The 576,716-nt window shown below is 43.7% G+C and overlaps 8 protein-coding genes across 25 annotated transcripts; 3 read left to right on the top strand and 5 right to left on the bottom strand.

The window, feature by feature from the left end:
* Positions 1-35,769: 35,769 nt before the first annotated feature.
* Positions 35,770-61,391, top strand: TMEM40 (transmembrane protein 40). Its single transcript, XM_069968810.1, has 12 exons — positions 35,770-36,145; positions 47,182-47,238; positions 48,064-48,203; positions 49,285-49,435; positions 49,518-49,622; positions 51,017-51,109; positions 52,875-52,937; positions 53,388-53,450; positions 55,026-55,097; positions 59,869-59,943; positions 60,354-60,413; positions 60,758-61,391. The coding sequence occupies exons 2-12, from the start codon at positions 47,184-47,186 to the stop codon at positions 60,775-60,777; spliced, it is 897 nt and encodes a 298-aa protein (XP_069824911.1). The 5' UTR covers positions 35,770-36,145; positions 47,182-47,183; the 3' UTR covers positions 60,778-61,391.
* Positions 61,392-63,659: 2,268 nt separating this feature from the next.
* TKT (transketolase) lies at positions 63,660-93,245 on the bottom strand. The gene is made up of 14 exons (XM_069967040.1): positions 93,036-93,245; positions 81,351-81,468; positions 80,507-80,620; positions 80,027-80,124; positions 78,136-78,327; positions 76,858-76,976; positions 75,556-75,749; positions 72,665-72,829; positions 71,421-71,577; positions 67,625-67,755; positions 66,701-66,784; positions 65,644-65,737; positions 64,810-64,932; positions 63,660-63,925 (listed from the first exon to the last, which is right to left on the bottom strand). Exons 1-14 carry the CDS (start codon positions 93,140-93,142, stop codon positions 63,756-63,758), a joined length of 1,866 nt encoding a protein of 621 aa, XP_069823141.1. The 5' UTR covers positions 93,143-93,245; the 3' UTR covers positions 63,660-63,755.
* Positions 93,246-115,516: 22,271 nt separating this feature from the next.
* Positions 115,517-170,155, bottom strand: DCP1A (decapping mRNA 1A). Of its 2 annotated transcripts, XM_069968808.1 has the most exons (10): positions 169,957-170,155; positions 167,945-167,985; positions 163,855-163,982; positions 144,646-144,712; positions 135,527-135,641; positions 131,586-131,693; positions 119,871-120,551; positions 119,084-119,149; positions 117,052-117,267; positions 115,517-116,579 (listed from the first exon to the last, which is right to left on the bottom strand). In XM_069968808.1, the coding sequence occupies exons 1-10, from the start codon at positions 170,089-170,091 to the stop codon at positions 116,499-116,501; spliced, it is 1,638 nt and encodes a 545-aa protein (XP_069824909.1). In that variant the 5' UTR covers positions 170,092-170,155; the 3' UTR covers positions 115,517-116,498. The 2 variants fall into 2 exon arrangements, with proteins under 2 accessions (XP_069824909.1, XP_069824910.1); XM_069968809.1 differs by lacking the exon at positions 131,586-131,693.
* Positions 170,156-223,382: 53,227 nt separating this feature from the next.
* Positions 223,383-479,755, top strand: CACNA1D (calcium voltage-gated channel subunit alpha1 D). Of its 16 annotated transcripts, XM_069967031.1 has the most exons (49): positions 223,387-223,644; positions 261,883-261,980; positions 262,196-262,517; positions 266,541-266,646; positions 351,999-352,138; positions 352,601-352,752; positions 357,128-357,280; positions 359,299-359,495; positions 362,777-362,880; positions 375,630-375,799; positions 390,744-390,828; positions 392,489-392,515; positions 393,290-393,450; positions 394,761-394,986; positions 395,074-395,281; positions 398,147-398,267; positions 399,569-399,683; positions 401,854-401,923; positions 402,435-402,483; positions 402,682-402,814; positions 403,844-403,973; positions 408,196-408,255; positions 413,672-413,778; positions 415,599-415,686; positions 416,223-416,330; positions 417,371-417,423; positions 418,307-418,453; positions 419,917-420,118; positions 420,533-420,691; positions 421,430-421,540; positions 426,449-426,532; positions 426,920-427,003; positions 438,834-438,962; positions 439,992-440,057; positions 440,701-440,792; positions 440,886-441,045; positions 445,098-445,225; positions 445,662-445,758; positions 446,344-446,446; positions 447,828-447,929; positions 452,940-453,070; positions 465,275-465,394; positions 467,033-467,400; positions 470,560-470,586; positions 474,047-474,193; positions 474,285-474,448; positions 474,530-474,651; positions 476,919-477,239; positions 477,556-479,755. In XM_069967031.1, exons 3-49 carry the CDS (start codon positions 262,342-262,344, stop codon positions 477,850-477,852), a joined length of 6,300 nt encoding a protein of 2,099 aa, XP_069823132.1. In that variant the 5' UTR covers positions 223,387-223,644; positions 261,883-261,980; positions 262,196-262,341; the 3' UTR covers positions 477,853-479,755. The 16 variants fall into 16 exon arrangements, with proteins under 16 accessions (XP_069823137.1, XP_069823122.1, XP_069823139.1 ...); XM_069967036.1 differs by lacking the exons at positions 261,883-261,980; positions 362,777-362,880; positions 408,196-408,255 and adding exons at positions 363,159-363,262; positions 408,327-408,386 and having other exon boundaries at positions 223,383-223,809; XM_069967021.1 differs by lacking the exons at positions 261,883-261,980; positions 362,777-362,880 and adding an exon at positions 363,159-363,262 and having other exon boundaries at positions 223,384-223,809.
* On the bottom strand, positions 478,731-495,093 carry CHDH (choline dehydrogenase). Its single transcript, XM_069967039.1, has 8 exons — positions 494,985-495,093; positions 489,927-490,695; positions 489,693-489,844; positions 488,429-488,558; positions 487,528-487,662; positions 486,682-486,824; positions 483,067-483,169; positions 478,731-481,364 (listed from the first exon to the last, which is right to left on the bottom strand). The coding sequence occupies exons 2-8, from the start codon at positions 490,678-490,680 to the stop codon at positions 480,946-480,948; spliced, it is 1,836 nt and encodes a 611-aa protein (XP_069823140.1). The 5' UTR covers positions 490,681-490,695; positions 494,985-495,093; the 3' UTR covers positions 478,731-480,945.
* Positions 495,094-499,001: 3,908 nt separating this feature from the next.
* ACTR8 (actin related protein 8) lies at positions 499,002-521,065 on the bottom strand. 2 transcript variants are annotated; one of them, XM_069967018.1, is made up of 13 exons: positions 520,807-521,065; positions 519,165-519,335; positions 518,774-518,884; positions 511,047-511,151; positions 510,043-510,216; positions 508,918-509,011; positions 507,772-507,904; positions 505,784-505,937; positions 504,826-504,921; positions 501,946-502,086; positions 501,094-501,349; positions 500,805-500,980; positions 499,002-499,374 (listed from the first exon to the last, which is right to left on the bottom strand). In XM_069967018.1, exons 1-13 carry the CDS (start codon positions 520,942-520,944, stop codon positions 499,231-499,233), a joined length of 1,893 nt encoding a protein of 630 aa, XP_069823119.1. In that variant the 5' UTR covers positions 520,945-521,065; the 3' UTR covers positions 499,002-499,230. The 2 variants fall into 2 exon arrangements, with proteins under 2 accessions (XP_069823119.1, XP_069823120.1); XM_069967019.1 differs by having other exon boundaries at positions 500,817-500,980; positions 520,807-521,061.
* An 11-nt stretch (positions 521,066-521,076) lies between these two features.
* SELENOK (selenoprotein K) lies at positions 521,077-529,207 on the top strand. Its single transcript, XM_069967020.1, has 5 exons — positions 521,077-521,184; positions 521,695-521,785; positions 525,141-525,224; positions 527,930-528,019; positions 528,462-529,207. Exons 1-5 carry the CDS (start codon positions 521,166-521,168, stop codon positions 528,463-528,465), a joined length of 288 nt encoding a protein of 95 aa, XP_069823121.1. The 5' UTR covers positions 521,077-521,165; the 3' UTR covers positions 528,466-529,207.
* A 24,687-nt stretch (positions 529,208-553,894) lies between these two features.
* On the bottom strand, positions 553,895-573,046 carry LOC138789330 (parapinopsin-like). Its single transcript, XM_069967935.1, has 4 exons — positions 572,707-573,046; positions 567,259-567,587; positions 556,130-556,372; positions 553,895-554,345 (listed from the first exon to the last, which is right to left on the bottom strand). The coding sequence occupies exons 1-4, from the start codon at positions 573,044-573,046 to the stop codon at positions 554,214-554,216; spliced, it is 1,044 nt and encodes a 347-aa protein (XP_069824036.1). The 3' UTR covers positions 553,895-554,213.
* Positions 573,047-576,716: the final 3,670 nt, after the last annotated feature.

Here is a 576,716-nt window from a genome sequence, read left to right as displayed (position 1 = left end):
TTCATATAAAAAATTTTTTGTGACCCGCCTATTGCATATATGCGCATATTGTGTGTTGCTTGCATAAAGCGCTCCCAAATCCGGCATTGCGCTCCATCTTACTTTTACACTTACCATTATCATTCTTATTATTATCATGTTTTTATTGTGTGTAATTTTTACTATCATGAGTTATACTATATATCTATTCTTATGTTATCTATCTTTATTTTAGTTGGATGCACCTCACATATTGCTTGGTACTCGTTTGAGTTTATTTATATATTTTTAGTTTTGCTTCCATTGCGCATGCGCTGTGCACATATTCTGTGCACTTAGACTAGGTTAGATCCCAGACCTTTCGTATCTTAGGTTAGATATCAGGTGATCTTTTACGTCATGTGATACATCACGTGACCGGAACAAGATGGCGCCGGGTCCATGCGGGGTCCGCCGATCTGCGTCTTCCACACATGTCTGTGAGTACTGTTTAAGCCATACACCTGTTTACTATGTATTGATTTATAATACTGCCTATATATAGTAGCATTGGGGACAATAGCACTCATCCCTGAGGAAGTCCATGTGACTGAACGCGTGGGATGTTCTCTCCTACCCACTGAGAGATGGCCATAAGTGGTTGTATTGCACTTACCCCCTCTTCTTTGCACTTTGCTTGCACTTGCACTTTCTGATTACTTGCATTGTCATGATGTATTTATTTTTGTGATTCAGTGAGCTTTAGCACAGGGGATTTGAGATATTACCGCGTCTGGTCATTGTATATATTCATTTGTTTCAATATAGTTATTTATTCACACATTTATTTATATATTTATCTATATATTTATTTATTTATTCATTCCTTGATGAAGAGTATGGCCATCATCTAATACATTTTTCAGTGGGCTAGGTACCACCTGGCCGTATCGGGGCCGGTGGTTTGGTGGTATTTTTTAATTGTTTTTATGGTTTTTGTTTGTTCCCGGCATTTATGTATAATAAAATTTCTATCAATTTACATCATTTGTGAGGTGCAGTCCAATTTTTTCAGTCTTTTTTTCTTGTGGCATATATGTATTCTTGGCTGTTGGGACTTGCACTCATCCTTTGATTAGTTCCCTGGTGCCAGTCCGTTTACTACATATTCAGTGATCCGACTCTTGACTTTGCTCCTGTTTTGCTCTTTAGCTTATCAAATACTGTCTGCTTCCTGGTGATGAACCTTAGAGCTATTCCTGACCAGTGACCGCAACCCAACATTGGTACATTGGTAGGTCTAATGCTAAGTTTACACGGAGCGATAATTGGCCCGATCGCATGAGTAACGATTTCGAAGTAAAGAGTTTTTTTATAACGATCAACGTTTAGACGGTATGATATATCGTACGGAAAAATCGTTTTGCGATTGTTTTGCGATCGCGCGCCCGCAGCCTGGCCTGCCCGTAGCCCGCCCCCCCGCTCGCAGCCCAATCCCCTGCTCATCCGCAGCCTCGCCCCACGGTCAACCGCAGCCCCCTGCGCCGCCCCGTTCGCCACTCCCGCCGCTCCGATCGCCACCCCCGCCGCTCCGATCGCCACCCCCGCCGCTCCGATCGCCACCCCCGCCGCTCCGATCGCCCCCCCCCCCCGCGCTGCCGCTCCAATCGCCACCCCCCCGCTGCCGATCCAATCGCCACCCCCACTGCCGCTCCGATCGCCCCCCCCCCCCGCCGCCACCGCTCCAATCGCCCCCCCCAGCTGCTGCTCCGATCGCCAGGGATGTCGAAGACCTGCTACGCGGAGCAGGTAACATACGCTCGTGGGCGGGGGGCGATCGGAGCGGCGGGGGTGGGGTGGCGATCGGAGCGTCAGCGGGGGGGGCGATCGGAGCGGTGGCGGCGGCGGGGCGAGCGTAGCGGCGGCGGGGGTGGCGATCGGAGCGGCAGCTGGGGAGAGGGGCGATCGAAGCAGTGGCGGGGGGGGCGATCGGAGCGGCGGTGGGGGTGGCGATCGGAGCGGCAGCGGGGGGGGGGGGCGATCGGGGCGGCGGGGGTGGCGATCGGAGCGGCGGGGGTGGCGATCGGGGCGGCGGTTGACCGTGGGGCCAGGCTGCGGATGAGCAGGGGACTGGGCTGCGAGCGGGGGGGCAGGCCGGGCTGCGGGCGCGCGAACGCAAAACGATCGCAAGACTATTTATCGTTACTTCGAAATCGTTAATCATGCGATCGGGCCAATTATCGCTCCGTGTAAACTTAGCATTAGACCTACCAATGTACCAATGTTGGGTTGCGGTCACTGGTCAGGAATAGCTCTAAGGTTCATCACCAGGAAGCAGACAGTATTTGATAAGCTAAAGAGCAAAACAGGAGCAAAGTCAAGAGTCGGATCACTGGACAGTGGATTGGGATCAGTAGTCAATAGAAAACCAAATGCAGTACTATCATTGCCAGTCATGACAAATCTCAATCACCAGGCACCACGCAGCAGATGAGGACCTCTTCAGACAGGCATCTCTGCTTAATGTCATCTGTAGGCTACAACTCTAATAGCAACTTGAAGCAGACAGGAAGAAAAGTGCCAGGGACAAGAACCAAAGAGTTAGAGCTAATTTTGGAATGCAAAAGAGGTAAGATTGCCTGGCAACCTGATACGACCGATGGCTAAAGCTGTGACTGCTAGCAAAGACCCAGCACGGGAACAGGGAATGGTGAGTAACAGAAAAGTGTGCTTTTGGTGATTGCTGTGCCTAGTACTGCAATGCAGTTCTATGCACCTTCATAGGGCTTATCTACTGTAGACTAAAGGTGTGGTGTCCCACCATGGGTGTTGCTCGTAGTTACACCCTTCGCAAAAGCCTATATTTTTTGTGTGTCAGTGGTGAGGAAGTAGTGTTAAAGTTTCGCCATAAGATGTCGCTATTGTAAGTGTATATGTTTAGTTAATGCACAGCTGTAGAACTGTAAGGGTTATTGTTTATTGGTATCTGTAGACCAATTTGTGTGTTCTCTTCTTCTGTCCTATCACTTTTCTCTTTGCTCCTTCTGTATGCTCTCTTTACCCATTCACAGCACACCTTATAGGGGCTGTAGATAGGAAGTCACCTGGGTAGAGGAAGTGTAAAGGTCTTTGATCGCTAGACTCTATACAGCCAGATGCAGTTAGCCTTTTTTCCTCAAGTAACTCCGCTCAACACTATGCAGTGTTAAACCATTCCTTAGAGAAGACAAGTCAGAGATCATCTCAACCCATGCCGTGGACAAGGAGAGTCACAGTGCAGGACAGTATCCACAAAGCAGAAGGCTAGGAACTGATTGTCATGGCCGTGGCGGCGTCCCGTGCTCCGGGCCGCCGCCGCGACCTCCCTCTGTCCCACGCAGCTGCCAGGGTCCCTGTGCAGGGACCCGGCGCTGCGGTCTGTTCGGCCCCGGGGGGCGCCTCACCTCGTCCCGCTCCGGCCTCCGTCTGTGCCGGCCGGCGCGCGCGTCCCCGCCTCCTAGGGCGCGCACGCGCCGGCTGTCTCAGATTTAAAGGGCCAGTCCGTCCCTAATTGGTAGTTGCACCCAATCACTCCCTATAAATCCCAGCATGCCCTGTCCCTCGTGTTGGAGCCTCTATATGCTTCCCATAGCGTTGGCCCAGCTCCCTGTTGTTCCTGACCTTAGTCCTTGTCCCTTGTTCCTGTCTTCAGTCCCTAGTCCTTGCCCGCTGCCTTCCCATTGTTCCTGAGTCCTGTCCGCCACCTGCTAGCACGTATACTATTCTCCTGCCTACTGCTCCTGCCACGCCTCGCCTGCCGTCACTAGCAACCAAGCCAGGGGTAGCGACCTGGGGGTCGCCTGCCGCAGCAAGTACATCCCGCCTTGCGGCGGGCTCTGGTGAAAACCAGCGGCCCCTTAGACTCCGCTCCCTGGTGAGGTTAGTGCCATCGCTGGTGACGGTCCGGTGGATCCACTACTCCAGGTGTTACAGTAGGCTCCAACCATGGATCCCGGCGAGGTGCCTGATATCCGCGAAGTAGCCCGAGTGGTCGCCCTACAGGCTCAACAGATCCAGCAACAGTCACAGCTGATCCAACAACTGACTGCAGCCGTACAGCAGCATACCACAGCTCAGCAGTCATCACCTCCTGCAGCCTTTTCAAAACTACGACTGGCTCTCCCAAGTAAATATGGAGGTGACCCCAAGTTGTGCAGAGGATTCTTGACCCAATGCACTATGAATATCGAACTTCTAAGCAGTCAGTTTGCCACCGAGCGCTCTAAAGTGGCTTTCATTATCAGCCTATTGGAGGGTAGAGCTCTGGCCTGGGCCACACCACTATGGGACCGTAATGATCCGGTTGCTGCCAATCTCCGAATCTTCCTGGACGAGTTCCGCTCTGTCTTTGAGGAACCTGCCCGTGCGTCTTCGGCTGAGACTGCTCTCCTCAATTTATCCCAAGGAACTTCCTCCGTTGGTGATTACGCCATCCAGTTCCGCACCCTGGCTGCGGAACTAGACTGGAATGAGGCCGCTCTGATTGCCACCTTTAAAAAGGGCCTGTCCAGTCAAGTGAAGGATGTGCTCGCTGCCCGAGACCTGCCTACCTCTTTGAACGAACTCATCCTACTGGCTACCAGAGTATACACAAGGTTTTCCGAGAGAGAGGAGGAGGTCCGGCAAGAACGGCGTCTGAGTCTGCCCCGTCGCCATCCTCGGCTGGCACCGGTGTTCCAGAATCCCGTTGCTCCTATGTCCCAGTCGTCTCCAGAGGTTCCTATGCAGGTGGAACGTGCTCGCCTGACAACTGATGAGAGGACCCGTCGACTGGACCTGAATCTCTGCCTCTATTGCGGTGGCGCTGATCACTATCGGCAGAGATGTCCCCAACGTCCTCAGCGTCCGGGAAACGCTCGCACCTAGGTCCGGTGGGAGAGGCCTCCCTAGGTGTGAATGCCACCTCTCCAAGGTTGACTATGCCAGTCTCCATCCAGACACCCTCTGGGCAAGTTCTTCAGACCACTGCCCTCATCGACTCTGGCGCTGCTGGCAGTTTCATTTCTGCTTCCTTGGTCCAAAGATGGCGGCTACCCGTGATCCAGCTAGCCCAACCCCGGTCTATCTCTTCGGTCACTGGCGAGATTCTTAACGAAGCTGTACACTGCCAGACTGTACCCCTAATCCTCCAGGTGGGCGCTTTACATCAGGAGAGGATCTCCTTCTACGTCTTGCGCCATTCCTCTTCTAACATCCTGCTGGGTCTTCCTTGGCTGCAATTACATACCCCTAAGCTTGACTGGAGAACTGGGGAGGTTCTCAGTTGGGGCCAGGACTGTCCAAATAGGTGTCTGAGGTCTCCTCAACCCAAATGCTCTATGAGGTCACCTGCTTACGCCAAGCCTCTGTCTGGACTACCGGAGGATTACCAAGACTTCGTTGATGTATTCTCGGCAAAGGAGGCGGACTCCCTACCACCTCATCGGCCCTATGATTGCCCTATAGACCTTCTTCCAGGAACTTCTCCTCCACGGGGTCGAGTATACCCCCTCTCTGTGCCAGAGACTGAAGCCATGTCCTCCTACATCCGGGAGAACTTACAGAAGGGCTTCATTCGTAAATCCACGTCTCCCGCTGGCGCTGGATTTTTCTTTGTGCAGAAGAAGGACAGTTCCCTCCGCCCATGCATAGACTACCGGGGCTTAAATAAGGTGACTGTCAAGAACCGCTATCCTCTTCCGCTAATCCCCGAACTATTCGACCGCCTTCGTGGAGCTAGGATCTTCTCCAAGCTGGATCTCAGGGGAGCGTATAACTTGATCCGTATTCGTGAAGGAGACGAATGGAAGACCGCTTTCAACACCAGGGATGGGCACTACGAATATCTGGACATCTCCTCTATGTCTGCGTCATTGTCTATCTTGACGACATTTTGGTCTTCTCCCCTGACCAGCAGACTCATGTGGCACAAGTGCGTCAGGTCCTGCGAAGACTACGGGCCAATCATCTGTACGCCAAGCTAGAGAAGTGCGTTTTCCATCAGCGCAGTCTTCCGTTTTTCGGCTATATCGTCTCCGACCAGGGTCTACAAATGGATCCGGCCAAGCTCTCAGCTGTCCTCCAGTGGCCACGCCCTGTGGGACTTAGAGCTATCCAACGTTTCCTTGGATTCGCCAACTATTATCGGCAATTCATCCCTCACTTCTCGACCCTGGTCGCACCCATAGTGGCTCTCACCAAGAAGAGGGCGGATCCCAGACGTTGGCCTCCTGAGGCCGAACAAGCCTTCAATAGCCTAAAGTCTGCCTTTGCCTCTGCTCCTGCTCTAGTCCGTCCGGATGTCACCAGGCCGTTTTCGCTTGAAGTCGATGCATCTTCTGTGGGCGCAGGAGCCGTTCTCTCGCAAAGGGACAGATCAGGCAAGACCAGAACCTGCGGGTTCTTTTCTAAGACTTTCTCCCCTGCCGAGAGGAACTATACGATTGGAGACCGTGAGCTCCTGGCTATTAAGTTGGCACTGGAGAAGTGGCGTCATCTCCTAGAGGGGGCTAAACATCCCGTTAACATCTACACGGACCACAAGAACCTCCTCTACCTTCAATCGGCTCAACGCCTCAATCCCCGGCAGGCCAGGTGGTCCCTCTTCTTCTCTCGGTTCAACTTTACCATTCATTTCCGTCCAGCCGAGAAGAATATAAAGGCCGATGCCTTATCCCGAGCATCCGATGTCATGGGGCAAGAGGAATCTCCTCGTCATATAATACGTCCCGATCGCCTAGTACCAGTTGCCACTTCTGCTCTGCAGAGACTGCCTCCCGGTAAGACTTATGTGCGCCCCGCACTCCGAAAACGTATCTTGAAGTGGGGGCATTCCTCTTTGGTGGCCGGGCATCCAGGAGCTCAAAAGACCGGGCAATTGATCTCCTGTCACTACTGGTGGCCCAATCTCCTCCAGGATGTCAAGGACTTGGTGGCTTCCTGCGCAGTCTGTGCCAGGAATAAGTCTCCCCGTCAAAGACCTGCCGGCCTACTTTTGCCCTTGCCAGTCCCGGACCATCCCTGGCACCACATTGGGATGGATTTCATCACGGACCTACCTCCATCTGCGGGCAATACAGTCATTTGGGTGGTGACTGACCGCTTCTCTAAAATGGCTCACTTCGTGGCCCTTCCTGGACTACTCTCTGCTCCTCGTCTGGCTCAGTTGTTCTTCCGACACATCTTCCGCCTGCATGGACTTCCTCTTCACATTGTGTCCGACCGAGGCTCTCAATTTGTCTCCAAGTTTTGGCGTGCCCTCTGCTCGCAGCTCCAAGTGAAGCTGGACTTCTCATCGGCCTACCATCCCCAGACCAACGGGCAAGTGGAGAGAGTCAATCAGATCCTGGGTAACTACCTACGTCATTTTGTGTCCAGCCGTCAAGACAACTGGTCCGATCTACTTCCATGGGTGGAATTCTCCTATAACCATCTGGACTCGAGTTCCACAGGCAAGTCTACTTTCTATGTGGTCTACGGGCATCATCCTCGTCCTCCTCTGCCTATCTCTCCATCCTCTGGGGTCCCAGCCGTGGAGGAGTTGTTATCTGACCTGCAGTCGATCTGGGAACAAACTCGACAGTCCTTACCCAAAGCCTCTGAACGCATGAAGGACCAGGCTGATAAGAAGAGGAGACCTGCCACGAATTTTCTTCCAGGTGACAAAGTCTGGCTCTCGGCCAAATATGTTCGACTCAAGATTCCCAGCTACAAGTTGGGTCCTCGATTCCTTGGTCCTTTCTCGGTGCTAAAACGCATCAACCCTGTCACCTACAAACTCCGCCTGCCCCCTACTATGCGGATTCCGAACGCCTTCCATGTCTCCCTCTTGAAGCCAGTGGTCCTCAACCGGTTCTCCGATAAGTCTCCGTTCTCTGTTCCACAAGCCGTCTCTGACGACGTCTACGTTGTTAAAGACATTTTGGCCATGAAAACGGTCAGAGGGAGATGATTCTTCCTGGTGGACTGGAGAGGATTTGGTCCTGAGGAGAGGTCCTGGGAACCCGAGGCTAACATCCTGGACAAAGATCTCATCAAGGGGTTCCTGCAGGCTAGAAAGAGGGGGAGGCCAAAGGGGGGGGGGTACTGTCATGGCCGCGGCGGCGTCCCGTGCTCCGGGCCGCCGCCGCGACCTCCCTCTGTCCCACGCAGCTGCCGGGGTCCCTGTGCAGGGACCCGGCGCTGCGGTCTGTTCGGCCCCGGGGGGCACCTCACCTCGTCCCGCTCCGGCCTCCGTCTGTGCCGGCCGGCGCGCGCGTCCCCGCCTCCTAGGTCGCGCGCGCGCTGGCTGTCTCAGATTTAAAGGGCCAGTCCGTCCCTAATTGGTAGTTGCACCCAATCACTCCCTATAAATCCCAGCATGCCCTGTCCCTCGTGTTGGAGCCTCTATATGCTTCCCATAGCGTTGGCCCAGCTCCCTGTTGTTCCTGACCTTAGTCCTTGTCCCTTGTTCCTGTCTTCAGTCCCTAGTCCTTGCCCGCTGCCTTCCCATTGTTCCTGAGTCCTGTTCGCCACCTGCTAGCACGTATACTATTCTCCTGCCTACTGCTCCTGCCACGCCTCGCCTGCCATCACTAGCAACCAAGCCAGGGGTAGCGACCTGGGGGTCGCCTGCCGCAGCAAGTCCATCCCGCCTTGCGGCGGGCTCTGGTGAAAACCAGCGGCCCCTTAGACTCCGCTCCCTGGTGAGGTTAGTGCCATCGCTGGTGACGGTCCGGTGGATCCACTACTCCAGGTGTTACACTGATCCGGATAGAGCAAAGTTGCTAGAAGCCTATAAACTCTATCTTGCAGAGTGGGTGTCAGCAGGGAACCCTCAGCATTCCGCTCATCCCAGGAAACAAGGTCTGGGGCTTGTGTCACCCTCTAGGACAGTTCCCCCGACACTGGTAGGGCAATAGGTGGTACGAAGACCCAAAGGTTAAAACACGGGCACAAGTATTCTCTCTTTCTTCTCAAGTATTCTTCTACCTCATCCTCCAACATCCCAGCAGAGCACAGTACTAATTGGGTTGGGACTCTCACAACATCCTCCTCTCTACTCCTCTGACTCTATACTCTCAGCACGCAACTCAGTCCACACAACTGTACTACTCCCTATCCGCTCACTACAGATCTGGATCCTAACTTATCAAGTGTCTTATTAAGCGTGAAGTATTGTTTCAAGGCAAAGCTGTATGACCTGCTACATAGAAGTCTTTTCTAAGTAAAGCAGACCTTATCTATATCATAAAAATCAAAGTCTGTCTGTCTGTCTGTCCTTCTGTCTGTCTGTCTCATATAGACTTCCAAACGCCTGAACCGTTTGACCCCAAATTTGGCACACAGATACATTGGGTGCCCGGGAAGGTTTTAGCGAAGGTCCCGTCCCCGCCAGATGTACAGGAGGGGAGGGGGAGGGGGAAGAGCGGCGCCCCATAGAGATGAATGGGAAAATCTCCTCACTGCAAACACAGGTGATATAATTAGCTGCAGCAGACACGGTAGTTGGAGCCTTAGCAACCAATAGGATTACTGCTTTCATTTTCACACGGAGCAATGGTTGCTAGGGAAGCTGCCTCACAACATCCACAGTAATAACTGGTAGACCCCCTACTCCATCTATACAGTACATGTATACAGGACCCCCTACTCCATCTATACAGTACATGTATACAGGGCCCCCTACTCCATTTATACAGTACATGTATATACAGGACCCCCTACTCCATCTATGCAGGACATGTATATACAGGACCCCCTACTCCATCTATACAGTATATGTATACAGGACCCCCTACTCCATCTATACAGTACATGTATATACAGGGCACTACAGGTATACCAAACTGTGACTGGGTAACACTGCCACACCAGACCTGACCAATACCGCCATACTGTGCTGGATAACACTGTCATACCAGACCTGACCAATACCGCCATACTGTGCTGGATAACACTGTCATACCAGACCTGACCAATACTGCCATACTGTGCTGGATAACACTGTCATACCAGACCTGACCAATACCGCCATACTGTGCTGGATAACACTGTCATACCAGACCTGACCAATACCGCCATACTGTGACTGGATAACACTGCCATACCAGACCTGACCAATACCGCCATACTGTGACTGGATAACACCATCATATCAGACCTGACCAATACCGCCATACTGTGACTGGATAACACCACTATACCAGACCTGACCAATACCACCATACCGTGACTGGATAACACCGCCACACCAGACCTGACCAATACTACCATATTGTGACTGGGTAACACTGTCATAACACACCTGACCAATACCACCATACTATGACTGGAAAAAACTGTTACACCAGACCTGACCAATACCGCCATTTTGTAGCTGGATAACACTGTCATACCACACCTGACCAATACCGCCATACTGTGACTGGATAACACTGCCATACCATACCTGATCAATACCGCCATACTGTGACTGGATAACACCACTATACCAGACTTGACCAATACCGCCACACCAGACCTGACCAATACCGCCATACTGTGACTGGATAACCCCGCCATACCAGACATGACCAATACCGACACACTGTGACTGAATAACACTGCCATACCAGACCTGACCAATACCGCCATACTGTGACTGGATAACACCGCTATACCAGACCTGAGCAATACCGCCATACCCCCCTTGAAAAGACACCAGATTTTCTGGCAAGTTTGAACGGGAGGGTACTGCCCCTCTGCAAGGTGCTACCCTACACACCAGACCATGGGTGCCTAATGGTAAATACGACCCTGCAGGTATACAGGTCACTACAGGTATACAGGACCCCAAAACTATACACTACAGGTGCACGGGACCTCCACCAACTATATACTACAGGTATACAGGACCCCAAACTTTACACTACAGGTATACAGGACCCCAAAACTATACACTACAGGTATACAGGACCTCCACTAACTATATACTTCAGGTATACAGGACCTCCACCAACTATATACTACAGGCATACAGGACCCCAAACTATACACTACAGGTATACAGGACCCCAAAACTATACACTACAGGTATACAGGAACTCCACCAACTATATACTACAGGTATACAGGACCCCAAACTATACACTACAGGTATACAGGACCTCAAAACTATACACTACAGGTATACAAGACCTCCACCAATTATACACTACAGGTATCCAGGACCCTCAAACTATAAACTACAGGTATACAAGACCTCCACCAACTATACAGTACAGGTATACAGGACCTTCACCAACTGTACACTGCAGGTATACAGGACCTCCCTCAACTATACACTACAGATATACAGCCCCCCCAACTACACACTACAGGTATACAGGACCCCCCAACTATACACTATAGGTATACAGCCCCCCCCCCCCAACTATGCACTACAGAAATGCGAGACCCCTAAAAACTATACATTGTGGGTATACAGAACCCCTCCAAATATACACTTCAGGTATACACTAATTCCACTGATTAACTCAGATGAAACAATAGCTTGAGCTTGGACTCCTGGGCACCTTAGAACAAATCTAATTAACACACTGACACTTTATACCCGGGCAGCGCCGGGTACATTTTCTAGTTTATGATAAAGAGACTCTGTGATTTCTTGCCCCGCACCAACACAGTACACAAACACTCCTTGGGGCATATCCCCTTTCTGTGGGTGGCAGTGCCAATAGTCCAGGTGGGTCATTGCTCCACTCCGGACCACCGTCACTACAACTCAAGGGACCCCGCAACAGCCCGACAGGTCACTGACCACAGGGGAGCAAGGTATAGCTGGCCCTCTAAAATAAAAGCAGGTGTGCCACCATACCTGTGTGCCCAACGTCATGACACAACATCTTCTGGCCCGGCTATATCTCGGCCAACCACCACAGGAGTGCGGTCACGTCTAATCATCTGGCAAGTGCCCAGCTGTACCTACTCCATAACACTGCAGGAGGTCACCACAAAGGCCCTATTAAACGGGCTGATGGTGAGGAGCAAGCGAGCACCGACCTCTCAGATCAGCACTCACTTGCTCCTCGTTCCCCACTCATTGTTGGCGCTGTTACAAGCGCCGACAGCAAGTGGATAAGAGTAGGGGACTGCAAAGAGGTGCAGGAGGAGCCCATAGGAGACCGCGGCGGGTGGTCTGCTGCCACCGCTCCTGTTACTCAGACCGACGGCCAGCAGACCGTCGTTATTCAAAATTTTTTAACATGTTTAAAGACGAGGATCAGCCGACATTGTGCGTGTCGACTGATCATTGCCTTTAAGCAGTAGCTATTACACCAAGTGATTATGGGCCATAACGGCCAATAATTGTCCAAATACAGCCCATAATCACTTGGTGTAAAATAGCCTTAAGGCTGCGTTTGCACACACAGATAATTGACCAATTTATCTCACAGATTTTGGAAGCCCAAACCAGGACAGACTATAAACAGAGTCATAAACCAAATACTGGGATCTCTCCTCTTTTCAAATCTCTTCCTGGGTTTGGCTTCAAAAATCTGTCAGAAAATCAGTCAATTATCTGTGGGTGTAAATGTAGCCTAAAAAGACCAGGCACAGTCACAATCACTGTACTGTGGTATGACTAAAGGGGACTTTGATCAGATATTGATGGCCTATCCTAGGGACAGCCTATCAATATTACAGTCCCAGCAATCTAGCTTTAATGTAAATTTAACAAATGGAGGAGCTAATTTTAAATACAGGTTATCAAACACTTTTCTTTATAGGTATATGTCTATTTGAACCTGTCACCATTCATTTCTATTGAATTCCACCTTAATGAATGACATAACGACGACTCATGAGACTTTGTCAGTGCTATTGTTTAGTGTAGGGCATACACCCTCCATGACAGCTAATATACACCGAAGAGAGGAGCAGCGCAGTCCTGTATGGCTGAGGAGCATGAGCAATAAGGACTGACTGTAGTTGCTGAAATTATTATGAGAGTATTCAAGCATCTAAAAATATAGGGATATAGAAGAAATTAGCTGCTGTGTCCTCTATGCACCGCTAAACCGCCTCAGGTCAGGCTCACATTTATCCACGCCTGGTTTATAGTTTGTGGTACAGAATATATAAATGTTATTGGGTGTGATATAACAAGATATAATATACTGTGCTCTTCACTCCAGGAGTCACTTAGCTGTTAATAAGCTTGCTCAATGTCACTCACTATCATATAGTCAAAAGATAAAGGTGAAGAGGTTTATAGGCTTTTTTTTTATAGCTATAGTATATCCACATTTCATTAGGTCCTCAAAGTCATGTACAGCGGATTACTGCACAACAACCTTTATGTACAGTCATAGGTTATAAGCAGTAAAGCAAGCTAGGCCGGTTGGTCCTATATGTTTAGACTTGGCCTGTGAAGCTGTTACTGAGACACTAACATTAGTATCTAAGTATGTTGTATTAGTATGTACATGTCTTCCTTTGTCCTTCAAAGCCTTTAGGGGTAATGATTTATTCTTTTTTTTACAAACATCTACAATGTGGTTATTCATCTTCCATTCTATCAATTCTCTCTTAATTACCCTTGAGCTTCACCAGAATCAGGTTTGGAGACAACACCCGTCTTACATCTTCCTCTCCTCCAGGGAAGCAAGTGCCCAACCTAATGTAACTATGTAATGCTGCGTTAACATGGAGCGATAATTCGCCCAATTGATCGTTTAACGATATTTGAAACAACGATTTGATTTTTATAACGATCAGCGTTTAGACGAATAAATTGTTAGAAAAATTGTTAGAAAATTTTTAAGAAAAATCGTTATTGCGATCGTTTTTAAGATGGCTTAAGGCCATCTTTCACATAGGGTGAATCTTTGAAAGACTGTTTACGCAAAGCGATCTGCAAATTTTTTGCCAACAATAATTTGGGAACATGTTGATAGATCAAAAGGAACGATTTCTCGCTCATCGCTTGATCGTTTGCTGTGCTTATGTGGAATGATTATCGCTCAAATGTGATCGTTATTGCGAAAATTCGAAAGATAATCGTTCTGTGTAAACGCAGCATAAGTGAAAACCATAAGTGACAGCTGTAATGGATCACTTGTGTACAGGACTCTACTCTGTTCAGAGAATATAGATATTTTGTGTCTCATTGATAATTATAATGATTACACACCCCAAATTAGAACCACCTCAGTATTTTATCCACATATATACACAACCTGTGCGCTGGCACACTTGATTGCAAGTAAAAGGTGCTCTTACACACTGTGCTAGTGGCCTTAACACGCTTGCCATATATTGGCATACTGCACCTGGATCAGTAGTAAATACAGGATCATTCCAAGAGCAGATTGATATACGGTTCCTTTTTTTGTACACAAGAGCGGGTCCTCTGGTTTCTCCTTTGCTGCTGTTAGGGTGGTATTACATGGGCCGATGGGGGCCTGATAATACCTGTAAACGAGCGCTAATCTGCTAGTTTGGCGCTTGTTTACTGGGCCTATTACACGGCCCGATAATCATTTAACAAGGGCTGCAGGGACATCATTACCAATGTCCTTGCAGCCCTTGTTTAAACTGTATACATTACCTGTCCAGGTGGCAGAGCTTCTCTTCCTCTGTGCTTCTCCCCGGGTCCCGCATGCAGAAGCAGCTTCAGAGCAGCCTGTCTCAGCTGACAGGCTGCTCAGCCAATAACTGGCCGCGGCGGTTCCGGCCTGTGATTGGCTGAGTGGCCTGCCAGCTGAGACAGGCTGCTCTGAAGCTGCAGCGTGCGGAACCCGGGGAGAAGCACAGAGGAAGAGGAGCCCTGCAGCCTGGATAGGTATGTATTCCTCTTTGCATATCGTCAGCGTCGGCCGCACACTGCTATTACACGTAGCGGTGCGCGGTCGGCGCCTGATGATTATAGATCAGAACCTATATCAATGATCAGTCTTTATTACACGGAACGATAATCGGCCGGATAGGGATGATTTGGCCGATGACTGTTACATGTAATAGTACCCTTAGGGCCCTATTACACCAACAGATTATCTGACAGATTTTTTTGAGCCAAAGCCAGGAATGGACTATAAACAGAGAACAGGTAATAAAGGAAATACTGAGATTTCTCCTCTTGTCAAATCCACTCCTGGCTTTGGCTTAAAAAAATCTGTCGGACAATCTGTTGGTGTAATAGGGCCCTAGTGTTAGTTAGTTAGTTAGGAAAAGGGATGCGGGGGGGGGGGGCTTTTCCTGACTTTGTTCTGGGGTCCCCTGAATTCTAACCATACCCCTTCAGTGTCATTTTTCTTCATAAAGAACGTGTCCTTGGGTTGTATCTGGTATGGCATTTCTGGCATGATCTGCAATACCAAACACTGTTTTTGAGAGAAAGCAACTGTAATGTTCTAAACCCCTTGGTGTCCTCAATTACTATGAATTATGTAAAGGACCCATAAACTGGTCTCATGGAAAGCCCCTATCACCATGGAAAGCCCCTTTTCATCAGAGTGAAACCCAAAACCACACAATTCCCTATTTCACTACATTTCTGAGATTATTGTTAATAATGTTAATTACACAACTTGTCATACTAGCAGCGGTGTTACATGATACTCCTGGGAACCAATGTAAAATCCCCTCCTACAATGTGCCATGAAGTTATAGGGGAAGATTTATCAAAGGGTGTAAAATGTAGACTGGTGCAAACTGCCCACAGCAACCAATCACAGCTCAGCTTCCAGCTCTGGTGAAAGGAAAGAGGAGCTGTGATTGGTTGCTATGGGCAGTTTGCACCTGTCTAAATTTTACACCCTTTGATAAATCTCCCCCCCCCCCCCCCCATAGTGTTCTTATATGGCAGAGCCACCATTGCCTCCGCAACAAACTGATGCATGCCCCATGTCCATTTATAAGACCCTATAGGGTATGGATCTGAGTGGCTTTGACAAGGGCCAAATTGTGTTGCCTGTAATAGTTAGTAAAAGCATCTCCAGAATTGTAGGTCTTACAAGTTAATTCCGATATGCAGTGGTTAGTACCTACCAGAAGTGATAGATACCTGGTGAATCAATCATGGGTGCCAAAGGCTTAATGATGCAGATAGGGTAATGTAAAAGATTAGTATAATCTATGATAGAAAGGTCTTAGAACATAGATTGCAGATACAGGTGAAGGTGCACATACAGTGGCAGCTGAGTAATGTTTCTCCATTGCCCCTAACGGCTGATGACTCTCTGTGATCAGCTTATTGTTATGAGACCTGTCTAAAATGAATCAGAGATACTTAAAGGGGCTGCGTCACGTGGGACAATGAAGAAGATGTGATAAGCAGGAACTGGCAGATGTGGGGGGTATGGGGAAGTGAGTATGACTTGAAATTCAAATAAATGAGAAATGCTTCTGACCATGCTCAGCAACCTTTATAGATGTCATTGGACAGGATCAAGATTGTGAACAACAGCTTATGGCTCTGTTTACATCCATCTTTTTGGACGACGTCATTTTGACCGCAAGCGACATCCTTCTATCTTTTGATAATAATATTATTAATAATATTAATATTTGTGGCCCTAATTATCATAAGATTGCTGTCTTCAAAAATACATTGTGTGAACATAGCCATTATGTGTGCCTATCTTATCTATACACTTTCCTTGTACTGCTGTCTATGATGATAAGGAGGGCACTGATGGGAAATGATCTGTAGAAATTTTAAAATAGAGTTAGTAAAACTTAATTTAAACAAGAGGTCATATTCTGATGACACATTCCCTTTCAGGAGCTGTCTCACCTCACACAGTTCCTGTGGGGACAACACACCACAGTAAGAGCGGAGACAACCAGCCATATACGTACAGGGTGGTCCAAAAGTCTGAAAGATCTGCTGCAAGTATGTATTCAGTAGGAGCTGCCAGGATCTTAGATTGTAGAGGATCTCACTGCTAAATTTGCAGTGAGATTTCCACTGTGATCCGTCCTGTGTGAAGCTACCCTAAATGTAATAAATAAATGCTATTATTTTCTGCCACCTACTTTTGGACCACCCTGTATAAACAATTTGTATTCCTAGACAACCTATTAAAATATGCTTTTTGTTACAATAATAGTATCTAAAAGCTAAAACCCCATTTCCCATATGAGGCACTGTAACAATATGTGCTGTACCATGATCGGGGTGAATCTATCTCACTGGCTAAATAGTTGATATTTGGAAAATGCTTTTGCCTAGGCCCATGCAGTTATATAGGAGCAGAGGACCCATGGAAGCTGAGACATCTTTCCTGTAAATCCAGGGTAAAAATAATTTCCTAAATAATTTTTTTCCAATGTGATTTCAACAGCCTGAAAGGCAGCAGCATTTTCTACCTTATCATTGTGAATTATCACCAAAATAAATCCTGCTGTCCGTGTATAGGAAAGCCATTTCTCTGTATTGTGGACAGCACGCTGCCTTTATCTCAAGGAGGAAAAGTAAGGAAATGCTTCCATTACAATTCAGTGATGAAGAGGCACGAATCCCCATAAAGAACCGAATAGAAAATCTAATCACAAATTGACATATGACGCTGTCTGAAAAATCTCAGGCAAATAGAGGACACATAAAGAATCCAGTCTAACCATCTGCTGCCTGAATCAGGAAAGCAGGTGTCTGATACACCAGACAGAAGTCACATATCAAGTCTATCGGCAGATGGGGCTTCCCTGATAGGAACATATTTCAGACTCTTGGGTAACTCCTACTGACCGGCCAATGTTTTATTCCATTGTCTGCAGGTAAAGGGGAAGTGACCAAGCTTTGTAAAGAAGGGAGCCATACTAATATCACAGTGGAGGCAGACACAAAATATATGTGGTTGTAGCTTGTGTATTTTCATTTCACTCTCTTTTGCCTGCAGGAATTTCAGTGTCTGTCCCCCGGGTCTTCTGCATTATACTTAAAAGGAGACTCCAGCAAAACATATTTTCTTTTAGATCAACTGGTATCAGAAAGTTATATAGATTAGTAATTATATTCTGTTTAAAAGTCCCATACTTATTAGCTGCTGTATGTCCTGCAGGAAGTGGTGTATTCTTTCCAGTCTGACACAGTGCTCTCTGCTGCCACCTCTGTCCATGACAGGAACTGTCCAGAGCTGGAGGGTTTCTATGGGAATTTTCTACTGCTCTAGACAGTTCCTGACACAGACAGAGGTGGCAGCAGAGAGCACTGCGTCACACTGGAAAGAATACACCACTTCATGCAGGACATACAGCAGCTGATAAGTACTGTAAGACTTGAAACTTTTATACAGAAGCAAATTAAAAATCTACATAACATTCTGACACCAGTTGATTTGAGGCATGCACCTCTTGGGAAATCTGGCAGGGAAATAGAAACAGAGCTTGATTTAGGACCGAAATACAAATACAGTACCTTGGTTTAAGAGTAACTTGGTTTAAGAGCGTTTTGGTTTAAGAGCTCACAGTTTTTCAAAATTGTGACTCGGTTTAAGAGCCCCCTGTACTGGGTGGGAGCACGAGTGAAGGACGGCCATGGTCTGCATAGCGGGGTCTACAGCCCTGTACTCTGACCCAGGAAGTCTCCCTCACCTTCCAAATCATAGCAGATCCACGTCAGGCAGGGCCGTATTTACCACTAGGCACCCGTGGTCTGGTGCCTAGGGCAGCACCTTGCAGGGGGGCAGCACCAGGGAGACAGAAAAAACTTTTTTTTTTTTTGTTAAATTTTTTTTAGTTTCCCTCCTCCCGTTCAGACTTGCCAGTAAATCTGGTGTCTTTTCCAGGGGGGTGGGGGGTATGGTGGTATTGGTCAGGTCTGGTATTGCCAATAGGTGCGTGTAGATGGGGCGTCTTGAGGTTTAGTTCCTAGGGCAGCAGCAGCTGTTATTACAGCCCTGACGTCAGGCTGGGGCTTGCATCAGGGGACAGGACTGTGGAGGTAACCTCTCCATAGCTGTAACCCCTTTCTCCCTGGAGTGCTGCGTGTATGTGCCCACATCTGTCCTGCTCATTCCTTCATGCCCCCTGCAGTCTGTCAGCCCTTGTGTTTCCCATCCTCTCCATTACTGTACAGTTACTTATATCAAATATTCTGCTGAATGTTTGTTTCGTCTGTTTTACATGTTTTTCAGAATAATAAATCATTATGTTTGGGGTGTGGAACCAATTGTCTGCATTTCTATGATTTCTTATGGGAAAATTTGCTTTGGTTTAAGAGTGGATTTGGATTACAAGCACAGACCCGGAACGAATTATGCTCATAATCCAAGGCACCACTGTACTTCGACCTAACGTGTAGGGCCAGGTTACATCAGGAGAGACCACCTAGCCTTAGCTGTATGTAATTGGTCTTAAAGATACATTACCTCTATAAATTCCAGCTCAGGTCCCCTCATTTTATACACCTCCTTTATTATAGTATCACCTACAGTTGTAGAAACATGCCTCCATGATTGTTATTTTCACTTCTTGCAGGCATACAAGAGGCGGCAGTCGGCCATAAGCCCCCGATGTCAGTAATGCTGACACGCTCATCCTACAACACAAGTTGGAAGTTGTTAGGTGAATCCTCAGTTATGTAAAACTATAAATTATTTTTAAGCCTTGCAGAATGTGCCAGTCACACAGCGCTCTGGGAACACGAGTTCTCCCATCATGTGGGTAGCCAGGAGCGGGGAGTATAATTATCAGCAATTGTTAGGAATACTCCCTTGATGTGTAGGGATACAAACATGTCTTAACATGGCCACAGAGCCAACAGGAGCCGTACAGACCTATCCAGTGCAATAGGCTGGCCCTATTATACAGACGCCTGCCTGCAGCTATACCATCATTTACATTTAGTACATTATACCGGCCTGTGGAGGCACATCGGCAAAATGGGCGGGGGCCACCTTAATGACTGTATATTCTGATACTCTATATTCGGGCCCCAGTCACCCGGCTATTTAGTGCTAAAATCTATATCAATATCTGCATGCAGAAAAGAGACATGCTGCTTATTAACATTTACACATGGAAACTGTCAAATAGCAGAACACAGATTAACCCCATTGTATGGGACTAAATGGCAACAGAAATATGGGGGTAACATCATCTGTGGGCTGTCAATTTGCAGAGACCCAGAGACTGAAGCAGGAGCACGCCGGGGGTTCATGGGCAGGTAGGCATTGGTTCATTATTATTTCAACCCCATGGCAGTTAAATAGTTAACCAAGGCCATCACTATATTCTTGCAGCGAAAATCCATAGACTGTAATGGTACCGAGTATCACAGCGGATTTGCTAAAAATCCACTGCAAAAAGAGAGAGAAAAGGCCTCCACTTTTTTTTTTTTTTAAATAATGTCAATTATTACGGAATTTGAATAGAAGTCAATGGAATGAACATAGCCTTAATGTGGAGATAATCAGATGACACTATTATACATCAAATTAGATGCTGAGCATATGCCTTAAAGGGGTTGTAGCAAGATCAACTGTTAATTCCTATCCACAATATGGACGATAACTAGCTGTTTGGTGGGGATCCCTGCTGAACTGGACAGTGTTTGGCAACCCCATAGAGAATAAAAAAGAGAATATGTCCTCTTTTCTTTGGATTAGTTTGGTTCCCAGCATTTGGACCCCTACCAGTCTGCTTGTAAACCCCTATCCTCTGGATAGGGGATAACTTTATATATTTGAATAATCCCTTTAAGCTGGTTAAACACCTGAGACACATATTGATCGATGTTGCCACTAAGGGTCCCATTCACAGTGCAAATGAGCAGCGGTAACCGCATGTGGTAGCAGCTTGTGGTAACCTTGTGCTTCATCAGAAGTTACCATGAATAATGTATATGGCCATCCTAACTAGCCACAATCTGTCATACTGATAACCATTAAACTATCAACATTTAGTTGTAGGCTTCAGGATGCTTTAGGCCTGTAGCCTACAAGAGTTTGCCCCCTACCAGCAGGAGGAGGACCCAGCACTCAGCATGGGAGCCAATGGGGAAACAAAGAGGACCATGATACCATGTAAAAGTCCTTATTACTGTGTGGGGGCACAAAGAAGGCTATATCACTGTGTGGGGGCACAAAGAAGGCTATATTACTGTGTGGGGGCACAAAGAAGGCTATATTACTGTGTGGGGGGACAAAGAAGGCTATATTACTGTGTGGGGGCACAGAGGGAGCCATGTTACTGTGTGGGGGCACAAAGAAGGCTATATTACTGTGTGGGGGCACAGAGGGAGCCATGTTACTGTGTGGGGGCACAAAGAAGGCTATATTACTGTGTGGGGGCACAAAGAAGGCTATATTACTGTGTGGGGGCACAATTTATTTTATTATACTCTAGCAGTGCACAGGTCCAAAATGTAAAATCGCCATAAACAAGTGCGGTGGTGCCAGTGAAAAATTAGATCCCACATCTTATTGAATGTATAACAAATGGCCAATTGAAACACCAATTCTACAATCCCTTTTAGACCTTTTTGCTCTTGGCCTTATTACAGATGCTTGTTGTGCGGTTCTGTAATACAACATAATACACATCTATGCATGGTACCTCCATCTGCCTTCAGTATTATACAAAGTTTTTTTCCTCACAAATTCTTGCTGTATTAACATTATATTCTCCCCCAAAGGGATTGATTCTATGGAAAAATGCAGCTACCATACAGAGACACCATATGGTGGTGCTTGGAGTTCCTATGGATACATAACACTCCTCCTAGTATCTTCTATGATTTATTACTGCGTATTCAAACATTGGTCAGGTAGGAGGCCTCAAGAGCCTCAATAGATGCAGCTCAATGCAGGCTTATAGATCTAAGATGTCAGCTGTTGTGTGAAGTAATAAGAAAGTTACTGTGCATAAGAATACAGGGAGCTTCATGTATATGCTACTTTTATGAGATTATCAAGTTGCTTGCAGTTGTTATTGAAGCTGTCCACTGTGAGAAGTGCAGTTACTTACGTGCATAGGGTTCTAGGGTAATCAAAGTTCAGTTCAATAGAATCGCAAGGGGTTTTGGACACCGCGGCTGCATTTTGGTTGTCTTAAAGTGGTACTCTGGTGAAAATAAACCATTAAACTTGTTTAGGAAATCAACTGCTTTGAGAAAGTTATACAGCTGTGTAAATAATTTCTATTTAAAAATCTCAAATCTTCCAGTACTTATCAGCTGCTTTATGTTCTGCAGGAAGTGGTGTATTCTTTCCAGAAACAGTGCTCTCTGCTGCCACCTCTGTCCATGACAGGAACTGTCCAGAGAAGTAGAGGTTTTCTATGCGATCATCGGCTGATCGTTGTCTGTCAGCTAGTGTAAAAATCATCGACCATCTGCGCATTGTTTTGTGTAATAGAAGGTGTGTCTGAAGGTCCGCGGCTGATGAAAGTGTATAGAAAATAATAAAGTTATTACTTACCTCTCCAGCCTACCCCAGTGTTTTCCTGTCTGTTCCCCACTTACCACAGCCACTGCTGAAGGTTCTGAAGCCGTTTCTGAAGTGACAGGCAGCCCAGCCAATCCCTGACTGCGGTGCTGTCCTGTCTTGGCCAGTGATTGGCTGAGAGGCCTGTCACTGCACAGACAGGTTTATAAACTTTAGCGGCGGCTGTGGTGAATGGGGAACAGATGGGAAAACTGTGGGGTTGTCTGGAGAGGTAAGTAATAACTTTATTATCTTCTATGTACACAGCAAGGGCTGCACAATCATCTAGCTGTGTAATAGGCTCTGTAAGCGCTAATCTAACAGACCAATGCTTGCTTTCAGCGAGTGTTGGATCATGTAATATGGCCCTAATAGAGGGCTAGACTATCCCTGTAACCATCAGGGACAGTAAAATATTTGCTCTGTCTGCGGCAGTCATCTTTCATATAAGCATCTACGATAAAATATTTACGTTAATATAAATATATAAAAAAATCATAAACTGGTCTAAAAATCTTGTAACTGGACTAACTGCAATAAGCTGGTCTGACCGGCTGGCTGACAGTGTAGGACACATCACACACACCTTATAAATATGACACATACATGTGACAACCACACCCCATACTAAAAAGTGTCATCCACAAGAACATACAAAACATGCTGACCAGGTGGTTACCAGATTCATGGCTACTGTAACAACACTGTAAGGTGCAGATTGTTGGTAATAATAAGTAGCAAAAAGGGCTGACTATTATCAGTGGGAAATAAATGCATGTACAGTGCCTGGCAGGATATGCTGAGTAAAGTGGGGCCTTAATTACAGAATATTATATCTCTATACACATGCTCCCCCTAGTGGATGATTTATTTATATTTGTGCATAAAAAATAAAAAGATAAGCATGATCACGCTGTCTTAGAAAATATGGAGAAGCAGCCTCTGGTATAATGTGGTATATTGTATACCCTCTTTACACAATTTTAGCTTAAAGGGAACCAATCACCCAGAAAATCAATGTAAAGACAAGGATATGTGCTGATAGATCACCCAGCACACTTCCCAAATATGCCCCTGTAACCTCTGTGCCCCCCTCAATTAGACAGTAATCTTACTTTGTTCAGGTCACGCGCTGTATGTAAATTTTTGCTAAGTAGTCCTGGTGGGCGTATGTAGTCCTGGTGGGCGTATGTAGTCACGGTCCGGGGGCGTATCTAGTCACGGTCCGGGGGCGTATGTAGTCACGGTCCGGGGCTGTAATCACGCCCAGAGGGGCGTGATTCGGAGGCTTGCGGTCCAGTGACGTCATCCGGCGGCTTGCGTTCCGCGTCGCGGCCGCGCTGACGTGTTCGGGAACCCGCGCATGCGCAGTACGGCGGGAGACGACGCTGACGTACTGCGCATGCGCGGGTTCCCGAACACGTCAGCGCGGCCGCGACGCGGAACGCAAGCCGCCGGATGACGTCACTGGACCGCAAGCCTCCGAATCATGCCCCTCTGGGCGTGATTACAGCCCCAGACCGTGACTACATACGCCCCCGGACCGTGACTAGATACGCCCCCGGACCGTGACTACATACGCCCACCAGGACTACATACGCCCACCAGGACTAGTTAGCAAAAATTTACATACAGCGCGTGACCTGAACAAAGTAAGATTACTGTCTAATTGAGGGGGGCACAGAGGTTACAGGGGCATATTTGGGAAGTGTGCTGGGTGATCTATCAGCACATATCCTTGTCTTTACATTGATTTTCTGGGTGATTGGTTCCCTTTAAGAATAAATAAACTACCAGCCCCTAGGCTGCAAACACACACAGCATTTTTTTTTAACTGAATCTGCAGTTTTTGTGCCAAAACCAGAAATGGATTCAAATGGGATGGGAAATATAAAGGAGGACTTGTCTTTACTTATCTTTACTGTTGGATCCTTTTCTGGTTTGGGCACAAAAAACTGCAGTGGCAGGATTAAAAAAAAAAAAAAACAGCCTTAAGTATTCCTCAACTAACTGCGTCAAAAATGTGTCATGCAGTATTTAGTAAGTTTGTCCTTTATTAACACCAAATAGAACAAATTGCACATAAAAAAACAAACATAAAAAGCATAAAAGGGTAAAAAGGTAGAAAAACAATATACTAAATATTCCTTGTCTAAAAACAATTAAGATCAGATCCGCAGCAGATTTGATGGTGCAGATTTGATGCTGTGTTCAGTTATTTAAATGAAATCTGCTGCGGATCCGCAGCAGAAAATACGCTGCGGATCCGGTAAGTGTGAACGTACCCTAAAGGGGTTATCCAGCAAAAATCTTTTTTCTTTCAAATCAACTGTTATCAGAAAGTTATATAGATTTGTAATATACTTACATTGAAAAATCTCAAGTCTTCCAATAGTTATTAGCTATTTGAACTGTCCAGAGTAGGAGAGATTTTTTATGGGGACTTATAGAAAACTGAGACAAAGTTCCTGTCTCAGCCAGAGATGTCAGCAGAGAGCACTGTGTCAGAATGAAAATAAAACAACATTTCTTGCCTGACATACAGCAGCTGTTAAGTATGGGAAGACTTGATATTTTTTAATAGAAGTAAATTACAAATCTATATAACTTTCTGACACAAGTTCATTTGAAAGAAAAAGATTTTCGCTGGACAACCTCTTTAACTACAAAGAGACAAGTTTGCTAAATGTATTTGTAAAGATATTTAACTTGATGGGTCCTACAAGTAGAACTTGTTAGTTGAGATGGGAATATCCCTTTAATCCTTCTGGGCACATTTTGGAGCAATCATCTGCACCTTCCTCTGTAACAGTATTGTCTCTCATGTCTTCATATCTGTTTCTGCAATTGGCACTAAATAATATTGGAAAATCTTCTTAGATAGTTCTGCATTGTGCTATTCCTCTGCTATCCTTTCTGAAAAATTTTATTACATTGACAAGTACAGGTCTAATATTATGTTTTATGTAGAATAAAAAGTAAGAAAAGAAAAAAGGACATAGAAGTGGCCTGTAGCTTTCATTTGCAGGTACTTATGTATAGACACATTATACTTCTGTGCAAGATTCTTATATTGCTTCATAGGTGACACCTTGTGGTACTTTGGTGTCATTACATTGATAGAGGGAAGATGTCCTTAGAAAATGACCTAAAGGGGTTATCCCCTGTGTGATCTTACAATTCAAATTACAATTCAAAACTGAGCTGCAAACCGTAACTGGAAACAGGAGAGATGCTGTTTCTGGAAAAAAAAAAAAAAAAGCATTCCTGTTTTTCAAAGCCTTGACAACCTCTTTAACGTTCTGTACATTTACAGCTCAGCAAGTTAGAAGTATTCCCATCTGGATAATAAATGGCATATCTGCTGGTCCCAACACTCTCAAGATTAAGAGAGCCTGAAAACAGCTGAGCGGCCTCTTACACACAGTTTATATAATACCAATAAAGGTTAATGGCAGTTGTGTGAACAGCAAAGCACTGCAGACTATGCTGGTTCTGTAACTCGGCAATAGCGGAAAAACAGCAGCATGGCTTGTTGTGCTATACTGTTTACTCATCTCCTATTAATATCAATGGAATTTGAGCAAACTGCATAACTCCTGTCTTTGGCTTCAGGACAACCTATAACTGCTGCATGCAAACCTGTAGGGGTCAGGGAGCTCTCCATCTTAGGATAGGTGTAGGATAGGATACCTCTCCATCTTAGGATAGGTGTAGGATAGGATACCTCTCCATCTTAGGATAGGTGTAGGATAGGATAGCTCTCCATCTTAGGATAGGTGTAGGATAGGATAGCTCTCCATCTTAGGATAGGTGTAGGATAGCTCTCCGTCTTAGGATAGGTGTAGGATAGCTCTCCATCTTAGGATAGGTGTAGGATAGGATACCTCTCCATCTTAGGATAGGTATAGGATAGGATAGCTCTCCATCTTAGGATAGGTGTAGTAGGATACCTCTCCATCTTAGGATAGGTGTAGGATAGGATAGCTCTCCATCTTAGGATAGGTGTAGGATAGCTCTCCATCTTAGGATAGGTGTAGGAGGATACCTCTCCATCTTAGGATAGGTATAGGAAAGGATACATCTCCATCTAAGGATAGGTGTAGGATAGGATAACTCTCCATCTTAGGATAGGTGTAGGAGGATACCTCTCCATCTTAGGATAGGTGTAGGATAGGATAACTCTCCATCTTAGGATAGGTGTAGGAGGATAACTCTCCATCTTAGGATAGGTGTAGGAGGATACCTCTCCATCTTAGGATAGGTGTAGGATAGGATAGCTCTCACCCTTAGGATAGGTGTAGGATAGGATAGCTCTCACCCTTAGGATAGGTGTGGATCCCAAAGTACAGTGCAGTCTGGTCCTTGATGAAGCTCCAGTTACCATGGCCTGTATAGAATATAATCCGTCACACCCAGCTCCACAGATCTCACTAATACATTGTGGTATGAGATCTAATGTCCACTGAATTTTCTTCTCCACTGTCCCCACCATTGTATCCTTCTTACTTATTTGAGCTTGACATACTTCTTATAAACACTTCTACAAGCCTGTATAATATATGTACTGAGAGAGATAGTACTATACACTGTACATAGATTCCTTCTCTCTCTAGTGCTAGTTCTGTCTCATACATATCTCTTACATATACAGGCTACTGGAAATACACACGTGAAATATGTCTATATGCTGTATCATTAAGCAGGTGTCCTAAAGCTCATATTAATCAAGGCGGCAAGTGGGTAATTGTAGACAAATAGGTGTATACATAGTTGATAGAATAATATTGGAGATATTTGCCATACTCCACCAGCACCACTGCAACCACCTGAGCCCGATGTACATTTTGCACCAAACCTGCTTCTTCAGGGGATGATACAGCATAAGGTCACTTGTAAACGCACAAAAACACACAAAAAAACCACAAAAAATGCAGCAGCTCACCGCAATGGCAAGATACAGACCCACTATAGACATGAAAATAGTTAAAAGCAGCCTGGTGGCCTCATAACGGGGCAGTCCTACACTGTACTATGGCCTCTCCATGGCGTGCACGACCAAGTAGAGGCAGCCACTCCCCCATCTGGAACACAGAAAAAAAAAAATACAAATTTGGTCAGCTCTCCTAGAGCGCCATTCACACTAGGCAGGAGCACAGATCTTGCATGCCCAGAGAATAGGCATATTTCATGCCATGGAGAGGCCGTAGTACAGTGTAGGACTGCCCCGTGTATGAGGCCACCATAACGTGGTGGGGTAGTTTACGCCATTCTCAAATGGTAACCAAGAGCCTCATTATTTTTGTGGAAGTTTTTTTTGGCAGTTGGGGGGGGCTGCTTTTAACTATTTTCATGTCTGTAGTGGGTCTGTATCTTGCCACTGCGGTGAGCTGCTGCATTTTTTTGTGTGTTTTTGTGCATTTGCAACTTCAGCCATAGCAAAGTGCTCCTGCCTAGTGTGAATGGCATTCTAGGAGAGCTGACCAAATTTGTCTTTTTTTTTTTTTTAAGGTCACTTGTAGTTCTTAGAGGCTTGCTGTTGCAACCAATCCATAGTGTATTACAATTGGAGCAATAATTGGCAAGAAACTATGTAAAGTGCTGCGGAATCTGTGTGCGCTATACAAATAAAAGCATTATTATTATTAAGCATATAGACATATTTTCTTATATTTTCCTTACCTGGATTCTTCCAGTAGGTGGCGCCATTCAGGTGTATCAGTTACTGTGTATTGCATCTAGTTGTTTTTTTTAGCAGCATATATTGTTGTGTATAGATGTAATACATATACATAGGCATAAAGGTTGACAGGCCAGCCTCCTTTTGTTTTCCTTGTTTGTTTAGTTCCACCCTAAAATCTTTTTGTTTCACAAATTTTTGCAAAAGCAACAATTACAAGAATACAGCAGGTCCTGAAGATGCAAAAATAAGAGTTATTAATGGCTCTTACAGGGTGAGGAGGTGAAAAAACCCTACATCCTTTATGTTCACACAACGTTTTTTCAGCTCCGTTTAAAATAATGCCCATTATTTTGAGTCTAAAATAATGGACGTCATTTAGCAGCCTGGCCTCCCCTTAGTGCAATGACTGGTGTTTGCACATTATTTTAATTTGGGGTATCTAATTGCCCTTTGGGTGCGGCTTAATTGAAAAGTCCATTGAATTTAATAGAAAAAATGGAGAAAGAACGATGACAAAAGAAAAACTGTGTGAACAACTAATAAAAAACGCCCGCTGTTTGCAAAAGACGTCCGACGTTTGACGTCTGCGGTAAAAACATCCGTTATTCAATGCATTGTGTGCATTGGACGTCCGTCTTCCAATTGACTTCAATGAATTGCCATTGCAGTCAGTTAAATCACAGCAAAAACGGACGTTATTTTAAATATGAAAATCGCCCGCCTTTTCATTAATATTGATGTTGTGTGAACATAGCCTTAAAAAGGAATTGCTTATGTTAAAGGGTGCTTATAATCTCAACAAACTTCTGATAAGTCATACCCACATGTCAAAAGTTTCTATTGATGGGGGGGTCCAGGTTCTGAGAACTCAGGAACAGAAGTGCTTAGCAGCGCACGCTCTACCCCTCCATCTCCGCTCTCGCTGCTAATGTAGCAATTGAAGGAATTATAATGAAGCCTGTGGAATTTACGCAATTGCCAGAAGCTACATAGACTCCATTATAATTCCGTCCACTACTCCTGACAAAGCAGGCGAAACATGCATTGGGCTGTTTTTTCTTCGGTCTGGTGGTTGATAAGACATCGGTGGGGCTGTGGTAGCCTTTGGGACTGTGTTGATACATTGCATCCGTTATTCTGGACAAGATTGTTATTTCATTTGTGGGGATTATCTAATATGGTTCTTCTATTTGATGCATTGCTGTACATGAGCAGGCACTGTTTAATTATTAGGCTATGTTCACACTACGTATATGTCCGGTCGCACATTTTTCACGGGCCGACATATACGTGTAAAACTCCGGCTGGGATTTACGCAAGTTGCGGCCGGCTACGTACAGTCCGCGAACTTACGCCCGTAAGCTACGTACGCTTCCCGAGCGGCGTACATAGCGATCTGACAGCGGTCTTTTACTTGGATATCTTCGGCTAGCCCCGGACACCCCACAGAACCTTTTGGATCAGCAAATCAAAGTGTAAAAAAGAAGAAATCACCACTACGTACGGGACCGCATGTTACGCTACGGGCGTAAGTTACAGCATTTCCGTCCCGAAACAATGGTCTGGTTCATTTTTTACGGCGCCGCATACGATCCGGGCGTAAGTTCTTACGTAGTGTGAACTGTGCAGCCGTAGATCCTATACTTTCCATTGTACGCAAACTACATACGGAGCGCGCTACGGCCGGAAACTTACGTAGTGTGAACATAGCCTTATATTGTATATGATTCCCCCTATTAGTATCCATTGCAACACAGTGGCTGTGGTATAAACTTTGGCCACCAGATGGTGATAAAGAGGCCTCTACTGCACTTTATACATCTACAGTAGTTTTCTAAATTTTGGCCTCATTACTTTACATATATACCTCACCGGTTCATACCCATCTGGTCAATACATCTTTGTGGTTGTTTCATGGTATTTTGCAACATATTTTATATGTATAAATAAAGATTGAAACTTTGTAGTATACATCTATGAGTTGTGCAACGTTCTTTGGGGATTATGTGGCTATAACACATCAAAGGTTTGTAGAAATGACAGATTCGCATAAAGTATATATTTTTTAATGATTGTAGATTATGGGTTTTACTAAAGGGAATCTGTATCCCCAACACTGCGCCCAACCCCCTGATACTGGTTGGTAGTTTTCATACCATGGCTGGTCCCGGGCTTCCCTTCTCTCCTGGGGCTGGTATTTGGTTTAGTATTTTCTACTCTGGCACCACAGTGTCAAAGAGGAGGGGCCTAGAGCATCTGTTGCCTAGGCCTGCCGGAAATGAAGAGCCAGCCAAGGGGCATGCTGACAGAGAAGCAAGATGAGGAGAGAGGAGCTGCAGACCTAGGCTCCGCCTCTTAGACACTGTGCCACCAGAATAAAAGAAGATTTTTTTTTTACCAAATACCAGCCCCAGGAGGCAAGAAAAGCCCGGGACCAGACATGGATTAAGAAGAACTACCGAACGGTACCAGAGGCTTGGGGCAGTGTTTGGCAATAGAGATTCACTTAAAATTTTCCATATTACTTTTCCATATGTAGTGTCCCAGCACAGGTGTGCCACTAAGTCTTATTGCACCTGGGTAAGGTAACTCTCTCAGGTTCACACAGGAGGGGATGAAGAAGATTTTGTTGTGTGTTTTCCCCACTAGATGTCACTTTACTTATTATGTGTATACTGCACAGAGCACAGCTGAAGGAAGAAATGGGTTAAACTGTTGTCGTCACTTGTTTTGTTTTACCCACTTAAGGCTATGGTCACATGTAGTATGAGACCGGCCATTGCGTTACCTGGCGAGGTCACGGAACAGCCGGTCTTAGAAGAGATCATCCTGGCCGTACTGCAGATGATCTTTAGCGCATCCGTACGCACCAGCATCAGAAATCCCCACAGTAAACAATGGAGCGTTCGGCCGGAGCTCGCTCTATTGTTTAAACTGACAGGGTTTTCTGCGGTCGCTATTCAATGAATAGCGGCCGAAGAGAACTACGGCACCACTAGGGATCCCGGCTGGAGTGTATACTATGTGTATACACTCCATCCGGGATTCCCTCAGCCTGCAGCACTACATAGGTACCGCAGAAATCACGGCTGTTGTAACAACTGCCGTGATTTCTGCGGAACTTACGTAGTGTGAACATAGCCTAAAGGTTCAGGCTCAGTTTTCCTCCTATCCTGTCTCCTCCTGCAGGACATACATCAGCTGATAAGTAATGGCAGACTTGAGATTTTTGTAATAGAAGTAAATTACAAATCTCTAGCAATACCTAGCACCAGTTGATTTTAAAGAAAATTTTTTTGGTCAAACCCCCCTTTAAAATAGAGAGAAAAATAACACAGGCAAGAGTAATACTGCTGGTGAAAGTATAGCTAATGGTGAATGACATTGAGGCTCACCTTTATGCCCCTTGGGCTTTTTTCTATACTTTAATGTAAAATAATGGAGGTTAAGATATCCCAGAGTGCTGTTAGTGAGAGAGGGTTAACTATATACATACTTCATACATGTGCCATCTTTATTAGAATACTATGAAAACTTCTACTTTAATGCTTACTTCACACGCTTCAGACTGGGGATGGTCCGAGCCTGCCGAGGTTCGGGTTTGTACGAACCTGAACTCTCAGCAATGATTCCCGCTGTCTGCCCGCTCCATGGAGCAGGTGGATACAGCGGGAGGACTGCCTGGAAAACTGGGATACAGCCTATGGCTATGGCTGTATCCCAGTTTTCCAGGCGGTCCTCCCGCTGTATCCACCCTCTCCATGGAGCGGGCAGACAGCGTGAATCATTGCCAAGAGTTTAGGTTCGTACGAACCCGAACCTTGGCAGGTTCGGACTATCCCTACTTCAGACCTCTGGGATTACATTAGCTAGAATCTCTCTCCCATCCCTTCTCACTTTGGGGCATCCCCTGTAATGCATATGTTACTATAATCTGCCATTACGACAGCTGCGTAATTGATGACTCCATAGGTAGATATAACACAGAGCGTCGATGATTCTAGTAAATGCTATGTGTAAATACATTACATAAGTTAATGTGACAATGAGTAATTGCTTCCTTGTTGTTCATTTAGGTAATTTTAATCCTGTTCCCCAATTCCAGAATTTCCTGCTTGAAATATTTTCATACAATGGGCAATAGCAAATTCTTCATTTATAATGGACAGCGGATAGGTATACATACGGTAATGGGGGCCTCTTAGTGAAGATGAAACCCCGTAACAAACGAGGCATTTCTTGTTTTCACAAACACATGATGTTTTTGAATACTAAGTATTGAAATGATTTGTGCAAAATGTTTAAATAATAAATATATTTATTCTTTTATTTTTATTTTGCAAAACTCTATTTTATACTTGCATCGTGATTACTTTTTACTAGGGATGGTCCGAACCTGCCGAGGCTATGGCTATGGCTGTATCCCAGTTTTCCAGGCGGTCCTCCGGCTGTATCCACCCTCTCCACGCAGTGGGCAAACAGCAGTAATCATTGCCGAGAGTTCAGGTTCGTACGAACCCGAACCTCGGCAGGTTTGGACCATCCCTACTTCTTACCCCTTATTAATATTTAAGATCTGTATAAAAAGCACAGACATCTGTTAGGACATACCTAAGGTACGTCCCAACAAGCATTACTTCTGGACGTCGGCCCCCACCCTCTCTACACACTACATGCTGCTATTAGTATTGATCTCTCAGACAGAAGACGTAAAGGGGTATTTAGGAGTTCAGATTAAAAAAACTTAAAAGACTTTATAGACATTACACACAAAGCAGCAGTATAACACTAATCCTACATCTTAAACATCTTTTGTTCCCAATGTGCTCCCTCTCTTTACAGCTATACTAGCCATGGCCTCAAAAGCAGCCTATGTGACTAGCAGACTACAATTACCATTACACATTGCTGACATCTAGTCCTGGCTCTCCTCTTTCCCTCTCCTAACTTTTGTGCAGGTCATACTGTGCTTTCTTTGTGTGGTGCCTCACCACGGGTGTTACCAGTATGATACACCCTTCACAAAAGTCTGTACTTCAAGTAACTGTGGTGATAAAGTAGTCCCTAAGTTTTGCCACAAGATTTCACTATTGTATGTAACTGTACTTATGTTTTGCACAGCTGCAGGTAACCAAAGGGTTATTGTTTATTGTGATCTGTACACCAATGAAGACCTTCTCTTCTTCTCTAACTAACCCTGAGCTCCTTTCTTTTCTATACTTTCTTCTCCACCATTCACAGGGGATATTACACCACCTGTAGGAAGTTGTCACATGGGGGGAGGATGTATACACCCAGACTAGTCAGTCTTATTCGGATAGAGTAAAGTTGCTAGAAGCCTACACACTCTCGCAGAGTGGGTGTAACCAGGAAATCTTGGCCACTCTGCTCAACCCAGGTAACGAGCTCTGGGGCTTGTGTAACCCTCACAGGACGGGTCACCGGACACTGGTGGGCAAAAGGTGGTATAGCGACAAAGGTCGAAACACGGGCACAAGTAAACGTCTACTTTCAAGTCTTCAGTATTCTACTTCTACCCTGGGTTGGGACTCTCACGACACACTCCTCTCTGCTACTCTTAACCTGCAGTACAAACTCCTCTCCACTGTTCTGGACTTTCAGCACAGACTCCTCTGAACTACTCTCAGCTCTGCTACTCTAAAGGTCCTCAGTACAGCTCCTGTCTTGTCAAGTCTACAGTCCGCTATCAGCTATTAAACAAAGTATTTCTATAGTAAAGAAGATTTATTTATGCTAATGGGACTCAGTGGTTATTGCTCCAGCACCTACACAGTAGATACCACATCCTTGGGTCATCTCCCCTTTATGTGGGTGGCGGTACCGATAGTCCGGGTGGGTCATAACTCCACTCCGGACCACCGTGATAAGTACCCAAGGGACCCTCTCACAGCCCGGCAGGTCACCGACCACAGGGGAAAGGATATAATTCACCACTCTAAACTAACTGCAGGTGTGCCTCCATACCTGTGTGCCCATCTGGCACTGGCGTCACAACACTTTATCATCTGGCTGAGCTATATCTCGACCGACCACTGCAGCAGTGGCGTCACTCTTTACCACCTAACAAAAGATTGGTCGACCACCGTAAGGCGGAACCACATTTGTACCAGTACCTTGCTGCCCCTGAACCGCCAGCACCACATTGTAGAGGTACTCACATCGTTCCCGGGTTCTGGGGTTGGCCGGTTTGCCTCCATCCAGCCCAGGGGCATTCTGAAAGGTAGGAAAGGCAGGGAAAGAGGCGCCGCAGGCCTAGGGCACTGATGCTGTGGGCCACACCAGTTTGACTTCCTGGGTCACATTAATAAAAGTTGTTTTTCTTTTAAATACCGGCACCAGGAGACTGGCCAACCCCTGAACCAAGAGCGGCGTGATTACCTCTACAGTGTGGTGCCAGCGGTTCAGGGACAGCAAGGTGCCGGTACAGAGTTGCTTTAATTTTTAGTCTCTCACAGTAGTTCCTAATTTTTTCATATTTTGTTTCATAGACAAACAGCTCATCCTTCCTAGTACAGATCACCTCTCTCTAATGGAGTTGAATTTTGTACACTGGACCACTCCTATAACTGCAGATGTGCCAACTTTGCCATACCCTGTGGTGGGATGTGGGACCTGTATACTGATGGGCTACACATTTAGTGGCCCAAGTGAACTACCACTACTGCAATGACTTTTCAGGCAGTAAGGACTGGAAAGCCCATTAAATAACAATGATAGAGAATGTTCTTTTAAGATTGTGCTGTTCATCTTTCATTATTTCTAAAAATGTATAGGTTAAAGGGGTAGGCCAAAGGAAAAAAAAACACCAGTTTATTCAAAGTTTTTTTTTCCCCTCTGGAATACCGCTCTAAGGGGTGTTACCATTACCCATCTCACAATATATTCATACATTTCCATGAGGAATTACAGAAGGACTGGACATGCTGAGTTCTAACAAACAAGGTTGTAGACTTAATATTTCACGAGCAATAACAAGGTGATAGCTATTTTTGTTGCCCTATATCTTGATATATGAGGAATACATATGTTTACTTCAATGGTCAGGCCAGAAGAGTGGATGGGACCTTTGTAAGCTAAGCCTTAATTGTGATGGACAACAATGCTAGAAATACTGGTAGACTAATTTAAAATGAAGAATATATATATATATATATATATATATATATATATATATACACTCACAAAGGTGTTGTTCTTTCTCTCCCCACTGTAGTACTAAGTGTGCATTACATCAATGGCAATTGATCTGAATGACAAAGTCAATGTTGTATGGGTTTTCTACTGCATATTGTTTAGAAGATGGGACTCCCCTATTTATAGACCTTCATCGAAACCCTGTTCAAGAAACTGAATTACCTAACAATACCATAGACACGTATGTATGTACATGTATGACATATAGAAGGCCCTGGGGGGCATGTTCTATCTCTCTCCAGTTACATCCTATACCTTTGTATATGGGAGCGTCAATGAATATATTTGCTTTAGCTATAAAAGACAATTCTGATCCTTAAACCTGTTTAGACACGATGTGACATTATTATATTCCAGTCTGGTCACATTTTTGCAAAACTCTGATTCAGAGTCCAGAATAAGTTCTGTCACCTCCACCCAAACCTGCCCATCTCTAGTCTGTTTCTACACTTTCTACAAGTATTGCTCTGCTTTTCTGAATAGAGTCGCAATATTATTTGCTTTTTGTTCTTTTTTTTGTATTTTTATTTTTTTTTAGAAACTTTAAAGAGGAGGCCTATTCACCAGGAATAGTAAAGAGCAATGCTAGCTCCTTCTCAAAACTGATGCGGATGATGATTCAGTGTTGTGACTCCTTCAGCCGGGATTTCATACAGGTGCTATGTTGGTTTTACGGAACAATGTGCTATTTCATTAACTTCCTACAATAAAGTTCTAATAACTCGTGATCATGGCTGACGGAGGCAGAGCCAGTTCTAGCTCGGAGTCACTAATGTGTGACCTCACTGGCTGATGAGTAAGGGAAAAAGCTAAAGCCGGAAGATGCAGAACGACTGACACAGAGAAGACATATCACATCTCTTCTGGTCACTCTAAGGAGGTAAGTTCCCCAATATCTTCTATACATGATGGTACTGATGTGCGTTATGCCTATTACTATTACATGACTGAAGCCTGGTCTTATTGAATGGAACATGATGATACGAGTACAGATCATTTTATTGTTTGGTAGGAGCTTTAAGGAAGTATGTTACTTCTACACGTCCTCCTATAACTTCCTGAAATAAAAAAAAACCTATTCTGTTCACATTAAACTAAACATATGTCAGGACTGAGAAAATGTATAGCCTAGGTGTAAATGTACATGTAGAATGGTAATATGGAATAGTCACTGGATTTTAATGGTATGTGAACACAGCATATGTTATGAATAGCAGAAAAACTGAGCCATGATGCTGTAGTAGATGCTGGGAGCTGACTTCCAGCAGATGTGGTAGGTAAGGGAATGTAAAGCTGCCTGGGATGTATATGTATATCTATCCTAAGAATGGGAATAATATGAGAGCGGACTAGATGGAAAATTGTTTTTTGTCAGCCAACTGTGTGTTTTGTATGATAACAGAGGGTTAAAGGAGAAGTCCGGCCATTTTGAAAATGTGGCAGCCGGCGGGGACAGGGGGGATATGATAATAAGTACACACTTACCTCTTGTCGTACCTGCGGTGAGCTGCAAGACCGGCTGCAGGACCCCCGCTGGAAGTCATTTTCCCCCCCAAGTTGACCCCTGTCCCTGCTGATGGACTGACCGCTCATGAAATCAGTGACTGAAGCGGCGTCCTGCCTCAGTCACTGACTGGCTGAGCGGTCGGTCCATCAGCTAGGTCATGACATGTACATCTCAGAGGTCCCGGAGCCCGGCGGGGGTCTTAAAGCCTGTCTTGCCGCTCACTGTGGGCACGGGGAAAGTAAGTTCATACTTGTTATTCCTGCCGGCTGCCAGGTTTTCAAAATTGCCAGACTTCTCCATTAAAGGCGTTATCCAGTGCTACAAAAACATGGCCACTTTCTTTCAGAGACAACACGACTCTTGTCTCCTGTTCAGGTGCGGTTTGCAATTAAGCTCCATTCACTTCAATGGAACTGAGCAGCAAAACCCCGCCCAAACTAGAGACAAAAGTGGGGCTGCCTCTGCAAGAAAGTGGTCATGTTTTTGTAGCGCTGGATAACCCCTTTAAAGAAGCAGGATAGTGATCGAGTAATTAGTGGTCCAACTTCTTTATAAAAAGAGGTTATCTTCTTGAGACAGCCACTTTAAAAAGGAAATGTCCTGATATTGTAGTAAAATGACACAAGTGAACAGCTGCATGCAGGTAATATGTGTCAGACAACCGCATAAGTTTACTGACAAATTCATGCCACAGTTGGCTGCAGCATTTGTGCCGCATGCAGCTGACAGCCCTTATGGTTGTACCCTAACTGCGCATAACATGGCAGTAAACATGCAAGCCGAGCTACGGCAGCTGTATGGCAGCAGCTGTACATTGAGCGTGCGTGTTCACTTCTGATGTCTGACAGCAGTTACCTGAACACCATCTCTGCCCTAGATTCAGGGACAAAACTGAGGTCATTTAAAAAAACAAAAACAAAGATGGCAGCGGAGTGACCTTATAACTATGTATATGTGTATCAATGGTCAAACAGGCCTGGAACTATGCTGCGCCAATGTAAAAAGGCATTCTTCACTGTAAGAGCTGAGATGGCTGGCAGGCTATGGATCTTTGTCCGAAGAAGTTATAATTCATTTGTTAAAGGGAGCCCTGGGTGCCATTTTTAAAGGCTTTGCCCTTGGGAAAGTAAAAACTTACTGCATTATGATGGTGTAAAAATAATATATAGTAACTGACAAAAATAATTCAAATATACTCCAAGAAGTTGTTTTTGGAGTTGAGTAAAACTTTGTATGTGTGAATGCAATGATAAACCATACAATTGAATGGAGACTCTGGTTCCTTGTTGGGTCAATGACACAGCTGGGCATGGAGGATACAGGTTCCATATGCATCCCAACAGCCCTAACAACTTAGAACAGCCTAGATGGCAGACACTTTGTTAAAACAACCATTGTTCTACTTTAATCCCCTTTTAAAATCCGTCAACCGGGCAGAATGCCTTTGAGTGTATTGTATAGGTGTGTCTATAGTCAACGATCTCTGACCAAGAGATACACTACCCTAAAGTAGCGTACGAGAGCCCTTTATATGGGGAAGCACTTTGAAGACCCAGTCTTTATATATTTGCCTGAGACATAACTGCATTGTTGCCGGAAACATAATTGCATTGTTCTGTATTTGAATACCGGTGGCTGAAGAAGTCGGATGCAGTGCTAGGAGGTCCTGGAATACATGGAAACAGCCATAGGCCGAATGATCGTACTGGAGCATGCTTGAGTTGCGCTCATCTCTAATTATATCATATATCAGTCAGTACTCCAGATGAAGCGGCCTTATATTGCAATGCCTTAAAGGGGTAGTGCGGCGGTAAAGAATTATTCACAGACTAACACACATTACAAAGTTATACAACTTTGTAATGTATGTTATGTCTGTGAATGGCCCCCTTCCCGTGTCCCACCACCCCCACCCGTGTACCCGGAAGTGTGGTGCGCTATACTCACCTGTCACGTGCCGACACCCATCTCCGATCTTCAGCGAGTGACGACTTCTTCGGGCGGACGGCGAACAGCTCCAACTGTCCCGAATGCCGGCCGCCCTCTGCAGCGTCATCCGATGCTCAGCCGCGATTGGCTGAGCATAACTGTTGTGACGCGGCGGAGGGGGGACGGGCGGCAGCGACTCGGCCGTCCGTCCGAAGATGACGTTTGGCACAAGATGGCGGACAGCCCTCGACACGGATCAGGTAATGTATAATGCACCACACTTCCGGGTACACGGGTGGGGGTGGTGGGACACGGGGAACGGGGCGATACACAGACATAACATACATTACAAAGTTGTATAACTTTGTAATGTGTGTTAGTCTGTAAATAATTTCTGAGCGCCGCACTACCCCTTTAAACTAATGCCCCATTGTGTATCATATAGTGCCCAAATATCCCAATTAGGGATGGTCTGAATCTGCTGAACGCTCTGCATCAGATTCCCGCTGTCTGCCCGCTCCATGCAGCAGGTGGATACAGCGGGAAGACCGCCTGGAAAACTGGGATACAGCCTATGGCTATGGCTGTATCCCAGTTTTCCAGGCGGTCCTCCCGCTGTATCCACGCTCTCCATGGAGAGGGCAGACAGCGGGAATCATTTCCGAGGGTTCGGGTTTGTACGAACCCAAACCAGGTTCGGACCATCCCTAATCCCGATGATATACAACCACACTAGATAGTTTCCTGTTTACTACCATAGATGCATTATGTCCTGCTGTCTTTCCATAGTGTGGATTGATATCAAGGCCCATGGCTTCTACTTTAGTAGTGACAATGAAGCACCCTGGCTCAGACAGGTCACGCAGACCTTAGGCCACCCCTATTGAGATGATTTGCCATCTTCACTAGATTCACTTTGGCTTTATTAGATCAACTAATAAAGCAAATGGAATCTACGGAAGACAGTGTGTGCCGGAATCTACGGAAGACAGTGTGTGCCGGAATCTATGGAAGACAATGTGTGCTGGAATCTACTAAAGAGAGTGTGCGCCGGAATATACTGAAGACAGTGTGCGCCGGGCTCTTCTCATTTCGAAGTATCTGGAGACAGTGTCGGACTGGGCTACCTGGGGCTCACCACGGGCAATTATTCTGATGGCCCACCAATGAAAAACTGCTGAGAAGCTATATGCTGACCCGATTCTATGCTGGATTGATTTGTGTCCACAACTAACTTGTGAATTACAAGTTTTCACTCAAACTACAACTTACAGAATCTGAATGCCTGCCACTTATGAAGCTGTGAGGGTATAATGGAAGTTGTAGTTCCCAATTGGACAATCCTTTAAAGGGGAACTCCGGATAAGGAAAATTTGTTTTCTGTTAAAAGTACATTAAAAGTTATATAGATGTGTCTATACAATGTATTACCATATCTGTACAGTTCTGCCACACTGGTAGCTGATAGAAATCCAGGAAGTGAAGAAAATGGCCTCTGTTCCAATTCACATTGTCTCCTGCTTCCTCTGCTATCCCCCATTAGGGTATGTGCACACTGAGTAAATAGGACAGAACATCCGTCACTCAATCCGACGCTCGCACCCGCTTGCGGACAGCGGCGTGCGTGTGTCTCTGCCCGTGCCATAAACTCCATTCTATGCACGGGCGAATTCCTTCCTCCGAGCAAAGAATGATCAAGTTCATTCTTTGGGCGGAGGAAGGAATCCGCCCGTGCATAGAATGAAGTATATGGCACGGGCAGAGACGCCCTATTTACTCAGTGTGCACACACCCTTAGGAGACAAATCTTCCATGCCTCTGTCTCACATTGTGTGTGTTTGCTGAGATCAGGCTGACGATGCAGACAGGGGGCAGGGCGTGATGTCCCAGGAGGCTTGGCTGGATCCCCCAATCCCCTGAGTGATTCACCATCTCTGACCGGCCAGAAGCAGGTGTTGCACTGATTTCTCTGATTGTGCAGAAGTGTGCAGTGAAATTAGGGCTGTGTTCACACATGTTGGAGTGTCATTGCGGTACTGCAGCGTATTCACAAAATGATGCAGTAACTCAAGTAAATAATGCTAAATGGCAGAGAAGATCAGAACCTTATTGTGGGACTCAACTTCAAAGATAAATAATACCTGATCATAATATGTGCTTGGAAATTAAAAGGGAAAAAAAAATCTAAAAGTTCTTTACTTTATTCCAATATCAGCATTACAGGTAGATAATACAGCGTGCTGTGTGGTGTTACAGGTAGATAATACAGCGTGCTGTGTGGTGTTACAGGTAGAGAATACAGCGTGCTGTGTGGTGTTACAGGTAGAGAATACAGCGTGCTGTGTGGTGTTACAGATAGAGAATACAGTGTGCTGTGTGGTGTTACAGGTAGATAATACAGCGTGCTGTGTGGTGTTACAGGTAGCGAATACAGTGTGCTGTGTGGTGTTACAGGTAGATAATACAGCGTGCTGTGTGGTGTTACAGGAAGAGAATACAGTGTGCTGTGTGGTGTTACAGGTAGAGAATACAGCGCTGTGTGGTGTTACAGGTAGAGAATACAGCGTGCTGTGTGGTGTTACAGGTAGAGAATACAGCATGCTGTGTGGTGTTACAGGTAGAGAATACAGTGTGCTGTGTGGTGTTACAGGTAGATAATACAGCGTGCTGTGTGGTGTTACAGGTAGAGAATACAGCATGCTGTGTGGTGTTACAGGTAGAGAATACAGTGTGCTGTGTGGTGTTACAGGTAGATAATACAGCGTGCTGTGTGGTGTTACAGGTAGAGAATACAGTGTGCTGTGTGGTGTTACAGGTAGAGAATACAGAGTGCTGTGTGGTGTTACAGGTAGCGAATACAGCATGCTGTGTGGTGTTACAGGTAGATAATACAGCGTGCTGTGTGGTGTTACAGGTAGATAATACAGCGTGCTGTGTGGTGTTACAGGTAGAGAATACAGTGTGCTGTGTGGTGTTACAGGTAGAGAATACAGTGTGCTGTGTGGTGTTACAGGTAGAGAATACAGTGTGCTGTGTGGTGTCACAGATAGAGAACACAGTGTGCTGTGTGGTGTTACAGATAGAGAATACAGTGTGCTGTGTGGTGTTACAGGTAGAGAATACAGTGCTGTGTGGTGTTACAGATAGAGAATACAGGGTGCTGTGTGGTGTTACAGGTAGAGAATACAGCGTGCTGTGTGGTGTTACAAGTAGACAATACAGTGTGCTGTGTGGTGTTACAGATAGAGAACACAGTGTGCTGTGTGGTGTTACAGATAGAGAATACAGTGTGCTGTGTGGTGTTACAGGGAGAGAATACAGTGTGGTGTTACAGGTAGAGAATACAGGTAGAGGATACAGTGTGCTGTGTGGTGTTACAGGTAGAGAATACAGTGTGCTGTTTGGTGTTACAGGTAGAGGATACAGCGTGCTGTGTGGTGTTACAGGTAGAGAATACAGTGTGCTGTGTGGGTGGGTGGGACCACAATGAAATGATAAAGTACTGCAAGTAATTCAATAACACAATGAAACTGCAATGTGTGAACACAGCCTAGATGTTCTGCAACAGATTTGGGCGGGGAATAGGCAGGGTGGAGGACAGTGATGAACAGCTGAGGAAAAGCATTGCATTCTGGAACCAGTACTGCATTCTGGGAACTGATCAACCAGGAAATACAGAAACACAAAACAGAACAAAACCCCCCAAAGCAAATGGATTTTTTATTTTTTTATGCTTCTGCAGAAGTTTCATTTTTTTAACCTCTACCTGGAGTTCCCCTTTAATAAGTGATGTAATAAGTGTTGTATAGAGGCTTCTGGTCGCTGCAGTCTGTCACAATCATCAGTCCTGAAGATCCACTAATAAATCCCTTCACAGCACCAGCAATTATCAAAGGATTGTCTGTTCAGATGTACTACAACTCCCATTATATTCCTAGGACTGTGTGATGTCAGTAAATGTTGGGAGACAGGGTCGTAGCTAGGGGTCCAGCCTGGGAAGGGGGGGAGTCTCCGTGGGCCCCCAACCGATTATGTTACTCATAGGGAACCTCAGTGGATGACAATGCTTTCCAAATAATAAAGGGTATTTTCTACTACATTATTCATAGAGACTTTCTACATTTCATATATATAACCATGTAAAAATTAAAGGGGTTATCCAGCTTTGCAAAAACATAGCTGCCTTTTTCCAGAAACAGCGCCACTCTCCTAAAAAGCTTGGATGTGGTAGTGCAGATCAGTTACACTAATGCTAGGTTTACACGAAACGATAATTGGCCCGATCGTACGATTAACGATGTCGGAATAACGATTTTTTTTTCCATAACGATCAACGTTTACACGGTACGATATATCGTACGGAAAATTCGTTTTGCGATCGCTTAAAGTGCAACTATAATTTCAGTAGCCAAAAAATGAAATTCCTTAACTAAAAAGCCCTCGTGTTACCTTTTAAAAAGAGCCCTAAACTGCGTTGACAGCTTGTACGCTCGCTGAGATATCCCCAGTTGTTTGGCTCAGAGGAATAAATGAATTTTTCTTCTGGCAGAGAGAAAGTGGGCGTGGCCTATCCCTCATCTCCCTGGCTGCGTCCCTCCATCCACTGAGCAGCACCTTAGCAGATGTATCACACATAGCAGGATCAGATAGAGCCCCAGACTACAGTATCACAATGTAAGATTAGATACAAAGCACCAGCAGATGGTATCACACACAGTGGGATTAGATACAGTCATCTGCTCTCATAACACTGTAGGATAATGTCAGCCATGGAGGTGGGGGCATCTGCTGCAGACATCTGATAGTGAATGTTATATGTACTATGGAAGGACTACAGCTGTGTTGTGCTGGGACTTGTAGTCCTCCCCTCAGTGACTCACCTACTCTCCCTCATGCAGTACATTGGAGTGATGGTGGCACTGGATACACTTGTCCCTCCAACCATCTCCTCCCCTGCGCTGCTCCTCACACACAACACCCTCAGCTCTGCTCAGTCACCTCTGTGAGGGGAGGGGGGAGAAAGTGCTGCTAGGAGGTGAGGGGAGGGGGGAGGAGGTTTTGTTTATGTCTGTGTCAGGGCTGTTATCTGATCCTCCTGTCAGAGTCCGTACACTCAGGACGGATCTGCAGGGAGGGGGCGTGTCCAGCAGGAATGCAGAAATAAGTTAGAGCCAGACAGAGCTGTAAGGGCATAGTTAGCCTTATGTATTTAAAAAACTGTTCATTTTAGGTTATTAATGTGTATTGCAAAAAGTCTTATCATGACCTAAGCTAAAACTGAATGGTCAAAATATTTTATAGTTGCGCTTTAAGCCTATCTCACACATTGGTTAAATCAGCCAACGACTGTTCACACGGAACGATCTGCAAATTTTTTGCGAACGATCAACGACGATTTGAGGACATGTTCAAAGATCAAAATGAACGATTTCTCGCTCGTCGTTTGATCGTTCGCTGCGTTTACACGTACGATTATCGTTCGAATTCGATCGTTATCGTGCGAATTCGCACGATAATCGTCCAGTGTAAATACAGCATAAGGGTGCCTTCACACCTACCGACTCGCAGCGTAAATCTCACTGTGAGTCTGTCAGGTCCTGGCAGTTTGCTGTCACTACATACTCGCAGCAGTCTGATCGACCGCTGCGAGTATGTAATTTTGCCGGCCCCTTAACCCCTTCGGCTCCCGCTCTGCTGTGTCTGTATATACATTACCTGTCTCCTGCATGGTGTCCCAGCTTCCTGCTCTCCCGCCTGGCCAATCAGTGTGTTGCCCAGCCGAAGCCACTGATTGGCTGGGCGGGAGAGCAGGACAGCGGGACCCCGTACTGCGAGGACAGGTAACGTATATATAGACACAGCGGGGCGGGAGCCGAAGGGGTTAAGGGGCCGGCAGAATTACATACACGCAGTTCGTTCAGACCGCTGCGAGTATGTAGTGACAGTGAACTGCCAGGACCTGCCAGACTTGCAGCAAGATTTACGCTGCGAGTCAGTAGGTGTGAAGGCACCCTAAAAGAGAATGGATCCAAGTTGTAATACCACAAACAACATAGAGGAAGCTGTGGCGCTGTTTTTGTTTTCTAATTAGCCATTCATCCATCCATTCTTCTATCTCTTTATCTCATATCTATCTGTGTAATATCTATAGGGCAGCAAGAGGACTACACCAGAGCAGATGGTCAAAGACCAAGTTAGCAACACCTGAAGGGGATACCTGCAATACCAATAGAGTAAATGGGTAGTACAAATGCTGGGTAATAACAATAAATAGTCCCATGCAGTTCAAGGCAACTATACTAAATAACCTATATACAAGAAAGCCAGACTACGGCAACATAACTAAATGGAATAATTACAGTTTCTATTACTAATCCATAGAAACAATACATGACAATACATTAAATATGTAGGAGAAATCAACCCCAATAATCATGGTGTACAGCAGTGCTTCTCAATTCCAGTCCTCAGGCCTCACCAACAGCTCATGTTTTGAGGATTTCCTTAGAATTGCACAGGTGATATAATTATACTCGGTGCATCAGGTATTAGCACAGGTGTCCTTTGTATGGGAAACCTTCAAAACATGACCTGTTGGTGAGGCCTGAGGACTGGAATTGAGAAGCACTGGTGTACAGGGTATATGGGTGGGTTCACACTGAGGAATTCTCGTGGATTTTCAGGCAGATTCCGTGGCAAAATGCGGGCGGAATCCGCCCGTAAAGAATGAACATAGCGAATGCACATTGGCTTTTATGGGCTTTTGGCTTATTTGTTCACACAGCGGAATTTCCGCACTGAAAATTCTGTTGCGGATGCGCTTTCCGCCTGAAGAATTGACATGTCAATTCTTTCGGCGGATTCCGCTAGAGGAATCCTATTGCATCAATCGGGCTTTAATTCTGCTTGAATTCCACTCACAGGGTATGTGCACACTGAGGAAAAGGCAAGAATAAGGTGAGGAATTGAAGAGGAATTTCAGCTTGAAGTTCCTCCCGTAAAATATGTACAGAGCAAAGTCCCATTGTGTTCAATGGGTTTTCTGCTCTGTTGTTCACACTGCAGAGTTTCCGAGCAGAATTTTCTGCTGTAGATCTGCTAGAGGAATCCTATAGAAGTCAATGGGCGGGCTTAAATTCTGCCTGAAAACTTTCTGCTTCAATTCCTCGAGAATTGCTCAGTGTGCATATACCCCTAGGGTTAACTGGCCAAATCTTCAGTGGGCCCCCTGCCTGTGTTTGCCCAGGAGGGGCCGCCCCCTCTGCCTTCACCAAATTACGCTACTGCTGGGAGTTGTAGTGTTTACAGCTGTTGTAGTTGGAGGGCACTATGTGTACACTGGAGGCTTGAGAGTAACTTGGATTAAGAGCGTTTTGGTTTAAGAGCTGACAGTTTTTCAAAATTGTGACTTGGTTTAAGAGCATTGCTTTCGTTTAAGAGTTCCCTGTACTGGGTGGGAGGGCAAGTTGGGGAGCAGCATGGTCTGCATAGGGGGTCTAAAGTACTGTACCCAGGAAGTTTCCCTCACCTTCCAAATAATAGCAGATCCACTTCAGACTGGGGCTTGCCGGAGTACCTCTTAAATCTCTCTCTAGTTTATCTTCATGTGCAGCAGATTCATATATATATATATATATATATATATATAGAGAGAGAGAGAGAGAGAGAGATTTACTCCTGCACCCCACTCTATCTATACACACTGCACATTCATTTGCACAAATACACATACAGTAGATGTATATAGTATATACACTACACCCCCACACACTATATCTATATAAACACACAGCAGATTCATGCACAGATATACAGTATATAGCCTGCACCTAGTCACCTGTCAGACCTCTCTCTATCTTATGCACCATACCTGGCTGTATCCTTAGGCCTTGAGGCTGCATTCACACATTCAGGGTTTTTCCCGGTCCGTGATTGTAGTCTACTAGCTACCTTCGTGATCCGTGCAAAACAGTCAGTTTTTCATCTGTTTTCCATCCGTGTCTATTTTTTTCATGAATCTGTTTTAAAGCATTTTAAATTACATTGATTACATCACATCCGTGTTTTACACGGATGAACACGGATGTCACATCCGTGTACATCCGTGAAAAACACAGATCTCATTGATTTCTATGGGGAATCTGTTCCGTGCTTCCGTTCCAAGTTATGACTTGTCCTATTTTTAAACGGTACAGATCACGGACCCGTGAAATCACGGAACGTCTGAATAGCCCAATGGAAAGCAATGTAGCCTTACTTTATATTGTCACAGCTCTGCATGGATGTTGGCTCTGCAGGGGCCCACCAACAGTATGTCTGGAGACCTTCCTTGCCATGCACACTGCCAAATACATAGAGGGACGATCACTCTTGAATCCCCGGGATTCTAACCAGATGGAATATCTCATGTGGTGATATCTGAATATCTTGTATGATTTGCGTAGCTTTTACCTAATCGGTGATCTGCTTTTATTTTTTAGAAATGACAATGAGCTCAGAGACGCTCTCATTACCCAACCACACCAAGGAGGAGCAAGGTAAAATGTCACTCTAAGTATATGTTACTCTAAAATATAGGATCTTAATTTCTTCTAATAATGGGGGCAATGTACTGCCTGTCAAAGATTTGTATAACACCTTGCCACCTCTACCAGGCGCTGGCATAATGTAAAGTAGGGCTGCATTAAAGTTTGACTTTTTCTTATGGGAATAAATACGTATTTACTATTCATGTAACATTTTACACTATATTTGCTAAGTATTACCTCTCCACTCCATGAAAGCAATATAAGATGTTATTACATACCTGATCCTGCCCTGGTGTGTGAATTCACATGTCTATGCAAAGTACATATCCTTAGGTTAGTGGAGTATATTATTTATCCCTCTTTAAGGAGTAATTGTGTATATCAAATTTTCTTGAGATTGGAATGTGCCATTAAGAAAATAGGACAGATATTGACGTCATTGGCTACTGGTCTGGACAGTTCTTGTCACGGACAGAGGTGGCAGCAGAGAGCACTCTGGAAAGAATACACCACTTCCTGCAGGACATACAGCAGCTGATATGTACTGGAAGACTTGAGATTTTTTTAACAGAAGTAAATTACAACTCTCTGGCACTTTCTGGCACCAGTTGATTTGAAAGAAAAAAAATTGTGAACTACCCCTTTAAGCTAATTTCACATATCTTTGCACCCCATCCCTATAAATGTAGCACAAGTCTTATAAGATCTACAAAAGGTAGCAAAACGACACTTAGTGTAACTATGGCCCTAGGTGTTTATTTACCAGATTATAGGTAATTCCAGTGTTTCCACTAGAGTCGAGCAATAATCTTTGTATAATTTGCTTTACTTTAGATATTTTCCAGAAAGCATTCACCAGAGATCTTGAGAACCTAAAGACAAATGCAGACATTAGCCCGTCCTTCTGTTATCTCTATGTATCCATCTGCAAGATGTCATCCTTTTCCTTATACACTGAGAAGGAAGCTGAGACTGTGAGTTTCTATGACGTATATATGGGGCCAATAGTCAGCATTAGTGTTGAACGGACTTGCCGAACAGCTATAGACAGTATCCATGTTTTTCAGGACTCCCTAAGGGTGGCATCTCAGTGTTACCTCTGCCCCCCTATAACTATGCCCCAGAGTAGCACCAGATAAACCATATCTGAAACCATATAAATTAATGCATAATAAGATTTCAATAATTTTGAGAATTCCTAAATACCATTAACTTCATAATTACTCCTCCATTTATGAGACATTGCCAATATTAAGGGTAATTTATTAAAGAAAATGTAATTTTAAAAACATTTTATGACCGCTGTGCTGCCACCAATGGCTGTTTGAGAAACTGCAGGGCTGCTCAAGCTCTGGTCCCAGCACAGTTGGATATCATTAGCACTGCTGCATGCTGGGTTAAGGAAACTGAATTTCCCCTAATGTCTATTCTAATGCATTTTAGCATTAAATAGAGATTAGACATTAGGACCAGTCCACACTGAGTAATTTTAGTGGAATTCTGAGGCGAAGCTCAGTGTCCCGTAGTGTTTCTATGGGAGGTCACACGTGCCTCTGCTTCCTCCCCTCTCCGCTCAAAGAGCTGACATGTCAATTCTTTGAGCTGAGAGTGGAGGCACGCAAGCCCTCCCATAGAGTCTCTGTTTGACACTGAGGTAGGCGGGATTCCGCAATGGAGAGCTCCACTACGGAATTCCGCCGAAAATACTCAGTGTGAACTGGCCCTTACTGCTATATGTATATGTAAGTATATACACATGCATGTGTATGCATCTATACATGTATATTTCCTTTAATAAAATTATACTAGAAAGTTATATAACTTTAATAAAGCATTATCATTTTTATTTACCAGAATACCCCTTTAAGGCTTTTTATTACCCTGTAACCAACAATCAGCTCAATGCAGGCTGCTGTTTTCCGTATTCTGTATGCTCCTGGGAATAATTTGCAGGGAAGCCATGGGTCAATTGTATATCCCATATATACCATATTCTATATTTGCTGTAATCTTGTGCATAGTTTACCATCCATTAAAAAAAAATTTGTATTCCAGATAGTTCAGCTCAGTGACCCTCCTAAAAAGCAGGTGGCTCTCCTGGAGTCTATAGATGAGAAAGGCCCACAAGCAGTTGCAATATTTTACCTATTACTACATATGAACGATGAGAAAGCCTATGGGGAGCTTCCCAGCTGCAAGGAGAATGGTATTTATTTTTTGTGTTTTTTTATCTATCAGTTATTTTCAGTTTTCGCTATATACTATTATGGCTTCTCCTCCGTTTGTAGATGAGAAGATGGCACTTATATCCGAAATGAGAGACCACACACTACATTTATTACACAGTAAAGTCTCAGACACGTTGCATGCATCCAAACCTTTACTCTCTCACGGTAAGTTAGGCTTTTTCTTCTGTTTCTGGGTAGAACTGCAAACACCGCCATGTTTGTAAAATCATAAAATTTAACAATAAAATATAAATTGATAAAATAAAAAAAAGGAATATGCTCAATGATAATTAGGTCAACATTATATAAGGATTATTCGAGGGTCTTTGGTGTTTTATTAAAAATTTTATCTAAAAAAATGGAATAAATTAACCAGGCACAACCCTCTCCTCCAAGCAGGGGGTACCTGATTAAATGCTCGTCTCCCATGGCCGACTCCAGGTTTTTGTGGGCCCTTGGGCGACAGAGCCTTAGCGGGCCCCTCATCTATCCACCATGTACCCATCATCCACACACTATGCACAATCACTTGGAACACCACTAACATACACACACATTTTGACTGACTGACACAGACACTGACTGACTCTGACTGACACAAACAGCACGTACAGCTCAGTCTTGTCCCTCTTCTTTTCTGTCAGGCTGCTCTCCACCCTGTAAGGTTGAGGACCTTTGGGTCATGAAGTTCAGTGCTCACCCTGCACTAAATTGAGCGGAATGAAGATTAGAACACCGGGCCCCTCTCCCTCTCTGGGGCCCTAGAGGCGCTGTGGGCCCCGGGCACTTGCCGGGGTAAGCCCTGTGCTGACGCCGGCCCTCAAGTCTCCCATTGATCTCAATGGGGCTCATTACTCGAGTTAAGCACTCAAATAATGAGCACTCAAACACTTAAGTGCTCGCTCAACACTAGTTCCAATACCAGATGCAGCATAGTCAAGAATGGCACTGTTTCTGGAAAAAACAAGAGCATCACTCTTCTAATCCAGGACAAGTGTATCTGTCCTTTGTAAAAACTTTTGATGTCATAAAGACATGTTAAAAGTTTTGATCAGTCCGGGTCCAAATTTTTTAGACCTGTACAGATTGGGAGTCCAGGCTCCATAGACTTACATTATGAGCCTGATTTTTATAACAAAGAGCAGGAGTGGACTTCTTCGGCTCATTCTCCTGATTGGTACGGCTCTGAACACTCAGACCCAGACTGATCAAAACTTTTCACATGTCCCTATGACATGTCAAAAGTTTTTACAAACGACAGGTACACTTTAATGCTATTATTGAGGACACTCCCTTTAACTGCACAAGTATTTATACTGTCAGAAATTGGCACTATCAGACAACCAGGGGCAGGATCAGATGGAGTCTTTACATTTTTACATACATGTAGTATGGAGAGGTAATACTTCTGTTGTCAGGTTTACAGAGAATGTTTATTGACTTATATTTCACAGTTTATTAGCTTATGGTTCATATAATTTATTATTTCTTGATCAAATTGGTCTTCTAAGATGAATTAGCTGTAAAGTAAAACTAATAACAATTGTCTTCCATTCTAGGCTCTCCTAGGCCAGCAGCCTCCGTAGCTACTGTTAGGCCGCTTATAGCCACAAAGCAAGAGCAAGAAGAGGATGACTCATTTCATACAAATGGTACTTCTACTGTACATCTTTCAATCTCTAGCTTGCTTGGTTTGCAGCAGTTTAAAGGGGTACGCCAGAGACATTTTTTTTCTTTCATATCAACTTGTGTTAGAAAGTTATACATATTTTGTAAATTACTTTTATTTAAAAATCTCAAGTCTTCCGGTACTTATCATCTGCTGGATTTCCTGCAGGAACTGGTGTATTCCAGTCTGACACTGTGCTCTCTGCTGCCACCTCTGTCCATGTCTGGAACTGTCCAGAGCAGAAGATGTTTTCTATGGGGATTTGCTGCTGCTCTGGACAGTTCCTGTCACCCACAGCGGTGTCAGCAAAGAGCACTGTGTCAGACTGAAAAGTATGCACCATTTTCTGCAGGACATGCAGCAGCTGATAAGAACTGGAAGACTGGTAATTTCTAAATAAAAAATGAATTACAAATCTGTATAACTTTTAAACACGTTGATTAAAAAATATGTTTCAGCCAAAGTACCCATTTAATGCTTTACAGCAGTTTAGGGATTGGCACAGAAGTTTTAAGAGTACCTATTTTTTAAAATGTTTGGTTTTTATAAATCATGCTTATCTGAGTCTGCAGCTCTTTGTAATGTAGTTATCATGAATATATGGCCTAAGAGCTGAAATCTCAAAGAGGGGATGGGCTGTGTTTGCTTACACAAATATATTCATACAGCATATGTAGCTGCTGTTGGGCCCTTTTGTAGAGAGGGCCTGCCCCTGGTTAGACTTTTTAATTTTAAGATTTCAGGATTATTTTATAATACTGATAGTAAAAAGGAAAAAAGTATCATAAAACCTTGATGTAAACAATAAATAATTTTTGATGACACATTCCCTTTTAGAGCATTGAGGGGGCAGAGCAAGGGTAGGAAACCTTGCCTCTCCAGCTGTTGCAAAACTACAACTCCCATCATGCCTGGACATCCAAAGCTTTAGCTTTAGCTGTCCAGCCATGATGGGAGCTGAAGTTTTGCAACAGATGGAGAGCCAAGGTTCCCTACTCCTGGGGTAGAGGGATAAACATCAGGACCTTTCTGTTCTAGATGACAAAACCAGCCATCTGTATTGTATGTATACAGGTCATTGTATAAGTCACATGCTGTTATATAGACAGCATTGTGTGGACATGCATTCAAACACCTTAGCAAACCCCTAATAATAATGGTTTACAATTAAAGATGAGCAAAGTGAATCCAGCAAAAATGTGCTTTATTTATAAATTGGATGAGAATATACTTTAAAAAAGTAAAAAAAAAAAATTATTCACCAGTCTGCACTCCCCCAGTATCCTCTCCCATGTCTTCAGCCACCTCCATCCTGCTTAGGCAATCACTGATTGAGAAGGGACCGCACCACGGCCAGTGATTGGCTCTGGAGACACAAAAGTGACATGCCGCTCCGCCAGTCTCTGGCCACGGCACTGTCCCTTCTCAGTCAGGGATTGGATTGGAGCGGAGAGTGTCAGTCCACTGAGCCAATCACTGACTGACTAAGAAGGTACAGCGCCATGTCCAGTGATTCGCTGAGTGGACTGGAGGCGGCTTGATTTGACACATGATTTTCAAACTGAATTTTTAATAGATTTGCTCATCTCTAGTTACAATGATTCTCCATCCAAATTTACAATTAGAAAAACCAATTGGACACATGGCAGGTTTGCTCACTATAACACTCAGTTGTTTATGTGCAAAGCAAAGTGGATATTCAGTGGTGTCCTGTATGTAAACTAGTACTGTTTGCTTAATACTTACAGAACAGGACCATATGGAAGAGAAAAATATCAATGAAGAGGAAGAACTTTCTGCTTCTGAGAGAGGTAACTAACCACAGCCAAAGAGGGTGAAGAGGGTTTAGAGCAGGGGCAGAGAAACCTGGCTCTCCATCTGTTGCAAAACCACAACTCCCATCAGGCCTGGACAGCCAAAGCTTTAGCTTTGGCTGTCCAGGCCTGATGGGAGTTGTAGTTTTGGAACAGCTGGAGAGCCAAGGTTCCCTACCCCTGGTTTAGAGGGTAGATTATTTTCATTAATGAGAAGAAAAAAAACGTTAAAACTCCCTGTGAGCTGCCCCATTCATTGTCTGAGGAGCTGTTGGAAATCGCCAAGTACAGTGCTGGGCCATCTCCAGCAGATCCATAGACAGTGAATTGATGCATGTATGTGGGACTTGCCAGTCCAGTCCAGGCAAGTGTGTTACAGCCATCTGTCCTTGCCAGGCTACAGTTCTAATGATCTGAACTAAAGCTTTATTCCTTTTGTTTCGGAAGGTACACTTCAAAAAGGAAAACTCCATGGACCTCAAAGAAGAAGATGGGGAATAAAGAAAGATGGTATGACCTCAGCGTACTTACTGTAATCTGCTATTACCAGCAGTCTAAAAAGAGACCATTGCTCAGATTCTTCCCTCCTGCTGCCACCGGGGGGAGCTCACTGCATACAGTCTGTACAGCTTCCCATTAGTTTCATGGAAGATGTATGTATAAACAATACTTTCAAATTGTATCTTTTAAACATAAAAATTAGTTAAAATGTTCAAATAAACATACATTAAAGGGGATCTACAGCTCAATATCATGCTCAAAGCCATAGACATGGGCAGATAAAGGCATGATACCTGTCTCTGTGCTAATGTCTGTTTGCAAAGTTATTAAATCATGGTTTACTTCTAAGTTCAGGACTCATAGACTGCCTCCTGTACCCCTTCCTGTATGATAAGTATACAAGGCTCAGTGCTGGAAGCTAAAAAGTGAGGGTTGGGGGAGGAGATGTGCATGCTGCAGCTAAATCCGACCTCTATAACACTTGACCTTAGGAAGAAAACATGATTTTATATTCAAACATTTTATTGAGTTTTCACATACTTTTCTTCTGTACCAATGTTAAATTATCAGTAGCAGTATAAATTCACAAATATACATAGCTAATATTACAAGGCCAATAACAATAACTAAACCTTACTCCATGATTTTATAACTTTGCTAACAGCCAACAGCAAAGAGACCAGGTATGATTATTTGTTTTCTCTCCCAACTATATGCCCAAATTTGCACTTCTGAACATGATATAAAGAGCCAATACATTCACTGACACTCACATAAACACAGTGTCAGGAATGTGCCTTTGTGCTCCTCTGTTAAGGGTATGCAGCGCAGAAGGCACTGAACCTAGTGTGAACAGGACTCTGTTTTATCCGTTCAGCCACACCCGCCTTGCCTCTCAGCCTCTGGCAAGGAAAGGGTTACTGTGTTCTTTGCGAGCCGATTCCTGCAGCTGAGCAGTCTTGTGTTCACTTGAGTGGCAGGTGCCTCTACCAGTTAGTGTGTTTGCTATCTGAGCGCCGGTCCAATGGGACCAGGCTTCTTCATCTCATAAATAGTATGTGTGGTCAGCAGCAAGTCGCTGGCTATTAGTGTATACTCAGCTAAGCGTTCTGTCTGTTTCTGGCGTATCTGCTCGGACCTTTTCCTGTTTATTCTCCTGTGTAGTCTGCTGCCTGCCCAGACCTATTTTGCCTGTCCCCAACTATTTAACTGTTTACCGATTGTGTACTGTTGACCTTGGCTTATTGTGTTTGTTCGTCTGTCTCCATTTTGTGTTCCACCTTAGCAGTAAAGGGACTGTCACCGTTGTTGCCCGCAGTCGCCTAGGGTTGTCTTGAGGCAAGTAGGTTGGGACAGAGGGCGGGTCCAGCTTAGGGCTCAATGTCTGTGTCCTGTTTCCTGCCTTGTTGTGCCCGTCCCTGACACACAGATAGATAGCTGTGTAATTTTCATTACATGTATGTCTGGATATGTGTCCAATCTTTAGTCAATACATAGACCATAGCCTTGTTTTGTATAGACTAGTCTTCATGGTACTGTAAAAGATATTCTAATACAATATATCTGAATTTGTCTTTTATGTAGATGAATTTTTTCACTTCATCATTGTGTGTTTTGCACTGGGTGCCGTCCTGGTCTGTGAATACTACTACGCTGGTAAGTACAACATGGCTATGAAAATAGGAAAAATCATATACTAAAGCGACTCTGTACCCACAATCTGACCCCCCAAACCACTTGTACCTTCGGATAGCTGCTTTTAATCCAAGATCTGTCCTGCGGTCCGTTTGGCAGGTGATGCAGTTATTGTCATAAAAATTTACTTTTAAAATTGCAGCCCCGTGCCCTACGGGCGTATCTGTCCCCTTACTTTGCATCACCCCTCCGTCCCTCCTCCCCGCCCTCCTCATCATTAGGAATGCTCCAGGCAGATTGCCTCCTATTCACCACCTGTGTTACCACAGCACATGGGCTGGATCATTAAGACACCTGTGCAATGTTCAAACAGAAGTAAATGGTCCAGTGGCATACCTAATGATGAAGAGGGTGGGGAGGAGGGAGGAAGGGGTGGTGCAAAGTTAGGGCACAGATACGTCCGTAGGGCACGGGGCTGCAATTTTAAAAGTACATTTTTATGACAATAACTGCATCACCTGCCGAACGGACCCCAGGACAGATCTTGGATTAAAAGCAGCTATCTAAAGATACAAGTGGTTTGGGGGGGGGGGGCAGATTGTGGGTACAGAGTCGCTTTAAATTTAATAATATTCTTGTAATTGATCCAATTACAAGCAAAAAAAGCCATTTAAAGCAGCCTGTATTCAGTGAATGGACTAATCTGGGGATTGCCCAGTGCTATACTGATGATGTATTTTTGCAATATGAAGTCATGGAATCCATTCCTTTACTAATAATTTTAGAAACGAAAGGGGTCATTCCATCATTATTAGTTATCCATAAAGGTGGGATAACTCCTTTAATATATGCAACTGTAAGTAGAAGCCAGCTCACCGGGATACTGCCGCGCACGGTCCACACTCCAACAGGTGCTTGTTTGTTGCTCCAATACGATACAAAGGACCAGCGTGTTGCAGGTGAAATGAACGATTTTTATTCGGACCCATAAGACCACAGATACATCAGTTAGTATTCACACACAGATGTCAACGCGTTTCTGATGCTATCGCATCCTTAATCATGACAGTTGTATCCCTCTATGGAGCTGGTTTTTAAACCCTATGCTCCACCCCTTGCTGATGTCAGCACTTGATTAACTGCACATGTTATATGGGTAAAGTGAATTAAAAACCAACACAAACAGTTTAAAAACAATACTACTGGGATATAACAGTATTCATATGCCATTATTTACACTATAGACATATGGTTGAGCTGCAAGTCACAGACATTATACAATGCTTTTGATAAAGAAGTAGTATGAGGCCATCCATTCATAAATCTAGTAATGTAGTAGCAACTCACATCTGAGATTTAACCCCTTCGGGGAGCAAGTTCCAAGCTGGAAAATCCAAAAGGCTTCCCTCTGTTGTAACTTACTCCTCCTATCACCTCCTCTCTGTAGTGGTATGACCTTTTCTATAGCATGGAACCGCATGGAATCCGTTTTGCCTCCATGTTTCTCCACGAAATGTCTGGATGCCCCTGATAGGTTCCTAGTGGTGCTATGGTTTACGTCATACAAATGCTCCAATATACGTGTGCGGAGACGCCTAGTTGTGCATCCTATATACATGAGACTGCAATCTGTGCAGTGTATAGCGTAAACCACAAAATCACTATCACAGTTCAAAAAATGTTTAATAGCAAACCTTTGCTTATTTTCACTGTCACTGTAATATTTGGTTTGTGTGGCATGGCGGCATACACTGCATCTTCCACACCTGTAGAACCCTTTACATGAGAGCCATGTTTGTGGGGGAATGTTTGTCCTTGGCACTGAAGGGGACAAAACATCACCCAGTGTTCTTGCACGTCTAGAGACTATGTTACACCCATCTTTTAGAATTTCATCTAGCACCGGATCTCCCTGTAAGATATGTAAATTTCTCTGAATGATGCTTTTTACACTCCTGAATTGCGGGCTGTATCTTGTTACTAATGTTGGTATGTTTCTTGTCATATTTTGTTTGTGTTCGTTTTTCCTTCCCAATATCATATCATGTCTGTCCTTTTTGTCCATTCTCACCCTGGCCCTGCGTAGCATCCATTCAGGATAGCCCCGTTGACGAAGCCTATCCCGACTGATGCTGCATTCCCAGACAAAAAATTGCCATACAGGAATTAAAAATGATGGACCAATTGGTCATTAAAAAGTCAGACAAGGGTGGTGTGATTGTTGTTATGGATGCATAGGGCTTCCTATGAGTTCTGGTAATTACAGTCTCATCCGGAATTGCTTCCAGAATGAGATCAAGAAATACAATTTGTTTGTCATGGTATACATGAGTGAATTGAAGGGACCAAGGATTGGAGTTGGCATACTCCAGAAATTGTGGTATGGCAGGTACAGGACCACTCCAGACCAGCAGCAAGTCATCTATGTACCTGCCATACCACATTATGAACTCTGCAAACGGATTATCATGAGTGTATATGTACCTTTCTTCCCAGTAAGCCATGGCTAGGTTTGCCATGGAGGGTGAATGTCTGGCCCCCATGGAAACTCCAGCCAGCTGCAAATAGTACACATCATAACACTGGAAATAATTATGTGTCATCAGATACCATGCCACCGATTTAATGAATATTTGTAAATTTTCATCATAGGGACTATGTCTCTTAAGGTGGTGGTCTAGTGCCTCCATTGCAAGGTCATGTGGGATGCTGGTGTACAATGACACCACATCCATGCCCAGCCAATGGAGGTCACTATCCCACTTAAAATCTACAAAGGCCTGCAATACAGCCCCCGTGTCCTTAAGATAGCCAGGGGTGCGCTGGACCAGCGGCTGCAAGACATCATCCAACCAGGATGACAGCCGCTCACCCAGCGATCCCCTACCCGACACAATGGGTCTCAGAGGTGGTGGGTTGAGACCTTTATGGGTTTTGGGAAGGCCATACAACGCAGGGGTAATCGGGTCCTTCGGCATAAAAATTCAACTTCCCTGTCATTTAGTACCCCCAGTCAGCATCTGCTGTTTGTACATCACTGCATCCATAACAACAATCACACCACCCTTGTCTGACTTTTTAATGACCAATTGGTCCATCATTTTTAATTCCTGTATGGCAATTTTTTGTCTGGGAATGCAGCATCAGTCGGGATAGGCTTCGTCAACGGGGCTATCCTGAATGGATGCTACGCAGGGCCAGGGTGAGAATGGACAAAAAAGACAGACATGATATGATATTGGGAAGGAAAAACTAACACAAACAAAATATGACAAGAAACATACCAACATTAGTAACAAGATACAGTCCGCAATTCAGGAGTGTAAAAAGCATCATTCAGAGAAATTTACATATCTTACAGGGAGATCCGGTGCTAGATGAAATTCTAAAAGATGGGTGTAACATAGTCTCTAGACGTGCAAGAACACTGGGTGATGTTTTGTCCCCTTCAGTGCCAAGGACAAACATTCCCCCACAAACATGGCTCTCATGTAAAGGGTTCTACAGGTGTGGGAGATGCAGTGTATGCCGCCATGCCACACAAACCAAATATTACAGTGACAGTGAAAATAAGCAAAGGTTTGCTATTAAACATTTTTTGAACTGTGATAGTGATTTTGTGGTTTACGCTATACACTGCACAGATTGCAGTCTCATGTATATAGGATGCACAACTAGGCGTCTCCGCACACGTATATTGGAGCATTTGTATGACGTAAACCATAGCACCACTAGGAACCTATCAGGGGCATCCAGACATTTCGTGGAGAAACATGGAGGCAAAACGGATTCCATGCGGTTCCATGCTATAGAAAAGGTCATACCACTACAGAGAGGAGGTGATAGGAGGAGTAAGTTACAACAGAGGGAAGCCTTTTGGATTTTCCAGCTTGGAACTTGCTCCCCGAAGGGGTTAAATCTCAGACGTGAGTTGCTACTACATTACTAGATTTATGAATGGATGGCCTCATACTACTTCTTTATCAAAAGCATTGTATAATGTCTGTGACTTGCAGCTCAACCATATGTCTATAGTGTAAATAATGGCATATGAATACTGTTATATCCCAGTAGTATTGTTTTTAAACTGTTTGTGTTGGTTTTTAATTCACTTTACCCATATAACATGTGCAGTTAATCAAGTGCTGACATCAGCAAGGGGTGGAGCATAGGGTTTAAAAACCAGCTCCATAGAGGGATACAACTGTCATGATTAAGGATGCGATAGCATCAGAAACGCGTTGACATCTGTGTGTGAATACTAACTGATGTATCTGTGGTCTTATGGGTCCGAATAAAAATCGTTCATTTCACCTGCAACACGCTGGTCCTTTGTATCGTATTGGAATAACTCCTTTAATACCATTAGTGACTGTGCCCCATCCGGCTAGAAGAAAAGTATTGATATACTATTTATATGTCCATCCATACTCTTTCCATGCGGCTTTGGCCAACTCCATACTCCCTTGTTTGCCTAAAATTTGTATTATAGAGAGAAAACATTGCCAACACCCAATAGCAGAGGGGATGAGTCCATCCAGGGCTTGGTCCTCTTTCTCTAAAAGCCCTTATACTCACTACAGGAGCCACCTCTAGGGCACGCTCTTGTATCATGCATGAATGGAAATAATGACAACTTGCTCATATCCAGTTAGGGGCTTGTATCGTGCACCTCAACTGTGCAAAATATTCTACATATTGTAACAAGGATTTCCAAGCCCCCCAAGGTGCAGAGTACTAATCCGTGTGACAAGTGTCAATATATATATATATCTTGGTTTATATATTTCAGACTGGACAGTTTCTGCTGGCATTGGTCTAATTGCATTTGCGATGCTGGAAACCATTGGGATCTATTTTGGATTGGGTAAGGACAAATATCTATAAGTATTTGTATGAGCGATGATACATAGGCACTGCTAATCTCTTCCTGCAAAAGCTTTGGTAGGAGGCTCAACCATGGATTCACTGGCATATCCATTATGGATTATGACTAACACCCTTCCTCTCTTTTTCCTGCTAGAAGTTAATGAGTAAACTGACAACTGGGTGTTAACAGTTGGGGGCGTGCCCCTGCACAATCTGTCCAATCAGTACTTACAAATCTAAACTGTGTAGGGACACTCCCATTTGGTGACACCCAGTTGTCAATTTATTTATAGATTTGAATAAAAAGATTTTCAATCATTTACAGTACAGGATACATTATCCCAATGGAATGTTAGAAAATCATTTCTATCCACCCACAATGGGTATAATTATTGTTTTCTTGTTCAGTTTACAGGATTCGGACCGTTATGGAACAGTTTCTTCCTTTGGTGGGAAGATTTACATTAGGTAAATACAATACACACATTTACTCCAATATCATTGTTTTGTTCCCTGTTATCTCCAATTTTCGATTGAATAGTGGCTGACTGTTATATTCATCATTTAACTTATGATGCGGTATCCAAAAAAATATCTGCCTCCATTGTCTCACATATCTCCAGCTCTGAGAACCAAAAACATTCATATATACTTATTTAACAATTGTGTAATAGCGATCCTTACTCCCAGTATACTTTACCCAATAGTCAATATTCATATTAAAAGCAGCACAGAGCATTTTAGGAATTAATTAGAGTTGGGCAGTTGAATGTCTTACTGGATTAATGTGTAATTTCTGGTATATTCCCCAGGTTTTAAGAAAAAGGAATAGGCAATAATGGATCGTTGGACTGTAATACTCACCATGCGACCTCAGGATTAAAACTACAGATGTGAAGAACCTGGCTACAAATCAAAGGAGACTGAATGTGTATGGACAGATACATCACAAGACATTGCTTTTCCCATATAGATCTGTATTGGATGATGGCTGAACGGACTGGCTGCAGACTGTCCCTTCCCTGGTGAAAAACAGATTAATCATAAAACATGGAAAATTGTCCGTACTGTGTGTATGTCTGGGCCAGTTTCACATGATTATACTACCATCACCTCTCAGGTTTTATACCATGACTGCAACCACCAGATCCCCTGCAGATCTGACAATCATACTGAGATCACCATAGAGTTCAGTGCAACGGAGGGGACATAATGTGGACACTTCAATACTGATATTTTATGGCCATGAAATAAGATATTACTATGGATTGTGACCTCTAATACATGATAGCTGTCTTGTTTATCATATGTATACATTATACCATTCATTTTTATTTTTTAGCTTACCATGTATGACAGGGTTTAGAATATTCCGCATTACTTTTCCATGTTTCTAGTCCCAGGAAATATTTACATGTGGAGAAGAAATAAATTGTATATATGCAAGTCTTGCTGCTTAAGGGTATTTAAATGGATTGTATGCTATGGACAATCCCTGGCGATAAGCTTACTATAGGGCAGTCGGAGATCCTCCGCAATCTGCTGGGTGGGGATATAAAGCATTGCAAGGTACCAATGGGCTGGCCTTAAGGTAGATGGCGCCCTGTGCAAAACTTTTTTCGGCGGCCCCCACCCCAGGGCCTCTGCTGAGACCCCCTTAAGGTGACATAAAGCTCCTAAAGCCTCCCACTCCTCCAGAAGACATCCAACACCCATCACCAGACCCTTCCAGCCATACACACAACTACTACTACCCCGTCCAGCCATACATGCAACTGCTACTAGCCCATCCAGCCATACACACAACTACCTCCCCCACCCATACACAACTACTACCTCCCCCAGCCATACACACTACTACCTCCCCCACCCATACACACAACTACTACCTCCCCCACCCATGCACACAACTACTACCTCCCCCACCCATACACAACTACTACCTCCCCCAGCCATACACACAACTACTACCTCCCCCAGCCATACACACAACTACTACCTCCCCCAGCCATACACACAACTACTACCTCCCCCAGCCATACACACAACTACTACCTCCCCCACCCATACACACAACTACTACCTCCCCCAGCCATACACACAGCTACTACCTCCCCCAGCCATACACACAACTACTACCTCCCCCAGCCATACACACAACTACTACCTCCCCCAGGCATACACACAACTACTACCTCCCCCAGCCATGCACACAACTACTACCTCCCCCACCCATACACAACTACTACCTCCCCCAGCCATACACACAACTACTACCTCCCCAGCCATACACACAACTACTACCTCCCCCACCCATACACACAACTACTACCTCCCCCACCCATACACACAACTACTACCTCCCCCACCCATACACACAACTACTACCTCCCCCAGCCATACACACAGCTACTACCTCCCCCAGCCATACACACAACTACTAGTTCAGACCACGACCGATCAGGAGAACGAGCCATAAGGGGCCGCATAATGCAAGTCCAAGGGGCACATCACTTCGTACTGACACAGACCAGGGAGAGGAGCACATGGCAGCACGGCCATCGCCACGCACATTCCTCTGATCGGTCAGAGTCTGAACACTCAGACCCTGACTGATAAAAAAAACTTTTGACATCTCTCTCTGACAAGTGAAAAGTTTATTTTCGTGACAGGTTCACTTTAAAGTGAACTTTTCTTTTTGAAAAAATCATAAATAAAGACTTTTTTTTTAAAAGTGAACTTGTCACCTGGATACTGAATACCAAAGTGCAGACAATGTTAAACACTTCGAGGGTTAAAGGATAAACATACGTATTTCCTTTAATTCAGTTGTGACTGCAAATTAAAGGCAATATGTGTACCCTTTCCCCCGGAATTATTAACATTCTCAGTATTTAATGACAAGGTAAAATCCGTGATGCTGTGCCACATGATGAATAAATATGGTGTCTGATGTAAACTATAAATTTGAAAAGAGGTCCAGTGAGATTCCCATCACTTTTGACAGCAAGAATTGCAAGGCAGTATCTTGCCATCAAAAGTGACAGAATCCTTAATGGACCCCACAAAACAAAAGGATTCTTGTCACTCCCATAGATACCATCAGCATCTAGTATGTGAGGAGATGGCTCTAGTAGTTAGTTGTTGCTGCAGTGCTCATCACTCTCCAGGTTCAATCTTGGTATACATTTCTGCCATTGTATTCTATATCTGCATCACAGGACTCTAATACAAGTGGAGGTAGTGCCAGCCAGTCATCCAGCAATGCTGCCCTTCTGGGAGTAGATTGCCTCTTCTTAAGAGACACAGGGGGGGAATTTATCAAGATCAGTGTACTTGTACGCCGATCTTAACTTAGGCCCCACCCCCTTTTCCCCAGCCGAATTAACTAAGAGGTGCACGCATGAACCTGCGCATGGCATACCAAATCTACACTTGCTGATTTGGATCATAATTTACACCTGCGAGCAAGTGTAAATAATGATGAGGCACAAGAAGAGGCCACGCCTTCTCCCGGCCTTGCCACGTCCCCCCCTGCCCACCCATTGATTGGACGAGCAGAGGATACGGCAGGCGTATGCCAGGGAGAAGAGGGAGAATCTGCACCTTCTCCCAGGCGTGCGCCCCTCCCAGACCCTTCATAAATGTCCCTCACTGTGGTGTTCTGGTACCATAATACCCCAGTTCTGTTATATCGTAAGAAAGAGGGAGGCATTACACTTTTCCAAAGCTTTATTATAATAACTTTGCATTTGTTCAGTTGATTATATCATATATGATGAAGCAGGTATGTTCTATCTTTGGATGGTTTTAGGAAACCACTTCCTTCACGGCCTTGACGATGGCATCTTTATCAATGCCAAACAGACTGAGCAGCTCGGCTGGTTTACCACTACGAGGGACTCCACTTACTGCTAGGGACTTCACTGTAATGCCAGGTTCCCCGACAACAGCTGCAGCCACTGCTTCTCCGATGCCACCTAAACAACCAGAAATATAAGTCAAGTCAAGTTGTAGAATTGACTGCATATATACCTAATGGTTAGGGACATCTTTGTATATTTAACTGCATGTGTAACATGAAAAAAATATTTCTGTATTTGTCTTAAATTAAATATGTTTAACTATATAGTATATGCAGCTTGTATCTATTACAATACATTGCTAGCTGCTCGATTCCATTCAGTGTTAATCACATGAGCTGGGCTCCCCATTTGCTTAGTCTCCAGCCTCTCCTGTCTTCTGTTCCATCCTCATATGAGCTTAAATCTGATTTGGTTTTGATTTATTTAATCAGAACAGAGCTTAGAATCACATCCTGAGGAGAACATGAATTCCTGGAGACATACAGTAGCTGACAAGGAGTCTGGATTACAGTATGGATGCCTAAGCGGCAGTAAATATCCTGCAATGTATTGCAATATGTGCTAAGTGTCCATTACCTTTTAGGGGCTGTCTAGAACAAGAGATTTTTTTTTCTGGAGACCAGAGATAGGAAGCCCCCTCTGCTACTGGAACCAATGAAGCTTTTCCTACCCCTGGCTCACCCTGATCTAAACACAACACTGACTATGATACTGCAATATGCTGATATTAGATACTTATAATACACTGCTTTTCACACTGTGCTCAATCTCCATCTTGGTTTTTGTATTGGACATATGTATACGGATATTGGGCACTACTGATATATATATATAGGAGGGTTATAGATCTAATGAAAGGTTGAATAATTGTTCCCCTTAGATCCTAAAACTACGAACAATTATATCTTATATGATAAAAATATATACTTGTACTATACATAAATATGCCTGGCAAGAGAACATTGTGAGGCTAGGGACAAACTATACAAAAGACTCACCTTCAGGGTAATGATCCTCCACAGTTATGATCCTTCCCTTAGTTGCTCTGGCACTGTCAAGAATGGTTTGTCTATCCAGAGGTTTAATGGTGAAGAGGTCAATGATTCGGATACGGATTGTGTCTATAAGAATTAGGCAGAAATTTAGCATTGAGACAGCAGGGGTTAGTCAATTTGGAAACTCGCACCCTAAATGCTGCAATGATGGCTGCTATTACGTGAACGATTAATCCGACACAATTTCTAAGCTAGAGAAGAATCGATGCGATCAATGTCTGATGTAAGTTCCTATCATATGTAACCACAGATTCTTATTGTAGCTAGTCCTTCAACTTTGTAATGAAAATGAATATGTTCTGCAAGCAGAAGGCCCAAGTCTACAATCACTTGTCAGTATCCAATATAGTCATATTCTATGCTGCAGAACACCTGGTAACACGTGGCAGTACTTCCAGCCTACACTGCTGGAGAAGATGCCCACTGGTCCCTAGTGCTACAGAAGAAGGGACTAGCAGACAGACAGCAAGGCATATTCATCCACACCAAATACTGTGCTATGTGCTCTACCACTGTATATGGGGCACACAACAATACAATACTATACCGTTGTACTGGTGTAGACCTGTGATGCTGTTCTTTGCACAGAGAGATGATGGGAGCATCGCAGGAAGCAGGAAAAATGCTAACATGACTTCAATTCCTCTGTTCATAGTTAGCAGGGAACCTGCTATGTGATAACTTACTTATTTGCTAGATCATTCTACAATATAATATTTTCCAAGCAAGATATCTAAGTCATGAGTTAGATACTAAGTATATGAATATTACTGTTACCTTTCATAAGCTGTTCTGCTGCAGCAAGTGCTTCATGCAAAGTGACCCCGGCCCCGATGACTGTCGCCTGATCATCTTTGCTTTGTTTAACAACCTAGAACACAACAAAGAGGTACAAATTTACATCATCATCATCATACCTTAACCTCTTCGGCTTTACCACATACCTCTCCGGATTCCTATGTTACCTATTAACCCATTAACCACGAACCAATTCTGCTTCAGTTACACCAAAATTAACCTAGCTCTATAACATCCAGTGACTGTCTTGTTTTTCTGCCAGCTGTACATAGAATTTCCCCATTTAACTATCCAGCTCATCACTTTACTGTATATATTAAATACCTGTTCTCAGTCTATTGGATTCCTAACTTCTGTTTGATTTTCATTGACTTAAATTTTCCCCCTCTTGAACTGGCCCCACTTACTAATCTAACCTGCTGCTCACCCCCCCTAATGCACACGGGGCGCCCAGGAGGAAGGTATGTCTTTTACCTTCCTCCTCTGCGCCATTCCCATGCAGATAGCAGTTGAATCCACACCCCAAAGCACCGTTAGGAGCACTGCCCCGCCCCCATTGGGCCAAGCTGGCCCACTCCTAATAATAATCAATGGGGTGGACGGGCCGAATTGGCGCTATGGGGGGGTGGGGCAGTGCTCCTAACGGTGCTCCGGGGCGTGGATTCAACTATTAACTGGAATGGTGTTGAGGAGAGACATACCTTCCTCCTCTGCGCCCCGTGCACATTAGGGGGCTATCAGCAGGTTGGATTTGTCTAACCTGCTGATTGTTTCCCTTTAGGTGTACCTCCAATGTTGCTGATGTTCTCATCTCCCACCAAGATTCTTCTACAAAGCTTATATGCAGGAAAGGCTTTGGACATCATCTTGTTACTTTGATCTCTAAAGCCTGATCTGACACCGGGGTTTTTTACTGTCAGATCGAAACTTCTGTTGAGAGGTGAGAATGCCAACCGCAATGTAGTTACACTTTACCCTTACACCAGCTGTGCCTAGATACTCCATACAAAGATGTCTCCATGATCCACATACTGACCTTGGCCTGTCCGACTTTGAAGTCCTCATTGTTGTTGTAGATGACTTCATTCTCTGGGCGACTTGTCCTGATGAAGCAAATTCCCTGCAAAACAAGACACAAAATACTGTGTCAGAGTATGTGTTTTATTAGCCATAATTTTATAGAGTACCCATCAAAAAACACTACAGACTGGCAAATTTCACACAGTGATAGCTATGAATATTTTATTGCATGTAGATATTGCCAGGTAGGTGATATGATTCCGATCAGTAGGGTTTCTACTCTTGGTACCTCACTACTTTTGACAATGGGGGTCCCATGTCCCCTGGTTCAGTGGAGTGGCTGTTGAGCATGCAAACTGCTCCTCTTATCAAATTCTATGGAACTGCTGGAAAAAGCTGAGTGCTGTAATTGGTGGAGGGTTTTTTGCACAGTCTAATTTCAAATTTCCTGCCAATGGATTTATCATGAGGCACATGTCTTTTGACATATCCAGCGCAGTAGATTTTTCGCCTGTTTATGCCCTATTCCTGGCGAAAAATTTGCTAAATTTTGTGTAGGGGGTAACATGCCTCCCACACACACACACACAATGCCATGCCCCCTCCCCACCCATATGGTGCAAAAGGCGCAAACTTGAAAAGAAGCGCACAGTTCTTGTTCATTCGGGGTCCTTGCACACACATAACCTTTTTTTCAAGTTTGCGCTAGGTGCAGACTTTGATAAATGGGCCCCATAGTGTACCAAGATTCCCTCTTCAGTGGGTGCTTAGTGAATGGGAAGTAACATAGCAGCAAGCCTGCCTACTGTTTAGGAAAAACTGGAAATAAGATGGAGCCTACAGAGGAGAAAACTGGTGGAAACATACCATATACAAGCAATATATTTGCCAGAAATAGTGGTACTCCTCATGTAGGAACACTTTAACATTACTGACTTACTTTTCTATTTGCCGCAAGTTCGACCGCTTTTTCAGTAGATACTGCATCACTTGGGTAGAACACAGTTGAATTGGGAATAGCACGGAACATGCTCAAGTCTTCCAGTCCCATCTGAGAGGCTCCATCCTCACCTAGAGATTGCAAAGTAATATTAGACAATCGTATGTAGACATCTTAATGAATAGAAAAAACAAACAAACCCTGGTCCATGTAATCTGTCCATATATTATTTCCTTATTATTTGTGATCTATATGTTTATCCCAGGCAGGTTTACGTTCACTTATTGTGGATTTACCAACCAGATCTGCTAGTTTCAAGTTCTAAGCATTGAGCTATAATATCGAGTCCCACCAATGAGAGACAGTCGAGTGCCCATGCTGTGGCTGCTGCATATGGATAACACCATGCCCCCAAGCACAGTCAAATGGCTGCATGATTTTGCCAATGAATCTGCGTTCTACAATCAAATCGCTACTGGCCACCATATCTTCCGTACATGGCCTTGTCCTCGTGCAGTAGCCACAATGTAAAAACCTGGCCTTCCAACATCTAATAAATACAAGTCCTTCAGTGTCAGGTGGTCCACCTGTGTAGAGCTTATCTATCTTTGAGCTCTATTCAAATAAAGAAGAAACTCCAGGATTACACATTTTAAGGCTTATGAGCCATTGCTTAGGGTTAGGTCCCTATTCCACCGGACGATTATCGTTCGCATAATCGTTAACGACTAATGATCTCAAACGACCGCGACGATAACAGTTACTTATGATCGTATTTGCGATCGTTTCTTCCTCGCTATTTCTTTGCTATTGCGTTTGTATCTACTGCGAACGACCAAACGACGTCTTATTCAATGCGAACGATTTGCAAACGTTTTGTGAACGAGCAACGATAAAAATAGGTCCAGGTCTTATAAAGCGATCAACGATTTCTCGTTCGGTCGTTAATCGTTAACTGCATTTCAACCGAACGATTATCGTTTAGATTCGAACGATTTAACGATAATCTGAACAATAATCGTCCGGTGGAATAGGACCCCTAATGACCTATCTGTTTTAGCAAACACAAGCAATGCCTATGAAATAATAAATTTGGATGACCTGTTAACGTGCTGTTCCACTGTTATTCCTACTAGAAATTTAGGATTTAAAGGGAAATTCCAGTGATATTTTTTTTCTTTCAACTGGTGTCAGAAAGCTATATACATTTGTAATTTACTTTTATTTGAAAATCTCCAGTTTTCCAGTACTTATCAGCTACTGTATGGCCTGCAGGAAGTGGTGTGTTCTTTCCAGTCTGACACAGTGCTCTCTGCTGCCACCTCTGTCAATGTCAGAGATGACAGAGCAGTAGCAAATCCAATAGAAAGCCTCTCCTGCTTTGGACAGTTCCTGTCATGGGCAAAGGTGGCAGCAGAGAGCACTGTGGCAGACTGGAAAGAATACATCTCTTCCCGCAGCACATACAGCAGCTGATAGTACTGGACGACTTGAGATTGTACTTTTACTTGGAATTTAATTACAAATCTATATAAATTTCTGACACCAGCTGATTTAAAAGAAAACAAAAAACACTGGAGTACCCCTTAATAACCAACTGGGTGTTACTAATTGGAGGCGTGTCCCTACACTGTCTGACACTATCCAATCAGAGCTGACAGTGCCGGACTGTAATGACACACCAAAAATTAGTAGCACCCATTGGTTATTGAGTCATACATTTCTAGTAAAAATAACAGAGGGACAGCACATCACAGAGCTTTAGATAAAGATATTCCAGAATTAAGCAGACAGGTCGATGGTAACAGGTTCCCTTTAAATATTCTAATAATTCTAATAATTGTTCTAATTTTTCTGTCTGTTCACAGAAAATTCTGTGAACAAATAGAGCTGCCATGTAACAGCATAGAGGAGACACAAAGTATGTGAGACCATACCATAGATTCCAAAAGACAATAAAGAAAAGCTGAAGGTAACAATATGTACTGTCGTAATGGCAGGCAAAACTGCAGATTTATGTTCTATGTTCTGTTGTGTTAGAATGTAAAAAAAAGTCAAGATATATAGTACAAATCCCTGTGCAACATTATATATATATATATATATATATATATATATATATATATATATATACAGCTTAGTATTACATATATCAGCGCAGTATGTGGCATTAGTCATGTCACACGTGCACCTTTCTTGTGATAAGACTATGGATCTATGGGATTAGCAGCTTATATATGGCATGCAGGTCTACCTGGAGACACCAGTCTTCTTAAATTTGGACGTCTGAAGAAAAGAAAGACAAGAGAACTAAAAGAAGAAAAAGAAAGAGGCTGAGAAGGTAAAGTAGGTATCTGTATATTTTTGGAGCATAGTGAATGGGGTTTTCCACAATTAATTTTTATGGTGTACTAATGTAATGTGGCATATTTAGTTTACTGGGATCTGACCAGTGATGGAAAAACTGTACCTGGCTGTTTCTACTTATCCCATAGACTTCAATAGGGGGTTGATCTTCTGTCTGTTGGGAATTTCATAAACTGAAAACTACTATCACTAAATAACCCCCCCTTCCCCTCTCTGGTGCTGGTTCATACTACTATGTCATCTCCATGCAAACACAGGAGGACCTGGCACTTTTCATCCCACCTTCTCTCAAATGAATAAGATGTCACAATTGTACAGGAATCTATAGAAATCATTAATTCCTATGTTTTGGCCATAAACAATTCAGTGGAATTGGAAACGTAGCTCCCTGCTAAGAAAAATTACTGAGGACGCAGGCAGAGGTTTTCTGACCTATATCTTACTGACCTGTAAGTATATTATAGGATATTCCTTTAAGCAGGGGCATTGCAGGCATTATGCAAGATGTGGCTAAATATTTCTACACAAGGCTTTCCTCATATGTGAGGAGAAGTGGGAAGCTCTGAATTTCTCATATGCTGCACAATGATTTTCAACATTCCCTGGCAGGGAGACAGATAAAGTTACAGAGAGAAATAGAGAAAGGGAGGGTGATGAAGACTAGAATTAAAGAAAAAGAGTGAAGGAGGAAGTGTGGGTAGAGGCAAACATAAGTAAAGGGAAGGAAGAGAAGGAAACAGAAGAAATGTCAGAAAGGAAGGTACAGATAACACAGTAGGTAAAGGGAGAGAAAAATGCAAAAAAAAGTAGCATGAAGATATGGCGATGTCACTTGTCATGTCCATGGAGCTGTAGTATTGTGGCACCAACTGCAGTCTAATTCTCAAAATCCCAGCAACCCCTTGTAGCTCTAGGTGGCGCATTTAATATTTACTTTTGACAACCTCTATAGACCTTTAGTATCATGACCTGAGCACTACCTATACAGAAGAAGCAGAGCACCAATGCCTAAAAAAGTATGAGACTAAGGCAGGGTTCACACCAAGATTTTTGTCACACAGATACTTAGGGAAACTGTCAAAATGACCTGTAGCATATTTCTGCTGGGATCGGCATGGGCCCCAGTCGTCTCACTGGCCAGTGACATTTGGGTAATTTTCTGAACCTATCAGAGTTTTTGTCTAGGACTAAAAAGGGCTACAAACCACCCAGAGACAACACTGAAGTACATGTGGAAAATGACCCAAATGCAGTCACTAGCTCCCAATTAGGACATTGAAATTAATGCAGCCCATGCCGATGCCAGCAGGAATAAGTCGACGTGTCATTTGGGCAGTTTCTTATCATATGGTGGTGTGAACAACCTCTTTTCAGGAGTTCATCATAATGAATCATAATTGCCTAATGTAATGGAAAGGGAAAAACTCACCGATAGAGACCCCACAATGTGACCCGCAGAGGTTGATGTTACTCTCTGAGACGGCGGCCATTCTGATTTGATCAAAGGTTCTGGTGAAGAATGTGGCAAAGGCACTGGTAAAGGCAACAGCACGACCTCTGGTTGTGCTGCCAACGGCAACACTCACCTACAAAGAATTTGGGAACATAACACAGGTAAGGATATATAATATAGCTGGCACTTTTATGTGTGGATAAAGGGCCAATAAAAGAATATTATATTAAAAACATTGTTTTGGTGGGAGAAGTCATGGGGCTATTGGGCTAAACCTATAGACCTTAGATTGTAGTCAGTTCTTACTAGTGTCACAAAAAAAAAAAAAAAAAGGAATTTGCACTACTTTATGGCATCCCTGCCTTAGACGCCCCCCCCCCCCCCCTCCCAGCGGCCATTAGGCAAGTGGAGGTAACTGCAGGCATACGCCACAGAGAAGGTACACACCTGTGCATTCTCCGTGGTGTACACCACTGGCGGAGGCTTCATGAATCTCCCCTTATAAGTCCAACAATCCAGAATTAGTGTGATCTTGCATTGCTGCAATTCAGAATGAAGTCTCATGCACATACCATACCAGTGTGCACAAACACTTGATCATAGCGTGGAACACTTGATCCATAAGGTGCCTCTGTGGGCATTCCTAGTAAGGGTATGTTCACATTACAGAATACGCGCTGAAATTTCAAGTGGAGGCTGCACGACAGACTCCGCTAGAGGTTCCGCTTGTCCCATTGACTCAATGATATTCTCAAGCTCAATCCGCTGTCCGCCCAAAAAATTGATATGTCAGTTCTTTGGGCGGAGCGTGAGCTTAAGAATATCACTGAGTCAATGGGACAGGCAAAATTCTAGCGAAGTCTGCCGCACGGCCTCCACTTGAAATTTTAGCCCATATTCTGTAGTGTGAACATACCCTAAGGAGGAATATCTATGCAGCATGTCATAACTTTATTTACTCCTACTCTATACTTTATTCCTACAGAAACTGAATAAAACTTCAATGTAAACTCTGCCATGCATGGAGGATCAATATGGGTCCACTGCTTTCTACAGGTGCTATAATCTGCATTCATGACACACATATGATGCCATTCTCCCAATTTGATGCTAAATTGGGACTTTATCCAGCATATACATCTATAGCTAGAGAATTGGTGAAGTCGATAGGCAACCACTGCCATGTTTTGTTATTTCTATGAAAAGCTAGGAAGACTTACCATGTTTTGTTCAGCGATGAAACATTCAATGTAGCGGTCTGGATACTCTTTTTTAAAGAGCTCAGAAAAGGTGGAGTTCTTTGTGTCACCATCCAAGGCAATGACTCTGTTGTTAGCTTGGCCAAGTTTAGCTAACGCCAGACCATATGCCTTACGAGTTGCAATCTAGAAGAGAGATGTATTATTAATATAACTTAATTTAAAGGGGGCAGATTTCATCCATTGATAGTTTCTGGGTAACTAAAGGAGTTATGCATGTTAGACAATTACTTTCTGTTGACAACATCACATGGGCTAGCTAGCCGCAAATCAACACTGAGAGATATGGGAAATGAAATTGATTCCCTCTTGTATATGTTGGACTATGTATACTGTATATGTGGGACATTCTGAATAATAGAACACTTCAAATATGATTGTCATTAGGACAGGAAGGAGCTCTGGAGGTAATGGGCTGTAGATAAAATAGTTGGAAATGTAATTGAAGTGTTGAAAAATATGCTGCAATACAACTGTTGATATTAGCCATTTCGCCAGCTATTGCTTCATGATATCTTCAAATTACACTTAAAGGGGACTTGTCATCAGTTCACTGTAAGTATGAAACAGGGACAGACTCTCTTACTACAAGAATGTATGTTTCACTCTAAAACCTTACCACAGCTTACTCACAGTCATAACCCCAAATGGGAATAGGGCTCTGAATCCTTAGGGTGGTCCCTGGCAGGTTCTCCTATTCCTACCAGCCTTAGTTGATAAATCTCTCTCTATACCTAAATAGGCAGAGACCTATCAGTCTAGAAATCACCCTGACACATTGTAGCCCTGCTCCTGGATGATGTTATAACTATGAATCTTCTGAAAGAGAGTCTGTCTCTTTTGCATGCTACCTATGGTTCAGGCAGCATGACACTGATGAAGGGTTCCCTTTAAGTCTAAAGGCGTCACATATTGCTTTTGAATGCAGTTTTTAAATACAAAAGCCAAAAAAAGATTTAAAAAGATATGTGCTCTCCATTTATGATCAGTTTTCTGGACATAAGAGATAGAGAAGTTGAGGACAGGTTATTTCTGAAGACCTCGAGATAAAATGTATACACTATATAAATAACCAAAATATATCTATCTATCTCTCTATCTAGTCCGCAAAAATCCGCAGCACTCCAACATGTGGCAAAGAAGATTTATTCCATCAAGGTACAAAAAATAGCCTTTGGCACTGTTTGTTTATCTCCGAGCCGCACATGCTCGGTTGCTATGTACACTCTTTCATCTACTCCGGTTGGCCAGTGGTTGCAAGGGGGATATGCCTCCTCCATGCATGCGCTATGAGTTTCTCACCACGCCGATCCGACCGTGCTGGACGCCATTACTAGTTCTGAATCTATCTCCCTTATTCATACGAGTGGTGAGTGGCTCCTCCCTCCCGATAATTATTCATGTTGCTTATTTAGGTGTTTTATATGTTCACAGCCACGTATTGCATGGCACTTTGGTGATCTTATACCGGTCACGTTTTTTTATACTGACACATGCTTTTTTGTTATTATTTATGTATTTTATTGATTATATGTCTCTGAAATCACTAATGGGTAATTTCCTATGCTAATGTGTTAGCACTATAGATATGCACAACGGATGTTCCCACAATGCTTGAGAATGACTCTGAGAAAGAGTTGAAACGTAGCTATTTTTTGTACCTGTTTTGATGGAATAAATCTTCTTTGCCACATGTTGGAGTGCTGCGGATTTTTGCGGACTGTATTGGGGATCCCCGGCCAAGGGACTTTCTCTGCTAGCACCCACCTTATTGCCTTTGGATGTGTGGCTTTTTTCTGTGCTATCTATCTATCTATCTATCTTGTAGTAAGTTCAACTGCACTCCAAGGTAAAAAGCAAAAAATAAATGTTTATTCCAGCATCCAAAAAGTGTTTAACAGCACAGCAGTCAAAGAGAGGCAACATTTCTGTGGCCTCACGCCCCCATTTTCAAGCTTTGAAAATGATGGCGTGAGGCCACAGAAACGTTGCCTCTCTTTGACTGCTGTGCTGTTAAACACTTTTTGGATACTGGAATAAACACTTATTTTTTGCACTTTACCTTGGAGTGCCGTTGAACTTACTACAATATACTAGGAAGTCCGTGGTTGGAACTACAACAGGAACTGCATTGCTCTTTTGTGCTGCTGAAATACTTGCATATCTATCTATCTATCTATCTATCTATCTATCTATATACAAGATAAGTCCGATAGGAGGCCGCAGCGGTTACACATGTCCTTGTATGTATGACAATATGCATGTTGCGCTGTTCCCTTAGTTTATATGGTTTCCATAACCACCATTTGAGCGAGAAGATCATTGGTCAGTGTAACGCATGCGCAGATAGTGCGTTCCATCTTAGCGTGCGTGTCATTTATTCTAAAATGGAGTTCCGGGTATAGCAATGTCCATAGACGTTACTTGTTAGTTAGCTGACACCCTTGGTGAGTACAGCGCAGCTGCTCCAAATTAGCTTGTTAGTATATAATTTAGTATAATTAAGTCTATACACATTTTAATACACTTTATGATTGCACATACCGAGATTGTACAAGTATACATGTCCACATTCTTTATTATTACACTATGAATTCACTTGTGTGTTTTTGCATTCTGAAGATTATCACGGATTACATCAATTGAATCGCTTATGTATTTGTATATATATACCCTCGAAAGAGATTTTGTATTCACTTGCTTGAAAAAGGATCCTTTTGATGAATCTGAAACGTTACTGTGTGTATCCATGAGCTAATAAATCACCGTTTCTACACTATTTTGGAGTGCTGCAGTCATATCCTTCTTGTGGAATATCTATCTATCTATCTATCTATCTATCTATCATTTACCTTATCTCCCAGCTTGAAATTAGGCGGAGAAAGCATCTTAATATTCTTGATGTTGACAGAAGGTGCATCTTCCACTGGAAGTGTTGGGACCAGCTTTTTATTGCTTTGGATCTTGCTCTCTATCTCCTTAATAGCTTGTTCAGCCAAGTCTTTTGGAAGTGGCTTCCCATGCCAGTTTTCTTTATCTTCAACACCTTCAAAACAGAGCAGGATTAGATAAGGTCCTGCCAGAGACCCCCCAGAGATCAGATGCTCCAGCTAGTGGAACAAGCAGTTAAAGGTTTATTTCCCTTGATGTATAACATGAACCACCACTAAAGTTAGTTGGCATCCATTGACTGACAGCAGTACATGGGGTTAACTTCTCCGCCCTATTACCCAGGACAGGTCCCAGGGCTTCTCCCCAGTCTAACCCCATTTTCTTCCTATTGTACAGTGTGAGTTTTGCACATACTATATGGTATGTAGCTGTTAGCACTGATGGCCTATGAAAAGGCTATACCGATGTCTGATTGGTGGTGTGCCAATACCCAGTACCATCAATGTTTTTAATCTGGGAAACCTCTCCTGATGCAGTGCTTCTTTCCTGTAGATTTAGCAGCTTCACAACTTTCCCACATAATAAAAACTGTTACTAATTATTAATTTTTCTTTCAGATTCTTAAAACGCCACAATTTAGGGGGATGGGCCTATTTATAGGCTATCATTAAGTCTTGGCTTTGGTACTTGGTAATATGGCTGCGGAAATTAACCCCATATGTTTGTGCTGCTGTTCACACTACAGTAAAGAATTATACCATTTATCCAAACTAGGGATGGTCCGAACAGAGTTCGGTTCGGGTTCGTACGAACCCGAACTCTCGGTAATGATTCCCGCTGTCTGTCCGCTCCGTGCAGCGGGCGGATCCAGCGGAAGGACCGCCTAGAAAACTGGGATACAGCCATAGCCATAGGCTGTATCCTAGTTTTACAGGCGGTCCTCCCGCTGTATCCGCCCGCTCCACGGAGCGGGCAGACAGCGGGAATCTGATGCCGAGCGTTGGGGTTCATACGAACCCGAACCTCGGAGGGTTCGGACCATCCCTAATCCAAACCTTTACAAAGAACTGTGATCGGATTGCCGAATATAAGAAATAAATTACAACTCATAAAAAGAAGTACATATGCACTCCATCTAATCTCTGCAGCAACAGCAAGAATTTCATAAGCTCATAATGCTTGTAAAATTCTATATTTGTTGTTTTAGTTCACAACATTTATTCATGCCAAGTTAGGTCTCCGCAGCTTGATGTGCACTATACCTGGGATTCCTTTGCCCTTTAATGTTTTGGCAATGATGGCAGTTGGCTGGTTTTTGACTGGAGTCAATGCCTTACACAGCTCTTCTACACTGTGCCCGTCCACAACGACGGTGTGCCACCTAAAATGCACAGATAATATGTATTAGTTATTAGTGATTAGCACAGTATTATACACAAACAAGCCCAAGAAGGGGGCACCTCTCACATCCACAAAGCAGAAGCGACAGATCAGAGCCAGAAATGACTGACAGTCAGCAGATTGCTTTGCTTTGTAAAGGGCTTGAATAGTTGGCTTCAATTTAAAAAAAAAAAATGATTTCCCTGAAATCTAAAATTATAATATGCCTGAACTTTAGGTACTTTGGATACAATATTAATACAGTGGACCACTGTGCAGGGACAAATTAGTGAAGAGGAAACAGCACTATACCAATGATGTGGTCCTTCATTCTGATGATTCATTCTGAGGAGGTCTCAGCTTCTCTGTATGAAAAGTGGTGGCTATCCTATTGATATGCCATCACTTACTGAGGGATTTCCCATTAAGACAGATCTTAGCTGAAGCTGTTCTGCATGACTTAGGGCAGAGGTTACATGGATGCCAGATAGCGCTAATGCTGCTTATCTCCAAACAAAACTGGATGGAAAGGTTAAAGGGGTTGGCAACTTCATCCTAACCCACTGTATATACTGACAGCAGCTCCCTGTGTACCTCATAGAGCTAAAATCAGACTCCCCTCCTCCAGGCTGTGCTGCCCTGCTCTGTGGTGATTCTGTCCATAAGATGGCCGACATAGAGGAGCATGTGACCATGCCCCACCCCACCATAGGCATATACAGCCTCAGTGTTGGTGCGGTATTGGATGGCCTCCATGTCGGCCATTTAATAGACAGACTCACCACAGAGCAGGGCAGCCCACCCTGGATTTTAGCTCTATAAGGTACACATGGAGCTGCTTTTAGTATATACAGTGAGTACACTAACTTATATTGTACACTGAACTATTATAAAAGTGGCCAACCCCTTTAAGATACCAACCGTTTGATCTTTTTTTTTTTTTTTTAGGGCACCACTAAGCAGGCACCACAGACATTAGACATAGAGACCTTAGGATCTACCCACAATAGGATTCACCTGTATAAAAATTTTGGTCAGTTTACAGAAATCCTAATTTGCAATAGCACTAGGCCCTGCACAACACTATGGAACAATGTTTATTACCAGTTTTACTGCATAGCAAGAAGCAATCTATTATATATAGTATAAATATTACATACCCAAAGGCCTCACAACGTTTCTGATAGACGTCCACTTTGTGCTGCAGGGGTGTAGGTTCACTCTGTCCCAGGCGGTTGACATCTATGATGGCAGTAAGATTGTCCAAATTGTATATGCTGGCAAAGTTCATTGCTTCCCAAACAGAACCTTCTGATGTCTCTCCATCCCCAAGGAGACAGTAGGTTTGATAACTGTGAATATAATGCACTTTATTGGTTTTAGATTTTTTAAGTACTATTTATAGTGTGCTGGCACTGCACTAGATGGCGCTAGAACACTGCAGGTATATGCAATGGAGCCTTCCCAAAAGCTACAAATCCCTGAGTCCACAGCCAACCTTAGTTACCTAAAGAAAGAGAGTGGATAACAAGAAAGTGCTTAGTCAGACCTAAAATTCATAAGTGGTGCCCACCAAGAGGACTGGAGTGGCGGTCGGGAGCTGAATAAAGCTTGAGGTGAGTCAGTGAGATAAGAAGGTATATGTCTTAGCTAAACTTCAGAAGAAAGACATAGATATTCTCCACATGGGCATGCTCAGTAGATTATTGCAGCTGCACCCACTGATTTCGGCAGGGTGTCCCCTCTGATGGTAGATGTCAAAGAAAAGAAGCATCAGGCAGTAAGACATCACCCAGCACAGGATTGGACTGGCTGAGACAATTACAGTAGGTTCAGCAAAATTTTAGAATTTCAATGAACTTTCAACATTGTTTTCTCATAGCAGTCTATGCCAATGATTCAAGGGTTATGTGGATAATCCTGCCTTACAACAAACCTCCACACTTTCCAAAGCCTGCACGTCTGACGCCAAGTTCAAGCGAGGTAAGAAAAAAGGCGGCAATGCTACTGAATAGCCCAAGCTGAGGACAATGTGCAGCTTAAACAGGCACTCCTCAGCAAACAGGCCTAGGATTGTATGCCAGGTCTTATCAGGTGCATGGAAAGAACTCCTTACAAACCATATTTATATTGATCAATGGGATATAAATGTATAAATTTACTGAATAAACGAGAGGAAAGAAGTGTGCAGCTGTGCACGTCCCTCCCCTGCTCACTGTGATGCACTAGACGGCCTCCATATACTACTTATAATGGAGACCATCTAAAGCAGCTGGACATAGATCACAGTAAGCTGAGCAGTGAAGCAAGTTTTTTTTTAAATGACAGAGACACTATAAGATTTTCTATAAGATTTGCAATGTTTCCAGCCATACGAGATAATTTTGTCCGATGCTCCAGAGAATATATTTTTGCTACTTAGTTTAATGTTAATAAGTATATCTACCAGTGTACAGAGTTCTGCTTACTTAGCATAAAGGGTCCCTCTCCTTGGTGATCGTAGTAGAGGTATCTGGAGCGTAGCAAGACATTTCTTTGGTCGTGTACATTGCATGAAGAGAACTTTATGTACGGATTATATATGGGCCCAACAAACTTAGCAGTAAGTTAACTTTAATGTCTGCTCATGTCATACAACTGTTAACTAGTCACAGAGTAGTAGACACGGATGCTTCTGGTGATGTTTGCTAAGCCCTCCTCCTTCCCTCCCAGACTGGCTTCACTAAGGTACTAAGAGCATGGAGCAGACATCTGTTTTGACTATCCTTCTTCCTCTAAAAGAACAGTAAGGGTACCATTACATGGAGCGATTATCAGCAGTGTAATAGCTCATGTAATAGTCATAAAACAACGATCAGCCGACATGTGCAATGTCAGCTGATCGCTGGTTTACAAGAGGAACCAAAATCCAGATGCCGATAGCGGTGGTGTGCCTGCCGTCGCTTAACGTAATAGGAGCGGCGACAGCAGATTGCCACTATCGCCTATGGGCTCCTGGACGATCTAACACAATCTAAACATGGAGAGATCATTCATTAACAGCATCCTTACCTGGCCTTGTCAAAGTATTTTGCTGTATAGGCCATTCCAGCCGCTGCACCCAGCCCCTGTCCCAGCGATCCTGTGGCCACATCTGTGAATTCTTGTCTCTACAGGATATAGCATTAGAAGATCAGCACTCTTTAAAACCACTGATAGATTACATAACAGAGCCAATGGGGGAGATTTATCAAAGGGTGTAAAATTTAGACTGGTGCAAACTACCCACAGCAACCAATCACAGCTCAGCTTTAGGCAGTGCTGAAAGGAAAGCTGAGCTGTGATTGGTTGCTGTGGGCAGTTTGCACCAGTCTAAATTTTACACCCTTTGATAAATCTCCCCCATAGAGTTTTTTGTTTGAAGCATCTCAGGTTAAAGGGAGGCATTAAAATTTTCAATGGGCACTCTTACTTTATTCTTTACTGATATTTCAGCAGAAATCCCATAGTTTTCAGGATTATGTGGACGTTAGAATAATAGAGAATACACACCGGTACGGGATGACCTTCAAGGACAGAGTCAAGTTTCCTTAAGTTCAACAATTCAGATTCAGGCACAAAACCAGCTTCTGCCCAGGCTGCATACAGGATTGGGGCTGCGTGACCCTGAATGAGGAGAAGAAATAGTCAGTAAATGCAGAGTTCCCACATGACTTAATCTTTTATTATTAAGAAGACAAAACATTAGCTGTAGCATCCTTTCAGAGCAGATCTTCCATGGATTAGGAGCCGCCATAAACCTGGAGTAATGTAATAATCACACTTCACTGGATTGCTATTACATTCCCACACTATCATGTAGCAAAACAACATAATCATTACACATAGCACAACATTGTCATAAAAACAGAGTGGTAAATCTACAACTGCCTTCAAAAGATCATAAGAAGGAGCAAGGGGACCTAGGGGAGCTGCAGGAGGGGCTGTCCGGATGATCCTTAAATCGTTCAGGCTGCCCATTCAAGAGAGTGGCGGTCTGCTGCCACTGCTCCTATTGCATGGAGCGACAAGCAGCAGACTGTCGCTGTCGTGATTGTGATTTTCAACATGTTAAAAGACCATGATCAGCCGACTTTGTGCACGTCGGCTGATCATGTTCTTTTAACATGAGCTACTACACCAAACGATTATTGGCCAAGTACAACCGATAATCGTTTGATGTAATAGGGCCTTAAGCCTCCATTTTAATCTATGTAAATTAGGACATAGTCATATGATTCGCTTTCCATAAAAGGTAAAACTCAGCAATGTGTGAATGGACCCTTATACAAAATGGCTTTTCACGATGTTCCGACCATGACTGTAATATTAACAGGGAATTCACATTATAACATACCTTGGACATCACAAAACGATCGTTGTTGGGGTTCTTGGGGTCCTGAGGCTTGTACTTCATTGTATGGAAAAACAATACTGACATAATTTCGGCTGCGCTGCAGCATGATGATGGATGTCTAGATGGGAAAAAACAGATCACAGTGTTAACATACCGCACTTAGTTTGCTTGCAAGGTAATAGTCACACCACCGAATGATAAATGATACTATATTTTTACTTTCAACCATTTTATTAGATATGCAAAAGATCCACCATGTTTTACTTATCTTTATCATTGGTAACTGGTAGTACCACCTATCGCTACAGTCAATGGATGATAATTTCCATAGACATCAATGCAACAGCGCCTCCAGCTCCAATCTCAAAGCATTTAAATCTGTCATCTTCCCCCAGAAACCAAAGAATCCTTACTACATACAACAAAAATATAAACTTTCAAAATCTGCTAGTTGTGTTTTGTAGCATCCTATTACATGGTTTAGAATTAATAGGTCAAAATATTCTGCTTATAATTGACATGCTGTAACCAACACAAGCGCTAGTGACCTATCATATAAGGTAGCAAGAAAAAGTAAGTAAACCCCTTGTATTTTCCTGGATTTCTGCACTGATTACAAATAAATTGGGGTTTGATTCTTACCTTAATCACAAATATAGGGAAACACTTACTAAACTAATAGCATATAAAAAGTTGTCCTGTTCATGTCTTTTTAAAGGAGAACTCTGGAGAAAACTTCTTTTTTTTTTAAATCAACTGGTTTCAAAAAGTTATTTAGATTTTTAATTTACTTCTGTTTAAAAATCTCGTCTTCCAGTACTTATCTGCTGCTTTATGTTCTACAGAAAGTGGTATATTCTTTCCAGTCTGACACAGTGCTTTCTGCTGCCATCTCTGTCCTGCTCTGGGCAGTTTTTGTCTTGAGGTAATTTTGATGGAAACTCTTTAGTGGAATTCTCAGCTCGTCTCCGTGGTCTCCATTCTATGCACGGTCGGATTCCGCCCTCCATCCAAAGAATGAACTTGATCATTCTTTGGACGGATTAAAGAATCCGCCTGTGCATAGAATGGAGTCTATGACACGGGCGGAGACGCGAGACGCAAGCTGAGAATTCCACAACGAAGTTTCCATCAAAATTACTCAGTGTGCACATACCCTTGAACAGAGACGTCAGCAGAGAGCACTGTGTCAGACTGAAGAGAAAACATCATTTACTGCAGGACATACAGCAGCTGATAAGTACTGGAAGACTGGAGATTTTTAAATAGAAGTAAATAATATAGTATATAACTTTCAAATCAACTGGATTTACAAAGAAAAAGATTTTTGCCAGAGTACCCCTTGAAGCACAATGAGTAAACATCCATGGATCAGGGGGAAAATGTAAATTAACCCTTGCCATTACCCTTGAGTTGTTTCTCAGCTCACAGAGATCAGATAAGGATGCCCCACTCTTAGGGTAGGTTCACACTACGGAACCCGAGCGGAGAATTTCCGACAGATTCCGTAGCTCATACCCGTTCACGGCTGCGCACCTTTCCGTCTCTGCCATAGTCACCATTCTATGCACGGGCGAATTCCGCATTCCACCGAAAGAATTGATAGAATTCTTTAGGGGGATAGCGGAATCGGGCCACCCATAGAATGGTGTCTATGGAGCGAGCGGAAAGGCGCGCGGCTGTAAACGGTTTCGAGCTACGGAATCTGTCGGAAATTCTCAGCTCGTGTTCTGTAGTGTGAACCTTCTCTTAGGGAGAGCAGCAATAATCCGGATTTTTCTCACATTCATTTAATACTAGTCAATGCACACACATTTTAATACTAGTCAATGCAGAGATTCAGGTAATTCCGATGGGTTCACTTATACTACATATATATAGTATAGTATATATAGTTTATTTAAGCGTGCACTAGTACTTTTGACATTACACATTACACAAAATCATAAAATCCAAACAACCAGAGTCACTGTGACGCAGCACATCTGGTACACAATGGGCATCTGGACAATAACAAAATTGCTCTAAGACCCTATGTGACATATACGGTGAGTGCTGACTGAGAATCCCCATGCGAGTTAGACAGAGAGGTCTATATGCATGCTGGTAATACTGATTACTCATCCTTACAGGGCAGAATACATGTTAGTCCATAATCTGCACACGTGGTTCAGTTTACATTTGTTAACCTCAAACAATAGAGGAATTCTACATGCGAGTTAAATACGCCCAACCCTGCAAACTGCACCTATACTTAGCCGAGGTCTAGATCTGTGTCCTCTTCATGGCCTGAAATAGGGAGAAGGTAGAGGTGATAGTAAGAACAACTCCCAGGGAGTACGGTCAGAAGAAAAGCAGGATCAGAAGTCCCTAAACCATAGACATAGCAATAATGTAATACTGTATACACACTGAACAGCCATGTGCATAGAGCCTGTATATAGGCATAGGAAGTCGCGGAGGCCCCTATTAGTCATAGGCAACTATATGGTATGGATATGAAATTCTATAATAATATACAGCTAGATCCCTGACTGTAACAGATCTGTTATCCCCCCCATACAGAAGTCAACACAGCCCAACAAAGTATGTGGTGTCTTGCAAACCAGAAGCGTCAACTGGAGATTTCATCAGGTAATCACACAGTTGTATAAATAGTACAACACAAGGGGCACACTCACGTCTCTCCCTAGTGCAATAACTGCCTATCTGTGCTGATTGCATGATGTGTGTTCCTCATACACAGTCCTTACACAACAGTCCTATGTGTCCTAACAGGACCGCAGCTCCTATATTGTCCATTATATAACATTGCACCACAAATTCCACTGGTATTAACAGTGCAGACACAGGGCGGCCGAGCTGTTCTGGATGAGACAAGTAATGACGGTTTAATGGCCTGACTGCCCACGAGGAATGGCAGATGCCAGCTCATCACTGCTTGAAGCAACACTGGCAAATTCTTCTGCCTTTGTTCTTAAAAGTACTCGTTGCATTCTACTCTCTATCTATGTAAGATCTATCTATCTATCTATCTCCTATCTATCTATACAACAGGAATGTGAGCGGCACAGCTTGGAGGATCCTGACTCGGATCAAAATATTTAAAGTGTCACTGTCGTTTAAATTTTTTTTGCGGAAATCAATAGTACAGGCGAATTTAAGAAATTTTATAATTGGGCTTATTAGCCGAAAAATGCATTTTTTTATCATGCTCTCCACCCTGTCTTCATGGTTCTCTTATGGAGAGGGGAAGGGTGGAGGGAGATGAGGCACCAAAACAGGACAACAAAGAGTTAATTTACAGCTACATCAGCCCATCTCCTCTTAAGTCAGCACTGAATACCGGCTTTCACACAGGTCGCGCAGTGTAATCCTTTGTTCTCTGCTCTCTGCTGGCAACTAATCTCCCACCTCCCCCTCCCCTCTCCATAGGTTACACAGGGCTCGACTGATGTAAAAGAGTCGAGATTTCCTGATAATGAGCAGTGAATTAGAGAGAGGAGAGGGGGGTGGGGGGTGGGTAAAGTCTTTTTGAATGCAGATAATGGCATGTTTGCCTAATAAACCCAATTACAAAGTTTCTTAAAATCGCCTGGACTATTGATTTCTGCAAAAAAAAAAAAAAAAAAAAAAAAAAAGAAACACAACAGTAACAATTTAGGTTAAAAAAATTCCAACAGCACTTCCAAATTCACTTCAAACGTCTAGCTTTATTCCCTCAATCCAACATAAGTGCAGCAAGCTTGAAAATGACTGTGTGAGACAGAAGAAATGTCGCTTGATTTTTGCTGTGCTGCACTTATGTTGGATTGATGGAATAAACCTACACGTTTGTAGTGAATTTGAAAGTGCTGTTGGAATTTTTCAATCTATCTACGACATCTATCTATGGTATCTATATCTCTATCTATCTACCTACCTATCTATCTACCTACCTACCTACCTATCTATCTACGGTATCTATCTATCTCTCTATCTATCTTCAAACACTACATTAGCAAAGAGTATTAACCAAGTGGCTTCTTCACTTTCTCAACTATTATTTCCTAGATTTTGGTTATTTCAGCTTCTTCTGTTTTTTATTCCTCTTTCAAAATAATAACCTCAAATTTCAAGTCAACTTCCTTCACCCATCACAGATAAGTGTGCTGAAACACTGGAGAATGGGGAAGACTTCTGGGGTTGCCCCATAGATACAATGAATGAGATATCACACCAATCAAGGAATTGGGTCACTTTTATAGGACGGCCGTCAGTCATTGGGGGTCCTGTTGTTGTAAACGATCACATAGGGGTTCTATAAGCACCACTGTTATTGATGATCCTGTGACTGTTACAATAGACATTGTGGCTATGTGATTGAGGGTCCTGTAGTTGTAAGTGCTATGGGGGGGGGGGGGGTCTCTGAGCTTCGTCGCTATTAGGGACCCTGGGGCCATGACTGTAATTGGGGGTCCTTTGGCTGCCACTGTTATTAGGGGGGTCCTATGGATGTAATTGTTATGGGAGTTCTCTGAGGGTCACTGTTATTTATGACCCATGGGCCATCATTGTTGTTGGAGGTACTGTGGCTGTCAGTGTTATTGGGGGTAGTGTGGCTGTCAGTGTTATTGGGGGTACTGTGGCTGTCAGTGTTATTGGGGGTACTGTGGCTGTCAGTGTTATTGGGGGCACTGTGGCTGTCAGTGTTATTGGGGGTACTGTGGCTGTCAGTGTTATTGGGGGCACTGTGGCTGTCAGTGTTATTGGGGGTACTGTGGCTGTCAGTGTTATTGGGGGTTCTGTGGCTGTCAGTGTTATTGGGGGCACTGTGGCTGTCAGTGTTATTGGGGGCACTGTGGCTGTCAGTGTTATTGGGGGTAGTGTGGCTGTCAGTGTTATTGGGGGTACTTTGGCTGTCAGTGTTATTGGGGGCACTGTGGCTGTCAGTGTTATTGGGGGTACTTTGGCTGTCAGTGTTATTGGGGGCACTGTGGCTGTCAGTGTTATTGGGGGTACTGTGGCTGTCAGTGTTATTGGGGGCACTGTGGCTGTCAGTGTTATTGGGGGTAGTGTGGCTGTCAGTGTTATTGGGGGCACTGTGGCTGTCAGTGTTATTGGGGGCACTGTGGCTGTCAGTGTTATTGGGGGTAGTGTGGCTGTCAGTGTTATTGGGGGCACTGTGGCTGTCAGTGTTATTGGGGGTACTGTGGCTGTCAGTGTTATTGGGGGCACTGTGGCTGTCAGTGTTATTGGGGGCACTGTGGCTGTCAGTGTTATTGGGGGCACTGTGGCTGTCAGTGTTATTGGGGGTACTGTGGCTGTCAGTGTTATTGGGGGCACTGTGGCTGTCAGTGTTATTGGGGGCACTGTGGCTATCAGTGTTATTGGGGGCACTGTGGCTGTCAGTGTTATTGGGGGCACTGTGGCTATCAGTGTTATTGGATATCCTGTGTTTCTCCTTGTTACTTAGCTCAGCGGAGTGTGCATGCGTTTTTATCTGGAGATGGAGAGCCACTGCAAGACTCCACGGATCAAATTGTATCTGTTTTTTAGTTTACACAAAAAAGGGACCGACCACATTTTTGTGTATGCTAAAAAACAAATGTGTTTTGATCCATTTTTTTATTATAATAGAAGTCAAAGGGAAAACGGATGCACACAAATGCATCTGTTTAGCATAAAATGGTTAAAAAATACGGACTGCAAAAACGCAGTCTGATCCCAGCCTATGAGACTCATTCACAGATCCGTAGTGCTGTCCATGGCCATAGACCTGCAGCTGCAGACAGCACTAGAGATGTGCATCCATAGCTGTCAGTAATTGTACAGACCCTTTCATAGATGGTGATCCATATTGCAATGGTCCATACTAGGATCAACCAGTATTATTGGGGCAAAAAAATGACAGCCCTGGCACCTAAGGGCGTGTGAACAGGGACCTAGAAACAGATGGGCCCATAATCTGTACAGGTACTGCAGAAGTGTGAATAAGGCCTCAACCTGTTATTATATGTACCTCACATTTGTTATAACAATTCTTTTATGATTGTGGGGGGGGGGGGGGGGTGTTCTGGGGGTCAATGTTTCTAAAACTTTGTTAAATACTAAAACCTTATAATGTACATAAACCATCTACAAATCACCTTGTATCCTGGGTTTTAGTGTAGCCATCTCCCTTATAAAACATGGCATTATACACTACTATAATGCATTGGATAGGGCTGATATTCCGGTATATAATCAGGAGCGATACGGCTGCCAGAACATTAGGGGCTGCTGGTTATAAATGGAGGAAGGAATTGGAGGGCTTCCATGTATCTGGGATGTCAGGGATGTGTCTGGTCAGGACAGCCTATTCTCAGAGGCCGGGAGATAGCGGGAGCCTCAGGATATCTGGCACACCAGCGTACCAAGGGCATCTTGTGTTTGTTGTTCATTGGTTGTGACTGCTTTTCTGTGTGAAAAAAAGCAGAAATGATTGTGCTGTGAGGCAGAAATCGCCCATCACTTCAGGCTGAGACACATTCCCCACTGTGGAATTCAATGAGTCTATTATACTGCTCCCATCTCACCTCCCTGCTGCAGCCAAAACTTATACAAGGATTTCTGGGGCGGCCACAGCAATCAATCAGATTAGAGCTTTCATTTTAGAGTTTTTCTTAAAAATAAAAGAAGTGATCTGTTTGGTTGGTATGGAAAACTGCTCCTCTGCACAAGGTTTTATGCATCTCTATGATGAATGTGATATTACATTAGAGGGTTATGGCGCACAATGATATCAATCATAATGCACACAGTCATGTAACAACAGTGGGACAATGCGTACAGGGATGTCACAGATCAGGGATTATGTCACAGAACAGGAATTGTGTGCACAGTGATGTCACAGGATAGGAATCATGTGCACAGTGATGTCACAGAACAGGGATCATGTGCACAGTGATGTCACAGAACAGGGACCATGTCCACAGTGATGTCACAGAACAGGGATCATGTGCACAGTGATGTCACAGGCACAGGGATCATGTGCACAGTGATGTCACTGAAAATGGATTATGTCACAGAACAGTGATTATTTGCACAGTGATGTCACAGAACAGCCATTATTTGCACAGTGATGTCAGAGAACAGGGATTATGTCACAGAACAGGGATCATGTGTACAGTGATGTCACAGAACAGGGATTGGGTGCACAGTGATGTCACAGAATAGGAATCATGTGCACAGTGATGTCACAGAACAGGGATTATGTGCGCAGTAATGTCACAGAACAGGGACTATGTACACAGTGATGTCAGAGAACAGCGATTATTTGCACAGTGATGTCACAGAATAGGGATCATGTGCACAGTGATGTCACAGAACAGGGATTATGTGCACAGTGATGTCACAGAACAGGGATTATGTGCACAGTGATGTCACAGAACAGGGATCATGTGCACAGTGATGTCACAGAACAGGGATCATGTGCACAGTGATGTCACAGGCACAGGGATCATGTGCACAGTGATGTCACTGAAAATGGATTATGTCACAGAACAGTGATTATTTGCACAGTGATGTCACAGAACAGCCATTATTTGCACAGTGATGTCAGAGAACAGGGATTATGTCACAGAACAGGGATCATGTGTACAGTGATGTCACAGAACAGGGATCATGTGTACAGTGATGTCACAGAACAGGGATTGGGTGCACAGTGATGTCACAGAATAGGAATCATGTGCACAGTGATGTCACAGAACAGGGATTATGTGCGCAGTAATGTCACAGAACAGGGACTATGTACACAGTGATGTCAGAGAACAGCGATTATTTGCACAGTGATGTCACAGAACAGCAATTATGTCACAGAATAGGGATCATGTGCACAGTGATGTCACAGAACAGGGATTATTGGCACAGTGATGTAATAGAAAGGGGATCATGTGCACAGTGATGTCACAGAACAGGGATAATGAGCACAGTGATGTCACAGAACAGGAATTATGTGCACAGTGATGTCATAGAACAGGGATCATGTGCACTGTGACATCAGGGATCATGTGCACAGTGATGTCACAGAACAGGGATCATGTGCACAGTGATGTCACAGAACAGGGATCATGTCCACAGTTATATCAAAGTACAGGGATAATGCGCACAGTGATGCAACAATAGTCGGATAATGTGCACAGTGTTTAAAAAGACCAGTGATAATATGGTATATGGGTAGGATATGCCATATAGTATTATGGTAAATGGAGGTCCAACCCCTGGGAGCCCTGCCAATCCTGAGAACAAAGGGAACTGTAGATGTTCATGCCCAAACCTACACAGCTAATTTATCATAGGCAAGGAGGGGCAACCTGAAGTACTGGGTTCTATGCAAGGTGAATGACTATGCAAAAAAAAAGGCTTACATGTCCCAGCAGCAGGCGGCTGGTAGAGTAAGCCAACATTGGCAGACTTCATGCAATCCTGGCAGTCACTTGATGTTCAGGTTATGCCATGGCAAAAAGACATGTTTGTACTGTTTCCACCAGAAGTCAACGACCAGATAAAGCCTAAACCTAAACTGCTTAAAGGGACTGTATGGTTCTTAAAAAAATTGCTGCCAATGTTATAACATAAAAAAAGAAAAATAAAGAAAACATTACACTACTCACCTCTTAAAGGGGTTATCCAGCACTACAAAAATATGGCCACTTTCCCCCTTCTGTTGTCTCCAGATTGGGTGGGGTTTGGAACTCAGTTCAATGGAAGTAAATGGAGCTTAACTGCAAACTGCACCTGAACTGGAGATAACAGTAGGGGGAAAAGTGGCCATGTTTTTGTAGCGCTGGATAACCCCTTTAAAGGGATATTCCCATCGCAACTAACATAGTAAAACTTAGTAGTACTCATCAAGTTAAATATTTTCATGCACTAAACTTGCCTTCTCCTGATATGCTGCTCTTCCCCTCCCATAGTTGGCAGCTCATTGTCTAGGTTACCAACCACCACTCTGCTCTACAAACAGTGGTATGGCTGCGATATATATAGATAGATAGATATATATATATATAGCTATTGTATGCATATTTATATATTTTATACAGTATACATGCACTATATCTCCATACTAGAGGGGCATAACTAGAAATGTCTGGGCCCCATAGCAAACCTTTGATAGCCCCTCCCCCTTCCCGACTGACCACTAAGCCATTAAGTGTAGTCATATCTGCATAATTGCAAGTGCTTGTCAGGAGTGCTTGCAGTTAGGGCCCTATTACACAGAACGATAATCGGTTGAATCCGCCTGATTCGACAGATTAGCGCTCAGTGTAATAGAGACAACGATCAGCCGATGAAACGATCATCGGCTGATTGTTGCTTTAGGCCCAAACCTAAAATCATCGGCCACCAACCGCGCTTCACTACATGTAACAGCAATGCGTAGCCGGCAGCTAACAATTCTGCAAACAGTAGACATTACCTATCCACGCTCCAGGGGTCCTCCTGTGGTCTCCTGGTCTTCCCAGGTTCGGCGCCCTGCAGCTTCAGAGCGGCCTGTCTGAGCTGACAGGCCATTTTGAAAATGCAAGCGTGTGGGACCCGGGAAGAAGCAGACTGCAGAAAGACCCCTGAATGTGGATAGGTAATGTCTACTGTTTAAACAAGGGCTGCAAGGACAACGTAACGATGTCAGTGCAGCCCTTGCAAGACGATTATCAGGCCATGTAATAGGCCCAGTAAATGAGCGCAGATCTACCAGTTTACAGTATTCATCGTGCCCCCTATCGGGCCGTGTAATAAGGCCCTTAAAGGGACATTTGCAGAACCAAAAAGGCCTGCTCAGCCACTGGGTGCTGCAAATGATGACGGCTCAGGGGGCCCAGTGTATCGCAGGAGCTGGCCACGGTTGGCCCCATAGCAGCCGCTATGGCTGCTACAGTGGTAATTACACTCCTGCTGGCAAGATCTCTCCATGTGCCCATCCAGCACTGATCTGTTCAGTCTTTCAGTTTAGATGCGCTGTACCGCCATGTGACTGCTGCAGCCAATCAGTGGCCTCAGCAATACTACAGACTGGCTACAGTGGTCATGTGCAGCCGATACATCACTGCTTGGGGGCTGTAAATAGAGACCACCAGGACCCACTTGTACAGCATCCGCTCCGATCAGTGGGAGACTGAAGAAGTGGGTACCATTTTTTTTCATAACATTTATGGCTTTTATTTTATCAACTGGGTAAAACTGTAAGTGTCTGTGTGTGCTTCTCTCTATGCTACACATATCCTGCATATAGTAACATTACTTTGGATTATTAATCTTCTTGTGAATGTATATGTGAAATGCCTCCCTATATATTCTGCACACAGTGGCGTGTAACGCTCCGCACTAGTGTCCCTCCTGTGTCAGGACATCCTTCCTCCCACGCCCCCGGGGCACTCCTTTCTCTGGGACAGGTAACAGGTTTTCCTTTCTTACACAAGAATTACTTTAAGTGATACTTGAAGGTTAGTAGATGTTGTATTACTTCCTGGTACCTGGCCATATTTCCTTGTGTCACTAGTCCCAATGTATACGGGATTCCTAACATATGACATCATTCTGTATAATTCAGTATAAGGAAGAGCACTGCATCTTCTCAGCTTTATGAGGAACTCCACTTACATTTAACTGTTACTGTTAGACATGTCAAAATTTTTGACCATTTTTTGATCAGCTGATCACTACCCTACTGATCACTAGATTGACTACACTTAATTCCCAGAATCACAGTTTTTTCTATGCAGCAAGTCTTGGAGTGAAGTGCTTAGATGAGCCCTTCTCCTTGCTGTATAACAATTAATTCTGAACACCAGGCACCAACCTGTCATAACTTCTGACACATCTCTAGATAAAAAGTGACAGACACTTTAAGGGACATTAGATTTTATGTGGCGGATTTTCAGTCCATCGTACATTATCTTTGAGAAGACCGCCACCTAGAAGACAACTTTTTAATGAAATTTTGGTTGGTCTTCTTAAAGACGTCTCTATGTATCCATTTATGTCTGTATGAATCTATGTAGTTAGCAGTGCGGCTCTCCGGCTGTTGTAGAACTATAACTCCCACTGTGTCAGACTCCTGGAAGTTGTAGTTTTGCTGAGACACAAGTTGGGGAACACTGATCTGATGTAGCCTACCGCTATTAATCCATCTATATCTATTCATCTGTCCATTGTATAAATCTCTCCAATGTCTAGCATCTATCTTAAATTATTATATATATATATCTCCATTCTCTCTCATCTATCTATCTCCTATCTATCTCCTATCTATCTATCTCCTATCTATCTATGGTATCTATCTATCTATCTCCTATCTATGGTATCTATCTCCTATCTATCTCCTATCTATGGTATCTATCTATCTATCTCCTATCTATCTATGGTATCTATCTATCTATCTCCTATCTATGGTATCTATCTCCTATCTATCTATCTATCTATCTATCTCCTATCTATCTATCTATCTATCTATCTATCTATCTATCTATCTCCTATCTATCTCCCATCCATCCATCCATCTCCTGTCTCTCTCCTTTGTTGGTAGTGCAGATGGGCACATGGCACTCGGGCGGTGGGTGTGACAGCTACTTCTGCCATACACCGTATACAGCCATGACATATAACCAGGAGAGTAGGGGATGGGTGACATCCCGGTCCCGGTGCGGAGGGCACTGTACTCACCCGGATCCCGCCGCGGTCGTGGCCTGGATACACAGGATGCGCAGCCGGTTGGCCGTGTCCTTCAGCGCCTGCATGGTCTGCTGGTCGGGCTTGTGGTAATCCGCCATGGTGAATCTGCGGCTGCCGGGGATTAGAGAGGAGTGTGCGGGCACTGACAGCTGGAGACACCCGGGGACCGCACACCGAGCGCCGATATAGGCTGACAGGAGGGGGCGGGCACCGGGGAGGGGACACCGGGGAGGACGGTGATAGGAGGCGCGGGGACAGGAGGAGGAGGAGGGCACCAGCTTCCTGATACAGTGTGTACAGTGCACGGCAGGCCCCATACCCTGTATACCTGTATAACATTATATATCAGGTAGCTCCACACGGGTGATACAGTGTATATACAGGGCACTGCAGGCCCCATACACTGTATACCTGTATAACATCATATATCAGGTAGCTCCACACGGGTGATACAGTGTATATACAGGGCACTGCAGGCCCCATACCCTGTATGCCTGTATAACATTATATATCAGATAGCTCCACACGGGTGATACAGTGTATATACAGGGCACTGCAGGCCCCATACACTGTATACCTATATAACATTATATATCAGGTAGCTCCACACGGGTGATACAGTGTATCTACAGTGCACTGCAGGCCCCATACACTGTATACCTATATAACATTATATATCAGGTAGCTCCACACGGGTGATACAGTGTATCTACAGTGCACTGCAGGCCCCATACACTGTATACCTATATAACATCATATATCAGGTAGCTCCACACAGGTGATACAGTGTATATACAGGGCACTGCAGGCCCCATACACTGTATACCTGTATAACATCATATATCAGATAGCTCCACACGGGTGATACAGTGTATCTACAGTGCACTGCAGGCCCCATACACTGTATACCTATATAACATTATATATCAGGTAGCTCCACACGGGTGATACAGTGTATATACAGGGCACTGCAGGCCCCATACACTGTATACCATCATATATCAGGTAGCTCCACACGGCTGATACAGTGTATATATAGTGCACTGCAGGCCCCATACCCTGTATGCCTGTATAACATCATATATCTGTGACTGGGAGCTCCACATGGCTGATACAGTGTATATACAGGGCATTGCAGGCCCCATACACTGTATACAGGGCCGGATTAAAGGGAGGGCACAAGGGGCATGTGCCCAGAGGCCTCCACCACTAGGGGGCCCCCACCAGCCCAAACCCGGAAGTGGTGTCTGGGAGCCAGTCCCACACGCAAAAAGCATGTGGAAACCGTACCTGGACACAGCACTGGCCACACTGCATGCTGTCCAGGGAGGGAGGGAGATGTAGGGTTAATCCTGTGTAAGCATCTCCCTCCCGGCAGGCTCAGACTCCCCCCTGATGGGTCTTTGAATGGATTCTTCCTGTCAAGCTTCGGGGTGCCTGTCTCCTGCCGAGGTCCTCACTCCCCCTTGCCCCTCCCCCTCACTGAGGAGAGGACTGCATGGGACCTTAGCAAGGAAACTTGATCTCTCCAGCAGGGATGTGACATCATGGAGCATGCTGGAGCATCTGTCACAGTGGCTGACAGGCTGAAGGAACAGAGAAGAGCCAGAAGAGAGAAGACCTGTCATCTGCCCAGATCAGGTGAGTATGAGGTTTTGTTTTGTATTGGCACAACAAAGCAGGGGTATATACTATAGAGGCATATATCAGAGCAGGGATATATACTATAGGGCATATATCAGAGCAGGGTTATATACTATAGGGGCATATATCAGAGCAGGGGGCATATATCAGAGCCGAGGGCATATACTATGGGGGCATATATCAGAGCAGGGGTATATACTATAGGGGCATATATCAGAGCAGAGGTATATATATATATATATATATATATATATATAGCCTGTGTGCAGCATATGACATGTAGCCTGTGTGCAGTGTATGATATATAGCCTGTGTGCAGCCTATGATATATAGCCTGTGTGCAGTGTATGGTATATAGTCTGTGTGCAGTGTATTGATACATAGCCTGTGTGCAGTGTATGGTATATAGCCTGTGTGCAGCCTATGATATTTTGCCTGTGTGCAGCCTATGATATATAGCCTGTGTGCAGCCTATGATATATTGCCTGTATGCAGTGTATGGTATATAGCCTGTGTGCAGCCTATAATATATAGCCTGTGTGCAGCCTATGATATATAGCCTGTGTGCAGTGTATGGTATATAGCCTGTGTGCAGTGTATGGTATATAGCCTGTGTGCAGTGTATGGTATATAGCCTGTGTGCAGTATATGACATGTAACCTGTGTTCAGTGTATGGTATATAGCCTGTGTGCAGTGTATGGTATATAGCCTGTGTGCAGTATATAACATGTAACCTGTGTGCAGTGTATGATATATAGCCTGTGTGCAGCATATGACATATAGCCTGTGTGCAGCATATGACATATAGCCTGTGTGCAGCATATGATATATAGCCTGTGTGCAGCATATGACATATAGCCTGTGTGCAGCATATGACATATAGCCTGTGTGCAGTGTATGATATATAGCCTGTGTGAAGCCTATTATATATAGCCTGTGTGCAGCCTATTATATATAGCCTGTGTGCAGCATAAGGTATATATAGCCTGTGTGCAGCATATGACATATAGCCTGTGTGCAGTGTATGATATACAGCCTGTGTACAGTGTATGGTGTATATATAGCCTGTGTGCAGCATATGACATGTAGCCTTTGTGCAGCTATATATGCCATGATCCTTAGGGTATATTCACATGTACCATATCTGCTATAGATTATACACAGCCTTTAAGTACTTTCTGGGTGCTCCTTACTGCTTCCGGTAGTTTATATGGTTGGGAACTGAAGATAGGACTTAGACTTGCAAGTCCTAGCTGTGGTGGCTGACACAGTGGGCAAGAGCGCACAGAAAGTTCTAAAGTGCTGTGTTCTCGCATTGAAGTAAGTGGGAACACACCACGATGCTCACCCCTCCCCCATCCTGTCTCTAGGACCTGGCATCTTCCTCTGCACTGCAGCCTCTAGGGACCATCATATGCAGAACAGAGGAGGATGCTGAGCCATACAGCCAGGAGTGAGGAGGGGTAGGTACTAAGTCCCCTACAGCAATCAGCCACCTATATAGATTGCTGTATGGTTTATTTGTGGGGGAAGAAAATGGGGGGGCCCCCAACAAAATTGTTGCCCAGGGCCTCCACGAACCTTAATCCGGCCCTGACTGTATACCATCATATATCAGGTAGCTCCACACGGGTGCTACAGTGTATATATAGTGCACTGCAAGCCCCATACACTGTATACCTGTATAACATCATATATCAGTGACGGGAAGCTCCACATGGGTGATACAGAGTATATAAAGTGCACTGCAGGCCCCATACACTGTATACCTGTATAACATCATATATCAGTGACGGGAAGCTCCACATGGGTGATACAGAGTATATACAGTGCACTGCAGGCCCCATACACTGTATACCATCATATATCAGGTAGCTCCACACGGGTGCTACAGTGTATATACAGTGCACTGCAGGCCCCATACACTGTATACCTGTATACCATCATATATGAGGTGCCAGCCATAGTCTCCCCCATAACATAGTGCACTATGACAGTGCCATGCAGTATCCCCATAACCATGCTTGCCAAAGTACTCCAGTACCCCACACAGTGTCGCAGCTATAGGTGAGGCTCTTCCCCCCTCCATCCTCATCACCTGCTCTCATTCTGGAGCTATCCCAAATCGGCTGTGAAAATGATATGCAATACTACAGGCTGCTCTTATCTCCTATTCAATTGTATCAGCAATCGTTAATACAATTGATTAGCTGATTAGAGGCAGAAGCCAGGAGCCCTGTACTCCCCCTCCTGCCACTCTGTGCCTCCTAATGTGTAATGAAGAGTTTGCCCTTATTACACAGGATCCAGTACTCACCAGAAGAGGGCAGGGCATAGACCAGAGCAGGAATCAGGAAAGATGAGCTTTAAACCCCCACCAACAACAACTACAACTTTAAGGGTATATTCACATGGGCGGCTCGCAGCGAGATTCTCGAGTAATTACATACTCGCTGCGGTCGTTTAGACCGCAGCAAGTATGTAGTGTATGGGAACTGCCAGGACCTGCCGGGCTCGCAGCGAGAATCTCGCTGCGAGCCCGTTCGTGTGAATATACCCTAAAGGGGTTATCCAGCACTACAAAAACATGGCCACTTTCCCCCTACTGTTGTCTCCAGTTTGGGTGGGGTTTTGAAACTCAGTTCCATTGAAGTAAATGGAGCTTAATTGCAAACTGCACCTGAACTGGAGACAACAGTAGGGGGAAAATTGGCCATGTTTTTGTAGCGCTGGATAACCCCTTTAATCATCTTCTGCTGGAAGCTCGTGATGGAAATTGTAGTTTTGCTGAATGTGTATCTCCAGATTGCAGAACAAGTAGTGTAACTACCGCTGTAGCAGCTGCTATGGGGACCATCGCATCAGGGGCCCATTATCCCACTCTTACAATACACTGGGCCCCCCGAGCCCATTTAGATAGGCCCTTGTGCAGAACTACATCCCCCGTCATACTGCTGCCAGTTCATGATGGGAGTTGCAGTTTTTCAGCAGGAGGTCCAAGATTGGGAAACAATAGTTAGAAAATGACACAATACACTACATTAACCCCTTAAGGACCGGGCCTGAAATGGCCTTAATGACAGAGACAAATTTTATGAATATGACCAGTGTCACTTTATTCATTAATAACTTCGGGATGCTTTAACCTATCCGGCTGATTCTGAGATTGTTTTCTCGTGACATATTGTACTTTACATTTCTGGTAAATTGGAGTCGATACTCATAACGAATCTTTATGAAAAACCCCCAAATAATGTGAAAAAATGTGAAAAACTGCATTTTTCCAACTTTGAAACTTTTTTGCGTATACAGAAAGTGGTTATACCACATAAATTATATATTAAATAGCATTAGCAACATGTCTAATTTATGTTGGCGGCATTTATTAAACGATCTTTCATTTTTTTTTAGACAATAGAAAGCTTAAAACATTAGCAGCAAATTTCCAAATTTTCAGTAAAATTTCAAAATCAGATATTTTTAGGGACCTGTTCAGGTTAAAGTGTATTTGAGGGGCCTGTATGTTAGAAAGCCCCACAAAGCACCCCATTTCAGAAACTGCACCCCCCACACTCTGCAAAAGCATATCCAGAAAGTGTTTTAACCCTTTAGGGGAGTCACAGAAATAAAAGCTAAGTGTGTAAGAAATTTGAAAATTTAAATTTTCTGTGCAGAGATTTTATTGTAATCCAATATTTTTCATAATTATAAACCTATTACCAGAGAAATGCACCCCAATATTGATTGCTCCGTTTCTGCAGTTTATAGAAATACCCCATATGTGGCACTATTGCGCTATTTGACGCAACCACAAGCCTCAGATATACAGGAACGCCTAGTGAATTTCAACGCCTCCATTATATTTGGTCATTTTTGACTGTACCACTTCAAGTTGGTAGAGGCTCTGGGGTGTCAAAACCTAAAAAACACCCCTAAAGGGACACCATTTAGAAAACTACACCCCTCAAGGAATGTAACAAGGGGTGTGGTGAGCATCTGGACCCCACAGGTGCTTCACAGATTTTCAGAACAATATGGTTTGAAAAAAGAAAAATTTATTTTTTACACTAAAACGTTGTTCTAGCCTTCAACTTTTCATTTTCTTAAAGGGATAAGAGGAAAAAAAATGTGGACATGTGGACATAAAGTGCCAAGCGGGCGCAGCACGAGCCTACAAAGGGAAGGAGTGCCAATTGGCTTTTGGAAGCTGAATTTCACTGGAAAGGATTTCAAGGGCCATGTCGCATTTACAGAGCCCTCGTGCTGCCAAGACACTGGAAACCCCCCCACAAGTGACCCCATTCTGGAAACTACACCCCTCAGGGAATGTAACAAGGGGTGTAGTGAGCATATGGACCCCACTGGTGACGGGCACAAATGTGGAACAATGTGACGTGAAAGGGAATATTTTCATTTTTTCACTTTCATGGCACAAATGTGCCCGTCATCAAGGGGTCAATATCCTCACTGCACCCCTTGTTAGATTCCTTGAGGGGTGTAGTTTCCAGAATGGGGTCACTTGTGGGGGGTTTCCAGTGTTTTGGCAGCACGAGGGCTCTGTAAATGCGACATGGCGTTCATCATCCATTCTAGCCAAATCCAACCTCCAAAATCCAAATGGCGCTCCTTACCTTTGGAGGCTTGCCCTGCGCCCACATGGCGCTTTATGTCCACATGTGGGGTATTTACGGACTCAGGGGGAATTGCTCTACACAATTTGTGTTTTTTTTTCCTCTTTTAAACCCTTGTGAAAATGATAAATTCAAGGCTAAACCAACATTATAGTGTAAAAAATGTAATATTTCATTTTCACGCCACATTGTTCCACATTTGTGCCCGTCACCAGTGGGGTCCATATGCTCACTACACCCCTTGTAACATTCCTTGAAGGGTGTAGTTTCCATAATGGGGTCACTTGTGGGGGGTTTCAACTGTCTTGGCAACACAGAGGCCTTTTGAATGCAACATGGCCCCTCGAAATCCATTCCATCCAAATCCAGCCATCAAAAACCAAATGGCGCTCCTTCCCTTTGGAGGCTTACGCTGCACCCGCACGGCGCTTTATGTCCACATGTGGGGTATTTCCATACTCAGGGGAAATTGCGCTACACATTTAGTGTTTTTTTTTATCTTTTAGCCCCTTGTGAAAATGAAAAAATCATGACAAGATTAATAAGAGTAAAAATTTTACAAAAATTACACTAAATGTTGGTCTAGCCTTGATTTTTTCCATTTCCACAAGGGGTTAAAAAAGAAAATGAACACAAAACGTGTAGGGTAGGTTCCCCTGAGTACGAAAATACCCCACATGTGGGCATAATGTGCCATATGGGCACAGGGCACGCCACCAAAGGGACAGAGCGCCATTTAGAGGCTGGAATGCAGGATGGAGGCCATGTCGCAATTACAAAGCTCCTGTTCTGCCAAGACAGTAGAAACCCCCGACAAGTGACCCCATTCTGGAAACTACACCCCATAAGGAATCTAACAAGGGGTGCAGTGAGGATATGGACCCCACTGGTGACAGGCACTTACGTAGAACATGTGCCGAGAAAATAAAAAATACCATTTTTTTCATTTTCATGTCCCAAATGTGGCCGTCACCAGGGGGCCATATCCCCGCTGCCCCCCTTGTTAGATTCCTTATCGGGTATAGTTTCCAGAATGAGGTCACTTGTGGGGGGTTTCTACTGTCCTGGCAGCACAGAGGCCTTGTAATTGCATCATGGCAAGTCTCTAATGGGAATGGCGGCCATACCTACTTAGCTGGGGAAAAGGGACAATTCTAATTTATTTGGGGGTATTAGGCCAATTATTGGTTTATAAGGTTGAAAATGACAGGTGTCCATCAAATTCAACCTGTGTTGATCCAGAGGAAGGCAAAAACCCCTCGTGAGGCAGACGACAGTAGCCTCATCACAGGGGAAAAATTCCTTCCCGACTCCATAATGGCGATCAGAATAATCCCTGGATCAACGTGACCCCTGAAATAGGAATAAGGGACAGAATTTAGATAATGTAGAACTCCAATGACGTGTGGTGCGCCTTGAAGCGATCCAGTATGCAGAGGCCGGGGGGATCAGGACAGGTGGCACACTGGTAAATGGCGTCCTTCCTGATCCCCCTGTTACGCCACACTCTGCACTTCTTCTGGGGTCTCCCTTTCTCCAGTGTGGGGGACGTCACCTGGAAAATGTTGTCCTGGTGCGATACGAGGTCCTTCATATCCAGAAGCGCTGGGTCCGCTCCATGGCTGCTAAATATTAGGGCGTTATTACTGCTTCTGATATTTTCGTATAGTGCCGCAAGCTACAGGGCAGCGAGGGACCAGAAGAGGGGGTGCTGGTATAAAAGTTATCCCCGTACAGGTGGTAACCTTTATCCAGCAGTGGGAAGATCAGTTCCCGGACGATCTTCCCACTTGTTCCGAGGATGGGGGGGGAGGGGGCATCTGGGGGCTGGATTCGGGTGTCCCTTCCTACATACACTCTAAGGGTACGTGCACACTGTGGAATCGCGACAGATAACCCTTCGTGCATTCCGCAGTTGGCACCCGCCGGCTGACTGATGCAGGTGCACGTCTCCACACGTGTCATAGACTCCATTCTATGCACGGGCGGATTCCGCTCTCCGTCCAACGTATTCATTCTTTGGATGGACGACGGAATCCGCCTGTGCATAGAATGGAGTCTATGACACGAATAGAGACATGCGCCCGCATCAGTCCGCCGGCGGGTGCCAGCTGCGGAATGCACAAAGGGTTATCCTTCGCCATTCCGCAGTGTGCACGTGCCCTAAATCTGTAAGTGTACCCTGAGGTACGCTCACAGAGTTTGTAGAATTTCACGCCATACCGTCATCTCTTATTGGGACGGTACTGGCGGAAAAGACGTGTCTGGGGGGCAGCGTACGCTACGCTACCCCCCAGACATGTCACTGGATGATGAGGATGAATGGAGGAAAGAAGGATCCCCCCCCATTCATCCTCACTGGCTGTTTCGGTGTCGGAGGCAATAATAACGTATCCCTCTGACGCCGAAAACACCCTGGGGGTCATCTTTATACGGGGACTAGTATATGGGGTATGTAGTGGTGTAGTGTCAAACTTTATTCAATGTAGTGTGGTGTAATGTAGTGTTTTTTACGTGTTTTTTTACAGTAAGTATAAAAAAAAAACCTACGCCAACAAAGGCGTTGCTGATAAATGCCGCACTTATCAGCAGACCGTGGCAGTAGAATATAGAAAAAAAACACCCTACGCCAAAAAGGAGGAGTTGCTGATTAGCAGCGCACTTTCGTGCGATGCTGATCAACACTCAGCGGCGATAGGGTGCGGAAAATAGAAAAAAAAAATTTGGAAAAAAAAACAAAAAAACTTTCTACATTCTGAACATCCCTGTAGCTGCTGATAAGTGTATTACACATAACAGCGGCTAGAGGGCAGCAGAGCGCAAAATCCGGAAAATCACGAGGCTGGAGCCGAAAATAGCCGAAAGAAGCCGATGGGGACCGCCGGAAAGACCCGAAGACGCGCCGGAAAGACTGAGGACGCCGCGAACCCGGAAGACGCCGATCAGGACCCCGGGACAGGTGAGTAATGTACAAATACCTGCTCTGGACCCCTCAGCTACCTAGCTGAGGGGTCCAGGGCAGGTATTTATTATTTTGCTGGACTCTGATCGCCATTCACGGCGATCGGGCCGGTGGCACAGTGACCACCATTACTTTTTACAGTAATGGCGGTCGGTGCCGTCCTCGGACAGCACCGACCGCCATTTTTTCCCGGGTCACCGATGACCCGGAAAGGTTCCGATCGCCGCTATTGGCTGATCTGTATTGATCAGCCAATAGCGGCGATCGTAAGCATGGGGGGTGTTAACCACCCCCCGTGCCGAGAAGCTATGATGGCCTGCTATGATTTATAGCAGGCCATCTTCCCCGATCGCTGTGTGCGAACACGCAGCGATCGGGGAAACATTGGGCGTAAATTTACGCCCTGATGCGCTAAGTACCAGGGCGCGAGGGCGTAAGTTTACGCCCGATGTCGTTAAGGGGTTAAAGTAGTTCTCAAATTAAAACTAAGGGCCCTATTCCACAGGACGATTATCGTTCGCATAATCGTTAACGATAAACGATCGCTATTGCGAAAGACCTGAAATCGTTCACCTATTTACATGGAACAATAATCGTTACTTATGATCGTTCTTGCATTCGTCTTGTCATCGCTATTGCGTTCATCACTACTGCGAACGACCGAACGACGTCTTATTCAATGCGAACGATTTGCGAACGAGCATCGATAAAAATAGGTCCAGTTCTTATTAAATGATCAACAATTTCTCATGCGGTCGTTAATCGTTAACTGCTATTTAAATGAACGATTATCGTTTAGATTCAAATCAATCATCCCGTAGAATAGGGCCCTAAGGATAGGGGACAAGTAAGAGATCACAAGGAGTCCGATGACTGTGGCATTCTGCAATATACCTTTTTCACATATTGCTCGCGTATACTGGCTGCACGTTGACCAAATATAATGTGAATGGGTCCTATCTCTGCCTTTTTTTTTTGTAATACAATCACAGTAACTTTGGCTTCATAACAGATTACACAATAACCTATGCTTCCCAGGAACAGATTTTTATAAAAGCAAGTCTAAGCATGATACCTCATTGTCTGAACACACAGCAGACACACCCAAAGCCAACCATAGTTCTTCTTTCCATACAACTAAGGTGTGAGACACACATATACCAATTAACCCCTTAAAGGGAATGTGTCCTTAGAAAATGAACTAATGTTCAAATCAAGGTTCTATGTTAAACATATTTTTAAAGAATTTTTGTTGGTATTTTTTCATTAGCTTTTCCCAAACTAATGTTTAAAATTATCCAAAATTTTTAGTTTTTATTCTGACAAGAGATGAGCAAAGCTGGCGAAGGTTTAGGTTCACATGAACCTGAATGATTAGGCTGTATCCACGTTTTCTAGGCAGTCCTTGGGTTGCATCCAGGCAGCGAGATTCAAGAGCAGATCATTCGAGTTCGTGGAATCTTGAAGTTTTGGTAAGATCACACATCTCTAATTCTGACCACTAAGATGACACTACAAAATGCTTCCATTCTAGTAAATAGGGTCAGCTCCAGACCATTGTGTCCATGTTTATAGGGCCTTCTGTAAAGCATATCTCTAAATGCTGTTAAAGTTGGGTAAAATTTGGTAAAAAAAATGGAAATAAGCATTTTATTTGTAGCAATTGACTAAAAAAAAATCTGTTATGAGATATCTTAGATTGATGTAGGGATAGTGCTCCCTACAGTTCCTTGTTCTGCTTTGCAGAGTGCAATGTTGGACACACAAGTTCCATCACTCAGCTTCTCACCCGGCACATTGACGCCCGTATAGATATTTGTACATCATATATTTTCTTTATGCTCTTACATAAACCTGTAAATGTAAAAAGAGATACTATAGCACTACACAGACATTCATACAACTATATCTATCTCCCAGAGAGAATGGATTTATGTGTAGTGCTATTTTTCCTCTTTCTTTTTATAAACAGGCTTATAGAAATATGTATATAGGAAGTATATGAAGCACAAATAATAAATAGAGGAGGGAGGGGGGACAAGAAATATAAGGGGACATTAGATTCCATAACAGAGGTCTGTGGAGCTGTGTGTGAGGGAATACATTCTACACAGGTGAGTGGAGGAAGATCTGACCAACTATAGAATAACCAGGAGCAAGACTACATACATTACTAGTAAATACAGCTCCTTGTTGGTCACATGGTTCTCATTGCTGCCACCCTCAGAAGGTGAAGAGACCAGAGCAGCAGACAAGGGAACAAGAGGGCAAAAGTGGGAAAACTACACTGTAGAAACACTGGCAAATTTTGCATTTTATTATGTAATATAAAATGTCCCCACAGTGTTTGTTATAGGGAAAATGTTTAGTTTGAGGCTTCCATAAACAATGACAGCTGATATCCAGGGGTTAGAGAAGCCACATCAGAGGTGATCATTTGATTGACGATACAGTTTCAGTGAATCAGTGAATTTCCCCATTGTCTTCTATGAACTGGAGAATCAAGGGAAATAAGTTGCCCAGCTTTACCCCCAAATCCACATTTATCTTCTACTGCTATTGGTATTGAACTCTGTAGTTATATAACAAGCACAAATATATATATATATATATATATATATATATATATATATATATATATAAAATTTATTTTCAGGCTTATTATAGTTACACACTGAATGGGTGGTTTTTGTTATAGATGAGGACACAGATCAGATGTAGACATTTCCAGGAAGCACAATATACTATGTGTAATACTTTGCTGGTGGACCCTGCAATATTGCAATCTCCATTGTGCCACACTTCCTCGCTTTAAAAGTTGCAGCAGAACTGTGCAGATGTTCCCACTTATAATAAATGTTCCTTTCATTATACACTGAAAAACGATGTCATGTATAAGTCAGTAGCAAATGTGGTTTCTTTCTTCCATAATGAAGAATAATCTGCAGAGTCATCCTAGATGGCACAACCCTGTTCATGTACATTGTGTTTGCAGGCATGACATGATCCTGCAGTTCTAGGCTACATACAGCGTGGGTCTAAGACAGAAACTCATAGTTTTTTATGTCTTGAGCAGAAAGCAGAAGTATGGAATGAATTGGTAGTCTCATCATGGGCAGCAACATATGAAGTTATGTTTGAGTTTTTTTTAAGAGTAGATACCTCATTAGTGAATATGGACATAATAGAAAGGAACCTGTTCCTGTAAGGCATGATTTACCTATAATTGGCACTGCGGAAGTGGCATCTATAGAGGGAATATTTACATATGCCTATAAATTGAATAGTAAGTTATGGGTAATTCTTATGGTAGGGTATGTGCATAATACGGAATACATGCCGAGACTTCAAGCGGATTCCAGACTCCACCTGTCCCATAGACTCAATGATTCGCCAGTGAATTCCACCGTCCGCCCAAAGAATTGATATGTCAATACTTTGGGTGGATTGCGCTTGAGAAATCCCATTGAATTAATGGGACAGGTGGAAATTCCTCACCTGTTCCGTAGTGTGCACATACCCCAAGGCCCGACAAATGAAAGCATTTCCCCCGTCTTATTTTCATTAATAGTACAATCTTCCTGAGCCAAAAAATCCACAGAAATTTCACACTGAAACAAAGTGAACAATATTCCCCAGATCATGCAGATTTGGCGTTTTTTTTCCCTGCAAACTGTGGCGTTTCCCTCCCATAGAGTTCAATAGAATTTCTATGGATGTCTCTGAAACACTAGTGCTTATGTGTATGGCATTTGTTCATGGTGTTTTTTGCTTCTTTTAGCCAGCAACTATGTCATGTGACTCCTGAGGTAAAGAAAGTTCAGCCATCTTGCCTCCCTATTCCCTAAAAGCTTAAACGGGTACTCCAGCGCTGATAAAAAATAAATAAAAAAAATAGTTTTTACATTTACCATCCCTCCTGAGTCAGTCTCCATTTGAATTTCCCGCTGTTTGCAGGTCCCCGAGGCTTCAGTTGGTGGCTTCATTTTTTCTTTACTTCCTGGTTCTGGCTTTCCATGATGCACTCCTGTGATGTCTTACTGACTCTGTAAAACTGTTAGATGGCTTACAGCTTGTTCAGCCAATCAGAGCTGAGGAACCTGTGTCATCTGACAAAAGGAGGCTGGCTTAATAGGGCTTAGACCCGCCTCCCTTTTGATGATGTCATTGTCACAAAATGGCTGCCACAGGACAGCCTGGGGTCAACACTCATTAGGTAAGAATGAGTTTACTTCACTTCCTGGTGGGGGTTGAGGGGGGGGAAAGATAGGGAAGGGGGGCAGATAGGTGATTGACACATATTACAAAATTAAAGCAAAACACCAAGATCATCTTTGGCAGTTTTTTTTTTTTTAGAGGCCAGAAAAACACCACACAAAAACTGTCTGTATGTGAAGCCAACCCTTAGAAGCGATTTTTTTCACATTGTTTTGCCACTCGGATGTCATGTGTATTTATCATAATATAACATGGTTTTCAAAAATAGCAAGATAAAATTGCTGTGGCAGGTTCCCAAACAGCTGCAAATTTCACATTTCATTAAACAGATAGACAGTACATTAGAAAATAGCTACATTTTCCATTATACAAACATTTTCTACAGTAAACAAACATGGAATAGTATGCAAGACTTCCAAACCAAACCTATTTCTAAAAACTGGTTGCTTTAAAAAAAAAAAAAAATATTAAAATTTCAGTACGGTTGACTAATATGCCTTATATAAGTAAGTGCTGGATCCTGACAGCCATTTGTATATGTTTTGGCCAAGCTATTACTATGGCTTACAGGACCTGCTATCATAGGAGTGACATAACAGAAGCCTGATAACACTGTGAACATTATGTAACTTTCTAGTCAGTGTTACTTTGTTAGATTTTTTTTTTTCTAATACATATAGAGAAAATAAAACACCAACACAGTACTTGGTTGATGCTCAATTTTTTTTTATTATTTCGAATTTTAGTATAAAAAAGGGGGGGTTGCAAACATAAAATTACATAAACTTACAACTGCATGTAAAACATATTCTATAACTTATTGGTAACAAATATAAGATGTCAATGTGAAAGGCCATGTGAATTTCTGATGTTTAATGAAAGATGAAGAAAAAGGTATTTGTTAAGATATAATAACTAAAAACCAAGAAACACGTAAACCCTGCATTAAAACAGCATAAGAGGGATGCAAATAGGTCACAATATTTACCCCACAGTCATTATAGATCTATAAGCAGAAGCTGTACTACATTCTAAATAGATGAAAAGACACAAAGCTGTGTTAGCAGTCAAGCAAATAAAATACATTGCCATTGCAGCAATAAGGAGTGAATGGGTTGCCCATATGGAAATCAAAAAGTAGGAGTTCCCCTCTCAAGACCCTCTATCAGCCAGATCGGAAAGGTGCTGCATAGCGTTATGGAAGACTAAGTGCAACCCATACATTACATTGATGTCAATAGATTCCAGTGGGCATCAGGTAATACTTTCTGCAGGGGGAAGTGCCAGTAGCTTTTTATCAGTAATACCAGGTCATCCCCAAGAGTTATAGCAGCCAGATTGGCGGAGATGCAGAACAAAGAACGCTATGTTATAATGAATCTGGTGTGAACAGAAAATAGCAGCATGCCAGGCCTAGAGTTAATTTATTTCACTTCTCTAAGGCTGTGTTCACATTAGCGTAATACAGATGTATTTTTATGTCCGCGTGTGACAGCTGTTATTTTGGCTCATCAAAACCAATAACAGGCCAGTACTTTCGACTGTATGTCTATATTAGGCTAGTGTGAACCCACCATCCGGAGCCTCCATCACAGATCCCCTCACTGTTAATAGGAAAATGACACAGACCTCAGCAGCACCCAATGGATTTCTTTATTAATCAATAGGGTCCCTTAGGGCCCTATTCCACCGGACGATTATCGTTCAGATTATCGTTAAATCGTTCGAATCTAAACGATAATCGTTCGGTTGAAATGCAGTTAACGATTAACGACCGAACGAGAAATCGTTGATCGCTTTATAAGACCTGGACCTATTTTTATCGTTGCTCGTTCGCAAAACGTTCGCAAATCGTTCGCATTGAATAAGACATCGTTCGGTCGTTCGCAATAGATACGAACGCAATAGCGAATAAATACGGAAGAAGAAACGATCGCAATTACGATCATAAGTAACGATTATCGTTCCATGGAAATGAGTGAACGTTTTCAGGTCTTTCGCAATAGCGGTCGTTTGAGATCGGTAATCGTTAACGATTATGCTAACGATAATCGTCCGGTGGAATAGGGCCCTTAGTGCCAGTGGCGTCCGTGATGCCACAGATGTGTTACAGTATAGTGGAAGCCACAACTCAAATGTAAGCAGAGCCTTGGTAGCATAGTGGCCCTGTCATACCACAACAATGTTGTATGTGATGGGTATATCATGCTGGACCTAAGATGTCAAAGAAAAATGTTTCAGAGGAATGGTTTCTAGTAGGGATGGTCCGAACCTGGTTCGGATGGGGTTTGTACAAACCCGAACCCTCCGCAATGATTACTGATGTCTGCCCGCTCCGTGCAGCGGGCGGAACGCCTGGAAAACTGGGATACAGCCATAGCCATAGGCTGTATCCCAGTTTTCCAGGCGGTCCTCCCGCTGTATCCGCCCGCTGCAAGAAGCGGGCAGACAGCGGGAATCCGATGCAGACTGTTCGGGTTCAGCCGAACCCGAACCTCAGCGTTTTTCAGAATTGCAGAATCTCCCAACCATTGACAAATATCGAGGAATTGTGCATAACCTGTATTCCTGGGGGAAATGAGGATTGCTGACAATACTGGGTAACAATGGATTGCTGGAATAATCCCATATCGGTTGTATTGTTGCCTGCTTAAAGCAAATGTACAATCAAGTACATTCGCTTTAAAGTGTAACTGTCATGTTTGTTTGTTTTTTTTTGCAGAAATCAGTAGTATAAGCGATTTTAAGAAACTCTGTAATAGGTTTCATCAGCCAAAAAAGCCTCCTTCTGTACTCAAGAAGCAATCTCCCTGCCTCCCCCCTGACTTCTTATCTGTGCATTATCAGGCAAACACGTCTTCATTACAGAGAAGCCAGTGAAGACGGGCTCTGCTCTCTCCATTGTAAGCCTATGAAGGGGGAGGGGCTGAGGGAGATGAGGGAGCAGGAAGAGGTGACATGAAGGTCAGCTGTTTGTAGACTCTCTGGGCACCTAAAACGCTAAATTCAGGTGTCAGAAAGATCAGTGCTTATCTATGAACTTACTGAGAGAAGATTGCAGGGTGTTGTGCTGTGCAGGACTGCTCCGTGCTCAGTCACTCCTAACAGCCCCTCCCCTCTCCATAGCCACATAATGGAGACAGAAATCCTGCTTCATTTGATGTGAGGGGGGAGGCTGGGAGATTGCTTTTTCACTACAGAAGGAAACTCTTTTAGTACATAAAACCTATTACAGAGTTTCTTAAAATCGCTTGTACTGTTGATATTTAATGTTTTCAGAAAAATGACCCTGAAATCACAGTTACGCTTTAAGTGCAGCATATTAATAGAACGGCGTCGGAACGGGGAAGCCGATGCCGCGGTTCTTTTTTTCTAAGCACTGAAGGAAACCCCCGCCCCTCTGTGGAGCCGCGTCACAGAGGGGCGGGGGTTTGCTCCCCCTGGGGACGAGCCAGCCCGGGCGGTACCCAGTGATAGAACGGCACCATGCGCGGGAACCGGGCCGCTCTGTTGATACTCTACACTTACCTGATGGTACATTCGCTTTAAACTTACAAAAACTTACATTTCACTTAAAATTTACAAAAGCAATACAGGAGGAAAAGAGCAGAGAAAATATGGCATTCATTTATTTCCTATAAACTAAAGATGAGCCAAAACTCAAGGCAAAACACAGACCTCGTGCTGATGGCAAATTTAATTTGACTTTAATTTAACAAATGTCTATGTCTACAGAGACTTCTGAACTTGAGTACATAGCACCAGGATGGTAAAACACCTTAAGGGTTTTTAAGGTAAAGTAAAAATAAGGTAAAATAAGGTAATATCTCCTCCTGTAAGCCCCTAAGATTTCATGGCAACTTCATAGACAATAGAAAAATAAAGCCTATTCGATAAAAGAATTAAGAAATACTGGAAAGATTTATTTAAACGGGTCTAACGATACCATAAAGGTCACATCAGTGGGGCATGGCTGCTGGGACCCTCAATTATGGCATAAATGACTGGGCTCTGGTACCAATCTAAGGTGGGAGTTACAGAACGCACTGCGAGACTACATGCATGTTTACATAAGTTGAAGTTTTGTTAACGTGTCCAAAGAACATAGTGATAATTTTTTTTAAAGGAAAAAACACTTTATTTAAAAATGTATAAGCTGAATTGGTTATACAATCTAGTGAGCCGTCAGAAGATGAAGAAACACACAATTAAACCTGCTGTAGTTAAATCTAATGCAAACCCAAGCATCTTAATATAATGGAGGAAAGGGGCTTGCCAGTTGAGCCCAAGTAGCCAAAACCATCTTCTAGTTTATGGATCACTTGATCTTTCCCTTCTCTAAGAGATTAGTAATACTGGGCACTTATAATTATTATTATCATCAGAGGCTCTTTTCAGACTTCATGGTCCATTTCATAGCAAAATATTGAATATGCCTCGGTTTACTATGATGAACTTTGGCAGTAACAAATTCAGTGCTGTGCTTCTGATATCACTGATCAGCAATGGGAGCCATGATGGCAGAAGTATGGCACACCACCGACCAGTGCTTGTAGTGGTCACATGCTAGGCGCTTGTAAACCAAGACTGGGAAGACCACCGGTGCTTCAACACTAGATCCATGGGGGATTGGCGACAGGAGAGTTGAGTTTTTTTTTTTTTATAAAATTTGCCATAAGAAAAATACATAAAGAGGTGTTCCGATCTCAGCTAACATAGTTATAGGGGTTATCCAGCACTAGAAAAACATGGCCACTTTCTTCCAGAGACAGCACCACTCTTGTCTCCAGTTCAGGTGTGTTTGTAATTAAGCTTTATTCACTTCAGTGGAACAGAGTTGCAAAACCTGCACCCAAACTGGAGACAGTCTCTGGAAGAAAGTGTCCATGTTTTTCAAATGCGGGATAACCCCTTTAAGTTACAATTATTTAACAAACTTGCCTTCTAGTCCAGATATGCTCGCTATTTCACTCCCAATGTTGACAGCTTCTTGTCTAGGTTACTTACCACCATTGTACTCTAAAAGCATTCAGACTAATTTAGTGTAGATGTATAGTGTAGATGTACTGTATAACATGAAAATATGAGATACATATATATATATATATATATATATATACATATATATATATATATATATATATATATATATATATATATATATGTGTATGTATAGGCCAGACCACTTCTTTTAGGGCAGGGTGGTCAGTAACCTAAACAATGAGCTGTCAACAATGGGAGGAAAAGAGCGGCATATCGGAAGAAGGTGGCAAGGCGGCTAAATGAATGGCATTGCAAAAATATTTAGCTTTGAGTCCTAAGAGTATAACTTTTATTTGAGATGGGAATACCCATTTATCAGTGGGCATTCACTTCACAAATCCATTACATTGAGTCTTGGAAGCCATCAGTTTTTTTTCTCTATAGGCTGGACTGCATAGCAATATAGAGAAGGTATACAGGACTGACACAGCCATCAGGTAAAGGGAACGGCCCATCTGCACAGTCCTCTGCACCCCTGCAGCCTTGATCGATGGATCTCTCCTTATATCCCAAACAAGAAGATATTTATCAATTAAAGGGGTTATCCAGTGCTACAAAAACATGGCCACTTTCTTTCAGAGACAACAAGACTCTTGTCTCCAGTTCAGGTGCAGTTTGCAATTGAGCTCCATTCACTTCAATACAAGACAAGAGTGGGGCTGACTCTGGAAGAAAGTGGCCATGTTTTTGTAGCGCTGGATAACCCCTTTAAGGCTGTAGGGGCAGGGGCTGTTACTTGTGGTTCAGGCAGCATGAAAGTAATGACAGGTTCCCTTTAATATAAGGCACAACAGGCTGTTTAGATTGAGCTAGGACATTTTTTAGTAGTTGCTGTCGTAGTTGAATGTTCCCTAAAGGCGTTGACCTACAGGATAATTCCAATAACCATAGGAAGAAGCCGCTAAATCTGCATGTTCAATACTGTAAAATACTGCAGCAATCTGAACAGCACCTCAGTGTTTTCTATAGCTTTAAGAAAATCATTATTGCTCTAAGCAATTGGTTCTTCTCAAAAATAAATGTTAGCCAACCCCGCACGATGCTCATTGTCAGGGCTGGAAAGCATACACAATGTAAATAGTAATGGAATTCATTGAGAAAATCAACCGAGTGCAAAGTCCACCAAGATATCCCTGATGCTTGCAGAATATGCTGTGTATTCTTTTTCAGCTGTTAAGCTGTCAAACACAGAAACCTTACAAAGTGTCTGCACAGGGTAAAACAGTTATAGTTTATAGGGCACCTATCACACTGTCCTCCAAACCAGATATCCCAAGCCTCATCGTGATTCCACATTGCAGAGGCCATGATTTCCTCAATCTCTAGACACAGCTAATCTTTTTCTATGAGGACACTACCCTTTCTCTAGGGAAGGCTGTGATTTTCTGTTGAGGAAAATGCATAGATAGGATACTGCTTTGGCCCCTTTATAACATCCACATAGGCCAACAAGGCAAAGGACAGGGGTTGTTCTGAGTTAAGAACCCTTTTGATATATTGGCATTTAAAAGAACCTGCAGGTCTCTGGTGCCTTACAGACTGGCTCCAGGACCTAACAGGTGGAGAGAAAAGCACTCGGACACTGTTCTCCTCTGTTTTATGCAATGGCGCATATAAAGAAGAATCTTTTTATAGTTTTTGTATGAAGTTGTGTTTTCCATAAAATGTTGCATAACACTGAAATCATATTGCATTGTTGAATTTTAGGAGGCGCTGTATTATGCAGTAACATCTTACGAAAAACATCTCCCAGAATGCAACTCGGCACAAGACAAAAAGCGAGTGACTGCTTCCAATTACAAAGTGATCAGCACGGCTTTTGAATATATTACAAATACACACTGTCACATGGAGTTTGGCTGTGGACATATCTTTCAGCACCATGGCAGAGCTAGTCTAAAGCCAAACTATTACTCGGTTTTTCACTACAATTTGTATCTTTTATTAACAACCAAAACAACATTTGCAAGAAAAACAAATATCACTTCTATACAGAGTGGATCCAAAACTCCTAAATTCTCTACAAAAAGCCATCATTGCCCTTTACTGTTTCATCCATATTGTTTAAAGTGAATGTATCATCAATACGTTCGCACATGAATAGAATGGCGCTGACACAGGGAAGCCTTTGCTGCGGTTCTTCTCTGAACCACGGCCTGGTTCCTGCACCAGTCCATTACCGAGCACCGGCAGGGGCTGAAGCACCGGAGGTGGGCGGTGCTCGATAATATGCGCAGTGCGTGGAAATCTGGCCGCAGTTCAAAAAAAGGACTGGGGCACTGGCGCCGTTCTATTCATGTGCAGAACTTAAAGTAAATGTACTGATGGTAGATTTGCTTCAAAATACTTTGGTGTATCAGCTCTCCCTTTTAAATAGTGCATTTTTGTTTAAATGGATTAAACTGAAAGGAGGAAGAAACCAGATAGAGAGCTGGAAGAGCCAATATCGTCTGATAGATCACAGAGCGTAGGACTGATGTGGAAACTAATAAGTCTTAAAACATATCGTAAACGTTTACAACAGAAAAGTGTGCCCTATTTGAAGGCACGTGCATGGCTACCAGCTGTAGACTTGAAGTAATATGACCTTTCTATCCTTTACTAGTTAATACAAATACTATGAATATCTGTATATAAAATGCTTTTGTTCACCTGATCTCTCTTATATCTGTAATTTAACCCTTTAAAATCTCCCTCATATGTGTACAGATAAAAAAATTAAAGCTAACATTTTGGTGGGGGGCAGTACGCCTTGATTCATCTGCCTGATCTTAAAGGGGTACTTCGGCCCGGGGGTATTTTTAAGCTATGGCCAAGGAGGAGGTGGTTATGAATGGCGGAGGTCAATTACCTCCCCGGTTCCAGTGCCGGGTCCCGGATCGCGCTGCCGGGTACACCCATCCCGCGGCCGCTTCCTGGTGTGAGCTGCCGCATGAGACATGACGTCTCAAGGCAGCTCAGCCATTCAGCGGCTGAGGCGGTACTCCGCCGGCCATAGCTTAAAAATAACCCCGGGCTGGGGTGCCCCTTTAATGTAGAATATTTCTGTGATAAAGTTAACATCCTTGTTCGGAGAAGGCTTGCTATTGATATACAACCTTATCTAAAGGAAGCACACCCTTAGCAACTAGTCTAACATTACTTAGGCCTTTGTCTCAAAGTCAGGTAGGCACAGACTTATGGCTTATGGGCAAGGAGACCAGAGCAGTTATAAACTTTAGAAATCACAGTTTTCTAAACATATTAAAGGGAATTTCCATGCATGAAGAAAAGGGTGGCATAAAAATAAATAAAATAAAAAAGCTGTACTCCTCTACCCCATACCTCTGGTCTCCGCACATCACTACCTCCTAGATCCTGATGAGGCATTGTCCCTGAAGGAATCCTGCCTCCAGGCAACCACTGGTTACAGAAAGTAGTGGTGATAAGCAGAGTCTGGACTCCTTGGTACAGAAGCTGTGGGGGATTGGGGTAGGAAAGTATAGCTTATTCTTATTCTGGAAAAAATATATATTTTTTTTGCCTAGACAACCGTTTTAAAGGAGAAGTCCAGCAAATTTTTTTATTGAAATATTGTATTTCTCTGCAAAAGCTATACAAATCACCAATATACACTTATAAAGTGCTTTTCCCCTGCACTTACTACCTCATCAAGGCTTCACTTCCTGTATAAATTGGTGATGTCATGACCTGACTCCCAGAGCTGTGTGGGCTGTGGCTGCTGGAGAGGATGGTGGCAGGGGGACACTGAGGGACACAGGGCACTGGAGGGACACTGAGCATACCTCTGCCATCATCCTCTCCAGCAGCCACAGCCCGCACAGCTCTGGGAGTCGGGTCGTGACATCACCATTTTATCTAGGAAGTGAAGCCTTGATGCAGTAGTAAGTGCAGGGAAAAAAGCACTTTATGTGCATTTCCCGTAATAAGTGTATAATGGTGATTTGTATAACTTTTGCAGAGCAATACAAAACTTTAATAAAAATTTTCACCGGACTTCTCCTTTAAGTGAGGGAAGCAGTTTCATTCTTGATCCTGCTTACCCCACCACTATACCTAAGAGACTATATGATGTCATAATAAGATATTAAGAAAAGAATTGTATTAAAGCAAAATTTGTAGTAATATTGCACTGAGAAAGCCATTGGATAAATCTAAATTGAACAATAATTTCCCAGAGACCATCTTGAACTTGATTGACTCCAAGCCTTACAATTCAGTACACAATCCGGCTAGTATCCTGGTTGCCACCGGGTCATGTTGCAGTGTTACTTTTTAGCTTGAAGTAGGGAGGCTGGCAGGAGAAATATAAAAGTGTTTCTTAATATGCTATTAGCATATCAAGTCTATATAGTGAAAACCTCTTAGAGAGCAGGTATACAAGATGATGCCACGGTCTGTGCAGTAACTGGCTACTGCACGTCTAGCTGACCGTAGCATACATGTATTTATTACCAGATCTGAGAACTAGTGAATAAATGACCAACGTGCACCGCATATGGCAGATTAATCTCAGCAAGGCTATGATCATTAAAAAAACATGATGCCTTTAATTTACAGAGACAAAAGGTTACTGTAACTTTAAGCCAATTATTAAAATGTTGAAAATTAAAATTGCTTGGATTGGGTAAGACAAGTATGTCTATAATATATAAAAGGAATAGAGAATAAGAAAGGATTACATGTGCAAGCCTTTGTAAAATTCTTTAGTACTAAATGTCCTTTTCCATACCGCTGGTATTATCCAGTAAAGCATTAAGATCCTTCCTATAGGTAACATGTAACAAAACATGTTATTCTCGTATTTTCATCAGTGTATACAACTATTCAAGACGTCACCATAAACCATGCAGCTGCCACTTGTAACCATAAAAAGTCAATATGACAAAACTTCCACCAGAGGCTTTGCATTGTTTTGGTTGTTCCATACATTCAGGCATAGAGGATTTTCTTCTTTATAGCTTGACATTGTCCATACCCTTGGCGACCACTTGTAAGTAGGCTTCATGAATCGTATTAAGGAAGCTGGAGTCATTCTAGAATAGATACAAGTGTGGAGATGTCTGTCAGACATACAGATTACGCACAAAACAATATGAATGATATTTCTCATTGTGACAAGCGCACATACGTGACCACCACTCTATTCCAACCGAGGACACTGAACCAAAGTTTGCGGATGGACAAGGGTCCCAGCAGTCAGACCACCAATCTAGCAATAAATAGGTGTTATGAAGAAATGGGTGTTATACAAGCATGCACTAGGTGTTCGAAGTTGCATGCAGCCCAAGGGAGTCCTGAATAGAAACAGATGTTTTCCTGTCAGCCCTATGGCGCCCTTCAACTATTTCAGCCACCAGGAGTCAAATGGCGAGTGTTCAGGTTTAAAGAACGTTGCCGAACCAAGACAGTTTGCCAAGTCTGCTCAACACCAATTATGACCAAAGACATCCCAAGTATTAAATAAAATTGGGGCACCACAAGAACTCTCATTTATAGTTATCTTACCTTTATAAGATGTACGAGGGTTTCCTTAAGCTGGGGGCGGCTGAGGGCTAACCCAGTAAAACAAGGTCTTGTCCGATCTACCATGCGGCTAACTAAAGGTGGAGTCACAGTTCGTTCATCTTGGCTACTGTGCTTTGGAGCTGGCTGCTGAAATACACTGGGTGACCAGAGGGCAGAGGTGACATCCGTAGTCGTAGGTGCTCCAAACTGGGAACCCTTAAATAACAAAGATCATTTAGCAATTTTCGCTTCAAAAATGACAAGAACATTCACAGTTCTACATGATATTATGCAGAGATTTTTTCATGTTATTGAGGTCAGGATCCGATGCCACAAACACATCACAGCTCTCTAGAAGTACTGAACAAGCAAATAAATCTACTGGAATCTTATAATTGGAAGGATTTCACCCCATCAAATCTAACAATGTCCCAACAAGAAAACTACAGTGGTAGATGTAGCAGTGTAGGTCTGGCTTGCGTATTTAGGCTATGCTCACACATAGTATTTTTGGTCAGTACCGACAGAGACAAACTATAATGGAAAGATTTGCACAGTTTGTGTGTTTTCAAGCCACTCCTGGTTTTGGGTGTAAAAAAGACAGACATAAATACTATTTGTGAACATATATTCAAAAAGTTTATAAAACACATTCAGACTATGTTTGACTTAGTGAAGTAAGTGGGGCCTTTCTGAAACAGTAGCACTTAAAGAGGTAGTCCGGGCTGGGTCATTTTTATTGTACGGCTGGGGAGGGGGCTGATATAGAAGCTGCCGGTCACTTACCTCCCCGGTTCCAGCGTCGGATCCCGGATTGCGCCGCCCCTTTACTTTGTCTGTATTCTACCTTTAAAGCCACTTTACAGCAAATAAAAAGCTAAATCACATTTTTATACCTGGTCCCTGCTGATCAGCACTTTTGTCTTAAACTGCAGGAAATGCCCACTCTGCCAGCCCGCTTCTGAGGTGGGTCACAGCTATGCCTGAGTAGGAAGTGCTGATCAGAAGAACTGAAACAGTGGAGGGGTCAGGCCTATAAGTATTACTTTTTTCTCCCATGCCAAACTGAGGAGGCTGTGCTTTGGAGTTCTACAGTAGGCAAGGGTATGCCACAGTGTATGTTGGTATGCTATTTGGCAGAAATATCTGAAATACAGGCAGAATGGTGTGCTGGCGTACACCACAAAGTAGGCTACTTTTTTTTTTAGATGCAAATGTATTCTAACCACAAGGGGTATATTTTTGCTGTCTTTGGACATAACATACCATGCTAATACTCTTAAAGGAGAAGTCCCACGTCACGATTTAAAAAAAAATAAAAATAAATAAAAATGGAAGGGGATGCAGGAACTTGATAGACAAAGTAAACTTACCTATCCTTGTGCTCCGTAGCACGACACCCGGGTCCAGCTGACAGCCAGCAGCCTTCTGCAGCTGTTTCCAGCAGTGCCATCACGTACCCTGCTGAGCGACTGTCCGCTCAGCCAAAAAGAGACAGGGACGGGACAACACAACACCCCAGTCACTGACTGGCTGAATGGGGCAATCGCTCAGCTGAGCTGCGACATTGCAGCTGGAAAGTCTGTGCACTTGACAGGCAGCCGCCGCCATTTGGACCCGGGAATGTCACGGGTAAGTATACATTGTTTATACTAATTTCCTGCACCCCCCTGCCGGCCTGCCCGTTTTTACTTTCATGGGACTTTCCATTTAAGATGGTACGACTATTTGCAGTGATTGCGAGATCCAAAACACGAACTACTAAATATATAAATGACTTCACAATCCTCAGGGTATGACAGAATACAGCAGATATTTCTGTGAAGCGAGTGATCTAAATAGAGAATCAGGCTTTGCTTATACTTCTATTTGTGCTCCACAGTAATACTTATGGAGGCGATCAGTCCCAGCAGGCCTAGCGTTAGATCTTTTTCTCACCGATGCCAATGTACAAACTCTGCCAGTAATATAAGGCATGTTGGTACAGCTGCCAATGCTCAAACTTTGCTATCAATATAAAGACATTACTTACTGCTACCACCTTAGATACACTCAAGGGCTGGGCAAACGCTTCGGCTTCTTTTTTTTCATGAGCATTCTGCAGAAAGACAAAAAAGTAAAAAAAAATCTGTATATAGAAAGATTAGGAAAGATTAATAGATTTGTGTGACACAGAGCTGAATCATGCAAGTTGTGCAGGAAATGTTGGCATAGGACAAATAGGTATTCCTCTGGGCAGCATTTGCCCCTTCAGCTTTTGGTTGGGGCATTCAGACTTGTGGGTGGCAACAGACATGAATGAGACCTCAATGAGCATGCTAGACTAGGACAGAAGCATCCTTATTCAAAGGATACAGCTTATTGATGCCCAGATATCCAAACGTCTGACACGTCCCTATGACTTAGGGATACCGACATACAATGTGGTTTTCCACAGAAGTAGTTATACATCTAAATTTGATATTGGCACAGTAAATATGCTGTTTCTATGTAGCTTCTCCATCCCTCATACATGGCACAGAATGGAAGAGATAGAAAATCTCTTTATTATTAAACATCATGCCTATGAAACATTGAATGGCTGGGACACCAATATATAAAACCAAATTACTGGGAGTTATGGAAACAGCTTAGGGGTGCAGAAAGTTTTAGCACGTCCATGTTTTTAATGGGGAGAGGTGACACATGTGCACCCTTACTTGTCCGCTGCAAAACGGGGGGTAAAAATGTCCATTTGGAATAGTTGCAGTCCCAGGGATTGATCTGTCATGTTGCATAGGCTATGCTGTCACAGCTGTAGCAGCGTTTTAATACTATACCTGTAGAGGTCCTGATGACATGGTTATCAGAGTACTGTCTTTGAAGCTCTCTGGGGTTGCCAGCTGGTTGGTCGCACAGGAGAATTTTGGTGCCATTGTGGTTTTGTTCATGGTCTGAGGTGGCAATGTGTTGACCTGAGGATTCAGCTTTAGCTTCTGCAGGAGATCCACACTTGGATGGGAGGTGCTGGAAAAGCTGCTGCTTCGGATAGGGGTTAGTGGTGGTGGAAGTAAAGGTTGAGTCTGGGGGGCGTTGCCAACGTCTGAAACCGACTGACTCATAAGAGGAGACATTTGTCGGGAGTGTAAGAGGCTGGAACTATGTGGGGCAGATGTGCTCAGGACTTCAGAGGATGGACCAATACTGGGACTTACATGACCAGGAAATGCATTAATTTTCTGAGAATTTAGCTGCGTGACTGGCTTTTGAGGAATTAATGTTGGTGCTAGACAGGCTGGGTGACTGAAATCACTGGCGCTGCAGTTAAAGCTCCTGGGTTCTGCCTTCACTATGACCGGCTGCATGGGTTTTGATTGAAGGAAGACATTATGTTCTCCCACATCAGGCAGGAAGGGATCCTTGATTTCTGGAGGAGGATACGTGGTCGTGTGCTGTTCTTTCGGTAGGGAAGTTCCGAAGAGTTCTTCCACTGTCAGGTGTTTTTGTACAGGCTGAAACGGCTGAAAATAAAATAACTATTAATAACCGAGATTGTCCATTATGTCCTACACAAGCCAAGCTCTGTCCACGGTCACATTCAATGGTCATTAACCTATTAACAAACTTTGCATAAATCAAAGGTATAAGTGAATATAAGTAACTTTAGGATATATCTTAAAGGGGTACTCCGGGCAAATTACATAATTTAACACTGCACTTACAAAGGAAAGTTATATAACATTGCCATTTACACTCATTAGGACAGCTGTAATGTTACCCGTTTTTCAAAGAATCAAAGTCCCACAGGAAGTTCTGTAGTTCAGGAAGAAGGAAACACATCACGTCTCAGTGCTGTTCCACAGGTGCCATATTGAGACGTGATGTATTTCCTCTCTGTCACAGGGAAACCCGCCCCTCAACACATTCTCTGCCCGCCCCACTCCTCCTCTGCCCGCCCAGTTTTCCAATACATACTATATTCTCTGCTGGCTCCCTCCTCTGCACGATCTCAGTCTCCTCTGGATTCTCCTCCAGAATGACTGAGAAGCAGAGGAGACCTGGGACACCAGATTCAGCTATAACACATAGTCCATATATCTATTATATATAACCTATCTATCTATCTATAGCTTGCATAAGCACAACCACCATCAAGTATCAGCATGGCATGATGGTGGGGGTTGTATGTGTGCAAGCTGGAGTTCCACAGCTTTCAGAACTACTAAAACCATCATTGTCACTTGGACAAGATGCTGGTAGTAATTTTGCAACCTGTGCAACTCTGGTTTGCTGAGCTACTGTACAACACCCACCATCATGCCATGCTGATACTTGATAATGGTGGTTCTGTTTATGCAAACTGGATTTCAACAGCTTGCATAAGCACAATCACCATCATTAAGTATCAGCATGGCATGATGGTGGGGGTTGTATGTGTGCAAGCTGGAGTTGCACAGCTTTCAGAACTACTACCACCATCATTGTCTCTTGGACAAGATGCTGGTAGTAATTTTTCAAGCTGTGCAACTCCAGGTTGCACAACCACAACCCTCAGCATCATGCCATATTAAAAGTAGACAATGGTGGCTGCAGTTTTTATTCACTGGACACACAAATAAGGGGGCGGGTTGTCAGCATTTACCATTACTGCTTGTGTAGCGGACTAAGCTGTGCAGTGGGAGGGGAATAGATGGAGGGAGGCGGGGAATAGAGGAGCTAGGGATGGGGCGGGGTTGTGGGCATGTTTGTGGGTGGGAGGAGGAGGTGGGAGGTATACAGAGGCAGGCCAGGGAAACAAGGCATTGTGGGAACTGTAGGAATATGCAGCACACAGGCACTGGTCCAAACAGGAAGCTGGAGATGTAATCAGCAGCAACAGAGAACAGTGCAGGAGGCAGCTAGAGCAGCCAGAGTGGGGAGAAATGTGACAGAGAGGAGGCCAGTAACCATCCCCCAGTGTGTGAGTAGTTTAGATTTTACAGGGGGTGCCTGGAGTACTCCTTTAAGGCCCCATTACACAAAAAGATTAATTTGCCAGATATCAGAAATCAGGCAGAAATCAGGCAGATGGAGCCAGTAAACTCCAGTGCTCCTTTGTTATTTTTCATTCTATTTGAATACACTTCTGGTCTTGGTCCAAAAACGGCATTTGCAGTTTTCCAAAAATAACTACTGTGTGCTTTTCCAGACTTAGGCTACATATATCGGACACTATATTAGACGTGTATTGACCATCTAACATATATGGAGGCCTCCTGACTCTTCTGTGACAAAGCAAGGGAGAGAAGAATCAGACATCTTGAATTTCAAGAAACCGTGCCTTATGTTCTGTCTCCATTTCTAAAACACGAGCATTTGTTGTGCCTTATGTATATGGCCATCTTAAGGGTTCTATCAACCCACTGCATGATACACGCAACACTGTTATAGCACGTTATAGTGCAATGTTTCCCAACCTTTGTAAGCCAAGTAACCCAATGTGATGAGATGCTTCAGCAGAGTTTTCCCAAGGGTGCAATAGATTATAAATGGTGTCTTAAAGTAGCCGTTCGGGATTTCTTTTTTATTCTTCCCTTCGGTGCAGGCTGGCGCATATACTTACCAGCAATAATCGTCGTCCCACGGCGTTCCTGAACTACGGTGCCACTCGGATCCTGCTGGCAGTAAGGTCACAGCTCTTCTGACCCTCTTTTTTCTCTAGGGCTACTGAAGGCCGGTAATTAGGGTCTTCAATACATGTCTATGGAGAGTGCTCTCATAGAGATGCACTGGAGGCCATGACTTTCGGTCTTCTGAGCTGCAGAGGTGAAGATGAAGAGTTCATGTGGGCACCCGTGGGATCTCAGTGGTACCATAGGACTGGAACAAAGCCGCGCCACGGGACACTGATCATCATTGGTAAGTATATGTGCCAGCCTGTTCGGAGGGGAATAATAATAATAAAAAAAAAAACCAGACTGCTACTTTAATAAGGGTGAGATCACATTGTGGCCATAGGGCTCTGTATAAAGTCTCTGTCAGCAGTTGATCCTCAGATCAGATCCCCCCATAACAATGTGACTGATCAGTAGGACCCAGTAAAAATGCTTAAGTAATGTCAAATAATAATGCCCAAAGCAGCCAGATATGTCCCATGGATCTAGATTAGCCCTCTACTGGAGCCAGATATGCCCCCTGGAGTCAAATATGTCTCCTGCAGCCATATTTGCCCCCTTTCTGCTATGTATGCCCCTTAATGCCAAAAATTCCCCTACACAGGCATTCTTTCTGAAGCTTATTAAGTCCCAAGCCATGTATGCCCCTTGAAGTCAGATGTGCCACCTGTAGCTGGATATGCCACTTTCTGCTAGGTATGCCCCCTGCAGTCAGATATGTTTCTTGATGCCATGTATGCCCTCTGCAACCGGATATACCCCTAGCAAGGTATGACCTCTGCAGCCGGATGTGACCCAAGCCGGCTGCAGGGGGCATACCTGGATGTGCTCCTAGCCATGTATGCCCCCTGCAGCCAGATGTACCCTTAGCCAGGTATGCCCCTTGCAGCCATACATGTCCTCTTGTAGCCAGACACCTTTCCCCTTGCAGGCAGATACATGCCCCCTTGCAGCCATAAACCTGCCCCCTTGTAGGCAAGTACATGTCCCTTTGCAGCCGTATACCTGCCCTTTTGTAAGCAGATACATGGTCTCTTGCAGCCAGGGTTGCCTGACAGGTGCTGAAGCAGGAAAGATGAGGCTGGGGGAGGGTGGGCTCAGTTTTTTTTATGCCTCCCACATACCCCCTTAGGCTATGTTCACACACTGTGAGAGACCGGCCGTTCCGTGACCCCGGCCGGGTCACGGATCGGCTGGTCTCTGCCCGGATCATCGCAGCCGGTACTTAAGTACCGACCGGATGATCTTTCCGACCGCACAGCTCTGATGCGGGCGCATCAGCGCGCACCCGCATCAGAGCTTCCCCCTGCACACTATGAAGCGAGTGGCCGGAGCCGCTCGCTTCATAGTGAACTGACAGGGTTTCCTACGGCCGCAATTCATTGATGTGAGTTATTTGCAGAGCCACATGGGATCCCGGCCGGAGCGTATACGATGTGTATACGCTCCGGCCGTGATCCCATGGAAACTAAGGCAATCAGCAACAACGGCCGTAGTTTTATGTAGTGTGAACATAGCCTTAACCTTCGCAGCATACATCCTGCGGTACGCATACTCAGGTTAGGAACCACTGTTATAGAGCAGGGGAAGCCGAGCAGACATATATATTTGTGTGGGAAAAATTCTAGGATAACTTGTCATTTAAGAAAATGTCTAGCAATAAAAGGAACATCGTTTCAACTCGTGGCGAGTGCCATTCATTTTTGCTTTCTTATCTCTAGATGCTTAAAATGGTATTCTTCTCAGGTGAACTACATTCTGAATCACCCCTCTGTTGGTTTCGCTCCATTTCTGCAGAAGACTCCGAAAACTGTGTTTAAGCTGTTCTCTCCATCTCTGCTTCAATCTCCCTCCTGAGTCGGCTCATGTAAACAGCATCCCTGGCGGGTTGTCTCTGTACTCTGTAATGCTGTGAAGGTTAATCACACTGTGGTCACCGGCAACTTGATCTTAGAGGGGCCAGCCAGCATTACAGAGTGCATAGACAGCTGCCCAGGGATGCCATTTACATGAGCTGTCTTAAAAGGCGGAGTTTAATAGTGGAGACAGAGTGAACAGCTCACACACAGTTTTCTGTGTCTTCAACAGAAAGCAGCTAGTTCAGAACTGGAGGAAGGAGACTGAAAATATAACAACAAGTATGGAATGAATTGTTAGTCTCCAGGAGGAAGGTTTTACCTGACTGGAATGCCCCTTTAACTGGTCATTTATCTATTTTAATCACTACTCATTATGGGCTAAGTGGTCCAAATCTGTGAATGTCTGCATGCTTTTAATCACTGTAGGTCAGCACCCTTGACTACTACCCCCAGAAGTTAATATAAATGAATGACAAGTTATCCTGGAACTTTTCCCACAAATCTATATATCAGTAATTTCCACTCCTGCTCTGTACTATGCTGCCTGCAGATAGGACTGAATTTTCAATGTCACTGATTCGCTTTAAGGCCGTGTGTAGGGTTTCTGTCACCTTGTTACACCAACCGATAAAACACACGCCAAAGCAGATCCTAAGAGTTTTAGATGTGAACCTGGGTCCACACAGTAGTGAGACGTCAGCAGACAAACATTAAAATCGCATCTTTATCAGCTATGGAGCATGAAAAAAAATAAAAAGGAATAAATGTGATATTAACATGTCAACACCAAACATCCAAGTGCTGTAGCCCCATCTTTCCACTAGATGGCACACTACTACAAGATTTGTTTAGCTCTTGGAAACCCAGAAACCAAATTAATATGTGCTGAATATATGGTGCATCATACACTGTTAATTCATCCACATGCCTACAAACTTCATATTCTTCTTATATAGATTTAAATTTCCTTTCTTTGCCAAAGGAACAGACAAGAAGTGGGGATGCACAAGTGCATTTGTGTAGCTAATCCATACAGATGGTCTCAGCTTCAGTTTCCAGTGAACTGTATAACAGGGAAGTAGTGGAAATATTCTGGGCATATGGTGAGACTACACGCAATTAGATAACAAGCTCCATCGCATGGAGTGATGACCGCTGTCTGCTCAGGCTGCTAACTTAATCACTCTATTTGTCAAATAATAATAATAATAATAATAAATGCATGGAACAATGTTCTAAAGTTGCTTATTCACAATGTGTAGGGAGACTCCAATGCAGCTAGTCTCTGACCACAGAGGAGCTGAGAATAAAATATAAGAAATATAATATAGAAATACTAACATTATACATATATATACGTACAGTATAAAGGCTTATTCAAAAAATTCTCCAAGTGCCTTGGATTACGAGCATAATTCGTTCCGGGACCGTACTTGTAATCCAAATCACTCTTAAAGCAAATTTTCCCATAAGAAATCATAGAAATGCAGACAATTCGTTCCACACCCCAAAAATAATAATTATTTATTATTCTGAACAACATGTAAAACAGATGAAACAAACATTCAGAAACAGCAGAATATGTGATATTATAAGTTACTGTACAGTAATGGAGAGGATGGAAAACACAAGGGCTGACAGAGACTGCAGGGAGCATGAAGGAATGAGCAGGGCAGATGTGGGCACATACATGCAGCACTCTCTGTCCGGGGAGAGAGGGATCACAGCTATGGAGAGGTTATCTCCACAGTCCTGTCCCCTGATGTAAGCCCCAGCCTGAAGTGGATCTGCTATGATTTGGAAGGTGAGGGAGACTTCCTGGGTCAGAGTACAGAGCTGTAGACCACCTTGTGCAGGCCATGCCCCTCCCCCACTCACGCTGCCACCCAGCACATGGAGCTTTTAAACCAAAGCAATGCTCTTAAACCAAGTCACAATTTTGAAAAAATGCGAGCTCTTAATCCAAAACGCTCTTAAACCAATTTACTCTTAAACCAAGGTTCCACTGTACTTTAAGCTAAAGCCAGTTACTTATTCACCAAGCCTACATATCTAGAAATGATAAGCGGAAAACATGGATAGAACCGCCCCAAACGCTCAATAAACTTCTTGTCTACAGCCGCAGACCATCACTTTCAAAGCCTCTGCATTGAGATTCTTTTATTGTACAAATCGCTTTCTCCTCTAACCATGTCGTTCTTGTATTGAAGCAGAAGCCGGCTCTCACCTTTACTAGGAATAACATGCTCTGATGAATTATTAAAGGAGAAACATCAAAAAGGCTCTGCAAGGGAAGAAAACTGAATACTACTAAATTCATCCTAACAAAAGTTTCCCAGTAGGGAAATGATACTTGTCCAGGAAGAACCGAAAGATTAACCCTATATGCATAACCAGCACCTTCTATTATAAATCACTGATCGTTCATTTGAAGTGACAGTGATAGTTGCCGTATTGGACACGGACAATATAGGGGTCAGGGTGTTCCACTTTCAGAAGCTCATTTTCTATTAAAGGAGTACTCCAGGCACCCCCTGTAAAATCTAAACTCCTCACACACTGGGGGATGGTTACTGGCTTCCTCTCTGTCACATTTCTCCCCACTCTGGCTGCTCTAGCTGCCTCCTGCACTGTTCTCTGTTGCTGCTGATTACATCTCCAGCTTCCTGTTTGGACCAGTGCCTGTGTGCTGCATATTCCTACAGTTCCCACAATGCCTTGTTTCCCTGGCCTGCCTCTGTATACCTCCCACCTCCTCCTCCCACAAACATGCCCACAACCCCGCCCCCATCCCTAGCTCCTCTATTCCCCGCCTCCCTCCATCTATTCCCCTCCCACTGCACAGCTTAGTCCGCTACACAAGCAGTAATGGTAAATACTGACAACCCAGCCCCCTTATTTGGGTGTCCAGTGAATAAAAACTGCAGCCACCATTGTCTACTTTTAATATGGCATGATGCTGAGGGTTGCGGTTGTGCAACCTGGAGTTGCACAGCTTGAAAAATTACTACCAGCATCTTGTCCAAGAGACAATGATGGTGGTAGTAGTTCTGAAAGCTGTGCAACTCCAGCTTACACACATACAACCCCCACCATCATGCCATGCTGATACTTGATGATGGTGATTGTGCTCATGCAAGCTGTAGATAGAGATAGATAGATAGATATTATATATAATAGATATATGGACTATGTGTTTTAGCTGAATCTGGTGTCCGAGGTCTCCTCTGCTTCTCAGTCATTCTGGAGGAGAATCCTGTAGCATCAGACACCAGTGATCTCCTAGCAGACATCTGGCATTGAAAGGGTGCCAAATGCCTCCTATTAGATCTGTGACATCTGATGCAGCAGGCAGCTGCCGATCTCCAGGATGACTGAGAAGCAGAGGAGACTGAGATCGTGCAGAGGAGGGAGCCCAACAGATAATATAGTATGTATTGTAAAACTGGGCGGGCAGAGGAGGAGTGGGGCGGGCAGAGGAGGAGTGGGGCGGGCAGAGGAGGAGTGGGGCGGGCAGAGGATGTGTTGAGGGGCGGGTTTCCCTGTGACAGAGAGGAAATACATTACGTCTCAATATGGCACCTGTGGTACAGCACTGAGACGTGATGTGTTTCCTTCTTCCTGAACTACAGAACTTCCTGTGGGACTTTGATTCTTTGAAAAACGGGTAACATTACAGCTGTCTTAATGAGTGTAAATGGCAATGTTATATAACTGTCCTTTGTAAGTGCAGTGTTAAATTATGTAATTTGCCCGGAGTACCCCTTTAAATGTTATACTTTATATATTATATATGTTTACCCACACAGCTGGTTGCAGATCATCATCCCCTAGAAGTAGCCAAACAAATTTCCTACTGACTGAAATTGATACAAAGTATCTAGTTGCACTTTTTATTTGTATGTTAGAAGTAGGGTTGAACAGACTTACCAAACTAGTCGGGTTTGTGAACGTTCTTCGAACCAGAACTCTCGGCATTTGACTCCCAGCGCCTGGAGAAGTTAGATGAAGCCATAGGGAGTCTTGAAAAACACGGATAGGATCCAAGTTCTCCAGATACTGGCAGTCAAATGCCGATAGTTTGGGTTTGGAGAACACTGACAAACCCGAATAGTTTGTTAAGTCTGCTCAACACTAGTTAGAAGTCTTGAGTAAGCCTGGGTTCACACTACGTTTTTGCAAAAAACAGCCTTGCTAAATTTAGATTTTTCTTATGCAGATGAGTCTTCTTATGCAGATGTTAATGCTGCATGTAAGATCTGTGTGTTCAGGAGTCTAGCCTTTACAAGTAAGGAGAGACAGCAAAGCACCCTTTGTACACAACCCATATGATCCCCCCCAAAGTAGGGCTGTGGAGTCGGTAAGCTGCAGCTCCGACCCAGACTCCTGAATTTAATCAGGACCGACTACGACTCCCGACTCCTGCTCCTTCATAAATGGCCAGTCATATACCAGGGGAGTTATTTATCACACTGGCTCAGCAGCTTCTCCCTAATGTCCTACATGATCCTGGGGCGACTTCTGAGGGAATAAAGGAATACTGTATATAAAGTAGATTCTCCTGTGTGTGCAGTGGATGCAGTCAGTCTCCAGCCTCCATGTCCTGAACCTCTCACAACTAGACTAGATGGAGCAGGTGGTCTTTTCCTGCTGACAATCTTCTATGTTTCTAACTAAATATTCACAATACTTAAAGAAACACTGCTAACAATGCCAGATCCCTGTGATATAGAGGTCAGCCATAGTGATATACAGGGGGTCACACATAGTGATATAGAGAGGGGTCACACACAGTGATATAGAGAGGGGTCACACACCGTGATATAGAGAGGGGTCACACACAGTGATATAGAGAGGGGTCACACACAGTGATATAGAGAGGGGTCACACAGTGATATAGAGAGGGGTCACACACAGTGATATAGAGAGGGGTCACACACAGTGATATAGAGAGGGGTCACACAGTGATATAGAAGGTCACTGTGGGGGCACGCAATAGCACACACACACACAGCCTGCTGCAGCAAGAGCATACACACACACACAGCTTGCTGCAGCCATAGCGCACACCACACACACACGGCTTGCTGTGGCTATAGCACACATACACACAGCCTGCTGCAGCCATAGCGCACACACACATCCTGCTGCAGCTATAGCATATACACACAGCCTGCTGCAGACATAGCACACACACAGCCTACTGCAGCCAAAGCACACACACACAGCCTGCTGCAGCCATAGCACGCACACGCGCGCACACACACACACACAGCCTGCTGCAGCCATAGCATACACACACACAGCTACAGCCATAGAACACTGAAGAGAAAACACCACACTGAGGACAGGGGTTAATGCTACACTACTTATGTCTTCTCCTCCTCCTCTATATTACACAGGATATCTTCATATTACACTGCTGCTCATATACAGTCATCCAGCATCCAGGAAAAGAACAGCACAGATCTCCCCCCCACACAATGGACTCTTCCAGCTCAGAAACAAACTGCCAAATAGTGACCGACAACTTTTCCATGACCCCCCTTATCTAAAAGGCCGGTGTCCTATTAGACTGTTGCTCAATTTATATTCATGAGCAAAACTTGTAAAAATCATATCAAAGTTCAATTCTACATTTTTTTAAAGATTTTTTTAAAGCTGGAGTCGGAGTCGGTACATTTTTTTCTGACTCCAACTCCGACTCCAGCCAAAACTAGCTCCAACTCCAGCCAAAACTAGCTCAGACTCAGACTCCACAGCCCTGCCCCAAAGTCCTCTTTTTGTGGTTTCCACCCTATCTACAGCCTGTGTGAGCTACTCTCCATACTTTCTTACACACTAAGGACAAGTGGTCATATACAGGACTTACAGACTCTGCAGACATAACATATTAGGGAAGGTTCAGTGAAGACTATTTAGACAGGTGCTAAGTGTGGCGTTCAGGAAAGCAATCGGTTAAGGCAAATGTGTCCACTGCTTTTGAGAGTTTATCTATTTATGTGTTTAAGTGGTCCCAAAAAAAATCTAGTCACACGGGGACACAGGCTGTCACTAAGACAGCTGCTTATCTGCAGAAACCCTTTCTGAGAATGAACCTTCCCTTATCTGTGGCATTTTATCATCCTCACTGAAATGTACAAAATGTAGTACACCGCGTTACTCTGAAAATAAGACAAGGTAATAAATTATTTTTTTTCTTTGAAAAAAAAAAAAAGACTAGGGCTTATTTTCGGGGTTGGTCTTATTTTCGGAGAAACACAGTATTTCCTTACACTGTAGCCCAAATGTATAATTTAGTTAGCTGCCATACTGTATGCCCCAGTGTTGTTAGGCTCCTATACTGTAAGCTCCCCTGTAGTTACCTCCCTTCCCCTCTAAAGTTCTTTCCCCATACTGTATCCCCCTATGCAGTAAGGCCCCTCCCCATACTGTATACCTCCCTCTATAGTTCTTTCCCCATACTGTATATATTCCCTCCTCCCTCTGCAGTATCTTCCTGCCCCTTCTGAAGTTCTTTCCCCATGCTGTATACATCTCCCCCTCGACATGTTGTCCCTATACTGTATACCTACCTCCCCCCTCTGCAGTTTTTCTACATGGTATACATACCCCCTCTGCAATAAGGTCCCCAATACTGTATACCTCCATCTCCCCTCTGTAGTCGGCCCACTTACCTTCCACCTCCCTCTATATTCAATGTCCCCTACTGTGCCACTTACCACTCCTGCCTCCCCTGCAGCTTGTGTTGAGGAGGTGGGGGCGGAGCATAACAAGTCTGGCAATGATTGGCTGCTGCTCAACCACCCAGTGTCAGGGATCTGGTCAGCTGACAAACTAGGGTTTATATTTGGAGTAGGATTTATATTTTAGGCCTACTCCAAAATGCCTGAAAAATGAAGCTAGGTCTTATTTTCGGGGTAGGTCTTATATCTTAGAAACATAGTATAATATAATACTGTGGCCTTGGTGTTCTAGCAAGAGCTCTTTCATATCCCTCTGCACAGACCAATACACTAGAGACGCATGTTAAGGTGCACACCTTATCTTGAGAAGCAGAAGACAAGACATGTTCTGGGGTGTCCAGACTTTCTGATTTCACAAGGGGAGCGTTTTTTGTGACAATGGAGCCAAACTCATTTCCTTGGACCTATGTAACAGAAGACAGGGAAGAACACAGTTAAGACTGGTTGTTACCTGGCTGCATCTATATCACAGCTTAAATCGCCCAAATCCTTAGCAGCTTACTGCACCAAGCTTAGATACTTATGGAGATCTGGAGCCGCTAGTTCAGGGAGCTGCCATCTATTTGGCTGACCCGCTCCTATACATGTCTGGTGAAGTATTACATTGTATTCAATGTAAAAAGAAAAGGATAAGCTGCTGCTTAACACCTGACAGAAGATCATCTCTCACAGAAACAAAGGATCAAATCCAACATCTGCCACTGGGGGAACAGTCATGACACCCCCCATACACATTACATAACTGGCCAGTCCCAAGGAAACTGATGGGTTTGGTGGACTTTTATCTAATGTGTATGGGCATCTTAGGTTTTCATTCAGTAATACTGAGAGAAAGGGACAACCCAGGTATTGTGGTTATAATATGCATGATAAAATGTCTGTATTATGTCCATCTCAATAATACAGAAAGTAAACTAATTGCCCATATTCTTACATGGCCCCCAATCTGCATAAAATTCCCCAACTAAACTTTGATTACACTTTTACCTAGTTTAAATGTACATAAAAAAAAAAAAAATTCACTATTTTCACTTGGATTTTCAGTATTAAGTGAAAGTGTACACAGCCACTATTATACCGCCACTATGTGCCCTTGGAAAGAGATTTCCATCTCTACTCAGCTGTCAGCCATGTCACCTAACACCTCAGCTTCAATAATGTGAGCTCCACACGCCACTGCGCTCCTGCATCATGAAATTACACCAAACACTGGAGAAATCTCATGATGGGGGGAAAAAGGAGAGAGAAAAACTAAAGCTAAATCTCTCTAAGGTTTATGCAGAATTAGAGAAAAAACATTGGTGCTTCCTTCCAGATACAGCACTAGGTTAGTCTTCAGGTTCAATGGAACTGAGCTGCAAACGCAACACGCAAACAGAGGACAGGTGTAGCACCCTTACTGGACAAAAGTAGCTATGTTTTACTAATCCCGCATAACCCAATCCAAACACATTGTGTAAAAAAAAATAATAATAATAATAACAGTTACACTCAGGGCTGTGGAGTCTGAGTCGGAGTCAGAAAAAATGTACCGACTCCAGTTTTAAAAAAAATCTTAGAACAAATTAAAATTAAGTTTTGATATGAATTTTATAAGTTTTGCTCATCAATATATATTATGAGCACCATTCTAATAGGATACTGTCCCTATTACATAAGGGTGGTTGGGGGAAAAGTTGTCGGTCACTATTTGGCAGTTTGTTTCTGAGCTGGAAGAGTCCATTGTGTGGGGGGAGATCTGTGCTGGTCTCTTCCTGGATGCTGGATGACTGTATGTGAGCAGCAGTGTAATATGAAGATATCCTGTGTAATATAGAGAAGGAGGAGGAGGAGAAGACATAAGTAGTGTAGCAGTAACCTCTCTCCTCAATGTGGTGTTTTTCTTCAGTGTTCTATGGCTGCAGCTGTGTATGTATGCTATGGCTGCAGAAGGCTGTGTGTGTGTATGCTATGGCTGCAGCAGGCTGTGTGTGTGTGTGTGTGTGTGTGTGTGTGTGCCCCCACACTCACAGTGGCTCCTCTATATTACTATGTGTGACTTCTCTATATCACTATGTGTGACCCCCTGTATATCACTATGGCTGACCTCTATATTACAGGTATCTGGCATTGTTAGCAGTGTTTGTGTGTGTATGGTGAATATTTAGTTAGAAACATAGAAGAAAAGACCACCTGCTCCATCTAGTCTAGTTGTGAGTTGTTCAGGACATGGAGGCTGGAGACTGGCTGCATCCACTGCACACACAGGAGAAGCTGCTTTATATCTTTCCTCATTCCCTCAGAAGTCGCCCCAGGATCATGTAGGACATTAGGGAGAAGCTGCTGTGCCAGTGTGATAAATAACTCCCCTGGTATATGACTGGCCATTTATGAAGGAGCAGGAGTCGGAGTCGGACCTGATAAAATTCAGGAGTCAGAGCTGCGGCTTACCGACTCCACAGCCCTGGTTACACTTTATTGCAGGTTTAGCTTCATAATATATTCTGCCAAAACATTTTCACGATTTATACTGTCTGTACTTTAACATTTTGTACTTTTAATTTTATTATGTACATTAAGTCCTTCTGTAAATGGTAAAATTCATGGTTTTCAGAGTGTGCCGAGAAAACAAAAAGAATATGACCGCATCCTTAGGGCTACAAGTAGCCGTGTTAAACAGGGGAACATCTATCTCTATCTCACAAACTAAAAGATCATCAAATAATCCAAAGTAACACAGTGTACATGAACATACTTAAAAGGAAAGGGGTCAGAGCTAGTTTTTCCCCATCCATAGCAGTCCCAGCGGTCGGACCACCGGCAATCAGCTTGAAGTGGGAATTCGCCTTTAAAAACCCCTTGATACTAATGTAAGGAATGGGAATAAAATGAAAGGTCAGTTGAAGATACCTTGGTTTTTTTAAGAGACTAAGAAGAGAACAGAGAGAAGAACCACTTTAGGACGGCAGCATTAAGAGACTTATCACTTGCTGTATATACTGTTATCCAGGACTCAAAATCAGAACCTGCTCTCATGCAGCCAGTATTCAGCAGGCACTTGTAGGATTAAACTGTACTTAGAAGTCTAGATTAAGTCACTCGGGCCCTTAATAAATCTCTTGCTGCCTTTGTGGACATGCCAGGCTGTCATCGGGGCCAATCTTGTGTGGGCGGCTCATCAGGATTATTCTATGATCCATCTGGAACACTGCAGCTAAATAAGCAGTTCCCATTACGGTCCTGAGGCTTAATTACTAGAAGTGAGAGTGCAGGGATGTGACAGATGAGCGAGGGATGCGGATATATGGGCAAAGCCATGAGGTCAGCACAGCAGTCACCACAGGTAAGAAATCTGCAATAACCAATATCATCCAAATATAACCAGTAAGAAGAGGGAGATTGTGATCCCGCTGTATAGAGCCATAGTAAGACCACATCTGGAATACTGTGTACAGTTCTGGAGACCTCACCTACAAAAACAGATTCATAAAATAGAATGGATCCAAAGATGGGCAACAAAATGGTGCAAGATCTAAACTTATCAGAAAAGAGTTGGCCTAATGCTATTAGTAAATACCCTGGAATGTAGGTGATAAAATGTATAATTGCTGAGGTCTGACTGCCAAGAGCGCCACAGATCAAGTAATCAGTAGTCCCAGTAGTGCACCTGTATGAACACTGCTCCATTTACTGCCTATGGAACTAAGGCTGGGTTCACACTACGTTTTTGCAGTCCAATTTTTGCAACAACAAACAAAAAAAAAAAAATGCATGTGTGTGCATCTGTTTTGATCCAATTTTCCATTAAATACCATTATAAGAAAAACGGATCAAACGGATCCGTTTTTTTTTAACGTACACAAAAACCTCATTTTTGCGTCTGTTAAAAAAAACGAATCTGTTGTGATCCTTTTTTTTAAATAATAGAAGTTAATGGAAAAACGGATCAAAACGAATGCACACACTCAACTGTTTTTTCCATCCGTTTTTCGGAAAAAAGTGTGAACCCAGCCTAAAAGTGATAACCCCAGCACCATCTCTGTCAGTCTCATAACAGTGAATACAGCAGCGGTCAAGCAGGTGCTCGAATCAAGGGGAACATTTCAGAACTGCCCTTATCTTCCCCAGTGGGGGTGCCAGCACCCATGCCGTGCAGCATTTGATTACCGGTGGCTGCAGCAGTTGGATGCAGTCCTAGGGAGTCCTGGAAAACATGGATACAGCCTATAAACAAACACACACAATAAGATATAATCACCTTTTCATACTCATTCTTGGCCTTGCTCAGCATCTCCAGGATGTCGATCGGTCCAGTAGTGCAGCCATTTGTACCAAGAGGGTTCTTCATCCTCGCCGATTCCTGTTGCACCACGCTGATCATGTAAAACAAGTCAGACCATTAATAAAAGACAGTTTTCTTAAAAAAAGCCAAATATTAAAGTATAAACTGTAAATGAAGATTATCTGCTTATATTTAAGCCATTAAACTTTCATTGGGGGTAAAGATTGAAAACCGGACAAGAAAAAATATAACTTTACTGAAAGAGTAGTAGATGCATTGAACAACCTTACAGATGTGGTAGGTAAATCTACAATAAGGGGACTCTACGGGACTATTATTGTTCGGACAATCGTTAAATAGTTCAGAACGAAGCGATAATCGTTCATTTTAGTTAACGATTAAACGAAGTACGAGAAATCGTTGATTGCTTAATGAGACCTGGACCTATTTTTATCGTTGCTCGTTAGCATGTAATAAGACTTCGTTTGGTCGTTCGCACTAGTGACGAACGCAATAGCAACAACAAGACAACCGCAAGAACGATCATAAGTAACTATCATCGTTCTGTGTAAATGGGTGAACAATTTCAGGTCGTTCGCAATAGCGCTCGTTTGAGATAGTTTATCGTTAATGATTATGCGAACGATAATCGTCCCGTGGAATAGGGCTCTAACTGAATGTAAACCTGTCTGGGATATCCTAAGGTAAGATGTAGCCTGGTGTAGACATTATTTAATTGCCTGGATTCCACCATGGGAGGTGCTCAGGTTAGGTGCACAAAAATATCATATTGGGAATTTGTGTGGCACCTCCTCTCAGCCCTGGCATCCAATCAGGTGATTGCTAGAGTTTTCAAGTCATAGATAACGGAAAAAGGCAAGAAACTGGCACCAAATAAACTAGTGCCAGAAAATTATACAGGTTGGAAATTAGCTTCTACTTAAAAATCTCCAGTCTTCCAGTACTTATCAGCTGCTGTATGTCTAGCAGGAAGTGGTGTGTTCTTTCCAGTCTGACACAGTGCTCTCTGCTGCCACCTCTGTCTGTGACAGGAACTGTCCAGAACAGTAGCAAATCCCCATAAAAAAAACCCTCCTGCTCTGGACAGTTCCTGTCACAGACAGAGGTGGCAGCAGAGAGCACTGTGTCAGACTGGAAATAATACACTACTTCCTGCATGACATACAGCAGCTGATAAGTACTGGAAGACTGGAGATTTTTTTAAATAGAAGTAAATTACAAATATGAAAGAAATTTGTTTTCGACGAAGTACCCCTTTAATTATGCCTAAACTTTACCAAATTTAAGTAAATATAGACATTACTAACCCCAACTGACCCCTCTCCCAACCGAGCTTCTGCTTTACTAGCTAAACCCTTCAAGGCCACAATGTAAAAACGTAGCAATGACAATACATTACTGAACTCATACTCATATCCGTCCTGTAATCCTCTTTAATAAAAGCCCTATTAATCAAAACAAGCTTTGTGTGTGCGGAGTGGCAGCCGAGCTGCTCTGTCATGTCTGAGGTCCTGTGCAGTACAGCTCACAGCAACGCCACAGGATGCCATCGCAACGATTCCCCAACCCGTCACTCATACAAGTCACCATTTCTGCAGGTCTCAAAACTGTCTACCAAGGTTGTAAATTCTTCTTAAGATGGACCACGCGATATTCCCCGATTACAGAATCTAATTCACGTTTTGTAGGAGTGGAGTGTAATAAATACAGAGCGGATAAACAACAAGTGAAAAGCTGCAAAAGAGAAAACTTTAATAACCAAATAAACTACGAAAAGCAAGTGGACTGGTTCTTATTGTAATTGGAAAAGAAGGGTGAGGAGGGGTAAGGGCCTGTATAATACCTCTGATAAAGTTACCGATTGTGCCATAGACCTGGTAAGGCCGGATTCACACACAGTGTAAATGCTATGCTATATAACTAGCATGGAAATCTGCAGGTGGCACATGCATTTAGGCAGAATACCTACATAGGATAAAACCCATGGTGGCCACCTCTGCAACAGGGCATAGTATGGATCTGAAAGTTTGCATCAGCTGCAGATTTCTTAAAGCATCATTCTTTTTTGCAGAATTTTAAATTGAAGCTCAGTTTCATTGAAGTCAATGGAGATGACCTGTAATATCACACACAGCCTGAGGACAGGGGTGATGCATTTTTTTCTAATAAAGCTGATGTGCTGCTCAGCAAGAACAAAGACTAAAAAAACTTAGAAGATTCAACATGATAAGGGGTTTATTTTCCTTCTTTCACCAAATATTTGATCTTTAAAAGGGGTAGTTCACATTTTTTTTTCTTTCAAATCAACTGATACCAGAAAGTGGCAGGGAATATGTAATTTGTAATTTACTTCTACTAAAAAAAATCTCAAGTCTTCCAGTACTTATCAGCTGCTTATGTTTTGCAGGAAGTTGTATTCTTTCCAGTCTGGACAGCAGAAGAGGTTTTCTATGGGGATTTGCTACTGCTCTAAACAGTTCCTGACATGGACAGAGGTGGCATCAGAGAGCACTGTCAGACTGGAAAGAATACCACCTCCTGCAGGACATACAGCAGCTGATAAGTACTGGAAGACTTGAGATTTTTAATAGAAGTAAATTATAAATCTATGGCACTCTCTGGCACCAGCTGATTTGAAAGAAAAAAAAATGGTGAACAACCCCATTAACTGCGTTTTATATGGTGATGCTGGAGCTGTGGAAATGTAGCTCTCTAAACACTGTGTTATGAATCTATCACTGCTATTTGTCGATATACTGTGGTAGAGGACAGCGGGTGCCATTTATTTCAAAGGCCTAAGCTGAGCCGTCTGGTGACTCCATTTGGGCTGTATACACTAACTTAATGGGACGTATGCAGCATGAACAGGTTACACCATTAGGCCACTGAAATGAATGACACTGTTTGGGATGCTAGCGGATACCAGTGACGACCAGATGACCAGTGTGAACCTAGCCTTATTTCGACTTATACCAGCTACCAAAAAATTGTTGCAGACCAAAATTAAACTCTACAAGGCAATGGTGAAATTGGAAAAAAAAACAAACATTTTTTTTCCATTTCGGGGGATTTCGTGTTTACATTGTTCAGCCTATGGTAAAACTGAAATGTTATCCATGGTCCTCAAGTCAGTACAATTACAACTACCCCCTGCCCCTAGTGGCGCCATGGTGTAAGGTTACGTCATGGGTCATCAAGAAGTTAAAGGGGTAGTGTGGCGCTAAACATTTATTCACAAAATAACACACATTACAAAGATATACAACTTTGTAATGTGTGTTATGTATGTGAATGGCCCCCTTCCCCGTGTTTCCCCCCACCCACGCTAGAATTGTGGTGCATTATACTTATCGCATTGTGTCGACCCCCGTCACCAGCTGCTAAGCCGCGATTGGCTGAGCACAGTTATGCTCAGCCAATCGCGGCTGAGCAGCTGATGACGCGGCATAGGGGGGCCGGGATGAGAGACGGATGGAGCAGTTCGGCCGGCCTCCCGAAGACAACATCATTGTCGCAAGATGGCGGACGGGGGTCGACACGAATGCGATAAGTATAAATGCACCAACACTTCCGGGTCTAGCATGGGTGGGGGGAAACACGGGGAAGGGGGCCATTCACATACATAACACACATTACAAAGTTGTATAACTTTGTAATGTGTGTTATTTTGTGAATAAATGTTTAGCGCCGCACTACCCCTTTAACCCCTTAAGGTCAAAGCCAATTTTCGTTTTTTGCACTTTTGCTTTTTCCACTTTATGTTTAAAAGTCCATAGCGCTTGCATTTTTTCACCTAGAGACGTATATGAGCGCTTATTTTTTGCGAAACCAATTGTACTTTGCAATGACAGGCATTATTTTTCCATAACATATGCAGCGAAACCAGAAAAAAAATCATTGGCGCTGTCAAATTGAAAAAAAAAAGTAATTTGTTTTGATTTCGGAGTTTTGCATTTACGCCGTTCGCCCTATGGTAAAACTGACTGGTTGTGCATGTTCCTCAATATGTAACATGTATAACTTTTATATTATCTGATGGCTTGTAAAAAATTCAAACCATTGTTACCAGATATATGTTCCTTAAAATCGCTCTATTCCCAGGCTTACAGCGCTTTTATCCTTTGATCTATGGGGCTCTGTGAGGTGTCATTTTTTGCGCCATGATGTGATCTTTCTATCGGTACCTTGGTTGCACATATGTGACTTTTTGATCACTTTTTATTAAATTTTTTCTGTATTTGATGCGACCAAAAATGTGCAATTTTGCACTTTGGAATTTTTTTACGCTTACGCCATTTACGGTGCGAGATCAGGAATTTGATAAACTAATAGTTCGGGCGATTACGCAAGCGGCGATAGCAAACATGTTTGTTTATTTGTTTATTTATATTTATAAAATGGGAAAAGGGGGGTGATTTGGACTTTTAATAGGGGAGGGGATTTTTTATTAATAAAAAAACATTTTTACTTTTTTTTTTTTTTACTGTAACTTGAAGTACCCCTGGGGGACTTGTATATAAACAGCAATTATCTCTCATAGAGATCAATGCTGTGTATATACACAGCAAAGATCGATGAGATCGGTCATAGATTGCTATGGCCTGCTGCAAGCCATAGCAATCTATTGCCGAGCCGGGATCAGCGTCATTCCGACGCTGAGGCCCGGCACGGGCAGAAGAACGGATCTCCTCCCCGCGATCGCATCGCGGGGGGGAGATCCGTCCCACTAGACACCAGGGACGTGAGGTCTAAAGCCTCTAAGTGCAGCTGTCAGGTTTGACAGCTGCACTTAGAGGCTTAATTAGCCGGCGCGGCAACGGGATCCGCGCCGGCTAAGGCTAGGTTCACACTGCGTTTCCAGCATCCGTTTAACTGATCCGTTTTTTGCAAAAAACGGATTGCAAAAAACGGATGCATTTGTGTGCATCAGTTTTTGATCCGTTCTTCCATTGACTTCCATTATAAAAAAAAAACGGATCAAAACGGATGCGTTTTTTTTTGACGCACAATAAAGTACTGTTGACACTACTTTTTTGACCATAAAAAAAAAACGGATCCGTTAAACGGATGCTGAAAACGCTCTGAACACCCCCCGCGGCACCATGACGTATCAGATACGTCATGGGTCGCTAAGGGGTTAAAGATAAGTCTGCAGGGCAGGTAATTTACTAGATTTTTGCAAAATATTTTATTAATTTTTTTGGCTGTTTTCTATATGAAATACAATGCTATAGAACCTGCCACTAGTTGTCTCACTTACTGAAAAACTGCAGTCAAGGCTCCATCACTAAGGCCATTTGGTCTTTAGTAACAGCAAAAAAAAAAAAAAAAAAAAAAAAAAAAAAAAAAAAAAAAGAGACCAAACACAGGAAGTGATGTCAGTTATGCCTCTGCTCTGCACAGACTGACCCAGTAAAGATGAATGCTAATTGGCCAGTGGCCGCACACGCCCCTGAGCACTGCTGCAGCTGAGTAAACTAACGAATCTAAGGGTCTGCCCACCCGCTCAGAGTGAGATGCATCACAGCTTAGACTGCTTTATATTGTCCTCCATGCTGCAACTGCTTCTTAAGGTGTGTATAAAGATATATGGGAGACATCATAGCAGCTGGTCTCTAACCCCTAGCTCAGAGAGAAATGAAAAGCTGCAGATGAAGCCTGCAGAAAAATACCATATACAAGCTATAAAATGGCCAGAACTTGTGCTTCCCTTCATGTACACACAGAACAGCTTATCCTGAAATGACAGATACACTTAAAGAAGCAGTTAAGTTTTTTGTTTTTTTTCGCCCCCCCCCCGGGTAGCCGCTGTCATGTATACTTACAGAAGATGATCGGTGTCCCGTTCCCGTCGGTCAGTTCCCGTCCCGCGGTGCCGTTCAAATCGGGCGCGCTCACGTCCGCCGGCGCTGTGACTCCTCTTCTCTCCCTTGTAATTTGAACGCCGGAAGTCACGCGCTTCCATAGCGAATGCATGGAAGCGAGTGACTTCCGGCGTATAATCACTGGTGAGAGAAGAGGACTCGCAGCAGCCGGCGGATTTGAACGGCACCGCGGGACGGGAACTGACCGACGGGAACGGGACACCGATCATCTTCTGTAAGTATACATGACAGCGGCTACCCGGGGGGCCGAAAAAAAAAAAAAAATTAACTGCTTCTTTAAAAGTAGAAGCCACATGAGAGCTGGCTGGTTAATAACAAAGTTGCATATATACTAAGAAATTCCAAAAAGTCATGCACATCTAATAAAAACTAGAGACCATTCACAAATAGGAGCCACTATCCTCCTTTTCCTGTAAGAAATATCCTATTAGTGGAAGCAATCCTGAATGAATTATACATTTAGGACATTCCGTTTTGCTGGCAAGCTCAGTATCCTGGGCAGCTGGCAGATTCTGTACAGATTTCATGGTTTCCAAATCTTTTAAATGTTAGGACCAGATTCCTCTGTAGGCACCAAACATCGATTTCTGCCAACATAATGTAACATAACCATAATACAATTGAAAAAATAAAACTTAAAAAGGTCTATCCTCATAATGGTAGCTCTGTGGTTGTCCAACTGCTGAGTGCTGTGCCTCAAACAATGAAGGTTCCTTCAAATCAGCACATCAGTGGGGATGCCAGGAATTGGACCCCAGTGGCCGGATACTGCTGGCCTATCCTCAGGATATGTAATTAAAGGGGTATTCAGACATATAGATTTTTTTTCTTAACATGTGGCTGGAGCTACTATAAAAATAAAGGCATACTTACCTACTTGCATCCTCTGCAACTATTACACCATCCAGTGCCCTGTTGGTCAATATGCTTGCTCCTTCTGAGACGGACTTGCCTCTGCATTGGTGACTGGCTCAACCAGTGACTGGCTGCAGCAGTACCTAACTAATTCAGTGCAGTGCCATTACTGCTGACGCAACTCCGCCTCAACAGTAGGAAGCATAATGATGCTCAGGGACCAGATGACCTAGAGGGAGGTGGACCCAGGTAAGCGAGTATGCTTATGTTAAAAAAAAAATAATTGAAAACAACAAATATATTCTCAATCTGCGCCCTGTTATGTTCACTTCTTGATACATGCATGATTTTCAATATATAGCTATTCTGTAAATGTGGCTCTGTGCAGAGGGAGGATATCGCCCCAGGAGCACCTTAAAAATGCCTTGAAAACATGCCATGTTTTCCAGGCGGTCCTCGGTTGTTAAAAAAGATATAGAAGAAAGCTACACAACCCTGTTCATTGACAAAATATGTATAGAATCCATGTAACCATGTAAAACATATTCTTCTACACTTTGTACCAAGATTAATTAAAATCCCTAAAGCTTTGTAAAAACAACTTTGCATAGCAGTCTGTGAATCGTCCCGGCTATCTGGTGGCCTTGCTATGAATCAGCTTCTGGAGACGGATCAGTTTATTGAAGGAACAGATTTGTATCTGCTGTGCCATGTGCGCCATATAAATTATATATCATTGGGTACAAATAATTCAGCAGGCAGATTATTTATTTCTTCCACTTCAGATAAGAAAGAGGCGGCAAAGTTAATTGGTAAGAGCTGTAAAAGTCGGAAATCTGTTGTGCACCATCCATCATGGAGAAGCAAGCAGACCCTCTGAAGCCGAAACATGTATTGCAGAGCAGAAACTACCCTTCCAGATTATCAAAGTACAGTGGAATTACCAGGATTAATAGAGTTCCTGAATGGGAGGAGCAAGAGCATCTGGTGATGTGTACAGTAATTACTCCAAACGAGGGGGGCTGCTTCAGTGCCCAACCTGTGGTAAAGTTTATACTGTAGATGATCTTCCTCCACCATCACAGATGCTGAACAGAATGCTGTCTTAGGCTGGGTTCACACTCAGTTTTTCTCATCCGTAATTTGCAAAAAAACTGATGAAAAACTGATAAAAAAACGGATGCAACTGTGTTCATCTGTTTTGATCTGTTTTTTCATTGACTTCCAAAAACGGACACAAAAATGAGGTCGACCACGTTTATGTGTACGCTAAAAGACATTTTTTTATAATGGAAGTCAATGGAAAAACGGATCAAAACAGATAAACACAGTTGCATCCGTTTTTTTTCATCAGTTTTTTTATCCGTTTAAAAAACAACGGATTGCAAAAACGTAGTGTGAACCCAGCCTTACTTACACTGTTCTGATCCACCATTTTGGGACACCAAGCACAGACAAGTAGTCCTCAGACTCAGAATCTGTGTCTTTTAATCAGTTTACTTAAGCCTTGTTCATACGTCTGCAAAATTTGTGCGTAATTGTGGATCCAAAATTATGGACAGATTCAGGGCCCATAGGTTTCCAGGTGCCTATTTACACATCCGCAATTTTTCGTGGATTTGTGAGTAGGCTATGATCTGTGCCACATGCTAGTGTGGACACTCAACCGCAGCATAGATAACTACCTGTAGTCGTGGGTGAATTGCGGACCACTACGGATGTGTGAATGAGGCCTTATTACAGTAGTGTAGGGTGACAGAGCTCCTCTTTAGACATTCACTCAATAGGTAAACTTTGTAAAATAATTAGCTTTTATTTAGCAGGTTTTTAGAAGTGCAGAAGTGATATATACACCTGCAATAAATAGTAGGTTGTGGATCTCAATTTGTGTCCGTGGAGCAGAAAATGTGCACTGATCCAAATAGGAGCCATAGGGTACAAAAAAAACGTCAAGCGTGACTGTTCTCTGGGGATACTCTCTGTGTGATCATGCATGGCTTAGACCTTTGTCTCCTATATACAGCTGAATCCTCTGGGCACCATCTACCTTATCAAATATAAAATAGACCTTCAAAATAGAACATATCAGTAACTGTTATTTTACATGCTAAACACACAGCTCACACATCTATATGTTATACATCTATATAATATATGTAAACTATATTTAAAAAATCTGATTATTTTTATCCTGGACAGGTCTAGAAGACTGTATCTGCAATATTTCAATGAAGAAACGAGACGGAAACCTGTAGATTGCCTCCGTTCAGCAGCTATTAACAAGTCACTTGCGCAAGACCACCATGTCTCAGGAGACTCAACAATCGTACTCACTGGGTCATCAGCTTTGCAATCCTCTGGCAGTCATTCATGTCATAAAACCAGATACTGTAAATGGACACTGAAAGAGATAGAGACACATAAAAACATAAGATAAGCATGGCTATCATCCCTAATGTATCTTCTCCAACCGCACAAGATAACAGCCAGCCAGCCAGCCAGCAGCTGCTCATTCCCCAACAACACGCCATACCTTACACTTATTAGGATGTGGAGCAGGATTTTTTTTCTTTTTGAATGTCCATTTAACCCTTAAAATCCTGTACTGTTTAACAGGAAGATGAATGAATCCCGACACTCGCAGCGAGCGCCAGGATTTATTCATCTTTACTACTACGCATGCTTCGTGCACTGTACCACAGACTTACCTTGGAGAGCCGGTTGTTTGCCTCTTACCATGTTTACTGTAAATGCAGTCTTATTGCCCAAACTAATGGTGCGTTTACACAGACAGATTTATCTGACAGATTTTGGAAGCCAAAGCCAGGAATGGATTTGAGAAGAAGAAATCTTAGTCTTTCCTTTTTTTTTTTTTTTTTTTTAAACTCTGTTTATTAGAGTAAGATACAGCATAATAATAAAATGCGTACAAGATAGATAGGGTACAAGTGTCCATATCAAACACACAGAGGCATACGTGAATGCATAATAAACAGTGTAAACATACGGTCCAACATGGACCAACTTATTCCGTGTCCTAAAAACAAAAATTAGGTGGTTAGGCTCTTACAGCATGGTCGGATGTCGTAGTCCGCGGGGAGTTACACCATAATCCCCATACTTTTGTAAATTTACGTGGGCATTTCCTGTGGGTGAAAACAATTCTTTCATAGTCTACAATTCTATTAACCATGGAGATCCAGGTAGAGAGACGGGGAGGCCGTCTGTCAATCCATCGCAATGCGACGGCTTTTCGAGCCAAAAACAGAGTTTCTCGCATGCATATGCGAATATGATGTGGCCACACTTCCTCGTCCATGATGCCAAGAAGACACATAGAGGGGTCACGTGGTACCGGTGCTTGCACAACCTCAGATAGGAAGTCCACAACCTCCTCCCAAAAATCTACCAAGCGTGGGCAGGCCCACATCATATGCCAAAAATCCGCTGGCTGGTGTTGGCATTTAGGGCAAGTGGGTTCAGGTATTCTACCCATCCGAAACAGCCTGACAGGAGTCAGGTAACATTGATGTATGATATATAACTGGGTTAGTTTATTGTTAGCAGCCGGGGAGACATGTAAGTGTGATTCCAACATCTCTTCACATTGGTCATCAGTAAGTGAGGGAATAAGCGTACGCCAGACGGTGGTAGAAGGGAGCGGGTGATGTGTTGCTTTTGCCCTAATCAGATGGTCATACAATGTGGAGATCAAGCCCCCCGGTCCCTGAGATTTTATGACTCCGATGAGAGGGTAGGAGGAGATTGGGGGGTGTGATGGAGGAAACTGCGTGGTAAGTGCGTGGCGAAGCTGGAGAAACCTGAAGAATTGGGTGTGTGGAATGTCTTATCTATTCCTAAGATTGTCGAATGTAACTAAGACATTGTCCTCGTATACATCAGCCAGTGTGCGAACTCCCAGGTTGTCCCAAAACTGAAGGTCTGGTAGAGAAATAAGATGTGTAAAATTAGAATTAGACCATAAGCAGGCCTCTGCTGGGATGTCTGTATAATGTAATACCACCATAGCGGCCGCCCAAACCTTGCGAATTGTTCTATGAATGGGGAGATAAGTGCCTCTTGGTAGGACGTCAGCTGTGAGTAAGGACCATAGGGAGGGAAGAGGGACAGGGTCTAGTAACATTACCTCCGGGGACGTAGGGGGCTCAGGCCCAACCCACTGAGCCAAGTATTTGAGTTGTCCGGCTAAGTAATACAAGAAAATATTTGGCAAGGCCATGCCAGCCAAGCATTTGGGGCGCTGAAGTTTTGCCAACTGTAATTTGGAGCGAGAGGAGCCCCATATAAAGGAGATAAGTGCAGAGTCCAGAGCGGTAAAGAAAGCTTTTGGTAAAGGGACAAAGACATGTTGGAGCACATATAAACATTTAGGCAAGGTTACCATTTTGATCAAATTTATTCTTCCAACCACAGAGAGGGGGAGAGATCCCCAGATCCGGAATTTCTCACGGAAGAGAACCAGCAATGGATCCACATTCAATGGAATCGATTGTGCGGAATCCCTACAGATGTGTATGCCCAAGTACTTGAACGCCTCCACCACCCTCAAACCTTCCATAGTGGTATTTATCAGGGGAGCTCTATCAGGGTGTAGATATATAATAGCAGATTTCGTCCAATTAATGTTCAGACCAGAGTGGAGACCGAAGTTGTTTATAAGAGCTATGGCTCTAGGAAGAGATTGGTCAGGGGATGACAGGGTAAGCAATAGGTCGTCTGCATATAGGCTAACCCGTTCCTCGCTCAAGGAGTGTGGGATGCCCTGTATACTCACGTCACGTCTGAGAATGGCCGCGAGGGGTTCGATGGAAAGGATGAAAAGGAGAGGGGATAGTGGACACCCCTGCCGCGTCCCCCTACCTAGTGAGAATGCAGGTGATAAAAGGCCATTTAGGGAAATGGCCGCCCTGGGATGGTGGTATAGAATAGATATCCAGGTTATAAATATGGGGCCGAATCGGAACCGGCAGAGCACCTCCAGCAAAAATGGCCATTCAACTGAATCAAAGGCCTTGGCCGCGTCCAGCGAGACCAAGGCCCAATCCTCCCGACGAGCAACGCCCACCTGAGTAATAATTTGGGCTCGCCGCAGATTATCGGAGGTGCTCCTGCCCGGGACGAATCCTGACTGATTTACATGAATCATATGGGGGATAATTTTGTTAAGCCGAAGGGCTAGAACTTTGGTGAGTAGTTTATAGTCTGTATTCACCAGGGATATGGGACGGTAGGAGCCGCATTCCAGGGGGTCCTTATCTGGCTTGAGAATTAGTACTATATGGGCATCATAGCATGATTCGGGGAGATATCCCTGCTCTAGAGAGGCGTGTAATACTGTTAGGAGAGATGGTAGAAGGAGGTCTGAGTACTGGGCATACATCTCAATCGGAATAGCATCCGGACCTGAGGCCTTACCCCTCGCCGTGGCTTTCAGAGCCTCCTGCAGCTCCTCCAATGTAATAGGAGCATCCAACTGTGTCCTGGTCTCCTCCGTAAGCTCAGGGAGAGGAATATCTGCCAGAAAGGCCGCTATCTCTTCTGTAGAGGAAGTAAGGTGAGAAGAGTACAGATTAGTATAGAAGGAGGCAAATCTATCCAATATGTCTGAGCTTGAGGTGAGAAGGTCTCCCTGTGGAGACAGTATTTTCAAGATTGCCGGGGAGGCGGTATTTTGATGTATCAGTTGGGCCAAGAGGTTGCTTGACTGGTTCCCCATCTCAAAGTATTTTTGTGATATGAAGAACAATCTCCTCTTGGTTTTTTCATGGAGATGTGCCAAATATTCTCTGCCGGCCTGTAACCAAGACACTCTATTGACTTCAGTGGGTCGGGCAACGAATTCAGCCTCTGACTGTCTACAAAGGGTCGCAAGATCCTCCTCTCGCCTGTGTGTCTCTCGTTTAATATATGTAATAGAGGACTGAACACATCCTCTTAAGTAAGCTTTGAGGGAGTCCCAGAAAGCTGCGTGATTATCTTCCACCCTATTATCTGCTAGGAACATTTGTAGCTGATCTGGGATACGGTCATGTTCCTGTATAAGTGTAAGCCAGAAGGGGTGGATCTTGCGAGGACCTCTACCAGCCAGCCGGGGCAAGATGTTAAAATCCGCCAGTATGGGGGAATGATCGGATATGCCTCTAGGCAAGTGTGAGATAGACACCAGAACCGAGTTGGTCATCGGATTCCCAAAGATGTAATCTATTCGGGACAGGGAATCCCTCCCGGGAGTGAAACATGTGAATTCGTTAGTATTGGGGTGACGGTTGCGCCATAAATCCAACCAGCCGAGTTCATCAGTAAATAAACGGAATAGAGAAGGAGAGGATGAGGAGGGGGGTGTGGAGGGAGGAGGGTAGAACTTATCACAGCTGACGTCCCAGAGCATGTTAAAGTCTCCCATACAGAGCAAGAGAGACTGTGGATACCTGGCAGCAAATTGAGCAGCATCATGTAAGAGCTGCATAGAGGCATGTGGAGGGACATATACTGCTAGGATAACTATCGATTGTGATTCCAGCCAGGCCTGCACAAATATACCTCTACCCTCCGGGTCTCTAACCACCTGACCCACCTCCCACCTAACAGAGCGATGAACCAACAGAGATACCCCTCTGGAGTATGACGTGTGTGTTGAATGGGCCGCCCATTGGATCCAGGGTTTAGCAAGGAAGCGGGTAGTGGATGGGACCAAATGTGTCTCTTGCATGCATATAATCTGAGGGTTATGGTTACGTATATATGCAAAGGTAAGTGAGCGTTTGCGTGGTGAGCCTAATCCACGAACATTCATAGAAACTATACGAAAAGTCATAACAGCGTATTCACACTGGTGCAACAGGCACTGTTAACTACTAACTTATACTAAAGGGAAGAAAAAGAGGGGGGAAGAGAAGGGAAAGAAGGGGGGGAAAAAAGACACGCGTTATATGCGAGATACGTGCTTACACGGGGGAGTCTGTGAAACGGGTGGTAAATACACAGACTACAACAGAAGGGCTACGCAACCGTGCCCACCCCCATCAGGGCATGAATAATAAAGGCAGATTAAGCCCATAATAAGGCACTCAGGTTTAGTTCCCGACATATGAACAGTAAGACTTTCCGGACAAAAGGTCCGGCAATAATATATTGTACCAGAATCAGGCATTAACAGTACAAACTGTCATCAGCATAGCTGACAGCATAAACATGCAATTGCAAAAAGACATATACTTAGACCGGTATCATAGTCCAATGAACACTCAGCGCCGCAGCCAGAAGGTCTTAGAAGGAGGATGGCGATCAACGGCCCGGAGGAGCATCCTGTCTCTGCAGCCAGTCATCAGCTTCCCCCGGAGTGGAGAAGAAATGCGTTTTTTCATTATGAACAACACGCAGGCGAGCTGGAAACGCCATAGAATACGGTAGGTTATATTCCCGCAACTTGCGCTTAACCGCAGAGAAGGAGGCTCTCGTCTTCTGGAGTGCAGCTGAAAAATCCGGAAATATGAGGACCGTTGAGTTCTGGAATTCAATTTTGCCGCGTGCCCGTGTGGCGCGCAAGATGGCGTCTCGATCCCTGCTACTCAGCAATCTGGCCAAGAAAGGCCGCGGTGGGGCGCCCGGAGCTGGCGGCTTAGCCGGTACTCTATGAGCCCTTTCGATGGCGTAGGCCGCAGACAGATTAGCCGCTGGAAGCTGATCTCGGAGCCATCTTTCCATGAAAGCACATGGATCGTTCCCTTCGGCTCGCTCCGGTAAGCCCAGGATGCGAAGATTATTGCGACGTAATCTGTTTTCTAGATCGTCGGCTCTCTGCGCCCAGTCAGATGCTGCTTTCTCCAGGGTAGTGATTTTGGCAGGAAGAGGGTTAACATCGTCCTCAATTTGGGATATGCGCGTCTCAGTCTCTTTGACCCGGTCTCTTAGGTTGTGAAAATCTTGCCTGAGAAGCCCGACGTCCACCTTGACCTCTTCAATCTTTGTGGTAGCTGTATGTATAGCAGCGAGGAGCTGGGTAGAGACCTGGGATAGGGTCGGCTCCGTCCCCGGCCCCGTCACTTGCTCCCTTGCATCAGGTGGGTCGGCATCCTTAGAGCCGCGAGGCCCGTCGGCGCCATTTTGAGGAGTCTGCTTGAAGTAGTCTTTCATCTTTTCAGCGGCTGTGGACTGCCGGGATCGGCTCATTCTCACCCGTTTGCGTGCCAGGGGTGATCAGCAGTCAGACGAGCTGTAAGTGGGGCAAAATCCGCAGAGGTATCAGCAGGATAATAGGTGGGAGTGGGAATCAGCAACGGAGCTCCTCTCAGATGCGACCGTCCATGTTGGTAGCTTGGCCACGCCCCCCCCTTAGTCTTTCCTTTATGACATGTTCTCTGTTTATGGTCTGTTCCTGGTTTTGGCTTAAAAAATCTGTCAGATAAATCTGTCTGTGTAAACGCACCATAAGAAAACAACATTTCATTTTTGTACTCTAAGAACTTTGAGAAACATTGTTTTTTATGGGGGGGTGAATTCAATGCAATAAACCTCACAGTTATTCAGCACTAGAGATGAGCACACTTGCCAAACGATCAGGTGCGCAGGAACCCAAACTATCGCCATTTGAATCCCGCTGCCTGGTAAAGTTGGATCCAGCCCGAGGACTGCCTGGAAAACATGGTGCATCCATAGACAAAGCCAAGCTTTTGGCAAATTTGGTCATCTCTATTTAGCACCTAATTTTGTGTGAGTGTATACACAGTGGTACCTCTGTTCTTGAACTTAAGTTAAGGAAGGCAGTTTGAGAAACGAGCAGCATTTTCCCATAGGAAATAATGTAAATGTGTTTAATTTGTTTCATCACCCACCAATAATAAATTACAAATACTCATTTTTTATGGTATGTTCACACAAGCAGAATCCCACCGGTCTCAGTGTACCATAGCCTGTCTATGGGAGAGTGTGCGCTTCCCCGTTGCCGCTGCTCTTCGCTCAAAGAAGTGACATGTCACTTCTTTGAGCAGAGAGCGGCGGCTTTGGAGGAGGAGCGCGCACTCTCCCATAGACGGGCTATAGAACACTGAGACAGGCGGGATTCCGCGGTGGAAAGCTCCACAGGGGAATTCTGCCTGTTTTACTTAGTGTGAACATACCCTTACACTGAAAAGTGCCCAGTACAATCACTACAGTACAGAACAGCACTATACTGTACAGTGCGTTATACAAAAGAAATGTTCAACAAAACCAACAATTATAGTCCAATTCTGGGGGTCTAACTGTTGGGTTTTCCTGCAATCCTGAAATAAGGGACACAAGTCTCCAGTTGCAATGGAGCAGCCTTCATTTATTCTCTATAAAGCTACAAAAACAGGGTACAGCACTCGGCTGTTTCCGTGGCTCCCATAGAGAATAAATGGTGTGGACGCGTATGATTAGTCGCTCCATTCTCACCAGAGACTTGGGTTACATATGGCAAAACCACTTAAACTGAAAATGCAGTTATATGATGCATAAGATATTGAGTAAGGGGGCATTCACAGCATGTCTGTACAATAGGGCAAAGATTTAAACAGTTTTGGAGATCCCAGCATCATTATGGAAGATGATTCCAGGAACTCCGAACTCTGTTCTGTAGCATATCATCCAAAATAAGGGACCGAGCACGGAACGTGTGAACACTACCTAAAGTGCTTTTACCAATGCAAACACTTATACCCTATACCCAGGGGATTACAATACAAAGCTATGGTTGGCGCTCCCAGAAAACAAATGGCACACTGGTCAAATATGTGCACTGCTGCCGATTCTTGAGGTCATAGATGGCCCCTCTGCAGTCAGACACTTATCCCCTTATCCACATTTCTATGATTGTAACACCATAAGCAGGAACAGGACCACTGCATTTTTATATATATATATATATATATATATATATATATATATATATATATATATATATATATATATATATATATATATATATATTATATATATTTTTTTTTAAATAATTTGTTACTGCAAGAGCTAATCCAATTCTAACACAACCTCTCAGGAAAAGTGGTCAGCTAAAATAATCCGTCCAGATATAACTGCTCAGTGCTGGTAAACCCAGAAAACAACAAAGGGTTGATGTCTTTTATCAAAATTGCCAACCCTGCCCATGGGTTTTAGGTGTATCACGGCACTGCCCCATTCTACTGAATAGGGTGGAGTTGCACAACTGCATGTGGTCCATAACTAAGTGTAGCTCTGCTTCTGGCATAATGTAGTTTCCCTTTCTTAATCTCAAACAAACTTTTTGGGGCTGGGCCCACATTCATGTATAATCAATACAAGGTGGGGGTACAAGGTTTTCTATGTTTACGCCACACAACACCTGTACAGAATCTAGATTCAAGACGTTGAAGATGTTGTAAAAAGTGAGGCTGAGCAGTCCTTGCAAGTGTTATCCCTCTGACAGGGGAATTACATCTCTAAACAAGCATCAGACATTGCAAACCTCAACAATTCACCTTACGTGTCAAGATGTTCCTTTGCGGTCACACAAAGCCCTTAGCCCTGGCTCAGATGCAATGTCCAGACCCAGAACCCAAATCCCACTTCTCCAGGCTCACAGCCATCCAAACAAAGCCTTGGCAAGCTTTCCAAACTTTATACATTACTGCAGGGGTTTCGACAAGGAAACTCTTTATCCAAATATATTAAGTTACTATAATAGGAGAGCAGGAGATGGCCAGGACAACCTCATGTCGCTGTTATGTGACCGCTTCCTAAATCACATTTTCCCCTATAAACACAGTAAAAAGTGTGGAGCTTTTATTTAACCCTTTACTGGCCATCTTTTTTCATTTTAGTTTTCCCCTCCTTGCCATCCAAGAGCCATAATTTTTATATTTTTCATTGGAGAAATGTGTATTTTTATTGGATGTGAAGGCCAACGGAAGGGCTGGGACGCAATGGACGCTATAAAAGGTGAACCGAGTGGGGTTTTTTTATATTTTTTTTACACCAACACCAGCAAAAATGGTTACACCGAAATACCCTTTTAAACCAAGTCCTTTTAATTCAGACAAAAGTAGGACAAGTCCTTGTATGGACCGCAATTGCAGAACAATTAGTACACAATTTTTTGTGGACGTTACGGATGTTACATCTGCAAAATTTGCACTACAGACAATTTTTTTTCTGAAGATTGGAGACAAAGACTGCGGACATGATATAAAGTCCTAAAAAAAATTACCAAATGTGTGAATAAGGCCTAAAGCCTCCACCATTCAGAGAAAACTTTCCACAAGATTTTGGAGTTTGGGGGTCACACACAGATTACGTGCACAGTCCATATATATATATATATATATATATATTTCAGTGGTGTGTTAAACATCAGACTGTCGGAATTCATTTATTTTGATGCCTGGAGCTTCAAAACACTTGAAATCTCAGCGCTTCTGTACTGACATGGCAGTACAGTAGTGCGAATATTTAACTATTTAGGAGCTCCCTGGTATCATAATGAATTAGCTCTGATAGTCCACTCTGTAACACATCGCCTGTACACATGGACTGTACACAGAATCTGTGAATGACTACTATGTCTGTGGGGATTTTTTGCCCATTCATCCAGAAGGGCATTTGTGAGGTCAGACACTGATGCTGGGGGAGGGGACCTGGTTCACAATCTCCACTCTTCTTCATCTCACAGGTTTGCAATGTGGTTGAAGTCAGGGCTCTGCGTGGGCCACACCAGCCTCCTCCTCCATGCCTTTATGGACCTTGTTTTGTGCACTGTTACACAGTTACAGAACAGAAAAGGGCTCAATGCAAATATTTGTAAAGGCAGAATGCACTGGTAGGGGCTAAATTATAATATATTTATATGTGTAAATGGAACTGAGTAAAATACCTGCATTCAAGGATTAGGTGGTGTATCCCTATAGCGTATATAGATATCTATCCATATTGTTGGTTGGGATAAACACTAGTCACTATTAACACAGGATGACTAGTAAACTAGGGGATGAAACCAAGGAAACTGCACAATTACTGTACAATACACTTTCATTACAGACGTCTTCATCTTCCATAAGATGCATTTCAGACGCCTGTTAAAGGTTTCCTTATGTGGATAATTACCGTACAAAGTGTCCATTCAGCTGGCGGTACGCAGCCAAGAGCTCCGCAGCCCGGACTGCTGAAAAGGGAGAAAGGAAGCTGAAGAAGGCAGCATGATGGCTTAATGGGCAGCGAGGTAACACATGCCAGGAGCTGACTAGCTAAGCCCAGAACTAGATCCCCAATTGTCATTTGTCTGCCAACATTGGAGGGCTCCTTCTGTGCTGCTGGCAAGGAGTCAGAGAAATTCCAGCAGAAGCATGGGATGTCATAGATTTTACAGCAACAATGCAAACACACAAGATGCTGCCATATGAGACACCCATGCACAACCTATACAATTTATTCTGGCACGTTATCCAGACACATCCACATGTTAAATGAGCAGCTATGTAAACAAATAGAGGGGAGCGGTGTCTGCCTGCAATTCTGTACTGTCAATGAACATATACAATGAATGTATAAATGATAGGATTACTCTTACAGGTAATTCGAGTCACAGAAAATTCATCTTCCAGGTATAGAAAACAAATGAAAACTTCAGGACCTCCTCTGCAACCGCAAAGAATTATCAAGAGCCCCATGCTTGCCTTAATGTACAATAACACCTTCAAAGGCTGCCGGTGCCTATATACCTTCAAAGGCTGCCGGTGCCTATATACCTTCAAAGGCTGCCGGGGCCTATATACCTTCAAAGGCTGCCGGTGCCTATATACCTTCAAAGGCTGCCGGTGCCTATACACCTTCAAAGGCTGCCGGTGCCTATACACCTTCAAAGGCTGCCGGTGCCTATACACCTTCAAAGGCTGCCGGTGCCTATACACCTTCAAAGGCTGCCGGTGCCTATACACCTTCAAAGGCTGCCGGTGCCTATACACCTTCAAAGGCTGCCGGTGCCTATACACCTTCAAAGGCTGCCGGTGCCTATACACCTTCAAAGGCTGCCGGTGCCTATACACCTTCAAAGGCTGCCGGTGCCTATACACCTTCAAAGGCTGACGGTGCCTATACACCTTCAAAGGCTGACGGGACTTATATACCTTCAAAGGCTGACGGGACTTATATAAGTCCCGTCAGCCTTTGAAGGTATATAAGTCCCGTCAGCCTTTGAAGGTATATAAGTCCCGTCAGCCTTTGAAGGTATATAAGTCCCGTCAGCCTTTGAAGGTATATAAGTCCCGTCAGCCTTTGAAGGTATATAAGTCCCGTCAGCCTTTGAAGGTATATAAGTCCCGTCAGCCTTTGAAGGTATATAAGTCCCGTCAGCCTTTGAAGGTATATAAGTCCCGTCAGCCTTTGAAGGTATATAAGTCCCGTCAGCCTTTGAAGGTATATAAGTCCCGTCAGCCTTTGAAGGTATATAAGTCCCGTCAGCCTTTGAAGGTATATAAGTCCCGTCAGCCTTTGAAGGTATATAAGTCCCGTCAGCCTTTGAAGGTATATAAGTCCCGTCAGCCTTTGAAGGTATATAAGTCCCGTCAGCCTTTGAAGGTATATAAGTCCCGTCAGCCTTTGAAGGTATATAAGTCCCGTCAGCCTTTGAAGGTATATAAGTCCCGTCAGCCTTTGAAGGTATATAAGTCCCGTCAGCCTTTGAAGGTATATAAGTCCCGTCAGCCTTTGAAGGTATATAAGTCCCGTCAGCCTTTGAAGGTATATAAGTCCCGTCAGCCTTTGAAGGTATATAAGTCCCGTCAGCCTTTGAAGGTATATAAGTCCCGTCAGCCTTTGAAGGTATATAAGTCCCGTCAGCCTTTGAAGGTATATAAGTCCCGTCAGCCTTTGAAGGTATATAAGTCCCGTCAGCCTTTGAAGGTATATAAGTCCCGTCAGCCTTTGAAGGTATATAAGTCCCGTCAGCCTTTGAAGGTATATAAGTCCCGTCAGCCTTTGAAGGTATATAAGTCCCGTCAGCCTTTGAAGGTATATAAGTCCCGTCAGCCTTTGAAGGTATATAAGTCCCGTCAGCCTTTGAAGGTATATAAGTCCCGTCAGCCTTTGAAGGTATATAAGTCCCGTCAGCCTTTGAAGGTATATAAGTCCCGTCAGCCTTTGAAGGTATATAAGTCCCGTCAGCCTTTGAAGGTATATAAGTCCCGTCAGCCTTTGAAGGTATATAAGTCCCGTCAGCCTTTGAAGGTATATAAGTCCCGTCAGCCTTTGAAGGTATATAAGTCCCGTCAGCCTTTGAAGGTATATAGGGCCTGATAGGCTTTGAAGCTATAAAGGCCCCAACAGCCTTTGAAGGTATATAGGCACCTGCAGCCTTTAAAGGCTGCCGGTGCCTATATACCTCCAAAGGCTGCCAGTGCCTATATACCTTTAAAGGCTGACAGGACTTGTATACCTTCAAAGGCTGACGGGACTTATATACCTTCAAAGGCTGACGGGACTTATATACCTTCAAAGGCTGACGGGACTTATATACCTTCAAAGGCTGACGGGACTTATATACCTTCAAAGGCTGACGGGACTTATATACCTTCAAAGGCTGCAGGTGCCTATATACCTTCAAAGGCTGGTTATTTTATTACTGAATCAGATGAAAAGATTATGCTCTATGAAAAAGCTACTACACTGCCAAGTCTGAAGGCAGGTTTAAAGTTGTTATCCGTGGCTTTGATTTTGGTGGCCTATGCTCAGAACATTGTGTGGCAGCCATGCGAGCTTATTGCTGCTAACATTCACTTCTATGGGCGCTGAGCTGCAATAAGGACTCATTCACACCACCATTTGTGCCTTCCAGGTACAGACATTCAAAAAACTTAAAATGACATGCTGACGTGTCCCTGCTCGGATCCCCACAGGCCCTATTCATTTGAGGGCACAAGCAGCTGTTCAGGTAATTTTCTTAGCATATCAAAGTTTAGTCTCTGACTTAAAAGAGCCACAGTCCATGCTTCTCAGTCTGAGCCAAAACTTGGGTACACTCAGAAACTGACCCAAACCCAGTCACTACCGGACTAAGTTTGGGCCATTGATATAAATAGGGCAGGGATATGTTGGCACGTCATGTATATATTTGTGCCTCACAAATTATAGTAATGCCTAACCCAGCGGACCCACCACACAATGATGTCTGCTTCCAGATCTCTCTGTTTATGCAGATGCCACGGCTCTAGCAAACAGATGATCATTGGGAAGCTGGGCGGTGAAGCTCCAATCATCACATATTGATAACCTATACTGTCATAAGTAACAAAAAAGGTCCTTTTATCATACCAGCATAAAGAGATACTACTATAAATCCACTGCTTTGGGGACACTGTATAGTGGGATACTGCTGAGTATGTAAGAGAGTGATAGAAAAAAGAGGTTCTGCAGTAGCTTTTCTGCATATTGTATGTTAATTTAAGAATGTGACCTATAACATAATATCTAATAGAAAAGCATGCACAATATCTACAAGGTCACATACACCGTACAACTCACAGGGGCTCAGAATGACAACAGACAATGCTGACTACCAATGACAAAACAAATTCTACGATATGTTTCCTTTTACCTCCTGAAGCCGAATAAAAGATTTCTATGTTCTGTTTCCTCTGTGCAGCTGCCAAAACCCATCTCTCCGACTGCGTGCTGACACGCGTTTAATAAAGAGAGGGGAGATTCACTGGGAGAACTATTCACAGGCGGACGGGAACATCCATTTCCCATTATCAAAACACGTCTGTATCCAAAGAAATTACCATTTTTGAGCACACATGACATTATCAGAAGATTGGAGCCACAGGAGGCAAGGCAGGATAGCTAAAAAAAAATGAAGAAATCAGACAGAACATCGCTGGTACAAAATAATTTCTATTAGTTGTAGAGATCGTACTTAAGCCTGGAGCCGAGAAGTGGCCTCAGCGGAGGAGGACGAGGGCCGAACAACCCTGCACCCCCAAATATACCATACTTAGGCCTGCCCAGTCACTGCCCACATATATCATCCACTCCATCTTCTTAGTATTAGAACACCTGCATGAACTTTCCGCTTACCACATGTATCAAATACTCCCACATACTATCCATTACCCCTCTCAGTCATCACAGTCCAACTCCCTTTCCAATTCATCATAGACCCGCCATGAACTGTCCACTGCGCTTCTTAAGGGCCGTATTAGACAGCCTGATTACTACAGTAAAAGAGCGACAATCTGTTGGATCGGCGCTCGCTTACAGAGGCTATTACAAGGCTAAATTATAGGGCAGCAAGGGCTGTACAGAGATTGTAAGCGATGTCCCTGCAGTCCTTGCTTTAAAAGTAAAGTTCATACATTACCTGTCCACGCTCCCGGTTTTCACTTCTCCACACAGCCAACGCAGTCTCTGAAGTGACAGGCTGCTCAGTCAATCACTGGCCATGACGCTCCTGTCCTGGCCAGTGATTGGTTGACCTTTTTAGAAGCTAAAATCTTCGGCCTCGCTGCAGCTGCGAAAGATGCCAATCAACGTGATCAGTGCTGGTTGGCAGTGCCTTTAAATGGCACAACTAATAGCCCTATTTCACTGAACGATTATCGTTCATAGACTTGCTCCAACGACAGCTCGTTAACGAGCACTTAACGATTTTTTTAAGAGAACGATAACACAATACGTGTGGGAACGTGAACGATATCTGTAGTGTAAAGATTTTTTTGCGGTCGTTACATCGTTACTTGGTTGTTTAAAACATGGGGAAATGTAGGTAGACATTTCAAGAACGACTGAAAGATTTTTTATTCAACGAAAAGATTAGCAAATTATTGTTGAAAGACCAAAATTTTTTTCCGACATGTTGAAAAAAAAAATAGTGAACGACTCAACGACGATTTCGCTGTTGTCTTCGCTCGTTTACAGCTATTCCACAGAACGAATATCGTTAACGAGCAGTCGTTTGAACGATTTTATGAACGATAATCGATCGAAAAAGTTCCGTGGAATAGGGCCTTAACTGAGCAGCCAGGCTGCACGAACAATCACTGTATTGATTGTGCGGACACTTAAAGAAGCAGTTCACAAAAAAAATTATTATTGGCGCTGGCATGTATACTCACCACAGCTGATCCGTGTCCCACGGCGCGGCTTCTTTCCAGTCCTGCGGCGGCATTCAAATCCGGTGCGTGCTCTCTTCAGCTTCTGCAGTGACTCCTTTTCTCTGCCTTGTAATTGAACACCGGAAGTCACGCGCTTCCATAGAGAATGCATGAAAGGGTGTGTGATCCGGCGTATAATCACAGGACAGAGAAGAGGAGTCACAGCAGAGCACCGCAGATGTAAGCGTGCCGCGGGACACCGATCAGCTGCGGTGAATATATGTTCCAGCGCCTACCAGGGGGGCCAATAATATTTTTTGGGGAACTGCTTCTTTAAATCTATTGCACATCCCTTGTTTACACAGGAAGGTGTGTGGCCAATAACGGTAGATTTTATAGCCCGCACAAAAAAAAAAAAATACAATCAGCTGAGGATTGGACTTTTTCCAGCAACTCAACTGATTTCTGTCATTCCTACACAGGATTATCAGCTGAATAGGTGTTTTTAGCATTGCTCCTGACCAATCAGCCCATATAAAAAGGGCTATTATTTAGGACAGCCACCCACATACTATCGACACCCAAGTCACTGCTCCCTATGAGCCATGCACTTCCACAATCAGTGCCATCACAAATGTCCAGAGACTTCCTTAGAGGCACTGGAATTACAACGACAATTTTTATGTACAGCATACAATGATAAAGAAGTATGAACCTGCATGCGTATAAAAAGAACACAAGTTCCTAAAATACTGCAATGTACCAATAAACATGACACAAACTGGGTGAGAGAACACATTAAAATATGTGGCGTTCCAGTTCTCCCTTCGGCAGTGATGAAATGCAGCGCTATATGATGCAGCAGAAATCAGCAAACAGACTCTGGTCTTATCGTCATTCACTTGTTAGATATTCAGCTCGTGGTTTGCAGCTCGCCTCGGGCTCAGCTGCCATAGAAACAGTGCTTAAACCCCTTTTTTCATGTGTCATGCAGAAACATCAAGAGACATTGTGTTTCACTACTGACACTGCCTGTCGCATCTCCATCGCGGGAGCATCACAGACCTCGTGTACACAGATTAGTTGGTAAATGGAAACTACCTAGTGGGCACCACAAATGATGCAAAACTGACAATCCCAGGGACTGATGTCCTGTTTACCTTTTTTTTATATTTTTATGCATTTTTTTGCTTTTCATGTTGCCCTATTTTTGGTAATTTATTGTCATAATTTAGCACTGGCACTTTTGTATGTTACATCAGTGTATTGTGCATACGCATTGGTGTATGCATGTTTCTGCATTTGCACTTTACTTGGCACAAATATACTTTATAATTCGTTGGTATTATATGCACTATTGATCCAATCTGTTTACTGTCTATACTTGCCGTCTTTATATTCACATATATAGGTGTACGGGTTTACATTGAACCTTATAAGGACCAATGAATATTTTCAGTTTTTAAACAGATTTTGGTTATGCACTAAGAAAGGATATATCTATTATTTTGAGCATTCATACTTGTTTCCTCCTTCAGTACTTCCAGTGTACACAGAAGTCTCTACCTGGCCATTCCCTGGCCACTGGTAGCAGAGCTATATCATAACAAAGAGACTAATTAAGCCCTTAGGCTACGTTCACATTCTGTAAAAATAGCAGCAGCCGCTGTTCGATATGTTGCAGGGGCCGATATTGCCATATTGGCTGCAGGAACATCATATTTTATTTGGATTGTCGGGAGATTTGGGTGTGCTTACAATCCAATTAGCCATAGTCCTCTGTGCAATGAATAGCCATGGGCCAAAAAATTGGCAGGCTCATTGTTCTCTACGGCCGCAGTGCTTGCTTACGGCTATCAATGCACTGAAATCTAAGTTCACTGAAGCTCCGGTAAACTATGGAAGTTGTTTTAAGTGAAAACTATGGCCATAGTTTACAGTATTTTTTACGTTGTGTAAACATAGCCTTAAAGTGAATGGCCATAGGACCCTTGCACACTGAATAGGTCCTGTTATGGTCTGTAGAAAAATGCACAACTTTGGGTTCTACAGACTTTTATTGGCCTCAGGGTCCTTGCCTGTAGCCAACCCATCAATGACACTTCAAGTGAAAACATTTCATAACTGGGAACAGAACAGGTAGGTAGTATTTTCAGTGAATGAACCTCTCTTGTTACAGTGCCTTAGTAATCTTTATGCAGGGAACATCTACTTTCAGAGGGTTCTATAGTTTAACTATAAACTAGTTAAACTATAAGGTTTAAAGCGATTCTGTACCCCCAAACCACTTGTACCTTCGGATAGCTGCTTTTAATCCAAGATCTGTCCTGGGGTCCGTTCTGCAGGTGATGCAGTTATTGTCCTATAAAATGTTTAAACTTGCAGCCCTGTGTCAAATTACCGTGGCCTAGAGTACCCATGCCCTAGGATTGCTACACCCCTCCATCTGTCCTCTTCACCATCAGGAATGCCCCAAGAACAATTTAGCCTATTCATCACCTGTATGAACACTGCAAATGAGCTGGAATGTTAAGGCACCTGTGCAGTGTTCAACCAGGTGATGAATAGAAAAAAATCCTACCTGGGTCATTCCTAATGGTGTGGAGGGCGGGGAGGAGGGACGGAGGGGGCGGTGCAAGCCTTGGGCACAGACACTCCAATTTGACACAGGGCTGCAAGTCTAAAAGTTGTTTTTTAGAATAATAACTGCATCACCTGCAAAACAGACCCCAGGACAGATCTTGCATTAAAAGCAGCTACCCAAAGGTACAAGCGGTTTGGGAGGGTCAGATTGTGGGTACAGAGTCGCTTTAATGCTCTGAAAAACACACTAATGCATAGTGCGGCAGGCAGGGTCCGACTCCCGGAATATACCCCTCCCCCCAAGTTCTCAAGTTCTTAAACCTATTAACGGGAGGACATAAATGTTATAAAATTAAAAAAAGGACAAAAAACCTTCTACTCAAAGGAAATATGTCATCTGCATTTTACTTCCCAACCTGCTGATACTGTTGGATAGCTGATAGGACAAGAAGTCACGTTATTTTTTTAAATATTTGTCTATGCTTTCCCGAGCTCCTGAAGTGCAGCATGCTGCAAGAGAGGAGACATTATAGCTGCAGCCATTCAGAAGCTCAGGAAAGCCTCTGACTCTTTGTACTAGAGAATAAAAGCATTTCTCTACATGCACAGAAAGATATATGAAAGATATCAGTGTCAGCAGTTTAGAACATGAATTGTACCTGACAGATTCCCTTTAAAGTGATACTGTCACTCCCCTTACTCTTGCTTCATTTCATCGGTGGACAGTGTTGCCTAGGCGGGGCTTCACAGCAGCTGGGCCCAATCTCCTGGCTGGAGAGAGTGCCCAACTGTCATGAAGCCCCGCCTAGGTGACACTGTCTACCAATGAAATGAAACAATTTTAGAGCAGAAAGAAGACTCAGACAAGTGTTATATAGGTATATATCGGATGTGCAGCATCTAAGCTCGTGGATGGTGAAGACAACCACACACAAGGGGAGGGGGCTGACAACATTACTTTAAAGGTCACACGTACAGACTCGCTGCGTAAAACTCGCACAGAACTTGCATCAAACTCGCATGAAAGTAGCTGCGTTTTTTGTGGTGTTGAACTTGCCTGTGAAAATCATGTGCAAATCAAAACTTGCATGTAAAAATCGCACCAAACACGCAGCAAGAATACACATACATTGACTTGATAGCAATCAGTATCGCTGTGGATTCATGTGCGAGAAACTCACAGCGATAAATACGCAGCGAGTCTGTACGTGTGAACAGACCCTAAAGCTTCAGCCTGATTGTCTGGCAATGACGTTATTACCTCTGCAGCTAATCACAGGCCTCAACAGTGATGCCTGCATGTACAGAACAAGCACCCTAAATGCCCTATTCCACCAACAGATCTGACAACATTATCTGCCAAAGATTTGAAGCCAAACCCAGGAGTGGATTTGAAAAGAGGAGAAATCCAGTCTTTCCTTTATGACCTGTTCTCTGATTATAGTCTGTTCCTGGGTTTGGCTTCGAATCTTTGGCAGATAATCTGTCGTCAGATCTGTTGGTGGAATAGGGCCTTTAGACCAGCGATTGGCTGAAGTGATCAGATGTATGGAGCACCAATACTGCAGAAAATCAAAGAAAGACCAGCTGATTTACGAGCAACAGGAATCTCACAGTTGCGGCTGTTTTTTTTACCTCATAGTATTTTCTGCTGTCAGCTCAATTTACTAAAATTCCAAGACAACTTCGTCCACTACGTGCCATCAATCAAAATTCTCAATGCTTTATTACCTGCTGTAACAGGTTACTGTAATTTATTTTTTTCCTTTGTTTTTTAGTTCCCACCCATTACCCTCTAAGTCTTCTTTCTGTAACAGCTTCGCAATTTTTTTCTTTTCCATAAGGATCTGCATGTACTTACGGCTTGAGTTCCGATACAGCAAAAAAGGTTCGTGAAGCTGAAATTCTAAGTCCTTATTGATGGGTTCCACCAAATTGTTCATATTAAGCCTATTCATTATTGTAAAACCATGGTGCGGCGATGCAGATCTATAAGAAAGGGGGAGAAACTATGAGACTTTACAATGTATATTCAAGGCTGACATCCAAACATGAGTCTTAGGCTGCATTTACATGTCCACAGTTTTGCGGACTTTACGGGCAGTGAAGGGGTGTAATGGATTGTTTACCCGTCAACATCATAATGGTGGGGGGACTTTGAAACTCTGCGTCTCTGTCACTAAAGTGCAGCGGAGATTCAAACATTTTCCAATGCTATTGATACATTATGCCTGGTGCGCAATATTTACAGACGTGTGAATGTAGCCTAACCATCCTCCTTGCAGAACATGTACTACTGTTTATGGCAGGGCTCCAGATGGCGACCAAAATGGTCGCCAATGCGACTGATGTTTTGCAAATGGCGCCCAGATTTATTAATCTGGGCGCCATTTGCGACTGGCCCCGGCGGCGGCGCGCTGTCTCTTTAAGATGCGCGGCTGCCGGGGGTGTCCCGTCCTATCCCCGGCAGCGCGGCGCATCAGTGAGCTGCCTGGGGCCCTGACTTCCGGCACAGGAAGCGCACGTCAGAGACGCTTCCTGTGTCAGAAGTCACAGCCCCGGCGTACAGGGAGCTCACTGATGCGCCGCGCTGCCGGGGATAGGACGGGACACCCCCGGCAGCCGCGCATCAGCCGGGACAGCGTCCGAAGAAGAAGAGGATCGCCGGGGGAGCGGGTTGTCAGGTGAGTTTGTGTGTTTGTTTTTTTTAAATACTGCTTAGCATAGAGGAAAGGGGGGGGCATCTATAATGGGGGAAGAGAAGGGGGGCCATCTATAATGGGGGGAAGAGAAGGGGGGCATCTATAATGGGGGGAGAAGAGGGGCCATCTTCAAGGGGGGGAGAGGGGGCTAGCTATAAGGGGAGGGGGTATCTATAAGGGGGGGAGAAGAGGGGGCATCTATAATGGGGAGGAGGAGGGGGCATCTATAATGGGGGGGGGGGAGGGGGCATCTATAATGGGGTAGAGGGGGTCATCTATAAGGGGGGGAGAAGAGGGGGTCATCTATAAGGGGGGGAGAAGAGGGGGCATCTATAAGGGGGGGAGAAGAGGGGGCATCTATAATGGGGGGGAGGAGGGGGCATCTATAATGGGGGTAGAGGGGGTCATCTATAAAAGGAGGGGGTCATCTATAATGGGGGGGGGGGGAGGGGACATCTATAATGGGGGTAGAGGGGGTCATCTATAAGGGGAGGGGGTATCTATAAGGGGGGGAGAAGAGGGGGCATCTATAAGGGGGGGAGAAGAGGGGGCATCTATAATGGGGGGGAGGAGGGGGCATCTATAATGGGGGTAGAGGGGGTCATCTATAAAAGGAGGGGGTCATCTATAAGGGGAGGGGGCCATCTATAAGTGTAGGGCAAACTGGCTGCAGACACTGGGAGATAGATATATGCACAATTATTATTATCAGGGCCCCTCAGGTGTCTGTATTGTAGGGGGTGACTTGCATTAGTCACTAGGTGAGAGATATATCTATCTATATACACATCTTGTGGGGGGTCACTATGGCTGCAGTCATAAGTCTAGCTCAGTATGTATAGACTGTTGCAAGCTTTTAAAGGGAACCTGTCACCCCCGGTGACGGGGTGACAGGCTCCCAACCCCCCGTTAGAACCCCCTATACTCACCTCATCGCGCCGGGTCCCGCTTCTGAAGATGGTCGGGTCACGGAGATCTCAGCCGCTGCAGCCCGGCGCGCACACTGAGAGATGAGTCCAACACTCATAGAGAATGACGGAGCGCTGGACTCTCCCGTCATTCTCTATGAGCGTTGGACTCATCTCTCAGCGCACGCCGGGCTGCAGCGGCTGAGATCTCCGGGACCCGACCATCTTCAGAAGCGGGATCCGGCGCAATGAGGTGAGTATAGGGGGTTCTAACGGGGGGTTGGGAGCCTGTCACCCCGTCACCGGGGGTGACAGGTTCCTTTTAAGATCAAGTTCAGAAGAGTAAGCCTCATTAAAAGGCTAGCCAAGTGAAGCTGAAGTACTGAGTCAGACTGGATATGGTTGTCAAGTTGCAAGTTTCCATGTTGAACATTTTCAAACTAAGAAAAGAGAGAATCTAAAGGAGGAGGAGGCTGCCGTGGCCTCTGCACACAGTAAGTCCCATGTAACATAACATTAATTTTACATGGTTTAAAATGTTGGCGACCAAATATTCTATTTGGCGCCTAAATTTTTCAGGTTAGGAGCCAATGGCTCCCAGGTAAATTTTTTAGTCTGGAGCCCTGTATGGTATAGTACTTTCAAATAAAACCACTAGCTTTGCAAGTTGTCTAATTGAGAATATTCTACCATTATGTCTCTAGTTACAGGGTGAGCATGCAGTCATGTATTATTCCTGACTTAAAGCAGCAATAGAAAGATCAATCAAAATACAGTCAGATTTATAAATCATTTTCCCCATGACAAAGAAGAAAAGACCAATTAAAGGGGTATTCCTAACTTTTATCACTATCACATGCCATCGACTGGCAGCGATGTGACCTTTGCTCCCCCCCCCCCAAGTGCTCCTTCTTGGCCATGCCATTGTACAGGCAGAGGATGGACAAACTGACATAAACCTCTGCTCACAGCTCTTCTTCTGGTTTCATCCTGCATGTTTTCAGCTGCTGAGCCCTCCAAACGCCATTCCACCAATAAAAAAAAATCATGACTTTTACCAAAAAAACTCATGACTTTCCAACAGTAAACAAAGGAGGGACTCTTTTTACTACTCTTTTTTTACCTATGGAGAAAAGCAAATTCATGCTACAAGTGTCCAAAGCTGTGGCACCAGAGGCCGAACGTCCCCCCCCCCCCCCTCTGCTGAAATACGCCCTTTTAGATGGACAGCCCTTTATTTACACCACTGATGACTTCATACACCCAGTGGTCAGTGTATCTTTAGGCCACTCCACTGTCAATCATTTAGGAGGAGGCAGGCGGCGGCTTGAAAATACAACAGCAACCGGAGCAGCAGGATGGGGCAAGGCCATGTGGGGTAGGCGCTGACAGCGTCACAAACACACCTCTGTGACACTGTCAGCCAGAATAAAGATGATTTTACCAAAGACGCCGGATCACAGAGCATCACCACAGGTATGTATGCAACGCTCCTGTGATTGGTGTCTAGAAACTGGCATATCAACTGGTGTTCATATTTGCATATCCTTGCAGTTTCTCTTTAAAGGGAACCAATCACCTCAAAAACGCATATATAGCTTTTTAAATGTGCTGTTAGAGCACACAGCACACCTTCCATACATGTTTCTATATAGTCCCTGCCTCCCCCGTGTAATCCATAAAGTAACTTTATAAAACTGGCGCCCGGTATGCAAATTACATCAGGTAGTCACAATCAGTCCGGGTCCCCTGGGCGCTCTTCGGCGGTAATCACGCTCCTCCGACGTCACTCGGGAGCGCGCCATGCACGACGTCTGCGCACCTATGTTCTTATGCCACCGCGCATGCGCAGTACAGCCGCTTCCATTCAGGCTTTACTGCGCCTGTGCAGAATAGCCTCAAACTCAGTGTGAGCCGGAGTTCGAGGCTATTCTGCACAGGCGCAGTACAGCCAGAATGGGAGCGGCTGTACTGCGCATGCGCGGTGGAGTAAGAACGTAGGCGCGCCGACGTCGTGCTCGGCGTGCTCCCGAGTGAAGTCGGAGCTACTGGGTGATTTGAATCACGCCTAGAGGGGTGTGATTACCGCCAAAGAACGCCCAGGGGACCCGGACTACTGTGACTACCTGATGTAATTTGCATACCAGGCGCCAGTTTTATAAAGTTACTTTATGGATTACACGGAGGAGGCAGGGAGTATATAGAAACATGTATAGAAAGTGTGCTGTGTGCTCTAACAGCACATTTAAAAAGCTATATACGCGTTTTTGAGGTGATTGGTTCCCTTTAATAGAAATGTGTAGCACAGGTAAAGTAATAACTACTTTTGTATAATGCATACCTTCTATAGACAAATAAGGTTCCTTCTATGTCTGTTTTCTCCTGCATTGAAAAAAATAATAAAAAACAGAGTTAGAGATGAAACAGCAGATCGGCGCTCTTTTAGAGGTATTATCGGGCCCCCATCGGCCCATGTAATACCACCCTTAGTCTCAGAAGTAGCGGGTCACTGGAGATGCTGCATCAGGACACGCGGGGAGAGGTGAGCATAACATGTTTTTTTCATATTTACCAACAGTGCAGCGCTATATATCTCACTTGATAACCCCTTTAAGGGTAGATTTACTGCATTTACTGTGTGACAAAACTAGTGACTTTTTCAATAATAATAAAAATAATAATTATAATAATACATCCATGCCCACCTTGCAACAGAAGTCCGACTTTACTTGATACATACAACCTTTTTGACCATCACATGACAAGCTTTATTGCTTTTTAATCATATGATTGACTAAAAGGGTGGCTGAACATACAGAAGCGTCAGGCATAAATACATTTTTAATACATTTAAAATTTTCAATATCTATAATGCTTCTTTTAGAAATGGTAAAATAATCTTCTAAGGGTAGTGATGGGCCTATTAGCAGGATGCAGATCAGTACTGGCCCATACAGACACTTCTGCAGGATGTTTTATTTCTAAAAATAACCACTTCCACCTGTACCTATATTCCACATTTTAGGTGGCAGAGACAGAGTACAAAACATTGAGGAGAGCCTGATTTCATCCTGATGGCCATGCTTTATGGGTACTACCAGGCTCCCTCCTAGTGGTGTCCAAGCACCTGAAATCCCCCCCAGATCAGCCTTGGTGACCCCTCCCTTAGGAGCACCACTGTGAAGCCGCAGCCTGTTACTCTGTGCTAGTCAGATTTCTTACATTATAAAGGCTCGGCTTGGTGAGTACAAATTGAGAGGTGTCCAGGACGATACTATCACATATTTATGGCATACCTTACTTTGTGATGTGAAAGGGGCCTAACATTCCTCTTTCTTCAACTGGAATTGTTTATCGGCATGCACCAGACTGAGAAAAAGCCACACCAGACACTACAACTCCCATCATACCCTCACAGCCAGGGCATGATGGGAGCTTTAGTTCGGCAACAGTTGTTGTGCTGCAGGAAGGTGGTAACTGCTACAGGTGCTCTCTGTCACCCAATATGTTGGATCTTTACTGGTCCAGGGTTATAGTTTTGCAGAATCGGTGGGATCTGAACATCGCCCATGACCCCCAACAATACAGACTGTCATCATGCTTAAAGTGGCACTCTCGTTTAATTTTTATTTTATTTTTTGCAGAAATCAATAGTCCAGAAACTTTGTAATTGGGTTTATTAGGCAAATATGTCATTGTCTGCATTCAAAAAGCCTTTCCCCATGTCCCCCCCCCCCTCCTCTCTCATTTACTGCTCATTATCAGGAAATCTCGACCTTTTTACATCAGCCGGGCCCTGTCTAACCTATGGAGAGGGGAGGGGGAGGAGGGAGATTTGTCGCCAGCAGAGGGCAAAGTATTATACAGCAGGAACTGTGTGAAAGCAAATATTCAGAGGTCAAAGAGGTCAGTGCTGACTTCAGAGGAGATAGCCAGGTGATGTAGCTGTAAATTAACTCTTTGTTGTCCTGTTTTGGTGCCTCATCTCCCTCCACCCCTCCTCTCTCCATACAGAACAATGACGACAGGGGGGAGAGCTTCAAACTGCTTTTTCATGATAAAAATGCATTTTTCGGCTAATAAACCCAATTACAAAGTTTTTTAAAATCGCCTGGACTATTAATTTCTGCAAAAAATAATAATAATAATTAAACGACAGGAACACTTTAATGCAAATTACTTGTAGGTTCCCACAGATAGAGGTGGGATGAAGTCTGCCATGTCAGTAGCAGCAGCACCACACCCCCTTATAGGTGCCCACCATGCAGGGGCATACACTGCCCACCACACAGCAGGGCTAGTTAGGTGTTAGCTGGGCAGCCCTGTGCTGGGTAAGGAGCCCGGGTCACTCACCCACTCGTTAGCCTTGGCACTGAAGCTATAGAGGGCGACCTGCCCGGTGACGTCTATGATGGCGCTGATGTACGGGTCATTGCGCCGCAGAGCGGCCAAACTCATCTCCTGCTCCACTCTACTCCGCGCCTCCATCTTGGCTCAGGAGTGCGGCCCGTGCACCACGTTAAACCGTCCCCGGCTGCGGAGGAGAGAACGCAACGTTCCGCCTAGAGATCGGTTCCGGCTGAAGTCAGGTCAGCACCTGCTGAGGAGAAGAGCCGGGGCGGCCATTGTGAAGAGCAGAAGAAGAGGGCAAAATGTCAGCCAGCGAGGTGTGAGAGGAAGCTGGGAAGACATACTGAACTATATAACAGCATCACTGCTGCTGTATATGTGGCCCTAACGTAGCATGGGGCCCCATGACTTCCTAGCTGCTGCTGCTTCTACTCTCTATGATACAAGGCCACCTTTGTTATTCCCTATAGAGGAAAGGTCTCGCACAAACGACAGAAATTGCAGTTTTGTATAATAAAGGTGTACGTTCTACTGTCTTAGGCCATGTTCACACAACGTAAGAGACTGACCGTTCCGTGCCCCCCGCTGGGTCACCGAACGACTGGTCTCAGAAAAGATCATCCCGGCCGGTACTGCAGCACTGGCCAGATGATCTTTAGCGCCGCAGAGTTCTCATGCGGGCGCATCCGTGCGCGCCTGCATCAGAACTTCCCACTGCACACAATGGAGTGAGCAACTGGAGCCGCTTGCTCCATAGTGTGCACTGACAGGGTTTTCTGCGGGCCTCTATTCACTGTCATTTTTCTATGGCGCCGCTAGGGATCGCGGCCGGAGTGTATACCATGTGTATACACTCCCCCTGGGATTCCCTCAGAAGGCAGCACTACGTGAGTTCTGTGGGAATCACGGTCATTGTAACAACGGCCGTGATTCCCACGGAACTTACGTTGTGTGAACATAGCTTTATAGTATATTATATTTTCATTGCTATCCATAGCAACCAACCATTGTTCTGGTAAAGTGAAAGCTGAGCTGTGATTGGCGGCTATGGACCACAATGAGAATCTTACTATAGGAGAGCGCCATAAATCTGCCCCCCAAAAGTTTCCTCATAAACAATAAGCCTGGGGCTGCATGGTGATTTCGGCTGTGACAGGTTACATGACTAAAACAATTGCTGTGTTACTCTACAGGAATTGCACTGCGTCGCTGCTTAGTAAATGAATGCTTTGCAACCCACAAGTGGACGCAACCTCAGGCTATGTTCACACACAGTATTTTTGCTCAGTATTTTGCTACCAAAACCAGGAGTGGATTGAAAATACAGAAAGGCTATGTTTACACACTGTTGAAATTGAGAGGATGGCCGCCATTTAACAGCAATGGCTGTTGTTTTAAAATAACGGCTATTGTTTGCCATTAACCCCTAGACGACCCTGGACGTAGGGTTACGTCATGGAAGTCTGTCCCCAGACGACCCATGACGTAACCTTACGTCATGGGTGGTATTCCCGCTATGAAGCGCGCTCCGGAGCGGAGCGCGCTTCATAGGAGGTGGGGGCCGGCTGCAGTGAGCAGCCGGGACCTCACCGGTAATGACACGCTGCAGCGATCGCGCTGCCGCGTGTCATTAACCCCTTAAACGCCGCGATTGCGGCGCGACCGCAGCGTTTAAGTGTAAGTGACAGGGGGAGTCCCCTGTCACTTACCGATCGGGACCCCCGCAGTGTGACTGCGGGGGTCCCGATCGTTGAAACGGACTGCTGGAGGTCTCTTACCTGCCTCCATGCGGTCCGATCGGCGATCTGCTACACTGAGCCTGCACAGGCAGGCTCAATGAGCAGAGCGCCGATAACACTGATCAATGCTATGCCTATGGCATAGCATTCATCAGTGTATAAATCAAAGTACTGCATGTAAAAGTCCCCCAAAGGGACTTCAAAAGTGTAAAAAAAAAAAGTTCAAAACACTAACACACAACCCCAAAACCCCTCCCCCAATAAAAGTCTAAATCACCCCCCTTTCCCATTATATAAATAAAACATATAAAAATAAATAAATAGATAAACATATAATATACCGTAGCGTGCGTAATTGTCCGATCTATTAAAATATAACAAGCGTCATTGCGAACGGTGAACGGCGTACACGAAAAGAGGGGAAAAAGTGCGCAGATTACCGATTTTATGTTACATTATATATTAAAAAAAATCAATAAAAAGTGATCAAAACGTCCGATCTTCACAAATATGGTATTAATAAAAACTAGAGATCATGGCGGAAAAAATGACACCCCATACAGCCCCATAGGTGAAAAAATAAAACCGTTATAAGCGTCACAATAGGCCCATTTTATTAATATTTAATTGCCAAAAAAAAGGATTTCATAAAAAAAAATATATATAACATTAGAGAATCTGTGTAACCTGCATATGGTTGTGTTCGGACTGACCTATAGAGTAATAGTGTCATGTCGCTGTTACCATATAGTGCATTACGTAGACACAGGAACCCCCCAAACGTTACCATATTGCATTCTTTCTTACGATTTCACCTATTTATATCTTCATAAATAATATATTTGGAATTCCATCATATATGTTATGGTAAAATGAATGACGCCATTACAAAGTACAACTATTCCTGTAAAAAACAAGCACTTACATGGCTTGTAGATAGAAAACTGAGAGTGCTGGAGCTCTTAGAAGGGGAGGAGGGAAAAACGAAAGCACTAAGATCAAAATTTGCGCGGTCCACTGGGTCATTTTGGGCCTGGTCCTCAAAGGGTTAAATGGCGTCCATCCACTCAATTTCAACATTGTGTCAACATAGCCTTTCTGTGTTTTTAACCCTTTAAGGACAGAGCAAATTTCGATTTTTGCTTTTTCGGTTTTTCCTCCTTGTGCATAAAAGGCCATAGCACTTGCATTTTTCCACCTAGAGACCCACATGAGCCCTTATTTTTTGCGCCACTAATTGTACTTTGCAGTGATAGGCTGAATTTTTGCATAAAGTACACTGCGAAACCAGAAAAAAATTCAAAGTGTGGTGAAATTGAAAAAAAAAACGCATTTTGTTTATTTGGGGGAAATGTGTTTTTACGCCATTCGCCCTGGGGTAAAACTGACTTGTTATGCATGTTCCTCAAGTCGTTACGATTAAAACGATATGTAACATGTATAACTTATATTGTATCGGATGGCCTGTAAAAAATTTAAACCATTGTCAACAAATATACAACACTTAAAACCGCTCCATTCCCAGGCTTATAGCGCTTTTATCCTTTGGTCTATGGGGCTGTGTCAGGTGTCATTTTTTGCGCCATGACATGTTCTTTCTTTCGGTACCTTGATTGCGCATATACGACTTTTTGATCGCTTTTTATTACAATTTTTCTGGATTTGATGCGACCAAAAATGCGCAATTTTGCACTATGGGATTTTTTTGCGCTGACGCCATTTACCGTGCGAGATCAGGAATGTGATTAATTAATAGTTCGGGCGATTACGCACGCGGCGATAGCAAACATGTTTATTTATTTATTTACTTTTATTTATAACCTGGGAAAAGGGGGGTGATTCAGACTTTTATTAGGGGAGGGGGATTTTTACTAATAATGACATTTTTTTTTTTACTTTTACACTTATACTAGAAGCCCCCCTAGGGGACTTCTAGTATAAGTGCTTTGATCTCTCATTGAGATCTCTGCAGCATAGATATGCTGCAGAGATCCATGAGATAGGCACTCGTTTGCTTTCGGCTGCTGCAGCCGGAAGTAAACGAGTGCCGAGACGGGGACGGCGCCATCTTGGAGCGGTCCCCGGCCGGCAGCACACACGGAGATCGCTCCTCCGGGATAACATCCCGGAGGAGCGATCTCCCCACTAGACACTAGGGATGAAGCTGCGTCCGGTAATCAGATGCAGCTGTCAAACATGACAGCTGCATCCGATTACTGTATTAGCGGGCACGGCGATCGGACCGTGCCCGCTAATACCTACGGTCCCGGGCTACACGCGGCACCCGGGACCGCCGCGGTTCAGAGCGGGGCCGCCGCGCGGCCCCGCTCTGAACTCCCTTACCGGCATCAGGGCGTAAATTTACGCCCGATGTCGTTAAGGGGTTAATCCACTCCTGGTTTTGGTAGCAAAATACTGAGCAAAAATACAGTGTGTGAACATAGCCTGACAAGGATTTTCTGTGATTGTCCTTTGTAGGTCACAGTGCAACCCCATTGATTTACCTCAGCAGTGATGCTGTGCAATTCCTGGCAATTCGTTTTTTTTGGGGGGTCACAGGATCCTATCAAAGTCATGATCGTTGTGTAACCCCAACCTAATAGAAGATGCAGTGTGACTCATTTTGCATTGCAAGATGCAACATAATGTGACCATGATTCTATAGGGAGAAAAAACGGACATCGATTCACATTAATAAACTTATGACTTACCATCTGCTTCTAGCACTATATAATACTAACATCAGGAGTTAGTTACATGGCTTCAAGGTTCCCGATTTGTGGGTCCCTAACCTAACGTGGTGCAGCCCCACGTGCCAACAACATCGCCAAAGGTGGGAGTACCCCAGTTGTTTAGCAACCCCAATTGTGCCAGACATAGCCCCCCTGGACTCTGGGCCCCACTACCCCACAGAAACCATGCCGCCGCATGAAACTGAACCACATGGTGAGCAATTCTATCTGCTTATGTGTAGCTTGGTGCTGTGCAGCAGTCATTTTTTTCTGCAGCACAGTGTCTGTGGGGTGGTGGGGCTTAAAGGGTTGTCTGGCAGTAGTGGGACTGCTAGACTTCTGGGTCGCTTCCTCCTTGGGCACTGTTGTTTTGGCGATGGTGGTCGTCATGTGACATTGTGCCATTTTAGGTTAGGGATCCACACGAATTTGGAACCTTAAAGCGGTGTGAGCTGATACACTTTGATTAAATTGTAACTGACTCCTGATGTTTGTATTAGTAATAGTGCTGAGAGGTGGACAGTCAGTGTAAGCCATGTGGATGTGCGGCCATGCCTGGGTTTTTTTCTCCATGGAATTACTGTACATAAAATATAAAGACTAAGATTGTCTGCAATGTGACGCTGTAGTGCTACTATTATAGTTACAATTTAGCTGTATGAAAAATAGAAATATTGCAGAGAAGCTGCAAACAGGTCCCAGTTTGATGTGACTTGCATTGAGGTCAGTGCAAACTGCAAACCAAAAATCCATAACATTTGTGTCGCATTATGTTGCAGCTACATTGAAAATGATTAGACATGATGTTGCAGTGCAATATTGTGATCTTCATGTCACACTGTAACGCCTGGAGTAGTGGATCCACTGGACCGTCACTAGCGATGGCACTAACCTCACCAGGGAGCGGAGTCTAAGGGGCCGCTGGTTTTCACCAGAGCCCGCCGCAAGGCGGGATGGACTTGCTGCGGCAGGCAACCCCCAGGTCGCTACCCCTGGCTTGGTTGCTAGTGACGGCAGGCGAGGCGTGGCAGGAGCAGTAGGCAGGAGATGGTGCTGGCAGAGGTCTGTAGGCGTAACCGCAGGTGACAGGCTGAACACAGGAGCAATAGTGTAACAGAGGAGCAGGAACCAGGAACGAGGACTAGGGACCAGGTAGCGGACAGGAATCAGGAACAAGGACTAGGGACCAGGTAGCGGACAGGAATCAGGAACAAGGACTAGGGACCAGGTAGCGGACAGGAATCAGGAACAAGGACTAGGGACCAGGTAGCGGACAGGAATCAGGAACAACAGGGAGCTGGGCCAAACGCTATGGGAAGCATGTAGAGGCTCCAACACCTGGAAGGGGGCAGGGTTGGAACTTATAGGGGAGTGATTGACATACAGGCCAATTAGGAGCGCACTGCCCCTTTAAATCTGAGACAGCCGGCGCACGCGCGCCCTAGGAGGCGGTGACGCGCGCGCCGGCCGGCACAGCGACGGACAGGAGCGCGGTGAGGTGAGGCGCCCCCCCGGGGCCGAAGCAACAGCGGCGCCGGGTCCCTGCCTATGGACACCGGCTGCTGCAGATGCGGGAGAGAGGGTGCGGCGGCGGTCCGGAGCACGGGACACCGCCGTGGCCCTAACACACACTAGCAAAGTTGCAGTGTAATCCTAGCCAAATTTGATGGATTTTTAGTCACAAGGCACTGCACGTGAAGGCCAAACCATGTATTTCACCATTCATTTGATGAGCATCACGTGTCAAAACAAATGCTGAAAAATTGCCTTCACGCTGCACAGAAGTTCACACTGTTGACTCTTTGGGGGGGATTTATGAAGACTGGCGTACAACTACGCCAGTCTTATATTAGGCCCCGCCCCCTTTTCCCAGGCAGGATTACCTAAGAGGCGCATGCCTCTTAGTGAATAAGGCCGCCCGGGCGCCCGAATCTTACAGCGTGTGTAGATTTTGATCATGATTTACGCCTACGAGCAGACGTAAATCATGATAAATGAGGCACGGGAGGAGGCCACGCCTCCTCCCCGTCTCGTCACGCCCCACCGAGCTCCCCCAGCCCGCCCATCGGGCGGGCGGTGTGTACAGCAGGCGTACGCCAGGGAAAAGGGGCGAATCTGCACCCTCTCCCTGGCGTACACCTCAAGCGGATACTTAATTAATGTCACCTTTTGTGTTCTATTGCTTCAGCCTGTTGGAGGCTTAGGGCTTAGCCTAGTTTTGCACTGACAATGGATCGGCTTCCTGCGATGTCATCATGGCCAGAGGATCTCGACCACTGGATCACCAATGAGGGACATGTATGTTAAGACCATTTAAATACAGCTGTCAGTTTTGACAGCAGCATCTAAATAGTTAAATAAAAATGCATCAAGACATAAAATTTACTAATATTGTGTTATCAATAATTGTACTGGCTTCAGCGTGTTCATGTATGCTCGATTTACCCCTGAAAGGAAGTTAAAAAAGAAAAAATGACATCATGCAGTTTTATTTCCAGCTGTCTGGCCCCTTCTTCCATATTGCGCCAACACATCATCTTCTGCTGTCTCAGGAGGCTTGAGGAGTCTTGTTTATGACCGTTAGGCCCACCCCCTGAGTGATATCATCACCTTTGACTAGCCCCTACAGCTTACATGACTGTCTCCCTGTCATATACACATTCATATAGTTTTTGGGACATTTAGGGAAGAATGCATTGTGTGTTTACTGCATGCCACCCTGTGCTGAACAATGCCACTGGTAGAGGAGTAGACAAGGAAGCAGTGTTGTAAGAGAGGAGTAGACAAGAAAGGAGTGTTTTAAGAGAGGAGTAGACAGGGTGGAAGGGCTTAGGGAAAGCAATGCATTTTGGGAATTATAGTACTAAGCAACTGCTAAACCAGAAAAACATGAAAGGACATGTTACGGACGAGGATATAAAACAAACAGATTTTTAGTGGGCCAGTGGAAATGGTACAGACAGTCAAGCAATAGAAATTACAAACCCAAGTGTGCAGCATTTGATTACCAGTGGCTGAAAAAGTTGGATGCAGTCCTATGGAGTCCTGGAACCAGGGCCGATTCTGCCATGAGGCAGAATGAGTATTCCACCCCAGGCAGCAGATTTTGTGGTCCCAGAAGGGGGGGAGCATAATCCTCCCCGCCGCTGTCATTTTAATTAAAGTTTACCTGTGATTATAACCTTTAAAATCTAAATCAACAGCAGATGTGATATAAACCAAGTTTGCAATTTATATTCATTATTTTGTTTTTCATGCTGTAAAACAAAGCTATACTTACCAGAAATCCAGGTAGAGTGTCCTGAAGGCAGCTTTTTAGTCTTGTGCTGGTTGAAAAAAGAGACTAAACACATGAAGTCCCAGCCAGTACAGAGAGTCAATGCTCCATGTGTCCTTCAATCACATGACTGCCTTCTCTGTGAGCGCTCAAGATGGCCGGGGATACACTGGTCTTCCTTTGTTTAGACTCTTTGAAAAAAGGAGTCAGAATACAGAAAGTACCGTGTTTAACGCGGTAACAAAAAAAAAAATTTATGTAAATTGCAAACCTGCTTTATATCACATCTACTGCTGATTTAGATTTTAAAAGTTATAACAACTGGTACACTTTAAGTTGAACCTTGTCTGGGCCCTTCCTGGAGAGATATCTGGCTAGTCCTGTGTTTTGAGACTCTTAAATGAGGTTCCACAGGCTCTTTTTTCATATACACTTTAAGTTTAACTTAACAAAAATGTAACACAACAAAAAAAATGGTCTGATAAAAAACAAGGTCTGCACCTCCACAATGTGATCAATATAATGTATTCAAATCATATCAAAGACACAAAGGGGGAGATTTATCAAAGGGTGTAAAATTTAGACTGGTGCAAACTGGCCACAGAAACCAAACCAAACCAATGATTGGCTGCTGTGGGCAGTTTGCACCAGTCTAAATTTTACACCCTTTGATAAATCTCCCCCATAGAGTTAAAAACCATTTAAAAACACAAATGTTCCTGCCACTGGCCGAAATAAGGCACAATGAAAGACTGGTCCACCCCACATAATAATATGGAGATTACAGAAGTCAAGATATGTAAAAATAGGGTTGATACTCTATTTGGAGCTAATGGTTTTATTATTTGGGACACAGGTGCATTGATTGATTTTTGTTAACACAGGGCGCAGGCGCATAAACGTAGTCCTTTTTTAAACAACGATGTGGATTGATAGCGCATGCGTGATATAGTATCTGATGCATCAGAGCCCAGGCGCATTCATTGCAGCCCACAATACCAAGCAGCTGTATCCTTTGACATGTGCCTACTGGCGGTCACATGGCATGGAAACTAAGATAACGTACATCCGGTCAAGTTGGACAGGATTGGACTGCTAGGTCGCCGGCGGCCTCACAGGTGGTTTTGGCGCAGTCTTTTTCCGGGTCTTATGTGAGATGTGGCCGACAGGAATGTGAAACCGATTTGTATATAGAATAGTGATTAGTGCATCCATGTTTTGAACGCCACTTTATTATTTTGATTGGATTAAGACTTTACATGTACTATATCTACTACTACCATGACACAAGGCATTTACCCCTGATGAAGTCCACATGGCGGAATGCGTGGGGTTAATCTGCCTGGTCCATCCGTGAGATAGCATTTGGGATTTCTTCATTATTACTGCTTTATTTCTGCTTTTGCACTTACTAATATCGTATTTTTCTTGTTTTTGTTTCAGGACATTGCTTGTTCTTATTTTTCACATTATATATACTTGCACCTTGCGGCACTTGATGATAGGGTCAGATAGTTTACATACACTTTGCACGTTACACTATTTTTACATATCTTATATCTGCTATCTCCATATTATTATGTGGGGTGGACCAGTCTTTCACTGTTCCTTATTTCGCCCAGTGGCAGGAACATTTGTGTTTTTAAATGGTTTTTAACTCTTAGTGTCTTTGATTGATTTGAATAAAGGATATTGATCATATTGTGGAGGTGCAGACCTTGTTTTTTCCAGACCATTTTTTGTTGTTGTGTTACATGTATGGTTCTTTGGGTCTGGATAGGACTAGCACTCTGGATTTATTTTGTGTGGTACCTGCCTATATGTATATGGTTAACTTAACAAAAATGACAGCAGCCTGTGCTCCTCTCAGGCCCTGGGCAGCCGCTTACCTCTACCCCCACATCCTGTCGCCCACAGTCACCCCCATCCCCACGTACCGCCAGTTTTGGTCCGTGACATTACTCTTCCTGCTGATTGGGTACGTGCATGTTCCACAGCCATCCGCTTCAGCGCTACACTCTTGTCACCTGCCTCCACTCCAGTAAACAGTGCAGTCGGTCTCTGCTCCTGAGGAACAGACCATTCTGTTCCTTACATCTTTGCACAATACACAGGAAAAGTCTACAATTTTTGAACGTTGACGCATTTGTTCAAAAATTTGTTTTACACAAAGTTCATGGGGGACATTTATTAAAGGAGGAGTCGGCGGATTATAAAAGCTGGCAGCAGGAAGGGGCAGGGGTTAAAATGTATAAAGATACTAATTTACCTCTCCCCGTGATGTCCTCCTCTTTCTCCTTTATAGATGCTCCACATGTTGCCCCTCTTATAGATCATCCCCCTGTATTGTCCCCCTTAAAGATGCACCCCTGTTTTGTCCCCCTTATAGATGGCCCCCTTATGTTGTCCCCCTTATAGATACCCGCCGTGTTGTCCCCCTTATAGATGGCCCTTTATGTTGCCCCCTTATAGATGCCACCCCCCGTGTTGTCCATCCGTTTATTGTTGGACCCCCTGTGTTGTTCCTCTTATTAATGGCATTTTATCTTGTTCCCCTTATAGATGGTCCCCCTTATCTTGTGCCCCCCCCCCCCCGTGTTTTCCCCCTGAGTGCAAAGCAGATAAAAAGAAAAAAAGTAAACACAACTCACCTAACAACACATTTCCCCGTCACAGCTTTCTTCTTCTCTCTTCCCGGCGGATGTACAGCTCCCTTGGGGTGTCTCTGTAATTATCGGGTGAGCGCATGCACCAGTAAGCTCAGTGTGTGGCTGGGACTTCCTGCACAGGTAGTATCTCTGACGTGCGCTGCCTGTGCCGGAAGTCCCAGTGCGCACTGAGCTTAGGGCCCTATTACCATATAACCATAATCGGCCAAATCGGCCCTATCCAGCCGATTATCGCTCCATGTAATAAACACGATCAGCCAATGACAACGATCATCGGCTGATCATTGATATAGGTTTGGACCTATAATTGTCAGACGCTGACCACGCATCGCTACGTGTAGCGGCCGGCGGCTGACGATTTCCAAACTACATAAATTACCTATCCATACTGCAGGGCTCCTCTTGGGCTCTGCCTCTCCCCGGGTCTCGCGCGCTCTAGCTTTAGAGCGGTCTGTCTGAGCTGACAGGCCGCTCAGCTAATCACTGGCCGGGACCGCTGCTACCAGTAATTGGCTGAGCAGCCTGTCAGCTGAGACAGGCCACTCTGGAGCTGCAGCGCGCTGGACTCAGTGAGAAGCAGACCGCAAGAGGAGCCCTGCAGTATGCATAGGTAATGTATTGAGTTAAAGCAAGGGCTGCAGGGACATCAGTAACATGCAGCCCTTGTTAAACGATTATCGGTCCGTGTAATAGGCCCAGTAAATGAGTGCCGATCTAGCCAATCTTACAATTATTATCGGGCCCCCATCGGCCCGTATAATAGGACCCTTACTGGTGCATGCGCTCACCCGAGACATCCCTAAGAAGATGCGCAAATATCAGGGGCGGGGCCAGTCTGACACTGTCTTTTGTGACCACAAGCATAACACAGCTTGCGGTCACAAGAGTGTTTGACAGTTGGGAAGCCAATGGCAATCAGAGCACTGCTGCATTTAACTGGAAGCAATTGTTGCGATCACTTTCAGTTTAAGAGGAAGTCGCAGCAGCCGAGCAGGCCCCCCAGGAGCAGGAGGCCCTGGCCGCTGCTGGGGCCCCTGGCAGACTCCAGACCTGTGTCCCTTGATTGGGGGGGTGGAGCCCACTCCAGCTCGGGGCCCACAGGGGATATGCCCGGTGGCCCAGTCCGAGCCTGATTATGATGGGAATCCCCGCTCCTGTGGGCCTTCGTGTCCGAACACCTCAATAACTGTCAGCTGAACAATAGTTCAGCTAACAGTTATCTACCCTGATTTTGTTCGGATACCACAAAACTTCGAATACTGGTGTTCGAACACTGTATCTACTGTATTTACTTTTGTTACTGGCAGCAGTAAGGGGCTACTCACCCCCTTTTCTGCCACCAACGTTTGTGTCGGGAACTGCAGGATTATCTAATTGCCTGCTTAGATATCCCTGCAGTTCCAACACAAAGGTCTGTGTCAGGGGCTGTGTCATCCCATACTGCTGCCACTCAAGGTGAATATTTAAATAAAAAATATATACATTTATTTAAATAAAGTTTTATTACAAAGTAAAAAAAATGCTTTCTCTGGAGTACCCCTTTAATTTTTTATTGTAGATACATTGGTACAATAAAAAATTGAATGTGAATCTGTATATAGTCGTGAAAAGAAATTCCAAATTCATGAAGTACCTTGCTCCTAGCTTTGCCTCTTTGTAGTTTGAAATGCTTCCAGACTTAATTCAGAATCCAAGTGTAGAAAATGAAAAGGTTAGGACAGGTTGTGAGTTCCTCTTACGTTGCCGGAGAACAGTGGGATGAATAATTGATCGGCTGTCTTTTAGAAGCAATGATCTGGTGCAGACAGCTGATCCAATATCCTATATCCTTTCAGGCCGGTGTGCGGTTTCCTTTGGTGATTATGATGAAGAGTTGAAATAATTTTCAATGCTTCTACTGGCAGCGTAAAATGAAGAGGCTCTCACACGGCTGATATTATCATCTGGAACATGTCTTGTGCGTTACGGTAAGAAACTATTCAGACTCCTTACGTATGATATGAATGTGCTGTCCTGTAGAACGCTTCTAGTCGTAATGACCTCTCGGCAAGGAAACAGCTACACACGAGAGCTCAATGCCAGTAAATGAGCTGGAAAGTTTATAGTGTTGTAATACTAATGTTGTCACTGCATGTTTGGGGACATTCCATAGCTTGATATCCACACTGTACATGGTCTATTGTAGAAAAAGGCCAAGCTGATCAGATCATAACACACTGTAATGGAATGTTTACAGAGAGACTTTCCTTCCATGTTCAGCCGTAGAGGTTTCACATATCACTATTTTGTGATGCAGTTATTGTCTGTGCAGTTTTTACAGGTGAAATACAATGTTTTAAAGATAAATTCACAAGGTGTGGTCAATTTTTCTTTTTTTTTGTCACTATCATGCAATGTCATGATTTTTTGCAAATTTGCAGCAAATGTTGTAAACTCTATGCAGCCAATAGAAGTATGTGTGTATGATTTGGCCACGTAGTAGGTAATTGGCCGCGCAGCACGCAACCACTCTGTGTGAACTGACCCTAATACAGGGCTCCAGATGGCGACCAAAATGGTCGCCAATGCGACTGACTTTTTGCAAATGGCGCCCAGATTTATTAATCTGGGCGCCATTTGCGACTGGCCCCGGCGGCGGCGCGCTGTCTCTTTAAGATGCGCGGCTGATGCGCGGCTGCCGGGGGTGTCCCGTCCTATCCCCGGCAGCGCGGAGCATCAGTGAGCTGCCTGGGGCCCTGACTTCCGGCACAGGAAGCGCGCGTCAGAGACGCTTCCTGTGTCAGAAGTCACAGCCCCGGCGTACAGGAGCTCACTGACGCGCCGCGCTGCCGGGGATAGGACGGGACACCCCCGGCAGCCGCGCATCAGCCGGGGACAGCGCCTGAAGAACAAGAGGATCGCCGGGGGAGCGGGTTGTCAGGTGAGTTTGTGTGTTTGTTTTTTTTTAAATATTGCTTAGCATAGAGGAAAGGGGGGGGGGGCATCTATAATGGGGGGAAGAGAAGGGGGGGCATCTATAATGGGGGGAGAAGAGGGGCCATCTTCAAGGGGGGGAGAAGAGGGGGCATCTATAATGGGGGGGGGGAGAGGGGGCATCTATAAGGTGAGGGGGTATCTATAAGGGGGGGAGAAGAGGGGGTATCTATAATGGGGGGAGAAGAGGGGGCATCTATAATGGGGGGAGGAGGGGGCATCTATAATGGGGGGAGAAGAGGGGGCATCTATAATGGGGGGAGAAGAGGGGGCATCTATAATGGGGGGGGGGAGAGGGGGCATCTATAATGGGGGGGGGAGAGGGGGCATCTATAAGGTGAGGGGGAATCTATAAGGGGGGGAGAAGAGGGGGCATCTATAATGGGGGGGAGAAGAGGGGGCATCTATAATGGGGGGGGAGGAGGGGGGCATCTATAATGGGGGGGGGGAGAGGGGGCATCTATAATGGGGGGGGAGAGGGGGCATCTATAAGGTGAGGGGGAATCTATAAGGGGGGGAGAAGAGGGGGCATCTATAATGGGGGGGAGAAGAGGGGGTATCTATAATGGGGGGAGAAGAGGGGGTATCTATAAGGGGGGGGAGAAGAGGGGGTATCTATAATGGGGGGGAGAAGAGGGGGCATCTATAATGGGGGAGAAGAGGGGGCATCTATAATGGGGGGGAGAAGAGGGGGTATCTATAATGGGGGGGAGAAGAGGGGGTATCTATAATGGGGGGAGAGGGGGCCATCTATAAGGGGAGGGGGTATCTATAAGGGGGGGAGAAGAGGGGGCATCTATAATGGGGGGAGGAGGGGGCATCTATAATGGGGGGGAGAAGAGGGGGTATCTATAATGGGGGGGAGGAGGGGGTCATCTATAAGGGGAGGGGGCCATCTATAAGTGTAGGGCAAACTGGCTGCAGACACTGGGAGATAGATATATGCACAATTATTATTATCAGGGCCCCTCAGGTGTCTCTATTGTAGGGGGTCACTTGCATTAGTCACTAGGTGAGAGATATATCTATCTATATACACATCTTGTGGGGGGTCACTATGGCTGCAGTCATAAGTCTAGCTCAGTATGTATAGACTGTTGCAAGCTTTTAAAGGGAACCTGTCACCCCCCGTGACGGGGTGACAGGCTCCCAACCCCCCGTTAGAGCCCCCTATATTCACCTCATGGCGCCGGGTCCCGCTTCTGAAGATGGTCGGGTCACGGAGATCTCAGCCGCTGCAGCCCGGCGCGCACACAGAGAGATGAGTCCAACACTCATAGAGAATGACGGAGCGCTGGACTCTCCCATCATTCTCTATGAGCGTTGGACTCATCTCTCAGCGCACGCCGGGCTGCAGCGGCTGAGATCTCCGTGACCCGACCATCTTCAGAAGCGGGACCCGGCGCCATGAGGTGAATATAGGGGGCTCTAACGGGGGGTTGGGAGCCTGTCACCCCGGCACGGGGGTCGACAGGTTCCCTTTAAGTTCAAGTTCAGAAGAGTAAGCCTCATTAAAAGGCTAGCCAAGTGAGGCTGAAGTACTGAGTCAGACTGTATATGGTTGTCAAGTTGCAAGTTTCCATGTTGAACGTTTTCAAACTAAGAAAAGAAAGAATCTAAAGGAGGAGGCTGCTGCCGCGGCCTCTGCACACAGTAAGTCCCATGTAACATAACATTAATTTTACATGGTTTAAAATGTTGGCGACCAAATATTCTATTTGGCGCCTAAATTTTTCAGGTTAGGAGCCAATGGCTCCTAGGTAAATTTTTTAGTCTGGAGCCCTGTAATAGCGAGGTGTTATTCTGTCTATCTTGCTTTGCATTTGACAGTATTGAGAGATGTCAACAAAAATGTTAAAATTGGTTATATTGTAATGTAAGCAAACAGGTTGAATAACTTTATTAACGTAAAAAAAGTTTAAAGGGGTTTTTCCAAGATCCCCTGTCCACAGGATAAGTGGTGAGTATCTGATGGGTCAGGGGGGCACTAAGGGAGTGTTGTACCTGTCAGTCCCATAGAGAATGAACAGAGCGTGCATGCTCAAGTGCTGCTCCATTCACACATTCACAGGACAAGCCACCGTTGCTCTTATGATCAATGGAGGTCCAAGAGGTCAGATAGAGTTCTGTACATAGAAGATTTAATCTTAAGATAACCCATGTAATATATTATGGCTGTGATGTTAAAAGTTCAGTAACGTATTCATATTTTTGTCTACCTAAACCTTTGTTAGATGTTAGAATATTCTATTTTTTGTTAGTGAATTATAAACGTGACTGATACATAGTAACTAGTTTAGTTCCTTTGTGAGCAGCATATTTAGAGGAAAGATTTTATCTTTTGTATGTAAAATATGTTTCTAGTCACTAATAACAAAAAGAGATTAAAAATGGTGAACAGGTGACACACAAAACACAGTTAATACTTATTTAAATGTTTAAACTAAGTTTTTTTTTTTATTATGTACATACTGTATTTTTTGAGGGGGGGATTTCAAAAATTCTTTACAGAAGCCTATGGGAAAATGACACGACTCAAACTGGAACATTTGTATGAAGTGCATTAATATTTTCATTATATACTAGAAATGGCGTAGCTAGAAATGGCTGGACCCCTGTAGCAGGCTTTTGATTGGGCCCCCCTCCCCTTCCCGACTGACCACTAAGCCATCAAGTGTAGTCATAACTGCATAACTGCAAGCGCTCGTCAGAAGTTCTTGCAGTTAAAGGGACATTTGCAAGTTACGGGAGGCCCGCTTGGCCACCAGGTGCTGCAAATGATGACAGCTCAGGGGGCCCAGTGTATTGCACGAATTGGCGACCGGGCCCCCTGATGCAGCGAGCCCCATAGCAGCCGCTATGGCTGCTACAGTGGTAGTTACGTCGCTGGCTTGACTAGATTTTTCTGAGTTTGGCTGAGAGACAATGGGGTAAAATGTTATTTTAATATAGTGACCTTTCAGAGAAGCTTGCAGTTTTATGAAATTTCAGCAGGGCATGTGTTCTGCTTTTTTTCCACAGAAACTTCTAAAAGGGTTATAAAAAGAAAAAAATTAAATATCTCTATAAATATTAGCGTTTTTCTGGCTTTTTCCCCCTAGTTCTTTAGAAAACCTGGAATCATATTATAAGGACTCACATGACTTGTACTGAATAAAAACTCTGATAAATGTTAGAGAAAAAAAGCCTACAGTAATTTTCATTAAAAAGAGAAAACTCCAGAGAAACTGCAGAGAACCCAAAAAGCAGGAAAACCTGTTAGCAATTATATAGGTATTTTTGCTTTTTGTGGCGTTTTCTCAGCCCAGAAAAACACAGTGGAAACGTTTCATGAAAAAAACAAGGGTTAAAAAAAGGCAAAAAAGGCTTTGCTGCTCCAGTGTCCTTAACCAAAACTGCCAAACTCTCATATTGCATGGGCTGTTCTTAACATGATTTAGTTAAATGCTTTACAGCAATCCTCATGGACATAGACAACAATAGACTTTGTCCCCTTAAGATGAATCTGAAACATTACTAAGCATTCTCTGTGACCTTTGAAAAAGTCATTCTATAGGGAGCTGCTATTGTCTCCTTTATCTACTGGTGTCACATGTCGCTGCAATGCTGTACAGATGTTTTTACAGCAGCCTCCTCCTATCACCACAGACAGAACAGGAAGTCTCAGCTTAGTTTTAGCCTCCATGGTAAGGATGAAAACTGCAAGATATTACGATTATTTTATAACATAGATAGAAAAAGTTAATACATAAACATAACATAAAAACATTATTTAATCAATAAGTCATTTTCTGATTTAAGTTAAAAAAAAATGAAGGTTTAAGTAAAGGAATAAGCTAAAAAAATTATATTTAATTCACAGTTATATACAATGGAAACTTGTCATATTCATTTTATATATACAGTTATTGCTAAGCATGATGAAATAGAACTGCTTGGGTTTTCTACATAAATTCTATTTCTGGCCAAGTAATGATGGATTTATGTGGTGTTTGTGATGTGCTGTGGTTTATATTGGGGGTAGGAGTATTCTCTGCTGAACTTTTGATGATGGGGGAGGCATCTTTAGTTAAGTTTCATTCATAGGTATGGAACACATCTATGGTCATCCATGTACAGATTGTGCTCATACACATAAGATGTACCTAGATTTATAGTGTTCATCTTCTGCATTTGCATGTTTGACAATAAAAAACTGATTATAATGGAGAGTCAAGGTAGATTTGTTGACCTGAACCAATCCCCATTTGTTGAGGTTGTAACCTGCACTTAAAGGGGTACTCCGGCCCGGGGGTATTTCTCAGCTATGGCTGGGGAGGGGTGGTTATGAACGGCGGAGGTCACTTACCTCCCCGGTTCCATCACCGGGTCCTGGATCACGCCGCCCGGTACACCCCTCCTGAGGCCGCTTCCTGGTGTGAGCTGCCACATGAGACGGCAGCTCCCACCAGAAAGTGGCCGGGGGACGGGTGTACCAGGCGACGAGATCCGGGACCCGGCACTGGAACGGGGTAGGTAAGTGACCTCTGCCATCCATGAGCACCCTGTCCCCGGCCATAACTGAAAAATACCCCCCCGGGCTGGAGTACCCCTTTAAAGCAATGATAAAACCAGGTGCTAGTAGCCACAGATATCACTAATGGTGAGATTTCATTTTCGTAATAACAAGCGATAATCGGCTCATGTAAACACAGCGATCGATTGAACAACGAGCGAGAAATCGTTCATTTTGATCTTTCAACATGTTCTCAAATTGTCGTTGGTCGTTCGCTAAACATTTGCAGATCGCTTCATGTAAACAGTCTTTCAAAGATTCACCCTATGGGCTCGTTCCCACTGAGCAAAAGCAGCTGAATTTCTGCGCTGAATCAGCGCTGAAATTTCAGCCGTTAAAATAGGTGCAGAGCTAATTTCCATTGTGTTGAATGGAAATTCTGCTCTGCAGTTCACACAGTGGAATTTCCGCACTGAACTAATCCGCTTTCCGCCAGAAGAATGAACATGTTCATTCTTCCGCTAGCGGAAGCCTATACAAATCAATGGGGCTCTGATTTTCTGTTTCAGCGCGGATTCAGCGCGGAATACAAGCGTAATACAAGCGGAAATTACTCGCTGAATCAGCGCGGAAATGGGGAAAAGGGGGGGGAGGAGGATTCTAGTATATGTTCTGGTATAGTCTAGTTTACTCGCCAAATACTCGCTGAATTTCAGCGCTGAATGCATGCGGATTCAGCGCGGATTCCTCGAGTATTCCGCGCTGAATTTGTCAAGAGCTGATTACGAGCTGAACACTTTCCTAGCAGAATACGCAGGGATTCTGCTTACATTCTGCTTATATTCTGCTCGGAATTCAGCGTCAGTTGATTTCAGGCGGAAATATTTCCTTGCGTAATCCGCTCCTTTTGCTCTGTGTGAACGTAGCCTATGTGTGAGATGGGTTTAGGCGATCTTAGAAATGATTGCAATAACAATTTTTCTAACGATTTTTCTCTCTGTCTAAAAGCTGATCGTTATAACAACCAAATTGTTGCTTCAAAATTGTTAACCGATTGATTGGGCAAATTTTTGCTCGGTGTAAACACACCATTATGTTCACTGATAATTGTGCACTGCACCTGGACTTAACAGTGGTTAAATTGACAAGTCCAGATCCCAGCTGCAGGTCCCCACAGCAAGAACTAGCAGCCAGTAGCGCAGCATGTCAAAGCACCTTTATATGCACCTGTCTGCCATAACATTAAGGGCCCGTTCACATTACAGAATTGGGAGACATGTCAATTCTTTGAGCAAAAAGGTGCGGAGAACAGAGGCGTGCAAGCCCTCCCATTCAAATAGATAGAAGGCAGAATTCGCTCCACGTCCAAGGAATTTCGGCAACAATTCCGTAGTGTGAACGGGCCCTTAGACTAGTGTCAATAGAAGTTGACAAACTGTTCGTATTCTGCAGCGTTTTCTGAACCCGAACTCTCTACATTTGACTTCCGGCATCTGGAGGAGTTAGATGCCAACCTAAGGAGTCCTGGAAAACCTGGACACAGCCATAGCCAGCGGCTGCCGACTAAACAAGATTTAATAGGCAAGTGTTTTTAATAAGAAACTGATCTCAAGAACTAGGGGACACAATTTGAGGTTAGTTGGGGGAAAGATCAGAAACAACATAAGAAAATATTACTTTACTGAAAGAGTAGTAGATGCTAGGAACAAGCCTCTAGCAGATGTGGTTGGTAAATGTAAACATGCCTGGTATAAACATATATATCCTAAAATAATAAGGAACTAATGTAAGCACAGACTGGATGGACCAGGGGGCATTTTCTGCCAACAATCTTCTATGTTTCTAAATCCATTTATGTTTGATTTAACTTAAAAATCACATACACCATTCTCATGAATGCAATGTACCAAGAGGATTGTACCTGTAAGAATGAGCCTAATAAATAACAAAAAGCTTGCCACAAAGCTTAAGAAGAAAAGTTGAAAAGGATACAGATACTGAGCTAATAAAGATTCTTTAGGACATACAATATAAATAACCAGAGAGACCAGCACCATTCAGCCCTTCTCTTTGTGAACTCCAGGCACAGAAAGGATGTAGAGCATATGGCAGTAAGGACGTTTATCGCTCTCTGTTTAGATAGTAGATAATACTTTTTTGTTTGACAACATTTTGCGGTTTTTCTTTATCTCTTAATGCAGGATGGAGGCCTGTGGGGTGTGAGTTGCCCCCATTATGGTACTGGAGGGGTTAAAGGGACACAGGTGACTTGCAGGAATTATAGCCGCACCTGCAGATTATAATGACAGCTCAGTAGGTGGAAGCAATAGTTAGTCCAAAAGTTCTTATATTCTTAAACCTGATAGCACAGACCCTCAAGCATATGACCCCTGCACACCGAAAAGCTGCTTCATAGGATATACATGAGGAATCCAACAATGCAAAATCCAATGGCCATGAAGTGATGTACTGTACAGTAAGTGTAATTATGACGTTCTTTATGTCATGAGGTATAATCTATAATAAGTTGGTATGGTTTACCAATATACAGTATATACCATTTATTTTGATGTATATTTTGGTATGATGTTGCTGTTACCAGACTTTGAAACTTACACTTCAACACTGTGTTGTAAAAACATTTGTACATTTGTCTTCTTTTGATTTGGTCCTATTTACATGGTAAAAATGTCTACAGAGCCTACACCTCCAGGCTGCTTTTGGCGAGGTATATGTAGAGCTATCCTCCTCTAGAAGAGAAATTTTCCATAAATCCATTGGAGCAGAAATAAGTTGCTTTATAATTTTTTTTTTAAAGAGTACAAGCCTCCCTCTTTTCCATAGGTATCCAGACAAAAAACAAACAGCAGCAAACTAAGGGTCCTATTAAACAAAGCGATTTTTAACTATGCGATTGTTTGTCATCAACTTGAAATCCTACACCATATTACACAGAACGATAGTCGTTAGTTACGATTGTTACAACTATCATTACTACGATCTTTTACTCCATCAGATCCCAGCAAAAGAAGGAATTACACTGAACGATTAGTGAACAAATGCAGAATTACAGCGAACGATTAGTGAACCACTAGTGAACGATTAACAATGATTTTAGGGTCAGATCTAATGCACGGAGCGATTATTCGCCCAATCGAATGATTAGCGATTTCGAAGTAACAATGTGGTTTTTTATAGCGATCTTTGTTTAGACGGAAAGATACATCATTTGGAAAAATCGTTATTGCAATCATTTTAAGATTGCTTAAGGGTACAAACACACACGGCATATATGCTGCGTATTTACTGCTGCGATACGCAGCAGATTAGATCTAAATAACTGAATACAGTATCAAATCTGCTGCGTATCTGCTGTGTGTTTGTACCCTAAGCCTATCTTACACATAGGGTAAATCGGTGAAAGGCTATGTTCACACAACATTTTTTCAACTCCATTTAAAATTACGTCCGTTACTTTGAGTCTAAAATAATGGACGTCATTTAGCTGTCTGGCCTCCCCTTAGTGCAATGACTGGTGTTGGTACATTATTCTAGTTTGGGATTACTAATTGCCCATTGGGTGTGGCTTAATTGAAAAGTCCATTGAATTTAATAGTAAAAACAGAGAAAGAACGGTGACAAATGAAATACTGTGTGTGAACTACAAATAAAAAACGTCCGCTGTTTACAAAAGACGTCCAAAAATAATGATCATGTTCATTATTTTGACGCCCGTGGCAAAAACATCTGTTATTCAATACATTGTGTGCATTGGACGTCTGTCTTCCAATTGACTTCAATGCATTGCCATTGTAGTCAGTTAAAACTCGGCAAAAACGAACAAACGAACAAAATCATTGATCGTGATCTTTCATCCTGTTGTAAAATTGTCATTGGTCGTTTATCATTTTTCCATTGATTCCTTCGTGTAGACAGTATTTTGCCGATTTCACCAGTTGTGTGGGTTACAACAATCTCTTGAACGATATGCTAACGATTGAAAATGTGAGTGTTTTGAATGAATTGTTACAAATTGTTTGAACGAATAATCAGTGTTAGCTGTTTTATGGGCTAACACTAAGCTCCAGCTTAGTAATGGAAGCCGTCTATTAAACAGCTTCTACTAAGTCTGTGAGTCTGGGGTTGTCCAGCCAGATTCCTTTTTTACAGAATGCCCAGGGAGGGGGTGAGTGAAAAAATTAACATTCACTTACCTCCTTGACTCCTGCGCCGTCCGCACTCTGTTGCTTACTTCCCTATTGTGTGTCTGCTTCCAGGTTTTTAGACGTGTTGTAGGAGGCCCACTAAGCCATTCAGTGGGCGAGGTGGGACACTACTACAGCTGCTGAATGGCTGAGCAGGCCTGCTACATCTCAAAACCTGTAAGTAGCCATACACGATGGACTGGAGCAGAGGAGTACGGGAGGCAGCGCAGGAGCCAATTTTTTTTTATTCCGCAAAAAAGAGAAGTAGATCTGATGCGCGTAAAAATTAAAGAGATACCTAGAACGTGCAGACATATATTTATTGTGAGTGTGGAGTGAATCTACCCAAGTATCACTGGCAATCAAAAGTTTCCTATTGGGCCCATCCATTTCTTGTTAGACCTCTGATAATGGGGTATACTTCTGGTGTGTATATTGTGCAAGGAGCCCTATACCGGGGTCTGTACAGGTGTCACTATGCACCATATATAATATCTGATCACTTATTTTTCTAACTTTAATCCTCTCTTATTTGGGGGCAGAGCGTCATCTCCATCACTCTGAGTAAATATTATCTGTTGGGTTTTTTTTGCATTTCAAAAGAATATCTGTTTAGATAAAGTTGAATCCTGCTGTCAACCTGTAAGGATGGCAGCGAACGTTCAAAGTGAAAACTCAAGGCAACATCAAGGAGAATCTGTAATCAGCTTGTGATGCCGTCGCTTTTTATTAAACAGGAGCCATCATCGTGTGGTTTTGCTTGTTTTTGCAGCACATGAGATCTGCTCTTGTGTTGTTGTTTTTTTTTATTTATTTCCTTGCGTGACTTTTCTTTTTGGTTGTTTTGACTTCAGACAACTATATCCAAAAAGTTTTACTGTCACATCCCCAAATATGTCTCGGATAACATTAACTCATTTCCTTTTCATCATGAAAGAGTCAGTGCTGCCACCTCACCAACAAACTTACTTTATTTTTTTTTTATTGCTAAACCAATACAATACTGAATCCCCCCATCTACTTACAGAAGCAGAATCTTTTTTTTTCATCTTTTCTAACCTCATCAATTCAGTAACATTAATTAATGAAAACCATCAGTTTGATAAATTGGGCCAAATCTGTTCATCATCCAGCTTCCATTAACCCCTTAAGGACGGAGCCAATTTTCGTTTTTGCATTTTCATTTTTTCCTCCTTGTGTTTAAAAGGCCATAGCACTTGCATTTTTCAACCTAGAGATCCACATGAGCCCTTATTTTTTGCGTCACTAATTGTACTTTGCAATGACAGGCTACATTTTTGCATAAAGTACACTGCGAAACCAGCAAAAAATTCAATGTGTGGTGAAATTGAACAAAATTTTTTTTTATTTAGTTTTTTTTTGTTTTTACGCCATTCGCCCTGGGGTACAACTGACTTGTTATATATGTTCCTCAAGTCGTTACGATTACAACGATATATAACATGTATAACTTTTATTGTATCTGATGGCCTGTAAAAAATTCAAACCGTTGTTAACAAATATATGTTCCTTAAAATCGCTCCAAAAACACAGAAAGGCTCTGTCCACACAATGTTGAAATTGAGTGGATGGCTGCCATATAACAGTAAATAACGGCCATTATTTCAATATAACAGCCGTTGTTCTAAAATAACAGCAAATATTTGCCATTAAATGGCGGCCATCCACTCAATTTCAACATTGTGTGAACGTAGCCTTTCTGTGTTTTTAATCCACTCCTGGTTTTGGTTGCAATATGAGGACCACAATACTGACTGAAATATACGTAGTGTGAACCCAGCCTAATTATAGCGCTTTTATCCTTTGGTCTATGGGGCTGTGTGAGGTGTCATTTTTTGCGCCATGATGTTTACTTTCTACCAGTACCTTGATTGCGCATATACGACTCTTTGATTGCTTTTTATTACATTTTTTCTGGATTTGATGCAACCAAAAAGGCGCAAATTTGCCTGGGCACATACATTTTATTGTCCCAGACATGCCCCCCCCCTCCCCCTTTGGAACAATGATGAACATATTTGATATGTGTCAATCACTTTCTCTATTTCCATTATGAACTGGGTTCTTACAGTTAGCAGACACCTCTGTAAATCTTTGCTAACCTAGACTCCCCATGAAACTTATATGGCAGTAAAAAGATAAATGATTAGTAACTGCTCAAAATTGATAAACCAAGTAATTGGAGCATGGATGAATGTAAATAGGCTATTGGGAGCATGCAATTGATTGGTGACGGTAGAAGCCTGGTCAGCGTTACATTAGGAGGGACGGTGTTATTTGGGCTCTTTTCTGATTTCTTGTGTCCCTAGCTAATGTGCTCTGAATTCATTACCTGGGTTTCATATAGTGATTGAGAAACATTTGCAATCGATTAAAAGCATGAATGGCTTTATTAATTGCATCCCGCTCAGAAGCTATTTTAGATGTGATCAAATCTGTGTGGCTAAATAATCCGTAAGAAAAAATTCTAAAGCAAAATATCTTGTATATTCCTCAGCATGTTTATTAGCCAGAATGATATTGAGTATATTTTGTGCATTGTTGGGCTCCTTCTACATTTAATAGAAAAGGTATATGTAGATCTGTGTTTATAAAGCCTGGTCATAATTCATGCTGTACATTGCCTTGGGTGAAAATACTAAACTATACATTAACTATAACTTAACTATACATTAAAAACTTGGATGGCTCGAAAATCTGTCACACAAAAGCTAACCTGGATAAGGGGGTGGTCTTCTCAAAGAGGTGGTCTTCACAAGAGTTTTCTTTGTATATGAAATACTACTTAGGGTCCTATTCTACAGGCCGACCAGGGCCCGATCAACAATGTAAACGAGCGCCGATCTGCTAGACTCGCATTTGTGGCACAGATGATTATTTTCTATGTAGTGGTCTGTGAATTGCAGAGCACTACTGATGCACATTGGTAGTGCGTTCGCTATCACGGGCCGCACTATGGATGCGTGAATGGGACCTTATGTGTGCTACTTTGATTATACCAAGTTATGTCAGAAAAGTATTATGTAAGACCCTTGTTTTTGGACACCGTGCTGTTCATATATCCATTTGGAATTCATATGAAAAATCCCTTGGCCATGTTAAATGGAATTTTTTTTAATGGTGGGTGCGCTTTTAAGGGGACCCATGATCCCAGCGCTGATAAAAAAAAATGAGAGGGGAAAACATAAGGAAAAGGGACAGATAGGTGAATTAGGCATATTACAAAGTTATATAACTTTGTAATGTGTTTCATTTACCGGGAAAAAGCTTTTCGCTGGAGTACTCCGTTAAAAAAAGTGTTATATAATTTGTGTAGCCTCTGGTGCCCTGATTCCAGTGGTTTCTATATTTCTCACTGGAATTAGGGTGCTTTGGGCTACAAAATGATCTCAAAACAAAATAAGCTGCTTTGTAAAGGGTTAACAATCAAATTTGCTAACAAATGTGACATACCTTTTTTTTGTTAGTCTGTAGACTTCCACAGTCTTATAAATACTTGGCAGTGCACTGGGTTAACACCATGCTGCATATAGCGGTCATATGGGAACTGACTTATTTATAATTCCTAAAGCAAACACAGTGTCAAACAGCTATAAAATTATCCTCTGAAACAATGCTTGGAGACTATTTCATGTAACATATGTTGCTTGCGCTGTGTAATCCTATGTGCACAACTGATTAACAGGCACACCGGGGGTAAACAGACAGCTAGAAGATGTCACACGTTCAGCCTATTCTGCCTTCTATACAACCACACCTGGATGAAATTGTTAGAAATTATCCAATCAATTTAAAGAATTGCCGGTACCAAAATAATTAAAAGCACATAGAGAGTGTAGGAAACCCCACGAGAGCTTATTAAAAATGGCTACTATTACATGAGGTGGTATAATTACCTGAAACCATGTCCCTCAGGGGCCTTGATACCATTTATAACCAATGAGGCTCCATCTTTAATTTCACAATCTTAATCTGCCTTCTGCAGTGAAGAAAACAACACTTGTGTATGGGACTTGATCACAAGTGTCGGGTGTTCAGAAATCAGATTGTTTCTAGAAGATCTAATGTGTCCTTGATATCTCAGGCTTTTATGTGGCGGCTCATACATATATAGTTGTGTACTGTACATACTGACATAAGAAATTACTCATTTATAGGTTTAGTTATCTTATCACATTAAGCCATAATGGGAGCTGTTTTTTTTTTAAACAACTGGAGAGCCACAGGTTGGGGTCCACTGGTGTCCCTACATAAGAGTCTCTAAGTGGAGGTTTAGAGTGGATGGAGACTAGCCCAGTTATGGTGCCCATACACTACATACACTACACAAAATAAGGGATTCAACTTCCCTGTAGCAAACCCTCAGAAGTAGCAGCAGCATGGTAGATATTATAGAAAAGTTCCTGCACCTCCTCCTCTTCCTTCATCCCTCAGCCCTATCCACCCTTCCCACTACATAGACTTCTTTGACCACTGTAACCTGATCCCTTAGGGTCCTATTCCACGGGCCGATGGGGGCCCGATCAATAATGTAAACGAGCGCCAATCTGCTAGATCGCCACTCGTTTACTGGGCCTATTACACGACCCGATAATCGCTTAGCAAGGGCTGCAGGGACATTGTTACCGATGTCCTTGCAGCCCTTGATAAACACGTACTTTACCTAAGCATGTTACAGGTCTTCTCCTGTGCTCCTTCTTCCTCCCGTTCCTGCGCACAGCAGCAGCTTCGGTGTGGCCTGTCTGAGCTGACAGACCGCTCAGCCAATCACTGGCGACGGCGGTCCTGGCCAGTGATTGACAAACCGATGGAAGAACAACTGAACCTCAGAATTATCACAATATGAAAAATCTTTATTTAATTAAAAGCACATGTGAACAAAAAGAAGCAGAAAAGGAACGATGAATTACAAGTGGAAGAATGTTAAAAAACAACGACAACGAACATACAACCAGGGGGTAGTGCAGATGGACCACATAGGGTGTGATAAAAATCAAAATAATATGTAATGTACTATCTACTATAAATATCGAAGCACACACCTATATGTTATTTGCAGAAGCGATAAATATAAAGTACCAAAATAATTACAATGGTATATTACCAAGGTAAGGATGGTAAAATGGAATGTCCATCGGCAGCCCCCACCCCAGTGATTGGCTGAGCGGTCTGTCAGCTTAGACAGGCTGCACCAAAGCTGCTGCACGCGGGAGCGTGAGGAACAAGGAACGCAGGAGACCTGCAACATGCTTAGGTAAAGTATGGTGCTTGTGAAATCGTCGGTCGCCCGCCGCGCATCACTATTCTACGCAGCGATGCACGGTCGGTGTCCGATGATTTTAGGTTTTAACCTAAATAAACGATCAGCCGATGACACAATCATCGGCTGACCGTTGTCTCTATGCCACGGAGCGATAATCGGCCAAATCAGGCCGATTCGGCCCATTATCGCTCCGTGGAATAGGCCCCTTAATGAAGTTGAAAGTCCATCTTCACTCTGTTGTACAGATTCCTCTAGTGATGAACAAATAAGTGTTTTTTTAGTGGGTAGTCCAATAAGTGAAGATGAAAGTATGTTTTCTCTAATAAGATATATTACAAACCTTCTTATACTTGCTTGTACAATATTTTTATTTAAAGTAGTTTAAAGTGACAGCGACAAGTGAGTTATACATGTACAGATTGTCAATTCCCAGAAAATGTAATATTTAGTATATTCTATTGCAGTGTCCCAGAACAGCCCTTCTTATGCTCACACTTTCATTATAAACAGTTCTGTTCTGGAAAGCTATGGTCCACTGCAAACTGCGTGTATTGTGCCCCCCTTCTCAGTATTCAGGTCTGCCATTTCAGTCATTTATTGCATGTGAATTCAGGTATCAGTGTCTAAAGGTATTATGTCGCCTCCTAGTGTTCAAGGATGGTACTCCTCATGTATATTCCTCTGTATATGCCTAATGGTGTGATGATGCAATGGCTGGATGTCACGTGACTGTGCCCTGCTTCCATGGTAACACCAATGGTCATCGAGCTTTTGGCTGGGGTTACCATGTGACTTCCTGTGCTACCTCAGTCTATTCCCTACCATCAAGGGGATAGGTTGTCTGTTAGTTCTCTCTCTCCCTGCCAAAGAGAGAGGCCTGCGTTGTGCTCTGCTGCTCCAGTCCACTGGCTGTGTTCCTGTCTCAAGTCTCAAGATCCTCATCTGGGTGTCGATTCTTCAGTCATTCTTCAGTTCCTCTCATCATCATCTTCTCAAATCATCAACAGCAAGTATTCAATTCAAGTCTCATTCCACCCAGCATCTCTGCTTCAGTATCACTACTACTCCCATCATTCAGCCCGCTTATCTCACAGCCTATTGCAGCATCACCCATTATTCTGCTTTATTCAAGATTGCCTTATTCCCGGTTGCATCCGGAGAGACTGTTACTACTAGTTACCACCGTTACAATAAATACACAACTACCGTTGTTTCTGAACCTTGGCATTGGTGTGATCATTGGTGCCCTGACTAAGGACAACGAAGAATCGCATGCCCAGTATTCCCGCATGGTCAGGAGCCCGGCTTCCAGCTGTAGCACCCTCGTGCCTAAACCGTGACCACTACTTCCTACAGCTGCCCCGATTCCTGCACCCATCCAACATCTGTATAGCGGAGTGGCCCCTAGGGGCCAGGGCGTCGCATTATTATTTAACACAAATCATGTAAAGATATTTTCCTGTGGTGGATCGAGAGGAATGCCATCATGCCTATGGCTGCTATGAAAGAAGAGTATTACATTCCTATGTTTGGACATCATCTAGTCCAATTCTTGGCTCTAAATATAGGGAACTGTAATACCCCCTAAAGCAGTGGTGGCCAAACAGAAGATTGACATTGCCTACTAGAACTAGAAAGTCAAATGACTGTTCTTGAAACTTCCATGTGTAACTTTCTACTTCAGCCTTCTTGTCACAGCTCTTTTTAAGCTAAAGAGTACCTGTCATAAAAAATTAACTTTGACGCAGGGGCATAGCCAAGATTCATGGGGCTCCATAGCAAAAACTGTATGGGGCTCCCCTACACACTATACAAGTGTATATATATATATATAGAGAGAGAGAGAGAGAGAGAGAGAGAGAGAGAGAGAGAGAGAGAGAGAGAGAGAGAGAGAGAGAGAGAGAGGAGAAAGCCAATGTCTGCTTGTTCTGTCCATCCACTGTATTTAACTATAACTTTAACTATAACAGCCTATTAGGAGCCTCATGGTTATATACTAGGTGCAGGAGCAGACTACCTTTTGCTTTACCCTTCATGTACTGCAGTGTGTAAGTGACCCAGGGTTCTCTTACATGCTGCAACACAAAAAAGGGTTAATGAGCTAAAGACAATTAGCTCTCTCCTTCACTACTCCTGCACTAATAACCTCTGACCTCAGTTTTCTGAGCTCCTGCAGAGGTCAGGGGTTATCAGAGCAGTGAGGCAGAGAGCTAATTGTCTTTAGCTTATTAACTCCTTTTTGTGTTGCAGCATGTAAGAGAACACTGGATCACTTACACACTGCAGTACATAAGGGGTTAAGCAAAAGGACACAGGAGGCTCTTATCTTCCCTGTGCATTGGGCCCCCTATTCCCAGGGGCCCCATAGCAGCTGCCTTCCCTGCCTCTATGGTAGCTATGCCCATGCTTTGACGTGTTAAAAGTTATTGATCCCACTGGGTCTCATTGCTTGTCTAAAAGTTATTTTTCTTGATAGAAACTTTTTAAGGTTGGATCCATCGGGAATATAATATTATTTTCCCATTTTAGCCCTAGTCCTAAACTGTGCCCTATTGTTAGTACATATAGCATATTTCTAAAGCAGAATAACATTATTATAAATTAACATTATTACTGCCATATATCAAATTAATAAATGCAACACTGACCAGCAACAATCAGAGGAAGGGTATACAGCCATTTTTCTTTCCAACAAGCCCAGACCAGATATGATGCGTACAACGCATCTGTAGTATTAGCCCAGGCATCTTTGTCTTTTTTGTTTTCCACCCTATACCCCATATCAGCCACAAGGCCCCTTACACAAGTCATCATGATTACCTCATGGCATCTGTAATGCCAACTATAAGGTCCCCTATAAAAGCCTTAACCTCCTGTGAGCCCAGCCTATGTGTTTCCACTATCCCTTGTTAAATTCTTGTCTGTTGTACATGTCTACCCTGACACTGTCTCCAATGTCAAAAGGTATACAGATGATGAGAAGTAATGGTGCCCGGGCCTAGCAAGGCAATGTGTCATGACATTACACAGAAATGGGGAATATAAAAATAATATAAAATCTTACAATACTGGGATGTAGACTTCCACTTTGTGGTGAAATACTCTTTAACCATCAGCTATGAGTCATGTATAAAGCATATAATGAAAGTAAAAATGCTCTGTTTGTGACCTTTACAGTGCTAAAATGCGTGTTCCTATAGCACCTGACCCTGTGGCCTTCTCCTGGCCTGAGCTCTGTTCAGAAACATGACAGTCAGCTTGCTGTATGCTTACCAGCAATATATTCACTGAGAACACGAGCGCACAAAGCTGATGGCTAAGTAGGTCAGCATGTCGGATGTATGAGGAAGCTATGCATGTCTTATAAACCTCTTACCCAATGCTTAGCACTGCTGACTGTTACAACATCTAGGGAAACAATGGAGTCGTCTTCATTGTTGTGGTCCCTTAAAAAGCAATTACCGTTTCCTTCATTACAATTCATCAGAATGCATTTTACATCATGTTTGAGCCCTGGGGCGGCTGTGAACGGTGATAGAAAAAGTGATGTATTCTGGAATTACTTCCCTCACCCTTCTGTAATTACTCTATAAATATAACTTTTTAAACTTCCAGCGTCTCAGAGATACACAAATAAAGTGTACGGTTTTATATATATATATATATGTAGCTCATACCTTACCGTCCTGAAAATTATAGCAGTCCTGGCATTCAGTGATGACATTTCTAATTTAATTTTCCTTGAACAAAAAAGATTTATTCTTCTCAGTATTCGACTTCCACATCTCCTCCGATCCTTTGGCAGGTCAATGGTAATAGCATTTGCCGTTTCTTAATATGGATGCTTTGTGTTGAAGACTTCCTGAAATCCTACAATGATTAGATTAAACATTTGAAAAATTGTGTATGGTGGAAATAATATACAATAATCTTAATATTTTTTAATATATACAGTAAGTGTATTTAAAATTAAAAGCAAGTGAAAAGACAGCACATCCAAAGAAGAGTAGTTTTATATCACACCAGTGCGCTTGCTTTTGGATTGTACGGCCAACCTTGGGCCAGGTTTGGTGAGATGGGCACCCATCTATACATCATAATCTTTAAGCCTGTGCTGTTGTGTATATACGCTGTTTATTTAAAGGTAAGCGGCACAATCAGAGCCACTGAAACTTTTTTTAGGGTATTGTGTTATATGGTTGTGTGAATGTAGCCATAAGCTAGCTTTCTCGATCCCCCCATACACATGAATGCTCACCACATCTCTCAACCAACAATAGGGTAGGAGGCGAAATGCCACCATACACATTAGACATTCAGCTTGTCCTGCCATTTCAGAGAACTTTTTTTCTAATTTGTATGGGGGTATAAGGCCACATGTAACCTTGGTTTGGCCACAGTAAAGCCAATGCTTAAAAGCCAGTGGACATGTGGTCTTTGGCTTCTTATTGATGGCAGTATGTGGGTTGGTAATTAGAATCTGTTTTAGCAACCCCAAGAGTGGAAGCAAAGTATTTTCACAAGAGATGTACATTTTTTAAAATACATTTTCTCTGTGTAAGTTCCTTTCCCGTAATTTAATTTCTTAATGAAAAAGGGCAGGTTTATTTATTATGTTAAAATGAACAAGTCACCAAAGAAAACTGTTGTCAAGTCACAATCACAGAAACATATAAACTTTTATCAGTAGGTTGTGCGAGCGTTCAAACCAAACCATGACCGATCTGGGGATTGAGCAGGGATAGAGTCATGCTCTCACCTCCTCCCTGCTTTGTGTTTAAATGGGTGAAAAGACTTTAAAGACTTTTATTATGCAACCGTCTTGGTTACATACAGAATGTACTGAGCACTTTCTTTATTGCCACCTATTAGAAATAGCATCCTGCAAGTCAATGCCTGGCCCTTTAACCCGCTAACGTATTATGACATCCTGGTACGTCATAGTGCTGTTATGGGGGTACAGAGAGGACTCAGGACACAAGCCCCCTCTGTACGGTGCTGATAGCAGCTGGGATGTGGCTGTTAGCCGCCACAAACCGATCATTCATGCCGGCTAATTAACAATTTTAATGACGCTGTCAAAAATTTAAATAGCTTGTAGAAGCCATCCCTGGCGGTCTAGTTGCAAAATTGACTTGCTGTGATACAATCCATTATACTTACTGCCTGGGTCCTCTACTAGCTCATGGCACCATCCACAGTTCGGCGATTATTTCAGGCTGCCTGCAGTGGACTGAAACAAACGAATGAAGAAAACATTGATCAATGCAGTATGTATGTGCAATCATAGTATTGCTCATAGGAGTCCCCAAGGGGGACTACAAAGTAGTGTTAAAAAAATTGTGTAAAAAATATTTTCATATTTTTAATATGTCATAGCAAAGTATGACTGCTGTTGCAAAAGTAAGGGCTCAAGGGGGCCTGAAAGAATGAAAGTGCTATGGCCTTTTAAACACAAGGAAGAAAAAAAACTAAGGGTAAAAAAGAAAAGTGGCTGAGGAGGGAAGGGGTGAGGCCGGGTTCACACTGAGCAAAACTAGCGGAATTCCGCGGCAGAATTGTCCGCTGCGGAATGCCCTAAGCTCTGCTCTGTCCGCGCTGAAGAATGAACATGTTCATTCTTCAGCGCGGAGAGACGCTGTGAGAACAGCAGCGCGCGCCTCCCATAGACTCACATTATGAGAGGGAGGCTACGGAATTCCGCTAGTTTTGCTCAGTGTGAACCCGGCCTTAAAGAGCCTTGAAGCAAGTTTGGGAATTATTAGCCAAGATAGAAACTCCTCCAGAAGGAAGAGTTGACCATCTGTAAACACATGTTTTAAGGCTCTTCTCTCCCATTAGTACAGAGCAGGGTCTACGGCCATAGTTTTGAGGGGTGGAACATAGCCTTATTTTCAATGGGATCCCGGCGTACACACATCGTATGCCCACCGGCCGGGAGCCAATGCGGCGCCGGAAAAAAACTGACATGTCCGACCTGTCAGTTCACACAGTGAAGCAAGCGGCTCCGTCCGCTTGCTTCACTGTGTGCTATGGGAAGCTCTAATGCGGGCGCGCGCTGATGAGCCCACATCAGAGCTCCGCGGCCGGAAAGATCACCCGGGATGATCCGGGCTGAGACCGGCCGTTCTGTGACCCGGCCGGGGTCACGGAACGGCCGGGTGTTCACGTTGTGTGAACGTAGCCTAAGGGTGCCTTCACATGTACCGGATCCACAGTGGATTTCACGCTGCGAATTCGTAGCAAAATCTGCTGTGGATCCAGTGTCATTCAACCCTATGACAATACATACTCGCAGTGGGATTGACATTCCGCTCCAAATATGTAAATTAACCCCCTTGGCGACTGGAGCATAACTTACAGTTACAGCGCACCCATCCTCCTGCCCGCACAGACCAGTTAGATCATGCAGGCTTCGTTTAACTTAATTCCACTGAAGTGAATGGAGCTTAATTGCACACCACACCTGAACTGGAGACGAGAGTGGTGCTGTCTCTGGAAGAAAGTGGCCATGTTTTAGTAGTGCTGGATGACCCCTATAAGGAAGTTGCCAAACTGGTTCTTGGAGAGCTCTGATACAATCATGGTGAGTTATGAACGATCGTTTTTACGTCATTATATGGTCGCTAATCGTTCCTTAGGACTACCCACACAACATGTTTTATCAGTGAACAACTTATTACACAAGCAGATATGCGAACGATCGACAAACTACAAACGATATTTTTGAACATGTTGAAAGACAAGAATGAACAATTTTTCGTTTGTCGTTTGATCATTGGGTGTTATTACACGGACAGATAATTGCTCATTTTCGATTGTTACAGCAAACTTTTAAACACTAATGGCTCTGTGTAATAGGGGCTTTACACTGCAGTGGAATTTTCCAAAAAATCCTGTGTGTGTGAAACCAGCCTTAAGCGGAGGGGTATTCTACACTAGGGGTATGTGCACACTGAGGAAAAGGCGAGGAATTCAGCTTGAAATTCAGCTCAAAATTCAGCTTGAAATTCCTCCCGTAAAAAATGTGCAGAGCAAAGTCCCATTGTGTTCAATGGGTTTTCTGCTCTGTTGTTCCCACTGCAGAATTTCCGAGCAGAATTTTCTGCTGTAGATCTGCTAGAGGAATCCTATAGTAGTCAATGGGGGGCTTAAATTCTGCTTGAATTCTGCCTGAAAACTTTCAGCTACAATTCCTCGAGAATTGCTCAGTGTGCAAGGGCCCTAAAGTATAAAAGCACATCTGCCTAACATACAAAAATATCCTACTTCCCATTCCCCTTTGTCCCCCCTATAGTCAGAGTAGTACATTACCTATGACTGATGGAAGAAGTCTACCCACTATTGGTTTCTTGTCTCCCTGGAAAATGTGAGCTGAAGCAGCGCTAGTGTGAACTATGTAAATCATCCATCAGAAAAGTAATCCATAGTAACTGACCTACTTTACTATATGACCATTTCGAGATGCCGGAAAGCACCTAAGGGTGGCTAATATTATTGTAATAATCGTCCTTTAGGAAAGTAAGTGTGACTGATGATGACTGTGGTCACCTTTGGATGTCCTGCTCTACCGGTCTATGCCAGCGGAGTGTCTCCAGTGTAGTTAAAATATGGGGCAGGATTTAACTTCAAAGAAAGCAAGAAATGGAGCATTTGAGCTTAAATGAAAATCCCCCCAAGCAGTAGTGCTGCCGAGTATTGAGCACAGCTCCAGTGACGAGCGCTGCTCCCACACACAAGATTAATCTATTTTGGTGCATAGAGAAATGTTGGTTCTGTGATATGAGAAGACTGTTCTGCCGTCTCAATTTTTATCTTTCTGCATAGTGATTCTAGCAGCACATGACTGTACCTCTCAGCCATTGCAATGCTCATGGTTGGGATTAAACATTTTATTATAATTTGCTGTATTAACCTCTTGCTGCATTACTTAGGATGAGAGGCTTGCATGACCTGACCTGGTCGCGTCTCAGAGTTCAACTCTTCTACAGTATAGTCCCTTATTCCAGCTGCCACCAGTCCTCGCTGGTTACACAGGAAAGGCTCACAGAAAGAGAATAGACTATCACATACTTTAGAAAAGTTTCATTAAAGGGGTTTCTTTTGGAATCTATATATTAAAATGATAGAGCATATATCTATATACTGGCAGATATGAAAATAAGTTGTAAAGTAAGATTTGTATTGTAAAACTAATGTTAATAAAACTGTAAAAAGAAAAAAAAAAGACATTTCTCCAGCTTTGATCATTGGGGGTCTCATTGCTGAGACCCCCATGTTACAAGGTGAGCAATTGGGCGTGTAGGTGCTGTCAGTCATCTCCGTCCACACAGCCCCGTAGGCGAATAATGGAGCTGCATGGATGGAGATCTATGTGAGCCAAGGATTGAAATGCACTACCACACGCTTCCTCCATTCTCCTGGTCGTGGGGGTCTCAGCGTTGAGACCTATTAATCAAAATGTTTGATATGTTCCTGTGACATTTCAAATGTTTTATTGTATGACTGTGCCCATTGTAAAAGGATCTTCAGCGTAAAAAAGAAGTGATGTTATGACCCTCACAGAGCCCTGATCTTAACATCTATAGGCCGGGTTCACACTACGTAGGACACCGGAACGGCCAGTGTAAGTAAATTTTTATCCTGGCTGGTACAGCAGTACTAGCCGGATAAACTTCATTTCTTTAGAATTGGGTGGTGGTGTGGCAATTTGCAACAACTGCCGTGATTAATTGAAAATTTACGTTGTGTGAACATAGCCTTGTCATTAAAAATACCTTTTGACGTGTCATCAGGCATGCTAAAAGTTATTGATTGCAACGGGTCTCACTACTCAGACGAACTGCGATCAGGACATATAGCCGGGGGGAGGAAGCGTGGTGGCTGTGCATTCCACCCCCCAGCCCTATCTCCTTATCAGCTTAGTCCGACAATGTAAGTTTATGAGGCTTCACTGTCAGAATTGTTGAGCAGCCGAAGAGTGGATGCCACTCTCTCCGACTATGTCTCCTTATTGCAGTGGGTCTGAGCAGTGAAGACATGTCAGTGAAGATCATCCTGGTCGGTACTGTTGTAGATCATCCTGGCTGGATAAACTTCATTTATGTTGAATTGGGATGCTGCACACACGTGTGTGCCCGCATCCCAATTCACTCTCACACAAAATGGAGAGTTCTGTTAGAGCCGCACTCTACATTGTGTAACTGTCAATATGTATTATGAATAGCGGCCGTACAAAACTGACATGTCAGTTTTTAGTGCGGCTGGTTGGAATCCTGGCTGGAGTATATACTATGGGGGAGATTTATCAAAGGGTGTAAAATTTAGACTGGTGCAAACCGGCCACAGCAACCAATTACAGCTCAGCTCCCAGCTCTGGTGAAAGGAAAGAGGAGCTGTGATTGGTTGCTGTGGGCAGTTTGCACCAGTCTAAATTTTACACCCTTTGATAAATCTCCCCCTATGTGTATACACTCCGGCCGGGATTCCTCTGACTTCTATGGCAATGTATCTTTTGTATTAATCAGGGCCGTTGTTGCAAATCAACAACTACGGCTGTGATTAATACAAAAGATACGTTGTGTGAACATAGCCTAAATGTGTGATGCTTTATTGAAGGCAAAGGGCAGTCACACAAAATATTGATTTTAGATATTATTTCCGTTCATTTACTTTGGATCTTGTTCATTCATAATAATACACTATTAGGGTATGTTTACACAACGTATGTTTTGCATAAATCACGGCAGTTGTTTCAATTTGCAACCACACCCGTGATTTATACAAAACATACGTTGTATTGGAATGAAGCTCCGACAGTACAGAGATTTATGTAGAGGCGTACTGCCTCTTCATAAATCCCGTGCGCGCGCCAGTAAATCTACGCCAGCTCAGAGCTGGAGTAGGTTTCCTAACTATTTTTTGCCAAATAAAATGATGATTAGAGTGGTCTCTGAGTCCATTTGCATCTCTCTGGTCTCTTAGTTTATTTGCATCTGGCCACTTTCTGACAAAAAATATGCGTTTCTACATTGATAAATGTCCCCCATAGTATACGCTCCAGCCGGGATTCTATCCGCTTCCCAATTGATCAGAAATTAAGATCATGCGGCGGTTACTGCAGTACCAGCTGGGATGATCATCAGTAACACCGGCCGTTCTGTGACATTGTTTGCAGCAGTGAATTAGGATGCGAGCGCACACGGGTGCGTCCGCTTCCCAATTGATCAGAAATTAAGATCATGCGGCCGTTACTGCAGTACCAGCTGGGATGATCATCAGTAACACCAGCCGTTCTGTGACCCGGCAGGGTCACAGAACGGTTGGTGTTATATGTAGTGTGAACCCGGCCTTAACACTCACACACGCATTCTTACTTTGCAATATTTATTCACACTTGCCTAAAACGTTTGCATGGTGCTGTATATTTTCATGTGATACAGAGCAAACCTTCTAATAAACCTCAAGAACTGTTAGGTTACATTCAAACTCATTATTTTGTGCTGATGTGTAAAATCTATTGAAGTCAATAGAAAAATGTCCCTTAGTTCCCACTCAGATAAATAAATAAACACATAAATAAATGAACAACTCTGTTTTCTGGCCTCCATTACACAATATTTTGCCACGACTTCCATTTTCACCGTAAACTTGGTAGTATTTTTTCCTTTTTTAGTATATATCAGTTTTTGCAGCTGGCAGAAGGTAAGGACCCCAGGCAAAAAAAACTGATCATGCATATTGGATGACTAACACAATTATGTCCCATGGTTTCCCTAATAAGATTTTAGGCAGGTGCTTTGGAGTAATCCTTCCTGTAGAAAACACAAAGTGATTGTCATATAAGCCTGGGTTTTAATTTGCATTTGCAATAAGGAAAATGAGATGAGCTCTGATCGACATTGAACATGTCGGTCTACTATGGGCCTAGTGAGCTTCTCTAACCATTGGTCCCCTAATATTTTACTAATATACTTTTGGTTATATAGTAACACTTGATACACCTACAGGTGTCCAGCACATAGGTTCCTTTGTGTCTAAAGTGTGGTATAGGAGCAAGATGGCACTCTGTATTGGGGTGGTGCTCGGGGTAGGAAACAGTCCAAGCAAATAGTAAAGGAAAATCCCGGCACTCACCAAGTTCTTTGAGCTCTCTTATTAAAGTGTCACATCATACAGGTACAAGTAAGGAGGACGCATTTCGACCTGAGGCCTTGATAAGCTCAACTAACATAAGACTCTAGTTAGTTAAAATAGGCAATAGACCACCAAACACAAGTGGGTGGAGCCAGAGGAAAACGTCATCCACCCACTTGAAATTTTCCTCTGGCTCCACCCACTTGTGTTTGGTGGTCTTTTGCCTGTTTAAACTTGCTAGAGTCTTATGTTAGTTGAGGTTATAAAGGCCACAGGCTGAAACACTTCCTCCTTACTTGTACCTGTATGTTGTGACACTTTAATAAAAGAGCACAAAAAACTTGTGCCGGGATATTTCTTTACCCTGTGTGTCTAAAGTCAAATTTCTTGGGATATCATAAATTGAAACCCAATCATTTCGGATAAAGTCACAAAACGTTCGTGCAACTCCACTGCATTCAATGGGTGGAGTAAAATCCACACAACAATCCACACAAAAACTGATCATACAATGCAATACATTTTGCCCAATTCAAACTGTGTAAGATAAGTGTCATAAACTGCTAAGAATATGAAAAAACTAATGGCTACTAATGTGACAGCTACGTTCTCATTGACTGGGGGTGCTGAATCATCCATATATTATTTCTGTTAACATTATGTAACATTGATTATAAGACGGTGGCTGATCATTCGCATTTCTTCATTAATATGGAATGTTCCATTAATTGCACGATCCTTCCATCTCTGTCCCGGAGTCTGATTAATGTCATGCATGTAATTAGAATACGGCTCATGGGAGCCGGAGATCACGTTGAGAGTCTAGCAGCAAATCCTCATGGGAGAAAGGGATTTCAAGACTGGAGTTTTACCATCTTGATAAATATTGTCCCATTTTTATTTTAACCCCTTAACGACATCGGGCGTAAATTTACGCCCTGATACCGGTAAGGGAGTTCAGAGCGGGGCCGCGCGGCGACCCCGCTCTGAACCGCAGCGGTCCCGGGTGACACTTGTAGCCCGGGACCGTAGGTATTAGCGGGCACGGTCCGATCCCCGTGCCCGCTAATACAGTAATCAGATGCAGCTGTCAAACATGACAGCTGCATCCGATTACCGGACGCAGCGTCATCCCTGGTGTCTAGTGGGGAGATCGCTCCTCCGGGATGTTATCCCGGAGGAGCGATCTCCGTTTCTAAAGCCGGCCGGGGACCGCTCCAAGATGGCGCCGTCCCCGGCTCGGCACTCGTTTGTTTCCGGCTGCAGCAGCCAAAAGCAAACGAGTGCCGATCTCATGGATCTCTGCAGCATATCTATGCTGCAGAGATCTCTATGAGAGATCAAAGCACTTATACTAGAAGTCCCCAAGGGGGGCTTCTAGTATAAGTGTAAAAGTAAAAAAAAAAGTGTAATTATTAATAAAAAGCCCCCTCCCCTAATAAAAGTCTGAATCACCCCCCTTTTCCCAGGTTATAAATAAAAGTAAATAAATAAACATGTTTGCTATTGCCGCGTGCGTAATCGCCCAAACTATTAATTAATCACATTCCTGATCTCGCACGGTAAACGGCGTCAGCGCAAAAAAATCCCAAAGTGCAAAATTGCGCATTTTTGGTCGCATCAAATCCAGAAAAATTGTAATAAAAAGCGATCAAAAAGTTGTATATGCGCAATCAAGGTACCGATAGAAAGAACATATCATGGCGCAAAAAATGACACCTGACACAGCCCCATAGACCAAAGGATAAAAGCGTTATAAGCCTGGGAATGGAGCGGTTTTAAGTGACGTATATTTGTTGACAATGGTTTAAATTTTTTACAGGCCATCAGATACAATATAAGTTATACATGTTACATATCGTTTTAATTGTAACGACTTGAGGAACATATATAACAAGTCAGTTTTACCCCAGGGCGAATAGCGTAAAAACACATTTTCCCCAAATAAACAAAATGCGTTGTTTTTTTTCAATTTCACCACACTTTGAATTTTTTTCTGGTTTCGCAGTATACTTTATGCAAAAATTCAGCCTGTCATTGCAAAGTACAATTAGTGACGCAAAAAAAAAAGGGCTCATGTGGGTCTCTAGGTGGAAAAATGCAAGTGCTATGGCCTTTTAAGCACAAGGAGGAAAAACCAAAAACACAAAAATCAAAATTGGCTCTGTCCTTAAGGGGTTAAGGGCCATCAATTCATATACTGTATATACTGTATTTTCCTGTGTATAAGACTACTTTTTAACAAAGGAAATTCTTCTCAAAAGTCAGAGGTCATCTTACATGCCGGTTGTCGTCTTATAGAGAGGGTGCTGAAATATTTACTGCTATATTGTATGTCATTGTAAGAAATGATTCAGTAGACTGTGTATTTTATTCAGTTCTCCTTAATTTGGGGTTTAGGAGTCAAGTGGGCAGTCTTAAGCATTGATTGAAAGCTATGTGTATGTAGCTGTCAATCACTGATAGGGCTGCCCACTAGACTGAGTGAGTAGACCTTTAAAGGGGTATTCCTCTCAAACATTACTTTTAATATGTTCCTGCCAATGGTGAGACTAACAATTCCTTCCTACTTGTTATCTATTCAGTCTCCTTCTTCCAGTTCTGAGCTTCTGCTTTTTGATGAAGACATTAAACTTTGTGTGTGAGCTTTTCTCTCTGTCTCCCCCTCCTCCCCCTCCTTTCTGAGACAGCTGATGTGAACAAGTCTCTGACTGACTTTATTTGCAACTTTGTAACTTCTTTGTACTGCTGGAAGGGTTTATCTGAGGTGAAGTTGCTAATGAACTCACTGTGATTAACCCACCCAGCATTACAGAAGCTACAATGTTGCAGATAAAGCAAGTCAAGGACTTGTTTACATCAGCCGTCTCAGAAGGGAGGGGGAGGAGGGGGAGACAGAGAGAAAAGCTCCCACACTGATTTTTGTGTTTTCAGTAGAAAGCAGCAGCTGAGAACTGAGGGAAGGAGATTGAATAGATGATAACAAGTATGGGAGGAATTGTTAGTCTCATCATGGGCAGCAACATATGAAACATTATGTTGGAGTGGAATACCCCTTTAAATGAATGGAATACATTTTTTGCTGACTCTTTTCCCACACAGCTATACATCACTGTGCTCAGCCCCTCCTGCATTATAACATGCTGCCCGCAGCTTACATGGCATGTTCAGTATGACAGGTTCCCTTTAAATTGACAAGTCGAAAATCTTGATCTAATAAAGCACAGTGTAAAGCCTTGTATACTGACAACACAGACTGTGTGAGTAAAATATCTGTAGGAAAGTTTTCAGAGTGCATACCAAGAAACTTTGTAGAGCTGGCAGTGCTGTTTAATGAGGCTCCTGTCTATAAAGCCATCAACCCGCGTGTGACGCCTCTGCAAATCCTCAAGGGTAATTAACATAGAAAGACTACAGAAACAGATAACATCAGAGCTGATGGATAACAGGGCAATCCTGGAGAGGCTGCCAAGGGTGCCAGATTCCCCAGCCACATGAACCAAGAAGCTCTACCTCATTCTGCTTACAGAACATTCATATATTATTTTGGAAATTACAGAAAATTCAGTTAACCATTTTTTTTGGCCGCTGGAGTAAAATACATTCTAGTGAATACATCATTCTTAGTATCCATTCATACAGTGTGGATACAGCAGCATGTTTCATTAGATTTTTCCTACATAAGTTCTACTGAAGTTATCACTTTCCATTGGCCTCCTGGCATATGCCTTACCCATTTGACAGACAATCAGTAAAGAGGGTATAAGGGGATGGTATGTGCAGGACTAGCATTTGTATGCTGGGAAACGCCACCTGGGCCTAATTTAGATATTAACCCCTTAGGGGACGTTCACACGTACCGTATCCGCAGCGGATTTTACCTGCCCATTCACTTAAATGGGATGACATACTCGCAGCGGGAATGTCATTATGCTGCGAGTATGTCAAAGTCAGCGCCTTTAACCCCCGTGGCCCGGATACATACTTTACCGGGTTAAGTAGAAAAAAGTTTTGCCAGCTCACCTCTCTTGTGAATGTTCTCTTGTTTGCACGGATCCACTTCAATGTTAAGCGATGTGGCTCTCAGTAGTAGAAAAACAAATGATCCAGCAGACTTGAATGTAGCAGAAAAGTTTTACATCCCATTTATTAATAATAGTAATAAATCACCACATGGTACACTTGTACACAGCCAAGAGTAAGAGTGCAAATACCACACTCAAAACGCGTCAGCGTTTTTGTGCTGGGGGACTGTGTACAAGTGTACCATGTGGTGATTTATTATTATTATTATTATTATTAATAAATGGGATGTGAAACTTTTCTGCTACATTCAAGTCTGCTGGATCATTTGTTTTTCTAATACTTTACTGGGTCCCTGCTCTGGCTTGCTTCTGGGGCTCAGCCAATCAGTGCGCTAAATTTGCAGGTATCTGCAGCGGATTTCGTTGCAAAGTCGCAGTGTTAAATCCACTGCAGATACGGTATGTGTGAACGTACCCTTAGGGTACAAACCCACACACCGTATACGCAGCAAATACGCAACAAATACGCAGCAAATACGCAGCAGTTTGATGGTGAAGATTTAATGCTGAGTTCAGTTATTTAGATCTAATCTGCTGCGTATCTGCTGCGTATTTGTTGCGTTTTTGCTGCGTATTCGCTGCGTATCGCAGCAGTAAATACGCTGTGTATACGGTGTGTGGGTTTATACCCTTAATGAATAAAGCAATTTCCTAAGTTTTGTTTTTTTTTTTTGTCCCCTTTCGAGTGCCATAACCTTTTTATTTTTTTTAGTCAACATACCTACAATGGGTACGGAAAGTATTCAGACCCCTTTAAATTTGTCACTCTTTGTTTTATTGCAGCCATTTGGTAAGTTTAAAAAAAGTTCAACTTTCATTAATGTACACTCTGCACCCCGTCATGACAGGAAACCCCCCAGAAATATTTTTTGCAAATTTAATAAATAAGAAAAACTGAAATATCACATGGTATTTGGACCCTTTGCTGTGACACTCATATTTAACTCACATGCTGCATTTCCATTTGATCCTCCTTGAAATGGTTCTACTCCTTTATTGGAGTCCAGCTGTGTTTAATTAAACTGGTTGGACTGGAGTAGGAAATGGTGTGTTTACACAGAGAGATTTATCTGACAGATTTCGGAAGGCAAAGCCAGGAATGGATTCGGAAAGAGGAGATATCTCAATCTTTCCTTCATGACCTGTTCCCTGTTTATGGTCCATTCCTGGCTTTGGCTTTAAAAAATCTGTCAGATAAATCTCTCTGTGTAAACACACCAAAAGACACACGCCTGTCTAATGCTGGGTATACATGGAACGATTATTGGTCCGATCGTACAATTAACGATGTCGGAGTAACGATTTTTTTTTCATAACGATCAGCGTTTAGACGGTACGATATATCGTATGGAAAAATCGTTTTGCGAACGCTTCGCGATCGTTTTGCGATCGCGCGCCCGCAGCCCGGCCCCCCGCTAGCAGCCTGGCCCCCCCGCTCAACCGCAGCCCCCTGAGCCGCCTTGATCGCCACCCCCGCCGCACCGATCGCCACCCCCGCCGCTCCAATCGCCACCCCCGCCGCCGCTGCTCCGATCGCCCCCCCCCCGCTACCGCTCCGATTGCCCCCCCCCCCCACCACCACCACCGCGAGCATACGTTACCTGCTCCGCGTAGCAGGTCTTCGAAATCCCCGGCTCCCCTCTTCAGTGCATTGATTGGCTGAAGAGGTGAGCCAGGAATTTCAAACGGCTCCTTTTCAACCAATCAGTGCTCCTCTTCAGCACTGATTGGCTAAAGGGAGCCGTTTGAAATTCCCGGCTCCCCTCTTCAGCCAATCAATGCACGGCAGCACTAATTGGCTGAAGAGGAGCCGTTTGAAATTCCCGACTCTCTTCTTCAGCCAATCAATGCACTGAAGAGGGGAGCCGGGGATTTCGAAGACCTGCTACGCGGAGCAGGTAACGTATTCTTGTGGCCGGGGCGGCGGGGGGGGGGCAATCGGAGTGGGGGGCGATCGGAGTGGGGGGCGATCGGAGCGGGGGCATCGGATCGGCGGCGGGGGTGACGATCGGGGCGGCGGGGGTGGCGGGCTGCGACCGGGGGGCCGGGCTGCGGCTGGACTTTGGCGCAACGACTGTTTACACAGAACGATCTGCAAATTTTTTGCGAACGACGAACGATGATTTAAGAATAAGATAAAAGTTCTAAATGAATGATTTCTCGCTCGTCGTTCGATCTTTCGCTGCGTTTACACGTACAATTATTGTTTGAATTCGATTGTTATCGTGCAATTTCAAACGATAATCTTTCCGTGTAAACCCAGCATAAGGGTCCATTTACACAGAAAGATTATCTGACAGATTATCTGCCAAAAATTTGAAGCCAAAGCAAGAAACAGACTATAAACAGAGATCAGGTCATAAAGGAAAGCCTGAAATTTCTCTTTTCAAATCCATTCCTGGCTTTGGCTTCAAATCTTTGGCAGATACTCTGTAATGCTGCGTTTACACAAAACGATAATTGGCCCGATCGTACGATTAACGATGTCGGAGTAACGATTTTTCTTTCATAACGATCAGCCTTTAAACGGTGCGATATAGTGTACCGAAAATTCGTTTTGCGATCACTTAAAAGCCTATCTCACACATTGGTTAAATCGGCGAACGACGATTTGAGAAAATGTTGTAAGATTAAAATGAACGATTTCTCGTTCGTCATTTGATCGTTCGCTGCGTTTACACGTACGATTACCGTTCGAAGTCGATCGTTATCGCGCAAATTCGCACGATAATCATTCTGTGTAAACGCAGCATAAATGGACCCTATATAAGACCTCACAGCTCACAGTGCATTTCAGAGCACCTGAGCAGAATTGTGGCAAGGCACAGATCAGCCAAGGTTACAAAAGAATTTCTGCAGCAAGGTTTCTAAGAGTACAGTGGCCTCAATAATTCTTAAATGGAAGACGTTGACCTGGCTGTTAGGCCAAATTAAGCAATCTTGGGAGAAGAGTCTTGGTGAGGAAAGTAAATAGAGATGCTGTAGAGAGATAGGAGAAAGATCCACAAAGTCAACTATTACTGCAGCCCTCCACCAGTCGGGACGTTATGGCAGAGTGTGCCAACGGAAGCCTCTCCTCAGTGCAAGACATATGAAAGCCTGCATATCGTTTGCCAAAAAACACATGAAGGACTCCCAGACTATGAAAAAGAAGAGTCTCTGGTCTGATGAGATGAAGAGTGAATTTTTTGGTGTTAATTGTAACCGATATGTGTAGAGAAAACCAGGCTCTGCCCATCACCTGCCCAATACAATCCCAACAGTGAGACATAATGGTGGCAGCATCATGCTGTGGGGGTGTTTTTCAGCTGCAGGGACAGGACGACAAGTTGAAATTGGCCAAGTAGAGAGATATCCTGGATGAAAACCTCTTCTGAAGTGCTCTGGACCTCAGACTGGGACAAAGGTTCATGTTCCAACAAGACAATGACCCTAAGCGCACAGCTAAAATGAAAAAGCAGTGGCTTCACAACAACTCTGTGACAATTCTTGACTGGTCCAGCCAGAGCCCTGACCTAAACCCAATTGAGCATCTCTGGAGAGACTTGAAAATGGCTGTCCACCAACATTCACCATCCAACCTGAGGGAACTGGGAAGGATCTGCAAGGAAGAATGGCAGAGGATCCCCAAATCCAGGTGTAAAAAACTTGTTGCATTATTCCCAAGAAGACTCATGGCTCTATGAGTTCAAAAGGGAGAGGGCTTCTACTCAATACTGAGCAAAGGGTCTGAATGCTTATGACCAGGTGATATTTAAGTTTTTCTTGTGCAAAAATATCTAAAATTTTGTTTTCGGTCAAGACAGGGTGCAGAGTGTACAATAATGGGCAACAAATGGAACTTTTTTGAACTTAGCAAATTGCTGGAATGAAACGTGTAAAGAGGTCTGAATACTTTCTGTACCCACTATATATGAGAGCTTATTTTTTGTAGGACAAATTGTACTTTCTATTGGCACCATCTTTAGGTACATATGACTTTTTGATTGCTTTCTTTACCTTTTTTTGGAGGCAAAAAAAAAACAACAAACAAAAAACAGTTAATAAGGTGCCTTTTTTGTTTTTAAAGAATTCGACATATCGGATAAATAATGAGATAATATTGTTTTTATATAAAAATTATCTTGTAAGGGTAAATTGTGTAGTTGTATTTTTTAAGGTGGGTGGGCTGTTTTGTATTTTATATAGTAAAATTATTTTCCAAAACGTTAATTTTTCCTTTTTATTAGTCCAACAAGGGGACTTTGAAATGCATTCTTCCGATCGCTAATATAATACACTGTATAATGTGGTGTATTATCCTGTCAACATAACGTTGATAGATGACCCTAACGGTCTTTGCCAGAGGTACAACTGAGTAGGCACCAATATATGGCATACCTGGGGGCCTTCATTAGACCCCCTACTACTATAGAAACCTATTTGCATCCCCGGTGGTAATGGGGCGATAAGTGCCCAGAAACCACTAAATTACAAGGATCAAAGGTTTCTCTGCTCTTGATAGTTAGAGCAGGGGCCCTGCTATCATGCTCCTGTGATATTCTGCATGGGAGACCAGTGCCAAGATACTTTTGCCCCGCCGACAAAAGATGTATTGTGGTCATTAAGGGGGTTAGGAAAAAGGTGTAAGTCCTAGTAAAAATAAAAGGTTGGTTTGCTCTGAATCTTAAGGACCAACCCTATCTAGCCATAGGCAAATACGTTTTCCTGCTGACGAATCCACGTTAAATATGGGGCTGCTGTATGTCTATGGGCATGCTATTATGTTTCTATATATTGTATCTCATGTCAAAGCCTTCATACAAGCTTGTATGACACTTTATATGCACCACTATTCATGGTTATGCCCCCGAGGGCCCATGATTCCCCTCCCCCCTCTGAACTCACCAGAGTGCAGGGCAACACTCCTGCTTCCTGGTGACTGCAGCTGCGTAGCGCCGTGGCGGACAAATGCAACCAATCAGGGACAAAGCTGCCGGGTGACGTTGGACAGGGAACCCGGCGGTATGTGGGGATGCCGGGAGGCGCGAACGGCAAGATGTGTGGTGAGGCCGCGACTGCTGCTGTCATTTTAGCTAAAATGACAGTGGTGAAGATCTTGCCGCCCCCTGCAGGGAAACAGAATCTGTCGCCTGAGGCGGAATAACGCCTCATGGCAGAAGAGGCCCTGGTCTAATGTAGCACTTCTGGTAACTGTGTAATCTTTATATGTTGGTTTCAATAATCATGTTTGAAACTAAATATGGGGTTACTTAAAGGAGAAGCCCGGCATAACTTTTTTTCCTGGATAACATGGTGATGTCACGACCCGACTCCCAGAGCTGTGCGGGCTGTGGCTGCTGGAGAGGATGATGGCAGGGGGATGCTCAGTGTCCCTCCAGTGTCCCCCTGCCATCATCCTCTCCAATCATGACATGCAGTCCAATCTGTAGGTAGCATGCTGTGAAGCAGGAGGAGCTGAGCACATTGATATGCAAGTTTATCTTGTTATTTACAGTATCTGCTCATTCTGGGCTTAGGAGTCCCATGGGTGGTCCTAGATGTGATTGGCAGCCTTCACTAATTAAGGGGACGTACAATGTTAACTGTCAATCTCTGAGTAGGACCGCATAATTTAAAATAAGTTTAAATAAATAAATAACAAGATACATTGGTGTCGTGGATTACGAGCATAATTTGTTCCAGGACCGTACCTGTAATCCAAATCCACTCTTAAACCAAAGCAAATGTTTCCATAAGACATAATTGAAATGCAGACAATTGGTTCCACACCCCAAAATAATGATTTTTTATTCTGAATAACATGTAAAACAAATGAAACAGACATTCAGAGACAGCAGAATATGTGATATTATAAATTACTGTACAGGAATGTAGAAAATAGGAAACACAAGTGCTGACAGAGACTGCAGGGAGCAGGACAGATGTGGGCACATACATGCAGCACTCTCTGTCTGGGGAGAGAGGGGTTACAGCTATTTAGAGATTACCTCAACAGTCCTGTCCCCTGATGTAAGCCCCAGCCTGAAGTGAATCTGCTATGATTTGGAAGGTGAGGGAGACTTCCTGGGTCAGAGTACAGTGCTGTAGACCCTGCTATGCAGACCATACCACTCACCCTCCCACCCAGTACAGGGAGCTCTTAAACTAAAACGATGCTCATAAACCAAGTTACAATTTTGAAAAGCTGAGAGTTCTTCTTGCAATACGCTCTCAATGCAAGTTACTCCTAAACCAAGGTACCACTGTATATGGAATTTTCCTCCACAAATAGAACAATGTCCTTTGTTGCCCATGGAGACCAATCACAGTTTAGCTTTCAAATAACTATGAGTTCTGGTAAGTTGAAAGGTGGGCTGTGATTGGTCATAGTCTTATACTAGTATCATTGAGGCCAGATGTGATAATCCCCGCTGTCATCATCTCTGTTAGCTGTCAGTGAACGTCAACATTTATTGTGAGCTAAACATGACATCGGCCCACACATCTCTGCTACACTCCGGGCTCATGGCTCTTACACTGATACACTGTGCAAACACATCAGCTCTGCAGGCTGAACTAGGTGCTGAGGTCTTTGGTTCCTTTATCAGCTCTCCCCACGTGTTTGCTTTTAGTAAATACATAGTAATTCTGCAGCATCTGTTAAGGTGTCCCTGTCACTCGTAACAAATTGTAGAGACACATTAAAAGATTTGACTGGTCGGGTTGGTTCAGACCCCCACCAATAACTTGAACCAGTGGGGGGCAGCATGCAGCTGAGCGCCCTCTCCCTGCAGGGGGTATTCCCATAGACTTCAATGCTAGTCCGTCTCCTGGCATGAGGACAGAATGGGGAAAGAATGTACTTGGCGACCACTTCCCTCCTGCTAGACCACAACCAATCAAAACGTTTTACGTGTCTCTAGGACATTTTTCTTTGCAAAAAAAAAATCTTTACCAGAGATTTGTCATTTACTTCTATTAAAAAATCTCAAGTCTTCTACAACTTATGAGCTGCTGTATGTCCTGCAGGAAGTGGTATACTTCCAAGTCTGTAGAGCAGGAGAGGTTTTTTTATTGCTGCTGTTCTGGACAGTTTCTTACAGGGACATGGGTGGCAGCAGAGAGCACGATATCAGACTGAAAAGAATACAACACTTCCTGCAGGACATACAGCAGGTGATACATACTGGCACTGTTATGTACCATTTGATTGAAATAATTTTTTTGGGGGGTGAACTACCACTTTAAGTGACCGTACCCCTTTAAGTCTGGGTTCACATGTAATGGGAGGTTCTGTCAGAAATAACAATAATGGAGTGTATTGGGCACCATTGGTGTCCATCGTGTTTTGTGTTGTTCTGCGCCAATAATAGAAGAGAACTATGGAGCATGCACACAAGCATTTACCAAGCCTTGGGATTGTTCCATTCCTCTATTATTCCTCCTGAAAATTGGGTGTTACACAGGGCCGGACTGGCCATAGGGCACTTCTGGCAAATGCCAGAAGGGCCGGTGGCCTCTGGGGGGTCTATCCCATGCTCCTCCTGATCTGGCGACTCCTTTTTCCTACCGTAGGGAAAAGGAGTCACCGGGCCAGGAGGGGCACGGGACCGGCCCACAGGACTCCGTCTGGCACCCGGATGATGCGCGGCTGCCGGGGGTGGCGCGTCCTATCCCTGGCAGCACGTGCATCATAGAGCTCTCTGTGCGCTTGTGACTTCTGGTACAGGGAGCGCACATCAGAGACGCTCCCTGTACCGGACGTCCCAGCCCCGGCTCTATGATGCGCTCTATGATGCGCGCGCTGCCGTCAGCAGCGCATCATCCGGGGGCCAGTTGTTTTTTTTCTTTGTATTTGCTTTGCAGGAGAGAGGGGGCCATCTATAAGGGTGGGGGGAGAGAGGGGGCCATCTATAAGGGTAGGGGGAGAGAGGGGGCCATCTATAAGGGGGGGGAGAAGGGGCCATCTATAAGGGGGGGGAGAGGGGACCATCTACAAAGGGGGAGGAGAGAGGGGGCCATCTATAAAGGGGGGGAGAGGGGGCCATCTATAAAGGGGGGGAGAGGGGGCCATCTATAAGGGAAGGGGGAGAGGGGCAATCTATAAAGGGGAGGAGAGAGGGGGCCATCTATAAAGGGGGGGAGAGGGGGCAATCTATAAAGGGGGAGAGAGAGGGGGCCATCTATAAAGGGGGAGAGGGAGCCATCTATAAGGTGGGGGGAGAGAGGGGGCAATCTATAAAGGGGGGAGAGGGCCATCTATAAGGGGGCAGTAACATAGTGGGAGAGGGGGCCATCTATGGGGGGGGGCAACATAGAGGGGAGAGGGGACCATCTATAAGGAGGGGACAACATAGGTGGAGAGGGGGCTATCTATAGGGAGGAGAGGGGGCCATCTATAAGGGGACAACATAGTAGGAGAGGGGGCCTATAAGGGGGGGCAACATAGGGAGCCATCTATAACAGGAAAACATATGGGGGCATCTATAAGGGGACAACACGGGGGGGCATCTATAAGGGGGAGAGCACAGGGGGCCTTCTATAGGGGGGCATGCATAAGGGGATAACATTGGGGGCATCTATAAGGGGACAGCACAGGGGTGCCATCTATAAGGGGACAACATGGGGGGAGGAAACATGCGTGGCCATCTATAAGGGGGACAACACAGGAGGGCCTTCTATACGGGGGACAACCCAGGAGGGCCATCTATAAAGGGGACAACACAGGGGGAGCCATCTATAAGGGGGACAACATAAGGGGGCCATCTTTAGGGGGCATGTAGAAGGGGGACAACACAGGGGGCCATCTATAATGGGGACTGCACGTGATGGGGGGCGTATATAATAGGGCATGCATAGAGGGGGGCATTTGCTATAGTGGAATACACAGAGGGGCCATCTATAAAGAGGGGCTACAGAGAAGAGGGCCATATATTATAGTGGATGCACAGAGGGTATCATCTACTATAAGGGGACTACACAGAGGGGAGGCTCTCAAGTAGCTGCACATGGAGCCATCTATATGGAAGACTGAACAAGGGGCCTCTTATAAGGTGGCTACATAGAGGGAGGGCATATACTATAGGGGATACACAGAGGGGAACCATCTATAAGGAGGCTACATAGAGGGGGGCATATACTATAAGGGGGTCACATAGAGTCAGCCTACCCACTAAATGAGGATGTAAAGGGGCCAATACAGATGTGCAGTTTGTATAGAGATGAGGATGATGCCAGAGTGAGAAGCCTAATATGTTTGTCTGGCAGATTCTGTGGATTCGTGGCTCGGAGAAGTACTAAAGGCCCAGGGCAGATGGGGAAGAAAATGAAAGGAGAAGAACTCCAATGAGAGAAGATGTCCCCTTTGAGTCACCTGATGTAATTGCACTGTAATGTATATGGTGTACAGAACCTGTATGGAGCTGGGTACCTCTATATAACTGTATGAGGTGATATTGGTCTTTTTAAAGCGGATTTTGTTCAGTAGCAGTGGCGACATTAGTGAGTATGTGGTGGTATTAGTCAGAATGTGGTGGTATTAGTCAGTATGTGGTGGTATTAGTCAGTATGCGGTGACATTAGTCAGTTTGCGATGGTATTAGTCAGTATGTGAAGGTATTAGTCAGTATGTGGTGGTATTAGTATGTGGTGGTATTAGTCAGTATGCGGTGGTATTAGTCGGTATGCGGTAGTATTAGTCGGTATTCGGTAACATTAGTCAGTATGTGGTGACATTAGTCAGTATGTGGTGGTATTAGTATGTGGTGATATTAGTCAGTATGTGGTATTATTAGTCAGTATGCGGTGTTATTAGTCAGTATGTGGCGGTATTAGTCGGTATGCAGTGACATTAGTCAGTGTGTGGTGACATTAATCAGTATGTGGTGGCATCAGTCAGTATGTGGTGGCATCAGTCAGTATGTGGTGGTATCAGTCAGTATGTGGTGGTATCAGTCAATATGCGGTGGTATCAGTCAGAATGTGGTGGTATTAGTCAGTATGTGGTGGTATTAGTCAGTATGTGTTGGTGGTGTTAAACTGAGCACGGTGACCGGGGCCGGAAGCAGTCTGTCTCTGTACACTGTGTAGTGGTGACGACCTGTAACTGTCGCTCAGCTACACAGTACAGAGACAGAAGCTTCTGGCCCCATTTACTGTGTTATTATCTGCGATTGGCCGTGATGATACAACATGTAGCCGTGCTGCACTCACAACATCCTCTCATAACTTCTCACTGCACGGCGAGTGGGCCTGTGTGCCCTGAAATGGCAGGGCTGATTCTCAGTCCCAGTCCGGCCCTGGTGTTACATGTGCTCTTACTAACAGGACACTCCACTAGTGAGATGACCCTTTATTCAGATTTCCAGGAGGAGCAACAGAGGAACAGTACAGTGCCGAGCTGCCACTTCTCCCTTACAGCTTAGATGAATATGACTGTAGGTGACTCCACAGTATAATGTAGGGGAAGGTACTCTGCCATGGTCTCTTTGTCCCTCCAGGTGAGGTTAGGGGCGCTGTTCTGGAGGGTTTGTATTGGGCTACCTGATAATTGATATCTACACTCTGCAATGTGAACGTGTACTTGTGATTTTACACACAGAGAAACAGAAGGTGCACAATATGCGAGTGCTGGCTGTATATATGTATACTGTATGTACACCTGTTCTCCCGTGTGGTTACTATGACCGTATGACCCCTTCTTCATCCTCCTCCTCCTCATCATTACCCTCCTCCTCCTCCTCATCATTACCCTCCTCCTCATCACCCTCGTCATCCTCCTCAGCAGCAGCAGCGGTGCTCTCCAGTCTGAGCCGCGGGGACTGAAGGACCAGCTGACCACTCTCCATCCTCCAGCGCTGTTATGCTCAGCATCTCTCGCTCTCAGCCAATCAGATGCCAGCAGTGCGCCGCCGTCAGCCAATCAGCGTCTGGATGAGAGCACGCCCAGCCCTCGCACCCCCCGCGAAGGTTTATTTTGTTGGTCACATGACTCGGAGCGCAGGGAGTTAATCCCAGCCCCGCCCCCTCCCCACGGGGCACGTTAACCCGTTCTCCACCAGTAAGCAGTGACAGGAGACAGGAGCGGTTGCCATGAGAACCGCGGTCGCCCGGATGTGAGGAGATGCCGGACGGAGCTGCCAGGGATCGCCCGGTGCCTCATCAGTGACATGGGGGGCGGGTAGGAGGGGGCCGGACGGGAGAGTGTTCGTGGCTCGGTGCGGGATCTCGGTTTTCTCTGGAGGGGGCGAGGATGGACGAGCCGGGGGAGCTCGGTGGAGGTAGGAAGATGGTGTGTGACCCGCGGAGTGTGTGTGTGACCCGGGTCATGTGTGCCTGAGCCAACCGGCCCGTTATCCCGGCACCATCACTGATACCCACCGATCTGCCAATCCTCAGCCTGTCACCCCTGACTATACTGATCCCAGCCGTACTGATCCCAGCCTGTCACCCCTGGCTATACTGATCCCAGCCTGTCACCCCTGACTATACTGATCCCCAGCCTGTCACCCCTGACTATACCGATCCCAGCCTGTCACCCCTGACTATACCGATCCCAGCCTGTCACCCCTGACTATACTGATCCCAGCCTGTCACCCCTGACTATACCGACCCCAGCCTGTCACCCCTGGCTATACTGATCCCAGCCTGTCACCCCTGACTATACTGATCCCAGCCTGTCACCCCTGACTATACTGATCCCAGCCTGTCACCCCTGACTATACCGATCCCAGCCTGTCACCCCTGACTATACTGACCCCCAGCCTGTCACCCCTGACTATACTGATCCCAGCCTGTCACCCCTGACTATACCGATCCCAGCCTGTCACCCCTGACTATACTGATCCCCAGCCTGTCACCCCTGACTATACCGATCCCAGCCTGTCACCCCTGACTATACCGATCCCAGCCTGTCACCCCTGACTATACTGATCCCAGCCTGTCACCCCTGACTATACCGACCCCAGCCTGTCACCCCTGGCTATACTGATCCCAGCCTGTCACCCCTGACTATACTGATCCCAGCCTGTCACCCCTGACTATACTGATCCCAGCCTGTCACCCCTGACTATACCGATCCCAGCCTGTCACCCCTGACTATACTGACCCCCAGCCTGTCACCCCTGACTATACTGATCCCAGCCTGTCACCCCTGACTATACCGATCCCAGCCTGTCACCCCTGACTATACTGATCCCCAGCCTGTCACCCCTGACTATACCGATCCCAGCCTGTCACCCCTGACTATACCGATCCCAGCCTGTCACCCCTGACTATACTGATCCCAGCCTGTCACCCCTGACTATACTGATCCCAGCCTGTCACCCCTGACTATACTGATCCCAGCCTGTCACCCCTGACTATACTGATCCCAGCCTGTCACCCCTGACTATACTGATCCCAGCCTGTCACCCCTGACTATACTGATCCCCAGCCTGTCACCCCTGACTATACCGACCCCAGCCTGTCACCCCTGGCTATACTGATCCCAGCCTGTCACCCCTGACTATACTGATCCCAGCCTGTCACCCCTGACTATACCGATCCCAGCCTGTCACCCTTGACTATACTGATCCCAGCCTGTCACCCCTGACTATACTGATCCCAGCCTGTCACCCCTGACTATACTGATCCCAGCCTGTCACCCCTGACTATACTGATCCCCAGCCTGTCACCCCTGACTATACCGATCCCAGCCTGTCACCCCTGACTATACTGATCCCCAGCCTGTCACCCCTGACTATACCGATCCCAGCCTGTCACCCCTGACTATACTGATCCCAGCCTGTCACCCCTGACTATACTGATCCCAGCCTGTCACCCCTGACTATACTGATCCCAGCCTGTCACCCCTGACTATACTGATCCCCAGCCTGTCACACCTGACTATACTGATCCCAGCCTGTCACCCCTGACTATACTGATCCCCAGCCTGTCACCCCTGACTATACTGATCCCAGCCTGTCACCCCTGACTATACCGACCCCAGCCTGTCACCCCTGACTATACCGATCCCAGCCTGTCACCCCTGACTATACTGATCCCAGCCTGTCACCCCTGACTATACTGATCCCAGCCTGTCACCCCTGACTATACTGATCCCAGCCTGTCACCCCTGACTATACTGATCCCAGCCTGTCACCCCTGACTATACCGATCCCAGCCTGTCACCCCTGACTATACCGATCCCAACCTGTCACCCCTGACTATACCGATCCCAGCCTGTCACCCCTGACTATACCGATCCCAGCCTGTCACCCCTGACTATACCGATCCCAGCCTGTCACCCCTGACTATACTGATCCCAGCCTGTCACCCTTGACTATACTGATCCCAGCCTGTCACCCCTGACTATACCGATCCCAGCCTGTCACCCCTGACTATACCGATCCCAGCCTGTCACCCCTGACTATACTGATCCCCAGCCTGTCACCCCTGACTATACCGATCCCCAGCCTGTCACCCCTGCCTATACCGATCATTATATCCTGCCAGCCTCAAGCTGTAGAGCCACAGGTGGGGATAAATGCTTCCAGGCAGTAATGGTGCATTTACACAGACAGATTTATCTGTCAGTTTTTTTAAGCCAAAGCCAGGAATCGATTTGAAAAGAGGAGAAAACTCAGTCTTTTCTGTTTATAGTCTGTTCTTGGCTTTTGCTTCGAAAATCCGTCAGAAAAATCTCTGTGTGTAAAGGCCCCCTTAGACCTGCTGCTCCCACTGGCCCCACCTGACCTACATAACACCTACCGATGCGTAAAACCCCACAGCTCTTCCCTCTGACCCTGATCCTATACACACCTATAGACTCTGCAGTGCCCCATGGGCTTTTCTTGTATCTGACCAACAAGACTGTAAACCTGCCATTTATACCCACACCTGGATATCCAGAACCTTACTCCATACACACCTCTAGATCTCTCATTCTGGAGGACTAGAAACGTGCACCATACAGCCATGTCACCTGTACGGAATCACATACCCACACCTGAGGATCCAGGACCTGATCCTATACCCATACCCCAATATCCAGAACCTACAACTCTACATCCCATGTTGTTTTCTTACTTCTCCTTGTATTTGATCTATAAGACCAGAAATGTTCACCTTGCACTTATACCCACAGCTCAGGACCCAGAAGCTGACCCTATACTCACACACTTAGGCCTTGTAATGACCTTTTATCCTCCTTTATTCCTGACCAATACTTGATCCACAAGACAATAAACCTACTCACTTCAATTATTGCACCAGATTGAAAACCTGTAATCATATCGCCAGTACCCAAGACCCACAACCTAAGGGTCCATTTACATAGAAAGATTATCTGACAGATTGTCTGGCAAAGATTTGAAGCCAAAGCCAGGAATGGATTTGAAAAGAGGAGAAATCTCAGGCTTTCCTTTATGACCTGATCTCTGTTTATAGTCTGTTTCTGGCTTTGGCTTCAAATCTTTGGCAGATAATCTGTCTGTGTAAAATGACCCTAACCTGATTCCACACCCACAACACCTGTAGACCCTGTAGCACCCTCCCATCTCTCCTTGTACCTGACCCCATACCCGATACACAAGACCATAAATCTGTATTGTTGCCATCGATGATTCCAGTACCAAATCTCACACCTACACCTTAGGATGCAAAACTTGACACCTCCTCTGGGGTCTACTTGTATCTGACACTCACATACCTCAGGACCCTAAAGTACCCTCTCATCTCCACAACCTTAAAAATCCTGTATTTTCACAAGTTCCCAACCTGATCCATCCCCACAGTGCCCCCTTGTTTCTCCTTGTACGGGACCCCATGCCTGATTGATGAGACAGTAAACTTGCCCTCCACAGTCCTGCTACCAGTAGCCACCCTCATAGCCACCCTTCAGGATCCAGAACCTGACCCCATACCCCCACACACCAGGACCAAGGACACCTCTGTCTCTAGCTCCATTTCCCCTCCTGAATGAACCCCTAGAGATCCTGCATCCCCTGTCCTCATACTCTCACTGTGATCTGTAGCCTTATCCTTTCCATAACTAAAGCTGTGAGCAATGACATGTGGATGGTGCGTGTATGCAGGAAAGTCACTCACAATGTCCTCGCTGCTTTCGCAGTTCATCAGTCATCTGGTGGTTGAGGAGACAGGTTTATATTAGAGTCCTGCATCTGCATGTATCTATTAGTCTGTAGACGGATAACTGATCCAAAGGCAGAATACTGTACTTGCAGATCTTGTCTGTGATGTGTGCAGGCCTCTAGTAGACATCCCTGTGTCATGACTGTCTAGGTCGTGGTTACTGTGTGCAGCACTGTGTATACTGCCTTCCTCAGACTGTCATCCTCCTGCTAGATCTGTGTTACTATTCAATTCCTAAATCTTTCCTGTCTATATTCTCCTATATAAAGCCTCTGGTGTGGTTACCATTCCTTTTATTCCTTCCCATAGAAATGCTATCCTATTCCAAATATCCCCAATAACATAAGTGCCCCCCCCCCCCCTTATCTGTATTGTTTTTATAGCTATACAAGTCATGATAGCTAACTACAGCCCCCTGACATAACAGATCTGATATAAAAATACTCATATACAGTCAGTGGGCACACACATTGATAACCCTAACACTGCCCATCACCCTTACACTGCCTATCACCCTGATCACCCTAACACTGCCCATCACCTACAGCCCCCCTGACATAACAGATCTGATATAGAAATCTTCATATACAGTCAGTGGGTGTACACATTGATAACCCTAACACTGCCCATCACCCTGATCAACCTAACATTGCCCATCACCCTGATCACCTAACACTGCCCACCACCCTGATCACCCTAGCACTGCCCATCACCCTGATCACCCTAGCACTGCCCATCACCCTGATCACCCTAGCACTGCCCATCACCCTGATCACCCTAACACTGCCCATCACCCTGATCACCTAACACTGCCCATCACCCTGATCACCCTAACACTGCCCACCACCCTGATCACCCTAGCACTGCCCATCACCCTGATCACCCTAACACTGCCCATCACCCTGATCACCTAACACTGCCCATCACCCTGATCACCCTAACACTGCCCACCACCCTGATCACCCTAGCACTGCCCATCACCCTGATCACCCTAACACTGCCCATCACCCTGATCACCTAACACTGCCCATCACCCTGATCACCCTAACACTGCCCACCACCCTGATCACCCTAGCACTGCCCATCACCCTGATCACCCTAACACTGCCCACCACCCTGATCACCCTAGCACTGCCCATCACCCTGATCACCCTAACACTGCCCATCACCCTGATCACCTAACACTGCCCATCACCCTGATCACCCTAACACTGCCCACCACCCTGATCACCCTAGCACTGCCCATCACCCTGATCACCCTAGCACTGCCCATCACCCTGATCACCCTAACACTGGCCATCACCCTGATCACCCTAACACTGCCCATCACCCTGATCACCCTAACACTGCCCACCACCTTGATCACCCTAGCACTGCCCATCACCCTGATCACCCTAACACTGCCCATCACCCTGATCACCCTAACACTGCCCATCACCCTGATCACCCTAACACTGCCCATCACCCTGATCACCCTAACACTGCCCACCACCTTGATCACCCTAGCACTGCCCATCACCCTGATCACCCTAACACTGCCCATCACCCTGATCACCCTAACACTGCCCACCACCTTGATCACCCTAGCACTGCCCATCACCCTGATCACCCTAACACTGCCCATCACCCTGATCACCCTAACACTGCCCATCACCCTGATCACCCTAACACTGCCCATCACCCTGATCACCCTAACACTGCCCATCACCCTAACACTGCCCATCACCCTGATCACCCTAACACTGCCCATCACCCTGATCACCCTAACACTGCCCATCACCTTGATCACCCTAACACTACCCATCACCCTAACACTGCCCATCACCCTAACACTGCCCATCACCCTGATCACCCTAACACTGCCCATCACCCTGATCACCCTAACACTGCCCATCACCCTGATCATCCTAACACTGCCCATCACCCTGATCACCTAACACTGCCCATCACTCTGATCACCCTAACACTACCCATCACCCTAACACTGCCCATCACCCTGATCACCTAACACTGCCCATCACCCTAACACTGCCCATCACCCTGATCACCTAACAATGCCCATCACCCTAACACTGCCCATCACCCTGATCACCTAACAATGCCCATCACCCTAACACTGCCCATCACCCTGATCACCCTAACACTGCCCATCACCCTAACACTGCCCATCACCCTGATCACCTAACAATGCCCATCACCCTAACACTGCCCATCACTCTGATCACCCTAACACTGCCCATCACCCTGATCACCCTAACACTGCCCACCACCCTGATCACCCTAGCACTGCCCATCACCCTGATCACCCTAACACTGCCCATCACCCTGATCACCTAACACTGCCCATCACCCTGATCACCCTAACACTGCCCACCACCCTGATCACCCTAGCACTGCCCATCACCCTGATCACCCTAACACTGCCCATCACCCTGATCACCTAACACTGCCCATCACCCTGATCACCCTAACACTGCCCACCACCCTGATCACCCTAGCACTGCCCATCACCCTGATCACCCTAACACTGCCCATCACCCTGATCACCTAACACTGCCCATCACCCTGATCACCCTAACACTGCCCACCACCCTGATCACCCTAGCACTGCCCATCACCCTGATCACCCTAGCACTGCCCATCACCCTGATCACCCTAACACTGCCCATCACCCTGATCACCCTAACACTGCCCATCACCCTGATCACCCTAACACTGCCCATCACCCTGATCACCCTAACACTGCCCATCACCCTAACACTGCCCATCACCCTGATCACCCTAACACTGCCCATCACCCTGATCACCCTAACACTGCCCATCACCCTGATCACCCTAACACTGCCCATCACCCTAACACTGCCCACCACCCTGATCACCCTAGCACTGCCCATCACCCTGATCACCCTAACACTGCCCATCACCCTGATCACCTAACACTGCCCATCACTCTGATCACCCTAACACTGCCCATCACCCTGATCACCCTAACACTGCCCATCACCCTGATCACCTAACACTGCCCATCACCCTAACACTGCCCATCACCCTGATCACCCTAACACTGCCCATCACCCTGATCACCCTAACACTGCCCATCACCCTGATCATCCTAACACTGCCCATCACCCTGATCACCTAACACTGCCCATCACTCTGATCACCCTAACACTACCCATCACCCTAACACTGCCCATCACCCTGATCACCTAACACTGCCCATCACCCTAACACTGCCCATCACCCTGATCACCTAACAATGCCCATCACCCTGATCACCCTAACACTGCCCATCACCCTAACACTGCCCACCACCCTGATCACCCTAGCACTGCCCATCACCCTGATCACCCTAACACTGCCCATCACCCTGATCACCTAACACTGCCCATCACTCTGATCACCCTAACACTGCCCATCACCCTGATCACCCTAACACTGCCCATCACCCTGATCACCCTAACACTGCCCATCACCCTGATCACCCTAACACTGCCCATCACCCTGATCACCCTAACACTGCCCATCACCCTAACACTGCCCATCACCCTGATCACCCTAACACTGCCCATCACCCTGATCACCCTAACACTGCCCATCACCCTGATCATCCTAACACTGCCCATCACCCTGATCACCCTAACACTGCCCATCACCCTAACACTGCCCATCACCCTGATCACCTAACACTGCCCATCACCCTAACACTGCCCATCACCCTGATCACCTAACACTACCCATCACCCTGATCACCCTAGCACTGCCCATCACCCTGATCACCCTAACACTATCCATTACCCTGATCACCCTAACACTGCCCACCACCCTGACCACCCTAACACTGCCCACCACCCTGACCACCCTAACACTGCCCATCACCCTGATCACCCTAACGCTGCTGCTATTCTCTTGCAATGTGCTTCACAGAAAAGTTGTTTTCAATGGCCTGTGAGAGTGTGGAGAGTGCCCAGACTGTGTGCCATCCAGATTTCCTATGACACCTGTGCAAAAAAACAGTTAAGGGAAGCTTCACACGTACCCACTCGCAGCGTTAATAACGCTGTGATTCGTCTAGGTCCTGGCAGATCACTTTCACTACATACACACAGCCGTCTGAACGACTGCTGCGTGTATGTAATTCTGCCAGCCCCTTAACCCCTTCAGCTGCCTCCCGCCTCCCGCTCCCACTCCACTGTATACATTACCTGTCCTCGCTGCGCGGGGTCCCGGCGTACTGCTCTCCCGCCCGGCCAATCAGTGTGTTGCCCAGCCGCAGCCACTGGTTGGCCGGGCGGGAGAGCTGTACGCCGGGACCCTGTGCAGCGAGGAGAGGTAATGTATACAGCGGAGTGGGAGCGGGAGCCGTGCGGGAGCTGAAGAGGTTAAGGGGCCGGCAGAATTACATACACGCAGCGGTCGTTCAGTAGTGAAAGTGATCTGCCAGGACTTAGACGACGTCGCTAGGTGTGAAGGCACCCCAAAGTGCAGGTGTCAAACTCACGGCTTTGGCTGTCTGGGTATGATCGGAATTGTAGTTTTGCAGCTGGAGGGCCACAAGTTTGATACCCCTAGCCTAAAAGCAATAGTAATTTTGCACTATGACAGCAAAGCTTCTGGTCTGGGACTGTCAGATTCTCTCGCCGGCCATAGATAAGATGATCTGTTCCTGTAGTGTATTGTGCTAAAGATAAATGTCTCATCTATGCAAGAACTTGTAGCTTATATTGTACTTCATGACTGAGACTTCTGGACTTCTGAGCAGGACAGATGGGGAAGCACGTCCGATCAATTCTCCAGTTGATGGAACAGATGTCATTGATCGGCACTGACCCCAGTAATCCTTATGCCAATAATGACTCTTATTATTGGTAAATTCATTATGTCATTGTGTCGTTATGAGTCCATTGACAACAAGCCGATCAAATTGTCACCTCTGGATCAGCTATCCCATCTGGCTGTAAGGATTCAATATCCCTGCAGCGCCACCGCAGAAGTAATCCTGCATTACATGGTGCCCATTCAAATCAATGCAGGCCAGGTCCTCCAGTGCTACATGTTCTGCATGAGAAACCGGAGAACCCCTTTAATTCTCCTAAAATTTCCTGCAGGTTCATTAGTGCAGAAAGTTACAGAGACATTAGAGGTCCTGGTACAAATACAGTTCAATGTGGATCCTGCCGCGATCTGCCCATAGTTTTTCTCCAGCTAGGGCTTATCTCCGGTGTGTGCCGTGTCCGTCGTGCCATATTGTCCGTAGATTATCTGCCCAACTCATCATGATAATTGCAGCTGCTCCTGGTTATGGAGCTCTATCCTCGCTAGGCACAAATCTCCATTCCTTTTTGCTCATCAGGCAGTTCCCTGATTATATGGAAGGGTTAATGGATTATGTATAGTGGATTATGGCTGCACGTATTCCTTTCATCACATGGAGCCTATATGCACGTCTCTATATAATATTCTGAGTTGTCTTTCTATCTTGTGTTAGTGATGTTGTGGTATATTACAGCCTTCAGGGGTGGGTGACGGATTCATTCTGCAATGTCCATGTCTCCTGACATAATGTCATATAGGTTATCGCAGTGCGGGGGCGGCTGCAGCTTTTGTTTGTATGGAAGGATTAAGAGATATACAACCTATTAGCTCCATACCATGGGGGAGGTGTGCTTATAATGTCATTATACCTATAGGTGTTTTCTTAACAGGTTAAGTGGCCGACAGATGTAATAGATTTAATAGACAAGCCAATATATATTATATATACTACTTGTACAATATATGCATGGCCCCTAAATCACTCACATGGCCTATAAACGAGAAGATTGATGGTGATAACGTCAATGACTGCATTACCCAGCAATGGATGTACTTTACACAATAGGCGTGTCACATCACGTTTTCTAATGATCCGGCCACTAGAACTCTAAATCGTGCAATAATCCCCATATCTAGTATGCATATCATACCCCACTGTGATTTATTATCCATAACCCAGAACATTGCCAATTGCATGTAATGCTAATGCCATAATAAAAATGTTAAGACGTGTTCAATACATTTTCCTAATGATTCTGTAATTGATTGAATGAGATCAGATCAGCCCCACAATGTGAGAATTATCATCATTATTGGCTGGATACAGTCATCGTCACCATTGTAAAAAGTCATAAATCTGTGAAAAGTTATTAGTAGCCACATTATATACATTAGCTGGCATATGCCCAGTGTGGCAGACATATAAGAGGCCATCTGCAGTGCACACATTATATACATCAGGGTGGCAGACATAGAGGAGGGCCATCTGCAGTGCACACATTATATACATCAGGGAGGCAGACATATAAGAGGCCATCTGCAGTGCACACATTATATACATCAGGGTGGCAGACATATAAGAGGCCATCTGCAGTGCACACATTATATACATCAGGGTGGCAGACATAGAGGAGGGCCATCTGCAGTGCACACATTATATACATCAGGGAGGCAGACATAGAGGAGGGCCATCTGCAGTGCACACATTATATACATCAGGGGGCAGACATATAAGAGGCCATCTGCAGTGCACACATTATATACATCAGGGGGCAGACATATAAGAGGCCATCTGCAGTGCACACATTATATACATCAGGGTGGCAGACATAGAGGAGGGCCATCTGCAGTGCACACATTATATACATCAGGGTGGCAGACATGGAGGAGGGTCATCTGCAGTGCACACATTATATACATCAGGGGGGCAGACATAGAGGAGGGCCATCTGCAGTGCACACATTATATACATCAGGGGGGCAGACATAGAGGAGGGCCATCTGCAGTGCACACATTATATACATCAGGGTGGCAGACATATAAGATGCCATCTGCAGTGCACACATTACATACATCAGGGTGGCAGACATGGAGGAGGCCATCTGCAGTGCACACATTATATACATCAGGGAGGCAGACATAGAGGAGGGCCATCTGCAGTGCACACATTATATACATCAGGGTGGCAGACATATAAGAGGCCATCTGCAGTGCACACATTATATACATCAGGGTGGCAGACATATAAGAGGCCATCTGCAGTGCACACATTATATACATCAGGGAGGCAGACATATAAGAGGCCATCTGCAGTGCACACATTATATACATCAGGGGGGCAGACATAGAGGAGGGTCATCTGCAGTGCACACATTATATACATCAGGGTGGCAGACATATAAGAGGCCATCTGCAGTGCACACATTATATACATCAGGGGGCAGACATATAAGAGGCCATCTGCAGTGCACACATTATATACATCAGGGTGGCAGACATAGAGGAGGGCCATCTGCAGTGCACACATTATATACATCAGGGTGGCAGACATAGAGGAGGCCATCTGCAGTGCACACATTATATACATCAGGGAGGCAGACATAGAGGAGGGACATCTGCAGTGCACACATTATATACATCAGGGAGGCAGACATAGAGGAGGTCATCTGCAGTGCACATATTATATACATCAGGGTGGCAGACATATAAGATGCCATCTGCAGTGCACACATTATATACATCAGGGTGGCAGACATATAAGAGGCCATCTGCAGTGCACACATTATATACATCAGGGGGGCAGACATAGAGGAGGTCATCTGCAGTGCACATATTATATACATCAGGGTGGCAGACATATAAGATGCCATCTGCAGTGGACACATTATATACATCAGGGTGGCAGACATATAAGAGGCCATCTGCAGTGCACACATTATATACATCAGGGGGGCAGACATAGAGGAGGCCATCTGCAGTGCACACATTATATACATCAGGGTGGCAGACATAGAGGAGGGCCATCTGCAGTGCACACATTATATACATCAGGGTGGCAGACATATAAGAGGCCATCTGCAGTGCACACATTATATACATCAGGGGGGCAGACATAGAGGAGGGCCATCTGCAGTGCACACATTATATACATCAGGGGGGCAGACATAGAGGAGGGCCATCTGCAGTGCACACATTACATACATCAGGGAGGCAGACATATAAGAGGCCATCTGCAGTGCACACATTATATACATCAGGGGGGCAGACATAGAGGAGGGTCATCTGCAGTGCACACATTATATACATCAGGGTGGCAGACATATAAGAGGCCATCTGCAGTGCACACATTATATACATCAGGGGGGCAGACATAGAGGAGGGCCATCTGCAGTGCACACATTATATACATCAGGGGGGCAGACATAGAGGAGGGCCATCTGCAGTGCACACATTACATACATCAGAGAGGCAGACATATAAGAGGCCATCTGCAGTGCACACATTATATACATCAGGGTGGCAGACATATAAGAGGCCATCTGCAGTGCACACATTATATACATCAGGGTGGCAGACATAGAGGAGGGCCATCTGCAGTGCACACATTATATACATCAGGGTGGCAGACATATAAGAGGCCATCTGCAGTGCACACATTATATACATCAGGGTGGCAGACATAGAGGAGGGTCATCTGCAGTGCACACATTATATACATCAGGGGGGCAGACATAGAGGAGGCCATCTGCAGTGCACACATTATATACATCAGGGGGCAGACATATAAGAGGCCATCTGCAGTGCACACATTATATACATCAGGGGGGCAGACATAGAGGAGGGCCATCTGCAGTGCACACATTATATACATCAGGGTGGCAGACATATAAGAGGCCATCTGCAGTGCACACATTATATACATCAGGGTGGCAGACATAGAGGAGGGCCATCTGCAGTGCACACATTATATACATCAGGGTGGCAGACATAGAGGAGGCCATCTGCAGTGCACACATTATATACATCAGGGTGGCAGACATAGAGGAGGGTCATCTGCAGTGCACACATTATATACATCAGGGTGGCAGACATAGAGGAGGGCCATCTGCAGTGCACACATTATATACATCAGGGTGGCAGACATAGAGGAGGGCCATCTGCAGTGCACACATTGTATACATCAGGGTGGCAGACATAGAGGAGGGTCATCTGCATTGCACACATTATATACATCAGGGAGGCAGACATAGAGGAGGGCCATCTGCAGTGCACACATTATATACATCAGGGGGGCAGACATAGAGGAGGGCCATCTGCAGTGCACACATTATATACATCAGGGTGGCAGACATAGAGGAGGGCCATCTGCAGTGCACACATTATATACATTCGGGTGGCAGACATATAAGAGGCCATCTGCAGTGCACACATTATATACATCAGGGAGGCAGACATATAAGAGGCCATCTGCAGTGCACACATTATATACATTCGGGTGGCAGACATATAAGAGGCCATCTACAGTGCACACATTATATACATTAGGGTGGCAGACATAGAGGAGGGTCATCTGCAGTGCACACATTATATACATCAGGGTGGCAGACATATAAGAGGCCATCTGCAGTGCACACATTATATACATCAGGGTGGCAGACATAGAGGAGGGTCATCTGCAGTGCACACATTATATACATCAGGGTGGCAGACATATAAGAGGCCATCTGCAGTGCACACATTATATACATCAGGGTGGCAGACATATAAGAGGCCATCTGCAGTGCACACATTGTATACATCAGGGTGGCAGACATAGAGGAGGGCCATCTGCAGTGCACACATTATATACATCAGGGGGGCAGACATAGAGGAGGGCCATCTGCATTGCACACATTATATACATCAGGGAGGCAGACATGGAGGAGGGTCATCTGCAGTGCACACATTATATACATCAGGGGGGCAGACATAGAGGAGGGCCATCTGCAGTGCACACATTATATACATCAGGGTGGCAGACATTATATCCGCTTGTGACCTCATTGTGTTTTCTCCGTAGCTGTGATGTCACAGTGAACATTGTGATTCTTTTTATGTATGTTATTTCTGTGACATCACTGTGTACAACATCCCTGTACTGTGACATCACTGTGTACAATATCCCTGTACTGTGACATCACTGTGTACAATATCCCTGTACTGTGACATCACTGTGTACAATATCCCTGTACTGTGACATCACTGTGTACAATATCCCTGTACTTTGACATCACTGTGTACATTATTATTGTACTGTGACATTAAAGGGATACTCTTGTCACTATCAACTGGTTTTAGAAAGTTATACAGAGTTGTAAATTACTTTTAATTAAAAATCTTCCAGTACTTATCAGCTGCTGTATGTCCAACAGGAAATGGTGTATACTTTCCAGTCTGACACAGTGCTCTCTGCTGCCACCTCTGTCCATATCAAGAACTCTCCAGAGCGGCAGCAAATCCCCATAGAAAAACCTCTCCTGCTTTGGACATTTCCCGTCAATGACAGAGGTGGCAGCAGAGAGCAATGTGTTAGAATGGAAAGAATATGCCACTTCTAGAGATGAGTGAACCTGGAGCATGCTCGAGTCGATCCGAACCCGAACTTTCGGTATTTGATTAGCGGTGGCTGCTGAAGTTGGATAAAGCCCTAAGGCTATCTGGAAATCATGGATATAGTCATTGGCTGTATCCATGTTTTCCAGACACCCTTAGAGCTTTATCCAAGTTCAGCATCCCCAGCTAATCAAATACCGAACGTTCGGGTTCGGATCAACTCAAACCCGAACCCGGTTCGCTCATCTCTAGCCACTTCTTTTTTTTTATTTTTTTTATAAATTCTTTATTTAAATCGAACAAAACCACATTTTCTGCAGGCAAAGACAGTAAACAGGAAACCTCTTCCCTCCCGGCACCCCGTGACATAACACAGTGTAAACAAAGCGAATTCTCTCCAGGGAGAATAATAAAGTAGAGGCTACAGAAATGGGGAGGAGAATTAGGACCCCTAAAAGGAGGTCATGCATGAGGAGACAAACAAGCCTAAGTGAATTGTAGAACAAGTGCCAAGAGGGCGAAGGCTCCGACCATCCCCGCCGCTTTTCCAATCACAAAGTGTAAACATACTAACATTAAAGATACTGCAGAAAGAAGAAAAAGGAAAGATAAAAGAGAGATCACTCAGGAGCCCACTCACACAAAGTAATGTAATGTAGAGGGGCAAGGGGGGGTTAAGGGGGGGGACATACAGGCAAGGTAATGACACAAACGGTAGCTGAGAAAGGAAAAAAGGGAGGGAGAGGGAAAGAGAGGAAGGGGAGGGAAAAAAAAAAAAAAAAAAAAAAAAGGGGGGGAGGAGGTGTGGGGGGGGGGGGGAGGGGGGGGGAAGCCAGGGCCACCATCAGTCACCAGACCAGACCCTCTCGGGGTCCACTCAAGAGGGCAAATCAGTCTCCACCATCTGCACCAGCAAAGAGGCGTAGTCAGCCGTGCTCTGAAATTCCAGCCAGCTGAACCACGTCTTGGTGAAGCGGGAATTGGTATTGTGCAAAGAGGAGGTAAGATCCTCCATTCTCATAAGTTCATTCACCTTTCTCACCCAAAGTGAGATCGGCGGGGGGACAGTGCGTTTCCAGTACAGAGGGATACAGGCCCTGGCCGCCATGACCAGAAAGCGCAGCAGGGAGCGCGTATACTTCCGGACAGACATCTCACAGTGATGAAGGAGAAACAGTGCGGGGGTGAGACCTGTTGAAAGGCCCGTCACCTGGCGGACGATCCCTCGCACACCCTCCCAGAAAGATTGCAGCAGAGGGCACGACCAGAAGATGTGCAGGAAGGTACCTCGATCCCCCCCACAACGCCAGCACATCGGGTCAGTCTCAGGCCAGATCGCATGCAACTTCACTGGCACCTGGTACCAGCGGGACACGATTTTGTACCCTGCCTCCTGGAGGCGAGAGCTTACCGTGGCCTTGTGGGCCAGGAGGAGGATGTTAGTCCGTTGCTGCGTGGTCAGGTCTAGCTGTAGGTCTTCTTCCCACTTTAGCAGGAAAGTCGGTGGGTCTTGGTCAGGGGGAGTCATCAAGTCAGCATAGATTAGAGACAGAGAGTGACGGATGGCATCAGGGCCATCGCAGAGAGCTTCAAAGTAGGTTTGGGAGGAAGTGAATTGGGCGGCCGGGGGCAGAGAGAGGAGGTAATGTCGTAGTTGGGAGCATCTCCACACCCCCAACGAAGGGAGGTCCGGGACCGTCCCCAGCGCTTCCGCAGACAACCAGGAGGATCCTGTCACAAAGTGTAAGACCCTGAAAAATTTGTGAGAGATCCATCTCCGGAACACCGGGTCCGTGAAACTTGGCGTGAAGTCCGGGTGGCCGAGTATCGGCGTCATGAGGGAGCACTGGGGCAGCAGCCGCCCTCGCACCAATGGGTGGTTACAAACCCGAATAGTTGGGCCAATCAAGGGATGTGAGCGGAGCGCCCGCGTCTGTGAGTCTGGGAGCCAAGGAATGCAGCACAGAGGGATGCTAGAGGCAGCTTGTTCGACAGACACCCATTGCTTCATAGCAGCATGTCGTGTCCAGTCGATCACCCTAGAGAGCTGGGAGGCCAAATAATAAGCATGCAGATCAGGCAGGGCGACTCCCCCCCGATCCTTGGGCCTGCACAAGAGTGACCGTTTCAAGCGCGGGGGTTTGGCTCCCCAAATGAACTTGATCTGGGTGGAGGCTACGGCTTTGAAAAAGGACATAGGGATCCTGATCGGCAGGCACTGGAAGACATATAGTAATTTAGGCAGGAGGGACATTTTAAAAATGGCACATCTGCCAAACCACGTAAAAGTCCCCTTACTCCAAGACTCACAACAAGACTGGATTGTGGCTAAGATGGGTGGAAGGTTAAGGGAGAATAAATCTGTAAGGGAAGCAGACAGGTAAATGCCAAGGTATTTTATCGATTTGGGGGCCCAGCGGAACCGAAAGGAGGCCCGGAGGGAAGACACCACACCAGGCGGAAGGGAAATGTTTAAAGCCACTGACTTCGAGAAATTAATCCTGAAGTTGGACAGGGAAGAGTATGTTTCCAGTTCCCTCATGAGGATCGGCAACGTCACGAGAGGAGTGGAAATAAAAAATAAAAGGTCGTCCGCGTATGCACTAACCCTGTGCGTGGTGTCCCCCACCCGGACCCCACCCAGATCCCCACTGGCGCGCACCACCCGCAGGAAGGGCTCCAAGGTTAGTATGAATATTAGGGGGGACAGTGGGCACCCCTGTCTGGTCCCGTTGTGGATCGTGAAGCTCTCAGAAAGGATGCCGTTCACCCGGACCCTGGCAGAGGGGTTCGTATACAGAGCCAGCACCCAAGACAAGAACTGCGGGCCAAGGCCCAGCGCACGAAGTGTCTCTTCCATAAACGTCCAGTTGACCCGATCAAACGCTTTCTCCGCGTCAGTCAAAAGCAACATCAGAGGGAGATTGGATGACTGAGCGCTGTAGATCAGGTCAACTGCCCGCATGGTACTATCGCGAGCCTCCCGACCCGGCATGAAGCCCGTCTGGTCCAGGTGAACGACCCCATTCAAATGAGGCGCCAACCTTGTGGCTAATATTTTGGCAAAGAGCTTCAGATCCACATTGAGGAGCGAGATGGGACGGTAATTAGAACAGAGGCTGTGATCTTTACCCTCCTTTGGGATCACCGCGATCGTAGCCCTAGTGAGGTCCGGAGGAGGGGCAACACCCGCCGTGAGTGAGTTAAAGGCAGCGAGAAAGGGGGGCGCCAGCGTGGATTCCAGCAATTTATAATAGTGCAGGGTGAAGCCGTCTGGCCCTGGTGCTTTACCTGTCTGCGACCCCTTAATGGCCAATTTAAGTTCCACATCCGAAATGGGGGTTTCCAGGGAGTCCAGCGTCTCGACATCAAGACGCGGGAGTCCCGACTCAGAGATGTACGCCTGGATACGGGACCTGAAAGAGGGGCTATGAGAGAGTGGATTTGTGGCGTCTGAGGTATAGAGGTTGGCATAAAAGTCTCGGAATGTCTTCGCAATGCCCGCCGGGAGGTGTTCCCTGGTCTGTGCGGGGGTGGTGATATGGGGGACATACGTCCGGGATCGTTGGGACCGCAGTGAACGAGCAAGGGTTCGCCCACATTTATTCCCGTATTCATAGAAATGTCTCCTACATTTGGTGAGCTGGGCCTTCGCCTTATCCAGGAGATGTGTACGGAGAGTTTCCCTGGCCTGCACCAGTTGACCTTTAGTGTCGGCAGATGGGGAGGTCTTATGTATGTCCTCCAGCTCTCGCAGGTGAGTCAGAAGACGCAGAGTCTTGGCAGCCTTCTCTCTTTTTAGTCTAGCACCGTGTTTCACCAGCACCCCTCTGGCCACACATTTATGCGCCTCCCAAACCGTCATAGGGGAAGTATCGTCAGGGGAATTAAGACTGAAGTATTCCGTCAATGACCTTGTAAGGTCTGCAGCTACTACGGTATCTTGTAACAATGAAGAATTAAGTATCCATTGCCATTGTGTCGGGTACGGTGTAGGGAGGGAGATATGCAAGGAGATCATGGCATGGTCGGAGAAGGTTATAGTGTCAATAGACGCGTCCTCTAAGAGGGGTAAGTCCCTGTGTCTAATGAAGAAGTAATCCAATCTGGAGTACATATCATGAACAGGAGAGAAAAAAGAATAGTCCCTATCGCGGGGATGGCACAGTCTCCAAGTGTCAATCAGCTGATGATCGTGGAGTGTGGCGTCCATCCTTCGCAATGTGACACGGTTCACATGGGAAAAGCCCTTAGACGTGTCTAGGGTGGGGTCAAGAGCAACGTTAATGTCTCCCCCGACCACCAGCAACCCCTCAGCAAAGTCATCTATCATGTCCAGGTATTGAGTCAGGGCCTGAGACTGACCCGAATTCGGGAGGTAAAGTGAGGCGTGTCACAGCCGTGGCGGCGTCCCGCGTTCCGGGCCGCCGCCGCGACCGCTTCCTACCCCATGCAGCAGTCGGTGTCCATAGTCGGGGACCCGGCGCTGCTATCACCTCGGCCCCGGCGGGCGCCTCACCTCTCCACGCTCCTGTCTCCCGCTGTGCCGGCCGGCGCGCGCGTCCCCGCCTCCTAGGGCGCGCGCGCGCCGGCTGTCTCAGATTTAAAGGGGCAGTGCGCTCCTAATTGGTAGTTGCACCTAATCACTCCCCTATAAATCCCAGCATGCCCTGTCCCCTGTGTTGGAGCCTCTACATGCTTCCCATAGCGTTTGGCCCAGCTCCCTGTTGTTCCTGTCTCCTGTCCGTTACCTGGTCCCAAGTCCCTGTTCCTGAGTCCTGTCCGTTACCTGGTCCCAAGTCCCTGTTCCTGGTTCCTGTTCCCCTGTCACTCCACCTGTTCCCGTGTCCAGCCTGTCACGTGCTCTCTCATCTGCAGACTATTGCCTGTGCCATCTCCTGCCACGCCTCGCCTGCCGACACCAGCAACCAAGCCAGGGGTAGCGACCTGGGGGTCGCCTGCCGCAGCAAGTCCATCCCGCCTTGCGGCGGGCTCTGGTGAAAACCAGCGGCCCCTTAGACTCCGCTCCCTGGTGAGGTTTGTGCCATCGCTGGTGCCGGTCCAGTGGATCCACTACTCCAGGCGTTACAAGGCGAAGGTAAATACCTGCGAAGCAATGCGTCCCTTCACCAGGAGGAACCTGCCCTCCCCATCACTGCGAGAGTCCATCAGTTCCCACGGTAGGGATCTGGCTATGAGGATGCTCGTGCCCCTGGCCTTCTGTACTGGAGAAAAACTGTGGTAAGCAAATGGAAACCAGGAGTTAGACAAAGAAAATTTGTGAGTGGTCATCAAATGAGTTTCTTGTATAAACGCGACCTGCAGCCCCTGTTTTTTAAACAGGTTTAGCATGATGGAGCGTTTGCCGCAGTCATGGAGCCCTTTTACATTAAGTGATCCGACCTTAAGGGACGCCTGCTGGCGTGTGGCCATAGCTGCAGGGGGATGGAACAAAGAGGGGGGGGGGGGAGGGTGGATAGGGAAGGGGGCCAAAGGGTGAGGGAGGAAAGGAGGGGGGGGGGAGGGGGGGAAGGGGTAAAGAAGAAGTAGGGGGGGGAAAGACGGGAAAAAGAGAAACGAGGGTAGGGAGAAAAGAATGTGATAGATCGCACCAAGAAAGGCGCACAAAGAAAGGGAGAAGCACACAAATGCTAAATGGAGACGGTCACTCCAGAGGGGTAGAAAGGACAGAGAGAAAAAGAAGAATGGGAACGTAGAAAACCAGGGGCGGGGGAGGCCCCGGGCCAGCGGCACACCAAACATAAAACACTGGGAGACCTGCCCGTCCGTCCGAAAAAGAGGACTAGACGCGCAGGGCCCCCAGGGCAACAATCTTAAACATTCTGTTACAACAATGAAAACATATGAAAGGTGAAAGTACAATCCCCAACTAGGAGTTCCCCTTGAGGCTGAACTACCGGGCACCGCAATCAGGGGGGGCATCAGACAATGTGGGGTATGTCCACCTCAGACAGTGTCAGGGGCTACAGAACACTGCTACAGCCCGTGAGGACTGGTAAGGCTGGCAGCGGGCCAGTGGTGCCGAAATCCAGTAAACGCCCACCCCTTCCAGTATCCCGGGAACAGAGCATGAGACGGGAACCATGGCAAAAGAAAACTTAAAGTCATCGACTATGGGGCCATGGGACCAGAGACCAGTGACAGCCAGCCTCTATCAGGCCTCCGTGGGGAGACCAAGTGACATGTCTCTCCCTGGGAATGGCGGGGGGGAATGTGCACTTATGGGCCCCGGGGACCGAGGGGTCCGCTGTCTCCGCCGACGCGATGTGGCAACCGGGTCCGGCAAGTCCACTGCCAGCCAATCAGGAACCTCAACGGGGGGAGCTTCCAAGAAGTCGAACAGCTGTGGTAGGTCATCTGGGCGTCGTAGGGAGAAGGTGTCCGTGCCGCGCCGGACAATCACTTGCAGCGGGTGTCCCCAACGGTAGGTGGCCCCCGCATCCTTGATTGCAGTCAAGGCTGGATGCAGTAAACGCCTCATGTACAGCGTGCGCGCTGATATGTCTGGAAAGAGGCGGATCGTGGACCCATCATATTGCACCGAGCCTGAGTTTCTCACAGCAGCCATAATTGCCTCCTTGTCAGAGAAGTTGTGAAGTCGGCATAAAACATCCCTGGGGGCCGAGGTGTCACGCTGTTGGAAGCGAGCCACCCGGTGCAGCCTGTCCATCTTATAAGTAGATTCCAGTGGTCGGCCTGTAGCCAGGTTGAAAATCTCAGTCACCCTGTGAGGCAGGTCATCATGGGGTCGGAGCTCCGGGAGGCCCTTTATACGGACGTTATTTCTCCGCCCGCGGTTTTCCTGGTCATCCAGGAGGAGTGTGAGCCGTTGGGTATGGGCTCTGGCCTGCGACATCTGTATCTCAAGGGTATCCAACCTAGAGGCCAAGATGGCGGCCGTCTCCTCAGTGGCCGTTGTGCGGGCCGCTATATCGCCCACATCCGCCCTCACTGCCTCTAAGGCTTGCTGCTGGGTGGCTTCAATCCGGGCCACAACTGCATCCAAGTCCCGTTTAGTGGGGAGAGCCTGTATGAGCTCCCGCAGCAGCCGGAACTCAGCATGTGGTGGGGTGCCGTATGTGGGTAAGTCAGTGAGGGGGTCAGCGGGGGGCCACACGGGGGGCTCCTCACCTGCAGCACCGGAGTCTTCAGAAGAACCGGAGGTCGCCGCCGCCCTCGTGCCGCCGCGCGGCTCCCGTGTTGGACATGGCTGTGTGTGGGCAGGCGCCATCTTGCCGTCCTCAGCAGCTTGCAAGTCCGGCCGCGTCGGCTGCAAAAAGCGGTCTATGCGGGACGTGCCACACGCAGATCTCGTCACCGGCGGGTGCGGGGTGTCCGGGCCTCGGTCTTTCTTGTATGGCATGGGGGATGTAGGTCGGGAACAGGGTGGGAAACAACAGACTGTGCGCCGCGTGGCCCGGAGCTCCTTCAGCGTGCGACCTTACCGCTCCATGGCTAAGCCACGCCCCCCTCTAGCCACTTCTTGAAGGGCATATAGCAACTGATAAGTATGGGAAGACTGGAGATATTTAAATAGAAGTAAATTAAAAATCTGTATAACTTTATGACAGCAGTTAATTTGAAAGAAAAAAACAACAACAACGCTTGAGTACTCTCTTAATGTTCATGGTATCACTGCACTGTGACATTACTGTGTGCATTATTCCGCTATTATTATATCACTGGGCACATAATCTCTGCACTGACCTCACTGTGTGCATTATTCTTGTACTGTGACATCACTGTGTGCATTATTCTTTTACTGTGCGATCGCTGTGTGCATTATTCTTATACTGTGACATCACTGTGTGCATTATTCTTGTACTGTGCGATCGCTGTGTGCATTATTCTTATACTGTGGCATCACTGTGTGCATTATTCTTGTACTGTGCGATCGCTGTGTGTATTATTCTTTTACTATGGCATCACTGTGTGCATTATTCTTTTACTGTGCGATCGCTGTGTGCATTATTCTTATACTGTGACATCACTGTGTGCATTATTCTTATACTGTGGCATCACTGTGTGCATTATTCTTATACTGTGACATCACTGTGTGCATTATTCTTATACTGTGACATCACTGTGTGAATTATTCTTGTACTGTGCGATCGCTGTGTGCATTATTCTTATACTGTGGCATCACTGTGTGCATTATTCTTGTACTGTGCGATCGCTGTGTGCAGTATTCTTTTACTATGGCATCACTGTGTGCATTATTCTTTTACTGTGCGATCGCTGTGTGCATTATTCTTATACTGTGGCATCACTGTGTGCATTATTCTTTTACTGTGCGATCACTGTGTGCATTATTCTTGTTCTGTGACATCACTGTGTGCATTATTCTTGTTCTGTGACATCACTGTGTGCATTATTCTTATACTGTGGCATCACTGTGTGCATTATTCTTGTACTGTGCGATCGCTGTGTGCATTATTCTTTTTCTGTGACATCGCTGTGTGCATTATTCTTGTTCTGTGACATCACTGTGTGCATTATTCTTATACTGTGACATCACTGTGTGCATTATTCTTATACTGTGGCATCACTGTGTGCATTATTCTTATACTGTGGCATCACTGTGTGCATTATTCTTATACTGTGACATCACTGTGTGCATTATTCTTATACTGTGGCATCACTGTGTGCATTATTCTTTTACTGTGCGATCGCTGTGTGCATTATTCTTATACTGTGGCATCGCTGTGTGCATTATTCTTATACTGTGACATCACTGTGTGCATTATTCTTGTTCTGTGACATCACTGTGTGCATTATTCTTGTTCTGTGACATCACTGTGTGCATTATTCTTGTTCTGTGACATCACTGTGTGCATTATTCTTATACTGTGGCATCACTGTGTGCATTTTTCTTGTTCTGTGACATCACTGTGTGCATTATTCTTGTTCTGTGACATCACTGTGTGCATTATTCTTGTTCTGTGACACCACTGTGTGCATTATTCCTATACTGTGGGTGGCATCACTGTGTGCATTATTCTTGTTCTGTGACATCACTGTGTGCATTATTCTTGTTCTGTGACATCACTGTGTGCATTATTCTTGTTCTGTGACATCACTGTGTGCATTATTCTTGTTCTGTGACATCACTGTGTGCATTATTCTTGTTCTGTGACATCACTGTGTGCATTATTCTTGTTCTGTGACATCACTGTGTGCATTATTCTTGTTCTGTGACATCACTGTGTGCATTATTCTTATACTGTGGCATCACTGTGTGCATTATTCTTGTTCTGTGACATCACTGTGTGCATTATTCTTGTTCTGTGACATCACTGTGTGCATTATTCTTGTTCTGTGACACCACTGTGTGCATTATTCCTATACTGTGGGTGGCATCACTGTGTGCATTATTCTTGTTCTGTGACATCACTGTGTGCATAATTCTTGTTCTGTGACATCACTGTGTGCATTATTCTTGTTCTGTGACATCACTGTGTGCATTATTCTTGTTCTGTGACATCACTGTGTGCATTATTCTTATACTGTGGCATCACTGTGTGCATAATTAATTATTAATCAAATGCAGAGCGTTCAGGTGCGGACTAACCAGGTTCGCTCACCTGTAATAGGAAGCCTATAGCCTACAGTGTTAGTGCAGTTATTCATAGTATTATACACAGGCTATGTTCAGCGTCTCTAATATCCAGAGCTGGCCAGCTTCCCCATGTTGCCCAGCTTACCCCACAATAGGTATTCAGCCTTCCATTATACACATCCTTAGTTTACAGCTGGTGTTGTACCTTTAAGAGATTAATTCCAATTCCCTGTATGTAATCCTGTGTCCTTCTGTGCCTTACCGTGCACAGGAAACAGATCTCATGCTTAGAGATTTATGCGCCGTATTGATTTTTTGCACAATTATTGTCTGTTTTGTGCGGTCATATCGCTGCAGAAACACGGCGACAGCTCCCGACCACCGTTCTTTATGTTAAGATAAAATATAGAAGAAATCCAGGGCTGCCGTCACTCTTCTTAGCACTTCACATTTCTGTCTTGACGCTGTAGAGTGGGAATTACTTTGAAAGCTTTTTGGGGGAGACGTTGACAGAATAATTACGTGTTTACGGAATCCGCGCTTATCTATGGGGAAAGTTATATTATTGGCACAGCGCGGCAGTGTTTGGCACGTCTCAGCCGCAGGGCATCGAGCTGCTTGGTACAAGTCATTATTTAACCCATAATCTCCTGCTGTGCGTGTCACTGACCCAGGTTCAGAATTAGAAGCAGTGATGTTACACAGACGTTACAGACGTACGGTATTGCAGTTTTAAAAGGACTACAGGTCTCAGCTTCATTTCTATTGAAATTCTCTGAAGTACTTTTAACTACTCTTTGGCATTATGTTTCATAAAATTTTAAAGAGAACCTGTCATCACTTTCATGCTGTGTGAACCACAAGTTATCAGGGCGGACCCCAGCAGCTTCTCCCCTCACTCCATCAACCATGACTGATAGATCCCTCCCTATGCTCAAACAGAGAGATCTATCAGTCAGTCCTGGTGGGGCAGAGAGAAGCCGCTGGGGACCACAGTGATGACTGGTTCAGGCAGCATGAAAGTCATGGCAGGTTCCCTTTAATTTGTATAGAACCATATAAGCCACGGTAGCGGAAACTCCAGTGAAATCTCAGGACTTACAATATCTCTGCATGTAGTTTCATTGATTCCATTGGAGCTGCGCTCAACATAGCCGAAAGGTAGCGAAGTCATAGAACTGAAAATCAAAGGAACCTGAAAGTCACAGACCCGCAGTGATTAGCTCAAAGCTAAGGTTTTGTGTTCCCACAATGGACACTTATTCCTTATCTTCAGGTTATGTGGTAAGTGTCTGGTAGAGGTTTCTCTGCTATTAAGAATGAGGGTCCCAGCATAGGCCATGTGCTGCTGATACATATCCCCATATATACACCAAGCTGGATTGCACAGGTGGTGGCAGGGGGGATTGGTGGGGTTTCCTAAAGCGATTCTGTACCCACAATCTGACCCCCCCCCCCCAAACCACTTATACCTTCAGATGCTTTTCAAGATCCAAGATCTGTCCTGGGGTCCGTTCGGCAGGTGATGCAAACAACTTTTAAACTTGCAGCCCTGTGTCAAACGTCTGTGGCTTGGAGTATCTGTGCCCTAACCTTGCACCACCCCTCCGTCCCTCCTCCCCACCCTCTTCATCATTAGGAATGCCCCTAGAACATTTTTTCCATGCTGAACATTGCACAGGTGCCTTAAAGAGAACCTATCACCTAAAAATCACTGTCCCTATTATTAAAGGTCCTCTCTCCCTAAGTCTATTCCTGAAGATACAGACTGCCTTTGCAGTCTGTATCTTATTCTTTACCTAATCCTCTTCTTCGGTGTAGTAATGCCGGGGCGCCGCCATCTTGATGACGTCACGCTGGAACGCACGTGCGTTCCAGCGTGACGTCATCAAGATGGCGGCGCCCCGGCATTACTGCACCGGAACAAAGGAGTAGGTAAAGTATAAGATACAGACTGCAAATGCAGTCTGTATCTTTATGAAGTCTATTTATGAAGATACAGACTGCATTTGCAGGCTGTATCTTATACTTTACCTAATCCACTTGTTCCGGTGGAGCAAGGCCGGTGTCGCCATCTTGATGACGTCACTTTGCGTTCCACCGCTGGAACGCAAGTGACGTATTCAAGATGGCGGCGGCCGGCCTTACTGTACCGAACAAGAGGATGAGGTAAAGTATAAGATACAGACTGTAAAGGCAGTCTGTATCTTCATTTTGTCTATTTATGAAGATACAGACTGCCTTTGCAGTCTGTATCTTATACCTTACCCAATCCTCTTGTCCGCTGCCGGGCGCCGCCATCTTAATTTAGTCACTTGCGTTCCAGCGGTGGAACGCAAAGTGACGTCATCAATATGGCGGCGCCCCCGGCATTGCTGCCACTCTGCATGACGGGAGCTTCCTGCAAAAGAGCCGGCGCGAGACAGGAAAGTAATGTGTGTATATCTCAAAAATACAGTTATAAAAATAATTAAGTGTATTTGCAAATATTAATAAAATTTAAATGTACAGCTAATTAGCAAAAAAAAAATTTTTGAATTTCGGCCATGATTGGTTCTCTTTAACGATCCAGCCCATGTGCCGGGCTGATACAGGTGGGGAATAGGAGACAATCTGCCTGGAGCATTCCTAATGAAGAGGAGGGCGGGGAGGAGGGACAGAGAGGTTGTGCCAGCCTAATGCATACACAATCTAGGCCATGGCCGTTGGGCATGGGGCTGCCAGTTTAAAAGTTGTTTTGTTAGGACAATAACTGCATCACCTGCCAAACGGACCCCAGGACAGATCTTGGATTAAAAGCAGCTATCCAAAGGTACAAGTGGTTTGGGGGGGGGTCAGATTGTGGGTACAGAGTCGCTTTAAGCTAGATATGCCAGTTATTTCGCGGTAGAAAAGTTATAAAATGTTTGCACTTGTACCATTTTGCACAAAAATGTAAAATGTTGCCGTTAGGGCTCGTTCCCACTGAGGAAAGGTAGCGGAATTCCGCGACGGAATTGTCCGCCGCGGAATGCCGTTAGCCTCCCGCTCATAATGGGAGTCTATGGGAGGCGCGCGCTCCTGCCCTGTCCGCGCTGAAGAATGAACATGTTCATTCTTCAGCGCGGACAGGGCAGGAGCGCGCGCCTCCCATAGACTCCCATTATGAGCGGGAGGCTAACGGCATTCCGCGGTGGACAATTCCGTCGCGGAATTCCGCTACCTTTCCTCAGTGGGAACGAGCCCTTAGTTAGAAGATATTATGTAAGGGTATGTGCACACCACAGAAATCACACGGATAACTTGCCCTGACTCCACCGCAAGCCCTCCCCTCCCCGCACTCCCACTTAAAGTTGCGCCCGTCACAAAGGCTCCATTTTATCCTATTCTGGAATATCCTTCTTAGAACTCAGTATTTACACCTAATAATGTATTAATTAATATATTGACATTTGGGTTGTACCAGCTGGGGGATGTGTGTCCCAATACGTGCAGACAGTATGAAACTGTGCTATGTGTACTTTTTCAGGAAGATTATTAGAGCGGAGGTCTAGAGATGACTGGTCATTGTTTCACTATGGGGATTACAAGTATTATCCAATAACAGACATATCAGAAGAGCAGCCAAGTCCACTATAAATAAGATCTAGAGGGGTGGGGAGCATGAGCTGCTTCCCTATCACACCTGGAGCACAGCTTGCTTTATGGCACCTATTTGTTTTAATCTGAAGCAATCTCAGTGACCGGAGCCGCCACCTTTGTACCGTCTTTAGAGAAATGCCGTGTCCAAAGCTATAGTAGAAGCTTTATGAAAGTGAACACGTGTCCTCCCAGACTCAGGGCAGCCAAAGGAATCTGTATCCCTGTATCCTCTGTATATGTGACCTGTGTGGCTTTATTTACTGTGATACAATGAATATGAATGCTTGGCTGGATTATGCTGGACGCTTTATTGGTTGCTGTAGTTTCCATGTGATTAATGGCTATGTCGGAGTGCAGCGTGCTCTCAGTTACCATACAGCGGCCGCTCTTCCCCGGGGTGCTCTTACTTTTAATGGTGGTCATTTGTAAGCCCTAATAGTAGTCTTCAGTCATGTCTCTAGTGGGAGGTCTTCTCCGAGCCCAGGAGATGGGTTAATTTTTATAAATATCTGTGCGTATAGAATAGATCAATATGTGGCCTGGCTATGCCCAAGAGGCATCTCTGTTATATATATATATATATATATATATATATATATATATGTTCTACATCTCACTGCCCTTAATGGTACAGAGGATATTAACCAGTTGTGTGTTCAGTGGCAGGCCCATCCTAATACATAGCACATAGCTGCCCTGTTCTGCATGGTGCACACATTTAATAGGAAACAATACAGTATTTTAGTTAAAAAAGCTGGGTTGTTTTTTTTTTGTTTACCATTGTATGGTATAACTATTGTGCTGGGAACATAGAAGTTACAATATTTTGTGCAGTTTGAGAAAAAGTCTCCTAGTACTAATAGTAGTGCACAATAAAGAAGCGAGCAGTCACTAGAAAAAAAACATACAAGACATATTAATACTGGAAGGTAACAAGATGGTGACTAAAATGAGAGATGATGGGTTGTATGATGAAACAAATCTATGATAGTGACGGCCGTAAGGGTATGTTTGCACGCTTTGGGGACAGTTGGACAGCAATGAAATCATTAATCAATGCAATGAAATTATACATTGCATTTTATTGCGTTACTGCATGTGTGAACACAGCCTAAAGGCTATGTTCACATTACGTAAGATCCGTGGAAATCACGGCCGTTGTTACAATGGCCGCTATTCCTGCGGCACTTACATAGTGCTGCAGCCTGAGGGAATCCCGTCCGGAGTGTACACATACAGTATGCTCCGGCCAGGATCCCTAGCGGCGCCGTAGAAAACTGACATGTCAGTTTTCTGCGTCCGCTATTCATTGAATAACGGCCGCAGAAAACCCTGTCAGTTAACACAATAGTGCGAGTGGCTCTGCCTGAAAGATCATCCAGCCGGTACTGCAATACCCGCTGGGATGATCTTTTCAGAGACCGGCCGGGTCACGGAAAGGCCGGTCTCTTACTAATTGTGAACATACCCTAAGGAATAAAGCAGATGACACTTAGGGACTAAAGGGCCGTTTACATGGGCCGACTATAGTCAAGAGCTGGAAATGCTCTTTTGGCCGATAATCGACCCGTGTAAAAGTGACAGCGATATGCCCGATCCTCAGCTGTTTGCATCTTTTGGACCTCTTAAAAATGTATTGCTATCGGCCGCCCATCTTTCTGTGTAAATAGAATATGTGCGGCTGATAGCAAAGGGAAACTGACAGCACGGATATGCTAATACAGTATATGGGCTGTCAGTTTCCAGATTACACGTGCAGTGCATACAATTGGGCTCATAAGTTTACATACCCCGCCAGAATTTTTGCTTACTTGTCCTTTTTTCCAGAGAATATAAGTAACACAAAACCAACTCATGGTTAGTGGTTGGGTGAAGCCATTTACTGTCAAACTACTGTGTTTTCTCTTTATAAATCATATTGAAAACTAAAAACATCAAAATGTCCCTGATCAAAAGTTTACATACCCCAGTTCTTAATACTGTGTATTGCCCCCTCTAACATCAATGACAGCTTGAAGTCTTTTGTGGTAGTTGTAGATGAGGCTCTTTACTTTCTCCAATGATACAGCTGTCCATTCTTCTTGGCAAAAAGCCTCCAGTTCTGTATATTCCTGTGCTGTCCTGCATGAACTGCGTGCTTGAGAACTCCCCAGAGTGGCTCAATGATATTGAGGTCAGGAGACTGAGATGGCCACTGCAGAACCTTCACTTCAAGTGCTGTAGCCAATGACAGGTCGACTTGGCTTTGTGTTTTGGATTGTTGTTTTGTTGTTATGCCCAAGTACGTCCCATGCGCAGCCTCTGGGCTGATGAGTATTGAATGCTGCATTGATCTTTCCTTCAACTTTGACCAAGTTTCCTGTGCCTTTGTAGCTCACACATCCCCAAAACATCAGCCATCCACCTCCGTGCTTTACAGTAGGAATGGTGTTCCTTTCATCATAGGACTTGACATCATAGGTTGACACCTCTCCAATGTAACGTTTATGGTTGTGGCCAAAAAGTTAGGTTGTGGTCTCATGACTTCAATTCGACCTTGTTCCAGAAGTTTTGAGGTTGTCTCTGTGCTGTTTGACAGATTGTACGCAAGCTACTTTGTGGTAATTGCGCAGTAATGGCTTTCTTCTGGTGACTCGACCATGCAGCCCATTTTTCTTCAAGTGCCTCCTTATTGTGCATTGTGAAACAGCCACATCGCTAGTTTTCAGAGAGTCCTGTATTTAAAGGAGAAGTCTGGTGAAAATTTTTTATCAAAGTATTGTATTGCCCCTCAAAAGTTATACAAATCACCAATATACACTTATTACAGGAAATGCACATAAAGTGCTTTTTTTCCCTGCACTTTCTACTGCATCAAAGCTTCACTTCCTGGATAACATGGTGATGTCACTTCCTGGATAAAATGGTGATGTCACGACCTGACTCCCAGAGCTGTGTGGGCTGTGGCTGCTGGAGAGGATGAGGGACACAGGGCACTGGAGGGACACTGAGCATCCCTCTGGCCACTTTATAGTAAAATAGGTCAGTACAAAGTATTAGTAAGCGTACTCACTGTATATACTGACAGCAGCTCCTGTGTACCTTATAGAGCTAAAATCAGACTCCCCTCCTCCAGGCTGGGCTGCCCTGCTCTGTTTGTTTCTGTCCATAAAATGGATGACACGGAGGATCATGTAACTAGGCCCTGTCCCCTGTATCCTCCATAGACATATACAGCCTCAGTGGTGGACACTGGGGGGTGGGGCATGGTCACATGCTCCTCCATGTCAGCCATCTTATGGACCAAAACACCACAGAGCAGGGCAGCCCAGCCTGGAGGAGGGGAGTCTGATATTAGCTCTATAAGGTACACAGGGAGCTGCTGTCAGTATATACAGGGAGTACAGTTACTAATACTTTGTACTGACCTATTTTACTATAAAGTGGCCAGATGGATGCTCAGTGTCCCTCCAGTGCCCTGTGTCCCTCAGTGTCCCCCTGCCATCATCCTCTCCAGTAGCCACAGCCCGCACAGCTCTGGGAGTCGGGTGGTGACATCACCATGTTATCCAGGAAGTGACATCACCATGTTATCCAGGAAGTGAAGCCTTGATGCAGTAGTAAGTGCAGGGAAAAAAGCGGCTGAGCAGCTGATGACGTGTGCCGCGTCATCAGCTGCTCAGCCGCGATTGGCTGAGCACAGTTATGCTCAGCCAATCGCGGCTGAGCAGCCGATAATGCGGCGGAGGGGGGCCGGCATCAGGGCCGGCTGCAGCTTTTCGTCCGGCCTCCTGAAGATTACGTCGTTGACAGAAGATTGGGGACGGGGATGACACGTGTCAGGTATGTATGGTACACTTTACTTCCGGGTCCACGTGCGGGGGTGGGTGAACACGGGGAAGGGGGCGATTCACCTACATAACATACATTACAAAGTTGTATAACTTTGTAATGTGTTTTATCTTGTGAATAATTTCTTAGCGCCGCACTACCCCTTTAAGGGTTTAAGGGGGTGGCTGCATCACATACTAGCTGCAATCCGAAAGACCTGCCAGGACCTTAGCTCGTAGCGGATCTCGCTGCGAGATTTCCGCTGCAAGTCGTTATGTAGGAAGGCACCCTTATAAGCTGAATATGTAAACTTTTGATCATTTGAATGTTTTTGGTTGTCATTATGATTTAAAAAGAGAAAACACAGTAGTTTGAGAATAAATGGCTTCACCCAACCACTCAACATAAGTGGAGAAAAAGGTTTTTGTGTTATCATTCATAGTTTCTGAAAAAAGGACAAGAAAGCTAAAATGCTGCCGGGGTATGTAAACTTAGGAGCACAACTGTATATGCTGTTTATTAACCCCTTCAAGAGCTGAGCCTACTCTAAACATATGCAGGGGGTCACAGCAATCTCAATGATGTCAGGCATTTAACCATTTACATGCTGCAACTACTAGCGATCACAACATTTAAAGGGCTACTTCGCCTTAAAAAATAGTTTTTAAATGAAATAATGCCAGAAAGTTATACTTATTTGTAAATTACTTCTAAAAATCTCAAGTCTTCCAGTACTTATCATCTGGTGTATATCCTGCAGGAAAAGGTGTATTCTTCTACCTCCCTCAGTATTAAGAACTGTCCAGTAATAAATCATGAAAAACCTCCCCTGCTCTGGACAGTTCCTGACATGGACAGAGGTGGCAGCAGAGAGCACTGTGTCAGACTGGAAAGAATACACCACTCCCTGCCAATCGCTGACCACGGCACCGTCCCTTCTCGGTCAGCGGTTGGCTGAGCGGGCTGTCACTGGCAGACGAGTCTGTCTCGGAAGTGGAGGCAGGATTGTTCAGCCAGGGACCCAAAGATGACGTAAGAGGAGCGTGGAGAGGTAGGAATAGCCTGTTTCTTATGTTCTGCGTCTGGGCAGTAATATATTAAAAGTTTAATTTAAGGGAATCACCCTTAAAGGACAACTCCGGCGAAATTTTTTTTTGGCTTATTTAACACACATTACAAAGTTATATAACTTTGTAATGTGGTTAAATACCCGGTCTGGCCCCCTTCCCCCACTTTCTGACCCCCGACCCCCCACCCCGGAAGTTAAAGAATGTATACATTACCTATTACGGTCGTCACGGTCCTCTTCTCTGGTGCCGGGTGACGTCAGATCTGGGGGGCGGTCCTGGTCTTCTTCCTCCTCGGCGTCTTCATTGAGAGTGAACGGGAGAGAAAAGGCTGCTGGTGCACATGCGCACCAGCAGCCTTTTCATTGGCTGGAGCGCATCACATGGCTTCCAGCTTGCTCAGCCCTGATTGGCTGAGCTTGCTGGAAGCCATGTGATGCGCTCCAGCCAATGAAAAGGCTGCCGGTGCGCAAGCGCACTGGCAGCCTTTTCTCTCTCATGGACCCGGAAGCAAGAGACATCGCTGGACGGCGGAGGCAGGTGACGGTGCGGCGGACGGCGGGCGAATGGAGTGGCGATCGTCACCGGAGGGATGGTGAGTATGGTGTCTGTGTGTGTCTGTGTTTTTTTTTTTTTTTGGGGGGGGGGGTCCCGCCGGAGTTGTCCTTTAAGTCAGTTTTATATAGGGGATATAAAGATTTGGCCCTTATATACTGTAATTAGGACTCTCTAGGTAGAGTCTGTTTTTGACAGCCAGCTCTCCCCTCCTGATTTTTATAACAATCCTATTTGAGTGATAATCGGCTTGTGTAAACACAGCAAACGATCAAGCGACAAGCGAGAAATCGTTCATTGAAATCTTTCAACATGTTCTCAAATCGTTGTTGGTTGTTCGCTAAAAATTCCCAGATTGCTTTGTGTAAACAGTCTTTCACCGATTTACCCTATGTGTGAGATAGGCTTAAGTGATTTTAAAAACGATTGCAATAACGATTTTTCTAACAATTTATTCATCTAAACGCTGATCGTTATAAAAACCAAATCGTTGCTTCAAAATTGTTAAACGATTGATTGAGCGAATTATTGCTTCATGTAAAAAGGACCACTTCAGTTTGTCATCAGGCCCAAAGGACCCTCTGTCACATCAGGCTGCTCCAGTATTATAATGGCGTACAGTATGCCTGGGGCCCTGTAGCTTTAGAATTACACCTCAGTCTGTACTTCCACAACTCTCATCACCCCAGAGCCCGGCTCACATTATCAGTATAAACGCTCTCTACTCAAGGAGATCAAGGGTCCGTGCCCCACTCCGACCAACATCATAGATGACCAATTTGTGGGATGTTGCTATTTCACGTTCACTGCGTGTGTGTTAAGGAGAGATAGGAAATTCACGCTTCTGTGGAAGGAATGATAAATGATTGATGACTTGTGGCCCGGCAGCCTGCTTTGTACATATTCTCCAGAGTTTAGCACACACTTGTATACCAGAGGAGACATGTACTCGCTTCTTTGATTTTTGTTAAGAATTAAATATTAATCTGACAGAAGATGATAAGAGCCGTATCGCAGTCTCTTGTTATGAATGCTGCTGGTGGATTCTTTGGGATCTCATTTGGGGGTTCTCCTATACATGTTTTATAATAATGTATCAGTTATACCCATGAGAAATAAAGGGTTTTGATCAAAAACTTTGATCCCCTTGTGTACCCTTTAAATCTTTAGTAATATGGTGCCCCTGTTGTATTAAGGATATCAATGGAGACCATTGGGGAATTGACTTTGTTCAGTGAAAGTCAGAGCCCCAATCTATGCAGCAACCCTGTTTTTGATACAGTACGTTCCACTTTCTTCTGGTTCAGTAGGATTGAGACTAAAACCGGCCATTCACAGCTATTTGTCTCGATTCTCCCATGCACATGAACGCTTGTTTAGCAGACTTCTTTGGAGTCCCCCATACACACAAATGCTTGTTCATCTGACAGCTAATGTCCCCATTCTTCCATACACGTGAATACTCATGCTGCTCCAGATTCCCTGCATGTGACTACTCCTTTGGCCGATAACTTTTCCTCCTGATTCTGACGTACAAGTGAACACTCATATTGCCGACAGCTGTTCCTCCCTATTTCATCAGACACATAACGCTCTTCTGGGGGTTTTGAATGGAGAGAGAGGTGGGAAATAAGTCTTACCAGTACTGACGTATCCCCTTAAGAACAGATTGATTGGGCATTTACACATTAGATAGTTGTCCGGTCCCAACATAAATTTAGAAGACCCCAACCACATGGATTGTATTGTACTTTGTTGAATATTGTGGTGTGTGAGATCGGCACTAAAAATATAAACAGCCTAGTAGAATACAACTGTCAGGACGGGGCAGGTAGGGACAAGACACGAACGTGAGCCCTGACGCTGAACCCACCAACTGTCCCTACCTACTTGCCTCAATCGGCCCTAGGCGGCCATGGACAATCACTTTGATGTTCCCTGCGCTGAAAATGTGCACACAGAACAAGACAGACAAACAAACACAAAATGGGATAGTCAAACAGGCAGCGCAGTACAAAAACAAGTAACAATCGGATAGTCTAAAGTCAAAGCCAGAGGTCAGGTAACAGACAAGCACGCAAAGTGAGTTAGGAATGGAAACGCAGGAATAGACAGGGGAAGCTGGGATCAGGGTATTAATCTAATAGCCAGCGCTGGGACTCTGCCTCAGCTTTGTTTTATGTTGAAGAAGAGCCCGGTCCGGATCCTCATTGGACCGGTGCTCTGATCACCCAGGCTCCAGAGAGGCAGAGGAAACTGTCAGTCAAAGAACACTGCTCAGCTGCAACAATCAGGCCTCTGCAGAGCTCTGGTTAACTCCTGCATTGCTGGATGCTGAGAAACAATCGGGTGTGTCACATAAAAGCAAAAACCAGGCCCAGTTCACACCAGGTACTACACAATCCTGACAGCAACAGAGTTAGTCTAAATGGAATAATACGATACAACCTTCATTGTACGTGTCTTTCTTATTCTCCTTCCTTATTATGCTGTCTCGGTAGATAGCACATCATTACTGTATATGGGTCCTTTTATAAAGGGGTTATCCCTGAAATTTTCATGCATGGGATAGGCATTAGATTTATAATCACTGGTGGCACTGCTGAGACTCCCATCAATCATCAGAATATGGTCTCAAGCCCCCATTCTGCTTGCTGCAGAGTGTGACTGGAGCGATGGTGATGTATGTGCCTTGCAGCTACGTTCATTGGGTATGGGGCTGACTGAAAACAGAGTACAGTGTTTGGCTGTTCCTTTCAGCCACATAAAAATAAATCAGGCAGCTTGGTGCAAGCTTCACCAGTCCTCTACTCAGACACCTTTGTACTGTGATCATGCACTGAGGAGACTGGGGGGGGCTCAGGACCCCCATTATAGTGGTCATTTGGAGTCCCAGCAGTAGGGCCCCCACCATTTATACATTTATGGGATATGTTCTTTAAGGCCATTTCATAACTCTAACCTTGAAAACCCCTCCGATCACTTTATAGTATTTGGATCAATGTTTTGCATCATTATACGTAATTGAAAACTAGGAGTAGACCCAAAACACAGAAGATGGGCCAATCTTTCCAGGACATTTTTTTCTCTGTGTAGGTTCCACTCCTGTTTGTAATAGACATTGATAGATGTTTGATCATATAGCTATCTCCCTGAGTTTATTTTTTATTAATTAATTAATTTATTTTTTTCCTTGCTCTCGCTTCAGGGGACTGGGGGGGGGGGGGGGGACTGGTTGGGGGGTGGGAGGTTGAGTGATATAATTAGTTAATATTATTTTTTTTTTTTGTATAATTCTAGATGTTAATTGACATTTTCTGTTATGGTCTACATGATCATTTAAAGTGATATATGCTTTTTTAAATGATAAAAGTAAAATAAAAAAAAAATATAAATATATATATATATATATATATATATATATATATGACATTGATAGATGTTTGATCATATAGCTAGCTCCCTGTGTTTTATTATTAGTTCTGCACCATAGAGAGAAAGCTATGGACTTAAATGCATATGATGCCAGCACTATAGATTAGTAGAAAGCTAAGCTACACTAATACTGTAGCCGAAAACCCACTCAACACTACTGTACATCCACCAGAGCGCACAACGGTCACAAGCAAATCCTTAGGCTGGGTTCACACTACGTTTTTGCAATCCGTTTTTTTCCATCCGTTTCTTAAAAAAAAGGATCGCATTGTGTGCATCCGTTTTGATCCGTTTTTCCATTGACTTTTATTATAAAAAAAAAAGGATCAAAATGGATCAATTTTTCTTAAAGGACAGAAAAATAAGGTCGACTACGTTTTTGTGTACATTAAAAAAAAAAAAAAAAAAAAGATCCGTTTTGATCCTTTTTTTTGTAATGGAAGTCCATGGAAAAACGGATGCACACCAAGCAATCTGTTTTTTTTCATTGGTTTTTATGAAAAAAACGCATTGCAAAAACGTGCTGTGAACCCAGCCTTCCCTGTAGTTTTCATTGTGGTTGCATTTGTCATTGCATAACTGTGAAATATGACCATAACACCACTGTGATGGATAAGGACATGTTTATTATGTTATTATTCTGTTATTAGTCAGTCTGCTCTATTATGTATGTACAGTCATTTGACTTCTGTGGCCTTTGTACATTATGATTTTCATTAGCCATGCTCTTGTCTATGCCATAAACTTATCAAGGACTCCCTGTAATATTTTACAGTCACACTGAACTTTAAGCAATCTACAAAGTTTGTATCATCATCATCATCATCCTACTGCTATGATGTCTCCCATACACTGTACACACAGCATACCCTCTGAGCAGCAGCATGGAGTATAATAGAGAGCAGTACTGAACAGTGTAAAGTGTAAAACCAGCTCTGGGGTAACATGCAACAGTAGACCTTTCAGCATCTCTCTCTGTTCCTACTCCTCCTTCCCCTTCCGCCTTAGTTAATTTCTATGGGCAGCATGCAACTTGGTACTTCAGTGAACTGGCTTTAATTTTGTAGCAGTGTTTAAAGAGTACCATTCTCTAGGGCCACTGCCTGATGAGTGGTCAATTCGACTTCAAATTCTGATCGCAATCCTGTCACATCGTGTTTGCAATGGATATCTGAACTTTCAGGTGCAGATTTGAATTCGCTGCTGATTTGGCAGTTGATTGGTGGGGTCTAAATATTTAGACCTCCACTGATTGATAGCACAAGCAGGGGGTGAAGTGTCCGGCTGAGTGTATGTGCAAATAAGATGGTTCCATAGACTTGTGAGTCCATCTTGGTCATGTGACACAGACCCTGACCCCCGATGAAAACCTTTGACATGACTTTTCGAACTGTCCTTTTTTTCTAACATTTACAGTTCCCATGTAAATGGCAAATCACAACCTACTTTAAAGACATTGATCAGGTTATAGAAGGTACTTATCCATAAGGAGCTATCCAGGATTAGAAAGAGTGTAGCTGCTTTCTTCTTAAGACAACACCACACCTATGTTCAGGTTGTATGTGGTATTACAACTCAACTCGATTCACTTCAGTGGAATTGAGCTGCAGTACCACACACAAACTGAAGACAAGAATGGTGCTTTCTGGAAGAAAGTGGCTGTTTTTCCTTATCCTGGATAACTCCTTTAATTCCTGCTTATTAGTGTTATAGTCTGAAGTTATAATTTTATATGATCTATTTAGAGCTCTGTAGACCTATACTGACATCAGCTGCTGCTTACCTCTGCTGAGATCCATGCTTGGCCGATGAAATCTATTCTTCACTTCTTGGTGATATAAAGGTAGTTGGAAAGCCTGTACTTTATTATTATGTGCTGCTAGTGGTCCTTAGGGAGTGGATTGTATTTTATGGCGTTCTCCATTATGTACAGGATAAAGCTGCCCTTTAATAAAGCCAGACTGTAGTAAACATGGTGTGACTAGAATAATGAACACGTGTAGCATTGATTTTCTGCACAATTGTCTGTCTAATAAAAAACCAACCTCTTGTTCACAGGGGCGAACTATGCAAGTAGCAGGCGACCTCCACTTGCTGTTGACGGGTCAAGTCTTCAGTCCAGGAGTCCAGCACCATCCAAGCAGACCGTCCTATCTTGGCAAGCTGCAATCGATGCTGCCAGACAGGCCAAGGCTGCCCAGAATATGAGCACCGCCGAGCCCCTGCCGGTTGGATCCCTGTCACAGAAAAAACGGGCGCAGTATGCGAAGAGCAAAAAGCAAGGGGGAGGCTCAACAAACAACAGACCGGCCCGTGCCCTTTTCTGCTTGTCTCTCAATAACCCAATCCGGAGAGCCTGTATCAGTATAGTAGAATGGAAGTATCCTTTATGGTGGAGTACTGGTTGTAATACAGTAATACTGCTTTATACAGTATATACATATGAAGCCGGATTCACACTACATACTAGTTCAGTGTTTACACTCGAAAAGTTCCTGACATACGTGTCAAATGTCCATAACCCTATGAAGTTAGATGGATATCACATAGGGGAGATGTGTGCCACAGGCATCAGTAAATGGATACGTTAGGAGCTTTTGAATAACTCTTCATGACTTCTCAGTTGAATGGATGCCATTATAGCCTAAGGGTGATGGATGGGTTAAACATATGCCTAGCGATAGAAGAAATCTAGCAGCTAGGCGATATTCCAATCAAAGCAACATCTGTAATGCGTAAGAAAGGACACATTTCACAGTCCATAAGTTATGCCTACATGTTTTGGACGCACAATTCCTTATTCAGGGCCTGTTGCGTCTGTTGCTTTGATTGGAATATCGCCTAGCTGCTGAATTTCTTCTATCACTTATGGTGCGTTTACACAGAGTGATTTATCTGACAGATCTTTGAAGCCAAAGCCAGGACTATAAACAGAGCACAGGTCATAAAAGAAAGACTGAGACTTATCCTTTTCTCAAATCCACTCCTTTGGCTTTGGCTTCAAAAAACTGTTAGATAAATCTCTATGTGTAAAGGCACTCTTAGGCTCTGTTCAGACGGAGCAAAACTGGCGGAATTTTGCAGCACAATTCTCCGCTGCAGAATCACGCCAGCCTCCTCTCTCCGCGCTGAAGAATAGACATGTCATAGAATTCCGCCAGTTTTGGCTCCGTGTGAATAGAGCCTTAGGGCGACATGTATCATCCGGCATACGGATGATTTTCGGCGGAAAGTGCCGATTTGCGTATTTTTTTATTTGCAAATGGCCGATTTGCGAATAAAATATTCGCATATCGGCACTTTACGCCAAGTACGCCGGGGGGCGGGGAGGGGGTGTGTGCGGGGACATTTATAACTCCGGCGTAAAAACCGCCGGACTTAATAAATATCCCCCTTAGTGTTCATTTGGGTTTATTTGCCACACAGTGGATCCGAGCACAAGCGATTCCTGGCTGGAGTGGTGATCTGTGATTGTTTCTTTATTAAACAGCGCCTAACAGTGCCCATTGTCCATAGGCTGTAACACAATCCGTTTATTGGAAATGTCATGAAAAAGAACACAATGTATCTGTTAGGCTGGGTTCACACTGCATTTTTGAAGTTTGTTTAAAGTGGCATTCTGCTCAATCATAGCTTTTTATATGTTGCTGCCCATGGTGAGACTAACAATTCATTCCATGCTTGTTATAATCTATTCAGTCAGGTGATTGAGAGAAAAGCTCACACACAGTTTATGTTTCTTTAGCAGAAAGCAGTGGCTCAGAACTGGGAGAAGGAGACTGAATAGATAATGTAAATTATTGAAGTGTCACTGTCATTTAAAAAAAGAGAAATGTCTAAGGTTTTGATGGGTCTGGGTGCTGGGACCCCCACCATCTGCTAGGACACACGGAGAGAAGCGCTTAGCCAAGTGCTTTTCTCCCCTACTCTCTTTTCTCTGATGGAGACTCCATGGACTTTCTACAGAATTGGACCCCTGTGGCGATGAGAGAGGGGGAGAGAAGAGCTTAGCTCTGTGCTTCTCTGCACTCTTTCAAGCGATCATTGGGGGTCTTATCACTGAGATCTCGCCAAATCAAAACATTTGACATGTGAAAAGAAAAGCACTATGAATTGATTGTAAAGTTTCATACCCCATAAACCAGCAGAATAAAGGGGCAGCACCAGGCTGCAGTATTGTGGCTCAGCCCCCTTCTCACGGGCAGGTCGTCAGCATATAGTCCTGTAAGTAAGAACAATGGGGGAGATTTATCAAACATGGTGTAAAGTGAAACTGGCTCAGTTGCCCCTAGCAACCAATCAGATTCCACCTTTCATTTTCCAAAGAGTCTGTGAGGAATTAAAGATGGAATCTGATTGGTTGCTAGGGGCAACTGAGCCAGCTCTACTTTACACCATGTTTAATAAATCTCCCCCAATGTTCTGACATGTCATAGATAAGGGAGAATGTCACATTGCTGATAGTTGTGATATAGAACTATTAAACCCCTTTGGCACTAGTGCTTCAGTGTCGTATGAGACTCTCAGCTACAAAAGCCATTGAGTTGGGTTTTGAGCTCTCTAAAAAGCCTGTTCTGAGAATCAGTGGTCATCCATGATCCCACACTTCAACAAACTACCTTAATTTGTAGCTATTTGGTTATTCCTTGGTATAATAATCCCAGATACAGTGTTTATTCCTAAGAACCATTCATTGTATTAGGTCTTCTTTAAAGGAATTTACCTTATTGACCATTATTTTCTGATGACCAGAACCATGGTGCCCTGATACAGAGTGAATAGAGCTGGAGACAGACATTTCTGTGCATTGTGCAGTGGCCATGCTGGGTTACTGTAGCACAGCTCCTATTGAAGTGAAGGAGGGCTGAGCTGCAATAATCGATCAGCTATTGATCATCAATAAGAGAAGTTCAGAAAACTGAACAGAGAATCAGAGCAATTGAAATATCAAAGCAGTCTCTAAAAAGTCCAGGCCTATTCCAAAAGCTAAAATTCTTGATTTCTGAAACAGATGAAAACCCAGCTCGGATACAGTATATCTCCAAGTGCCTGTGAAGAATTCATTTACTTGCACTTTCTTTGTAGTCATGCTACAAACCATATGTCTTGACTATTTCTTAAAGGGTATTCCCATCTCATTGAGTGATGGCATATTACTAGAATCTATATACCATCAATATACTATATATATATATATATATATATATATATATATATATATATATATGGTATATTAATGGTAATGATGATTGATATACACTCACCGGCCACTTTATTAGGTACACCTGTCCAACTGCATGTTACCACTTAATTTCTAATCAGCCAATCACATGGCGGCAACATGGTGCATTTAGGCATGTAGACATGGTCAAGACAATCTCCTGCAGTTCAAACCGAGCATCAGTATGGGGAAGAAAGGTGATTTGAGGGCCTTTGAACGTGGCATGGTTGTTGGTGCCAGAAGGGCTGGTCTGAGTATTTCAGAAACTGCTGATCAACTGGGATTTTCACGCACAACCATCTCTAGGGTTTACAGAGAATGGTCCGAAAAAGAAAAAACATCCAGTGAGCGGCAGTTCTGTGGGCGGAAATGCCTTGTTGATGCCAGAGGTCAGAGGAGAATGGGCAGACTGGTTCGAGCTGATAGAAAGGCAACAGTGACTCAAATAGCCAACCGTTACAACCAAGGTAGGCAGAAGAGCATCTCTGAACGTACAGTACGTCGAACTTTGAAGCAGATGGGCTACAGCAGCAGAAGACCACACGTTACTAGCATGGTGTACCTAATAAAGTGGCCGGTGAGTGTATATATATATATATATATATATATATATATATCCAGAAGATAGTCCACAGCACTCGTTCTCAATGAAAAACTAGTGAATTTATTCCATAATATCAAACACAAAAAAGTGCAGCACACAGTATACCAAGTACGACGTTTCAGCGAACAGACTTCGCCATCTTCAGGTGCTTGAAGATGGCGAAGTCTGTTCGCTGAAACGTCGTACTTGGTATACTGTGTGCTGCACTTTTTTGTGTTTGATATTATGGAATAAATTCACTAGTTTTTCATTGAGAACGAGTGCTGTGGACTATCTTCTGGATATTTACCTCTTCCTTGGTCGGGACTGATCCGCTGGCACCAAAGACTATTGGCTATTGGCTTTATGGAGTGCTGCTGAACTATCTACTACCTATATATATATATATATATATATATATATATATATATATATACCATCAATTTATCAGTAGTGTGGGTCTAACCTCTGGGACCTTGATCCTAAAAAGAAGGAGAGTTCATACCCCACCAATCACAATGTGAAGATATCCTATCAATGTGAATACCCCTTTAGTGTCACTACAGTTAGTAATGTTGTAACCTTAACCTTGTCTTCAGACCATTTGACATCTTTATATTAGTGGCGATTTTTGCCAATTGTGTGGCCTTAGCTGTTTACGTCCCATTCCCTGAAGACGATTCCAACTCCACCAACCACAACCTGGTAAGAGCTTTCTTTTTTGTTATACATTACTGAGTTGGATGATGGCGACGATCCTGTATATGACTGAATGTCAATGGAGGATTACATAATGAGGGAAGATGGATTATTATGTTGTAGTGGAAAATGTTGCAGATTTCCTGGCAAAATGGTCCGAATCGCCTCCTGTCCATGTGCAGCTTGTTTCATGACAGAGCCAGGCGGATGGGCACTTGTGAATTAGATTTGTGGAGGATGTTCAGAGGGCTGATAAACAGCAAAGCTCTGTGATGTCTCAAGTGAACGTCCGTATGACGCGGGGCGGCATGTAAATAGCCTATATGGAGACCGTTGTGTGGAAAATAATTTGATTCTATCTGTCATGTGGTTTCCAGTTCATAGAATATATTATTGATAGTATCTGATATTCAGTTCTTCCTATGGTGTGTGGGATTGTTAAATATACCTTGTATTAACCAAAATTCTTGTTTACATTATGATTTTTTTAAAAAAAAATGAGATTTATGTCTGATCTTCTTAAATGTTGTAGTAGTTGCAAATGCATAGTGGCTGCTGTTTCTGTTATGGAAGAGTCATGATAGAAGGACAATGACCCCTCCCCGGCCTATATGTTTGTGCCCCCCAGACGTGTCATGAACAGTACAGTCTAAATACAAACATATTGGTAAGGCTAGCATTGAATACATAATACTTCATTAATGGTGAATGTCAGCAAAGTGTGTATTTGCAAAATTTTTTGTTAGATTAACTCTTTAGAGTGGTGACAAAATGATTATAGTGCACATACTTTCCTCTGCCATGATATGGAGTTCTGGAGAAACTGCACAGGCTGACACTGTGCTAAAGGATTGCTTACACAGTACACTATATGTGGAGTAGAAGGGGTTACAGATGCACTGGTTTCGTAGGATATGTGAGCAGAAACAGCAGCAGCAGTACTGCAGCGTGGAAAGGGTAACACTAAGCAGTAAGCTACTGAGAGACGTTGGGAGGGCATTAAACTGCAACACTGTGGACCTAAAGCAGTAGGTACCCTGGTATTTACACGAGAAACTGCTGCCCTGAGTTTGATGGGTGTTAAGAATTGAGATTGAAGCCTTGATTTACCTCTGATGAACAGGATGGATTATCTTCGGCAAGCAGACAGGCTCAGCTTGCAGGTCAACAGCCCATGCCTTTTCAGTTTCTTTCTCCCTCTCTTACAAAGAACATGCTAAGCCCTGCCCCCGGATCCTGCAATTTGTCTTGCTGTGTAGACACTAGAGACACATTATCCTTAACAATAGGCAGCAAACAGCAGATTGAAGAATAATGAGGCTGCATGCATTCTTCAGCACATTAAGGAGGTAGTGTCAAGCCATATACAGGTATATTAAAGGGGTAGTGTGGCGTTTAAAAATTATCCACTAAATAACACACATTACAAAGTTATACAACTTTGTAATGTGTGTTATGTAAGTGAATGGCCCCCTTCCTCGTGTCCCCCCACCCCTAGAAGTGTGGTGCTCAGTTATGCTCAGCCATTTGCGGCTGAGCAGCTGATGACGCGGCAGAGGAGGGACAGCTGGAGCGGTCCGGCTGGCCTCCCGAAGATGTCGTCGTTTGACCGAAGATGGCAGACGGGGTCGACAGTAATCTGGTGACTATACTGCACCACACTTCCTGAGGTGGGGGGACACAGGGAAGGGGGCCATTCACTTACATAACACACATTACAAAGTTGTATAACTTTGTAATGTGTGTTATGTAAGTGAATGGCCCCCTTCCTCGTGTCCCCCCACCCCCAGAAGTGTGGTGCTCAGTTATGCTCAGCCATTTGCGGCTGAGCAGCTGATGACGCGGCAGAGGAGGGACGGCTGGAGCGGTCCGGCTGGCCTCCCGAAGATGTCGTCGTTTGACCGAAGATGGCAGACGGGGTCGACAGTAATCTGGTGACTATACTGCACCACACTTCCTGAGGTGGGGGGACACAGGGAAGGGGGCCATTCACTTACATAACACACATTACAAAGTTGTATAACTTTGTAATGTGTGTTATTTAGTGAATAATTTTTAAACGCCGCACTACCCCTTTAATACTCGCAGAGAACATCTAGTGGTGTAGACTTTAGGGCTGTAAATGAAGATTATCTCTCTCTTTCTCTCTCTCTCTCTCTCTGTATATATATATATATATATATATATATATATATATTTGATATACTTTTTTATTTTTTTTTATTTTATAAAGAAGCTTTATTAACAATTTAATCTTATAAAAAATAGAATAACAGATTCTTCCCTTCCCCTAGACCCAGTAAGGATATATCATGATCATCTCAAATATTCACAATTTTTCCAGAGATAATATACATACTATTAGGTTACGATGGGGTATATCTCCTCCTTTGATATTCCTTATATATTTGATATACGTTAGGAGTCACATTTAGGGAAGCTCATGTGAATGCCCATTTAACGCTGTACATCAAATACCATTTACAGTAATATTGTACCGCATCATGTTTAACATGAATAGAGCCAGTATATCTGACATGTTTCTAATGTGACAAAGCGTATTGATCTTGGCACAAGACACAGCTATATCAATATAGATATGCAGTGTTATTTGTAGCGGGGTCAGATTACTATACAAGAGACAGATCACGTCTTAGCTTCTGATGCCTATAAATCCCTCAGCTGTCAGGCAGCTACTTTATGGCTCTCTATAATAAATGGGAGTTCTCAGCATTTTCCTTTCTGATCTTCTCGTTGTAATAAAATGTTTGCTCGCTCGCTCCTGTTATGTAAAACAAAGCACTTGTCGTCTGCAATGCAAACCGCATCCCGTGGTGCGCCTAAGTAGTTTTGACTTCCATGTACAGCGTCTTGCATACAAAGGAACTCCATCACATGAAGTTTTCTATTAGCCAGAAATTAGAACTTCTTATTGTTAACAAACATCTGAAGTCTTGTTTACACTGCTGGAATTAGTGATATGGACACGGAATCCATACTGATTTTTCACATCCGTCTCCCATTGACTTAAAGGGAATGCATCACCTAGATTTGTTTTTTTACTCATTACAGCCAAATATTGAGACATTGTTTTATTCTAACCTGTCTATATTTTCTGATGTACGTTTTTTTATTTTATTTCAGTACATTATTGTGGGGGAAGCCATCTTGCCTGAGCCTTTTTACACAGCATTTAGAGACATTCTTTACGGCATGGACAGACAAAAATACCCTGAAGCAGGAAATAGTAAATCTGGTCCACTCATGTTTTTTATCCTTTGAAATTCTACACCAGATTCTTTTTTTTTTATTATTTAAATTTTTATAAAATTTTAAGTTCTACACAATGCAGTGAGAATTTGCCAATGCGAATTTAACTGCAGAAATGCTGCAGATTTTCCACCTGAAATTAAAAAAATCACTATGGGGGACATTTATTATGAGGCTAAAATGACTTTTTATGGCTCAGATGGGCACAATGAGCATACATATATTTGCAAACGCTGGTTTGGCAAATATTTTATTCACAGCCGGGTCCCTCTGCACCGCTTGTGCCAGAGGGGCAGGGAGGGGGCTGTAGAGGTTGTGGCTGCACACATAGGGGGCTTGGCCTCTATTTGTGACAAATTTAACATTTTTCCACTGGAAAAATGTCTATGAAACCTGGCACTGCAGGGGCATTTTTGGGCCTGGAACGAAAAATGCCGGGGGCTTAATAAATGTCCCCCAATGTTTCCATCCCCAAGTGGACTTAAAGGGGAAAGCTCACCACTGTTCTCAGGGGGTTGATGGTATTACCACTCAGCTTCATACACTTCAATGGGACTGAGATACCAGGCCCACACCCAAACTGAGGACAGGAAAAGTGCTATTTCTGGAAGAAAGTGGCCATGTTTTTTCTAAGCCCGGACAACCCCTTAGAGGGGTTATCCAGCGCTACAAAAACATAGCCACTTTTTCCCCTCTCTTGTCTCCAGATTGGGTGGGCTTTGGAACTCAGTTCCATTGAAGTAAATGGAGCTTAATTGAAAACCACACCTGAACTGGAGACAAGATAGGGGGAAAAGTAGCCATGTTTTGTAGCGCTGGATAACCCCTTTAAAGCGACTATATCGCCTAGATTTTCTTTTACTGATTTGAGCCAGATACTAAAACATGTTGTTTTTTTCTAATCTGTTCCATTTTCAGATTTTTTTTTCATATTTTGCACATTGTTATCGGGGCTGCTATCTTGCCTGAGCTGTTTTAATAGCATTTAGTGACTTGCTTTATGTTAAGCCTTATGGGAATAGACAACAATAGACAGACTGTCCCCTTGAGTTGAATATGAAACATTACTCAGTGTACTCTGTGACCTGTGAAGAGGTCATTCTAATGGGAGCTGCTGTTGTCTTATACTAATGCGATCTATATATCTACTGGTGCCTATTGTCTCCTCTATCTACTGGTGTCACATGTTGCTGTAATGCTGTACAGATCACTTTACTGCAGCCTCCTCTTATCATCACACAGAACAGGAAGTCTCAGCTTAGTTTTAGAATTAGTGCTCGTCAGCCGTCAGCCACACATTGCTGTTACATATAGTGATGCGCAGTTGTCGGCCGATGACTCTTCAGCATGTTGAAAGACAGCGATCAGCCGATTAGGCAGATTTTCACTCTATGTAATAGGCCCTTACGTCATTTTCTGATTACATTCCCTTTAAGGCTATGTTCAAACAACGTAAGTTCCGTGGGAATCACGGCCATTGTTACAACGGCCGTGATTCCCACAGAACTTACATAGTGCTGCCTTCTGAGGGAATCCCGGCCGTAGTGAATACACATAGTATACACTCCGGCCGGGATCCCTTGCGGCGCCGTCAAAAACTGACGTGTCAGTTATCTGCGGCCGCTATTCATTGAGCGGCCGGTGTCTTATGTAGTGTGAACATAGCCCAAATCGTTATTGTCACGTGCCACACAGATATGTCAAAAGTTTTGACTGGTTAGGGTCTGGATGTTCAGACCCCCACTGATCATTAGATAAAACCAGGAGAAGCGCATGGCTGTGCACTTTACTCCCCAGCTTGTCTCTTAAACTTAAAGACTTGCGTCATCAGGGTGGATTTGATTTAAATCTAACTGATTTAAAACACGATTTAAATCACTAGTCAGTAAGGCTTGATCAAAGTTTCTACCTAAACTAGTTCTTGCTATTTTAACATGCAAGTAGATGAAGATTTTTAGAATCACTTTTTATATTACTTTTTTCTCCCCAGTTTAATGGGTTAATCATTCATATTTGGACACCACTGTTCTGTTGTACTTAGGAAGGAGAAAAATAATCCTGACCTTAATAACAATTTAAATAGATTTATTCAACTGAAACAATAATAACATTACAGCATAAGTTATTTGCTTAAACAAACATCCATGTTTATTAACTTATTTGGCTAAACAAAATATATATATATATATATATATATATATATATATATATATATATATATATATATATATATATTTTAAGAACACATGAAAAACTTAAATACTACTGTCCCTGCTGTCCTCTGTAGCTCACTTGTCGTCATCTTCATCATCATCTCCTCCTTACACTCAGATTCACATGTGTTGTGCAGATCTATTCCACTCCAAACAATCAGAAACATATTGTCTAACTTCTTGGACTTGGCACTGAAGGGGTTGATTCTGTATTCATAGGTTTGTAGAACAATAGGATTAAGGTCTTTTTCTCAACTCTGTTCATGTTGTAACATTTTTGCTGTGAAGAAGAGGCTGGGACCTCTGCGGAGTCAAATTCAGTTTTGAGAACTGCGTAAGTAAAGCGAGCGTCTGTGATAATATAGGAGAGAAACTGCCCACTAATCCTACAGAAACCTCTGGAAGAGCATGGCATTGTGAATGTTACACATATACAGCCTTTATTCTACTGAGTTAAAGCGTAACTGTCATTTTTTTTTTATTGCAGAAATCAGTAGTATAAGCGATTTTAAGAAACTCTGTAATAGGTTTCATCAGCCAAAAAAGCCTCCTTCTGTACTCAAGAAGCAATCTCCCAGCCTCCCCCCTGACTTCTTATCTGTGTATTATCAGGCAAACACGTCTTCATTACAGAGAAGCCAGTGAAGACGGATTCTGCTATCTCCATTCTATCCTTATGGAGGGGCCAAGGGAGATGAGGGGGCAGGCAGAGGTGACATGAAGGTCAGCTGTTTGTAGACTCTCTGGGCACCTAAAACTCTGGATTCTGGGGTCAGAAAGGTCAGTGCTTATCTATGAACTTACTGAGAGAAGATTGCAGGGTGTTGCGCTTTGCAAGACTGCTCCGTAAGGGCCCTATTCCACCGGACGATTATCGTTTGCATAATCGTTAACGATTAACGATCTCAAACGACCGCTATTACGAAAGACCTGAAAACGTTCACTCATTTCCATGGAACGATAATCGTTACTTATGATCGTAATTGCGATAGTTTTTTCTTTGCTATTTGTTCACTATTGCGTTCGTATCTATTGCGAACGACCGAACAATGTTTTATTCAATGCGAACGATTTGTGAACATTTTGCGAACGAGCAACGATAAAAATAGGTCCAGGTCTTATAAAGCGATCAACGATTTCTCGTTCGGTCGTTAATCGCTAACTGCATTTCAACCGAACGATTATCGTTTAGATTCGAACGATTTAACAACAATCTGAACGATAATCGTCCGGTGGAATAGGGCCCTTAGTTACTCCTAACAGCCCCTCCCCTCTCCATAGCCACATAATGGACACAGAAATCCTGCTTCTTCTGAAGTGAGGGGGGAGGCTGGGAGATTGCTTTTTCAGTCCAGAAGGAAACTTTTTTGGTTTATAAAACCTATTACAGAGTTTCTTAAAATCGCTTGTACTATAGATATTTGATGTTTTAAAAAAAATGACCCTGAAATGACAGTTACGCTTCAAACAACTCAGCTTTATCTCATGACGGAAGAACCTTTGGATGGTAAAATATTTTCCTCAAAAAGCAGTTTATTGTAAAAAAATTCCATTTAAATCCCAAAAATCTGATTTAAATAAAAAACAAATCCGATGTAAATCAAAAAAATCAGATTTTTTTGATTTTTTTTTAAAAAAAACATTGATTTTTATCCACCCTGGGCGTCATAGGTTTATAGTGAGCTGCGAGTTGGGGAATGAGGTACACAGTGCATGCTTCTCCCTGGTATATCTAATCAGTGGGGGTCTCAGGATCAGTCTGTGTCACAGGTCAAAAGTTTTTGAAAGCGATAGTAACACCTAAATCTTCTTGTGATTGGGGGTCTGGTAAAAGGGATCTAATTGTTATTTTGGGCTTGATAACAAAGTGAGAAGTGGGCCCATCTAACTTATGGGATGAGGGGCAGGTAGTGTTCACTGTGGTTGATGGAAAACCAGATGGGAAACCATAAGCAGATCACTGGAGACTGAGGCAAGAAGGAGAAAACAGAGGCCTAAGGGGCATTCACACATTCTGTTCGCAGTCCATAAATATAGATGTGCTGTGGAATGGTATGCAGAGCTCCCGGCATCATCATGTATTGGGATGCCAGGAGCCCTGAATCACTAATGTACTGACACAGACGTGCGGCACATCTTTTGTGCACAGAACATGTGAATGCCCCCTAAGTGTTGATCTGATGGAGCCCCGCTCCACACGTTCTCATGTCCCTTGCAAGGTTGCATGTTACATCCCTGAGCAGGTCACATACATTACCTGACTACTGTCAGACCTAATGGACAGGTACACTGTACACGTAAGGCAGTACCATTTAGTGCCTGAAGCAGCGGCCCCTTTGCCATTGCTACAGTTGTTTCTGGCATTGCTGGCATGAGAGCAGCACAAACTAGTAAATACAGCTGTGTATATAGGGAAGGATGCGTATAGCGCTGTACAAATTGAAGACTGGATACAGCTGTGATTTTACAATCAACTGGGAGGGTGCTGGCACTTCGTACGCTGTAATTGTCACAAATAGGATGATTGTGCCGATACACTTGTGATCGTCTTTTGGCAGCGTGGCTCCCTCACTGACGCTCTAATCCTCCTGCTGATCTTCTCTCTTATTCTACATTCTTCTTAACTCCTCAGCTTAGTTCTTCTCGTCCAAAGTTTATATTGAAGCTCTAGTTCCAACTTCCTTTAATGTGTTTTAATGTGTTTTTTTATGCATTATTCATGCGATTTTTGTCTAATCCATAGAGATCAGGGGGGGAATAAGCAAGACTTCTGAAATGGGGCTGGGTGGGAGTATATACCGTATACTAATCCACCATACATGATTGTTCTCTTTGAAATTCGTGTCTGATTGCATTTCTCATTCAAGTAGCTTAAATCAATTTAACTCTCCAGTAGCATCACTCCCAATGCCCAGGGTCCGGCGAGGAGCCAAATGGACATCCCCCACCCAGTTACATGAATTGTTGTCCTGTGCCGTGTTCTTAAAGTTAGTCATTTAAAGAAAAAATGAGTGATAACCAGCATGGTCAGATTGCTTTAGGAAAATTCTGAATGGCAAGCCATCAATGTATGCAGAGATATGGAAGCAATGGATGTATCACCACTAGGCCAGACTCATACAGGCCTAGGTTCCATGACATGAAGATCACATTGCCTTATTGCAACTAATGGCTGTCAATGTGGTCACATTATAAGGATGAGCTTATGTTAGTAAATAATACTGTATGTCAGTAGAGATTTGGGAGTGGTCCACTAAACTCTGATTATGACACCTGGATGGCTTAAGCGGACGTAAACAGGGATATGCCGGCCTCGAAGTATAACAGCTTGAGGGTGCTAATACTGGGAGACTTAAGTTGCAAGACAACGTTGAAGAAAAGCATATAACACCTGATCAAGCTGTGTTCAACATCTTTATTTGTTCATGACTTTGTGTAGTGCAGGGAAAAGCAAGATAAAGCAGGAGTCCCCTCACTGACGACAACTGTTTTGCATGGTGAGGCACTTCTTCCGTTCCCCTGACTAGAAGAAATGCCTTGCTGCGCGAAACAGGCATCATCAGTGAGGGCGTGCCTGCTTCTTTGAGTCTCTGTGTGACCAAAAAAAGATATTTCAGGAAAGCAGACAGATCTACATTAAAGGGGTACTCCGAAGAAATAAAAATTGTTTTCAAATAACCTGTTGTAAAAAAGTTATACAGATTTGTAATTACACTGGACTTCTGATTAAAAATCATAAGTCTTCCAGTACTTATCAGCTCCTTAATGTTCTGCAGGAAGTGGTGTATTCTTTCCAGTCTGAAACAGTGTTCTCTGCTGCCACCTCTGTCCATCTCAGGAACTTTCCAGAGCAAAAGAGGTTTTCTGTGCGGATTTGCTGCTGCTCTGGACAGTTCCTGTCACAGATCGAGGTGGCAGAAGAGAAGATCATGTCAGAAAGAATATACCACTTCCTGCAGGACATACAGCATCTGATAAGTACTGGAAGACTTGACTTTTTAGATAGAAGCAGATTTAACTTTTCTTCCCCTCTGGAATACCCCTTTAAGTTCTACATCTCATTCATTCAGTACATCTGTGCAGGGCGCTATACATTGGTGGTATGGAGCCAAAGGGGGCCCCTCTGCTGCTAAATGCTACTCCATTGGGTGCTCCTAAAGGAGAAAACCCTAATGATGTAGCATGTGGTGAGGAATCAGGAAGAAGAACCTCGTATGGAAATGGAGGGATTCAATGGTATAGTAAGAGTATGTTAGAATATAGCATTGTGCATGAGGATGAGAATGGCTCTGTATAAACAGGGCTTCATACATCACCTTTAACCAACATTACAAAAAAAAGAATAACGAGACAATGGCAAAATTGTGACACTAACAGCTTAGTGTGAACCTGGCTGTATGAGGGCAAATACCTGATGTGTTGCTTTGGGGAGTGTATATTCACTGGGTTACAGGCCAGCAGGCAGCTGGATTTGTATGGCAGTGACTGCTGTGAATCTATCTGACAGTGTTGTGTTTTGCTGTCACGTTTTATCATATAGGAAGTGACAGGGTTGTTAGGTTTATGGTAGTTTTTTATTGTTTTTATCTTTCCCTTCTGTCCTTATACAAACCTATTGTGATGCAGGCATTAGCCTTGACTTGGGAGTTATCGGATTTCTTTCCGGTCACATTGGAATATATTTGCATATCAACAAGGAAGAAAAATGCCAGAAAAATGCAAATGGCTTTGTAGAAAATGATCATAATATGTAAATGTAACAGAGTTTATGGGAAAAAATGTCGTTATCTGATCCGAGCTACTAAGACTTGTGATGTTGGGTTATAAAAAACCTATAGGAGGCGCCAAGTATAAATGGCTGGTGTCAGAATGGAAGGGTTTGTAGCATGCAGTATGATAGTGGTGGAAATGGCTCAAATCAGTAATCTACGTCTATGGACATGTCCATCTCCAGCTGTTGTCCTTCTGATTGGCTCTTAGGGAAACAAACCTAGTGGAGACTATGCCAACACTCCATCACGGTATCGGACATTATAGAATAGCATTCACCCACTTGTTGTATATGCACGTTGTATGTCTCAGTGTTTGTTAGATGACAAGAAGTAGGATTTTATGATCACAATGATCCATTGTTCTTGAATATTGTACTCAGGGCATTACAATTGTTAGGATCCAGGTGACCAATTGCAAGATGCTGTTGGTACCTACCTTTTTTGCATGTGCCATATTTGACACAGATTGACAAAATTGTTGAATCTGGCAACAGTCTTCATCCCATCCATGTAACTCAACAGGAAATGTCCACATGGTATTTTTTCACTGCAGAAAAGAATCCGTCATGAAAAGAATTGTCATTCAGAAAATTATTAAAGGGGTTATCCAGCGCTACAAAAACATGGCCACTTTCCCCCCTCTTTTGTCTCCAGATTGGGTGGGGTTTGGAAATCGGTTCCATTGAAGTAAATGGAGCTTAATTGCAAACCACACCTGAACTGGAGACAAGAGAGGGGGAAAAGTGGCCATGTTTTTGTAGCACTGGATAACCCCTTTAAATCTCATGAAATGACTAATGCTAATGCAATGTGATGGTCAGCCTCTGATTTGTGCTGGGGAAATGTATGTTGGATTTGTGATGTGTTACAGCACCCTGTTGACTCCAATATGAGTATTTATTTCCAAGCAACTCAAAAAATTAAAGAAATCGTTGATGTAAAAAATGTTTCAAGGGGGGGACTCTCCATGTGCCTTTGCAGCGCTGGATTGCCGCTACGGGACCCCCCCGGGGCTCCGGGATCTCCTTCACAACCCGGCTGATGGACTGCATGCCCAGTCATTGATTGGCTGAGCATGCAATCCATCAGCAGGTCAGCTCAGGGAGCTGTAAAAATAAAAACATCCATACTGATCTGCCTCTATCACCCGCAGCTGCTCTGCTAATGGCTTCCAGTCTCTGCCGCTCTTGGCTGCTTCCTAGATTAATGTAATGTGTTGTCCCTGCAGGAAATGCCCGATCAGCTGAGCAGTGGCAAGGATGGGTAGCTTTTATTTATTTATTTTTGCTTTTAAAAAAAAATTCATTTCAGCAACCCATTATTTGTATACACTCCAGCCGGGATTTCCTCTAGCTGCAGCACAATGTAAGTGAAGCAATTTGAGCAATCATCAGCTCGTGTAAACACAGCGAACGATCAAGCGACAAGCGAGAAATTGTTCATTTTGATCTTTCAACATGTTCTCAAATCGTCGTTGGTCGTTCACTTTGTGTAAACAGTCGCTTAGTGTAAACAGTCTTTCATCTCTTCACCCTATGTGTGAGATCGCAATAATGATTTTTCCAAATGATATATCGTTCCGTCTAAACACCGATCGTTATAAAAACACATTGTTACTTCGAAATCGTTAATCGTTCGATTGGGCGAATTATCGCTCCGTCTAAACGCAGCATTAGTTGTGTGAACATAGCCTAATAATGCGCTTTATTGAAGTCAATGTGAATTTAGCTGTCAGCGCACACAGTATAGAATAACAGCCATGATTGAGTGTAAACGTCTAAATAGTGAACACGCCTGTTTACACATTGTTTAATTTTCACTCAGCATTACGCTCAGATTTAGCTTTTATTTTGCTGTGTGTGAACTTAGCCTTAGAATTGGATCTTTTGTTTTGATGCTCACCACGTCTCTGCGGGCCTCTACTTCCTAGTCCTGACTTAATATCTGTCAAATCACTGGCCACAGTGGTGACCCGCGTCTGCTACTGATTGGCTGAGCAGGCATTTCTATTTGTTGAAATGGGAACAGGAAGTGGAGACTGGTGAGCACTGGATCGGCAGTAGTGGGGGATCAGTAAGATAAGTAACATTTATTTATTTATTCATCTGTTTAAGATGAATTTTATCCACCAGACACAAGTCAACACCTTCTGTAATGTAACACCTTCTGAGTCCTTAGAACCTGTAGATATCAGTCTCTGCAATGTACTGGAATATACATGTCTTAGAATCAGTAGCTGAAATGTAGATATCTCTGATATTATTGAAGAGAGCGCCTTTAATATTACATGTCTTGTCTTTATAGATCTAATAATGCATCTTCCTTGCTGGTTAATTCTTGGAGGCTCTTAACCTACTTCTCGGTCCTTTGGGGATGTGTTCCTCCTGTTTACGTTTTTTACCTTCATTAAATCCCAATGTTTAATACAAACCGGAGCATTTATGTTTCATAGTGTTTTATCGGTGCTATGAATATTTTACCTTGTACATTATGGAAACAAATATGGAGCACGGGTCACTAAAATGCAGAAGCATGTTCGGTGACACCCTTACCCTTTAGCATTGGTTTGGGGAGAGATGTTTAGCTAACTTTTTACTTACGGAAGGTGATGATCTCCAGATGGGACTCTGGTACAGAGTAGGTACAGATATGGCCTTGGGCAGATTTCTAAAAGTTTATCTGGCTTGTTTTTTTAATAAAGTAGAAATTATTAATAAATATATATAAAAATAAAATAAAAAAAAAATTGTCTGTCAAACAAATCACAGCAGTACCCACATCCCAAGGTTGTGGCAAAACTAAACAACTAAAAACTAAACAACTTTATATTGAAATGTTCATGACATAACAGAATGTTCTAGTACGAGTTCATAGTGTTAACATTAAAACTAGTAAGACTGTGAAGAAAAGACCAAAATATTTATACAAAGGAATAATTGAATAATGCTCTATGCATCATGGGAAAACAGGTGAGCAGATTGTTTCATAGTGGCCAAGTCTTTGGAAATGTCCAGGAGATAATCTCACCATCAGATTAACCAGATACAGTATAGGCTATGTTCACACTATAATTTGTTGTTTGACACGGCCACTGTTTTACATGTTCCTGTGGCCGATACTGCCATACCAGCGGCAGAAACATTATTTAAATACTGTACATTGAACTGTGCAGGACGTATGGCTGTGACTGAGAATCAATTAGGCATTAATTCTCAGTCACACAACAGCCACACACTGTGTGAACTTCTGCCGAACAACGGCCACAAATAATTGACATGTCAATTATTTGTGTGGCTGTAGTGCATAGCTGATGCTGATCGTTATTTAATTACAAGAACGGCCGTTGTTTTATTGCCTAACAACTGCCGTTCTTGTCACAAAAAATATGTAGTGTGAACATAGCCATATACAGATATATAAAGCCTCATATACTCACTGTTCCTTTCTCCTGCTCTACTGCACCACTACAGGTGACATCATGACACTGAGCGGCAGTAGGACACGGTGTGCTGTGATGCAGGGAAACAGGAATTATGAATATCTCAATGTCTGGTGTTAAAGGTTTAGTCAGGGGTCTGTTAACAGAGGGCTTATAGCTTGAGGTCTATGAACCGTGCCTTGGGGTCCGGTGTGCAAACAAAGGGTCTTGCCTGAATTTCGTAAAGAGGTAGGAGCTTCTGGTTAGGGTTCAAAAGTCTGTATTTTTGGAGACCTGAACTGTTTGTGGTCTGAGGTCTGTAATTCTCAGGAAGTCTGGTCTGTGGTTTCTACTTATTTTGGAGTTATTTTTAGGGGTCCTTTACATGGTCTGATCTTGCATCTGGGGTGATCATTTAGCGGGGCATTTCTGAATTCTCTATTGGGTTAGACAGTCTATGTGCATTAGTGAATAGGAGCAGGTCTTCTTATAGGGGTTGTCTTCTTACTAGACACAGCACATGTACTCCTATACATATATGTTGTACACATCTGATTTTACCAACTTTGCTTATTGAGCAAATCAGATGTGTACCACATATATGTACAGGAGTACACAGGCTGTTTTTAGTAAATAAACTTGCATCCCTGTACTGTTTTTCTCCCACATGGATCTCATGACTTCTAAACTGTGACTCTTTTATTGCCATGCAACAAGGACACACCTTTCCACAATCCTTCTTGTTTGCAGGCTAAGTGGAGAGCAATTGCCAGTACTCCCTGGAGACTGCAGTTGAACTGAGCATGCCTGACCCATCTTGATAGGTCGTAACCAAGGGCAACAGATTATCAAAACAAAGCAGGTACATGGTGGATTAGTAATTGTGTTTAAGCAGTACTAATTCAGAAATGAGTTTAGACTTAAGGGTCCTATTCCACGGGCCGATGGGGGCCTGATCAATAATGTAAACAAGCGCCGATCTGTTAGATTGGCGCTCTTTTACTGGGCCTATTACCGATGTCCTTGCAGCCCTTGTTTAAACACCATACTTTACCTAAACACGTTGCAGGTCTTCTCCTGCACTCCTTTTTCCTCCCGGTCTGGCTTCGGACTCCGGCTTCAGAGCGGCCTGTCTGAGCTGACAGACTGCTCAGCGCATCGCTATTCCACGCAGCAATGTGCAGTCGGTGCCAGATGATTTTAGATTTTAACCTAAATAAACGATCAGCCGATGACACAATTATCGGCAGATCGTTGTCACTATTCCATTGTCGCTCCGTGGAATAGGACCCTTAGTTTTCTTAATGACACAACCTTTTTATTTGGTGACATCACGTCCTCTACATATGGATGGGGCATAAAGCCCGAATATCTTTATTCACTATACTGTCCCTTCTCATATGTTTTCAGTATGAATTCTTTATATAACCTAACAACAGCAACAACCATATATCCAGCCATGAACACTGCGTGTACTGTAAGAGCTCAGTGTCTGCTCATGTATGAGGCAGGTGAGGTGGTAAAAACCTTATGAAATTCTGGTAAAATGTGGCTTGTTATACAAAGGGAAATGTGAGGGAGAGGAGAAGACTGTGCTGAGCGGCTGCACTATTAATAGAGCGGCGAGCGCTTTGTGTAACAATGAGATGGTTAGATCTGATGTGTTTGGAATTGTATTAGGGTAATGTGATTTCTTTATTTAATTGTTCGCAGGTAGACAAGCCGCTGAGATTAAGACTTGGTGAGGATTAGCTGAGAATGAATTAGGACACAAGGTTAGCTACGTGTCACATGCTGCTCTGCCGATATGGATGCACACTCGGCTGACAGTTTTTAGTAACAGTCTTATAACTTTGTAATCTTTAGCTAGAAATATATATTTATTAAATATTTTCCGTCATTATCTAACAAATATTTATATCACATTCTTGATTTCTTTTTGAACAGTGTTCTTCAGCCATTGCTGACAGGGAACTCCCATCATACATTGACATCCTTCTGTAGGCATGATGGGAGTGGTAGTTCTGCAACAGCTGAAGAGCCACAGGTTGGAGAACGCTGTTTTAAGGAATTCACCTAATGGTTATGGAAAGCCAAGGCAGATAAATAACAGGCCTGATTATCTTCTATGGTGCTATTCACAGACCACAGAGGCTTTCATGGTCTGATTTTTACAGATGACTAGTCATGACTAAGGAGTCTACGTGGACAGCTGGCATGGTTCTCCCAGCCTTATGTATGAGGAAATTCTTCTTCTGTTCCCTCCCTTGTGGGATATGCACCATGTAGTAAAATATGCAGTGCCATCCAATGCCGGTGTACCAAACTTATGGTATATTATAGTAGGCAGTAGAATAGGATGACAAGAGTAAAGGCATAAACCCAGACAGTCAGATGTTTGCCAGAGGCCACATATACAGTGGGAGCTGAGTTGCAATAACCTGGCACAGCCACTACACAATGTGTGGAGCTGTCAGCTTCCTGCTCTGTTTTCTGTATATACTCACATATACAATTGGCAGTGCTGGGTGTCAGACCACCACATATCAGATATCGTTGGCCTATTCTGATCATAGCCCATCAGTAAAGAAGTTTGGGAAAAAAACATTTAGCCATTCTCAGATCAGAAAATGAAAGTAAAATGTAACAAGATGTGTACTTAAAAAAAAAGTACACAAAAATGGACAAAAAATTGTAATTTTCTGACCATTTTTTTATTACATTGTTATGGGGCGGCCATATTGCCAGAGTGGTTTTTAACAGCATTTAGTGACATGCTTTACAGCAAGCCTCATGGACATACACGACAATAGACAGAGTCTGTCACCTTGAGATGAATGTGAAACATTACTGAGCGTACTCTGACCTTCAAAAAGGTCATTTCACATGGAACTGCTATTGTCTTCTCTACCTACTGGTGTCACATGCGGCTGTGAAGGTGCTCTCACACATCCTTTTTATCTGGCGTTTTTCAGGCCTCCAAAAAAAACTGTTTAGTTTTTTTTCCATGCATTTGGGTTTTTATTTTATGGCATCTTTGACTTTATGTGTGAATGATTTTTTTATGGTTTAGGCATCTTTTTCCCTCTGCCCATGACCTATTTGCAGGACCACAAAATATGTGCCAGGGAAAAAGAGCCATTCGCACAGCATGCTGCATTTTGGAAAGTCTGCCAAAGAGCCTCAGAAACACCAGAGAGGAGAGAAAAATGCAACATCCAAAGAGTGTAAGGCATGTCATAATTTTCCTTTGACCTCTAGCTAACATCTGGTGTTTTTGCAAAAAAAAAGAAACTATCAGGGCGTTCTATTAGCGATTTTCCAAAATTTTAAGGTAGTGTGAAGCCAGCCTAATGTTGCACAGATCACTTTACAGCAGCCTCCTCTTATCACCACACACAGAACAGCTTAGTTTTAGCCCCAGTGGTGAGAATGAGAACTGCACAATATCAGGATTATTTTATAATTTAGATAGAAGAATGGCAAATGAGAAAAAAAGTCACCAAAAATTCCTAAAAAAAATATATGTTTAACATAAAACCTGATTTAAACAATCGGTCAATTTCTCATGACACATTCTCTTTAACCTCCAGTATGTAAAATACATGGCTGTAAAAGATATTAGATTTATTTATACATTTTCTCTATCTCCATTCTGCTGCAGCCATAGACTCGGCTTGGCTTTTGGCCCAATAGGACAGTGTCTTAAGTGTCCAGAAGGCAATGGCCCATCTTCTATCACTCTTCTTCTGCTTATACAAGGCACAGGCCGCATTGTTAGATGGTGATGCTGCTATGCTCGGGGTCATGGGAAATATGCAGAGATCATATGAGACTCAGCCATTACCCTGATCAAGTCATTTACAGCAGAAGAGAAGACTCATGTCCTGTAGAACCCAATACAAATATAACAGGGGAGTCTATGTAACCTGGATATAAACGGGCATGTCTATGAATACAGTATACCACAATATGTGGACATTACTGTTATTGCATATTGTGTAAGAACCAATGAATTCGCCCTATGTGCTGTTATTACTGTATGACATTGATGGTCTGCTATATGGCACTAATATGGCACACTGTGATCACTTAGTACCCTAAGCGTACTATAGGAGCTGTCAGACCCACAAAAACAGGGGGATGGCAGAGGTAAGTATCATTGCTTTTATAATTTTTACAGCAACTGAAGTCAATTAGAAAAAAAAAATAGGATTTGTGAATGTGGCCTAAGTATTCACCTGTGATATTATCACATTGTAAGCACACATGCATAGAGTATTGTTTAGTGGAGGCACATACAGTACTCATCAGGTGTACACGCAGTGTTATTACGCTATGTTCACCCACTGTATTTTAAGGCTCAATAATACACTCATATTTATTGTGTTTTGTGTGTGAGTGGTTTTAATGCACGTATTGTGTTTTCTTATGGATTTTGAAAAAAAGTTTCTGAACATTTTATGATGCTTATTCCACATATTTTATGCAAGTTAAGTTTATTTGCAAATCTCAAATTCTGCGCCAAATAGCCATATGGTCCATCCAGTTACATTACACCTGGAAAAACTGTGAACACACTCTTGAGTGTCAGTGTCATCACCCATGCATGCAGTGCAGTTACTTTTGAAGCAGTACACATACATGCAGTGTTACAGTGGCAGCCTCCAAGCTGGCAGTGTTATTACAGTTTCAGCACTCATGCAGGCAGCGTTATTAGTGTCAGCACTCATGTACACAGCAATGTTAAAGTGTCCGCAGCACCCATGCATGTGGTGTGTTTTTGCATTAGCACTAGCCATGCATGCAGTATTGCTGCCATGTCAGCAGAGGTGTTTACAGTGTCAGCTCACATTCATGCAGTGTTATAACAGTGGCAACAGCACACATGCATACAGCATCATTAGTGACAGCAGCACACATGCATATAGCATCACTAGTGTCAGCAGCACACAGGGATACAGCATCACTAGTGTCAGCAGCACACAGGGATACAGCATCACTAGTGTCAGCAGCACACAGGGATACAGCATCACTAGTGTCAGCAGCAAACATGCATACAGAATCATTAGTGACAGCAGCACACAGGGATACAGCATCACTAGTGTCAGCAGCACAAAGGGATACAGCATCACTAGTGTCAGCAGCACACATGCATACAGCATCGCTAGTGACAGCAGCAAACATGCATACAGAATCATTAGTGACAGCAGTACACAGGGATACAGCATCACTAGTGTCAGCAGCACACATGCATACAGCATAACTAGTGTCAGCAGCACACATGCATACATCACTAGTGTCAGCAGCACACATGCATACAGTGTTACTAACAGTGTTTGAAGGACACATGCATACAGCATCACTAGTGTCAGCAGCACACATGCATACATTACTAGTGACAGCAGCACACATGCATACAGCATCACTAGTGTCAGCAGCATATATGCATACAGCATCACTAGTGTCAGCAGCACACATGCATACATCACTAGTGTCAACAGCACACTTGCATGCAGCATCACTAGTGTCAGCAGCACATATGCATACAACATCCCTAGTGTCAGCAGCACACATGCATACATCACTAGTGTCAACAGCACACATGCATACAGCATCACTAGTGTCAGCAGCACACATGCATACAGCATCACTAGTGTCAGCAGCCCACATGCATACAGCATCACTAGTGTCAGCAGCACACATGCATACAGCATCACTAGTGTCAGCAGCACACATGCATACAGCATTACTAGTGACAGCAGCACACATGCATACAGCATCACTAGTGAAAGCAGCACACATGCATACAGCATCACTAGTGTCAGCAGCACACATGCATACAGCATCACTAGTGTCAGCAGCACACATGCATACAGCATCACTAGTGACAGCAGCACACATGCATACATCATCACTAGTGTCAGCAGCATATATGCATACAGCATCACTAGTGTCAGCAGCACACATGCATACAGCATCACTAGTGTCAGCACTCATGCGGGCAGTGTTTTTACATTACTGCAGATTTATACTATTGTTAGTTAGCCCAGGTCTCCTCTAGCTGGCCACCACTGATATATGCAGCCTCCATAGTCAGTCAGCACAAGCCGCTCAGTTGTGTAACATTAACTCAAGTAGAATCTGTTAGAAATAATTTTTCTGGTCTCCGTGAAATTGCAGATTGTGTCTGTTCGCTGCTTAAACATCCCCTTCTCCATCTGTCTGGCAACGATATGAAAGACTGGAAATCTGGAGACTAACCATTCTGCACAGCGAAATTCAGCAGGGATGTCGCTTTACTCACAGGCCACAGAGCACATTAGATCCAGTGCACAGCATAGTCTTTTATTGGGGACACATGTCTTTATGTAAAGACAGATGATACATTGTTTGTAACTGTGTAACAATGACCAGCCTGGCCGTATGTGTAATGGAGACAATTTAGGGCCCATGCACATAGTCATATGTACTCAGCCTCTGCAGTGTCACACAGATCTCTAGTGTTATGTATCATGGTACCGTCTCCACTATGCAGAAGGTAATGGAATATGTAGCAAGTATATATAAAAGTGTCACAGAGGTGTGGCCAGAGGTGTGTACACTGAAGAAAACCTATGCCTGCCGTGTTAGTTACCAGTTAGACACAATATGCAAAAGAAGAGCCTGTGGAGCCTCATTAAAGAGTTTTGAAACACAGGACTAGCCAGATATCCCTCGGGGAAGGACACAGCCAAGAGGTGGCACCTGTATGGAAACCACCAAATCCACCATATTAAGTGGCCCTATAAGTCAGTGTAATGACAAGGGATAAACCAAGGCTAGGTAACCATCCACATACAGCTGTTTCGGGGTGTTGCCCCTCATCAGTGTGGAGCAGGATTCTGGCTAGGTGGGAGCAATGCCTAGTAGAGCCATAAGAGAAACAGTCAGACACAAGGCATACATTACAACCTGTCCATTCTCTAATAATAGCCTATTCTGCTGTATGCAAGCAAAAAATGAATAAAAAGGATGAGTTGGGTCATTGTCAGTACAAACCCTAGTTACGTGATTTAGAGATGCACAAAAGTCCATGGGACAATCCTTACCGACATGTGGAAGGGGACGATGTGGCGACAATACGCAGCTATTGGACATCACCTGCAGATGTGGATTGGTCCACATACAATAATCAGGAATAAGTCTGCCCCCCATGAGAGGTGGATCCATAGGAAGTGAGCTCCGGAGGGCAGAAGCCTTCAGCCACCTTCTGCTTCCCAGAAAACCCCTTTAAGACCCCATATACATTAGAGAAACATTGTCCTTAATCTACACTTTTTGCAGAACCAGCTTACTGTCTAATGTGAATGGGGACCCCCCGATTCTTCTCTGACAGATGATGTTGGGAGAAAAGAAGTATTGGTCATGTTGGATTTTAGAGGGTTCTATCACCATAATGTTACCAAATGGTTAAGATTTTGCCAGGGACTTTGTGTTTCTCCTTCCTCTGAATGTGAGGAAGGTTCGGCGTATTGGATGTGTTGTTTTTCAGCCTCAGTATCTATGTGAGATGGTGTTAGTAATGTGCTAAGAATGCTTTCTGTTCTGTATTACATGCCGGATTACTGCAGAAAGAAATTAAAGGAATAAATTAACTAAATGAATTTTGTAATTGGTTTGCAGCCACTATGTTGGTGAACAATACCCCAGCAGGGGACTGAACATTTCCCTTCTATTTTTAGGTTTGTATGTCCTGGAACAATTACTAACTTTTGGGCTGTCTGGAAGTAATACTCCTTTATTACCATTGCTGCTTATGAATGTATTCCACATAAGCTTACAGGCAGTGGAACAGAGTTAAATGGGCATTCCCATCTGAAGAAAGTTATGTCCTGTTCATAGACTAGGGGTGGGAAACTTTTTTAGTGGGGGGCAGACATCTGGGCCCCCTGGCGATCCTGAGAACAGAGATAAAATTGTCTGTGCAATAAATTCCAAATACCATTTTAGCCCTCGTTCTTTACATTGGCAGTAAGTGTTTTTCTTCTTTGCAGCGTCACCAGAGGTGAAATTTTACGTAGTGCCCATTCAGTTATGTTGGTTGTCTTAGAAGTGCAAAACAGGACAGGTCCCCCAGAGACGTTGTTTTGAAACTGCCCTCCTCTTCTTCCCCAAGTGCATTGTGTTCCCAAAGTAGACTTTTTTATTTTAAACTCTGAAGCTGCTCCAGAGTGTATAAGCGGACAGTGCTATTCTCAGGTATCTGGACAAGATGCCCATGCCAGAAGGAAAGGCGAGATGCCCATGCCAGGAGGAAAGGCGAGATGCCCATGCCAGGAGGAAAGGCTTTATCCTGTTGATCTCTTGGCTGTTGCCTATGTGTGAATGCTGTGCTGCTATGTTGGAGATCACACAGCTGGAGTTGTCGCCTTCCAGTTTACTGCTGTAGCCCATTGATTAGCTCGTAGCATGTGTATGTGAAAAGGATGGCACAGTACTCAGTGTTCTCCCAGCACAGGACTGTGCAGACCAGGTCCAGGGACATTACATTTTTTTTGCATATGGCTGGGAGCCTAATATGGCTGGGAGCCTAATATCGCTGGGAGCCTACCCCAATCTCCCACAGCTGTTATCAGTTTTTACCCTCCCAAACATTACCACTGCTGGATAGGGAATGAGGATAGCTTTGTTGTTGGTTCTAGTTCAAGCATAGCTGATGTGTCCCACCCATTTGCTCTTGAGTGACAGCTCTAGCAGTCTCCTGTGTGCTGCATGCCTCCTCCCTCCTCTTCCTGCCCTGCAGTGCTAGAAGCCAAACTGTGTACATTAGTCATGCAGAGTAAGAAAGGGGAGGGAAAAAGAGTGCATGCTGCTGCTTAGCCGGCTTCTACGACACCTGAGCTTCGATGGATAACTTTGTAAACAGTCCAAACAGCCATCAGCCAGGACACAGACATCATTTTTTTTATCCCCCCCTATCAGCTATCTGCCCATATCTGCCTCTCTGAGCATGATATACAGCTGACGCATTCCCTTTAAATGTAGCAGCGGATTGTACGCCTTCCTACTATTCCATTCAGCTCCTCCTAGTCAGGGCCGCTTCTGCCATGAGGCAGAATGAGCTTTCTGCCTCAGGCGGCAGATTCTCTGCTCCACTGGGGGGCGGCATAATCCCTTACTTTCACTTTTCCTGCATGGTGAACGCCATAAAAACAATATATCTGTGCAATATATTCACTGTTGGTATATATGTGCTGTATATTACTGCTAGTAAATATCTATGTATGTAGATATCTGTTTATGCAGTGGGCTACATAGATTTCTTAACTGCTAATTGTTAATTGGCAGGGGGCGCCATTTCAATTCTCGCCTCAGGCAGCAGAAAACCTAGAATCAGCCCTGCTCCTAGTTGCAGTCCTGCAGCTTAGGGTAATAAGGTACTGAGTAGAGATGAACAAACCGGGTTCGGGTTCAAGTCCATCCGAACCTGAACGATCGGCATTTGATTAGCGGTGGCTGCTGAACTTGGATCAAGCTCTAAGGTTGTCTGGAAAACATGGATACAGCCAATGACTATATCCATGTTTTCCATATAGCCTTAGGGCTTTATCCAACTTCAGCAGCCACCGCTAATCAAATGCCGAAAGTCCGGGTTCGGATGGACTCGAGCATGCTCCAGGTTCGCTCATCTCTAGTACTGAGTCCTCCATTCTTGCAGCTAGTTGACATTCCAGCGGCCTAGTCTTTATATTTCTTGCAGACTGGAATACCCCTTTAAGGTAACCTGTGTTGGTTATATTCTAGAATTACTTTTGTCTTTTTCTGTTCTAGTGGTTATAAATGTCTGAATCCATTCTTTTACGATTCAGAATTACATGGGAACGAGTGACTTTAGCTCTGATCGATGTCATAGGGATGACTGTTCTATTTCTGTCCTTTTGTGTAATTATCGTGTTATTTTACTCAGAGGCGACCTGTGTCCTCTGCATTGTTAATGATCTGGTACAAGGGATGCCAAGTGCCAGCAGGATACAGAGTGATGTTGGCAGAAGCCATACAGGCATCAGTCTGGAAATCAACAAGGGGACAGGGAACAGGTCCCGCTGCACCGCTCCATGTAATTTGCTGGTTGATACGATTTCAGGAAGGTGTATAATAGTTTATACCAGCCAGTCATACGCCCCATATAGGAGCTGTGAGAATATTTCCAGGTTATATTTACATTATCTGTACTTTAAGTGGACGGCCCTATATATCATTGGGGAATGGAGAAAAAGTCTCTGCGTGAGAGCAGTCTATAGAAATGTTCATCCTGGGCTCCCTAGTTCATTTATGTAATATCACAACTGCCTTGTGTGTAAGGTTTTTATGGTGGGTGCATAGCTAACGTGTTTCTGCAAAAATGTGCTTATATTACTTTTTTTGCTCCCAAAGATGTGCTAGGTCTTATTTTCAGGGGATGTCTTATTTTTCCATGAAGAAAAATACACGTGTCACATGCAAAGCATGCTTGTACAGCACCACAGCACTCTTGCACAGCACAGCAGGGACATTGTATGGTATGGCAGCAGACAACGTGATAATGGCAGACTGTGTTTAGCTCTACATCTGGCAGTAGGGGGCAATGGGAATGGCGGCAGGCAACGGGCCTCTTGATGCCTTGCCTGCACATTTACAAGTGATGGCCACGAAAGGAAACATCGGGGTTGGTGGCAGGTGACGTCTTTATGTCCTGCATGCAGCTGCTTACAACAGAAGGTAAGGGACAACGGCAGCGGGCTAAAAGGAATCACAGCTGCACGGCCTGGTGTTCTGTTTGGCGGCAAACTTCCAATTAAAACTTTGCCAGGTCTTACTTTCGGGGAGGCCTTATATTTAGCAATTCAGCAAATTATTTTTGGGGAAACAGGGTATAGACACATGGTTGATATGGGACGCTGTTATACAAGCTTCCCGATACACCTGATGGCGTTTCAATCATTCGTGATCGCATTCATTCATTTAGACTGTGCAGGCTCTATGGAAAGCTGATATCATTCAAGAAGTCATTGCAAACCTTCAAACAGCCAGTTTTGTTTTTTTTGCCTCTATTTTACACCATGTGAACGTATTTTAGGGCATAGCAATCTGGGTAAGTGCCCAGGAAACTATATGGCAGTGTTATGTGGGCTCTGCATTTTATTTGGCCACTATATAGTGGTATTGTGTGAGATTTATCTAATAATAATAGCTTTGCACTGTATGTTGCTGTTGGTCTCTTTGCTCCCTATGGCTCTATAAAACTGACCCTGTTACAAAGGCACAGTGCATTCTATCTATATTTCCCTATGGGATGGTATTATCCTTTTCTGCCTATCTTTTTTAAATGATCTGAAAATATAAAGTGTCGCTACCTGCAGATTATTAATACTCATATAGGAAAGAACAAGCCCGGTACAATCTGCCGTGAGTTTTTCTTATCTTATCAATAATGTTCTTCAGCCGGGTACATGCTGACATTTCAGATGACAGTGACTTATGGTTTGTTCTCATAGCGCACCGTGCTGAGCGGAAGTTAGGTATAGGGATCACTAGTCTCACTGTTTATATCAGAAATAACCTTATGTTACTCCTTAAAGAGGCACTCCAACTCTCCCCCCATATAATATGTACGAACCATCACTACTCCTGCAGCGCCATGGCTTTCATTCTAGCACAGCTGCATTCATACATTTCATTACTGTAACTGGATCATGTGATCACCAGCCTGACCCACTAAAAATCACAGTGTTTAATGTGTCACAGGAAGTGGTCTGATTTGGACCAATCAACTTCCTGTGAACTACAGGATGACATCATCATCACAGTTCACAGACCCCTCCTCTGCCTACACAGCTCCATGTTTATTCTGCTGCTATCTCTATGGGAATATAGAAAAATTGCTATATTGCCATTTTGTAAGGTGCTTGGTTCTGTTTGCTAGTAGCCAGCATGTGGATGCTTTAGCCAGTCAGTGGTCTTAGTGGCCACATGTTATACCACTAGTATCATGGCTCCAGTTGCTGAATGGTGACGCCAGCAGTATGACATAGCCCACCTTTAGGCGCGGTATGGCTCCTCTTCCCGTGTGAGAGCAAAGAGCTTTAACATCTGTTCTCCACTTTAGATGTGCCATGAAATATTAAGATACAATGAATCTCACCTTGTTTCGGCTGCACTCTCCCACACTTCACATCAGTATTAATTATACATGGAGCGGACACAGGGGAATGGCGGCACACCAGCACTGCTCTTTGTAATTAAATGTAATTAGATCTTTGTAAACCTCGTGTGATGTGGAGGTATCATTTGTTTTACAGTGGATGGGAGGGAAGTCATCCTTCACCGAGCACTACACACATCGGTCACATTGTGCATGGAATGTATAATAAGCCGCCATTATACTGCTATCAGAAACTCAGACATATACATTTATGGTACACTTACGCTATTTATGACGACGTTTCTGATATTTTCCAGAACTATATTGCACATCTAGTGGTCCAGTGCTGAGGACCCAGTCCATCTGTTCCTAGTGGGTGATAGCCCTCCCAACCCTTCCGCTACATAGAAGGGGAAAGCTAAATAAAAACCTTCAAGGTAATTTCCTCCATTTGGTGCTAAGCAGCCGCCTAAACTCGTTGTGGTGCCGCCTAACAAGCTCCATCTATTCTCTAGGGAGACAGGGAGTCTATAGGGCTACAGTGGTAAACTGATGAGAGGATTGTTAGTTTCTTTAGCTAGGATTATATCACTAAGGTCAAATACACTGACCTCAGCCTATGACGCCTATGCTGTGTCATGTGTTCAGAGCGGCAGTGCCGCCGCCTGTATGGAGGATAGCCGTGTATTGCATTTTTTCCTGTATCATCTTAAATTGTCTTTAGTTATAGGTAATGATTAGATTATGATTATGCTGATCCTATGTGTATGGGGCAGTTGTCATATATCTGCTGTTGGAAAAAACGTTGTTTTTTTTAATATATCTAAAGTAGATATTACTTGTAACTAGTCTTGAGCGAGCTTGACGAAAGTTTGGGTTCAGTAACGCTCATATGAACCCGAACAATCGGCATTTAACTCCTGGCATCTGGAAAAGTTGTATGCAGCCCTAGGGAGTTCTGGAAAACATTGATGCAGTCATATGCCATAGGCTGTATCCAAGTTCTCCTGGCAGCACTAGGGCTGCATCCAACTTCTCCAGACACCAGGAGTCAAATGCTGAGTGGGTGCAGATGAGTGGGTGCAGATGCTGAGTGGGTGCAGAAGTTTGCTCAACACTTTTTGCTTCTTTCGCTTTTCTACATTGAAGCATAGTGCACTCTTAAGTACAGTAAAACCCCTCCAAAAGACCACCCCCTTTCCAGACGAGTTCATATGAAGTATTTTCAGTCTACCATACACAATACATAGCGATCATCTTCTTCAAGGAGATCACTGTAGGGCCGCTTTTTTGAGGGAATTTTGTGCTGAGTATTAAAGGTTCGGCTGTACCATGTTTATGGCTAGTACCAGATTTAAAAGTGCAAGAGGCCTTGCTTATGAGTTCTGGTATATGACAGTATATAGTCATTAGAAGACTATGTAAAACTCAGTAGTGCCTGAGTGCCTAGTTTGGGTACACTCAGCCACCTACTGGCCTCATTGGTGACCTTAGCCAATGATTGGCAGAGGAACAATAAATGTACCAAGAGGTCACTAGGAAGTAAAGATCAGTAGGTCGGTACATGAGAAAGCTTATTTTATTTTGTTTAATAATTCCAATTATCCCATCGGACATCCCACCAAATATAAGCTCCACTTCTGTTCTCACATGTTTCAATGCTCGAGTGCACCCGCAGAGCTTGCACATTCACCACAATGGACGTATGACTGATCATAGGATTTTGGATCCTCATCTCCTGAAGTACATTTGTTTTCTGCAGATCTGGAAAGATTTTTTTAAAACCTCAAAATGAGCGTACTTGAGATCTTTCCATTAATAAAACATAAAGCAGTCAAGATAAAAGCAAGGAGGTGAAATAAAACCATCCCGCTGTTGTAAAGAAAGGCTCGCTCTCAATGATCAAGCACCACAGTCAGAGACGTAGCGTATAATTATTACTGTGCAGTGTAAACAGGCCCTGACAAAACACTCATTAGGGGCTTTTCATGTGACACAGATCCTATTGACGGCTTTGTGGGCCTTGATTGGAATAAATACAGTGTATATATATATATATATATATATATATATATATATATATATAGCCATGGATTGAAAGCTATATTACACATTCTGCTATCTTCTGTGATTTGGTCAGATTATTTCATTGTTTTTTGGGGGGGCGGAAAACTCATGGCTATACCCTAGCCATTATATAACTTTTATACCATGAGTCTCCAAACTGCGGCCCTCCAGCTGTGGCAAAACTACATTTCCCATCATGCCTGGACAGCCAAATCCAATGCTTTAGCTGTCCGGGCAAGATGGGAATTGTGGTTTTGCAACAGCTGGAGGGCCGCAGTTTGGAGACCCATGTTTTATACGGAGTTTGTCACCAGTCGCCCCCCCCCCCAAAAGGCTTCATTCCTACTTTTCATCTATTTCTGAGGGAGTAGGTAAAGATTAGCTGCTGCTATGACCTCCCCAACACACTGTAAACACAAAAATGCTTTCCTATACTCCTTTCACAAACTCTTAGAAGCAGCAGCAACGTGAAGGATGTTATAGAGTAGGACTGAGCAGTGTAACATAGGAATGCAGCACTGGGGTGAGATATAACAATTATCAGAACCTTAAAGCGGTATTTTTATCACAAAGGTATTTCATTTGAGAAGCCTTACAAGTTTAACTATGTTAGATGAGATGGGAGAAGCAGGCATTTTTCTCTGATAAGATATATTAAATTTTTATATTTGCTTTTAGAGTTGATTTATGCTAAGTTTGTTGAAAAGTTAGGGAAAACATAAGAATGTAAGTAGGGAAACGCAAATGACAATGGTTTTAACATACAGGTTGCTTTAGAACCCACCAGGAGAATTTGAATGGGTTCTGCTTCATATTCCCCAAAGAATTTCCCTGTCTCTGCCAATGATGTAATATACATGCCTAGACTAACAATGGAAGGAGAGCCTGGGGACTGAGTCACCACACAGAAATATGAAGTAAACTTCACGTTAAGATGAAGCACAGATTTCCAGCTCTCTCAAACAAGATGTTCTTTTCTCTTCTGAGCGCTGTTGAGCATGTCTTTCCTGCCATCTGCTTCCATCCATAGAGACGTAACATTGCTGGGTTATATAAAATGACTGTTCAAATACAAAGCTGAGCCATTTGGCAAGTCATAGGTGCCCCACTCTGCCCAGCTGGCCTACTATACATCTGTATACTACTTTAATGCTGAGTAAACATTCTGGGGGGGGGGGACGTATGTACGATAAAGCTCTGTCCCCGTTCACCTCGCAGGATTCACTAAGAGGCACAGGCCTTAGCGAAACCGGCATGACATGCACTTGTTGCAGGAGTTGCACAAAAATTTACAGCTGATTCACAGCAGCATTATTGCTTGGTTTATGCAGGTTTCTAGACTCTGTTCACACTGCCGATACCACTTCTGTTATAATGGAAACTGTTTGCCGACATGGTGCTGAATGGACACCACTGACATATTGGAGACCCTTGTTGTTCCATAGTGGTGTCCATTGTTTTAATGGGAATAATGTCACTCGTGCTGCACTATTTGTCTTGTCAGATTTGATGCACTGTACCTGCTGGTGGAGGCTCTGAATGAATCCTCTGAAGGTTTCTAGCTTCCTCCTCCCCACCCTATCGCGGCGCCCCCTGCCCGCCCATCTGGCCACAATTTTTGCCTTCCCTGTGGCGTACGCTCTGAGTGCATTGATAATAAATCTCACCCTTTCCCTGTTTTATAAGGACAGCTATATTAACCAATTCCTGATATTTGACATATACTGTAGCTACATCATAACGTTGGGAAGTAAGTATGGAGCAGGCTCAGGAGCAGTCTACTTCACACACAGTGTGTGGGCGCTTGCTGGCTGCCATCTATAGCTGATACCCGCCATTAATCATTGGCAATAGAGATCACCCCAGTGCTGGTCTGTAATACACACTCCTCTATATCTCTATATATATAGATCTCTCTCTCTCTCTTTCTCTCTCTCTCTCTCTCTCTCTCTCTCTCTATATATATATATATATATATATGTTATTGTTGTCATTGCTGAATAGTAACACTGTGAATTAAGAAAAAATTAAAGCTCTATATAAATTTACAATTGCGCTCCAATTTTTCCCCTGATGCATTATACTATAAAATGAGAGATTAAAACGTACAACTTCTGCTACAAAAATAAAGCTTTCATATGGCTCTGTCGATAAATAAATGTTATGGATTTTAGAAGGAAATAACAATAGCGAAAATCCAAAAATCACTGAGACTGGAAGGAGCTAGAACTCCCCCAATTCAGCACCAAAAAGCTCTGTGACTGCAGTCATCATCTCCCTAACCCCCTAATGACCCACATATTCTGAGGATTGGTCCCTCCTTACCCCATGAGATGTCCTGTATGTCCCCATGGGGCAGATGTACTGTGGATTTTCTGCATTTCATTATAGTAACAGCAAAATTGATAAAGTTTTATCAATTCTTATTCACACATTGCAGAAAAAGTCTGCACATGATCCGTGAGAAAAATGACTCCTAGTGTAGATTGTAGGTCCGCAACCAATTTTGCACTGATGTTTATATGACCCTATCTGGGTCTACCTGTATTCTTATATTTCTGAAAATTCTTAGCCCTTCTGAAAATAAGCCCCTTACAAAGCGCACAGGATTTTTTGTGGATTTCCTTGTCCTCCATGCAAATTTGCTGTGTTAAACCTTTCCATTACATAGGACGGCATGTGCAGCTAACAAATATTGATACTGCAAACAGCATTGTTGTAAATGTTGACTATATAAATCTGTTGGTTGCTATTGTGTTTGTATCCTATTTTTGCATTGTAACAGATATAGACACATGTCAGCTTCGAGCTTCAGCTACACCCCACACTGCTGTTGGCCATGATCCCAATGTGCCAGGTCTGTCACTGGACAGGCTCCAGCCTCCGATTATCCAGTCTAGCTTTTGCCTTCTTAAGGAAATCCTGTTATCAGTACAATTTCTTCTTAGCTCAGTAACATCCAATCACTTTACATGTTCCAGATTCATTGATAATTATCAGGATTTTAAGTGAAATCTTTTTGGCTCGTACATGTGATCATCTCATCCTATAGAAACGGAGACCGGCATAGAGATGTGTCTAGTGTCCTGGTAGTAGCATCATGCCGATAGTAGTAGGCTGCTGTAGTTATATGGTTTGTTATATATGACACTGACAGGTTCTCCTGGTCTGTACAGTCTAGTAGTATGTAATGTTAGATTTGTAACAAGGTATTGTGAACCCTTAAAGTGACACTGTCACCCCCTTTTTGCATTCTGACTTCTCTACACAGGTGTAATGGGTAAATTTAACAGGTTTCATACCGTTTTTTACATCATACCTCATGATGCTTGTTCAAGTAAAAAGTGGTCTTTTGTCGTCTGCAGATTGTGCTAAGTTGGCTCCGCCCATCCATGACGTCATCGGCACATAGGCCCCACCTCCTTAACGCCCATTGGTATGGGCCGACCTAGAGGGAGTGGGGCCTAGACCTTTAGGCCAGCCTGTTCCAATGGTCAGCGAGGGGGTGGGGCCTATGTGTCAATGACGTCATGGAGGGGCGGGGCCTACAATGAAGTTGTGGGCGGGGCTAAGTGGCACAGTTGACATGAAGCCGCGCCCCCTTAGCACCATTTGCAGATGATAAAAGATGTATTTTTACCTGAACAAGCACCATGACGTATGATGTAAAATAAGGTATGAAAACTGCAAAATTTACCCATTGCACCTGTGTAGAGAAGTCAGAATGCAAAAAGGGGGCGACAGTGTCACTTTAAGATAGGGAGCAGGCAATACTTCTGGAAATAACATTTTAAAATCATCTTTGGCTACAAAGAAAATTTTTTATGAAACCATTTTGGTTATTACTATGGTCGTGCACCAGATTATTCCTGCCTTCAAGTTTAGACTCTGTTCACACTGCCGATCTTCACCACTTCTGTTATAATGGAAACTGTTTGCAGACATGGTGCTCAATGGACACCACTGACATATTGGAGACCCTTGTTGTTCCATAGTGATGTCCATTGTTTTAATGGGAATAATGTCACTCGTGCTGCACTATTCTTCTTGTCAGATTTGATGCACTGTACCTGCTGGTGGAGGCTCTGAATGAATCCTCTGAAGGTACGAAAAGCAGCCGACTGACAGCAACCACCGCTGTCCACTTTCTTCATCACACAGCCTCTTTCCCTAAAGAGACTCTGTCAGTAGATATGCCCTACATCTAAGGATAGCATAAACTAGTGACAAAGAAACTTAAAGGAGAAGTCCGGTTGAAAAGTATTGTATTGCCCACTCTTTCCAGATAGGCAAGTGCTTACGAATACCATCCTTTTTATTTTTAAATCTTAGAAATTCAGTCTGCTTAAACTGGGAGACCAGGGTCTTCCAGGCCTCTAGTACCTCATAATGAGCAACCTAGCACAGAATAATCCTTTAACAAAGAGAATTTTATTGTTAGGGATATCCCGTGATCCACCCAAGATCCCGGTTTCTACTTCCATCGGAACACTCTGTTTAGTTATCACATTTAAAGTGTGAAAAACACCTTTCCAGAACCCCTGGATTTTTGTACAACCCCATATTATGTGCAAAAAGTCTGCATTCACCCAACCACATCTAGGGCAATTTGCCGAGTCTCTAATCCCCATTTTATACAATACTAATGGTGAATAATAATAACGGTGAAGAATTCTAAATTGAACCAGTTTGTGGACTTCATTCAAAGACACATTATCCATACTAGTGCAAATATTGTGCCAAGCCTCCTCCCCCAACTTACCCACCCCATGTTCCCACTTAACCTTCTTACACTCTAGTGCACCAAAATTAATTTCATTTACCAAAAATGTATACATCAGTGAAAGACCCTTTCTGGCCCCACCAATGCCCTGTATCACTGAAAATATTCTGTGCTCACTAACTCCAAAAAAACTTGCATCTTCAGATGCTTTATACGCGTGCTCTAACTGTAAAAAAAAACTATGTTTATCTTCTAACTCATACATATCCTTCGCCTCTTGAAAGGTTATACGCTTGCTATTCCTAAAAATCTGTGACACCCTTTTAATCCCCTTTTTATACCAGAATTTCCAGTTGTAAATCTTCATAAATTCCATCAAGTGGAAATTATTCCACAATGGGGAACAACTGAAACTACCCAATATACCACACTTTTGTTTTGTGTATGACCATACTTTATCATTTAGATTACTCAATTACTTGTCTATCTGGAAAGAGTGGGTATAAAGAGTTATATATATATATTTTTTTGTCTCTCACATCTGCCTCTCTAGGGGAGGGGGGGGGGGATGTTGTCTTTTGTTAGGATGGCAGCAGTCGCAACTGGACCTGGTTTACATATATATGATGTGGTCTATTTAGAGGGTACAATGTTATTGATGAGGAATCTTTTTGACTTTCGAGAGACTGTTCTGCCATGCTGCTGTATTGTTTGTTCTGTTATACTGTCAAGGTATTGTATCAATTTTGTTTAAGATTTGCAGTCCGGCCTTGTTGTGAGGCTGTTTGTATCTCTTGTTTTTTATTATAAAATGAAAATAATAAAGAGTTAAAAAAAAGTATTGTATTGCCCCCCAAAAGTTATACAAATCACCAATATACACTTATTATGAGAAATGCACATAAAGGGGTAGATTTATGAAAGGGTGTAAATATACACCTGGTGTAAACTGCCCACAACAGCCAATAACTGCTCCTCTTTTATTCTACCAGAGCTGAAAGCTGAGCTGTGATTGGTTGTTGTGGGCAGTTTACACCAGGTGTATATTTACACCCTTTCATAAATCTCCCCCAAAGTGTTTTTTTTCCCCCTGCACTTACTGCGGCATCAAGGCTTCAATTCCTAGATAAAATGGTGATGTCACTTCCTGGATAAAATATTGATGTCACGACCCGACTCCCAGAGCTGTGCGGCTGTGGCTGCTGGAGAGGATGATGGCAGGGGGACACTGAGGGACACTGAGCATGCCCCTGCCATCATCCTCTCCAGCAGCCACAGCCTGCACAGCTCTGGTAGTCGGGTCATGACATCACCATTTTATCCAGGAAGTGACATCACGATGTTATCCAGGAAGTGACATTTTTATCCAGGAAGTGAAGCCTTGATGCAGTAGTAAGTGCAGGGAAAAAAAGCACTTTATAAGCATTTCCAGTAATAAGTGTATATTGGGGATTTGTATAACTTTTGGGAGGCAATACAATACTTTAATAAAAATTTTCATCAAACTTCTCCTTTAACAGAACGATGTATCACTTATGTTGGTCTGTGCAGCTGAATCAGAGAAATCCTCCTGAATAATGAGGACTCTGAGCACCACACACTAGTCCTCTCCATTTTGTGTGTGCTAAGTATCCTTGATATTCATGAGCACCAGCTCTCTCTCCCTCTAGGCCGTTAATTGGCATCTGCCTATCTCTACAGTGTGTACAGGCAAAAAGCTAAGCTATTAGCATCATATTATAGAGCAGAAGGAGCTGAACGGATTGATATATATCTTTGTGGTAAAAGATTCAGTATAACTTGTAATTTGTTGATTGAAATCTCTGGTGTTTCCATACTAAAGAGTCCAGTCCATTGAGTGACACCGCCCACTGGACTCCTTAGCCTAGTATGATCAGGGATTTCAATTGTGTTACAGGCTATACAGTATAGATACTCACAAAGGTATATATCAATCTTCTCGGTTCCTTTTGCTCTATAACATGATGGCGATAGATTAGATTAGATAACATTGTCTTGGTGACAGGTTACCTTTAAGCAGCATAAACCTAATAACAGATTCCCTTTAAAGAGAACCTGTCACCTGCCTGAACAATGACAACATGAAACACTGACTTGCTTCCCTATCTCAATGATCTATGGTTTACCTTGAATGTCTGCACCCTCTCAGACTGACCGTGGTTATATCTTCATGCTAGGTACTGTCCGTTTAGTCATTGGGTTGATCCCTGACCCCAGTTTGCCAGGGAGTGATCTGTCAGTCAGGGCCAGGTACCACCCCAATGACTCAGATCTCTGTTCCTGGCTGCAGAAACTAGTGACAGACCCATTTAGATTTCCCATTGATCACAGTAAGAGAACGCTTCTTCTCCTCTTCTCCATCTGTGAAGAGACTGCCTCAATTTTCTCTATATTTGTAGACCATTGGTCAATGACCTGCTATTTTATGACATACCCTATTATTTTTTTTATTCAGATCTGTTGATCAGGCATAGAAATGTACCCCTCCTGACATTGCCCTATAGTACAGTAAGAGTGTGTGAACTCCCCTTTAAAGGGGTTGTCCGGCGATAAGAAATTATTCACAGAATAACACACATTACAAAGTTATACAACTTTGTAATGTATGTTATGTCTGTGAATGGCCCCCTTCCCCGTGTCCCACCACCCCCACCCGTGTACCCGGAAGTGTGGTGCGCTATACATTACCTGTCGCGTGCCGACCACGGTCTCCGATCGTCAGCAGTGACGTCTTCTTCGGGAGGCCAGCGGATCTTCCCGAGTGCCGGCCACCCTCTGCAGCGTCATCTGAAGCTCAGCCGCGATTGGCTGAGCATAACTGTGCTCAGCCAATCGCGGCTGAGCAGCTGATGACGTGGCCGCGTCATCAGCCGCTCAGCCGCGATTGGCTGAGCACAGTTATGCTCAGCCAATCGCGGCTGAGCTTCGGATGACGCTGCAGAGGGTTGCCGGCACTCGGGAAGATCCGCCAAGCTCCCGAAGAAGACGTCACTGCTGACGATCGGAGACCGTGGACGACACGATATGCGGTGAGTATAATGCACCACACTTCCGGGTCTAGCGTGGGTGGGGGGAAACACGGGGAAGGGGGCCATTCACAGACATAACATACATTACAAAGTTGTATAACTTTGTAATGTGTGTTATTCTGTGAATAATTTTTTATCGCCGGACAACCCCTTTAAACACTGTGTCAGACGGTGCAGCATGTCCTAGTAAACGCAGCTTTGTAGTAAAACCCTGGCTACGCTGAAAGCATTGTACATAGTGCTGTGTAATGGCCCTGGAATGCAGCCTTCACTTTCCTGTTAATTTTCAGCATCCTTGGTTTCATCTGAAAGGATCCTTATAGCAGTAATTGCTTATACTTAACACAAATATTATCCAGAAACCACAGGATTGTTATTCTAATTCTTAACAATGCAACAGCTAAGTGACGGATCCACATTCCCTGCCCTCCGCTAAAAGCCGCGCCGCACAAAAATAAAGTAACCCGGCTAAATATAGGAGCCTGATTCTATCTGAACTTATGTGGGAAAAACAAGTGAGGACCCAGTGAGATGGCGGGCCGGAGGACTCCAGCTGTAGAGGACCTCTGAGCATATGGTTTATAAAGCTGCAAATATATACAGTAGGGAATTAAAGGGAAACTCCATGAGCTATGGAATGGCACAGACCTGCCAATTACAAAACACTTCCCGCTGTGATTAGATCTACAGACTACTACAGGACAATATGTGAGAAGCATGCAGAAAAAGCGAAATATTTTGGCTATTGCTTAAAAACAGGGGCCATAGATAGTGGGTAATAGCACAGGATGTTAATGGTACTGCGCAGGTCAGTATAGACACCTACAGTATTGTGTAAAGGTTGTTACAAATAGTATTAACTAGAGATGAGTAAGCATGCTCGTCCGAGCTTGGTAATCGTTCTAATATTAGGGTACTCGTTACTCGTACGAGTATCTCGCGATACACGAGACAATGGCATCTTCCTTTTCCTGCAGGAAAGTCTTTGGGAGCTCGTAGCATTACGTGGGAACCCTACATGTCGATAGCAGCGATTGGCTGGCCAGATCAGAAGACCTGGGCATATAAAAATCAGGTCTCGCGATGCTCGCTTCACACACACAGGCTGGAAGAGATTAGGGAGAGAGCTGCTGTCTGTCAGGGAGAGTGTTAGGCAGGAAATTAGTGTGCGGTTAGGCAGGAATCCGACAAGAAGAACCAAACAGTCCTTCTAGGGCCTAAAAATGTTTTGCTACTCTTGGCTGCTGGCTTGGACTTGTAGTGCAGCTGTCAGTCGTCAATTTGTCCTATTGCTGACATTCTCTTGGCTGGCTGGGATCTGTAGTTCAGCTATACCTATCCTCACTGTGCTGTGTCCTGTGCACGTGGTGCCCCAGAGGCATCCATACATGCTGCCCCTGCTGTTTCCTATCCCTTTCCGTGTTGTTTCCATCATTTTCTGAGGTTTTCAGGTTTTTAGGCAACCTTCCCTGTGCAGAGCTTTGGTCCCCTGCAAAAATGCTCGCGTTTCCCATTGACTTCAATGGGTTTTGTTACTCGTAATGAGCACCCGAGCATCGGGAAATATTCGCCTCGAGTATAAAGCACCCAAGCATTTTAGTACTTGCTTATCTCTAGTATTGACTGGACAACAGTTGTTGTTTTAGGAGAAGAGGGCTGACATTTGAAAGAGTGATATCCCCTCCACAATCTCTATCTATCTATCTATCTATCTATCTATCTATCTATCTATCTATCTATCTATCTATCTATCTATCTATCTCTTATCTATCTATCTCCTATCTATCTATCTATCTATCTATCTATCTATCTATCTATCTCTGTCTGTCTGTCTGTCTGTCTATCTATCTCTCTCTCTCTCTCCTCTCTCTCTCCTCCTAATTTTCTATATCGCTGTCTCATTTCTCTTTCTTATTAGGGTAGAATGATGAATAAAGATAATGGAAACTCAAAGCTGTTTGTGTGGGCATTCCCTGCATTCACACTAGAGTACAATACAGGACTTAAATGTCCCATTTATTAAAAGTTTTGTACAGAAATAAATGGTTGCTTACCATGTTCTCGAAAAGCGGAATCAGATTGACCTAATAGTCTATCCTAAAGTCAAACAGCAAGATCCCATTCCCAGACTATTATACAGAAGCCTATAGTCAGAAATGTGAATCCTGTGCTCAGCTGACAGGTGTTTAGGCCAACAGCAGGAACCTGATATACCCTGCAGCTCTGCTATATGACCAGACCATTTGTATAGGGGATTCCTACTGAACCAATTATAATACTATGCTCTCTTAGCAGATTCTTTACTGTTTAGTGACAATCCTTGCTTGTTACAGGAGTCCCGTGACAGTAATCTGATCACCCTGTTGGGACACCCAGTGATCACCCGTAATGTACAAGTACTTGGCAGTAAATGTTCAGTTTACCTACAGCACCACCACAGGAGAATGTAAGTACTACAGGAGGGGAAGGCTGAACTGTGAGCTTCATCTATGGAAATCTACTGGAGTTTCCTTTCACTGTAATACCGCACATGTCACCTTACAGCAGCATCCTCCTTATCATCACAGACAAGAAGTATCATCTTAGTTTTATACCTTATTGTGAGAATGTTAACAACAATCATTTCAGGATTATTTTATGATATGAATATGGAAAATTACAAAAAAAAAAAATCACCAAAAATTTTTAAACAAAATATTTAACATAAAAACATAATTTAAAGAATATTTCATTTTCTGAAAGACCTTAAAGAGAGGATTCTTATTTATTAACTCTAAATTTCCTAATAGGGTATATGCAGCATGGGTTTTCTCAACCAGGCAGCCACTTGAAGCGACTAAAAAACGTTTGGCACCGAGGACAGTCACACGATAAGATATTTTTATAGGTGCAACATCCTGGTGTTTGTCCCAAATCCCATTTGCTCTAGGTACTGTACTTGAATATATTTCTCCTATTTATAGACGCCATGAATGTTAATGCGAGCGATTGATGCAGTGTACAAGGATGTGATTTGACCGATGCAGTTACAGCTGTCTGATAAGTCAATAGGTCTATGACCTCTCGTCTGTTGCGGCTTCATTTATTGTATTTATATGAACGTCATTTAAAGGGCCAATGGCGGTGACAGGTGTGGGTTAAGTAGAGCTAACAAGGACTTGTTGATTTAATGATAACATGGTTGGGCCATTTCCCTGAGTGCTTTTTGCTTCGAAGATAAAAAAAAAATCAAACACGAGTCAATATTTTGCTAGGAGCTGTACATTATAACTATTTTGCACGTCACATATGTAGATTTTATATGTATTTTTGATTAAATTTAATGCAGATATCAGAAGCTTAGCTATAGGGATCACAGAGGTGTTGGCTTCTAATCCCAAGGACTCCATAGACCTCAGTAGAAGGAGTTAGTGCCAGGCTATATAAATGTAATGTTTGGACTAGGTTTCTGGGCGACAAGAGACAGGTGAAGTGCTGGCGCTGACACCCGCCCCGCTGTCCCTGCCTAATTGCCTTTACTGCCCTAGACGTGAGCGGACATCTGGTAGACAGTCCCTAGCCTGTGTAGGTGAGACACAGAACATGGACAAGATAATACAAAGCATATCAAATCAGGGTTAGTGGCAAATAGTGGTCAGCGCAGCACAAAAACATAATCCGAAAGAGTAGTCAAAAGTCAAAGCCAGGAAGTGAAAGATACCAGTATCACAATGCAGGAACAAACACTAGGTCAAGATAAAACTCAGAGTATGGGGCTCTATTGCAGGCAAAGGGAATAGTGAGGGGAGTGGTTTTATGAATGCTCGAGTCCCAGCCCCAGGACATGATTGGGGACTGAGACTCCAGCCCATACTGGAGCTGACTGGTGGTGCCAGCCACCAGTCAGCATAATACTAATGTAAAACACCTAACCGCTCGGCTGGGGGCGGTGAAGCCCCAGCCCCGGCTATATTCAGACATTATCTGGCGGGTCCCCAGCAGCCCTGCGGCCCAGTAGCAAGGGATGCCGTTGGCGCACTCCCTGCACCCGGCCAGGCTCGTTGCCAGGGGCGCCATCGGCATTACCAGAGGTCGCTCCTGTAGTGTGGGGAGTGGTGCGCAGCCAAGCCTTGACATATACACTTCATGTGTATATTTTATGTAGATCCTAAACAGAGACGTCATCAGGTAAAATGGAGATTGAGGACATGGCCAGTCAGATGGTGAGCTAACCCTACACAGCCCAATTCTTCATCCTTATAGAACTATTGTCACAAGATACTTAAGTAGATCAAATCCCAAAAGATTTGGTCCCTACAGAATTGTCCTACATGCAGAGAGAACCATTAGTTTTGTCTTTGTTTTTGGAATCAGTGGAGGTCCTAATAGTTAGACCCCACTGATCTGCTTGTTATTCTTAATCTTAAATTTTATACAAACCGGTCAGCGCTGATGCATAAATTCATTGCCGCATCCATTTTTCAAACCGCTGCCTGGTTCTGGCTATCTGCATTGGGTTCTCTACATGCAAATGAGGTTGCTTGGTGCACAGGAGATGGGCCTAGCACCCCCAGTGCACTGATATCTCCTCCTCTGGGTGACACTCGGCCTTCTGAATCAAGTCTAGCCCCGGCCTGGTTCTGCCTCAGTGCGCTACCCAGGGGAGGAGATATTGGTGCACTGGGGGGCTGGATCCATCTCCAGTGCACCAAGTGATCTCATTTGTATCTAAAGAAACTGGCGCAGATTGCGGGAAAGGGGCAGCAATTTGAAAAATGGACAATGCCTGCACAATCTATGTGCTGGTTCTTACCAGGTCGTATGAAAGTATCTGTTTACTAATGGAGGTAGTATGCTTTCTTTAAAGCATTTGCCATTTAAATTTGTTGTTTTAATTAACTTTTGACTTGTCAAAACGTAAGATTGATGGGGCTCTAAGACACCCTCCGATCCTTGGTTATAGCTGAGTGAAACATGTGGCAGCATCCTTCACTTCCCGGGCTGGCGACCCAATGCAACTCATTGCAGGAAATGGACTCCATATACATTGCCTGTCTCCTGCAATGAGACCAATCCTAACTTTTAGATAAGGGGCAACTAGAATATGTACATGTCACACAGACATAGGCACACCGAGATATACATGTAGGAAATTATACTTTGTTCAAAAATATCATTGTACAAAGAAAAATACTGACCCAAATATTAAAGGGGTTGGCCACTTTATAGTAAAATTGTTCAGTGTACACTATTAGTAAGTGTACTCACTGTATATACTGACAGCAGCTCCCTGTGTACCTTACAGAGCTAAAATCACACTCCCCTCCTCCATGTTGTGCTGTTCTGATCTGTGGTGTTTCTGTCCATAAGATGGAGGAGTATGTGACCATACCCCGTCCCCAAGTGTTCAACACTCAGCCTGTATATGCCTAAGGTGGACACTGGGGGGCGGGGCATGGTCACATGCTCCTCCATGTCGGCAATTTTATGGACAGAATCGCCACAGAGCAGGGCAGCACAGCCTGGAGGAGGGGAGTGTAATATTAGCTCTATGAGGAACACAGGGAGCTGCTGTTAGTATATACAGTGAGTACACCTACTAATATTGTACACTGAGAAATTTTACTATAAAGTGGCCAACCCCTTTAAAAACACTTAAAACTGCCCAACATAGAGCCATGAACAATAATCATGGTCCCAAAACCTGCAATGAAGCCAAATGGGGAATCCAGATATATGTCATGAAGTAAGTGTCAGTGTAGATGACAACCTAGATCAAACAAATGTACAGGGGAAAGAACATATATATGATGAAGAATGGCAAAATAGAACCATGGAGGGGAGAGAGGCAAAAGGATGTTCCACACGTTCCGTCCCCCAACCCGGACTTCCTCAGGGATAATGGAGCTTAGTTGTAGATTCTGCTATTTAAGGCTGTACTGACCCACACTCCATTAACCCTGAGGGAGTCCCAGCTGTGGGCCATTTGGACCGCAATTTATCCTTTTGCCTCTCTCCCCTCCATGGTTTTATTCTTTTCATTCCCAACCATATATATGTTGTTTTCCGTATTTATGTACATTTGTTTGATCTAGGTTATCATCTGCACTGGCACTTTCTTCCATGACATGTATTTGGATCCTTCATGTGCAATAGAATAGTATATGGTGCAAATTGTTATATGGTATTTCTTGCATATAGAGGGGAGTGATCTATGTGGAGGCTATTTGGCCCCATTGCAGGTATTAGGCCCTATGTTGGGTATTTTTAGGCGTTTTTAATATTTGGGTCAGTATTTTCCTTTGTACAGTGATATTTTTTGAATAAAGTATAATTTCCTACATGTATATCTTGGTTGTGCCTATGTCTGTGTGACATACATATGGCCACAGAGTTCTGATGTGGTCGCATCCGTGCGCGCCCGCATCAGTACTTCCCACAGCACACTATGGAGCGTACGTCCGGAGCCGCTCGCTCCACTGTGTGCACTGACAGGGCTTTCTACGGCCAGTATTCACTGAATAGCTGCTGCAGAAAACTGACTTGTCAGTTGTTTGCGGCGCCGCTAGGGATCCCATAGAAGGAAAGTTAACGTATATTGTTCGTAATAATCACGGTCATTGTACAACGGCCGTGATTTTGCGAAAATGTACATTGTGTGAACATAGCCATAGACAGTAAAAACAATATCAGAAGACTAAGCAGACCCGTGGTTGGCCAGACCCGTGGCCCTGCAGCAAACAGCGACAAGTCACATTATGGACACATTGTAATCAGAATGTGCTAGTCTCCGCGGATGTAACCGTGAGCCGTATCTATCTGCCATTACTGACTTGGCATTGTGATGAATTTGCTTTTTACACACGACCCATCATCTTCCATTTAGCACTAATCATGTTTATCCAGCTTGTTTTGTCTATGACATTACTGGATGCATTAAAGTCCTCCTGGCTGAACAGGCGCCGTACCGTAGAGATGTTCATTGTGATTCCAGGAGCTGGTAATTCACCGCAGTCATCGCCAGCTGCTAATGAAATGGATTCTTCATCAATTTGCAGCAGTTATGTGTCTGCACATAAGAAACTAAGAGACTACATTTTAGTTTTCAGCTCTCTATTCTATTCCCCATGAAATAAAAGCACATTTTTTTACAACTTTGCATTGTACTGTTCCTCAATTATTCCTCTTGGACGTTTATATTTTTGTTTCCATTCCCTTTGTAAGTTGGTGCGTGTGCCTATACAGTGACACAGTCATGCAATGGGGTCAAAATGTGTATGGACACCTCCCCTTCTTTATTATTGGATAGTTTATAAAATCCCAAGACTGACCATCTATCCTTCCACACCAATAAGTCATAACAATAAGCCATGTGAAACACGCCTGTAACAGTGGTTCCTGTCAAGTGGTGGGATATATTGGGAGCAAGTGAACAGGTATAAAGTTGAACCAAGCCATTGACTGGTTAAAGTGAGGAAGGTGGGGAGTAAGGGATAAAGCAAGTACAATAAAGCAAGTACGCGAAACGCACGTCGGGTGAGTGGTATGGTGGTCGCTGCACTAAGGACATATGGGTAGTATTTAGAGATGAGCAAACCTCGAGCATGCTTGAGTCGATCCGAACCCGAACTTTCGGCATTTGATTAGCGGCGGCTGCTGAAGTTGGATAAAGCCCTAAGACTATGTGGAAAACATGGATATAGTCATTGGCTGTATCCATGTTTTCCAGACAACCTTAGAGCTTTATCCAACTTCAGCAGCCGCCACTAATCAAATACCGAACGTTCGGGTTCGGATCGACTGGAACCCGAACCCGGTTCGCTCATCTCTAGTAGTATTTATACATGTTATTGTGGATCTGTATGCACTTTATATGGCACTATGCATAAATTTGGTTAACTACATGCCCAATGCCCAGTGCTTCGTTTGTGTAAATTAATTTTATTACATTTGTATTGTGGACATTCATTGTATTGTTTAATTTACTACCACCTATTTGTTGGGGAACTGTCTATGGGTCCTGCATTTTTCGTTAGTGGGGTTGTTTTTCCCCCCTTCTTTTCTTTTGGGTTTGATGCATAAGGTGTGCACAGGGACCCCAATATTTTTGGATTATATATAGGTGCAGTAAGGGAGGTGAATAAAGTCTTTTTTTATTTTCCCACACAGTCTTGACATACTTATCTAAAAAACAATTTTACCAGATGACCCCTTTAAGGAATACCATGGCCACTTGGTCTGTACTGTGCTGGTAAAGGGTTCGGGTCACACTAATATCAATATAAATGCAGGACCCATTGCTCACAATTTTACACTGCCTTTTGCAGTTTTCTCTTTTCCTGTAGTGCATCCTGGTGCCATTTCTGCCCCAGGTAAGTGAAACATAAACACCCGGCCAGCCACATGATATAATAATAGAATACATGATTTACCAAACCAGGGTGTCTTCTTCAGGCTTGATTCCAGTTGTCATGTGCCTATTGAACAATGCTCAGTCTGACCTGTCTGTGGTTACGTAACCCATTGACACCTTTCTATCATAGTTTTTATCATGGTTGATTGTATTTGAAAATAAAAAAAAACACCTCCTGAGGAGTCTTTAAAGCGACTCTGTAGCCACAATTCTAAAACTTTTTTAGGACAATAACTGCATCACTTGCCAAATGGACCCCAGGACAGATCTTGGATAAAAAGCAGCTATCTGAATGTACAAGTGGTTAGGAGGGGACAGATTGTTGGTAAAGTCGCTTTAAGTGCCTTTTACAGCAATTAAAGCCATTTGGGTGTTTGTTATTGTGGCGTTATTTATAGACGTGTCACCAGTGAGTCACTTTAATAATTTCATTCACAAATGTTAGATGTTCTGATAAAACTTCTTTTCCCAACAGTAAAGGACGGTTTATTAAAAGGAGTTGTTTTTGTTTTCTTTTGCTGGGAAAGTAACTAAATTTAATTCGTCTAAATCCACAAAATAGATCTGGATAACAGATGATGGCGTCTCAGTTCTGAACTAAAATTCCTGCATCACCTCAGGTTTTTAGAGGTAAAAATTATGATGTGTGTTTTTTTGTTGTTAAGGAAAGGGGCATTTCTTTGCCGTTAGGGGGAAATACCAGGAGGGAGTGAGGCTTGTTCCACAATCGGTGATTGACATGTTTGGGGGCAGGGGAGTAAGGGTACTATTCCACAAGGCGATTGTTAAGGATCAACGGTTAACGAAAAACAATCTCAAACGTCTGCTATGGCAAACTACCTGAAATCGTTCACCAAATCAAACGGACAATGATCGCTACTTATGATTGTTCTTGTGGTCGTCCTGTCATCGCTATTGCGAACCAAACGTCGTCTTATCACATGCGAACGATTTGCAAACAATCAACGATAAAAAAAAAAAATCCAAATTCTATCAACCAATGATTTCTCGTTGGTCGTTTAATCGTTGTCTGCTATTACACTAAACGATTGTCGTTCAAATCTGAACTATCTAATAATTTTTCGAACGATAGTTGTCCTGTGTAATACTACCCTAACACCAGAGCTTGGAATGAATGCCTTGAGGCTTTAAAGGGGGTATCCAGACTTCAGCACAGTGGAATCTGTCTCCCAGTACATCCGCCAATCAGATGTTATTAGGGACTTGTGTGAGCATGTCACATGACCTGGACAGAGTCCCAATACAAGTCCCAAGTCAGAAGTTTTTTTTAATGACAGGTTTGCTTTAAATGAAATAAGGGTCCATTCACACTGTACATAGGAATATACACTAAAGCAAGTGCTTTGGTTATATTCACATGTAACATTCATTCGAGAAATGTCTTCAACTTAAAAATTCAATACAATCTATCTGAATTGGGTTGTTTAGCAGGCAAGTACTTGGATTTCTGCAAGTCCCCTTCACATGAATGGGGCAGTATCAGAAATGTCTGCACCACATCTGATGCTTGTAAACATGTCGGCCCACCATAGACAGATCTGCTTGCCTATTTTATATGTGCTGACGTCAGTTGTTGTAAAAAGGCTGTGACAATGTGGAAATGGACCAGCAGAGGTTAAGTATGTGACAAGGCAGCAGAGGATCGTCATAGTCATGATAAGACTGAGCATTCACTTAACCTTCATGCTTCACATATGAACTTATCAATTCTTCGCTTTCGTTGACCTTTACAATTGTCACTCTCTGTGGGTAAAGTGAGGCTGCGGTGAAATGACTCGGAAGCACCTGTCTGCCCTGTTCTCCCGTCAGAATATAGGTCGGCGTCATGGCTTTGGGGAAGAGTTTTCTACTATGCAAATTGCTTTTAATTCTTCAATCAGTGTAAGCATGTGTTACATTGTGTTAATAGCTTCAAAGGGCAGCCATCATGGCAAATTAGTACCTAGTGATCCGACTTTACAATCTCATTATACTCACATTGCTTATTTGGTTGCTTTCTTTATTGTCTGATTATTTACCCTTCCTTTTATGTTCCTGTATTCGCTGCCTAATGTCAATTGGCAGCTGTACAGTCGCCTCCACGTAGCTCGCGTCATTTTAGTGATTAAGTGGATTGATAAAGACCTCTTGTATGAAGTAGTCAGATCCCTGCCATAAGTGTAAGGCTGGTTTATTCATATATGTAGATAAGTGATCTGAGATTCTCTCAGAAGAAAGCCATGTAATTGTGTGAGTGCAGGCACATTATAGCAGCTGTGTGTATAGCTGAGTGTGAGTGCAGGCACATTATAGCAGCAGTGTGTATAGCTGAGTGTGAGTGCAGGCACATTATAGCAGCAGTGTGTATAGCTAAGTGTGAGTGCAGGCACATTATAGCAGCTGTGTGTATAGCTGAGTGTGAGTGCAGCCACATTATAGCAGCAGTGTGTATAGCTGAGTGTGAGTGCAGGCACATTATAGCAGCAGTGTGTATAGCTGAGTGTGAGTGCAGGCACATTATAGCAGCAGTGTGTATAGCTAAGTGTTAGTGCAGGCATATTATAGCAGCAGTGTGTATAGCTGAGTGTGAGTGCAGACACATTATAGCAGCATTGTGTATAGCTGAGTGTAAGTGCAGGCACATTATAGCAGTGTGTATAGCTAAGTGTGAGTGCAGGCACATTATAGTAGTGTGTATAGCTGAGTGTAATTGCAGGCACAGTATAGAAGAAAGGGAGAGGATGGGAAACACAAGGGCTGACACAGATTGCAGGGATCATGAAGGAATGAGCAGGGCAGATGTGGGCACATAAATGCAGGACTCTGTCTGGGGAAACAGCTATGGAGAGATTACCTCCACAGTCCGGTCCCCTGATGCAAGCCTCAGTCTGAAGTGGATCTGCTATGATTTGGAAGGTGAGGGAGACTTCCTGGGTCAGAGTACAGAGCTGTAGACCCCGCTATGCAGACCATACCCCTCCCCGACTTTCTCTCCCATCCATTACAGGGAGCTCTTAAACCAAGGCAATGCTCTTAAAGCAAGTTACAATTTTGAAAAACTGTGAGCTCTTCTTGCAAAACGCTCTCAATCCAAATAACTATTAAACCAAGGTACCACTATATATGAATCCTGGACCCTTGTCAGTGCTTATGAGGTCCAAGCAGAAGAAATACAAGCACTGTATGTCTATTGTATCCCTTTTAAGCAGGGCTGACTGGGCATCTGGCAGTTCTGGCAAATGCCAGAGGGGCTGCAGTGCTCAGTGGGACGGACTCCTTCACAGACAGGATGGTGCAGGGGAAGAACCTACTGTTATGCGGGCAACAATATACTATCTCTACAGGTCCCTAGCAGACCCCCACCTCATTATAGGGGATAATAACAAGAGTATTTTTCAGTGTAAAACCATGTGCCGAAGGGTGCGGGGCTTAACTGGAGCTTAGCCAGTGCCGGAATGTTATGTGCAGGATCCTGCCGGTTCCTGCTCACCCACTACAAGAGCCACCAATCAACAAAGAAAGCATGCGAGTATAGCTGTGTGTGTGCCATGTTTCTAATGTATAAATGGGGTGTGTAAGTAGCATGAATAGTATGTGTCCATTATGTGAGCAGTACATGCAGTATGTAGTGGGTATGTTAGTGGCATATGTAGTATGTAGTGGGTATGTTAGTGGCACATGTAGTATGTAGTGGATATGTTATTGGCACATGTAGTATGTAGTGGGTATGTCAGTGACACATGTAATATGTAGTGGGTATGTTAGTGGCACATGTAGTATGTAGTGGGTATATTAGTGGCACATATAGTATGTAGGGGGTATATTAGTGGCACATATAGTATGTACTGGGTATATTAGTGGCACATGTGGTATGTAGTGGGTATGTTAGTGATACATGCAGTATGTAGTGGGTATGTTAGTGACACATGTGGTATGTAGTGGGTATGTTAGTGGCACATGTAGTATGTAGTGGGTATGTTAGTGGCACATGTAGTATGTAGTGGGTATGTTAGTGGCACATGTAGTATGTAGTGGGTATGTTAGTGATACATGCAGTATGTAGTGGGTATGTTAGTGGCACATGTAGTATGTAGTGGGTATGTTAGTGACACATGTGGTATGTAGTGGGTATATTAGTGGCACATGTAGTATGTAGTGGGTATGTTAGTGATACATGCAGTATGTAGTGGGTATGTTAGTGGCATATGTGGTATGTAGTGGGTATGTTAGTGGCACATGTGGTATGTAGTGGGTATGTTAGTGGCACATGTAGTATGTAGTGTGTATGTCAGTGGCACATGTATTATGTAGTAGGTATGTTAGCGGGACATGTGGTATGTAGTGGGTATGTTAGTGATACATGCAGTATGTAGTGGGTATGTTAGTGGCACAGCAGCACTGGAAATACACTGTTATCTCCTCTGTGGCTGTGTTACAGAGAAAAAAAAACAGTTATTACCAAGTTTCCCCACAAATTACAGCTGATCGCTGGGATATCAGACACCTTATGATCAGCTTGTTATCAAAAGGACCCTCTAGGAGTCTTATTACACAAGAGGGGAGATTTATCAAAGGGTGTAAAATTTAGACTGGTGCAAACTGCCCACAGCAACCAATCACAGCTCAGCTTTCCTTTCAACACTGCCTAAAGCTGAGCTGTGATTGGTTGCTGTGGGCAGTTTGCACCAGTCTAAATTTTACACCCTTTGATAAATCTCCCCCAAGGCATTTATCCACGTTGCCCTATGATCAACTGATGACCCACTAAAAAAACATTGGGGGAGTTTTACTGGTGTGAGGTAGAATTGGCTCAGTTGCCCCAGCAACCAATCAGATTCCACCTTTCATTTTTCAAAGAATCTGTGAGGAATAAAAAGTGGAATCTGATTGGTTGCTAGGGGCAACTGAGCCAATTCTACTTTACACCATGTTTGATAAATCTCCCCCATTGTCTGCATTTTCCCCCATATAATTCTAAGATTGTTCATGCAGCCCTCCCAGTTTGCTGCTTGAGCCATTTGATCTATGAGATCGGTGCTGGTTTACAGCATGGCTCGGACTGTGCAAAATGTTCCTAACAAGTAGCAGTTGTCCACAGTGGACATGTCCTTTAAATCAAAGGCATACAGAAGTGTACAGGAGGGCTCATGCACCTAAATGGCGACTTATGACATCCCTGTAGAAAACAGAACCATTAGATGGCCATGTGTGATCCCTGTTTAGTGTTGACTTTCTTGTATTCAGTGATACAGAGTAATAATCCAAATGTCATAGTCTATTTCAGTGATTTCTTTTTTCCATTACTCCCACTTTCAATAGAAGCAGGTTCTTTATGTATGTGTATATATTGCAGAGCCAGACACTAACAATGCATGGTGTAATGTGAGAGCCCAGACCTCCACGTGTTTGCTCCAGGAGTGCATTGTTCTGTAAAGAGGCTATCCATATCACTAAAATGGTGTCATTTCTGGTAATAAAGCTCGGTTGCGAGAGATTGAAGCACCTGCTCTCTGTTGACTTAAATGCAGATTTAAATGCGGTCACTAATGGGGCGGCCGCCTGGAGCAGAAAACAAGCAGGAGATGATCTGTTGCATGCAGGCAGAAAAATAATCCTTTCTGCTCCATCAGACGTGCTTCCGAGATGGAGCACCCTCCCTGCCTTGTTTACATCCATGGTCCTTTTTGCTGCGGGGTGATTAACTCTGATGACTGCCTTTACGGGCCCGTCTGGAGTGACACAACTGCTGGACATACAGCTTTCCACTAGTTCCTAGAAATGCATGTGTCCACCTCACTTGCTAAGCACAATTTTTAAAGGGGTTCTTCAGGTTTTTGCTTTCTCTATTAAGTTTGATGTTTTCTCACAACAGTGGGGGTAGGTGGTGGGAAACACTGGATTGTCAGGGAATAGGTTTGGCAAGTTGTCTGTGATTTTAAAGACTGGTTTTTGGTTATCAGGGGCAATTGTTGCATCTCATTTCTACCCACATGTCCCTGTCTCCTCATCTCTGGTAATGTAAATCAATCACATGATTTTCCAGCCTCTATTTATTGTCAGAAATGGCATCAAATACGTGTACCATCTCTAGCATTGCGTTGTAACCGGTGAGTTGTGTTGTGGGCAGTGTTGTGTTATGGGCAGCTATATAACAGCCAGGGAGACACGACGTAAGGAACTGTAATTCGGCGCATGCCGCTGGAACCCTAACCACCCGTATACTGATAACTGAGCACAGGGCGATAGCCATATTGGGTCTCCAAATGTCAGAATACTCCCCTTGTTTTAGCTGAGTCTTAGAGCGAGGGGGGAAAAGTACATGGCTCAGATGAAGAGCCCATAGACCTGAAAGCGACTCTGTACCCAAAATCTGTTCCCCCCCCCCCTTAAACCACTTGTACCTTCGGATAGCTGCTTTTAATCCAAGATCGGTCCTGGGGCACATTTGGCAGGTGATGCAGTTATTGTCATAAAAAACAACTTTTAAACTTGCAGCCCTGTGCCAAACGGCCGTGGCCTAGAGTGTCTGTGCCCTAACCTTTCACTACCCCTTCTTTCTCTCCTCCCCACTCTCTTCATCATTAGGAATGCCACTGGCAGGATTCTTCCTATTCCTCTGCAGTGAATACTGCACAGGTGCCTTAACGGTGCAGCCCATGTGTAGTGTTCACACAGGTGATGAATAGGAGAAAATCTGCCTGGAGCATTCCTAATGATGAAGAGGGCGGTGAGGAGGGACAGAGAGGTTGTGCCAGCCTAATGCATAGACATTCTAGGCCACGCCACAGGGCTACGAGTTTTAGGGTGCCTTCACACCTACCGTATCGCAGCAGAAAATCCGCTGCGGATCCGCAGCAGATCCGCAGCAGATTTAACTAAATGAATGAACACAGCATCAAATCCACACTTACAAATCTGCTGCGGATCCGCAGCGAATTTGACAGTGCGTATCTAATGCTGTGTTCATTCACTTAGTTAAATCTGCTGCGGATCCGCAGCGGATTTTCTGCTGCGATACGGTAGGTGTGAAGGCACCCTTAAAGTTGTTTTTTAGGACAATACCTGCATCACCTGACGAATGGACCCCAGGACAGGTCTTGGATTAAAAGCAGCTATTCGAAGGTACAAGTAGTTGGGGGGAGGCAGATTGTGGGTACAGAGTCACTTTAAGTCCATGCCCTGTTGCATGGACAGTGAGCACCCATAGTGTACCTTCCCCCGCTCATTCTAGAGATCGCTGGTGGTCTGACCACCCAGACTCCGACAAATCAAACTTTTGGCATGTCCCTAGGACATGTCAAACTATTTTTCAAAGGACATTGCTCTACAAATTCCCCATTCTTTAAGGACTGTCTTCTTTTAGTGAGTCCTTTCCTGTAGATGTAAGGAAGAACATGTGTAGCATGAATACTGCTGTATCGCTTTACTTACAAGTACAGCTGATATATAGTAGGATCTTAAGCATGTTAAACAATGACTTTTACTTGTCGCAGAACATGAATTAGATTTTTACTAGGCAGAGCTAAATTTATAAGCAAATGGGCTGAAGGCGGAATACACAGCAGGCGGCCCCGGGATTCAACTTCATTAAAAGCAACCAGTGACATAGAGATCCTGCCTGCTATAGAGTTACACATGGCACTTCAGCTGACACCAGACCATTTGGCTTCTACCTTCTGCACATGTGAGGCCCTGGCATTGTGTCCATACAAGTACTCTTAGTACTCACACTGTCAGATTCTTTATTAATAGCATAAAAGCTAGAACCGTAATATATCACAAGGATATGCCTTCAGTTTGTGATCATAGAAATGGGTTTGTCCTGGGCCATGGGCTGCTGGCTTTAATAGTACCACTGCCCCTTTGTTGGGTAATGATAGTCGGAGTTGTTTTCCTGTCTGCCATTTTTTATCTGTGATGTCCTTTTTTGGGTTGCTTGACATGGGTGCCCTGTGCTTACATCATGATAGACATTGTGGAGCTATCTCCAGTTACTATACACAAGCCCTGGGGATATGTGGGAGCTCAGTGGGAGACATAGAGAGACTGAAAACATACTGACCAGTTGCCGAGGATCCTGGCCACCTTGTGGCATCACAGCCTTGCTGCCACTCTCAGAGAGGAGAGTGGTGATTGGGAACCTTATCAAAATGTTGTCAACACTACAGAGCAAGAAAAGGGTCAAAATACAAAGAAAAGCATGTAAAATTGCTTTTAGCCCTATTCCACCGGGCGATTATCGTTCAGATTATCGTTAAATCGTTCGAATCTAAACGATAATGGTTTGGTTGAAATGCAGTTAACGATTAACGACCGAACGAGAAATCGTTGATCGCTTTATAAGACCTGGACCTATTTTTATCGTTGCTCGTTCGCAAAACGTTCGCCAATCGTTCACATTGAAAAAGACATCGTTCGCTCGTTTGCAATAGATACGAACGCAATAGCGAATAAATAGCGAAGAAAAACTATCGCAATTACGATCATAAGTAACGATTATCGTTCCATGGAAATGAGTGAACGTTTTCAGGTCTTTCACAATAGCGGTCGTTTGAGATTGTTAATCGTTAACGATTATGCAAACGATAATCGTCCGGTGGAATAGGGCCCTTTTTTTTGTATTCTCTATCACCTGATGAGTTTAGGTAATGGGAATACCCTTTTAGGGTGCGTTCACACCTACAGGATCTGCAGCTGATTTTCTGCAGCAGATTTCAGTTAAATAACTGAACACAGCATCAGATTTGATGCTGTGTTCAGTTATTTAACTGAAATCTGCTGCAGAAAATCAGCTGCAGATCCTGTAGGTGTGAACGCACCATTAAGATGCAGAACTATGATGAATCTTCGCTGTATATTGTGCACAGCAGGAAGCAGTTTCTTCAAGAACTGTAGACTCTGAACTAGAACTAAGCTGGCCTAAGGCTGCCCTGGAGCCAGAATTTCGAAATATATATGCAATTCTTGAATGCAGAGAGCAGCCATAGAGAGCTTGTGGCAGGATGTACAGTCCTTGGAATTGAAGAAAAAACACATGAAACATGAGACTTTATTATTTGACCACCAAACATATGTGCTTCTATTTAAACAGACATAACTATAGAGAAGTTGTTTGATCTCGAGTTAGCTCGAGAGAAGAGGGAACCTAGAGCACACTCGGGTTTGTCTGAACCCGATCGTTCAGCATTTGATTACCTATGGCTGAAGAAGATGGATGCAGCCCTAGGGAGCCTTAGTGCATCCAGCTTCTTCAGCCATTGGTAATCAAATGCCGCACACTCGGGTTCGGACTAACCCAAGCTTGCTTGAGGTTCGCTCGTTTCTATTAATTGCAAGAGAAACATACTCACCTTTCCCATCATATTACTACATGTAGTTATGATTTCTCTCTTGGGGGCTTTAATGTAAACCTTTCCCACCTAGTCAAATACAGTCTTCGCTTTCAGCATTCTTCATGACCACTTTTAAAATAAGACGTAGTTAGCTGTGATATTATCGCCTTACAATTCGTTGGCATTGATGAGTATCCTTCACCCTTGCAGATATCTGTCTTGCGGCCGGATTTCACAATGATGGCTCTTGCTTACGAGAAGAGTTGTAAGGCTGTTCCTCATCTGTCATGTCCCAGAGGTATTGTCCTCAAAGACAGAAGAATGTTTCCCAGAGAACTCCTTGAACTTTTCCTCAATATAGATCAGAATGGGCCTCTTATGCAAGACTCCTTTCAACTCATTTCCCGTTATAGATTGTGAATGAAATAATAAATCCTGGTGGGGTTTTACCAAAGTGAAGGAAGCGTTCATTACAGAGAATAATATATCTCTCCAAAGAAACATACTGTCATGGCCGCTGCGGCGTCCCGTGCTCCGGGCCGCCGCCGCGACCGCCATCCTGCCCAGGCAGCTGCCGGGGGTCCTGGTGCAGGGACCCGGCGCTGCGGTCTGTTCGGCCCCGGGGGGCGCCTCACCTCGTCCCGCTCCGCCTTCCGTCTGTGCCGGCCGGCGCGCGCGTCCCCGCCTCCTAGGGCGCGCGCGCGCCGGCTGTCTCAGATTTAAAGGGCCAGTCCGTCCCTAATTGATAGTTGCACCCAATCACTCCCTATAAATCCCAGCATGCCCTGTCCCCTGTGTTGGAGCCTCTACATGCTTCCCATAGCGTTTGGCCCAGCTCCCTGTTGTTCCTGATACCTGTCCGCTACCTGGTCCCTAGTCCTTGTTCCTGTTTCCTGCCCGCTTCCCAGTCCCTACTCCTAGTCCCTGGTTCCTGCTTCCCGTCTCACTGCTGTTCCCGTGTTCAGCCTGTCACCTGCGGTACGCCTACACGCCACTGTCAGTACCTACTCCTGCCACGCCTCGCCTGCCGTCACCAGCAACCAAGCCAGGGGTAGCGACCTGGGGGTCGCCTGCCGCAGCAAGTCCATCCCGCTTTGCGGCGGGCTCTGGTGAAAACCAGCGGCCCCTTAGACTCCGCTCCCTGGTGAGGTTTGTGCCATCGCTGGTGCCGGTCCAGTGGATCCACTACTCCAGGCGTTACACATACCAGGGTCACGTCAGCTCTATATGCCAATTTTTCTCCTGGCTGGTACTGAGATTCTTATAATTGAACAGGTGAAAAATTGAGTCCTATAGATATCTTTGAATATTCACATCTATCAAAACATTGCATAAGAGATGAGTGAGCTGTGCCGAGGTTCGCGAACCTGAACCATCAATATTTAAATCCTGCTGTCTTCCCGTTCCGTGGGGGAGGTGAAGACAGCCCGAGTCCCACATGGAAAACAAGAATACAGTCTATGACCTAGGTTGTATTCCTGTTTTCCAGACGGTACTCGGGCTGTCTTCCCCCTCCCCATGGAACAGGAAGACAGCGGGATTCAAATGCCTATGGTTCAAGTTTGCACGAACCCAAACCTCGGCCCGGCTAATTCACCTCTGCTGTGTATGCTAGTGGTATGCCATCACTTTATCCAATGGGAATAACTATTTAAAGGGGTATCCACAGGATAGGTGATAAATTGCAAATCTTAGGGGTCCAATCACTGAGACACCCGCCCCCCACAATCCCAATAATTTTTGTGTATTTGTAGCCCTGAATGCAGGCACTGCTCCATTTTTTTCTATGTTCTGAACATTAAAGTAAATGTGCCAATACTCTTAGGGATTCTTAGAGATCCCTGTGGCTTATACCATTTTTCAAAATCCTGCCTGAATCCTGCGCTCAGTACTGCTTTCTTCATGTTCCCCAGCCTGCTCTATACACTGGAGGTGGGCCCGGTGCTCCCAGTGTAACATTACTACCTCCCCTTGGTAACGCGGCCAAATGGAGGTGCGTCTAATGGAGGTCCATCACAGAGGGGATATCGTTACATTGGGGGCACTGGGCATGCCTCCAGTGCATAGAGCGGGCCGGTGCACATTAAGAAACTGGCGCCGAGTGCGGGAACCAGGCAGCTTTTTGAAAAATGAACTGCGCCACCGGGATATTTGTGCTTGTGCCGACTAATTAATGTAAAGTAAATAAATATGTACATTTGCTTTACACATTGTGTCCAGAAAACCCATAGAGAAAAAATTGGTTCTCTCCAATAAGGGATACAATTTCATGTTGTATTGGGATCGAAGGGAGGCCCAGTGGTTGGTCAGGCTATCCCCTATCCCCAGAGCATACCTGTCAAAATGTTATTCAACGTTATCAACGTCAATGTTGTCCGAACCTGGTGTTTGATTCCCTATGGCAGCAGAACTTGGATGCCGCCCTAGAAAGTCCTGGCAGCATCCACCTTCTAAAGCCGCAGGGACTCAAATGGTGGAATCAACACTACCCCAGGACACATGAAAGGCTTAAATAAGAATACCTCTTTTATTAAGGTGTCTTACCTCGCAGTCCTCGCAGTGAATATGCAGCGAGATGGGAACAGAGATGAGTCACCACAGTGCCAGAAGTAAGGGAGCTTGGAGGCAAACATGCATTGCTGAGCAATAGAGATTTAAGATCCAGATGATCAATGATCTTAATAAATCCAATAAGACAAACCAGTCATCAGTTGTAAGTTGTAAGGCTGATCATGTTAATCCAAATCCAAACAGTTCCATGTCAACAATGTATTCTAGCCAAGGGTCAATCCACGGAAGACAGCCATGTATAGTATGGATCTGGAAATTGTACAGGTTATGTGTACAAAGAGACTGCTATAATAAAGATAGACAGATCCCTGGAATTGAGTAGTCAAAGTGCCAAGAAATTTCCTTTCTGTCGATGCCTGTGGGATTCTATATTGTAAGTCTGCTGACAGCTAAAATCAAACTGGCTCCGAAAGCCTACAGTAAGGGAAGTAGTATACAGGGCAATTGTCGGCCCTACATATTACACCGTGTAATAGGGCCAGCAATCAGCTGACGGATGAGCTAACACTCAATCTTCAGCCAATCTCCCATATCTGCCCTCAGGAGGCCACCATACCAGTTACACGACCATCCTGATTAAATCAGTGGGTTTGGCCATGTTTAATCTTATATATTTAGCCAATTTAAGATGCATCTATATCCATCTGGAGGAGCATGTACTGTATAGGCAGGGACCCTTTACTGGGCTCCATTGACCAGCACTAGGGACCAATATGACTGTACTGTATTGTGAACATTATATGTTGTAATAGATTTAACCCTTTTAGACCTTGGCTAGACCTTATGTTTGATTGTAAAAGAGACTCACCTCCCTATTGAGGCTGATGTAAAATACCCACATTCAGTATAATGCATCTCCTTTTGTGCCTGTTTCTTAAAGCAAACAATGTGGTAAGTGAATTGCTTAGGCCTCTCTGGCTAATACTTCCTCTAAGAAGAGATTCACCCAGAAATGTGACCTTGCTTTTACCTTCTGGCTAAGAAGTAGAGAGCACATTTATTTCAGGAGTTTGGCCTCTTTCAGTCATAAACTAGCGAAAGTGGCTGCATGATTTGTTTCCTTGTAATTGCAGCTTGGATGAATACACAGAAATAAAGTGATATCAAACTGTGGTTCATTTAAGGGAATTTTACAAGTGACCAAATCTCAAATACTGAAATGGCTTTCACTTGGTCTCATGATGTTGTCCATTCACCGGGGTGCTCATTCCTGTACAGATCATGTATACACTGTGCCTTAGGACATGCCCCTAAACCTTCACCAAATTCTTATACCGCAAGGGGGCACATTAATAAAAATGTCCCTTTATGTATTCTTTACCGCTGCATTTTATAACAAAAGAAGGCGTAATTCAGGATTGCTTTTGTATAAATTATCAATGAAGAGTCATGGGGTGGGGCTGCTCTCCAGAAGATTCATGGAGGTGGTGCCACATCCCTAGACAGTCATGGAGGTGGTACCACTCACCTAGAGAGTCATGGAGGAGGTGCCATGCTCCTAGAGAGTCATTGAGGTGGTGACATAAAAAAAATCACTAGTTAATATTGGTCCTTGTCTTATTCACCTTCTTCAGGATAAAACTTTATTTAGTTGTTACCTACAGTAGTTGCCTGACTCTATCTTTCCCCTTTTCTCTTCCATGGTAGAAGTTATGTTATCAATGACAAGAAGTTATGTCACAGTCTCTATAGGGCTATTTACCCAGACTGTAATATCACTTCCTATGCTGTAGTCCTTGTCATCGCAATAGAGCAGCATACTACATCTGAGAGCTGTCCAGAATTCCAGATGCCCCCATAGGGCTCTATAGTCTTGTAATATGCGCTCCTATCTTCTGGCATAGAAACTCTGCAGAAAAAAATCCTGACGGGTGTCCATGCCCAATAGAACTGAAATTCTCCTGAGAATTTCCTGATTATAATCACTTTGGATAGGAGAGATTTACTTTGAACAAATTTTCTTGAGGTGAATAATTGGCCCAATACGCTAAATGAATAACCTTTTCACTATACTTACCCTCCAATTGCTTCACTGTTCCCTCTACAGCTTCACTCATTGGCTTCAAGAGAGCAGTAAAGAAATCTAGAGGGGAGTTAATTGTTTATTATATTATAATTTTAGGCTAATATTTTTAGATTTCGTTACATATCACATCACTTTGGAGCTCCTACATTGGTAGTTTAGTGCTTGTCCTTAGCATCTACGGTCAAAGCATCCCCTATTCTATTGCATTTGCTTTGCAGAACATTATATCTTGCATACAAAGCAAAAGAATGGGTTGCTGCGGATCTCTGTTCTCCCGGGAGATAGCAGTATGTTTGCAGCTTATTGCTTTTTCTCATGCAGACTGTCTCTTCCCCTGCCTCGGGCTGAAGGATCCCCATTCCTGAATTACAGCAACTATAAGAAGTTTTGCCAAAGTTGCAAACTTTATTACCACATACTGTCACAGTGTGTTATAATAGAACAGTTATGGAGATGCGGCACAGTCTTTTTTTGTATCCTGTTTTTAAAAGGTTTATATGGTACAGTTTTGTGTAGCTGTAATACATCAGGGGTTTGTATGCATTGCAGTCCATTGCAGTCGCCTCATCCGGACCCTGAGGTTCTCTTCAGATGACTATACAGTCCTATCTGGTGTGGCAGAGCTGTGGGTGGTCCTTGTGCTGCCCGGACGCCCGCCAAAAGATCATTTCCAAACAGTGTTTGTAGTGTTGGAAAATAAATCACAGGCACTACAGTCTTTACAGTGTTTGTTGTTGCCATTTTCTCCAGGTTAAAAAGTGGTTGTAAGTGGTAACTAAAGTACGTCTATGTCCGCAGACCCTCACACGTTACATCAGATCAGAGAAATGTCAACACCAAGATTATTTTGTAGCAAATTTATGTAAATAGTCTCTTAGAAAGTTAATATTTTAGGATTCCTGGCTCCTCGTTGTCTGGCGTTAAATGTCCCTTATTTTATAATATTGTAATGGAATGAGGAGGTTTACAGCTGTCAGGCGCCTTTCATTACCGGGATTCCAACTCCAGATCTCAAGGTAATAAGTTGCTTATTGAGAGTTGCTGACATCGGCCGTCATCACCCGCACAAGATCCAGATGTTCATCACTGATGACCTTCATAAAACGTCCTATCGCTACTCTTTTTATTCACTGAGAATTCCACTTAGGATAAATATTTCAGTAACGTACTTTACCCTATTGACGGGCTTCTCTGGTCCATGTGAAATATTTTTGGCTTGGAGCGTGAAGGACGTGAACGGTGTTCCTGGTTTTATTCTGTTTACTCCACAGATAGGATGCTAGTGTGCGGATTAGGTTGCTCTTTTCAGTGTTGACCACTAGTGGCCGCTGTTTTGTGTGGCACTTCTATCCTTGTCCGCTGGAGGCTGCTATGTTGTCTTTACATTCTCATTTATCCCATAGACTCATAGCCTGAACCTATGTAGAGACCTGTGGCTCTCCATTTGTAATAGAACTATAGTTACTAGATAATCTGGAAATTGATCCATTGCGGATGGAAAAATCACAGGTTGGGACCACTGACCAAGGAAAAGGGAATTGCCAAAGATGCCCCAAACTTCACGCACAGAAAACCATAGTTAGTATTATCAGTTGGGTCCATACACACCGTTGGATTTGCTTGGAGACATACGCCCAGACACAGTTCTAAGCCAAGTGCTTCTGCCCTTTCATTCCAGAGATTAGTGGGGGTCGCAGCCCCCTAACCTTGTTTGATCCAGACTTCAGATGTGTCCCTGTGACATTATATGAATTCTTCCTGACATTCTCTTTCTAACAAATTCTTGGTTCAAATCTATAATGTAACAAGATGTGTTTGGCATGTTTTAAAGAGGTTATCCCAAGATTAAAGATTATTACCTATCCTTACGATAGGGGATATAACTAGCTGATCAGTGGGGATGCAACCTCTGAGACGCACTAGGATGGATTTCAAATGTCGTGGAGTTGGAGTGCAAAGCAAATGCTTAGTCACTGCTTGGCCAATGTCCATGCATGGGATTTCCAGACATTAAAGCGACTCTGTACCCACAATCTGTACCCCCCAACCGTTTGTACCTTTAGATAGCTGCTTTTAATCCAAGATCTGTCCTGTGACCTGTTTCTCTTTTTGTAGTTATAACTCTGCGATGCTTTTAACTATCACGGTTATTCTGAGATTGTTATTGTGTGACATATTCTTCTTTATGTTTGTGGTATACTTTGGTTGATACAAAATTTAAAAAATTTACATTTCTTTATATTCAAAATTTTCTTTTCCTAAGACAAATAGTCAAGCCACATGAACAAATTATTAATGCAACATCTACAACATGTCTACTTTATGGTGACGTCATTTGGTGAACGTCCTTTTACTTGTTAGGATGTTAGAGGACTTTGACATTTTGCAGCGATTTTTCAGATTTTCATGAAAATTTAAATTCTGATTTTATTAGGGACCAGTTTAGTTCTGATTTGTGGGGGCTGTATGTTAGTTATGCCCATAAATCTCTCCACTGCACCCCTCAAAGTATTAAAAGTAACATTTCATAAGCTTATTAACCTGTTAGGTGTTTCGCAGAAATCTAAGTAAGTTGGAGGGGAAATTTACCATTTTCATTTTTTTTGGCAGATATTCTATTTTAATTAATTTTTTCCTCTAACACAGCAAATACTAACTGAGAAATACCATTCACAATTTATTCCCCTTATTCCAATGTTTCTAGAAATCCCCCATATGTGGCCGCAGTGCATCACCTGACTCAACCACAGGCCGCAGACAAAGCAGTTTTTCAGTTTTTTTTAGCCATTATACCATGTTACAGAGGCCTTGTGGTGCCAAAATATTTGTGTAAGAAAAGTTAACGTTTCCATCGGTAACATTCTGTGGGACATGTGGCACCCTAATAATTTTTTATTACATTTTTTATGAAATGGTATGAATAAAAAACACAATTTAGCAGCTGTTTTTCACCTTTTTTTTGTACGACGTTTACTATACGTTACACATGACATGTTATCGTTATTCGTCAGGTTGGTACAATTACATTATCTCATTTATAGGGGATCATTTATAAAGAATGTGTATATTTATTTATTTTATTAATTAATTTATTTTATTTATGTATTTATTTATGTATTTTTGTGAGTTTTTTAACTTTTGCAGGTCCATCTATAATACATTACAGCACATGATCAGTGTTGTAATATATTTTAAAAAGAACGCTGACAGCTCATTCATACGATCAGGTCCCTGCCTCAGTGCAGGGGCCTGAGCGTCATATACCATAGCAGCCCAGCAGTGTCTATGGGGTTAACTGCCCGGGGGGGGGGGGGGGGGGGTTGTGGAGCGCGGCTCCCTCCCGGGCAAGGGCAGCGGGAGGAGGCTGTGTGACACAGCCTCCTCCCGCTGCCCGATCGTTGTTAGGGACAGCGGGGGGAGGCTTGGAACGTCATGTAGCAGGAACTACCTGCTTTACATGATGTTTCCCAAACGTCATTTGGCGGCAGGGGGTTAAACTTGCAGCCCTGTGCCAAACTGGCGTGGCTTAGAGTCTGTGCATTATTCTGGAACAACCCCTCCGTCCCTTCTCCCTGCCCTCTTCATCATTAGGAATGCTCCAGGCAGGTATTCTCTTATTCATCAGCTGTGAGAACACGGCACATGGATTGGATCGTTAAGGCACCTGTGCAGTTTTCACTGCAGAGGAATAGGAAAAGTCCTGCCAGTGGCGTTCCTACTGATGAAGAGGGTGGGGAGGAGGGACGGAGGGGTGGTGCAAGGTTAGGGCACAGACACTCTAGGCCACGCCAGTTTGGCACAGGGCTGCAAGTTTAAAAGTAGTTTTTTATGACAATAACTGCATCACCTGCCGAACGGACCACAGGACAAATCTTGGATTAAAAGCAGCTATTTAAAGGTACAAGCTGTTTGGGGGGCGTCAGATTGTGGGTACAGAGTCACTTTAAAGCGGACCTGTCACAATTGTTTTTTTTTAAATGGACGTGTTTGAGGGACATGCCAAAAGATAGTAGAGTCCATCAGCCCTGTAGATGGTAGTATACCAATAGGCTTGTAGATGTATATATGTATGCTTATTTGCCAGCAATCCAAATCCATGATGTCTTGTCAAAATAGAAGAACAATGGAGTCCAACAGCATCCAGTGCTGTGCAAAAATTTCCAAGCTTTTATTGCATAACCAAGTATCCAGCAGCAATGTTTTGCCTTGACCGTCTTTGTGGTATGCCTGACAAAAACTAGGTTTGAAATATTTTTGCTGTATGCTGTTATGCAATAAAAGTTTGGAAAACTACTGGAAGCTTGTGGAAGCCATTGTTCTTCTATGTCCAAGGGACATGTCCGAAGTTTTTAATCTTTAGGTGTCCTGGTGTCCAGTTAGTGGGGAAAGGAGTGTGCTGTATCTGTGATACCTGCACAGTTCCATAGACTTGCATTGGGATGGTCATGTGACACAGAAATAGGAGAGAACACCCTAAGTGAGTACTTCTTCCACCTCATTCTCCTGACCGGTCGGGGTCAGATAAAAACTTGCTATGTATCTATGACATATTTAACATTTTTTTTTTTTTTTTTTTTTAATGCTGGGTACACTTTGCTCAGCAATGTTTGGAAGTCTCATAGAGATTGAGTGGAGGGGTGGCTGAGTTTACATGCTACCACTGCAGTCACACAAGGGACATTTGAGCTCCATTCTTGTGCTTGGTACAGGTCCTTAGCAGTTGGACCCTCTATCAATCTACTAGTTATTTCCTATTCTGTAGCGATAATCCCAGATACAATACAAAGACCGACCAGTGTTCTCTATAGAACTGAAGGTAAGATTAAGGTAAAGCTGCTAAGAACATTGTAGGGAGATTCCAAAAGAGTTTCGTATTTCTAACCTATCCTAAACCTTGGATGAAGAACAAGAAAAGTTTGGACAATAAATGATGAATGACAAGGTGAAAATCCCATTTAGGATGTTTTACTTGCCTTTCCCTCCTGCCTAGTTCTTTGTTTCATATGATCACTGTCAGGGCCCATATAGGATGTGATATATGTTATGGCCAGCTGTCTATTATAAGCTACCATCAGCGTACAGCAGTGTGGAGCACCATTAAGTAAATATAGACTGACAGATTTCACTGTATATGTAAGCACATTACCGCCATCACCTTTTTACTACTATGTACTTGTATGGTAATATTTGGGTGAACTCTCTGTATCTCTCAGTAAAGAAGCGCATCATCATATCACAAACTGGCGGAGAAGGACATGTGTGCTGTCCCTTTAACTTTATCCCTTAATTCTTTGTTTTCCAGTTTTACTTTCTAAACTCTGACATTTCATAGTGAAATAATTCTGTTTATTTCACGTCCAGATGTCTCTATCATAACTTTTGTTCTTTAAACACATGTGACATTTATTGTAACCTCTTGTTCACCTTGCATAGATCACTGACAGCTCTTAAGAATTGTGACCCAGCCGGCGACTTACATTTTTTTCTTTTTGAATATTTTTTTCTGCAAACTTTAGTTACTATTCATCTTTCTATAAGATGCCATCTTGTTTTCAGGATACATCTCCATACAGAAACGGCCAGAAGTCTAGCACGGTGTACCATTAGCATACTTTTTTTGCCAGTGATGTAGCCCTTCAGTGAGATGTTAATAGGCGTTTTCTCATTACAGGATCACTGCCAGCTTTAAAGGAGACAATGTCATTCATAGTAGTATATTAGCAATGCCTAACTAAGGGTATGTGCACGCCAGGTGTGACACTACTTTCTAAACACTTTATTTTTATCTGACAAAGGGGCATGGCTTATTAGAAATTGGGTTTGGCTCCAGTACAGTAGAATGTGCCAAAATTTTAGCACATGATTCTTGTGTTATACAAGCCAGCTAATAGTTGGACAAATTTTAAAGAGGAATACACCCTCTTTTTTCTTCTGGATGTCCAGAGTCACATATGGCAGTCTGTATTTGTTTCTTATTCTATTATAAAATCTTATAAATAAAGAATTAAAAAAAAAAAAAACTTAAAGGGTGCGTTCACACCTACAGGATCCGCAGCCAATGGCGGATTATAATGTAGGTGGTTTGGGCGGCCGTCCGGGGCCCGAGGCCCGGGAGGCCCCCTTCCCCCCGCCACTGCAGGCTCTTGTGACCGCAAGCATTGCTTCGCTTGCGGTCACAAGAGTCTCCGGCTGATGCGCGGCTGCCGGGGGTGTCCGGTCCTCTCCCCGGCAGCGCGCGCATCACACAGCTCCTAGTGCCGCCTGGGGCCCTGACTTCCGGTACTGGGAGCGCATGTACCGGAAGTCAGGGCCCAGGCGGCACTAGGAGCTGTGTGTTGCGCGCGCTGCCGGGGAGAGGACGGGACACCCCCGGCAGCCGCGCATCAGCCGGAGACTGCAGAAGGAGAGAGGCTCAACGGGGGAACGCAGGGTAGGTGAGTTGTATTTTGTTATTTTTGTGTTATTTACTGACTGGGGGGGCATCTATAAAGGGGAGAAGAGGGGGGACCATCTATAAAGGGGGGAAAGAGGGGGACCATCTATAAAGGGGAGAAGAGGGGGACCATCTATAAAGGGGGAAAGAGGGGGACCGTCTATAAAGGGGAGAAGAGGGGGACCGTCTATAAAGGGGAGAAGAGGGGGACCATCTATAAAGGGGAGAAGAGGGGGACCATCTATAAAGGGGAGAAGAGGGGGACCATATATAAAGGGGGAAAGAGGGGGGCCATCTATAAAGGGGGGAAAGAGGGGGACCATCTATAAGGGGAGAAAGAGGGGGACCATCTATAAGGGGGGAAAGAGGGGGACCATCTATAGAGGGGGAAAGAGGGGGACAATCTATAGAGGGGAAAGAGGGAGACCATCTATAAAGGGGGACTATCTCCTATAGGATTAGCACCCTCCTCTCCTGACATCCTCTGTGCTGCTGGGACCTCCCCTATAGATCAGCACCCTCCTCTCCTGACATCCTCTGTGCTGCTGGGCGCTGTGACCTCCCCTATAAGACCAGCACCCTCCTCTCCTGACATCCTCTGTGCTGCTGTGACCTCCCCTATAGATCAGCACCCTCTTCTCCTGACATCCTCTGTGCTGCTCGGACCTCTCCTATAAGATCAGCACCCTCCTCTCCTGACATCCTCTGTGCTGCTGTGACCTTGGGGGGGCAACATCAGGGGACCAGGTGAGGTGGCAATATGTTTATTGGGGGCAGTGGAGGTGGGGTGGGCAATGCTTACTGGGGGTAGCAGCAAGGGCCCAAATATTATGTTTATTGGGGCCAGCAGGGATGGGAGGCAGGCAGTGTTTATTGGGGACAGTGGGGGGGCGCAGTAGCAGATTAAAATGTGGGCGTATTGACTGGGGGGGTGGCCCAGGTTGGGTGGACAGCCCGGGGCCCAGGGTACATTTATTCCGCCACTGTCCGCAGCAGATCTGCAGCAGATTTGATGGTGCAGATTTGATGCTGTGTTCAGTTATTTAAATGAAATCTGCTGCGGATCTGCAGCAGAAAATCAGCTGCGGATCCGGTAAGTGTGAACGTACCCAAAGGGGAGAATGTATCATGGGCAGACTCAACAAAAAGTTGCACATCTACATAGAGTACTTTCACAAAAATTTGTGACTGGTACACCAGGTGGGTGCCGAGAGTTCATGGCATGATCATACACCTGTCTAAGAAACCAGTTCAAACCCAGGCGTGTGAGATGTCAGTCTTAATAATTTCCCACCAGGTGCCCATACACTTTTGTCAGAAGTGCTCTAAAGCCACAATTTCACCAGGACCAGAGGACTCTTTTGTACTCTAAAAGTTAACTACTGCCCGAGCTTTTTTATGTTCATCTTTCATGGAGAACAGATTCATGTTCAGCCATGCCAAGTAGATTAGCGCAACCCGAGCATGAGTCAGATGGCTCCTCATTTGATTACCTGTGGCTGAAGAAGTTGGATGAAGCCCTAAGGAGTCCTGGATACCCCTATGGCCTTAGGGCTGAATCCAACTTCTTCAGCCACCGGTATTCAACTGCCGAACGATCGGACTCGAGCATGCTCTATTTGCCTTAATCTCTTAAGCAAACCATACATGTTTATGGAGAGGTCTGGTGAGATAGCTGTCAACCAAATGAACAAAGAGCCCAGGCCACTGATAAATCTTTTGCAAAAAAAATCCAAGTTTTAGTAAATTTCCCCAAATAGATTTTTTTCTCATTAACATAATGTACATTAAAATCTACACAATTTGACCAGATTGGCCATGTAGTTGCTGCTTTGCTCCTGAGATTTGTGCCTGTGTTATGCCTCTATATGTTTCAGATTTATGACATTTGTAGTTTTTTGTGTGTTTAAACCATGGGCACTAGTTTATCGCTTATCCCATCATGTTCTTCTGTGATTTGAGAAAAAAAGTTCTTATTGTATTATTTTCTGAGGTTGTAAATTTCTGAAATCTGCCTGTGCCACCCGTGAGCCCAGTACCTGTGTAAGTAATGATCTGGAAACGCATTAAAAGCAGGTAGTGATATAAAATGAGTTACAATATAAAAAGTTATATTTCCACCTTAAATTGGTTGACATAAAGCTACGAGTTGTCTTTTACTGCAGAACGGTTCACATATTTGTTCCATTGTTAAAATGAAAAAAATCATAAAAAATATGTGTTTGATAAAATGATAAACCCATGCCACCGGCTACACGGTCACTGTTTCAACAACATTTACATATATCAGTAGTATAAGGGAATATAAGAAAGAGTGAATAAATGCCTCTTTTTCTCTTATCAGTTTACCTCCCTGGTACCCATTCTAGACTCATAATTCCGTCTGAAACATTGCCAAAACAAATATCTATCTTGAGGCAGATCAGTTCACTGAAGGATTTGGTTGCATGTTGCCCATAAAAACCTATGGAGAGAAGATAAGGGTGGAATGGTTATAGAGACAAAGAGACACAAGGGGGGGGGGGGGGTGAGGGGAGAGCGGGATCCTCTTTTGTAATCAGAAACAGGTGGGTGAAGCTCACAGGTAATGTGCAAACTAAAACTTAACTATTATTGAAATCCACCAAAATAAACAGTGATCCCACCACACCATAAGCCACATTGGCTCCATGAAAAACCTGGATTGGTCAGGGGGTCCGGAGATTGGAAAATAAATATGACAGGAATGAAAGCCCTATTATCAATGTATTATCCCCCCCCCCCTTAATCCTAGGAAATCCTAACCACCCTGCCTGCATCACCCTAGTCCCCAGATGGGGCCACCACTGGGTATTATGTGCCCTGTAGGAACTCACCAGTGGCCGACCAATCAAATAGGGTACCTGCACTACTTTCAAAGTAATGTTGCAGGCATAACATCAATGCTGGAAACAAAATATTCCAACCATAGCTCCCTGCGGTATCCAGTACAGATATAGCAAAAATCAGACAATATATCATGATAGTGTTATTAGATATAGAGATAAATACAAAGAGAACAAATAAACACATGTACTTAGCCATCCCAGCTTGTTTCAGCCAATGGTTTTCTCAGGGGAAGAATACAGCTAGGTATCTTGAAAGACAGTGCAGTGATGTGATGATAATCCAGACCCAAGAACGCCACCATGCTGATAAAGAAAAAGGATAAGACGGACAGGCCAGTGATCCATGGCCATGGAGCTGCAGCGGGTATAACTGACCCTTATACTTAGATACAGAAAGTTGCTCCCTTGGATGGCTTATTTGGGGCATTTGGCCTAGATGTGGTGCTTTGTGCTTTTTTTAAAGATATATCCAGTGGTATAATGCACTCATTTTATGGCCGTCTGGCTCTTCTGCGTAAGATAATAGACGTCATGACATTTAGCTGCAGATGACAAGAAGGAAATAGGGCCAGCATTTATGTGCAGATTATGCCTGACTCTAAAGACCATGCTATGAACAGAAGCATTTAGCTGACATTGTACACTTAATTATAAATCCATTATTGGAAGCAATTTAGCGTAATAACCTTCATAATAATCTTTATTTGTGGATGTGCAATAGAAGCTTAATGGCCAGACTGATAGTGTCTCCAGCCTTCAGCCTCTTAGCCTTAGACAGGCGTCAAACACAAGCGGTGGATTCACAGTAATCCTCCTATGTGCAGGGTGGCGACTGCTACTAGATCATGGTGGTATTGCAATGAGCTTAAAGGGGAACTCCAGGTGGAGGTTAAAAAAAATGAAACTTCTGCAGAAGCATAACGCATTACTTACCTATCTATCCCAGTTTTGAAACTACCAAAAGTCCATTTTACTTTGGGGGGGGGGGGGGGGGGGGGTTTGTTCTGTTTTGTGTTTCTGCACTTCCTGGTTTATCAGTTGTACACAGGACTACAGGTTCCAGAATGCAATGCTTTCCCTCAGCTGTTCATCACAGTCCTCCACCCTGCCTATTCCCCGCCTAAAGCTGTTGCAGAACATCTAGGCTGTATTCACACATTGCAGTTTCATTGTGATACTGAATTATTTGCAGTAATTTGATTTTATTGTGGTCCCACCCAAACAGCACACTGTATTCTCTACCTGTAACACCCCACAGCACACTGTATTCTCTACCTGTAACACCACACAGCACACTGTATTCTCTACCTGTAACACCACACAACACGCTGTATTCTCTACCTGTAACACCACACAGCACTGTATTCTCTACCTGTAACACCACACAGCATGCTGTATTCTCTACCTGTAACACCACACATCACGCTGTATTCTCTACCTGTAACACCACACAGCACGCTGTATTATCTACCTGTAACACCACACAGCACGCTGTATTCTCTACCTGTAACACCACACAGCACACTGTATTCTCTACCTGTAACACCACACAGCACGCTGTGTTCTCTACCTGTAACACCACACAGCACGCTATATTCTCTACCTGTAACACCACACAGCACACTGTATTCTCTCCCTGTAACACCACACAGCACGGTGTATTCTCTTCCTGTAACACCACACAGCACGCTGTATTCTATACCTGTAACACCACACAGCACACTGTATTCTCTATCTGTAACACCACACAGCACGCCGTATTCTCTACCTGTAACACCCCACAGCACACTGTATTCTCTATCTGTAACACCACACAGCACGCTGTATTCTCTACCTGTAACACCACACAGCACACTGTATTCTCTACCTGTAACACCACACAGCACACTGTATTCTCTACCTGTAACACCACACAACACACTGTATTCTCTACCTGTAACACCACACAGCACACTGTATTCTATACCTGTAACACCACACAACACACTGTATTCTCTACCTGTAACACCACACAGCACTCTGTATTCTTTACCTGTAACACCACACAGCACACTGTATTCTCTACCTGTAACACCACACAGCACTGTATTCTCTACCTGTAACACCACACAACACACTGTATTCTCTACCTGTAACACCACACAGCACTCTGTATTCTTTACCTGTAACACCACACAGCACACTGTATTCTATACCTGTAACACCACACAGCACGCTGTATTCTATACCTGTAACACCACACAGCACTCTGTATTCTCTACCTGTAACACCACACAGCACGCTGTATTCTATACCTGTAACACCACACAGCACACTGTATTCTCTACCTGTAACACCACACAGCACTCTGTATTCTCTACCTGTAACACCACACAGCACTCTGTATTCTCTACCTGTAACACCACACAGCACTCTGTATTCTCTACCTGTAACACCACACAGCACACTGTATTCTCTACCTGTAACACCACACAGCACACTGTATTATATACCTGTAACACCACACAGCACGCTGTATTCTCTACCTGTAACACCACACAGCACACTGTATTATATACCTGTAACACCACACAGCTCGCTGTATTCTTTACCTGTAACACCACACAGCACTCTGTATTCTTTACCTGTAACACCACACAGCACACTGTATTCTCTACCTGTAACACCACACAGCACCCTGTATTCTCTACCTGTAATACCACACAGCATGCTGTATTCTTGTGTTACTGCATCATTTTTGTGAATACGCTGCAGTACTACAATGACACTCCAACATGTGTGAACACAGCCCTAATTTCACTGCACACTTCTGCACAATTAGAGAAATCAGTGCAACACCTGCTTCTGGCCGGTCAGAGATGGTGAATCACTCAGGGGATTGGGGGATCCAGCGAAGCCTCCTGTGACATCACGCCCTGCCCCCTGTCTGCATTATCAGCAAACACACACAATGTGAGACAGAGGCATGGAAGATTTGTCTCCTAATGGGGGATAGCAGAGGGAGCAGGAGACAATGTGAATTGGCACAGGGGCCATTTTTTTTCACTTCCTGGATTTCTATCAGCTACCAGTGTGGCAGAACCGTACAGATACAGTAATACATTGTATAGACACATCTATATAACTTTTAATGTACTTTTAATAGAAAACAAGTTTTTCTTATCCGGAGTTCCCCTTTAAAGGACAGTTCTAGCAGGGGGAGAAAAAAAAGCAGTGTGCTGATCACTGTCTTCTATTCTTCCCCACTTCCTGATTCAGCCGTTCAAAACTCCCGCCCCTCCATTTAGCGACTCAGATGGCTTACAGCTTGCTCTGTAAAATTGTCAGTGGTTACGGATCCGCGACCATGGACAATTTTAAGGGCGTGTGGATGCAGCCTTAGAATATGTAACTTTTCACCTGATATCCGTATAGAAGTAGGTATGGTTTTAAGTTTTCTATAAACAGTGATATGAGAAAGCCTTGCTTCTTGGTCAACATTGTCTTTATAGTCTTTATTGCTATAGTTGACTTGTTTTTGATCATACTTTCATGCTTTTATACTTGTGGGTATGGTTGTCTTTTTGTTTTTGGGGATAGCTATCTATGTGTGCATAGTTGTCTTTATATTCTTTATATTTACACACATTCTTTATATTTACACACATGGAGCTATAAATGTAGACACACATGTAGATATAAATGTAGACACACATGTAGCTATAAATGTAGACACACATGTAGATATAAATGTAGACACACATGTAGATATAAATGTAGACACACATGTAGCTATAAATGTAGACACACATGTAGCTATAAATGTAGACACACATGGAGCTATAAATGTAGACACACATGTAGATATAAATGTAGACACACATGGCGCTATAAATGTAGACACACATGGAGCTATAAATGTAGACACACATGGAGCTATAAATGTAGACACACATGTAGATATAAATGTAGACACACATGTAGATATAAATGTAGACACACATGGAGCTATAAATGTAGACACACATGGAGCTATAAATGTAGACACACATGGAGCTATAAATGTAGACACACATGGAGCTATAAATGTAGACACACATGGAGCTATAAATGTAGACACACATAGAGCTATAAATGTAGACACACATGGAGCTATAAATGTAGACACACATGGAGCTATAAATGTAGACACACATGGAGCTATAAATGTAGACACACATGGAGCTATAAATGTAGACACACATGGAGCTATAAATGTAGACACACATGGAGCTATAAATGTAGACACACATGGAGCTATAAATGTAGACACACATGGAGCTATAAATGTAGACACACATGGAGCTATAAATGTAGACACACATAGAGCTATAAATGTAGACACACATGGAGCTATAAATGTAGACACACATGGAGCTATAAATGTAGACACACATGGAGCTATAAATGTAGACACACATGGAGCTATAAATGTAGACACACATGGAGCTATAAATGTAGACACACATGGAGCTATAAATGTAGACACACATGGAGCTATAAATGTAGACACACATGAAGATATATCACAGCTTTCAGTGACCACTGTTTCTTGACATGTCAATGCCACCTTAGGTCTTTGGTGAGGACCTATATGCACGCCGTTTTTCATTAAACCTTATTTTGTACAATTATTTACAACCTTTTCATCTTCGGCACTAATAAGTGAGAGGGGTTTAAAGGGGAACTATTGCGATTTTCTTTTCTTTCATATCAACTGGTATCAGAAAGTTAAATAAAGTTGTAATTTACTTGTATTTAAAAATCTCAAGTCTTCCAGTACTTATCTACTGCTGTATGTCTTGCATGAAGTGGTGTATTCTTTACAGTCTGACATAGTGCTCTATGCTGCCACCTCTGTCTGTGACAGGAGAGGTTTTCTATGATGATTTGCTGCTGCTCTGGACAGTTCCTGACATGGACAGAGGTGGCAGCAGAGAGCACTGTGTCAGACTGGAAAGAATACATCACTTCCTGCAGGACATACAGCAGCTAATAAGTACTGGAAGACTTGAGATTTTTTTTTTATAGAAATAAATTACAAATAACTTTTTGATACTAGTTGATTTTGAAAGAAAAAATTTTTTTTTTTTGCTGGAGTACTCCTCTCACGACCGTATTTTCGATGTAATTATGTGTTCTATAGAAGTCTATGGGGAATTGACCGCCAGTGCGCACACAGTGGAGAAAACAGCTGTAATTGAGTTCTCATTAATTAAGACCCGTTTTCCTCAAAATAAACTAAATAGCAGCCATACATTGGTATTATTTTACTGTGTGTGAACCAAGCCTAAGGCCATGTTCCCAATGCACATAACACCGGCCGTTCTGTCACCCGGCCGTGTCACAGAATAACCAGTGTTACTAAAGATCATCCTGATTATCTTCATTTCTGGTGAATTCGGATGTGACCGCACCCGTGTTTAATGAATAGCGGCCGCACAAAACTGACATGTCAGTTTTTTGTGCGGCCGGATGGAATCCTGGCCGGAGCGTATACTATGTGTATACGCTCCAGCCGGGATTCCATTCATTCACATACAATGTACGTTAAGCAGAAATCGCAGCAGTTGTTGCAAATTCCAACAACGGCCTTGATTTATGCTAAACATACGTTGTGTGAACATGGCCTAACACTGATAAGTAAAATTTGAGTCTTTAGTAAAATCCCCCATCTGTCTTCAGGCAGCACATAAAATGTTACCTGCCTCTGGCTCATTCTAAGCATGAGGCTTAGATCCCCGTCTTTTAGGGTTACTCGCCCCTTTTACTCTACAGCCTCACAAAACCTCTAAACAATTAAAAGGCAGCAGTGCAAATACATTATCTCCAATGTCACAGCGCATAAAAGAAGAAAACATTGTGGAAGAGAATTGACGGGAGCCAGGATTGTAAACTAAAGCCGGTACACGGCCGCATTTACCTCAAGGAGGAAGAAGCTGTCAGCTGAGATTAATCTGATGCAGCCTCTCTGGGTCGGAGATTTGTCCAACCCTCGCAGGAAATGTGACAGCGTAAATTCCTTTCACTTGGGCTGAGGTACATTAGGATTCATCTTTGTGACACAAAGCTAAGTCATATTCCATATTAGCCCCAACATATATGCCGGGTAACGGTATAAATCACACTTCTTATTATAAGCACAGAGGTTGTTCAGTGTCTTACACATCCTTAGTAACCATCTGTATTATTTGGTTGTTAGACTCCGTGGATATAATGGTCGTCTTCCATGCAACACTCTGAGGCCTCTTCTGGGAGGCAAACATATCTCTAACATATAGCAACTAGTCTGGTTCTCTGCCCTGCCATACATATTAGCCAAGCACAGGGGCCATCTTTTTGGTTTTGTGCAGTGTACTATATATATAAAATGTGCGTGATTATAATGGCTAGTATAATTTACATGTACATCCAAGGGCACTTAAAGGGGTGGTGTCAGGAAGTAAACAAGGTCTGGTGCATTATGTTAGACTGGGTTCACGCTTCCTTTTTGCTGACCGTTTAACAAATCTGTTTAATGGAAAAAATGGATTTGTGTGCATCTGATTTAATCTTGTTTCCATTGACTTCCATTATAAAAAAAAAACGAATGTGTTTTGATCTGTTTTTTTTTTTAATGAGTCAATGAAATAATGGATCAAAATGAATGCACACAAATGTATCCATTCATCTTTTTTTTTTCTATCCATTTTTAAGAGAAGATCATCCCAGCGGCACTGCAGATGATCTTCACTGCTGCTGAATTCGGAATGCGGGCGCATCCGAGCGCGCCCGCATCCCAATTCGCCACTGCACCCAATGGAGTGTGCAGCTGGAGCCGTCTAGCTCTATTGTGTGCACTGACAGGTTCTCTGCGGCCACTATTCAATGAAAAGCATCCTGCAGCACAATGTAGGTTCAGTAGTAATCACGGCCGTTGTTGAAATTGGCAACAATGGCCGTTATTACTACTGAACTTACATTGTGTGAACATAGCCTTAGGGTGCATTCACACATAATGGAATTGCAGTGCATTTCACACGGTGAGTTTGCAGCGAAATCCGCTGCTATTCCCATTCTATCATTTTGAATAGGATTACATACTCACTACGGAATTTTCATTCCACTGCGAGTATGAAAACGCCATCCCCCTTAATCTGTGGCGGCCCTGTAAATACTTTACCCGTATGTGCTCTGGCTTGATTCTGTGACTCCCAGCTCCCTGACATCCCGCTTAGCCAATCAGTGGGTGCGGCAGGACAGCACACTGATTGGGAGCAGGACACTATGATGACGGGAGCCCTTGAAGCAGGCCGGACCGGGGACGGATAAAGTGTTCAACAGGGTATTCAAACTAACAGTATGGGAATTGCAGCGGATTTCTCTGTGAACGCGCAGTGTGGAATCCGCTGCAATTCCATTATGTGTGAATCCACCCTTAGGCTATGTTCACACAACGTCAAAAATGGAGAAAAAAACGTCTGATTTCACTATTTAAAAAAACGCCCGTTTTTGCCGCGATTTAACTGACTGCAATGACAATGCATTGGAGTCAATGGGAAGATGGACGTCTAATGCTTACTATGCATTGAACAACGGACGTTTTTGCCGCGGACGTCAAAATAATGAACATTATTTTCGGATGTCTTTTCCAAAACAGCATTTTTACTATTAAATTCAATGGACTTTTAAATTAAGCCACACCCAAAGGGCAATTAGTAACCCCAAACTAGAATAATGTGCAAACATCAGTCATTGCACTAAAGGGAGACAGGCTGCTAAAAAACGTCCGTTATTTTAGACTCAAAATAACGGACGTCATTTTAAACGGAGCTGAAAAAAACGTTGTGTGAACATTGCCTTAAAGTGTAACTGTTATAACTTTCAAAATCTAAATCAGCAGTCGATGTGATATAAAGCAGGTTTGCAATTTACATTTTTTTGATTGCTGTATGATGCTGTAAAACAAAACTATACTTACCAGAAATCCAGGTTCAGTACCCTGAAGGCAGATTTTTTTAGTCTTGAGCTGGTTGAAAAGAAGAGAGTAAATGCAGGAATTTCGGCCAGTACAGAGAGTCATGGCTCAATGTGTCTGTCTATCACATGACTGCCTTCTCTGGGTGTGCAGATGACTAGGACTTCCTGTGTTTACTTTCTTTTTTTTTCAGTGAGTCTAAACACCAGAAGTTCGGTTTTCCATGATAATTAGGACAAAATCGGGACTATTGGCCAGTGTAGATTATCGCTGTGTGTAGAAGGGCCCTTAGTCTCATTTATGAACGTATTATGTTTATTGTACTTTTTCTGTTATTTGTGTTATGGGACGTATTTGAACCCTTTATCATATGTGCAGTGCTCTGAAACCAGTGGCACTAAAAAAAAGAATAATAATAATAACAATAATAATAATAATGTAAATTTTTTAGCAATTTTTTCAAAAATTCTGAAAACTGGTGGTGAATTGTGCCCCTCTAAATGTTTCATCTGGAGAAAATCTTCTGAGCGAGACACTTGTCAAGGTTGATATCAATGTCATCACTGAAGACAGACTAGTTTGTAGAATGTGATTGTGGTAATTTCGATCCTCGAATGCCCTTGATTAGAGAGAGTCGCCCGCAGCAAGAGGAAACGTTTCCTAGATGGAAGGAGCCAATCAATCAGCGCCAGGGGGTGAATCAGCTGCCAAGGTGGATGCTTAGGACAAAGCTCCTGCCATACATGCTTGTGTATTGTGTGTGACTGCACCAAGAGCTATGGGGGCCCAATGCTAAAGCTGTGCCAGTAATGTCATGTACAGTCGTATGTAGTGACATGCTGGGTAGAGTCTGCACTATACAGTCATACGCCATGTTTAGATGCTGCGCTATATACTGTATATTCTATATAGTGGATACATCATGGCACCTCCCACGTATAGTGCTGCTGTTTTCTTACATATCGGAGGAACACTGTGGCCCTAAGGGCAAACAATTTAGCTAAGAGACAGCAGAGAGTGAGAGGCAATCACATTAGCTTGAGATACTCTTATATTGCTGTCAGCGGGCCAGGCACCATCTGTACAGCGTCAGTCAGAAGTGGTAATGGAAGTTGTGATGTGTGGAAGGTGCTGATGTTCTGGTGATGCTACTGAGAGCTGCTGTGGGGAATTTGATTTCCCTTCACCTGCTGTAGTTTATTAGTTGAGTAGCTATTGCATACAAAGTGATTTGGGGTGGAACGGGAGGTCACATGGGCAGCCTCAGATGCGCTGGATTTATTGAGAGGCATGCACCTCTCACATGGGCGGCCATATATGAAACCCACTTCTTAGTAAATCCCCTCTGTAAAACCCCTGTATATCTATACCAATATCATTTTTTTTCGGCTCAATTTTTATTTTATTATTATTATTATTATTATTATTATTAATGTGGGTGGTTGTTGTGGGCATGCTCTATGACCTGTTCAAAGGTCAGTGTGTAGGAAGAGGAAGGAGGTGATCTGTGACCATCACCTATCAAGGGTTGATCATGTTATATCTGCTTCCAGCTTTATAGAGGTATTACCTGGCATTGTAATCCTGCCTATGACGATAACTGCTTTATTAAAAAAAAAACAAAAAAAAACTGAAATTAAAATTGAAATTGTTTTTCGTCTTCTTTTTGTACATAGTTATGGGGTCTTCTATGTGGTCTGAGCAGTTGCACTGATGTAGGGCACCTTAATCTTAAATTTCTATAATAATTTGGGAGATTTTTGTAGGCATGCTCTGTGACCTTTTAGAGGTCATTGTGTAAGGAGAGGAGGAGGAGAACAGTGACTATCACCTATTTTAAGTGGTAGATCTGCTTTATAATAGAGGAGGGTGATCTGCTTTATAATAGAGGTGTATGATCTGCTTTATAATAGAGGAGGGTGATCTGCTTTATAATAGAGGTGTATTATCTACTTAATAAAAGATGTGTATGTGATCTGCTTTATAATAGAGGTATGTGATCTGCTTTATAATAGATGTGTGTGTGATCTGCTTTATAAGGGTGGGTTCATACTGAGATATTCTCGCGGATAATGTCCGCGGAATTCTTCTGTCTGTCTGCGTGCACAGCCGCGAGCCTTTCCGCCGGCTCCATAGACACCATTCTACATTATCCGCAAGAATTCCTCAGTATGAACCCACCCTAATAGAGGTATGTGATCTGCTTTATAATAGAGATGGGTGATCTGCTTTATAATAGATGTGTGTGTGATCTGCTTTATAATAGAGGTATGTGATCTGCTTTATAATAGAGATGGGTGATCTGCTTTATAATAGATGTGTGTGTGATCTGCTTTATAATAGAGGTGGGTGATCTGCTTCATAATAGATGTGTGTGTGATCTGCTTTATAATAGAGGTGGGTGATCTGCTTTATAATAGAGATGGGTGATCTGCTTTATAATAGATGTGTGTGTGATCTGCTTTATAATAGAGGTATGTGATCTGCTTTATAATAGAGATGGGTGATCTGCTTTATAATAGATGTGTGTGTGATCTGCTTTATAATAGAGGTATGTGATCTGCTTTATAATAGAGATGGGTGATCTACTTTATAATAGATGTGTGTGTGATCTGCTTTATAATAGAGGTGGGTGATCTGCTTCATAATAGATGTGTGTTATCTGCATTATAATAGAGGTGTGTGATCTGCTTTATAATAGAGATGGGTGATCTGCTTTAGAATAGATGTGTGTGTGATCTGCTTTATAATAGAGATGGGTGATCTGCTTTATAATAGATGTGTGTGTGTGATCTGCTTTATAATAGAGGTATGTGATCTGCTTTATAATAGATGTGTGTGTGATCTGCTTTATAATAGAGGTGGGTGATCTGCTTCATAATAGATGTGTGTTATCTGCTTTATAATAGAGATGGGTGATCTGCTTTATAATAGAGGTGTATGATCTGCTTTATAATAGAGGTGGGTGATCTGCTTTATAATAGAGGTGTGTGATCTACTTTATAATAGAGATGGGTGATCTGCTTTATAATAGAGGTGTATGATCTGCTTTATAATAGAGGTGGGTGATCTGCTTTATAATAGAGGTGTGTGATCTACTTTATAATAGAGATGGGTGATCTGCTTTATAATAGAGGTGTGTGATCTACTTTATAATAGAGATGGGTGATCTGCTTTATAATAGAGGTGTATGATCTGCTTTATAATAGAGATGGGTGATCTGCTTTATAATAGAGGTGTGTGATCTACTTTATAATAGAGGTGGGTGATCTGCTTTATAATAGAGGTGGGTGATCTACTTTATAATGTGATCTGCTTTATAGTACAGGTGTGTGATCTGCTTTATAATAGAGGTGTGTGTGATCTGCTTTATAATAGAGGTGTGTGTGATCTGCTTTATAGTACAGGTGTGTGATCTGCTTTATAGTAGGTGTTGCCTGTATTGTAATCATAAGGATATGACTGCTGAGAAGTGATCTCTACAGAACAGCCTATTGCAATTAAAACAACAGATCATTTCTTAAGGTGGACTCCCTTTGAAGATTATATATTTTTTCTTTCTGGATTTATACTTTATGTGTATGTGGGATAGTACCTGTGTAACTTAGCAGCTTTCCGTGCTTTTCACAGTGCATTATATTAGAATTGCCCGTAGTGTTAATTGCATTGCGATGTGAGACATTGGGCTAATTCAGGCAGTATTCACAATTCAGCGACAAACAACCTTACAACCGCTCTTCATCTACACATCCTTATTTCATTTCCCATAATGTCTTATTAGTGGAAGACAATACAGAGCTCACTTTACTTTTTATCCTCATATAACTCAGATTTCAATACTCATTTGAGAGTAAGCTGTCTGCAGATTCATGCTTCTCTAACCACAGGAGGCAAGAAGTAGTGGCAAGCTCCCTCATTACAGTGAACTTACATCTTACTGTGGATTCCAGGAAAAACCTAGGCCCAGATTTATCAGCGCTGCGGGAGGGGAATATTTAATAATCGCAAACCGCTCTACACAAAGATTGGCGATTATTTTAAAGTATTTGCCTGGGGCAGCCACATCTACCTAAAGGGTGGGCGAGGGGCACTGCAAGGTGTGGGCGCCAGTTTGATAAATCTGGGCCATAGTGATAAAAAGAGCCCACCAGATGCCTGGTCGCCAGCTTCTCTCCACCCAGCTCTATTTGATTGACAGGACCCTCTCTATTCACAAATAAACTGTCAATCACGTCATGGTGAATGGGGAGGAGCCAGAGCTGACACTTCTTTCAATGCTTTTCTTTATAAATTGTTGAGGAAATTTACCCAGACACTCATTTCATTTTAATTTTGTAGCCAGCGCAAGCCAATGACTAAAAATGTAAAGCAGCTTTGGGGACCTTGCCCTAAAGTGTACCTGTCATTATCCTTTTCTAAATCAACACGGGATGAAATAAAGCAAGTTTGAAATTTAAATGTATTTTTTTTTTAGTTGTCATGTTTTAAATCAAAGCTATACTTACTTGTATCCAGGTCCAGTCTCAGGATTTTATGTAAATATAGCTCTTTGTTTTAAAGCATGATAAAAACAACAACAAAAAAAATCTAATGAATGTAATTGGGAGGTTACACTATACCCCAGTTAAGCTATACAAGATGAAGAAGCTACATAAAGTGGATTTGTGTGATAGGTGCAAGGGAAGTAAAGGTGATTTGGTACATTTGTTGTGGAGATGTCCCAAACTTAAAAGGAACTGGTAGGAAATTTTCTGGGAGATTAAAAGTTAGATTTGAAGATAAAAAGCTATGGAGGAGTTAGGGAGTGAAAAAGGGGGAGCACAGGAGAATAGGGAGGGTGAAATCTTTTTTTTTTTTTTTTTTTTTTTTTTTTTTTCATTCTTTTTTTTGGACGGGGGTAGGGATGGGCAGGATAGAGAGGAAATAAATTCATTAAAGATATAACAGGGTGAAGATTAAATTAATGACTCGAGTAAAGGCTGTAAGGTCAAGTTGATGAAGTGAACAGGACGCAAAGGGAAATTTTGCTTTCGTACTTTGACTTTCATTTGTAACTGGGGAGTAGATTTGGACAAGTGGAGGATAAATGGCAAGGCCAGTGTGGAATGTATAGAAGGGAGTGGGCGCCACCATTACCCATTTATAAAGAGTGTTAATTGGGAATGGGACAGGTCTGAGGTAAGGCAGGGGGGCAGGCTCCCCTTTGATAAATTTGGGCTATAGTCACAGATAGGCTTGAACAGTACCTAAGTATATGGAGACCATCACAGATCCATTGCCCTGTCTAAGGGGAGTGATAGCCACATTACCAGTCATTAGCTTCTATGTCTTGCTATATATCATCTCAGATCCTAGCTACTCTGTAAGTAACAAGTCAGCGCCAGTGAGAATCTCATTAGTTATTGAGTTAAAGGGGTTTTGAAGGTCTTAAATATTTATGCCTGTCCAGGGACCCCTGACGATCAGCACCCACAAAATCAAATATTGATGCCCTATTTTAAGAATAGGCCATTGATATTTTAACCCTCTTAACCCTTCCCAACCTGGAGCGTCCCTCTTGGCTCTCTATCTATTTACAGGTAAAGTGAATGCTATCAGTTACAGGCAGCATGAGGTCTAGATGATTCGGCGTGTCACTGTTTGTCTCGTGGACATGGAGGGGTTAAATCAGACGCAGCCCATTTTAGCCATTCATTATTTAGCAGTGCACCAGACACACAGAGTGTTCCCCACATGAATGACTATAGCATATATAATTGAAAATGTTCATGTCTGTAGTAGATTCTCCGTGCAAACCTCCTCTGTTCCCCTCCTATTAATAATGGAAGCGTTTTCTGTGTCACTTCCAATTTGCTCACTTTGAGCTTTTCTGTCCTTTTCCTGTGCTGTTAATTCTTTACGTTTTCTTCTGCCTGGTTCTCCAGCCCGCGGCTTCTCCACGCTGCTCGAGATGTTGGATTTCGGGTTTTTTTGCATTCATTTTACTTTGCAGTCTTACTGAGGAACTGAAGGAACGACCAAATCCAACAAATCCAAGGCGTCTTAATGATTCTACGCAATTCTTCCTGATGTGCAGAAGACTTGAAAGTTTCTATAATAAGTTATGCTTCCTTAATTCATTTTCATGGATAGGCTCATCTTCAGTGAGCGGACGTGAATATACAGTATATATGCTTACATGGCAATTACCCCATATAATGGAGTTAGAGGAATCACAACCACATTTTCGCATACATAATATGGCTGCAATTCCCTGAACTGTCAGAATCCTAGTGATGATGCGGACAGTTTAGGTCAATAGATACCTGGCTGTTCTTGGACTTGGCACTGTAATATACAGTAGCTGCCGCTATAATATAGATGCATAGGCATATTGTAGATGTATAGGTGTAATATAGATGCATACAGTAGGTGTATAATGTAGATGCATAGGTGTATAATATAGACGCATGGGTGTAATGTAGATGCATAGGTGTAATATACCATAGATATATAGGTGTTATGTAGATGCATAGGTGTAATATACCATAGATATATAGGTGTTATATAGATGCATAGGTGTATTATGTAGGTGCATAGGTGTAATATAGATGCATGGGTGTAATATACCATAGATATATAGGTGTAATGTAGATGCATAGGTGTAATATAGATGCATAGGTGTAATATACCATAGATATATACAGTAGGTGTTATGTAGATGCATAGGTGTAATATAGATGCATAGGCGTAATATAGATGCATGAGTGTAATATACAGTAGATATATAGGTGTAATGTAGATGCATAGGTGTAATATACCATAGATATATAGGTGTAATGTAGATGCATAGGTGTAATATACCATAGATATATACAGTAGGTGTTATGTAGATGCATAGGTGTAATATAGATGCATAGGCGTAATATAGATGCATGAGTGTAATATACAGTAGATATATAGGTGTAATGTAGATGCATAGGTGTAATATACCATAGATATATAGGTGTAATATAGATGCACAGGTGTAATGTAGATGCATAGGTATAATATAAATGCATTTCTGTTGGAAATTTGATTATGGTGAAGCTGCTGCAGGTTTAGAAGTGGGATATGGAAAAAAATAAATATGGAATATGGAAAAAAAATAAAATCTATGTATTTGAAAGACTCATATGCAGATGTTGCTGCAGATCTGCAACATTTGCTGCTACTGTAATATGCTGCGTATTTTTACATCGTTGCTGCTAAACATCTGCACCATACCCATCCTTTGTGAAAAATACCCTTCAGGTTATATTGCTGTAAACCCATGACATTACCATGACCATGCCTGTTCCTATAACCCAATGCGTCACTCCCAGCGGCGGTGGTTGTGCATGCACAGTTGCATGTATTAGAATTAAATCATACATGACACACCTTTATATATCTTGTGCATGTATTTATTTCATGGCTTGTACAAGGGTGAAGGAGACATGGCTAAGGGTCCACCGTGCCGTAGCCCTGCAACTCTGCTCTGAAACATAATAACATGTCAGTAAACAGAATAATACTTGTGAAACAATGATCCTTATTTATTGCTTTTTCCTGTATAAGACTCCCCAATTTATTTGGTTTCTGGTTTATTTTACCTGTTGTTTGTTGTTTATACCTACTGTACATAGCTTACTTCTATTGAATCACTTTATTATTGTACTAGTGTAGCAAATTATACACATTTATTATTGTGTTTACTGACATTTCTCATTGATTTGTATAGTGTGGTTTCATCCAGTATTTTGTGTATACATTGTATATAAAGTTTATTCTTATTTACTTGGTGATGAGTGCACCAATTTTTATAGTGTTTTTCTGTCTTTTTCTGGTTCATTAAAATGCTGTGCATGCGCTGTGGTACAGTACAGTAAGCTCTGGACAGGCTTGGTCAGCGAGAATGACAGTGCTGAGAGAGATATGTTCCTGTCTCTGGGAGAAGCCAGACACTTTGAGGATACCTGCTAGTGTTGCTGAGCTGCAGCATACACCTTCTTTCTCCCCCACAGGCATGGTGGAAGTAGAAGGCATGCATGGTGCAGCTTCACGGCCTTTATGGTATTTGAGCTCAGAAGGAAAAAGTGATTTTATAACTTTGAAAGTGGTAAGACAGAGGTATGATGTGTTATCTCCCAAGCTCTCAATGTGTGCAGCATAGTACACAGCTGACACATTCCCTGTAATGCAACATTTCTCCATGCCTGTGTCACCCACTCTTGTCACTGTATATATTTTACAAAAAAACATGCTGTTCCCTATAGCTTTTGATACAGATAAGAGTATCTGCTCAGCCTTCTCCCTGGAAACATTAGTGTGTGATTGTACTAGTAACCAGTGTGCGAGGAGTTAATGATATGTCGCTCGGTGGTTACGGCAGCGAAGAGTATCGTTTCGCCACACATTATTCCGCCATCAAGCGCTGACCTACTTCTAACTTTCATGTTACATTTTCTATCACTCACAAGTTTCGGGAGAAAAGCCTAATCCAGATTAGTTTGTCAGGTTTGAAGTCATGTCTGCTCATTCTCCAGCGTATTAGTCGGGATTCATGCCATCGAAATGCCATGTGCTGCACAAATGTGCAAGGAGCCTCTTCCTCCATGATTTACAGGTGGAGGAATGACGTCACTTGTAGACGTGGGATGAATCACCAATGTTCACACCCCTGGGATTTATACATCATGTTTATTCCTCCTGAACGTGGACACTAAAGTGACAAATACGAGGTCATCGATGGCAGTGCATAATTGGTTTTCTGAATGGTACTATCCTCTGTGGAGAGAATGGGTAATGCGACTGTGGTTGGCAATGTGTCTCGGTGATGTGTTATCCACAGTGACGTCATGTCTGCCTGGGGGGATTGGCCACCACTGTCATGTAATATATTATGTTCGCGTATAACATGTCACAGTATATAGGTGTAGACAAGGGCTAAGGGATGGAATAGAATTGTTGTTTCTGTCAGTTTCTCATGGGTGATGTGTGGGGTTGAACAATTTTGTTACTAAAAGGGGCTGTGGAGTTTAGGAAATCCATTTTATAACATGTTATTGGAGAATTCAATCATTTCAATTTTTTTGAATTTTATGGGTGTTCACATTTTGTGTTTTTTCAGAAAAGTGCTGCTTATTCTGGTGCGTCTCTGCTAATTTTTTACAGTCCCCCTTCCACCATAAAAGACTGCGGCCTGATGCCAGTCTACATATACAAAGCTGTATTTGTGGTGTTATTCCTTCACATGGGACGTATTTTTGGGTTACTGGCACTTTCTAGGTGTGGTGCTTTTATTACCCATTTTGTGGGGTTCTCTGTCTATAGCCTATGATCACACAATGATTTTCAATGGCTATTAGTTGATAGCAACCATTATTTTGAGTACCAAATACCGACCAGTATTTAACATACACAGATGGCAGTCATTGCAACGACGGCCGTTGGTACATTATTTAAAGAGAATTTGTCACTTAGTTTATTCCGCCTTAAATGAGGACAGCATAAACTAGTGACAGAAATACTGAACAGACCTGTGTATTACATGTTTCTTTTCAGCCGTCCTCCTAATATGCAGGAGAATAGTATTCTTGACACACCCCTTCCCTCGTCCTCCAGCTTCTGACAGTTGCTGACTTTATACAGCATGGATAGATAACGGCCAATCAGCAGCTGGTGGGCGGAGTTTCCTGATGCTCATGAATATTGAGGACTACTGGGCTCATGCACATAATGGAGAGGACTACTTATTGTCCATGTTATTCAGTAGGGTGTCTCTGTATCAGCTGCACAGAACAATGTAAGTGATACATCATTGTGTTCAGCTTCTGTGTCACTAGTTTATACTACACTTAGATAGGACAGCATAATCCTACTGACAGAGTCTCTTTAAGTTTAAGTTAAATAATGACCATGTTCAACAGGGATTGAGTGGATTTTCTGCTTAGATTCTGCAAAATAACCAAAACTAGCGATGGAGCTTCTCTAACAGGACCCCAGCAGAAGTGTGAACCCAGCCTTATATAGCACTGTTGCTATAACTGTTCTATGTAACAAAATTGTCTTTTTTTCTTCTTCTAGGAAAAAGTAGAGTATGCCTTCCTTATTATTTTTACAATTGAAACCTTTTTGAAGATTATAGCATATGGACTAGTGATGCATCCCAATGCATATGTACGGAATGGCTGGAACTTGCTGGATTTTGTCATAGTCATTGTAGGGTAAGTATATATTTCTCTTCTTGAGATCATAATATAGCCAGAGAGATGCTGAATAACTGTAATAATGGTCGTGTACATCATTGTAATCCTGGTTAAGTTGAAAAAGCATTTACAGGGGAAAGCATCCTGTCTATGGAAAATTATTTTAGTATATGTCCCTTTAAGGGAGTTGGCCACTTTCTAATTATAACTGGCATATCCTCTTAATGTAAACTTTTTTTTATGCTATGTAAAGCCTGAGATACGCACCCTGTTAATAAGGTACATAGATTATGTCAGCGTGCCACACAAAAAGAAGTGACAAGTCCTTTTAAAAGTCATGGCCCCTATAAATTCCCCTTCTCTCTCCGGGCCATTTTAATCAGTTGCTTATTTTTTACGACATGCTAAATGTGATGTGTTTTTTGGGGTAAATGACTGTGTTGTGCAATGTTCTTTAATGTATTTATGTTTTCTCTGTAGATTGTTTAGTGTAGCTTTGGAACAACTTAATTTTGCTCCCAAAGAAGTTGAAGGAGGAACCCACTCAACGGGGAAATCTGGTGGTTTTGATGTGAAAGCTCTAAGAGCCTTTCGTGTGTTACGTCCTCTACGATTAGTGTCTGGTGTGCCCAGTAAGTTTTTTTTTTCTTTTGTGGAAACTTATATTTTGGATTGTTCTGGTATGTAAAAAGTACCAGATTAAGGGATTGACATTGAAGGGGTTCATCTTTTTACTAGGCTGTGGTAAAAAGAAAAAAAAAAGTGTACTCACCTGCCCTGATCCCAGTGCCTGATCCTGCTGTGCAGCACTTGTCTAGGTCTCTACACAGTTCCTTCTTAGCCAATCACTGACTACAGTGGTGACCTGCCTCAGCTTGTGTGGACGCCGCCTTGTGGTGATAAGGCAGGACTTGCCACTGTAAGAAAGGCAAGGGGACGGTGAGTAACCGCATTCACATGCTCCGTGTTACATCAGTGGAACACAGATGAAACGGACGTTGAATGCTCAACCTGGACTGTTTCCCTGCTCAGTATAATGTATCAACATCATGCCGGCAGCAGGGAACGCTTTGAATCGGTGCGGCACTGTAATGACAGAGTTGAGCGGCTCTGCCATTACAGTGCCGTGAAGATTTAAAGTTTCCTCACTCCTGGCATGATATTGATACATCATACCAAGCAGGGAAACAGTCCAGGTCGGGCATTCAACGTCCGTGTCGTCCTTGTTTCACGAACATAACATAGAACGTGTGACTGCAGCCTAACCTGTAATCTTTTTAGACTCCAGAAACCACTTACCATATTAAGGGATTGTCATTGAAGGGGTTAATCTTTTTACTAGGGGTAGAAAGAAAAAATGAGTGTACTCACCTGCCCTGATCCCAGTGCCTGATCCCACTGTGCAGCACTGTGCAGTCTAGGTCTCTACACAGTTCCTTCTTAGCCAATCACTGACTGCAGTGGTGACCTGCCTCAGCTTGTGTGGATGCCGCCTTGTGGTGACAAGGCAGGACTTGGCACTGTAGTAAAGGCAAGAGGACGGTGAGTAAAGCCCCTATTCCACGGGTCGTTTAAAGGAGCAATATCGTTCGTATTCGGCCGATATCGTTCCCCGCTCGCTGCCGCCGCTATTCAATGCGGCGTCAGCGAGCGGGTGAGTGCAGGAGGGGAGGCGGGGAGCTGCTGGGGGGGCTGCCCGGGGGATCGCTGATCGTCCGGGCAGCCCATAGGATATAGCAGCTCCTGCTGCCGATGCTCCTATTCAACGGAGCGACGGCAGCAGATCGCTGCTATATCAGTCGCTTGTTTTTCAACATGTTGAAAAACAAGCGACTGCAACGATCAGCCGACATGAACGATGTCGGCTGATCGTTGCACTCTATTCCACGGGACGAATATCGTTCGTAGCGGCCGATATCGGCCGAATACGAACTATATTGCTCCTCTAAACGACCCGTGGAATAGGGCCTTTACTCTTCCTTAGTAGGCCACAGATTACTATAGAGGTGAGTCAATCGGTCTAAATTGACGTTTAACCTCATGGCTTTGCCGTCACAAATGACAACTTTACAGACCAACCATGGCCTATGTGTAGTTAATGCACGGCCAGCTTCAGACACCACATTAGATCAAAATTGCACTCATACATCTCTATACTTACAATCTCTATATTAGTTTAATCTGCAGTGCTGCCCATAACAAATCATAAGTGCCGGCTTTTAATGTTTTTCTGCTATAGAAATCTGTTACTACGGGCTTATTTATCAAGGTCTCGGAGACAAGTACATAACTATGTTTTTCATCTGTTCAATCATCTTTTCAGCTGACATTATCCCAAAAGAAATGACATGTTCACAGTGAAGCGAGTGGCGCTTTTATTCCATTACACATCACATTTTCTTTAAATGCCAGGCTCTGCATAGCATCTGAATGTGGTGTGTGGTTTAATCTGGCATTAAAAGAAGAGAACGCTCTTAGGGTCATGTAGAAAAATGTTGCAAATGGCAGATTTTCAATCAAAAATGTTACTGTTAAATGTTATTTTGACACTTTTATCGAGGACGTGTCGCTGCTGTTATTAATAATAGGATATGACGTACTGTACTTAGCTTTATTCTCATCATTTTCTGGCATGTCCATCAATGAAACTGGAGCATGTCTCTATTATGGTTTTATAACATGTGTAGCTCCACCACTTTTTTACATAACCACCCGTATAGTACAATGCATATGTGGTATACAGTTCCACTTACTGTATATGATATTAAGTGAGGTTTACATCTATGTACAGACTATCTACAGTGCTTGGCATCCCTTATTTGTAGAGGTAGCAAGTCCCCACACCAGGGGATGCTATAGCCCCCTGCCACATGTATTGTGATGCAGTAAGTACGACTTTTACATAGTAACATAATTGGTAAGGCTAAGTTCACATTACAATTTTGCAATCTTTTTTTAATCTGTTTTTTTTTTTTTTTTTTGCAAAAAACGCATTATAAAAATCGAATGTGTTTGTGTGCATCTGTTTTGTTCCGTTTTTCCATTGACTTCCATAATAAAAAAAGGATTTTTTAACGGATAAAAAAATGAGGTTGACTACGTTTTGTGTCCGTTAAAAAAAAAAAAAAAAAAAAAATCAGTTTTGATCCGTTTTTTTTTTTATATATATATAATGGAAGTCAATGGAAAAACTGATCAAAACTGATGCACACAAATGCATCCGTTTTTCATTCGTTTTTTGCAAAAAACGGATTGCAAAAGTGTAGTGTGAACCAAGCCTAAGGCTCATCTGCCTATTAGGCTAGATTCACACGTTTCATGTTCGTTCCACGAAGCACGGACGGTGTCTCCCTGTACTGGAGTGTTTCCCTGCACGGCATGATGTATTAATTATATGCCAGGAGCGGGGAAACTGTTTGATTATCAAACAGTTTCCCCACTCCCAGCATGGGGATACACCATCTGTGTACCACGGAGCGAACGTGATTGTGTGAATCCAACATAACTGTAAAGTGTTAATCCAGAAAAGAGTAAAACACAATTTTCCTAATTTTAGTGAGAAAAAATTCTCCAGTTCTAAATCTGGTAATCAGAATAAATCCATGGATCAACAACCCTTCTCCAGAATCCTTTAACTATAGGGTTATGTTCACACTGCGTATGTTTCCGGCGAACCGCGAATATACGCACGTAGTTTTGAGGTTGATGCGTTCGCTTGAAAGTATACGATATACGCCCGCACAATGCACACTACATATGAGCTTACGGCCGGATCGTATACGGCGCCGTGAAAAATGAACAAGACCATTGTTTGAGGACGGAAATGTTGAAACTCACGGCCGTGGATTCCCATGCGGTCCCGTACGAAGTACTTATGTCAGCCAAATTGAACTTGATTTTTCGATCCAAAAGGTTCTGTGTGTTTTATTGGGCTGGGCAAAGATTTCCAAGTAAATGACCTGCCTCAGATCGCTTCGAAACAAGCTAGGGAAGCATAACTGTACTGCGGGCGTATGTTCACGGTTCGTACGCATCCGGACGCATTTCTACTTTTCCCACGCCCGTAGTTTCAGCTGCACATGTACGGCGGCGTATGAAATGTGGCCGGACTCATACGCAGTGTGAACATAGCCTAAGGCTGCATTCACACGCTCCGTGTTACAGTATATCGGTGAAGCACAGACTAAACGGACATTGAATGCCCGACCTGGACTGTTCCCCTGCTCAGCATGATGTATCAATATCATGCCAGCAGCACGGAACGCTTTGAATCGCTGCGGCACTGTAATGAATTGAGCGGCTATGTCATTACAGTGCCATGGAGATTCAAAGAGTTTCATTCAGTTTCACTCATGGTATTTTATTGATCATACCGAGGAGGGAAACAGCCCAGGTCGGGCATTCAACGTCCATGTCATCCTTGTTTCACAAACATAACACGGAACGTGTGACTGCAGCCCAACCTGTAATCTTTTTAGACTCCAGAAACACTTTTGGACCCTTATTAAGTTCACAAAGACAGCTTCCTCCAGCAGAGAATTCCATAGTCTCACTGCTCTTACAGTAAAGAATCTCTTTTAGTGCTGTCATAGAGCATGTCCCCTTGTTACAGTCTTGGTTACAAATAGATCAGAATAAATGAATCCTTTTTTTTCTGTAGTTTACATTTAACCTTGCCTACCTGTTGGCCTCTGTAGCCATCATGTACTGGTATTATACTGGCAAATGGATGGGGTCAAAGACAGATATGGATATAGTCTGTCTAGTAGATGATAAACAATAGACGCAACAGTTGGCCTGGGACAGGGTGCAGCTTTACCACTGGTTACTGTGCGTAAACATCACATACAAAGTAATAGATATGACATCCTGTATTTACCTGTATGTACATACATGAGTGGGTATGTGGGGGCCCAGGTAATAACCAGACGGTGCCTCTTCCATCAGAGAATGTGCACGTATTGCCGGTCATGGTATGAATACCAATCCTTTCCTTTCTCCTTCCAGGTTTACAAGTTGTCCTGAACTCCATTATTAAAGCCATGGTCCCCCTTCTGCACATCGCCCTTCTGGTTTTGTTTGTAATTATTATTTATGCTATTATTGGACTAGAGCTATTTGTTGGGAAAATGCACAAATCCTGTTTTTTCTTCGGCACTGGTAAGTTAAAGCAACATCTAAAGCATATTAATAGAGACGTGGTGATCGTCTGAACAACCCCGCTATGAATGAATAGCCCGAGGCACAATCTTCAAGTCTGTGGGGTCGATTGTTTTAGATAGATGGAAATTTGCTCGGAAAATATATCAGACTACCTTAATAATTATTCTCAGTCGCTGCTTGCTTTTATCATAGCTGACCGAGAATTTGCCTTGTGAAGCAATGTAAAATTGAAAGTCAGGATTTTGTTTTACGTTCTGTGTTTGGCTATTGATGATCTTCTGGGGTGTTAAATCATTATTGAATGAAAGGTAAATCTGTGTGTCTTTGCCTAGGTGTATTGAAGGGAAGCTGTCATCGCTTTAATGCTACCTTAACCAGCTTAGTCATCAGGGCGGGCCCTGGCAGCTTCTCCTCAACCTGCCAGCCCTGATCGATAGATCTCTCCCTCTTTGAATGGGAATTCTGGAAAAAAAAAATCTTTTAAATCAACTGGTGTTATATAGATTTGTATTCTACTTCTATCTAAAAATATTCAGTCTTTTAGTATTTTAGCTGCTGTATGTCCTGAAGGAAGTTGTGTATTTTTTCCAGTCTTACAGAGTGCTCTCTACTGTCACGTCTGTCTATGTCACAAACTGTCTGGAGCAGTAGCAAATCCCCATAAAAAACCTCTCCTGCTCTGGACAGTTCCTGACATGGACAGAGATGGCAGCAGAGAGTGCTGTGTCAGAATGGAAAGAATACCACTTCCTGCAGGATATACAGCAGCTGATAAGTACTGGAAGACTGGACATTTTTAATTGGAAGTAAATGACAAATCTTTATAACTTTATGATACCAATTGATTTGAAAGATTTTTTTTTTCCGCCTAAGTATCCCTTTAATTATAGGGAGAGATCTTTCAATCAATGCCTACAGGTCAGGTTTAAGAGTAACTTGGATTGAGAGTGTTTTGCAAGAAGAGCTCACAGTTTTTCAAAATTGTAACTTGGTTTAAGAGCATTGCTTTGGTTTAAGAGCTCCCTGTACTGGGTTGGAGGGGGAGTGGGGGAGGGGCATGGTCTGCGTAGCGGGGTCTAAAGCCCTGTACTCTGACCCAGGAAGTCTCCCTCACCTTCCAAATCATAGCAGATCCACTTCAGGCTGGGGCTTACATCAGGGGACAGGATTGTGGAGGTAACCTCTCCATAGCTGTAACCCCTCTCTCCCTGGACAGAGAGTGCTGCTATACTGTGCCCACATCTGCCCTGCTCATTCCTTCATGCTCCCTGCAGTCTCTGTCAGCCCTTGTGCTTCCCATCCTCTCCATTACTGTACAGTAACTTATAATATAACATATTCTGCTGTTTCTGAATGTTTGTTTCATTATTTTTTCATGTTATTCAGAATAAAAAAAAAAAAAATAAATAAAAAAAATTGGGGGGGGCAGAACCAATTATCTGCATTTCAATGATTTCTTATGGTAATATTTGCTTTGCTTTAAGAGTGATTTGTATTACAAGCACAGTCAGTCCCGGAACCAATTATGCTTGTAATCCAAGGCACCAATATATTAAGAAGAGATTGGGAGATTAATTTACCCCTATCAGCCATAACATTATAAGCACAGACAGGTGAAGTGTATACATTGCTTGCCTCATGGCAGTGGAGCCAGTCTCTGGGTGGGATAATATAGGAAGTAAATATTTTATTGGGAAGATGAAGTGTTGGAAGCAGGAAAATGGGCTCAAATGTAAAGATCTGAGCCACCTTGTGATGGCTAGGCGACTGGGTCCGAGTGTCTACAAAATCAACGGTGATCTATACAGTATTCCAGAAGTGGTTTCAATGTTATGGTCCATCTGTATATACTGTAGTTTTGTGGGAAAAATTTCAGCATAACTTGTATTTTATTCATTTAAATCCCTGCTGACTCTGTGCGAGGTTCTCGGTGATTGACCGCCCTCTCTGTATGAGCATGCATGGATGAATATAGATACAGACCTGTCATTCATTGTATGTCTTTCATTCCACAGAGTTGCTAGCTGAAGATGAACCTGCGCCCTGTGCATTCTCAGGGAACGGGCGCATTTGTCCTGTAAATGGTTCAGAATGTAAGAGCGGATGGGCTGGACCTAACGGAGGAATAACCAATTTTGATAACTTTGCCTTTGCAATGTTAACTGTGTTCCAGTGTATTACAATGGAGGGCTGGACTGATGTTTTATATTGGGTGAGTTATACATTTTAATAAACAGTTGTTAGTAGAAATCCTGTCTGCATGCCAATATAGCTGACCCTATCCTCAGGAAATACTACTAGAATAGGGGCCTGGATAAAAACAGAGGGTTATTTTCCAAAATTTTAAACAGGAAATATTATTGGACAGGCTACTAAGAATTCTCATTTATAGGGAACTTCTAAATCCTAATAAACCAAAACTAAGTCTACAGCCAGGCTCCCTCATCTTTCTTTCTATGACTTGCAGGAATGGTCTAAAGATGACCATACACCTTCAATAACAGACGGTCGCTATCTGCTAGATCGGCGCTCGTTTACTGGACCTATTGGACGGCCTGATAATTGGGCAGCATTGCTAACGATGTCCATGCAGCCCTTGCCCAAAAACCCGGCCTGCAATTGGCTGAGCGCCCAACGATTTTAGGTTCAAACCTAAACCAACGATTAGCTGATAACCGTTTCATCGGCCGTTGTCTCTATTACACGGCACGATAATTGGCCGAATCGACCCGATTCAGCCGATTATCGCTCCGAGTAATAGGGCCATACAGGACAACCTCTCTGTTACACTGCGGACTCTGCAAATAAGAATCAAACCTAGAGAGGCGTAATTACAGGGGAAATCTCCTGCTAGCCGTAACTAGGAATACCCATATGCTTACATTAGCATATGGCGTAGGAAGTTTTTAAATTTCATTTTCAAGGGTTAGGCCCCGTTCCCACTGAGCAAAGCTAGCGGAATTCCGCGACGGAATTGTCCGCCGCGGAATGCCGTTAGCCTCCCGCTCATAATGGGAGTCTATGAGAGGCGCGCGCTCCTGCTCTGTATGCACAGAAAATGCATGTATAACACAGAACATGTCAGTTCACACAATGGAGCGTGAACTGAAATGAAGACCGGCCGGGACGACCTCCTCTGACACCGGCCGTTCTGTAACCCATGGTCTCATACCATGTGTGAACATGGCCTTTGGCTGTATCCATGTTTTGCAGGGCTCCCTAAGGCTGCATTCAACAAAGACGCCGGGAGTCAAATGGCGAGTGTTCGGGTTTGGAAAACCTTGCCAAACCCGAAGAGTTCAGCAAGTCCACTCATCACTACTCCCAACATAATTCTAATGATAGCTCTGGATGACTGCTATACAGACTATGGGGGAGATTTATCAAACATGGTGTAAAGTGAAACTGGCTCAGTTGCCCCTAGCAACCAATCAGATTCCACCTTTCATTCCTCACAGACTTTTTTGAAAATGAAAGGTGGAATCTGATTGGTTGCTAGGGGCAACTGAGCCAGTTTTACTTTACACCATGTTTGATAAATCCCCCCCATATCTCAGAATACATATTTGCTAAATGTCTAGCAAAGCAAGCAAATAACAGTGCATAAAGGTGATAATACAATTTACTGTATATAGGATTAGTCTTTGTGGTCAGTGCTCCAGTATGTTCCTATAGCCGCACTGTAGTTTCTTACAATTCAGAGGTTGTACTAAGCAGTCTTACAGCCATATGAATGAGACGTAAATGGAAATGTAGAAAATTGTTTAAGGTTGTGTTTTGAAATGAATTTTGCTGTGAAGGTTGTATGTGACATCTTACATCAATCTCATCCTTATTGTAATTCAACATAAATGTAAGTAATTCAAATTAAGATCCCATTACATCCGACCCCAAGGTGAGGAGTTTAGTGAGGTTATCACATTCAGCTGATGGATCTACAGAATAAACATTGCACATTCTTATTTCAGTGACTCTTATAATGTCTTCCTAACTAGGAGCAGATTAGATGGCGGCAGACCCTTATTTACAGATACCGTCCTAATATTGGACCCCCTTCTGCTATCCACTGCCTTTACATGCTAATAATACAAGCACATGGCTGTGAATATAATCAGTATACAGCAGGTTTTTTAAAGAATAGAGATGAGCGAATACGATTCGATCGAGTAGGTATTTGATCGAATATTGCGGTATTTGAAAGATTCAAATTCAATCGAGTAGTGAGGCGAATACGCGGGAAACATTCGAAAGCCCTCCCATCGCAGTTGGCGCTTTTTTTAATCCAATGACCATGCAGGGAGGCCGTGAGGGACCCTGGGAGTAGGCACGCAGCGCCAAAAACGGCGTATACCCTCAATGGATAACTGAACCACATGACCTCGCATCTTAAATACTTGGCTCCCGCCTCTCGACCGCAGATGAGCTTTCAACCTAGCCTTCCTTCACGCACTTCCAGTTCTTTATATGTAAAGAGAGAAAATGGGACTACACACACACATCAATAGAAATGTATAAAGAGAGAGAATGGATCTATAGGTGGTACTGTGTTTAGGTGGTACTTTAGAAGTGTATGAAGCACAAATAATAAATTAGACTGATAAATTGATAGGAAATTATATCCTATAACAAAGACATGAGACCAGAGCCCCAGTAACTAGGCAGTGCACTCCTGGGAAGCACAGCTGGTCACATGATGATCACAAGAGTGCTGTCTAAGAATGCAAAAAGACCCCCCCCCCCCAAAAAAAAAAAATAAAAAAATTACAATTTAATCCCTAAACTCATCCAGATCATAGACCAGACACCGCACTACACTGGGTATGGGGTAGGAGCCAAAACTGCAGTAACATGAAGCCATTGCTACACTTAGTATGGAGCCAACTGCTTCCAGTACTGTTCTCCCTGTAGTGTGGAGCAGCTGATCTGCAGGGGTGCAGGGAATCAGCACTCCACTGGTCAACTGTTGATAGCCAATTCATTGCATTCTTTTTCCAGAAAACCTCTTTAATTCACTCACACTCAAAACCAGACCCTTAAAAATTATTAAGAACCCCTAAATCCAGTTGCAGAACATACATTTTAAACTACTCTGATGCCAGACCAGATCTAATCCAGTCCTGTGGGGTAGGACCATCGTAATTACTTGTAGTTCAGGCAGCATGAAAGTGATGGCGTGGCCTTTTGTAACCCGTAACCCTCCTGTGATGTTTCCGTAGTTCTACATCTCCTATACAGAAGCAAAATGAAGAAAAGCCAATTGACTAGCATTCGCTTTTACATAGCCGCAGATTAGAAATGTTAATGCAAATGGAGACTCCCTCCCCCCCATCCGATGATTGTTTCACATCTCATTTTCTACGTTCTCACCTATAACCTTTACCACCTACAACATGGTTACCATCCAGAATCAGGGATTGGGCTCTGTTCTTTTTGTTTTCATGTCCTTCTTGTTCTAACAAATTCTTTCCTTTAAGTCCATTTTGTTTCTTCCAGATGAATGATGCTATGGGATTTGAATTACCTTGGGTGTATTTTGTCAGTCTCGTCATCTTTGGGTCATTTTTCGTGCTAAATCTTGTTCTTGGTGTGTTAAGCGGGTAAGCACTCGTCTTTTCTTTCATGAAAGCAGAGCCCAGCGTTCAGCCACCACCAACACATAGGTGCCAAACTAGTAGGGAGGAAAGCCAGTAAGACTCACTAAGAATTCTGAGGGTAGGAAATGCTTACAAGGTAAGTAGCACTGACTCTCCATCTATCCTACTGTAGACTGGAAGATGAGGAGATGGAGAGTGCCGGTGTTGCTTGGTGGCTGCAGGTTGGTCTCTGCTGGACAGTACACATTCAGACCATAACCAACTTCCTTACATTCTTACAGGTGAATGATGCCATAGGATGTGAGTGGCCATGGGTCTATTTTGTTAGTCTTATTATCCTTGGCTCATTTTTCGTTCTTAACCTGGTTCTTGGTGTACTTAGTGGGTAAGCAGTCGGATGATCTCTGCCTCTTCTACCGCTGTGTGCTAGGTGGCCGGCTATCTGTACAAAGGGAATACTTCACGAGTGTTATTTGCATGGCTGCCAGTATTGTTCTTACAGTTCATATGCAATCTTTGTTTGGAATCAATAATCTGTGAAGACCTCAATTCAGTCATTGAGGATCCTAATAAGACCTCAAGTAGGACAACCCCATGCAATGTGGTTTGTCATCCAGCTGGTGGTTAAGGTAGCAGATGCCTCATAGACTTATATAGCACCAGAATACTCAGCATCTGCCGATTTACTTCATGACCCCCAAAGACCTGACGGTTCCAGACAAAGATGTTCTGCCGTGGGTTATAGCAGACAGCATGTTTTTCCTGGAGTGATTTCTCTGTATGTCTATTAATATCACACTTTCTAATCTCTGTTTCAATGTCTGATTTCTGGGAAAATTCACTATGTCCAGCTGGCCACCTACTCTATCCTGTGCGTGCCGTCCTGCACACGGTGCATGTAATCCTAACGCTTACTGTTCTGCTAGCTTGTGTTAAGTTTTTTTTTTTTTAACTTTAGTTACTGTCATGGTGAGTACACAAAATGTGTTAGTTGTCATTTCACAGTGTGTTCAAAATGTTACTAAATGTCACCATATAGTATACGGAGTATGTTTGCATCCAGATGGTAAAGAAGTCAACCTTTCCCATGATATATATATATATATATATATATATATATATATATATATATATATATATAATGCAGCCATGCAGTAATTTTTCTTTAGCTAAACCAATATCTTAGATTAAATCCAATTAATATATTGCTATTTAATATGATTTTTTAGATGCAAACTTTTAATTCAGTGTCTATAGGTGTCAGAGCTGATGTACATTAGTGTCACTTTCATGCTTGTAACCACTTTACTGGGGAGCGCCTTTTAGTCTTTAGAGACAACCCTTGTTTTCTACAGTAGATCATATGTGTCTATGTAAGATCTTCTTTTAGTATTTCCCTCATGGAGATCAGTTTTAGATGTTTTGCTGTGATCTCTGATAAACTGACACCCACACTGCCCCAATTACGTGAATCATTATTGGGGTATTCTGGTCAGGTAAAATATATGTTTAATCATTCCCCCTTCTTGGAGACTAACAATTTGTTCCATAGTTGTTATTATCTATTCAGTCTTCTTCCTCCAGTTCTCAGCTGCTGCTTTCTGCTGAAGACACAAAAAACTGTGTGTGAGCTGTTCTCTATGTCTCCCCCTCTTCCCCCTCCCTTTAGAGACATCTATTGTAAACAGTGTCCCCGAAATAAAACTGAATTCATGTGAGATTTGCATGAGAATCCACAATTCTTAGGGTATATTCACACGGGCGGGCTCGCAGCGAGATTCTCGCTGCGAGCCCGGCAGGTCCTGTCAGTTCCCATAAACTACATACTTGCTGCGGTCTAAACGACCGCAGCGAGTATGTAATTATACCGCCCTTAACCCCTTCTGCCCCCGCCGGCTCCCCCGCTGTAAGCAGCATACATTACCTGTCCTCGCTGCACGGGTCCGGCGTCCTGCTCTCCCGTCCGGCCAATTAGTGTGTTGCCCAGCCGCAGCCACTGATTGGCCGGGCGGGAGAGCAGGACGCCGGACCCGTGCAGCAAGGACAGGTAATGTATGCTGCTTACAGCGGGGGAGCCGGCGGGAGTAGAAGGGGTTAAGTGCGGTATAATTACATACTCGCTGCGGTCGTTTAGACCGCAGCAAGTATGTAGTTTATGGGAAATGACAGGACCTGCCGGGCTCGCAGCGAGAATCTCGCTGCGAGCCCGCCCGTGTGAATATACCCTTAATGCCCTATAGCACTAAACAATTATCACCTGTACTTGGACGATAACCGTTTGGTGTAATAGCTCATGCTGATAGACAATGATAAAACGATATGCACAATATCGGCTGATTGTTGTCTTTCACCATGGTGACTTAAAACAACACCGATAGTGACGGTCTACTGGCCGTTGCTCTGTTAAATAGGAGTGGCTGTATGCTGATGATCACTGGTCAACAGCAAAAAAGGTTCTGACATGAAAACAGTTGAACCTAACTAATTTTGGGGTGCTGAGATCGAAAATGATGTTCAAATTTTCAAATTGTCTCTAATTTTCAAGATATAGACGTACTTTCTATACTTCTCCCAGCCTGTGATACAATACTAGGAAAAGTTTGCATCATCAGTATTGCATCATCAGCTGGTATATTGCATCATCTTAAAATGACCAATAGTTATGGTATAAGGCTAGGTTCACACTGCGTTTTTGCTATCCGTGTCTTTCATTCTTTTTTTGCGAAAAAATGGATGAAATAAAACAGATGCATTTTTGTGCATCTGTGTTGATCTGCTTTTCCATTGACTTCCATTATAAAACAGATTTTTTATTTTTTTTTAATAATGAAAGTCAATGGAAAAACGAATCAAAACAGATGCAAACAAATGCATCCGTTTTTCATCCATTTTTTTTGCAAAAAATGGATGAAAAAAACGGATTGCAAAAATGCAGTGTGAACCTAGCCTAAGGTATCAGGGTAAATGGAACCCATCAATGCTCGCAGATTACTTTTGGACAGTTATCAGAGACAATCCCATGTATGAATACAAAAGACGTGTAAATGCACCGAGTAGCCATTGAATAAGGACCTACATTGCAGAGTTCAATAAACATAATTAATTTGTAAAATTCTTAGATATGCCTGTAAATTGTAGTTGATTTCAGATAGAACTAAGTTTCCTATGAATATATTTCAAAAGTTTATAAACAGTAAACCTGCTTCCTTATGATTGCAGAAGTAATAAATATGTCGGCTATTATACTGTATTCTATACAATTCACAAAACAGTAACATGAGAACATTTTTCCTTGTGATATTTGAATTCAACACATAAAAATCATTAAGAAATGGATAATTTTATTTCTGAACCAAACAACTTTGGAAAATTTGTTGAACAGTGTGATCTAAAGATCATCCAGGCAGCCCCCCTGCTCATTCCTGCTCGCTGTCAGTGCGTAACGGCTCTCAATTACTCCTTAATATAGGGCCCTTAACCTGTGTGTTTCCTTGCTGATTTTATATGAAACCTTAAATCACAAAATCTCATTGTGCACGTATGCTTTGCCCAAGATCTCAGACTTCATTGTGATCTTCACTCAAGTATCCAGTACATATCAGGTTTTCATGGCTCTGCCTGCCTTAGCTGTGATAGTTACTAAGGAAAAGAAGTACAGTAATAGGCTATGTTCACACTACGTAAGTTCTACGTAAGAACTTACGTAGTGCTGCAGGTTCAATGGATCCTGGCCGGAGTGTATACACATGGTATACACTCCGGCCGGGATCCCATAGCAGCTGCAGAAAACCCTGTCAGTGCTGTGGGGAGTTCTGATGCGGGCGAGCACGGAATGCGCCCGCATCAGAACTACGGTGCTAGAGATCATCCCGCCGGTACTGCAGTAGCGGCCAGGATGATCTTTTCAGAGACAGGCCGTTCTGTGACCCAGCCGGGTCACGGAAAGGCCGGTCTTTTACATAATGTGAACATAGCCTTACTTTACAGCTTGGGTTTAGTATAATACATAGATGGAGAACCTTTGCTCCCCTAGCTGATGCAAAACTACATTTCCCATCATGCCTGGACAGCCAAAGCTTTAGGCTTTTGGCTGTCCAGGCTTGATGGAAAATGTAGTTTTGCAACAGCTAGCGTCCCAAAGGTTCCCCATCCCTGGTATAATAGATGAAAATACACACAAAACAAAGTAATGATCCTCTCCGTCCTTTAATAGACACGTTGAGAGATTATCATGTTGCAGATTGATGTGGCTCCAGAATAATCTTGAATGTGCTTGTGCCCCTAGCTGATGGATGAGGAGACCCCTCTGGTCTTCCATTCGGCTAATTTTAGCCCACAAGGGCAGAGATGGGCTGTGCAGGGAGTCATTAGCCGCCTTAATCTGCTGGAGGGAAGATTACATGAAACCTACAATATGTGCTTCATGAACCCGATAAGTTTAGTTCTCTGATCACCATGTTAATGTCAAGGCCTTTGACATGGCCAGGATGTGTCTTCTATTACAGATGGTACATCTTGTACTGCAGTATTAATATATGTATATGGGAAACATGAATCTGGAAGCCCACATTTTATTTTCCATTGAGATTTGATGACATTTCATGGGTATTCTCACTTGGAGTGTTGTTGGTAAATCCACAGGATATATCATAGGTGATAGATGCAGGTCCTCACTAGGGTAGAGGTCGCACCTATATGGAGCGGGGTACCCTGACCTACCTGGTGGGGCAGCCGCCAGTCACTGCATTCATAAGAGAAAAAAACAAAGTTATATAGATTTGTAAATAAATTCTATTTGAAAACATCAAGTCTTCCAGTACTTATCAGCTGCTGTATGTCTTGCAGGAAGTGGTTTATTTTTTCCAGTTTGACGCAGTACTCTCTGCTGCCACCTCGGTCCATGTCAGGAACTGTCACAATTAGGAAATGTTTTCTATGGGGATCTGCTGCTGCTCTGGGCAGTTCCTGTCATAGACAGAGGTGGCAGCGGAGAGCACTGTGTCTGACTGGAAAGAATACACTACTTCCTGCAGGACATACAGCAGCTAATAGGTAGGGGAAGACTTAGGGTTTTTAAATAGAAGAAAATTACATATATTTATAACTGTCTAAAACCATGAGAAAAACATGAGAAACGTTACAATTATAGTATTGTCTATGCCAGTGCTTCTTAATTCCAGTCCTCAGGCCTCACCAACAGGTCATGTTTTGAGGATTTCCCATACAAAGGACACCTGTGCTAATACCTGATGCACTGAGTATAATTATATCATCTGTGCAATTCTAAGAAAATCCTCAAAACATGAGCTGTTGGTGAGGCCTGAGGAATGGAATTGAGAAGCACTGGTCTATGCCACCCAGAGTCCTACTGTGAAAAGCACAGCTCCAAAGCTGCAAATGGATTACAAACATTGAACAGATTTGTAGGTATCTTCTATTATAAAACCTCAAGCCTGCCAGTACCTATCAGCTGCTGTATGTCCTGCAGGAAGTGGTGTATTCTTTCCAGTCTGACACAGGTGCTCTCTGCTGCCACCTCTGTCCATGTCAGGAACTGTCCAGAGCAGGAGTAAATCCCCTAATGCAAACCTCTCCTGCTCTCTGGATTAATCTGCTTTACTGGCTATGTATTTGTCTGTCTCTAAAAGAGAAAGTGTGAATGAATTTGTTCCTTATAATGGTAATTCTGTTAATAATTCCCAAGGAGACAGAACAATAATCCAAACAGCAGATAATTTGTGGCTCCTCTGTATAGACCGGGTAATCCAGCCGACCAGATTATTAACCATAGTAGTGAAATATCTGCCTGCAGTCAGTAGGACGGCAGCCGTAGCGGCACTACTCTCCATTATTCCGCGGCCATTGACACTTCCCACTACACTTAATTTCTAGATTACAGTCATTTGAAGCTACGTGATATATTTAACCACATTCAGAATAACCTGCTCCTCCAAGAATGAGGGCCTATGGCACACAAGCAGCAGTGTAAATTTAATGTGACAAGATATATAATTTCAGCCTGAAACAGTACAATTCCTTTTTCCCTCTATGTTAACATTTGGAAGGTCTTTTTATACAAGTTGCCTTAGCAACGATTTATACAAGAAATTCAATATTAATACACTGAGATTCTTAAAGAAGCAAGACGGCCACCGGCATCAGCATGGAGGAAAAGTCAAGAAGACAAAAAGACAATCACGTTACACATTTTTTTTTTTTTTTTTAGAGCTATTGAGGGAAATGTATTTATTTGTGTTGCCTCTATGGCCCCAACATATTCCACAGTGTTGTACAAAATGTCATTTTATTAGGAAGCTAATTAAACCTCATGCTTACTGTTCAGTTAGCTAAGCATGGGGAGAGGAACATCTGCCAGGGAAACAATAGGATTGTTATCATAGTCAGTAGCTCTTGGCTGAACGCCTGACTACCTCCAAAGACATTACATAGTGGGATGGACCAAGAGAATGTGCCGACAAGATGATGTCTGTGAGCATCTTAAAGTGAATGTTCTTTCTATCAGGTACATTGCTTTTTTTTTTTTTTTTAAACAATAGACGATCGGAGCAGATGTGGGGATCCCAGTTGTTTTGCTATGCACCAGCCCAGCTCTATGCACTGGAGGCAGGCTCACCACCCTCCAGTGTCACTATTCCCTTTGTGACGTGGCTTCATTGATTCTAATCTAGTTACAGAGAAGAGGGGATATGGTCACACTGGGAGGCGGCGGGCCAGCCTCCAGTGCATAGTGTGGGACCAATGCAGGAGCATTTTAAAAAAAAAAGGACCGAGCCACTGGGATCCCCGCACCGAACTAATGTAAACAAAGAAGAAAAAAAAGCAATGTAAATGATACATTCAGGTACATATGTTACATTTGTTTTAATTTTAAGGAACCTTTCAGCTTTTTTATAGTGTGCAAAAAAGGGTCCGTGGAGCCTCAGTTACGAGTCTTAAGACACGGGAATAGCCAGATATACCTCTCTCCAGAGAAGGAAAGCCTGTTGCCAAGGGGTGCCTCCCAGTTGGGAGTTCACCAAACCAACCTGACACATAGCCCCTTAAGTCCCACTGGTTGTGAGTATTGGAACATAAATAGGGAAATACCAGGGTGGTGCCTTTTGCATCAAAGTCTAGGGTCCTATTTCACGGGCCGAGGAGGGCCCGATCAACGATGTAAACGAGCGGCGATCTGCTAGATTGCCGCTCGTTTACTGGGCCTATTCCACGGCCCGATGATTGTTGAGCGAGGGCTACAAGGACATCGTTTACCGATGTCCTTGCAGCCCTTGCAGCAATACATTACCTGGCTGCAGAGCTTGTCCTCCGCTCCGTCTCCTCCCCGGGTCCCCCGCGCTCTATCTTCTGAATGGCCGGTCAGCTGACAGGCCACACTCAGCCAATCACAGGCCGCTGCGGTCCCGGCCTGTGATTGGCTGAGCGCTCCGTCAGCTGACCGGCCATTCAGAAGATAGAGCGTGCGGGACCCGGGGATGAAGACAGCGCGGAGAAGAAGCCCTAAAGCTAGGTAATGTATGATGCTGCTTCTTCTTCTCAAATCGTCGGTCGCCCGCCGCGCACCACTATTCAACCATAGCGATGCGCGGTGGAGGAACGATGATTTTAGGTCTGGCCCTAAATGAACGATCAGCCGATGACACGATCATCGGCTGATCGTTCTCTCTATTTCACCGAACGATAATCGGCCGAATCGGGCCAAATGGGGCCGATCCGGCCGATTATCGTTACTGTGGAATAGGGCGCCTTACTCTGTGGCTAGTATTGCGACATGACTCCCTTTTGATCTTCAGAAGATAAGCCACCACTAAAGTTGGGTATTGGCTTTCCCTTTCTCTCTCCATGAGCCAAGGGTGCATTTGTATGGGGCCACTGGGCAAGTTAGCTGTCAACTGAGGCTTTTATCCAAGAGCTATCTATTTGACTATTACAGATTTACTGATATGGAAAACATTTGAGATGCCAGAACTGAGGCATTTAATCCCTAACCCGAGACCACCTGTGAACACCTCTGAGATGACATGGCATTGTGCCCAGGGCCGGTTTTAGACTAGATGTGGCCCTGGGCAAAGTTAAAGGTGGGGCCCCAAATGCTGAAATATTTTAGCAACAATTTAAGGTCCCTATACATTTGACACTTTTGTTGGTGGTACCTGTTGCTCCTGGTGGGTTCGGCCATCAGCGTAAGGTGTATGGGGCTCTCTGGACAGTCCTCTGACAGATGATATCAGTGGATATAGGGGGTCGAGCTTGATGGAAAATCAACGCCCAACCTCTTTGTTCTCAGAGAGATAAGCCGGCATCAGATCTGTATGGCTATGGCTTTCCCCTCTCAGAGAACACAGGAACACTCAGATGTGCCAAATTTCTGTGTATGGGGAGGACGGGACCGGATGGGACAGATAATTGTCAGCTGAAGGATTGTTCAGCCAGCAGTTATTGGAAGTGTACGGCCACTTTTAAGGCCGTATTACACGGCCTGATATTCCGCAGAAGCGAGCGCCAATCTGGTAGAATGGAGCTCGCTTAGAGAGCCTACTACAGCAAAAGCTATGGAGGAGATTTATCAAACTGGTGTAAAGAAGAATTGGCTCAGTTGCCCCTAGCAACCAATCCGATTCCACCTACTTAGAATCTGAGTGATGAAAGGTGGAATCTGATTGGTTGCTAGGGGCAACGGAGCCAGTTTCACTTTACACCATGTTTGATAAATTTCCCCCCCTATGTGTATATATACAGTATATCATTAGTGATGTGTGTGCAATCCTTGCTGTATATAGTAAACAATAAAGATATATACTACCTGATCACGTTCCCCGGTGTCCTCAGGCCTTGTCTGTGATATATACTACCTGATCATGTTCCCCAGTGTCCTCTCAGAGCGATAGCGTCCTGATTCGGACAATTTTCGCTCCATGTATTAGGGCCCTTACTCAGTTCAGAAGGTTACATGCCAGGACTGCCGCTACATGTCAGGACTGCAGCTACATTATGGGTCTGCCGCTACATGTCGGGACTGCCGCTACATGTCAGGACTGCCGCTACATGTCAGGACTGCCGCTACATGTCAGGACTGCCGCTACATGCCGGGACTGCCCCTACATGCCGGGACTGCCGCTACATTATGGGACTGCCCCTACATTATGGGACTGCCCCTACATGGCAGGACTGCCGCTACATTCTGGGACTGCCGCTACATTATGGGACTGCCACTACATGCCAGGACTGCCGCTAGTGGTGTAAACACAAGAACTATTTATATGAATTGCATTAAAAAAATAAAATAAAAAAATCACTATAATCAGGACCAAATATTACCTCCATACCGTTATTGAAGAAAACACACTATATATAGGCCAATATTACCACCATAAAGTGACCGCCCCATAATGACTTTATATACACTATATACAGACCAATATTACCGCCATAGAGTGACCACCGCATGACTCTTTATATACACTATATACAGACCAATATTACCGCTATAGACTGACCACTGTATAATGAATGACTCTATATACACTGTATACAGACCAATATTATGTGTCTGTAACTCTATGGCTGTACTTTTGGTCTGTATATAGTTTATATATAGAGTCATTATGTGGTGGTCACTGTATGGCGGCAATTTGGCAATATCATTATGTGGTGGTCAATCTATGGCAGTAATGACTATATATACACTATATACCGACCAATATTAATGCCAAAGAGTGACCACCGCATAATGACACTTTATACAGACCAATATTATTGCCAAAGAGTGACCACCGCATAATGGCTCTATATACAGACCAATATTACCGCCATAGACTGACCACCACATAATAACTCTATATACAGACTAATATTACTGCCATACAGTGACCACCACATAACTCTATATACACACTATATACAGACCAATATTACCGCCATAGAGTGACCGCCACATAACTCTATATACACACTATATACAGACCAATATTACCGCCATAGACTGACCACCACATAATAACTCTATATACAGACCAATATTACTGCCATACAGTGACCACCACATAACTCTATATACACACTATATACAGACCAATATTACCGCCATAGTGTCCGCCACATAACTCTATATACACACTATATACAGACCAATATTACCGCCATAGAGTGACCGCCACATAACTCTATATACACACTATATACAGACCAATATTACCGCCATAGATTGACCACTGCATAATGACTCTGTATCCAGACCAATATTATGTGGCGATCACTCTATGGCTGTACTATTGGTCTGTATATAGTGTATATAGTCATTATGTGGTGGTCACTGTATGGCGGTAATATTGGTCTGTATATAGTGTCATTATGTGGTAGTCAATCTATGGCAGTAATGACTATATATACACTATATACAGAGCAATATTAATGCCAAAGAGTGACCGCCACATAATGACTCTATATACAGACCAATATTACCGCCATACAGTGACCACCACCTAAGGACTGAATACCACCTTATTTTTTTTTCTCACCGTATTGCCTTATATACATAGGAGCTGCAGCCAATCAGCGGCCTCAGTGGTCACCTGCAGCAATTACATAGGACTGATGAGGCCAGAGAATGGCTGCAGCTCCTATATACAGTCTATTCACCTCAACACTTGGAGTCAGCAGTGCTAATACACACACACAACATGATTATATATATATATATATATATATATATATATATACATATATACACACACCATTATATATATATATATATATATATATATATATATATACACACACCATTATATATATATATATATATATATATATATATATATATATACACACACACACACCATTTTATATATATATATATATATAATATATATATATATATACACACACACACACACCATTTTATATATATATATATATATAATATATATATATATATATATACACACACACCATTTTATATATATATATATATATATATATATATATATATATATATAAAAATTGAACACGAGGACGGCACTCCAGTAGTGTATAGTGAGGATTTATTCACCCAATCACAAACAGCTATATATATATATATATATATATATATATATATATATATTACACACACACCATTATATATATATATATATATATATATATATACACACACACCATTATATATATATATATATATATATATATATATATATACACACACACACACATCCATGAAAACACATTATACAGATACAAACCATCCAGCCCACACACTATACACAGGACATGTAACACACACTGCATTCATCCATTATACACCTACATTCATACACATTACACACTACATGTACAGTATACTTACCCCCTCTAGCATGCTGGGTGTAGTGGTGAATCCCCCTCATGTACCTTGCAGAAGCAGCAGCAGGCTGTCATCCTCACCCGGCAGCCCTCTCCTCCATCGTCCCGACAGCTCCACACCAGAGCAGGAAGTCACGTGCAGAGAGGAGCTGGAGGGAGGGGGAGGGGGAGGGGGAGCTACACACACGGAGCAGACACCAAGCAGCGTCCTGCAGCCTCTGCGTGACCCCTGATAGCAGCAGCCGGGGATCACTGCCAGACGCTGCAGGACGCTCTCCTACTGGAACTGCGGGAGGGGGCCCCTGGGGGATGGGGGTCCTGGGCATTTGCCCTGCTTGCCCCCCCCTAACGCCGGCCATGATTGTGCCCCTCCTCCCTAAAACTATCACTTTTCGATGGATGTAAATTTCCATTACTGAAAAAGTAGTGGACACCCGCTGCTTTGTGCAATCTCCCATTGTTAAATTACATGTTCATCACCTTATTCCTTATTTCTCAACCTATATTTTCTATTTTTTTGTAGAAACTACAACATGGCTCCTAACACAGTGAGAGACATAATGGCAGTACCATGTATGCATACAAAAAGATGGAGTACTATCTGTGCCTACATCATTTACATAGAGATGCAGGCAAGCTATTATGTCAGCATGACGTACAGAAATAAACCGAGGCAGTACTACCTTGGACTAAACCATTTTGCTGCAAGGCAGGATGATATTGTTTGTGCATACATTTTTACCAGGAGAGATGGGGATGTAGTACTATCTGTGCCTACATGGTTTACAGGGAGGCAGCACCATCTATAGGCAAAATGATGCATTGCCCCCCTTATAATAGAATAGTCTTACCAGTTATACTGGTGGTCACAGTAGTATGCTATACATTCACAATCATGTATTTGTTCATGATAAATTCTGATGTGTATGGAGGCTAATGGCACATGTAATAAATGATCGCAATCAGTGGTTGTTGTATGCATAGGACCCAGCCATTGTAATGAATGAACTCAGTTACTTATAGGGGCTGTAAGGTTTGGAGTTTGGAGTAATTTTTGGTGTTTTTTCTTGTTTTTCATTGATGCGTGTTGCCTATTGGCCGTTATCTTTTGTCCTTTTGTTAGGAATTTCCATTGTGACAAGTGACTGTTTTATATGCACTGTACGTTTTATGTTTTTGCTTTTATCTTCACTCCTTCTTGTGACAACTATGTACAGTATGTTCAACATATACATTCTGTTTTATCAGATGTGGTTATTAAATGTCAGTTTTGTTACACTTAAAGAGCTTTGCATGTCAACCTGCACTGTGCGCAGAATGTTATCCTTTCCTGTCAAACATTTATGGGCTCTTTGTGGCTAATTTACGTAGTGACTGGTTGTTTTGGCTTCTCGTAGTGAGTTTTCCAAAGAAAGAGAAAAGGCAAAAGCCAGAGGGGACTTTCAAAAGTTACGTGAGAAGCAGCAGCTAGAGGAGGATCTGAAAGGTTACCTGGATTGGATCACACAAGCTGAAGATATCGACCCAGAGAATGATGAGGATGGCGATGAAGAGGGCAAGCGCAATAGTACGTATATAATAGTGAAAATAATAATATAAATTATGACATCATCTGTCCTAGATATATAATATGTATAGGATCAGTTGGGGTCTAATCTCTAGGACCATCATCAGTCACAAGAATGGGGGATGCTTTTACCCCAAGTGAATGAAGAATGGACATGATTAACCGCTGCCCTATTCACTTACTATGGGACTAAATATCTTCGGCCTTCTGATAGCATGGGCGCTACATTCACTCAGGATCAATAGCATGAGCGATACATTCGCTTAGGATCCATAGCATGGGCGATACATTCGCTCAGGATCAATAGTATGGGCGAAACATTCACTCAGGATCAATAGCATGGGCGATACATTCGCTCAGGATCAATAGTATGGGCAAAACATTCACTCAGGATCAATAGCATGGGCAATACATTCACTCAGGATCAATAGCATGAGCGATACATTCACTCAGGATCAATAGCATGAGCGATACATTCGCTTAGGATCCATAGCATGGGCGATACATTCGCTCAGGATCAATAGTATGGGCGAAACATTCACTCAGGATCAATAGCATGGGCGATACATTCGCTCAGGATCAATAGTATGGGCGAAACATTCACTCAGGATCAATAGCATGGGCAATACATTCACTCAGGATCAATAGCAGGGGCGATACATTCGCTCAGGATCAATCTTGTGATTAGTCCTAATGGTTGGACCCATTGATCAGATACCAATTGTTTATCCCATTGATAGGTGATAAGTAATAATCTTGGGGTAACCCCAATGTGATAACTCCCAATGTGATAATTCCAATGAAAAGTTGAGTGAGTTTAAAACTTTTAATGACTAAATATCAACTAGTGAGGACTTTCTGTATCTGTGCTTTTCACTGTACAAACATTTGTTATAGTTGAATAGAAATCTTTGGATGTGACAGCGGCGGATAATTTTATTTAACTTCTCATAGGCTACTGAGTTTTGTGCTAGTTGTACTAGATGACAGTTTTCTCTTTACACTAATGGATGCTTTTCGCTTAGAACAATTTGATCAGCCATGGTGAAAATATGCAATTGTCAGCAACCTGTCATCTCTCCTAACATATCTTACCGTGGAAGAGCTGGTAATTTGTTGCCAATTTATTAAAGGGATACTCAGGGAAGAATTGCAGGCCCCTCCACTGCCATCAACATTAGTTTTGGGAACTGTCTAAGCCCAGTAGTTGGTTGCAGCAGAGGGACTTGTGTTGTCCCTTACTTGTGCCACTCACAAGGCATAAATTAAAAGGTATACGTTCATTTTAATAAATTTATATTACAAGGTAACTTTTATTTAAGCTATGAATTAAAAAAAAAACAAAAAAAACAATTACTACTTTCTGCATTTCCTCAGTTCCAGGAGGAACAATAGAGGATTGAACAATGTAGAGTTCTAAGGAAAGGCTCCTGAGTTTTGTGATCCTATAGAGAATTACAGTATTTATTAGTATATTAATACTGGAAAGGAGATAGTGTTGAGCGGACTCGTTAAACTTCTTGGAGTTCTTCGAACCTGAACGCTCAGCATTTGACTCCCGGCGGCTGGAGAAGTTTTATGCCGTCCTAGGGAGTCCTGGAAGACATGGATACAGCCGCAGGCTGTCCTTTGGTCTGAGGAAGGGGTATCTTGTACACCCCGAAACACAATGTATTATATGGTCAGCGTGGAGGATCCATTTTTTATTTCACTTTGGTTAAAAGAGTTAAAATACACAAAGGTTTGAGCTGTAGGTGTGATGTAGAGTATAATAAACCGGCACCCCTATTTCTTGTAATAAATGTGTTTCTAAGTAAAGGTGATTCACCGGCTTTGTTCTTAAAATATTTTGAAAGTCTGCCGACAGGGGGAGAGATGGGTGCCAAGCCGTGGTTCCGGGCCGTGCCTATTAATGCACTAAATCACAGCCGGCTGTTACACTCAGTTTGTAAATATTTATGACGCCGTTTGTTACAGATGTCGCAATGAAAAAGTGCAGTGAAAAGGTTGAGTTGGTACACTAAAAAAAATTCTGACAAGTGAGCGGTAATTTTCAGCAAACACAATATGCCTGTGGGATAGCCACACGAGCAATTCATTGTAACGTCCTCATTGAGGCTGATCTAATGCATAACGCAGCAGGAAGACAGACATTCACTGAGACAGCCCCTGATTTATGCCAAAACCATGCTGTGAACTCAAACACCTCAACAGAGACGACAGCTTTCCTTATGTAACAGCAGCCGCCGGATAATGGAGACAATGTGGGATCACGGCTTGGATGTAACGTCAGGACAGTGACCACAATTTGTAGTTCAGGCAGCAAACTGGTCACTCATGATGGACAATGGTGGGACTCTTTGAGCTTCCTTTCTTCCCACCCTTTACTTCCTCCCTTCCCTTCCTTCTTTTCTCCCTTCCTTCCTTCCTTCCCTTTGCCTTCCTTTCCCTTTCCTCCTTCCTTCCTTCCTCCCTTCTTTTCCTTCCTTCTCTTTCCTTCCCTTCCTTTCTCTTCCTTCCCTTCCTTCATTTCTTCCTTCCTTCCATCCATCCCCTTCCTTCCTTTCTTCCCTTTCCTTCCCTTTCTTTCCTTCCTTCCTTCCTCCCTTCTCTTCCTTCCTTCTCTTCCCTTCCCTTCCTTTCTCTTCCTTCCCTTCCTTCATTTTTTCCTTCCTTCCATCCATCCCCTTCCTTCCTTTCTTCCCTTTCCTTCCCTTTCTTTCCTTCCTTCCATTTCCATCCTTCCCCTTCCTTCCGTTCCTTTCTTCCCTCCCTTCCTTCCTTCCTTCCTTCCTTCCTTCCTTCCTTCCCTCCTTCCTTTCTTTCTTCCCTCCTTCTCTTCCTTTCTTCCCTACTTTTCTTTCTTCCCTTCCTTCCTTTCTTCCCTCCTTCCTTTCTTCCTTCCCTTTCTTTCCTTCCCTTCTATTCCTTCCTTCCCTCCTTCCCTTTCCTTCCTTCCCTTCTTTCCTTCCCTCCTTTCCTTCCCTTCCTTCCCTTCTCTTCCTTCCTTCCCTCCTTCCCTTTCCTTCCTTTCTTCATTGCCTCCTTTCCTTTCTCTCCTTCCCTTTCCTTTCCTTCCTTCCTTTCTTCCTTCATTTCCTTCCTTCCTTTCTCCCTTCTCTTCCTTCCTTCTCTTCTCTTCCCTTCCTTCCTTCCTTCCTTCATTCCCTCCTTCCCTTTCCTTCCCTTCCTTTCTTCCCTCCTTTCCTTCCTTCCTTCCTTCCCTTCTATTCCTTCCTTCCCTCCTTCCCTTTCCTTCCTTCATTTCTTCCCTCCCTTCCTTCCTCCCTTACTTCCCTTCTCTTCCTTCCTTCATTCCCTCCTTCCCTTCCTTCCTTTCTTCCCTCCTTTCCTTCCTTCCTTCATCCCCTCCTTTCCTTCCCTTCTCTTCTTTCCTTCTTTCCATTTCCTTCCTTCCCTTCCTTTCTTCCCTCCTTTCCTTCCTTCCTTCCCTTTCTTCCTTCCTTCCTTTCTTCCCTCCTTTTCTTCCTTCCTTCCTTCCCTTCTCTTCCTTCCTTCCATCCTTCCTTCTCTCCTTCCTTCCCTCCTTCCCTCCTTCCTTCCCTCCTTCCTTCCTTCCTTCCTTCCTTTCATCCTTCCTTCCCTCCTTCCTTCCCTCCTTCCCTTTTTCCTTCCCTCCTTCCTTCCCTCCTTCCTTCCTTCCCTCCTTCCCTCCTTCCTTCCTTCCTTCCCTCCTTCCTTCCCTCCTTCCTTCCCTCCTTCCCTCCTTCCTTCCCTCCTTCCTTCCCTCCTTCCTTCCTTCCCTCCTTCCTTCCTTCCTTCCTTCCTTCCTTCCCTCCTTCCTTCCTTCCTTCCTTCCCTCCTTCCCTCCTTCCTTCCTTCCTTCCCTCCTTCCTTCCTTCCTTCCTTCCTTCCTTCCTTTCTTCCCTTTACTTTCTTCCCTTCCTTCCTTCCTTCCCTCCTTCCTTCCTTTCTTCCCTCCTTCCTTCCTTCCTTCCTTCCTTCCTTTCTTCCCTTTACTTTCTTCCCTTCCTTCCTTCCTTCCTTCGTTCCCTTCATTCCTCTGCAGTATAATTTCTTTCATCCCAGATCAGTTGTTTCCTTATATATTTAATATTATAATATTTAACCCTTTCATAAAGAAAATGACATGCTTTCCTGTGGAAACAGAAAATCAGTCTCTCCTTTATGGCTGTGTTTCGGTCAGTGACAGTAATACTGCATCATCACCCATTACATCAGTCTTGTCAGACACCAATCTCCGTCCTCCTTGTTCATCCGGAGTGAAGTAATATAGTAATGACTAGTGACTATTTGAAAAGCTCCCCTGACTTATATTACTTGCTTTCAGTGCAGAATATCCAGTATTCCAATGAGATGCAGCTTTACACCTATCACATGGGACACAGGCTGAAGCTGTATTACATAGGATACACTGAGTCTCTGTAGGGTGGGTTAGGGGAGTGAAGTTCTCTGTCACTGATCTGTTACTTGCTGCACTTAGTACAGAGAAGAGTTACGTGTGACTATGTCCCCACTGTCTCTAGCTGCAAAACCAAAGACATGAAGACTTTGGATGTGAGCCAAGATAAAGATAAACCCCATTTTAGTGCATGGGTGATACGGGGAGATCAACAATACTGTGCAAGTAAGGCAAACTTTGGGGACAGTAGACCAGGATAACCTTGTGTAGAGTTGCCTAATGTATACTTGTTCCCTGCATTCCTGTCTGTCCTATTGACTTATTTACTAACTGACTTACTTACTGAACCAGCTTGTAACATCATGTTATGGTATATTACAGCACATGGCTCATAATACTGTACATCATACAACAGCTGCACATAATCTGGATCCGATCTCATGTCTCCTCGCTGAGAATGATTGCAGCCATTTGTTATCTGTTTAATAATGGTGGGTTAGTTGGAAATAATGACTGGGGTATTACAGATTGTTGATATGCGGCTCGTAGAAAGTTCTTTAATGAGCTTATGCTACTGTGGTTTATATCTGCACATAGCTCATCTAATTGACACTGTGTCCTCTGGGATTGTTTGACCTTATATTCTTCCCCACAGGAAAAAAACAACTTGTCTCGCACATTCAGGAACTTAACCTCATCTTCTAAGACATGCTTTTAATGTATGTTTCACATGCATTGTGTAAGCAGGCGTGTATTGTAAGGAGGAGGGCAGTGCCATGTGCGTGGCTTCTTCCCAGGATAGAGAATGGTTTCTTAAAGGGAATTTGTCACAAAGTAAACGAAAAAAAATTTTAAGTGTTAAAAATTGCATTTATTTTTTTGTTAATTTTTATGTTTTTTTTTTTTTTTTTTTTTTTTTTACATGTAAGGAAATGTAAAAAATTCATTAATCAAATTTTTCATATTTCCCTGTAATGGCCACTAGGGGGAGCTCCAGCAGTAATACTGCTGGTATAAGCAACCTGAAATATGGCTACTGAAAAAAGAGGCTGTCCCTGCTCAACTGCTGACCGTCACTTCTGACTTGTATTCCACAAGAAGTAACAATTCTGGAACATTTTTTATTAGAACTCCCATCCTGTGCACTTACTACTGCATCAAGGCTTCACTTCCTGGATAAAATGGTGATGTCACGACCCGACTCCCAGAGCTGTGCGGGCTGTGGCTGCAGGAGAGGATGATGGCAGGGATATGCTCAGTGTCCCTCCAGTGCCCGGTGTCCCTGTGTCCCCCTGTCATCATCCTCTCCAGCAGTTACAGCCCGCACAGTTCTGGGAGTTGGGTCGTGACATCACCATGTTATCCAGGAAGTGACATCACCATGTTATCCAGGAATTGAAGCCTTGATGTAGTAGTAAGTGCAGGCAAAAAAGCACTTTACAGGCATTTCCCGTAATAAGTGTATATTGGTGATTTGTATAACTTTTGGAGGGCAATACGATACTTTAATAATATTTTCACTAGACTTCTCCTTTAAAAATTATTTGATATTGTATGTAGAGTTCTTAGAGATACACCCTCCAAAGAAGCAGAATAGTAACGCCCACTTGTCAATTAGGAGTAAGGCTACAGTTGTAGCACTACTGATTGATTTTAAAAGGGAACCTTCGACGAGAAAGGATGTTGCAATGTAATATATAGCTTCTTCCTTATTCATACATTTCCAGAAGGAATAGTGGCGGTTCTATGTCAGGCTGCTCCAGTGTAGTTGTTATTACTACAGTGGACATGTTGGGAGTGAGGATATCCTTAGATTGATGCCAGGCTAAAATCACTGTATAGCTACGTTCACACACAGTATTTAGCTCAGTATTTTGGTCAGTATTTTCTCTACCAAAGAGTGGGTTGGAAACACAGAAACTGTGCAAATCTTTCCATTATAGGTTTTTCCTGTAGCCTGATTTTTGGCTAGAAAACACTGACCAGAATACTGTGTGTGAACATACCCTGTCACTGTTGTGTAAGGAATTACTCTCCCATTGTTGTTGATGTAACCAGTTCCTTTTTTCCTTTAATGGTTGCCTTTCGTTCGGCGTTGTGGCCTCTGATCACCGCACTCGCTTTATGTTTCCCTTTAACACCTCTGTGTAATTGCTTTGACTCTGTTCATTAATAGCCCATTCATTTGTATACTATAAACAGCTGCATGAAGCCTTCTGCGATTAACATCTGCAGCGCCATCAGCCGAGATTGTCTCCACTTACTCACATGAAGGGCGCTATTTAATATTCACGAGTCACGTCCTAGCTTATTTGTGCATTAACACTGCTGCCACCTGCTGTTCAAATAACAAACTTGTGTTTCTGGCATAAAGGGGTGACGCTGGAGGATTTACTGGGAGAGAAGAAGAAAGGGTACTTTAAATGCTTTAAACGCAAAAATAAACACGGTAAACTTGGGTTTGCTGTGACACCGGGCTGCTGTGTGCTGTGCTTTGCATGTCTTTTATTTATTTTTTTTTGCAGAATTGCATGTTAGACGTTTGAAGCTTTTACTATTTTTTTTTTTTTGTATTTTTTTAAATGGACTATGGATTATGTTTAATAATTCTTGCAAACTGTTCACGACACCATTATGTTTGCTGCAGAATTTATTAAAGCCAGTGGCACTCGATCAGGATAAGCATGAGTCAGTTTCACTAAATACAAGAAGAGCTTAGCTATAGCTGACACGTCTGACCCAGTTACTTGTAGTCTAAACATCTTGAATTTTCAAGCCTAAAAAATGGCTCTGAATGTACTTGTAGTATCTGTTACATTACATTACAGCATGTGGTTGTCACACATGCTGGGAAAAACACTGCTTCCATGTGCTGCTGACTGTGTTTTCTCTAAGAAGGCTTAAAGGTAATGTGTCATCAGGAAATGACCTATTGTGGAGATCTAGATTTTATATTAAAATTGTTTTATTAAGAAATATTATTGTTTTTTTCTATATAATTTTAAATAAACTTTAACGGGGTACACTGGAGGGGAAAAAAAAGTTTTCAAACCAACTTGTATCAGAAGGTTATATAGATTTGCAAATACATTCTATTGCAAAATCTCACCTGCTTAATTGCCTGAAGGAAGTGGTGTATTCTTTCCAGTCTGACACAGTGCTCTCTGCTGCCACCTCTGTCCATGTCAGATATTGTCCAGAACAGGAGATGTTTTCTATTTGCTACTGCTGTGGACAGTTCCTGTCACGAACAGAGGTGGCAGCAGGGAGCACTGTGTAAGATTTGAAAGAATACACCACTTCCTGCAGGGCATACAGCAGCTGATAGGTACTGGAAGACTGGAGATTTTTTTTTTTTAATAGAAGTAAAATACATTTACAGTTATCTACAGCCTTTAAATAATGGGAAGAGAGATGTGTTTTTCAAACATAAAGAGGCATAACAAGCTCCCGGGTCCAATACTAAATCAATAACAGCCCCCTCCCCCCACCTGCTAATGTTGTGGCCTTCAAGTACTTGGACCTAGATGCAATTGTTGCTGTAACACACACACGTATATATACCTGAAAATAAGGAATCTCATCTGCAAGATGACATGTAAAACGGAATGTAAAGTTGGGGCTTATGGTTCCACTGTAGGTAGTGGCCCAATCACACTTGCAATTACACCAACTCCTTCAACTTAAAGGGGTATTCCCAACTGCCACTACAAAGACATAATCATATGCCACTACAAAGACAGACATAATCTGTGTTGTGCTGTGCCGTTCCTGTGCTATTGTTACTAAACATATACTTTATGACTAAATAGCCAAATGGGTGTGGCCATATAGGGGTGTGTCTTACACTGTCTGGCACTTTCATCTTTATTTGGGCAGTGCCAGACAGTGTGAGGACACCCTCCTCCTCCCTTGACTGATAACACCATGTTAGTTAGTTATTCATTCATACATTTCTTGAAGTAGCAGAAGAGCTGTAAGAAATTGTGATTTCCGGAGGAACACTTATATTTGCTAAAAGAGACATTTCTGGAGAGAACCGCCATAAGGGGGTTAAAACCTATAACAACTATTCAGACATTCACTGTATCATTCTGACAGCTGCTAGTCAGGCAGTATATTCTCCCAGTACATTACGGCCATCAGTATGTTATATTACAGTGACCGTCCATAGTCTTTTTTTCCACTACTGTCGCTGACCTGGATTTATGCAATCCTGGAAATGTATTCAGGACCGGGCAATTTTCTTAAAATCTGCTGTTTGGCAGCGAGACGTATCTGTAATACTGTGATTAACTGTGTACCAGAAAGTGATCCCTCCCCATCCCTGACGTCTTACCCTGCCCTTTACATTATAGATCTGAATGTTATCATGTTGTGGTTCTGTAATCACTCATGTGTTCTGTGTTTATTAAACCCTTGTGAACCAATTATTCTTTTAGGAATAATAGTGTATAATGAAAACCTAGGAAACCTTTGCATATTAAAGGGGCGTCATTACATGCAGATGGCTACTAATGTCTAATATCTTATTGTTGGGCTGCTTTCTTCCTAAAACAGCTCCACGCCTGTCCACAGGTTGTGTATGGTATTGCAGCTGGTGCCTATTTACCAGCATAACCCAAGGTGTGGGCTCTGTACTACCCCTTTAAGACATAAATTTTGTGCCAGTGGAGACTTTAAATATGAAACCATTAAAAATGTTCTATTAAATTATAAACTAGCTTTCTGCCATAGTGTGTTATGAATGTATTGTACACGTTCCTAGCCCCTGTATTACCCATGCCCCTTCACCTTATAGTGCACCCTGCGCTATAAACGTATCATTAATCTCCAGTTTGAGATAAAACTTCTCCTTAGAAACTTGTCACACATCTGAGGCTGCCAGGAATGGTGCCAAATAGGCTTAGTAAAATAGTATTATTTTTCCCTTAAATCTCTAAAACCCCTAATCCTTCAAGCTGGTATATTGTAAAGATTGCTGCCAGTGCAAAAACCTTGTCGTATTTACTTGCAGTGAAGTGCCACCAGCAGCAGTGTTTTGCTCCGTGCTCCATACTCTTTTCATGTAAGAGGGGAATACTGTCCGCACATGTGGTCTGCTAGATCGGCGCTCGTTTACTGGGCCTATTCCATGGCTCAATAATCGTTTAGCGAGGGCTGCAGGGACATTGTTACTGATGTCCTTGCAGCCCTTGTTTAAACAGCATACTTTAACTAACCATGCTGCAGGGCTTCTCCTGCGCTCCTTCTCCCGATCCCACGCGCAGCAGCAGCTTCGGTGCGGCCTGTCTGAGCTGACAGACCGCTCAGCCAATCACTGGCCGCGCATCGCTATTTCACGCAGTGATGCCCGATGGGTTCCTGATCATTTTAGGTTTGCACCTAAATAAACGATCAGCCGATGACACGATCATCGGCTGATCGTTGTCTTTATTTCACAGAGCGATAATCGGCCGAATCGGGCGATTCGGCCAATTATCATTCCATGGAATAGGCCCCAAAGGGTCCTATTAGACAAAGCAATTTTTAAAGATTAACAATTCATGATCAAAACTATCACAAATTAGATTGTTTATTGTTATGGTCCGTTTACACGAAGTGATAATTTGCCCAATCGATCGTTTAACAATTTTGAAGCAACAATTTAGTTTTTATAACGATCAGCGTTTAGACAAATAAATTGTTAGAAAAATTGTTATTGCAATCGTTTTTAGATCGCTTAAGCCTATCTCACACATAGGGTAGATCAATGAAAGACTGTTTACACAAAGCGATCTGCAAATTTTTTGAGAATGACCAACAACGATTTGAGAACATGCTGAAAGATCACAATGAACGATTTCTCGCTCGTCGCTCGATCGTTCGCTGTGTTTACATGAGCCGATTATCGCTCAAATGTGATCGTTATTGCGAAAATTCGAACGAATATTGTTCCGTGTAAATGCACCATTAACCTAAAACTGTTCACCATATTACACAGAACAATAGTCATTAGTTACAATCGTTACAACAATTGATACTACGATTGGTTACTCCTTCTGATCACAGAAAAAGAAGGAACAATGTGAAATTACCCTGAGGGATTAGTGAATGAATGGGGTATTACAGCGAACAAGTAACAATGATTTTTGGGTCAGATCTAAAGGCCCTATTACAGAAATTGATTAATCCGCCGTATTTGGCTGATTATCGGTTTTTACAGCCATTAATCGCTTTGTGTAATAAAAGGCAACGATCAGCAAACATGCTCGATGCCAGCTGATCACTGATCAGCTGAACGACAAGAATAGCAGCACGCCACGTAACTGTTGCAGCAGCAGCAGACTGCTGCTATCTGCTGCTCGGATAATCACCCAGGCAGCCCCCCTTGTGCAGCTCTCAGGCCCCCGCACTTACCCGCTCGCTCTCTGCGCGTGTAATAGCGCCGGCAGCAAGCGGGGAACGCGGAGGAAGGAGTGCTTACCTGACAGGTCAGCTCTCTTATGCTCTCTCTGATCACCCCGTGTAAAAGCAGCTTAAAGAGGATGGAACATCAGGTACATCCTCTTTAATCTGACCCACGGATAGAATGGCGCCATCACGGGGAAGTCGGTGCCGTGGTCCGAAAGACGGTTCCTGTGTACAGCGCTGTTCTGTCCACGTGTACCAGGCCAGGGATGAAGCACAGGAGGCAGGCCGGCCCGCCCCCAGTGGGAAGGGATTCCCTCCCCTCTATGACGCGGCTCCATTAGAATCAGTGGAGCTGCGTCATAGAGGGGCGGGGGTTTCCTCCCACTGGGGGTGGGCTGGCCCGCCTCCTGTGCTTCAGCCCTGGCCCGGTATCTGTGGTGGCAAAGGGAGGAAGGGATTTATCAAGACTCATTTTTCATACGCTGTTCTTGATAAAAAGAGGCGCTGGAGTAAGATTCTCCATATCTTTAAAGGGTTATATTGGGACTCCTCAGGATAGGCCATCAATGTGACCCATTGAAGTGAATTGGAGCTGCATCTATCATTTTCTGTGCACCACATGTTGAGCTCTATACCAGCTATCAGCTTTGTAATAATTTATGCATTTTTTTCTAGTATGAATTATAGTAAATCTAAAGGAGAAAATGATCGCACCCCTCACACTTTGCCCCTCTCACACTAAGCCCCCTTTAGCTCTGTGAGCGGCACAAACAGTGCAAACTTGCAAAATATTTGTTCATAACTGGTCTTGTGCAATACAGTGTAATAATTGTATGTCAGAACAATGGCGTCAACCAAAATAATACACCCCACCCCCCATGGTGTTTAAAGCGACTCTGTACCCACAATCTGACCCCCCATCAACAGGGGATGCAGTTATTGTCCTAAAAACTATTTTTAATCTTACAGCGCTTTGTCTAACGGACGGGGCTTAAATTTGTAGATGCATTAGGCTGGCACACCTCTCCTTCCCTCCTCAGCATTAGGAATGATCCAGGAACATTTACTGCTGTTTGAGCTTTGCACAGGTGTCTTAATGATCCAGCCCATGTTCATTATGCACAAAGCTGGGGAATAGGAAGCAATCTGCCTGGATGATTCCTAATCATGAGGAGGGTGGGGAGAAGGGAAGGAGAGGTTGTGCCAGCCTAATGCATATACTAATGTAAGCCCCGGCCGTTAGACACAGGGCTGCAAGTTTAAAAGTTGTTTTTAAAACAATAACTGTATCACCTGCCGAACGGACCCAAGGACAGATCTTGGATTAAAAGCAGCTATCCGAAGGTACAAGTGGTTTTGGGGGGACAGATTGTGGGTACAGAGTCACTTTAAAACCACCCCCACCCTTTTCCCATCTCCTTAGCCCATTTTCAATTCCAATACAGATAGGTTGGTGATGGAAATCTTGATAGTCAAAGATTGATAGCCAGCAGAAAAGAGCTACTCTATTTTTTCTGGTCTGTTGTGTGATTTGCAGTGTTTTTTATACCAATATATATATATATATATATATATATATATATATATATATATATATATATATCAGTTTATATGGATATATATGGTTCAATGTGACCCAGAACAATAATCCTTTGTTTCTTGCTGTCAGATACGAGGTATATGTATGAATAGTGAGCACATTGCTGTTACTTGGCAGCAGGGCCGGATTAAAGGGAGGGCACAAGGGGCATGTGCCCAGAGGCCTCCACCACTAGGGGGCCCCCACCAGCCCAAACCCGGAAGTGGTGTCTGGGAGCCAGTCCCACACGCAAAAAGCATGTGGAAACCGTACCTGGACACAGCACTGGCCACACTGCATGCTGTCCAGGGAGGGAGGGAGGTGTAGGGTTAATCCTGTGTAAGCATCTCCCTCCCGGCAGGCTCAGACTCCCCCCTGATGGGTCTTTGAATGGATTCTTCCTGTCAAGCTTCGGGGTGCCTGTCTCCTGCCGAGGTCCTCACTCCCCCTTGCCCCTCCCCCTCACTGAGGAGAGGACTGCATGGGACCTTAGCAAGGAAACTTGATCTCTCCAGCAGGGATGTGACATCATGGAGCATGCTGGAGCATCTGTCACAGTGGCTGACAGGCTGAAGGAACAGAGAAGAGCCAGAAGAGAGAAGACCTGTCATCTGCCCAGATCAGGTGAGTATGAGGTTTTGTTTTGTATTGGCACAACAAAGCAGGGGTATATACTATAGAGGCATATATCAGAGCAGGGATATATACTATAGGGCATATATCAGAGCAGGGGTATATACTATAGGGGCATATATCAGAGCAGGGGGCATATACTATGGGGGCATATATCAGAGCCGAGGGCATATACTATGGGGGCATATATCAGAGCAGGGGTATATACTATAGGGGCATATATCAGAGCAGAGGTATATATATATATATATATATATATATATATATATATATATATATATAGCCTGTGTGCAGCATATGACATGTAGCCTGTGTGCAGTGTATGATATATAGCCTGTGTGCAGCCTATGATATATAGCCTGTGTGCAGTGTATGGTATATAGTCTGTGTGCAGTGTATGGATACATAGCCTGTGTGCATTGTATGGTATATAGCCTGTGTGCATTGTATGGTATATTGCCTGTGTGCAGCCTATGATATATAGCCTGTGTGCAGCCTATGATATATTGCCTGTATGCAGTGTATGGTATATAGCCTGTGTGCAGCCTATAATATATAGCCTGTGTGCAGCCTATGATATATAGCCTGTGTGCAGTGTATGGTAAATAGCCTGTGTGCAGTGTATGGTATATAGCCTGTGTGCTGTGTATGGTATATAGCCTGTGTGCAGTATATGACATGTAACCTGTGTTTAGTGTATGGTATATAGCCTGTGTGCAGTGTATGGTATATAGCCTGTGTGCAGTATATAACATGTAACCTGTGTGCAGTGTATGATATATAGCTTGTGTGCAGCATATGACATATAGCCTGTGTGCAGCATATGACATATAGCCTGTGTGCAGCGTATGACATATAGCCTGTGTGCAGCATATGACATATAGCCTGTGTGCAGTGTATGATATATAGCCTGTGTGAAGCCTATTATATATAGCCTGTGTGCAGCCTATTATATATAGCCTGTGTGCAGCATAAGGTATATATAGCCTGTGTGCAGCATATGACATATAGCCTGTGTGCAGTGTATGATATACAGCCTGTGTACAGTGTATGGTGTATATATAGCCTGTGTGCAGCATATGACATGTAGCCTTTGTGCAGCTATTTATGCCATGATCCTTAGGGTATATTCACATGTACCATATCTGCTATAGACTATACACAGCCTTTAAGTACTTTCTGGGTGCTCCTTACTGCTTCAGGTAGTTTATATGGTTGGGAACTGAAGATAGGACTTAGACTTGCAAGTCCAGGTTCTGCCTGCGATTCACAACTGCATATGCTAGCTGTGGTGGCTGACACAGTGGGCAAGAGCGCACAGAAAGTTCTAAAGTGCTGTGTTCTCGCATTGAAGTAAGTGGGAACACACCACGATGCTCACCCCTCCCCATCCTGTCTCTAGGACCTGGCATCTTCCTCTGCACTGCAGCCTCTAGGGACCATCATATGCAGAACAGAGGAGGATGCTGAGCCATACAGCCAGGAGTGAGGAGGGGTAGGTACTAAGTCCCCTACAGCAATCAGCCACCTATATAGATTGCTGTATGGTTTATTTGTGGGGGAAGAAAATGGGGGGGCCCCCAACAAAATTGTTGCCCAGGGCCTCCACCAACCTTAATCCGGCCCTGCTTGGCAGCATACTGACTGGCATTTTAATTAAACCAAATGACTAAACAACTAAATAGCAAAAATCCCATAAAACATTTCTCATTCTCTTCCTGCAGCAGAAATAACCTCCAGGTTATGAAGCCATCCATTTCTCTGCTGCAGATATTATGCAGTATGGTAGACCATTGTCTCATGAGAATGATAGGAAGTCTACGTTATGTTTATTCAGTTCTTAGTAAACAGAAGTCATGTGCAGCCTGCCAGTCCTGATACATGGAGCTAATCCGCAGGAAGGATGTATCTCATTCACATTGCTGAAAATTAAAGCCATGTTTCATTCTCTACAGCGAGTATGCCAACAAGTGAGACCGAATCAGTAAATACAGAAACTGCCGGGGAAAGTGAAAGCCCCGGGTGCTGCGGGAGTATGTGGTAAGTGCTGCGGGAGTATGTGGTAAGTGTTGGGAATCCCTGTTACTGGAAGATCTGATGTATCCATAAACTGGTTACTAGTTTGGAGTAAGCAGATATATCCCTACTTATATGCTTGCATCCCTAGCATGGTAATATTGTGTACTTTAGTTAGGGCTGGGCGATATGGCCAAAAAGTAAAATCTCGTTTTTTTTGTTGTTGTTTTTTTTTTTGCTAATTACGACGGGTGTAGTAGTTGTAGAGGCATAGTGGATGAGGGGTGGAGTAATAGTAGAGGTATAGAAGATGAGGGGTTGAGTAGTAGATAAAGGGAGTAGCAGTAGTGAGAGTAGTAGCATCAGGAGTGGGGGTATTATTAGCCATAGTAGTGGAAGTAGTAGCAATAGTAGCGGGAGTAATAGTATCAGGAATAAGAGTAGCGGTAGCAATATTAATGGAAGTAATAGTACCAGGAGTGGGGGTAGTAGTAACTATAGTAATAGGAGTAGTAGTATCAGGAATGCGGGTAGTAGTAGTAACCATAGTAATTGGCTGTAGGCGGGCAGATGGTGGCGATCACCTAGGTGCGGGCGTGCGGTCTCGCTCTGACCTGCAGGAGGAGCAGCTCATCCGGAGCGCCACTGCTTCTTCTATAGGTCTAAGCGCACATTTAAAAAAAAAAATAATCTAATTATTTTCAAAAATAATTAAATAGATTCACAAATTCTATCCCCAGCCCTAGCTTCAATATAACATTTCTGTTTGAAATTTTTTAATGGTACATACAGAACCCTATCAGCTGCAGATTAGCCAAATTGAAAAGATAGACAGAGGTAGAAATCAGTTTACAGCCATGTTCACACAGCGTTTTTTGAGGCGAAAATACAGCCATATTTTGATCATTACAGCCGTAAAATATTGATCATTGTATTTTTGTTTAAAAAAAGAGGTTGTGTGAACATAGCCTAAGGCTGGGCTGACACGTGGTATACTCGTTAGTATTTTTAGCCAAATAAAGAGACATACAGTAGAGAAAAAATAGAATGAAAAGATTTGCACCTTTTTTTTTTCATTGTTTTTGACTCTCTTGGTTTTGGCTACAAACACTGACCAAAATACACAAGCCCCTTGAGTAAAGGCACCTGTGGTTGAAGAACTGGGGGCTCCAGGGCACATTTTGTGGCCTCAATTGTCTTCATTCCATTGGTGCTTTTATTTTGTTGCTACGTTCCTTCCCTTCATACCCGAGATATAGGGATTTTATTATTAGGCAGACTACCTGCATGTAGTGACTCAGGTTCACACGCCCCTGAGCCCAGCGTTCATAACTTTTTTTGAAATAGTCAAAGGGGTTGCCTTTTTTTAACATATTGCTGCTGGTGCATATAAAACAACGTTATCCTTACGCTCCCTTGTTGTCCTCCTCTGGTGTCACCGGTGCCTAAAAAGAGGGGGAGCCCTTTAAATGGGTACTCTTATTTCAGGATAGGGAATAACTTGTGGATAGAATATAAATAATTATACCCTCCATAGTCTTTAGAATCTTTGTTAAGTTTGTATCCAGACAAGGAGTATAGAGCCATATCTAACACTAGCCCAGAAATCTGTTCATATTCATTTTAATGTGTCTAAGTTCACATTGGTATAGCGCTAAACTTCTTGTTTATTTTTTCTTTGCAGTCAGTCCATTTCCAAGTCTAAATTCAGGTATGTTTCTGCCAGCCACATTATCTTGCTTGAAAGTTTGTCGCTTAAGGGCCAGTTCACACGGTGTAAAACTGGTGGAATTCCGCCAGTCTCCATGTCATACTAGCAGTCTATGGGAGGGTTTGTATGCTTCCTCTCTACGCGCCTCTCAGTTTCGAAGAATTGACATGTCAATTCTTCCGCATGAAAAGAGGAGGCTCGAGTCCTCCCATAGACTGCCAGTATGACGTGGAGGCTGGCAGAATTCCACCACTTTTACACCGTGTGAACTGGCCCTTATGAACTTCCACAAAGTTTTTCCTTTCTTTTTTCTCATAGGATTGTTCACCATTCGGTGTACCTTCACATTTATATGATATCTGTTTCTCAGACTTTTTTTTTATAAATGACTTCTAGGACATGGGTCCCCATCTCTGAACTTCTGTCTAGGACACAGCCGCAAATCGTGTTCCTGATTTATTTTACTAAATTTCTACATACTGTATTTCCCATATCTGCATATAAAAGTCTCATAGACCTGCTCACTGTATATAACAAATAGTTTTTTCCATCCTCCATTAAAGTTGCTCTCGGCTTGTTTGGTTGTTCACATAACTCCCATAGCACGAAACGCAGAGAGCCACGCACATCTGACCACTTTTCCATTCTTTCTGGATGCAGTGGGATGGGCTATACTGAAATCCATCAGGCATCGTGGGCATATGGATACTTTAGCACACATTTGGGTTAATTATTTTTTTACATTATTGTGTCTCTTGTCACTTTGTCCCCTAGTCGACGCTGGCGTCGGTGGAACCGGTTTAATCGGAGAAGGTGCAGGGCTGCAGTGAAATCTGTGTCATTTTACTGGCTGGTTATCATCTTGGTCTTTCTCAACACCTTGACTATCTCCTCCGAGCACTACAATCAGCCTGAGTGGTTGACTCAAATACAAGGTACAGGGAATTATGTTATCGGTTTGTCATTTTGCTTCAGATTATATTATTATTTATAGTATTGAACACAGTTCAAACAAACAGCTCCCCGACAGAAACCAGAACCACTCTCTCTTCACCTCTGTAAGGACAATGTGGATGGAGGACTTTGGCTTTGTCCTTTTGTAGGCACTAGTAGCTTTTCCAGTTCATATACCAGATATACTCACCAAACACTATGCCTTATTACCACTAGTAGTTATTAAATCCAAGCCTTCCAGTACTTATTAGCTGCTGTATGCCCTGGATGAAGTTCTGTAGTATTTCCAGTCAGACATAATGCTCCCTGCTGCCACCTTTGTCTGTGTCTGGAACTGTTCATAGCAATAGCAAAACCCCATAATGAACCCCCTCCTGCTCTGGACTGTCCCTGTCATGGACAGAGATGGCAGCAGAGAATACTGTGTCAGACTTGAAAGAATATACCACTTCCTACAGGGCATAAAGCTGCTGATAAGTACTGGAAGACTTGAGTTTTTTTTTTTTTTTTCCGGATTCAATAATTTTATTAAGAAAAAGAGTATACAAAAGTATTGGCGAAGTGCAGATAGCATCACATTTCCAACAATACAACAGGAAAATCAAACAATTGAGCGTACAGGCCATAATCCAATAACACTTCTTCAAGATACATCAGTAGAGATGGTTAGTGCCTAAACGACATACCAAGTGAGGGAGAAGCCAAACGGCAGCAGAAGACCCCATAAGAGCACATAATGTTCCACTAATTATTAGGGAAACCCCCCAAAAAACAACTCCCATCATAATAAGCCTGTTACGGCAACTTCAAGTAAGAACAGAGAGAAAAAAACAAAGAGCAAGTAGAGAGAAGCAGGAAAGTATGACTTGAGATTTTTTAAATAGAAGAAATTAACAATCTAATAACTTTTTGACACTAGCTGATTTGAAAAAAATATCTCTCTGGTTTACCCCTTTAGACTATGTTCACATACTGTCAAAATAATATATGATATATTTCTATAATAACGGCCATTGTCATAAAATAACGTCCATTATTTGTCATCCAATAAAAACGTCCGTCATTTCAACAGTGTGTGAACATGCTGCAACCTTCAGATGAGTCACACACAGATCAGATTACTAGATCCTTAGGCCATGTTCCCACACGCGGACATGCGGACAAAACCATGCTCCTGTTTCTTCCATAATATCCGTGCCATATTACTGGGATTATCAGCAATATCATATGGGGCTGGGGCTTCAGGGAATGCCTTGTGGAGACGGGAACTCATTACGTTTCTTTGTTCCAGACATTGCCAATAAAGTGCTCCTGGCGTGTTTCACCTGTGAGATGTTAGTGAAGATGTACAGCCTGGGCCTCCAAGCTTACTTTGTCTCTCTGTTCAATCGCTTTGACTGCTTTGTGGTGTGTGGAGGGATCACTGAAACCATCCTGGTGGAGCTGGAGATAATGTCACCACTGGGGATCTCTGTCTTTCGATGTGTCAGACTTTTACGGATCTTTAAAGTAACCAGGTAGCCTGAGGACTGCGGCCGTCTTATGTCTTCTCTTATATCGTCTGCCATTCATTTGTGCTAACGTCTTCCTTCTTTCCTTTCCAGGCACTGGGCATCCCTCAGCAATCTTGTAGCATCACTCTTAAACTCCATGAAATCTATCGCTTCCTTATTGCTCCTTCTTTTTCTCTTCATCATCATTTTCTCCCTACTTGGAATGCAACTGTTTGGGGGCAAGTTTAACTTTGATGAAACCCAGACAAAAAGAAGCACCTTTGATAACTTCCCCCAGTCTCTCCTGACAGTATTCCAGGTATGTAGACTTTCTGGATAAAGAAACTTATGTCTTTTCCATTTTAAATTGGACCAAGGATTAGGGATGGTCCGAACCTGCCCAGGTTCGGGTTGTACAAACCCGGACTCTCGGCAATGATTCCCCTCTGTCTTAAACCTCCGTGCAGAGGGTGGATACAGTGGGAAGACCGCCTGGAAAACTGGAATACAGCCTATGGCTGTGGCTGTATCCCAGTTTTCCAGGCGGTCCTCCCGCTGTATCCACCCTCTGCACGGAGGTTTAAGACAGCGGGAATCGTTGCCGAGAGTCCTGGTTCGTACAACCCGAACCTCGGCAGGTTCGGACCATCCCTACCAAGGATCCCTTGATATAGAGGTACTCAACATTGACTGAACTAATAGTATCTAGTCCTCTAGTTCCCTGGGCTTCAACCTGTGGTTCTTTAGCCTTAACTATCTAGGCATGCTGAAATTTGTAGTTTCTGTCAAGATTGGGGACCACTGATCGGGTCTATATGCATAAAGGGTGAACTATACTGCTAAACCAGCCCTTATAAAATATCTGTCAAATAAAGTAACTTCGTACATGGTTTGTTCTTCTTCACATGACATTTTTCATCTACATAACATATAACATGTACCCTAGTAAAAGCTCTTGATGTACAAGCTAAACATGTCTATAGTTTAAAGGTTGGTTCACATTTAGGAATTCGAACGGAAGTCGAGCGGAATACAAACGAAATTCGAGCAGAATTTAAGCCCCCAATGACTTCTATAGGATTCCTCTAGCAGAATCCATCCAAAGAATTATCCAACACAAAGAAAACGCTAGACATTATCACAGCGCACACCTCCAAATAAAGTATAATTAAATTTTATTGTTATTATATGATCCAAGAAAAAAAACAAAAAGAAAACACCATAGCAAACATAATTAAAAAATGAAAAATGTCAAATGACATGTCAATTCTTTGGGCAGAAAGTGTATTTGCGGCAGAAAATTCTGCTTGGAAATTCTGCAGTGTGGACAACAGAGCGGAAATTCCATTAAACACAATGGGACATTGCTCTGTTCATATTTTACGGGAGGAATTTCAAGCGGAAATTAAGAGCAGATTCCTCTTCAGTTTCTCGCCTATTCCTCAGTGTGAACATTCCCTAAGAAGTTTTGTTTTAACCTTTGTCGGGTCACTATATACACTGATCCCTCAACTTACAATGGCCCCAGGATACAATATTTTCAACATACAATGTCCCTTTCTGTACCATAGTAACTCGAGACCAGACTCATACAACATACAATGCTACAGACAGTCAGGATCTGCGGCACATGTGAATAGCTAGATGATCCACCAATAAAAGTGGCCATTGTACTGGTAAACCCCAGTGTTAGTGAAGTGCATGCAGTGACTGGCTGTCTAGTATCCCCTCCCTACAGTACGATGTCATACCACAAGTCTTGTACTGCTCTTTACCTGAGCCAGGATGAGTTGCTCCATTGGGCACCAGGTGAACAATCTGACTCGGCATGCTCGAGTTGCACTCATCTGTAGAGTCCGCCATTTACTGTGTGTGAACATAGAGTAGAGTGGTTCCCCAAGATACAATATCAGTTCTAGGATGGCCAAAATTCTATGGAAAACTGGTAATTGGTTCTGAAGCCCCAGCATTTCATCATCTCTAGTGGGTTACATGGAGTAATGATAGTTTTGGCACGCTCTGCATGCATTCATCCCTCTTTCTCCTTCCTGACTTGGGGAGTAGGGGGCGCTATTTTCTGTTCCACCTCAGGCAGCAGAAGGGCTCGATTCGCAGCTGTTTATCTATGTGAAGCCTCTAAGCGCCATTCATCACTGCAATGTCAGTGATCATTTCACCACACACTAAAGACTTTGTTTAACTCGTAAATAATTTCCTTTTGTCATTTCTTTCTGCATTGTGTATTTTTAGAGCCATTTTACGTTTCTGAATGAGGATGAATATCAAATAGCTCTTTTTTTGTTAAACCATTGTTCTATTGCCATGTTTATTTTGAAGGAGACAGAACACGAGTGCCTCGGATCCATTGTATGCTATTCTTGTAGGCATCTGATCAATGACAGAGCCTGGTTATAATGAGCTTGTGTTCTTGCTTATAACCAGAGCCTGGGTATAATGAGTTTGTGTTCTTGCTTATAACCTGTAGTACAATGCTTTTTAATCTCAGCTTGTTTCATATAAGATAGTGGCTTTAAAGGGACAATCAGACTGAGCACACTGCAAGGGGAATGAATTCTGTGAAATATGTCAGGATACAGGGAAATAATTCTTACAAGGTCAGTCCGATTTCTGGAAAATCATTCTAGCCACTCAAACAAAGCCAAAGCCATAGAGAATGATTGAATCACAGCCCGAAGTGGCCACAGCGGTGAGCACTCCGTTCTTTCCAGGGGTGATTGTGTCTCCATTCTAGGGTTCGGTGGGGGTCCCTCGTTATGGATAGGGGATAACAAGCTGTGATGAGAATACCCTTTTGAATGCTTTTCAATTTTTTTTAGTCTTTTGAGCCCACTTACATTTCTATTCTATTTATATCAGTTTCCAGGAAAGGTATGTGAAACCAAAATGGCAACAATTACAACTTTCACTGCACTCAGCTATGGTTGGAAGTCCCATAGAGAGTAAATAGAGCTATGGAAGAGCATGCAGGTGGCTGTTGCTTTCACTCGAAGGACAAGGGACTGCCATTCTATTGATTGTAGGGGTTCTAGTGTTTGTACCCCCACTGACCGGCTAATGATTAACATGTATCATGTAGGGGGTAACTTTCCTAACTGTTAATCTTTGGATAACCCCTTTAATGTCATGATAATCTGACATATGACTTTATTGTCTTATTTTTTAGATACTAACGGGAGAAGACTGGAATGCTGTGATGTATGACGGGATTATGGCATATGGCGGGCCATCTTCTTCCGGAATGATTGTGTGTGTGTACTTCATCATACTGTTTATCTGTGGTAACTGTATCCTTTCCTATATAAAGCTTCACGAAATCTAATATATTGAAATATTTACTCCAGAAAAGTTTATTTGGACTGAATGAAAATCATGACAGTCTATGAAATGTCAGTAGGGACCATACCGTAAATGAAGTTTCTGATTTGGTCATGTGGCTATCAAAGTGACTGGAGCATCTATAAGACTTAAAGTGCTTAGAGTGGTTGTCATCTCCTTGGGGACTGCAGTACTTCAGTAAGAGCTGTGGCCTATTGACGCTGCTGATCGATGGATTGAACCTCTGCTGAACACACATTGATAGATTAGCAAAATCAAAATCTCTATATAATGTAACAAGGTTGCTAAAATAGTTACCTTAAAGCATAACTGTCATTTCAGGGTCATTTTTCTGAAAATAATAAATAACCACAGTACAAGTGATTTTAAGAAACTTTGTAATAGGTTTTAGTTAGCAAAAGAGTTTCCTTCTATAATGAATAGGCTGTTTTCCTAGCTCCCCCCTCACTTCAGAAGAAGCAGGATTTCTGTGTCCAGCATGCTCTATGGAGAGGGGAGGGGCTGAGAGGAGTGCTACTTTTTGAGTACAGAAAGAGTTTTTTTGACTAACAAAACCTACTATCGAATTTCTTAAAATCGCTTATACTACTGATTTCTGGAAAAAAAAAATTAACTGATAAAGATCCTACGCTAAGGACTCCTATTGAGTAACTCTATAAGGAGATTAGATGCTTCTAACCTGCTGATATATTCCTATAGAACATGGGGCACTAAGGATGTAGGTAAGTTTCTTATTAGAAGTTTAATCTTTATTCTAATTAAGTGTTTGGGGGGCATTGATACGCCCCTAGCTGCCCACTCTTTATAAATAATATCAGTGGAGTGGGCTGGAGAGGTGCACTGGGGGTGGTATTCCCTAATAGCACGGAAACAGCGCCGAGGATAAAGGTAAGAAACTTACCTTTATCCTCAGAGCCCTGTGCGCTATGGATATATCAGCAGGTTGGATGCTTCTAACCTGCTGATAGTTTCTCTTTAAATATGGGAATGAATAATAATATCCCCAGTACTTTAGCCTACAGATCAGTGGTTATAGTTTCAAGTACATAGTGTAACAGTAAACATCCTAGTTTTGAGTGGCATATCCAGACTGATAGACATACTCTGGAGTGTAGGCGAGGGATATCACAGGAAAGTGCAGTGTTTTCAGTGATTTTCTGTGTTGATGGGAGAAGCCCCTGAATGACAGATGACTCGTGAAAACAAGCTGTATATGGAGCGATTAGCTTCCTGAATTCACACACCACAGATATTCTACTCAACGTCTTCTTGGCCATTGCTGTGGATAACCTGGCAGATGCGGAGAGTCTGAACACTGCACAAAAAGAAGCCGCAGAGGAAAAGGAGAAGAAAAAGAGCGCAAGGTACATTGTATGATTAAGAAAGAAAATTTACCATACTGGAGACTAGGGATATAAAAACAGGGCAGATATGCTAATACTGTGCTGTCTAATCCATAGACTAGACAGTCTAAGAGCATGCCAGATTTATTATAATGGTGCATTTTTATACTGTCTAATCCAAGTTTAGACAAGCTATTAGTTGGTTTACTTTACTACAAAATGTTACGCCATCATTTAGGAGCGTGGAGACAGCTACATCTCTTTCCAGTGAAGCCACATCCCTTTGTCAAGTTTTTTTTTTTTTTTTAATTACTCTAATTGCAAAGAGAAACTGCTGAAAAGTAAATCTACCCCAATGTAAAAGGATATTCCCATCTCAATTTGTTGTCCCCTATCCACAGTCCAACTGTTGGGACCCCCACCAATCCCAAGAATGGGGATAGAATTGTCCCTGGATACATTGGTGTGCTTCATGCATGGCCGACTCTTAGTTTATTCTTTATGAGGCTGCTGAGAGCTGAACTTGGAAATGTTTAGTGGCCCCATAGAGAGTGAAAGAAGCCCTGGCCATGTACACATGGTGCACCCCCTTTATTCCCTTGCAAAGTTTACCCTTTTTTTCTGCATTGGTGAGGGTCCTAGTGGTCAGACCCCCACCAATTAACTTGTTATGACTTATTCTTTAGATAGGCGATAACAAGTTAAGATGAGACTACCCCTTTAAATCAGAATGTATAAAGAAATTTAAGAATGAAAGCAGATTAGAGATGAGCAAACCTGGAGCATGCTCGAGTCGATCCAAACTCGAACTTTCGGCATTTGATTAGCGGTGGCTGCTGAAGTTGGATAAAGCCCTAAGGCTATGTGGAAATCATGGATATAGTCATTGGCTGTATCCATGTTTTCCAGACAACCTTAGAGCTTTATCCAAGTTCAGCAGCCCCAGCTAATCAAATGCCGAACGTTCGGGTTCGAATCGACTCGAACCCGAACCCGGTTCGCTCATCTCTAAAGCAGATATGTTTTTCCTATTTATAAGTCTCCACAAGTAGACATGTACATGCTCTGTATAGCCCCTCCTCCATCGGTAAATGGGGGCAATGAAGAATATCATTTCAGAAGTCATTTCATTTTTAACTTTTAATTTTACCCTCAATACCTTCATAAACCCTCTTATCCAACAAAAAGTGCCCCCCTCAGCTGTGACCTTATAGAGAGCATGTTATCTCCCTGAGCCGCAGGTAATCTCTTCAGAGACTCAGTAAGGCTGTATACTGCTGCGCTTGATAGGAATTACACAGCTTAGAAGCAGCGTGTAAATGAGCCGCTCTGCTTATTTCATTGCCCCGATCCACCGGCGAGAATAATGCTATTAACCAGGTTCCACATTCAGTTTTGGACTATGGGAGACCAGTAAATATATACCTGTTCCCTTTAATGGCTGGGTCTTGTCGCTCAAGAGGCAAAATGCCGCCCCCTGTGTCTGAATGGCTGATTATTATAATTATCATTAATTTACTAAGTGCTAACACACTCAGGGGGAATATTTATAGCAATCTCTATTTTTATCAGCTACGGCTGTGGCTGTGTCATGGAAATCAATGTGTGAATGTGTACCTTATGGGTCCTGCAGGCATGTTCACCATGCATTATTGATTCATTCAGCTCATACATATACAGCCCGGAGTGTTACATTTTTCAGAGGGTGCTTAGATATTCCCTGTTTTGCAGCGGGTATGGGAATAAAGCAACCTTTAGGCCCAGGAATTGGTAGAATCTTAGTAGATGACTGTTCTGTAGGAGAAAGAGAACTATTAACACTGGCAGCCAAACTACTGAGGTCAAGGCTGCTTCTCCGAGAAACAGTATGGGAAAGCAACATAAAATGCAATAAAGGGAACTTGTCATCACTTTATGCTGCCTGAACCAAGAGTCAGCAGGGTGGTCCTTGTTGACTTTTCCTTGGCCCACCGACCTATAACCAAACAGGAAGATACCTAACTATTAAGGCTGGTGGGTTGGTTAGAGGCCGCCGGTGACCGCCCCATTGACTCGGGGTTTACACAGCATGAAAGTTAAGCTCCCATGTGCACAATGAAGCTGTGAAACTACAAAGGCCATAGCATTTAAAGGGTTTAAAGTATATTTAGTGCTTTCCTGCTCTCACTATGTGCTCTGCTTTCAATTCCAGGAAAGAAAGTTTGGAAAACAAGGATGGAGAGAAAGGGGACAATGATAGGAAGAAAGCAATTGAAGCAAAGGTGACCTCCTATTACCGTATTGGCAGAAGTTTAAAAAAAAAAGTTTACCACCAGTCCTTCTAATAGAGAACTTTGGCCCATGGAAAAAAATGTTTAAAATGAGGATTGTTCTTACAACTCACAACCCTGGCCTTGGATTAGAGATAAGGGGGGGGGCAATTATAATGGATTGTATGCCAGTGTATAGAATAGTCACAGATGTTTGCACAGAGCTCTTGTGCACAATGATTTGTGACATTTCTGTTTGGGGCTTACCAAAAAGGTTGCAACAAATTAAATTTAATTTATATTGGTAACTTGTTTAAATTATAGCTAAAATTCTGTAAAGTCAGGGAAAGCTTGGATTTCTTTACTAAATTTATATCATAAAATTGTGTAACTTTAGGACCATGTTTTCCATCATTTACCTTTAACATACACATCTACATATATAGTAAACTTTTATATATGGTTATTATTGAGCATCGCTGAGATTATAATAGCATTGTAAAAACCTTCCTCTCTTCTCTAGGTTTCAGTTGATGAAGAAGCAGAAGAAGAAAAGGAGCATGCTGAGCCAGGTAACTGTACAGAAGGGGTTATCCTTAAAATGGTTATCTGACCTTCCTAAAACATAAAAAAACACACAAAAGTCACCAGTCTGGCAATTATAATTTCCATAGGAAAACATAAGAGAAATAGTTATTAAATGACTCCAGGTTTCCCTGTCTGTACATGTATGTAATGTCTGTGAGCACTAATGATCTTCCCTACTGCAGATGAGGAGGATGAAGATGAACCAGAAGTACCAGCAGGTCCTCGTCCACGTCGGATGTCTGAGCTAAATATGAAAGAAAAGATAACTCCCATTCCGGAGGGCAGTGCTTTCTTTATCTTCAGCAACACTAACCCGTAAGTATTAGTATTCTGTATAGATATATCGTACCATCCCGTACTAGCAGTGCAAAGGCATTATTTTGTTTCTTTATATTGTATGTTCAATGTTTTGCAGTGTGTGTTTTTATTCCATTTTCTGCAAAAAACATGAAAAGATGGACGTATTTGGGTGCATCGTTTTAATCTGTTTTTCTATTGACTTTCATTATAAAAAAAAAAAGATCAAAATTCATCCCTTTTTTTACCGTACTCAAAAATGTGGATGACAACAGACTCCAAATATGCAGTGTGAACCCAGCCTTACATAAGTTATATATTCTCTTCATGCCTTATGTTATACATATTAGCTTGTGTGGGATGTTAGCAAATCAGTGATGGAGAGTAAATACCAGAGGTGCACGTAGCATGGTGTCATCTGTTGGGGGAGAGTCAGGAAGCCTCCATACACCTTACACTGACTTAAAAGGGGTACTTTGGTAAAAAAAAATTGTTATCCACTAGTGTCAGAAAGTTACACAGATTTGTAAATTAGGTCTATTTAAAAATCTCCAGTCTTTCAGCACTTATTAGCTGCTGTATGTCCTGCAGGAAGTGGTGTATTCTTTCCAGTCTGAAACAGTTCTCTCTGCTGCCACCTCTGTCCTTGACAGGAACTATCCAAAACAGGAGAGGTTTTTTTGTAGGGTTTGATACTGATCTGGACAGTTCCTGACATGGACAGAGTTGGCGGCAGAGAGCACTGTGTCACGCTGAAAAGAATACTCCACTTCCTGCAGAACATACAGCAGCTGATAAGTACTGGAAGGCTTGATATTTTCAAATAGAAGTCATTTACAAATCTGTATAACTTTCTGTCACAAGTTGAAAAACAACAACAAAAAAAAAACGATTTCTTTCCCCTTTAAGTATAAAATGTTTTGCAGACTTAAACACACTGATGATCAGTCACTAACTGTTGGGGTTGCCCATTGAGGGGTAATACATTGGCGTTATCACACCATATCACACAGATATTAATTAGTATATTTTTTTCTTTTTGTGCAGGATTCGTGTTGGCTGTCACAAACTTATCAACCATCACATCTTCACCAACCTCATCCTCGTGTTTATTATGCTGAGCAGTGCGTCACTAGCAGCTGAAGATCCCATCCGCAGTCATTCCTTCCGGAATATAGTAAGTATGATCAGTACTGTTAGCCTGTTTATTGGCTTCCACATACACATCACCTTGAAAATAAAATTATTTTTTAGCTGATTTAGCAAGAGGTGTTTAACCCATTCACAACCTTGGGTCATTGATTCCTCGATGCCCAGGTCGTTTTTAGACATTTTTGGGATATTTTTGATGTCCCCATGTCTGCCCCCTCTCCTCTGTCCCCGGCCGCTGTCACAATCTTGTGATAGCGGCAGGGGAGAGAGTAGAGCGCACAGCGCACAGAGCCCTGCCTTCCCTCCCCCCGCCGGCCTCTGTAGCCAGGAAATCGGAAGCCTGAGGCTTCCGGTTTCCATGGCTTCTCATTGGGGCTCTGCAATCACTTCACAGAGCCCTGATGGACACCGGACAGAGAATTCTCTCTCTGTAGAGGAAGGATTCTCTGTCTGGAGCCCTATAGATGCTGCGGTCGTGCTGACCGCAGTATCTATGGGTTTAACTCTAAGCACCGGAGCGTGGCTGATAGCCGGGACCCGCCGCGGTTGACACAGACTCAGCTTCTGCACCTGTGTTATCCTGTGTTATTGTAAATTAACGTTGCAGCAGCATTAGGCACAGGCTGCAGCGACGTTAATTTACTGTGCAGCGGCGGGAGGGGGTTAACTTATCAGGAGAGTTGAGATGAGCAAATCTCCGAGATTGTGTTCCTCTAAATCTGAGGAAGCAGCATTTGATCACCGGTGACTGGAGAAGTTGGATACAGCCCTAGAGAGTCCTGGAAAACACGGATACAGACTATGGCGCATGTCTGTATTTATATTTTCCAGGCAGCCTTAGGGCTAAATCCAACTTCTGCAGCCAATGGGGATCAGATGCCGCATGCTCGGGTTTGGAAGAAGCAGGCGTGCTCAGGATTCGCTTATCTCTACAGGAGAGTAATAGTTGTGCACATTAGAGTGCTGTTGGCTATCACTCCTCTTGAGATTCCCAGCACAATCCCTATTTATGTTGAGGGCATTTGAAGAGGGGATGTACAATACTGTATTGTCGAGTGCTGCTGCATTCTTTCAGGATTTCTGCACAGAATTAGGGCCCTATTCCACGGAGCGATAATTGGCCCGATTCGGCCAATTATCGCTCCGTGGACTAGAGACAATGATCAGCCGATGATCGTTGTCATCGGCTGATCGTTGCTATAGGTACGGATCGGCTGATCGTTGCTATAGGTACGGACCTATATTTGTCGGGCGCCGACAGCGTACCCCTACGTGGAATAGCGGTGCGCGGCCGGCGACTGACGATATACATTACCTATTCATGGTGCAGGGCTCCTCTTCTCCTGCTTCTTCCCGGGTCCCGCGCGCTTCTCCAGCGTCAGGGCGACCTGTGTCAGCTGACAGGCTGCTCAGCCAATGACAGGCCGCAGCGGTCCCGGCCAGTGATTGGCTGAGCGGCTTGTCAGCTGACACAGGAAGCTGGAGGAGCGCGCGGGACCTGGGAAGAAGCAGGAGAAGAGGAGCCCTGCACCATGAATAGGTATGTATACTAGTTAAGCAAGAGTTGCAAGGACATCAGTAACGATGTCCTTGCAGCCCTTGTTTAACGATAATCGGGGCCGTGGAATAGGCCCAGTAAACGAGCGCCGATCTAGAAGATCGGCGCTCGTTTATCGGGCCCCATTGGCCCGTGGAATACCACCCTTAGAGATGAGCACAACATGAGCATGCTCGAACTTCAATACCGGTAGTTGAAGAAGTTGCATGCAGTCCTTCGGCTTCCTGAAAAACATGGATACAGCCATTGGCTGAGTTATAAGAAAACTATAAGATGTGATTAGGTTGAAGGGTTGTGTAGGGAGCAGAAGACATCTCAAGCCATCTGTTGCCTTCTTGGAAATCTTCTGGACTAGAGGGGGTAGGTTTATATTCTTGGTCATCATGTGTGGGCAAACCATGCCTGCATGCGATATCTAGTAGCTGCATGCTCCTACAGCTGGCTGCTCCACCTAACTAAAGGCCCTATTCCACGGAACTATTATAAGCTGTATTCGGACGATATCGTCCGTTACGGCCAATAATCGCCCTGTGGAATAGAAGGCAACGATCAGTCGACATCGTTCAGGTCGGCTGATCGTCGCGTCGTTTGTCTTTCAAACATGTTGAAAGACAAACGACAATGATAACGACAACGATCTGCCGCCGAATAGGAGCGGCAGCAGCAGACCGCCGCTATCCTCTATGGGCTGCCCGGACGATCTACCGATCACCCAGGCAGCCCCCTTCCCGGCCCCTCCCAGACTCACCCACTCACTGCTGCTGCGTGGTCTTGGTAAGAGACATAACCAAGAACCTAATGGTCTCCCTGGCTGAGCTCCAAAGATCCTGTGTGCAGATTTGAGAACCACCCAGAAGGTCACGATCATTGCAGCCTCCTCCACCAATCTTTCTGAATGTATTGTGTATACATGTACTGTATGTGTATTTAAAAGCAGCATAAGTTTGAATTATGCAATTACCGAAGGGGGTGGCTGCTTTTTGTGAAACTTAGGGCATCAAAACACACTAAGCAAAGGAAACTAACACAAGTGCGGTGTGTTCCAGTGAAGGAGGCTGATGGATGTGTGGTCACTTGTCACTCCATCTGCAACAACAATTACAGGTGGAGCAGTGTGCAAGCATCATTTACACAGAACCATTTACTCCCTTTAAAGTAGACATAAGAATATTTTAACACATAGCTAGGACTTTCACAGTACTTACATTTTGTTGTGGAGCTCCCTTGCCATATATTTGCAATGTGAAATCTGTGTGTCCAACATAGTACCCAGCCTGATTGACTTTGTTTGGCTGGCACACTGAGCTTGCCCCTGCTGCTGAACTAAGCACTCCGCAGCCTGGTGTGATATTATCCTTTGTTAGAACACCTTAGGATGCAGCTCCTGGGACAGACTCTTCCTGTAATAATAATCTGAAAGAAGAGACATTATGCTTGTAAAAATGCCCCTTTGAAGCAAAGTGACTAATAGCTTCCAATATATTATGCAGCAAGTAGTATTTTGACAAAATAAATAGATCTAGAAGGCTAAAATAATAGCATTCAGTAACCAGGCATACTATAAAATACGCAGTCTGGTTTGTTTATATATTTGAACTGTAGGTGAAACTTTGAATATGGTGAGACAGTGACACCTACAGTTCACAGGGAGAATTACATTGTATTTTTGAATTGAAAGAATATGTTTATTGCATTGTACATATTACGGTGCAAAAACATTTTTGTTTAGTTTTTTTCAAGATGTTTTGCTCAGTTTCTTCTGCCTTTTCTGCCATTATTATTATTATTGCTGTCACTGTGCATGCTTGTATTGTCTGATATTCAATGCAGGTACAAACATGATCTTTTATCGTAAATTGTTTAGTAAAAAAAATACACTTTTTTTTTTAGTTCCATTAGGATCTGCTATTTACCATCTTTATGTTAAAGTTATAGCACATCTGTGTGCCGATACATTGATCTGTGTCCCTAGGCTGTTATCAAGTCAAGGCCTAGTGTCATCTAAGAGCCCTCTGTTTGATTCTGAATGTCAACAATGAAGGTTTCCATTCACTGACAACATGCAGATTTCTTCAAGATGTGAAAGAATTGAAACACAAAGTGCATTAGAAAGTTGTATAACGTTTCATTCGTTCAAAACTCTGAGGTGCTGGTATATGGTGCGGCCAAGCTGCAGTAACCACATCCAGTTTACCTGGTTTCATGTCAAGTACTGGTGAAGCACTGCAGTTAGTAGGAAACTGTGTGCAGTTACTACAGGTCAGTGGCACCATGTAAAAAAAAAAAACTAGAATCCAGTTGGTTGCTACAGGTATCTCCACTAATTTTAATCCTTCAACTTTTATACATCTACTTATGTATAGAGCACTTATATTTATACTCCCTTACGTCACCTGACTTACTGGCACAGTTTTAGTGAGTTCTTTTTCACATTATTTACTCAGGACATTTATTACAAAATCTTGCTATGCGTTATATAGAGTAATATTGCCTTTTTACATATCTGAGGGGACTGCAAGCCCTCTTAGGCACTATGTCTCAGGCTTGTAGATACAGCCCTGATGACACAGATGGACCTTCTTCCCACCCCTATACCAATCAATGATCCATATAGGCTCCTTAATAAAATACAGACAAGGACTGGCTCTATCAGTACGCAGCCTTCTCACTGTCCTCTTGTACCTTGCAGATTCTTGGTTACTTTGACTATGCTTTCACAGGGATCTTTACAGTTGAAATCTTCTTAAAGGTAAATGAATGCTGAAGTATTGATGACCAATGTGATATGTGTGATAACCTATGACCCTTCTGTACCCCCAGGTGCTAGGATATGCAGATTATGTCTTCACTAGTATGTTTACATTTGAGATCGTATTGAAGGTAACCTGGTCTGTGTGAAAACCGCATTTATATCAGTAGGACAGGACGTTTCCCGGACATTAAAGGTTTTACCACCCAATTCAAAAGTAATAAATGTGATTTTGGTTAACTCTGGAGATTTCCAACTTTTCCATTAAGTTTTTCTGCTCTGTACTACAGACATAGGTACTCGGAGTGCCGTAGTATTAAGTGTCTATACGGGAACTTGCCCCTCTAAGCAATGCCCCTAAGCAATGCATTTAGAATAGAGCTTTGTTCACATCCTGTTTACAGGCTACACACGCAGTATATGTCAGCAACCTGTCACAGCATATACAGCATGACTCCCGACAGGCCTGTAGACTTTAATGGACCGGAGGAGTCCAAGAGTACACCATATACCATATTATGGCTCCATACAACTTGGAGGCTGTAATGCTTAGTGTACATAAGGCTGTGCAGTGCAGCTTCTAGTTTATTTAAGGGGTTATTCAGGCCCTGTAATTTATTGGCCTATGCTTATAGTAGGCCATCCTTATTAGATTAGAGGGGGTGTAACACCAAGCACCCCCAATCAACTGTTTGAAGGGACTATGGCACCAGTACTGCACCATCTGCACCCAGTTGCTGTACTGTTAATAGCAGTGGTGCAAGCAGCATCGTCCCCTGTTGTTGCACCCCACCAATCACACTTTTGTGTGGTATTATACAATGTTCAAAAAGTGACCTAGTACTACTGATATAAATGCTGTCTTCTGTGTGAGTTACTGTCTGAATGCAGTGTGTTCTGTCAGCACATTTAAACCTAAGAGACGTTTGTCCTTTTACAGTGATGGGATTTCTAGGAGTGATACACTATATGGCTGCATCTAACTCAACAGCTGAAAGTTCCCACCGAATCTATAGCACAGATAGACCCAGGCTTTACCTAACTACATCATCATTGGTGGTGTGCACTGGGTGCCACGTCTATATGTGTTATCCGTGGAGTCATGTCCTTAACCATTTGCGCTGCACCCTAGTTTTCCTTCTTTAGACTACTATATTATTCTCAGTGATATATCTAACAAGCTGCCTGTGAATTTGCCATGGGGTCTTTTTTAGAGAGACAAACCCCGGCTGGTCTCAACACCTTTGTTAGGTTGCAAGAACCTGTTTAGGATTTCCTAAAAGGAAAACCCTCTAAAGGAACAGCATTGTTAGCAAACATAGGGGTGGGAAATGTAAAATGCCCTCTCCTTCTCTGCCATAGTTGGGTTTGGCCAGCATGTCTAATGTATGTAGTCTGGTTCGGCCAGAATGTCTCTACTGTATATAGGGCCTTTAGAAGACAAAAATCCACCTTGATTGTAGCAGTCACTACATATAGTTAAATACGTCAGATCTTCTTAACCAGTGTTTCTTTAACTCCAGTCCTCAAGTACCCTTGACATGTCACGATTTGAGAATATTCTATGCTAAGAGCCTCTGATGCACTGACTATAATTATATCATCTTCTCAAATCACATGACCTGTTGGAGGGGACTTGAGGACTGGAGTTTAGAAACACTGGTCTAACCTTTAGCTTCTGACACCTCACCAGTGAAACCATGGTGATGCCTGGGCCTGATACTGCCAACCACAGTACTATCCACAACCACAATGCTCTGATTGCAGGCTGTAGTGTCCATAATCCTCCTGCCACAGTGCCACTAGCAACAACCACACTGTCCTCAGTGATCATAGCACTTTCTGTATTACACTTTTACACCTTCTGCTGCAAGAAGGAAGTTACTAGATAGAAAGCCTCTGCAGCAACAGATGCATCATGTCCTTGGAGAGTGAAACCATCCTGAATTCGGAGCTAGAGATGAGCGCAACTCAACCATCCTCCAGCCCAGTCATGTGGCATTTAAAAACCGGTGACTGAAAAAGTTGGAATTGGCACTAAGGCAACCTGAAAACATAGATACAGCCAGGGACGTAACTAGAAATGGCTGGGCCCCATAGCAATTTTTATTGTTAACACCCCCCCCCCAACTGCAAGTGCCATTTGAAAGTGCTTGGAGTCAAAGGGATGTCTGCAGCACCCTTAAAGTCCTCTTGGCCACCAGGTGCTGTAAATGATGATGGCTTAGGGGGCCCAGTGTATTGCAAGAGGGACCCCTGATGCAGCGGGCCCCGTAGCAGTTGCTATGGCTGCTATGGCAGTAGTTACGCCTATGGATACAGCCATCGGCCATAGGCTATGTCCATGTTTTCCTAGACTCCTTAGGACTGCATTCAACTTCTTCATCCCCTGGTATTCAAATTCCACACTATCAGACTAGAGGATGGTTGAGTTGCACTCATCTCTATTTAGAGTATATGGTGTGCATCATAGATCCTTGAAAAAGGAGATGCTACAGATAATACTATATTATATAGAGGCACAGGAGAGGCTGCAGGCCGTGCCGTGTGCAGCAGCATGTATGTCACAGGCGGTGATTACCAGACTTACCATATATGTTTTACATGTGTCTGCAATAATTTATACATGTGAAGTCTACACTGTACATTAGAGGTTCCAGAACTGCAAAATTGGGGGCCTGTCTTAAAGATAGATAGTGAAAAGATGACAATATAACAAACACTGTGAAGAGGACTGTGTTGTCCGTTCGGTGGGACTGTGCAGCATGCATGGAGCAGCTTGTGGCACTAGATACTTGAAGTGTGCGCACGTGTTGCTTACATGATTTTCTTCTAGCGTGATCGCATGAGCCTTCCTGTTGTGTGACTCTGTGTGAGCTCTTTACACTTGCCTGAATGTATGTGAATGGTGTTCTGGTAATGTAACTAAAACCCACTGGCACAGAATTCCCAGTCAGGTAATTACTTTTATCTCCCAGCCCGCCTTGGGAGAATGCAATCCCATTGATTGTTATGGGCAACTTGACTTCTTTAATTTATCAGTAAGGCCCAATGTGTCATTCAAGTAAGAGTATAAGATATTACAGCAAATGCTGATGAATTTAGGAAAGATAAAAGCCAAAAACATAAAACCACCCGTCAGCCATGGTGTATCCTGCCTGCTAGTGAAGTCTAGCCTACACTTAAAGGAGTGTTCCTATAAGAAAGTGGCTGTATATATTTCATTAGAATATGACATCATATTTAGATTGGTGGCAGTACCATCACAAGAACCCAATCATACCCTGGTGTAATGGAATTACTTTGTGTGGGGAACATCCCTTTATGACTAAAGCCTTATAGAAATAAGGGTATAGCTTTATTTAAAGGGAACCTGTCATGTTTAACATGGTGCCTAATCTGAAGGCATCATATTATAGAGCAGGATGAGCTGAATAGATTGATATATAGTTTTATCATATAAAAGATTCAGTAGAACTTGTAATTATTTCATTTGTATAGTCCTGTCTATTGACTGACAGCCATCTCTCAATGACTGTGCATACAGTAATAGTTGTCACTGAGTAGGACAGCCTACTGGACTCTTAAATCCAGAAAGAGAAAGGATCTAAATTAACAAAATACAAATTCTGCTGAATGATTTACCACAGATTATATGGCAATCTGCTTATTCCTTGTGCGCTGTAGCGTGTTGCTCATGGATAGCACTATATGTACAGCACAGGATCTCTTAAAGGGAATCTGTTACTAGGTTCATGCTGCCTTAAATGAGGACAGCATAAACTAATGACAGAAATGCTGAACAGACCTGTGTATTGTCACGGCCGCGGCGGCTTCCCGCGTCCCGGGTGGCCGCCGCGACCGCCTCCTGTCCCGTGCAGCCGCCGGGGTCCTTGTGTAGGGACCCGGCGCTGCTGCTGCTTCGGCCCCTGGGGCGCCTTACCTCTCCTCCGTGCATGTCACGGTCTGTGCCGGCCGGCGCGCGCGTCCCCGCCTCCTAGGGCGCGCGCGCGCCGGCTGTCTCAGATTTAAAGGGGCAGTGCGCTCCTAATTGGTTAGTGGCACCAATCACTCCCCTATAAATCCCAGCATGCCCTGTCCTTAGTGTTGGAGCCTCTACATGCTTCCCATAGCGTTGGCCCAGCCCCCTGTTGTTCCTGTGTCCTATTCCGCTACCTGGTCCCAAGTCCCTGTTCCTGAGTCCTATCCGTTACCTGGTCCCAAGTCCCTGTTCCTGAGTCCTATCCGTTACCTGGTCCCAAGTCCCTGTTCCTGGTTCCTGTTCCCCTGTCACTCCATCTGTTCCCGTGTTCAGCCTGTCACGTGCGCTCTCACCTGCAGACCATTGCCTGTGCCATCTCCTGCCACGCCTCGCCTGCCGACACCAGCAACCAAGCCAGGGGTAGCGACCTGGGGGTCGCCTGCCGCAGCAAGTCCATCCCGCCTTGCGGCGGGCTCTGGTGAAAACCAGCGGCCCCTTAGACTCCGCTCCCTGGTGAGGTTTGTGCCATCGCTGGTGCCGGTCCAGTGGATCCACTACTCCAGGCGTAACATGTATTACTTACATCATTCTGTTCAGCCGTTCTCCTAATATGCAGGAGAATAGGATTCTTGCCACACCCCTCCCCCGCCTTCCAGCTGCTGATTGACAGTTGACTGCCTATACACAGCATGGATAGATAACTGCTGATAAGCAGCTGGTGGGTGTAGTTTTTTTCTTCTCATGAATATTGAGGCTCATGCACATAATGGAAAGGACTACTTATTGTCCATGTTATTCAGCAGGATATCTGCAAATCAGCTGCACAATGTAAGTGATACATCATCCTGTTCAGCTTTTCTGTCACCAGTTTATGCTACCCTGAGATAGGACGGCATTAACCTACTGACAGAGTCTCTTTAAAGAGGATAGGTCATATTCAGCAGCAACATTTTAAAAATAATTTTATAGAGATTTGGACCCTGAGAGCAGATAATATTCCTGCAGTAACACCCCTGCTTTAGATCTATATATGCACGTGGTATAGGAATATGTTTCTATGCCTTGTTGACACTTTCTATCAAAACATATAAAACACATAACACAAAAACACATAAAACATATAAAAGAGAAACATTACCCATTGTAAGTATGGCCGGCTTCTGTCTGTGTGGTATCTGTTACCTGTACAATGTAACCTTACAATTTTATTAACAGGTTTAAAAACAACCTGCGCCGCTGTATGTGCAGCTGACATTTATCAGGTGTTACGTGTTCCACCTTGTGGACAGCTTCACGTTGGCTACACATGCTTTTTATGTCATTATTTAAGCTGCCCAGTAATGGAGTCTGACGTCACTTTATGTACATCACTTCTCACAAGGTCGGCGATTGATGAGACATACTGCCTGACTAATCCGCTTTCTACCACTCTAGATGATGACATTTGGAGCATTTCTCCACAAAGGCTCTTTCTGCAGAAATTATTTTAACTTACTGGATTTATTGGTTGTTGGAGTTTCCCTGGTGTCCTTTGGTATACAGTAAGTATATAGTAGCTTGAATATTGATGTTGTTTTTGCACAATTAGGCCATGTTCATACAATGTATCTTTTGTAATAATCACGGCCAAGTCAAAGGGAATCCCGGTTGGAGTGTATACACATCGTATACACTCAGGCTGGGATTCCAACCTTGCCGCATGGAAAACTCACATGTCAGTTTTGTGCGCTCACTATTGACTAGCAGCCGCACAGTCCTGTCAGTTCACATAATGGAGAGTGCGGCTCTGGCCTTGGGGAATTGGGATGCAGGCACATCCCAGTTCAGCACAAATGAAGTTCATCTGGCCGGTACTGCAGTACCGGCTGGGATGAACTTCAATGACACTGGCCGTTCTGTGACACGGCGGGGTCACAGAACGACTAGTGTCTTACGTTGTGCAAACCTGGCCTTAAAGTGTCTCGGTCATTATAACTTTCAAAATCTAAATCAACAGTAGATGTAAAATAAAGCAAGTTTGCAAAACTTATTCATTATTTTTTTCTTGTTATCATGCTGTAAAACAAAGCTGAACTTACCAGAAATCCAGGTCCAGTCTCCTAAAGGCAGATCTTCTGACTTGTGCTGGTTGTAAAAAAACACTAAACACAGGAATTTCGGCCAGTACAGAGACTCACAGCTCAATATGTTCGCCAATGACATGACTGCCTTCTCTGTGAGCGCTCAGATGGCCTGGGATACACAGGACTTCCTGTTTTCTGAGAAAAAAAAGCATCAGAAAACAGGAAGTGCTGTGTTTTTAATGATAACTAAAAAAAAAGATAATGAATGTAAATTGCAAACTTGCTTTATATCACATCTACTGTTGATTTAGATTTTGAAAGTTATAACGACAGGGACACTTTAAAGCAAATCAATCATCACTTTCATGGGTTTTCGGAGCGGCCCCAGCAGCCTTGGTTGATAGATCTCTCCATGTTTGGTCAGTCAAAAGCCATTGGGTTAGGCAGATGTTTTCCCTATTCCCCCAATGACTTGTGGTTTGGGCAACGTAAAAGTATTAACAGGCACCCTTTAAAGGTGTTTTCATCTTTGCAAAAGGTTTTTTGATGCAAGAATTTATTTAAAGGAAATCTGTCACCTATTTTATGCTGTTCAAACCACGAGCATAAAACACATAAAGATTCTGGGACACTAGGATTTACTCAAATGCTTGACCATTTCAAAAAAATTATAGTTTAAAGAGCCATGGAAGGCGGCCCCCACAGTAGATGGATATACACATTCTAGGCCCATTAGTCCAGTGGGCGGTCCTAATCAGTGATTGACAGTTATCTCTGTTTGCACATACAGGGAAAGCTGTCAATCATTAAGTAACCTCTCCCACTGGACTCCTAAGCTGGAATTTTCAAGTTACAAGTTAGATTGAATCTTTTTTTCACAAACTGTATATCAATCAGCCCAGGTCCTCCTGCTCTGTAAAGGAAGACCTGGACTGGGGGATTGAACTGTATTTTTATGATGAAAAGTTTCCTTCATTTTTTTTTTCTCCCCAAAAAGAACAGAATGAAATAGCTGCCGTTACGTTTGTCATTGAATATGCCACTCAACTTTCTGTGATCTTTGAATGACAAATCTGCCTAGTTATACAGTGATACAAAAGAGTAGGAATTGTGAGTGCACAATCAGACTGATTTGCCATTCAGGGATAATGAAAAGCTCAGTGACAACCTCATGCCCCCCAGTATGATTACCATTCAAAATGATATGACAATGGGCTGCTGCGGCAAGGAACTGTATGTGACGTGTCCTAGTAATAACATTTTGTGCTAAGGGATGGTTTTTATTTGTATTTCTACAGGTCCAGTGCTATATCTGTGGTCAAGATCCTACGAGTTCTGAGAGTCCTCCGACCTCTGAGAGCCATTAACAGGGCAAAAGGGCTAAAGGTGTATATTGCTTGAGAATGGGACAGTATATCACATTTATAGCTTGAGCTGATGATTACCAGGATGTAACATGATTACCAGGATGTAAATTTAAATCACCTGTTAACAGAAAGTTATACAAATTTGTAAATGACCTCCGTGGTGTATTCTTTCCAGTCTGACACAGTCTTTTCTGCTGCCACCTCTGTCCATGTCAGGAACTGTCCAGAGCAGCAGCAAATCCCCATAGAAAACCTCTCCTGCTCTGGACAGTTCCTGTCATGGACAGAGGGGGCAGCAGAGAGCACTGTGTCAGACTAGAAAGAATACACCACTTCCTGCAGGACATACAGCAACTGATAAGTACTGGAAGACTTGATTTTTTTTTTTAAACGAAATAATTTACAAATCTGTATACCTTTCTGTTACTAAATGATTTAAGCATTGTCACGCAGTTATCAGCCATTATTGGAGGTATCATTTATTCTTATACCCATAATTTTCTCATGAATTCTGTATTTTAAAAGCTTTGTGTTCTCCTTATTATTTTCCTTCAGCATGTTGTCCAGTGCGTGTTTGTAGCCATCCGAACTATTGGTAACATCATGATCGTGACCACGTTGCTGCAGTTCATGTTTGCTTGTATTGGAGTTCAGCTGTTTAAGGTAAGTGGGCATAAAAGAAAGTCAGTAATTATAAAAATGTATAAAAAACAACAGACACAGTGGCTCGTAGGTTACCAGTGTCCGTATAGCTGCAGGCTACCAACAAGTGGTTACTGCTCCCACTCAATAAAACAATAGTATAAAGATAATAATAGTGTTGTGCCGCGCTAAAAAGTTACCATAATTTAATAAAATGGTTAACTAATCCACATACTCTCTTTCATATACTGTTAGAGATAGAGTCACTCACCACCTTGGTGTACTGGTTGTGCTCTGACTTGTGGTCCTCCGTATCAGCACATACAGCATCCGATAGATTTAGTTTCTTTCAAATTTCTTTAAAATCCATGGAATAGGTTAGGGTTCTCTACGTCCTTTGAACCGCTTGCTGGGATAATCCTGAACGGAGTCCTCTGTGACGTCACAGTACGGATCGCTATAGGAGGCAAGAATATCCTATAGCGATCCGTACTGTGACGTCACAGAGGACTTTGTTCAGGATTATCCCAGCAAGCGGATGACGCGCCACCGGCCGGGGCGCACGCTTTGCAAAGAAGTTACAAATAACTACAAAGGACGTAGAGAACCCTAACCTATTCCGTGGATTTTAAAGAAATTTGAAAGAAACTAAATCTATCGGATGCTGTATCTGCTGATACGTAGGACCACAAGTCAGAGCACAACCAGTACACCAAGGTGGTGAGTGACTCTATCTCTAACAGTATATGAAAGAGAGTATGTGGATTAGTTAACCATTTTATTAGATTATGGTAACTTTTTAGCGCGGCACAACACTATTCTTATCTTTATACTAAAGTCAGTAATGATCTTTGCTGGGGATAGTAGAGGGTGCAGAGTTTGTGGGGCCAAGGTACAGGGGTTTAGGAGGCCCAGAAGGACTATAAACAACCTGTGATAGATGGGAGCCTTAATACAGGTTTTGCATTGAGGTCCAGACACCTCAAGTCTTTTACTCATTCCCATAGCTGTCTCTTTATCCAAAGCTTCCATTTCATTGGCTTTTTTTCTTCCAAAACCAGGGCAAGTTTTACCGGTGTTCAGATGAAGCAAAACAGACCCCAGAAGAATGCAAGTAAGTTATATGTATATTTTACATTTGTACAGTTCATCGCTCTTTAGGGTGCAGCCACATGTGGTGAATTCACTGCAGATTTATCACAGTCTTTACAGCTACAGCAAAGGGATGTGATTTCCAAAGTCTCAACCTCTCGTTACATAAACAAATCTACAATAAATATGTGTAGGGATATACAGTATAAATTCACACTGCACATAATTTCTGTGGATTTACCTATATAAGAGATTTTACTAAATTTCATCTACATGCTGCTGAATTTTTCTGCGCTGAATTTTGATTTGAAAGATTACTTATATAGCTCCATAGGCTATTATTAGAAAATAATATAGAGGTTTCTGTGTTTCCCTTGTGTTTACCTGCTTTAAGTTTGGTCACATGACCCAGTAATACAACATAAGGATGCAGCTGAGCCAGAATGAAACAGATGACACTTTATGAATAGTAGTGATGAGTGTACAGTATATGGGCAGTAAAACAAACTGCTTCTTTAGGAGCCACAGTATGCCAGCTCTTTAATGGATAGTCTCCAGATTTTTTGTGGATTTTCCCTATTAACTTCAATACCTTAGATAAAAGGTACCTGACAGCTGCTCACCTGGATGAAGTGAATGCATATGAGGCAAACAGCCACATAATGTCTCTTGTAGTCTTCATTGTGGTAGGAAGGTGGTTGTAGGACAATGTAGGTTACTTGTGTATGTGAGCTGAGTACATATTCCATATCGACTTCAATCAGATTATTAAAGGTTATTTTAAGATTGTACACTGTGTCATTTCTCACTGAACAGCATTAAATGTGCAAAGTACAGCTTCTTGTCTTAGCATCCTAATGTAACCCTTGTAACTAATGTAATTCTTCCATTCTCTTCTATCACAGGGGAAAATACATTGTGTATAAGGATGGAGATGTCAACAGCCCCTCTATCAGAGAGAGACACTGGCATAACAGTGACTTCAATTTTGATAACGTTCTGTCTGCCATGATGGCGCTCTTCACAGTTTCCACCTTTGAAGGATGGCCATCGTATGTAAACTATCTTTGCTGTATAGTTGCTGTATAGTTTATGTCAACACATGTCTTTAAATCAGCAAAAGTGTTAACCATATTGTCACCACTAGTGTTGAGTGGACTTGCCAAACTGCCATGTTTTCCTAGCAGCCCTAGGGTGGCATCCAACTTCTCCAGACGCAGGGAGTCAAATGCTGAGCGTTCGGAGAATGATGCCAACCTCGAACAGTTTGTCAAGTCCTGTCAACACTAGTCACCACCCAAAATAATGGTTTGGGGTAAAAATTCATAAACACTTTTTAAAGTGGAACTATGAGCAGGTTAGATGACTCTAACCTGCTGATGGTCCCCTATAACGCCCAGGATGCTGAGGAGGAAGGTATTTGTCTTTCCTTTCTCCTCGGTGCCTGTCCCGCACTGTTAGTCGTGATAAACTCTGCTCCAGAGCACCCTTAGTAGCACTGCAGTGTCATATGGCACTTCTCCTTCTAATGATAATCAATGGAAGGGATGGGCCCGATGAGGCATCAATGCTCCTAATGGTGCTCCTGAGCGCAGTTTACCTCTACTAACAGTAAGGGGCCGGTGCTGAGGAGGAAGGTAAGACACATACCCTTCTCTTCAATGTCCCCGATGCCTAACGGGGCTATCAGCAAATTAAAGTCATCTTTCCTGCTGATAGTTCCCCTTTAACATTGAAACTTCAACACGGAATGATGAAAAAATGTTTCATTATTGAGTATGCCCACCATGTGCAGAAATACTAACATTTGCACATCTTACCGTGCTATCAGTGACATTCTTAGTGGTTGCTTTAGGATTTTTCTGCAATGCTGAATGTACCTTGGAACGCAAATCATCAGGATCTGTTGCTGATGGTTTCCTTTGCAATTGCTGACCAATGACTAATACATTTCACCTTCTAAGTGAACGCTTCCACAGATTCTTAACTTGTTGTTAAGAATCTGAGGATGCATCCTGTTTGAAGATGAAACATGTTATTCTCAATAAAAAAAAGCTGATAAGTCTGATATGCTAGTTTCTTGTCGTCAGCATTGTGGATCACCCAACTGTTATCTTTTTCCATGTCTATAGGCCCTTATACACTCTAGAGAAAAGTTGGCCAAATATGACTATTTCATTGAGACCAGCCTGCTGTCTAATGTGTATGGGGGCCTCCCGACTCTCACCCAACAGATAATGTTATATACAGAGTCATGGGAGGAGGCACAAAACCAATCAGGTTGCATATTCTTGCACCATGTATATTTTTCATCCCAAATCTCATTACTGCCCATGTAGCACAATCTGCATGTGACATTTTTTGGGATCCATAGCAGAAAATATCAGACGTGTGGGGAAGAAGCCTAAAGAACATTTGTGATTTATATTACATGTGAAGACAGAGACACCTGAAATAGATTTCTTTATATCCATCTATCTGTAAAGTTCATACTTGTCTGTCCCTACTTCCCCAGACTCTTGTACAAGGCCATTGACTCCAACGGCGAAAATGTTGGTCCCATCTACAACAACCGAGTGGAAATCTCCATCTTCTTCATCATCTATATCATCATCATTGCTTTCTTCATGATGAACATATTTGTGGGTTTTGTTATCGTCACATTTCAAGAACAGGGAGAGAAAGAATACAAGAACTGTGAGCTGGACAAAAACCAGGTAAGTTATTCTTAATATCCAAGATAAAAGCACAGAAATAAGCAGCCGTTTACATCCCGAGCCATAGAAAGCAAAACAAATCCTTCTGTCAGCTGAGAGTCCTCCATACACCTTATACTGTCAGCCAAACCTTACATTTCTATTAAGAAGAGTGCCACAGTGGCATGTTTGATTCTATGGGCCAAGTAATGATTACTGTGGAAAAATACATGGAAGGTCCTCCTGTCCCCCCTCCCTTTCCCCCCTGTCCCCCCTCCCTTTTCCTCCTGCATTTAGAAGAGAGCTTGCTCTCTGGTGCCATCTATTGGAGGTACACTTCATAGCAATATTGTAGGTTACCGTACTTATAATGCACAGTGTATGATTTTTTTTATATGACCTGTGTAACGCAACCTTATTGATCACCAAATGCAGCGGCAGTGTGTGGAGTATGCACTGAAAGCCCGTCCTCTCAGAAGATACATCCCCAAGAACCCCTATCAGTACAAGTTTTGGTATGTCGTGAACTCCACTGGCTTTGAGTACATCATGTTTGTTCTCATCATGCTGAATACACTGTGCTTGGCTATGCAGGTATGTAACCGGAAAGGGTGGACCACTTTTCCTACCTATAGTTGAACAATGGTAAATTCTGTGCTGTCACAGTGCCCACCAGCTCATCTACAGCCCCGGTTTTCTTTGCCGCAGCTCCCCAGATCTCATGTCTCCTCCTCATTTAAAAAAAAAATTGTCCTATTTCTCAGACTACCATGTGTATAGTGTGCTTGGGTAGTCTAAAACATGAACTTAAATTGGAGGTACCCTGGCAGAAAGATGGAAAAGGTGGGCACCAGGTATTTTGTCTTTATAATGAGCAATTTGTAGGAAGAATGTAATTAAGTATTTTCCAGAATTATCTTCTGGATCCAGGTTGCCTGACATGATGCGTATGTTATGTTGATTACACCTGCAAGGAAAATACAGATATTTGGTTCTCATATATAGATGCTGTGGCCATTCCCCAACATAAGATTTACATGGTAAAGCACATATGGAGTAATGCAGGACTTTCACACAATGTTAACGTATCTTCATACCTGGGAAACTGTGCTGTGTATGGATGAGCTTTGCTTCTGCCACTACTTTTATTGTTGCACTGTGAGTGTGCGCTTTATTGAGTTATCTTACAGGTGTCACACTTGCGGCCCTTTGGCTTTGCTGTCCAAGTATGATGGGAATTGTAGTTTTGCAACAGCTGGAGGGCTGCAAATTTGACTCCAATGAGTTATCTAAAGGCAATTCAATAACCAATACAATTTGATTGTTTTCCAGCATTATGGACAATCTAAAATCTTCAATGATGTCATGGATGTAATGAATATGGTCTTCACTGCCGTCTTCACTGTAGAAATGGTTTTGAAGCTTATAGCTTTCAAACCCAAGGTAAGTGTTGTGTACGGGACTGCACTATGACACAGCAGATAAATAGGGTGACCGGTGAAGGGTTGGTCTGATGGATGTTAATATTAGCGGGGTAACCTGACTATTTATGCAGCCTGATGCAAATACATGTTATATTTTTTGGAGAAAGGAAAGAAATTAAAGATAATTCCGTCAACACTAACCTACTATATAAATCCAAGTCTGGAGGCTTACTATGACAAATAGCATTTCTCTAATAACACTTGAATCAGACCACCATAAGGGTAAACTCATATGGAATTTGCTGCAGTTTTTACTTCTGCCAGACAAGTCTTTAGATAGAGGGCTCACTGACCCCCTGCGGTCTGTTCGCAGTCACTGGAAGTGGTTGGGAGGCTGTAGCAGCCGACACCAGGGAGTTAAGCAGTTTGCATAACTCCCATTCCATAATTTCTGTCGACATGCCATAAAGCCTCATCCACACATCTATTTTTTCACTACTGAGTATGTGCACCATGTGCAGAAATGCTGACATTTGCACATCTTTTCATGATATCAGTGATGTTCTTAGTTGTTGCTTTAATTCTGCAATGCTGAATGTACACTGCCACGCAAATCATCAGGATCTGTTGCTGGTGGCTTCCTAAGTTCTTAAAGCAACTCTGTACCCAAAATCTGACCCCCCCCCCCCCCCTTTTAAACTTGCAGCCCTTGCCAAACGGGAGTATCTGTGCCCTAACTTTGCACCACCCCTCCGTCCCTCCTCCCCGCCCTCCTCATCATTAGGAATACTCCAGGCAGATTGCCTCCTATTCCCCACTTGTGTCAGCCCGGCACACGAGCTGGATCGTTAAGCACCTGTGCAACGTTCAGCATGGAGAAAATGTTCCAGTGGCATTCCTAATGATGAAGAGGGTGTTGAGGAGGGACGGAGGGGTGGTGCAAAGTTAGGGCACAAATACTCCCGTTGGGCACGGGGCTGCAAGTTTAAAAGTTGTGTTTTAGGACAATAACTGCATCACCTGCCAAACGGACCCCAGGACAGATCTTGGATTAAAAGCAGCTATCTGAAGGTACAAGTGGTTTGGGGGGGGGGGGGGGGGTCAGATTGTTGGTACAGAGTCACTTTAAGCCAACACAAATGAATATATATAGCACAGGTTTAAGACCTCTTCCCCTGGAGGGAGGGGGAGAGACGGAAAATGTTTTCCTCTCTCTGGTCTTTCTTGTTTTCAAATACAAAGTACCTACTTATCTCAGCATCTCAGATATTGGGGTATTTTATTTATGAGATGCTTGTTATCATATCTCACCATGTACTAAAAGATACATTATAAAAATAGAACATTATCACACAATCACATAAACCTATGTCTCCTTTTACAGAAAGTAAGGTGACCTTTGTCAGGGAACATTGTTTTTTGGACCACCCTTCTCCTGTTTGTTTGTTCATTGATTAGCAATACAAATAAGGGTCCATTTACACAGAAAGATTATCTGACAGATTATCTGCTAATGATTTGAAGCCAAAGCCAGGAATGGATTTGAAAAGAAGAGAAATGTCAGTCTTTACTTTATGACTTGATCTCTGTTTATAGTCTGTTTCTGGCTTTGGCTTCAAATCTTTGGCAGATAATCTGTCAGATAATCTTTCTGTGTAAATGGACCCTTAAAGTGCCTAATATTAGTTGGAATTACAGCTGTCTTATATACTAAACACATATTTGAGAGTGCTTTACACTTTGAGACACTTTAAGAAATTCTTTTTCAAGTAATTCTTTACTCAGGTTAAAAAAAAAACTGGTACCAGAACATAATACAGTTTTGTAAATTTACTTCTATTTAAAAATCTTAAGTCTTCCAGTATTATCAGCTGCTGTATGCCCTGCGGGAAGTCGTGTATTCTTTTCAGTCTGACACAGTGCTTTCTGCCGCCACCCCTGTCTGTAACAGAAACTGTCCAGAGCAGTAGCGAATCTACATAGAAAACCTCTCCTGCTCTGGATAGTTCCTGACACGGAAAGAGGTGGCGGCAGAGTACTGTGCCAGACTGGAAATAATACAGCACTTCCTGCAGCTGATAAGTACTGGAAGACTGGAGATTTTCAAATAGAAGTAATTTACAAATCTGTATAACTTTCTGATACTGGTTGTTTTAAAGGGAACCGGTCACCACCCGTGAAGGCCGCCCGATCCCTCGCTAGAGCCCCGGATACTTACCCCATCTCGCCAAGTCCCGTTCCTGGATTCGGTCCCGGGAATGAGATATCTCTGTCAGAAGCCCGGCGCGCGCTGCTTAGATGAGTCTGGTGCCCATAGAGAATGAATGGAGCTGCCATTCTCTATGGGCGTCGGACACCTCTCTGCAGCGCGCGCGCAAGGCTTCCGACGGTGATATCTCCGTCAAGGGACCGGCTCCAGGAATGGGATTTAGAGAGATAGGATAAGTTTCCGGGGCTCTAGTGGGGGGTCCGGCGGCCTTCACCCTGGCATGGGGGGGGGTGACAGGTTCCCTTTAAGATCACTAGGTTTTCCAGAGTATCCCTTTAAAGACTCACTCCATTTTTTTTTATTCCTTTCCCAGCAGTGAGGTTGTAGGATAATGATTACTCACTCATCCAGGTGATCCTTCTCTGACAGCGCATTTCCCTGTTCTGATGACGGCACTCTTAATCCTGCAGCTACTTTGGTTAGACTGGAAGTCACAGACTTCTATGTGTCTCCAGGAGAGGCATCTCATGGAGATATATACACAGCGACTTCCATTCCAACCAAACTTGTTGCAGATCCAGTCAGTGGCATGGTCATATGGGTGTTCATCAAGACCAGCATGGGGAATCAGAATGGGGAAATAAACCACAAATAATGAGAGAAGGATCAGCCTGATTGAGTAATCATACAACCTTATTGCGGGGTAATAAACAAAAAAAATGCTCTTTTAAGAATAACCACTTCCTATGAGACTCACAACGTGACCTCATGTCATCTGTCAGATTTGTGTGCCCAAAAAAGAACGTTGGCTCGTAAGTGACAAGCGATTGCTGTGTAGAGCTCTGCCGAGAAACGCATGACCTACTGAATTGCTGTGACTTGTCCATATTGCATATCACCTTTTCAATGGAAAATGTCAATGCTTGCTGAATCCATGTTGTTGTGTTCATTTCATCAGTATTGCTGGGAAGTGGCTGAGTAGGATCTAAAAAGATTAAAACATATTCATTCTTTCTCTTTGGTCAGTCGGGGGAATCCTTTTATTATTCCTGTGCAATAGGGATCTGATCACATAAAACCACACAGTAAGATTGTCCAAAGTGAGCAACTCCATTAACCCTGCTCCAGTGATGTAATATTATTGATATGAACTGACTATAGATGATGGATTTCCTATATTTATATGGACTCTGATAGGCCTTGGGAAGAGAGAATGTGCAAATAGCTCTCACACTACTTAGGGCCCTATTACACGAAGGGATAATTGGCCAAATCAGGCCGATTCAATCGATTATCGCTCCATGTAATAGAAACAACGATCATCTGATGAAACGATCATCTGCTGATCATTGGTTTAGGTTTGGACCTCAAATCGTCAGGGGCCGATCACGCATCGCTACGTGTAATAACTATGTGTGGCCGGTGGCTGACAATTGCCCAAACACCTGATACCTTAACTCTGAAAGGCTGCTCAGACGCTGCAGCCACTAGGACCGGTAATCTGCGGAGCAAAGGTAAGGTATCAGGTGTTTGGGCAAGGGCTGCACGGACATTGCTAACGATGTCCGTGCAGCCCTTACTGCCCAATTATCAGGCCATCTAATAGGTCCAGTAAACAGCAGATTGGCGCTCATTTACTAAAATGATCAGGCCGTAGTTGTCCTGTGTAATAGGACTCTTAGGAAAAGTGGTGTCCCTTTAAGTAAGTGTTTCACTCCATCTAGGAGTCTTAGAACATTGACTGGGGAAATATGCCAAGCCAAAAATCCCTCCAAAAGTAAAGACTGCCCATCTGCAGACAGTTGTTTTGGGGTTATTTCCCCTCTTCAGTGCAGAGCAGGGTGTTGGCTGGTTAGTGAGAGTCCAATTGACATGAGTCAACAGGATACTAGTTTTCTATAAAGAGAGAGATATAAGAGTTATTTGCTTATCCTTTCTTCCCAGAATTCCCAGTGGAGCAGCAATGGCCTTTAAGTCTCCACATGTCTTTATTACGGACTCTCATTATGAAGAACTAGTATCCCTTTGACCCACCCTAGATACTAACCTTTGTCATACTCATCTTCCTCGGTCCACCAAATCTGCCGCTTAGATCCTTGCTGTCTCCCTGCTACCTGGGTTGTGTTGTCTCGGCAGTAACTGTCCTCTTTGTCAGCCACTGACCACAGTGCTATCCAACCTCAATCACTGACTGAGTGAGTGGGGGGTTCCTGTTGATACAACAAATCCTAGGAACAGGTCAGAAATGGGGCAGAGCTTAGCATGGCAGCTGCAGTGGACCAGTAAGGTGTGTATGATTTCTTTTTTATTTTTACACCATTGAAGTTAGTGGGAACTTCAAGGGTAACCCCTTTGCGTTGGTCCATGTGTGACCATATTCTTAGTAAGAAGGCTCATGGAGACTTGCTTTAAAGGGGCCTTTATGGACTCTCTAATTAAACTCCCCAGGATAGGCCATACCGATTATTGGTCCCCCACTGATCAAACATCGAACCATAAAAGTCCTGGAAAACCAAATTGAACTTGCTATAGTTGGTTGATCCTATACTAATTGTAATATTTTTTAGTGGGTTGACAGTGAACTCAGTCCATTTCCCAGACAATATGGAAGCCATCTGTACCCTGTGCTTGTGTGTCTTGTCCCGCAGTGTGGTTTGCCATACTTCCTGAATTGTTTTGTTAACCACCTCCATTTGCCCCTCTGGCCACTGTTGGCAGGGTTATTTTAGTGATGCCTGGAACACCTTTGATTCACTCATCGTAATCGGCAGCATAGTAGATGTGGTCCTCAGCGAAGCTGATGTAAGTACACCCCGACCCCACTGCCATCACCCGTTATGTCTCCCACCACAATGTCTCCTGTTATGTGCCTCCGCATGGACAAGTCACAGGCGTCTCTAACACTTTGTACCTGCTTAGGGTGAAGGATTGCTACTTTTACTGCTTTCTTTCCAAACTAAGACTTTTTGTTTCAGGTCTAGGGTTCACGTTTCTATATGACAACACATAATTATCTAATGAACCAAATAACATATTTTAGTGCACCCAGCTGAGAGACTGTTCAGGATGTGATCCATATAATAACTTCTGTTTCTGATGGCTGATTTCTGAGTAAACCTTTAGGCAGTCATAACTCTCCTCTCCTTTCTTATCTCTTTTGTCTTGTCCTGTCCTTGCCTGTACTAACAGCACTATTTCACTGACGCTTGGAACACGTTTGATGCCTTAATTGTTGTCGGTAGCGTCGTAGATATTGCTATAACCGAAGTTAATGTAAGTAACCTGTGTCGCTTTATGTCATGCCTTTGTCTTGTGGCCAGATATCCCATGGGATGTGCGCCTTCAGACAACTTTGTCAGACAAGTGTTACTGTTTGCCTTCGCTGCCTTAATACTCAAAAATAAGATAAATATTTATAAATATATATATATATATATATATATATATATATATTTAATGGTCCACAAAAAATTCTATTACTTTACAAGCCTGATGGAGAGTCTGAAGATGATTTATCCCATGAATTATGGCTTCAGTCGTTAGTTAGTAAATGTAAGTAGTAGTGCATTCACTCTGTGGCTAATTACTGTATGCTATCTGTTATATGTGGTAGGAGTAACATCTCTCTCAGGAGGTGGAAGACACAATGTTATTTAAGGATTTATTCTCAGGCTCAGTCAGTCTCTTTCCTGAGATGCAAAGAAAGAGCCCATGGAGCCTCTCGAAACACACGACTAGCCAGATATGCCTCCAAACCACCAAATCCACCTTATTAAGTGGCCCTATAGTATCCATCCACATACAGATGTTTTGGGGTGTTGCCCCTCATCAGTGTGGAGCAGAATTCTGGCTAGGTGGGAGCAATGCCTAGTGGAGCCATAAGAGAAACAGATAAGTGATCTCATTGATCTTGGTTTTCCCTTGTCATTACATTGACTTATAGGGCCACTTAATATGGTGGGTTTGGTGGTTTCCGTACAGGAGCCACCTCTTGGCTAGGTCCTTCCCAGAGGGATATCTGGCTAGTCTTGTGAGACTCTTAAATGAGGCTCCATGGGCTCTTTTTTGCATATTCATGTTTTCCAGAGGGCAATGCACCTAGGATTTCACTGTATAGAGCGCTTTAACCAGCAGCCAACAGTGTTATCTTTGGCTGGTCTCTCTGAGATCAGTGATCTGTTTCCCGTATCTTTCTTGAGATGACTCATTCATGGTGTCCAATCTCTACACTGTAACTTTGGGTAACTAATCCAGAATGTATGTTTTGCGCCTTTCTTGGCCATCAATGTGGAGAACCGTAAAGTATTTATGAATTGATTCCTAATTTATGCACTCTTTCCTATACCTTCTCTTTTTCTGGATTGCTTCCTGGTATTCATGTAGACTTGTGCTTCAGATCATTTTGTCTTGGTTCTTTGACCATCTACATATTTATGTAATAGAAAACACCTTTTGTTTCCAGAATGAATGGGATTTGCCAGAGCAGTCCCTGGTGACTTTACTCTGGCTGTAGTTGATAGGGCCCTTGTTTGGGCATAGGGCAGGGTTAGGGAACCTTGGCTCTCCAGCTGTTGGAAAACTACAACTCCCATTATGCCTAGACAAAAGCTTTGGCTGTCCAAGCATGTTGGAAGTTGTAGTTTTGCAACAGATGGAGAGCCAAGGTTCCCTACCCCTGGTATAGGGAGTGATCCATCAATTCAGGCTGGCAGTACACAGAGAAGCCACCAGGGACTGCTCAGCACTGTTCCTGACAGGTTTTAAAAAACACAGCTTTCTCTTAGAAACAGCACAACTTTTGTGTCTAGTTTGGGTGGATTTTTGCAACTCAGTTCTATTAAAGTGAATGGAGCTTAATTGCAGACCACACATGAACACAAGAGCCTTGTTTTCTCTAGAATAATGTGGCCATGATTTTTAACGTTGGATAACCCCTTTAAAGCTTTAAGGCTTTGTTAAAAGTAATTTAACAGATGCATAGCGGTGTGTAACTGCATCACAATAGTTTCCAGTAGTAAGTAATGGAAGAATATCATTGTCAACCTGATTGTGTTTTCACCCTTAGGCTATGTTAACACATGGTAATGGGGTCGGTATTTTTAGCTAAAACCAAGGATGAAATCAACTTATTATAATATAAAGATTTTGTACATTTTCTGTGGTTTTTACTCTCTCCCGATTTTGGTTAAAAATACAGACTGAGAAACTGACCAAAATACTATGTGTGGACATAGCCTTAAAGGGATGGGCCACTTGATGGTAAAATAGTTCAGTGTACAGTATTAGCAAGTGTAATCACTGCACTTACTGACAGCAGCTCCCAGTGTACCTCATAGAGCTAAAATCACACGCCCCTCATCCAGGCTGTGCTGTCCTGCTCTGTGGTGATTCAGTCCATAAGATGGCTGACATTGAGGAAAATGTGAACATGGCACTCCCTCTGTGTCCACTACTGAGAATGTATATGCCTATGGAGGACACTGAGGGAGGGACATGGTCATATGCAACTCCATGCTCAACCACCTTATGAACAGAATGACCACAGGACAGCCATGCGGGCGCATCGGCGCGTGCCCACATCAGAACTTCCCATAGCACACTGTGAATCAAGCGTCCGCAGCTGCTCGCTCCATAGTGTGCACTGACATGGTCTTCCACGGCCGCTATTCAATGAATAGCGGCCGCAGAAAACTGACATGTCAGTTTTTTGCGGCGCCGCTTGCGATCCCGGCCAGAGTGTATACTATGTATATATGATCCGGCCGTGATCCTATAGAAGAACATGCAGTGTAGCTATGCGTACAAAGTACAGCCGTTGTTGCCGATTGCAACAACGGCCGTTCTTTACCTGTGTGAACATAGCCTAATACTGTACACTGAACTATTCTGTAAAGTAGCCAATCCCTTTAAGGTGAATCTTGATGATTTTGGTGAGTGCCTTTTTTGCTCATATCAGTAAAATCCCTTTTTTTTCTCTAGGATTTGTATGTACTCAGTAGTTTGTTTGTTAGGACCCAGTAACATCTGAATGGGCGTTTATTTTTATCTCCTGCTTAGTTCAGAATAATGGTCAACTATATTTATTTTCCCCTGTACATGATACATACATGCCTATATATCTATTTCTTTTCTTCTTTTACCTTCTTTTTTTGTCTCTAGATTTTCTGTAATGCTGTGAGTGCCATACATGCTGTTTACCTGTTTTTGTAGACCACATTTCCACTTTTTGGGTTAAAAATAAAGTAAAACTTTATATAACAGGGAATTGCATATGTATCAATACCATTATGACAGCCTACGGGAGATGGAGAATATAAGAAACTTTGTAATATATATTATTAGAGAAAATGCCTTTTTTACTTTTTAGGCTCCTTTCCCCCAAACTCATTATTCACTGCAAGAAAACTGTTAAAAGCCCCCTTTTAAAAGACTAGTCTTACTACTAAATTAAAAAAGCAGTATACCTTATGATACATTCGCTTTAAGTGTTTTATCTCAACTCACTGCTTAATTTTCATCCAACACTGGTTAATGCTGCTCTATAATGTTATCCATGCTGCTTCTAAAGGTGTGCTATAGGTATAAAGGGGAACATGGTTACGTCTTCTGTGATTTTGTAGTCATCATATGAGCTAGAAAAAACTGAAGGTGCAACAGCAACCGACCGGTGCAAGGGCTTACCGTATATACTCCTCCCAGCGTACACACGGTAAACACCTGCTCTGTAGATATTAAAAAGTGAGGATCTTAGTAAACTATTTGATCAAACAGAGTGTACCATGTCACCACGTTAGGGCGTCCTCGAGACATGGTCCCTACTCTAGCATTTTTACACTAGCAATGGCCTCTCCTGGGCTGAATAAGCCTATAAGTGTGTTTCCTATGAGCTAGGCAGCACTCACTAGCTCAAAGGGAGATGGAAAATTAGAAATGGAGCCTGCAGAGCAGAAATCGGATAGAGAATGCTGTGTAACATTATATAATGGTCAGAAATAGTGCAACTCTTCATGGACACACATGATAACTTATCCTAAAAAGTTTGCTAGTCACCATTTAGATGCCAAGTTGTTGCCCTATGAAATTACAGTCTACAGACTATGGATTACACATAAAGCCTTGAAAGATATGAGTGTATTCTCCATTCAGAATATTTTAGTCAATTGCTATGTATGCAATTTCCTGGTGTGTAAATGTCGTCTCACTTTGCTCACAGAAAAATAATCCTGCACTAAAATATGACTATTGAGAGACATTACATGTTGTGTTGAAGCACGGATATATAGTAGCTACCATTTCTACATTTGCATGGCACACAAGCTATAACAAGTAGAAGGTTGTACAAGGGCGGAGAAGATTAAGACGCCAATCTTGTGCTAATGAGCCATTATTATTAATGACTGCTACATTCAGTCCGGAATATAATGTAACCAACTGTGTTTATTTTATCCCTAGAAATATCTACAGGCAAGTATGTAACACGTGTGAAATATTAACTAACTGCACAAAGCACCGCGTGTTCTAACCTTCCTGGCTCATAAACATATCCCCCACTGTAAGCTATTAATCCAGTCCCTAGTCCATAGCATCACAAAGTGGAGGCAGCAGTTTGGTCACTTTTGACAACAGTTAAAGTGTAAACCAGTTGTTGACAGCTTTCTATCTAGGTTACAGACCACCATTATGGTCCAGAAGCAGTGGTCAGACTAATATATATATGCACATCAGCCAGACCATTGCTTTTAGAACAGAGTGGTGGTCTGTAACCTAGACAACGAGTTGTCAACAATGGAAGGGGAAGAGCAGCATATCAGAAGGAGACAGGTTTAGTAAAAGAATGTTTTTGCAAAAATGTTTAACTTGACGATATATTAAATGAGATGGGAATATCCCTTTAAGGGCCTTACTATAAAAAGCTGATTGTATATTCCCCTTTTACTGTTCAGTAATTCATGACCTCTTGATAGTCTGAAGAATCCTTCTAGTGAGACAGAGGGATGGGTCTGGCCTTTCTGCTGTTTAGCGATCAAATCTGACCTTATGTAGATAGATAGTACTTTTAGGGTAGCTTCACACACACACCGTATCGCAGCGGATTTTCTGCCGTGGATCCGCAGCAGATTTGATCTTAATAACTGAACATAGCATCAAATCTGCACCATCAAATCTGCTGCAGATCCTGTACATGTGAATGCACCCTTAAAGGGGTTATCCAGCGCTACAAAAAGATGGCTTCTTTTCCCTCTCTCTTGTCTCCAGATTGGGTGGGGTTTCAAACTCAGTTCCATTGAAGTAAATGGAGCTTAATTGCAAACAACACCTGAACTAGAGACAAGAGAGGGGGAAAAGTGGCCATGTTTTCTAGCGCTGGATAACCCCTTTAATGTAAATTGAGCTAGCCCTGCTGACTTCCTTTGAATCCAACATGGCTGCCTCTACTTTGTATGGGTTTAGATGGGTTTATAAATTCTATTTTTCACAATAGGCTTAATCACGACCTTGTCAGCAGCATGCAGATCACACTTACAAACAGACATAGGAAGCTGTCAGACAGCACTGCCCTGCACTTGTTACACCCTGCACTATAGCATGCCACTTACTGTAACTTGAGAATATGAATGAATGGTTTTATGATGTCTGTATGATATACACTATTGATATCTGAAGCCCCTCTTCAACCCATATAGCGTATGCAGCTGATCATGAGGGATGGCGATGCCTATAATACTGCCCATATGCATAAAAGTCAGCCGGAATTGATAATTCAATTGCTTGAAAATTATACCTGAACCATCATTTACCATGGATGACGCAGTAAACATTGTGCTGAAGCTAGATTTTTTTAAGCTGATCATTTGCCACTTTGCACCAGGTTACTGTGTGTTGTTTTCACTAGAGATGAGCGAACCTCAAGCATAGGCTTTATCCATGTTTTCCAGGACTACCTAGGGCTGTATCCAACTTCTTCAGCCACCGGTAATCTAATACTCTTGCTCATCTCTAGTTTTAACTATTTTCTCTGATCTCCCAGTTTAGTCTGGATAATTATTAGCAAGATAATTCATGTGAACGATCCATGGTTGACTGATCATCTGCACTGTGGCTGATCCCAATGTTAAAAGATATATCTAGTTGTCAGCGGGGGTTCAACTGGGACCATCATCGGTCATTAGAATAGAGATCAGTTGTCGCCCAAGTGAACGGAGAGTAAGGGCCCTATTCCACCGGACGATTATCGTTCAGATTATCGTTAAATCGTTCGAATCTAAATGATAATCGTTCGGTTGAAATGCAGTTAACGATTAACGACCGAACGAGAAAACGTTGATCGCTTTATAAGACCTGGATCTATTTTTATCGTTGCTCGTTCGCACAACGTTCGCAAATCGTTCGCATTGAATAAGACATCGTTCGGTCGTTCGCAATAGATACGAACGCAATAGCGAATAAATAGCGAAGAAAAAACGATCGCAATTACGATCATAAGTAACGATTATCGTTCCATGGAAATGAGAGAACGTTTTCAGGTCTTTCGCAATAGCGGTCGTTTGAGATTGTTAATCGTTAACGATTATGCAAACGATAATCGTCCGGTGGAATAGGGCCCTAAACCCATATTCTTAGCTTACACTCTCTTCTCTCTTTGGGACTTCCAAACAGCTAAATTCACTGGCTGGCAATGTTTGTTAGTCCTGCAGAGAATGAATAGGGTAGTGGCTGAACTTTTACCTGGGGGACAATTGACAATCCTATGACGGATGGGTAACGTCACTGATCAGCTAGTTATAACTTGGGATACCCTTCTGTTTAGGCCTCTGTTCACCCATGATTTTGAAATTAATATATAAAGTTTCCACTTTCCGTTGGGTTCCAGTTTAAGCCACCATCAGTCATCGTCTAGTAGTCTTAAACATGTTTTGTAAGTGTGCAAAACTGAAGCATGAATATGTCCATAAGTGTGTTTCCTAGGCTGCTTCAGAACAATGCCATATGAGAGGACACATAATCGGGTATTTCCTGCTGGGTTCATGACCTCATCCTTTGGCGCCACACATAACAACCTTCTGCGATCTTTCCTTTTAATTTGCTGTATGTATGTTTTGTTCATGGAAGTAGCCGCATTGTACAGAAGACTTCTATTTAATTTGAGTTAATGTTAAGACAAAGATTCAATTAGATTCGACTTATAGTTTGAGAAAATGCATTTGTTTGTTTACTTTGTATTGAAATAGACATTTTGAACCAATTTATGGACAGTAACGCACCACCCCATATGTATGTGTACATTATCATGTACATCAATATGACATCTAACATAGTTAGATACAAGACAGTAGATTTATAGAGAAAAATAAGTCCTCTTTTGCGTCCATCCTCTTTTCTCAGCAATGCATGTTATGTAGGGTGCAGAGGGGAAGTGGGTGCAGAGGTAGCATTTGCACTCAGGTCTGGATGCATTTGGAGACCATTGGCCCCCCCTACCACATTTTGATGCCACAATTATAAATTAGGTAATAATAATACCTTGCGGCTATTAAAGATTTTGCATTAAAGCGACTCTGTAGCCACAATCTGACCCCCCGAACCACTTGTACCTTCAGATAGCTGCTTTTAAACCAAGATCTGTCCTGGGGTCCGTTCGGCAGGTGATGCAGTTATTGTCCAAAAAAACAACTTTTAAACTTGCAGCCCTGTGCCCAAACTGGCGTGACCTAGAGAATCTGTGCCCTAACCTTGCACCACCCCTCCGTCCCGCCTCCCCACCCTTTTCATCAGTAGAAATGCCACTGGCGGGATATTTCCTATTCCTCTGCAGTAAACACTGCGCAGGTGCCTTAAGGATCCAGCACATGTGCCATGCTCACACAGTTGATGAATAGTAGACAATCTGCCTGGAGCATTCCTAATGATAAGAACGGCGGGGAGCTGGGACAGAGAGGTTGTGCAAGCCTAATGCATACACAATCTAGGCCATGCCAATGTGACACAGGACTGCAAGTTTAAAAGTTGTTTTTAGGACAATAACTGCATCACCTGCCGAACGAACCCCAGGACAGATCTTGGATTAAAAGCAGCTATCTGAAGGTACAAGCGGTTTGGGGGGTCAGATTGTGGGTAAAGAGTCACTTTAAGCCCAGGAACTTTAAGGTACGAGGGGGTTGTTGTAATTTTGATATATATTGTTACTTTTTTTGTGACTTCATTGACCACATCAGCATACTGATGTAAAACAGAAGTTTTAATTTGCTAATCTAGACACTAGTTTTTTCAAGGGAATCTCAGCACCTGACTCATGATGGAGATTCCTTGCAATTTCGACTCATTAACTGTAAAGAAGAGTTATGACTAGGGTTCGTGACATGCTCTGGTATGCATCATGACTGCCTCCTCCTCCTCCCTCTTCTCCTTTCCTCCCTCTGTGCATAATCATTGTTGCTTGGCCTCGCGTGAGCGTATGGCATCTTCCAAGTTTGCACGCCGCTGATGTCAAGGGCCGCACGTTTCCTGCTTTCTCAAACCACGTACATGCCCTAGCCCAGAGCAGCAGTGCACACGCGTTAAGTATCCCAACTGAGTGACCGAACTGTCCATATGTGCTCAGCACACATGTGCCGCTCCACCGAGCTACAGCACCTGCATGGGTTAACAGGACAGAAGCCGTGTGGCCCTTGATATCAGCAGCGCATGTGTGAACTTGAAAGACGGCGTGTGTATGCAAATGGGCGTGCAGCAATTAATATGTACAGAGAAGAGGGAAGAGGAAGCTGTAGTGAGGCATGCCAGAGCGAGGTATGAATGCTAAGCCACAACTCCAAGTCGAGATTTCTAGGAATCACTGCCACAGACAGCTTAAGCTGGGTTCACACTATGTTTTTGCAGTCTATTTTTTTTTATAATGGAAATCAATGGAAAAACTGATCAAAACGGGTGCACACAAATGTATCCGTTTTTCCATCTGTATTTCTATCCATTATTTGCAAAAACATTTAAAAAAAATGGATTGCAAAAACATAGTGTGAACCCAGCCTAACACAAAATTACCAAGATCACTAGGGCACAGTCAACTTCAGCACCCTGTCAGCACCTCGGGGTCGGGTCCAAGTGCTGACAGATTCCATTTAAGTATAGATTTGTATTCAGTAACTACATCCAGGTCTGGCTGCAAAATTGTGCATGGACATAACACAAATCATTATGGTCCTTATCCTGGAGTTGTTCCGCCACCCTAAAATAGTAGGCTGTGCTACAAGATAGTGTAAAGGACAGAGCAAAAAAAGGAGTTGGTCTGTCATGCTAAGGAAGGAGGTCATACTACAAGACCATATGGTCTTTATCCTGGAGTTGCTCTGTTATCGTTAGGAGTTAGTGCTATAGGATTTTAAAAAGGATATAGAAAAAAATCAATATGGTCCATATGTTGAAGTTGATCAGACATCCAAAGACAGGAGGTCATGCTATAGGTGTGTACATAGCACAGATGCATCAAATAACAGTATGGTTCTTATCCTGGAGTTATTATTCTGTCATTTAAGACAGGAGGTCATACTACAGGATTGTACCTAGGACACAGCAAACATCCTTATGGTTCTTATACTGGAGTTATTCTGCCATCCTAAGAGAAGAGGTTGTGTTGTAGGAGTGTACATAGGACGGAGCAAAAATCCATATGGTCTGTTGTTCCGCCATCTAAGACAGGAGGTCACGAAAAAGGATTGTTCATAGGGTATAACAAAAACCAAGGTGGTCCCTATCCTGGGGTTGCTCTGCCTTCTCCATAAGCTTCTTAGCAGCCTCCAGTGTATATTTTTGCCCTCTGTGACTCTACCTAAGGTTATACCCATTTACCCTTCACAATAGGGTTATTTTGTACAGATGTGTTTTTTCATAGGTAACAGGATAAGTTGGTTTCATTCCTTTTAAGAAGCAGAACACCTTCACTTTTAACTTAATACTTTTAATTTTTTCAAAGCCACCAGAAATTGACCCCACTGGGCCACCTACGGTAAGAATAAGAAGCCGTAAGGATGCCTTGTAACAACCAAAGCCTGTTTATAAGTCTATTATAAACTGCAGATTTCCTTGTCATGTTTTTTTAACCTCTGCATTTGCTTTTTTTTTTCCATGCATCTTGCTTACTTTCTCTGAGCCCCCCTTTTGTGAACTTGCATCCGACCATTGACATTTTTTTAAATCTATAAAACAAGTTATAATATGTTATACTTGGTAAATGAAACTGTTGCATGCGGCATGAGCTAGAGAGACATGGCATGTATTGTACAGTATCTGTATAGCTAAGAATTAAGGATTTGCAGTGTGATCAGTTCTTCCATTAGGATTGGTGGGAAGTGAGATCTCTAGAGTTGGTAAAGTACATATAACAAAGACATGTATACATGTTATACAACCACTTCATTTCTGTATAGTACAACTTTTATAAGATTTGGTTGCATGTCTTTTTACCCAATACTTTTTGATTGGTAAGCTATGATTAAGAAAAATCATGTCTTCCATATAAGTAATTGGAAAGTGACGGACATGTTGCACCAAAGTTGCAGTCAGCTACAACACAGGTGCAGTTAATGTTGCAGATACAATATATGAAGCTCTTAAAGGGGATATCAGTGCTACAAAAATATGGCCACTTTTGCCCCTGCTCTCCAGTTCAGGTGTGGTTTGCAATTAAGCTCCATTTACTTCAATGGAACTGAGTTTCAGACCCCACACAGTCTGGAGACAAGAGAGGGGCAAAAGTGGCCATGTTTTTGTATCGATGTATAACCCCTTTAATGTTTTTGAATGGAAGCTCCACTCTGGCAACTAGAATCACTGTGTAGCTTTGGCCTAATTGTTCCACATTAAGGCTAGCAACATTGGTGACATTTGGATGTTTTTTTGCTATTAGAAAATTCCTTTGAGGAAATGACAGTAGATGTCTATAGGATCAGATGATGGCACAACACAACCCTTCCTTGAGCTTGTTGCAGCGTAGTTCTTCAGAGCCGCACTCTTTGGGGCAGATTTATTACTGCAGATGTACCAGAATCTGAACTTATTTGCACCAGGATACTGATTTTGGGCCGCCGTGATTATTCTGGTGCATGCTTAGTCTTTGTAGGCTACATTTACCAATTTAGACAATTTTAGTAAATCTGGTTCTTTTTGTATCACCAGTTGACTTTTTTTAAATTTATCTAAATTCACATAGAACATAATTTTATGTGACAGACAGTGGTGGTATAGCACCTTCCCTTACCTAAACTTGGGAACCTACAGATTAGAAAATTCTAATGCAATTCTGTTTTACGTCATGCAGAGTACAAAATTATACAAGTGGCCCAGTAATTGACCATATCAGGGAATCATACATTGTATTCCCAATCCTCCATTATCACTGGTTTCTATAACTTTGGACTGTTGAGATGGTAGCCATCTATCAGTCTGGCCCAAGCCCAGTAGGAACTTCCGCTCATGAGACCTTGCTGCTTCCACATCCAGTGTTCTTTATCTTGTTCCTCCTGCCACTTTTTTTTTTAATATTCATTGTTCTCGATTTTTTAAAGCCAATGCCAACAGAACAAGGCCCCACTGGGGACCCAGCGGTAAGATGAGTGGTCTGGGAATGGATTGACCTCTTTTTTACCTTCACTTTGTACCATTTCCTGCTGGCTTGCCTTGTTTTGCTGTGTTTTCTCAAAAAGGTTTTGAAGTGGGTCTTATGGCATTCATTTCATCCAGCTGGTTAGGCTAAGAAATGCATGTGTGTGCTCCTGCAGCTGGAATCCGAGTGTGTCTTAGCATGCAGCTTTAGTGCAGCCTAGTCGCTGCCTCTGAAGGGCACCATGCCTCTGTGCTTTATTAATAGGAAAGGCCTTAATAAAACGATAGATATTCTTTGCTACTCCATCTACTGCAGAACTATAACTCCCATCTGGTTGGCAGTGAAAACTCTGGATTTGTAGTTCTGTAATTTCCTTAGGGTTGACTATTCTAGATTTCCAACATGATCTTATTGCACCACATTATTACTGTGTGCAGCCACCTGTCCTGTCTCGTCCACTGTATATGCTCCCCATGCCCGTGACTTCATTTACCCAATGCTTTACAGAGCTCAGAAGACAGCGCCCGCATCTCAATTACTTTCTTCCGACTATTCAGAGTCATGCGACTCGTGAAACTTTTAAGCAGGGGTGAAGGGATCCGGACACTGCTGTGGACCTTCATAAAGTCCTTTCAGGTAGGCAATGTCTCTATTTCTGATAAGACAATGAGATGAGATTAGACGGGACATGATGGGGGGGGGAATACATAAAAGTGTATGCGCGCCATCATTTTGGTTACAAGTGCCAATTGTTGGTTAGGAGTGCTGCTAGAAACGCTCCTGCAGACGATAATCGTCCTGTGTAAAAGTGACAGCGATCAGCTGAGGATGGGAAAACGCCCGATCCTTGGCTGATCGTGTCTTTTGAGCCTGCTTTAAAATTTAGCATCATCGGCCACACATCTTCCTGTGTAAACAGGGTTATGTGTGGCCGATAAAGATATACAGAAACTGACAGCACTGATATGTATATATTTATGCTGTCAGTTTGCAGATCACAAGCAGTGTATACTTACCCTCTGCACTGCTTGTGATTTGACTCTCCAGTCCTCCAGCTGTATCTTTAGGCTGTATTTTGAAGAGGAAGTGGGGCCGTGGCCAGCAAATCTTTAGGTCTAAAATGATCTTAAACTAAAGCCCCTATAACACGGGGCGATTAGAAGGAGCAAGCGAGCGCTGACCTGACCTACTCGCTCGCGGCGCAATTGCACTTGTCAACAGCGAGCGGGTAAGTATGGGTGGGGGGCTGCACAGGTTATTGCTAGAACGTCCGGGCAGCCCATAGAAGATATCAGCGGTCTGCTGCTGCCACTCCTATTGCACAATGCGACCCCAGCAGATTATTGCTATCTTGATCTTTAATGTTTCAACATGTTGAAAGACAACGATCAGCCAACATCGTGCAGGTCAGCTGATCATTGACTTCTATTACACGAAGCGATTATGAGCCTTGACGGCCGATGTCGGCTGAATACGACCAATAATCGCTTTGTGTAATAGGGCCTTCAGACTCACACACATCTGCCCTGTGTGAACATATCCGTACATCTCACATCACACTTCTTACCCCAAAAGATATAGATTTCCAATATCTTTATGTTGCATAGACTAGAGAACACATAGAAATAAACCCTGGTCTAATCTTTTGGCAATCTTTTCCTATAGGCTTTACCATATGTCGCCCTCCTTATTGCCATGCTGTTTTTCATCTACGCTGTGATTGGAATGCAGGTCAGTATAACCAATAGTAAAATCATACTGATAGCCAGCAATAAGAGGGGAATGGTAATGCAGCCACACAAGTTAATAAAACTCACAGTCATTGGACTGATTACACGGCACAGTCCTATCATTACACGGCACAGTCCTATCATTTCCACCTCCTTGCCCAGAATGACCCGATGCATGTGTCTGGGTGTCTCATTCCTTCTGCATTAGACTGGACACCGTACGCTCTAGATTACGCCTTTCAGCTTAATTGAGACGACTGCTCGGTAAATTGAGTTACGTCTTTGCTGGTGGGAGATAATTATTACATGTGTTATTCTGATGAAACATTCGCTTAAATGTTGCGGATCCTGTCGCTTCCCACCCGGGTGATGCTCTGATCTTTTTCACAGCGAGATATTAAAATAGCCTCATTGACGCACAACCAGGTGAGACAGCAGAAGGATGACATTTCTCTAACTATCATTAGTCTAAATAAATCCAGCCTTGTATAAATGATCTTCGAGGGGGTTTAGAATATATAAGATTTCCTTTTGAGAAACTTTTTACATGTGATAGAGACATGATCGGTGGGTGTTTGAGTGGGTGTTTTCGCTGTAGTAAGTGTGCTAAGGCTTATTAAACATCAGAAAACTCCTCCTTGCAGGTTTTTGGTAAAATCGCCATGAGGGATAACACCCAGATTAATAGAAACAACAACTTCCAGACATTTCCACAAGCCGTTCTGCTGTTATTCAGGTATCTGAAGTTCTTGGTACTGTCATATGATTGTATACAGCTGTGACTATATATTTCAATGAATGACTCCTTATATCATGTCATCCCTCCAAGGTGTGCCACTGGGGAGGCCTGGCAGGATATCATGCTGGCATGCCTACCAGGGAAGCGCTGTGACCCGGAATCAGATTACAACCCCGGGGAGGAGTACACATGCGGGAGCAATTTTGCCATTATCTATTTCATCACATTTTACATGCTGTGTGCATTCCTGGTAAGTGACAGGGAGCAGAAATGAATGCTGAAAAGAATATAAGCTGCAGCGCTGGGGTATGGCTGACTTCTTCCAGAAACTACATCACTTTTCTCTATATTGGATTGCTGAGCTGTGATACCACTCACAGCCTATAGACAAAGGTGGCGCTGTTTGTTTAAGAAGTCACTATGTATTTTTTGTATTTCATACAAATTCTGTTCTTCAGATCAGCCTCTCACCATTTACATCACTACTGAGGCTAGGTTCGCTGCATTTTTGCATCCGTTTCTCTCTATCCGTTTTTGAACGTTTCATTTTAACATACAGAAAAAAGCAGTCAACCAGGCTTTGTGTATGCTAAAAAATAATTTAAAAAAAATTGATCTGTTTCCATCTGTTTTTTTTTAGAATGTATTTCAATGGAAACAGATCCTGATGCATGGAGTACAATTGCATCCGCTTTTGCATCAGTTTTTTCCATAAAACGGATTTGCTAAACAGATGGAAAAAAACACAGTGTGAACCTAGCCTTAGCAGCAGTGTTTAGGAAGTGAGAGGAATTAGGATTAATGATGTTATATATTGTTAAATCAGTGAATGGTACCAATAGTCTTTACCTCCTATAGATAGCTTCTATCCATGTATTGGGAATGAGTCAGCAGGGCTCTTGTTATGTTTCATTTGTGTCATATACAGGGGATTATGCTATAAAACTCTATAGTTCAGTGTGCTGACTGTATTGCCCCATGGGAACAGAGTGGATATTGCAGTCTGGTTACAATGCCTGCCCCACAGATATACAGAGTACATCTGATTCAGCATATGATTACGGGTGGCTGAAGAATCTGGATGCAGTCATAGGGAGTCTAGGAACACATGGATATGGCCTTATAGACGTTTCCATTTTTTTTCCAGCTCCCTAGGGACGCACACAACTTCTTTAGCCACTGTTATTCAAATGCGGAAAGTTTGGACTTGAGATTTCGAGTTGCGCTCATCTCTACTCCCATACTTGTGATACGTTTTGCGCTCTCCTAATTTACCTTTTTTGAATTTATATACTGAATGGCCACTGTATCATAGACCTCTGCCCCTTTACAACTGAAGGAGTTGTTCAGCGAAAATCTTTTTCTTTCAAATTAACTGATATCAGAAAATTATATAGATTTGTAATTTACTTCTTTTAAAAAATCTCAAGTCTTCCCATCAGGGGCGTAGCTAGGGGTTCAGCCTAGGGGGGGCGAGTTAGTCTGAGTCGGCCCCCAACCGATGTTACCCACAGAAAACCTCAAGGCTTTCTGAATAAAGGGAAAATTCTTCTACATTACTTAGTGAATAAGGATAAAGAGCAGTGTAAGAGGCTACTACATTTCATATATAGAACCACAAAAAAAAAATTAAAGGGCTTATCTAAGATTAGAAAAATATAGCTGCCTTCTTTTAGAAACAGCACCACTTTTGTCCTCAGTTTGGGTGTGGTATTGCAACTCAGTTTCAATGAAGTGAATGGAGCTAAGTTATAATACCACAAACAAGGGTAGGGGTAGCGGGAGAGGGGATATATATACAGGGCTGGGGGGGAGAGGGGATATATATACAGGGCTGGGGGGGAGAGGGGATATATATACAGGGATGGGGGGGAGGGGATATATACAGGGCTGGGGGGGAGAGGGGATATATATACAGGGCTTGGGGGGAGAGGGGATATATATATACAGGGCTGGGGGGAGGGGGATATATATATATATATATATATATATATATATATATATATACAGGGCTGGGGGGGAGAGGGGATATATATATATACAGGGCTGGGGGAGGAGAGGGGATATATATATATATACAGGGCTGGGGGGAGGGGGATATATATATATACAGGGCTGGGGGGGAGAGGGGATATATATATATATACAGGGCTGGGGGGAAGAGGGGATATATATATATACAGGGCTGGGGGGAAGAGGGGATATATATATACAGGGCTGGGGGGAGAGGGGATATATATATATATATACAGGGCTGGGGGGAGGGGGATATATTTACAGGGCTGGGGGGGAGAGGGGATATATATATATATACAGGGCTGGGGGGGAGAGGGGATATATATATACAGGGCTGGGGGGAGAGGGGATATATATATATACAGGGCTGGGGGGGAGAGGATATATATATACAGGGCTGGGGGGAGGATATATATACAGGGATGGGGGGGAGAGGATATATATATATATATATATATATATATATATATATATATATATATATATATATACAGGGCTGGGGGGGAGGATATATATATATATTCAGGGCTGGGGGGGGAGAGAGGATATATATATATATATATATATATATATATATATATAGAGGGCTGGGAGAGAGGATATATTTACAGGGCTGGGAAGGAGGGAATATATACATTGCTGGGGGGACTCCAAAGTGACTTTGGAGGGTGCACATACTGTGCTGAGGGAGGTGGCATTTGGGGGGGGTGCTGGGGGTCCTATACAGAGTTCAGGGCAATGTTGGGTGTGGGAGGGGCGTCATACATACAGTACAATGGGGAGGAGGGGGTCGCTAATGTGCTATAGGGAAGGAGCACCTGTTGGGGTGTAACTGTATGCCATCAGAACGGCTGGAGGGCATTACATCACAGGAAGCAGCCATTACATCCTCTCACCTCTCTCTGTGCTGCTCTTATCTCCTGCCTCTGGGTGGCCCAGTCCGAGCCTGGACGGCAGGATCCCTCCAGCTGCTGTCTCCCCTCCCCCTCATACAATGCTCTGCAGCCAGTGGGGGAGAGGAGGGGCCAGCAGCAGCGTGGAGGAGGAAGTGTGCAGGAAGTAAGCAAGGAGAAGAACCAGCCCTGGCCGGGCATGGCGTCTGACAGCTAAGCGGGCCCCTCCGGAGCAGGGGCACCCGCTGTTGCTAGGTGCTGTTGCCGTCTTAGGGGCCCCAGCCATTACAGACATGTGTTAAAGCTGTCTGCAAAAGCTATTGCTACTGTCTGAGACCTCAATGGGCCCCGGCCTGAGTGGGCCCGGGAGCGACGCCCCCCCTGCACCCCCCAAATTTCGCCATTGCTTCCCATACTTATTAGCTACTATATGTCATGCAGGAAATGTAGTTTTATTTTCAGTCTGAAACTGAACTCTGTCTCGATTTTCTATGAATCCCCATAGAAAACCCCTGTGTCTGACTAAAGAACACTGTGTCTGACTGAAAATAAAACATTTCCTGCAGGGCATACAGCAGCTAAGTATGGGAAGAGATTTTTTTTAATAGAAGTAAATTACAAATCTATATAACTTTCTGACACCAGCTGATTTGAAAGAAAAAGATTTTCGCCGGACAACCCCTTTAAGTTTTGTGTGATCTTGTGCAATTGTGTAACGTTTATACTGGGACTGATGTGAGATATTCACCAAAAGGGGACCCTGTTGATTCAAGCAACTTGTCCAAAGGATGTCAAGCACTGGCAGTGCACAGTAAGGCAACTTGCAGCTGAATACAGTGCTGGTGTCTAACACCCAAATCATCATTCTTTAGCGCTACCAGACAACCAAATCCACTGCTGTCTCAGGGGAAGAGGAAGGCAAGACAAGGCTCAGGTGGGAAACAGAGGCATTGTGACAGACCAAGCTCTTCCCTTCATGGCAGCTTCACGTCACGTCAAGCAGTACAATGCACCATGCCACAAGGGTGGTATAGACATGGATTGTAGCAGATACATGACAGTGAGATTTCCTTGCTTTCCTGGCCTAATGTTATTTCTATAGAACATCACTGGCATGAGACAGAATGGGCTGTTCATGGTTTGTCAGGACCTCCATCTAATGTGCAGGAACGGTGAGAAGTTATCCTGTCCGTGCAGAAATATTTATCTCCTAGCAGAATCTGTGCCACAATGAATTGCTGCTGTTCTAAGGTGATCCAACATGGTATTAGGTAGGGGTCTCTGATAAGGTAGCCATTCAGTGTATATGGCATATGACATATCTGTATGTATAGCATGTCAGATAAAGAATATATTATGCCATGTAAATGCTGACTTGTTTCTGTACCTATAGATCATCAACCTGTTTGTGGCCGTCATCATGGACAACTTTGACTACCTGACTCGCGATTGGTCCATACTGGGTCCCCATCACTTGGATGAATTTAAAAGAATATGGTCTGAATATGATCCAGAGGCCAAGTCAGTTTCTTTCTGTACTTCTTGTGTGCCTTATGTGTGTAATAGAGCTGTGTGAGTATCACCCACCGGCTGATATCACTGTAGTACTCTCCATTCTCGCTCATAGAGTGATCCTGTGGCATTCATATACCCTAATAAAGCATAAAGACAGAGATTTATGGAACAACCCCCATAAGCTAATGACATATTACTCTATCTGTGACCCAGAATCCTCAGCCTGGCAGGTGAAAATTAGGCAGCGTTAGGCATAGTGCCAGTGTGCACCATTCATATATAGAGTCTTTCCACTGGAAAAAGCAGCGTATTAGTGTATATGGACGTCATCTGTACTTGTGATCCTGTAAAGAGACTGGATAGTTGACAGATTAGCATTGCAGACTGATGGAAGTTACATTGTGGCTGCAGAGATAACAAATAATAATCTTTTATCATGTAGGGGAAGAATCAAACACCTGGACGTGGTTACCCTGCTCCGCCGCATTCAGCCTCCTCTGGGCTTTGGAAAATTATGCCCACACAGAGTCGCTTGTAAGGTAAGATAATACAGTTAATATACAGTACTAACATAGTAATCAGTCCAGCAAATTGGGCTTCATCTCATGTTTGTCATGTTATTACAGTCAAGCTAGTCCATCAGTCCATCTGTCACTAGACTGGTGGATCTTAAAAGCATCTAATATTTGCCCTTTAAGAACTAAAGCAGCAGATGCAAAGTGTTGTCACTGACCCTTAAAGGGGTTATCCAGGATGAGAAAAAACACAGCTGCTTTCTTGGAAAAACAGTACCACCCCTGTCCTCATGTAACTGAGCTGCAAAACCACATCCAAACTGAGGGCAAAAGTGGTGGTGTTTCTGTCAGAAAATGGCTATGGATAACCCCTTTAACTGCAAGACCCAATGCCTTATTCTGCTCCCCATAAGGTTCAGTGTAAGAACAAACAGCCCCATAACCCTGCTGACTGGGATACTTGCTAGGAGTAGGGTTATAGGCCAGTGAGTGGAGGGCACACTCAAAACCAGCTGCCATACTTCTTATTGATGACTGTTTTGTCAGGGAATTGGTTAATATTATGGAGGTATATTGCATATACGCTAACACATCTGTGTCCTTCTGCAGAGATTGGTTGCCATGAATATGCCACTGAATAGTGACGGGACAGTGATGTTCAATGCCACGTTGTTTGCCTTGGTTAGAACTGCCCTGAAAATTAAAACAGAGGGTATGTGTATGCATTTCTATTACCTATCTATCTATCTGTCCGTCCATCTATCTATCTATCTATCTATCTATCTATCTATCTATCTATCTATCTGTCTGTCTGTCTATCTGGATCGGTTCTGCTTTAATCACTAAGGAGGCTTCACACACAGCTTTTTTTGTACCATTTTCCTGCCATTTTTCTTGGCTTTTTTTTTCTTTGCCCTTTGTGCTTTTGAGACGAACAGAAGAAATTCCATTGAACTCTATGACAGAGAAACATCACAGTTTGCAGAAAAAACACCAAACCCTTAGCATGCTGCATTTAGGAAAAACTGCCACAGAGCCCCAAAAAACGCCACAGAAAAAAACACACCAAGTGGGTATGGCATTTCATAAAATACCATTGACTTCCAGCTAACATCTGCATACCTCCCAAGTGTCCCTCTTTTGGAGGGACAGTCCCTACTTTTGACCCACATCCCTCTGTCCCTCTTTGCCCCTTACATGTCCCTATTTTTGACCTAGGAATTCCATTTGCATTAATAAACTTTCTATGTTGCTCTTGAAAGTGTCTGGTTTCTTACTGTATAATAGACCCAAACTTGCTTATTATTTCATCAAGCTGCATCCTAAAAATTGTTATATTCACATGAATCATGTGACATTATTGCCCCTTTCACACACACATTTGTAGGTGTTTCTGGACTATTTGGGTACATGATCCATGCTGCAACAAAACAATGAAGCCATTGTGTGTCTGTGTCACCTATATGACAGGGGGTACCTGCAAATGCGGACAGTAACTGAAACACATTTGTAATCCTGTCCGCAGTTTTGGGTCCCCAATTACAAGGCTACTGATGTGTGAATGAGACCTAAGGATGCACCCACACATACAGGATCTGCTACAGATTTGCAGATATCGATATAACTAAATCTATCGATCTGCAGCAGATCCTGTAAGTGTAAATACATCCATAAATTAAAAAGAAATGCCTGCAAAATTTTCCTAGCGTGAACCACAACTGTCCCTCTTTGGCCGTCCAAAATGTTGGGAGATATGCATCTGGCCGTTTGTGTTTTTGCTCAAACACCATTGCGTTCATTTTTAGATTTTTGGCTAAAATTTAGGGCTGTGTGAAACCAGCCTAAAGACAAACGCAGTGTCATCTTTCGATTTGTCATACTTACTGTATATAGACTCTTGCAACCATGCAAAGTGTTGTATGAGATTAGAAAAACATGACTGCTTTCTTCCACAGGTTTCCTTAAGTTGTTTCTCAGCTTTATTTATTTGAATACAGATAATTTGGAAAAACCACACTGAGTCCATGAAATAGAGTGATGCAGACCTGTGACCTATCTAGAACCTTTCATAAGTGTCTTGTCCCATCCTGCAGGTAATCTGGAACAAGCCAATGAGGAACTCAGAGCTGTCATCAAGAAAATATGGAAGAAAACGAGTATGAAGCTCCTGGATCAAGTAGTGCCCCCTGCAGGCGGTCAGTGTAAAGCTCTTGATCCCTTGATCTCTTGTCACACACTATTGTTGCATTGCACAGTTCAGACAGACTTTGTACATGGTTTATTATGTATATAACCATGTACAGAATACTGTGCCATCTTCTCAGGATCACTTTTTCCCTTTTGTGAAATAACTCCATGTTAGGTGAGTGAAGACAATGGGGCACATTTATTAAACATGCGCCCCTGGCATACACCACAGAAAAGCGGCAGATTTTGGCCTTTTCAGTGATATACGCCAGCTTTAACCCCTGTTCGGCTGATTATCAAAAAGAGCATAAATTTCCCTGTGCTCCTGCTCCCCTCATGCCTTATACTTCTTATAGACTAGATCAGGTGCTGCCAGGACAGCTAAAGATTTGGCATTGGTTGTCTAAGCATGATGGGAATGGTCATTTAGCAAGAGCTCAAGGGCCTCAGAGACCCCACCACTGGACAAGACATTAGGCATGCTGTAAAGAAAGGGCTACTGCAGAAGGATAGATGGCTCCATGATAGATAGACAAATAAGTCATAGATGAACGATCATAGACGGATCTTAGATTAATCAGATACAGATAGCTTGTACAATAAAATGATCAAAAAAATATCATAAATATATTATAGATACATAGTTCATAGATACAAATATCTCAGATAAATTCACCAGAGATAGACTAACGGGGTTCTCTAGGAACAATTAATTGATGACCTATCCTCAGGACACATACAGTGAAATAGAGCAAGAAGCAGACAGCTCCATACAAAGTGTAGTGGACAACCTAGGTTACTGCAGCTCTGCCCTCTTAAGTGGAAGCTGTGCTGCATTAACCCAGCTTGACCTGTGTTTCACTGTGTATGGCAGCATCGCAGCTAAGGAAAACAGCTCATCTTAAAGGATTTTGGGTGTTGGCACGAGGGATGAGTGAACCAGTTGAGGTTCGGGTTCGTATGAACCTGAACTCTTGGCTTCTGATTCCCACTGTCTGCCCGCTCCGTGAGGAGGGTGGATACAACCTTGAGGACCGCCTGGAAAACTGGGATACAGCCATAGCCATAGGCTGTATCCCAGTTTTCTAGGCGGTCTTCATCTGTATCCACCCTCTCCACGGAGCGGGCAGACAGCGGGAATCAGAAGCCAAGAGTTCAGGTTCGTACGAACCCGAACCTCGGCCGGTTCGCTCATCCCTAGTTGGCACCCTGCTGATCTGAAATTTATGACCTATCTTGAAGATAGGTTATCAGTTAATTTTGCTCGCTAAACCCCTTTAAGATATTTCAATCATAGATAGAAAGAGATATACATGTTAGATAGATAGATGGAAAGAAAGAATAGATAAATCGATAGATAGACAGACAGACAAAGCCTGGCTATTTGTCACATAGATATATGGAAGGAGGTATACATTGTGCGATGAAGCCGAATGTTATACTTTCTGGCAGTGAGCACCCTTGTCAGTGGTGACTACAGAGTTATAAGGGATTTTAGTTATTGTGATCTTTCTAGCGCTGATATCGTAGTATAAAGTACATTACAGCACATGTTTCTATGAATGCTTTGTGTATGTTGTGTGCACCTATATGACATCCTTCACAATATATAATCATACTAACCATAATCTATTGTCTTTACAATGAATTAGGAAATAATTGATCATGAATTAACAGACAATATACCGTAGATTGGTAGCATCACATGACAGAGATCCCTGCAGTTATAGATGAGCATTCAGTATTGTGTCCTGAGATTTAGGCTTCCTTGTTACCATATGCTTCCTGTACGATGATGTAAACCAGAAGGATCTATCCCATCCTAATAGCAGCTTTCACCGCAGTATGATAGACGTAACATTTACACAAATTGTCCTAATGATGTGATATCTTCTACAGTAAATCAGATCTAGTGAAATCCTGTTTGTAAATGTATTTTTTTCTGTAATTGTTGTAGACATTTCTACATGTGAATTGTTTTTCTCACTACAGATGTTATTATTGACCAGAGCTGTGATAACTATTGACTATGTTTTGTGCTTTGTGTGTCTTCTTTACAGTGATCCACAGCTGGGCTGAGTGGCAGGGGACACTGGGAATTTAGTTAGCGTGAGCTGCCAATCACAAACACATGGTTGTAGTTCCTCTTCCTTCTAAGGAAGTCTTGGACATTCATTATTGGAATAGTCTGTACAAATGTACCAGCAATGAAATGGTCTCTAACATTGTATTACACTGAGAGCAATGGTCATCTGTACAGGCAGATTATTGCTCTGTGTAAAAGACCTATCAATCTACCCAAAAAGTAGCTAACGTGTTCGTTGGCCGATTGAATCTTTTACGCTGGTGAATAAACCATTGTTTATTGGCCACACATGTCGTCTTGTGATAGGGGATGTACCCTAACAGTGATGGAAGTAAAGGGCCCTATAAACAATCCAACGATTGTCGTGCGTCCCTGCCTTCATGGTAGTCAAGCTATGTAATAGGTAATGGGCGCCAACCTGTTGATAGAGGCTTGTGTTGGGCAGTAGTCTGCCTGTGTAATACCATCCTAACTCTTAAGGCCTATGTAAAATCGCTCATTATTTAAAGATTAACTGATATATTTTAGACAAGCACTATAATACAAGAGCTGAGCCAAAGCAACATTGGTCACCTGATCAGTGCAGACCCGGCTCCCCAGTTGTCCATAAAGTGAGGAGTAATGGAACGTAATACCTTTTCAGATTACTGGGTAAGCCCTTGATTTTTTAATATGTCAGGTCAGCCAGATCAGCTGACAAACAAGCATTTGTTGGCTGATCCCTAATGCCATTACACAAGGTGTTATTGGCCTGTTAGGGCATTATTACGTGGGGTGATTCACACGTTCTGTGATTACAATCCACGCAGGGAATGTTCATGCTACTGTACTGATACAACCGTGCAGCTGTATCAGTACAGTAGCACGAAGATTTAAACTGTTTCAGAGCTTCCAGCATCATCATGAATCATGATGTCGGGAGTTCTGTGATTCTGGTCCGTAGCTCATTTTCCCAGTATAGACCTAAATCACGGAAAGTGTGAATTCTTAAGTTGTGCCTTCATCAGGTTGACTGGTTGTTCAGAGCTTGTGTATTTATCTGCCTGTGTGAAAGGACGCTTACCTTTCACTGCCCCCGATTTTTCGCCCACTTCCTGTTTAGCAGATAAACATAAGGGTTATGAGACATAAGGGACCAGTTACATGACACAAGAAAGTTTATTCTGAGACCGCAAACAGATGCTGAATGAGAAAAATATGAGAAAATAATAAATAATGCAGGGCTTTGCCTGGAGGTTCACTTCTCTAGTGCAGCATACACTATGACTTCTCTTTATGGAAAGCACCAGTCAAGTCCTCCTGCAGACATGGTCCATATAGCGGCACTGCAGCCACTGGTGTGATTGACTCTCACTGTCAGCAGAAAATGCTGATGATGGTCGTGATCATTGACTTGAGGTTTCCCCTGTCACCAGCCTACCTTCCTGGGAGTTACTTACTATCTTTTAACTGTCTGGTGTTTTAAAGGTGCAGAATCCATTTCTCTCACCATCCATATAAAGAGCCGCATGCCTATGCACTAGTCATTTTTAGCTTATTCTACTTTTGTAGTCTTGAAGCATCTTTAAGGAATGTTCAGGTGTGGAAGCAGCTTGAGGACCCCGGTCCCAGTGATGATGGAGGCTGAGCGCTATGAAGGTGACATTCTCAGTCTCTTAAATGAGGAGCATGCCAGCCACTCTGCTCTTCAGCATGATCCAAGGAGCAGTCTTAGCATTGGCACTAGACTAGGGCAGCCACTTTCCACCATGACTGTGGCGACCATTGTACCAAGAGAATGCCGATATGCCAAAGCCAAGAAGATCTGAGAGCAGACAAACAGCAGACCAAACCCATCGATACTGCACATTTAAAACAGTTGTTTCTGTCTTACTGTAGTCTTCTTTAGTCGTTGACCTTCTGCTTGCATGGCATAACGGAATTGCTTTGTTATTGTTGTAACTACTGTGCTTGAGCTTTTTCTGCAGCCTTTTCTTTTCCTTTCAACTATCCTCTAAGAATATTCTGAAGCAATTCTGTTTTAGGGTGGTGGCATGGAACCAGTGTTGCCTCTTGCCAGCTGTATTCCCCTCCATTTGTTAAAATATACACAGATGCATGCTTCAGAATACAGTATCTCTGGTAGATGTGCCTGCATGTATGAGTTCTAAAGAGTCATGTATACACCAACCTGATATCATACGCTTCCCTTATCATGACTTGTAGGGTTAGCACAATACAAAATAAAGATGTAGGCGGTAAGTATGTAGTCATAGTCTTGACTCCTTTCCGTTTTCCCGTTCCATCATAGGAACAGAAAAACGGAAATGATGGCAGTGCTGACGGCTGTGGACAGCCACCATACATTTCTGCTGCAGTGTAGAACTACAAGCTGGCCATTCAAATAAATGGTCACCCATGTATTACATGAAAAGGCCATTTACATAACCACACTGTGAATATGCTAAGTACACATTAGCTGTTAGATTAATGAATACCACCTGACCATTGTTCTCCTGACAGTAGAAGCCAGATCCTTTGTGGTCTTAATAATATAGTCATTGAAATATCTGATAATAGCTCAGGGCCTCACTATTAGATACAATGAATGGATTGTAGTGTAGCTGAGTTTAGATCTTACACTACATTATGTCACTATTTCACACCCCTCCTGCTCCCTACACTTTAAGCAGGTTCTACTAATCCTCCTGTCCAGCATGTTGTCTGATACACAATGTCTAGGTGGACCTCCGTCCCATGTCTCCTCCGGCTCCTCCACCATCCACACTCATCTTGCTTGCTTGCTTGCTGGTCTATTGTTCTAGTTTAGTCTGCCCTGCCTTTAGCTTTGCAGTTTAGACTCCGCTGCCTCCATCACATCTCTTTTCAGATACTAGAGTTCAGGGTGATGGTGAATGTTGCTGACTTGGGAAAGATTTGTCTGTTCATTTAGATGATGAGGTAACCGTGGGGAAGTTCTATGCCACCTTCCTGATACAGGACTACTTTAGGAAATTCAAGAAGCGCAAGGAACAAGGACTGGTGGGAAAATACCCGGCAAAGAACTCCACCGTGGCACTACAGGTGATTGTTTTTTTTGTATATGTCCTTAATGTTTATTTCTGTCAATTTCCCTGTGTCCACAGTTCATGCGTGTTTGTCTTCCATTAATCGCTAGACTGATATTTTGGATGATTTGGGTGTATGGTGTTGGTCCCAAAATAGAATCGAACATGGCTCTTCAGCAGGGTCAGAATGGCTCTCCGGACCTCCAGAGGAACCTTCAGGGAGCCCATGAGAATAAAGGGCCCTAACCATTCAGAAGACAATACACTCAAGCCAGTAACCTGCCACTAGGGTTCATCCATTGTATGGCTGGTGTGTGAGCGTTTACAATACAGTTAAAGTAGGTACATGTGGAAGTGGAGATGGAGGATTGGCACTTTTTTTTTTTTACTATTCATTAATTTATTTTATTGGGTAGTTCATAGACAGACACAGGCATCAGCATTACTGATCTAAATAGAATAGTATCTCCTTCTGTAGCCGTAAATGTCCAGATTATAAAGCATAGTATAAATGGGGTGCTTACTTCTCGGAGAGATACAGACAAATCTTCATATGTATAAAAATAGTGAATGTAGAGGGCACTCACCGTAAAACTTTGATACTTTATTGAAGAAACTTTAAAAAGCCATGCAGGGTAAAGCAGACAGCGAGAATGCTAGTTACTCAAGGCAGACTGACAGAGCAGACACCGACCGCACTTTACATAGTCGGCTATGGCTAATTGGAATGCTGGCACACCTGAATGCGCCCACATCCCAATTATAAAATGAAGTTCATCAGCCGGTGCTGCAGTATCGGCCGGGATCAACTTCACTGACATCGGCCGTTCTGTGACACAGAACCCAGCCATAGGAAGTATCCATATTTTTTAGGACTCCATATGGCTGCATCCAACTTCTTCAGCCACTGGTAATCAAATGCTGCACACTTGGGTTTAGACGGACTTCAGGACTCTGCTCACTCATTTCAAGAGGCATTTTACAACACCAGCATATCCCCTGTAAAATATATACATATTTAAATTCTGAATAATGCGTACATTGCTGCCCATAAAGATCTAGATGACTACTGTATTTTTATGTTCAAGAAATGCACTAAATTTGTAAGTAGACTTGTTGCCATGCGTCCATTTATAAAATGCCACCCTATAGAATACTAAAATCACCAATAGAAGAACATATATATGCTGTGCAGAAATTACCTCAGCCACTTCCCAACTAGTCAGCTCCATAATCATACAGATCCCCCCCTTCCCCCAGTACGGCTTTTAAACATTTCTTTTTTTAGGGACAGGTGCACTTTAAAGAGCTGTGCTAGGAGAAGTCAGCGGCATATGCATTCAGATGGTGAAAGCCGCCTGAGGTTAATTTGTCACTCATCTCCAGAATAATGAGGCTTTTCTGTATACACGGCGGCGAGGCTGGGAGGAGAGGTCTGCTTGTTGTAAGAGTGCAGGGTGACATTTAGCAGACTGCAGAGCGTGGAGCAGCATCAATGGATCCTGAGCATTCAGACCTACAGAGACTGGACCACTTCGTGTCCTATGTGCACTGCTACAGCGTAGGTTTCCATCTTCTCTCATTGTCCTGTCTACTTTATTGTTAGATTTAGGATCACTGGCTTCAGCCTGTTGAATTCTATAGTATGTTAATTTCTTAAGTCTTATCTGTAGCCGGCTGTATGATACACTGTTGGTTTGTGCTTGATAATTCTGCTTGTATTGAAATTACTGTCATGACCTATGGAAACTGCATCAGGTTCATCGATTTCTGCTCTGGAGCTTACCTGTGAGAATGCATGTCACTATATTTCTGCAATAAGCCAGTGTTCCTGACAAGTATATTGGATAGATAGTCGTTTGTCTTTGTGTGTAGACACTTCAATAGCATTTTTCTCTATCTCTATCTATTTTTGCTTTTATGAGTATGAAGTTATACAGTATCACATATGCTGCCTTCTGTGAATCGCATTTTTAATGTAATATGAGCGCACAGTTAAAGAACGCTGGGCTGGGAAGTGTAGGGCGTTGATTCTGATTATATCCTATGCAGATACATGTATTAGTTTAGGATATCCACTTTGTAGGTAGATCATGATAGAAAATACATTCTTTACAAAAAGAATTAGATACTAGCCATCATGGGAAGACCAGTTTTTAGTGCTATCTTCTATCTATCTATCTATCTATAACAAACACTTTTCACAACATTACTGGATAATATTTTGATTGTGTAGGTTCAACTTATACTGCCAGTTGTGTAATGGCATGGACTCTGAAGGTGTCCCTTTGCACCAATACATTATCAGCAGATGTGTGGCCTTTAGGGAACAGATATGTTTTCCCTAGAGCAATTAATATAATGTAATATAATGTATTAGGGTCTACTGAGACTCCACTGACAGATGATGTTGGTGGAGATAGGAATAATGCCCCTATTCCACGAGTCGTTTGGAGGAGCAAACGAGCGCTATTAGCGCTCGTTTGCTCCTAGTTCCCCGCTCGCTGCCGCCGCTATTGAACGCGGCGTCAGCGAGCGGGTGAGTGCGGGAGGGGCGGCGGGGAGCTGCTGGGGGGGCTGCCCGGGGGATCGCTGATCGTCCGGGCAGCCTATAGGATATAGCAGCGTCTGCTGCCGATGCTCCTATTCAACGGAGCGACGGCAGCAGATCGCTGCTATATCAGTCGCTTGTTTTTCAACATGTTGAAAAACAAGCGACTGCAACGATCAGCCGACATGAACGATGTTGGCTGATCGTTGCACTCTATTCCACGGGACGAATATCGTTCGTAGCGGCCGATATCGGCCGAATACGAACGATATTGCTCCTCTAAACGACCCGTGGAATAGGGCCTTTAGGCATGATGGAATTCAACTGTCTGACACCCCTGGTTCTCAGAGATAAGCCACTACCAGAGCTTTGGCTGTGACTTACCCCTGCCCTCCTTATAGAAAACACAGGAATATTTGGCTGTGCTAACCATTCATGTATATGAAGAGGACAGGAGAGATAACTGTCGGCTGACAGTTATTGAAGGTGTTTGGTCACCTTCAGTCATATACTGCTTAAAGAGTCCTCTGCCATTGGGGGATACCTCTGCCTAAAGGTGTGTGCTTTGTCTGTAATAATACGTAGGTAAGTGGTATGTGTTACAATAATTTCAACATGAATGAAGATTTCTTGTTAAATCATTGCTGACTTGTCTTCTTATAATACTGCATCCTGGTGCCATCTCTTAACCATGTCAGAGAAGAACATGCAACCAACTAGTGTAGCTGCAGTCACCGACAGTGAATATGTTCTTACTCCTTCCTTTTTGTCATAGGCATCATTCCTTTATTAGTACAATACATAGTGATAAACATAACCATAGAGTTAGACAATTTCTCAAAAATACAGATGCTAATATGGTCAAGATTTCACCAAGAATAAATTGCTGTAGAACATAAATTCATATTTGAAATCACCACATAAATGTGCACTACTACAAACATATAGCAGTTTGCTGAGATAAATGCTACTTAGAAAGAGATAAACAGTGAGCAGATGATGCTTACTCACACCTCCGTAAGGGGGAAGACCAAACAGCGTCAGAATTGGTACAATACAGCACATGTCGAAAGTAAGGCTGCCTTTACACAGAGAGATTTATCTGACAGATTTTTGAAGGCAAAGCCAGAAATGGATTTGAGTAGAGGAGAAATATAGTCTGCTTATAGTCTGTTCCTGGCTTTGGCTTCAAAAATCTGTCAGATAAATCTCTCTGTGTAAAGGCACCCTTAGTAATCATTACAATGTTGGGGGAGGAGCCTTAAGAGGCTCAGGGGTGCCATAAAAATTACAATTTGATGTTGATGGTCTGGACTACTTTATAAGGTTTGCTGTGGGACCCCATTGCTACTTATAATATCCAAGAAGACCTAGACTAATTGACAACAAGAACTATGGCTTTCAATTAATGATAATAACCAGTTTCCCCCAACCAAAACACATACCTTACCATATGAATTCCATTTCTTCTGCTTTCAAAGTGGTTCTTCATTGTTCTCTTTCCCAGTGTCTCTTTGCTGGCCTCTTTCCCCATGGCTCCTCATTGATCTCTTTCCTGGTGGTACTTTGCTGTCATTTTTAATGGTGGCTCCTCACTGTTCTCTATTCTGATGGCTTTTTGCTGTCTCTTCCCTGGTGGCTTTTTGCTGTTCTCTTTCCAGGTGGCTCCTCTCAATTCTCTATCCTGGTGGCTCCCTGCTGTTATCTTTCCTTGTGACTTTTCACTGTTCTCTTCTTTGGTGGCTTTTTGCTGTTTTCTTTCCAGGTGGCTCCTTGCTGTTCTTTTTCCCAGTGGTCCCCCGCTGTTTTCTTTCTTGGTGGCGCTTTGCTGTTCTCTTTATTGGTGGTTCCTCGCAGTTTTCTTCCCTGGTGGCTTTTTGCTGTTCTCTTTCCCAGTGGTTCTACTCAGTTCTCTTCCCTGGTGGCTCTTTGCTGTTTCTTCCCCAGTGGCTCCCTGCTGTTTTATTTTCTGGTGGCTCTTCACTATTCTCTTCTCTGGCGGCTTTTTGCTGTTCTCTTTACAGGTTACTTGCAGTTCGCTTTCCTGGTGGCTCCTGACTGTTCTTTTTCCTGGTGGTCCCTCGCTGTTCTCTTTCCCTGGGGCCTTCCTCTGTTCCCTTTCCTGGTGGCACCTCACTGTTCTCTTTCCTGGAGGCTCTTCGTTGTTCTCTCTCTTGGTGGCTTTTTGCTGTTCTCTTTCCCAGTGGTTCTTCACAGTTCTCTTTCCGTCTGTCTCTTTGCTGTTCTTTATTTCCCGGTGGCTCTTTGTAGCACTTTTTCCTGGTGGCTTTTTGCTGTTCTCTTTACTGGTGCCTCTTCACATTTCTCTTTCCTGGTGGCTCCTCACTGTTCTTTTTCCCGGTGATCCCTCGCTGTTTTCTTTCCCTGAGGCCTTCCTCTTTTCTCTTTCCTGGTGGCTCCTCACTGTTCTTTTTCCAGGTGGTCCCTCGCTGTTTTCTTTCCCTGAGGCCTTCCTCTTTTCTCTTTCCTGGTGGCTCCTCACTGTTCTTTCTCCCGGTGGTCCCTCGCTGTTTTCTTTCCCTGAGGCCTTCCTCTTTTCTCTTTCCTGGTGGCTCCTCACTGTTCTTTCTCCCCGTGGTCCCTCGCTGTTCTCTTTCCCTGAGGCCTTCCTCTTTTCTCTTTCCTGGTGGCTCCTCACTGTTCTTTCTCCCGGTGGTCCCTCGCTGTTCTCTTTCCCTGAGGCCTTCCTCTTTTCTCTTTCCTGGTGGCTCCTCACTGTTCTTTCTCCCGGTGGTCCCTCGCTGTTCTCTTTCCCTGAGGCCTTCCTCTTTTCTCTTTCCTGGTGGCTCCTCACAGTTCTCTTTCCTGGTTGCTCCTCACAGTTCTCTTTCCTGGTGGCTCCTCACAGTTCTCTTTCCTGGTGGCTCCTCACAGTTCTCTTTCCTGGTGGCTCCTCAAAGTTCTCTTTCCTGGTGGCTCCTCACAGTTCTCTTTCCTGGTGGTGCCTCACTGTTCTCTTTCCTGGAGGCTCTTCGTTGTTCACTCTCTTGGTGGCTTTTTGCTGTTCTCTTTCCCAGTGGTTCTTCACAATTCTCTTTCTGGCTGGCTCTTTGCTGTTCTCTATTTCCCGGTGGCTCTTTGCAGCACTTTTTCCTGGTGGCTTTTTGCTGTTTTCTTTCCCGGTGGCTCTTCACATTTCTCTTTCCTGGCGGCTTTTTGCTGTTTTCTTTACCTGTGGTTCTTGACAGTTCTCTTTCCTGGTTGCTCTTCGCTGTTTTCTTTCCTGGTCACTTATTTGCTCTTCTCTTTACCAGTGGCTCTTCGCAGTTCATTTTCGTGGAGGCTTTTTGCTGTTCTTTTTTTCCCGCTGGTTCTTTGCAGTTCTCTTTCCTTGTAGCTCTTTGCTGTTCCCTTTCCTGGTGGCTCATCACTGTCCGGTGGTTCTTCATTCTTCTCTTTCCCAGTGGTTTGTCACTGTTCTCTTTCCTGGTGGCTCTTTGCCATTCTCTTTCCTGCTGGCTTTTTGCTGTTATTTTTCCTGGTGGTTCTTGGCAGTTCTTTTTCCTGTTAGCTCTTCGCTGTTCTCTTTCCCGGAGGCTCTTCGCTGTTTCATTTCCTGGTGCCTCTTGCCAGTTCCCTTTCCTTGTTTGTTCTTCGCTGTTCTCTGTCCTGGTAACTCTCTTTCCTGTTAGCTCTTTGCTGTTCTCTTTCCTGGTGGCTCTTTTTAGTTCTCTTTCCTGGTGGCTCATTACTATTCTGTTTTCCGATGGCTCTTCACTGTTCTCTTTCCTGGTGGTTCCTCCTTTCTGTTCTCTTTCCCCGTGGTTCTTTGCTGTTCTCTTTCCCGGTGTCTCTTCACATTTCTCTTTCCTGGTGGCTTTTTGCTGTTTTCTTTACCCGTGGTTCCTCACAGTTCTCTTTCCTGGTTGCTCTTCGCTGTTTTCTTTCCTGGTCACTTATTTGCTCTTCTCTTTCCCAGTGGCTCTTCGCAGTTCATTTTCATGGAGGCTTTTTGCTGTTCTTTTTTCCGGCTGGTTCTTTGCAGTTCTCTTTCCTTGTAGCTCTTTGCTGTTCCCTTTCCTGGTGGCTCATCACTGTCCGGTGGTTCTTCACTCTTCTCTTTCCCAGTGGTTTGTCACTGTTCTCTTTCCTGGTGGCTCTTTGTAGTTCTCTTTCCTGGTGGCTCATCACTATTCTGTTTTCCGATGGCTCTTCACTGTTCTCTTTCCTGGTGGTTCCTCCATTCTGTTCTCTTTCCCCGTGGTTCTTTGTTGTTCTCTTTCTTGGTGGCTTTTCGCTGTTCTCTTTCCTGGTGGCTCATCACTATTCTGTTTTCTGGTGGCTTTTCACTGTTCTTTCTCGGTGGCTTTTCACGGTTTCCTGGTGGTTCCTCTTTTCTGTTCTCTTTCTCCGTGGTTCTTTGCTGTTCTCTTTCCTGGTGACTCTTTTCTGTTCTCTTTCCTGGTGGCTTCTTTCTGTTCTCTTTCTCCTGTGGTTCTTTGCTGTTCTCTTTCCTGGTGGCTTTTCGCTGTTCTCTTTCCTGGTGACTCTTTGCTGTTCTTTTTCCCTGTGGTTCTTTGCTGTTCTCTTTCCCTGTGGTTCTTTGCTGTTCTCTTTCCTGGTGGCTTTTCGCTGTTCTCTTTCCTGGTGACTCTTTGCTGTTCTCTTTCCTGGTGGCTTTTCGCTGTTCTCTTTCCTGGTGACTCCTTTCTGTTCTCTTTCCCTGTGGTTCTTTGCTATTCTCTTTCCTGGTGACTCCTTTCTGTTCTCTTTCCCTGTGGTTCTTTGCTGTTCTCTTTCCTGGTGGCTTTTCGCTGTTCTCTTTCCTGGTGACTCTTTGCTGTTCTCTTTCCCTGTGGTTCTTTGCTGTTCTTTCCTGGTGACTCTTTGCTGTTCTCTTTCCTGGTGACTCCTTTCTGTTCTCTTTCCTGGTGGCTTTTCGCTGTTCTCTTTTCTGGTGACTCCTTTCTGTTCTCTTTCCCTGTGGTTCTTTGCTGTTCTCTTTCCTGGTGACTCCTTTCTGTTCTCTTTCCCTGTGGTTCTTTGCTGTTCTCTTTCCTGGTGGCTTTTCGCTGTTCTCTTTCCTGGTGACTCTTTTCTGTTCTCTTTCCCTGTGGTTCTTTGCTGTTCTCTTTCCTGGTGACTCTTTGCTGTTCTCTTTCCTGGTGACTCCTTTCTGTTCTCTTTCCCTGTGGTTCTTTGCTGTTCTCTTTCCTGGTGGCTTTTCGCTGTTCTCTTTCCTGGTGACTCTTTGCTGTTCTCTTTCCTGGTGGCTTTTCGCTGTTCTCTTTCCCTGTGGTTCTTTGCTGTTCTCTTTCCCTGTGGTTCTTTGCTATTCTCTTTCCTGGTGACTCCTTTCTGTTCTCTTTCCCTGTGGTTCTTTGCTGTTCTCTTTCCTGGTGGCTTTTCGCTGTTCTCTTTCCTGGTGACTCTTTTCTGTTCTCTTTCCCTGTGGTTCTTTGCTGTTCTCTTTCCTGGTGACTCTTTGCTGTTCTCTTTCCTGGTGACTCCTTTCTGTTCTCTTTCCCTGTGGTTCTTTGCTGTTCTCTTTCCTGGTGGCTTTTCGCTGTTCTCTTTCCTGGTGACTCTTTGCTGTTCTCTTTCCTGGTGGCTTTTCGCTGTTCTCTTTCCTGGTGACTCTTTTCTGTTCTCTTTCCCTGTGGTTCTTTGCTGTTCTCTTTCCTGGTGACTCTTTGCTGTTCTCTTTCCTGGTGACTCCTTTCTGTTCTCTTTCCCTGTGGTTCTTTGCTGTTCTCTTTCCTGGTGGCTTTTCGCTGTTCTCTTTCCTGGTGACTCTTTTCTGTTCTCTTTCCCTGTGGTTCTTTGCTGTTCTCTTTCCTGGTGACTCTTTGCTGTTCTCTTTCCTGGTGACTCTTTGCTGTTCTCTTTCCCTGTGGTTCTTTGCTGTTCTTTCCTGGTGACTCTTTGCTGTTCTCTTTCCTGGTGGCTTTTCGCTGTTCTCTTTTCTGGTGACTCCTTTCTGTTCTCTTTCCCTGTGGTTCTTTGCTGTTCTCTTTCCTGGTGACTCCTTTCTGTTCTCTTTCCTGGTGACTCCTTTCTGTTCTCTTTCCCTGTGGTTCTTTGCTGTTCTCTTTCCTGGTGACTCTTTTCTGTTCTCCTTCCCTGTGGTTCTTTGCTGTTCTCTTTCCTGGTGACTCTTTTCTGTTCTCCTTCCCTGTGGTTCTTTGCTGTTCTCTTTCCTGATGACTCTTTTCTGTTCTCTTCCCCTGTGGTTCTTTGCTGTTCTCTTTCCTGGTGACTCTTTTCTGTTCTCCTTCCCTGTGGTTCTTTGCTGTTCTCTTTCCTGGTGACTCTTTTCTGTTCTCCTTCCCTGTGGTTCTTTGCTGTTCTCTTTCCTGATGACTCTTTTCTGTTCTCTTTCCCTGTGGTTCTTTGCTGTTCTCTTTCCTGGTGGTTTTTCGCTGTTCTTTCCTGGTGACTCCTTTCTGTTCTCTTTCCCAGTGGTTCTTTGTTGTTCTCTTTCCCAGTCACTCCTCGCTGTTGCCTTCTGCTGTGATTATTCACTTTTTAAAAACTATAGAAAACTATTTGTTACATTCCATCAAATCAGCTGCTTTTTCTTTTCATCTATTGAATAAGTCACAGCCATTTCACCTCCGTACTGAGCTCATAAAGCCTAATTATACATGGAGCCGGGGAAAGTGTATAGTTAAGTGTTTCTGTAATTACATATTTCAATATTCCACCTCCGAACAGGATCCCTGTTTTGATGAGTGGTATTTAGTATTCTTGCCCCCGCTTTAAACAAGAGATTAGTCAGAAGTAATATGAGACGACAGCACAGATGCAAAAAGTCAGTGAGTACTGTAATTCTCAAGAATTACAGTGGTGTAAGTGCAAGGAGCCTATTACTGATCTGTCATCGGTTCAGATGATTCCAGATCACTGTTAGCAAACTAAGTATTTTGATCACTTAAAGTTCTCACTTTTTTTCTGCGCCGCTGCTCAGTTTATCTTGCCATTAAATTTCTGCTCATTGTCGCAGGCGCACGTCTATAGATGTATATTGGTAGTTTGGCTTGTCTCGTGTCAGCGGTATTCTAATAATATTCAAAGCAGACATCAGCTGGGTTGCAGACATGCAGGATTGTTGGGTTCCTTTTTATTCTTGCATATTTTTACATGTTGAACGGATTTGAATAGCTCTCAAAGCAGATAATTTCAGTGATATAGTGAATGATGTATTAGATGTAAATGTGAATTGTGTTGCCGACACAAGCACTGCATCAGGCAAAATTATAGAGAAGTCTGATATATCTGTTGCTTTATTCAGTTTTCAGAGTGTCATACAGTAGCTGATATTGAGTAAGTTGTAGTATTTGTGCTAAAACTAGAGATTTCGGATGAGTGAATTTACAGTACTAGCAAAGCGAAGTGCCTCTCTAGGCTTGGCTATCGTTTTGTCAGCCAGCTGCTGTTGAACTCCATGCTGCTCCTCTCTGGGTTCCTGGAAAAGTTGGATCCACTCCTAGGAAACTGGAAGAAATTGAATTCCTGGCTATTTTCTTGCATGAAGTAATAGTTTACATAGATGACTCTGTAAGACACCATATTACTGAGGTATTCTTCTTGAGAGACTGCAGAGAAGGCAGTAAAACATAGAGAAAGACACATTGGCTCAGATTTACTGATGCCTCTCCATGACAATTTTGGCTGAAAAAGTGGTACATAGGACTTTTCTCATTTATTCCTGGTTTGGAAAAGGGGTTTGGGTTTATGCAAACATGTGGCGTGGTCTGCTTTGCACAAAAAAATGCACACGAATCTGGATGAAAAGTTTGGTGGACTTCAAACCAAGTAATAGGTGGACAGTCTTTAAGTGCGACAGATTTATCAAACAGCCGGATAACTCTGGCATTTTTAAAGATTGTCTAGTCTAAGGCCTTATTCACCTGTCCCGTGAAATTGTCCGCGACCACAGACAATTTTAGGGGACATTGAACCCTATGAGTCTGATCATACGATCCATGCCACGATCAGCGCCGGGATCTGTGTTGCAAAGAAATAGGACATGTCCTAGTGCAGAGCGAAATCACGGCACAGATCTCCCGATACAACTCTATTGGATCCGTGTTTTTCACCGATTCCACGTCCGTGGAGTCTGTGAAAAACAGGGATCCCATGTTCCTCCCATTCCCCCCTTCCCCCCGGCACAGAAAAACCTGGCAGCACAGACACCCCCCCCCCCCTCTACAGAGTGGATCCCTGTCAGTGCAGCTCACTGCTCCACCCACCAGCAGTGATTGACAGACTTCTCTCTGAGCAGTGATAAGAAAAAATCTGAATATTATTTGGGAAGCAAAGGCCTTCTGCTATGCAAATGCGGTGCGGGGGATTGGTGGTTTTCCTGCCGGTCAGCTGGTACGGTTGTGTGGTTGCTGAAAGTGTCTAGGATCACTTGTCACGGTAGCCTTGAGTGGTGATGGATCCACCCTGGACAATTGGCGCCTCACCAGCACACAAAGAGATTTACATGTGTGTATAGTTGCAGGTGCACAAGGAGTAGAATCCAGTGCGTTAGCAGAAATAAAATACTTTTAATTCAGACCAAAGTAGTGCAAACCAAAAACAGTACACGTAGTAACAGTACAGTCCAGTACAGTATAACGGTTACAGTCTTGCAGAATACTTAGGCGCTGGTAGTTGATGTAGAATACCTGTGTTTTTGGTAGAAAGGGGCTTTGCAGTAGAGAGAGAGGAGAGGAGTTGCCAGAGGGGCCCTGCCCAAGGTAGTAGTGTGTTCTGCCGGAACAGTTGATGTGAATAGAAGAGTAAAAGAGAATACTCATACTCAAGGGTGACTTCTAGTCCTGACAGCCTTATGTCCCCTAGTTGTGAGTCCCCTAGTTACTACCTATCCTAGGTGGGTAGTACGAGCCCCAGGCCTTTGTTATCTGGGTGAAGCAGACTCCCAAGACTTCCCAGTTGTCCTGCACTGTGCTGTGGGATACTTAAACGATCCGTACCATTTTCCCACTGAGGTCAGTTTCTATGGTTTCTGAGGTAACTGCATTGCACGTTTTAGAGAGGTTTCTGACGTGGGCAAGGTGTTCCCTGTTTGGCTTCTCTCCCCTTAGTAAGCGCTTAGTACTTCATAGTGGTTTTAGGGCTCACAAGAAGAACTTTGTGGCTGAGCTGATGCTCACACACCCACTTACTTGAACCTACAGTCACTAACTATTACTGTTTCCGCCCAGAACTAACTCCGCCTACTGGGGCTAACTAAACCCTCTTGTGAGTGGTGGGGGCTGTGTGTGTGGAGAGAGAGGATAGGACAGGATCAGAGGGAAAAGCACCTGCATCTGTAAGTGGTTACAAGACAACATGTGGTACACAATATAGTTAACCCTTTAGTTCCTTCAGCTGTGCATAAGGTCAGACAAAGACAGTAGTGACACCTAATGGGGAAAACACAATAGTACAGTTACACCATCTCCCACTTGTGTGAACCTGAGGAAGTTACTTACTCAGGTGCAATAGACCAGCACCCTGTGCTGGGACACTGCACAAACCCATATCTCTAAGATTAATTCATTACCAAGGTTTCTCTAGAGTAATATGTGGAGTGGATGTGTTTCACATAAATGTGCTAAGCTCTGGACCATCTCATACCCTGCATGCTCCATGATTGTGCTGCTCCTCTGATATATCATGGCTAACTTTTCATATGTGTTCCTTGTTATCCAGGCTGGACTGAGAACACTTCATGACATCGGCCCTGAAATTCGCCGAGCAATATCTTGTGACCTGCAAGATGATGAGCCGGAGCAAAACAACCATGAGGAGGAAGAAGAAGATATATATAGGGTAACTATCATTATGACTTATAACTTTACAAGGAAGCTGAAGAGCAATAGCCAGTATTAATTCTCAATTCATTTGTCCTGAACTTTAACCCTAGTTGGTTACTAATGTTTTATTTTTGCTTTAATACTTATGCAGAGATGTTAGCTGTCCACTGACGCTGCTCCTGTTGGCAGTAGTAGTAGCATTATTTCCATCATTGCAGTATCTGACATAAACATTAGGGTGGTGATTCCTAGAATTTATTATGTACGTATATGAACTGCTGGGAATTTAACAAATGGGATTTAATGGGAAAAAAAATTATGAAAAAACGGATACATTGACTTCCAAAAACTGATAAAAATTCATGGTGGTGGTTGACCACGTTTTTGTGTACACTAAAAAAAAAAGTATGCGTTTTGATCCTGGATCAATGGATGGTGCAATTCTTGAAAGGAATCGGCTCTATATCATGTTTAAAGTTGCAGATAGCTTATATGGAGATAAAACTAATGATACCTGCCTCTTAGCTGATGGCAGTGATGCCAAGTTAGAAAATCATGTTTTTCTTCTTAGCTCAAGTGTCATAGGGCCTGTGCTAAGCTGCAACATGAACTCCTCTTCCCTCACCCCCACCTCCCTACTATGACAGAGAGGGGGGGGCATATATGTTGTAGCTCAGCATGGCCTCTATGACCCTTTAGCTTAAAAGTAAAACATGATTTCATAACTTTGCAAACAGCCATCAGCTGAGACAGGTACCACTTGTTTTTTCTCCCTAGTTTCAGTTTCCCTTCAGTGCCACCACAAGGTAAATCAAGTATTACAGAGGTTAATGCAGGAATGGACAGGTGCTCCAAACTGACAGACAGTCTTTGTAACCCCTATTTGACAGCCCATTTAAAGTGTACCTATCCCTTTAAGGCAGCGGAAGGATATGCTGGAAAAATCCTGCAGGTATACTGTCCTCTTCCTTAGCACAAGTGCCGTAAACTGCATTGTAATTGTACAGCGCTTGTGGGAGCTCCATCCCCCACTCGTGTCAGAGGAGGGCAGTGTACCGGCAGTATCTTTTCAGTGTGTCCTGCCGCAGTCTCAAAGAAATAGGTACATTTAGGGTACAAACCCACACACCGTATACACAGCAGATACGCAACAAATACGCAGCAAATACGCAGCAGATTTGTTGGTGCAGATTTGATGCTGTGTTCAGTTATTTAGATCTAATCTGCTGCGTATTTGCTGCGTGTTTGCTGCGTATTGCAGCAGTAAATACGCTGCTTATACGGTGTGTGGGTTTATACCCTTAGGGTACAAACCCACACACCGTATACGCAGCAAATACGCAACAAATACGCAACAAATACGCAGCAAATACGCAGCAGTTTGATGGTGAAGATTTAATGCTGAGTTCAGTTATTTAGATCTAATCTGCTGCGTTTTTGTTGCGTATTTGTTGCGTATCGCAGCAGTAAATACTCTGTGTATACGGTGTGTGGGTTTATACCCTTAGGCTGCGTCTGTACTGCACACCAGTAAGTGACATCACTAGGTGAGGACAGGTGTTTATGGATAGGCATCTCTAGTACAGCTGTATGTGTTCGGATACATAGAATAATCTGCACTAACCATTACTTTTTGACATCTTTTCATCTGCAGAGAAATGGTGGTCTGTTTGGAAATCACGTCAATCACGTCACCAATGACAGACGTGATTCCTACCAGCAAACTAATACCACCCGACGTCCCCTACACGTGCAGCGACCATCAATACGTTCTGCTAGTGATACTGACAAGTCTGTATATTCCCACACTGGAAACTCCATACATCACAATCACCATAACCATGAGTACTCTGGGAAACATGTATCTAACTCCACCAATGCCAACCTCAACAACGCCAATGTGTTTAAACCTATGAACGGGAAACATTCCAGTCTGCCAGTGCACGATCATACATCTCAGAACGGTTTCTACACTTACTCTAGAAATGACTACGAGAAACCTCGAAAGTCCAGTATAAAGAGGTAATGTCAGTGTTAGAAAATACTGGGGGATTTATGAATTGGTTGACATCACATTTGAGGTGTAAATTGTGCCAAAATTCTGTTCCACAGGGTGTAAGACTCTTTTAGGGTGCCTTCACACGTACCGGATCTACAGAGGATTTCGCTGCAAACTCACATCGTGAAATCCTCTGCGGATCTGATACGTGTGAAGGCACCCTAAAGGGGTATTCCAAGATAAAATGACTTGTCCTCTATCCGAAAATAGCCGAGGGGCTCTTTCCTGCGCCTCTATTTATTCTCTATGGAGAGAGACAAGTACAGCACTCAGCTATTTAAGTTGGCTCCATAGGAATGATAAGAGTTGTGGGTCACATGTATACCCACGGCTCTATTCAGAACAAAGGAGCCCAGGACCGATACGGAAGTCTCTTACTTGTCCCCTATCTGGGGATAGGGGACAAGTTATTTTATCTTGGAATACTACTTTAAGGCCCTGTACTAGGCAGAACACAGTGGAGCTTTAGCTGTTGCAAAACTACAATACCCACCATGTATGGACAGCCAAATGGCCACAGGTTCCCTGTCCTTGATTTAAAGATTATATAAACAGCATTATTGTTTGAGGTTTGTGAGAACAAAGATATTGAGATATCCTTTGTGAAAAAATGGCCTCTTTTCTTCATTTGTTAATATAGGGAGAATTACAGTGTTATTGATCTCACTCACAAAGAAGAGTTACACCAAAGAGGCACATCACGTTCTAGAGCCCTACAGCAGTTACATTCCCATAAATCACCATTATCAGGACACATCATCGGATGTTACTAGTGCACACACTCTGTATAATACAGCAGTTTTTCAGATTGTGGATAATGTTAGAGAAATGCATGTGTTTACCATGGGATTGCTCACTATGTCTAAAGGCCCTATTCCACCAACAGATCTGACAACAGATTATCTGCCAAAGATTTGAAGCCAAACCCAGGAGTGGATTTATAAAGAGGAGAAATCCAGTCTTTCCTTTATGACCTGTTCCCTGCTTATAGTCTGTTCCTGGATTTGGCTTCAAATCTTTGGCAGATAATCTGTCTTCAGACCTGTTGGTGGAATAGGGCCTTTAGGTGCCATATTCATTGTGAGCCCTTGCACTAATCCCATTTTTGCTTCCCCTTATAGATGTCATTAATGCTTAGCATAATTGCTACATAAACTAATTGCATCAAAATGTCTCATAGTTCATCCTTTAATAACACAATAGAAGGTAAAGTTTTGAGAAAATTAATTTGGGCCCAATATATTATTCTTAAGCCCTGTATTAATTATGTTAAAAGGGTACACAATATACCACAGCCCCCCTACTCTACAGTATATTTGGTAAGACTGGGTGAGCCCTCTCATCCATCCATTTGTCATGGAAACATGCCTTAGGCCGAGGTCACAGTTCTTTCAATTCTGTTAAATTCTGTCAAGTCTAGTTTTTTCCTGTTAAGACATTGGACGTCCCACTGAAACCCAATGGGCCCTATTTTGAGTCATTGGGGTCTGTAGTGTTCATAATGTGACTGATCTAGTATAACATTGTGGCCATCTTTACTAATGGAAGCCACAATGCAAGAGTGAACGAAGCCTTGGCTTCTCTCATCATACTACCATTATAGCTCCAGCACACCTGGCTTATTTGTACAGCTCCCAGATGGAATAAAAGCTCTTATACTGTGAAATATTTACGTCTGAGACTCTAGCGGAATGAAAGCTAGAGTCACAGTGGCCCCATGATAACACTGACTTTTCATATTATAGGAGAATAAAGTGTATTTTCAAACACCATATAGACTTAGACAGACAGGTCTTCCTGTATATCTCTGTCAATAGATTATGCCAGGTTCACATCAAAACATCAGTTCTGAATGCGCTGATCCCAACACTGTTTTTATGGCAATAAGTGGCATGTGCTAGCCCTTCTCGCTATTCAGTATCTACTGGCTCTGTTCAAATTAGTATGTATGCTCGGAAAGCTCCCAAAACACATGCTGTGTGTATCCATAGGGCCCCATGTATCCAATAGAGGGCAAAAGAGTGTTCTTTTGGCCTCACCTTGGCTGGTATACATCAGTATACGGTAACTCTATACATCAGGCACACCAGTATTGTGAATAGAACAGGGTGTAAGACTGGGGCTACAGGGCAATTTTGGCCATGACGTGGGTTGTGTAAACAGAGATTGCCATGTTGTACTACATCAATTGCGCTGCGTCAGGGCTAAGTAATTGAGGTCATATTGTGATCCACAAGGGGCCGGTACTGTGAACAGTTATTAGAAAGCCATCCAAGATCAATTTTTTGTGACTGTCAGGTTGCGGCCACTTTTGGGTTTCAACGCAACCTCATTCAGCTGCTTTAGCCTTGACACTGCTACTCGGTAATCGGTGGTTGTATGAACTGTGTCATGATCAGAATTGCACCATACTGTACATTGCTACAGGTGAGCACCATGCCATCTGGTGTTGTAGATTGTTGGGTACAGGACATACATATCGATTTGCTTAGTATAACACTAATAGAGATGAGCGAACCTTGAGCATACTCCAGTCCATCCGAACCCGATCATTCGGCATTTGATTAGCTTTTGCTGTTGAAGTTGGATAAAGCCCTAAGGCTATGTGGAAAACATGGATATAGTCATTGGCTGTATCCATGTTTTCCAGACACCCTTAGAGCTTTATCCAAGTTCAGCAGCCCCAGCTAATCAAATGCCTAACAATCGGGTTTGGATGGACTTGAGCATGCTCGAGGTTTGCTCATCTCTAAACACTAAGCCATACAGGTGTTGTAGTTACAGTGATCATTCACATTATATATGGTGGCCATGATGGTTCGTGTTCTGTTACCAGGCTGAATTAAGATCTATGCCTTTACTATTGTCATACTAGTTGTTAAGTGGCACCACCAGTCATGTAACTGAGCACGCTGTAAGAAGCCGAGCACTGTCTTATTACCTTGTGAACGCCACTATTTGCATGACGTGTTAATCTGTCTCTTCTTAGACCCTCTGCAGGTTGGTGGGAATTCTCTGTCACTGCATTTGTCCCATTGTTGTGCTGTCTAGATATGTAATAACTGATATTTATTCTCTGTCTAATAAATATCTTCCCATATTTGTATGGCTTTCCTGGATAGGACCCGCTATTATGAGAGTTATATTAGGTATGTTCCTCTGTGTTCGTGGGTGAGATAGCTGCTTGTGCCATACAATATATGTGAAGGCCGATAGTTATTACATGCCCAGCTGTAGTGTCTGCATGCTGTGTCTTTTATATACTGTTTACCATTCACTGCAAGTCTGAACTTGGTTATAAAGTTTCACTGTAATTCGCAGGAACTTTTGACTTGTCAAAAGTTACTGACAGCAACTGGTCTCACTCCTGAGACCGCTTCGATCTTAAGACACAGCTGGGGTTAGTGCATGTCTCCCCCCTTGGTGTCAATCATAACCGACTTTTAGAGTATGTTCACACTGAGTAAAAGCAGCGGAATCCAACTGCCTCAGTGTCACACAGTGTCTCTATCGGAGTGCTTGCGCGCCTCTGCTCCCGCCGCTCAAGGAATTGACAGTCTATAGAGTAAAAATTATGGATTTTTGGCCGGCCGGGGAGTAAATGGGAACTACTAGGCACTATCCGCCTCTGTATCTTGCAGCAGGTCTTCGGAGTGAGAACTGCAATTGTCAATAGTTGAAATATGGAGTTTTGGGACGTTACTCACTCAGATGTCTGTATACCTACATGGAGAGGGGTCACTGGCTGAAGCTGGGACTCTAGCTTTTCTGGCTGAATTTACATAGGCATAATATGGGACCGTTTTGGTGTCTATATTATGGCTGCAAGTCCTGGCCCAACTGTGCATCTAATGTGGGTCCCATAGTACAACAAAGTGATCTATAATCAAATATCCAAAAGATGGGCATGCCCAACTAATAATCATAACTCAGGTGCTCAATGCCGACATATAATAATAGTTAAAGGAGAAGTCCAGCCCAAGCATTTTATAGCAAACAGCTAAATCACCTCTCCCCGTGCCTCTCCAGCGATAGATTGGGCTCCAGGACATCAGGGTGGTGTGGTGCTCTGCCCATCATGGAGGCACCCCGTGGCAACAGGCTAGAGATATCTGGCTAACCCGTGTTTTGAGACTCGCAACCGAGGCTCCATGGACTCCTGTTTTGCATATTTAAATTTTTGGGGGCATCAGTGGAGACTCTTGATTGAGTACTTCATTGGAATTTTTTTTCACTGTTCTCCTTGAGTTCAGTGATAACTGTGTTTTGTAGTTAAAGGAGAAGTCCAGCCCAAGCATTTTATAGCAAATCACCTCTCTCCGTGCCTCTCCAGCGATAGATCGGGCTCCAGGACCCCGCTGGGCTCAGGAATCTTCTGCTCAGCTGATATTAAGACCCAGCTGATTGACAGCCCGCTTAGCCAGTCAGTGACTGGTTCGGGACACCGCTGCAGTCACTGATTGGCTGAGCGGGCGATCCATCAGTAGGGGCAGGCATTTTCCCCGGAGTCTTGACGTCATCACAACTCGGGTGAAAATGTGGCGCATCGTGGGCACAGGGAGAGGTAAGAAAATGATGATTATTTTCTCCCCTGCCTAACAAAAGTTTGGTATGATCGGACTTTTCTTTTACCTGCACAAGCCAAAGGAAATGCATGTATGCATCTAAGCATAAATAGCACACAAAATAAATAGTAAGTATCGTTTGTTGAAAAATGAAAACAGTTACACAAACAACCAGACTGTCCTGACAATGATAAAAACACATAAAGGGGTACTCCAGCAAAAAAAAAAAAAAATTCTCTAATATCAACAGGTGCCAGAAAGTGCCAGAGATTTGTTATTTACTTCTATTGCAATATCTCAAATCTTCCAGTACTTATCAGCTGCTGTATGTCCTGCAGGAAGTGGTGTATTCTTTCCACCACAACAAGTAACAGACAGTTATAAAGTGTGCAAACAGCAGATAATAAAGTGCAGTACAACGTAACACAAGTATAATCGGTATATCAAACGCTTTAAGTGACTGGTGGGAATCTAAAGTGAAGACAACAGGAATAATTGAAAAATAGAAATAAGTGTAAGTTAGCATGGGGCTGTATGAAATCACAAATGGTGAGATATAGGGGAGATTATAGGTCAGTCTAGTTGTTTGTGTAATTCAAATATTTTTTATTTATTTGGTGTGCCATCTATATCTAGATGCATATATGCTTTCTCTATGGCTTGTATAATGATCTATGATGCTATCAGTTCAGGCCATTAGACTCACGGCTTGGCCGGGACCTGCAGCCATACTACAAATAGTGCAAATATGTTCCTGTATTATGTGTATATGGATCTGGCCATAGAAAACACCTTCATGCCCCATGATAAAACAATGCTGAGCTTTTTCTTTAGGACTCTGTATTGAGCTGCTCGTCTTCTATTACTCCTGGAAATATTGAAATAAATTGTCATCATTCTCCTTGTCAGTAGAGATGATCCAACATCAGAAAATCCTAGGTTCCATCAAGCTCGAACGTTCCCGAACCTTCCGCATTAGATTGCTGATGCCTTCCCGGTCTTACCTGCCTTACCTAGGCTGAATCCTGAAATTCCAGGCAGTCCTCGGGCACGCTCCTCCTTCCGCATGGACCTGGAAGGCATCAGCAATCTAATGCGGAAGGTTCGGGAATTTTCGATCGAACCTAGGATTTTCCGATGTTCGGTCATCTCTACTTTTCAGTAGGATGTGCCACTACACAAGTTATTCCCATCTCAGGTTGTTATTCCCTATCTATAACAATCTGAGCAGAGATAGGGTCGGATAGCGCCATTTCAGGATTCGCCTCAGGCAGCAGAAAACCTATAGTCCAACTGCTGAGTACATAATTGATCCTCAGAATAGGGACCTGAGTGTTCATTTAGAATACATCACTCAATTCTTTCTCTGTGACAACTGTTGGGGATATTTAAATACGATGTTCAGCTATTTACACAACACCCAAAGACAATGAATAGAACTCCAACTCACATGCGTGTCCCTCTGCTCTGTTCTAATGGGAGACTGGAGCTCCCATTCTCAGGATTGGTGGCGTTCCATTGGTCAGGCACTCCTAATCCACATTTAACCCCCTATCCTATAAATTGAGGATAAGTTGATATCGGAATACCCCTTTATGTTTGTAAGGCCCATAGACAAGGAGAATTGTAACACCCAGCTGTCAAATCATTCATGTTTCCAGGAGGTTATAGCCATGTGCTTCTTCCAGGTATTTGTAGAGATTCATTGGGGCCTGAACCATAAGTGACATATTGCACTACGGCTCATATTTCATAGAGTGCAAAAAAATGGGATGCACAATACATGTGAAATATGCATTGTATGAATGTAACCCTACTGCCCAATCATATAACACATATAATCTGCCTTCCAGCAGAATTTATTCTAGATTCCCCTTCCTTATGTACAGAACAGGTCTTTTCTGGTGCCGTCCAACCCTTCGTGCAGCTCTGAGCACATATACCATTTGTAGTGTATACCATTTTTTTTGTCATTGTCTGTTTTATTTTAATCTTAATATGACTGTACATGGTTCCAGTGGTTTGCTACTTTCTATCACCTTAGATCAGAGTCTGGGGAAAGGAACTTGCCTGTCATCTTCCGTGAAGATCCCGACTTCTTGGATTACAATGAGGATCCTTACCTGGGAGAGCCTGAGTACTACAGTGGGGATGAGTGCTATGAAGAGGACACCATGCTTTCTGGAGACAGGTGCAGGATCATGGACCCCAGTGCGGTGAGTCTCTGTTACCAATGCAATACCAGAAACTTATCAATCTTTTTTTTTTTTTCTCCAAACCAGGCAACTGTACGATGAGCCGATGTTGTATCCATCCAATGACTTAGACTATGAGAGACCCAAAGGCTACCACCATCCACACAGCTTTTTTGAAGAAGATGATCCTCAGATATGTTATGAATCGAGGAAATCACCAAGACGGAGATTATTGCCTCCAACTCCTCCACGTGAGTGGGTTTCACAGAGTAGACTCCAATATCGTAGTATTAGAAGAACTGGGTGCAAGATGTTGTTTCTCTCTTTTGCAGCAAACAGAAGATCTTCATTTAATTTTGAATGCCTTCGAAGACAAAGTAGTCAGGATGAGCTACCTCTGTCCCCAACGTTTCATCACCGCACAGCTTTGCCCTTACATCTAATGCAGCAACAGGTATATTTAGCAAATAGCATAATGATTTAACATGAACCGAACATGACTGTAAAGGAATATTTAGGGGTTACATGTGGCTTGGTCATTATGCAGTGAAATGTTTCTTAACAACAATATAATTTGGCCAAGATTTACTATGAAAGAATTTCATTGAACCAGAAATGTAATGTAGAGTAATGTTAACACGTTTACTGCGCACAAATGTATAGATATATAGGATATACGCCTCATGCGACAAGGGGTTGTGGCTTAAAATATCATGTAGTGAAAGTGCAGTGAATTGAACAGGCTGGCACCATGCTGGGGCATGATTTACACTGCACTTCTATAGATGTCATGTGGAGGGACAATTAGGTTATTGATGCATTGGCTTTGGAAGGTGCTATGTGTGCAGAAAGGATAATAGGATCACAACAAGGCAGGGGTAACATTAATCTAAGAAGTCAATTGCTGCTGCTGACAAGTAAAGGACAGGGAGAAGAGATTACACTTAGGAGGCAGCACTGTGTAGTATATTTACACAAGGGACAGTTGCCCAGAGCCTTATGGGTGGTAAGAGGGAAGCGTTGATTCACTTTAGAGGCTGAGATTGCATGCAAATAACTTTTTTCTGTCCCCTGCTAGTTAAGCCCTGTCCCCTCTTTCTCTGTTCCGTCTTTGTCTGTCTGCTACTAGAGACAAAATTTCCAGTGGACAGCAGTTTACAGGGAAGGTGAGAGTGAGACCCCTAGTGTTACCTTAGGGCTTTTTTTCTATGGTATGGATTTTTTGTTGGTGGAAAAAAAGTGACTCACATATATAATAGTAATCATGTAGGCTATGAAAAGGAGGAAAGTTGCCTGATGCTTTTCCAGCAGCTGCTTGATCTGTCTCCCCATGATATATTAATACAGTTTAATATGACATCTGTGCTAGCATCAGCCTCACATTAAAGCTACATTTCCTATTCTAGAGCCATATGACACGTTCAGTTATTGTGACACTTTCCAGAACATGTAAGTAATGCTGCGCAGTAGCAGTCTCCATATTCACAGGCTGTCATAAGCCATCCATCCTGAGCCCAAAAATTAGTCCTGGTTCCTCCTATTAATGAAGTGCGATTCTCCGATCTCTGCTCTGTCCATCCTGTCAGATTACTGTCTGTGACACAACCCATTCCCCCTGTAGTGGGGAGGTGTAATGAGATCTGTGTCCTCAGCTCTGTGGTTCATCATCAAACGCATTACTGTCTCATAAGGCTATGGCTCTACCCTAGTGTGTATTTAGGGACAGCTGACCTGGTAATATTACATTATTTGAGTACAGCAAATGATGTTCTGCAGTGAAATAATTTCTGTACTTACCTGGGGAGTAATCACTATTCTATACTGCGAGCAGACCTCTCAGCAGCTAAACAGGTAGAAATAAGCAAACGACTAGTATGGGATCATACTAGGATTCTCATCAGGATTCTGAGCAGGATTCTGATCTTTTTTATCACCATCTTTTTTTTTTTCAGCACTGAAATATAAGCTTTTTTGTTAATATGTAAATGAGACTCAAGTGCCCAGGGGGTGTTCCTCAGCACAGCAAGAGTCCAGGGTTAGCCGCCCACCTCCTCTTATTCATTGCCTCTGCCTGCTGTCATAAAAGGGGAGATGGGCTGCTAATCCTTGGCTTTGCCATGCTGGGGAATACGCCCTGGGCAATTACAGACAAATTATAGGTTAGCAATGGAAAGTACTGTGAACTTTTTTTTTTTTTTTTTTTAAAGGTTATCCCTCAGTGATCAGACCTATCTAGCCATGGACTCATTTTTACCTCAGTTTTTTCTGCTGACAAGTCTGCTTCAACGTGATGCCTCTGGGCCCCAGTGTAAAAGTGAGCCCCTGCACACTATTAACAATTTGCAGAGAGGAATTTAAACTGTAAACTTGACTTCAATGCTAAATATTGCATTATGAAACGAACGGCCGTTGTTTTAATTGAAAACAACGGCTGCTCTTTTTATAAAAATTGCAGTCATGTTATAACTAACAGTAAGTTGTAGGCATATGTTGGAAAAAGTGTCTATCTCTAGTGGAGTATCTATGAAAGTGGAAGAGATATTACAAGCAGCAAACATGGAGTCAGGATGCAGCTCTGTACTGAGAGACCTTGGTATGGCGGCCATTCTGAGTTACTGATAGAAGCTACTTTTGTTCTTTGTTTGTTCTTCACAAAATTACTGACTGTTCTTAATGATAGAAGTGCTGTCTGTCCTAGTAATGAATTATTCATTCTTCCAGATTATGGCGGTGGCTGGTCTGGACTCCAGCAAAGCTCAGAAACATTCACCCTGTCGCTCTACTCGCTCTTGGGCCACTCCCCCAGCAACTCCAAACCACAGAGATCGTACCCCATTCTACACTCCCCTCATCCGGGTAGACCATGCAGAGTCCAAGGAGCAAATGAATGGGAGCCTGCCATCCTTGCAGAGAAGCTCATGGTACACGGATGACACAGATAGTTCATATAGAACATTTACACAATCCAACCTGACTGTGCCCAATGACTTCAGGAACAAACAGAGCGACAAACAACGGAGCGCGGACAGCCTTGTCGAAGCTGTAAGTCCCCGAGTAATGGTTAAGATCAGCCGTTACTTCTAAAACCTAAATCATAGAGCACTTCAGTACAGGTGATGTGAATGTTCATTCAGCAAATAGTATGTGTTAGTATGACGATGCAAAGACGCACACAAGTAAACATTGAAGAGGAGGCACTATTCAAACAAACAATGATGGCAATCTAACCTGACCCACCTGCTTACACAAAGTATTTGGTATTAATAGTTCCTTTCGTATTTAGGGTTGGGATTGCCTTAATTGATGCCCCTTTTTCTATGTACTCTGTTCCCATGTTATCCCCTCTTCTCTTTTGTAGGTGCTAATCTCAGAGGGTTTGGGAAGGTATGCGCGTGATCCAAAATTTGTGTCAGCCACAAAACATGAAATTGCTGATGCCTGTGACATGACTATTGATGAGATGGAGAGCGCTGCCAGCAATCTTCTCAATGGCAGCATTCGGAATGGGACAGCGGGGGGCGATATGTTCCCCATCCTAAGTAGGAGAGACTATGATCTTCAAGACTTTGGACCCGGGTACAGTGATGAGGAGCAAGACACCAATAAATATGAAGAAGATCTAGCTGATGAAATGATTTGTATAACAACATTATAGTATTTAACAAAACAAAAACATTTAGGATTCTATAAAACAAAAAAAAAGTGCCTCTCAATCAATGATGGATGGCACTACAAAGGAGGACCGACCAGTCAAGCTTTGTGTGACGGAGAAAGCCATGGATAGTATGAGTGGGGAGCAGCTTCCTGGCACATTTGTTGTTGGTAGACTACAACTCCCACTAGCCAGGTCCTGGAGGATGGCGTGTATACTAACGCAATGGCTCAAGAACTGGAGTTCTAAGTGGTGGCAAATGATGGTCAAACCATATTGTGTTATAGATGAACAGTATGCCGCATGTTGCACCTGAATCAGTGATGCAAATATGTGATGTATGGTGATGACAATCAAAATGCCCTCGTCATTACCCTCAGCCATACACATCATATCAGATCTGGTCGCTTCGGTCATGTCTTTACCAGTGGCGGTCAGGCCCTATTGTCTTCTGCAGTCTCACTCTCCTCAATAGAGCGGGTTATGGGTCCACACAGGATGGACTCATAACATACAGTCCAGAATGATCACCCCTGGATAGTGTAAAGTTACCTTTACATAGAGAATATATCATTTCAATAGTCAACTTTTTTTGACTATCACTTTAAGGGCAAATGACACTGGAATAGCTGCAAATAATGCACTGACACCCAGAATAAAGTCACTAGATTTTCTGTAAATGACCTGTAATATATGACGATTTGTATTTGTAAAGAGATGTTCTATATTTTGTAATCATTTACGGTAAATTGAACTGCAGCAATATCTACTGGTTTCCGATTTTATGTAGTTGTCCACAAAGATTAGAAATGCAATTATTATTTTTTTCCTGGCATTCTATAGAGATCTAGAACAATATATTCATAGTCACAGAGAAAAAAAAAGTTTTCAAATCAAAATTTATGAAGAAATTTTTAAAAACACAAATCTTTTATGTCAAAGTGAATATTATTATAACCAGAGAAGATCTGCATAAGATATGCAATTATTCGAGCGATATAAAATTACCGAGTGCTTTTTTTTCATGTAACATTGAGCTGTGAAACTTTTTAATCTGCCATGAAACTTTTACCAAAAATTTTTTTAAGTTTATTTAAAAAAAACAACAAAAAAAAGAATCCATTTTTTAGAATTTGATTTTGTCTTAAACCTTATAAAAGGTTCCATTAGTGATAAGTATTCTCTCACTTCCATCTTATTCCAAAGCAGCGTTGTATAAGAATTCAAGGTTTTTTGTGCTCAACAAAGCACACAATATGCCATTCCAGTATATGAGATTAGCGATGATTAGAACAGGAAGGGGCGGCCATATTTCATGAAGAATAGTCACTTCCCTATACAAAGAATCATCTTTTAAGAGCTGTGGTTTCTAAACCCAGATACATATATACCGTGCACTACAGGTTCCTTGCACAGTGTTAGGTATTGGGTACAACTCGCCTACATGGTTTGTAAATCTTCATAAGTAGCAATTCCAGATGATGCACCTTTTTTGGGATCAATCCCTTAACAGGCAGTATCCAAGATGTTTGCGATTTCCAGCCCTTGCCAATGGGTCAATAGAGAAGGCCATGATAGAGCCCTTATCCGGAATTGCCATTTATGCAGCACTTTTACATTGCACTGTAAGGGAATGCAGCCATGCATTGGATTTCATTACTGGCTGCCCTGTATTGATGGTGGTGACATTATATGATCATAGATGGGACTGAACCTATAAAATATGAAATTGTCATGTATGGAGAAAACATGGATGGCAGTAATAGTGTAGTAAAGCTGAAGGAATAAGGTCATAATTGGGTGAAATAAATGTTTTATCAAAGGTTTTGTGTGCAGATACAATGAGGCATCAGCACAGAGGATACATGATTAAATCATGCCTGAATCAATAAACCTCTTTTCTACAGGTGGAGTATGTTCTGTCCTCACTTGTTTTATATGGAGTTGTTACTGTTCATGCACAATACTTAGAAAACCTTCTAATACACATAACTCATGGTAGTGGTCTCTAGAGCAAGGGGGACATTTCATGCCCTCGGGTGGCAGGACCAGGGTGAAGACACATTTTACGCAGGGATATCATGTATCAAGTGCAGATTCAACATCACATTTGTCATTTTTGCAGTTACATTAGGGGGGAAATCCTTTTATACACAGGTTTCATTAAAAAGTATGATGGAGAAAGATGTGAGAAATGATTGCAGCCGCGGAAAGGTGGTTGGGAAGCCGAAAACAGCTGAAGGATTGATTAATCCCATGGATACACTGTAAATGTCCCAGATGGGAACAAGCCTCATGCAATCCATTAAGTCATGCAATTGTAAGAGCCCAGACTTTATCTCTAATATTCCTGAAAAAAAAAAAAAGGTGTACTCCATAACTTTCCATATTATGGAGATCTTCTTTGTTTAAAGCTCAGTGATATGCTATATGCAATAGCCCATACTGTATAGCGTACTGGTGTCTTCTGTACAGGAACAGACTGGTTTATCAGTGTATCCTCCATTGGTCCAGACTCTGCCAAAATTAAAGGTCCAAGTGTCCAGCAAAAAGACGACCCCATTTGGAGATAATCACTTGCCACTAGTGTTTATTTCTTATAGCTTGATTAACAAATTACCTATCGGACCTTATAGATGGTGTAATGCAGCCTATATACTACAAATTGCAGTGATCATACACACCAGAGATTTGGGAGTCTTTGGCACACAAGCTATTGAAAAATTACAATTCCCATCATGTCTGGAAAGCCAAAGCTTTGGCTGAATGGTCAGAGATTCCCCTTCCCTAAAATACACATTGATCAGTATGTACTGTAAGTATTTTTGTTTTACAGCTATTTACTCGGAGAGTCCATAAAACAAGCATCTTTCTAAGCATACGTCTTTCTTCATGTGTGAAGTTGGTTGAAAGAAGTAAGAAAAAAGGTAAAAAGGTGTGTGCACCACAAGTACATACACACACACAAAGTGATTAAAGGTTACTTTCTAATGTTTACTGTGGAATGATGCGGCTCCCTTCAAGACACAATAGACCTAAGGATAGATTTTACCATTCTCCAGTTACATTTGATTATGGATTGTAATGGTAAATGGATTATCGTTGGGTTTCAAGACTTCTGGGTTTGTACACCGGAATGTTTTTTTCTTCAAGTGAAGGAAGGCCCTTAATGATATCTGCAGCCTTTTCTGCCATCATGATTGTGGGGGCATTTAGATTGCCACTTACAATACTTGGCATGATAGATGCATCAACGACCCTTAAATTTTCCACCCCTATAACCTTTGTGTCAGGATCAACAACAGCTGTGGGATCAGATGGCTGTCCCATTTTACAGGTACAGGATGGGTGATATGCGGTATCTGCTTTCTGCCTGATAAAGGCGTCAATTTCTTTGTCCGTCTGAACACTAGGACCCGGAAAGACCTCAGGGCCTCGAAATTCATCAAACGCTTTCTGGGCAAAAATCTCTCTGGACAACTTCACACATTGACGGAAATCTACTATGTCCTTTTCTGTCAAGATATAAAATTAGTAATTATTGTACAACCGTTTTATATATTATTTTCAGGGAACAATAATAATGAGTATTCAGGGAAATTTTAGTATAACCCTTACTTCATCTGAGAAGTGACCAACACATGGGCCATGTTTTTTGAGATGAACATGGATGTGTGTTTTAGGCCTTAGACTTTGGCTAAGCAAGAATTTTGGAACAAAGCCCCAACCGGTAGAAAGATAGATTATAAAATGGATCAGTATGCAATCTTTTCATCTGTTCTATATTAACATTGGAGCGTCTTACTTTAACAACGCCCCCAAGTTACTTTGACAATGCCCTCTCACTAGATTAAAAATGGTATACAAAGATTAAAATAATCAAAAAGTTGATTCTCTCTAATCGGCTACATAATCTTTTTTGCAACGATTTGCCTCATTCTTTTTGAATCTATGTATTAAGGCCCTGTTACACTAAACAATTATCAGCCCTAGGGCCGTATTAAGCACAACGTTTTAAACAATTGTTAGATAGTTTGGATTTAAACGATAATCTTTTTGTGTAATAGCAGGCAACAATTAAAGAACCAACGAGAAACTGTTAATCCTTTGATCTGGACCTATCTTCATTGTTAATTGTTCACAAATCATTCGAAAAGGGTTCGGTGTAATAACACGTCGTTCGGTCATTCCCTGATCTAGCAGCCAGGAAAGGATGAGCGCAAGAACGATCGTAAGTAATAATCATTGTCCTGTGTAATAGGGTGAACGGTTTAAGATCGTTCATCATAGCGGTCATTTGATATCATTTATCATTCAGGCTGATAATCGTTAAGTGTAATAACGTATGTTGAATACACAATGTTGGCTGATTATGGTCTTTCAACACAGTGCAAGAGCACGATTTGTGCAGCGACTCTGCTGTGTATCACCCTACGTAATAGGAGCGGTGGCAGCACACCATTGCTGACTACAATGGGTAAGTGGGGAGCAGCGGGAGGGGGCGCTTGATCAATCCTCACATTGTTTGGCCACCCTCTCTTGCTGCTCCCCGCTCGCTGTCACTGCGAACGAAACATTACCTTTTACCAGGGCTGCCAATAAGCATATGCCTACTATGCCTCTAGATAAACCCAGCCATGGTCATTACCCATGGTCTGTACCTATTTAAAGGATTGACCAGTTTAGAAGCCCAATTTTCATAATTCCTAATAGGGAATTCTGCATTCATAGTGGAAGTCCCATTATGAGGATCCTTATCTCTTGATAAGAGTAAAGCTACAAAGAGCATCTCTCACTCTGGAGCCCATTGAATTATGTAAGCATTGTGTTATGCTTCAAGTGTACCTGTCACAATGGGTCACCTACGGATCAGCGGCGAGATCCACTTCCAATCCGGAAGTTCGATCCATTGGGGGTTGGGTGCATTACTGCCATATCCATGGAGACCCAAACTTCCAAATTAGCAGTGGATCTTGCCGCTGATCCGGAAGCGGATGATGGTGACCGGTACACCCTGTGGTTGTACTGCAAAGAACCTGAAGGATTACTGCTAGGCTTTCCAACAGTTTATAGCTGATTGCTTGGGGGGCCAGTAGAAGGACACTCTGAAATGCTTATTTGTTTATCAACTAGGAAAAGTTTAAGGCAGAGAACAACTGTAAGCCCCTTTTACACCCTTTGTCCTGAAAGCTCATAAAACCATTGACATTTACTCACCTGTTGAAAGATAATTTGGGTTGATGAAGGGATGGGCACTGGGGTCAGCACTACGAAGTTTTAACCACCCAACGCTTGTTTCTCTCATAGTTCCAACGTGAACCTGTCATAAAGCAATATGCATAAGACATAAGAGAGCCTGTTCACTATGGGTTAAAGTACATCTAATGCCCCAGAACCACATGTGCTCCCCCACCTAGCATCTTTAAGTATTGATTCCATGCTCCATAATGTTCCCTATTAGCATATGCATGATGTGCAGTGTTGTGGCTTCTAGTTCTGCGCTGCGGTATATAAGGATACAGCTGGTGGCTTAACAGCTGTAGGTATTTAAAACCATTTTGACAGCTACTTTAAATAAAGATTCCCTTCTTGCCTTGAAATTACCTATGAACAATCAAGTTGTCACAGTCATCTCTAGGACGCTTTTAGCTTCCCCGTTGATGGCGCATTATAGAACACCGATCCCGGCTCATCTGTCATTGATTAGAATTGCACATCTCAGAAACGCTAACAATGTTCAGAAAATACATTGGAATTATGATCCTGATTAAAAGTTAACTCTTTACTCACCCCACATGTACATCACAAGCACACCTGCAATAAGCTTTATTTTAGGACAACTTTTTGCTCTATGGTTCTGAAACTACAACTCCCAGCATGTTCAGACTGATTTATAGGAAAGCTCACTGGAACTGAGCTATGAATGAATATAAATGTTCCTTTTAGGTAAGGTTACCTGCACAATGATAGGCACTCACTAAATACCCCTCTATAACAATCAGTCGGAGGGCACCATTTCAGCTTATCCCTCAGTTCCTCTTTAAAATTTTTGCAAAAGAACTTCCTGGACTGATGCCTGGAATGTCATAATAAGCTCCCTTCCAAAACCGCATTCTAAAAACTCAGAAACACCCTTACACTGCCAGCTGACAGACAAGGGGATAAATTTAGCTAGGCGTCATAATAGATAAGAAGGACCTGAAAACTCACAGGTTGCATCACCAAGGGGTTCTTTTGCTTTAGAAGTTAGGTGTCATTGTGGGAACACTTCTCAGGCTCATACTGCTGTCCTTATGGACAAGTCACACACACTCATCTCTCTAAATAAGTGACTTACATAAGAGCTGTCTATAGAGGGAGCTGTAGGCATAGATTAAGGTACACAGCTTAATAACAGAAATGCGAGTGTGACTTGATATAGGCTAAAAGCAACACAGTGCCAGGCTGGGATTGCAGAAGACAAAAAATGGTACAATCTAAGCCTGCTTACCAGGCATGGACATCATTTTCGGACTAGAGGACAGGACAAAATGCACCAAATGTGGGGGAGGAGCGAACCACCAATGCGAGTGGTTATACGCCTGGTAGGCTCCTGCTCCACACGGCTCCATTATAGGGCCCAAGGGCACATTTCACCTCCCCTGCCCATAGGAAAGAGGCTCAGGAAGACCCCCAGACCTACCACTGGGGGGGGGAGGTGTTTGTGTACACAGCTGCAGAGCTGAGCTTTCCTTTTCGGTCATCTCTCCAGGCACACCCAGGCGGTGGTCTGGTCACACAGTCTCCCCCCAATTAGCCGCTGGTGGCCAGTAGACATGCAAGAGGCAGTGGGACAACAAGGTACGCACCTGAGCATTTCACTGGGTGCCATCTTGTGAAGGAGACACAGAGCAGCAACTCCATGCTTTAATTCATGCTATGTCATACAAATGCAAGGTCCTGCATGCAGATAATACCTTAAAGAGTCACTGTCGTCCAGGCGATTTTAAGAAACTTTGTAATTGGGTTTATTAGCCAAATCTGCCATTATCTGCATGTAAAAAGCCTTTTCCCAGGTCCCCCCCCTCCTTCCTCTTTTTCATCCACTCTGAAAAATCTGAAAATTGTGACTTGTTGCAGGAGACGTCCCCTGTCTGCTCTAGGGAGAGGGGAGGGGGGAGGAGGAAGGAGGGAGTTAGGGCTCGTTCCCACTGAGCAAAAGCAGCTGAATTTCTGCGCTGAATCAGCGCTGAAATTTCAGTCGTTAAAATAGGTGCAGAGCTAATTTCCATTGTTCTGCTCTGCAGTTCACACAGTGGAATTTCCGCACTGAACTAATCCGCTTTCCGCCAGAAGAATGAACATGTTCATTCTTCCGCTAGCGGAAGCCTATACAAATCAATGGGGCTCTGATTTTCTGTTTCAGCGAGGAATACGCGCGTATTCAGCGCGTAATACAAGCGGAAATTACTCGCTGAATCAGCGCGGAAAAGGGGGTGGGAGGAGGATTCTAGTATATGTTCTGGTATAGTCTAGTTTACTCACCAAATACTCGCTGAATTTCAGCGCTGAATGCATGCGGATTCAGCGCGGATTCCTCGAGTATTCCGCGCTGAATTTGTCAAGAGCTGATTACGAGCTGAACACTTTCCTAGCAGAATACGCAGGGATTCTGCTTACATTCTGCTTATATTCTGCTCGGAATTCAGCGTCAGTTGATTTCAGGCGGAAATATTTCCTTGCCTAATCCGCTCCTTTTGCTCTGTGTGAACGTAGCCTTAGCCGGCAGCAGAAAGCAGATAACAGAGGATTACAGGCACGGAGCTGGGTGACAGCTGTAATCCGAGCTCAGACAGGTCACTGGTGACTGTCACAGGAGATATCCCGTGAGGGATTTGTAGATTAACTCTTTGTTGTCCTGTTTTGGTCTTTTCTTAAGCTCTCTCCATAGGAGAACAATGAAGACAGGGGGGAGAGCTTCAAACTGCTTTTTCATGATAAAAAATGCATTTTTCGGATAATAAACCCAATTACAAAGTTTCTTAAAATCGCCTGGACTATTGATTTCTGCAAAAAAAAAATTCACGACAGTGACACTTTAAGCCCTGAGCTGACCGAGCTGACCTAGCCTCCTCACTCTAACTGGGGGCACACAGAAAGGGGCATTGCTCACTCTTAGATGCAGCAGCATCCACATAATTACATGGCTGCTACACCAAAACACCAGAAGAGGGATTAGGTTAAGTCTGGGTGCTCCCCCGCTGTGTAGTGAAAACATTTCCCCCCAAAGACCTGTAACGCAATATTTTAAGAAAGAACTTGATGCAAAAAGAAGACCACCAAGAGGTTATCTGAGAGCAGGTTTTGCTATATGCTGTATTTACCACCCTACTGCTCTCTGAACCATAGGGTCCAACTGGTAATACCTTGATGGACTCTAGGATAAAGAAGCCATGATGTCTGGTCTAGCAAATGAATAGTACATAGAATTGGGCTATAATTGGTAAAGAAGAGACTACAGTGAATGTATGACCTTCAATCTAGGACTTCTGCTATACATCAGGTTGCCAAAAATTACCATCCATTGCGGGGGGCTAGAGACATTCGAGGATCGCCATATAAAATGTAACTTTATTAGAAATATTAGAATTGCACTGGAGACACGCATACTACTCATCTTCATCAGTACTAGCAAGTGCTATATGGAGATAAAGTATAAATTAAGATTAACATAACATACCCGTTCAGTTGTCCGGGTATGTAATGCAATTTTATTTAGAATAAAGTATTAAGAATATTTTAGAATTTTATAATGTCCATCCGTGAGAACATAACATGTTGTGACCGCCTCACCTGATACGCCTCTATCGTTGGATTCACTCGCCCATGATCTATGACTTGAGAAGGAAGAAAGTGGAACTGGATGTCAGGGTGCTCAACGCCAGGGGCACTTCGAATGAATCCACCAGACTCCAGGTGCGATGTCGCCCCATAACCTGATGTCCAATAAATATATAAAAGAGATAACATTCTAGTAAGTATTAGGTTTTATAGTTTTATTATGTAGCGCAATACTGTTCCTGCTCTACAGAACAAAAACAGACATTATGAAGCTGATGTGACTGACTGATCAGTCAACACCACTGACATAAAATCATAAGAGCCATCAGAATAGAATAAAATATTTACAACAGAGCAATAAGCAACAAAATTAACAGCTATAAAAAACAATCAGTTTCTCAGTCATTTCTGCCTGACATTCACCAGGAAACAGCCCATCTGTCCTTGCTGTAGTGCGCTGTGCAATGGCTCCCATGACACACTTTCCACCATCTGATGTAGTGTAGGATAAGTGGCTTGAAGGCCATGCATCATCATCATCATAATAATACTTTTAATTGTATAGTGCACACAGATTCCGCAGCACTTTACATAGTTTTTGCCAATTATTGCTCTCTGTTCCTAATAGGGCTCACTATGTAAATTCACCTATCTGTATGTTTTGGGTGTGGGAGGAAACCGTAGTACCTTGAGGAAACCCACGCATACACGGAGAGAACATACAAACTCTTTGCAGATGTCGCCCTTAGTGGGATTTGAACCCAGCGCTGCAAGGCTACAACACTAACCACTGACCCACCGTCCATGACAATACAGATAAGCAGAGTATAAACTATATACGATATACCACATACTCACCTGTAAACTTCAACATCCATTCCACGCCAATCTTAAGCATCATGAGTGGCTTTTGTGCTGTATATAAAGTAACAGGCTTGGTGCACATCTGCTGGATATAAACTTCAAGGTGATCCTGAAGATTTTGTCCCACTCCTACAATAATGGAAAGAAGTAACATTAAACACCATCAAAGATGATTGCAGTCACTTCACCAATGGTTTACTCCAATCTGACTTATCACATACTGTATGCATGAGGATGACCCAGGTTAATGATAGATATATGGATACTAGAATCTCCTCAATGTGTACTGCTGTCTTAGTAAGGACTTATCTCCTATAACAATGTATATGTAGAGACTACAAGCTTATTCTCTCTCTATGGGCATCGGACTCATCTCTGGTGAGCATGCACTTCTGAAGGGGAATTCTCGTCGGCGGGACGGGGTCCGGGACCAGGACTTCGAGGAAGGGGTAATTATAAGGGGCTCCAGCCCGGCAGCCGGGGTGACAGGGCCCCTTTAATGGGCAATCTCTACGGGAGCCATAACAGTGACTTTTAGTGGTTAAAGGCAGCAGCACAGATACATGTATTCAATAAATAAACTGTAGGCCACACTGCAAACTGCAGCGGGCTGGAAACCACATCTATATAGTCAATGACAGTATAGAAAAGCATGTGCTGCCTCCATTCTATACTTTAATTGACCATTATTGCTTATTACCTGGAGACCAGCAAACCTTGCAAATGCTGAATAGGTATATTCTGTTTTGGCCACTAATTTGCCATCACAATTAGCTTTATAAGGTTAGATTTCAGTGACACATGCAAAGAATATATAAATGATGCAGTAAGTATAAAGTCAATATAGAGTGTGTAGCAAGTAGGCTGCTCACACAGAGTCACCATGGAGAGGTACCTGGAAGGTGAGCGATCACAGGGATTCCTAATTTTTTGAGTTCTGCAGCATCTCCGACCCCAGACAGCATGAGAAGTTGGGGAGAGTTTATAGCTCCTCCACTTAAGATTACCTCTTTGCTGGCAAATGCCTAGAAAGTCACATTTTCAACAGGTAAAAAATTGAAGATATTAAATGATAATTGCTGATTTATAAGATTTCCTTGGCTGGACTTGATGGACACGTGTCTTTTTTCACTAACATACTACTATACTGTAGTTCATACTAACTACAGTATGTAAATAAAAAAAGACATTTAAAGGCAAAAACAAAAAGGCAGTTCTATGGTTGGGTTACCACTGGTTTGAAGATGCTTTACAAGACTACCCCCCAGTGTAGATTACTGTAAAGGTATCCTGCAGTGTGAATGATACATTGGCTACACATTGTCATCCAGATGCCTATAGGTTCAAAGGAGGACAAAGACGCTGCATATTCACTTTGCTTATACTGCAAGTCATCATGGCTCTGCTGGCCTCGACAGATATCTCCCTATATCTAGTGGGGACCACCCTAATGATTTGCATGAACGTGATGACAACGCCGCTTCTTGATATTTTTGCATCAATAATGCTGCTCCAAACATGAACCTACTAGTGAGTGACCGTCATCCTAAGCCTGTAAATTCCTGTGTACAATCACTGGTTCACTATGCCTGGCTGTAAACACAATGGAGGACATCAGTAAAACTTGACTTTTATTGCTGTGTATGCCTAAAGCCAAAAACCTACCAAGGGACCAATATTAATATAAGAAAGTGCTTCTAGTGTCTTATCTGCCAGCCAGCATTATATGCAAATAAGTGATGTCCATGTTGTATTTAAAACACAAAGACATTCCCCACCACCACCACCTAAAAGTTGCAATAACTATCAAACTCTAAATAAACTGTAGATGTGATATAATTTTTTTTTCTGTAAATTGCAAACATGCTTTATCATGCCTTATAATAACACTATACTTACTTGTATCCAGGTCCAATCTTCTGAAGGCAGCTTTTTAGTCTTGTGCTGGCACAAAACTATAAAGCTACAGGAGACTGGACCTGGATGCAAGGAAGTATAGCTTTTACAAACATTAAAACTATATAATATATATATATATGTAAACTACAAACATTCTGATTCACAGTGATCAGTAAACCTTCTCCCCCCCCCCCCCCCCCCCGATCACGACACTCCTTTACTCCACCAGTACTACAAATTACACCAATTAGTTAATTTACCTTTTTCTTTTGTCCGTTCTGAACATACTCCACCCCAGTCGCTCTCGGTCCTTGGAACAGTATTTTAGTGACCATGGTCTTCTCGTGCACAGACACATTTTTGCGCTCCATTGCTGGACGTAGATAGGCACTAGCTGTGCTCCATCTCTGACCTCAACAAGAAGTGATGGTGGTCATAAATATCTGTAGGTGCTGCACAACAAATGTTTGCTATGTCCTTGTGTAGGCGCTTACCTTTGTGTATAGTCATGTCCATCCACCCCACTCCTTCTTGCTGGTAGCCATTCATGTCCTCAGTGAATGGGTATCCTGCTTCCTGGCCAGCTTTGATGAATGCCTGATGAAGAAGATGATTTGTCTTCCCTCTTGAGACATAGAGGGGACCACTACCCCCTCTGTATGTATCAGGTCCTAGTTCGTGAGTCTGAGCTTTTTTAAAATATGGCAGACAATGGCTATAATCCCAACCAATGGCACCTTGTGTGTGCCATCGATTGTAGTCCTCTGCATGTCCTCGTACATAAACCATGGCATTCAACGTGGAAGAACCACCCCAAACTCTACCTCTAGGCCAGTACATAACCCTGTCATCCATGTGTCTTTGTGGCAGGGTATGGTAGTACCAGTTGTATTTATCATCACATAAATTGTACATCAAGGCAGCAGGCATATGGATTTTCCATGACAATCTCTTGCAGCCAAACATTAGGTCCTTTGGTCCTGCTTCCAGTACCAGCACAGTGTCATTATGGTTCTCAGACAGTCGGTTGGCCAACACACAACCGGCAGAGCCGGCCCCGACAACAATGTAACTAAATGAGTCCACATTACTTGATGGATGAGTGGAGAACAACCTGGTGTTGGACAGATGTGATCTTAGCCCGGTCAGATGCTTTGCCGTACATACAGCATGTAAATGGTTGGAACCTTGCTTTCTGATGGAGAAGTGTCGACAGGTTGCTCTAAGGACTTTATTTATCTGGGCCATTCTCTTGGATTTTAGCTGAAAAATGTTAAATAATAGTTGTTAGATATTAAAAGATATTACATTTTAAGGCTATGCCCTTCAGAAATACATATCTATAGGCTTTTATTGGGGCAGAGGAGGTAGCTGCAGCCAGACATCTGACAGTCGAATATCTCTAGGTAAAACAAAAGGATTAAGCATCAAAATTTAAAATTATTTTTCGATAGAGAGTCAAGACCCCCAATACACGTGTGATCCAGTCCCACTGACACCTGCAGGTTCAGGGGACTTTCCTCTAATATAAATGATAGTATTAACCAGTGGTTGTAACTTACCACTTTGTAGCCAACTAGAATGAACAAAACAGAACCCTGAATTACATAAACCGTATAATTTTAATGCGTATGTTCACGGCCTCAGCCATGTTTCATGCTTTGAAGGTTATGCATCTTTGTAATATATTTTCTTGCATCAATGCGACCCAATGTAAACTGTAAGGGGCCATTCACAAGCTCCATGATTTACAGACCCTACGTAGAATGAAACTTTGCAGCAGAATAACAGACCTCCCAGCACCATGTATCAATATGATGCTGGGAGAGCCGAAAGTTTTTAAATCTTCATGGGACTATACGGACACAGCCGCGCAGCTGTGTCAATACAGTCCCAGTAGGACTTAAACACATATTGATACATGATGCCGGGAGGTCTGTTATTCCACTGCACAGTTTCACTAAATATTCTTGACAAAAAATATTCTAGTTTTGTGTTTAAGGCACTTATAAAGATCATATCCCCTAGCAGTTATTAAAGAAAGAACTGCAAATAAATGTGTAGAGAAAAAAAAAGGGGTTTATAGTATGTTCTCAATTATATAAAGGTACATTGTAAAATGATTTAGCCCAGATCATTGTCTCAAATAAATAAAATGACAGTACCAATAACCACTTTACTACCAGCCGATATCACCAGTGATGTACTTGATAACTCTGTACTGTGAACCTTATCTGCACCAGGTATTAGGTAACTTGTATTTCTAGGTCTTCCTTATCTTTTTAGCTCCCCTATTACAGATCATCACATTTCCATTACACAAAAAATATTTGTGTATTTTTGCATATTTGCAAATTGCATTCACTACACTGTGAGCCACTGTAACCACCTTCAAGACCTTGGCCTATTCTAGGGCTCTAATGCAGAATGTCCAGCACTTTTAACCTGACCTCTACTATTATTTGTTAGATCACAAAGATGACACAGTCCAATCCAAGACCCAATCCTTTTGCTGTAGGGTCTTCATTATTCTACATAGCTGGTTATTAAAAATGTTTTCTGTGACAACATTGAAGGTGTAGGCATTGAGGCTATAACACTTGATAAAACACATTTATCAAACTGGTGTAAAGTAGAATTGGCCCCTAGCAACCAATCAGATTCCACCTTTCATTTTTCAAAGAATCTGTGAGGAATGAAAGGTGGAAGCTGATTGGTTGCTAGGGGCAACTAAGACAATTCTACTTTACACAGGTTTGATAAACCTCCCCTATAGTGCCTGAGTGCTTCTGTGCCTGGTATATCACTTCAACTCATAGAGGTAAAGGAGCTCAGGGTGGTAAGCACTCAGACAAGTGCTGCTGTCCCCACTGTAACTTTCTGCTCTATGAAGACCTTGTCCCTCTGCACACCGTCTGAACTAGGTGAGGATACTGTATCCAGTGAACAATCAAACTGGTGAGCGACTTTTTTTCATTTACCTGGATTGAGCTGCAATACCAGGTATAGTCATGTACACATATGGATGTCATTTTGCTGCAGTGAACCTGGTATGGTGCTCTGGTGAGCCTTACTGAAAATTCTATCTACCCCTAGCCCCTGAGGCAGCCTAACTAAGGGTACTATTACACCAAGCAATTTTCCGACGACTAACGATTAACGATCTTAAACGACCGCTAAGGCAAACGACCCAAAAACGTTCGCGCAAGTACACGAAACGATGATCGTTATTTATGATCGTTCTTGCGGTCGTTTAGTCGTCGCTATTGCGTACGTTTCAGCTGTAAATTCTTATTCCCCCAAACGATGTGCGAACGATGAGCGAACGGTCATACAATAAAAATAGGTCCGGATCCTATTAAACGATCAACGATTTTTTGTTGGTCGTATAATCGTTGCCTGCTATTACACAAAATGATTATCGTTCAAATCCAAACGATTTAACGATTTTTCGAACGATAATTGTTCCGTGTAATACCACCCTAATACTTTATAAATTGTCTTTCACCATGTCTGACAGGAGTGTCTGCTTATACTTATAACTGATATTCTCCTATCTTATGGATATAGGAAAAGATTAGATTGGTGGAGATACAAATCTGGGCAACCCCACCGATCGGCTATGTTCACACAATGTCAAAAATATTGAAAAGACGATTTTCATATTTTAAAAAACGTCCGTTTTTGCCGCGATTTAACTGACTGCAATGGCAATGCATTGAAGTCAATGAGAAGACGGACGTCCAATGCACACAGTGTATTGAATAACGTACGTTTTTGCTGCGGGCGTGATAATTATTTTTGGACGTCTTTTGCAAACAGCGGATGTTTTTTATTAGTTGTTCACACACAGTTTTTCTTTTGTCACCGTTCTTTCTCCGTTTTTACTATTAAATTCAATGGACTTTTCAATTAAGCCGCATCCAAAGGGCAATTAGTAATCCCAAACTAGAATAATGTACAAACAACAGTCATTGTACTAAGGGGAGGCCAGACAGCTAAATAACGTCCGTTATTTTGAGTCTAAAATAATGGACGTCATTTTAAACGGAGCTCAAAAGACGTTGTGTGAACATAGCCATCAGCTGTTTGACAATGCTGCGGTGCTCCGTCCCTGTGAGCCTTCACGGTTACTTGGCTCAGCTCTGTACCTGTAGTGGCAGCTGTGCTGTTTGCTACCGGCTTCATTCAGCTGAAGTGAATGGGACTGAGCTCTAAAACCAACACAAAGAACAAAAGTTGTGCTCGATGATCGCTGGGCTTTCTACACAGTGTCCCACAAAGTAAAGGATAGGGCATAACTAACTGATTGTGGGAGGGGGCTCTCCGTCCACAGGGACCCTCACAATCTCAAAAACTCCCTGTTGAAAGGAGAGGTGGTTCACATGTGTGACTGCTGCTCCACTTATTTCTCTATGGGAGTAGCCAGAGACAGCGGCTCCCATAGAGAATGAATGGAGCAGAGTTGCGCTTGCATGACTAGTGCTCTATTCTCAGGGAAGACATGGAAGTGCGGTCTCTAGATCTCAGAGGTTGGACCCCCTGCTTTCACGTATTTATTCCCTATCCCGAAGATAGGGCGTAATTTAAATTTAAATCAAACACTCTCTATAATATTTATATAGTGTTATTATGCTGGTGAATATGTCACACCACACCACCAAGCGTTGCGGAATCTGTTGCTTCTATACAAGTAATTACTGTATTATTATTATTAATGTGACAAATGTTTCACACTACTGTGGGGCTCCTATCAGAAGCTCCTGTGCACATAGTTATTGCATTTGTCATGCTGTAATATAAAGTAGAGCCTTAAAGGGGTTGTTCACAAAAAATGTTTTTCTTTCAAATCAACTGGTGCCAGAAAGTGTAATTAACTTCTATTAATTAATCTCAACTCTTTCAGTACTTATTAGTTGCTGTATGTCCTGCAGTAAGTGGTATTCTTTTCAGTCTGGAGAGAAGGAGAGTTTTTTTGTGGGAATTTATGTTTGCTCTGGACAGTTCCTGACATGGACAGAGGTGGCAGCAAAGAGCACTGTGTCAAACTGGAGAGAATACACCACTTCCTGCAGGACATACAGCAGCTGATATGTAGACTTGAGATCTTTTTTAATAGAAGTAAATTTAAAATCTCTGGCACCAGTTGATTTGACCGAAAGAAAAAATGTTGATGAACAACCCCTTTAACGTATATTACAGACATAGCAGTGCGGAGTTTGTCAGTAAGCTCACTACTATTCTACAAAGGACTGCAGGTAAACTCTATATCATAACCTTCAAACAATAGAATCTGGAAGATCACAGTGAAAAACTACATCTGCTTTTCTTCTATGTTAAATATTTCAAACTTTATAATAACCTTTACAGCGGTGGACAGCAGTTTACTATTACAACAGACATAGTGCTGAGGTGTAGGGTTACAAAACTGCTAGAAACGTGTCAGTTCCTGCCAAGTGTACAATATAAGGAGGGGTCATTTAAGGACAATGTGCCGTCCCCATATAAATATACTTTAAAATACTCGACTCTTTGATGTAGTTGTCACTTACCTTCTCACAGCTGGGACACAGCACAGAGCTCACCTTTCCAGTGCCTCACCATGTATGCTGCAACTATTGAGAAACTCCCTGTACTTTGTCTGCCAGGATAAATACTAATACAATATGCAACATAGCGGGGGAGGGCCGTCTCTTAAAGCTGAACACTTTCAAGATAAGAAACCAGGATACGCGAACAAGCAAAAGGTTATTATGTCGTTCTGAGGGAAAATAGAGCAGATTCTATGAACATAACTAAATGGTCAGTTAGGGGTTCAGCCAAACATGTCACTTAAATCTCACCCTCCCAGTATAAAAAGTTTAAGGGTTTTTGCTCAGGGTTTGGTTAATATAAGGGAAAAAACTACAAGAAAAGTAGACTTCCTCCAGGAACTGTCCATAACATTTAGTCACTGCGCTGCAGCCTAACTAGTCCAGTTACTTCAGGGGAGCCTGGTGTTACATCTCAGCCTCATGTAAGTAAATGGGAACGAGCTGCCAAACAAGGCCATAGGCCAGAACGGTGCTATTTTTGGAGCCCTCCCATAGGCTGACACATTATAGAGAACCAAGCAGCTGTGATAGCATTGTCAGTCAGGAGGTAGACAGCTTGGCTGAATTTACACTACTAAGACTCTTATCGGCCAGAGTAGAGGTGGGAAAACAGGTTTATCTACTGTAGGTAGACAATGGAATACAGGCCATGCAGGAAACTGTACATTCATGTATTCCATCTGTACTGACCTTTACCATATTCTTGGAAGGGGTTCTCTAAGACCGTATTCAGACAAACGTATTATGGCTGCACTTTGTGTCCATTAGAGATGAGAAAACATTGAGCACGCTGGGGTTCATCCGAACTCAAACGTTCAGCATTTGATTACCAGTGGCTGAAGAATTTAGATGCAGCCCTAAGTCTGATGGAAAAATAAGGATACAGCTATAGGCTGGGTTCACACTACGTATATTTCAGTCAGTATTGCAACCAAAACCAGGAGTGGATTAAAAACCCAGAAAGGATCTGTTCACACAATGGTGGAATTGAGTGGATGGCCGCCATAGAACAGTAAATAACGGCCATTATTTCAATATAACAGCCGTTGTTTTAAAATAACAGCAAATATTTGCCATTAAATGGCGGCCATTCACTCAATTTCAACATTGTGTGAACAGATCCTTTCTGTGTTTTTAATCCACTCCTGGTTTTGGTTGCAATACTGACTGAAATATACTGACTGAAATATACATATACTGAAATATAGGTAGTGTGAACCCAGCCATAGACTGTATCCGTGTTTTCCAGGACTCATGAGGGTTGCATCCAACTTCTTCAGCCACCGGTAATCAAATGCCGAGGACTAACCAGAACGTGCTTGAGGTTTGCTCATCTCTAGTGCCCATATAATGGCCACAAATACCAGCACAAATCTATGAAGTCTATGAAGCTTTCAGATCAGGTCATTAAAGGGTTATGCAGACTTAGAAAAACATAGCTGCTTTCTTACAGAAACAGGAAGACTTTTGTCGTCTGAGTGTGGTTTTTTTTTAGCTCCGTTCCTTTGTAGAGAATTGAGCTGAATTGTAATACCACACACAACCTGGGGACAGGGTGGCGCTGTTTTTGCAAGAAATTTGCCTTTTTTTCCTGAATAACTTCTTTAAAACCAAGGTCGACCCAGGACTTGCGGCCAATAGCAGGGCAGAAAAATGCATGCTAACATGGTCACCAAAATGTGATATCACACCTGTCTGAAACTGGCCTAAATGTGTTTATAAGATCAGGCTGGATACGTTGTGAGGTCAGACAGCATCTCCATCATATAGACGGCTATCCTGGAGAATAGCCTTGTGCAGGTTCACAATACCAATGGAAAGGATTCTGAGCAGAGACTGCCCCTCTGCATAGGTGCCACAGTGTATACAATCTTATACTAACAGATACTAGTAACTGCTGCACAGACTGGAGTTAATAGTTAACTTTAGTGTTTAATAAGTCAGAAAGCTAACCATCCGAATTGTGACATCAAGTGAGGAGTTCAGAGATTAATCCTTGTAATGTCAATCTTGTACCTTTCAGTCATAATGTAACATTTTATAGACAATTAAAGTGAATGAGACAAAGTCTTCACACAGATATGCAGAATAATAATTTACTTACTAATCTGGTACAAATGGAAAACCACTGCACCCCACCTTGGATTATGCTTTAAGGATATCCGACAAATATATTGCAAGGTCTAAGGAGGTAATGCACTTAAAGGGGGCCTCCAGCAAAAATAAATAAATTTAACTAGTGCTAGAAAGTTATACAGATTTGTAAATTACTTCTATTTAAAAATCTGCAGTCTTCCAGTACTTATCAGCCGCTGTATGAAGTGGTGTATTCTTTCCACAGTGCTCTCTGCCGCCACCTCTGTCCGAGACAGGAAGTGTCCGGAGCGGTAGCAAATCCCCACAGAAAACCTCTACTGCTCTGGACAGTTCCTGACACGATCAGAGGTGGCAGCAGAGAGCACTGTGTCAGACTAGAACAAATACACTGCTTCCTGCAGAAAATAAAGCAGCTGATTAAGTACAGCGATGAGATTTTAAATACTATTAAATTTACAAATCTGTATAACTTTCTGGTACCAGTCGATTTGAAAAAATATATTTTTCGCCGGAGTAACCCTTTAATTCTTGCGTCATCACCTGCCCCCAAGACCCTACACTAGGTGTAACACAGTTTGCCTGTTTTGTTCAGAGGTTTTCTTTTTTTCTTCTTCTTCCTAATAACCTTGTTTCAGCCATGTTTTGGGAATGAACAGAGACACACAAGACATAGCATTATGGAGGTCTGCAAGTTACAATATAATATTAAACAATAAATTTTCCCCTTGTAGATTCACTGCAGAATTTACTTGCACACTTGCACAGGAAATAATAAAAATCTTAAAGAAAATCTCAAGATCACGGTATAAACCATTGCTACTATAGACTCATCTATGTCATGGATTCTCCACACATATTTCAATATGTAAAGGGTTAATTCCACAGTGAATCCACCCCAAAAAAAATCCATGTTACATATGCAAAATTTGTTGCAGATCTGTGGTGAAATCTCTGGTAGAATGAGCTTACCTTTCTTGAAACATCCCAACAAAACACAATGGGTACCTATCAGATGGCGGCTGCCTGCCCAGTAGTTATCATGGTCCTATATAATGTGTACAAGAGGGATTACACTTCATTTGTGACCAGACTGGCTCCAAATTATCTCTTCGTATGTTTTATAGTTTTCAGCTGTCTAAATTCACAGACCATGAAGCCAGGAATAAAAAAAGTAAAAGCTGAGCGAATACTAACCTTCAAAAGGTCAGATGATGCATAAAAACACAATGTATTTTTCTATACAAAGAGCCACCAGGCAGCAGAAGGTACGTGGAGACAACCTGCACATGGTGTTAATAATTACATACTTTTCACTTCAGCGCTGGAGGCAGTGATGGGTGGAATAAAATTAACAAAATCTCACTTTTTTTTTTTAGTTATTTCAATTTGTTCTCAGGATATTAGGTAAATCAAACGTGTGGGTAAAATATTCTTACCTTACCCATATGTCAGTAGGTCTAGTACATGTATTAAAAAAATGAACAATAATAATTTTTATGTATGCAATGTCTTAGATCTCTAAACTGTGACATCACAGGATAGGGGATATCCAGCTGACCGGTAGAGGTCAGACTGCTGGGACCTCTACCAATCCCAAGAGTAGAAGTCACATAGAGAATGACTGGCGCAATGGCAGTGCATGCATGCTGCTGCTTCCCTCCTCAGAGGACATATTACCCACCTCAGGATTGCTAGAGGTCTAAGCAGTTGGACCCCCACCCATCCATTAGGTGCTCCCATCTTGAGAATGAGGGATAACTTGGTGATGGTGAGAATACCCCTTCAAGTCACAGAAAACCTTAAAAAAGTACAAACATCTCTCTCTGATTTGTGGTGTTATATCGCCCTCTGGAGGTGAATTAATGAAGTGACATCATGTTACATAAACAAGTTTATTCTCATTATAGCTCTGCAATATTTAAAGTAATAAAAATATCATCACACATCTTACTGTGACAAACGTCCATACTCATCAATTCAGTGCACAATCCCCTCTCAGCACTGTAGGCTGGCTAGAATAAATTAGCCAGGTTTTGTTACAGTGAGATATTCAGTCACGAACGCGATTGTCCACAACCAAATTTACAACACAAAAAGTTCATTTAGATCACCAGACAAATGCAGCTCTTTCCCGTAACATGCGCACTCCGAACCTCTGCCATTCCCGCTGGTAGATCCATAGCTCCTGAGTTGTGTCAAGACAGGCAAGGACAGCACCTCCTTTCCATGCTATCAGTCGTGGGTCCATATCCTAGATAAATCATACAAGATGCAGTCATCATACCTGAAATGTTATGGTAGCCTCCCTATAGGTAAAGAGTTTTAAATTACAGTACTATCATGCGGTCAGCTTTCATCTGACAGCTACTTTATCTGGTTACCAACAAAACACAGTAATCACTGGATTCAAAGAGAACAGTGAAAAAAACTGGAGTACTCAATCAAGAGTCTCCACTGATGCCCCCAAAAATTTTAATATGCAAAACAAGAGTCCGTGGAGCCTTGGTTGCGAGTCTCAAAACACAGGATAGCCAGATATCTCTAGCCTGTTGCCACGGGGTGCCTCCATGATGGGGAGAGCACCACACCACCCTGATAAATAGCCCCTTAAGTCCCACTTGGTTGTGAGTATTGGAACATAAATAGGGAAATACCAGGGTGGCCCCTTTTGTCAATGTCTAACTCAAGGTGCGAGTATTGCAATCATGACAAGGGCTTGCCAAGGCAGGCATCCATCCACAGACAGCCGTTTCGGGGTATTTGCCCCTCGTCACTGTGGAGTAGGATTCTGGCTAGTTGGGGCAATAACAAATCAACCAACAAAACACAGTAATCACTGAACTCAAGGAGAACAGTGAAAAAACGCCAATGGAGTACTCAATCAAGAGTCTCCACTGATGTCCCCAAAATTTAAATATGCAAAACAAGAGTCCGTGGAGTCTCGGTTGCGAGTCTCAAAACACAGGATAGCCAGATATCTGGTTAGCCTGCTTTAATCTGTTCCCTTTTTAGCAAAAGGCCAAGGGGGTGGGGCTTTGGCAAAGGGGCGGGAACAATCTTTTGTGTCATACTGTCAGACAGGACTGATGGGGGAGGCTTCAGCTACAGCCAACTGTCTCACAGCTAGACATAGGATTGTGAAGACGACTGAGGGAACCACTGCTGAGCCTTTGGGACACTCTTACCTAGACCACACTACACTCACACTAAAATATTACATGCCAGAACAGGCAAATTCAAGTATGCAGGAAGAAGAGAAACAGCGTTACTCCATATAGAATTATGTAAGTAAAGCAGAATAAAGAAACATTAATAAATGGAATACCTTCGGTAAATCACATGATACAAAAGATTGCAAGTGATTCATTGTTATATAATAATAATAATAATAATAATAATAATAATAATAATAATAATAATAATAATAATAATAATAATAATAATTCGTCATTTTTCATTATAACAACAGTTAAACATTTTTTTTCCCTTGATATCTGTTTCCCCGCCATAGAATCCTGCGTGCCTCAGTGTGTCAATGGGTTGCTGCGTGCGCTCCGCTTTCCACTCAAACAATAGACATGTCGATTCTTTGAGCTGAGAGCGGAGGCACGCGGAGGCGGCATCCCATTGACACACTGAGGCACGCAGGATTTCTGCCGCTTTTGCTCAGTTTGAACATACCTTAAATCTTACCTTAGGTCTTGTTATAACTTCTACATTTTCAACCACTCTCCTGAAGGATGGAGGCATCTTATTGAGGATTCGATGTTGCAGAAACTGTTGTGCCTTGTGGAACATTAACCCCCCTCCAACCACCAAGATGGAGCTGTACATCTTCTTCTTTGTATCATCAGAGGCTAAAGAAAAAAATAAGTTAAAAATTACATAAATATCTATTACACACACGCTATTCCTTTATTATACTGGTATGTAAAATAGAAGCAGAATGGTAGGTGGATATCAGACTTACTGCAGCAATCGATGCTATGAAGAATTGCCTTGTCCAGGCCTAGTGCTTTCCCTTCAAACTGAGATACCATACTTTTCCTGGAGAATAAAGTTGCAGACGTCTCCTCCCCATCATTGCTATGCCCCATGCCATCCCCCTGGCATGGCTCTGCTTCCATCATGTGTCCTCTTTCTGCCATATCCATGGCCTGGCTCCGAGCATCATCAAACATGCTGGATTTGGGCATGCCCCTTCGGTCTGCAGCCGCTTTAGATGACTTTAAAAAGAGTAAAAGTTACAATCTAAGTCTGATGTGGGTCAAAGGATACAAGCGTGGAGACTTAAAGGCCATTCCTGCTCCACTGGGAATTCTGGTAAGAAAGGATATGCAAAATAGCTCTCACACCACTTAGGCAAAGTGGTGACCCTTCAATTCAGTGTTTCACGCCATCTGGGAGTCTTAGAACATTGACTGGGGATGTATGCCAAGCCACAAATCCCTCCAAAAGGAAAGACTGCCCATCTGCAGACGTTTAAGGATTGATGTCCCTTCTTCAGTGCACAGCAGGGTGTTGACTAGCTAGTAAGAGGCCTATCGACATGGGTCAAAGGGATACTAGTTCTCCTTAAGGACAGCACATGATAGAGACATGTGGAGACTTAAGGGCTATTCCTGCTCCACTGAAAATCCAATTCTGAAGTAACTAAGACCTGTGGCATGCCTGGTATACCCACATAGCGGAGCTGCATTTGCCAATACAGTAAAGTCACAACTTATCGTGACGGCTGTAAAATAACTAAAAATATAACCATTTCCTTGTATGTTCCATTTCCTGTTTATGAATATGAGGAGTAAAAGAAGATTTGTGTCACCTGATCCTGTTTGCTTTGTGTTGCTAGTAGGTAATGCTCATCGTGAGGATCTTCTGGGTCTCCCTGTGATCTGTGTTGTAAATAAGTCATTTTCTGACCAATAATTCCAAAAGTAGCTGGATAGAACAGAGCCATTGGAGCCTAGGAGATGGGGCAAAAAACAATATTCAGTAGGGGGTTGCATCACCACACTGAAGGTAATAAACTAGTAATAGTCTCCTTATTGCCAGTAATAGTCTCTGGGCAAAAAAAGGATCAGCTTAAACATTTATAGGTATAATGCATCATAGTGAAGTAAGGAGTGTGCACCAGTCAGAATGCTTTACTTATATAAATACTATTTACATACAATGCGCTCAGAGAGTTCTCAGCCACTCTTATATTTTGTTATGTTGAGGCCTTGTGCTAAAATGATAAATAAACACAAACCTAGAGAGAAAGAAGTAGCTGCACCTCACACCTATGGCTGACACTAATGCCTCTCAGCAACATTTAAACCAATGCCAGGATGTCTGTAAATAATTTGATCACCTTGTTCACATTTGTGTTGCTTGGCGTCCACCCTCTCCGCCGGCGGCTCCTGCAGGATGTGGGGGGGCCCATGGGATTTGGTCTTGTGACAGTGATGTTGCAGGGCCATTCTGTGCCCCCCCCCCCCCCCCCCTGTTGGCATTTGCATGTCGGGAGTCACTGACCAGCACAGTGTTGTTTTTAGTATAGGGACTCATGTGGGACAGAAGACCTGCACGTGGTACATGAGGCAATATGGTTTGATCAAATAATATACCAACATTCTGGCGTTGGTTTTTTAAACGTAGCCAAGAAGCGTTAGTGTCAGCCATAGGTGTGAGGTGCAGTCGCTTCTTTTTCTCTATTTTTGCACTATAAATAAATACATTTACATGCACATCTACAACTTCAGATATTTTTGCAAACATATTAAAATGGAAAAACTAATTTTGCATGGAAATACTAAATGCATTTGCTATGACAACTGAAATTTAGCTGTGGGGGTCTGCCATTTCTCTTGATTGTCTGTGAGATGTTTCTGCATCTTAAAGGACAAGTGCCATGAAAAACTTTTTCCCAGTAATTGAAGCACGTTACAAAGTTATATAACTGTTTAATGTGCTTCAATCACCTATCTGCCTCCCTTCCCTGTCTTTTCCCCCCCTCCACCCCCCACCAGGAAGTGTCCTGACTCACACAGACCTGATTACTGTCGTCACCATCACCAGGCAGCTCCTTCTTGTGAGGATGAGTCATCAGCAGGAGGGCTGCTCTAGCTCCTGTTACACCAGCCTCCGACTCCCCCTCCTTGTCAGGTGACTCTGCTTGCTCAGCTTATCTTCTCTAGTGACATGACTCCTTCACTGAGTCCACGGCAGCAGGAGAGAGGCTATGAGGAGAGGGGGGAGCTGCCTATGTGCCGGAGTCAGTCTGAGGGAAGATAAGCAAGTGACATGTGACAAGTGATGGCTTGCAGTTGTTCAGCCAATGGGAGCTGAGCAAGCCTGTCACCTGACAAGGCAAGGGAGGGGGGAGGCTAGTGTAACAGGAGAAGGAGCTGAGAGAAGAGCTTGGTGACGGTGACGACAGTAATCAGGTCTGTGTGAGTCAGGACACTTCCTGGTGGGGGGTGGAGGGGGGGAAAGACAGGGAAGGGAGGCAGATAGGTGATTGAAGCATATTACACAGTTATATAACTTTGTAATGTGCTTCAATTACTGGGAAAAAGTTTTTCATGGCACTTGTCCTTTAAGTCACCAGTGGTAACTTCCACTGACACTGTTAAAACCCCCCAAAAACCCAGCCTATATGAGGTCTTGCAGCTGACATTGTATATCAGAGAAAAACCATGAGGAGGAAAGAACTGCCTGTAAGGAGTGGCCTAGAAACAGCATTGTGCAGAGGCGAAAAAAAGCTCCCAAGAGCATCCATAATTCTTAAATGGAAGAGGTTTGCAATAACCAGGACTTCTTCCAAAGCTGGCCGCCCCGCCAAACTAAGTGATTGTAGAAGAAGGGGCTTAGTAATAGAGGTGGCCAAGAACCCAATCTTCACTCTGGATAAGAGCCAAAGATCCTGTGCACAGAGGCAAGAGACTTTCAGAAAGTAAACCATCACTCCAATCACTGTGTGAGCCCTGAATGGTGCAAAGTACAGAAATAGTCCTAATGAAAACCTGATTCAGAGTGCTATGGGGCTGGACCAAAGGTTTACCTTCTAACAAGACAATGATGTTAAACACACAACAAAGACAGACTTAAAAAAGCACTCCAGCTAAAATCTCTCTCTTTGCACACTTGTCCCCGTGTGCATCTCAGCCCGTGCCCAGGTTCATTCTTTGGGCAGACGGCGGAGATTTTTAAATAAAAGTAAATTACAAATCTATATAACTTTATGAAACCAGTTGATTTGAAAGAATGATTCTCGCTGGAGTACCCCTCTGCCTTTTGTCTCCAATCCTTTCCTCATAGTCTGTAAGCTCTTGCGAGCCGGGCCCTCACTCCGCATGTATGGTTTATAATTACATGTGTACCTCTAATGTATGACTTTCGTCTATGTATGTACTCCCAGAATTATAAAGCGATGCTGAACCTGTTGGAGCTATTATTATAGCCAAAAGTCTGGAATCACTGCCAAAGGTGCTTCATCTAAGTACTGATAAAAGGCCTCAAAACTTATGTCAATGTAAGACTTCAGTTTTATCTTTTCAATAAATAAGCAAAAATCCTAACATTCCATTCTCACATTATCATTATTGGTTAGTAAGCACAGAATGATGAGAAATGTAACAAAGCACAACAAAATGTCAATGGAAAAACTCCACTGAAATGAATAATTCAAAACAAATATTTGATCTACAGTATATCTCACCTGAAGTTTTTCATCTCCCAGTCTCATCTGGTACAACAAGGCTGGAGCATCTGGATGCCGCACCTGAAACTCATGATCCTGTAGTCCACAAATGTCCTAAGGAAACCAATCACTCACATTAGACATTAGAGAAGATGAGAAAATGGTTCCATAAAGGTTCTCAAGTCTGACTGGAAAGCCGTATTAAAGATTCAGCAATGTGTTGACATTCTAGTATTAGTAACATGGTATGTTCTGGATAAATCACATGTTTAGATGATAGTATCTTAAATAGAGATCCTAAGGATAAAACCTTGTGCAGACCTAAGGCTGCATTCACTTGTTAACACGGATGTGGAATGCCTGTAACGGACTCTCCCCCCCCCCCCCCCCCGCCTGGGCAGCATCTGTGATAAGATGCTGGTAGCGGGGGAACTGTACAGATATGCGCCGCGCTGTAATGACAGAGGCGCGCGACTGATTCATTACAGCGCGATTCTTATCTGTACAGTTCTCCAGCTCCCAGCATCTTATCACAGATGCTGCCCGGGCAGGGGGAGAATCTGTTACAGACATTCTACGTCCTTGTTCCATGCGGAATATGGAACGTGTCAATGCAGCCTAACTCTTCTAACAGCTGAAGAATTGTTACAAAGGGACCGCTACTGCCACCAACCTTTGTGTCCTGAACTGCAGGGCTCTGAGTGGTGAAACGCACTGTGCTAGTGCAGAGAGAGAGTGGTGCAGCAATAGCAGAGGCTGCTGGACACTGCAAATATACAGTAGGTGGAGGGAGCATAGCTGTTCAGCAGTGCTAGAACAGAGCAAGGGGTTGGGAACTGCAGGGCTTAGAGCAAAAAATAAATACATTTTCTCTCAGTCTCCAGACTGCCCTATAAGGATGGAAACATGTATGGTACTACAGGTATGAAGGATAGCAAAAGGTAGAGAATAAATGTAAGCAGGATGTTAAGTCTACCTGGTCCAGATGTGTGTATGTCTCCTTAAGCTGCTGCAAGAGAAGACAGTCCAGCTTATTGGTAAGCTGACACTCTCGGTATGGAAATCCGGCTCTCTGCATAAGCCAGAAGAAGCAGCGGGTGACATCAGAGCCACCATAGGCAAGACACAACCTGAAAGCAAATATTAATATTAAAGAAATCCGAAAAGCACAATTGCTGTTCTCCTTCTGTGCACAGGTTTAAAAAACCATTTCCTCTCATCATGAAAATGCGATTCAATCTACTGGTGTCATGTAAGTTGACGTGTAGGAATTTCCTGCTAAGCCCAGTATAATGCTGGAGCCCAGACTAAAAAGATCCTTTACTGCTCATCCAGTCTGAAATGCATCGGCATTGGATGTTACTGATGTGGTCCGCCAGTTTTTAATTGGGTAAACAAATAAAATGTGGCAAATTTATCATTCCATTTACATTGCGTCGTTTAAAATTTGCCTCAAATTATTAAAGGGGTATTCCGGGTTATTTTGACATTTACTCTACTGATTTGTCTTGTAATATAATTAATATGTCAGATTGGTTTCTATTATCAATTTAGTCTCTTTCTCTATATTTTTATATTAGTCATGTGGTTCTGTGACGTCACCGGCCCAGATGTGCAGTGAGGTTCCCGACCCAGTCGGCCTCTAGCTAGTTATGCACTAAGTAAGGTTTCAGAGCCATTCCGATACACAGATCACTCACCGCCACACCCCCGGTGTAATCGTGCTGCGGTGCTGGCCCAGTCTCTGTACCTTTTTCAAGCAGCTGACACGTGCTCTGCGTGTGAGGCAGGAGAGATTTCTTTCTAGCTCCGTACAGAGCGCCTGTCAGCTGAGTTTTATAGGGGCGATTGACAGGCGCTCTGTACGGAGCAAGAAAGAAATCTCTCCTGCCTCACACGCAGAGCGCCTGTCAGCTGCTTAAAAAGGTGCTGAGACCGCGGCCAGCGCCACAGCATGATTACACCGGGGTGTGAGTGATCTGTGTATCGGAATGATTACACAGGGAGGGGGGCTGGAGGCATCAGAGTTATAGCACAGGGAGGGAGGCCGGGGGCATCAGAGTTATAGCACAGGGAGGGGGAGCCGGGGATATCAGAATGATGGCACAGGAAGGGGGGCCGAGGGGATTGGGGTGATTACACAGGAGATGGGTGCGACCTCCTCCGCACTGATAGGCCCGCTCTGGAATGGGGCGTCATGTGACATCCCGTGTTCAGGGAGGGCAGTTTGTAAAGCTCTGAAAGCTTGCTAAGTGCATAACTAGCTAGAGTCCGGCTGGGTCGAGAACCTCACCACACATCCGGGTTGGTAACGTCACAGAACCATGTGACTAATGTAAAAATTGAGAGAAAGAGACAAAATTGATAATAGAAACCAATCAGACATATTAATTATATTACAAGACAAATCAATAGAGTAAATGTCAAAATAACCCGGAATACCCCTAAAAAGTTACTTTATTAAAACTCCTCGGATGAGGTCAATTTTCCTTTGACTTCAACAGCAGCTGATTTATTAAGTTTGTGTACAAACTTACTCCAGCACAGACCATATTTATAAACATGCTTCTGTATGTTTTTTTTTTTTTTTACATGGTTTCATTGATAGTTAGCCATTTATGAAGAACATATGTCATTCTGACAAATTTGGTGCAGGCACATTATATATGACTGAGAAGACTGAAATATCAGACAAAACACACAAACAATGATAAATTCCCACCAAAGTATTTTATGGACGCAGTGCTGGATCTTCATTATTTTGCTATTGTTGAACTGTTGTTGCACTGAACACATGGAGCAACTTGATTGATTGTCAAACACTTTGGAAGGTTATTTTCTCCCAAAATGTATCCAAGTTTAGTAGGGAACATGTGCACTAAAACTATCGACTTCTGACATTCCTTTAAGAAGAGCACAACTTAAACAGCATAGACCAATAACCTACTGTATGAAAAAAGTCACCTGGTGTTTCGATGAGATATACCATCCTCCACACAGCAGATGCTAGTCTTTTGATCCCCCACATCTAGTACACAGGCACTGGTCAATCCACTTCCATACACAGCACAGACCGACTCCTGATGGACGATCACACCTGAGAGACAAAATACAATTAGAATTTTTTACATTTTATCTGTGTCGTAAACCGAGGCTGCGAGTCCTCACATCAACTCTAGAGTGACTCTTAATATTTGATAATAAGGGGTCTTTCATTGCATATAATATACACATTGGCTGCTGCAGAACCTTCTTTGGAACTTTAAGGGAATATTTCCTCACCATAATTAATATGGGACTCTCAAAAAGGGTCTGCAGAATCTGAGATGAGTATTGCATTAAGCTTCAGGCTATATTCCCACAATGTCAGAATGATGGGCAGTTTTTGTCATAATCAAAAGATGGCAGCCCTAAAAAATGGCTGCCATTTTGACGTTGTATGAACACAACCTCACCCTCCTTCTTGCTGTGATCTCTGTCCAGTTGCACCAGACCACCTCCATTATGAGTCTGTGGAGTCCACCTAGTGAAACTGAAGAGTGATAGCAGCTAGAAGGAGTTAAATGTATAGCCGCGCCCTTCTCCATGCTCATTCTAATGATCAGTGGGGGTCTCAGCACTAAGACCCCAACCAATTTATACTTTTAACATATCTCTGTGACACAGGTAAAAAATAAAAGTAAAAAGTACCTGTTTATCTATGTGGACAAGCCAGCATTTGGGATTGCCAGTACACTGGTGTGCATCCTCACCTATGCTTGCCTATTTAACTCTGACTATTCTCTGGTATGTCCATGTGACATGTCAAAAGATATTTTTAAATGACAGGGACATTTAAACAATGATAATGGGCAAAACAGTGCTAATGCAAAACCCTTATGCAAAAAAATATACTCTGAAATATTCAGTCAGAAATGTATTGTATTTGTAATGACATCATGGAAAGTGTCATAGTGACATTGCAGCCTCTTATGGGCCTCAGTGGCCACATGCAGACAGCTGAGGCTAATAACTGTAGTGTCACAAACACTGTACACAATGTCATTACAGATATAATACTTTTTTTTAGGGGTGGGTGGGGGTCATCAATCTGTTTGCATAAACACATACCTGAAAATCCCATCTTCATGAGGATCATATTAACCATCTCTTTCACATGCTGCCTGTTATATATGTCAGGGATGAGTAATATACATCGATAATACTGTAAGATATCAAAGAAATATTATTAGGAAACAGGAAGGAGAGCAGCAGACTGTCCTTAATTGTCAGATTTCTACATTCTAAGCTAAGAAATAATAATAGATTGATAAGAAACAGGAACAACAACAATTGACTTTTTCTATTTTTTTCTGTTTAACTGTGGCCAAACTGGACAAAGACATCCTCTTCAGAGATGGCACCATGCTATTAGGCATTTAATCTACTGATATATTGACAGGATTATTTTTATTAAAACACCCGCATACAGTAGGTCGGAGTAACATGTGATCAGCTGATTGCCACAAGTTCAACATCGGAAATCTCCAGTGTTAATTTCATCTCGTGGCAACTGGCCATGCATTTGTACAACCCCTGGCAAATATTGTGGAATCAACAAGCTTAGGCTGAATTTCTGTATAAGTCACAGAAGCATCGGTCTTACATAGATGTTTTTATCCCTTTCACAGCATAAAGCAGATATGTTAAATGTATAAGAAATCACAATGTCAACCCAGCTATAGAGGACATGCAGCTTTCTTTTTACATCACAGCAAACACACTGGTCACGGATATGACAAAAACAATTCATTCAATTCAGGCTTTTTTCATGGTCTGAATTCTTTGAGGCTTGAACGTCAATTATAAGTATATTCTATATCAAACTACCCTACTTCCTTGAGGAGTGGGTGAGTGACTTCAAAGAGAATAGAAAATGTAAAGAGAGGACTTCTGCACGCTGTTTTCACATCTGGCTTTGATAATCATAAGCTGGTTACCTCTAAAAAAAATAAAAATAAAAACTGCTATGTTTTAAGTAACTTTTCATATAGAGGGGTCCTAAACAAGGTAACTTACTCTATGATGTCTATATATTCCTATAGGGCACATTTAAAGAAGTCTTCTCCATGAGGGAGATCCTTTTAACATGTTATATAGATGATTTAGCGGGTTTTAAAAAAATTATACAGATTATGTCATTTCGGGATATTTAAAGACAACATATTACTTTCATATCAGAGACAATGCACAAACCTTTAGGTCTTTTAGTTGTATTTCTAAGAATTTTTGTATTACATGCGACCAGATAACCTCCAAGTCTGTTAGCACCGCAGTAAGCGAGCCCCCCGGTCCGCCATGAACATTGAACTGGCCTCGCCGAATGGGATAGTGAATATTATACTCAGCAGCTGGATTCACAAATAATGCCTGCAAAGAGATTGCATTTAAAAAAAAAATCTCTTAGATTTGGGCAGCATAGGTGGCAAAGCCTGCATCAGCATCTGCAATGACTTGTGTCTGGGGGAAGGGGGGGACTAGGGACAGTTGTGTTTGCTTGAGTGAATGAATGGTTTGCCTTCCTGAAGGTTTGCTACAAATGTTTGTGTTGAGCTGTCAATATTCGAAGAACGATTAGGCTTTCCTGCTGTATGTCTCTTGATTACTATTGTCTTGTTCGCTCTGCCTCTGTTATGACTTTGACACTCTGTTTGAGCAACAGATTACACAATGTAAAAATAAGTGCAAATAACGGCCGTTGTTGCAAAAAACAGGCCGTTATTAAAGAAGTAGTTGCCCCCCCTGGAAGCCGCTGGCACGTATACTCACCACAGCTGGTCGGTGTCCCGCAGCGCAGCTCAGTTCCGGTCTCCGGCTTTGTTCAAATCCGGCACATGCTCACATCCGCCTCTGCTGTGACTCCTCTTCTCTGTCCTGTCATTATACACTGCATCTCACACGATTCCATGCATTCTCTATGGAAGCGTTCTTCTGCGGCGTTCAATTACAAGGCAGAGAAGAGGAGTCACTGCAGAAGGTGAAGTGAGTGCGCGCCGGATACCGATCAGTTGTGGCGAGTATACGTGCCAGCAGCTACCGGGGGGGGGGGGGGGGGGCAAGAATAAGAAAATCTAAAAAGAAGATGGCAAATAATGTGTGAAAGATGTGAAAGAAGGATATAAGAGATTGCTCATGTGTTTTATTGGAAATTTTGCCTCCCATAAGAAGGTGCGCATTGAAACAAAGATTTAAGATAGTACCTCTTCTCCTACAAAGTATTCTTCATTGTGAGATGTATTGGTCCATTTCACTCCAGAATCATGATCTAATATCGCTGGTCTTATCTGTTTATTGTATGCTCTAGCCTAAAAAGGCACAAAAAAAACCAAGAAAAATACTTAATAACAGTAAATTATTTTATTATAGCGAGAAAATGCCAAAAGTGTGCAAAGTTGTAGTCAAGTCAAGATTACTTTGAAGAATCTAAAATATAAAACATACAATATATTGGTTTGTTTAACCCTTTAAGGACAGAGCAAATTTCGATTTTTGCGTTTTCGGTTTTTCCTCCTTGTGCATAAAAGGCCATAGCACTTGCATTTTTCCACCTAGAGACCCACATGAGCCCTTATTTTTTGCGTCACTAATTGTACTTTGCAATGACAGGCTGAATTTTTCCATAAAGTACACTGCGAAACCAGAAAAAAATTTAAAGTGTGGTGAAATTGAAAAAAAAAACGCATTTTGTTTATTTGGGGGAAATGTGTTTTTACGCCATTCGCCCTGGGGTAAAACTGACTTGTTATATATGTTCCTCAAGTCGTTACGATTAAAACGATATGTAACATGTATAACTTATATTGTATCTGATGGCCTGTAAAAAATTTAAACCATTGTCAACAAATATACAACACTTAAAATCGCTCCATTCCCAGGCTTATAGCGCTTTTATCCTTTGGTCTATGGGGCTGTGCGAGGAGTCATTTTTTGCGCCATGATGTGTTCTTTCTATCGGTACCTTGATTGCGCATATACGACTTTTTGATCGCTTTTTATTACAATTTTTCTGGATTTGATGCGACCAAAAATGCGCAATTTTGCACTTTGGGATTTTTTTGCGCTGACGCCATTTACCGTGCGAGATCAGGAATGTGATTAATTAATAGTTCGGGCGATTACGCACGCGGCGATAGCAAACATGTTTGTTTATGTATTTATTTATTTACTTTTATTTATAACCTGGGAAAAGGGGGGTGATTCAGACTTTTATTAGGGGAGGGGGCTTTTTACTATTAACAACACTTTTTTTTTTACTTTTACACTTATACTAGAAGCCCCCCTGGGGGACTTCTAGTATAAGTGCTTTGATCTCTCATTGAGATCTCTGCAGCATAGATATGCTGCAGAGATCCATGAGATAGGCACTCGTTTACTTCCGGCTGCTGCAGCCGGAAGTAAACGAGTGCCGAGCCGGGGACGGCGCCATCTTGGAGCGGTCCCCGGCCGGCTTCATTTGCGGAGATCGCTCCTCCGGGATAACATCCCGGAGGAGCGATCTCCCCACTAGACACCAGGGATGACGCTGCGTCCGGTAATCGGATGCAGCTGTCAACTTTGACAGCTGCATCCGATTACTGTATTAGCGGGCACGGCGATCGGACCGTGCCCGCTAATACCTACGGTCCCGGGCTACACGCGGCACCCGGGACCGGCGCGGTTCAGAGCGGGGCCGCCGCGCGGCCCCGCTCTGAACACCCTTACCGGCATCAGGGCGTAAATTTACGCCCGATGTCGTTAAGGGGTTAAACACTTATTTACTACTTATTTCCATATGTGTTCCCTAATTGTTCCATGTCTTCAATATGAATCTATAATGTTAAGAATTAAAAAAGAAAAACTAGTCTCCTTCCCTCTAGTGGCTGACAATATAATTAACCCCTTCAAGACCGAGCCTATTTGCACCTAAAAGACCAGGCTCATTTTTCAAAATCTGACCTGTCTCACTTTATGCGCTTATAGCTCAGTGATGCTTTAACGTATGCTAGCGATTCTGAGATTGTTTTTTCGTCACATATGGCACTTTATATTAGTGGCAAAATTTGGTCACTACTTTGTGTGTTTTTTGTGAAAAACATCAAAATATCATGAAAAATTGAAAAAATTAGCATTTTATGAACTTTGAAATTCTCTGCTTCTAAAAAAAGAAAGTTGTATTAAATAAATTAGTAACTAAGTCACATTACCAATATGTCCTCTTTATTCTGGCTTCATTTCATAAACATATTTTACTTTTTTAGGGTGTTACGGGGGTTAGAAATGTATCAGCAAATTACCACATTTTCGTGAAAGTTTCCAAAGGGACCAGGGAAAGGGACCAGTTCTTATTTTAAGTTGATTTAGGAGGTTTGTATACTGGAAACCCCCATAAGTGACCCCATTTTGGAAACTAGACACCTTAAAGAATTAATCTAGGGGTATAATGAGCATTTTAACCCTACAGGGGCTGGAGGAAAGTATTCACCATTAGGCTGTAAAAAAATGAAAAATTAAAATTTTCCAATAATATATACATTTAGATTAAAGTTTCTCATTTTCAAAAGGAACATGAGAGAAAAAGCACCCCAAAATTTGTAACACATGTTCTCTTGAGTACTACGGTACCCCATATGTGGGCGTAAACCACTGCATGGGCACACAGCGAGGCTCAGAAGGGAAGGAGCGCCAATTAGCTTTTCCATTGCAGATTTTGCTGAAGAAGTTTCCGAGCGCCAGGTGCATTTGCAGTGCCCCTGTAGTGTCAGCAGAGAGAAAAAAACCCATGTCACCCCATTTTGGAAAGTACACCCCTCAAAGAATTCATCTTGGGGTAGGATGAGCAATTTGACCCCAAAGGTGTTAGAGGAAAGTATTCAAAATTAGACAGTAAAAATGAAAAACTCAAATTTTTTCCAATAATATGTTCCTTTAGTTTGAAATTTTTCAATTTCACGAGGAACAAGAGAAAAAAAGTACCCCAAAATTTGTAACGCAGGTTCTCATGAGTACAACGGTACCTCATATGTGAGCATAAACCACTGCATGGGCACACAGCGGGGCTCAGAAGGGAAGGAGCGCCAATTAGCTTTTTCAATGCAGATTTTGCTGAAGAAGTTTCTGAGCGCCAGGTGGGTTTGCAGAGCCCCTGTAGTGCCAGCGGAGTAAAATCTCGCCATAAGTCACCCCATTTTGGAAAGTGCACCCCTCAAAGAATTCATCTTGGTGTGTGGTGAGCATTTTGACCCCACAGGTATTAGAGGAAAGTATTCAAAAGTAGACAGTAAAAATGAAAAACTCGAATTTTTCCAATAATATGTTCCTTTAGTTGGAAATTTCTCAATTTCACGAGGAACAGGAGAGAAAATTCACCCCAAAATCTGTAACGCAGGTTCTCCTGAGTAGAACGGTACCCCATATGTGGGCATAAACCACTGTATGGGCACACAGCCGGGCTCAGAAGGGAAGGAGCGCCAATTAGCATTTTCTCTGCAGATTTTTCTGAAGAAATTTCTGAGCACCAGGTGCGTTTGCAGCGCCCCTGTAGTGTCTACAGAATAGAATCCCCCCAAAAATCACCCCATTTCGGAAAGTACACCCCTCAAAGAATTCATATTGGGGTAGGATGAGCATTTTGGCCCCACAGGTATTAGAGGAAAGTATTCAAAATTGGCCAGTAAAAATGAAAAACTTGAATTTTTCCAATAATATGTTGGTTTAGTTTGAAATTTCTAAATTTCACAAGGAACAGGATAAAAAATGTACCCCAAAATCTGTAACGCAGGTTCTCCTGAGTACAACGGTACCCCATATGTGGGCATAAACCACTGTATGGGCACACAGCAGGGCTCAGAAGGGAAGGAGCGCCAATTTGCTGGAGCAAAACCGCAGCTAGTAACAGTTATTAGAATAGCGCAGTTACTAAAATACAATAAAAAAAAATTAGATTACAGGTAATGTGGGGTGGTTACGGGTAATCTGGAGGTGGTTTCGGGCAGTCTGAGGTGGTTACGGGCAGTCTGGGGTGGTAATGGGCAGTCTGGGGTGGTTACGGGCAGTCTGAGGTGGTTACGGGTAATCTGGGGTGGTTATGGATAATCTGGGGTGGATACGGTCAACATGGGGTGGTCACAGGCAACCTGCTGTGGTTACGGCAACCTGGGGTGGTTACAGGCAACCTGGTGTGGTTAGAGGCAACCTGGTGTGGTTAGAGGCAACCTGGGGTGGTTAGAGGCAACCTGGGGTGGTTAGAGGCAACCTGGGGTGGTTATGGGCAACGTGGGGTGAATACGGACAACCTGCTGTGGTTACAGACAATCTGGTATGGTTACAGGCAACCTGCTGTGGTTACGGACAATCTGGGGTGGTTGCGGACAATCTGGGGTGGTTACAGGCAACCTGCTGTGGTTACAGGCAACCTGCTGTGGTTACGGATAAACTGAAGTGCTAATAGGTAATCTGAGGTGGGTACCTGTAATCTGGCGTGGTTACGGGCAATCAGGAGGGGGTCACTGGCAATTTGGGGTGGTTAGAGGCAAGGTGCAGTGTTCAGAGGCAAGGTGCGGTGGTCATAGGCGATGTGCGGTGGTCATAGGCGACGTGCAGTGGTCAGAGGCAAGGTGCGGTGGTCATAGGCGACGTGCGGTGGTCATAGGCGACATGCGGTGGTCAGAGGCGACGTGCGGTGGTCAGAGGCGACGTGCGGTGGTCAGAGGCGACGTGCGGTGGTCAGAGGCGACGTGCGGTGGTCAGAGGCGACGTGCGGTGGTCAGAGGCGACGTGCGGTGGTTGCGTGCAATCTGGGGGGTTACATGTAATCTGGCATGATTACAGGCAATCTGGGGTGGTTATGCCCAACCTGCGGTGGTTATGCCCAACCTGCGGTGGTTAGGGGCAACCTGGAGGGGTTACAGACAATCTAGAATTGTTACGGATAGAGTGAAGTGCTTATAGCTAATCTGGGGTGGTTACATGTAATTTGGGGTGGTTACAGGCAATCTGGGGTGATTACGGACAATCTGGAGGGGGTCACTGGCAACGTGCGGTGGTTACGGGCAACGTGCGGTGGTTACGGGCAACGTGCGGTGGTTACGGGCAACGTGCGGTGGTTACGGGCAACGTGCGGTGGTTACGGGCAACGTGCGGTGGTTACGGGCAACGTGCGGTGGTTACGGGCAACGTGCGGTGGTTACGGGTAATCTGGGGGGTTACGTGCAATCTGACGTGATTACGGACAACCTGGGGTGGTTACGGGCAACGTGCGGTGGTTACGGGCAACCTGCGGTGGTTACGGGTAATCTGGGGGGGGGTTAGGGGTAATTTGGGAGTAAACTGTAATTATTACTATAATAAAAAGTGTGTGTTTTATTTTTTTGTATGTTTGTCACTTTTTGTACTTTATACATTCATTTTCACTGTATTACTATGATTACTGTGATATTTTCTATCACAGTAATCATAGTTCAGTGACAGAGACCAAATTGGTCTCTGTCACTTTAAATTTTCAGAGCTGGCTGCTTCTGGCGCGCATGCGCACATCAGAAGCAGTCAGGACGTCGAGGAGGAAGGAGCTCCGTCAGTTCCGGTGAGTATATGGGGAAGGGGGGGTGACTGGGGGACGGGGGTGACAGGGGGGGTGGGGGGCGACTTGGGGGGTGGGGGGACATCACTTTTTATCCCCTGTCACCAATCATTCAGGGTGACAGGGGATAAAAAGTGCCGGCGGCACATGGCACAAGCGATCAGCGGTATATAGTATATACCGCTGATCGCTTGTACCGGGACCCCACAGGGGGGGTCCCGATGACTGCCCCATGCTCTCCGCTACCTCCGGTGGCGGAGAGCATGGGGCTTTCATTCATTTTTCTTGCTTGATCACTGTGAACAGACATTAGTCTGTTCACAGTGATCGCGGCGGCCATCTTGGATCCGATGGCCGCCGCGGGAGGGGGGGTTAGTGACTGGGGCACTAGGGGGCTGATCTGGGGGCTGATTTTTACTTATTTCATCTCCCCCCACCGTGGATTCACGGTGGGGGGAGATGAAATACAGCGGCGGCACCGGCCCATTAGTGATCGCCGTTTCGGCGGTCACTAAGGGGTTAATGGGGGTCAGCTGCGGAATCGCAGCTGATCCTCATTATCTCCGGTGCTGTACTCAGATGAGAGCGGGATCGCTGTCCCTGCAGCGATCCCACTCTCATCACAAAGCCCCTGTCAGTCAGGAACGTATATGTACATTCCTACTGCACGGGGCATGTGCAATAGGAACGTATATATACAGATGGCTGACGTGAAGGGGTTAAGAATCAGCCAAAATCGTCCAAAGTCCTCCCTGCCTCAGTGTCAAACAGTGTCTCTATGGAGGGCTCAGGGAGAGCGGAGGAAGCAGAAGCATGTGAGCCCTCCCATAAAGACACTAAGGCAAATGGGATTCACATGGGAGAAAGTGCCGCCGCGGAATTCCGACGATTGCATAGTGTGAACTGGCCCTTACTGCATTAAGCTCTGCTACCTCCCTGACAAGCAGAACAGAAAGCTTTTTACTGACTGCCCTACAGTAAACAGATAAAATACAAGGGGACAGCGCTCCATAGCGTGGATCAATGATATACAATAATAGGGAAGAATCAGTGTGTCAGGAGACTCTCACCTGATGGGGTTGTGCTATAGATAGAGGCACAACACTCATCAAAGCATGTGTGAAAAGGACCGCAGCCACTCCCGCTATCCCAAAGGAATAATCAATGTAAAAACCTCCAACACCACAAGTCACGGATCAAGGGGCGCAGGTCCAGAGAGAAATGATGGAAATAGGGTATAAGAAAGTTTAATAAGACCAACGCGTTTTGGAACCGCACCGGTTCCTTTTTTAAGAGTCATAGTGTTAGTAATTCTCAGCTTCCCTGCTTGTCTTCTGCCTCACGATTGACGGCAACTGTCCCAGTTGGGATTGTGATTGGTTTTTCTAGGCCCTCCCTCAGAAGCGAAGTTTGGGGGGTGCAGGGGGGGCGGTCGCTCCCGGGCCCACACTGGCAGCATGACTCTTGAAAAAGGAACCGGTGCGGTTCCGAAACGCGTTGGGTCTTATTAAACTTTCTTATACCCTATTTCCATCATTTCTCTCTGGACCTGCGCCCCTTGATCCGTGACTTGTGGTGTTGGAGGTTTTTACATTGACTACAGTAAACAGGGTATCGATATGTAGACCCCTGGCTGTGGTGAGAGTGTCTTTGTAAGTAAATATCATAACACTTAAAATGTCACTGTCATTTAAATTTCTTTGCAGAAATCAATAGTACAAGCAATTTTAAGAAACTCTGTAATAGGTTTTATTAGGCAAAAAAAAAGCCTCTTTCTGTACTCAAAAAGCTGCCTTACTTCGTATCTGTGCATTATCAGGCAAAGCCATCTTCATTACAGAGGAGCAAAGTGAAGGCAGATTTGCTGAATCCATTATAACCTATGGAGGGGTCGAGGTGGATGAGTGAGCAGGGAGAGTAGACAAGCAGCTGTACAGTTTGCAGACTGTCTGGGCACATAAAAAGCTGGATTCGGAGGTAAGAAATGTCAGTGCTTATCTGGGATCTTGGTATAAGAAGATTGACTTTTCTCCTTTCCATGCTCACTCACCCCCTTGACCCCTCCCCTCTGCATAGAGCATAATGGACACAAATCCTGATTCTTCTGAAGTGAGGGGGGAGGTAGGAAAACTGCTTTTCGAGAAGCTCTTTTGCTTAATAAAACCTATTACAGAGTTTCGTAAAATTACTTGTACTATTGATATTTGCTGCTTCCTGAAAAATGATAGTTAGGCTTTATGTACGTCAATCTCTCCCCCGCACCCCCCCCCCCCCACACCGTTTGGACATTCATCCACTATTACATTACAGTAAATACAATGCATCCACCTTAAAACACTGCTAGGATGTGACCAGACATTGGGTCTCACGTACCTGCTCTGGCACTGCAGGAATGCGTCTGGTCCCATTAGACATCTTTTTGGACCAGATCGCTTGATCCACCATTTTGAGTCCATTTTGTCTCTGTTCGTTGCTTTGTGGTTTCTAAAAACAAAGACACAAATAACAGCACCTTTTGATGTTGTCTTTTTACTATAAATTTTTTTTTTACTTGTAGCCATCAACAGAACATCAAGAAACATAGCCAAATTGGAGAAAAAGCACTTCAATATAGAATACAATGTTACACTGGGTCCTAGTGCGGGAATAATATTGCATATAAATAAATAGACAGGAATATAGCCCTATGGGCTCAGGAGAACCCACCCTACTGTATACCTGACTCCATTCATTAGTTATCACCACCATAGTTCAGCAGACTTACGTTCAGGCCCTCCCGGAGGAGCCACTTGTCACAGGAGGAAGGCTGCCCCGGCTGCTTGTGCCTCCTTGCAATAACATGAGGAATCGCTGCCGGGTGAGTGTCTGTAGCTCTGCCGATGCGCAAGGTGTTGGATCCAGGGTGTATGACCACAACATAGTCACTCTGTATATGCTGCACAACAAGACAAACGGAAATTATTATAATTATTGGTCACTATTAGCGATGTACTTGCAGCCCTTGCCTTAAGTGTAAATATAATAAACTTTATAGATACCTCTCCACACTCCCCAGACTTCTTCTAGTTACTCCCCACAGCCACCGGTGGAACTTCTGAGCTGGTATCTGAAGTGACAGAGTACAGCCAATAGCCTATGCTCCCAGTGTAGAGTACAGCGGCCGTACAAGATAGCCTGTGCTCCTCCCAGTGTAGAGTACAGCGGCCGTACAAGATAGCCTGTGCTCCTCACAGTGTAGAGTACAGGGGCCGTACAAGATAACCTATGCTCCCAGTGTAGAGTACAGCGGCCGTACAAGATAGCCTGTGCTCCTCCCAGTGTAGTGTACAGCGGCCGTACAAGATAGCCTGCGCTCCTCACAGTGTAGAGTACAGGGGCCGTACAAGATAACCTATGCTCCCAGTGTAGAGTACAGGGCCGTACAAGATAGCCTGTGCTCCTCCCAGTGTAGTGTACAGCGGCCGTACAAGATAGCCTATGCTCCTCCCAGTGTAGAGTACAGCGGCCGTACAAGATAGCCTGTGCTCCTCACAGTGTAGTGTACAGCGGCCGTACAAGATAGCCTGTGCTCCCAGTGTAGTGTACAGCGGCCGTACAAGATAGCCTGTGCTCCTCACAGTGTAGAGTACAGCGGCCGTACAAGATAGCCTGTGCTCCCAGTGTAGTGTACAGCGGCCGTACAAGATAGCCTGTGCTCCCAGTGTAGAGTACAGCGGCCGTACAAGATAGCCTATGCTCCTCCCAGTGTAGAGTACAGCGGCCGTACAAGATAGCCTGTGCTCCTCCCAGTGTAGAGTACAGCGGCCGTACAAGATAGCCTGTGCTCCTCACAGTGTAGAGTACAGCGGCCGTACAAGATAGCCTGTGCTCCTCCCAGTGTAGTGTACAGCGGCCGTACAAGATAACCTGTGCTCCCAGTGTAGTGTACAGCGGCCGTACAAGATAGCCTGTGCTCCCAGTGTAGAGTACAGCGGCCGTACAAGATAACCTGTGCTCCCAGTGTAGTGTACAGCGGCCGTACAAGATAGCCTGTGCTCCCAGTGTAGTGTACAGCGGCCGTACAAGATAGCCTGTGCTCCTCCCAGTGTAGAGTACAGCGGCCGTACAAGATAGCCTGTGCTCCCAGTGTAAAGTATGGCTCCCAGCCGTACTTTACATTGTGAAACCTTCGGCAATGTAAGAACCAGTATACACCCCCCACACTGTGTACTGGAGAGGACTCCGTTACCACAAAAGCGACACAAACACAGTACAATAACTTTTAGGACATGAGGCACCAGCCCTACAATACAGTGACTGTATACAGGGCCATTTATGCAGGTAACCAGGCTCCCCCATTCATTCTAAGCACGGTTGTCATAGTAACCTTTGGCTGCCTTCCCCCACCCCAGTATCCCCCCAGTCACCTCCTGCAGGGGCTCAGGGATGGCTGCCGGCACTATAGGCCGCTTCACTCCCCGCTGCTCCTTCTCTTTCTCTCGGCCATTCTCCGGTTCTCCCTTCTCAGCCTGTGTCATAGCGGCCACCGGGTTCCTGCCGCGCATGCGCGACGTAACTTTCCCAGCGAGAGTGCCGGCGGCCAATCAGAAGTAATCCCTGGGAGAGCGGACAAGCAGCAGCTATTCCTAGGTGACAGGTCAGTGTTTGCTACAGAATAGAGGCAGCAAACCCCGCAGCCAATCAGCGGCTTCCACCTCCCAGGTCATGTGACCAGGACATCCGTAAGAACGAGAGAGACTGAGTCACCAGTTGGAGCGGCCACAACATGGTGTATATCTCGAACGGTGAGAGCTGTGCGCTGCTGCCGGTACCGGGCTCTATGGACGGGGGAGGGGGTATTCTTCTATGTATAGTATACATAATGAGAGCGCTATTATATCCATTATAAGGGATCTGCATACAGCGACACTGCTTTACGGCTGTAACACTTATCAAAATGTTAACCCTTAAAGGACTGTGGTGACTTTCCGTTATGCAGTTGCAGTCAGCTTCAGCACAATCACGTGACAGGATCCCTTAAAGAGATATTGTCACCCCCTATACTCTTAGGTGTAATTCTCTGCGCCATCCACAAGCTTAGATGCTGCACATTCAGTATATACCTGTATAACACTTGTCTGCGTCTTCTTCTTGCTGTAAAACTGCTGCTTTGACTTCCTACAAAGCTAAACAAACCACACGCTGCTTTGCTCATCTCTAGGAGCTGGCTTGCTTTATACATGGACCTGCACTTTAACATCAGTTTCTGTATATCTTTATTTTACTGAGAATAAACCCTAAATCCTTTTCTTTAGGACAAGTGTTGGATGGGCAGCGGAGGTCTCCATGGAGGCTCTCCTTCATTACAGACCTATTCTGGGGGATAACAGACTTTGTCGTCTTGTTGTAAGTATCAGCCTGTTTCAGATTTATTTTTTGTCATGAAATCCTTCAGGGTTTTCTGTGTGTGGTCCTTCTAGTCTAGGATCAGTGCACTGAACTGCAGCTCAGCCTCATTTAAGTGAATACAGCGGAGTTACAATAACTGTTATATAACCTCTCAAATCCAGGGAGAACTGTCAATCACTCTGTGTGGGTGCAGCGAGCCGGGGTAACGGGAAGAGAGTGAGGGGAATGAGGAGAGGATGATGGTGATGGTAGTCTCTCCTGGTAGTGTGGCGCTGAGCTCCTCCGTGAGGGGATGCACTGAGGGCTGCAGGGGGAGAGTGTGCTATACCTGCAGGATGGCTGGAACTTGTCACGGTCACAGGTGGGCACGAGGGCTTCTGCAGGTACAGGGGGACTCTCTGGCGCTTCCCGGGTATCTCTCTCTCAAGGAGGGAGGCAGTGTAACAACAACTCCTTTACTGTAAGACTTGCAGGTGTTATACAGTCCTTTAGCATACAGTGGTGAATACTGGCGGCTTTGACTGGGTTACTGTACTGATGGAGAGTCTGGTAGTGTGTGGAATGCTGATGGGCACCGTGACCCTGTGGATCTCTTCCCCTAATGGTGCTTGAGTCTGTTATCCCTCTCAGTCTGCTAGGGAGCTTCCTGCTTCCGTTACTGGGCCGGGCCTTAGGCCACAACTTTCGGGTCCCAGAGGTATCCAGGGGTCCTAGTCAATCTTACCCCCCGAATTTCAGGAAGATGGGTACAGAGGCCTCAGTTATCTCTGCTACCCAGTATGCTCAAGTCCTTTTGCTTAGGGGTTCTGCCCTTAGGATTCCCACTAGAGAAATACCTTGTATCTCTGTGAATACTTCTGAAGAACTCTCCTCTGGTTCAGTCTCTCCTCCTTTATCTCCTTCCCCTTCTTTAGTAACAAGCAGGCTTGGCTGGCCTGCTTGCAGAACAACCACTAGCTGCACTGTATAGAGGCTGTACACACTGACTTGCCAGTGACTGCACACTGACTGAACTACACTGAACTGGACTCTACTTCCTGTCACAGCTCGGTCTTGTGAGGAGACTACTCCTCCCCCTTCTAGCAACTTCCTATGGGATTAAAGGACAAGTGCCATGAAAAACTTTTTCCCAGTAATTGAAGCACATTACAAAGTTATATAACTCTGTAATGTGCTTCAATCACCTATCTGCCTCCCTTCCCTGTCTTTTCCCCCCTCCACCCCCCACCAGGAAGTCTCCTTTACTCACACAGACCTGATTACTGTCGTCACCGTCACCAGGCAGCTCCTTCTTGTGAGGATGAGTCATCAGCAGGAGGGCTGCTCTAGGTCCTGTTACACCAGCCTCCCCCTCCCCTCCTTGTCAGGTGACTCTGCTTGCTCAGCTTATCTTCTCTAGTGACATGACTCCTTCACTGAGTCCACGGCAGCAGGAGAGAGGGTATGAGGGGAGGGGGGAGCTGCCTATCTGCCGGAGTCAGTCTGAGGGAAGATAAGCAAGTGAGATGTGACAGGTGATGGCTTGCAGTTGTTCAGCCAATGGGAGCTGAGCAAGCCTGTCTTCTGACAAGGCAGCGGAGGGGGGAGGCTAGTGTAACAGGAGAAGGAGCTGAGAGAAGAGCTTGGTGAGGGTGACGACAGTAATCAGGTCTGTGTGAGTCAGGACACTTCCTGGTGGGGGGTGGAGGGGGGAAAAGACAGGGAAGGGAGGCAGATAGGTGATTGAAGCACATTACACAGTTATATAACTTTGTAATGTGCTTCATCTACTGGGAAAAAGTTTTTCATGGCACTTGTCCTTTAATACACTATCTCTACACTACCTAGAGCAGTTTCCACTAGGGACAGTAGGTGTCGCTGTTGTGTGGTGTTCAGTGTAAAGCATGTAACCCATTCTCTGCCTGCCAGTTACAGGGTACAGAGAAATACAAATAACAGTTGAACATAAGACATGTTACCTCCTAGAATAGACAATAAACTGCTTGTAGACAGGTGCCATCCTCAGCCCAGCCACAGGAACCATGCTCTGGTATACTACATGGGTCAGGGAAGCCGTGGCCTGTAGTTTATTTTTTTTTAACATGAGAATACTAAAATAATAGAAATTGCATCATCCCCAAGCCTTGATAAGGGCGCGTGTGTGTGTATATATATATATATATATATATATATATATATATATATATATATATATTCACCCTTTTAATTAAACAATCACATCCATAGTTACTGTTAAGTTTAGTGCCATCTACCAAAGCCACAACCATTGACCTCTCCATGTCCCAGTAGGTTGGGTGTCAAATCCGCAGTCCTCCAGCTGTTAAAGCGACTCTGTACCCACATTCTGCCCCCCAAACCACTTGTACCTTCGGATAGCTGCTTTTAAGCCACGATCTGTCCTGGGGTCCGTTCGGCAGGTGATGCAGTTATTGTGCTAAAAAACAACTTTTAATCCTGCAAGGCTGTGTCTCACGGCCGGGGCCTAGAGTGACTATGGCTGGCACAACCTCTATGTCTCTCTTCCCCACCCTCTTTATCATTAGGAATGCCCCAGGCAGGTAATCTTCTATTCCTCACCTCCTGCAGTGCCATTCCTTTTTTAAATCAGATAATTTTTATTGAAAGTTTTTCCATTTTCAGACATACAACTTTACACAAGAAAAAAGAAAAAAAAAAAAAGGAAAGGGAAACAAAACGAGACTTTAAGACATTGCCAAGAAGAGGAGAAAAAGAACAGGCCAAGATTCTGTATGACCTCACACAGGAGGCCGCAGCAATAGACTCGATATAGATACACAACCATATATGTAGCACTATACTGTATCCAAACTTTGCAGTGCCATTCCTAATGATGAAGAGGGTGGGGAGGAGGGACGGAGGGGCAGTGCAAGGTTAGGGCACAGATACTCTAGGCACGGCAGTTTGGCACAGGGCTGCAAGTTTCAATGTTGTTTTTTTAGGACAATAACTGCATCAGCTGCTGAATGGACCCCAGGACAGATCTTGAATTAAAATCAGCTAGCTGAAGGTACAAGCGGTTTGGGGGGGACAGATTGTGGGTACAGAGTCGCTTTAAACTACACTTCCTACCATGCTTGGACAGCTGAAGCTTTTGCAATCCAGGCAAGATGGGAATTGTAGTTTTGCACCAGCTGGAGGGCCGCAGGTTTGACGCTTGTACAATAGATTTACATTGATATTCTTGTAACCTTATACAGTATGTGTGACTACAGGAAAGTAAAAACCTCAGCACCATAAAGGCGTCTCTGACACGAATATGATGGAGAAGGGTAAATTACAGAATTACTTTATTCTGATTATTTTATTTTATTTTTGTTTTTTTAATCTCTAGCTTTCAGAGTATGATTCGACCTGACTTGACAAGAAGGGGATGTTCAAGCTCTGTATCCAGCTCAAGATATGATGACGGAAGAGGGTAATGTATTACATGGTTGCTGCATTACTAAAACATCACATGCAATGTTCAAGGTACAAAATGAAGCCACCTTGGTGATAAACTGATCACTATTGGCCAATCTGCTAGAACCTCTGGTGGTCGTCTCTAAATGGTGAAGGCCTCACATTTTCCTGTTATTTAAATGTAGAATTAAATGCTGCCTATTCAATTTACTGTAATACGTAAATGTCCCTTACATCAATATGATTCCTAACCTATTTTAGCATTTGGAGCCCCTCGAAAGAAAAAAAATATCTGATCTTTAATACCCTGCCAATGGTTTTTAGTTTTCCACCATTTTTTCATGCTGAAAAGAAGTAAAGAATTACTGATCTTCAAGATCAGCCCTTTCCTGACCCATAATTTGCATTTAAAGGGAAAGTCTGGGCAAAATAATTTTAAGATATGTTATTTCCCAACAGAAGTCATGAAAATTACTTAAAGGGGTATTCCAGTGGGGGGGGGGGCACTTTTGTTCTGGGAAAAGACGTCCACTCACCTCCCCGGTTCCAGCGGCGGGTCCCGCATCGCGGCGCTCTGGTGCCCGGTTCCCGTCTCAGGTCCGCTCAGCCACTCAGTGACAGAGGCGGGATCTGAGCGGACTTGAAACGGATCCCGCCTCCTTCACTGACTGGCTGAGTGGACCTGAGACTAAGCGGACATGAGAGGTCACGTCACGGGCCCACGTCAGACACCCGGAAGCAGCCGGGAACTGGGCACCGGAGTGCCGCGAGGTGGGACCCGCCGCTGGAGCCAGGGAGGTGAGTGGATGTCTTTTCCCTAGGCCACCTCTTCCCCGGTCCCAGCACAAAAGTGCCCCCCCCCCCCCCGCTGGAGTACCCCTTCCCTAAAGGGGAACTCCAGGTAGAGGTTAAAACTATGAAACTTCTGCAGAATCATATGGGGGGGGGGGGGGGGTGGCAGATCTGTATTGTTTCTGTCCTTCCTGGTTGAGCAGTTCCCAGAATGCAATGCTTTCCCCCACCCATCACAATCAGTGAAATTAGTGCAGCACCTGCTTCTGGCCATTCAGAGATGGTGGATCACTCAGGGGCTTGGGGGATCCAGCCAAGCCTCCTGTGAGATCACTCCCTGTCCCCTGTCTGCATCATCAGCCTGATCTCAGCAAACGCACACAATGTGAGACAGAGGCATGGAAGATTTGTCTCCTAAGGGGGGATAGCAGAAGGAGCAGGAGACAATGTGAATTGGCACAGGGGCCATTTTTTTTTCACTTCCTGGATTTCTATCAGCTACCAGTGTGGCAGAATCGTACAGATATGGTAATACATTGTATAGACACATCTATATAACTTTTAATGTACTTTTAATAGAAAACACATCTTTCTTATCCGGAGTTCCCCTTTAACTTATTTTGGGAAACACACCTATAGTGCGTTTTCTCTGCACTTACTACAGCGTGGAGTGTTCAGGTCTCTGTAAAGTTGGTAATGTCACGCCACAAACTTCCGACACCTGCTGCAGGGGGGGGGGGGGTGCAGCATCGATCTGCCTGGTAAGTTAGTACTTGTTATCAAATTCCCCCACGCTGGCTGATGGATTTTATAAATCACCAGACTTCACCTTTGAGTATCTGTAGGTGAAAACTGTTGGTAATTATTGAAATCAGAGATTAGTTGATCATGGTACCTTGAAGTGCACAAATTGCGTAACTCCCATGTAAATTTAATGGAAGTTGTGCAAATTACGTTAGCCCGCGAGTTACACTATTTGTGTAACTTGCTGATTTCCGCAGTTCTTGGCTTCCCAACCACCTCTGGCGGCGGCAAGCAAGCTGGAGGGGTCTGGAGAGCCCCCAATCTGAAGATAGGTGCAGGTCCACGACTGTGTCACTGATTAAAAACTATAGATCAAGGTGCAAAAATTCCGTAGGTGGAAGAAAAAAATGTTAGTGGTCAGCATGTGACAATCCAGACATTTTGTTTTGTGATGTAAAATAAAACCCAAATTATCCAAATTTGGTAAAAAATGATGCGTACTGCCCCATAGTAAAAATAAAATGGGATAAGGCGTGGTAGTTTTACAAAAAACTATTGCAACACAAAATTGCAAATTAGGTCATGCAAGTTCTGCAGTCAGTTATGTTTAATTCTACCCACCCTTGCATTGTTGTGGCTTCATAATACATTATATGGTAAAATAAAGGGTAAAAAGTACAACTTGTCCTGCAAAAAATAAGCCCTCATACTGTTCAGTGAAAAAAAAAATATTATAGCACTTAGGTGAGTTGTAAAAAGATGTAAATCAAAATTCAAGGGTTTTGTAAGGGGTTATTTTCCCCCTTTAGTTTAACTCAACACAGTACCAGCTTGACCTTTATTTAACCCCTTCTGCACTTGTCTGTTTTAGAGGGGCAAGAAAGAGGCAACTGGGCAAAAAGAGGGCACAGTAAATGATGAGCAGGCATTAAATTCGATGTCAATCTGCCCTTTATTGTGTTTGTGGGTGCCCCCATTTCATCATTTAGAGCCCCCAATAACTGATCAGAGCTTTGTACTTGTGCTTCAAGTAATGAGGGATAGAAGGCAACCACAGCCGAATGTACAGAGCTGTGGCTGGTAACCAATTGTTTGTTTCTGTAATGTACAAAAATAAAAAGCAGCAAAGTCTGAGATCTCTTCATCAGATATAATCATCTTATTACTGTATTTTATGTATTGCAGTCCTCCAGGACCACCACGACGTAGAATGGGACGAATCAACCATGGCTCTGGCCCCAGCCCTCCACCAATGGCCGGAGGTGGATGAGGAAGGTATGTGACTGATCTAAATAAGAGATGAGGTCCATCTAGTCTGCCTTTATATTATTTCATTTAATATTATCCTCCTCCTTCCTGAACTCCTTAACCATGTAACATATGTAAAGTTTTCAGCCATGTTCCCCATTACCCTTCTTTTTCCCTAGACTATACAGATTTTTTTAGTTCCCTAAGTACTGTTGTTTTTTTTTTTTTTTTTTTTTTTTTTTTGTAAGGAAATGTTCTTCTAATCCTGGAAAAAAGCCCTTTAAATGGAGATATGTTGCAGTACAACTCAGAGCCTGTGGACACGTTGCTCTTTGAATTTTTTTATTTTTATGGGCAGATTTCCTATATTAATCTTACTTTTACTACATTTCTTTACCCTTGGTGAGACTTTATTTTAAAGGAGGGGCGAGGCATATTTTTAATACAATGCTCTTTTTTTGTTTTTCAGGTAAACGCCTGCTCTTGGAGGCAGGCAACTAGAGGAGAACATGAAGCGGTAAAAGGAGACAAGGAAAGAGCACATTACTCTGTTCATGTTTTCCTCTGCATGTGCGATGCTCTGCAGCCTTGCAGACGTATGATGTTGCACTGGGCATTCCTTACCCAGGATCCAGTATGACTGATGAAGCATATGTAAAACTGTAAATGTACTTTTTGTAGTACTCTGTGTCTTATTTGACTGAACTTAGAACATGGGCAAAGTATGGATGGAAGAGGTCTGCAACATCCAAGGCGACTTTGGAATCCGTCAACAGCACAAAGCCACTTTGCATGTCATATAATTTATTTTTCATGGCACACAACGGTTCCTCGTGTAGGCCTTACCAGCATTATAATAGGTTCTGATATACTCGCCCACCCATACTGTCTTTATAGTGAGACGCCATTGTATTTTTCTATTTTGGCAATCTAATAGTAGTGTTGTGTCTGGGTTTTTTTTTTCTTTTTTTTTTTTCACTCTTCATGTTCTGCACTTTTCCTAAAGATATCAATATAAACATGCTGCATATACATAGCCATGTACATATCTCAGAGGAAAGTTACGCATGGCCTGTTTTATTGTTGCATAGACATTGAACAAGTCATTTCTTCATAGATAAAATAGATTTTCGTCCTTTTTGATGGCAGAATGTCGCTGTGTTCTTCTCATATTTTTAAAACTGTAAATAAATATTTGTTATACAGTGACAATAATTTCATGTTGTCTGTTCATTTTAATGGTTTCCTAAGAGGTTTCGCCATTTTATACACTTATGGCATATCCACATGATGCTTACCATATGGAGCACCATATCTAGAACCCCCACCCTTTCAGAGAACTAGTCACATGTCCGCCTGTGGGCATGCTATAACATGCAGCGGCTGAGGATGTGACATGCATACTGTAAGGTAGGGCTGGGCGATTAATCGAATTAATTCGATTAATTCGCCCAGAAGGTTAGAATCGATTAGATTTTTTGTGAAAATCGTAAATTCGATTTTCACAAAAAATCATTGCGGGCAGAGAAGGGCAGAGAAGCGCGGAGAGTCAGTCGGGCGGGCGGACGGGAGGTGCAGGTGCCGGGCGGGAGATGGAGGGCGGGCAGCACTGCGTGGAGGTGCCGGCCGGCCATGAGGTGCAGGTTACGGCCGGCGGGAAGTGAGGGGGCGGCGCTGCGTGGAGGTGCCGGGCGGGCGGGAAGTGCGGCGAGGTGCAGGTCGGTCGGCAGTCCCCCAGAGCCGCGACCGACCTTCCCCAGCTGTACACATAGCCCTCCTCCCCTCACCCCGGCCACACATGCAGGTCCCGGTCTCTGCAGGGACTGTAGTGGTGATAGCGTCGCTGCCATTACTGGAGCTGTACAGCAGGATCTTCACCCCTGATCCTGCTGTACAGCTCCAGTAATGGCAGCGACGCTATCACCACTACAGTCCCTGCAGCCTCCTGCAGAGACCGGGACCTGCATGTGTGGCCGGGGTGAGGGGAGGAGGGCTATGTGTACTCCTTTCCCAATCATTCCCAGCTGCCCCAGTCGCCCTCCATCTCCCCCAGTCGCCCTCCATCTCCCCCAGTCGCCCTCCATCTCCCCCAGTCGCCCTCCATCTCCCCCAGTCCCCCTCCATCACCCCCAGTCCCCCTCCATCACCCCCAGTCGCCCTCCATCACCCCCACTCCTCCTCCGTCACCCCCAGTCGCCCTCAGTCACCCCCAGTCCCCCTCCATCCCCCCCTAGCTGCCCATCTATACCTGTACTACTACACCCCTCATCTGTACCTGTACTACTACTACACCCCTCATCTATACCTGTACTACTACTACACCCCTCATCTATACCTGTACTACTACTACTACTACACCCCATCTATACCTGTACTACTACTACTACTACACCCCATCTATACCTGTACTACTACACCCCTCATCTGTACTTGTACTACTACACCCCTCATCTGTACTTGTACTACTACTACACCCCTCATCTATACCTGTACTACTACTACACCCCTCATCTATACCTGTACTACTACTACTACTACTACTACACCCCATCTATACCTGTACTACCACACCCCTCATCTATACCTGTACTACTACCACACCCCTCATCTATACCTGTACTACTACTACACCCCTCATGTATACCTGTACTACTACTACACCCCTCATCTGTACCTGTACTACTACACCCCTCATCTATACCTGTACTACTACTACTACACCCCATCTATACCTGTACTACTACTACACCCCTCATCTGTACCTGTACTACTACTACTACACCCCTCATCTATACCTGTACTACCACACCCCTCATCTATACCTGTACTACTACCACACCCCTCATCTATACCTGTACTACTACTACACCCCTCATCTATACCTGTACTACTACTACACCCCTCATCTGTACCTGTACTACTACACCCCTCATCTATACCTGTACTACTACCACACCCCTCATCTATACCTGTACTACCACACCCCTCATCTGTACCTGTACTATTACTACTACACCCATCATCTTTACCTGTACTACTACTACTACACCCCTCATCTGTACCTGTACTACTACACCCCTCATCTGTACCTGTACTACTACCACACCCCTCATCTATACCTGTACTACCACACCCCTCATCTATACCTGTACTACTACTACTACTACACCCATCATCTTTACCTGTACTACTACTACTACACCCCTCATCTATACCTGTACTACCACACCCCTCATCTATACCTGTACTACCACACCCCTCATCTTTACCTGTACTACTACTACACCCCTCATCTGTACCTGTACTACTACTACACCCCTCATCTGTACCTGTACTACTACTACACCCCTCATCTGTACCTGTACTACTACTACTACACTCCTCATCTATACCTGTACTACTACTACACCCCTCATCTATACGTGTACTACTACTGCACCCCTCATCTATACGTGTACTACTACTGCACCCCTCATCTATACGTGTACTACTACTACACCCCTCATCTGTACCTGTACTACTACACCCCTCATCTGTACCTGTACTACTACTACACCCCTCATCTGTACCTGTACTACTACTACTACTACATCCCTCATCTGTACCTGTACTACTACACCCCTCATCTTTACCTGTACTACTACTACTACACCCCTTATCCACTACTAAACACACAAAGAAGATCTCCTATACTATATGGGGGCCCAGAATGGCACACAGGGGGCTTGTCTACTACAGGGGAGCACTGTTACAGTGAGAAGCAATACAGTTGTCTCAAATGTCATTAAAATAGTATCTGATGCTGCAAGGACAAAACTATTCTGTTTATTTAGCAAAAAGGAAAAAAAAAATCGAGATTTAAATCGAGAATCGTCCAAAATTTTTAAAAAATCGAGATTTTATTTTTTGGCCGTATCACCCAGCTCTACTGTAAGGGTGAAGTCCTTGTCTCTTCCCACTAGTCTAGCCCGTGCTTTCTGTTACTTTAAGATAACAAAATCTTCCTATTTTAAAGCACACTCCACAGTATACAGCTCTGTCCCTGCTCCAGCAGCTCTTTGCCAGCTAACAGACCACAAGTGATTTGAGCATCTGGAGACCTGAGTCTATATAGACCCGGGTCACCTGATGCAGTCAGCCAATCACTGCTATGCCCACAGCCAACATAGCTGCTATGTCCGTTTTTACCGCATGTTTATTTGCTCATTAAAGCCGCCAAACACCATACAGTATTTGTTCGAGTATCGAGTACTGCAATACTCGAGCGAATAGTGAGCTTGAAGGTGAGCACAAAATAGTGTCCTGCTCTGATTTTAATGGCCACTGTGTTAGGCCTGATCTCCCCTGTGCTGGAGATAGAGGGAAATGGAACTCTTGCTGGAAGCTTTACCTAGAGAAATCAGAAATGCTGAAGGGTAATGTACTAAACCCAACGTGGGAAAGTCTTCCTCGATTTACTCTACAATAGAATCCTCTATCAGGAACACAAGTATGGCTGTAATATAAACCATGGGGGAGACTTATCGCTCTGTCCTATAGTAAGATTCGCTTTGCCATCTTACTCTCCCCCATATTTCTATTGTGCATCATATTTCAGTTCTCAGAATGCAGCCAACAGAAAGACTGTATCTCTGTACTACTGTTATATCTTATTTGCTTTCCTCTTAACAAAACACACCGTGTTACAGTTTCTAATGTAATGTCATTTTTTGGTGCTTGGATTACGAGCATAATTCGTTCCAGGACCGTGCTTGTAATCTTAAACACTCTAAGGCTATGTTCACACTATGTAAAACTACGGCCATAGTTCTCGCCGCAGAACTACGGCCGTAGTTTTGCGGTGTGTGACATAGCTTTATGTTGAATGGGATCAGTGAATTCCAGCCGCAGAAAGACCTGTCAGTGCACACAGTAAAGCAAGCGGCTCCGGCCGCTTGCTTCACTGTGGGCTATGGGAAGCTCTGATGCGGGCGCGCGCTGATGCGCCCGCATCAGAGCTCCGCGGCCGGACGGATCATCCGGCAGGTACTTAAGTACCAGCCGCAATGATCCGGGCACAGATTGGAACGGCCGGTCTGATACGCCGTGTGAACATAGCCTTAAACTGAAGTAAATTTTACCATAATAAATCATTGAAATGCAGACAATTGATTCCACGCCCCAAAAAGAATGATTTTTTTTTTTTAAATTCTGAATAACATGTTAAACAAATGAAACAGACATTTAGAAACAGCAGAATATGTGATATTATAATTTACTGTACAGTAATGGAGAGGATGGAAAACAAGGGCGCATGGAGACTGCAGGGAGCATGAAGGAATGAGCAGGGAATATGTGGGCACAGTATAACAGCACTCTCTGGGGAGACAGGGGTTACAGCTATGGAGAGATTACCTCCACAGTCCTGTCCCCTGATGTAAGCCCCAGCCTGAACTGGATCTGCTATGATTTGGAAGGTGAGGAAGACTTCCTGGGTCAGAGTACAGTGCTGTAGACCATGCCATGCAGACCATGCCCCTACCCCTTCCACACAGTACAGGGAGCTCTTAAACTAAAGCAATGCTCTTAAGCCAAGTAACAATTTTGAAAAACTGTGAGCTCTTCTTGCAAAGCGCTCTCAATGCAAGTTACTCTTAAAGGGGAACTCCACATAAGGAAAACTTGTTTTCTATTAAAAGTACATTAAAAATTATATAGATGTGTCTATACAATGTATTACTGTATCTGTATGGTTCTGCCACACTGGTAGCTGATAGAAATCCAGGAAGTGAAGAAAAATGGCCTCTGTGCCAATCCACATTGTCTCCTGTTCCTTCTGCTATCCCCCCTTAGGAGACAAAAAATTCCATGCCTCTGTGTCACATTGTGTGTGTTTGCTGAACACAGGCTGATGATGCAGACAGGGGGCAGGGCGTGACCTCAAAGGAGGCTTGGCTGGATCCCCCTATTGCCTGAGTGATTCACCATCTCTGACCAGCCAGAAGCAGCTGCTGCAACTTCGCTGATTGTGCAAAACTCTGGAGTGAAATTAGGGCTGTGTTCACGCATGTTTCATTGCAGTACTGCAGCGTATTCACAAAAATGATGCAGTTACACAATTAAATGATGCTAAACGGCCCAGAGGATCAGAGCTGGCACTGGCAATCCCACCTGGACAAAAAAGAGGCATAAATAGTATATCCCATGTAAGATAGTTTTGGATAAACTCCTTATTGTGGGGCTCAACCTCAAAGATAAAAAATGTTCGATTATAATATGTGCATTGAGATGAAAAAAGTAAATAAAATGAAATTAAAAAAGTTCTTTATTCCAATATCAGTGTTACAGGTTGAGAATACAGCGTGCTGTATAGTTTTACAGGTAGTAACTGTGCTGTGTGGGTAGGAACACAATGAAATAATAAAGTACTGCAAATAATTCAGTAACACAATGAAACTGCAAGGTGTGAACACAGCCTAGAATGTTCTGCAACAGCATTGGGCGGGAAATGGGCAGGGTGGGGGACTGTGATAAACATCTGACGGAAAGCATTGCATTCTGGAACCTGTAGTACTGTGTACAACTGCTCAACCAGGAAGTACAGAAACACAATACAGAACAAAAAGCCCCCAAACAAATGGATTTTTGGTGGTTTCAAAACTGGGATAAATAGGTAAGTAATGCTATTTGCTTCTGCAGAAGTTTCATTCCCCCCCCCCCTCTACCTTGAGTTCCCCTTTAAATCAAGGTACTACTGTATTGACTATAGAATTACATAGAAAACTGTGTCTGTCTATCTGTGATAGAAACAAAAATATATACTTAGTATATATACTTCCCAACTCATATTTTTGAAGATCCAGGAAAATTAGAGTACTTGGAAACACTAGTGAAGGCTGTAGAGAGAGAGGGTGTCAAACTTGTGGCCCTCCAGCTGTTTCAAAACTACAATTCATATATGGAGACGCTGGAGATCATGGCACAGTGACAGGCCGGGCCAGGCAGAGGTGTGTGTATCAGGGCCGGGCCTGCCTCCAGTGCATAATGGACCTCATTAGCATTTCCGAATACATGGAAATATAATGCAAACCAAGTGACCAATTAAAAAAGGATCCACACCAGCTTATTCACTGCAGCAGCGCCTATAGGGTGATATGTTACTCTTATTTTTGGCCTTAAAGTGGTATATTTGTTTTAAATAGAGCACCAGAGAAAGCATGGGATGCATGCATTGAGCCTAAATGGTCTGCTGTCTCTGCTGTTTCATTGGCTCAGGCTTGTGCCCAGCCCAGAAGACAGACAGACCATTTGAGACATTCTGTAAAATAAAAACATACAGATAGGTGAAGCGCTGCGGAATCTGTGTGTGCTATACAAATAAATGTTAACATCTGTAATCAGACCAAATGTAATCTCTAGTAGACTATGTTCAGTCCATTAAAGTGAATAGGCCCGCTGCAGTATACATTACCATTACTTTTTGCCAGTATCCCATCGTAAACTTTAGGTAAATAGCCCGAATGTGGTTTACATTATTTTTATTGATTTAAAATTTCGTAATGAACAAAATCAATCAACATAGAACAAGGAAACACCTCTAAGGGTGGGTTCGCACTACGGAATTCTCGCGGATAAACTCTGCGGAATTCCGTCGGCTTCCCGCGTGCACGGCCGCGCGCCTTTCCGCTGGCTCCTTAGACACCATTCTATGGGCCGCCGTATTCCGCTATCTGCCGAAAGAAGTGACATGTCACTTCTTTCGGCGGATAGTGGAATACGTCGGCCCATAGAATGGTGTCTATGGAGCTGGGGGAAAGGCGCGCGGCCGTGCGCGCGGACATACTGCGGAATTCCGCAGAGTTTATCCATGAGAATTCCGTAGTGTGAACCCACCCCTTAGGGTGGATTCAGACTGAGGAATCTGCGCAAAGAAGTTTAAGTGGATTTCGTTGCTCGCGGCCTCCGTCTGTGCCATAGACTCCATTCTATGCAAAGGCGGATTCCGCCGTCCACCAAAAGAATTGACATGAGTCTATGGGATGAGCGGAAATGCGCACAGGGGCGAGAAATCCTCAATGTGAACCACTAAACACCCGCACAATATTCATCCATATAAACAGAGTGCGAGAACCTTTAAGAAAAAGGGAAGAAAGTGAACACAAAAACAAGAGGGGGAGGGGTAAACTTTGCCCTGTCCATCCCCTCAACCAACCAATCATCCCTCCACTCCACTTCCTAAGAAGCCGGCATTAAACATAAAATCCATGAAGTCCATTGTTTACCATTATCCATTATAACTTGCTTCTCACCAGTTCTATAGGAACTGTTGTTTTTTTCCAAGAAGCTGCAATGGCTATTTTAGCCTCTAAGAACAAAAATTAGTAAGTTGTTGATTAGTCTTGGATGAACAGCCTGAATGAGATGTGAATGGGGCCCTAGTATGTACAGTAATTTCATGATGAAACATTGGCTTTAAAGAGTCTTCAAACACGTCTAGGGTTATCGGCCAAACCAGAGAAACCTGTGGCAGCACAAGTAAAGATAATGAGAAAACAGTACGAGAAGCATTCTGTCATCCCAGCAGATGTTAGCTTGATACCGATCTGTCATCATAAATGCCCGTATGCAGTTTTTAATGTTATAATTTCCAGATTACGGAGTTTACAGCTGAAAACTCTTTGTTGCACTAATATAACCTAAGAGGAGGCTGTAATGTACTTTAGAGGAATACTGGTCTCTCTGCAGGCTGGCTGTATTTCCTCCAGATTAACACATTGAGGATTGCTCTATCTTCCCTGGACACGCACACTGTCCCGGCATTCTATGAAGAAGTGTGAAATGAAATACTTTGTGAGCTTTAATCAGAAAGTCTTTCCCAACGTCCTTAAACATGTTTATTCAAGGAGAATTTCAGTGAGCCTGTTCCGAGATAAGGCAGCCCAATACTCTCCACTGAGTGGAGTCCTTAGAAGTGGGGAAAGCAGAGGCAGCAGTTTGGTGGCAGCTGCTTGTTACGAGCCCTGTGATCTTGTTTACAAGCCAATAAGCCACAACAGAAAAGCAATTGCAATCTCAGGATTTTTAAAGCTTTACAATTACATTGGACTTAAAAGAACATTCATCCTCCCAGGCAAAAACCTCTTGGTGTGTTAACCGCCTCACATCCCATGAATGTATATTAAGAAGAGCCACAAGGACTTGTATGTGCTGGTCTCTGTTTTACCTGCTGATCATGTAAAACTCCATGTAAAACTAGTACATTACGGGAAGTGGTCCTGCGGGGGTGGTGCCTGAGACGGGGATTCAATGAGCTCCACAGAGGTGTCATAAACTGCACCCTGGATCTGTACTTGGCATAACCATGGTCCGTATTATAAAATGGCATTTACTAGGAGGCCCTGAAGGATAGGAAACCCAGAAAGCAGATTTAGGTCCCAGGGCCGTATTACCAGCTGCTGCTGCCCTAGGAACTAAACCTGTAGACGCCCCATCCTCACTCGTCAATTAGCATTATGATTTTTTCATTTCTGAACATCATATTGATATCTGATCAGTCTTAGGCCGCGTTCCCACATTTACTGTACGTCACCACATGCAGCTGATACCAGACCATCATGCTGTAACCAATAGGCGTATGGCCAATAATCCTGGTAACAGCACATGACTACTGAGGAAGAAATGGGAGCGTGGTTTTGGCCACATGTATTTCTCTACCTGTACAAACATCACGTTTTACATGGTTTCTAACTGCTTAAAACATAAACAAATTTCAACATTGAATCAATGATTAAAACAGTCTACATATTGTCTGACGGAATTCTCACCACAGGATTGGTAGATTGATAGGTTATAGCTCCAGGCGTCACATTTACCACCACCACACCAGACCTGACCAATACCACCATACTGTGACTGGATAACACTGCCACACCAGATCTGACCAATACCGCCATACTGTGACTGGATAACACCGCCATACCAGACCTGACCAATACCACCATACTGTGACTGGATAACACCGCCACACCAGACCTGACCAATACTGCCATACTGTAAATGGATAACACCGCCATACCAGACCAGACCAATACCACCACACTGTAACTGGAAAACACCACCACACCAGACCTGAACAATACCAACATACTGTGACTGGATAACACTGCCACACCAGTCCTGACCAATACCACCATAATATCCCCCCACCCCCGAAAAGACACCAGATTTACTGGCAAGTCTAAACGGGAGGTGGGAGACTAAAAAAAAAAAAAGATGTTTCCTTCCCCCTTTTCCCTGGTGCTGCCCCCCTGCTGGGTGCTGCCCTAGGCACTAGACCATGGGTGCCTACTAGTAAATACGGCCCAGTAAGGTCCCTTTAAATGGGCTGAGTGCTGCCAGGAGTGCCAATCTTGTTTAAATTGATTGTGCTGATTAGGTTCCCAGCAGCGCTTAATAGCTGTGGTAAGGAGCCTCCCTACCATGTCCTAGGTTAATCTTTAGGTACCTTCTTATGCTGGCAAAACGTCCTTTACTGTCGCTTGCGAAGCAGGGAAAGAGCCGGGAACTAGTCATCTGGGCTGTGACTAGTCACGGCTCTCTGTCCTGTCAACGCTCTCTGCTGGGTGATTGATAGGCAAGGAGGCCAACGGGCCTCCTTGCCTGTCAATCACCCTGCATAGCGGGTAGGGGCGGTCTTGGCATTTCTGGGGCCCCAAGCGGAGTTATGTCTGGGTCCCCCCCCCCTCAACACGTGTTCCAAAACAATAGACCGCTGTGTGTTGCCCCCAGTAGTATATACCCCTTGTGCGCTACTGCCAGTAATATATATTCCTTGTGTGCTGCTCCAATAGTATATACCCCTTGTGTCCAGCCCCCAGTAGTATATACCCCTTGTTTGCTTCCCCCAGTAGTATATAGACCCCTGTGTGCTGCCCCAAGTTGTATATACCCCCTGTGTGCTTCCCCACTAGTATATAGGCCCCCTGTGTGCTCCCTCAGGGGTATTTAGCCCCCCTGTGTGCTCCCCCACTTGGATATAGACCTCCTGTGTGCTTCCCCACTTGGATATAGACCCCTGTGTGCTCCTTCAGTAGTATATATACCCCCTGTGTGGTTCCCCCAGTAGTATATAGACCCCCTGTGTGCCCTACCAGTATTATATAGACCCCTTGTGTGCTGCCCCATTAGTATATAGCCCCCTGTGTGCTCCCCCAGTAGTATATAGCCCCCTGTGTGCTCCCCCACTTGGAGAGAACACAGGAGGTCTATATCCAAGTTGTATATAGATCCCATTCTGCTGCCCCAAGTAGTATATAGACCCCCTGTGTGCTGCCCCCAGTAGTATATAGACCCCTCTGTGAAGCCCCAGTAGTCTAAAGCCCCCCTGTGTGTTCCCCCTGCTATATAGACCCCCCAATGTGCGCTCCCCCAGTTAAACAGACCCCTGTGTGCTCCCCCTCCCATATAGTATATAACACAATAAAACAAACACTTATACTCACCTGGGTCCGAGCGTCTCCTCTTCTCTTCACACTTGTGGCCGCAGGAAGGGTTTTCCCTGCGATCACAAGAGGCCGCACTCCCCTTGTCCTAGCGCCGATGCTCCAGTGATGTCACTGGAGCATCGCCACCACAAGGACAGAGCAGCCACTTGTGACCGCAGGGAAAACCCTTCCTGCGGCCACAAGAGTGACGGACGGGAAGGGAGCTAATGTCTCCCGCCCTGTCAGTGCTGCTGCATGTAACTATGAGCGCTCATTACGAGTGCTCTTAGTTACAGTTCAGATGGAAGCAGCGAGCGGGGCAGCGGCCCTGTCCAGCGGTCTTGAGCACAAGAGCGGGGCGAGGGGGCCCCCCTAGATGTTGGGGGCCCCAAGCGATCGTTTGGGGTGCTTGGTGCCAAAGACCGCCACTGATAGCGGGCATGGTAGGGAGGCTTCTTACCACGTCTAATAAGCGCTTTTGGGAACTTAATCAGCACAATTCCACTAATTGGTTCCCTTTAAATAGTTCTGCTGATTGAGCGAACATGACTGTTCACACACCTGATGTACTCACTTGGAATTAGTGATATTTAAAGAGGATTTCCAATTAAAACTTACTTGTCTGCTATACACAAGATAGGAAACAAGTAAGAGATTGCGGAAGGCCTTACCTCCATGCCCTGCAGCGATCTCCAGATTTTTTATTTTGAGTACCACTGTGGGTTGGCATGGCACCCATGGCTCTATTTATTCTCTAAGGAGCCACCTGAGAGAGCCGAGTACAGCACTTGGCTCTTTCCAGCGGCTTCCTAGAGAATGAATAGAGCTGCTTGTCACGTGCCAACCTGTGGCTTTTTCTTTTAAAAACAAAGGAGCCGGGGGCTGATCTGGAGTTTGCCAGGGGGCATGGAGGTTGGACCCCCGCAATCTCTAACTTGTCCCCTGTGGATAAGGGACAAGTAAGTTTTAATCGTAAAACCCCTTTAAGGAGGGTGGTGAAGCAGTGATCAAGAGAGGGCGTGTGCTCTAAACGTGTCTATTTTCCTGTGGGCCTTTACTTCCATTATTTGTGAGCCGCACATCCCCAATTACACAAGGGAAACTACTGATTTTTTTACCTGGTAAAATAGCCGATAGAGTTCCCGCATCACTGCATTCTGAAAGCTGCAACTATAATTTTTTTTTAGCTTTTGACATAGCTATATTGATTTTTGTAGGCTTTTTATTTTTTAAGAACACCTACTCAAAATGTACCCAAAAAAAGTCTCCCCACAAAAACTCATAACTTTTTTGTTAAGTCAACTGAGCTGTGTGAGGCGATTTTTTTTGCAAAAAAAAAAAAAAAAATTGGTGTCTTGTTGTTTTTATTAGTTTTATATTATGCTAGAAACAGCTGAGATGAGCGAACCTGCCTATTGCTATGGCTGTATTCCATTTTTCCAGGCAGACCTCAGGCTGTATCCACCCTCTCTACGGAGCGGGCAGACAGCGGGAATCAGACGCCGAGAGTTCAGGTTCATACGAACCCGAACCTTGGCAGGTTCGCTCATCTCTACTTTTGACCTCTTACTTTGTTCCATTTATTAGGAGGTGCAAAAAAATAGCAATTCTGTCATTGTTTGCATTTTTTTACGGCATTCATCATGTGGAATAAATAACATAATCATTTTAAAGTTTGTTTTTACTATAAAAATTATGTTATAAGGGACTATTTTTCAAGTTTGCTAAATTTAACTTTTCTTAAACTTAAACTTTTTTTTTTTTTTTTTTTACTCTTACAAGATGGCTTCAATGTACAGTATAAGCAGAGCCGTTTTAATACATTGGTGGGCCCAGTGCACAGCCCTCAAGAGTGGGCCCCCCCTTACCTTTCTGCACATTGTATAATGTACTGAATTTGCCCCCACACTGTATCAAGAGCCCCAATACATACAGTAGTTACCTTATAACACTCCTACCACCATACAGTGATTACATATTACATAAAAACTGCACTAAACAAAACAGAAAGATATCGCCAATGATACCATTACATAATACCGCCACACCATGACCCCTATCAGTACAACCCTATAACAGAGTGTAGTTACATCCAGTGACTCACCGGGGGCGTCTTCTCCGATCAGAGTCTGTCACCTTTTCTTTTTCTCTCCATCCAGCGTAGGCCACCTTGAAGTCTTCTCCTGGCTGTGAATCTTCTCTCCAGAATCTGCCAGACAAATATTTTAGGCTCCAACACATACAGTAGTTAGGTCCCTTGTACCCCTATACAGTAGTTACACCCCTCTGTACCCCTACATAGTTACACACCCCTCTGTGCCTCCATAGTTTTAAGGTGTCCCTGTAGTATATAGCCCCTCATGTGCTCCTCCAGTTATATACAGCCCTCCTGTGCGCTCCCCCATTAGTATATAGCCCCCCTGTGCACTCTCCCCAGTAGTATATAGCCCCCTGTGCTCTCCCACAATAGTATATAGCCCCCCTGTGCTCTCCCACAATAGTACATAGCCCCCCTGTGCTCTCCCCCAATAGTATATAGCCCCCCTGTGCTCTCCAACAGTATATAGACCCCTATGCTCTCCCACAACAGTATATAGCCCCCCTGTGCTCTCCCCCAACAGTATATAGCCCCCCTGTGCTCTCCCCCAATAGTATATAGCCCCCCTGTGCTCCCCCCAATAGTATATAGCCCCCTGTGCTCTCCCCAATAGTATATAGCCCCCCTGTGCTCTCCATAATATATAGCCCCCCTGTGCTCTCCCCCATAGTATATAGACCCCTGTGCTCTCCCACAATAGTATATAGCCCCCCTGTGCTCTCCCACAATAGTATATAGCCCCCCTGTGCTCTCCCCCAATAGTATATAGCCCCCCTGTGCTCTCCAATAGTATATAGACCCCTATGCTCTCCCCCAATAGTATATAGCCCCCTGTGCTCTCCCCCAATAGTATATAGCCCCCTGTGCTCTCCCCAATAGTATATAGCCCCCCTGTGCTCTCCATAATATATAGCCCCCCTGTGCTCTCCCCCATAGTATATAGACCCCTGTGCTCTCCCACAATAGTATATAGCCCCCCTGTGCTCTCCCACAATAGTATATAGCCCCCCTGTGCTCTCCCCCAATAGTATATAGCCCCCCTGTGCTCTCCAATAGTATATAGACCCCTCTGCTCTCCCACAATAGTATATAGCCCCCTGTGCTCTCCCCCAATAGTATATAGCCCCCCTGTGCTCCCCCATAGTATATAGCCCCCTGTGCTCTCCCCAATAGTATATAGCCCCCCTGTGCTCTCCATAATATATAGCCCCCCTGTGCTCTCCCCCATAGTATATAGACCCCTGTGCTCCTCAATAGTATATAGCTCCCTGTGCTCCCCAATAGTATATAGCTCCCCTGTGCTCCCCAATAGTATATAGCCCCCTGTGCTCCCCAATAGTATATAGCTCCCCAGTGCTCCCCCATAGTATATAGCCCCCTGTGCTCCCCCATAGTATATAGCCCCCTGTGCTCTCCCCCATAGTATATAGACCCCTGTGCTCTACCACAATAGTATATAGCCCCCCTGTGCTCTCCCACAATAGTATATAGCCCCCCTGTGCTCTCCCCCAATAGTATATAGCCCCCCTGTGCTCTCCAATAGTATATAGACCCCTATGCTCTCCCACAATAGTATATAGCCCCCTGTGCTCTCCCCCAATAGTATATAGCCCCCCTGTGCTCCCCCCCAATAGTATATAGCCCCCTGTGCTCTCCCCAATAGTATATAGCCCCCCTGTGCTCTCCATAATATATAGCCCCCCTGTGCTCTCCCCCATAGTATATAGACCCCTGTGCTCCTCAATAGTATATAGCTCCCTGTGCTCCCCAATAGTATATAGCTCCCCTGTGCTCCCCAATAGTATATAGCCCCCTGTGCTCCCCAATAGTATATAGCTCCCCAGTGCTCCCCCATAGTATATAGCCCCCTGTGCTCCCCCATAGTATATAGCCCCCTGTGCTCCCCAGTAGTATATAGCCCCCTGTGCTCCCCAGTAGTATATAGCCCCTTGTGCTCCCCCATAGTATGTAGCTCCCCTGTGCTCCCCCATAGTATATAGCTCCCCTGTGCTCCCCCATAGTATATAGCTCCCCTGTGCTCCCCATAGTATATAGCCCCCTGTGCTCCCCATAGTATATAGCCCCCTGTGCTCCCCATAGTATATAGCCCCCTGTGCTCCCCATAGTATATAGCCCCCTGTGCTCCCCAGTAGTATATAGCCCCCTGTGCTCCCCAGTAGTATATAGCCCCTTGTGCTCCCCCATAGTATGTAGCTCCCCTGTGCTCCCCCATAGTATATAGCTCCCCTGTGCTCCCCCATAGTATATAGCTCCCCTGTGCTCCCCATAGTATATAGCCCCCTGTGCTCCCCATAGTATATAGCCCCCCTGTGCTCCCCAGTAGTATATAGCCCCCTGTCCTCCCCTATAGTATATAGCCCCCTGTCCTCCCCCATAGTATATAGCCCCCTGTGCCCCCCCCATAGTATATAGCCCTCTGTCCTCCCCCATAGTATATAGCCCCCTGTGCCCCCCCCCCCATAGTATATAGCTCCCCCTCCCATATAACATTGAAAAAAACAAACACTGTTACTCACCTGGGTCCACGCGTTCCTCTTCTCTTCCCTCTTGTGGCCGCACTTCCTGCAGTCACAAGAGGCTGCACTCCCCTTACCCTCGCGCCGACGCTCCAGTGACGTCGGGCGCTAGAGGGAGAGCGCGGCCTCTTGTGACTGCAGGAAGTGCGGCCACAAGAGGGACTGACAGGGAGGGAGCCAATGGCTCTCTCTCTGTCAGCGCCGCAGCAGCAGCGGACGGGGGCAGCGGCGAACGCCGGGGGGGGCCCTGCAGGGGGCGCCATGGAGGGGTAAGTAGATTACCCATCCATGGCGCTCCCCCCTGACAGGCTGGTGGCCGGAGCCCTGTGCGACCGCATTGGTCGCACATAGCAACGGCCGGCCTGCTCGGGGGGGCCCCTTTAACCAGTGGGCCCGGTGCACGTGCACCATGTGCCCTCTGGTTAAAGCGGCCCTGAGTATAAGGGCCAGTTCACACTGAGTAACCACGGCGCGATTCTGCGGCGGAATCCCGCCGTGCTCGGTGTGTTGCTTTGAGTGAATGGGAGAGCGCGCGCTCGTCCGCTCCCTCTCCTCTCCACTCAAAGAATGAGCATGTTCATTCTTTGAGCAGAGAGCTGCGGCAGTGGACGAGCGCGTGCCCTCTCCATTCACTTACAGCAGCACACTGAGCACGGCGGAATTCCGCGGCGGAAATCTCTGCCGCGGAATTCCTACGATCTTGCTGAGTGTGAACTGGCCCTAAGAGCCTATCAGGCATACATTAAAGGCAAACCTGTGGGCTGTCACAAGGCATAGTTTCTCCCCTTTGCCTCAAAACTCCTGGAACAGCATGTCTACCATGAACTATCCTCCCACTTTTCATCCAACTCGCTTTTTGACTCCCTGCAATCCGGCTTCCGCCCCCACCACTCCACAGAAACTGCCCTCATCAAAGTGGCTAATGACCTGCTGACTGCCAAAGCCTCACGCCAATATTCTGTGCTCCTTCTCCTTGACCTATCTTCTGCCTTCGACACAGTCGACCATTCTCTCCTCTTACAAATTCTCTCATCCCGTGGCGTCACCTGCTCAGCCCTCTGCTGGATCTCCTCTTACCTCTCCAACCGCACTTTTAGTGTTTCCAACTCCTACACCACCTCCTCTCCTCGTCCTCTTACTGTTAGTGTCCCCCAAGGCTTTGTACTTGGGCCTCTTCTCTTCTCCATCTATACTTCTGGCCTGGGACATATCATAGAATCCCACGGCTTCAGGTACCACCTCTACAGGGCCGTCTTAACAGCATTATGGGCCCCTGGGCAGAGGTGCGAATTGGGCCCCACCCCCCGCGGCCGCCGCCATCAAAACCCCCCATCTTTGCAACCCCGCCCCTAGCCAGTACAATTACGTACAATAAAAAATACAAATTATTGTTCACATAAACTTTAATTCACAACACAGTCTTTCAGCAGCGCAAAAACAAAAAATAACCGTGCGTGCCGCACCAAACCAGACCAGGTTGGCTTCAAAGTATCCAAAAAACGCAATGGAGACAGCACTTCCAACAGCAATCTGCAGGGTTTATTGTCACACCAGTGCAACATATCTCATATATACAGAGGGGCAACAACATGACTATTATATTATATATGAACCATGTTGTTTCCCTGTATACAGAATACAGGGAAACAACATGGTTCATATATAATATAATAGTCATGTTGTTGCTCCTCTGTCTATATGAGACATGTTGTTTTGCCCTTCTCTATATATATGCCAGATAACAAGCAACAAATATTACCACCGCATACTGACTAACACCACCGCTGCTACTGACTAATCCACTGTACACAGATCACTATCACCTCATCCAGTCATATAGAGGTACCCAGCTCTACACAGGTTCTGTACACCATATACATTACAGTGCAGATACATCAAGTGACTCACATGGGACGTCTTCTCTGATCAGAGTTCTTCCCTTTTCATCTTCTTTTCCATTTGCCCAGTGCCGTTATGAGAACTTCTCCGAGCCACGAATCCACAGAATCTGCCAGACAGACATATTAGGCTCCACACTCTGTCACCATCCTCATCTCTCTACACACTGCACATCTGTATTGGCCCCTTATAGATAGCTCCCCCTGTATTACCCCCTTATAGATGGCTTCCCCCTGTATCCCCCCCTTATAGATGGCTCCCCCCTGTATCCCCCCCTTATAGATGGCTCCCCCTGTATCCCCCCGTATAGATGGCTCCCCCTGTATTACCCCCTTATAGATGGCTCCCCCCTGTATCCCTCCCTATAGATGGCTCCCCCGTATTCCCCCCGTATAGATGGCTCCCCCTGTATTACCCCCTTATAGATGGCTCCCCCTGTATTACCCCCTTATAGATGGCTCCCCCTGTATTACCCCCTTATAGATGGCTCCCCCCTGTATTACCCCCTTATAGATGGCTCCCCCTGTATTACCCCCTTATAGATGGCTCCCCCCTGTATTACCCCCTTATAGATGGCTCCCCCCTGTATCTCTCCCCGTATAGATGGCTCCCCCCTGTATCCCCCCGTATAGATGGCTCCCCCGTATTCCCCCCTTATAGATGGCTCCCCCCGTATCCCCCCCTATAGATGGCTCCCCCCTGTATCCCCCCCTATAGATGGCTCCCCCCTGTATCCCCCCTCGTATAGATGGCTCCCCCCTGTATCCCCCCCTATAGATGACTTCCCCCTGTATCCCCCCGTATCCCCCCTTCATATAGATGGGTCCCACCTGTATCCCCCCTTATAGATGGCTCCCCCTGTATCCCCCCCCCTGTAAAGATGGCTCCCCCCTGTATCCCCCCTATAGATGGCTCCCCCCTGTATCCCCCCCCTCTCGTATAGATGGCTCCCCCCTGTATCCCCCCCTATAGATGGCTCCCCCTGTATCCCCCCCCTCGTATAGATGGCTCCCCCCTGTATCCCCCCTATAGATGGCTCCCCCCTGTATCCCCCCTATAGATGGCTCCCCCCTGTATCCCCCCCTATAGATGGCTCCCCCTGTATCCCACCTATAGATGGCTCCCCCCTGTATCCCCCCCTATAGATGGCTCCCCCCTGTATCCCCCCTCGTATAGATGGCTCCCCCCTGTATCCCCCCTATAGATGGCTCCCCCCTGTATCCCCCCGTATCCCCCCTCATATAGATGGCTCCCACCTGTATCCCCCTTATAGATGGCTCCCCCCTGTATCCCCCCCCCTGTAAAGATGGCTCCCCCCTGTATCCCCCCCTATAGATGGCTCCCCCCTGTATCCCCCCTATAGATGGCTCCCCCCTGTATCCCCCCCCTCTCGTATAGATGGCTCCCCCCTGTATCCCCCCCTATAGATGGCTCCCCCTGTATCCCCCCCCTCGTATAGATGGCTCCCCCCTGTATCCCCACTATAGATGGCTCCCCCCTGTATCCCCCTATAGATGGCTCCCCCCTGTATCCCCCCTATAGATGGCTCCCCCCTGTATCCCCCCCTATAGATGGCTCCCCCTTTATCCCCCCTATAGATGGCTCCCCCCTGTATCCCCCCTATAGATGGCTCCCCCTGTATCCCCCTATAGATGGCTCCCCCCCTGTATCCCCCCCTATAGATGGCTCCCCCCTGTATCCCCCCTATAGATGGCTCCCCCTGTATCCCCCCTATATATGGCTCCCCCTGTATCCCCCCTATAGATGGCTCCCCCCTGTATCCCCCCCTATAGATGGCTCCCCCTGTATCCCCCCTATAGATGTCTCCCCCCTGTATCCCCCCTATAGATGGCTCCCCCGTATTCCCCCCCTATAGATGGCTCCCCCGTATTCCCCCCTTATAGATGGCTCCCCCGTATTCCCCCCTTATAGATGGCTCCCCCTGTATCCCCCCCTATAGATGGCTCCCCCGTATTCCCACCTTATAGATGGCTCCCCCCTGTATCCCCCCTTATAGATGGCTCCCCCCTGTATCCCCCCCTATAGATGGCTCCCCCGTATTCCCCCCTTATAGATGGCTCCCCCCTGTATCCCCCCCTTATAGATGGCTCCCCCCTGTATCCCCCCCTATAGATGGCTCCCCCCTGTATCCCCCCCCTATAGATGGCTCCCCCGTATTCCCCCCCTATAGATGGCTCCCCCGTATTCCTCCCTTATAGATGGCTCCCCCCTGCACAGCAGATTAAAAAAACAAACACCCAACTCACCTACCAGCGCTCCCCCATCGTTGCTTCCTCTCCTCTTCTGCCCCCGGCTCATGCGTCGCTCCCCGGGGATTCTCCGGGAGCGCACACATCCGGAAGCTCAGTGTGCGCCCAGGCCGGGACTTCCCAGGCGACGTGCACTGAGGTTCCTGATGCGTGCGCTCCCGGAGAATCCCCCGGGGAGCGACGCATCAGCCGGGGCCGGATTTCCCATTGGGAAAGGGGAAGGGGGGGCGTGCAGGGCCGTCTTACCCATTGGGCATGGGAGGCGGCTGCCCGGGGACCCTTGCGTCCTAGGGGGCCCCTGCCCGCTGTGACAGCGGGCAGGGGCCCCTAGGACGCAAGGGCCCCCGGGCAGCCGCCTACCATGCCCAATGGGTAAGACGGCCCTGCACCTCTACGCTGATGACACTCAGATCTACCTCTCTGGTCCGGATGTCACCTCTTTGCTATCCAGAAATCCAGAATGTCTATCGGCCATATATTCCTTCTTCTCTTCTCGCTTTCTAAAGCTCAACATGGACAAAACAGAACTTATCATCTTTCCCCCATCTTGCTCAACCCTGCCGTCTAATCTGTCAATCACTATCAATGGCTGCACTCTGTCCCCTGTCCCCCAAGTCTGCTGCCGTGGGGTCACCTTTGACTCTGCCCTGTCGTTTAAACCCCAAATTTAAGCCCTGACCACCTCCTGCCGCCTTCACCTCAAAAACATTTCCAGAATCCGATCTTTTCTCCGTATTTTACCAAACTGCTGGTACATGCTCTCATTATTTCCCGCTTGGACTATTGTAACATCCTCCTCTCTGGCCTTCCATATAACTCCCTCGATCCCCTCCAGTCTATCCTAAACTTTGCTGCCCGACTAATCCACTTTTCATCTCGCTTTGCCTCTGCCTCTCCCCTCTGCCAATCCCTCCACTGGCTCCCCATTGCCCAACGTATTCACTTTAAATCATTGACCATGACTTACAAGGCCATCCACAACCTGTCCCCTCCGTACATCTCTGACCTGATATCCCGCTACCGTCCCTGACGCAACCTTCGATCCTCCAGTGACCTCCGTCTGCGCTCCCCCCTTGTTTGTACCTCGCACAACCGCCTCTAAGACTTTGCCCGAGCCTCCCCCATACTCTGGAACTCGCTACCCCGACTCATCCGGCTCTCACCCACCATCAAGTCCTTCAAAAGTAACCTGAAAATCCATCTCTTAAAACTAGGCTACAACCTATAACAATTCTGCATCACACTTGACTGGCTGCACTTTACCTCCTGTTTGTCTCCTATTACCTCATAGATTGTAAGCCCTCACGGGCAGGGTCCTCTTCCCCATGTACCAGCCTGTCCTTTGCCTTCATGTAATGTGTTTTGATCTTGTATTGTTCTGCTTGTTACCCCTATCTATTGTATAGCGCTCTGGAATTAAGGGCGCTCTATAAATAAATAAATAAATAAATAATAATAATAATCAGGCCCGCTTCTGCCATGAGGCGGAATGAGTATTCCGCCTCAGGCGGCAGATTTTGCGGTCCTGCAGGGGGCGGCATGCCCGGCTGATAATCTGGCGGACCGGGCAAATGCCCACTGGGCCGCCCAGATTATCAGTTGTAGGGCCGCCTGCCGGGCCCCTCCAGAACATACACTACCGCCCCCACCTCCCTGGAACACCCAGGGGACGCGGCCGCCGGAGCTCTTCAAGGCGGATCTGCCGCTTTAAAAGTAGGGGGCTCCGCTACCGCTACCTGTTCTAACCAGTCCATTGAGCTTCCGGGACAGGTCACCTGATGCACGCCGGCCCCGTAAGCTCAGAGCTCCAGCCGCGTGCGCCGCACCTCTCCCGCGGTCCTGTGCGGTCAGCTGTTACATGTATGCCACTGAGCAGGAGACTAGAGAGGTGCGGCGCGCGGGGCTGGAGCTGTGAGCTTACGGGGCTGGCGTGCATCAGGTGACCTGTCCCGGAAGCTCAATGGACTGGTTAGAACAGGTAGCGGTAGCGGAGCCCCCTACTTTTAAAGCGGCAGATCCGCCTTGAAGAGGTCCGGCGGCCGCGGCCCCTGGTTGTTCCAGTGAGGTGGGGGCGGTAGTGTATGTTGGTGGTGGGCTTGCCGCGGGCCGCGGGCCCGCGCGCGCGCGGGGGGGGGGGGGGGGGGGGGCGGGGGGGTTCGAGTGCCAGTGAGGGGGGCGGCAGCCTGAGGTTTGCCTCAGGCGGCACAGACCCCAGAATCGGCCCTGATAATAATAATAATAGTTCTGCCATGGATGCCCATAGAGTCTAGTTAAAAAAAAAAAGTTTCACTGTTTTAGCTGAAGAGTAACTTTACATTTTTTTTTCTAGGACTAAAAAGTCTACAAATTTTGCACCCGATCTGTGTGCAGTCAGAGGCTCCTGCTGCCGGAAGATCAGGTATCTATGGATACAACCATGTCGGGTGAATAAAAAAAAAAACATACTCACCTGTCCTGATCCACTGACATTATTATGATACAACTAAGGGCCCTTTTACACAGAAAGATTATCTGACAGATTATCTGCCAAAGATTTGAAGCCAAAACCAGGAATGGATTTGAAAAGAGGAGAAATCTCAGGCTTTCCTTTATGACCTGATCTCTGTTTATAGTCCATTCCTGTCTTTGGCTTCAAATCTTTGGCAGATAATCTGTCAGATAATCTTTCCGTGTAAAAGGGCTCTTACTCCCAAATTACTGCACTTCCTTTCCTCAAGCTCAATTCAAGGAAGGGCCTTCTCAACCAATAAGTGGTCACAGGATAAGAAATGTGTTGGATCTCTGATAGGTCTCGCCTCTTGGATCCCCACATACATTAGCTTACAAACAGGAGTCACATATGCCCTCCTTTAAATGAAGCTGTGGTTAAGCACAAGCACTGGCAGTTTAAAGGGAAACTGTAAGCTGTAATACATGTTTCTAACAGCTGACACTTTCAGATAGCTGTTAGGTCAAGGAGACACATGGTACCTCTTATATATCTGTTTGTGCATCCTGAATGTAGAGAAATAGTTTTATTCTCTGGTACAAGGAGTCAAAGAAGCTGGCAGCTGAGTCCCAAGCAGGGTCAGCTATGGGAGGGGGGGGGGGGTAAGGAGGTATTACAACCTGCTGCACTTCCAGAGCCTAGGAAAGTCCCTTTAACTCTTTATACTATAGAATAAAGGCATTTTTATACATTCTGGTATAACAGACAGATATATGAGAGGTGTCTCCCTGATGAGTCTCCCTAATCTAACAGCTATGTAACAGTTTTGAACATGAGCAGTTTGGAACATGAATTGCAACTGACATTGCCTGTTTCTATCTATCTATCTATCTATCTATCTATCTATCTATCTATCTATCTATCTATCTAATCTATCTACCATATAAACTCTATTATATTATATTTGCCTCTCACCTGAATGACATTGATCTGTGATATGTTGAACTCTAGGTCACCTGCACTGAACCTACCCTGATTATTATAATCCGTCCTCAGATTATAATCATGAAAGTAATGCAGTTAATTCTGGATGTGTGTGTTTCTATGCAAGATAAAGGCACATTTCCTTCTGCTACATAAGTGGATTATATTCATTTTTTTCTAGCAAATTAATATTTGGGAAATGCATATAATACTTTAGTCTGAGAACACCATGCAACAACATGTTAGCTAAATACAGTCAAACTGACATTGTATTAGTAATAAATATATGGTAACTGTGTATATTGACAGCTCAGTAATAAAGAGGGATGGGTTGCAGAGGATTAGTGACTAGTAGATGACGAAAGTGGGAAGAATATTGCAATGATGAGGGAAGAAAGAAAGCGGTTTGCAAAGATTTTGTGGTTTGTTGTTCCATTGAAGAGGTAGTCGCATCAGGACATTCCTTTTTTTATGTTGTGCAGCTCTCTTCACATATGTGATGATAATTGAAGGGGTCTGCCTGCTAAGACCCCTGGTATTTTGCTGTATTTGCTAGAAGAAGCTGGCAGCATGTTCCACATAAATAACAAAATTCAGGCAATGATTTTTAAAATGGGCAATGTGGCATAGTGCCATTAGGGGGAGCCCTTGGCCCAGCCCAGCTACAGACAATCGTTTATGTCTATGTAATATATTTAATAAAATGATCTCGGAGACAAAGATGTCTCTTCTGTTTCTACCTGATATTACCAGGCCATAGGACATTATTTAATTTGCTCATTGTTAGTTTCAGTTATCTTGTATTTTAAGCTAATTTAATTAGATTTTTTTTTCTTCGAATCATTGTCATTTTGGACGATAGTGATAAACTGCATTCTCTCATGTTTGACACTCTCTGAAGTAATGCCTGCTCGTATTGTCATGTTCAGTACTGAGGATGGTCATTACCTATTACTTTAAGGTTGGGAGGTAAGTTGGTCCACAGTGGAAAAAAGGGGTGAATGGTTACTCACGTTAATAAGGCTGAATAATTTAAAGGGGGCATGGCCGCTTTTTGAAAATGTTGCCAACAGGGTAAACATCAAGAAAACAGCCCTTCAACAATCAAGTAAGGCTGTATACACATGTGAAAATCTCTGCAAGTAACAGGAGCGGATTACCTTTACCATAGGCCCGGGCTGTTCACCAAGCCTGGGCCCCCCAACCCACTGTAACTATGGCAGCACTAGCGTGGTGTTCATAGTACAGGATAGATAACATCATGATGCCCCGATTTGTGCAAAATCGAGGTGGAAAAGCACTGATTATTTGCAAGTCGTAGCAGTACTGTAGCCAGGGACAATACACCACTGAAAGTATAAGTCTGTCTGGGTGGCCATGGGCCCCACAGGGGCTCAGGGCCCAGGGCTACTGGACAAAACAGATCTATTATAATCCGCTACTGGCAAGTAATATGTACTCTTCATCTGCCACCATAAGAGAGTTTGGACACCCCGATTAACTTTTGGATGGATGTCCAGGCACCAAAACCATTCAGCTTGCCTTCATTTGTCTAATGTATATGCTTACCTTAAATAGGCACTGTCATAAAAAAATAAAACTTTTGACATGTCAACAATTTTGAATGGTGGGGGTCTTAGCAGAGACCCCAACTAATCAGGACAAGGAGCAGGGGGAAGCGCGTGATAGCGCATCTCCTTCCCTGGCTTGCATTGACCTCCTCCCAGGCAGCTCCATTATAAGTCTAAAGGGCTGCCTAAACTGAGATCGACCGGACCCTGCTGCAGCTGCTGGTTGGCTAGGCAGACATGTGACATCATGACCTCGGACTTAGAAGGAGCTGCACAGCGGAGACCGGAGCGGCATATTACAGGTGTTGGTGCGGGAATCAGGTAGGTAAGTGTGCACATTTAGTGAGCAAGGAAACTCATTTGTCAGACACATTTCTTGTATCTAAGCCGAACTCCTATTATGCATTTAACTTCCCTATAGCTCCTTGCTCATATTTTATATGTAGCAAACACCATGTTCTTGACTAACTATGTAGACACAAAAATTCACATACTTCTTTCAAAAATACTGATTTTATTTTACAATATTTCCTGATGTACTGAGTAATTCTATGCTTTGGTTTTGTACAATGCATTGGTCTAATCTCTAGAGTTCCCCAATCCTTACTCTATTGTTTTAAGTTAGGATTTAACATTATTATTTAACATTATTGCAACTAATCCTTGCGTGAACCCGGTTTGACATAGAATAAAGTGTTCCCAATTAATTCTGTTATATTACAGATATGGTGACTAGTTGAGTATTACCATGTCTAAGGGTTATGTCTTTAGGTACAATGCCATATAAAAGATTTACGAAATGGAAAGTCAGCTGTATTTGGCATCATTGCTGCCCTCCCCTGCAAGCGACATTTTGGTTGAGTAGAGTTTATTCTGATTAGAACCACCTGTTATGTTCATTACATAATACATAAGACCATGCCACATGGGCTATTGTACACCAATTTCTACACATCTATGTTCAACAAAGGTTCAAGCAGGAGACACTTTCCTCGAACTGGAGCTGTTTGATTTGGTGGATGCTGTCTCGTCTGCAGACACCGATGGTTCGATGGCCCATGGGTTCCTACCACAGCATAGAAAAGGTATCACACATTCCTGGAACTGCAGGGACAATTGGATACAAAAGAAAGTAAGAACTATGTCCATCCATGGTTTTAGTTCTCCTGACCTCGATATATCTGCTTGTGTACCCCATTGAAACTTGTACCCATGCGAACATGCATCTTCTCCTGAGTTTCAATGTTGTAACGACTCGGGGGAAAATACCTGACTGCAGTGGTGTCCCATTGACTGGCTGAGCAGATAGTCCATCAACCGGTTATTATGTTTAAAAAATTTGTCAGTCTGCAGAGGCAGGGAGTGCTTCTGCGGACTGACAATTTTTTTTAATCGCCAGACTTCTCCTTTAAATATGGTATTGATTTCATACAAAAATAATCTTTAACATTTAAATGCTGTTAAAAAACAACTCAGAAAAGGGTCCCTGTTGGTTTGTGGTGGTTGATACAGCTATTGGCAAAGGCCATGGCAGGATCTGGTACCAGCAAAGGGACAGGTGTGGTAGGTGATTAAAGTGTAACTATCATTTAAAAAAAAACTTCTGACAAGTGATAGAGACATGTCAGAAGTGTATACCGGTCGGGGTCTGGCTGCTGAGAACCCCACCCATAGCTAGAACAAAGGGGCTGCCATGCACAGCAGCGTGCCCTACCCCTTCATCACTACTACAGGAGGCTGAATTCTGTAGACTGCTAATACGAGCAGTGTGCTATGTGGTCCACACAGGCTATATGCATTGGCAGCCTGTGAGCAACTTTCTCTCCGGGGACTACTGAGGCTCTGGGAATAATGTCAGCTCAGTATGAGTACAGTGGTCCCTCAACATACGATATTAATTGGTTTTCAGGACGACCATTGTATGTTGAAAATATTGTATGTTGAGACCAAAATTCTATGCAGCACAGGACATGTAGTATCACGCTATACTCTGGAATCACTACTAGACAGTCAACCAGTGCATGCATTTGACTAATACTGGGGTTTTACCCGTAAAATGGCCAGTTTTATTGGTTAATCATCTAGTTATTTACATGTGCTGTAGATCCTGACTGTAGCATTGTATGTTGAGTCTGGTCTAAAGTTACGATGGTCCAGAAAGAAACATTGTATGTTGAAAATATTGTATCTTGAGGCCATTGTAAGTTGAGGGATCACTGTAATATGTAGTGGGCAAATGCTCAAATCCTGTGAGAGGCTGTGATCACTGTAGGTCCAGTTTGGAAGTTGATGGGGAATCCTTGGACATAAGTTTTAGGCCATGTCCTAAAAACAGTGGGCTGGGAAGTGGAGGCACAGTGGAAAGTGCGCTAGGTTGGGCCCCCTGATATGAAATAATAACCCCCCCCCCCAAATGTGTTAGGAACAGAATTAGAGGTAGGCCATAGGTGGGACTTAGTAGTACCACTGGAGTGAGGTAGCCTACTGGGAAAAAGTTACACCTAGATCAGAACCATTGGGATCAGGGTCCAATAATGGGGAATAGTCAACAGATAGTGGTTCTTAGCAAAGTAACACAAGCCAATGAGTGGCTCCTGGAAAGTGAACAGGAACATAATTATATCAACAGGTAAATATTGTTATACTTCAGTTAAGCTATGCTGCATCCTACCCTGGACCATCCACTCCTATTGTAGGAGGGGTTTAAACATATTCGATGAACAAATAATAATAATTTGTAATGCACTGAATGGATATATTGCTTATCTTTATTTGCAGACCTGTACTGACAGCTAAAATGATGGTTATAGAGAACTGTGCATTTGCAATTTTTCCCCCATATAAGACCCTTGGCAATGAATAAACTTACTGATCTTGATGATTCTTACCTGCTTATTCATAAATATGTATATAATTGGATTATATACAGTGCTAGTTTTGGTAAGGTACATTGGTATAGTGGCTATTATTGGGTCAATATACATGCCAGGATTTGCCACAACCATCATAGCAAAGGCTGCATATGGGAGCCAGCAGACCAGAAATGCCACAATCATCACTAGGACCATACGGGAGACTTGGACCTCAGCTTTGCTGGTTGTTCCTCCCTCTGCTACCCCTAGTTTGGCCACCTAAAAAGAAATGCAAAATATAATTTTACTAATAATAACAAATTCAATTGCAAACATTCCTGACATTTTAATATATGCTGCAGAGGGTGCCATTTTCTTCATTACAGTACTTATGGATTCCATAAAAAATTTAGGTACCCAGAACCTAAGCAGGTTGCTGTCTACTGAGCCCTTCCTGACCCTCCTCTAAGTTCTCAAACATTATAAGGGCAGCCTAGATGGATGTGACTTGTCATTGCAGACTACCTTCTGCCATGTATCCAAGATCTATTCATGTATTTCCTTGGCTCATGTACAAAACCCCCTGAAAATTATTTTAAAAAAAACAACGAAGAGAGAGAGCAGTCCTCTGATTATCTTGGCCCATGTGTGGCATTGTTTGTGATGATGTTGGGTCAACATGGTCTTCAGTAGAGAAGAGCGAACCTCAAGCATGCTAGGATTCATCCGAGGCCGAGCGTACAACACATGATTACCGGTGGCTGAAGGAGTTGGACACAGTCCTAAGAGTGCCTGGAAAACATGGATGCGGCCATGGGCTGTATCCACGTTTTCCAGGACTCCCTTCAGCTGCATCCAACTTCTACAGCAACCAATTATTAAATTCCGCACCCTCAGATCTGGACAAACCCAACCATGCCTGAAGTTCGTTCATCTCTAGTCTTCATTTTGTCTTGTCCAGAAATGTCCTCACCGTTGTACTGTTGGGTGAGTTGATCCACTGTGGCACATCAGTGCTAAGATTAGATGACCAATGGATGGCCTAAAATGTAACCTTCCCATAGTTTAGAAAAAAATGATAATATATGAGAAGGAAACTATAAAGTAAATCCAATATCCAATAAATAAAACATATTCTGCAACAGATATTGAAGAGTGGAAAATTAAACTACAGGGTCCAAAACCCCTCTATATGAAATGTATTGCTTTCCACACCATATAACATTTACATATTTTAGTTCCAGCAACAATTAATGGTCTTAAAGTAATTACCTCCTCTCCGTTGTCATTAGTTCACATAGAGTTTCCTTTAGTAAAGCAGAATGATTGGATTAGATTAGAAGAATTTTTGGTTCACAGCTATTTTTTTTTTTTTTTTACCTCGGGGAACATTTAAATAGAAACCATTTTAACAAGTGTAACCCTGATAGTGTACCCCTGGCGCCAGCTAAGTGCTTCCATAACACAGGCTTGTGCTAAATCAGCGACCGTTCATTTACATTTCTGAAGGAGACATGGATTAATGTGCCTTTTATGGGAAAATGGGATAAATGTTCAGCTATGAGATTCAGAATCATTGCCATATAAAAACATAGGGGTGGTAATTAAAACGCTACATTTGCAAATTCAAGTCATTTATTAATGCAACCATGTTGCTAAAAGTAATGAGCGTTAGTTGCTCCTTCATCTTCATTTTGTTTGTATTGCACCCATAGCGGTAATTACTGCGAAAATTACATAAAACAGAACTTTTCCAAACTTTAATGTGTTTCACAGCTGCAGCGTATTGGAGACGGATGGAATTTTACCTCTATCTGTGCATTATGTAGAAAGTAGCGCACAAGAAACACGAAAAATGATAATCCTGTATATAAATGCCGTAACTTGGGGTTGCTAGGTGGTGTTAGCAGTGGGCTTGGTGGTGGTGTTTTGATTGGGCACTTGTCACAGTAGCCAGCAGTCTCGGACTGGCCCACAGGGGAATTCCCCAGTGGGCCCTACCCCTTGGTGGGCCCCTGAGCAGGTGGTGGGCCTCCCTGTCTAGCAGCTCCAGGATGGCATTTCCAGCACATACCTTTCACCCAGTCACTCATTGCCCCTATGGAGTAGCCTGGGGTTTCATAATATTATATAATGGCAGGGAGTGACTAGGGTGACAGGCAGCAGGATGTAGCATGCAGATTTAGTGCAGCCCCTCTCCTCTCCCTTGGGACCCTCCACCACCTCCTCCTCTCAGGCGACCCCCATCTGCTCTATATGCTGCTGCTGCTGGCAGTTGGGACACAGGAGGAGAGGAGGGAGTGGAGCTGCAGCCTGCACAGTGGAGCTGAAAATCCGACAGCATGTGAGCTGTACCTGGTGCTTTCCTGTAACAGAGGTAAATCTGTGTGTGGACATGAAGTATGTATATAATGTGAGTCTGTGTATATGGTGCATGTGTGTATTATATATGCATATATGTAATGTGCATTTGTTTAGATGTGTGTATAGTGCGCGTACTATGTATGCATATAGGTAATGTGCATTTCTTTATCTGTGTATGAGTGCTTTGTATTGTGCTTATTTGTATGTAATATGTACAGTATGTACATGTTTTGTGCTCACCCCTAAAACTCCCCATCCCAAACCTAAACCAGCAGGTGTCAATGAAGCAGGGAGGGAGGAGAGGGGAGACTTTCTAGCTTTTATCTATTAGGTTGGAGAAGCCTCTTTGCCTCTTTGTACCAGAGAATAAAAACATTTTCTATGCTATAGAAGCACAGACAAATATTTTTAAGGTACAATGTGTCTTCTTGACCTAACAGCATCTAACAGTGTCAGCAGATTCCTTTAAAGGAAAAGTCTCCTGAAACTAACAAATGACAGGCAGGCAGGGGGGTGTGCGGGAAGATGATAAAGAAACTATACTCACCAGCCCCCGTGCCCCTGCACCACTCTCTCGCACAGCCGCTGGAAGTCATTTTCAATCATTTCTGACTGGTTTCCGTGTATGTCATGGCCCCAGCTGCAATGTCACATACTCAGCCGATGGATTGCCTGCTTAGCTAGTCAATCACTGCAGCGGTGTCCATCCCCAATCAGTGATTGGCTGATTGGGCGATCCATGAGCCAAGTATGTGATGTTGCAGCTGGAGGAGCTGCAGGAGGTCGGTGGCTACCTGAGATTTGTTAGTGTCATTGGACTTCTCCTCTCAAGAAACTTAAAGAGGTACTCCAGGCTATGTGCATTTTCCCTGTATGGCCGGAGAGGGGGTGGATTTAGAGGCCGCCGGTCACTTACCTCCCTGGTTTCAGCGCTGGGTCCCAGATTGCGCCGCCCTGTTCTTCCGTCCCGCGGCTGCTTCCTGGTCTGAGCTTGAGACATAACATTCCAAGGCCGCACAGCGATTCAGCGGAGGAGCGACTCCGCTACGACTGCTGAATGGCTGAGCTGCCTTGGTTCCAGCGACAGGTCCTGGATCGTGGTGCCCCGTTCTCCCGTCCAACCGCCACTTTCTGGTCCGAGCTGCGGCTTGAGACGTGACATCTCAAGGCAGCTCAGCCATTCAGCGGTCGTAGCAGAATCGCTGAGCGGCCTTGGGATGTCATGTCTCAAGCCGCAGCTCAGACCAGGAAGCGGCCGCGGGACAGAAAAACAGGGCGGTGGGATCTGGGACCCAGCGCTGAAACCGGGGAGGTAAGTGAACGGCAGCCTCTATATCCACCCCTGCCCGGCCATACAGGGAAAATACACATAGCCCGGAGTACCTCCTTAAGTGCCACTTTATTCTTTTTGCATAGAGTGACTGACAAGTTACTAGCAGTGAGCATTGCTGGCCACATACACAGCTCTGTGCAGAGTTACTACAGTAATGTAAAAGGTTTGGTGCTTGTTATATCTGTAAGTAGAGTGGGCCCAAAGAATTAAATTCCCAAGTGGGTCAAAGGTACCCCAGTCTGACCCTGGCTGGGCCAGTGCTCCCCCTACAAAATTTAGTTCAAATCAACTGGTGCCAGAAAATTATATAGATTTGTAATTTATTTCTATTTAAAACCCATCCCGTACTTATCAGCTGCTGTATGTCCTGCAGGCAGTGGTATATTCTTTCCACTCTGATACAGTGCTCTATGCTGCCACCTCTGTCCATGTCAGGAACTTGGAAAGTTCCTGACATGGACAGAGGTGGCAGCAGAGACCACTGTGTCAGACTGGAAAGAATACACCACTGCCTGCAGGACATACAGCAGCTGATAAGTACTGAAAGACTGCAGATTTTTTTTATAGAAATAAATTACAAAAAATTTAAACATTTTTTTTTTTTTTTTTTTTGCTGGAGTACCACTTTAAATACTGTGAACTATTTTACTTATTAACAACCCCTTTTGTACAGTGGTTTCTCCAGTGATCAACTAATCAGGTGATCACCGATTTCCTATGAAAGCCTGGGAAATGTAGTTTTACATGTCAGCCATACTGCTTGTCTGTACTCTCCAGGTAGGGATCCCCTCCTCCCCTATTCATCTCAACAGCTTTATTAATTATACTCTTCGGCAGCCCTTCAAATATACAATTACATCAGATTGTCAGTTGTCTCCTTCATGTTAACAAATCTGCTGTATATAAATGCTGGGAATTGTAGTGTATAGATTTGTGTGTGAACCACAAGTGTCCCTCCAAAAAGTTGGGAGGTATGGAGGAAGGGCTGACTGCAAAGCATTATGGGGAAGCTTGATGTCATGTGTTTTCAGTCATCATCATAAACTTTTCAGCAATGAAGCAGCTTTATCAACCTGCCAGAGATTCGCCTATAGCAACCAATCACAGCTCACCTTTCATATCTTAACAAGCTCTTATTCAATTAAAGCAGAGCTCTGATTGGTTGCTTTGGGCAGGTTAGACTGTCTAAGTTGCGCATGGCAACCAATCCCAGTTCATCTTTTATTTTACCAAAGTAATTTGAGAAATGAAAGCTGAGCAGTGATTGGTTGCTATGGGCCATATGAAACCATATTATTAAGTGATCTTAGTGTGGCCTAACCATAAGCTGTTTGCTTGGTTACAAGTGTGTTTAGTGACCTCTGCAGTAAAGCTCATCGCCAGTAATTAATGGGTTAATGCTTCAGATGTGTTTACCTGCAGTTACCATGGTAACCGTGCACCGTGATGACAAGCGCTTATGTCATAAAGAAGGTTCCATAAAGCAATGCACCGCGCCCTGATCAGTGCCATCTTGGATGCGCCAGAGGACCTTGAGCTTGTATACTTTACTGCCCCCTACCCTTGATGGAATTTGGAGGTTCTAGCAGGGGGAAAGGGGTGGTCTGCTTTAGACTACCCCTTCATCGAGTCGCCACCTTCTTGAGAAGTGGACCTGGATCTGTGAGGGAGAAGAGCTACAACCGCCTATCCATCAATAAGGTGACATTGCAGCCAGATTTCTCTCACATCCAGATTATATTTATAGTATGGTATTGCCCTCTAAGCCCAGGGGAGGGGCAGCTCTCCAGCCATGGCTCCCTCGAGGTTTCCCCCACAGGGGGTTTTCCTCGCCTGAGTGCTGGTTGGTGACTCTTTGTGAGTCGGGGGTCTGCCATTTTCGGTGTCATGTAATTTTAAATAAAATTGGGACCCATTGACACCTGATTTCATTGTGTTGTGTCTTTATTTTGCGTTTTTTGGTGTAATTTATTATGCTTGGGAATTCAGGATCCATCACATATTGCAGAGTCATAAAGCTGGACATCTGCCTGCTACACAGATCTATCACCTGCACAATAAGGGCAAGTAGGATGGAGCAGTGGATAGTAGAACTCTTGAAGAAAAAACATGCATCGCAAGGTTTATACCTACATCTGCAAGGTTTGTCAAAAGTTTTTTTTCAAGTGACAGGGTCACAGCAATCATAGCATATCATAGCAACATGGACACCACCATAAATATACATCATATATACACACAACATGGTGGCTCTTGTGTGTGTAGGCATTATCAGGTACAAGGCAGAGTATTGCACCCCCACACACATACATCCAGGTGTGGCCTAGGTACCTGCCCCCCTCCCTAAAATCCACAGGATAGGCGATATCAAGCTGATTGGTAGGGGTACCAGTGGTCACGAAACTGTGGGGAACATGTTCCCCTCAAATAAACAGTGGGGACGGTGCTCCAATAATTCTCTATGGGTCTTGTTATCCCTTATCCTGTGAATAACTTTGGGAGAGGGGTATGTTCTCATATACTATATGGCCGGACTCAGACTAGGCATTTTTCAGAAATATGGCATTTTTGCGGGTCAAAAACGCTCTGACCAGATAGTCAGTGGAGAATGGCGAAACGCAATACCCATGGGACATTTTTCTGTTATGTTTTTTTTTTTTTTGTGAAATCGTAGCAGGATATGTGTTTGGTGTTTTACAAATCAAGCAGGGACATCGACCCGGACCAGGCAGATAAAAGAGGAACCAGCCAAAAATGTAAAATAAAAACACACGTATGCCGCTGAATGTGATAAGGACACAAACATGCGCGGCATGAAAATGTATTTAATAAAAAACAATTGCAAGCTCTATGGCCTTTTACTCCTCTATGAGGAGTAAAAAAACGAAAGCACAAAAATTGTCTCAGTCCTAAAGGGGGTTAAGGAAGCGCTACAAGGGCATGGGCTTGAGTAAGTATACTTTCGTTCTTATGTTCCCAAACACCCCTGCCCGCCTGAGATTTGTTACTTTCATGGGACTTCTCCTGTTCACAGAGTGACTGACAAGTTACTACCAGGGAACAAGCATTGATGGTCATATACACAATGCAAACTTGTGCGAGCTCGCTATAGTAAAGTGAAGGTTTGGCGCTGGTTATATCTGGTATATGAAGGGTGGGCCCCTGGAATTAAATTCCCTGATGGGCCCAAGGTACCCCAGTCCGACACTGGTGGCCAGGAGTGGTGATGCCCAGCCCCGGGTACACTAGCGCTAGGCTATGTAAATATTGGGTGTGTGTGTAGGTGCAGGTACGGAGCATTAAATGAGCACAGATCGCCCCGATTCAACCGATTATTGCTCGGTGGAGTAGAGAAAATGATCAGCCGATGATCGTGTCATGGGCTGATCATTTATTTAGGCCCAAATCTAAAATCGTGGAGAGTGATTGGAAAACGTATAGAGTATAGGTATAAAACAAGAAATTTATTAGCTAAAAATGCCCATGATATACATAAATGATGAATGATGTTAAATTAAAATACCAATAAATATCAATAACACATCAGAGTGCAGAATGAACAGAATTAAAAATATTCAGTACATGTATGTATATAAAAATATCTCTAAAATAATAGAGATGGGTAGGTGGTAGTCTCTGAATTAGTTTTCTTATATAAGTCTCTGAGCCAGCCAGCAAGGGGTGATCAGCCCCGAGAGCGTTGGAAGATGGTGAAAAATCAGGACAAAATCCGTAAAAAATACATTAAAAATGAAAATTAATAGAAAAAAGGTTGCAATGTCCTTATATGTAATACATATAGATATAGCCGTATATCAGGACTGACACCGCAATGCGATAATATCGATGGCCCATTTTGGCAGCAGTAAGGTGTTATATATAAGTATTGCCCGTAATTGCAACAAACAGCAATTGGTGAATAGATAGATAAATATCACAAGACGGCGTGTCTGTGTGAATAGCCCATATGCTGTGGCTTAATGCAGCTTTTGCTGATGGTTTGAGTTATTGAAGGTGCTAATAGCACCGCTCACCCATCTTGGCGTGGAAGGTGCTCCGTGTGGTGTCAGGCCGTTTAGTGGAGTCCCCCGTCAGGAAGTGCTGTTTGGTTCCGGGCGCTTGCGTAAGCGTTTGTGGAGTGCTCACTTTTATTATGTGGCAGTCCTGCGCATGCGTGTAGTCCTCTGTTGCCCGCTGAACCTCGTGGGGATTTGGCGGCTAGTATGAATGTGGACGGCAGGATGAGTATTGGTATAAAAATTCATTAATAGAATGTCGCTTGTGGCTGGACGCATTTCAAAGCCTCCTTTGGCTTTTTCCTCAGCAGCAGAAAGAGTAATGGTAGTGAACTGCACTGTGTCAGGTATTTATACAGTTAGATTTTAAGTCATCAGACTCTTAATTGATAGTGAGAGCGAAAGGGTGAACTGGAACAGCTGGACTGGAGTGTCCCGAATCCACTGGTCCAAACAATTACATAAAATATAAAATATAAATGCCTGGTAAATTAAACATATCATGGGCATTTTTAGCTAATAAATTTCTTGTTTTATAACTATACTCTATACGTTTTCCAATCACTCTCCTCATTTTCAGTCTTTCTTGAGGACTTGCTATCCCTCTTTTTCCAATCCATTATCTCTATCTCCTAGGGTATATCATCGGTCACCCACCGCGCATGTGGAATAGCGATGGGCGGTGGGCAACCGACGATTCAAGCAGCATACATTACCTAGCAGGGCTTCTGCGCCGCTTCGTCTTTATCCCAGTGCACTGATCCACTTCAGCCAGCCTGCCCCTTCTAATGAACACCACGAAAGCAGTGCAGAGGATGAACATAAGAAAATAACCTTCATCCTCAGTACCCCATGCGCTATAGGCACATATTAGCAGTTTAGAGTCTTCTAGCCTACTGATAGTTTCCTTTTAAAGGGAAACTATCAGCAGGTTAGACCAATCTAACCTGCTGATAGCCCCATATAGTGTTGGGGACTCTGAGGAGGAAGGTATGTGTCTTACCTACCTCCTCAATGCCGGTCCCATGCTGTTAGTCAGGGTAAACTCCACTCTGGAGCACTGTTAGGAGCACTGCCGCATCATCCGGTCCGCCCCTTCAAATGATAATCAATGGAAGGGATGGGCTGGATGACACTGCAGTGCTCCTAAGGGTGCTCTGGAGCAGAGTTTACCCCGAATAACAGTGTGGGACCAGTGCCAAGGAGGAAGGTAAGACACATACCTTCATCCTCAACATCCCTGGCGATATAGGGGGCTATCTAATAATTCCCTTTGAAAGGGGTTATCCAGCATTAAAAAAACATATGTTCCAGAGACAGCACCACTCTTGTCTCCAGTTTAGGTTTGGTTTTCAATTAAGCTCCTTTCACTGCAATGGAACTGAGTTGCAAAACCTCACCCAACCGGGAGACAAGAGTCATGCTGTCTCTGGAAGAAAGTGGCCATGTTTTTCTAACGCTGGATAACCCCTTTAAAGCAATTTAACAGTCATAGACACTTACCCCTATCGACTTGATAGAGGTTAAGTGTGTGATCATGGGAGTTCAATTGTTGCCATCTTAAGAACAGCAGTCCCAGACAGGACTCTGAATGGACTGGCACTACATTTATTGTCTATAAGACAGCAGTGTACACCTCTTGGCTATCTTTACCACTTGCATAGACAATGAATAGAGCGGCCGTTGAGTCTGCACACTGCCACCTCAGCCATTTCACAGGGTTTCCTCCCTTTGGGCTGCCACATACAGTATACCACTGCAATTGTTATGACTGCATCATTTGTTGAACATTTTGTTGGTCCCATATAGTCAGTTTTCTTTGCTCTCCATGTGCACTGTAATATTATGCCCATTGGACATGTTGTCCACTAACATTGTAACTCGTATGCATTCTATATGGTTTACATGTTTGCTTATTACTTCACTGATATGTGTCCCCACATTTTTTCTGTATCCATCCAGTATCTGAAGAAGGTCTCTAGTAGGACGGAATCACCAGGCAATATATGATCGCCTCAACAAGAAATATCTTTCCAATGTAGATAATACCTAGGACTGCAGAGTATTACTGCTCTATGTGATGTGGTCTAATGTCAATACATAGAACCCATTAACCACTTTGCGGTATTTCAAGTATATATAAAGTTTCATTGTTGAAATTATTTCCACTTATAGTACAAATTTCATAAGTGAAAATTAAACTATAATTGGAAAGACACAGACAAGGCCTCAATTCTCTCTCTGTTATCTTCATGCAGTAATTATTACCTTTCATTTCCTTTCAACTCTTTACCCATATTCTGTCTTGCTTTTTTTCCTCTGTCGCAGTTCACCCATTATGTTAATTTTATTTTCCTTCTCCTTCTTCTTCTTTTCAGAAAATCTTCTAACTCTTTTAACTCATTCACAGCCAGCATACTGGAAAGTCATCTCCCTCAGTTTGTAAGCTTTGAAGATGCAGGGAACCTGTGATCACTTTCATGCTGCCTGAACCATCTGTCATTGGGTTGGTCCCTGGTGGCTTCTGCTTGCCCTGCTGACCTTGATAGATAGATCTTTCCCTATATCCAAACAGGCAGAGATCTATCAATCATGGCTGGTGGGGCACAGAGAAGAGACTTGTGGTTCAGGCAGAATGAAATTGATGATATTTTCCATTTAAGAGAGTGCAGAGGTTGTAAATGCCACCGTACCCTGGTGCCTGCCAGTGTCCTCTCTACCATGTAGAAGAACACCAGTAATATAAATACAGTATTTTCCTGCGAATAAGACTACTTCTAAACCCAAGAAAAATCTTAAAAGTTAGGGGTCGTTTTATACGCCGGGTGTCTTCTTATAGGGAAGGTGCTAAAAAACTTCAGAACCGGACTGGAGAATTTGCAGTTGCCGCATGCAGTGGAGAGAGCTCAAAAACGTCTCATTCTCCGTATACGGCTACCATATGGGTATGGAAAAAAGAGATACGGCAGAGTGGGCCAGTGCCCAGAAAAACACAACTCTTTTACCCATCTGGCCTTCCTTTTTTATCGTACCGGTATTACTATACAGTACCCCTCAGATCTCGCTGTAGTCTGATGGGTTTTTTTAAACTAATTTTGGTGTGCGTTGAAAGAGGGGTAGTCTTATACAGCAAGTATATCCCAAACTCTATATTTTAACTGGTAAAGTTGGGGCTCATTTTATATATACATATGTGTTTATCCTAAGACAATAAGAAAGGAAATACTAAAAGGAAGACTAGATGGACCAAGTGGTCTTTTTCTGCCAACAATAAATCTACACTATAGCTCCCTAGCAATAGCTCAGCGTTTGCTGCAGTCTATCCTGTCTAGTCAATTATTACCTAACCACAACAAAAATCACTCAACCACCTGGTACAATGGTAAAATTTGCCTAAACCTGCAGGTGAGTCCAGGTGAGAGAATACACACAGTGCTAAGGAATGTGATTACCTGTCGCAGAGTCCACATGAGGTATCCATAAGAGACTACTATGATCAGGAAGGGGATTGCAAAGCAAAAGGAGAAAAAGCTTATGATGTAAGACATGTTGACAGGATCGGTGCTGTACCAGTCCGGGGCACAGGACGTCTCAACGCCTTCCAGCTGATAGCTGCCCCAGCCAAAGAGAGGTGGAGTATTCCATATGAGGGACCAAATCCAGGAGACTGCTATGCCTGCCAAGGCCTGCTTTGAGGTAAATGTTAGGGTCCCCATTGGCTTACATACTACAAACACACGATCCACAGCTATGACTGCGATAGTACAAAGTGCTGCAATTCCTACAACAAAGGAAATAATGATCATGAATGGCTGATGATATATTCGTACCATTTCTAATACAGACATTGGAACGTAACAATGCATTCAGAATACAGTAAAAGTCTTTAGACCCTTTCACTTTTTTCACGTTTAGTTATGTTTTGGCCTTGTTCTAAAATAAAATGTGTTTCCCCCGTCATTCCCTGCTCAGTACCCTCTAATGGCCGTTATAAATCTTTGGTAATTAGGAAATGCTAAAATATGAAGTATTCAGACCTTTTACTTTTTCTCTGCAGATCCTCTCAGGCTTTGTCAGGTTGGATGGGACCATTGGTGGACAGTCATCTTCAGGTCTTTCGAGAGATGTTTGATCGGGTTCACATCAGGCCTTTGGTTGGGTCACTCAAGGACATTCAAAGAGTTATCCCTAAGCCGCTCCTACTTTATCTTGGCTGCATGCTTAGGGTCATTGTCGCGCTTAATGGTGAACCTTCGGCCCAGAGGTTCAGTACACTCTGGATCAGGTTCTCATTAAGAATTTCTCTGTTCTATTCTTAATTCTGCTTTCCCTTGTCCTTGTCCCAGCTGCTGAACCCCTTGTGTCCTCCTGATAAGACACTTAGATAAAACTGAGATAAAAAGTTCAGTCTTTTGTTTCATCACATCATCTTAAAAAAAATTTTTTAAGGTCCCTATAAACTTTATACTCATGTCCAACAAAATCATGACTAGCAGCAGGCTCAGTATAAAGTGTATGGAAATGATGTTGTGGAGATAGAACTTGGGTGTGATAAGCTCTGTTTTTGTAGTGATAAGCCGCCATCCCTTTCTCCTCCATAGAGAACGTTCGGCACAGCCAAACGTTCATGAGTATAGGGAAGAATGGAGGAGATAACTGTTGGCTGCCTGTAATTGAAGTGTATAGGCATCTTTAGTCCTTTAGATACTTTTTGCATGTATGCTCCAGACAGGCTTTCTTTTTTTTTTTTTTTAAGAGAGGCTTCCTTCTTTTGACTAGGTTGGTGGGGTGGCCAGTTTTGGGAAAAGTCCTGTTTGTTTGAAACTTCTTCCATTTCTGAATTATGGCACATTCTGACTAGAACAATTTTTTTTCTACCTTTCTCTAGATCTGTGCCTCCACACAATCTTGTCTCTGAGCTCTACAGGCAATTCTTTCCTCCTCTTGGCTTTATGTTGCTATAATATACATTGTCAGCTGTTAGCCCTTATATAGACAGGGCTGTGTCTTTCCAAAACCTGACCAATCAGCTAAATTTACCAAGAGTTTCTCCAGTCAAGGTGATAAAGAGAAATTAAAGTCATAGTAAAGGATATGAATACTGTACTTATTTTAGTAGAAAAAAATGTTTTTTCTATTTAGTAAATTTGCAAGCAATTTTTTTTTTTGTTAATCTCTTCTCAACTGTGTCTTGTAGATCCAGCCTTGCAATGTGTGCTATGGCTGTGCACTAAATTGTGTGAGCTGGTTCACGGCTGGTGTGCCCAGGGTCATACATTATATCCCCAAGTCCTTCTCCTAAGCATCTACTGTTACTGAATTGATTTAATCAAACATTTTTCTAAAATTTGACAAGACCCTTGTAAGAATTAATACAGGGCCCTGACAAATTGTATAGTTTAATATTTTTCCCGAAAACTCAACTATTGGTATTTCTCATTAAACATTGCAAGTAATGTATAGGCCTCCTGACTTACCAATAACTCATAACAACGGGGGCTTTTTATAGTGTGACAATACATGACGTACATGCTGTAGATGTATGTCCTCCATTGTCTAGCAAGACGTTATTTAATGGTATATTAAACACAATGGATGCCTGGATTTATTGCTCCGCGTATCAGCTATGTGGAAGTACAGTACAGTATATGATTTATGGAGGCGGCCAAGAAGCACATCATCTGAAGTAGCTGGCCCTCATGTAACCATTCCAGTTTTATATGTTCAGTTTATGCCTAATAGTCTCTGGAGCGTATTTATAGCGTGGCGACTGGAAGATCAGGCCCAGCTCCTGCATACTAAGCCACAGGACGGACTACTCAATATTGAGGAAGGTTTTCGACAAGAAAAGGTAATGGCTTTATAAAATGAATTTATGGATTGTAAAATGAAAGATATGTGTCCCACTAAGCTCAAAATCAAATTAACTTTCCTTACCGGCGGTATTAAAGAACAAATGTCTGAGAAGGTTACTTCCTATTAACTCTGCACTGATGGGGAACATTACATTGAATGTAATAACACTATCTGTGTTTACCATAAAGGGAGCATCTGGAGGGTTTTCTAATGCAAATTAATAGGGTTGTTTAATGAGATCAGCGCGTAAAAAATGGAGAATGTTGTAAAGTTACAGCTTTAAAATTCTAAATATTTTTGGGGATGTCTTTAAATAAGATGAGATATGTCCCACTGCCCGCAACACGATTAGTCCATACAGGAACATTAAAGTGACAGTAATAGATGGTTATGAGTCTTCACCCATTATTTACTATGGAAACAAGCTATATAGGCAATGAAAGGCAGCGGAATGTCTTGTCTTATGCTATCAAGTAATCATCTGTAGGTAAAGAATGGAATCACATGAGATCATGATATTCCTGTTATTTTATATTTATGATATGATATTCATGTTAGTTACATAGTAGATATCAATTGATTATGAGTGTATATCTCTGGATCAGCCCTTAGTTGGTTGGGTTCCTATGTACTACCTTCAATGACAAATGTATATTGACCACATATCACTATTAGACATTGCCCAAATACCAGTGCCATAGGGCAGTAAGTAACACAGACAGTTGCTTTATAGAAGAAAAAAATAGCTTTATGATTCAAGAACGGATTTGTAAACTACTTCTATCTGACAAACTCTAACCTTTTAGTACTTATCAGCTGCTGCATGTCATGCAGGAAGTGGAGTTTTCTTTCTAGACTGACACCAGGCTCTCTACTGCCACCTCTGTCTGTTACAGCAACTGTCCAGAGCAAGAGACCTTTTCTATGGGGATTAACTACAGCTCTGGTGTTCTGTGTGTTTCTGTGTCAGACTGGAAAGATGACACCACTTCCTGCAGGACATACAGCAGCTGATAAGTACTAGAAGGCTTGAGATTTTTAAATGGAAATAATTTACAGATCTAGACAAAGCTGCGTTCTGCCGCAAAACTGTGGTGGCCTGACTTCTTACTCCCCTGCACCTCGTATGTCCAATAAAGCCGGATGATTACACCAAGTTGGTGAGTGCCATGTTCTTTTTGCTTTATTATGAAGTTTTTTTTAACAATGTGTGCAGTAACGGCTGTTTTTTTTTTAAATAGAATTTAATATAAAACATTATTAAATAAAAAAAAAATGCAGCACTTTATAGCTATTTTTACCAGCTTTTACAATGTATGGGCGGGTCCTGACATGCTATTATGGTGTAAAGTTATATGAAAACATTTAATACTTTTATTTTTATTTTAAATTGCATTACTGCCATATTTACTGTGCTTAGCAGTAAGAGGTTTTTAGCTTACATCGGTATCGAATTCTATGTATGTGAGTTACTACACTAGGCAATATATCTGTACAGCAAAAGTTTTGGGCCTAGGCCTACAAAATGTACATTGCGTTGGTAGGAACAACTTTATTTTATATGGACAGTTGGCGAAAGTGCACCACCAAGATGGAGGCAGACACCACCGCCTGGTATGGAAAGCTCTGTTTATACTGATGAGTCCCTGTTGAGCTGTTTTAGTGTACGGCCTTTTAAACCACTGGCGGTCCAACCTTCCAGAGATATTTTTCAGATGACAATACCCTTTTAGGGTATGTTTACATGCGCCATATTACGGCGGATTTCACACTGCGAGTTCCTTGAAATCCCCTATGATACTGATTACTATTAAAGTCTATGGCACTCCATTCTCACAGAAGATTTTCATTCCTCTCTAAGAAAAAAGTGTTATATTCTTGTATTTAGCTGCTGTGATGTTAAAAATAATAAGTAAACCGTGCTAACCTGTCCGCATTCCCTCTCCTGCAGAATCTCCAGGTTCCACACTCAGTGAAAGCCCTCTCAGCCAATCACTGGCTGCAGTGGGAGAGCGCAGTGATTGGCTGAGTGGGGAACCTGGAGACGTAAGCAGGAGTGCGGTGAGGGAACATGGCCAGGTAAGCATGGTCTATTTATTATTTTTACAGCAGCTAAATAGCTACCTTTTACAAGGCTAAGGCACTATATTCCAATGAAAATCCTCTGCAAGAATGGAGTGCCATAGACTTTAATAGTAATCAGTATCACATTGGATTTCACTGCAAAACTTGCAGCGCAAAGTTAACGGCTGTAAAGGCCGATAATCGTTCCGTGGAATAGGGCTTTAACCCTGTGTTGCTCCTTACTTAATATTTAGGGTCTTATAGATGGGGGGGATCTAGGAGATTCAATTCAACGATTGTGCAGTCAGGGCTGCATGGATGAACGCTGGCTTGGCCTTTCACTTGCTTTATTGTTGGCCACACATCCTCTGTTTACAAAGAGAGATGTGTGACCAACCAATGATGGTTTTTAAAGCAGCATAATCCAACAAATGATTGCTCATTGGTCAGCTGATCACTTGGTTTTCCTCATGGGGCAATAATTACCCCATGTAAATGGTTCTGTATATAACTCCTGAGGACCACATTCACATGATTTAAAACCTACTATACAGATTTGTGTATTCATATGGGAAACTGACAGTGCTGTGCCTATAGTTAATATTAGAGATGAGCGAACCGGGTTCGAGTCCACCCGAACCCGAACGATCGGCATTTGATTAGCTGGGGCTGCTGAACTTGGATAAAGCTCTAAGGTTGTCTGAAAAACATGGATACAGCCAATGACTATCCATGATTTCCACATAGCCTTGGGGGTTTATCCAACTTCAGCAGCCACCGCTAATCAAATGCCGAAAGTTCGGGTTCGGATCGACTCGAGCATGCTCCAGGTTCGCTCATCTCTAGTCAATATCACACATTTCCACAACTGCTTATCAACTGCGTTTTGCAAAGCAAGCAAAATAATCAAAATCCATTGTAGCCTAACCTTGGAAACTGGTAGCATCTACTACACACTAATACAGTGAAATAATACTTACCAAAAAATGCCACAGCAAACCCTTCTATGACGCAGCCAACTCTTCCAAGATTGAAGTAGCCAACAGCATTTGTTTCCACAGTAAGGAGACCTCCGAGGACAGTCACACCAAGGTCAGCGACTGCTAAGTTGACTAAGGAGTAGTTGATGGGGTGCCTCAGATGCCGATATTTAATGGTCACTATGATGACTGTAACGTTGAGGATGATAGCAGCAGTGCAAAATATGGCCATTATTATAGCTAAGATGGTGTAGCCAATTCTTGGCATGAGGACCTTTGCAGCTTGGTTCCCTCCATTACTGAAGTTCATTGGTGGTTGTAGGATATCTTCTTGAGCCATTTTCACCTTGAGTTTAAGCAAATTTAGTGGGATTCAAAGCAGAGCTCTGTTCCCACTGTGTGTTTGACTGACTCTGGCTGATCATGGTTTTATTCTTTTAGATGTAAAGACTCTGGTGATATTATCAGCAAATGATATGACACAGATTATCGTACACCTAAATCCCAAGATCCGGATTTCTTTTATGTAATTCCCTTTCTCATTAAATTTTTAATTACTTTAACGCATTTCAAGATTTGTACCTGGCTGTCTGTAAGACTTCCTATTGTTCCTATAGGATTAATTATGTACATTAACATAAACAGGGAATATTTGCAATTGAAAGGTGAGAATGGAGTCACAAAGTAACGTGTTCTCATCCATCTTATTTAAACAGTACAAGTTATTAGATGCCATCTGGGGATCATCTTTTCTACTCTCTATCACACCATTTTATAGAGACAGTGAAAACTGTTATATTTATACTATTTTTGGGGGCTGGGGGGCCCTCCTCCAGTGCTTCAGGCAGGGCGGGTGCCCGGGAATAGACCAGCACCATGGGCGAGAACCGGGCTTCCGTTCAGAAAAAGGACCTGAATGTACCTGAAGTATTTACTAAATATTATAGTTTTGTGTATTCATAATACATATAGCATTCTATTAATATATAATGTAGTTATCACTGTTATAGGGGCAGTGTGGCTAACCCTATCTTAGTCACAGCCACAACGCCACTATAAATATACCATCAATTAAAAATGGCTTCACTACGTCCTGTTTATTAAAAAAAAAAAAGTTCTCAAAAAAACAAAAACAAAAAACAAATAAAAACTTCCCGACCATGGTGTTCCATACAGTAACAATGCCCCAATAGAAATCTACCATCATCTTAGCCCAGATCTGGCGCACTAGACCAAAAGTCCGGTGCTCCAGATGACTGGGGGGCTCCCTTGCGTATTAATGGCACTTGGGAGTTGCCCACTGTGTGCCCCTTTATTGCTCCTGACTACACTATGCTCTTAAATAGGAATCCTCTCTGTAACAAAAAATGTTGTGGAATCACCTCTCTGTACAAAACTTTGTGGTAATGTTATAATCTAGGTATTTAATATGACATGTTTTATGACATACTGACCTGTGAGAAGATTGTATAACCGATTTAGGTTACAGGTGTTATAATGACATTATAATAATTCCATATAGTGAATACATCCTCTTAGACTGTTCTTACCACTATCATTAATTATGATGACTCAGAAATGACCTTCTTAACTTTAAGAGTACATACAGTATATTGTACTGTAAAATTCATCTTACTATATAACCTGTGGACTGACTGCAGTTTTTATACTGTAAGTAGGTAAAACATTACATTACATATGAAAAAGAGTTCACATAATGATATGATTAAAACTTTACATATTCTTTATTCACTGTTGTTTCAATTAACTTCCCTCTATTTGATTATGTAATTTCAGTTCATTTACCAAAAATGGACAAAAGCTCTAAAATTTTTAGAGGCCTTTACGTGTGTCACCTCCCAGCAATCTGCTGTCCACTAGTTGTTGTCAGGTTGATTTCGTCTCTAGCAGCAGACAGACCAAGATGGAACACAAGAAGTGCAGCTTATCTAGTGCCATGTGCAGAGGAAAACCTATACTGTGTACATATAAGCTGAAACTCTTGGCCTCCTCCAGTAGGTTCACACGGTGCTTTAAACAAAAATCAAGGCTCTTTTCTTATTTCTGACCACCTATAAAGTTCTAGGTAACCGTCCCTTGTGTAAATACTTTTGGTCTTACTATGTACACAGTACTGCTTCCTGAATATAAATCTCTGACATTCTCTGAAGTAACAAATGCACTACCATGTACTTCTCTAGACTCTCTCAGCTGTAAGATACTGACCTATTCAAACTTTTTCAGACTTTTATGACCATGTTATTTATTACATACATAATCTTTCCTCTCATAAATAAGATGCCCCATTCCCCCTTTTAGTTTAGTCGGGCACCTTTGAACCTTTTCCAGCTCATGATCTCACGTTCTTGAGATCACAGGGAGTCCCAGAGGTCAGACCACCAAAGATAAGTTAGGTATGCCCCATCTTGAAGATATGGCATAACTAGTTTTCATGAGACAACCTTATTATTGGGTTCCCTAATTTTTTTTAAAGAGTCACTGTCGTATTTTTTTTTTTTTGCAGAAATCAATAGTCCAGGCGATTTTAAGAAACTTTGTAATTGGGTTTATTAGCCAAATCTGCCATTATCTGCATGTAAAAAGCCTTTTCCCAGGTCCCCCCCTCCTTCCTCTTTTTCATCCACTCTGAAAAATCTGAAAATTGTGACTTGTTGCAGGAGACGTCCCCTGTCTGCTCTAGGGAGAGGGGAGGGGGGAGGAGGAAGGAGGGAGTTAGCCGGCAGCAGAAAGCAGATAACAGAGGATTACAGGCACGGAGCTGGGTGACAGCTGTAATCTGAGCTCAGACAGGTCACTGGTGACTGTCACAGGAGATATCCCGTGAGGGATTTGTAGATGAACTCTTTGTTGTCCTGTTTTGGTCTTTTCTATAGCTCTCTCCATAGGAGAACAATGAAGACAGGGGGGAGAGCTTCAAACTGCTTTTTCATGATAAAAATGCATTTTTCGGATAATAAACCCAATTACAAAGTTTCTTAAAATCGGCTGGACTATTGATTTCTGCAAAAAAATTTCACGACAGTGACACTTTAAACTCTAGGCCCCCTGAAGAATACTGATTTAGACGAATAGCTTTTGGTATTTACTATATATTATAGTTTTGTGTATTCATAATGCATATAGCATTACTCCATGACAGCAGCTACCAACTTGTGTGAGAAGGTCAAGGGATGTCCTACTCTACTGGTCTTGGCCTGCTATAGGTTTAGTCATAGTGACAGAAAATAAAGTGTGGCATGCATCATTATAATGGAGGTATATTCTCCAGGAGTCATTGGTACCAGAGAAAAGTATCTCCACCATATGGCGCTGCATAAAGCTACATATAGAGATACCTGCAGCTCCAAAACCTTCTTACGCCACCTGAAGGTATGAAGACCAACAAACTGAGTTTTCTTTTTCACAAATTGCATCTATCCTGCACCATATAAACAAGACCTTAGAACATTTATTAGAACCTGAATTTCCACTGCAAGGATTTTTTGCTGTTCAATGAATCATTTCACTTTTCCAGTTTGCTTTTAATCGCTAATTAATTGGAACAATGAGGCGATTATTATAATGTAATTGAAGCCGCCAGAGATCATTTAATTGTTCCACAAAAGAATAAAAATTATTATAAAGTTTAATGACAAGCAGATAAGCGGCAATTTCAGTCTTACAGTAGAAGTGCACGATCGGCTGAGTCCTCAGGAAGGTTGACATAACCTATATGTTGCAATTGTTAGACAATAAAGAAGAGGTCACTGCATATTGATTGTGTTTGTGGATCTACTACACCGGACTTGGACCTGACCCATTGGGGCATGTATTTCTTCCTGTCCTGTGCTGTTGCTTTTGCAATTGAGGTCATCTAAGCCCTCAGATCTGTCTGATGATGATAGTCAAAGGTGTTATCCAGGATTAGAAAAACATAGCTGAGACATAGCAGCATCCCCATATAGTAGAGTCCCCCATTAGCAACATCCCCATATAGTATAGCCCCCCTC

This window comes from Dendropsophus ebraccatus, chromosome 4 (assembly GCF_027789765.1).
Source record: "Dendropsophus ebraccatus isolate aDenEbr1 chromosome 4, aDenEbr1.pat, whole genome shotgun sequence".
Taxonomy (NCBI): Eukaryota; Metazoa; Chordata; class Amphibia; order Anura; family Hylidae; genus Dendropsophus; species Dendropsophus ebraccatus.
Note: the sequence above shows the minus strand (reverse complement) of the source record. Positions and strands in the feature narration are given on the sequence as shown.

Bases quoted from the DNA above. Each gene is read 5' to 3' on its own strand.
- TMEM40 (XM_069968810.1), top strand. From the start codon at position 47,184: ATGACAATGAGCTCAGAGACGCTCTCATTACCCAACCACACCAAGGAG. The intron at 49,436-49,517 runs GTATTTATTTTT...CTCCGTTTGTAG, and splicing joins TCCCAGCTGCAAGGAGAATG to ATGAGAAGATGGCACTTATA. The intron at 53,451-55,025 runs GTATGACCTCAG...TCTTTTATGTAG, and splicing joins ATGGGGAATAAAGAAAGATG to ATGAATTTTTTCACTTCATC.
- TKT (XM_069967040.1), bottom strand. From the start codon at position 93,142: ATGGCGGATTACCACAAGCCCGACCAGCAGACCATGCAGGCGCTGAAG. The intron at 75,750-76,857 runs GTATAGTGCACA...TCTGTTTTGAAG, and splicing joins AAAGGGCAAAGGAATCCCAG to GTGTTGAAGATAAAGAAAAC. The intron at 67,756-71,420 runs GTGAGTTTTTCC...TGCAATCTCTAG, and splicing joins ACATTGTGGGGTCTCTATCG to GTGAGGATGGAGCCTCTCAG.
- DCP1A (XM_069968808.1), bottom strand. From the start codon at position 170,091: ATGGAGGCGCGGAGTAGAGTGGAGCAGGAGATGAGTTTGGCCGCTCTG. The intron at 135,642-144,645 runs GTGAGTACGATT...TTACATGATCAG, and splicing joins ATTGCAAAGCTGATGACCCA to CGTGGTGCAACAGGAATCGG. The intron at 116,580-117,051 runs GTAAGATAACTA...TATCTATTCTAG, and splicing joins CCCTCGTACATCTTATAAAG to AATGACTCCAGCTTCCTTAA.
- CACNA1D (XM_069967036.1), top strand. From the start codon at position 223,782: ATGGACGAGCCGGGGGAGCTCGGTGGAG. The intron at 416,331-417,370 runs GTAAGTGGGCAT...TTCCAAAACCAG, and splicing joins TTGGAGTTCAGCTGTTTAAG to GGCAAGTTTTACCGGTGTTC. The intron at 474,194-474,284 runs GTGCAGGATCAT...TCTCCAAACCAG, and splicing joins ACCATGCTTTCTGGAGACAG to GCAACTGTACGATGAGCCGA.
- CHDH (XM_069967039.1), bottom strand. From the start codon at position 490,680: ATGGCCCAGATAAATAAAGTCCTTAGAGCAACCTGTCGACACTTCTCC. The intron at 488,559-489,692 runs GTAAATTAACTA...GTGACTTTCTAG, and splicing joins AGAACGGACAAAAGAAAAAG to GCATTTGCCAGCAAAGAGGT. The intron at 486,825-487,527 runs GTGAGTATGTGG...ATTGGACATCAG, and splicing joins ATGGATGTTGAAGTTTACAG to GTTATGGGGCGACATCGCAC.
- ACTR8 (XM_069967018.1), bottom strand. From the start codon at position 520,944: ATGCGCGGCAGGAACCCGGTGGCCGCTATGACACAGGCTGAGAAGGGA. The intron at 507,905-508,917 runs GTATGTGTTTAT...TTTGTCTCTCAG, and splicing joins CATGAAGATGGGATTTTCAG to GTGTGATCGTCCATCAGGAG. The intron at 500,981-501,093 runs GTAAGTCTGATA...TTTTTTCTTTAG, and splicing joins TCATAGCATCGATTGCTGCA to CCTCTGATGATACAAAGAAG.
- LOC138789330 (XM_069967935.1), bottom strand. From the start codon at position 573,046: ATGGCTCAAGAAGATATCCTACAACCACCAATGAACTTCAGTAATGGA. The intron at 567,588-572,706 runs GTAAGTATTATT...CCTTTGTTGTAG, and splicing joins GTTTGCTGTGGCATTTTTTG to GAATTGCAGCACTTTGTACT. The intron at 554,346-556,129 runs GTAAGAATCATC...TTGTCCCTGCAG, and splicing joins ACATATTTATGAATAAGCAG to TTCCAGGAATGTGTGATACC.